At 42.4% G+C, this 576,716-nt stretch overlaps 3 protein-coding genes and 2 long non-coding RNA genes across 7 annotated transcripts; 3 read left to right on the forward strand and 2 right to left on the reverse strand.

Moving 5' to 3' along the window:
* Positions 1 to 18,225: 18,225 nt before the first annotated feature.
* Positions 18,226 to 352,056, forward strand: CRYBG1 (crystallin beta-gamma domain containing 1). Its single transcript, XM_075862225.1, has 22 exons — positions 18,226 to 18,847; positions 112,053 to 112,182; positions 232,455 to 234,187; positions 280,128 to 282,981; positions 288,109 to 288,156; positions 288,252 to 288,370; positions 289,615 to 289,765; positions 311,559 to 311,698; positions 317,190 to 317,316; positions 318,137 to 318,172; positions 318,961 to 319,115; positions 320,787 to 320,913; positions 321,122 to 321,267; positions 328,212 to 328,338; positions 329,079 to 329,108; positions 330,205 to 330,317; positions 332,796 to 332,925; positions 338,475 to 338,614; positions 342,964 to 343,087; positions 343,979 to 344,137; positions 348,008 to 348,170; positions 350,646 to 352,056. The coding sequence occupies exons 1-22, from the start codon at positions 18,552 to 18,554 to the stop codon at positions 350,732 to 350,734; spliced, it is 7,137 nt and encodes a 2,378-aa protein (XP_075718340.1). The 5' UTR covers positions 18,226 to 18,551; the 3' UTR covers positions 350,735 to 352,056.
* LOC142759725 (uncharacterized) lies at positions 159,740 to 221,649 on the reverse strand. Its single transcript, XR_012883185.1, has 3 exons — positions 220,957 to 221,649; positions 213,093 to 213,242; positions 159,740 to 160,339 (listed from the first exon to the last, which is right to left on the reverse strand). It is a non-coding gene; the product is annotated as an uncharacterized LOC142759725 (long non-coding RNA).
* Positions 352,057 to 376,544: 24,488 nt separating the features above from the next.
* On the reverse strand, positions 376,545 to 407,194 carry RTN4IP1 (reticulon 4 interacting protein 1). Of its 2 annotated transcripts, none has more exons than XM_075864212.1 (9): positions 406,829 to 407,194; positions 405,740 to 405,891; positions 404,070 to 404,138; positions 401,133 to 401,257; positions 400,747 to 400,795; positions 399,841 to 399,977; positions 382,433 to 382,616; positions 382,198 to 382,290; positions 376,545 to 376,679 (listed from the first exon to the last, which is right to left on the reverse strand). In XM_075864212.1, exons 1-9 carry the CDS (start codon positions 406,896 to 406,898, stop codon positions 376,560 to 376,562), a joined length of 999 nt encoding a protein of 332 aa, XP_075720327.1. In that variant the 5' UTR covers positions 406,899 to 407,194; the 3' UTR covers positions 376,545 to 376,559. The 2 variants fall into 2 exon arrangements, with proteins under 2 accessions (XP_075720327.1, XP_075720325.1); XM_075864210.1 differs by having other exon boundaries at positions 406,637 to 407,194.
* A 96-nt stretch (positions 407,195 to 407,290) lies between these two features.
* QRSL1 (glutaminyl-tRNA amidotransferase subunit QRSL1) lies at positions 407,291 to 474,395 on the forward strand. 2 transcript variants are annotated; one of them, XM_075862226.1, is made up of 11 exons: positions 407,291 to 407,381; positions 409,618 to 409,777; positions 413,422 to 413,520; positions 413,625 to 413,721; positions 430,769 to 430,945; positions 445,040 to 445,215; positions 445,293 to 445,405; positions 447,174 to 447,366; positions 458,995 to 459,112; positions 471,562 to 471,767; positions 474,162 to 474,395. In XM_075862226.1, exons 1-11 carry the CDS (start codon positions 407,358 to 407,360, stop codon positions 474,371 to 474,373), a joined length of 1,575 nt encoding a protein of 524 aa, XP_075718341.1. In that variant the 5' UTR covers positions 407,291 to 407,357; the 3' UTR covers positions 474,374 to 474,395. The 2 variants fall into 2 exon arrangements, with proteins under 2 accessions (XP_075718341.1, XP_075718342.1); XM_075862227.1 differs by lacking the exon at positions 409,618 to 409,777 and having other exon boundaries at positions 407,295 to 407,381.
* An 809-nt stretch (positions 474,396 to 475,204) lies between these two features.
* On the forward strand, positions 475,205 to 477,795 carry LOC142759727 (uncharacterized). Its single transcript, XR_012883186.1, has 3 exons — positions 475,205 to 476,512; positions 476,710 to 476,863; positions 476,979 to 477,795. It is a non-coding gene; the product is annotated as an uncharacterized LOC142759727 (long non-coding RNA).
* Positions 477,796 to 576,716: the final 98,921 nt, after the last annotated feature.

Genomic DNA, 576,716 nt, shown 5'->3' on the forward strand with positions numbered 1-576,716 from the left:
CATACTTTCGTCTTTCGCATGGCACAGTATGGCTTCATTAGTTGATCTCCCAAATCCACCCCTCCCATATGCTTGTTGTAGGCCTGTATGCATACAGGCTTTGAAACAGTGGTGCTTGTTCCACGCACTGAAACTGGGCTTGTGGTGTTGCCATGCATGGTGGAGAGCATGAGGACCTCTTTTTTGTCCCTGAATTTTACCAGGAGCACATTTTCATCATATCGTGCCCTGGTTTCGCCAACTGACAGTTTCTCAGCAAGAAAAGGCTTTGGGAGGTATTTTAGATTCCTGCGAGCAGTGCCACAGGCCATTGTTTTCCTTTCAACAAGGCACTTAAAAAGCGGAACGCTGGTATAGAAGTTGTCGAGGTATAGGTGGTACCCCTTCTCCATCAGAGGATGCAGCAGGTCCCACACTATTTTACCGTTTGTGCCAAGAACTGGGGGGCACTCTTGGGGACTAATCTGTTTGTCTTTCCCCTCGTACACACGAAAGGAGTGTGTGTATCCAGACTGGCTCTCGGACAGTTTATATATTTTTATGCCATATCTGGCTCTTTTGTTTGGCAAGTATTGTCGGAAATGAAGCCGTCCTTTGAAATGGACTAAAGATTCATCAATGGCTATGTTTTTTTCAGGAACATAAACTTCTGCAAAAACCAAATTAAAATATGTGATGATGGGCCTAATTTTGAACAGCCTATCAAAATTTGGATGATCCGGGGGGGGGGGGGGGGGCACTGCTCATTGTCAGCAAAGTGCAAAAACTTTAAAAGGGCCTCAAAACGTTTTCGCGGCATCACAGCACGGAATACAGGTGTATCATACAAAACATCTGTGGACCAATATGATTTGATGGTTGGCTTTTTTACAAGGCCCATGTGGAGCAAGAGCCCCCAGAAGGTTGCAATTTCATTTGCATTGGTTGGGTGCCAAGCTTGGGTTCTGGCATAATGGGATGTCGGATTTTTGCCTAAGAATTGTTGTGCATATAAATTTGTTTGCACAACCATTAGGTCAACTAAAGTATCCGAAAAAAAACATTTAAAAAAATCTATTTCCTGAAAGTCAGTTGGATTTATTTTTATGCCAGGGGCAGAGGTAAACGCAGGAATTTCAGGTGTGTAAGAGGTAGGCGGTAGCCATATGGGGTCACTGGTGCTGGGGTCACTTGTGCTGGGCTCATTCGGATCACTAGCCCTGCTTCGTTTCTGAGGGGGTTCCTCATCATCACTGGAGGAGGATAACACAAACTCAGATCCACCCTCACTGGCGCTTTCTGTATCTGTATCTGAACATAAAATGGCATATGCCTCCTCCACGCTAAATAGACGAGACATTATGGGTGTGTAATAACACTGCACTAACCCTGACGTGCAAAACTAAATTCCTGAACAGTATCGGCAAGGAAACTGTGACGTGCAAAAGTAGCACACAAAATGACTACTAAATTACTAAAACTTTTTTTGTATTTTTTTTTTTTATGAAGAACTAAAGGATAGGGCAGTAAAAAGGGCTGATGGGCACTAAAGGGGGCTAATATACTGATGGGCACTAAAGAAAAGTATTATATAGGTTTGATTGTTACTAGGGAGGACTGATGGGCACTATAATGAGCAGCAAAGGGTTCTGGTGGGCACCAAAGATTGCTGGTGGGCACTAAAGATGGCTGGTGGGCACTGGAGAGGGCTGCTGGGCCCTAATGGGCACTAAAGAATAATATTAGTTATATTCTGAGGGATGATGGGCACTATAAAGGGCAGATGGGAACTATAAAGGGCAGATGGGCACTATAAAGGGCAGATGAGCACTAAAAACGATGTTTTTTCACTGTTTTTCAACTGTATTTCTGTCACTCTCCGATCTCCTCACAGTTCTCACAGAAATGAGGAGATCAGAGACGCTGACAGGAGCTTTCTCCGGTTTCCTACGTCATAGATAGCTGTCATTGGTCAGTCTCTAAAGACTGACCAATCACAGCAATCGCCGACATCGGGGCATGCAGATCTGTCCCCAGCCCGGCAACAGAGGCGGTCAGCTATCACTGACAGCTGCCGCCATGTCGCTATCACTTTGTGATTTCACATAGTGACAGTTTGATCCTTCGACGTAATAGTACGGCGAAGGTACGCTGGCATATGCGGCCAGCGACGTACTATTACGGCGAAGGTACGCAAGGGGTTAAATGGGAATTGTGTCAATATTTGCTTGACTGATGTTCCGTAATGTTAATGTTATTAAGTATATATTCATGTTTTATTATCAGTGGTCTTTATTGTGATCCCATAATGTGAAGGGAGTGCCTCATGCCCACTTCAGTTATTTTCTTCAGGGTGCTATCCGGTTTTTTAACTGTTATCACCCTGACACATTTATTTCTATGGGGTCATGCACACTTCCGTTGTTTTGACCGTTCCGCTCATCCGTTCCATCAAAAGTAGTGCATGTCCTACTTTTGTCCGCCGTTCAGTGACCGTGGGGCCCATTGAAGTCTACAGGTCCGTCCAAAAAGCGGATGGCACACGGAAGGCATCCGTGTGTCATCCGTTTTTCACGGACCCATTGCTAAGCAATGGCAGGGCGTACCAAAGTTCCCTGCATTCAGCACACAAGATGGATTTTAACCCCTTCCCTCTTTGGCCACTTTTGACCTTCCTGACAGAGCCTCATTTTTCAAATCTGACATGTTTCACTTTATGTGGTAATAACTTCGGAATGCTTTAACCTATCCAAGCGATTCTGAGATTGTTTTCTGAGAAACGCAACTCAATATTTATTGCCCAGGTTCTGCAGTTTTAGGAAATATCCCACATGTGGCCCTAGTTTGCTACTGGACTGAAACACATACCTCAGAAGCAAAGGAGCACCTAGTGGATTTTGGGCCTCCTTTTTATTAGAATATATTTTAGGCACCATGTCGGGTTTGAAGAGGTCTTGCGGTGCCAAAACAGTGGAAAACCCCATTTGGGAAACTACATCCCTTAAGGAAAATATCTAGGGGTATAGCGAGCATTTTGACCCTACAGGTTTATTGCAGAAATTATTGGAAGTAGGCCGTGAAAATGGAAATCTACATTCTTTCAAAGAAAATGTAGGTTTAGCTATTTTTTTCTCATTTCCACAAGGACTAAAGGAGAAAAAGCACTGCAACATTTGTAAAACAATTTCTCCCGAGTAGAACAGATAACACACATGTGATCATAAACGGCTGTTTGGACACACGGCAGGACTTAGAAGGGAAAGAGCGCCATTTGACTTTTGGAGCTCAAGTTTAGCAGGAATGGTTTGCGGAGGCCATGTCGCATTTGCAAAGCCTCTGAGGGACCAAAACAGTGGAAACGCCCAAAAAGTGACTCCATTTAGGAAATGACACCCCTTGAGGAATTCATCTAGGGGCGTAGTGAGCATTTTGACCCCAGACAGGAGGCCATTGTTAGGTCTCATGTTGCCATAATAGCAGTCGGCAGTCGTGCGATTGCAGGGCACAGCTGCCGATCTGCTAACAACCACAAAGATGCAGCAATCGCATCCGATCGCTGCATCTAAGGGGTTAATGGCAGAGATCGGAGCTAGCTTCGCTTCCTGCCGTTTCAGGTGGATGTCAGTTGTAACATACAGCTGACATCCACCGCTGATGACACCGGCTCAGCTGCTGAGCCGGTGCCATCTTGCCGGCAGCTATGGAAGCCTTTCAGGCCTTGCCTCTGGGAGGGGGCTGAAAGTTTTCCATGCTAGGCACACGGGGAGGCCAGTATTAGGCCTCCGGTTGCCACTGCAGCCACCGACACCCCGGCGATTTCATTGCTGGGGTGTCGATGAGCTGCAAACACCTTAAATGAAGCGATCGCATTTGATGGCTGCATTTAAGGGGTTAATGGCGGGGATCTAAGCTAACTTCGGTCTCCACCATTACAGCAGGATGTCAGCTGTAAGATACGGTGTCATGCATTTGTCGTAAGTATACGACACTTTGCGGGCAGCACTGGCTTTCCATGACGTATACTTACGAAAAATGTCGGGAAGGGGTTAATGGACTGTTTAAAATGGAAGACAAATGGAAGCACAACATCCGTTTAAAACGGAACGGACGCGGAGTGACAACTGAAACCACACGGATGTCACAACGGACACACGGATCCGTTTTAAACGAACGTGAAAACAGTGAAGGACGTGTGCATGACAGTTGCTGTTTTCTCATTTGATGGAAAAGGAGCAACTGCTTCTCTGATGCTCCACACCTTTGCCCATATGGAGCACCTTTTTGTGACTGGATTGGCAGGAGAATTTACGACATGGCTCCCAAGAAAGGTGATAAAGCTGAGGCAAACTATAGCTAATTTCGTGGTCCTTAAAAATTTGGGGCCATGAGGCTTTACAGCAAGGTGCCACATTTATAAATGTCCTTGCCTCCTCAGCACACATTATTCACAGTGAATGGCTTTGATAATTTTAATCTAATAATATGGACCACTATCTTGTAATGAACTGCAATCAATCTAAAGTGTGTGAAACATCTCAACACTTGTTAAGCTGACCATAGATGTAATGATTATCGACAATTCAAATAATTTTATATTTGTTAATGATAATTATTTTATCTATGATGCTCAATAGATTGGGACATATGCAAATCTGCCCAATTGCCTTGAACACTAAGGCTGGATTCACACGAGCACATTACGTTCGTAATGGACGGAACGTATTTCGGCCGCAAGTCCCGGACTGAACACACGGCAGAGAGACGGGCTCCTAGCATCATAGTTATGTACGATGCTAGGAGTCCCTGCCTCTCCGTGGAAACACTGTCCCGTACTGAAAACATGATTACAGTACGGGACAGTTGTCCTGCAGCAAGGCAGGGACTCCTAGCATCGTACATAACTATTATGCTAGGAGCCCGGCTCCCTGCAGTGTGTTCGGTCCGGGATTAGCAGCCGAAATACGTTCCGTCCCTTACGGACGTAATGTGCTCGTGTGAATCCAGTCTAAGGGCTTATTCAGATGAGCGTTGTTAAAACACGTCCGAGTTCAGTCTGTTAAATACTGACTATTTTGCATCAGTTTGCAGTCGGTTTTTTTTTCTGCGATTTTCTTTAGTTTGTCCTTCTTTTCCATCCGAATGGCATCCCTTATTCACACCGAGAAAACAAAACTGAAGGATGTCGTCAATAGTTCCAACCCACTGAAAACGCCCCCAGGATGGTCACATGACTACAGAATTCTCTATTGCTTATGGCAAAGAGATCATTGTGAGATATTTCTTGTGTGTATTTTTGGCTTTTGACCATGTCTTACATTCAGGACCACACTGCTCTGGTTCTATTTCCTGGTTTCTCTTCTCATCTGTGATAAATAGTACGGATGGCATCCGTGTGGCGTCCGTTGTTTTATGCAGACTCATTGACTTCTATGGGCCATTCCTGTGTCAAAAACGGACAAAGAAAGATGTCTGAATTTACCCATTAATTATAATGAGTTAGTGTTCAGTCCGGGTGCTGTCTGTTCTACTCTTGGACAGTCCCTGGATGTGAAAATCGTTTGTCTGAATGAGCTCTTATTGTCGTGGGTTAGTGGTAATAGCTACAAATGTAGTGTTTACTATTATTCAAGACAAATATAAGTGGGGTAATGCAAATGCACAACATTTGCCTATATGTTCTTAACCCCTTCCCCCTGCTTGCATTCTGGGCCCTAATGACCAAGCCATTTTTTACGTTTTTCCATCGTCACATTCGAAGAGCTATAACTTTTTTATTTTTGCGTCGACATAGCTGTATAAGGTCTTGTTTTTTGCGGGACAAGTTGTACTTTTTAATAGCATCATTTTGGATGTACATATAATTTATTAATTAACTTTTATTAACTGTTTTTTTGGGGGGAGGATAGAAGAAAACCTGAAATTTCGCCACTTTTTTTGCGTCCTAAATCTACGTCGTTTACCGTGTAGTATAAATAACACAATAACTTTATTCAACGGGTTGTTACGATTGCAAAGATACCAAGATTTTGTATGTTTTAATACTAACACAGTAAAAACACTTTTTTTTCAAAATTATTTGTTTTTGTGTCTCCATATTTGAAGAGCCATAACTATTTTATTGTTCCGCCGATGCAGTTGTATGAGGACTTTTTTTTTGCGGGACAACTTGTAGTTTTTATTGGTACCATTTGAGAGTAGATGCGACTTTTTGATCACTTTTTATCACATTTTTGTTAAGTCAGGATTAACAGAAAACAGCAATTGGTTTTTATTTTATTTTTTACGTCGTTCACTGTGCGGGTTAAATAATGTAACAGCTTTATACTTGGGGTCGTTACGGACGTGGCGATACCAAATATGTGCAACGTTTTTGCTTTATTGTGGGTTTTTTTTAATAGTAAAGCATTTTGTAAGGGGAAAAAGTGGGTTTTTCCTTTTTATTTTTTTCACTTTTTTTTTAATTAACTTTATTCAACTTTTTTTTACTTTTTTACTAGTCCCACTAGGGGATTTTAATATGCGATCATCCGATCACTATTATAATACACTGCAATACTTTTGTATTGCAGTGTATTATTGCCTGTCCGTTTAAAGCGGACAGACATCTGCTAGGACATGCCTCTGGCATATCCTAGCAGGCATTCACTACAGTTAGACCAGGGGGCCTTTATTAGGCCTCCGGCAGCCATCGGAGACACAGACACTCGGCGATCTTATCGCCGGGTGTCAGTGGAATGAGAGGGAGCTCCCTCCCTCTCTCCAAAACCACTCAGATGCGGTGCACGCTATTGAGCACTGCATCTGAAGGGTTAAACAGGTGAGATCGATACTAATATCGATCTCACACGTTCGAGCAGAGATGACCCAGCCCTCAGCTACCTCTGGCAGCTGAGAGCAGGGAGATTTGACGGCTCCCTGCTCTGTTTACTTTATTCTGATGCAGCGCCGTGAGAAGGCTATTGCATCAGAATAAAGCCCACTAATGACTGCCGTGAAAAGGGCTTATCGGCGGTCATTAAGGGGTTAACATAAACATTAAGACTCATCATCACCCTCAGCATACCTCTCAACTTTGAAGTATGGCAAAGAGGGACAAACAATTTTTTTTACTTTTAAGCCACGCCTCCAACTCCGCCCAATCTCCACCCATACACACCTGGTTTAACCCACACAGTATCATGCTCTCATTGTTCCTCCCCACAGTATAATGCCCCCATAGAACTCCCACATAGTATAATGCCACTATAGCTGCCCCCACACAATATAATGCCCCCATACAGTATAATGCCTCCTCAGATGCACCAATACAGTATAAAGCAAACACAAATGCTCCCATACAGTATAATGCCACACAGATGCCCCCACACAGTATAATGGCCCATAGTGCCACAATGCCCCTGTAGATAGTGCCACAGTGCCCACTGTAGATAGTGCCTACATAGATGGTGCCAGTGCCTACATACAACCACAGTGCCCACATATTAAGTGCCAGTGCCTACATATAAAGTGCCAGTGTCCACATATAAAGTGCCAGTGCCCACATAGTGCCACAGTGCCCATGTAGATAGTGCCACAGTGCCCACATATTAAGTGCCAATGCACACATATAAAGTGCCAGTGCCCACATTGTGCCACAGTGCCCATGTAGATGGTGCCCATATGGTGCCACAGTGCCAGTGTAGATAGTGCCACACCTCCTTTGAAGATAGTGCCACCTTGCCTGTAGATAATGTTAACCTTCTCCTCCCTGCATATAGCTCCATTGGGATGGTGCCAGTACCCACCAGTGCCCACATATTAAGTGCCAGTGCCCACATATAAAGTGCCAGTGCCCACATACTGCAACAGTGCACATGTAGATGGTGCCCATATAGTGCCACAGTTCCCATGTAGATGGTGCCCACATAGTGACACAATGCCCACATATTAAGTGCCAATGCCCATATATAAAGTGCCAGTGCCCACATACTGCAACAGTGCACATGTAGATGGTGCCTATATAGTGCCACAGTGCCAATGTAGATAGTGCCACTCCCCCTTGAGGATAGCACCACCCTGCCTGTAGATAGCGCTAACACCCCTCCCTTGTAGGTAGCTCCATTGGGGCTCCCTCTAGGAGTGGAATCCCCAGCCAGAGTGTCGGCAACGCTCTGGCCAGGCATTCCGCTCCAGGGGTAGCCCCTAGTGACACTGTCCATATATGAACAGTGATGTTAGGGGCTTTAAGATGTTGGAATCCCCGACCAAAGTGCCGGGAATGCTGTGGTCGGGGACTCCACTCCTGGAGAAGCCACTAACGTCACTGTCCATGTCCATATGTGGACAGTGACATCAAGGGCTTTTCCAAGACAGGAATCAATGGCCAGAGAACTTGCGCTGCACTGGCCCGGGACTCCATAGTTGAATGCTGAAGGTTCGCATAAAAGCATAATAGCTGTTGGCTGGACAATTGTTAAATCTACAGCTATCAGCCCTGACAACATGCATAATTGACCCTGCTGAGCATTCATGTTATGCCTGTGCATGTAACAATCATATATGGATATTTATAACTGTGTCATACAGCAATATTTGGCGCTCAGACACAAGTGTGTCCAATTGACTGTAGACAGAAATTTAATGGAAATCCCCTCCATGGCACAATACATGCGAATGGAATTTTGAGCTTCCATATAATCTCTTCTTACATCTGTCATGATATCGAGCAATAGTGAACAATCTGGATTCGCCAATCCAAACAAATGACCGAAAGCTGTGCTGCATGTAAACTGAATAATAACTGGAAAGTGCAGAGTGATAAAACGTCACATTTTGTATACATAATCATTTTACATTTTAAAAATATACTAATATATACAAATGCAAGAAAACTTAAGTGAACCTTTTGGAATGATCTGAATTTCTGCAGTAATTAATAATAAAATGTGGTTTGATTGTTTTCTAAGTCACAATTCTAGATAAACATAATCTAACTAAACTTATAACACACACGCAGTTGTACTGCTCATGTCTTTTAATGAATACATTGAGTAAACAGCCACAGTGCAGGGATAAAAAGTAAGTTAACCTCTGTTAATGACTTCTTCAGGAACTAATTGGCAAAAGGTGCTTCAATTGTAATGATAGGGGTAGGGAAACGGACAAGTGAGCCCTAATCTACCCGCCACTCTGTCCCTGCCTACTTGCAACGACCCGCCCTAGGCGACGGGGTACAACTGGGCGGCGGTCCCTACGCTCAGTAAGTGCACGAGATAAACAGACAAGGGTACACAAAGCTAAGGGAAATGGGGCAGTTGCCCACGGCAACACCGTGAGCAACAAGAGAGGTGAACGAGCCGAGTCAAACCAGGAGTGTACAAGGTACCAAACGCAGAGCAGGAGAGTAGTCAGTAAGCCAGTAAGTCAGTATGGAGCAGGATCAAATAGTCAGAAGCTGTAGCTGGGTCAGGAAACCACACGAGAAGAATCACAAGCAAAGGAGGAACAGGAAAGGCAGGTATAAATAGACCGAGGGCGGGAGCTAGCTGAGTCTGGCCAGGCTGCGATAGGCTCTCCCACTCCTAAGCCTGCCAGCCTGAGTGGTGGAAGCTGGAGTCAGTCTCAGAGACATAGACTCAGGTGCCGACTGATTACCTATGCGCGTTAACCCCGAAGCTGTGCCTGGCAGATCCTTTACATCAATTAAGGAGATGAGGTTGGAAGTGTGGGTTTCACAGGTGCTTTGCCCATTAAATAAAGGTAGACAAAGCCTGGTTACTGAGAAATCTCTTCTCTAGAAAGATTGGTTAGTGTGAACTACGCCTCGAGGCAAACAACTTTCAGAAGACATCTGTGTCGTTGGCTTCGTGGACCCACTGAGCCGTACCGCCTTGGCGGTATGGCAGCTGGCCAACAGGGTGCAGGTAACAGTCTATAGTTCGTATAGGGTAACTGCGGCAGCTCGGACAGTAGCAAGGCAGGCTCGGCTGGGACTAGGCAGCAGGCAGACGTCAGGCGTGGTGTAGCAGGACAGGCGTGGTATGCAGCACAGCACGACTACAGCTCAGCACGGCACTTGACCAGGATAGCACGGGATACAGGATACAGGTACAGGAGATACTGGGAACTGGAAGACACTAGGAGACCATTTGTATAAACAAACTTTGTACGACAACAACTCAGGCATAAGAGGAAGGGGCTGGGCCCTTTTTATAGCCCAGGGTGCTTTGAGAGCAATCAGCTCAATCTCCCAACTGCGTGCGCTTTGGCTTCTTAAAGAGGCTCTGTCACCAGATTTTGCAACCCCTATCTGCTATTGCAGCAGATAGGCGCTGCAATGTAGATTACAGTAACGTTTTTATTTTTAAAAAAACGAGCATTTTTGGCCATGTTATGGCCATTTTTGTATTTATGCAAATGAGGCTTGCAAAAGTACAACTGGGCGTGTTGAAAAGTAAAAGTACAAGTGGGCGTGTATTATGTGCGTACATCGGGGCGTGTTTACTACTTTTACTAGCTGGGCGTTCTGATGAGAAGTATCATCCACTTCTCTTCAGAACGCCCAGCTTCTGGCAGTGCAGATCTGTGACGTCACTCACAGGTCCTGCATCGTGTCGGCCACATCGGCACCAGAGGCTACAGTTGATTCTGCAGCAGCATCAGCGTTTGCAGGTAAGTAGCTACATTGATTTACCTGCAAACGCCGATGCTGCTGCAGAATCATCTGTAGCCTCTGGTGCCGATGTGTTCTCGCTCGTCTGACAAGATGCAGGACCTGGGGAAGTGACGTCACAGCGTGATCTCTCGAGAACACGCTGTGTCTGCACTGCCAGAAGCTGGGCGTTCTGAAGAGAAGTGGATGATACTTCTCGTCAGAACGCACAGCTAGTAAAAGTAGTAAACACGCCCCGATGTACGCACACAATACACGCCCAGTTGGACTTTTACTTTTCAACACACCCAGTTGTACTTTTGCAAGCCTCATTTGCATAAATACAAAAATGGTCATAACTTGGCCAAAAATGCTTGTTTTTTAAAAATAAAAACGTTACTGTAATCTACATTGCAGCGCCTATCTGCTGCAATAGCAGATATGGGTTGCAAAATCTGGTGACAGAGCCTCTTTAAGTCTGGATTGAGCTCGCGAGCGCACCCTGGTGGTCACTGTGGAACAGGACGGCCGTATGTGCAGACATTTCTGGAGAGAAGTGCGTCGACTGGATGGAAGGAGTTCGTGGTCAGTGACAACGGACGTTACAACGTCAGATATTTTACAGAGACGCATGAAGCTGGAAAAGGCTACAAAAGTATTGTTAAAGACCTTGGTGCACAACAGGCAATCCTGAATGAGGTAAGGAAGAACCTAAAGGTAACAGCAAAAAAACTACTGAAGCCTCTACAAACTGCAAAGTCCTCTGTTCATGTGTCCACTATTAGAAAAACACTGAACAACAATGATATTCATGGAAAGATATCAGGACCGGCCTTAGGTTGGATTGCACTCTGTACGACAGGGGTCTCAAACACACGGCCCGTGGGCCGCATGCAGCCCCTGAGGCTGTCATCCGCAGCCCACGGTACACAGAGCTGCTAGTATAGGCTCTGCTCCGGGACTCTGTGGAATCTCCTGACATCGCTGTCCATATATGGACACGCAAAGTCTGGGGCTTCCCCAGAGCCGGGGTCCCGGGCTGAGCGATAGTATAGGTTCCGCTCGGGGACTCTGTGGAATCCCCTGACATTGCTGTCCACGTATGGACAACGATGTCTGGGGCTTTCCCAGAGCCAGCGTCCCGGGCAGAGCGCTAGTATAGGCTCTGCTCTAGGACTCTGGAATCCCCTGAAATCACTGTCCATATAAGGACAGTGATGTCTAGGGCTTCCCCAGATCTGGAGTCCCGGACAGAGTGCTAGTATAGATTCTGCTCCGGGACTCAACTGTCCGTGAATGAACAGCGATGTCAGGGGCTTCCCAGGAGCAGAGCACTAGTAGCGCTCTGACTGAGACTCTGGCTCTTTTGTTGCCCCTGACATCACTGTGTATATTTGGACAGTGATGTCAGGAACTGAGCTGGACTCCCAGGCAGAGCGCTAGTAGCTACCTGTGTCTCCGGTTTTGGGTTTGCCCTGACATCACTGTCCATATTTGGACAGTGATGTCAGGAGCACAGCTGGAGTCCCAGGAAGAGCGCTACTAGCCCTCTGCCTGGGACTGGAGCTCTGGGGTTGCCCATGACATCTCTGTCCATATTTGGACAGTGATGTCAGGAGCAGAGCTGGAATCTCAGGCAGAGTGCTAGAAGCGGCTCTGCTCCGGGACTCCAGCTCTGGGCAAGCCCCTGACACCACTGTCCATATATGGACACTGATGTCAGTGGCTTCCCCAGAGTTCCGGAGCAGAGCTTATTCTAGATCTCTGCTCTGGAACACCGGCTCTATGGTTGCTCCTGACATCACATTCCGGTCCAGGAGGATCCCCTGACATCACAGTGTATGGACAGTGACGTCAGGGGCTCCTCCAGCAGAGGAATCCCCGGCCAAAGCGTCGGCAACGCTGTAGCTGGGGATTCCACTCCTAGAGGGAGCCCCAATGGAGCTATCTACAAGGGGTGTGTGTGGCATTATCTATAGAGGGCACTGTGGCAGCATCTACAGAGGGCAATGTGGCAGCATCTACAGAGGGCACTGTGGCAGCATCTACAGAGGGCTCTATGGCAGTATCTACAGAGGGCACTGTGGAATTATCAACAGAGGGCACTGTGGAATTATCTGCAGAAGGTGCCACACACAGCCCCCTGTAGATAGCACCACACAGCCCTCCCCCTTGTATATAGTGCCACACAGCCCCCCTTGTATAATAGTGCCACACAGTCCCTCCTTGTATATAGTGCCACACAGCTCCTCCCTTTTATATAGTGCAGCAAAGCACCCTCGCTTGTATATAGTGTCACACAGCCCCCTGTATATACTGCTATATAGCCCCTCACTTGTATATAGTGCCACACAGCTTCCCCTCCCTTGTATATAGTGCCACACAGCTCCCTTCTCCAATTGTATAGTGCCACGCAGCTCCCTTCTCCAGTTGTATATAGTGCCACACAGCACCCACTCCTCTTGTATATAGTGCCTAACGTGGCCTGCAGCCTATAGTATTCAATTGTATCTGCGTACTGAGGACGCAGATACAATTGAATGTGGCTGTCGCTAGTATCACCCTCCTCCTGTTATGTGCCCAGTGGCGCGGGCCCCCTCGGGCTCCATAGCAGCCACTATGGCTGCTAAAGTGGGCGGGGGGACCTAAGAGGATGGGGTCCCTGGGCAATTGCCGTGTGTGTGTGTGTGTGTGTGTGTGTGTGTGTGCAGAGGACAGAGCAGAGGCAGAGCCCAGTGGCACCCCCTACATGCTGGGAGGGTGCAGCACCCTGTGCACTCGCACAAGTCGCATGCCCCTAAGGCCGGCCCTGAAAGGTACCACCAAGAAAGCCGCTGCTGTCAAATAAAAAACATAGTGGCCCATCTCAAGTGTGCCTGAGACCACCTGGATGTTCCACACTGCTTCTGGGAAAATGCTCTATGAAAAACTTTTTAGCACAAATGCACAACTCTATGTTTGGAGTAAAAACAACACTACACATCAACACCAAAACCTAATTTAAACTGTGAAGCATGGTGGAGAGCGCATCATGATATGGGGCTGCTTTGCTGCCTGGATGCCTTGCAATCATTGAGTGAACAATGAATTCAAAGGTGTGCCAAAAACATTTGACATAAGAATGTAAGGGCAGCAGTCCATGACCTCAAGCTCAAGAGATGTTGGGTGAAGGCAATGACCCAAAGCACATAAATAATTCAACTAAAGAACTGTTAAAAAAAGCACAATATGTGTATTGGAATTGCCAAGTCAGACTCCTGCCCTTTTTTTTTTTATGTTAAAGGGAACCTATCAGCAGTTTTGAGAACATACCTTTTTACTCGGTCCTGCAAGTTGCATGTTCAAGAAACAGACAATTGAGTCCCCTGGTTTGGTGGACGCAAGTGCCACTTTCTGTTCTGAGTGATGGCTCTAGCAGCCAATTAGGGGACTGGTAGAACCATCACTCAGAACAGAGGGGTGGGGCTTGTAGCGTGCAGTGCAGGAGCACTTGCATATTAAGTGGCAGTTGCGATCAGAGCGCCGGGGGAATTATGTTGCTATGTTTAAAAACTGCTGACAGGTTCCCTTTCACCCTATCGAGATTCTGTGGCAAGGATTCCAAGAAATATTGATTAACTGAAACACACTTGCAGGAAGGAATGCGATGAGGCATCCATAGCGGACTGTGTGGTAACCACAGCGCACACTTGCCACTGCAAGTAATGTCTTACATCCTATTGAAAACCCTGTTCAGTCACCTTTGGTTGTATTACCCTGGCTCCAGTTTGGTTCTTCTCATCCTTGTGGAATTCTGAAACACACCAGAAATAAATGTGCTGAAAGGACAGCTGTACTTTAGCGACAGGTTCCCACATAGAGCCACCCTTTTCGGGGCGATTACCCTATTCCTCAAGAAAAGTAGAACTAGTTTGAATGAAATGGTATATTTTTTTAAATTTAAAATTATTATTATGAATTTTAGCACTTTAGCGCTTTCCTGTAATAGTTACATCTTTTATCATCCTTTTAAAAGTGCAGGAGAATGTAAAATGCATTACATTGATCGCAAAGGCATAAAAGCACACCCTATCAGTGTGCAAAAGTTTTACCAAGTTCTGTTATGAAGGGTATGGGCCAGTGTCAACTTAATAGTATATGCCAACAAATTAAATGTGGAAATACTAAAAAAAAAAACACAAAATTATGAGTAGGCATAAGAATAAAAGTTGAGATCAGGCATACAGAACAAAGGCCTCGGGCCTTGTCTTAGCTCTTTGTAAAATTTGACCTTGACTGTACCAGCAAATGCAGAAATAATTGCATACAACCTGTCTAAGACATCTGTTTGTTCACAGCAAGCTGTACACTTGTCATAAACTATGTGCTAAATAAGCTTACAGGGACTTAAGTCCCGAATAGACATTTTAACTATTATTAAATGTATTTTAAAATTATTCCAATCACTTTCCCATCTGACCACTGCTGTAACAGTTGCAATTGCTTGGTTGTATAAGTACACTATTAAGGCTTCATTCAAATCTGCGTCGGGACTCCGTTTATGGGTTCCGTCTGAGCTTTCCGTCAGGAGAACCCATGAACGGAATCCAAACTGAAACAAACGGAAACCATAGGTTTCCATTTGCCTCACCATTGATTTCAATGGTGACGGATCCGGTGCAAATGGTTTCCATTTGTCACCGTTGTGCAAGGGTTCCGTCGTTTTGACAGAATTAATACAGTAGTCCATGGCGCTATTCATTCCGTCAAAACGATGGAATCCTTACACAACAGGGACAAATGGAAACCATTTGCACCTGATCTATCATCATTTAAATCAATTGTGATGCAAACGGAAACCTATGGTTTCCGTTTGTTTCAGTTTGGATTCCGTTCATGGGTTCCCCTGACAGAAAGCTCAGACGGAACCCATGAACGGAGTCCCGATGCAGATGTGAACGAAGCCTAAGACAGTTATTTTTGTATTATATGAATTATAATTTAGTATTAAACTAATACTAAACTAATAACGGGCATGGAGAATCTAAGTTATGAGGAAAGATTAAAATAATTAAACCTATTTAGCCTTGAAAAGAGACGACTAAGGAGGGACATTATTAACTTATATAAATATATGAATGGCACATACAAGAAATAAAGTGAAAACCTGCTCCATGTAAAACCCCCTCAAAAGACACGGGGGCACTCCCTCCGTCTGGGAAAAAAAAAGTTCAATCTCCAGAGGCGACAAGCCTTCTTTACTGTGAGAACTGTGAATCTATGGAATAGCCTACCGCAGGATCTGGTCACAGCAGGGACAGTAGATGGCTTAAAAAAAGGGTTAGATCATTTCCTAGAACGAAAAAATATCAGCTCCTATGTGTAGAAATTTGTTTCATCCCTCCCTTTTTTCCATCCCTTGGTTGAACTGGATGGACATGTGTCTTTTTTCAATCGTACTATGTAACTATATTATACTTTAAAAAGTTTACTGTAACTTTTCAATATAACAACTCTAGTAGCTTACTATTGTATGGAAATAAAATGGCTATCTGATGATAATATTCCAATACACTTCAATACAATTCTTAAACTTTTGCCTTAGCGACTAGGTAAAAGTGATACATCATAGGAAATGTTGTTCTATAGACCAGATTTACTGTTGAAACGTGTGTGAAAGATAAACAGAAACTAACTAGCAATAAGGGTATATGAATATAAATGGATATTTGGATTCTTTTTGGATTCATTTTGTGCAAAGGTAGCATTTTTGCTACGATGGGAAAAAATGACAAAATCTTTTTTCCAGTCTTGCAAAATATCTCTGAATAATCAAACTCCCCCTGCCTATGGAGGAAATGGCGGGTTGGTATGACCAGCCTATCAACTTGATGGTGCAGTTTTTTTAAACTGCACTCAGGCACCAGTAAGATTATAGTAACCATGTACTGTTTTTAGATCTTTCTGTATATTATCTTGTCCTCTGTGCTTTGAATGACCAATTACTGCTGCTCCTGAACTCATTCTTTGTATTTTTATGGCAATTTCGTACCTCGCTGCCCACTTTTAGGGCCCTTTACGGGTATTTTATACAGGACGATTATCGGCCAGACGAGCGTTCATGGAACCCTCTTTGCCGATAATTGCCCTGCGTAAAAAGGGGACGATCAGCAGATGAACGAGCAAAAGCTCGATCATCTGCTGGTCGTATCGTTTAAAAAAAAGTTAAATATTATCGTTGTTGGCAGCACATCTCCCTGTGTAAACAGGGAGACGCACTGCCGACATGATAATAACGTATGGGGATGAGTGATCGGAGTAACGACCGCTCGTCCCCATTCATAGCACTGTGTGACAAGGGCAAATGAGCGCTGATCAACAATGTCTCGTTGATTGGCGCTCACTGCACCGGCAGCTGTAAAAGGGCCTTTACACTGGCCAATTATTGCGCAAATGAGCGTTCACTCGTTCTCGATCATTGCCCTGTGTAAAGAGGGCAACGATCAGTCTCGTTCATTGGCTGATCATATCGTTTCTGCAACAGAAAATATTATCGTTGTCAGCAGCACATGTACCAGTGTAAACGGGGAGACGCGCTGCCGACATGATAATAACGTATGGGGATGAGTGATCGGAGTAACGACCGCTCGTCCCTATTCATAGCTCTGTGTGAAAAGGGCAAATAAGCGCCGATCAACGATGTCTCGTTGATTGGCGCTCGCTGCACCGGCCGCTTATCGGCCAGTGTAAAAGGGCATTTACACCGGCCAATTATTGGACAAATGAGTGTTCACTCATTCTCGACCATTGCCCTGTGTAAACAGGGCAACGATCAGTCTTGTTCATCTGCTGATCATATCATTTCTGCAGCAGAAAATATTAACGTTGTCAGCAGCACATCTACCATTGTAAACATGGAAATGTGCGGCCAACATGATGGAAATGGATGGGGACGAGCGATCATAGTAATGAGCTATCTCGTTGATCGGCGCTGGTTGTTACGACCAAAATTGCCCAATGTAGAACCCCCTTTTAATGGTACATAGCTCATTACATTGTTTCTAAGCTTTCTCTAAGATCCTAGCAACTGTATCAGCAGGACTAGGTCAAGACAGAATTACAGCCTCTGAATGTAAAGAATAATTGTCCCCATTGACTGACACTGTATTCAGAGAGCTTGAAATCTGCGAGGAGTTGACATAAAAGTATTTTACAAAGTTGCAGAAGTTTTCATAATAACTTATTTACATAAAAATCCCTTTAAAGTTGGAGCTTCACTGTTAAATAGACTGGCAAAATCCACAAATACATGTCTGACATTCCACCTGCATCCATGTCACATACACCGGGTGGTTGTCTAAACACAACAACATGATCTTCAAGTAATCACAACTCATTCCAAAATTCCTGCCGCCTGTCAATGACTATACAGGTCCAGCAGCAACGCTGGCCACTGGCTGCACAGTCACTCCTGTTATAGTACACCTCCTATTCCTTGGAGTGGCTGATGACTGGGTACAGAGCCTGGTAACCTGAGCCTGCAGGGAGACTCCACCTCTGTGTACAGCAGCTGATCAACACACATGCCCTGTGCCTGCCCCAGTATATAGAAACACAACACAGCAGAGCAAAGGAAAACCTGTCCGCAGCTCATCACCGCATTTAGATCCTGTCCTCCTCTGTTTCCATAGCACTGAACATATATAGACCCATTCTGGATTAGTACAACCTCTGGGCACTTGGAGACCATGTTCAAAATTGAGGTATTCCTACATCGTGGAAGTTATTTTTTACTGGCACCGGAATATGTCATACCTTTTTCTGGACTACATCTGTCTGTGAAATTACCGGCCTTATTATAATAATACGCTGCATATCCCTTAAGCAGGATTGTGAAGTTTTGGAACTTGTAAACTCATTGTTTTAAAGTGGCTGCCTAGATACTACTGGTGTAGTAGTCACAATGGAGAAGGAAAAGAAGAGCAGTAGCTTTCGGAGACTGGGGAAATTCTTCAAGAGCAAACCAGCAGACCCTGAGAAAGAAGGGGATGAGGTCAAGTCAAAGGAGGAACAGCTGGGGCTTGGAGATGAAGCGATTGTTAAGGACACATCTGCATCTGAGGAGCACACTTCACATGGGGAGGCATACATGGAGACAAAAAGAAAACCATTTGGTAGCTGGAGGCACAAAAAAAAGAGTCGTAATCCTCTGACTATATCCCCTCCTTCATCTCCTGGCCGCTCTGACACTAGTGACAGGTAAGTGCCAGGACTTAGGTGAAGTCATGTTCAGATCATGCTGGGCACCTGTAGTGGCAAGATAATAATATAATGGCTTATTCTAGTTTAGATTCAGGCAGCTAATGGTATATGGAGCGATTCTTAGTCGAAAGTAATGTGTGTAATACTCGGCGCATAAAAGTTTGATAAAAGTGTTGGCACACATGTGTAGAAAAATATATATACAAATACATCTTTACATATATCTATTATATTAATTTTAACAATAACCGGACAAGTTAAGTGAAATCGTCATTGTTACAATCCAATGCAATAGATTGCTACAATAGAATCATGTGTACACAGAAGGATTGAGTACAATATCTCTGAGTGCATATTAGTGACTGCTCCATATAAAAAGCATTGGACTATTGCTGGTGCACTTCAATGATTTTTGGTATTTTATAAATCATTTGCTGCTCATTGGTTAAGCAACAACAATTGTTGGCAAATCTCAGAGCTTTTTCTTCAATAAGCTGTGACTTTCATCATACAATGTACCGTCATATAATGACTAAATGATCCGTGCAGGTATTGTTCTATGATATATGCAAAAGATTGTCACAATATTATCTCAGTTTATGTTTTCCTATCCTTATCTGTTTTTTATGATTCTGCAGTTTACTTAGATTTGCTGGAGTCAAGATATATTGTGAGGACATGTGACATTTTCAGAAAACAAGTCATTCCCCTTGACACGATGCCACCTTTGTAGACATGGGTCTCATAGTTAAGACTGTTTGGTAAAGGCGGTGACTGCCAAAATGCAAACAGTGGCAGAATTTAGAAGAAAAGGCTGGTGAGGCAATGTGTGACCTGACAGTGGCCTGACAGCTTGAGATCGGTCGCAGTTAGCCAACAGGCTTCTATGTCCTCACTTTATTGTATCACAGCCTGCTGCTATTTTTTGGCATGCTAATACATTTAGGAAGAAGTGTTGCTTAGCTAACCTCTTTACTTGGTATGCCAATGAATGAGTTCATGTAAACAGAATACGCGCCATTCACAGCCACTTGTTTTGAATATAAATAACGTTTATACAATATAAACAATGGATGCGCTACAGGTAAATAAAGCAATCATAGAGTAACCTTTTTCCTTTATATTCAATTACAGGGTATGAGCAAAATAATTTACAGCTCAATTTGTTTTCTATTTTTAGTATGTGATTTTAAGATGAATATTTCCGATCGGTACGGGTTATTATAGGCAATGAATTTAGGAATGCATATGTCATAATAAAGCTTACGTCTTGGCTTCTCAGGTAAACAGGATTCTTACACCAATTCTCTATCCCCCTTCACATATCACACTGCCCTGTCACATGCAGTCCTGTATTCCACCAGATCCAAACATTCATCTCCTGCTACTGTGGGCATACCAAATGATCTGTTTGGCTACAGGATGTTCTACTATTATTACTATCTACTTCATACCACGTTACACAAGGGTAACAGATGAAGGCTAAAAACATACACATTATCAAACATCAGACCCAAGCAACTTCAAATCAGGGGCATACATACCATAGAGGCAGTCCGTGCGGTTGCTATGGGGACTTTGTAGAGAGGGGACCCATCCCTGGTTGTTCCCATCCCTAGTTGTTCCCATCCCCCTTGCTATTGGGTGGTGAGAACCTGAGTAGGACTCCCTTCTCCAGATAAACTGCATTGTTCACATTGTTAGGGGGTTAGGAATTGGCCCAAAGATCATAAAGAAGATATGAGAGGGAACCAAATGCTATGCACTTTTGTGTTAGGTAAGGGTATGTTCACACGGCGGGGGTCCGTAACGGCTGAAATTACGGGGATGTTTCAGCCTGAAAACATCCCCGTAATTTCAGCCGTACCGGCATGTGCAGGCGCTTGAACGCCGCGTCAATTACGGCCGTAATTAGCGCTGCTATTCATTTGAGTCAATGAATAGCGGCTCCAATTACGGCCAAAGAAGTGACAGGTCACTTCTTCTACGCGGGCGTCTATTTACGCGCCGTCATTTGACAGCGGCGCGTAAATATACGCCTCGTGTGAACAGACAAACGTCTGCCCATTGCTTTCAATGGGCAGATGTTTGTCAGCGCTATTGAGGCGCTATTTTCGGGCGTAATTCGGGGCAAAAACGCCCGATTTACGTCCGTAAATAGGCCGTGTGAACATACCCTAACAAAACCCAGGACTATAATAGGGAACCCAATTTGATTGTTGCCATGGAGCCCCCCTCTTTTCTATGTATACACCACTGAATGAAGGATAATAATTCAGCACTAATTCACTTTAATGCTATCATCAGGGAATTGTAAAGTAAGAGCCCTTTTACACCAGCCAATTATCGGGCAAACGAGCGTTCACAAAAAACGCTCATTCCTGATAATTACCTTGTGTAAACAGGGCAACAAAAAGCCGATAAACGAGTAAATGGTCGTTCATTGGCTGATTGTATAGTTTATGCAGCCTAAAATATTATCGTTGTCAGCAGCACATTTCCCTGTGTAACCAGGGAGACATGCTACCGACATGATAAAAATGTATGAGGAACAGCGATCGGAGTAACGACCGCTCGTCCCCATACATTACTGATAATAGCTCATTGTGAAAGGAGCAAACGAGCGCCGATAAACGAGCCATGATCGAGCCTATTACTCGTTGGGTCGTGTATTAGGACCCTTATTGTGTGCTAATAACAGACTGGACAATGCCTCACTGTAGTGACACGTCTGACCACTCTCAGAACCTCTACTGTATAAATAAGTTAGGCCCCATGCACACGAACGTGCTTTTGCGGACGCAATTCCCCCGAAAATCAATGAGAGAATTGCGGCCCCATTCATTCTTATGGGGCCATGCCCACGACCGTGGTTTTCATGGTCCGTGCATGGCCCCGGAGCCCGGACCGCAGAAAGAACGGGTAAGCCTTATTACGGCCGTGTTCTGTGGTCTGGGCTCATTGAAAATAATGGCCGCGGCCATGTGCACAGCCCGCGATTTGCGAGCGGCTCGGGGCTGACACTCCGTGGCCGGCCGACCCGAAAATCACGGCCAAGCACATGGCTACGGTCGTGTGCATGAGGCCTTAAAGATGTTTTTTGTTAATTGCGGCCATTGTAATGAAAAATTATAGGCCCCCTTTATATAAGACGACCGTCAGTTGTAAAGAAATCGTTCCCATCCTATAAAAAAAATCTGCTGTGTGTAATCATTAATTGTACATTTGTTTGTAATTACCATAATAAACTAATTGCAAGACAGATATACATAGAATCGTAACATGTAAACCCAGCCCTATAAAAGTTGCTTAATTTACGGTTATAATTTATGGCATTTATAGTACAAATAAAAAAACCTATTATATATATATATATATATATATAGATATATATATATATATATATGTATATATATATATATATATATATATATATATATATATATATTTCGGGACAACTTGGGGTAAGTTAGTTCACAGGATCGCCATCTCCAGGATAAGATGGTTAGCACAAAAGAATTTTCACTCCAACACAGAGGGTATGAAACTGGCCGCAACCAGCTGTATTCTCTTCAATACAGCAAGCAGCGTAGCGTCCATCGGGTTTACTCACCTCCTGACGCCCACAGTCATGGATCAGTGAGCGCTGGCTCGTATCTTCTTCCTAGGAGATGCCAGCGCTCACTTCAGCTCCGATCCGCTGTGTCCCGTATAGTGCTCGCGCACGCTCGTGCCCGGACTTAAAGGGCCAGCGCGCGCACATGTAAACAGTCATCATCATCATCAACTCACAAGATTTCCTGGACTATAAGAAGGGCCCTGCCCTTCTGATCCTTGCCTGAGCGTTGTTAGTGTATCCCAAGTCTGTCTTGCAAATGGTCCCTTAGTGTTTTCCCATTCCAGTTGTTACCCGTGCCCTGTTACCTGTTCCTGTATCCCGTGCTGTGTTCTTGTTCCTGAGCCTACTAGTGTTGGAGTCATGTCTACTGCACCTGCTGTTGTTTGCCACATCCTGTATCGTTTGCCACATCCTGTGTCGTTTGCCACGTCCTGTGTTATCTGCAACGTCCAGTGTGATTCACCACGTCTGGCACAACCTGCGGCACCTACTGTCACCCGCCACGTCTGTCGTAACCTGCTGCAACCACCTTCATTCGTGCCAGAGCTGCGGCCACTGTCTGGACTATCCAGGTACCCTAGTGCGGGACTTTGTATTACTGGGGTGCTCTGTGGTTTGGCCAGCTGCTTCACCTCTACAACGGTGCGGCCTAGTGGGTCCACATACCAACAGACCGTGACAAGCAGTTTTACAGAACAGTTCAAAATAAACCCTAGGCCGTCCAGCCTATAACTAAACATATAGCTGCCCTAGCTATCAAGGTAAAAGGCCTTCTGTCCAGAACCTCACAACAAACATATGTTCTTACCAATACCTCTGACTCCCACAGGCTGGCAATACCTGTCTTCCTCAGACTGGGAGCAATTGTGTGAATAGCTCACACCTTTCTTAAAGAGGCTCTGTCACCAGATTTTGCAACCCCTATCTGCTATTGCAGCAGATAGGCGCTGCAATGTAGATTACAGTAACGTTTTTATTTTTAAAAAGTTATGACCATTTTTGTATTTATGCAAATGAGGCTTGCAAAAGTCCAACTGGGCGTGTTTAAAGTAAAAGTCCAACTGGGCGTGTATTATGTGCGTACATCGGGGCGTTTTTACTTCTTTTACTAGCTGGGCGTTCTGACGAGAAGTATCATCCACTTCTCTTCAGAACGCCCAGCTTCTGGCAGTGCACAGACACAGCATGTTCTCGAGAGATCACGCTGTGTCGTCACTTCCTGCCCCAGGTCTCATTTGCATAAATACAAAAATGGTCATAACTTGGCCAAAAATGCTCGTTTTTTAAAAATAAAAACGTTACTGTAATCTACATTGCAGCGCCGATCTGCTGCAATAGCAGATAGGGGTTGCAAAATCAGGTGACAGAGCCTCTTTAACCGGTTAAGGACTAGGCTGTTTTACAGCTAAATGACTAGAGAAATGTCACAATTTTGCTATGCGCTTCTTTAGATGACTATAACTCTGCAGGTGAATAAAGTTCATCTTTGAATTTTACACTCTTTTTAAAGGACAGATAGTGCTTTGTTTTAGTGGCATTTGTCAGTATATATCATTTTTATTTTTTTCTCTAAAGTGGGCAAAATTGGAAAAAAATGCAAGAATTTAGCAATTGCGTCAGTTTATGCTAGCATTTTTCACATTTTTAGCAAGTCCAGTTTTCTTCTGAAAGTTTCTTGAATAAGATGGAACAAAATAAAATCAGCGCTTTTTTAGCAAATGCGTCAGTTTAGGCTAGTATTTTTCACACACGGTATAGACCACGGACAAAATTAATCTCCTTTCACATTCTTCCACTTCTCCCGTGCATGGGGATACCAAATATGTGTGCCTTATTCACTGTGCGGGCATGTGCCAGGGCTTGGCATAAAAGGAGGCTTTTTGGCCTTTTCGGTCCAGGAATTTAGAATTTGATTTTATAGCCGCATACTGTTTTCTGGGGGGCCTAATGCTGCTGAAACATTAGAAACACCCCATAAATGACTTCATTCACACAAGTAGACCCCACAAGGTTTCCTTCAAGGGGTTTATCATATTTTTAGCAAGTCCAGTTTTCGTCTGAAAGTTTCTTGAATAAGATGGAACAAAAAAAAATCAGCTATTTTTTAGCAAATGCGTCAGTTTAGGCTAGTATTTTTCACACACGGTATAGACCATGGCCAAAATTAATCTCCTTTCACATTCTTCCACTTCTCCCGTGCATGGGGATACCAAATATGTGTGCCTTATTCACTGTGCGGGCATGTGCCAGGGCTTGGCATAAAAGGAGGCTTTTTGGTCCAGGAATTCTGCATTTGATTTTATAGCAGCATACTGTTTTCTGGGGGGTGTAATGCTGCTGAAACATTAGAATCACCCCATAAATGACTTCATTCACACAAGTAGACCCCACAAGGTTTCCTTCAAGGGGTTTATCATATTTTTAGACAGTCCAGTTTTCTTCTGAAAGTTTCTTGAATAAGATGGAACAAAATAAAATTAGCTTTTTTTTTAACAAATGCGTCAGTTTATGCTAGCTTTTTCACACACAAAATGGACCACGGACAAAATTCATCGCATTTCACATTCTTCCACTTCTCCTGTGCATGGGGATACCAAATATGTGTGCTTTATTCACGGGCATGTGCCAGGGCTTGGCATAAAAGGAGGCTTTTTGGCCTTTTCGGTCCAGGAATTCTGCACTTGACTTTATAGCCGCATACTGTTTTCTGGGGGGCCTAATGCTGCTGAAAGATTAGAATCACCCCATAAATTACTTCATTCACGCAAGTAGACCCCACAAGGTTTTCTTCAAGGGGTTTATCATATTTTTAGACAGTCCAGTTTTCTTCTGAAAGTTTCTTGAATAAGATGGATCAAAATAAAATTAGCAATTTTTTAGCAAATGCGTCAGTTTATACCAGCATTTTTCACACACGGCATAGACCACGGCCAAAATTCATCTCCTTTCACATTCTTCCACTTCTCCCGTGCATGGGGATACCAAATATGTGTGCCTTATTTATCACATAGAGAAGTAGGAGGGCGGACGATAGAAGAAGCTTATTTCACAAATTGCTTTTTTTCAAAGCTGGTTTTACAAAACTCAACAGAGTTTCTATAACACTTCCAAAATATCTGCTCTTGAAGCAGAAATCCCAAAATATTCATCTAGGGGTATAATGGGAATACATTTTTTGGGGTTTTCTAAAATAAGAAATTGCAGGTTTATGCAAATAGAGCTCTCCAGCAGATGAACTTTAGAGAATATGCAAACATGACATCCACCCCCCACCCATTCCCTCCCTCACCCTTGGAGTAAAATCAGGGGAAAAATAAAAACGTAATGTAGGGCAAATATATTTTCAACGAATTAACTAAAATCTAATAATTCAGAACAGTGTGGTATTTTTTAAAACATGGCTCAATGCACAGGCCTGGTTGCGAGGGACATGAGGGACAGAAATATCGGGAATCTTTGCGGTGCCCGTCTTTTCTGCAGACGCGGCACTTTTTCTGGGGTTTGCTTCTGGTTGGTATTGGGGGAATCCGACTGATGAAGTGTCTTTCAGTCAGTCGCGTGACATCCTCAGACCGGGGGCATTCTCGGGTGTCCTGAACATCAAAAATGAGGCCTTCAATAAATTTTTCCTGGAAATCCAGGTATGTGTCTCTGCCTCTGTTTTTTTTGTAGAGCACAAATGAGTTCTGGATGGCCACCTGTAACAAATAAATGGCCACTTTTTTGTAGGTTTTAGTTTTGCGTTTTACTAAATAGGGCTGTAAAACCTGGTCGCTTAAATCCACCCCCCCATGTACTTGTTATATTCGGACACGCTCACTGGTTTGTGCTTGTCCGATGTTGCCCCTCTTTCCCTCACTGCCACTGTTCCTGCGGTATGAATCGTGCTTAGCACATACACATCTTTGCGATCCCTGAACTTGACCGCCAGCAATTCTTCAGATGCATAAGCACAGGAGTCCCCCTTTACCATGCGCTTCCCCACTAATTGCTGTGGAAAACCAATTCTGTTTTTGCGCATGGTGCCACATGCCCCAGTCCTTGCAGCATGCAAATGCCTAAACAGGGGCACACTCGAATAAAAATTATCACAGTACAGGTGGTACCCCTTGTGAAGCAGAGGCTGCATTATCTCCCACACGATCTTACTGCTGGTGGAAAGACCAGGGGGGCATCCAGGAACATTTATTGTGCGGTCCCGCCCTTCATAAATCCTGAAGGCGGTGGTATATCCTGACCCGCTTTCACACAATTTGTAGAGCTTAACGCCATATCTTGCCCTTTTGGAAGGTAGATATTTGCGAAAGCTAAGTCTGCCATGGAAGTTGAGGAGGGATTCGTCCACACATACATTCTGCTCAGGGGTGTAGAGTTGCAGAAATAAATTATTCAGGGAATTTATTAGCGGTCTTATTTTGAACAACCGATCCCGGTTTGCATCGGTACTTGGGGGGGCCTGTGCGTTGTCATTGAAGTGGAGGAACCTCATTATTGTCTCATAACGAGACCTGGGCATTACTGCAGAATATACTGGGGTGGGTTGGGCGGGTCTTGTTGACCAGTAAGACCTAATGGAGGGCTTTTTGACAATACCCATATTTAGGGTGAGCCCCAATTTTTTTTTAATTCCTGCAAATTGGTGGGCGTCCAATCTCTGGCATGGGTGGATGAAGGTTTCTGCCTTATATATTGAGTGGCATATAAATTTGTTTCATGGACAATCTGATTTAGGATGTCGTCCGTTATAAATAAATGGAAGTAATCCATTTGGACAAAATTTGTATTGTCCACGGTTATGCCAGGAGTGGCAGTAAATCCGTGAATTCTAGGCCCAAAAGATGGGGCAGGTGCCCATACAAGAGCCTGGACTGAAGGGACCAGGCTGTCCCGTGCTACAGCGCTACTTGGCCCTGCGCTTTCATGTTCTGCAGTTTCAACTGCATCAGGGACAACGTCCCCTGAAGATGAACCTGAAGTGACGCTGTCATCGTCACTACCTAAAACAGGTTCCATCTCGGACGCCATCTCTGATGCGGTCTCCGACTCAGACCACAGTATGGCGTATGCCTCCTCGGCGCTAAACAACTTCCTCGCCATAACGTAACTAACACTAACTAAACAAATTTTTTTTTTTTTTTATAAAACACACAAACTAACTGCTATATATAGCTACACTACCGCTAACAAAAAAATAAACCGCTATTGCTATATATATTATATATATGTGGATATATATATAATTATATACTCCCTACCTGCCTATTCTAATAGAATAAAAGATAGAAAGGTAGATATATAGAAAAAAAGATAGATGGATAGATAGATTGTATAGATAGATAGAAATCTATCTATACAGAGAATGTTTTATGAGTGTAACTGTATTTTTTTTCACTGTATTCTTCCGGCAGCAATTCTCCCGAGTCTCTTCTTCCCCTCAAACTGAAACAATGTTTGAGGAGAAGAAAAGAGGCAGGAGATTTACTGCCAGAAAAGTCAAAATAAAACAAATGTGGTCGCTGTGATAGGTTTTCACAGCGACCACATGTTCAGGGACCATCAGATTGGTCCCTGATACTCTGCCCAGTGCCCAGAGCTGTTGGTAACAGCGTGAGCACAGGGCTGTGTGCACGCGATCGCGTGCACACTGTTTTCTATGCAGAAATGCATGTGATCGCTGTGATTGGTTGTCACAGCGATCACATGTTCAGGGACCATCACATTGGTCCCTGATACTCTGCCCAGTGCCCAGAGCTGTTGGTAACAGCGTGGGCACAGGGCTGTGTGCACGCGATCGCGTGCACACTGTTTTCTATGCAGAAATGCATGTGATCGCTGTGATTGGTTGTCACAGCGATCACATGTTCAGGGGCCAAAAGATTGACCCCTGACATTCTGCCCAGTGCCCATGGCTGTTAGCAACAGCCAGGGAATAGAGCTGTGTGCACGCGATCGCGCGTGCACAATCTCTGAAGTGCCGCCGTAAATAGTCTATACGGCGGACTTCAGAGACCCTGACCGCTGGCCGTATAAATACGGCCAGCGGTCGGGAACCTGTTAAAGGACCCTTCTCAGCTGGCAGCTAATGAGACTCATAAGGCAGCCCAAACCATGGACTGTCCTGAAGACGGAGTGGAACTTTTACTATTCTCTTCCACTCCAGCAACCCAGACCTTTTAAATATATAATTCTGGGCCCAAATCTTTCCCCTATATATATGTATATTCTAAATATTTGGTTATTAACTTCTTCCAAATGGTCCTGCTTATTAGTTTTTCCTATGCTTGCTGTGCAAAGATGATGAATTGTAGCAGTATTAACTTCTGGTAAACTATGGTAGTAACAAACTGGCAAAGTACTAGTAGTGCACAGGTACATTTTCAATTTTAATCATAATCTGCAAAAGTCTATCGTCAATTTTCGATCAGCTGCTGTAAGAAAATCTTAAGACCAGTATCCATACTTCATTGCTGCTGTAAAGGATCTGCCAGGCACAACTTCTGTGTATACGCCCATAGGTAATCAGTCTGCACCTGAGTCTATGTCTCTGAGACTGACTCCATCTTCCACCACTCAGGATGGCAGGCTTAGGAGTGGGAGAGCCTATCGCAGCCTGGCCAGACGGAGCTAGCTCCCGCCCTCTGTCTATTTATACCTGCCTTTCCTGTTCCTCCTTTGCTTGTGATTCTTCTCGTGTGGTTTCCTGGCCCAGCTACAGCTTCTAACTATTTGATCCTGCTCCATACTGACCACTCTCCTGCTCTGCGTTTGGTACCTCGTTCCCTCCTGGTTAGACTCGGCTCGTTCACCGCTTTTGTTGCTCACGGTGTTGCCGTGGGCAACTGCCCCATTTCCCTTTGCTTTGTGTACCCTTGTCTGTTTGTCTCGTGCACTTACTGAGCGTAGGGACCGCCGCCCAGTTGTACCCCGTCGCCTAGGGCGGGTCGTTGCAAGTAGGCAGGGACAGAGTGGCGGGTAGATTAGGGCTCACTTGTCCGTTTCCCTACCCCCATCATTACATAATCACAAGCCCTATACCTAGTCTACCCTGGTCCCTGACACTACTATGGACCCCCTTGAGACCCTGGCCCAGCAAATGCAGGGTCTCTCCCTACAGGTCCAGGCCCTGGCTCAGAGCGTCAACCAGCCTGATGCTACCATGGTAGTGCCCCTCACCTCACCTCTTGAACCCCACCTCAAGTTGCCTGACCGGTTCTCAGGGGACCGGAGGACTTTTCTCTCCTTTCGGGAGAGTTGTAGGCTCTACTTTCGCTTAAAGCCTCATTCCTCAGGTTCTGAGAGCCAGCGGGTGGGTATAATTATGTCCCGGCTCCAGGAAGGGCCCCTAGAGTGGGCCTTCTCCTTGGCTCCTGACGCCCCTGAACTTTCCTCCGTTGATCGTTTCTTTTCTGCTCTCGGACTCATTTATGACGAGACTGACAGGACTGCCTTTGCCGAGAGTCAGCTGGTGACCTTACGTCAGGGTAAGAGACCTGTTGAGGAGTATTGTGCTGACTTTAGGAAGTGGTGCGTAGCTTCTCGGTGGAATGACCCTGCCTTAAGGTGCCAGTTTAGGTTGGGCCTGTCGAACGCCCTGAAAGACCTGCTAGTTAGCTATCCCTCTTCTGACTCCCTTGACCAGGTTATGGCTTTAGCGGTACGACTTGACCGACGTCTCAGTGAACGACAACTTGAACGTTTTTGTGTTTTCCCCTCTGACTCCCCCATGATGCCTCCCGAGGTCCCGTTGCTTCGCTCTTCCACGGAAGACTCGGAGGTACCTATGCAACTCGGGGCCTCCGTGTCCCCCCGACAACGTAGAGAGTTCCGCAGGAAGAATGGTCTCTGCTTCTATTGTGGGGATGACAAGCATCAAGTGAACACCTGTCCTAGGCGTAAGAATAAGCAGCCGGAAAACTTCCGCGCCTAAGTGATCATCGGGGAGGTCACTTGGGCGCACAGGTATTTCCCGTAAATATGAAACGTAATAAAATCTTGCTTCCCTTTCAGGTCTCTTTTGGTGGTAGGTCTGCTACCAGCAGTGCCTTCGTGGATTCAGGGTCTTCTGCTAATATCATGTCTGTGGAATTTGCTATGTCTCTAGCTATGCCTTTGATTGATTTGCTTAAACCTGTCCCTGTAGTGGGTATCGACTCCACTCCTCTTGCTAATGGTTATTTTACACAGCATACCCCTGTTTTTGAACTCCTTGTTGGCTCCATGCATTTGGAGCAGTGCTCTGTACTGTTGATGCAGGGATTATCGTCCGATTTGGTTTTAGGCCTTCCCTGGTTGCAGTTGCATAATCCCACGTTTAACTGGAATACTGGGGAGCTTACCAAATGGGGTAATGAATGCTTGACGTCATGTTTTTCTGTTAATTCTATTTCTCCCCCTGAGGAGGTGAACACGCTACCTGAGTTTGTTCAGGACTTCGCTGATGTTTTCTCTAAGGAGGCCTCCGAAGTGTTACCTCCTCATAGAGAATACGATTGCGCTATCGAATTGGTACCAGGAGCTAAGCTCCCTAAGGTTAGGATATTTAATCTTTCTTGTCCTGAATGTGAAGCCATGAGAGAGTATATCCAGGAATGCCTGGCCAAGGGTTACATTCGCCCCTCTACTTCTCCGGTAGGTGCTGGCTTCTTCTTCGTAGGGAAGAAGGATGGTGGTCTTAGGCCATGCATTGACTACCGTAACTTGAATAAGGTCACTGTAAGGAACCAGTATCCAGGAGATATATGGGAGAGATCCTCCAGCTCACCTGACACTTGGCATGTGTGTCGTAGACATCGCACGGAATCTCGTGTCGGCACACGATGAGTAAAGACAGGCAAAGGCAGGGGGTTGAATCCAGCGATGTAGAGGATAAAATGGAAGCTTATTCCAAGTTTACTAGGTATCAAGGTTTAAAAAGGTCCAATAAGATGGAATCCTGGTGTGCAGACAGGAGTGTTTATCGGTCCAGTCTTGGGGCCTACGCGTTTCAGACGTTGTGCACGTGTTAATCATGGCAGTATCCCCTTCCTTTGATTCCTGATCTCTTTAATCAGGTACAGGGGGCCCAATGGTTCTCTAAGTTTGATCTACGTGGGGCGTATAACCTTATCCGCATCAAAGAGGGGGATGAGTGGAAGACTGCGTTTAACACGCCCGAAGGTCATTTCGAATACCTCATCAAGCCCTTTGGGTTGTGTAATGCTCCTGCGGTCTTCCAGAATTTCATAAATGAGATTTTAAGAGATTACCTGGGGGTATTTCTTGTAGTGTACCTTGATGACATACTGGTGTTTTCCAAGGACTTGTCCTCCCACATTGAGCATGTCAGGAAGGTGCTCCAGGTCCTTCGGGAAAACAAATTGTTTGCGAAAACCGAAAAATGTGTGTTTGGGGTACAGGAGATACCATTTTTGGGTCAAATCCTCACTCCTCATGAATTCCGCATGTACCCCGCCAAGGTCCAGGCTGTGGCGGAATGGGTCCAACCTGCCTCCCTGAAGGCGTTACAGTGTTTCTTGGGGTTCGCTAATTATTACAGGAGATTTATTGCTAACTTCTCGGTCATTGCTAAGCCTCTCACGGACCTCACTCGCAAAGGTGCTGATCTCCTCCACTGGCCTCCTGAGGCTGTCCAGGCTTTTGAGGTCCTTAAGAAGGGCTTTATCTCGGCCCCGGTGCTGGTTCAGCCCAACCAAATGGAGCCATTTATCGTGGAAGTTGATGCATCCGAGGTGGGAGTGGGGGCTGTCTTGTCCCAGGGTACCAGGTCCCTCACCAATCTCCGTCCCTGTGCCTACTTCTCCAGGAAGTTTTCGCCCACTGAGAGTAACTATGATATTGGCAACCGCGAACTCTTAGCCATTAAATGGGCATTTGAAGAGTGGCGCCACTTCCTGGAGGGGGCTAGGCACCAGGTAACGGTCCTTACCGACCACAAGAATCTGGTTTTTCTAGAATCTGCCCGGAGGCTAAACCCGAGACAAGCTCGATGGGCTCTATTTTTTACCAGATTCAACTTTTTGGTTACCTATAGGGCCGGGTCTAAAAATATTAAGGCCGATGCTCTGTCGAGTAGCTTCATGGCCAGCCCTCCTTCGGAGGAAGATCCTGCTTGTATTTTGCCTCCTGGTATAATCATTTCTTCTATTGATTCTGATTTAGTCTCTGAAATTGCGGCCGATCAAGGTTCAGCTCCTGGGAACCTTCCTGAGGACAAGCTGTTTGTTCCCCTGCAATTCCGGCTAAGGGTACTTAGGGAGAATCATGACTCCGCACTATCTGGTCATCCAGGCGTCCTGGGTACCAAACACCTCATTGCCAGAAACTATTGGTGGCCTGGGTTGCCTAAAGACGTTAAGGCTTACGTCGCCGCTTGTGAGGTTTGTGCTAGGTCCAAGACTCCCAGGTCCCGACCAGCGGGCTTACTACGTTCTTTGCCCATTCCCTAGAGACCTTGGACCCATATCTCCATGGATTTTATCACCGATTTGCCTCCATCTCAAGGCAAGTCGGTGGTGTGGGTTGTAGTAGACCGCTTCAGTAAGATGTGCCACTTTGTGCCCCTCAAGAAACTACCCAATGCCAAGACGTTAGCTACCTTGTTTGTCAAACACATCCTGCGTCTCCATGGGGCCCCTGTCAATATTGTTTCGGACAGAGGGGTACAATTTGTTTCATTGTTTTGGAGAGCCTTTTGTAAAAAGTTGGAGATTGATCTGTCCTTCTCCTCTGCCTTCCATCCTGAAACTAATGGCCAAACGGAGAGGACTAATCAATCTCTAGAACAATATTTAAGGTGTTTTGTCTCTGACTGTCAATATGATTGGGTCTCATTCATTCCCCTCGCCGAATTTTCCCTTAATAACCGGGTCAGTAACTCATCAGGGGTCTCCCCCTTTTTCTGTAATTTTGGGTTTAATCCACGGTTCTCCTCCGTTTCACCTGGTAGTTCCAACAATCCCGAGGTAGAGGTTCATCGGGAACTGTGCACAGTCTGGGCCCAGGTTCAGAAGAACCTAGAGGCGTCCCAGAGCGTACAAAGAACTCAAGGCTGATAGAAGACGTTCTGCTAACCCCTTGTTTATGGTCGGGGATCTGGTGTGGTTATCGTCTAGGAACTTGCGCCTTAAGGTCCCGTCCAACAAGTTTGCTCCCCGGTTTATTGGGCCGTATAAAGTCATTGAAGTCCTCAATCCTGTCTCCTTCCGACTGGAGTTGCCCCCATCTTTTCGAATACACAACGTTTTTCATGCCTCCCTCCTTAAACGCTGCTCCCCGTCCTTGGCTCCCTCGAGGAAACCTCCTGTTCCCGTTCTCACCCCTGAGGGGGTGGAATTCGAGGTGGCCAAGATTGTGGACAGCAAGATGGTCCAAGGCTCCCTTCAGTACCTGGTCCATTGGAGAGGATACGGGCCTGAGGAGAGGACTTGGGTACCCGCCCGGGATGTTCACGCTGGGGTATTGGTCAGGAAGTTCCACCTTCGTTTCCCCAATAAACCAGGTCCACTTAGAAAGGGTCCGGTGGCCCCTCATAAAAGGGGGGGTACTGTAAAGGATCTGCCAGGCTCAACTTCTGTGTATACGCCCATAGGTAATCAGTCTGCACCTGAGTCTATGTCTCTGAGACTGACTCCATCTTCCACCACTCAGGATGGCAGGTGTGGGAGAGCCTATAGCAGCCTGGCCAGACGGAGCTAGCTCCCGCCCTCTGTCTATTTATACCTGCCTTTCCTGTTCCTCCTTTGCTTGTGATTCTTCTCGTGTGGTTTCCTGGCCCAGCTACAGCTTCTAACTATTTGATCCTGCTCCATACTGACCCTGGCTTACTGACTACTCTCCTGCTCTGCGTTTGGTACCTCGTTCCCTCCTGGTTAGACTCGGCTCGTTCACCACTCTTGTTGCTCACGGTGTTGCTGTAGGCAACTGCCCCATTTCCCTCTGCTTTGTGTACCCTTGTCTGTTTGTCTCGTGCACTTACTGAGCGTAGGGACCGCCGCCCAGTTGTACCTCGTCGCCTAGGGCGGGTCGTTGCAAGTAGGCAGGGACAGAGTGGCGGGTAGATTAGGGCTCACTTGTCCGTTTCCCTACCCCCATCATTACAGCTGCCTTCTCTAGAGCCAGTTGTCATTTGCATGCCTCCAAGATTCCCGACACTTATCACTTATTAGACACTACAGTAGCTGGCTATTGTGTATGGATCCTATTATGTTTCTGACGCTGGTAGTTTTATTAGGCTGGCGCTATAATGCAGGAACTTCTTCGGCAGAAACAACACCATGGTTAGAATTACATATACAATTGAATTAGGAAGGGGGGTTCCCAGTTCAACAGAAATCCTTCTTTGAGTTGTTCACGAGAATCTCAGTTAAAGGGGTATTCCCCACTTATAAAGTGAAGTAATGGCATATGACTAGGAGCTTGACAGTTTAGCACAATTCAGGGGATTCAGTTGCAACGTCAGGCCTAAACACCCATGCTGATACAAAGTATTGACTTACAGGTTAGTCAAGGGCATTGTTAGGGCATGGCTTACATCTGAAATGTGTCTGTCTCCGTCCATTTTGTTCTATTGCCTGATTTACACCTCATAACGGGAGTAGTTGCAGTTTATACATATTGCTGGTAATTCCATAACATGAGATTTAACATGTTTCAATGGTGGAGCTAAAGTTTAAATTGTTCATGTGCAGTACTAAGTCAACTAGTAAAGTGCAACCTCAATGTAACGGCGAAATACATTCTATGGGGGGCCCCTACATGTAGTAGTAATGGTGCGGAACATCACTGCTCCTCCGTTACCAGACCACAACAACCATATGTGGTTTTTCCCGCAATGGGCACTGCAACTTTAGGTAGAAACCCCAAAAAAAGACATTGTTTTGCAGCTTTTTTTGCACTGCAATAACTGTGCGGCTTTCTGCCACACCATTACCGTGTGAATTTTAGTGTGAATTTACTCTTAGGGTATGTTCACATGGCAACGCAAAAAAACGACTGAAATTACGGAGCTGTTTTCAGGAGAAAACAGCTCCTGAATATCAGACGTTTTACGCTGCGTCTTTTACGGACGTAATTGGAGCTGGTTTTCATTGGAGTCAATGAAAAACGGCTTCAATTACGTCCCAAGAAGTTTCCTGCACTTCTTTGACGCGGGCATATTTTTACGCGCCGTCTTTTGACAGCGACACGTAAAATGACAGCTCGTCTGCACACAACATCGTAAGACCCATTGCAAGCAATGGGCAGATGTTTGCCGACGTATTGGAGCCGTCTTTTCAGTCGTAATTCGAGGCGTAAAATGCCTCCATTACGTCTGAAAAGAGGTTGTGTGCACATACCCTTATTGTACAAGTATAGCTGTATAGGCAAAATAAGAATTATTACTTTGGCATTTGTCCTATTTGTTTCTAAGGTAACTGTAATAATTTTTATTGCTCTAAAGTAACTTGCACAGGATAAAAGAGGTTAGTGACAATAATTGACAGTTAGAAAGGTGCTGCAAGATTGAAAATAACATGCAATAAACTTTGTTGTACAACAAAAAAGCTACAAAGGCAAAATTCTTTACTTCTAAATGGGAAACTTGCTTTGTTTTTTAATGTGCAATCCTTCTAGATTGGTTGTTGTAAGATTGATATAGATTTAAAATATTGACATAAGCATAACTGGTAAGATCATGCGTAATGTCTGCCTTAGAAGCCAAAGAAAAATTGCTATCCAGTTAATGATGTAAAACTGTGTGTGGTTGGGGTGTTCTCATGTAGTTGAGATAGAAATAACAAAACATTTAGAGATATAGAGGAACTAAAAAGAAGGAGTGAGAGAAGAAATAAAAGAGGAAGGAAAGACGTAATGGTACTTTTACACTTTAACATTGGCAGCAATGCTAGAGTCCCAGGGCAGAGCATCAGGTGATGCTCTGCTCGGCAACTCCAGCGATAGGAAGCCCCTAAAGTCACTGACCAAATATGGACAGTGATGTCGGGAGCAGTGCTGGAGTCCCGAGCAAAGCGCTAGCTGATGCTCTGCTCGGAGACTTCAGCAATAGGCAATGTGACTGCCCCTTGCGGTCATGTGATTGATAACATGCCGACGCGAACAGCACAGGAAGAAAGCCCTCAGTCAAGTGGGGCCGTGTCGATGCGTCATCAATATTAGAAAGCTACAGGACTTCCGGTAACAATTCACAGGTTTTGAACTGCACGATTTAGCACAGAATTTTTAATTAAAGTATATTAGTAAGTGAATTCTTTTTACTTAAAAAATATTAATGCAATGCAATTTTTGGTCCCCGGATAACCCCTTTAAGTATTTTTCCAAAATGTATTCAGACCACAGACCAAACCCCTAAATTTATCAGACCCCAGACCAGACCCCTACATTTATTCAGACCTTAGACCAGACCCCTTAATAAATTCAGGCCCTAGACCACTGAATTTATTTGGACTCCAGACCAGACCCTTAAATTTATTCAGATGCCTAAATTTATTCAGACCCCAGACCAGACCCCTACATTTATTCAGACCACTTCATTAATTATATCCCAGAGCCCTAAATAAATTCAGACCAGACCTCTAAATTTACACCACAAACCGGCCCCTACATTCATTCAGACTCCAGGCTAGACCCCTACATTTATTTAAACCTTATACCAGACCCTTAAATAAGTTCAACCTCAGACCAGACCACTGAAGAAATTCAGACCACCAAACCCTGAATTTATTTGGACCCTAGACCAAATTGCTAAATTTATTTAGACCTAAGACCAGACCCTTAAATTTATTCAGATCCCAGAACAGACCACTACATTTATTCAGACTGCAGACCAAACCCCCACATTTATTGAAACCCCTTAATTAATCAGACCCCAGACCAGAACCCTGTATATACAGACCCTTTTCTATTTGGGGTCCGCTTCAGCTCCTGTTTGTGTCAGGACTCCCTGTGTGCGCACACATGAAGTGGCTAAAAAAAAGTACGGGTAGAATAATGAGGAGGGGGACTCACACAGTGAGGTTATGGAATTTCTCCAATTTGGCCCAAACTTGCTAAAACTTAACTGTCTTTCTTTGTCTGCCAGTCACCAAATGTTCCATGAAGTATTTGAATTGGATCGAGTTGGTCATTTCTGTAAGATTTATATAAAAATGTCATTGCATGATACACTTTTAGACATATGATGTCTTAAAAAAATGCCGCAACAGATCTTTATGATGTTTATGATCAGATCTGGATGAGATCTATGCCTGGCTTCACTCCAGTAAAAATCTCAAGGATCCTACTCACAAGATAAGTTACCTGAAGTGTTAAAAGTACAATGCTTGCATATTTAGGGAACTCATTTTGTGTTGGCACAAGTAAATGTTTGATTGTATCCTTTTTTTCTCCGTCTTTGTACATCAAAGACTTTCTATCCGATAATTGTTACAGTGTACAGTATATTCATATTTGAAATGTAGATCATATAGCTACTGTATGTTCCATGCTCTAAAGATAAACATAAGGATTAGACTAGTAAAATATATTAGGCTGAATCTTTTTTCCCCTCTCAGGCAGCCCTCTGCAAGGTATGAACACTGGTAGCTGATTATATTGAAATGTTCAGGATCTGCTGACACAAATGTAATATCTATGGTTAGCCTAACACTTTTAGGCTGGGTTCCGACGTGGCATAAATACTGCAGATTTTCCGCAACGTATTTCATTGCGGAAAATTCACAACATAATACAGTAGCAGCAATGTGGGTGGGATTTGAACAAATCTCATCCACACGCAACGTAAAAAACTCGCCGAAAAACCGTTCATAAATTGACGTGCGGTTTTTTAATCTGCAGCATGTCAATTTATGTTGCGGAATCGCTGCTTTTCTATTGCGGGGTTTCCCCATTGGCATTGGGTAAATACTACCTCCATCCAGTGATGTGTTTTTTTGTGATTTTGTTTAATCCCATGTGACCACTGCAGCCAATCACAGGCTGCAGCGGTCACATGGAATGAAACATCATCCCAGGAGGCCAGGCGCAGGACGTCAGAGGGATGCATCGCCATGGCTATGGGTAAGTATGACCCTTTTTGTTTTGTTTTTTACCTGTTATTTTCCGCAGTGGACATTCAGGCCAACAAACTGCACCATAATTTGGTGTGGTTTTTCGGCCGGAATTCCCTGCGGCATCCAGGGCGGATACGCTGTGTGCTTACACACAGCGTATCCGCCCTATGTGAACATACCCTTACTCTACACTAATTGTAAATATAATGTTGCGTATCTGGAGATAGTTTGATTTTTTTATGCAAACAACAAAAGTAAAGTTAGAATCATGTGTGAATGTTTAAACTAAACCACAATTTATAATCAGTACCAACTGGTTTAAAGGCTATATCTGTTTTTTTGTTTTTTAGAGTATTACTTTTTTGGACTATTTGCGATATTTTTGATGTGGTTTGTCATTTCTATTTAGAATGAGCTGTATTGTTACATTTGACCTGGTCTTGGTCTAGTAAAACTAAGCACTGACACAGCTCTTGCATCAAACACTGGGAGTAGTGCAGGTGGTTTTACCTGAAAATTGGTCAGACGGGTGCTTGACTCATGTTTATGTTGTTGCTCTTTTGACTTTAGTGGTACTTTAGTTAGCTCTATAAAGTTAATCATTAAGAAAATATATAAGCGAGAAAGAATACACGTCTACAACTATTCTGAGAATTCTTGAGAAATCATAGTTTGGGTTTACATGTTATAAATCTGTATATCCTCCATCAACATGTTGTAGAATTAGACAGCAGATGTGCTACTAGTGCTGGCAATACAGAATTGGTTGGATGTCCCGAAGATGTCTCACTGACATCCACAGTCTGAGACATCTTACTGAGTATGGCTGACATTGAGCTGCCACTAGCCATAGCTATTCTTAAGCTGGCCATACACCAGGGGCGTAACTAGGAAAGACTGGGCCCCATAGCAAACTTTTGACTGGGGCCCCCCCTCCCCTGGGTGTCACACAACCCCCCCCCCCTTGTAGATAGTGCCTTTTTTACAGCCCCCCATGTAGAGAACGCCATACAGCCCCCCTGTAGGTAACGCCATACAGCCCCCCTGTAGATAACGCCATACAGCCCCCCTGCAGAGAACGCCATACAGCCCCCCCTGTAGAGAACGCCATACAGCCCCCCCTGTAGAGAACGCCATACAGCCCCCCCTGTAGGGAACGCCATACAGCCCCCCCCTGTAGAGAACGCCATACAGCCCCCCCCTGTAGGGAACGCCATACAGCTCCCCCCCTGTAGGGACCGCCATACAGCCACCCCCCCCCTGTAGGGAACGCCATACAGCGTCCCCCCTCCCAAAAAAATGCGACCTACAGTGTGTCCTACAAAATACATGTATCCCCTCTCCACAGGATCTCCACAGGATAGGGGATACATGTGTGATCGCTGGCATTGATAGGGAGAACGGGGGACTGAAAGTCCCCTGAACTTCTCCATGACAAACCTCTGACTTCCGGCGTCTGCGCAGCTCAATAAAAATGAAAGGAGCGCTGGTCACGCATGCGCACAAGCACGACCGGCGCTCCATTCATTTCTACGGAGCTGCCGACACAGACCCCGGAAGTCCGAGGTTTGTGATGGAGAACTTCAGGGGACTCTCGGTCCCCCGTTCTCCCTATCAATGCCAGCGATCACACATGTATCCCCTGTCCTGTGGAGATCCTGTGAAGAGGGGATACATGTATTTTGCGCCTTCAGGACCAGACACCGTTTAGCCATTTTTAGCACGTGTTAGTTAAATGGCTATAACTTTTTTATTTGTTGGGCTAACGACGTGATTTTTGCGACGTTTTTTCCGTAGACAATGCCGGTTTCATTTTTTATCGTTTTTATACACACCTTTTTTGCTATTTTAGAATTTTTATTCATAAAGTTTGAAAATAATAGTAAAAAAATAAGCTTTTTTACATTTCAGCTATTTTTTTTTGGGTAATAACATAGTTTTACCCTAAAATAGACCTTTTATTTGTGATCGCCATTGTCTACCGTAAATTTTTATATATTACATGTCTATATTAGGGTAATTGGGTCAGCGCTAGCGTTACAACAATGATTGGCGGGGGGGAACTGTTTTTTTTTGGGGGGTGGGTATTTTATGTGTATTTATTATTTAAATTTTTTTGCACTTTATTATTTTTTTATTACTATGGTCTGTCCCTCAAAGGTCAAAGAAGACCTTTGGGGAACTTTATATATTTTTTTTCTTTCTTTTACACCATGTTTTTCCACTGTAACTGGGGCTGCACAGCAGCCCCAGTTACAGTGGAAATCAGCCCTCTCATAGTGACGATTGTCACTAACTGGGCTGTGCTGGGTCTAGTAAGACCCAGCAGCAGTCTGTCAGTAACGGCACCCGGCGATCATGTGACCAGTCACATGATCACCGGGAGGAATAGAGACAGCGCCGCTGCTGCTGTCTCTATTCCTGTACACAGCGCGCATTCAGCGCTGTGTACAAGTGATCAGAGAAGACAGAAGCAGTGAAAGCTGCTTCTATCCTATCCTCAGTGTCCCCGGCAGTCACTGACAGCCGGAGACCCGACATTCAGCTGCCCGATCGCGCGGGCAGCAAGTTAAAACCCGAGCCGTAGAAAGTCTATGGCTCGGGTTTTAAGGACCCTGACCGCTGGCCGTAAAAATACAGCCAGCGGTCGGGAACCAGTTAATGGCAGAGCGGGGAGATACCTCCCTGCTCTGCCGTAGTGTTCAGTGGCGTCCCGCTGTAGCAGCCATAGCCGCTGCTAGCGGAGCCTCCGGCCATGGTGGGGGCCCGTGCCGGCGGGCGACACGGGCCCCCTCATGCCGCGGGCCCCGTAGCAGCCGCTACTGCTGCTACGGCGGTAGTTATGCCACTGCCATACACATTAGATGTATGTCGGCCGACATTGTCGATTTCGGCATTTCCAGCTGACCATCTCATGTGCATGGTGCATCCCGACTCTCCCCCGACGGCAGATGTCGGGGGAGAGAGGGATTGAGCTCTTTAATTTTAACGTGCCCAATCCTTTTGTTCGTTAGTAGATAAGCTGCCGCCAGAGGAGTCTGGCAGTAACTTTCTCTGTAAGGGTATGTTCACACGATTACTAAAAAATGTTTGAAAAAACAGTTCCTGATTTTCAGACGTTTTTATTCAAAGTCGCGTTTTTCGCGCCGTTTTTTACGGACGTTTTTGGAGCTGTTTTTCTATGGTGTCAATGAAAAACGGCTAGAAAAAGTCTCAAGAAGTGACATGCACTTCTTTTTCGAGGCCGTTTTTTTACGTGGCTGTTCTTTAAAACCGCCGCGTAAAAAAACGGCCCACTGGAACAGAACGCTGTTTTTCCCATTGAAATCAATGGGCAGCTGTTTTTCGTCCGTTTACAGCTTGAAAAACGGCCGAAAATAAGCCCTGTGAACATACCCTTATTCAGGGGGGCACGACGGCAGAAGTCATCTCTGTCTAAGTGTCATACTGTCAAAGTGTCCTGGCAGTTATACATGGCAGTTATACAGGGTCAGTGACAGGTAAGCTGCATTACCAAACCAGACAAACTAGCCCACGCTCTCAAGATTAGATTTCTAACTATCTGTAAACAGACATGTTTGCCACCGCTCTCATCATTATAGCTGCTCTTGGTTTTCAATCCTATCGCCCATTTAATACTTGCTCAAAAACAGTCCACATCAGTCCTTCTCTCCTTGCCTCGCCCATGTACAGCTCCCATTCACTATTCACTTTCCTCAGTCAACTTAACCCATCTCATCCCACTGCCCAACATAAAAAACGCTCTCATAAATCACAGAACCATCTGCTGTCTCTCTCCATTCTCCTGCTGCTAGCTGCAGGGGACATATCTCCCAACCCTGGTCCTCCCTTTTCTTCTGCCAAGCTCAACCACTTACCTGCCACACATAGAAACCCTGCAAATCTTCTTACCATTCCTTGTATGTCTTCTCCTGTCTCTTTTAACTGTGCTCTCTGGAACTCTCGGTCCGTGTGCAACAAACTCACCTTTATTCATGACTTATTCCTTTCTAACTCTCTCAACCTTCTGGCTCTTACAGAAACATGGCTACACCTGTCTGACACTGCTTCCCCTGCTGCTCTATCTTATGGTGGTCTCCAGTTCTCTCATGCCCCCAGACCTGAGAACAGGCAGGGTGGAGGAGTAGGTATACTTCTTTCCCCACACTGCACTTTCCAGGTCATTCCCCCGGTCCCCTCACTCACATTTCCCTCTTTTGAAGTCCACACCCTCAGACTCTTTCACCCTTTTTCCCTCCAAGTGGCAGTTGTCTACCGCCCACCGGGCTCACCCCGCCAATTCCTGGATCATTTTGCTGCCTGGCTTCCACAATTTCTATCCTCTGAAACACCCACTCTCATCATGGGTGACTTCAACATCCCCATTGATAACCCAATCTCCTCATCTGCCTCCCAGTTTCTATCTTTAACCTCGTCCCTCGGTCTGTCACAACTTACTAACTCTCCTACACATGAAGACGGGCATTCACTTGACCTGGTCTTCTTCCGGCTCTGCTCAGTTTCTGACTTTATTAACTCTCCTCTCCCGCTTTCTGACCACAATCTTCTCTGCTTTACTATCAAATATTCTCTGCCTCCTCAGGTCATCCCTACGTATCAGACATACAGAAATCTACATGCCATTAACACTGTGAAACTCATTGACAGTCTACAGTCCTCATTGTCCCCTATCTCTTCCCTCTCCTGTCCCAATCTGGCTGCCAAACTTTATAATAACACTCTCAAAAATGCATTGGATGAAGCAGCCCCCACTACACTCCGAACCACCCGACAAAGACGATGACAACCCTGGCACACGCCTCAATCCCGCTTTCTTCAGCGGTGCTTGAGATGTGCCGAACGACTGTGGAGAAAATCGCATTTAAATGCAGATTTCCTCCATTACAAATTTATGCTCAAAACTTACAACTCGGCCCTTCACCGCGCCAAACAAGTCTACTTCACTTCTCTCATCTCCACACTATCTAATAATCCAAAACGCCTCTTTGATACTTTTCACTCCCTCCTTAGTCCTAAAGTTCAGACGCCAATCACAGATCTCAGTGCTGAAGACCTGGCCAATTATTTTAAAGTTAAAATTGACAACATCCGGCATGATATTATCTCCCAGTCCCCTAGTAACATCGATCCCCTTCCCCCCCGCACTCCCTCTTCTTCACTCTCAGCATTTCACCCAATAACTGAAGAAGAAGTCTCGAGGCTCCTCTCTTCTTCTCGTCCTACCTGCCCTAGTGATCCTGTCCCCTCACACCTCCTCCAGTCCCTCTCCCCAGCTGTCACTAGTCACCTGACTAAAATATTTAACCTCTCTCTTTCCTCTGGTATCTTTCCCTCCGCTTTTAAACATGCCATTATAAACCCATTATTGAAAAAACCAACTCTTGACCCATCCAGCGCTGCCAACTACCGACCAGTCTCTAATCTGCCCTTCATCTCCAAACTCCTGGAACGCTTGGTCTACTCTCGCCTTATCCGCTATCTCTCTGCTAACTCCATTCTTGACCTCTTACAATCTGGTTTCCGCACTCTACACTCCACAGAAACTGCCCTTACTAAAGTCTCAAATGATCTCTTGGCGGCTAAATCGGACGGTAAATCCTCTCTCCTGATTCTTTTGGATCTCTCTGCAGCCTTTGACACTGTAGACCACAAACTCCTACTTAACATGCTCCACTCTATTGGCCTCAAGGACGCGGCTCTCTCTTGGTTTTCCTCCTATCTCTCTGACCGCTCATTCAGTGTGTCATTTGCTGGTTCCACTTCTTCTCCTCTTCCCCTTGATATCGGGGTTCCTCAGGGATCAGTCCTAGGTCCGCTCCTCTTTTCTCTCTACACAGCTCCTATTGGACAAACCATCAGCAGACTTGGCTTCCAGTACCATCTCTACGCTGATGACACCCAATTATATACCTCTTCCCGTGACATCACCCCTGCTCTAATACAGAACACCAGTGATTGTCTGTCCGCTGTCTCTAACATCATGTCCTCTCTCTATCTGAAACTGAATCTTTCTAAAACTGAGCTCCTTGTGTTCCCACCATCTACTAACCTCCCTAAACCTGATGTCTCCATCTCTGTGTGTGGCACTATCATAACTCCTAAGCAGCACGCCCGCTGTCTCGGGGTTATTTTTGACTCAGATCTTTCCTTTACTCCTCACATTCAATCACTTTCACGCTCCTGTCACTTTCACCTCAAAAACATCTCCAGAATCCGCTCTTTTCTTACGGAGGAAACTGCCAAAACTCTCATTGTTGCTCTGATTCACTCTCGTCTTGACTACTGTAACTCATTACTAGTCGGTCTTCCCCTCACTAAACTCTCCCCTCTCCAATCTATCCTCAATGCAGCAGCCAGGCTCATCTTTATGACCAACCGCTACACCAACGCCTCTAATCTGTGCCAGTCACTGCACTGGTTGCCCATCCCCTTCCGAATAAAATTCAAACTTATTACTCTCACCCACAAAGCTCTCCACAGTGCTGCACCTCCTTACATCTCCTCCCTCATCTCTGTCTACCACCCTACTCGGGCTCTACGTTCTGCCAACGACCTTAGATTAAAATCCTCCATTATCCGAACCTCCCACTACCGTCTCCAGGATTTCTCTCGTGCTGCACCCGTCCTCTGGAATGTGCTATCCCAGACAATCAGATTAATTCCCAATATCCACAGTTTTAAACGTGCCCTGAAAACACATCTATTTAGACAGGCCTATAACATTCCCTAATCTGACTCCTTTCCATGGCCCTCCATTTAGATTAGTCATCAGAATAAGATTCCCTCACACTCCTTCTCTTCATGTCAGTCATACACGGAGACTGGCTGGTGACCGGCTCATGCAGCTTTATGTGTACCACCGCATGTGTATAAAAATGGCCGGACCATTGTACAGAACAAACACTATTACACTTTGTGTCTCCCTTATGTCCTCATAGATTGTAAGCTCTTGCGGGCAGGGTCCTTACTCCCCAGGTTTGAATTGTAAATGAACTTTGTCACTATGTAATGTCTGATATTGTTTGTTTCATGTTCCCTCTAAATTGTAAAGTGCTGCGTAATATGTTGGCGCTATATAAATAAAGATTATTATTATTATTATTATTAAACACATCCACACTAAACTGAGCTAAGCATGCATGTGTATAAGGGAGTCAGGAAGAATAGCTGTTGGCCGAACTTTCATTCGGCCGAGAGCTATCCAAAGTGTATGGCCAGCTTTAGCTATAAACTGTGTGCCCCTACTGCATTTTCCATATTAAATTTAACACTAAACCTAGAAATGAATGGTAAAAGTAAACAGGAGATAAACTTGCCCATACTGGCAGACTGCAGTATTTATGGTGATGAAACAAACAGTTTTGCAGAAATCCTGCAGAGAACACGAGGGTTTTGTGTCTGATCACTTCCATTTTCGACTGACATACTGTAAAAAGGAAGAGGGGGGAAATGTTTGATCTTTTGGGACACATAAGTAAATAAATAAATAAAGCTTTTATATATTTCTCATAGTTTAGGTTGCAGTGTGATACAGAGTGACTGGATATTATAGCCTATTAGATTGGCTATTATATTGGCTTTAAATCTTACAGACATGGCCAGTGTATGTATTGCATGGACAGCCATTCATCTGTGGGGGAATGTCTGTATGGCCACAGCTTCCCAGCTAATGGTCGTGTTGGCTTCTATTGCAAAAGTGGTTGACTTCATGGAAGTCCATTAGAGATGTTGTTTATTTAGTTGTGTATTCTCTATATGTTGTATTCCTTTAATAGAATATAATGATAATTTTCCATAGTCATCAAGTCTGGTCCAATCACCCAATTTATACTTCTTTGGAATTAGATGAGTCCTACTCTTTATTCCTCAAAAGCGGGAATTTGGCTTCAGAGCAATTTTTGAGTATTTAACCTATTCCATACTGCCTCAATTGAGAGGCTGTGGAGAGAAAAAGAAGGGGAATTATGTAAGACACATGCTGGCTATCTTGTCCCATAAAGGGTTCTCCTAAGTACTAAAGTGCTTATTCTACAACATAGGTTCTTTTTCACACAGGAGAACACTTAATGGATGAGATGTCCAGGCACTGTTTTTTACATGGCTACTCCATAATGTGTATTAACCCCTTAATGACCATGCCTGTTTGGGCCCTGTTGAACAACTAAATTTTTTAATTTTTTTCTTGTTTTTTCTGCGGGGGGTAATTGTATTTTTTTTTTATGCTAATGGCGGTCTGAATTAATATAGGGGGTCTAGGGTGTCTCAATTAATTTAGGGGTCTGGTCTGTAGTCTGAATTAATTTAGGGGTCTTATCTGGGGTCTAATTAATTTAGGGGTTTTGAATTAATTTAGAGGTTTAGTCTGAGGGAATTTATTTTGGGTTATGGTCTGGTGTAATGACGGGGGTAGGGAAACGGACAAGTGAGCCCTAATCTACCCGCCACTCTGTCCCTGCCTACTTGCAACGACCCGCCCTAGGCGACGGGGTACAACTGGGCGGCGGTCCCTACGCTCAGTAAGTGCACGAGACAAACAGACAAGGGAACACAAAGCAAAGGGAAAGGGGCAGTTGCCCACGGCAACACCGTGAGCAACAAGAGTGGTGAACGAGCCGAGTCAAACCAGGAGTGCACGAGGTACCAAACGCAGAGCAGGAGAGTAGTCAGAAAGCCAGGGTCAGTATGGAGCAGGATCAAATAGATAGAAGCTGTAGCTGGGCCAGGAAACCACACGAGAAGAATCACAAGCAAAGTAGGAACAGGAAAGGCAGGTATAAATAGACAGAGGGCGGGAGCTAGCTCCGTCTGGCCAGGCTGCGATAGGCTCTCCCACTCCTAAGCCTGCCATCCTGAGTGGTGGAAGATGGAGTCAGTCTCAGAGACATAGACTCAGGTGCAGACTGATTACCTATGGGAGTATCCACAGAAGTTGTGCCTGGCAGATCCTTTACATCTGGGGTCTAAATTTATTTAGTGGTCTGAATTAATCTAGGGGGCTGGTCTGGGGTTTAAATTAATTTAGGGAATCTGGTCTAGGGTCTCAATTTAATTTAAGGGTTTGGGGGTCTGAATTAATTTAGGGGTGGCACGAGGGCAGAAGTCATCCAGGTTTAAGTGTCATATTGTCAAAGTGTCCTGGCAGTTATACATAGCAGTTAGACAGAGTTAGAGACAAGCTAAAACACCAGTGATTGTCTGTCCGCTGTCTCTAACATCATGTCCTCTCTCTATCTGAAACTGAATCTTTCTAAAACTGAGCTCCTTGTACTTCCACCAACTACTAACCTAACTAAGGGCGGATTTACACGAGCGTGTGCGTTTTTGTGCACGCAAAAAATGCAGCGTTTTGCGTGCGCAAAAGGCACTTAACATCTCCGTGTGTCATCACATAGGATGTGCGGCTGCGTGATTTTCGCGCAACCGCCATCATTATGACACTCCGTTTGGATGTTTGTAAACAGAAAAGCACGTGGTGCTTTTCTGTTTCCAAACATACTTTTGACTGCTGTTGTGCGAATAACGCGCGTCCCATGGAAGTGCTTCCGAGTGGTGCGCGTGATTTTCACACACCCATTGAGTGTAATGGGTGCGTGATGCGCGAAAAACGCAGAAAAATAGGACCTGTCGTGAGTTTTACGCAGCGGACTCACGCTGCGCAAAAATCATGGACAGTCTGCACTGCCCCATAGACTTGCATAGGTCCGTGCGACTCGCGTGAAAAACACGCGGGTGGCACGGACGTATATCGCGTTCGTGTAAATCCGCCTTAAAGCTGATGTATCCATCTCAGTGTGTGGCACTACCATAACTCCCAGGCATCACGCCCGCTATCTTGGGGTTATTTTTTATTTAGATCTTACCTTTACTCCTCACATTCAATCACTTTCACGCTCCTGTCAATTCCCCCTTAAAAATATCTCCAGAATCCACCCTTTTCTTACTGTGGAAACATTCAAAACTCTTATTGTTGCTCTGATTCACTCTCGTCTTGACTACTGTAACTCATTACTAGTCGGTCTTCCACTCACTAAACTCTCCCCTCTCCAATCTATCCTCAATGCAGCAGCCAGGCTCATCTTTCTGACCAACCGCTACACCAACGCCTCTACCCTGTGCCAATCACTGCACTGGTTACCCACTCCATTTAGAATAAAATTTAAACTTATTTCTCTCACCCACAAAGCTCTCCACAGTGCTGCACCTTTTTACATCTCCTCACTCATCTCTGTCTAGGACCCTAGGTTCTGCCAACAATCTAAAACTACTCTTTTCCTTTGCCCCCCTTTTAGATTAGTCATGAGAACTTTTCCTTTGCCCCTTCATCCAGCAGTATCCCCCACACTCCCTGCACCCTAATACACTTCATGTATGTCATACACAGACACTGTCTGGTGACCGACTCATACAGCTTTATGTACACTACCCCATATGTATAAAAGATGGCTGGACCATTGTACTGAACAAGCACTTTTTTACGTTTTGTGTCTCCCTTATTTCCTCGTAGATTGTAAGCTCTTGCGAGCAGTGTCCTCACTCCTCTTGTTTGAATTGTTAATTTGTTTTGTCACTATGTCATGTCTGATATTGTCAAAGTAGATTTGAAAATATCCCATTTATCATTTATCATTTGTACCATTATTTGACATTAGTTCTTCCCAGTCTATAAATGGAATTCTCCAGTCAGCAGCAATAGAAGAATCAGAGGACAGGACTATGGAGTATTTCCTTTTAAATGAAAGGAACATCATGAGTTTGAAATAAGGAATACAGGAGCAGCACGAGAAGAAGTGATCACAATTTTTTTCCCATTGGACACTATTTTTCACCGGACGTCTTGGTGGTTACAGGTCGCCAGTGCACACTCCATAGGCTTGCAGACTACTACAATACGAAGTAATCAAGTTGAGTTGTGCCGACCTTTCTGCACAACCCTAGAGGGTGAATAAGACTCAATACCATTGACTCACCCATATCCAAAAATCCTATATAGCAGCTTCTGCATTACTTTGTTCATGCAATATTACCTTAGAGGAGCGCCTATTTATTTTTGTCTTTCCCTCTCCACATATCTTTTCCCAATCCCCGTTTTTTTCAAGGAAACTTATCTGAACAGTGACAGGTGAGGTTACAGGGCACTTGAAGTAGTGTTATTTTGTGGACACTATTTATGGCACTATTTTTGGGGCAATCTACAGGTGGGGCACTATTTTAGGGGATACAATTTGCAGCACTATTATTGGGGCACTACGTATGGCAATATTTTAGGGGGCTCTACATGTGACACTTTTATTTTTGGAGACACTATGGGAATACTATTTCAAAATGAACTGGTAGTATTGTTACAGCAGCAGCATGACACAATAGTTTCACATGATACAAATTATGTGTTTTATACAGCAGGGGTTATACCGGCTCCATAATGCATCTGTCTACTAAGCTTAGTTCTAGTACCATAAATATTAACTGTGCTTAGTTTTGCTACCGTATTTATTTAATGTGCTCAGTTCTGGTACTGTATCTGTGAACTAAGCTTAGTTCTGGTACTGTAATTGTGATCTGAGCTTGGTACTGATACAGAATTTACGAATTGTTCTTGGTTCTGGTTTCATATTTATGAACTGAGCTTACTACTGGTACTGTATTTATGAACAGAGCTTAGCTCTGATACTGTTTTTATTTATTGCTCTTGGCTGTGGTACTGTAATTATGAACTGAAAGTTTTTGTGGAAAAAAAAGTGATTATATATATTATTATGTATATGTAATGTATTATAGTGAGTTTGGGTAGATAGGTATGTTATTTATCTGCAGGTAATACATTGCAGAATTTATGCAGCATGTGATCAGGATTTTTATAACTCCTATACACTTGTATTAAACAGATTCCCACGTGAGAACATAATAGTTATATATATTTTTTTGTTTCTTTGCTGTCCGTGGATGTCCTTTACCCCACACCCACCCTGTGGTGCTGGCAGTGGCGCCATTTCAAGGTTCGCCTAAGGCAGCAGAAAAGCTAGGTGCAGTCCTGAGAAAGAAGAGTTAACTCCACACCCATCATGCATGCCGTTTGTGATGCTTAGTATACCCTAAGCATTTCCATTACAAAATCAACTGCTAGTGAACGTATTTTAATTTTTTTTTTATTTCTGTGCTAAAAATACAGATATATATAGTTCTTTTCCTTGCATAATTTGGAAGAAGTCTAGAGTGTGTAGCTTCACCAGATGTGAGTCCTTGTTATTATGTTAAATGAGTTTGAATTATTCAAGAGATATTACAATAGATTACTGCTATTTGTTACTACCCAGAATTCTTAGGTGCAGAGTGCAAGCCCTAGGCAGTGTGTTTTTGTGGTAAAGCTGGTTTTCGGACCTGTCTGATCCTTGTGAATATGCTGTATATATTCTTCTTGATTTCATTACTAGACTTGTATTTATGAATACATGATAAAGTTACTGATTAGAAAATCCCCACAAAATTATTTGAGATCTGTGTAATTTTGTCTGGACCACACACACACACACACACTGGCATACATACCTTACAGACATACATACCGCTGCGTTTTCACATAAGAAATAAATTCTTATTCATAACAAGGAGATTGGTGCGTAGTTTAAGTGGAACTCTGAATAGTATTTCCCTACTCTTTAAAGTGACAGATCCACTTTAAAGGGGGCCATAGACATTTGCTAATCAGTTGTAAATAGTTTTGTCTCATAAGATTACAAGTGTGCAATGGGCAATAAAGTCAAAGAAGTTTTATCTCATTATTATGTGTGGTCATATGAGTCTGTGCATGGGCATGACTAAAGCTGTTGTAGCCACAGCATCTGCTATGGGGCTCAGAGGCAGAGGGCCCACTCAGGTGTTCTTCCTTTGTGTAAGGTAAAAGACAGCAGTAATTTCTGTAGTCCAGCTCCACCATATGTGCAGAAGATCTCATATACGGCACTTCTATATCCTTTGGTTGCTGCTGAAGTTTTTATGCTGCTGTTTACATCACTACAGTTCAGTTTACTGTCAACAAGGTGAAGGGGCCCACTCCTGACATTGCTGAGGGGGCCTATGAATTCTTGGTGTGTGTTTAATTATTTTGTCATAGTCAACCTTTGCTTTCTGCTGCATTTATTATTACTCTGTAATAGTGGTTTGGTAGAATGTGCCAAACAGTACTTATTTTATATCAGCTAAATAAGAGTATTATGTCTTATATTATACGTCTTTCCACTTTGTTATACAAATTACATTTACAAATTGAGAATATTATTATATTTATAAGGTTTGCAGTCTTAAATGTGGGGGGGTACCAGGGCCGCACTGTCCATGACGGCGGCCGGCTGCCTCTCTGAGGGGGCGGCGGCGCCACTGAAACCAGCTGTCGCCACCCCCTCCTGCACTTTAGTTGTACCTGCGTCTTTCAACGACGCCTGCGGCTCGATTACTTCTTTGCGCCGCTTGCGTCATCCAACTCCAGCAGACCTGCACAGAAGAGAGCAATAAGAGAGGTCTGCAATGCCACCGGATGGTGCAGGAACGGGATTAAGGTGAGCATGTTAAAATTCCTAAAAAAAATGAGTGGCATTATCTACAGGGGCGGCTCTATCTACAGGGGTCGGCTCTATATACAGGGGTGGGCTATATGTGGAGCACTATAGGGGAGCTATATGTGAGGCACTATATACAGGGGTGGGCTATATCTACAGGGGAGCTATATACAGGGGTGGGCTATATTTACAGCGGGGCTATATATACAGGGGTGAGCTATATGTGGAGCACTATAGGGGAGCTATATGTGAGGCACTATATACAGGGGTGAGCTATATGTGGAGCACTATAGGGGAGCTATATGTGAGGCACTATATACAGGGGTGGGCTATATGTGGAACACTATTTAAAGGTTGTGTGAGTGTTGGGCGGCATCTACCTCTTGAGAGACACCGGCACTCCCTTCCGCTTTCTATGCTGGTTCCCGTAGGGTGCGTGCTCGCGTCCGGCCTTAAAGGTGCGCGCACATGTAAAAAATCACAAATTAGCCCATGATCACCCTGGACTATAAAAAGGTCTCTGCCCATTCACTCATTGCCTGAGCGTTGTTGTGTTTACCCATGTTAGTCTTAGCAAATGGTCCCTTAGTGTTATCCTGTTCCCGTGCCCTGCTACCTGTATCCTGTGCTGTATTTGTTCCTGTGCCTTATAGTGTTGTAGTCGTGTTGTGCCACCTGTCACGCCTGCTGTCCCACACCACATCTGGTGTCATCCGTCTTCAAGTTCATCTGTGCCTAGCCTCCGCTACAGTTTGGACTATCAAGGTACTCTTGTACTAGGACTGTTGTTTGGCTAGCTGCTACTCTGCTACGGGCGGTGCGGCCTAGTGGGCCCACATACACACAGATCGTGACAAGCACTATCTATAGGGGAGCTATATGTGAGCACTATCTACAGGGGTCGACTATATATTGGACACTATATACAAGGGATGAGCTATATTTGGTGCACTGTCTACAGGGGTGAGCTATATGTGGAGCACTATCTACAGGAGGAGCTATATGTGGGGCACTGTCTACAGGGGCTATATGTGGGGCACTATCTACAGGGGTGGGCTACATGTGGGGCACTATCTACAGGGGACTACATGTGGGGCACTATCTACAGGGGGCTATATGTGGGGCACTATTTTCAGAGGGGGCTATATGTGGGGCACTATATACAGGTGGGACTATATGTAGGGCACTATCTACAGGGGGGCTATATGTGGGCACTATCTACAGGGGGGCTATATGTGGGCACTATCTACAGGGGTGGCTATATGTGGGCCATTATCAACAGGGGGCTGTATGTGGGGCATTATTTACAGAGGCTCTATGTGGAGCACTATTTAAAGGGGGATCCACAGGTGGCACAGTGTGTGTGGGACACAGTGTGTGGCGGTATTATAATCAGGGACACAGTGTATTGTGCTATTATAATCAGGGTCAAAGTGTATTGTGCTATTATAATCAGGGACACAGTGTATTGTGCTATTATATTTTGGGGCGTAGTGTGTGGCACCATGAGAACTTTATCTTCATTTATAGGTGCAGAAATGTTTGAAAAGTGAGAAGCTGAAGACATCTGAGTGGCAAACTGCAGAAATGGGCTGTGGCCGGGAGAAGTCTTCATAAAGGTCTGAACCGGATGGAGAAAAAAAATAGAAAAATAACAACTAGAATCTGACGTCACCACGGAGTCACTCAATGTAAATGTTTATTCTGCCTCTAATCAGTACTGTAGTCACTGTATGATCTGCAGCGAGATGATGGGTGGTATGATTATTTTTTTGTGAAGCAGCATCTCCCAGCATATCCTTACCATTGTTCGGGCCATGCTGGGAGCTGTATACAATTTAGTGCAAACCTATACGGCAGGGGTTGCACTAAACAGATCTGTATTTGTGCTGGTTTTGTATTTATGTACTGAGCTTGGTTCTGGTGTTGTATATCTGTACTTAGCCTGGTTCTGGTACTGTGTATATAAATATATTGACTTGGTTCTTGTGTTGTATTTATTTATTCTTGTACTGAGCTTGGTTCTGGTATTGTATATATGTACTGAGTTTGGTTCTGGTACTGTGTATATAAATATATATATATAGGCTTATGGGCCCCGATGCAAAGGTTCTTCTTGGGTCCACCCAAACTTCTCATGGCCGACAATAAGTGAACCAACGATGCAGCACTAGCAGCCTGAGGCGTCACTAAGGTCTTAAAATGTCAGGGTAAATAGCCTTAATACATATACCCCCCCCAAAAAAAATGTGTGTGTGTGTATGTATATGTGCATATAGGAAACAGCATATCTATAGCACTATGACTCTATAGCTATGGATAGGATTACATACAGTGGCTCAGCAGACAGTATCACACATAATAGGATTAGATACAGTGGCTCAGCAGAAAGTATCACACATGATAGGATTAGATATAAGGCCCAGCAGACAGTATCCCACATGATAGGATTAGATGAAGTAGCTCAGCAGACAGCATCACACATGATAAGATTAGATACAGTGGCTCAGCAGACAGTATCACATATGATAGGCTTAGATATAGGGCGCAGCTCGCTGACATTGCAGCTCCAGCGCTGGACCCAGGAAAGGTAAGAATAAGATTTGTTTTCCTTTTTTATGTGTTACTAATTATTTTTGTGTGTTTGTGTTTTTTTACAAGTTTGGTTGTTGGACTACTTCGTATTCGAGGACTACTTCGATGACGGCGTTTTTTTTATTCTCAATAAAATGGATAACGAGGGTTGTGTGTGGGGATTTTTATTTCAATAAAATATTTTTCCTATATCATTGTATTTTTCTAAACTTTTTTACTACCGCCTTAGTAATGGCCGCTGCTGATTGACAGCTTCCATAACTAAGGCGAGGCTTAATGTTAGACATAGAGAGGCTAACAATAACTTCAATTATTACCCCGGTACCCACCGCCACCAGGGTGCTGGGAAGAGCCGGGTACGATCCAGTACACGACCATCTGTAGTGATGGTTGGGCACTGGTGCGGTTGGTATTATTAGGCTGGGAAAGCCCAAAAACTGTGGCCCTTCCCATCCTGGTAATGCTAGGCTGCTGCTGCTATGTGGTATCTGGCTGGTTATAAAAATGGGGGAACCCAACATCGTTCTTTCCAAATTACTTTTTTTATTTTTTTTAAATGACGTGATGTCGCCCCCCCCCCCCCCATTTTTCATACCCAGCCAGATACAACACAGCAGCAGGCTAGAATTACCAGGGTGGGAAGGGCCACTGTGTTGGCCTTTCCCAGCCTAGTAATACTAGCCTGTGGCCACCCCAGTACCCGACCATTGCTACAGATGGTCGGGTACTGGATCGTACCCGGCTCTTCCCGGCACCCCTGTTGGCGGTGGGTAAATGGGTAATAATGGGGGTTAGTGTTAGCCTCTGCACCGGCTAACACTAAGCCCCGCCTTAGTAATGGACGCTGTCAATCAGCCAGCAGCTATTAATAAAGCGGTAGTAAGAAAGTTTAAAAAAAATATAAAGATATAGAAAAAATATTTTATTGAAATAAAAAAAAAAACACACAACCCTCATTAAACATTTTATTGATAATAAAAAAACAGCCGTCATCTAAGTAGTCCTTGAATCTGACGTAGTCCAACGGCCGAACCTTTAAAAAAACACAAAATAAAAAACATTAGTAAGGGCCTGTTCACATCAGCGTTGCCCTTCCGCTGAGAGGTTCCGTTTGAGGTTTCTGTCAGGTAAACTGTAACCTCAGCTTCCGTTTCCCTCACCATGGATCTCCATGGTGACGGAAACGTTGCTAAAGGTTTCCGCTTGTCACCGTCATGACAGGGTTCCGTTGTTTTGACTGAATCAATAGCGCAGTCAAATGGTTGCGTGAACACAGACTAACGCATATGGTAGGCTTAGATACAGGGCCCAAGTGCATATGTGATACTGTTTGTTGGAGCCTGTATCTAAGCCTAAGGTAGGCTTAGATACAGGGTCCAGCAGACAGCAATCTTATACAGTATAAGATTACTGTCTGCTGGCGCTCTGTATCTAAGCCTAACACATGGTAGGCTTTAAAGGGGTTGTCCAGTCCCTACACATTGATGGCCTATCCTCAGGATAGGCCATCAATAGCTGATGGGTCGGGTCCGACTACCGGGACCCCCGCCAATCAGCTGTTTTGAAGGGGTTGAAACGCTCGTACAAGCGCTGCTTCCCCTTCAATTCCCTTACTTGCTCACACTGTGACGTGTCAGCGATTCAGTGTAAGAAAGTGACCGGAATGAAAAGGAAATAGTGCTCATACGAGCGCTGCACCCCCTTCAAAACAGCTGATTGGAGGGGGTCCCCGGAGTCGGACCCCGGCCCATCAGCTCCAGCGGTATTAAACTTACCCTCCTCTTCGGCCGCAGCGGAGGTTCTGACTCCATCCGGGGTCGGGATGTTGTGCGCAGCGCAAAGTGTTGTGACGTCAGGACTGCCGCTACGCTCCGGAAGGAGGAATGTAAGTACTGTCAGTTACTATCTTTTCATTGATGTGGTGGGGAGGCCATGGGCCCCCCCTGGCTTCGGGGCCTGGTCACAATTGTGACTGCTGCGACCCCTATAGTTACGCCACTGATATTGAGTTTGGTTCTGGTGCTATACACTACCGTTCAAAAGTTTAGGGTCACTTAGAAATTTCCTTATTTTTGAAAGAAAAGCAAAGTTTTTTTCAATGAAGATAACATTAAATTAATCAGTAATACACTCTATACATTATTAATGTGCTAAATGACTATTCTAGCTGCAAACGTCTGGTTTTTAATGCAATATCTACATAGGTGTATAGAGGCCCATTTCCAGCAACCATCACTCCAGTGTTCTAATGGTACATTGTGTTTGCTATCTGTGTTAGAAGGCTAATGGATGATTAGAAAACACTTGAAAACCCTTGTGCAATTATGTTAGCACCGCTGTAAACAGTTTTGCTGTTTAGAGGAGCTATAAAACTGACCTTCCTTTGAGCTAGTTGAGAATCTGGAGCATTACATTTGTGGGTTCGATTAAACTCTCAAAATGGCTGGAAAAAGAGAGCTTTCATGTGAAACTCGACAGTCTATTCTTGTTCTTAGAAATGAAGGCTATTCCATGCGAGAAATTGCAGAGGACAGCACACACAGGCTCTAACCAGAGTAGAAAGAGAAGTGGGAGGCCCCGCTGCACAACTGAGCAACAAGACAAGTACATTAGAGTCTCTAGTTTGAGAAATAGACGCCTCACAGGTCCTCAACTGGCAGCTTCATTAAATAGTACCCGCAAAACGCCAGTGTCAACGTCTACAGTGAAGAGGCGACTCCGGGATGCTGGCCTTCAGGGCAGAGTGGCAAAGAAAAAGCCATATCTGAGACTGGCTAATAAAAGGAAAAGATTATATGGGCAAAAGCACACAGACATTGGACAGAGGAAGATTGGAAAAAAGTGTTATGGACAGACGAATCGAAGTTTGAGGTGTTTGGATCACACAGAAGAACATTTGTGAGACGCAGAAGAACTGAAAAGATGCTGGAAGAGTGCCTGACGCCATCTGTCAAGCATGGTGGAGGTAATGTGATGGTCTGGGGTTGCTTTGGTGCTGGTAAAGTGGGAGATTTGTACAAGGTAAAAGGGATTTTGAATAAGGAAGGCTATCACTCCATTTTGCAATGCCATGCCATACCCTGTGGACAGCGCTTGATTGGAGCCAATTTCATCCTACAACAGGATAATGACCCAAAGCACACCTCCAAATTATGCAAGAACTATTTAGGGAAGAAGCAGGCAGCTGGTATTCTATCTGTAATGGAGTGGCCAGCGCAGTCACCAGATCTCAACTCCATAGAGCTGTTGTGGGAGCAGCTTGACCGTATGGTACGCAAGAAGTGCCCATCAAGCCAATCCAACTTGTGGCAGGGGCTTCTGGAAGCATTGGGTGAAATTTCTCCCGATTACCTCAGCAAATTAACAGCTAGAATGCCAAAGGTTTGCAATGCTGTAATTGCGGCAAATGGAGCATTCTTTGACGAAAGCAAAGTTTGAAGGAGAAAATTATTATTTCAAATAAAAATCATTATTTCTAACCTTGTCAATGTCTTGACTATATTTTCTAGTCATTTTGCAACTCATTTGATAAATATAAGTGTGAGTTTTCATGGAAAACACAAAATTGTCTGGGTGATCCCAATCTTTTGAACGGTAGTGTATATATATGTATGAGCTTGGTTCTGGTGCTGTATATATATTGAGCTTGGTTCTGGTGCTATATATATATGTATGAGCTTGGTTCTGGTGCTGTATATATATTGAGCTTGGTTCTGGTGCTGTATTTGTGTACTGAGCTTTGTTCTGGTGCTGTATTTATGTACTGAGCTTTGTTCTGGTGCTGTATATATGTACTGAGCTTGGTTCTGGTGCTGTATATATGTACTGAGCTTTATTCTGGTGCTGTATATATGTAAGTAGCTTTGTTCTGGTGTTGTATATAGAACTATATTGCTTGTAAAATGTACAAATGGTTTTATGCCTGAGTTGGACAAAAAAAAATGTGGAAAAAAAATTACACCTCATTGATTGGTAGAGGAAACAAACATGGTGAGGGGGAAGCAGATGGCGGGAAAGAGTTGGGGTGGACCAAACTGAATCTTTGTCCCTGGTGCTGGAGAACCTAGCTACGCCTCTGATATTACACAGTGCCCATTTAAGTCAATGAGTAACTATGCAACTCATGATCATGCCATTCATGATCCTCCAGATCCATTCTTTAAACTCCCTCTGACGTTCATATGCACTAAAATGTTGTCCACTTCAATTTAATAAGCCAATTGTATTTAGCAAACATTAGACAACCCTGTCTTTACAGATCAGCAAGGAAACCAGCCAGCAGTGTAAGTTGCCACTTGATCCTGAAGTTTGTCTTAATCTAATTACTTACAGCTCCATAAGTATTTATAAGACACAGGAACAGGTTAACTATTTAACTCAACAAATATTTAACTGTGAAAACATAAATCATTGTTGTTCCTCAGTAAAAGCTAGCCACGCCCTGCAATGTTACGATATATTATATCTATGGAAATTGCCATAATAATGTTTACTGGATTTAGAAAAGGCAATGACCCTTTTGAACACAGCCAGCCACAGTGTCGCAGTATATTCAGATTGTCAATACAGGAGTACAGAGGTTATATCTGCACTGAGCTTTAGGTCTGGCAAGGCTCCAAAAGAGACCTTTCCTACTGAGTATACTGCAGGTTTTTCTGAACTGATATATAATGTTAACCCCTTAAGGACATGGACTACTTGGCACGTTCAGGACGCAGCCCCATTTTTCAAATCCGACATCTGTCACTTTATGTGGTGATAACTCTGGAATGCTTATACCTATACAAGCGATTCTGAGATTGTTTTCTCGTGACAAATTATGCTTTAAGTTAGTGGTAAAATTTTGTCGATACATTCAGTATTTTATTGTGAAAAACACCAAAATTTGGCGAACATTTGCATTTTTCTAAATTTCAATGTATCTGTTTGTAAGACAAAAGTAATACAGCACAAAATAGTTGCTAATTAACATTTTGCATATGTCTACTTTAGATTGGCATGATTTTTTGAACCTCCTTTTATTTTTCTAGGACGTTACAAAGCTTAGAACTTTAGCAGAAATTTCTCACATTTTCCCAAAAATTTCAAAAGGCTATTTTTACAGGGATGAGTTCAGTTGTGAAGTGGTTTTAAGGCGCCCATACAATGCAAATACCCATAAATCACCCCATTTTAAAAACGGAACCCCTCAAAGTATTAAAAACAGCATTTGGGAAGTTTATTAACCCTTTAGGCGTTTCACAAGAATTACAGTAATGTAGGGATGAAATTTACAAATTTAATTTTTTTTGTAGAAATTCATTTTTAATCCTTTTCTTTCTGGAACACAGAAGGTTTTACCAGAGAAACTCAGCTCAATGTTTATTGCCCACATTCTGCAGTTTTTATAAATATCCCACATGTGGCCCTAGTTTGCTAATTCACTGAAACACAGATCTCCGAAGCAAAGGAGCACATAGAGGATTTTGGGGCCTTCTTTTTACTCTAATATATTTTAGGCACCACGTCCGGTTTGAAGAGTTCTTGTGATACCAAAACAGGGAAAACACCGCCAAAAAGTCACCATTTGGCAAACTATACCCCTCAAGGAATTTATCAAGGGGTATAGTGAACATTTTGACCCCACCGTTTTCTTGCTGAATTTAGTGGAATGAAGCCGTGAAAATGAAAACCTACATTTTTTCCAATAAAACGTAGACATTTTTAATTTTTACAAGGCATAAAGGAGAAAAAACTTCCCAACATTTGAAAAGCAATTTCTCCCAATTACGGCTATACCCCATATGTGGTGAAAACTGCTGTTTGAACACACGGCAGGGATTAGAAAGGAAGGAGCACCATTTGGCTTTTTGAGCTCAAGTTTTGCTGCAATGATTTTCGGGTGCCATGTCGCATTAGCAAAGCCCCTGAGGGACCAAATCAGTGGAAACGCCCAGAAAGTGACCCCCATTGGGAAAATACACCCTTCAAGAAATTTATTGAGGTGTATAGTGAGCATTTTGACCCCACAGGTTTTCTGCTGACTTTAGTGGAATTAGGCCAGGAAAATGAAAATCAAAATTTTTTCTAATAAAATGTCGAAATTTTCAATTTTTACAAGGCATAAAGGAGAAAAAGCACCCCAACATTTGTTCTTGATTACGGCAATACCCCATAAGTGGTCATAAACTGCTGTTTGGACACACGGCAGGGGTCAAAATGGAAGGATCACCATTTGGAGTTCAAATTCAGCTGGAATGGTTTTCGGGTGACATGTCACGTTTGCAAAGTGCCTGCGGGACCAAAATAGTAGGAAACCCCAAAAAGTGACCCATTTTGGGAAACTAAACCCCTTAAGGAATCTATCTAGGGGTATAGTAAGCATGTAGACCCCACTAGTCTTTTGCAGAATTTATTGGAATTAGGCCGTAAAAATTTATATCAAAATTTTTTCCACTAAAAAGTTGAATATTTTTATTTCCTCAGGTATAAAAGGAGAAAAAGCACCCCAACATTTGTAAAGAAATTTCTCCAGAGTACGGAAAAACCCCATATGTGGTCATAAACTGCTGTTTGGACAAACGGCAGAGCTCAGAAAGGCAGGAGCGCTATTTGGCATGCAGATTTTGCTGGATTGTTTTTTGGGCGCCATGTTGCATTTTCAAAACCCTAAGGTACCAGAGTACAGTGGAAGCCCCCAAGAAGTGACCCCATTTTGGAAACAACACCCCTCAAGGCATTTAACATTTGCTTGGACATATTACAGAGTTTAGAAGTGAAGAGTAACATGCGCATTTGAGGTCTATTTTGGTGATTTTCACAGCATTGGACCACAATTACAGGGCTCCGAGGTCAAATAGTAAAACAAACCCTCAAGTAGTGACCCCCATTTTGGAATCTACACCCTTTGAGGCATTTTAAGGGGTGTAGTGAGCATTTTGCCCCCACAGGTGTTCTGCTTTTAATAATTAATGCGTAGCGGATGGAGCAAAGTGAAAATTGCAATTTTCCGCCGATATGCAATTTTAGTGCACAATATGTTGTGCCCAGTATGTGCCACCGAAGACTAATACCTTGTAAACTGCTAAGCTGGTTCTCCCGGGTATGCCGAGGCCATATATGTGGACGTAAACTGCTGTTTGTGCACGCTGTAGGGTTCAGAAGAGAGGGAGCACCATTTGGATTTTGGAGCGCAGATTTTGCTTGGTAATAGTTCTGTTTGGGGTTTTGCTGGTATTTCAGTTTATAATGTGGGGGCATATGTAATCTGTGCGGGGTACATCAGGGTATATTTAATCTGTGCGGAGTACATCAGGGTATAATAAGGGGTATAATAATGTAGTAAATAAATAATGTTTCAGAGATATGTGGCCAGTTTCGCACTGATAAATGGTGCCCGATCTTATCCGCTTTTGGACACTGCACATTTTGTGTCGCCATATTCTGAAAGCCAGAACTTTTTTATTTTTCAGTCAAAATAGCTGTGTAAGGGCTTGTTTATTTCGGGACGGGTTGTAGTTTATATTGATACTATTTAGGGGTACATGGGACTTTATGTTTTGTGAGGGGTGGTGATAAAAAAAATAACGATTATGACATTGTTTTTTTATTGTTTTTTTTTGCGGTGATCACCGCGCGGGAAAAATAACATTACAGTTTTATAGATTGCGTCGTTACAGACACAGTGATACCAAATATGTGTACTTTTTTTTAACGTTTTCATTTTTTTTCTATAATAAAAGACTTATAGGAGAAAAGTCAGTGTTTGTTTTTATTAACTTGAAACTTTTGTTTTTACACTTATATTCAAATTTTTTAAACTTTTTTTTTGTCCCACTAGGAGACTTGAGGGCCTGCACCTCTGATCTTTACTCTAATGCATTGCACTACCCATGTAGTGCAATGCATTAGAGCTGTCAGTCATTCACTGACAGCAAGCCTATTAGGTCCCATCTGTGTGGCGGGGCCTAATAGGCTATTGTACGTGGCAGACCAGGATGCCATTATTAGGCCTCCAGTTGCCATAGCAAGGATCGGCATCATCACGATGACGTTGTGTCAATGCCGATCGCTACAAACCACTAAGATGCCGCGATCGCTTTTGATCGCGGCATATAAGTGGTTAATGGCAGGGATCGGTGCTAGCTCCATTCCCTGCCGTTACAGCACGGTGTCAGCTGTAACATAAGGCTGACATCAGCGGCTGATGTCGTAGGCTCAGCTTCTGAGCCTGCGCCATCTCGTTACTGCGGCCGGACGACTTTTAGGCCCCGCCTCTGGACGGGACCTAGCAGGCATCCATTCTAGGCAGCCCGGAGGCCATTGTTAGGCTTCCGGTCTGCCGGAGCAGTCATCGGAACCCTGCAATTTCATTTCAGAGTTCCGATCTGCTTGTAAATACCATAGATGCAGTGCTCGGTTTTGAGGGCTGCATCTAAGGGGTTAATCGGCCGGATCGGAGGCTAGCTCCGGTCCTGGCCTTGAAGCAGTGATAGCGTTAAGCTATCACTGCTTTAAAACTGTGTCTGCAGTCGTGTCTGCAGACACAGTTCCCTGTTAACGCGATGAAGTAATAGTACGTCAGTTCGCGTTAACAGTCCATCACCCGTGACGTAATAGTACGGCACAGGGCGTTAAGGGGTTAAAGAGTAAAGCAAGTAGAGGAAGTTGTTGGCATTGTAAGAAGGGCGCTATGGATGAAGGTGGTTGGCACTAGTACTGGCATGCTGGCAAGGTCGGCCTTAAGATGGCGCCCTGTGCAATATTTTCTTTCGGCGCCCCACCCCCATCATAAAAAAAATGTCCCATAAAAGTGTATAATGCCCCCACACAGTATAATGCCCTTTTTAGTGCCCCGACACAGTATATTGCCCCCACACAATATAGTGCCCCCATAGTTGCTCCATACAGTATAATGCCCCCATAGCTACCCCCACACAGTATAATACCCCCTTCATACCCACACACAGTATTATACCCCCTTTAGTGCCCCTCACACAGTATATTGGCCTCTTTAGTGCCCACCACACAGTATCATGCCGCTTTAATGCCCTCACACAGTATAATGCCATTTTTTTTGCCCTCCTCCACAGTATAATGTCCCCTTTAGTGCCCCCCACACAGTTTAATGTCCCCCAAGTGTCCACACAAAGTATAAATAATGCCTTGGAGGCCCGGGGAGCGAGCGGTGATTGGTTTTCACTCACCACTGGGTGCTCCTTCTCTGCACCGGCCCTGCACTGAGTCTGACATACATTGCATTGTAATGTCACGTGACACGTCACGTGTCAGTTTCAGAGCAGCGCCAGCACCAGAGCATACAAGAAGCGCTCATTGCCGGAAGGCAGCTGCAGAGTCAACAGGCCCAGGCGCCAGGGCTGGCTTTAGAGAAAGTGTGGCCCTGGGCAGAGTTAAAAGTGGGGCCCTATCTGAATAATGCAGTAAATTCAGAAGGAGGTGTGCAGAGAACTGCATCGCTGATTTCTAGCACGTCCAGGAGTGTTGCAAGCCCCAAAGCATATGTCCCTCCTCTCATAATAATGTCCCCTTTGTGCCCCCTGTCGATAGTGCCATTGCATTCCTTGTAGATAGCGCCACACACAGCTCTCTGTAGATAACGCCACACACACAGTCGCCTGTAGATAGCGACACACACACAGCCCCTGTAGATAGTGCCACACACTCAGCCCCTGTACATAGCACCACACACAAAGCCCGCTGTAGATAGTGCCACACACACAGCCCACTGTAGATAGCACCACACTTAGCCTCTTGTAGATAGTGCCACACACAGCCCACTGTAGATAACACCACACACACAGCCCCTGTCGATAGTGCTACACACAGCCCCCTGTAGATAGCACCACACACTCAGCCCCCCCCCACTTGTAGATAGTGCCACATAGCCCTTTCCCTGTATAGTGCCACACAGCCCCCTTTTGTAGAGAAGATAGTGCCACACAGCACCCCCTTGTAGATATTGCCACGCAGCGCCCCTTTTGTAGATAGTGCCACAAATCCACCTGTGTAGAAAATGCCACAAAGTGCCCCTAGTAAATAGTGCCACACAGATCTCCCCTGTATAGTGCCACACAGCCCCCCTTTGTTGATAGTGCCGCACAGCCCCCTTCTAGATGGGGCTGCGCTGGCTCCTCAGAAACGCAAGGGGAGGGGAGCCAGTGCAGTGCCCCCTACATCTTGCTGGAGTGATGAGCCCTGTGTGATTGCACAGGTTGCACACGCCAAAGGCCGGCCCTGGATGCTGGCATGATTATAAGGGCACCAACCATGGAAAGAATTATTACAGTGGTGCATTGACTGGCACTATTAAAAGAGCATACTCTAGGGGCTTTTTCTAGGGGCTTATTATTGTGGCTGAAACTATCACTGGGATTTTGGTTGGCACTATTATAATGGCACAGTGACTGACATTAATACAGGGCACTGTGTTTGGCATTAGTATACACATACATTGGCTGGCACTAATATAGGCTTCGTGGCCTGCATGATTACAGGCGCACTGTGGCTGGAACTATTATAGGAACACTGTGTGGCACATATAAATATTTCATACACGCTTTGACAGGTATTATTACATGGACACAGAGACTGGGCAATGTACTGTATGGAATTATATGTGATGTATCATAGTATTAGGAGGGCATTAGATGGTAGCAATATTCAGGCACTGTTTTACATTTGTAGCGCTCCAAGTCGCAAGTGATACTCAAAAGGAAGAAATGTAGTCAGCAGTGGCAGTCATAGGCAGTACCAAATCAGAATTGCAGTTAGGGAAAGGAGTTTTAAATAACAGACAATGCAGAATTAGATTTTGTGAGATAAGGCAAAGTGAAGGAGAGAATGAGAGCCCGGTCTGGGCAAAACGTTGGCAGGATCCAAAGGGCTAGAGGTCAGAGCTCAGAAATTAAAACATAAGGCTACATTTAAAAATGGCGGATTTGTTGTCGATTTTCTGTTTGAATACCGCACTGAAAATCCGTAACAAATAACAGTACAGCAGTTTTAAATACCTCATTCATATGTAGTGGGACAAAATCTGCACCTATTTTAGGTCTCGCTGCAGATTTTCTAAATTGCGCAGCGTGCCTATATTCCTGTGGATTTGCTGTGGATTTTTGCTGCAGATTTCATTCATTGCGAAGGGCAAAATCTAAGCTCAGGCTAAGAATTTGTTCACATAACTGTCTTTTTCCATTGGGTAGGGTTTTTAGTGTTTTTAATGGCAAGAATGGGGTCACATGCAAAACTATTCTTGCTTCCAAAAACACTGGAACCTTGTCAGAAGCCTGATGGACCCCAAATCAGTGGAAACTTTCAGGATTAGTTGAGCCCTGTGAAAAAATATATCCATTATATTAATCATGGGTCTGTTAAGAACAGAAGTTATAACAGTATTGTATGGAAAGAGTCAGCCACTGACCGAGCTGGCAGGGACAAGTGCCAGCTCGGGCAGTGGCTGGACCTACAGTATAGGACATTACAGGAGCACATCCAGTTAGGTTTCCCACAACAAGAGCCCAGTCATTTTATGATCATGTTCTTTCTTTCTGTACATAAGGACACATTGCTGTGAATGTAGCCATATTAATGGTGACGCCAGTGATTTTGTACCCTAGATGTCAATCGGGTAGTAGTGAGATATAATTATTTGCTAAATGCTTGGTGGCTAGTTCATTTGAAAGTATTATGACAAAGCTCAAATTTAATCTTGTATATGTATATCATCTACTCAAAATTCAGACGATTTAATACAGGCAACAGGATGTCAGAGAATTAAGAATAAGAAAGACTTTATTGATCCCAAAAGGGAAACTAATAATAGTCAGACAGTTTGCCACATCAACAATACAAATATAGTTCAGTTATACTAAAATGAATACCTAAAAACAAAAAAGACATCAACAATACATATATAGTTCAGTTATACTAAAATGAATACCTAAAAACACATCGATTAAGTAGTAACAGTAGTACATTAAAAAAAACAAAAAACTATTTAGGTCACCACTCTATTAAATAAGGATATAGCAGTAGGAAAAAATGACCTCATATACCTGACTTTTGTGCACTTCAATTGCAGATAGCGTTTACTAAATGAACTCCCTTGAGATTTAACATAGTTATATAGGGGATGTTGAGGGCAAGCAACAATCTTATAAAATTTCCGCAAAATCCTTTTTTCCACCACCACACTTACCGGCTCAAACGCACCTCCAATAATATTACTCGCCTTATTGACAATCTTGTTTAGTTTGTTAATGTCCATAACCCCTTGCATTACCATACCAACAAATCACAGAAAAAATATTGCACACCCTACCACAGAATTGTAAAACATCTGTAACATTTCTGAGAACACGTTAAAAGACCTTAGTTGGCATAAAAATATAACACGCAAAAATTAAACAAGAAGGCTCTTTGTGTATCTAAGAGCTAACCGTTTCATTAGAAAGGAGGAGATAAAGATGGATAAGCGAGAAGTAAATTATATGGAAAGTAAATGATACACTATACCTCACAATGCCTTGTCATATGATCTAATACATGAAGTCACAAGAACGATATTATTTCCCAATAGGTAACAGCCTGCAAGTATGTCCTCACAACAACTGGAAAGCTGTTCTGCATTTTTGGGATTTTATCAATTCATTTTATAATTAAATAGAACCTGTCACATTTTTATTTTCTTAGTCTAATCAATTACTTACAATGGCCTTATATTCTACTTTCTTTCTTTCTTTTTCTTTTTATATGCGCATTGCAAGACTGATTTTTTATTTTTTTTCAAAAGAAAAATTGTAATTCACAGCATTTTAAAATACATAATCTTAAATCGGTATTCCCATTTTAGACATTTATGACATATTCTTAGAATATCTCAAGATCAGTGGGTCCCCTAACCCCAATCCCGCCTGGTGAAATGGATGCTGACTGCCGCATCCAGGTGGAGACTCAGTGGCAAGGTGACCAGGATTATAGAAACAAACAAGCTCTCTGAACTACACTGTTTCCGTAACTCCCATAGAAGTGAAAGGGGGTTACGATAATAGTGTAGCACGGCGAGCTCAGCTGTTTTCGGAACCATGACCACCTCTGCACCGATTCTCAGCCTGGATGCAGTAGCCAGCAGCCATCTCACCAGGTGGAGATGGTGTCGGGAGACCCATGATCTCGAGCTGGGACATGCATCTATCAAACATTTATGGCGTATCCTGTGGATATGTCATACATGTCTGAGATGGGAATGTCCCTTCAAAATTAAGAATTTTTTTAACGAAGGGGTGGCATCCCATGCCACCTCACTAAAAATTCTCATAAGGCTTTAAAATGAAATTATCCACAACAATACCCTATTTACATATCTATGGAACCCCTTAAATAGTGTTTGTCATCAAAATGCTCAGTTTAATAGATATATTCTACATTATGTGAAGGATATATATTTTTTTAAAAATGTTTACAATTATATGAAAAGTGTATCACTTGAGCGTTGGTGACCCTCAAAAATGTATGTAATATCCTATGAATGTTATAAATTAACAGTGAGAAACCCCATTTACGGCTTTGTTCACATCTGTGTCAGGGCTCCGTTCCGACTGAGCTTTCCGTCGGAACGGAGCCCTGACTCACACAAACGGAAACCATAGGTTTCCGTTTCCATCACCATTGATTTCAATGGTGACAGATCCGGTGCCAATGGTTTCCGTTTGTCTCCGTTGTGCAAGGGTTCTGTCGTTTTGACGGAATGAATAGTGTAGTCGACTACGGTATTGATTTTTATGTTATACTAAAATTACTAACTGTAACAAAAAAAAATCATTGCCAATTGTTTTGTAAAGGCACTTACTTAAGAAGTCTGCAGCGCTATTCTTGCCAACAAAAATATTAGAACCCAGACGACCCCTATTATAGCCAATGGAGTGCATCAGGGTACGTCGATATCCATTTGATATGAAGAATAAGAATAATATTTATTGTCAAATATGAAAATCCAAGAAATCTGCAATTGAGATATTGAAAAGTGTATATAAATGGAAGCCGTGAGGCTAATGTGATCAGAGCATTATACAAACCAATTTTTTTTTTTACAAGATCTGAAAATTGGTATATGAAAACTTCAATCCCACCCTCACGCATGCCCGTTTGCGCGCACATCTCTGACGTCGCCGCTGCCCTATAATACTTCCGCCGCCACGGAACAGAAGACGAGGGGAAGAAGATCTACTCACATCCAGGCACGCGTGAGGGCGCGCGCATGTGTGGGGGCACACGCGCACGCTCTCTGCAGAATGACAAGACTGTGATCTCGTGAGAGGGATCACACAGCACAAGCATCTCTCACACTGTCCGTAGCTGATTGGACAGAGTCAGAGCGAAAAGTAACATGCCCCCATGCCATTTAGAAATAAAGAAACGCCCCATTGACAGTTCAGGGGGATATTTAAATATTGGGCGCCAAATATAACGGCATCGATATTTAAATAACGGAGCAGGATATAATTTTTTTTAAAGTGAGACAAGGTTTGTGCAGCCCTGCCTATTACATGGTGCAGTCCGCTGCACATGTATGGGCAGATGAAAGGTTCTCTTTAAGCTGCGCCTCTGGGATATGTCCCTCTGTGTAGCTCTTTTCATATCTTAATTATGAGCATAACTAGCCAACTAGTTGGGATGTACAGTATTATACTCTTTTCGTGCTGCCCACTTTCATAGATTCATGTGATTGACAGATGACATGAAGTGATGGTAGTATACAAATTAGATATATAAGCACTCAGGTTTGTGGTGAAATAACTTTAAATTTTTATTTTGCAATCCACTTATTATAAATGTTTTTAGCCTACATAGGCCTTCATCAGATAATTCTATATAAAACAGAACAGAAGAAAATATAAAAGTACAACAACATCCATAATGTCTATATATGAAAATACAAATGAGCGTAATAGTGTAGAAACTATATAGGCAAAATGAGGAAAGAGTAAACTGTGGTAAATGTCACCATGGTACGTTAGTAATTATCTTACTATATTCTAACGACATGTAGTATATGCCTAGTGCTTAAGTTATAATACAATTGTATTATACTGTCAATAATAACTGTGACATACCTCCTCACTATATCAAGAGTAATGGCAAAAGTAAATTCTCTCAAGTTACATAAAGTGAAAGTACATACTAATATACATGTCCTAGTCTCTATCTGAGACCCAAACAATTAAGACACTTAGTCACAGAGGATGTCCCATAATATATGCTGCAAAGAAAAAAAAGAAAAGGGAAAGAAATCTTACCCGATTGCTCAGGAACAAAGTATACAAAACAAGCATGTAAGACTGTATATCGCTCTCATACACAACATCCGTTGCTGTAGAAAATGGCATCAAGTCAAGGTGTTTGCAGCGTGTATTTAAGGATATTTCACCTCATGTGATCCATGACATTGCTGACACGCAGCGTCATGACGTGGACCCATCATGTGATCATCCAAAGCGAGGCATGGATAGATATATGGATAGATATATGAGACATCTGTGCACTCAGGCAAGGAGTGAAAGGACAGGGCTCTTTTTATAGTCCAGGATGATCTGGGAGTAATTAGTTAATTCTTTACATGTGCGCGCACTTGCCCTTTAAGGCCAGGAGTGAACACGCGCCCGCACCCTAGTATTCACTGCAGGGCAGGACGGCCGCACGTGCTGGTGTCTCTGGGGAGGGAGACGTTGGCAGGATGAGAGGAGTATGCGGTCCACGACCGCGGTCGTTACAGTACCCCCCCTCACGCCACCTCTTCTTGGGTCCAGAGCTAGAGAGGAATTTCTTAATGAGGGTAGGGGCATTAAGATTTTCTTCTGGCTCCCAGGACCTCTCCTCAGGGCCAAACCCTCTCCAATTCACTAAATCGAAAGCCCTTCCTTCTTCCCTCTTGCAGTCCAGGATCTCCTTTACTTCGAACAAATTGGAAGAACCGCTGCGAGCAACCGCAGGACTAGGAGTCTTACTATAGCGGTGCAACACCACAGCTTTCAGGAGGGACACATGAAAGGAGTTGGGGATTTTGAGGGTAGGAGGCAGCCGAAGCTTATAGGAGACAGGGTTAATCTGTTGTAGGATCTCAAAAGGACCCAGGAACCTGGGAGCAAATTTGTACGAAGGAACCCTCAGGCGAATATATTTCTTGAGGACAGACAGACTTTGGTACCAGGAAGAACCTGATATAGCTCTTTTCTTCTTGTATCCGCTTTTCGCTTCATGCGTTCGACTGCCATCAGAATAGATGACCGGGTCTGCTGCCAGATTTGTAGAAAGTCCCCAAATGCAGAGTCAGCTGCGGGTACCCGAGATGTAGCTGAAGCAGGAAGAGGAATTTGTGGATGTTGACCGTAGACAATGTAGAACGGTGTGGAAGTAGTGGATTCACTTGTGTGATTGTTATATGAGAACTCAGCCCATGGAAGAATCTGTACCCAGTCATCATGCTGCATGGAAATGAAGTGACGAAGATAATCCCCCATGATCTGGTTAATCCTCTCAATTTGACCATTGGACTGGGGGTGATAGTCTGAGGAAAAGTTCAATTTCACATCCAGGAGTTTACAGAGGGCTCTCCAGAATTTCGAGGTGAACTGATCATCAGACATGATATGAAGGGACAAGCCATGCAAGTGGAAGATGTGCTGAATGAAAAGATTTGCCAGTTGAAGAGCAGAAGGTAGGCCGGTCAGCGGGATAAAATGTGCCATCTTTGAGAACCGGTCCACCACCACCCAGACAGTATAGCATCCTGCTGAGGTTGGAAGGTCAGTGACAAATTCAATCGCAATGTGCTGCCAGGGGGCATTGGGTACAGGCAGAGGTTGGAGCAGACCAGTAGACTTGGAATGAGCAACCTTGTTAGAAGCACACACAGTGCAGGAAGTCCACAAGATCTTTGGGCAGCGTGAGCCACCAGAAATGACGAACTATCAGGTCTCGAGTCTTACAAATACCAGCGTGCCCAGCAAGTTTGGAGCGGTGTCCCCAGCAAAGAATTCTTCTCCTGTCTGCCAACCGAACAAAAGCCCTCCCCGGAAGGATGTCTCTAATTTGCAAAGGATTGGCAGTGACAATGCAGGACGGGTCTACGATACATTGAGGGGAAGTTATTAAATTGTGCGCGGGCGGGACACAGCAGAATGGAGCGGAAGTGAGCGCTGGCGTCTCCTGGGGAGATGATCACAGATCCATGGTGGCGGCCATCGGGGGGTGAGTAATGCGGAAGGTCCGCGGCCATGGACACTACACATGTTCTATATATTGGCATATGTAGGTGCCACATTAGAGTTCTTTGCGGTACCCCTCCATTGTACATAGTATTTGTCCCTGAATAGAAAATAATATTCTGTCGGAACCATCTCTAGTAGTTGTATAATAAAGTCCTGACTGTCTATGGAATATACACTCAAGTTATGTACCTGTTTGACAGGCATCTAATCATTTCTTTCTTTTTTTTTAATTTGTAAATTATTTTATTCAAAACAATGTGAAAGGTCCTGAATGACTAAGGCCCCAGCCTTGTCCGCTGATTTTATAGTTAGTGTCCCATCATTGGATAGATCATGAAGTGTTTTCATCTCATCTTTAGTCATGTTGGGGTTATAAAGAAATGAATCCTGCTTTTTAATGTTAGTGTATGTTTTTTAACAATTTCAACGCAGACTTCTACAATGTGGCCATTACTAAGTGGATAAAATCTGCTCTTCTTCCGAGACCCCAATCCCTGAGCTTAAGTTGTTTATGGTCTAATGAGTTTCTCTGTCTATTGCTAGGCTGCTTGGAAGAGTGGGCTTTGAGGCGTAGGGTTCTAAAGAATTTCTGTGGATCTCATTCTAGGTCAAACCAATCAACTTTGTTTCCCGGGCAGAAGGACAACCCTTTGTTTAAGTGTCACGCTGCGGGGTGTGGATGTCACGATGCGGGGTGTGGACCCACTGGGCCGTACCGCGTAGCGGGGATGGCAGCTGGCCAAACCGGAAGGTACACAGTTCAATGGTTCAGCGAGAGTACCTGAGGCAATCGTAGGCAGTGTCGAGGCGGACACGTCCAGAACCAGGCGGTGGGAAGTCGTTCGGTGAGGCTAGCAGGGTAGCGTAGACTGTAGCACAGCACGGCAGGTAGCACAGCACGGCAATAGCACTAGGTAGCACGGAAACAGGATACGGGATACGGAATACAGGAGCAAGGTACACTGGGAGGCTGGAAGACACTGGGAGACCATAAGCAAGACGAACAACGGGAAAACTAACAATGCTCTGGCAAAGGGCAAGAGGGCAGAGCGCTTTTTATAGCCCAGGGCATCCTGGGCCAGATTACAGTTTTTACAAAAACGCGCGCACTGGCCCTTTAAGGCCGTGTACGCGCGGGCGCGCGCACCCGCCGGAGACACTCGGAATCCGGAAGAGAGTGCCGGCGCCTGACTGGGGGACGATGCTGCAGGCAGGTAAGCTGTCCATGGCCACGGCCGTCGGGGTTAACGACCGATCGACGGGCCGTGGCCATAGACGTTACATTAAGACTGTACGTTCAATGTTAGATTGGGTATGTGAAGAGATATTTACCACTAATTTGTCTGTTACTTCTTGTAACGGGACAGGTACCTCCGCATTGGTGATTTCCCTTTCAAATTCATGAGTCCCCTTGCAATTTCTTTTGTGCTTGCGGTTCCCTCTTTGCCAGAGGCGTCAGTTCCTAAGTCTGGGTTGGTGATCTGTATCCCTAAAGAAGATTGCCTGTCTAATGAATCTGAATCTCCTGTAGTGGTGCCAGCTCTTCTCCTTGTTGGCCTTCGTTGTTTCCTGCTCGTGCTGTGGGGTTCTGTCTGTTGCCACTTGTCAACATTGCCACTCTGGTGGCCCTCCGAGTCTCGGTACCATTTTTGACTCTTGGTGGCTCCTATCTCCGTCTGATGTTTGTTTAGGTATCCCGTGGTTTTGTCTTTGAATTGATTTAATTCCTCACCCGTGAGAGTGGTCTGTGTTGTACTTCTATGGTCAGCAACCTTCTCTTTAACAGTCTACACCTCTTCCTGTAGAAAATGTATATTCAGGAGAATGAGGTCTAGGGTGTATTTATTGGAGATGTGCTCAAATCTTTTGCAAAAGGCTTGGTTGTCTGAGAGCAGTGATTTATATAGATGGTCCCTCAGTCCCCTAGGGATCCTTTGGTTGCGATGATAATCTGTTAGTGTATTCAAATGTAGTTCCAGGCAATAGACCTCTTGGATTCAGATTCCCAGTTTCTCTTCAGAATGTCAGATTATAGTTGACTCAAGAATGACGTATCACTAAATGTCCTGCTGATAATTCTTTGTGCATCTTCGTCAGCATATGCAAAAATCCTGGATGTATGAGTGTCTATCTTAGGTTTAAGTATTTGGTGCCTGTTCCTGGCGAAAAAATTTAGAGAGTAGAACAGCACTCCTCATAATGCTTATGAAACCTATTGTGGGCGCCAACCCGGGGGCAAGGTCCCAATCGGCCCCAAAATTACACAAGAAATAAAGAAGGTGGAGATAAATCACCAGTGGTTTATTCCAGTATGCAATGTTTTGGCTTGTGTAAGCCTTTATCAAGCATACAAAAAGCTGATACAAATACAAACTATATATAGCTTGTGAACATCATTAGCACTGTCATATACAATTGATGAATCTGAAGATAGGTGTCAAAAAGTTTTGGGCGGTGGCATTTGTGCACCAATCGAGATGTCTGTGGCAAAAAGCTATAGTGGTTGTCATGACCACAGTGTGTAAACAAAGGATACGTAGCAATATTGTGTAATGCCAACAATAATAATCAAAGGCAAATTTGTGACTCACTCATAAAATGTCTAGCTTCCTGTCTATTGCTGCTACTGTGAAAACATGAATGTCAATGTTTAGACATTGTAAGATGGTAATAGACATTAGATTTTCCGTCTAATAATTATTCGGCTAACAACCATCACCCACAACTCCTTTTTAGTGTTGGCTAAACCTTTATGTTAAGCTCTACTGACATCTGTGTCGGAGGCTCCTTTTGAAGCCTCCATCGCAGTTCCGTTGAAAAATACCAGAAGAAATAGCGCAGTATGGACACCCTTACGGAAACCCGCCGGAATTAAATTCAATGGTTCCCATCTGGCGCCGTTAGTGTCTGCGATGCAATGGGGGTAAGTATTAGCTTTTTTAATTAATTTTAAACAAAAGGGTTTTTCTTCTGATTTGTGATTTTTGTGGTGGAATTGCAGCTTTACCGCCTAAAAAATTGCAATATTTATTCGCTATTTGTGGCAGGTTTTACCTCCCATTGAATTCAATGGGGAAAATCCACAACACAAGTACAGCGATTCTGCAGAATAAAGCCTTATTCACACAAACGTGTTATACGTCCGTGATACGCGCGTGATTTTCACACGCGTCACACGGACCTATGTTAGTGAATGGGGTCGTTCAGACTGTCAGTGATTTTCACGCAGCGTATGTGCGCTGCGTGAAACTCACGACATGTCCTATACTTGCCCGTGTTTCGCGCAACACGCACCCATTGAAGTCAATGAGTGCGTGCAAATCATGCACGGCACACGGAAGCACTTCCGGGTGCCGCGCGTGATGCGCGCTACAGTAGTAAAATAAATTAATGAAAACATGTTTGTAAACATAAAACCAGAGTGTCATTATGATGCCGGCTGTGCAAAAATCACACAGCCACGCCCCATATGCTGATGCCACACGGACCTTTTGCGCGCGCAAAACGCAGCATTTTTTGTGTGCGCAAAACGGACATGTCCGTGTGAATAAGGCCAAAATTGATATGCTGTGGATTAAAAAAAACGCAGGTTAATTTATGAACGTTTCATGATATGTGGATGATATATATTGAAATCTCATTCACTTTGCTGCAACTGTCAGGGTATCTTCACACACAAACTCAAAAACTTCTGAAAATACGGCGCTGTTTTCAAGGGAAAACAGCTCTTGATTTTCAGACGTTTTTTGAGCAACTCGCATTTTTGGCGGCATTTTCGCATCGTTTTTTACAGCCGTTTTTCGAGCTGTTTTCAATAGGGACTATGAAAAAGGGCTCCAAAAACATCCCAAGAAGTGACCTGCACTTCTTTTTCGCAGCCGTTTTTTACGCGGCCGTTTTTCAAAACGGCCGCGTGAAAAAACGGCCCGTCGAAACAGAACAACGTTTTTCCCATTGCAATCAATGGGCAGATGTTTGGAGTCGTTCTGCTTCCGATTTTTCGGCCGTTTATGGCCCGAAAAACGGACGAAAATAGGCTGTGTGAACATACCCTAATACACCTTGGATTTTCTGCAATGAAATCCATTCTGGAAAATCCGTAGCTAATCTGCCAAGTGTGAACATACCCAGAATGCACCGTGGCAATCTGCATGTGAATGCATGCGTTTTTGTGCCACCGTTTTACCGCATGTATTTACATCTAATGTGCCGCGGTGCGCAATGATACAGCTCTCTGCTGCACCATTATCATCCGTGTAAGGCCTTGTTCACACTGAGTTTTTTGCAGGCAGAATTCTGCCTGTAAAAATCAGCTCCGTTTTTTTTCTGAAGTGGCGTTGCACCACAGGCGTTATTTGAGGCGTTTTGTGATGCGTTTTTTGCCGCGTTTTTTCCTCTGTCTTCAACAGGCAAAGGAAAAAACTGTGAGTGTTTTTTAACATAAGACGTGTTTTTTTCCATCTCCCATTGATTTCAATGGGGTTTTTGTGGCGGAAAACGCCTCAAGATAAGGCATGCCACTTCTTTTCCCGCAAGCGTTTTTTTCCGCTCGTGGCATAAAAACGCCACCACCTCCCATTGAAATCAATGGGAGGCAATTTCAGCCGTTTTTTGCCACGGTTTCCACAGCAAAAAATGTGTAAAAAAACTCTGTGTGAACAGGGCCCATGTACACTTTGCCAGGAGCTCTCAGCCAATCAGCATAGATGCTATTGAGAAAACCTATAAGTGAGTTGGTTAAAAAATAAATAAAATGAAAGGCTATGTACACCTTTGAATGGTGTTTTTTTTTTTTTTTTAAACATTAGGTGGATCCTGTGAGTCAGAGACACAGAGAACCCCCTCTCAGCCGAGCCATCAGTTCATCTGAACTGATGGAATCAGTTGAGAAAGAATGATAGAAGCTGTTTTGTAAAAAGTGAAAATATTTTTGAATAAATGTCAATTTCAAAAGTGCTCAAAATCACAAAACGCATTGATTTAACTAAAAAAACCACACAATTCAAAGCTGTACATAACCTTTAAGTATATAACCACGACACACAATGTTACTGTTGACAAAGTGATATACTTTCTGCCAGTAGATACCTTTTGCTAACTAGTTCATACAGATATGAAAACCCATATAAAATGTATAATATTTTGTCTTTTACCTCACTTGAAACTATTTATACTCATTTGTATACATACAATATCTCTTCTATACAGATTCAGCTAGCGATTGGGGCAAGCCCTTCTTCCTTACACACAAGCTTTCTGTTATGTATCCACCTGTGCCCAGGTGACACGTGCACCCGGCCAATAGGGTCCTGAGGTGGTTCACCAATCAGCGGTCCGGCAGGACGAAAGGCTTGTTCTGTAGAACAATTGGTAATCTCGAACCCTCTATTTGACTGTTATCCTGGTTCCTTAGTTAGCTGTTTGATATTGTACCCTGTAGTTTTGACTCGGCTTCCCTTGACTTCTCTTCCAGATAACCCTCCATTGCCAACTTATGTTTTACCTTGGACTACCTGACCATCGATTTGCCTGCCGTTTTGTGACTTAAGGCCCTTTTACACAGATCAATTATCTGGGCAAACGCTCGTTCATATAATACTCGTTGCTGATAATTGACCTGTGTAAACAGGGCAGCCCTCAGCAGATGACCGGGCAAATGCTCGATCATCTGCTGATCGTATAGTTTTAAAAATGAAAAATGTTATCGTTGTCGGTAGCACATCTCCCTGTATAAGCACGGAGACGTGCTGCCGACATGATAATAATGTCTACAAGCTCATCTGTGCTGAGCCTCCATTACTGTCTATTAAAGGTACTATTGTAATAGGACTGTTGTTTGGCCCGCTGCTACTCCGCTACGACGGTGAAGCTTAGTGGGTCCACATATCCACGGATTGTGACATAAAGTCTATACGTTTAGAAAGTATAGTTTGTAATTGGATTGAAAATTGGCTCAAGGACCGTATCCAGAGAGTTGGGGTCAATGATTCCAACTCTGAATGGTCACTGGTTATACAATGCATTCAGAAAGTTTTCAGACCCTTTAAATTTTTTTACATTTTGTTATGTTGAGGCCTTGTGCTAAAATAAAAAAACCTCACGTTTTTCCCTATCATTCTGCACTCAATACCCCATTAATGACAAAGTGAAAACAGAATGTTACTAATCTTTACTAACTTATTGAAAAGGAAAAACTGAAATATTGCATTGACATAAGTAGTTAGACCCTTTAGGCCTCATGCACACAACCATAAGGGTTTTTACTGTCCGTAAATATGGATCCTCAAATACGAATGGACAGGCGTAACCGTCTGCAATCGTTGAAGTGCCCATAGACCTCTATTTCTATGGCCCGTACACACATCCATTAATATACAAAAAGGTGTCCGTGGCCTAAAAAAATGAATGGGTCCGCAATTTATGTATCAGGTAATTACGGATGAAAACTATGGTTCTGCACATGGGGCCTAACTTAGTACTTAGTTGAAGCACCTTCGGCAGCGATAACAGCCTCCAGTCTTCTTGGGTATGATGCCACAAGGTTTGCACACCTGGATTTGGGGATTTTCAGCCATTCTTCTCTGCAGATCCTCTCAAGCTCTGTCAGGTTGGATAGGAACCGTCGGTGGATAACCATTTTCGATTGGGTTTAAGTCAGGGCTCTGGCTGGGCCACTGAAGGACATTCACATAGTTATCCCTGAGCCACTCCTGTATTGTCTTGGCTGTGTGCTTAGAGTCATTGTCTTGTTGGTAGGTGAACCTTCGGCCCAGTCTGAGGTCCAAAGCACTCTGCATCAGGTTTTCATTAAGAATATCTCTGTACTTTGCTCCATTCATGTTTCCCTCAACCCTGCCGCTAAAAAAAAACACCCCAATAGCATGATCCTGCCACCACCATGCTTCACTGTAGAAATGGTTTTGGGCAGGTGATGAGCAGTGCCTGGTTTCCTCCTGATATGATACTTAGAATTAAGGCCAAAAAGTTAAATCTTGCTTCTCACAGTCTGAGTCCATTATATGCATTTTTTGCAAACTTCAGGCAGGCTTTCAGGATGCCCTGGAGTTGTAGTTTACTGAGGAGAGGCTTCTTTCTGGCCACTCTGCCAAAAAAAAAAAAGATTGGTGGAGTGCTGCTGTGATGGTTGACCTTCTGGAGGTTTCTCCCATCTCCACACAGAATCTTTGGAGCTCAGCCAGAGTGACCATTGAGATCTTGATCACCTCTCTTACCATGGCCCTTCTCCCCTGATTACTTAGTTTGGTGGGGCAGCCAGCTCTAGGAAGAGTGCTGATTGTTCCAAACTTCTGCCATTTAAGAATTATGTGCTCTTGAGAACTTTTGTACGCTTCTCCAGATCTATGACTTAACACAATCTTGTCTCTGAGCTCTACAGGCAGTTCTTTGGCATGGCATGGTTTTTGCTCTGATATGCATTATCAGCTGCGAGACCTGAAATAGACAGGGGTGTGTCTTTTCAAATCATGTCCATTTAAATGAATTTACCCCAGGTGGACTCTAATCAAGGTGTAGAAACATTTCAAAGATTATCTAGAAAAAATGGAGGCCCCCAGAGCAAAATTTTAACTGTCATAGAAAAGGGTCTGAATATTTATGTTCATGCCGAATTTTAGTATTACATTTTTAATAGATTTACAAACATTTCTAAAATTCTGTTTTTACTTTGTCATTATGGGGTATTGAGTGCAGAATGATGGGAAAAAATGTAATTTTTTTATTTTAGCCCATGGCATCAACATAACAAAATGTAAAAGAGTGAAAGGGTCTGAAGACTTTCCGAATGCACTGTAAGTGGTGTACCCCAGGGTTCAGTGCCGGGACTGCTATTATTCAACTTATTTATTAATGATATAGAGGGTGGGATTAATAGCACTATTTCTATTTTTGCAGATGACTCGAAGCTATGTAATATAGTTCAGACTACGGAAGATGTTCATCAAGTACAAGCCGATTTGGACATACTGAGTGTTTGGGCATCCACTTGGCAAATTAGGTTTAATGTAGATAAATGTAAAGTTATGCACCTGGATACTTATAATCTGTATGCATCATATGTCCGAGGGGGAGTTAAACTGGGAGAGTCACTTGTTAAGAAGAATCTGCGTACTTGTAGATATTATACTAAATAACAGCATGCAATGTCAATCAGCTGCTCCTAAGTCCAACAGAATACAGTCATGTATTAATAGCGGCATGGACTCACAGGAAAGGGACATAATATTACCGCTTTACAAAGCATTAGTGCGGCCTCAGTTCTGGGCTCCAGTTCTTAGAAAGGATGCCCTGGAGTTGGAAAAAATACTAAGAAAAGCAACTAAACTAATAGGGGGCATAGAGAATCTAAGTTATGAGGAAAGATTAAAAGAATTAAACCTATTTAGCCTTGAAAAGAGACGACTAAGGGGGAACATGATTAAATTATATAAATATATGAATGGCCCATACAGAAAATATGGTAAAAACCTGTTCCATGTAAAATACCTTCAAAAGACAAAGGGGCACTCCCTCCGTCTGGAGAAAAAAAGGTTCAATCTCTAAAGTCTTCTTTACCATAAGAACTGTGAATGTGTTGAATAGCCTCCTGCAGGAGCTAGTGACAGCAGGAATAGTAGATGGCTTAAAAAAAGGCTTAGATCAATTTTTAGAACAAAAAAATATCAAAAAAATATCAGGGCCTATGTCAATGTATAGAATTCTTGTTTTCATGTTGATCTATTCGTTTTGCCACTTGGGATCTGGAGGGAATTCTTCATTTTTATTTAAGATTGGTTAATGCCTTATAGGTAATTTTTATATTTATTAAGTATTTTTTTGGTTTTTTTTAAACCTTCTTCTTGATCAATACGGGTAAAACAAAGTTCTATAATTTTTCCCATCCCTTCCCTTTCTCCTACCCCTTGGTCAAACCTGATGGACATATGTCTTTTTTCAACCCTACTAACTATGTAACTATCAATCACACTACCTGAACTACTGTTCAACCTACAGTGAGCTGCTTGACACATTTTAAACAATAGGGGAGTTACTTTTTTCACTTCACAGTACTCTTCTTATTGTTTTGCAAAAAAAACTAGAAAGAAAGGGTTATTGTGCTCTTCTTCTGCATGTGCGTTACAGTCTCATTGAAGTGAATGGGAGATTCAGACCACAGAATAAGAAATCCAAAGATCTCTGGCCTAAAGGCCTTATTGCACTGGCCGATTTTGGCCGCAACAGCTCGTTGATCGGCACTCATTTTCTCCTGTAACAAGGAGCTATGCATGGGGACGAGCGGTTGTTACTCCAATCGCTCACGTCCTTGTACGTTATTATCAGGTCGGCAGCGCGAGATGTGCTGCCGACAACAATAATATTTTACTTTTTTAGAACTATATGCTCAGCAGATGAACGACCGTTTGCTCGTTCATCTGCTGATCGCTGCCCTATTTACACAGGGCAATTATCGGCAACGAGCGTTCTTTGACAAAAATCTAGGAGCAGTACCATGGAGGTTTACACTCTCTATAGAGCCCTTTTGTTCAGAAAAGTGCTGGCAGTCCAGTACCACAGACTTCACCAATGTATTCTTCTCACGTGTATCTATGACATATCAGAAGATTTTCCCTTTACAGTAACCATAATTAATTGGTGAAATATATGAAACTTCTCAAATATTCCTTCTTCACAATACCTTTGTTTCATTGAAATACTTATGGTAATTTGCAATAGATGTAAAATTGTAAGGAGATCAAAGTTAGATTAATTTGTTCAACTACATCTACATAACTGTGGTGTGAATCAGATGACTTGTGGAGGCACTGACATTCAAAATTTGCTGATACCATTGGTATTGAGAACGAATGATTCAGCCGCAAGGTTCATCTGTAGGTTGAGGTTCAATATAACAAGTTAAGACATTAATTATGCAAAATATATACTTAGTCAGCACCTCCTAACAAAGTAAAATAAATGTGCAGGTGCAAATGTACTGTGACTGCAATGCATAAGCAAGCAAACACAAAGACACAGCAGGCGCCAACTTATTTATTAATGATATGGAGGATGGGATTAATAGCACTATTTCTATTTTTGCAGATGACACCAAGCTATGTAATATAGTTCAGTCTATGGAAGATGTTCGTAAATTGCAAAGTGATTTGGACACATGAGGTTTAATGTAGATAAATGTAAAGTCATGCATCTGGGTACCAACAATCTGCATGCATCATATGTAATCGGGGGAGCTACACTGGGGGAGTCACTTGTTGAGAAGGATCTGGGTGTACTTGTAGATCATAAACTAAATAACAGCATGCAATGTCAATCAGCTGCTTCAAAGGCCAGCAAGATATTGTCGTGTATTAAAAGAGGCATGGACTCACGGGACAGGGATGTACTATTACTACTTTACAAAGCATTATTGAGGCCTCATCTAGAATATGCAGTTCAGTTCTGGGCTCCAGTTCATAGAAAGGATACCCTGGAGTTGGAAAAAATACAAAGAAGAGCAACGAAGCTAATAAGGGGAATGGAGAATCTAAGTTATGAGGAAAGATTAAAAGAATTAAACCTTTTTAGCCTTGAAAAAAGACGATGAAGGGGGGGACATGATTAACTTATATAAATATATGAATGGCACATACAAAAAATATGGTGAAATCCTGTTCCATGTAAAACCCCCTCAAAAAACAAGGAGGTGCCCCCTCCGTCTGGAGAAAAAAAGGTTCAACCTGCAGAAGCGACAAGCCTTCTTTACTGTGAGAACGGTGAATCTATGGAACGGTCTACCACAGGAGCTGGTCACAGCAGGGACAGTAGATGGCTTTAAAAAAGGCTAAGATAATTTCCTAGAATTAAAAAATATCAGCTCCTATGTGTAGAAATTTTTCCCTACCCTTTTCCCATCCCTTGGTTGAACTTGATGGACATGTGTCTTTTTTCAACCGTACTATATGCAAACATGAAATATTGGAATTATTTTTATTGCATTACTGACATATTCACTATACTTTAAGGCTATGTTCACACAGGAGGGATGCGCTGCGTAAAAGTACACAGCGTATTTGCCCTGGGCATAGCAGGGAATTCAGGCCAAGAAAGCGCACCAAATTGTGATAAAGTTTTTCGTCCGGAACGTCCGCTGCGGAAAACTGTAGAGATTAAGCAAATGTAATTGACATGCTGCGGATTAATACAATTGACATGGTACGGATTAAGAAACACACTCATTATTTATGCAGCGTGTGGATAAGATTTCTTCTACTTTGCTACTACTGTATTATGCTGCAATCCTAAATCCGTTGCGGAAAATCCGCAGTATTTACGCTACATGTGAACTTACCCTAAATGTGAAGTCCTTTTACTCAAATAGTGTGAATCTACTCACGGTGACATTGATCAACTATGACATATGTGTCACTTCACTTTGCCAAGTCACTTCAAATCTCAAGGTGCAGTACAAAATAACTGATGGGTTCCAAGTAACTCTGGTTTATCCTGCACCTTAAAGTTGTTTGTTCTAGAAGGCTAGTATTGTGATGTGACATAACAACATCTGCATGGAGTTTGTATGTTCTCCCCATGTTCGCATGGGATTCCTCCAGGTACCCCGTTTTTTTCTGACATTTCAAAAACAACCTAGGTTAATTGGCTTCTTAAATCTGTGTCTGAGATAACAAAATGATATTGCCCCCATTGGTGACAGGGATTGATGTGAGTCATGACAATCTTTTTACAGAGGTGCAGAAAATGTTGGTACTATATAGGCAAAACAAGATAGTACTAATACCCATTCTAGGACAGGAATGCAAAACTGAATTTAATAACACATCCACTTTTCTTTGCACAAGATGCTATACATAAAAATTAGACTTCTTGTTTTCTCCTTTTTTTTCAGTATAGGGTGTATGACATTTATAGTGAAGTGGTTTAGCTTTGCTTTGGTCACTGTATACATGAACAAATTTGGGGTCTCATCATGTCCTCAATCTGAATACTTACTCTGTAGCAAAAAATGTGTAGTAACGGTCTTTGTCCCAGACATACTCAGAGGTAGAACCCTCTTTTTATTTACAGGACCCCTTTTCCTGCGACTTCAGATCAGGGATTGGTGCTTGTCTGGATAAATTGTTAGAAATCAAGGCAAAAGGACACTCATCAGCAAAAGTGGTTGCCGGTCACAAGTTGATAAAACAATAGTTGTCTGGCCTGATCATCAACAGCGGTGAAGGACAAGAAAAAATAGGGGAGACAAAATCGTGGTTAGATAAGTTGGGTCGGCAACAATCGGACACCATAATGCAAACTTGTAGACCCAACCAATACAGGTTACCAGGCAGAAGATCAGCAACAGTCAGACAAATACAGTACTAGAGTGCTTTACAAGAGATTGGTTCGGAACAATCCAGATCAGATGATACAGGTCAAACATCAGACAGGTGGTTCCTTGGAAATGGTTTTGAGGGCCCGCTTCCATCAATACAGAACATATACATATCCACTTTTAATTGCATAAAAAATGTTGTTGTAATCATTGCACACAATTGTAGAAATAATTTGTGAAATAACTAGTGAGAAATAAACCCTAGTCGCTGGACACTGTTGTATTAAGCGCGCCCATTATTGTGTCAAAAATGGGCCTACTAGAGGATCCTCTGGAACTTTGGTTGGCAACTCCAACCCTGGAGATAGGGATTTACCAGTATAGTTGGCACCACAAAGGTGTCAGAAGTGGATTTAAGTAAGCCTTGCACAATATTAATTTGAGTTTAGATGGAGTATTCACCTCCAGCATCCCAAGTGGCCCTCCGAGTGACTGTTCATAAAGCCCACAATAGTGGCGGCAGCTGAGCCTGTAGAATGGTGCAGGACCACTGACTGTAAGTTGCTTACAGTAACATACTGGTATAACTTTTATGCATGAAACACAGAGTTTTTTGTCTCTGTTTTTGATGCGGAAACCACGTCGCAAACCGCGCCACAAAACTTCCAAAATCCCCAGGGAGGTGGAGGCGGTTTTTTCACACGAGCGGAAAAAAGAAGCGTCATGCTCTTTCTTCAGGCGTTTCCATCTCTGACCTCCCATTGACATCAATGGGAGGCAGAAAATGCCGCTTTCGCTGCATTTTTTTACTTGCCTGTAAAATACGGAGCTATTTTCAAGGGCAAACAGCCTCTGATTTTCAGCCATTTTTTTAAGCATCAAGCGTTTTTTACGGCCGTTTTTGGAGCGGTTTTTCTATTGACCCAGTGAAAAACTATTCTAAAAATGGGTCAAGAAGTGACATGCACTTCTTTTTTACGGGGCATTTTTTTAAGCGTCAGTTTTACAGCTGCGTAAAAAAAAGCCCAATGGGAACGAAATGCAGTTTTTCTCATTGAAATCAATGAGCAGATGTTTGGAGGCGTTCAGCCTCTGTATTTTTAGCCATTTTTCGGGGTGATTACAGCCCGAAAAATGGCTGAAAATAAGCTGTGTGAACATAACCCTAAGACTCATTGAAAAGCTAAAAATACAACATAATTTTTCCTGATTTAACTGAGTAATATCACCTGTTTTGTCAAATTAATGCAGTTAACAAATTCCAAGTACATGTCAGAGCAGCCATTACATAAATATTCCCTTGATGTATTTTCGGCTTTGATTTTTATCATGTGCATCATCAGAACACTTCTGTATAATGATACATATTTTAGTCACCTTTACCTGATTAAATACATTTTTTATGGATTACTTCTAAATATGATCTACTGTAAATGCTGCAATTCTAAGTATAATGTAAGAGCAGTGAGACTATAGACCTCTCTGCCACAGGATGTTTTGATGGTTGATTCTTTGAACAAGTTTAGGAAGGGCCTTGATGCCCTTCTTGTAAAATATATAATATTACAGGTTATGAGTACTAGATTCTGCAGATCGGACGTTGATCCAGGGATTTATTCTGATTGCCATATTTGGAGTCAGTGAGGAATTTTTCCGCTAATGAGGCAATTGTCACCTGGTAATGAAGTGGAGAATATATTCATACACGCGGAGTCCAATTGGGCCTGTATGGCAGTGTATGGAATCTACATGGCTCCACACGAAACAGGCTCTGTGCCAGTGTGCATCAGCCTGAAAAAAAAGTTATATACCTATCTTCCCTGCGTGATTCAATCCCTGTTTTGGCAACAAAAACCATAGACAGCAAATGAGCCACATTGCGAACACTGGTGTATGACCACAGCCTAGGACCATGTTCACATGTGGCATATTTGTTCTGGATTTGTGGTGCAGATTCTGCAACAAAAGTCCAGTACAATGCGTTAGAACATACATCAGAAAAACATCTCTGCTTATTTATGAGCATGTTGCTCTATTGTAAGAGATTAAATCTTGGAAATTCACCATAAAATATGCATGTTAATACATATGGATATACTGTGGATTGTTTCAAGGTTTTGCTGTGTACAAAATCTGCAAATACCAGTAACATTACATGAATTTATATAAATATTTTAGCATTTATTTAATTCTATTACTTATATAGTGCCAACATTTTCCACAGCACTGTACAGAGGTTGTCCTTATTTACTGTCCCCATTGAGGCTCACAATCTAAATTCCCTATTTGTATATTTTTGGTGTGTAGGAGGAAACCGGAGTACCCGGTGGAAACCCACGCAAACAAGCGGAGAACAAACGCTGAAAAGTCTGCAATATATCCAAGAACATGCAGGGAAGTCTGGCTGAATATCGCACAAAATGGTGCTTTAATTTGGTGCGTTTATTTAGCCGGATTTTCCACTATGGGAAGAAGTCTGCCAGAAAAAATAAAGCCAATACTCACCTCCCTGGCCCACCAACCCCCCAATCATCTGTCATGTTCTTCCACTCCATCACCTCATCTAACCAGTCACTAGCCTCTTTGGGGATTTGAAGAATATGCACTTGACCGTCATGTATTTTTTTTAGCATAGCTGATCAAGAATTCAATCTCTACAGACCGTAATCTCTTTTTTACTTCAAAGACGACAGCCCACTTTTTTGTGTCCCCTGGCCATAATCTGGGTATATGCTTATTTTATTTACGTATTTACGTCATATGACAGATCTGGACGACTTCTTGCTTTCTTAAAATAATACTTCTGTCTTCCAAGACCAGCAGTTTGGCCAGTATCGGACATGGTCTGCTGCCCGGAGGTAACGGATATGTAGGTATCTGATTGTCTCTTTCTTTATGATTTAATCTGGGAAAAGATTCTGCACCAAATTTTTCCAGTAACTAGTCAATTATCATCTTTATGGTATCATCTCTTTCCGTTCCCTCCACGAAGCACAGTAAACTAATGTTGTAGTGTCACAATCTATTTTCTAAATCAGTAAATTTTTGTGACATTATTTTTTCCTTCGTTTTTATCATTCTCTGGTTTTTTTTTATACATTTTTGGGATTTTATCCTCAAGAGAGCTCAGCCGATTTTTCTGAATCTTTAATTCGATACTTAATTGTATTCATGTCCTGTCTGAATAATTCCATCTCGGTTTTGATGTCTGCTCAGATATTGCCTTAATTTTTTTAGTCTTGAGCATGTCTTTCAATGACGGGGCTGGTTGTAAGCGCTGGCTCTTATCTGAAGCCTCTTTATTAAGAATTTCTTCTTCGCTCCTATATGTATTGTCCATAATCCGGTCAGCTTGATCTGTCTCCGGGTCCTTTTTTTTCCCCTGGATCTTAATCCTCCAGATTCTGCTCTCTGCATTCAAGGTCCACTTTTGAGATTGGATTATTTAACTCCTTTTCAACTTCTTTCTTTTCTCCACATTTTTTTCTGACAGCAGCGACTTGTTCAGTTTTTTTGGGGGCCCTGTATTTGAGGAGAGAAGATAACTTTATATTTTATTCTCCTACGTCTTACTCGGCATAGGAGATTGTTGTAAACGACTTACATTTCTGTAGTTCCTGCTCAGTGTGGCTTTACGCTAAGGCTACATTCACACGACTTTAAAAACGACGGTGTGAATGTAACACGGCCGTTTTCAGAACAATGATGTTCTACAGGTGTATTCACATGGACGTTCTTTTAACGGCTCGTGAATATTGATCATGTCCTATTTTTTGTCGTTTTCATAGCCAGACGTCCCCATAGAAGTCAATGGATCCGATTTTAACAGGACTTTAAAAACGACCGTGTGAATGTAACACGGCCGTTTTTTGACCCCCTAGAGTGGTTGAAGTGGATACACAGATTTATGTTATAAACATCAAATAGACAATATACGATACCAGTTTACAGAACCTGCTGCTTTAATGTTTACATCAGCACAATGTAGGCCTCTGCCGTCAATGAATTACTCAATTTACTTCAGCTGGACCGCTTTACATGAGGCCACATTTCATGACACCTTCTCCTGCCTTTTTATTGACCTGCAGCCTGGGGTCAGCTCCCAGCCATTTGATGCGGCCGCTCTCTCACACACCAGCCAATTCTCCTCCAGTACTACTGGCCGCATTGGCGTCCTCCACAGCACGCCAGACAGAAGCCTCTACCCTTCTCACTATCTCCATGCCGCATGTCCCTGACGATATTGCCGTGTCCAGAAGAGCTCCCTCACCACTCACCAAGCCATAGGAAGAAGCACCACTTGCCGTCCACACCAGATCAGTCCCAGCTTTAGAACAAAGTCATTAGGCCACCAAAGTTTCACTCTGGGCTCCAACGAACGGCATTCCAACTTGTAGCGCTACCGGGGGGAGGATTTGAGGGGCGAGAGGACCAGCTCACGTGTGCGCCAATCACATTCTCTTGCTCTCTCCAGCATATAGAGTTCCTCTTTTTTTGTTTTTTGTGTTTTTTAAATTACCCAATAGAAAACATTTTTTTAAATAAAATGTTCAAAGAAGCAGTAAAAGAACATAAAAGGAATTCCAATAAAAAAAGGGCGGGTTGAAGATCAAACTGATTAGGTCCAAAGAGGATGAGCCCACAAACTACAGGCCCTCTGGGGTGAGGCCAACGTACCACATTCCTGGCAGGTGGGCCATCCCTTCCACAAAGAATCAAATCCTGCTAGAACTGTTTGCTTTAAAAACCCATTATCAGGACTAAACAATAGCAAAAATTGCATTGATGTACTCTATGATGCACCACTAACCCTAGAAAATGTTGCAATATTAAATGTAAGGCATAGAAAATGTAGGGCTAAAGATGCGCACATGTTAAACCTCCTGAGTACTATACACACAATAAATACACATTCATTTTATATGGCAACATTTGTGGTGTTTGCCAGTATTTATTTGTGGGGAAAAAAACAGTAATAGATCTTATATGATCATGACACCAAATCCGCTGAACTATGGCATAACTGCCTCCGATTCTCGCTCCATCTGCAGCTAAGCTGCACACCTATAGAGCCAGCTTCTCCCTTTTGTACCCAGCTGGCTTCCCATGAATCACTGCCTTCTAGCATATGTAGCATCGCAAACTCACCTTATAAACCAACCATTACATTATTACAACAAGACCAAATTATTTTCTAGGCATGGGAGGGTGAATGAAGCTGTGTTGCAGTTCCCTACACACCGGTTGGCCAGGTGTGTCGATGTGCAGGAAAAACACTGAAGGGGCCACTGCCTTAGCGCTGCAGTTTATTCAATCACAGGATCAGTGTGGGGTCCTGGGTATTAGACTGCGACCGATGAAAAAGTTATAGCATATCCTAGCCATATGCTATCTCTGACCCTGGCGGTGTCAGCCATGTGGCCAGTGGCCTATCATTCAACATACAACCACACTTGTGCCAGGGGAACATGAACCCTCTTATGGCTCCTCCCAAAGATTAACCCCACTTGTCACGCTTTACTTTTCAAATCTGACAGAGAATGTCATATTTACCTAAAAACTTTTGTGATAACTATAAGGCTGGGGCTACATAAAGACTTTAGCACGACGTTCCAGTTTTAACCACCAAGCTACAGCTGCAGTCCAGAGGAATACTTTAAGTTGCAACTTAGTGTATTCCTGTGGACTGCAGCTGTCACATGATACAAAAAGTCTCTGTGTAGCCCCAGCCTACTAGTAGAAATAGAAGTAAAAAAAGATCAGAAGGGTTTATCCATTATAAAAAAATAAAACTCATTTTTGTATATATCTTCTCTAGATATTTAAATGCAGGTTATTATGGTACTATTAAATACGTTTTATGTGGCTGTGAAGCATTATGAACTATGTAATGTATGCCATTTTACTATAACTATGTTATCTCTAAAAGTGACTGAAAAAATCGCTAAGTGATGTACCACAATTATATGTGACATCGGTGCTAACACTTAAGATGGCAATACACATTAGATGAATGTTGACCAAACCTGACGACCTCGGCGGGACCGCCCAACCATCTAATACTGTATGTATGGCAGTATCCTGACTCTCCTCCAGATGTTGGGAGAGAGAAGGATCAAACTTTTGGATTTTAACATGCCCGATCCTTTTGTATATAAGGAAATAAGCCGTGGTTTACTCCTTTCTCCCTATTCAAAACACATGCACACTTGGCCGAGCTGTGCATGCGTATGTATGGGGGAATCTGGGGAAGTAGCTCGCGTCCGAACGAGCGTTTGGCCGACAGCTATCTAAAGTTTATGGCCAGCCTTAGGCTGCACTACAATACAAGAAGTACTTTGCTCTGCCAGTTAAGTATAACCTCCTTCTATTCTTCCACCCTCTCTATCATGCCAAAACCTGCATTTGAATAATTGCCTTAACATATTGTTGTGCTGATTCATTTCTGTATAACAAAACCTGCCCGTCTGGTTTACCCTTGCACTTCAAGCAAAGCCATAAGGTGTTACAAAATGCCTCTACTTATTGAGCTTACTGTATTTCTATATCTTTAATAGGAGCGATCTGAGGTCAGAAAGTCATCCAGATATTACATGCAAACAGACTTATCATGTAAACAAGTATGTAGTGTACAATATTATAAAATTCTGAATTCCTTGGAACCTCAGTAGAAGTGTCATTGTCCTTGGTTATCAGCTTTTCAGGAGCCTCTTCAGGCCCATAATGTGGATATTCCATATCAATATGGCAAAGAAAAGCTGCACATTGAATTGTAAAGAGACTCTCCAAAATACCACCTTTTTTTTAAACTGTGTTTTCATTAAAGAGAACCTTTCACATCCCCATACATGTGCTGCTGAGTGCAGCATGTAATGGGGAGGGCTGCACAAACCCTGGGGCACTTTACATTTTTTTATACCTCCCTCCGTTATTTAGATATCGGTGCTGTTATACTTGGCGCCCGATATTTAAATAACCCCCTGAACAGTCAACGGGGCGTGTAATTGGCAAGGGGGTGTGTTACTATGGCTGTGACACTGTCCAATCAGATATGGACAGTGTTACAGCAAGAGCGAGGAGAGAGAGTGTGCGATTGCAGTCTTTTCACCCGAACTGGCAAGGGGGCGAGTCACTGCTATGGACAGTGTAAGAGCTGGGGAGCGCTTGCACTGTCCTTAGCATAGACACACCCCCTTGCCAGTTCGGCAGATGTCTAATCTTGAAAGCTGAAGAGTGAGAGCGAGAGCATGTGCGTGCGCGCGCACACTCTCTCTCCTTGCTCTTGCTGTAACACTGTCCATATTTGTTTGGACAGTGTCACCACCATAGTAACACGCCCCCTTGTCATAACACGCCCCATTGACAGTTCAGGTGGTTATTTAAATATCGAGCACCAAATATAACGGCACCGATATCTAAATAACGGAGGGAGATAAAAAAAAATGTAAAGTGCCCCAGGGTTTGTGCAGCCCTCCCCATTACATGCTGCACTCAGCTGCACATGTATGGGGAGGTGAAAGGTTCTCTTTAAGCGTTTTAGTTATACAGTATAGAGCAAATAATAATGTACAAAACTTGTCTTCAAATATACGGTACACACATTAGAAGAAAAAAGGGGAATCGATTGGTTACTCGATTCCATCATTGGTATTTCATAATTCACAGATTATACGCGAAAAGCTACTGCCAGCAAAACACTGAATCGGTTAGAGACATATCGGTTTGTCAAACGCAGTTACACTGGTATTCTAGAGTAATACCAAAGGTGAGGGGGAAAAACAGCAGGAAGAAAAATACAAGACAGGACAAGGATAATGAGAGGGAAGAATAATAGTAAAATTGTCTGCTAAGATTGACTTGGTTATTGTGCCAAAAGTTACAGAAAGAGGATTGCTATTGATACGTACCCATTAATATATCATTGTTGTGGCACATGCGCTCAATTTTTAATGTCCTTAACTCTGATCCGGCCATTTAACCCCTTAAATGCAGTGGATAATAAGTGGTTAGACAAGAGGGAGGATGCACCCTCTGTTACCCCATTGGCGCCTGCGTGACTGCAGAGTGCTGATGGGTTGCCATGGCAGCTCCAGCATATGCCATGTGTATGTGCCTATTAGGCCCAGCTGTATTAATGCTTACCAATCGTTAACGGCTATATTAATACAGTATATAGAGCTCTTTTAGACAGAATGCGAGGAGGAGATGTGGGATGTGGCAGGGGATGCCAGGAACACCAAACATGGAAGTTTGGGACCCGACTCCTGTGGAGAGTTGGGTTATTTGCTTAACGAAAGTATATTTATACTGAGGTATATTCACATTTGTTTTAAGTACATGTATGTAGCAAAATATTACTATCTTAAGGGGCTAATAATTTTTCTAATAATAAAGGTACCCTACATGCGATAATAGGTCCTCTTTAAGGTGTTAAGACACAGAAAGAGAGTTATTCAAGGACATATCCAACATAACATTGTGTAAACTCAAATAAAATCATATCTGGTTTCTGCACTCTACAGAAACTGTCCTTACTTAAAGGAGCACTCCACTTTATTTTTTTATTGCACCCTCCATTTGTACATTGGTGTTTCAGTGGGGGTTCTGTGTGCAGAAATACTTACCAATTCCCGCATATTGTAGTTTTTTGGGTCCAGCGCCGCTCACGTGATCTTCATTCTCACCTGGTCTGGAATAGCTGCTTTTCAGAAAACCGTAAGTAAGGCTCCCATTGCATTCCTAAGGAGCCTCTTTCTGGCTCCCATAGGTATGCATTGAGAGCCTGAGTTCCGGTTTATTCAAAAGCACAGTTACTCCAGACATGTCAGGGGGATGATCACGTGAGCGGCGCTGGACCCGAAAAATACAAGATGCGGGGATCGGTAAGTATAATTTGCGCAGAGCACCCCACTGAAAAACCAATGTACAAATGTAGGATGCAATAAAAAATTAAAGTGGAGTGCTTCTTTAAGTCTGAAATGATCTCCTGATGGCTAAATCTAATAGAAACTACCTTCTACTGATTCTTCTAGGCCACCAACTCATACAGAAAATGCTCAACTCTATTGGATACTGCTCTCTCCTGGTTTTCTTCCTATCTCTTTGACCGCTTGTTCAGTGTATTCGTTGGTTCTACGTCTTCTTCCCCTATTCCCCTTGCTGTTGGGATTTCTCAGGGAACAGTCCTAGGTCCTCTCCTGTTTTCTCTCTGCACAGCCCCTTTTGGGCAAACCATCAGCTTCCAGTACCATCTCTGCGTTGATGACACCCAATTATATACCTCTTACCTTGCTCTAATACAAAACCACCGGTGTTTGTGTGCAGATGTTTCTAACATCATTTCCTCTCTATCTAAGGGCCGGTTCACATCAGCGTTCGCTTTCCGTTCAGGGGTTCCGTCTGAGGTCTCCGTCGTGGAACGCCGCAACGGAAAGTCAAACGGAAACCACAGCTTCCGTTTGCATCACCATTGACCTCAATGGTGACGGAAACATTGCTAATGGTTTCCATTTGTCACTGTTCCGGCAGGTTTCCTTTTGTTTGACGGAATCAATAGCGCCTCCGACGGAACCCCTGAACGGAAAGCGAACGCTGATGTAAACAGGCCCTAAAACGGCATCCTTCTAAAACTGAGCTCCTCGTGTTTCCTCCATCTACTAACCTACCTAACCATCTCAGTGTATGCTACTACCATAACTTCTAGGCAGCATGCCCGGTGTCTTGGGGTTACATTTGACTCAGATTTTTCCTTTACTCCTCACATTCAAGCACTTACACGTTGCCGTCACCTTCTCCTCAAAAACATCTCCATAATCCAACCTTTTGTTTGTGTATGGGCTCAATAGAAAGTCTATGATCCCGTACTCCTTTACATCAGCTTTCCGGAAAAAGCAGAACAGAAACTTAGCGGCTGAGCGCTCACACAAGCACTTCTGCCGCTTTGTTTTAGCGATTGGCGGAGGTCTCAGTACTCGGACCCGCACCAACCAAAACTTATCACATGTTACTATGACATGTCAGAAGTTTATTGAACGTTTAGTTACCCTTTAAGTCATTATCCTTCATGAAATGTGCATATCAGTAGTAACTTACTGACACATGGCACTATTCAGTTAATAATGACAGGTTTTTACATAAAAATTCCTAAAGTTTATAGTCATACAATTTCGTAATTACACTTTAAGCTGAATTTTATCATCAATGGAAAAACCTCATCATTAGGTATGTACAAACAGCCGAAACCATTGTCTAGACATGTTTTATAAGAAATGTACGTGTCTTAGTGATTTTTGACTAAATGGATGGTTTGCATAAATTTGTTATCATGCCAATGTAAGTTGGAAAGTTTCAAAAAAATGTCCTGTTTGCTGGTCTGATTTTTTTCTTTTTATGCTTTTTAAATTGTATTTAGAGGTTTGTCAAAATTTTTACTAATAGTAAATCTAACATGTATTAGGCTCTGTTTACATCTGCATTGGAAGCTCCATCATAATTAAGGGGAAAAAATAGCACTGCATCCTTTGCTATTATTCCAGTCGAAATGACGGACAACATGAAGAAACCTGACATGACTCCATTATAAGTAGGGCGCCAGTGGTATTTGTCATACGACGCATGTGACACTGCTTCATGGTTTCCGCTAGAAACAGAAACCAGGATGCAGATGTGGACAGTCTATGTTAATGTCTATTACATTACCTCTTTACTTTGATGCCATGTCAAAATGTATCCCTATGAAATTGTATCACTGACTTTTGAAAAAAAAAAAAATTGTATGGCTAACTGACTGCTTCAAAAGGCCACAAACAATTAGTCCACCACAACATGCATCCAAAAAATATTCTAAACTTTATTTCATCCCACTCGGATAAAAGACATCATATAAAAGAGTTAGAATCATGCTACGATTAAGAGTGCAGTTGGCATTCCAAACACGTAAGCAATGATTGTAAATCTTCCATTGGATGATCACGCCTAGACTCATCCCAAGGGCAGCGGTCTGTACAGAAAAGAAAGTGCCTTATAGTAAATATCAAAATGAGCCCCATAACAGTGCTTGGTTTTGCCACCTAGGAGTGAAGGGAGTGCTGTCTGTTTTCCTCTCCCCACCTTTTATGTGACAGTTGGATCTATTCCCCAACCCCTTGTTTGATAACAATGCAGTTCCTCTGGAGAAGAGAGTTATGGACCGTTTCTCACCAACCAGTAGTAAAGGGTATGGAACTAAACAGACCCCATAGCAGATGCATGGTCTGCCTCTATGGTACATTATATGGATGAGTATTGGGACACCTACACATTACACCTACAGGAGCATTTATGACATCCTATTCTAAAGCCATAGGTATTAATAAGGAGTTGGTCCCCCTTTCTAGCTAAAACAGCTTCCACTCTTTTGGGATGACTTTCTACGAGATTTTGGAGTGTGTCTATGAGAATTTTTGCCCATTCATCCAGAACAGCATTTGTGAGGTCAGACAGGGTTGTTGCACTAGAGGGCCTGGCACACAATCTCTGCACTAGTTCATCCAAAAGGTGTTCGATGGGGTTGAGGTCAGAGCTCTGTTTGGGCCAGAAAGGTTCTTCCACACCAAACTCACCCAACCATGTCTTTATAGATGCTGATTTGTGCATTGGGGCACAGTTGTGCTGGAACAGAAAAGGATCTTCCCAAAACTGTTCCCTCAAAGTATGAAGCAGCAAACTTTCTTGTTATTCTGAAGCATTAAGATTTCCCTTCAATGGAACTAAAGGGCATAGGCCAACCACTGAAAAACAACCCCATAGCATTAGCTCTCCTCCACCAAACTTTACAGTTGGCACAATGCAGTTAGTCAGGTAGAATTCTCCTGGCATTTGCTAAACCTGGAATCATCCATCAGAATAACAGTTAGAGAAGCGTGACTTGTCACTCCACAGAACACGTTTCCACTGCTCCAGAGTCCAGTGGTGGCGTGCTTTACACCACTTAATCCGACACTTGGCATTGTGCTTTGTGATGTAAGTCTTGCATGCAGCTGCTAATTCATGAAAACCCATGCCATGAAGCTCCCGGCGCACAGTTTTTGTGCTTATGATAATGCCAGAGGAGGTTGGGAACTCTGTAGTTATTGAGTCAGGAGAGGTGACTTTTGTGCACTATGCACCTTAACACTCAGTGACTCTGCTCTGATAATTACCGTGGTCTGCCACTCCGTGGCTGAGTTGTTGTGGTTCCTAATCGCTTCCACTTTTCAATAATATCACTCACAGTTGATCGTGGAATATCTAGGAGGGAAGAAATTTTACAAACTGTCTTGTAATGGTGGCATCCTATTAGAGTACCACGCTCAAATTCAATGAGCCGTTTAGAACGACCCATTTTTTCACAAAGGTTTGTAAAGGCAGACGGCATGGCTAGGTGCTGGATTTTATACACCTGTGACCATAAGACTAAATTAAACACCTGAATTCAATGATTAAGGGGTGTGTACCAATACTTTTGTCCATATAGTGTATGTATTCCTTGACCAACGGGTTGTGATACGACAAAGTTGAGATGTAGTCCTAGATACAGGTACATTAGTTGTATTTTTTTATTTATTTTTTAACAATTTTTGCTATGCTTTCAGAAAACAGATAGGAAGTTTATATAGGGTAGATCTATACTTTACGTAGAAATGTTTTTGTCTTTAGTAAAAAAAAATAATTATAAAATGAGTAGGGAATTTGACAGGTCATATGAACTATTAAAAATTTGTAAAAACAGTAAAAAGAAAAAGCATACTCGTGTGTCACATAACCAATTGTGGATGAGTTCTAAGATAAAATGTAGACCAGTAGTTCACCCCTTTTAAGAAACTTGTCTGGTTGCATTTAGAATTGCCCATTGGCTGCAGGATATTACAGACCTTCACAGAATTCCAGGAAGTGAATTCTAAAGTTATCTAGTAGACATTTTTCCAATTCTACAAATAGTTGTTGGTAGCTGTGATGATTTCAACCAAGAAACAGAAAATGAGTTCAGTATGAAAATAATTCCTTTTTAACCCCTTCCCGACATTTGCCGTATGGCTACGCCATGGAAAGCCATGACTTCCCGCAAATTGCCGTATCCATATGCCAAATGTTTGGCACCGGCTCAGAAGCTGAGCCGGTGCCATCATCGCCGGATCTCAGCGGTATCTTACAGCTGACATCCGGCTGTAATGGCGGGAACCAAAATTAGCTTCGATCCCCGCCATTAACCCCTAAAGTGAAGCGCTCAAACGTGATCGCTGCACTTAAGGTGTTTGCAGCTCATCGGAACCCCAGCAATGAAATTGCCAGGATTCTGGTGGCTGCAATGGCAACCGGAGACCTAATACTAGCCTCCCGGTCTGCCTAGCACGGAAGCCGGTCAGGACCCGCCTGGGGCGGAGCCTGATCGGCTTCCGTAGCCGCCGGCAAGATGGCGCCGGCTCAGGAGCTGATCCGGCGTCATCAGCAGTGGAAGTCAGCTAGCAGACATCCACCTGTAATGGCAGGAACTGGAGCTAGCTTCGATCCCTGCCATTAACCCTTTCGATGCAGCAATCGAATGTGATCGCTGCATTTTAGCGGTTGCTAGCAGATCGCCAGCCCTGACAGGCAAGGACTGGCGACTGCTGCTATGGCAACAGGAGACACAATGGCCTCCTGCTCTGCCATTACGGAAGCCGATTAGGCCACGCCGGGAGGCGAAGGCTAATCGTCTTGCTGTCAGTAAATAACTGACAGATCTACGTAGGTAGTGCAATGTATTAGAAAAAAAAACATCAGACAGTTGGACCTTCAAGTCCCCTAGTGGGACTTGAAAAAAAGTGTAAAAAAAGTATAAAAAAAGTATAAAAAAAGTGTAAAAAAAAGTGAAAAAAATAAAAGTTTGAAAACATAATAAAAGTTTCAAGTAATAAAATAAAACACAATCGCCCTGTTCCCTTATCAAGTCCTTTATTATTGAAAAAAATAAATAAACCATATGTATTTTTGGTATCGCCGCGACCGTAATGACCTGAGGTATAAAAATATTATATTATTTATTGCACTGTAAAAAACTATACCAGAGTTTCTGTTTTTTGGTTACTTTGCCCTACAAATATTGAAATAAAAAGTGATCAAAAAGTCGCACGTATCCAAAAATGTTACCTATAAAAACTATAGCTCGCCTCGCAAAAAACAAGCCCTCATACAGCTCCGTCGACAAAAAAGTTAAAAAGTTATGGTTCTCACAACTTGGTGACAAAAAAAATACATTCTTTTTGCAAAAGTAATTTTATTGTGCAAAAAGTTGTAAAACATAAAAAAGTGCTATAAATTAGGTATCGCCGGAATCGTACTGACCAGCAGAATAAAGTTAACATGTAATTTACCTTAAAAAGCTGTGCCAGAATTGCGTTTTTTTTGGTTACCTGGCCTCCCAAAAAAATAGAATAAAAGGTGATCAAAAAGTAGCATGTACCCCAAAACGGTACCAATAATAACTACAGCTCATCCTGCAAAAAAAAACCCTCATACCACTACGTCTATGAAAAAATAAAATTAGTTAAGGCTCCAATAAGTCAGGAAATAAAAAATATGCAGTTGTGCAGCCCGAGGGGTAACATTTCTTCTGTTTCAAGAGGTGATTTATCAAGGCCCTAAAATTAGGGAACCAGGAAGGGGAGAGCCCAAACATATCTGTTGGAAGCGAGGGCGCCCGTATTATACCAGGAAAACACTTCCCAGAAAAATTCCCCAAACTGCAAAGGTGCGGAGTGTGGACCAAAAGGGGCATAAGAAAGGACGCCACATATCAGTGCGACACCGGCCTGTGCAGAAAGGATTGCTTCACAGCGTAACACACATCTATGGAGCATTTTATTGTTTTTTTTACCCCATTATTATACCACCTGACTATGCCCCTGATATACTCTGCCCAGCTTACATGTACCCCCACATTATAAACGGAAACACCAGCAATACTCAAACAAATCTACTACCAAGCAAAATCCGCTCTCCAAAATCCAAATGGCGCTCCGTCCGCTCTGCACCCTATAGCGTGCCCAAACAGCAGTTTCCTTCCACATATATGGCATCGCCATACCCGGGAGAACCCTTTTAACAATTTTTGGGGTGTGTGTCTCCAGTGGCATAAGCTGGGCACAACATATTTGCCACTGAAATGGCATATCTAGGGAAAAATATACATTTTTAATTTGCACCATCCGCAGCGCATTCATTTATGGAAAAGACCTGTGGGCTGAAAATGTTCACTACACCCCTTAATAAATGCCTTGAGGGGTGTAGTTTCCAAAATGGGGTCACTTCTCAGGGGTTTCTTTTTATTATTTCACATCTGGGCCTCTGCAATTGTGAACCAATACTTTGTAAATCGCCAAATTAGGCCTCAATTTTACATGTTACTCTTTCACTCCTGAGCCTGGTCGAATGTCCAGGCAAAAGATTAGGGTCACATGTAGGGTGTTTCTAAAACCGGGAAACACCGCATAATATTTAGAGAGCTTGTCTTGTTATGGTGGCACAAACTGGGCACCACATATTGGCATATCTATGGAAAAAATCCCATTTTTACTCTGCAACATGGAGTGCACACTAATTTCTACAAAACACCTGCAGGGTTAACATGCTCACTACACCCCCTAGGTGAGTGCATTGAGGGGTGTAGTTTCCAAAATGTGGTGACTTCTGGGTGGTTTCGACTTTTTTGGTCCCACAGGCACCCAGAAACCAATCCAGCAAAATCTGCACTCCAAATTGCGCTTCTTCCCTTCTGAGCCCTGCCGTGTGCCCAAACAGCCGTTTATGACCACATATGGGGTATTGCCGTACTCAGGATTAATAGCTTTACACATTTTGGGTTCTTTTTTTCCTTTATTTGTTGAGAAAATTTAAAATTTTGAGCTAAAGCTACGTCTTATTGAAGAAAAAGGATTGTTTTTATTTTCACTGCCCAATTCTAATAAATTCTATGAAACGCCTGTGGGGTCAAAATGCTTACTACACCCATAGATAAATGCCTCAAGGGGTGTAGATTCCTAAATTGAGTCACTTTTTGGGCGTTTTCATTGTTTTGTCCCCTCAAATTCGACATGGCTTCCGCAAACCATTCCTGCTAAATTTGAGCTCCAAAAGCCAAATAGCGCTCTTTCCCTTCTAAGCCCTGCCGCGTGTCAAAACAGCCGGTTATTACCTGTGGGGTATTGTTTTACTCGGGAGAAATTGCTTTACAAATTTGACGGTGCTTTTTCTCCTTCGGTCCTTGTGGAAATTAGAAAAAATTAGTTAAACCTACATTTTCTTTGAAAAAATGTAAATTTTTATTTTCAGGGCCTACTTCCAATAATTTCTGCAAAAATCCTGTGGGGTCAAAACGCTTACTATACAACTAGATAATTTCCTCAATGGGTGTAATTTCCAAAATAGGGTCACTTGTGGGGTGTTTCCACTGTTTTGTCCCCTCAGGGGCTTTGTAAATGTGACATGGCCTCCGCAAACCATTCCTGCTAAATGTGAACTCCAAAAGCCAAATGGCGCTCCATCCCTTCTAAGCCCCGCCGTGTGTCCAAACAGATATTTATGACCACATGTGGGTTATTGTTTTACTCGGGAGAAATAGCTTTAAAAATTTGATGGTGTTTTTTCTCCTTCAGTCCTTGTAGAAATTAGAAAAAATTAGCTAAACCTACGTTTTCTTTGAAAAAATTTAGATCATCATTTTCAAGGCCTACTTCCAATAATTTCTGCAATAAACCTGTGGGGTCAAAACGCCTAGATACTTTCCTCAATGGGTGTAGTTTCCAAAATTGAGTCACTTGTGGGGGGGTTTCCACTGTTTTGTCCCCTCAGGGGCTTTGTAAATGTGACATGGCCTCCGCAAACCATTCTTGCTGAATTTGAATTCCAAAAGCCAAATGCCGCTCCATCCCTTCCTTCCCAGTCGTTTATTACCACATGTGGGGTATTGTTTTACTCGGGATAAATTGCTCTACATATATTGCAGTGCTTTTTCTCCTTCGGTCCTTGTGGAAATTAGAAAAAATTAGTTAAACCTACATTTTCTTTGAAAAAATTTAGATATTAATTTTCACGGCCTACTTCCAATAATTTCTGTAAAACACCTGTGCGGTCAAAATGCTCACTACACCCCTAGATTATTTCCTTGAGGTGTGTAGTTTCTTAAATGAGGTCACTTTTAGGGGATTTCCACTGTTTTGGCACCGCAAGAGCCCTTCAAACCTGACATGGTGCCTAAAATATATTCTAATAAAAATAAGGCCTCAAAATCCACTAGGTGCTCCTTTGCTTCTGAGGCCAGTGCTTCAGTCCAGTAGCACACTAGGGCCACATGTGGGATATTTCTAAAAACTGCAGAACCTAAGCAATAAATATTGAGTTGCATTTTTCTGGTAAAACTTTCTGTGTTACAAAAAAACATTGCTTTAATTCCTGTGAAACGTCTAAAGGGTTAAGAAACTTTCTAAATGCTGTTTTCAATACTTTCAGGGGTGCAGTTTTTAAAATGGGGTGACTTATTGGGGGTTTCTAATATATAAGGCCCTCAAAGCCACTTCACAACTGAACTGGCCCCTGCAAAAATAGCCTTTTGAAATTTTCTTGAAAATGTGAGAAATTGCTGCTAAAGTTCTAAGCCTTGTAACGTCCTAGAAAAATAAAAGGATGTTCAAAAATGATGCCAATCTAAAGTAGACATATGGGGGATGTTAATTAGCAACAATTTTGTGTGGTATAAGTGCCTGTCTTACAAGCAGATACATTTAAATTGAGAAAAATCTGAATTTTTGAAATTTTTCGATAAAATTTGGTGTTTTTCACAATTAAATACTAAACATATCGAGCAAATTTTTCCAGTAACATAAAGTCCAATGTGTCACGAGAAAACAATCTCAGAATCGCTTGGATAGGTGAAAGCATTCCGACGTTATTACCACATAAAGTGAAACATGTCAGATTTGAAAAACGATGCTCTGTCAGGAAGGTAATAAGTAGCTAAAGAGGGAAGGGGTTAATAAATTAATTAATTAATTAATTAATTAAAGGCTAGAGACAGTGGTGCTGTTAGAAGGTTGTGTTTGATGTTTGCAAGTGATCTTTTTTTCTTTAGTGTGTTCCACATATCCTAACCTACATTACATGAACTTGAATCATAATATATATATACATGTGTGTATATATATATATATATATATATATATATATATATATATATATGTGTATGTATATATGTGTATATATATAAAAAGGCAGCACTGTTTAAGATGAATGTAGGGTGCTATATCCTTGTCCAGACTTGTGACCAATGTCCCAAAATTCGTAACTAACTCTTCCAAAATACAAGGTAGCACTCCAAATTTAGGCTCTTTGCTCAAAAGACGGGAGCTAGAGTGGATTTATAGGTTGAACACATTACGCCCCTATGCTTTGAACACCGTTTTAAATTGAGTGGTATAGGGTAGGAGATGACTCACCCACGGCCCTGTTTACCTTTTTCTACAGCAAGCTGAGATTGATTAGACAATATGTACATATGGAACGACAAATTCTTTTTTTCCGTCTAATGCAGACAAGATATGAAGACTCACCCAGTACGGATCCCCTCATCATTCATTCTCTATGCACATGCTTTGAAAACATATGTATTTATTAATTCTGTATCTATATATAATATTGATGTCTGTTCTTGAAGTGCATCTAAGTAGGATAATACTATGAGAATAAAACTATTATCTTTACCGAAAAATTTGTTCTGGTGTTGTATTTATGTACTAAGCTTTGTTCTGGTGCTGTATATATGTACTGAGCTTTGTTCTGGTGCTGTATATATGTACTGAGCTTGGTTCTGGAGCTGTATATATGTACTGAGCTTTGTTCTGGTGCTGTATTTATGTACTGAGCTTGGTTCTGGTGCTTTATTTATGTGCTGAAATTTGTTCTGGTGCTGTATATATGTACTGAGCTTGGTTCTGGTGCTTTATACATGTACGGAGCTTTGTTCTGGGGCTGCATATTTTTACTGAGCTTGGTTCTGGGGCTGTATATATTTACCTTATATTAAGGTAAAAGTAGATATTAAAACTACTTTTACCTTAAGAGAAGGTAAATATATATATATATACAGTAGAAACTAAACCCCAAGAAACATGAAGGAATCTCAGGTTTTTTCCAATTTACCCATTATATGGTACTTTAAATGGTGCCAATAAAAACTACAACTCCCGCAAAAAATAATCCTTCACACACCACTTCATTGACATAAAAAAAAAAAAGTAATGGCTCTAGAAAGGCGGCGAGTGAAAAATGAAAAATGGCTAGGACTTAAAGAGGCTCTGTCACCACATTATAAGTGCCCTATCTCCTACATAAGGAGATCGGCGCTGTAATGTAGGTGACAGTAATGCTTTTTATTTTAAAAAACAATCTTTTTTCACAAAGTTAGGAGCGATTTTGGTTTATGCTAATGAGCTTTCTTAATGCCCAAGTGGGCGTACTTTTACTTTCGACCAAGTGGGCGTTGTACAGAGGGGTGCATGACGCTGACCAATCGGCATCATGCACTCCTCTCCATTCATTTACACTGCACTAGCGATATAGTTATATCACTATGTGCAGCTACATACACAAGCCCTAACATTACTACAGTGTCCTGATAATGAATACACATGACCATCCAGCCTGGACGTCATGTGTACTCCGAATCCTGACACTTCTGACTCTTTTTTGTGAGATTCCGGCAAGTGAAACCAAATCTCGCGAGATTACGGAGCTAAACGAGATTTGGTTTCACTTGCCGGAATCTCACAAAAAAGAGTCAGAAGTGTCAGGATTCGGTATATACGGTATAGTGTCATCATAGTCCTGTCTTCAGAGTTGGGGGGGGGGGCAGACTTGAAAAACTGTGCGGGGCCCATGGTAACCTTAATCCACCCCTGATTATACCCCATCCTTCAAGCAGAAATAAAAGCTCTGGTGTACAGAAGAGACAAAATAGAAAAATAGTCAAATAAATCAGAATATACCCACTATGTTAATGGTTGGGGGGACTGGGAAAAAGAAGAAAATAATTATAAAGATGAAAGAAACAAGGACAAATGTTGGGAAAGAAAAATAAGGAAAACTGCAAGATATTGAAGGCTTTGAAGACTAACCTATGTATCTAGTTCAAGGGAATCACATTATTATCTAACGCTTCCTGTCTGTCATGTGATACCAAGGCCACTTTCAAACAGTACAGTATTCCATCCATATTCTTAAGCCAAAATCATGAGAGCTTAGAAAAAAAGTATAAATCTTTCCATTATATTCTGTCTGTGTTCAGGTTCCAGTTCTGGTTTTGGCTTAAAATATTGGATACAAAATACTTTTTTCACATGCGAGCAATGTACATTTTTTGTGTTTGGGTCCTGAAGGGGTTAAATATATAGAAGGCATGTACGCGACCATATCCGTTTTGCGGACTGCAAAACTTGGATCCGTGTGGCTTGCGTGTTCTGTTTGTTTTTTTGGCGGACACATAATCTAGAATGGGTTAGATGGACCGCAAACACGGACAAGAGTAGGACATGTTCTATCATTTTGTGGAACGGATCCGCAAAAAAACGCATCTGTACATGATCCATATAAATTAATGGTTCAGTATGCTATTCGCAAAAAAACAAACAGATAGGACAATGAAAAAAACAACGATCGTGATCATGAGCGCTAAGGCTCTAGTCACATCTGCGTCAGGGCTTTATGCAATTCTGCTCTGTCATAGGAGCAGAACAACAAAAACCGTCACAGCGTCTGTCATTTTGCCAGACAAAAACAACGGATTCTGCAACGAAGGCTCCTAACCGAGCCTCCGATGCAGATGTGAGCAGAGCCTTTTGTTTTCATCATCTGCCACCTGGTGGCTCAAACTAGTATAGTAGTAATTTTATATTTGCAATGATCGGCTTTACGGCTTAATTCTTTGCTCTACTGCATGGCTAGCGTACATCCACATCAATATGACTCCCCTTAACGACACTTCTTCTTCTGCATACGTTTAAAAACTGTTGGGGTAGGCGTAAATAATGTCTCACATACTTAAAAAATTTGGTGCATGCCATGTACAACACTTTTTTAGCACAATTTGTGACAGAATTCAGGCTCATTTTGCTTAGTAAATCTTCCCCAATGGTTATTTGGTGTCTGGTAGTACATTAGCTAGTGTGTGATGGAGACTTAGGTGGGATACCTGCCTTCTGGTAGGGTGGAGGTGAGGTAGTTTACCTTAGGTTGAGTAAGGAGGAGGTAAGTAGGTTACCCTAAGGGCTCATGCAGATGGCATATTACGGCTCTGTTTTAAATGCAGCCGTAATAGGGCTGCCATAGAGGTGCATGAGCCCTATACTGTACCTCCATGTGCCTCAGATTTCATTCAGAGGCATGCAAAGTTGTTGTTTTTTGTAGGATTCCGTGGAATGCTTCGTCCAAAGGAAAAACAAATCATGGCATGCTCTTAGCACTACTTCCATAAAAGTCCTAACTTTTACAATATAATATTATTTAACTCGCATTTTTTTCCAATTCCACCTAGAATTTTTTTTTTCAGTTTCGAATACATTATATGGTACTTTAAATAATGCCAATGAAAACTACAACTCCCCCTGCAAAAAAATAACCCTTCACACCTCTCAATTGAGGGAAAAAGAAAAAAAAATATGGCTTGTCGAAGGCGGGTAGTGAAAAACAAAAACACAAAAAATTGGCTTGGACTTCAAGGGGTTAAAGAGGCTCTGTCACCAGATTTTGCAACCCCTATCTGCTATTGCAGCAGATCGGCGCTGCAATGTAGATTACAGTAACGTTTTTATTTTTAAAAAACGAGCATTTTTGGCCAAGTTATGACCATTTTTGTAGTTATGCAAATGAGGCTTGCAAAAGTCCAAATGGGTGTGTTTAAAAGTAAAAGTCCAAGTGGGCGTGTATTATGTGCGTACATCGGGGCGTTTTTAATACTTTTACTAGCTGGGCGTTCTGAAGAGAAGTATCATCCACTTCTCTTCAGAACGCCCAGCTTCTGCCAGATCACGCTGTGACGTCACTCACAGGTCCTGCATCGTGTCAGACGAGCGAGGACACATCGGCACCAGAGGCTACAGATCATTCTGCAGCAGCATCGGCGTTAGCAGGTAAGTCGATGTAGCTACTTACCTGCAAACGCTGATGCTGCTGCAGAATCAACTGTAGCCTCTGGTGCCGATGTGTCCGACACGATGCAGGACCTGTGAGTAACGTCACAGATCTGCACTGCCAGAAGCTGGGCGTTCTGAAGAGAAGTGGATGATACTTCTCATCAGAACGCCCAGCTAGTAAAAGTATTAAAAACGCCCCGATGTACGCACATAATACACGCCCAGTTGGACTTTTACTTTTAAACACACCCACTTGGACTTTTGCAAGCCTCATTTGCATAACTACAAAAATGGTCATAACTTGGCCAAAAATGCTCGTTTTTTAAAAATAAAAACGTTACTGTAATCTACATTGCAGCGCCTATCTGCTGCAATAGCAGATAGGGGTTGCAAAATCTGGTGACAGAGCCTCTTTAAGGAAACAATTTAAAGATAAAAAAATAAACACAAACAAATAAAGAATATTCACCTCCTGGCGATTCATACATTTATTTTGTATCATACATTAACTAAATGAACTATTCACGTTGTAATGCGCTCATTCAATAATGTGTCCACATAATGCAGAATTGAAACTCCCAAAACCCACAAAAAAAAGTCCTTGTCCTCAGGTTTTGCATTCACAGACATATTTATCTATCTGCTCTTACATTCAAAAGGAATGTTTCATGTGTTTAAATTGAGTTTTATTAAATAGATTTAAGTCTGTAGAAGAGAAATAATTGGCGGAATTTATTCAACAATTTACAGGTAGAAACAGTGCAAAATGTGGCGCTTGTTTTCACTGCTCTCGCCACTTCAGACGGGAATAAGCCCAAGGCAATTACTACAAGTTACCCCAAAAATGCGCTTACATTATAGCACAAATCTGTGACTGCTGATAGCAGGCGTAGATTTACATTTCTGGTGCAATGACGGGCAAAATGCTCTAAATTTATTAGGAGTCGTGCGCCTATTAGAAATTTAGTGCATTGTACTTTAGCGCAATGGTAGTTTAAGTCTGGTGTATAGAAAACATATATTTTTGGATATTATTGCTATCTTGCCTTATCTAGGCCTCCAGCAATCCAATAGTACATTCCCCCTATAACTTACAGCCACCGCCCCCTTCCCATAATTGCCGGCCACAGTGCCCCCATTCACACTTTCATAACAACTGCATGAAATACACATCTTCACACTTATGGAGATGTGTATTGCAGTCTAATTACATGTGTATTCTGTTCTGTGCTAGCCTGGAAGTGACAGGCTGCCTCCTTTTGCTCTGAAATCTCCTCCGTCTCAGTACCTTGGTGGAAGAAGGAGCATGCTCAGTACACAACGTTGTATTATAGAATAGGGTCGGCTCCCAAGTCAGCTTCGGAAAACTGGAAGCTTCTGTTTGCTTTAGTGGCCAGTGTGAAAGATTTTTACTTATTTTTTTAATGCAAATAGTAACAAAACAAAGAAAAAGAAATAGCACCAAAAATTTAAAAAAGTGATTATAAAAACCTGATTTTAATAATATAACCAAAATATTTTTTGAACATGGGTTCTGTATGCCACATACATGCTAAGTGAGGTACAGTACACTTTACATGATATAGTGGCCTTTTTTCTGGGCAGTGATGACTATATCAGATGTTAGACACTGTGTACATATTTGGTATTGTTATACACTAGAGAATTAGAGGATCATTTTAATTGGTGAATTTCTTTGTTTACATTAACTACATTGAAATATGTAATGAAACAACCAGATTTTGAATTGCCAGCGTATTTTTTATGTTTTTTTTAAATGTTTTTTACTCACGTTTTGCTCGTGTAATTGATGCGTAGAAAACGGCCAGCACACAGATGTGCATCCATGTGCTGTCCATATATGGGCAGTGACGCCAAGGCCCTTCCTGAAACTGAATCCTCGGCCAGACCATTGCTGATGCTCTGGCCGGGCATTCCCATCCTGAAGAAGCCCCCGACATCACTATCGTACATGGACAGTGACGTCAGGGGCTCTTCCTGAAGCGGAATCCCCGGCCAGAGAGTTGCCGATGCTCTGGCCGGGCATTCCGCTCCTGGAGAAACCCCGGCATCCCTATCAATATATGGACAGTGCCATCAGGGGCTCCTACTGGAGCGGAATCCCCGGCCGATTCTCTGGCTGGAGATTCTGCTCCTAGAGTGAGCCCCAATGGAGCTATATACAGGGATGGGAGGTTAGCGCTATCTACGGGCAGGATGGAGCTATCTACAGAGGGGTTAGCTCTATCTACAGGCAGGGTGGCGCTCTTCAAGGGGGGTGTGGCACTATCTACATGGGCAATGTGGCACTATATGGGAACCATCTACATGGCCACTGTGGGTACTGGAACTTTATATGTGGGCACTGGCACTCAATATGTGGGCACTGTGGCACTATGTGGGCAATGTGGCACCATCTACATGGGCACTGTGGCATTATATGGGCACCATCTACATCGGCATTGTGGCACTATGTGAGCCCTGGCACTTTATATTTGGACACTGGCACTTTATATGTGGGTACTGTGGTGGTATATTTGGACACTGGCACCATCTTCTATGTGCGCACTATCTACAGTGGGCAATGTGGCACTATCCACAGGGGCATTGTGGCACTATGGGGCATTTTACTGTTTGGGGGCATATGTGTGGGCATTATACTGTATGGAGGCAGCTATGGGGGCATTATCCTGTAAGGAGCAGCTATGGGGGCATTATGCTGTATGGGGACAGCTGTGGGGCACTATACTGTATGGGGGCATCTGCGTGGGCACTATACTGTATGGGGCATCTGTGTGGGCATTATACTGTATGGAGGCAGCTATGGGGGCATTATACTGTTTGGAGCAGCTATCGGGGCATTATGCTATATGGGGACAGCTATGGGGCATTATACTGTATGGGGGCATCTGTGTTGGCTTTATACTGTATGGGTACATTTATAGGGGCATTATACTGTATGGGGGCATTATACTGCGCGGGGGCAGCTATTTGGCATTATACTGTGTGTGGGAAGCTATTTGGCATTATACTGTGTGTGTGGGGCCGCTATAGTGGCAATATACTGTGTGGGGGTTCTATGGGAGCATGATACTGTGTGGTCTGAACCGGGTGTGTATGGGCAGGAATTGTGCGGGTTAGAGGTGTGGCTTAAAATAAAAAAAATTACGCTACGCACACCGCATCGGTGGACACGTATAGTATGTATGCCGGGAGCTTTCCTTGCATACACACTAAACATACAACACAAAAAAGACGTGTACAGGGCCCAAATTGGTTTATAACCATTACCTTGGGACTTTCAGTAAACTGCTTTTATTTGCCCTGAATGACTTTTTTGCACAGATCATTAAAAATAACTTTGAAGTGGTGGTGTGTAAAAGTCATGGCCTGCTGGGTTTACATTAAGCATTCCTACCTTAAAGCCGGTTTCCATCAAATCATGTAAAATCTTTTGATTTTCAGTCTCAGGCTATGGAGACCTTTGTAGCCTTTTTTTTGGATCATTAAATGTATGTTTTAGGTGATTTCGAAAGTTTATTAATTGTTACTTTTATTTTAAAAAAAATCAATAGTTTTTCAAAAACAGCTTCCATGTATCCTTTATACATAGAAGCTGCATTGTTCGCTATTATCGGAATCCGTCAGTTCAGCTAAAACTTACTTAAAACTTACATAGACAGGATTAGTAAATCTCCCCCAAATGTATTTTAAAGATTATAGAATCATACAATTATATAGTGATCAAGTTTGACTTACTGTATATAAAACTGAGAACACCTCTAATTATGTTTTCTCTTTTATTTTGTGCCCTTTAGGCCTTATTCACACGGCCATGTTCTATCTGTGATATACGGCCATGTATCAGCCGTACATACCGGACTGAATAAAGTTCAGGGAGCCGGACTCCTAGCATCATAGATTTCTATGATTCTAGGAGTCACCGCCTTCCCGCGGGAATACTGTCCCATACTGTAACTATGTTTTCAGTATGGGACAGTAGTCCTGTGGGAAGGCAGTGACTCTCACGTCATCATGGATGACTAAGTTGCTAGGGGTCCGGCTCCCTGAACTGTGTTCTGTCCGGGAAATACGTCTGACATAAGGTCCGTAACTCAAGGACCGACACAGCCGTGTCAGGCAGGCCTTACAGAGATATTGGTATTTTAAGTTTACCAAGGGTCAAGTTACATTTTTATATTTCATTTATATGTTAGTCAGGAATATTTTCTCTCTGGACACTGAGCTTTCTCTACAGCAGCCTTCTTGTTGTTCTTGATTGCTATACGATGTTTGTTTCTATTATAGTTAAAGGGGTTGTCCACCTTCTAACAACTGATGACCTATCCACTGGATAGGTCATCAGTATGTCATCGGTGCGGGTCCGACACCCGGACCCCGCACCGATAAGCCGCTCTGGTGGCCTGCGGGCATCGGATGTTGTGGTGCATAATGCTATGTACGGAGCCCGGAAGCAGTTGGCTCCGTACATAGCATAGCGGCCGTGCTGCAGAACTGCAAGTCTGCTCCTATTCACTTTAATAGATGCAGAGCTGCAGTACTGCAGGTCGGCCGCTATTCCGTGGCCGGAGCCAACTGCTTCCGGCTTGCACGTCCGGTACGGAAGCCACCGGACCAGCTGATCTGTGAAGGGTCTGGGAGTCGAGCCCCCACAGATCATGTACTGATGACCTATCCGGTGGATAGGTCATAAGTTGTCAGAAGCTGGAAAACCTCTTTAATTGTACTTACACATAAAGATCACTAGGTGATGGTGTTGACTCAAACTTAGTTTTACGGAGAGAGGTTGTAAAAAGGTTCTGAACGAATAAGTAAATCAGTACCTTGAGGATTATTCAGAGCTGTTGGCATAATTGTCTCTTTTTTCCCCTTTTTGTAAAGGCTGGTCATGTGATTTTTAAGCATGTGACCCATCCCGTGCCTAGAATAGTATATCAAAACAGGAATATCTGACAGGAATGTCACTTTTGTTAGATGCATACATTGGGAATATTTCCTGACATAAAACTCCAATGGAAAGCTCTGATGTATGCCACTGTATAGACATATAGTGATATATATCGTCCGCAGGCTCACTTTATATTAAAAAAAAGTATACTGTGCTTTACCTATATCTCAAAAATATGTGCCAAAGGGGCAATCTTTACACAAAACATATCCCACAGACGCGATCTGAGACAAATTTCTTTTTTTTACATGTTCAACACACTTGTTTTGCATCCACGGCTCCCATATTCAGTATGATAGGAGCAATATAACAAGGTTCCCCTACTGCAGTTGTCTACAACCTGTGTCTCCTCAAGCTGTTGCAAAACTACAATGCTGAGCATGACCTGAGAGCCTCTGACTGCGAACCCATCCTGGAAGTTGTAGTCTTGAAAAAGCTGGAGAAATACAGGATGGTGACTACTGCTCTACTGAATATGGAAGCTTCGGAGGTGGGAATCCAGTGTTCAGATTCAACAGTATATCATACAGCACAAACTGTAAAATGTAAACTGAAGACAATGCTGCCTGATCTTGGAACAGGAGGTACACTTTAAATCCTGAATAAATAGCGATATGACAATCAAACTATTTCTCTTATAGATCCTTTGATGCTCCAGATGGTGATCAACAGTTGCAGTTACATTCAGGGATTATGATCTCTACCGAAGATTCTCAAATCCTCATCTCCAATCAGAGAGAAGAAGATAATACCAATTTACATGAGAATATGGTAAAGTGAAACTTAAAGCACATCTAAAGTTACAATTTATTGTATAGTTCGGTGGTTATTATGAGTCTCGTTCCCTGATTAGTCAGTGTATAAGTTACGTGTATTTATACATATATAAAAGTATATAGAATAGAAAGTCGCCGCGGCTTAGTGTTAAATTCTTGTATTCTCTAAAACGCGGCAGTGCTTTCGAGTAAAATATAGTATATTAGGATTGTGTCACTGAATCAAATTGCCCGGGTTAAGAACAGCATGATCCTGCTGACAGGTTCTTTTTAACCCTTAGGGGACCCTGGCAATTTTGAACTTGAAGAGGTTTTGTACTTAGTTTGGGTTTGATCAGACACTATACCCCCTTCGTGCATGCTCTGTGACTGGTGTTGCAACTCAGTTGCAGATAATTGTGTTTCTATAAGGAAGGAGTAATTATAAGACTTATCCTTTAAGCCCTTCCCACCGCAGCCACTTTTGGACCAAATGACAGGGCCCCATTTTTAAAATCTGACGTGTGACTTTATCTGGTAAAAACTTTGGAATGCTTTCCCCAACCCAAGCGATTCTGAGAATGTTTTCTCGTGAGACGTTGGATCTTATGTCAGAGGTAAAATTTGGTCGATACATTCAGTGTTTAATTGTGAAAAACACAAAAATTTGGTGAAAAATTGCAAAAATTTGCATTTTTATAAATTTAAATGAATCTGCTTGCAAGGCAGATAGTTATACCACACAAAATAGTTGCTATTTAACATTTCCCATAGGCCTGCTTTAGATTGGCATCGTGTTTTGAACATCCGTTTCATTTTCTAGAACGTTACAAGGCTTAGAACTTTAGCAGCAATTTCTCAAAGCAATTTCTTTAGCAGCAATTTTTTCAAAAGACTATTTTTTTTTTACTCAATAAATTTTTATTGAACATTTTTCCAACATACATAATAACAAACATTTTGCATTCCAGTATTAACAGTGAGAAATACCCGAAAAATCATACAGATATAATCCAACCGATGTCATACCATAAAAAAGAGATAATACAATAAACATGAAATTAAGACCAGCTCTCACATTCAATGTCCCAACCAATAACGGTGGCTCAGACTATAGGAGATACCCTCACGGTGCCTCTCTAATTAGCAAAGTTATAAATGCTACCCAGCCATGGACCCCAATCCCTCTCATACCTATGGATAGAATGCCCCCTATGTGCCATCATTTTCTCATGTGAGCATGTACTGATAATATGGGCAATGATTTCCGTTAATGGGGGAATTGTCTGACTCTACCAACATCGAGTTATTGCTAATTTGGTCGCAATAAATACATGTGCTGCTATTACCCTGTATTCCCCAGGAATGTCTTCAAGGTTTAGAAAGAGCAATGCTAACGAAGGTGTCGGTTCTACTGTAATTCCTGAAATATCCGACAGCAACATAAATGCAGCCTTCCATAAATTTTTAAGTGACGGACAGGCCCATAAAATGTGTAACAGCGTCCCTCTACCCCCACAATTTCTCCAACAATGATGAGAAGCAGTCCCACCATTTTTCAACAGCTTATTCAGCTGTATATGTGTTTATGTTTGTGGGGTGGGATATTTTTGGAGATTTAGGGTGTAATTTTACAATTAGGAGGGCTTTTAAATTATGTATAGGTGATAATGATGTTTCGATTTGCACCCAATGTTGGGAAGCATCTCCCTCCCACCAGTATTTCAATTGTGATACCTGAGTGGACAGATAGTAATGTTGAATATTAGGTAAACTTAATCCACCCTGTTTTTTCCCCTTATTCAATAAACGTGCCGATATGCGCGGTCTCCTTTTTTGCCATACATAAGAGCTTACCAACCTGTGCGCTTTATTGAAAAAGGACAAGGGCATTTTAATCGGCAATGTCCTAAACAGATATAATAACTTCGGAAGTACCAACATTTTAAAGGCCGCAATACGACCTATCCACGAGACTTCATGCATTTCCAATTGTTTCAAATCTAGTTCTATTTGCGCCAACATAGGGCCATAATTGGCCTGATATAACTGTGAGACTTTAGGAGTGATGTTTATTCCTAAGTATTTAATATGCGTTGGTTGCCAGTCTAACGGAAATTTCTCCCGCATATATCCCAGGTCTGACAGTGAGCAGTTCAGGGGTATAGCTTGTGATTTTCCCATATTGACTTTATAAAATGCTAGTTGACCGAAATCCTGAATAATCTCAAATGCAGTTGCTAACGACTTTTCCGGCTGTTCAAGGGTTAATATTATATCATCTGCATAGAGGGAGATGCAGTGAGATCTATCTCCTATTTTTATCCCATGTATGTCATGATGTTGTCTAATAGCCTGAGCCAATGGTTCTATGGACAGGACGAAAATCAAAGGCGATAATGGACAGCCTTGTCTAGTCCTGTTCGTTATCCCGAAGTCCTCGGAAAGCGCACCGTTAACAAACACTTTCGCCGATGGACTGGAGTATAAAGCTTGAATTGCAGATGTAATAGAGCCTTCAAAGCCCATTTCCTCTAAAACCGTGAACACAAATGACCATTTAACCCTATCGAAGGCTTTTTCGGCATCTAGAGTTACCATAACAGCATTAGTTCCTTTTCTGTTTACATAGTCCATAATATTGAGTACTCTCCTGGTGTTTTCCGGGGCCTGTCTACCTTTAACAAATCCAACTTGGTCTCTATTAACAAGTAGTGGTATCATCTCTGCCAAGCGATTTGCCAATACCTTAGCATAAATTTTTAAATCCGAGTTGAGGAGGGAGATGGGCCTAAAATTTTGTGGTGAGTCAGGCGGTTTCCCTGGTTTGGGTAGCGTCACTATCACTGCACTCAGCATTTCCTTTGGAAAAGAACCCTCCGAAATGGCATGTTTTAGGGTTTCAAATAAATGAGGAAGGAGAGACTTTTCAAAAGTTTTATAGTAGATACCAGATAAACCATCAGGTCCAGGAGCTTTATGTATCGGGAGGGAACGAATTATTTTGGATATTTCCCCCTCTGACAAAGGGAGGTTTAAATCTGCCAATTGTTGGGGCGATAAACGTGGAAGCTTTAGATCCTTTAAAAAATCTTTGACAGCCCGTTGAACCGGTTGTGTATTTGCCGTATGTGGTCGCAAATTATAGAGGGATTCATAGTATTCTTTGAATTTTTGTGCAATATCCCCAGGTGAGTATAATTTAGTGTTTCCTATAGGATCTTTAATGAATGGTATCTTACTTTTGATATCTCTGGCCTTTAATCTATGTGCCAAAAGCTTACTGGCTTTATTATCTTGAGAGTAGTATTGTGCTTTGACAGATTGCAGGTTTTTTTCATATTTGTACATCAGACAATCCTTCAATTTAATTCGAAGTTGTCGCAGTTTCTCAGTGTTGGCCAGGGAGGTGTCAGTTTTGTTCAGGGCTTCTACAGTACGTATTTGTGCTATTGTATCATCAAACTGATCCCTTTCCTTCTTTGCTCTATGCCCCCATTTTATAAAGAGGCCTCTCATGTAAGCCTTGTGGGCATTCCATAGCACAAATGGGTCTCGTACAGAATTTACATTTAATAGAAAATATTCCTCTAAGCCTTTGCTCAATTCCTCCCTATACTTAGGATGAGCCATCAGATATGCATTATTTCTCCACAAGAAATGTGCTGGTGAGTTATGGGCTTCATTTACACAAATAGTAATAGCAGCATGATCTGACCATTTAATCAGTTCAATAGAGGATTTTTCCACTTTCTGTAGTAACGAACGCCCTACCAGAAATAGGTCTATGCGAGAATAGGACCCATGTACCGGTGAAAAAAAGGAATAATCTCTTTCCGAATCATGTTGGATACGCCATATATCATACATATCCTCCCTAAGTAAGACAGGAGCTAGAGACTGGGAGTGGGTTCTATGTTCACTCGTGGTATCTAGTGAAGGGTCATGTATGGTATTGAAGTCCCCACAAACTACCAATTCCCCTCTCTTTACTTTGTTAATTTTACGAAATAGTTTATTAAGAAAACGGATTTGGTGTGCATTCGGGGCATAAGCAACCACTATAGTAAATACCACGTTGTTCAATTCTCCTATCTGGATGATATATCTCCCACCCGGATCTAGGAAAGACGCGATAGGGTTGAATGCGACTGTATTTCGTATTGCTAGAAGCACCCCTCTCTGTTTCTTGGTGTGATGAGAGAGAATAACCTTGGAGAATTGAGAATGTTTTACTCTATGTGCATCTTGTTCTAGTAGATGGGTCTCCTGTGCACATAATATGTCGCATTTCAAAGAGAGAGCTTCTCTCCACATATACACTCTTTTATGTGGACTATTTAAACCTTTTACATTTAGAGAAACAAACTTAATCATCGTAATATATTAGGATCTCAACATTGTCCCTTGAACATTGCATGTTGACTTGTATGGAAGGAGAATATAAAGCAATCTAGCCCTGCCGAGACTACTATTGTATACAACCATATGAGTGACCATATATCTGTTATGTTAACCTCACATTTCATCACTTTTCTATTCACGAGAAAACTTAAACATACAAACACACTTGGGTGTCTATTGACTTGTAAAAAAGAGTCGCACCAACCCCACAAACATAAACACATATACAGCTGAATAAGCTGTTGAAAAATGGTGGGACAAATTCTTAGGGCTCGAATCCCAGAGACATGCCAGAACTCCAAACGGCAACCATATTACTTTGTATTCTCGGCTCTTCAGCGGCATAGTCCCTTTCTTGGTGGCACCCTTTGCCACTCCTGCTCCAGGCGAGTGGGGTACCCCCCCCCCCCCCCCGTTCTTCTGTAATCTCAGGAACTGGAAGGTTTTTAGAATGTAGGAACTTTCTTCCTTCCCCTAATGCAGAAATAACTTGCAGTGTTCCATTATGACGAACCAAAATGTTTACAGGGAATCCCCATCTGTACGCGATGCTGTGCTCTCTCAAAATCGCAGTAATTGGGGATAGGTTTTTCCGCATCCGGAGTGTGGCTGGGGATAGATCCGCATAAAACTTAATATGTTGATATGGTGCCGGAATATCTCCCAGTGACCTAACCGCTGCCAATAATGCATCTTTGATGTGGTAATAATGGATCCTGATCAGTACATCTCGGGGTAAAGTGTCCGGAAGGTGTTTCGGACGTGGCACTCTATGTGCCCTATCTATTATAATATCTGTAACTGAACTCGACGGTAGAATAGCCATCATCAGTGCTTGCACATATTTAATAAGATCTGCAGACTGAATATCCTCTGTGATACCTCTGATCTTCACATTATTCCTTCTAGATCTGTCTTCAAGGTCTATGACCTTAGCTTGTAAATTTTCGATTTCTGCAGATAAGTCAGAATGTGACTCTACTAAATTATTGTGAGAGGTAGCGAACTCTCCCATTTTGTGCTCAATATGATGTATCCGCTGCCCCAGGCCTTGTAGTGTAGCTGTAATAGGAGCCAGCAAGGCAGTGAATTCGGTGTGTATGGAGGCACTAAACGCCGTCAACATCTCCTTTATCAGAGTGCCCGATGCCGGACCATCAGTAGTGGGTATGTCCCCGATTACCTTTATCATTGAAGACGACCCCCGGGATTGAGAGCCTCTCTCTCTTACCTTTGGTTCTCGTCGTGCCTGCCCCTGTATCTTAGGACGCCGCGCCTCCGGGCTTTGTGAAGGGGAAGATGGCGTCGACCGCATGGCGTCTTCATCGCCGACTTCCTCCAGGAAATCCGCTGCCAGAGGACTGTATCTGGACCCTGGAATTATCTTCTGCGCAACTCCCCGAGAGTCCGCTAAGGTGAGTGGCGATCCTTTGCCATTTTGGTGAGAAGCAGAGGAACGCGGCGAGGTTGTTTTTCCCGGGCTTAAAGTGGAAGGATAGGTAGTGAGGCCAGCAGCCCCATCCTCTCCCTCACGATCTGCCTTGTTGTTTAAGGCTTCTCTTGCCTCTCGTCATCATGAGTGCTATGTCTGCTCTTTAGATCTCCACGAGATTATTAGAAGAGCCTTGCGTTGTAATTAGCTTTATCTTTGCCGGAGCTCCGAAATCAAGCTGCCATCTCTCTCGGCTGCCTCAAAAGACTATTTTAACAGGGACCAGTTCAGTTCTGAAGTGGCTTTGAGGGGTCCATAGAATACAAACCCCCATAAATCACCCCATTTTAAAAACTGCACCCCTCAAAGTATTGAAAACATCATTTAGAAAGTTTCTTAACCTTTTAGGTGTTTCACAAGAATTAAGGCAAAGTAGAGGTGAAATTTACAAATTTCCTTTTTTTTTTTGCAGAAATTCGTTTTCAATCCATTTTATTTTAAGGTGTTACCAGAGAAATGCAACTCAATATTTATTGCCCAGATTCTGCAGTTTTTAGAAATATCCCACATGTGGCACTAATGCTGGGTTCACACGAGCATGTTACGTCCGTAATGGACGGAACGTATTTCGGCCGCAAGTCCCGGACCGAACACACTGCAGGGAGCCGGGCTCCTAGCATCATAGTTATGTACGATGCTAGGAGTCCCTGCCTCTCCGTGGAACTACTGTCCCGTACTGTAAACCTGATTACAGTACGGGACAGTTGTCCTGCAGCGAGGCAGGGACTCCTAGCATCGTACATAACTATGATGCTAGGAGCCCGGCTCCCTGCAGTGTGTATGGACGTAACATGCCCGTGTCAACGTAGCCTTACTGTACTGAAGAACAGGCCTCAGAAGCAAAGGAGCACCTAGTGGATTTTGGGGCCTTTTTTTATTAGATTATATTTTAGGCATCATGTTAGGTAGGAAGAAGTCTTGTGGTACCAAAATAAAGGAAACGCCCCAAAAGTGACCCCATTTTGGAAACTACACCCCTCAAGAAATTCATCTAGGTTTGTAGTGAGCATTTTAACCCCACAGGTGTTTCATAGATTGTTTTTAGATTTGGGCCGTGAAAATGAAAAAATTTATTTTTTTCCAAATAAAATAGAGGTTTTTTTTAATTTCCACAAGAACTAAAGGAAAAAAAGCACCCCAACATTTATAAGCAATATCCCATATGTGGTCATAAACGGCTGTGTGGACACATGGCAGACCTCAGAAGACCAGGAGCGCCATTTGGCTTTTGGAGCTCAAGTTTAGCGGGAATGGTTTGCGTCGGCCATGTAGCATTTGCACAGCCCCTGAGGGGACAAAACAGTGGAACCCCCCCCCACAAGTGACCCCATATGGGAAACTACACCCCTCATGGAAATGTTTTCGGGGTATAGTGAGTATTTTGACTACGCAGGTCTTTTGCAGAAATTATTGCAAATAGGCCGTGAAAATGAAAATGAAAATATAATTTTTTTCAATAAAATGTAGGTTTAACTATTTTTTTTTATTTCCACAAGAACTAAAGAAGACAAAAGCACCCCAACATTTGTAGAGCAGTTTCTCTCGAGTACAACAAAACCCCATATGTGGTCCTAAAGCTGTTTGGACACACGGCAGGGCTAAGAAAGGAAGGAGCGCAATTTGACTTTGGGAGCTCAAATTTAGCTGGAATAGTTTGCGGAGGCAAGCCACATTTGCAAAGCTTCTGAAGGGACAAAACAGTGGAAACTACCACAAGTGACCCCATTTGGGAAGCTACGCACCTCAATAAAATTATCTAGGGGTATAGTGAGCATTTTGGCCTCACAGATTTTTTGCATAAATTATTGGAAGTAGGTTGTGAAAATCAAAATCAAAATTTTTTTCAATAAAATGTAGGTTTAGCTAATTTTCACAAGAACGAAAGGAGAAAAACACCCCAACATTCGTAGAGCAGTTTCTCCCGAGTACAACAATACCCCATATCTGGTCATAAACGGCTGTTTGGACACGCGGCAGGGCTCAGAAGGGAAGGAGCGCCATTTGACATTTGGAGCTCAAATCTACCTGGAATAGTTTGCAGAGGCCATGTCGCATTTGCAAAGCCCATGAGGGGACAATACATTGGAAACAAAAAATTAAAATTTTCTAATAATTTGTTGCTTTAGGCCAAAATGTTTTAATTTTATTTAGAGGTAATAGGAGAAATATCACCCCACAATTTGTGACAACATTTCTCCCCAGTACAGCAATACCACATATGTGGTCATAAAACGCTATTTGAGTATATGGCAGGGCTTAGAAAATAAAGAGCACCATGCAACATTTGAGGCCTATTATGGTGGTATTTACTGCCCTGTGTCATGAAAACAGAGACTCTGGGGTGTCAAAATATTAGAAACCCCAGAAAAGTGACCCCATTTTGGAAACTAAACCCCTAAAAGAATTAATCTAGAGGTATAGTGAGAAATTTTAGATTGTAAAGTAACACCCTTCAAGGTATTCATCTAAGGCAGTGGTGGGGAACATTTTTTCTGCCAAGGGCAATTTGTATATTTATAACATCATTCGCGGGCCATACAAAATTATCAACTTAAAAATGAGCCTGCTATATTTGGTCAAAACATTTAATTAACTCACCCCTAATGTGATGGCTGGAACTACTTCTCTTTGGAGCGGCGTGTGATGTTAGCCGGTATTGATGATGTTGCTACTGCGTCGGTCAGTCTGGAGAGCAGTCGACTCTTTGGTAAGTTTTGAAAAGAAATGCTCGCAACAGTAAGGCTACATATATAAGAGCCTAAAGAATAAACTAGTCCAGAGCCATTTCAAAGTAGAACCTCTTGAGAAATGCTGGCTTAATAGGAAGCCTTTGGGGACATTCAGATGTGGCAGATGTATGTACATGGGAGAGACCCCAAAGTTATGAAATTCCAAGTGATACAGCAGATGGAACCAAATCCAAGAGGCGGAAACTGGGACAAATTACTACTATAAATAGAATGCTGTGACAGGATGCGATCAGTAGCCCCAGAAGACCTAAATGGAAATTTTAAGTATGCATGCTCTCTCTAGATAGGGATCTGGAATAAAATCAGAAATTAATAAAAATATTGTCAGGAGATATAGCTGATGACCACGAATGACCCCTTATAGCTAGATGTATATATATATATATATATATATATATATATATATATATATATATACCGTGTTCCAAATTACTATGCAAATGTTATTTTTCCGTGATTTTCCTAAATAGTCAATACAAATGACAGTCAGTATAATCTTCAAGCCACCAACCGTTGGAGTATAATGCAAATTTTATTGAACAAATCTCCTAATGATAACAGATTTTTTTTTAGAAGTAAAAAACTCAAAATGCACGGTTTCAAATTATTATGCACAACAGAGATCAAAACATTTTAAAGGTTGTAAAGAGAACTAAAATGGTAATTTGTTGAATGTCTATTCACAATCTCTGCACTTCGTTACTCTGTCTGTGGTAGTTACAGCAGAGGACGCGTAATCTCGTTGTAACCTGTCATTTACCACGTAATCTCGCGAGATTACACGTCCTCTGCTGTAACTACCACAGTCAGAGTAACGAAGTGCAGAGATTGTGAATAGACATCCCGTGGAATGTCTATTCACTGTCTAAACACTTCAGTATTGTTAATGTGTAAGTATAAGACAGCACATAAGGATCTAGCAGGATCCCTATGCGCTGACTAAATGAATGGAGAGGAATGCATGATGCTGATTGGTCAGCGTCATACACTTCCCTGTACAACGCCCACTTGGTCTAAAGTAAAAGTATGCCCACTTGGGCATTAAGCAACTCATTAGCATAAATCTAAAAACGCTAATAAAGTGGTAAAAATAGATCGTTTTTTTTTAAATAAAAAGCATTACTGTGACCTACATTATAGCGCCAATCTCCTTATGTAGGAGATAGGGCACTTATAATGTGGTGACAGAGCCTCTTTAACAAGGGATAAATGAACACGCTAGATACAATAATTAATGGGACTCAAATAAAAGGGGACAATCTTTGAGATAAGAAAAGTACTGTTACGATACTCAAGATAACTGTAATTTCGGCACACCATGAGTGTCAAAAGAATGAGCCAATAGGGGGCACACATAAAAAATCCCCATGACGACGATTGGAGACTCAGCCTATTGAAGGACAGTTAATCACGGAGAGAGGGGGATAACTCATACACACATCCCTGTTGATTGGCTATCCGATGGTCAAGCCCCCGGATGGGCAGGTTCTTGAGGCATACAAAACACGCAAGATCTTTGCGCCCGCTGCCACTGACAAACTAAAATTGTTGAACCGCAACTCTGCACGCCTCCCTGATGAGCCAAAATAGATTGGTGAATCGCGTAGGAGCAAGAGTCACAGTGTTAGGGAAACAATAGAAGAAGACGATACGGATAGGTTCCAGCGGTAATAGGATCGTTCTTTTCAGAACAGCTGCCCAGCAGTATTACCCAATACAGGGCTAGTTAAGTTTATTTATAGGGGATAAATATAGAACCACTGTGCGATCCTCACAAAATATACAGACCCTATAATCAGCAGAAAATCTAACAGAACCATATCCCATTGTCCATGTAAAAAAGATATTTATGTTGTATGCCAGTTTGTGAAACTCAAGTAAATGTGTGTTATTCCACATCTTATCAGCTCATTAAAGGCTAAGTTTTATAATTACTCCTTCCTTATAGAAACGCAATTTGAGAAAATGTAAGGAATAACGGGAACAAGCCCTGAATCTGGGAATTACACTAATTCAATTGCAGATAAGCCTCATTCACTTAAATGCGGCTAAGCTGCGATACCATACACATCCCAGGAGAATTGCGCTGTGTCTGATAAAAAGATTTGCATGTCTCGGCCCACTATCCCCCAATGGGGATTTGTTTCTTTGTTGTGTGGATATGTGATGTTAGTGATCATGTGAATACCTTCCGTTTCAAGAAGGCCTTGGTTTACACTTTAAAAAGGGGTAGAATGCTTGACCAGAACACATTTGCATCTTTTTGCACACCAGCACTTCTGCAAATAGCAGAAATTGATATTACTAGTTAGGACCTAAAGTGTATACCTATTATATCCCCTGAAGATTAGGGCTTGCTCTGTGTCGTGTGTTTCAACTCCGTTTCAGCTAAGCCTCGTTCACTTGGATGCGGCTAAGCTGCAATACCATACACCGCTTATGGACAAGAGTCTCGCGGAGTCTGATAAAATTCCAAAGAGGCGCCAACGCAAGATACAGCTTCTATGTATCCAGGATACATATAAGCTGTATCTTAAAAAGTTCTACTTTTTTTTTAATAAAAAACTATTTAAATAAAAAAGTGTTGAAAGGTTTACATAGCCTTTAAGAGCAGTGGTATCTTCTTTCTCATAACTGTGTGGGTCCCAGCAGCTGGACCCCTACCCGGCAACTTTAGAATAACAGGAATATGTGGATTAGTTGTGGGGTGAATCATAGGGCCGATACAGATTTTACATAAAACATTGTTTGACCCTAGCTCAGACTACTTTCATATACTTTCCCATCCCTGGTAATTAAGTTTGTTGTGTGAGAACTGTACACTTCTAATCAAGTAGAGGGTGTGACACAACTCATTAAAAACAGAATAGCAGAGCTACCAACACTGTTACTATGATTCATTTTGCAGCATGTTTTGGATAGAATCTCATGCTTTTTGTGGAATTTCTTAATATCTGCTGGGTGTTTCTAAACATCAACCCTGTTGTTCTGTTGATTCTGTTGGAGCACAGATTCTATTCTACTTATAGTCTGGGATGTCTTTCATGGTAGAATAATACCACTCAAAATTGTAAATGATACTTTGGGTATACTGTATATAGATAAATCTGCTTTCGGAAGACTACTTTGCCATCTAGATCTAGAAAGAAGGTAACTCACACAGGAAACATGTTTTCCGGCACCCAAAACTTTGTAGCTTTTACTAAAGTGATAACATTTTATATAATACAATCTTAAGAAAGTTGTGATGTGCGAAAGGGCTCCATCATTCATAGAGATCAGACTGCTGTGTCTATACCAAGAGGTTTTTTAATTGAAAATACTTTAATACAATCAAGCATCATACATACACTATACTGCAACACAGCACAAGCTATAAAGCCATATACAATAAATAATTCCATTCATTGTACATAGCATGACAGTATAATATAAAGCACAGGCCTCCCTACAATATACATAACACCACATGCTACACTAGCATTCTTACATACTAAAATGTAACAAGTCAAACAATATTGCATTACAGTCATGATGAAGTTAGGGAGTGGGAAGAAGGGTATAGGGAGGGGACCTCACAGGCCCGAAGCTTTATTGAGAGGCAGACACATAAATGGGAGAGAGGGAAGGAGATGGGAGTTAATCCTCTTATTTATCGACGTCCAGACTGTCCAAGATGGAATAGTTTCTAAGCAGGCTGTGAATCAGCCTGCAGCAGTCCAGGACATACATGCTCTTCCTTCATAAATAAGGTGATTCCTGGTTAGCCATAAAGCGTCCTTAAATCAGCTCATAAGGTCTCCTGGATTGCCTCAACAGTTTGGTCCCCAAAATATAGTCTGTAAAGTACTGCATGGTACGACAGGCTGTTTCTGGGTACAGAGTCTCTTAGTTCATGTTCTAGGGCATCAAACAGACTCTGTGCAAACGGTTGCTTCAAAAAGATGTGTAAAGTGGTTTCCTCCGTGAAACGGCACCTTGGGCAGTCCCAGACCTCCCTGAATTGTCCATGAGAATGTTCTAGGATATGTGTTAAAGGCTCGCTGTCACTGAAGGGCCATTAAAATAAAAAAGGTTAGCAAAGTTATGGTGAGGCGGGCTTAAAGGACCCAAACAGGGCCGGTCCTAGGGGTGTGCGACCTGTGCCATTGCACAGGGCGCATCACTCCAACAGGTGGAAGGGGGCTCTGCGCTGGCTCCCTTCCCCTGCTTGTTTCAGAAGCGCCACGCCACATCGACGCCACATCCAATATATCTATGTCCGTAGGACGCAGATACTATTGAACACTATAGCAGAGCAGGGAGGTATCTCCCTGCTCTGCTATCTACTAGCGCCACTGTAGCTCCCTGGAGGAGCGGAATCCCCATATGGCCGGGGATTCTGCTTCTGGACGGAGCTCTTGATGTCTCTGTCCATATATGGACAGTGACATCAGGGGCAACTCCTAAAGCGGAATCTGTTGCTGATGCTGTGACCGGGGATTCCACTCCAGGAGAAGCCCTTAGCGTCACTGTCCATAAACGGACAGAGAAGTCAGGGGCTTCTCCTGGAGTGGAATCCACGATGCTCTGACCATGCTGTCACCGTAAATTCCACTTCAGGAGAAGCCCCTGATGTCACTGTCCATAAATGGACAGAGACGTCAGGGGCTTCTCCTGGAGTGGAATCCCTCGGTCATAGCTGCTGTAGATTGCGCCACTGTAGCTCCCTGAAGGAGCGGAATCCCCCTGTGGCTGGGGATTCCACTCCTGGACGATGCGCTTGAAGTCCCTGTCCAAATATGGACAGTGACATCAGGGGCAACTCCTGAAGCGGAATCCCCATCCACAGCGTTGCTGACGCTGTGACCGGGTATTCCACTCCAGGAGAAGCCCCTGACGTCGGTCTGTGTGGCACTACCTACAAGGGGGCTGTGTGGCACTACCTACAAGGGGGCTGTGTGGCACTGCCTACAAGGGGGCTGTGTGGCACTACCTACAGGGGCTGTGTGGCACTACCTACAAGGGGGCTGTGTGGCACTACCTACAAGGGGGCTGTGTGGCACTATCTCCAGGTGGCTGTGTGGCGCTATCTACAGGGCGATCTGTAAGTGGCGGGCTGGTGGTCATTTTAGTGTGAGTGGCGGACTGATGGTCATTTAACTGTGAGTTGGGGGCTGATGGTTATTTTACTGTGAGTGGCGAGATGATGGTTATTTTACTGTGAGTGAGGAGCTGATGGTAATTTTACTGTGAGTGGGGGGCTGATGATCATTTTACTATGAGTGGGGGCTGATGGTCATTTTACTGTGAGTGGGAGGCTGATGGTCATTTTACTGTGAGTGGGGGGGCTGGTGGTCTTCAAGTGATTTCCACCTCTGACCTCTAATTGAAATTAATGGGAGGCACTCCTTTGCAGTGCTTTTTTGCATGCGTCTTTTGTATTTGCTTCAACGGCTTAAAAAAAAGTCAAATAACACTGTCAATTCAAAATTTTGAGGCAGATTTTTTCTGCCTCCAAAAAACGCTGTGTGAACATACCCTAAGAGTGTAGTGCTTGTTTTTAACCGGTCTCTGTCTTCCTCAACAATTTTTGGTAGGGGTGCCTTGAGGAAATGTTTTTTTACAGTGGTGCCTCGAGTCCGAAAAGGTTGGGAAACTCTGTACTAGCCTACATGATCACGCCGGCCTGCGTAAAGACCCCGTCGTGGAGCAGCTTAGTTCGTTGTGCAAACAGGGCCTAGGTGAGTAAAACATTTTTTGAGGGGTGCAATGTCTACAAGGGGAAGGTGGGGGGCTGTATGCCACTGATTACAAGGGGGAGGTGGGGGGCTGTATGGCACTGTCTACATGGGGGAGGTGGGGGCTGTATGGCACGATCTGCAAGGGGGAGGTGGGAGGATGTATGGCACTGTCTACAAGGCGGAGATGGGGGATTATGGCACTGTCTGCAGGGGAGAACTATCTACAAGGGGATGCTGTGTGTGGCAGCCAGGGGAGGGGGCATTATACTGTGTGGAGGCCACTTAGCGGACATTATACTGTGTAAGGGCACTAAATCGGGCAATATACTGTGTGGGCACAATTAGAGGACAAAATACTGTGTCCTTGAAGGGGTTATAATATATTATATTATTAAATATTATTATTACACTCTATGGGGGGCACTAAAGGGGCATTATACTGTGTGGGGGAACTATATAGGGCATTATACTATGGGGGCACTATACTTTTTTATGGGGAATTTTTTTTATGATGGGGTGGGGCGCCAAAAGATAATTTTGCACGGGGCGCCATCTATCCTAAGGCCGGCCCTGGACCCAAACACCCCCTATCTCAAGCAATCTGGCATACAAGTCCTTCTGAAAACTTGCTCTCTTCAACTTCCAGATACAACCTATTAAATACAGAGCCATTTATTCCAATTTACATATAGCTATTTCAGGCTTTCTTGTTACCCAACTTGGATTAGTGCTCCCCAAGCCCGACGTCCATAGAGCCATGATTTACATATATTGTACTTATAAGCTCAAAACTGCCATATGCAAGTTGGAATAAATGGATTTGTGCTTATTACGCTGTATCTGTACTATACAACAGCAGTTCTGGCTGTACAGCTGGCCACTATGGGCAAAAAGCAACAATTTGCATGTCCCTGCCCTCGCTCCAAGAATGAGAATTTGTTTCTTTGTTGTGTGGATATGACAGAAGTGAGCATGTGAATACTTCTATTTTTGCCTCCAGCATTGCATGTCTTCCCTAATTTTTGGTTATTATATGTCTATGTTTATGTGAACAGAATTATTATTTATACCCTTCGTATGTAGCTCATTTTTTAGTATTCGGATATGCATTCTACAGTCTGTTTTGCCCCAATCACATGTTGACATTTATATCTGGCATCTGAATATTAGTTAATATTACAGCATATGTCAAATTGAATTAGTAGTTAGAAATATCCTCCATGTTCTGTATTGTGAAAGTCATGACATAGTTGCTTTTAACAAGATCATTGTCTTGCACAACTTCCTATTGCAAATGTAATCGTGAAGAATTATGGTGTCACTAATGGGTGCAGCTCATCTTATTGACCATGTAAAACACTATTAATTATACTGCTGCTCCCTAATTTTCAATTATTATTCAACACTTCCTTAGCAAAGTATTATTGCAAATATACATTGGCAGGTATTTGACCTGGAACTTTTTTTTCACATACCGTTACTTTTTGTCACTAGAAAACAATAAATTATTTGGAGATTTGTAATAAATGTGATAAGGCTATGGTGCTCTGTTACTTGAATGCAGAGTACTGTTTCTTTTGTTACACAACCCCCCCCCCCCCACAGCCCCCCCCCACCAACACTCACCTGTAAAACATCTGCTGTATGTTACCACCACAAGGGCATCTACAGTTTAAAGAGGCTCTGTCACCAGATTATAAAATCCCTATTTCCTATTGAATGTAATCGGCGCTGCAATGTAGATAACAGCAAAGTTTTTTTTAAAACGATCATTTTTGCCCAAGTTATGAGCAATTTTATATTTATGCAAATTAGCTTTTCAATGGACAACTGGGCGTGTTTTCTCGTTTTACCAACTGGGCATGTATTGTGTTTTTACCAACTGGGCGTGTATTGTGTTTTTACCAACTGGGCGTTGTGAATAGAAGTGTATAATGCTGACAAATCAGCATCATACACTTCTCATCGTTCCCACCCAGCTTCTTTCACAGCAGACACAGAGTGACGTCACCCACAGGTCCTTCAACCTTGTCGTCGGACAAAGAAGATACATCGGCTCCAGGCATCCAAAAGGTTAATATGCTCGTCTCTAGGGAGTTTACTATGCTTACCTGCACACGGTGATGCTGCTGCAGATTCAACTGTACTCTGACGCCTGGAGCTGATGTGTCTTCTCTCTTCCGACGCCAAGGTAAAATGAAAAAACACGCCCAGTTGTCCATTGAAAAGCTCATTTGCATAAATATAAAATTGCTCATAACTTGGGCAAAAATGATCGTTTTTAAAAAAAAATAAACTTTGCTGTTATCTACATTGCAGCGCTGATCACATTCTATAGGAAATAGGGATTAGATAATCTGGTGACAGAGCCTCTTTAAGCAGCTATTGGCCTGAATAGGAGTCACACAATGATTAGCCTTCTAGTGGTAGAAACAGGTAGTCCTGATTTTTAAAATTGTGTTTGTGGAAGAACAGAATAACAGTTCTTTGTACTAAAAAAAACCATTATGGCCTTATCAAGTAAATTGTAATTGTACGTAGACTTTAAGAGAAGAACCATCATCTTATTTACATATTTTAACTTGTAGTCTAACTTAGAGCAAGGCTACGTGCCCACACGCAAGTCGTTGAAGTCCTGGAATTTTATCGGGATTCACGATTCACTGTTTATCCCTCAAGTGAAGTCCCATATACACTGACCTATTATCGTTATGAAATGCTGGTTTCCCAGTAATCATAACAACAAATTGCCACTGTGTATAAAGAAGATCAACATTAACCCCTTAAAGACAGTCTGATTTGAGCTTGTGGACACAGTCGATTTTTTTCAAATCGGACGTATTACTTTATGTGGGAATAACTTTGGAATGCTTTTATTTATGCAAGCGATTCTGAGATATTTTTTTCTCTTGACACATTGTACTTTATGCTAGTGGTAAAATTTGGTTGATACATTTAGTGCTTATTTGTAAAAAAAACACCAAAATTTTGAGAAAATGTGCAAAAATTTGCATTTGTCAAAATTTAAATGTATCTGCTTGTAAGACAGACAGTTATACCACACAAAATAGTTACGAATTAACATTTCCAATATGTCTACTTTATATTGGCATTGTTTTTTAGAAAGTCAATAAATTTTTCTAGGATATTACAAGGCTTAGAACTTTAACAGCTACTTCTTACATGTTAAAGAAAACTTCCAAATACTATTTATTTTTTTAGGAGCCAGTTCAGTTCTAGTGGCTTGGATGGCCCTATATATTAAAAATTCCCCATAAATCACCCCATTTTAAAACCTGCACCCCACAAAGTATTTAAAACAGTATTTAGAATGTTTCTTAACCCTTTTGGCAATTCACAGGAATTATAGCAAAGTGGAGGTAAAATGTATAAATTAAATTTTGAAATAAATTTTTAATCCATTTTTTTTCTGTAACACAAAAAGTTTTCCCAGAGAAATGCAACTCAGTATTTATTGCCCAGATTCTGCAGTTTTTAGAAGTATCGCACATGTGGCCTTAGTGTGCTAATGGACTGAAACACAGGCATCAGAAGCAAAGGAGCACCTGGTGGATTTTAGGGCCTTCTTTTTATTAGATTATATTTTAGGCACCATGACAGGTTTGAAGAGGTCTTGTACTGCCAAAACATAGGAACCACCCCCAAAAAGACACCATTTTGGAAACTACAGCCCCAAGGAATTCAAGTCGGGGTATAGTGAGAATTTTGACCCCATATTTTTTTGCTGAAATCATTGGAATTAGATTGTGAAAATGAAAATCTCTATTTTCTCTCATAAAATGAAGTTTTAGCACAAATATTTTTATAAGGAATAAAGGAGAAAATGCAAGCGAACGTTTGTATAGCAAATTTTCCTGAGTACGTTAATACCCCATAAACTGCTGTTTGGGCACACGGCATGGCTCAGAAGGGAAGGAGCGCCATTTGGCTGGTGGAGTTTAAATTTTGCTGGAATGGTTTTTGGGTGCCATGTCATATTTGCAAAGCCCCTTAGGGAACAAAAGTGACGCCACTTGGGAAGCTACACCCCTTAAGAAATTTATCTAGGGTATATTAAGCATTTAGACCCTACAGGTCTTTTGTAGAAATTATTGGAAATAGGCCATGAAAATTTATATCTTTCCACTAAAATGTTGAATTTTTTCCTTTTCTGTTTCAATATGTCTTTATTAAATTTTTTCCTTTTCACAAGGCATAAAGGAGAAAAAACACCACAACATTTGTAAAGCAATTTCTTCCGAGTACGGCAATACCCCATATGTGGTCATAAAATGCTGTTTGAACACACGGCAGGGCTCAGAAATGCAGGAGAACTATTTGGCATTCAATTTTGCTGGATTGGTTTACGGGCGCCAGGTCACATTTGGTACCAGAAACCCCCGAGAAGTGAACCCATTTTGGAAATCACACCTATTATTCTCAAAGCATTTATAATTTGCCTGAACATATGGCAGGACTCAGCAGTGAAAGAGCACCATGCGCATTTGAGGCCTATTTTAGTGATCACATTTGCACAGCTCTTAGGTAAAATGCTAAAACAAACCCACAAAAAATGACCCCCATTTTGGAAACTACACCCCTTAAGGCAATTTTTCATGGGTGTAATGAGCATTTTGACCCAACAGGTGTATTTTCATTAGAAATGAATGCACCACGGATGGTGCGAAGTAAAAATTGCAATTCTCCACTGATATGCCATGTTATCCCACTTTTGGAACACACTCTGCACATTTTGTGTCGCCATATTCTGCAATCCATAATTTATTAGGCGATGGAGCTGTGTTTGGGCTTATATTTTGCCGAACATTCTGTATTTTTGATTTGTACCATTTTGGGGTACATGCAGGGCCGGCTCCAGGTTTATGTGGGCCCTTGGGCGACACAGACTTAGTGAGCCCATTTACAGGGGGAACTCACAGCGATAGTAAAATGCCAAAAATCGTGACTTTGTGCCCCCATATAGACGTTAGGCCCTGTTTGTGCCCCCATATAGAAGTTAGGCCCCTAGTTTGTACCCCCATAAATTTAGTGCCCTCTGTAGATGCCACACAGCCCCCCCTCCCAGTTAGTGCCACACAGCCCCCTCCTCCCAGGTAGTACCACACAGCCCCTGATGTCACTGTCTATATATGGAAAGTGTTGTCAGGGGCAACCCCAGAGCCATATTACCGGGAAGAGAACTACCAGCACTCTACCTGGGAGTGGCGTAGTTAAGGCTCATGGGCCCTGGTACAAGAATTCAGCTTAGGCCGCCCTACCCCTCCCCAACACCACCAGACCCCTGCGCACGCCTATGCCCAGCTGCCTTGCTCGACAGACCACATGATTGCCTCCACAGTATAATGACCCCCCCATAGCTGCCCCCACACACAGTATAATGCCCCCCATAGCTGCCCCTCACACAGTATAATGCCCCCATAGCTGAGCACCACAGTATAATGCTCCCCATAGCTGACCCCACACAGTATAATGCCCCCATAGCTGCCCCCCACACAGTGTAATGCCCTCCATAGCTGACCACCACAGTATAATGCCCCCCATAGCTGCTCCCACAGTATAAATCCACCACACAGTATAATGCCCCCATAGCTGTCCCCACACAGTATAATGCCCCCATAGCTGCCCCACATACAGTATAATGCCCCCTCATAGCTGACTACCATAGTATAATGTTCCCCGTAGCTGTCCAACACAGTAGAATACCCTCCATAGCTGCCCCACAGTATAATGCTCCCATTACTGCCCCCCACAGTATAATTCCCCCATAGCTGCCACACACAGTATAATGCCCCCACATAGTAGAATGCCCCTATAGCTCAAAGTATAATGCCCCCCATAGCTGCCTCACACAGTATAATGCCCCCCATAGCTGCTTCATACAGTATAATGCCCCCATAGCTGCTTCATACAGTATAATGCCCCCATAGCTGCCCCATACAGCATAATGCCCCCATAGCTGCACCATACAGTATAATGCCCCCATACAATATAATGCCCCCCATAGCTGCACCATACAGTATAATGCCCCCCATAGCTGCCCCATACAGTATAATCACGCTGTAGGAAAAAAAGGAAACAAAGCACACATAGTGCATGAACCTGTAAAATGTAAGGAAAATTAAAAAACGGTGGTCAATTGTGCTGACCTGATGGTGTTATGCTAGGAGCATAACATCCAATGATGCGTGTCCAAGTCACACTTGGGTAAGACAGTTGCAGCCCAAATTCCAGTCCGAAGATTGCTAAAACTCCGCTGTGTGGATCCAGGAGATAAGAAGGTAAAAAATGGAATGTCCGAGGGCGCAGCCGTACTGAAAATTGCTTTTATTTTTGTACAGTAACAACAACAATGTGTTTCAAGGCTGTACCGGCCCCTTCGTCAGGTTAGGTACAAGTGATTAGTCTATTCCAGATGTCTGTGGTTATATAGCTGGTTTGGAGATCGGTAGTCGAGATGGCTACTGGGTTAGGTTATAGGTCAAAAGGTCACTCGTGTAAGCAAGTTGCGTAAATTAAGTCTAAAAAAAGTTATTCATTTTAAAAAACAAACCAGTTTTACAATAATATAAAAGACAATAAAAAAGGATAATAGGTTTAAAAATAAGCGTCTTATACATAATAGTAGAAAAGTGATTTAGAAACATGTAAAAATATACATTAATACATTTCAAGTGGAGTGTCTTTGAAATATATACTATTCATACTATTCCTAGCAAATAAATATATATTTCAAAGACACTCCACTTGAAATGTATTTATGTATATTTTTACATGTTTCTAAATCACTTTTCTACTATTATGTATAAGACGCTTATTTTTAAACCTATTATCATCCTTTTTTATGGTCTTTTATATTATTGTAAAACTGGTTTGTTTTTTAAAATGAATAACTTGCTTACACGAGTGACCTTTTGACCTATAACCTAGCCCGGTAGCCATCTCGACTACCGATCTCAAAACCAGCTATATAACCACAGACATCGGGAATAGACTTATCACTTGTACCTAACCTGACGAAGGGGCCGGTATGGCCTTGAAACACATTGTTGTTGTTACTGTACAAAAATAAAAGCAATTTTCAGTACGGCTGCGCCCTCGGACATTCCATTTTTTACCTTCTTATCTCCTGGATCCATACAGTATAATGGCCCCATAGCTACCCCATCCTCGATAATGCCCCCCATACAGTATAATGCACTCCATAGCTGCCCCATACAATATAATGCTCCCCATAGCTGCCCCATACAGTATAATGCCCCCCATAGCTGTCCCATACAGCCTTTTCCTCCTCTGCACTGTCCTGTGAGTGACTCGTCGCAGAGAGGCGCAATGTCGTCACTACATCGCACCTGCCTGTGCCGAGCTGCTCACGGCACAGTGAATGCTGAAGCGAGGCTTAGGGGCCCGGTCGCAGTTTCTAGCTACGCGAGGCTGGGACACAGCTGTGGTCCTGACATCACTGTCCATATATGGACAGCGATGTCAGGGGCTTTCCCAGAGACGGTGCCTCGGAGCAGAGTCGCTAGCGCTCTTCCTGGGACTCCTCTCCTTCCTACATCACTGTCCATATATGGACAGTGATACCTTAATGGCGGCAGCGTCAGCACCCAGCAGCCGAGTGGGCCCCTTTACTTACCCGGGCTTGGCGGGTGTGGACAAACAGAGGTACAGTATGGACCCATAGAAAATGTTTGCATGAGCCCTAAGGTATATGCTAAATACCTTGTTAGTTTTGGAAAAGTTTGAGTATTACGTTCAGTTTAGAAATTACTAACTTTTTTCTTGTGTGCCTCTTTATCATCTAACACAGTGTCAGCATTATTTCTTTTGAAAATTGTAAAAAAAAAAAAATGGAATCTTTATTTAACAGAAAAAAATTGTCAAAACAAGTAAAAACATGTACAATGGAATCAACTTCCATGTAAAATCACTGAGGAATGTGAGGTATTTATTGAAGGACAATGTCTACAAGTGGATTGCACTGCACCCGTTTAGTGCCTAAAAACAATTTAACAGCCAAGACTTGTAAGGAAATGTTCAGAGTAAATAAATATGGTATCTTCTTGCTCACTGTGGTTCTGTTTAACAAAATAAGGCTATGTTCACACGGGGTATTTTGCCGAGTTTTTTGACGCGGAAACCGCGTCGCAAAACTCGGCAGAAACGGCCCGAGAACGCCTCCCATTGATTTCAATGGGAGGCGTCGGCGTCTTTTTCCCGCAAGCAGTAAAACTGCCTCGCGGGAAAAAGAAGCGACATGCCCTATCTTCGGGCGCTTCCGCCTCGGACCTCCCATTGACTTCAATGGGAGGCAGGAGAAAGCGTATATCTCGCTGTTTTATGCCCGCGGCGCTCAATGGCCGCGGGCGAAAAACGGCGCGATAATTGCCGCGAAAATCGGCGTGCAGGGAGAGGAATATCTGCCTCAAAGTTCCAAACTGAATTTTGAGGCAGATATTCCTCCCCCAAAATACTCCGTGTGAACATAGCCTAATACAAAAAAAACTGATATTTTTATATTCTTTCTAGATATTGATATTATTGTATCAAATACAATACTGAATTTTATATTTACTATATTTCATTAATTATAAGGTTCAATCCAGAGTGCACCTAAAAAGAGGACTGCATATGTGTTTTATATATAGCACATGAGAATAATAAGCATTGAATCAATACTAAATGGAAAGCAAAACAAAAACATTGAAAGAAACATCCGGGTGCTGCTATATCGTTTAAATGGTTGAAATTAAATACTTAAAAGGGACTTTCCACTTTAAAGTCTAAGTTAATGTTCAAACAGGAATAAATACAGGAAATACATAAAGGGGAATTTAACAAGGTTTGACTAGGGAGTCGCTGGGGAGATTTTAGCAAATGACGGGAGTGGGTGGATGCGCCATGACAGTACCCCCCTACTTACTGTAACGTCTATGGCCACGGCCCGTCGATCGGTCGTTAACCCCGACGGCCGTGGCCATGGACAGCTTACCTGCCTGCAGCGTCGTCCCCCAGTCAGGCGCCGGCACTCTCTTCCGGATTCCGAGTGTCTCCGGCGGGTGCGCGCGCCCGCGCGTGCACGGCCTTAAAGGGCCAGTGCGCGCGTTTTTGAAAAAACTGTAATCTGGCCCAGGATGCCCTGGGCTATAAAAAGGGCTCTGCGCTCTTGCCCTTTGCCAGAGCGTTGTTCGTTTTCCCGTTGTTCGTCTTGCTTATGGTCTCCCAGTGTCTTCTAGCCTCCCAGTGTACCTTGCTCCTGTATTCTGTATCCCGTATCCTGTTTCCGTGCTACCTAGTGCTATTGCCGTGCTGTGCTACCTGCCGTGCTGTGCTACAGTCTACGCTACCCTGCTACGCCTCACCGAACGACTTCCCACCGCCTGGTTCTGGACGTGTCCGCCTCGCCACTGCCTACGATTGCCTCAGGTACTCTCGCTGAACCATTGAACTGTGTACCTTCCGGTTTGGCCAGCTGCCATCCCCGCTACGCGGTACGGCCCAGTGGGTCCACACCCCGCATCGTGACATCCACACCCCGCAGCGTGACAGTACGCTCTGGCCAGGGACCCCGCTGGCCAATTCAAGGGCTTGTCACCCTCCCAAGCCATGCAGGCGGATCTGCTGGATCTCCGAGCTAGGCAGGACCAGCTTCTCGTGGCCGTGGACTCTATGGCGCAGCAGCTAGGGACGCTAGTTGCCTCCATTCCTGCTTCTGTGCAAGTTCCTCAAGCCGACCCCCCTGTTGCTCCTCCTGGCAGTTCCTGTACGGACCCTCGGTTCTCGCTGCCATTGCCCTCTCGGTTCGATGGAGACGCCAGTGCTTGTCGGGGGTTCCTGAACCAATGCCACATTCATTTTACCCTGCACTCTCGGGCATTTCCGTCAGATGGAGCCAAGATCGCATTTATCATCTCCCTCCTGACCGGCAAGGCCCTGGCATGGGCTAACCCTATCTGGGAACGTCAGGGACCCGAGACCCGAGACTTCCAGGAGTTCGCACGAATTTTCGAACCGTTTTTGAGGAACCAGGACGAGTCTCATCAGCCGCCACCGCCATCTTCAACCTTCGCCAAGAGGACAACTCCATGGGCGAGTATACTATTCAGTTCCGGACTTTGGCAGGAGAGCTATCCTGGAACAATGAGGCATTTGTGGCATCCTATTGGCATGGTCTGTCGCCCGAGATCAAGGACGAACTGGCTGCTCGAGACCTGCCTCCCGCGTTGGACGACTTGATTCTGCTTACCACTCGGGTTGACATAAGGCTGAGGGAGAGATCCCATGAAGTTCGTCAGGAGCGCCGGCGTCCTAGACTGGCGCCCAACTTTCAGTAACCTCTCTTGCCTGCTTCTATCGCTTTGCCTGAGGTTCCGATGCAAGTTGACAGACTAAAATTATCGGTCCAGGAGAAACAGCGCAGGCGCACCTCTGGACTGTGCTTATATTGCGGCCTCGCTGGCCACGTCGTGCGTCTGTGTCCTCACAAGCCAAAAAACCCCAGCGCCTAGGCTTGGTTGGAGAGACAACCCTGGGCGTCAACACATTAAAGCAAGAACTCTCCTCCAAACTATTTATTCCTGTAACCATTATTGCTGGCGAGAGGTCTCATCAGGTCTCCGCATATCTGGACTCCGGCTCTGCAGCCAACTTCATATGCCAGGATCTTGTGGATCCCCTACAGTTGCCCACTATCCCGCTTGAAAGGCCGTTGATCGTTGCCTCGGTGGATGGACTGCCATTACCAGACCCAGTTGTGTCCATAACCAAGCCGTTGAAACTCCAAGTGGGAGCCCTTCATGCTGAGATCATCTCTCTGTTCGTCCTATCCAAGGCCGTCAACCCCGTGCTGTTGGGGTTGCCTTGGCTTCGTCTGCACGCCCCCGTCCTGGATTGGAACTCTGGAGAGGTTCTCCAGTGGGGCCCGAAGTGTCTTGACCGCTGTCTGAGTCACATCCAGTCGCCACAGCCCGCTCCTCTTCAGTCGTTGGCAGGTTTGCCCCTCTGTTTCTCTATGTTCGGCGATGTCTTCAATAAAAAGGAGGCCGAGACCTTGCCGCCACACCGGGCATATGACTGTCCAAATCGACCTGGTTCCGGAATCGTCTCCTCCTCGTGGTAGAGTGTATCCTCTCTCCTTGCCAGAGACCCAGTCCATGTCGGCTTACATCAAGGAGAACCTGGAGAGGGGTTTCATTCGTAAATCTTCATCCCCGGCCGGAGCAGGGGTCTTCTTTGTTAAAGAGAAAGATGGATCATTACGACCTTGTATCGACTACCGAGGCCTAAACCAGATCACGGTGAAGAACAGGTACCCTCTGCCTTTAATTTCGGAACTGTTTGATCGCATACGAGGGGCAAAATTTTTTTCTAAACTGGACCTGCGGGGGGCCTATAATCTGATCCGGATTCATCGAGGTGACGAGTGGAAGACTGCCTTTAATACTTGTGATGGGAATTACGAATACTTAGTCATGCCCTTCGGCCTGTGTAACGCTCCCGCAGTATTCCAAGAATTTGTCAATGACATTTTTCGTGATCTCCTGTATGTTTGTGTTGTGGTGTATCTCGATGACATTCTGATTTTTTCCCCAGACCCAGTAACTCATCGAAGTCATGTCCGCCAGGTGTTGCTCCGTCTAAGAGAGAATCGACTTTACGCCAAATTGGAGAAGTGTGTATTCGAGAAGAAGTCTCTATCCTTCCTGGGCTATATTATCTCAGATCAGGGTCTCAAGATGGATCCCCAGAAGGTAAAGGCCGTCCTGGAGTGGCCACGCCCCCAAGGCTTAAGGGCCATCCAACGCTTTCTAGGATTCGCCAACTTCTACCGACTCTTCATCCCCAACTTCTCATCTTTGACAGCACCTATCTCCACCCTCACTAAGAAAGGTATGAATGCCAAGTTGTGGACCCCGGAGGCTGAAGCCGCATTTGAATCCTTAAAGAAAGCCTTCACATCTGCCTCCATTCTGCACCATCCGGACATGTCCTTACAGTTTTCGTTAGAGGTGGACGCCTCCTCGGTGGGTGCTGGTGCACTGTTGTTCCAGAAAAGACCGAAAGGCAAGGCCGTGGTATGTGGTTACTATTCCAAGCTGTTTTCTCCCGCAGAGCGTAACTACTCGATTGGGGACCGGGAGTTACTGGCCATCAAACTGGCTCTGCAGGAGTGGAGACACCTACTGGAAGGCGCGGTTCACCCTATCCTGATCTTCACGGATCACAAGAATTTGACCTACATACAGACGGCCCAGCGGTTGAATCCTCGTCAAGCCAGGTGGTCGTTGTTCTTTGCTCGGTTCCGGTTCGAACTCCACTACCGTCCCGCCGACAAGAATGTGAGGGCCGATGCCTTGTCTAGATCTTTCGAAACCGAGGACGCCATGGAATCTCCACAGAATATCATTGACCCATCCTGTATCTTCTCTGTGAATCCCCTGCAAGTCAGAGACATTCCTCCGGGTAGGACTTTTGTGCGTCTGGCTGACCGAGGAAGAATTCTTCGCTGGGGTCACAACTCTAAGTTGGCAGGTCACGCGGGTGCTCGTAAGACCCAAGATTTAATCACCCGTCAGTTCTGGTGGCCCACGCTGCCCAAAGATGTCATGGACTTCGTCTCCTCGTGCACAGTCTGTGCAGCAAATAAAGTTGCTCACTCCAGACCTGCGGGCTTGCTCCAACCACTGCCTGTGCCCGTTGCCCCGTGGCAACATGTCGCTATGGACTTCGTCACGGATCTTCCTCCTTCTGCGAGTTGCAGTGTGATCTGGGTGGTGGTGGATCGATTTTCCAAGATGGCTCACTTCATCCCGTTGACCGCTCTGCCGTCTTCATACAGCACATCTTCCGTCTGCACGGATTGCCCCTGCATATTGTCTCGGACAGAGGTGTCCAGTTTACCTCGAAGTTTTGGAGAGCACTCTGCGGGCTCCTTGGTGTGAAATTGGACTTCTCTTCGGCCTATCATCCCCAGTCCAACGGGCAAGTCGAGAGCGTTAACCAGATTATGGAGAACTACCTACGTCACTTTGTGTCCAGGCGCCATGATGATTGGGTGCAGTTGCTCCCGTGGGCAGAGTTCTCCTATAACAACCACACCAGTGAGTCGACCACATCCAGTCCATTTTTCATCGTCTATGGCCAACATCCTCGTATACCTCTTCCTATTTCTACAATGTCCCAGGTGCCTGCAGCCGACTCCACCTTCAGGGACTTTCTACAGATATGGCAACAGACCCGATCTTCTATCCTCTTGGCGGTGGACCGCATGAAGAGAAAGGCAGACACAAGAAGACGGGCGCCTCCGCAGTTCCTTCCAGGGACTAAAGTCTGTCTGTCCTCTAGGAATATCCGGCTGAAGGTGCCGTCATGCAAATTTGTCCCGAGGTTCCTTGGTCCCTTTGAAGTCCTGCTACAAATTAACCCAGTATCCTACAAGCTGCGGCTCCCCCCCACTCTCAGGATTCCTAACTCCTTTCACGTCTCCCTGCTAAAACCGGTGGTCCTGAACCGCTATTCCAGGACTCCTAGTTCCACAGTGGTTCCTGCCGGCCCATCTGGGACTTTCGAGGTAAAGGAGATTCTGGCCACCAAGAAGGTGGGAGGAAGGACATTTTATTTGGTGGACTGGAGGGGGTTCGGCCCAGAAGAGAGGTCTTGGGAGCCAGAGGAGAACATCGATGCCCCTGTTCTTGTGAGGAAGTTTCTCTCTCGCTCTGGTCCCAAGAGGAGGGGACGTAAGAGGGGGGATACTGTAACGTCTATGGCCACGGCCCGTCGATCGGTCGTTAACCCCGACGGCCGTGGCCATGGACAGCTTACCTGCCTGCAGCGTCGTCCCCCAGTCAGGCGCCGGCACTCTCTTCCGGATTCCGAGTGTCTCCGGCGGGTGCGCGCGCCCGCGCGTGCACGGCCTTAAAGGGCCAGTGCGCGCGTTTTTGAAAAAACTGTAATCTGGCCCAGGATGCCCTGGGCTATAAAAAGGGCTCTGCCCTCTTGCCCTTTGCCAGAGCGTTGTTCGTTTTCCCGTTGTTCGTCTTGCTTATGGTCTCCCAGTGTCTTCCAGCCTCCCAGTGTACCTTGCTCCTGTATTCCGTATCCTGTTTCCATGCTACCTAGTGCTATTGCCGTGCTGTGCTACCTGCCGTGCTGTGCTACAGTCTACGCTACCCTGCTACGCCTCACCGAACGACTTCCCACCGCCTGGTTCTGGACGTGTCCGCCTCGCCACTGCCTACGATTGCCTCAGGTACTCTCGCTGAACCATTGAACTGTGTACCTTCCGGTTTGGCCAGCTGCCATCCCCGCTACGCGGTACGGCCCAGTTGGTCCACACCCCGCATCGTGACATCCACACCCCGCAGAGTGACACTTACACCCCCTCTTTTTAGGTTTGTAAGGAAATTGTTAATAGAATTTCTTGATGAGAGAAGAAATGTGAATGTTCTCCGGTTCCCACAACCTCTCCTCAGGACCAAAATTCTTCAAATTGTAAAGGAAGTTCATATTTTTAAAATCAAGAATTTTAAACAAGAAAAGAATTGGGAATCCGCAAATACTGAGGAAGACGAAGTTTGTAAGAAACTCTGTTGCAAGACAACATAGGAACCCAAAAATCGAACTTATAAACAGAGGGATTTGTTATTTTCTATGTCATTATCTACTGTATATTAAAAAAATAATCATAAAATGTTGCAGTTTTCACACTGGCCATTCAGCCTCATAATAGACTGACACTTCCTGTTCTGTAGAGATCACTTCTTAGCAGTCTTCTCATGATCAAAACAAGCAGGATTACAATGACAGGTAAGGCTTCGTTCACATCTGTGTTGGGGTCCCGTTCTGACGTTCCGTCAGAGATTTCCGTCAGAACGGGACTCTGAACAGACACAAACTTAAACGAACGTAAACCAGGGGTTTCCGTTTCCATCACCATTGATTTCAATGGTGACGGATCCAATGCCCATGGTTTCCGTTTGTGTCTGTTGTGCACCGGACCCGTCGTTTTTCCGGAAGCAATAGCGTAGTCGCAGTTTATCAAATAAAATTAAAAAAAGACCATAAAACTACTTACAAAATCACCCATATATACCCTACCCCAACCCTCCACATTGCAGGAATCTAACGGGGGAGGGGGGAGATATAAAAAAAAGTTATAATGACTTATATCAATTAAACGACACTTCTATTGAGGAAGGAAATCCAAAAAGGGTTTGCAACTAGCAAGAAAAAAAGAAAGTTTCCCACTCTAAGAATTTTTCCTAATATCTTGCACATATAGTTTTCCCATTCAACAACAGTAGAAACATGTTTAGACATCTAATATTTTGCTAGTAATTTACAAGCACAGTACAGTGCCTGTTGTACAGATGAGCATTCTCCATAAATATTTTAAGCGAAAAAATTAAATTGATATTATCGATTACAAGGTCCCAAAACCTGTAAAGCTTCGGGCATCGCCATAGCATATATATAAGATCCGCTCTATCACGCAGACACTTTGGAAATTTTTAAATTTGTTTTATACTTTATTTTTAATAATATTACACGAGTATAGTATGCACGATGACATACAAAGAGCGGAGTTTGTAAGCATGCAGGACTATGACTTCGTTTTGGGATTACTTGTAATGATTTCATCAAACAACAATCTGAAAATACAGTAGTAATAAGTACTTTATATATTTAAGATAGAGAATCATTACAATACTGGCATGTAATTAAGAAGTTCACAAGATTGTAGTTCACTATAGTTAATCTTTTGTACTAGTAATATCCCTTACTGCGGATCTAACCTGGCAGTAGCCCAAAAGTTCTCCTCTCGGTAAGTCTAATTCAGTTTGCAATTGAGTAAAGGTATTCCACCTTTAAAAAATAGGTCTGGTAGGCATTTAATACCATATCTCTTTCAACAAGATCCCACATCAGGGTCACCCATCGAAACAAGAAATCTATTACCCCAGAGGGGTGATATTGGCAGAGACATATCAATACCTAGCAACTTTTTTGTTTTGGACCACACTCGGGATAGAAGATCACACAGAGAAAAATTATTATTTGGGGGACCCTCAAGGTGACCTGTTTCCAGTAAATGAAAAATATTATTGAACTTCTTTTTTTTATGCCGTATCTGGAGCATAAATTCAAAACATGTATACTGTTTCCAAATGATTAAGTACTGCAATTGTGTAGCCACGAAATACAAACAAAAATTGGAAGATAAACTCCTTTCTCTAAATCTTGTGCCTGAAGAACTGACAGTTTAATCTGGGTCTTTTTACCATCCCTTATTAGCTTCCATATAATGGTGTCCATGGTGGTAAATATTTTAGCCCCTAGCCAAGTTGGTGAATTTTTTAGGACATATAAGGCCTTCGGTAAGAAAATCATTTTAACCCAATTAACTTTAGCCATAAAGGGCAGATTACGTTTTCGCCAATTTTTACATATTTTTTAGTTATGGCACTATATTTAATTTTACATAGTCTAGTAGATTATCCGAAATAGTGATCCCCAGATAGACAATCTTAGTCTGAAATGGAATAGAGGTCATAAAGAATAACCTCCTTTGCGGGAGGAGAGCAGAATTTGGCCAATAAATTGTTAGCCCGGAATATAAACCAAAATTGTTCAATTTCTCAATGATCATTCGGTGTCAGCTGAGGAATACCACAGTACAACAGTGAGCAGCTGGTGATTTAGCTGCCAGTTATCGGCGTTAGTTGCAATAGGAGAGGTCAATAGTCATCAGTCAGCGACTGATAATTAGAAGCGGATGATGAGCAGCGATCAGCGGCTGGTAAATAGAACACAGCGGCTGGCAGTGTGTGGAGAACAACTTGTCCATAAACTTATCGGAGCTCTGAGCGAGGCTGGGGCACCACGTGGTAAATGCTTCCGCTCACATGCTCCTCCTCCTCCTCCCTTCAAAAGTTGTCTTTTAATGGCCTGTTAGTGAAAAGCTGGGTCACTAGTGAGGCCAGTGGCGTAGCTAGGGAGTTGGCAGTCGGGGCATGTGCCTCGGGCGCAACTAGGAGGGAAGGAAGGGGGGCGCCAAAGCACCGCTGCTGCTGGGAGAAGGCAAAATATATTGCCTAGAGAAAAAGGATAATGAGGTTTCCCAGTCCCCGGTCAGAGGTCTAGCACGAACTCGGCTACACTATAGAATGGGTAGGAGGGTTTTTTTAACCCCACACATACCAATATCCTCCATCTGGGACAAACATCTATCCTCATGTATGAACACATTTTGAAGCATGCATTTTGAAAATTTAATTATTATCTGCATAAACTAGCATCAGTGCATAAATTGTTATATTCTCTAAGGGTATGTTCACACGGCCAAATTTCAGACGTAAACGAGGCGTATTATGCCTCGTTTTACGTCTGAAAATAGGGCTACAATGCGTCGGCAAACATCTGCCCATTCATTTGAATGGGTTTGCCGACGTACTATGCAGACGACCTGTTATTTACGCGTCGTCGTTTGACAGCTGACCCGTAAAAATACAGCCTCGTCAAAAGAAGTGCAGGACACTTCTTTGGACGTTTTTGGAGCTGTTTTCTCATAGACTCCAATGAAAACAGCTCCAAAAACGGACGTAAAAAACGCCGCGAAAACGGCGTGAAAACGCCGCGAAAAATCCGAGTTGGTAAAAAAAACGTCTGAAAAGCAGGGTCTGTTTTCCCTTGAAAACAGCTCTGGATTTTCAGACGTTTTTGTTGACTACGTGTGAACATACCCTAACTGTAAAGGATCTGCCAGGCACAGCTTCTGTGTCAACGCCCATAGGTAATCAGTCTGCACCTGCTTCTATGTCTGTGAGACTGACTCCATCTTTCACCACTCAGCATGGCAGGCTTAGGAGTGGGAGAGCCTATCACAGCCTGGCCAGACGGAGCTAGCTCCCGCCCTCTATTTATACCTGCCTTTCCTGTTCCTCTTTGCTTGTGATTCTTCTCGTTTGGTTTCCTGGCCCTGCTGCAGCTTCTGAACTATTTGACCCTGCTTCATATTGACCCTGGCTTACTTCACCACTCTTGTTGCTCACGGTGTTGCCGTGGGCAACTGCCCCATTTCCCTTAGCTTCTGTGTACCCTTGTCTGTTTGTCTGTCGTGCACTTACTGAGCGTAGGGACCGTCGCCCAGTTGTACCCCATCGCCTAGGGCGGGTCGTTGCAAGTAGGCAGGGACTGAGTGGTGGGTAGATTAGGGCTCACTTGTCTGTTTCCCTACCCCCATCATTACACTAACAGAGAATATCTTTTTATGTAAAATGTATTCAGTGTGTCCCTATTGCACACTTTTTATAAGATATAAGTAAATGTTATATTTTAACAAACTCTAGTCCTACTCCAGTGATTCTAAAATAAAGTTAATAAAAGTTAATCAATATATTGCAAAAATGGTGCAATTGAAAAATACAACTCGTCCTGCAAGCCTTTATACAGCTATGTCGACGGAATAAAAAAACGTTACGACTCTTAGAATGCAACAGTGAAAAACCAAAATATAATGGCTTGGTCATTAACGGGTTAAATAGTGAAACACTGGGTAAAAATTCCACTGAAAAACACTTGGGAATATTGGTGAATAGTCAATTTAACTTTAGCAACCAGTGCCAGGCTACTTCTGTATAGGAAAATAGGATCATGAGATGCATTGAAAGAGGCATAAATGCTTATGACAAAAATATAGTTATGCCTCTATTCAAATTACTAGTTAGTGCACACATGGACCATTGTGTACAATTTTAGTTACCCGAGTATAATAACATAGCTGAACTAATACCAAGCAAGGTTATCAAACTTGGGGGTTATTCAGTTTACAAGAAAGACGGTTTAGGGGCGATCTAAAACAATGTACAAATATATAAATGGGTAGTACAGAAATCTTTCCTCTACGTCAAAAATAAAGTTTCACCATCATCATGGACAGGGATTCTTTACTTTTTAGGAGCAGTGAGACTATGGAAGTCTTTGTCACAGGATGTGATGGTTGATTCATTGAACAAGTTCAAGAAGGGTCTGCATGCCCTTCTGGAAATATATATAATATTGCAGATTTTGGCTTTCTAGATTCTAGAGATGGGACATTGATCCAGGTATTTATTTGGAGTCAACAAGGAATTTGTACCCTTAATACGGGGCAATAGTCATTGCCTCATAAGAGTTTTTGCCTTCTAAATCAACACGGTAGGATTATAGGTTAGACTTGATAAACCTGTGCTTTTTTTCAACCTTATCGAATATGTAACTTTGTAACTATGTATGGTTAAATAACATGGGGCAGTGATTCTCAAACTTATTATTGAGGGAAACCCCTACTCCTATTCCCATCTCAAAAAATTTTGGTGTATGATTTGGTATAGGATTCTGTAATTCTAACTCAGTTCCACATTCTGGCTGAGATTTTTTGACTGCTTTGCCAAGCATCTATGTGTTAGGAAACATTTGTTCCTTTAAGATCGCCTTGACTACTGGTCTAGCTTCTGGGCGGTTCTGGTTTTACTTTGAGTCTATCTCTCTTCTCTGTCTTGCTCCCTATTAGAGGTAAGGATGGAGTATTTATACCTGGCTGCTCTATGGTTTTAGCCCCTTGTGTACAGATTAGGAATATCTGCTCCCGGCTAGTTTTGACCTCTGCTATACCTGATATGCACTTGCTTCCTGATTTGGATTTCCTGTTTACCCTCTGGCTGTCTGGTTATCCTGTTTGGGTTTGCCTGCATTTCACCTCTTATCAAACACTGAACTCTGCTAAAACAACTTGGGTTCTATGCAGCAAAAACCAACCTGCCTTGCGGTCGGCTCTGGCCAAAACAATAGAGTAGCCTTTGACTCTGTTGATCAGAGTTGTGATGGATTTGAGGTTGCGGATACATTTGCACGCTCACTCCCGGCAGTTTCCTGCAGCCTTTAGTGAATCGCTTGCATGGCAATTCCATAACATAATCACAAGCCAAAAATAAGTGGAGGGAGTCAGGTATAAATACTCCACCCTTACCTCTAACAGGGAGAATGACAGAAAAGAGAGATCGGCTCAAAGTAAAACCAGAACCGCCCAGAAGCTAGACCAGTAGTCAAGGCGATCTTAAAGGAACAGACGTTTACTAACAGCAGAAATCCGTTTTCCATCCCCACTGTAGAAGTGACAGGTATTGCTGCGCCTGTGTTCTGAAAGATCCCTGACCAGGTTCCAATGTATATGTGGATATAAGGGTAAGATACCTATATTGATTTCTACATAGCTCGTTCTTTGAACTGTGTATGGCTCAATGTAAGCGAACACTGTAAAAAAACATTACTACATTACACCATTACTACATTACTACATTACTTTCTCATACATATGTTGCAAAACATACAAATATAGGCTGCCTTCTGTATTTATTTGCATTTATACTTTTCTATGCAAGGCCTAAACTGCTTTAGTGAGGGCATTGTTTGCAATATTAAAATTATACCTAAAACATAGGTCACCCCACCACTAGTCTCTGGAAGTGCTGGAAATAATGTATGCTTTATCTAACATACAGCATAAAAATACATTATTGAAATTAAGCTTTCATATAGTACAGTATTTTTAAAATGTGTTAGACGGAAAGTTCCTAATATTACCATATGCACTAGAAAAACATATTTTGGATGGTGTAGTGTAAGGCTAAACTGTGAATCTCCTATGTCATGATAGTCCGTGCACTATATACAAGGTAATGGCAGTTTTGGGATTTCCTTTTGTCAGTCTAATATTAATAATAATCATTAATCATGGTTATTGTGCATAATGCCTCCATAAAGGGGTTGTCAATTTTCAAAAACCCATTTTCATATGCAATTACTCTGCTACCTGTATGCCACCACTCTGTCCCATGGGTATGCCATCACTGTCCCCTGGGTATGCCATCACTGTCCCCTGGGTAGGCCACCACACTACCCCTTGTATGCCCATTGTGCAAAAAATACAATGGGCTCTAGAAATCTCATGTTGGTCAGTTCTTTCCTTTTTCATGAAACATTAAAATACAAAATGTGAAAGCATTTGCAGAAAGTTAATATTCCCAGGGCAGGAGACGTGGACCCCTTCCACGTTTTGCTTCGTATTTTTTTTTGCTACCCCATATCTATTATGCTGACTCTATCCATACACTGACCTCCAGAGAGTGATAGACCCCCCCCCCCTCTCAATACCATTCTACTGGCACAATGTAACCTGCTGTACACACGTGGGAGAGTCCACTACTCAATACGCCTCCTCCTGTAGCGAAGGAGTAGTAGGGGAAGAGGACTATTCAGTAGTGGACTCTCCCAGTGTGGTTCAAGAGTGGGTTTCCTTGCTCCTCCTTCTTTATAAAGTGATGCTATCAATAAAGATTTTAGAATTTTCATGCTGATATTTCATAAGTTATACAATTAATGTGGAAATGTGAATGCAATCCAATTTTAATATTCCTTTTTTAACCCCTTAAGGACGTAGCCACTTTTGGACCAAATGACATAGCCTTATTCTTTAAATCCGACATGTGTCACTTTATGTAGTAATAACTCCGGAATGCTTTTACCTATCCAAGCGATTCTGAGATTGTTTTCTCGTCACATATTGTACTTTATGGTAGTGAAAAAATTTGGTCGATAAGTTCAATATTTTTTGTGAAAAACACCAAAATTGAGAAAATTAGCAAAATTAAGCATTTTTCTGAATTCAAATGTATCTGCTTGTAAGACAGATAGTTATACCACACAAAATAGTGACTAGTTAACATTTCCTATATGTCTACTTTATGTTTGCATCATTTTTTGAACTTCTTTTTAATTTTCTAGGACGTTACAAGGCTTATAACTTTAGCAGCAATTTCTCACATTTTCAAGAAAATTTCAAAAGCCTATTTTTTTAGGGAACAGTTCAGATCCGAAGTAGCTTTGAGTGCCTTATATATTAGGAACCCCAACAAATCACCCCATTTTAAAAACTGCACCCCTTAAAGTATTCAAAACAGCATTTAGAAAGTTTCTTAACCTTTTATGTGTTTCTCAGGAATTAAAGCAATGTGAACGGAAATTTGCACATTTCATTTTTTTTGCAGAAATTAAATTTTAATCCATTTTTCCTGTAATACTGAAGGTTTTTTACCAGAGAAACACAACTGAATATTTATTGCCTGAATTCTGAAGTTTTTAAAAATATCCCACATGTGGCCCTAGTGTGCTACGGGCCTGAAATACCGGCCTCAGAAGCAAAGGTGCACCTAGTGGATTTTTCGGCCTTTTTTCTTAAATTATATTTCAGGCACCATGTCAGGTTAGAAGAGGTCTTCTGGTGCAAAAACAAAGGAAACCCCTCAAAAGTGACTCCATTTGGGAAACTACACCCCTAGAGGAATTCATCTAGGGGTGTAGTGAGCATTTTGACCACACAGGTATTTCGTATATTTCATTAGAGTTGGGCAGTGAAAATGAAAAATTACATTATTTTCCAATAAGATGTAGCTTTACCTCAGAATTTTACATTTTTTCAACAAATAAATGAGGAAAAGCACCTCAACATTTGTAAAGCAACTTCTCCAGAGTACGGAAATACCCCATATGTGGTAATAAACCCAGTGGCGTAACTACCGCTATAGCAGCCATAGCGGCCCGCAGCATGAGGGGGCCCGTGCTACCCGCCGACACGGCCCCCCCCCCCCCATGGCCGGAGGCTGCGCTAGCAGCTGCTATGGCTGCTACAGCGCGACGCCACTGAAGGGGTTGTTCCTAAAAAAGACATGCATCCCCTATCCACAGGATGTGTGATCGCCGGGATGCCCAGCGATAAGGAGAACGGGGGACCGAAAGTCCCCCGAAGTTCTCCATGACAAACCTCGGATTTCCGGGGTCTATCTGCAGCTCCATAGAAATGACTTGTGCACCGGTCGCGCTTGTGTGACCAGCGCTCCTTTCATTTTTATTGAACTGCGCAGACGCCGGAAGTCCGAGGTTTGTCATGGAGAACTTCGGGGGACTTTCGGTCCCCCGTTCTCCTTATCGCTGCCAGCGATCACACATGTATCCCTTATCCTGTGGATAGGAGATACATCTCTTTTGTAGGACAAACTATAGGTCGTTTTTTTTTGGGGGGGGGGGCTATATGGCGTTATCTACGGGGGGTCTGTATGGCATTATCTACAGGGGGGGAGGTCTGTATGGCGTTATCTACAATTTGCTACAATTTGTATTGCTTACATTGTATATACAGTATGTCAAGTATGTGGTACTTGTGTTGGTGCATTACTGTGCCTTAAAGGCTGTTATATGCCGTTTCTCTCTTGTCCTGAAAGAAGGGTTGACCAATCCGGCCTATTGCACATATGCATATTGCCCTTATGTCTATTTATGGCCTGTATTTATGATATGCCTTTGACTGTGTTTTCCCACAGTAGGTGATATCATCTTGGGAAGTTATGTTGTGTTATGTGTAATGCACTGTAACGTTGTGACTATTATTGTAAGGGCAAATGATGGTCCGCTTGCTGCAGCCCAACTTGTTTGGTGCCAGGATGCACTCACAAGGACAAGCAAGCAGTAAGCTTGTTGCGGCCTAGTAGGCCTTACATTGCCGGACCAACCTCTGTATCAGTAAGGGAAGCCTGTGTCCCTGTCTGCAGCAAGCAAGCCAGCCAGCCATCATCAGCCTACATGAATCGCATACCTCACAACTTTCAAGTATCTCAAAGAAGCGTAGTGCGGCTCGGCAACGTTTTTTCCTTTTAAGCCACGCCTCTAATCTCGCCCAATCCCCGCCTATACACACCTAGTCCAGCCCACACAGTATCATGCTCTCATAGTGCCTCCCACACAGTATGTCAAATAGCTGCCCCCACACAGAATAATGCCCTCTAGCTGCCAACATGCAAGATAATGCCCTCATAGCTGCCACCATACAGTATAATGCCTCCATAGATGCACCCATACAGTAGAAAGCCAAACAGATGCCCCAATACAGTATAATGCCCTCACAAATGCTTCCATGCAGTATAATGCCCACACCGATGCCCCCATACAGCATAATGCGCCCATAGCTGCCCCATACATTATTAAGCCCCCATAGCTTCCCCCATACAGTATAATGCCCCACAGCTGCCACATACAGTAGAATGCCCCTATAGCTTTCCCCATAAAGTATAATACGTCATAGCTGCCTCCATACAGTATAATGCCCCCTTAGCTGCCCCATACAGCATAATGCCCCTATAGCTTCCACATACAGTATAATGCTCCCATACAGTATAATTCCCCCTTAGCTGCCACCATACAGTATAATGCCCCCTTAGCTGCCCCTAGTGCCAGTGCCCATGTAGATAGAGCCACAGTGCCCATGTAGATAGTGCCACACACAGTGCCAATTTAGATAGCGCCAAAGTGTTACCTGTCTATAGTGCACCTATATAGCGCCACATTGCCCATGTAGAGGAGCGGAATCCCCAGCCAGAGCATTGGCAATGCTCTAGCAGGGGATTCCCCTCCTGGAGGAGCCACTGGCGTCACTGTCCTGAGGACACACATGTTGTTGACATTGTGAAATACCACCAACCGCCTGGGACAGCAGGAGACCGACCGTAATCCGGAACTGTCCCGCTAAATCCGGGACGGTTGGGAAGTATGGAATCATGCTTAAGTATTGTGCCTCTCATATTAAGACAAATTTAAATTTGTTCTATTCCGGCTGTGGCTGGTTGTGCTGAGAAATGCTGAATAGTAAAATTTGAAATGGCAACTAATCTCCTGGTTCATACCATGTTGGCTGAAACAAACTTGCACAGTGGGCCGTAGAAAACCTAGGCCTAACTTACAAGCTGTAATACACGTCTGCCCAGTTTAAGTGTGTGGAGTGGACAGTTAAAGCCGTATTCCTGACTCCATTCTGAAGCAGCAGGCAATAAGGTGAGCTGTGGGAGAACAGCGGCTAGGTGAGTATTTCTTATTTTTAACCCCACCATTTGTTAAATCGACACTAACTTTTCAAACTTGTGAAAAATGGAGATGGGTACAGAACTCCTTTCGTTTCCTTTTGGAACCTTCTAGTGCACGCCAAACAAGGGGCATGATCCCAGCTTCCCCACAAACGTGTAGTTGAAAAAAGAAGGTAGGCAGAACTCAAGGAGTGAGGATAAATCACCAGTGGTTTATTCTAGTGTGCAACGTTTCGGCTTGTGTAAGCCTTTATTAAGAATTGCTGTATAAAAGACTTCTATAAAGAGCCTCTTGTGCAAAATATTTGTCTTAATCATGATATTATGGGTTACTGTTTAGATACATACATGTTTAAATGTAGCATATATGCTGATGACATGCTTTTATTTATCTCAACGCCACTCGTCCCCCTGCCAAATCTTATGGATACTCTTACACGTTTTGGATCGTTCTCACGTAAAAATCGACTGCTATGCACATTATTGATTTAATAAAACTCAATTTTGGTTTTCAATGGAAGCACTTTGGCATGACATACAACCTATATCTCAGTAATTACCCCAAAAAATTTGCATCCTTCAGAAAACTTCTTAAGGAATGGTCTAGATACCACATATCGTGGATGGGCAGACTCCTAGCGATTGGAATGACAATTTTGCCTAAACTAATGTGCTTTTTTAGAGCCCTTCCTGTAAAAATCCCTTTACAAGTTCTCTCTCATATACAACGACTATTGAATAAATTTATATGGGCGAACCGTGGTCCGAGAGTAGGTAAATCTACTTTACATCACTAGACCTCTAAAGGAGCACTTCGTTTTCCTGACCTAAAATTATACAACTATCTCAAATTGCTGCTTGGAACTGTAATCATTCTGTTGTTAAATGGGTTTTGTTTGAATCTCTTACTACATCCCCTTCTTCCCTTCGGACACTGATGTGGTCTCCTGAACTAAAATCTCATATACCTAGGGTTAATAATAAAGCTGTCAAACACTCTCTAACTCTCTGGCTCGCATGTCGAGAAAAGTTTAAACTCATTTCACACCCGTCCTCATTACAACCAATTTTACTTAATCCTGATTTTCCCCCCGGATTAAGTCTGGGGGATTTTCAATGGTGGACCACATCAAGACTCAATTTCAATTAGAACCGATAATACCTTCAGGCATCAATATATATATATATATATATATATATATATATATATATATATATATATATATATTTATATTGATGCCTGAAGGTATTATCAGACCTTAGTATACATAGTTATACTTAGTAGACATAGTATACATAATAGCTAACCCAAAATATGTCTCGAAACAAACAGACCGGTATAGTCCAAAAATGTGTATTTTATTCGTCCTTCCCACAATTACAAACAAATTTAAAACAGATTTAAAACCATAAGCTCTTATGAGACCATCAGTATCTCAGCAACTAGAATATATATCTTAATCCAGTATTACAATTTTAGTAACAGAGAAAACATGTCTACAACACAATATATTCCCCACAACCCCCAAATGACTACTGAGGAGATAACAAAATTGCATGTCCAAAACAATACTTAGTAACAGAAAAAAAAAGGGGGGGTGTTTTAATTACCTGTAGCTGGCATGATGGAAGATGGAAAACTCACAAGAGATACACCTCAACGCATGTTTCACACCCTTCGTCAGGAGTACAAGACCCTTCCTAAGTAATGTAAAGATGGTAGGCCTCTTCCCTTTGAGACCCTTCGACAGGAACTTCAAATCCCACTTAGGTAACATTTCCTTTACCTTTAAATATACTATTTCCTTTCCGGATCAAATTTCATACCGCAACACTGCACTCTAACATTTTTTGAAGTCACCTGTTGCGGCTCGCCCAAGGAAAAAGGGCTTATCTCAGCCATGTACTCACAATTTAGAAGCTCAACATACATAGGTTCTACATCATATATGCTGGCCTGGGAGAGAGAACTAGGTACGTTACCTGATACGACCTCATGGCAACAAATATTTGATAGATCAGCTACTGTTTCCTTATCGAACAACATTAAGGAAACTTCTTATAAAATATTAAAAAGATGGTATCTCACTCCTGACAAATTGGCCAAACTTTTCCCAGGAAGTCCTAATGCCAGCTTCAGAAATTGTGGAGAGAGAGGCACCATGGCCCACGTATGGCGGTTCTGCCCAGTGGCACAAGCTCAAAAAGAGTAGAATGCTTAATTAATTCGAAACTGCACTTGCAAATCCAATTTCTTCACAGCCTGTCAAACATGGGAGGGGAAGGGGAGCGTCTTCCGTCCCTCTGGTGAAGGACCTGTGGGAGAAAGTGATGTCACCGCATGATCTCGTGATTCTAGCCCGGATCACGCTGGGCTGTGAATCATGCTGGGCTGGAGTGAAGAGAAGTGTATGACGCTGATTGGTCAGAAAAAAAGAAAAAAACAAAACTTTGCATACTCACTTAAAACCATTCCCATGCCATCCTCTTGCAATGCAGGCCTGGTCTGTTGGGGCTGAACGGCACGACATGTGACATGGCAAGTCATTCTGCGCGGCCAATCAGCGCCTTTCAATGTTGCATCTTTGAAAGGCGCTGATTGGCAGGCTGCTTTGCCGTGTTATTCAACGGCGAAAGTGGTGCGATGACGACATTGCGCCGCTTAGGACATTGAAAGGCAGGGAGGTAATAGACTTCAGGTAATGCTCTCTGGAAAATAAATGTAAACTGCTCTTCTTCAAGAGGGAGGAAACACTGGGGAGCTTTACTAAGCAAAATGCGCCAAAACTCTATCACAAATTGCAATAAAAAAGTGGCATACACGGTGTCAAATTGATTCTGTTATATACACTTGTTGCACCTTCCTAGGGGCATGCTTAAAATGTGCCAGATTTATTAAACGAATGCGCCATTTTTTGGGACAAAATACAGGTGCAAAGTATGCCAACCAAAGGTTGGTGTAAAAAAGGAAAAAAGTCTAATGAGTCTAACCTGTTTGCCCAATTTAGCCTAAGGCATGCGCCATTGTGATAAATGTGGTGCACTTTTTGCCTGTCTGATCTACAAAGCCGAGTCACATTATTATGGCCACCCAGAGTAAGCGCAGTGTGTAGCACGGACAGCAGCTAGACGGGCTGGGAGTGACTCAATAAATTGTTGGTAGGTTGTCTCAGGTATCTGGAGCCATGCTGACTGCAGTGCATCCCACATTTGCTGGAGGGTGCGTGGGGGGGAATCCATAGAGTGAACAAGATGATCAAGGTGGACCCACAGATGCTCAATTGGGTCCAAGTCTGGTGAATTAGTGGGCCAGGGAAGTGCTTGGACGTCTTGGTCATGCTCTTCCAACCACTGTCTGACATTTCTATCCGTGTGACATGTCGCATTGTCTTGCTGGAAGATTCCATCTGCCCCCAGGGAAGAGAAACAGCATGTATGTGTTTACGTGATCTGCAACGATGGATTCATACACAAATCAGTTCAGAGTGCCTTCCACATGGATGAGTGGGCCCAGAGAATGCCATGAAAAAATTACCCAGACAATAACACTACCGCCCCCAGCTTGTGTTCTTCCAGCAATGGTTACTAGGTGTTTGTTCTCTGATGTTTCTCGCCTTAGGCTGGATTCACACGAGCACATTACGTCCGTAATGGACGGAACGTATTTCGGCCGGAAGACCCGGACCGAACACACTGCAGGGAGCCGGGCTCCGAGCATCATAGTTATGTACGATGCTAGTAGTCCCTGCCTCGCTGCCGGACAACTGTCCCGTACTGTAACTATAATGCTAGGAGCCCGGCTCCCTGCAGTGTGTTCGGTCCGGGTCTTCCGGCCGAAATACGTTCCGTCCATTACGGATGTAATGTGCTCGTGTAAATCCAGCCTAACACGCCAGCATCCATCCGTTCTATGAAGCAGAAAACTTGACTCATTGGAGTATGTAACCCTTTGCCAATCATCGGTGGTCCAAATCTGATATCGGCATGCAAATTAACCCCTTAATGACCAGCCTATTTTAGACGTTAATGACCAAGCCATTTTTTAAGTTTTTCCATCGTCGCATTCCAAGAGCTATAACCTTTTTATTTTTGCGTCGACATAGCTGTATAAGGTCTTGTTTTTTGCGGGACAAGTTGTATTTTTTAATAGCACCATTTTGGGGGACATATTATTTATTGATTAACTTTTATTAACTTTTATTTGGGGGGAAATAGAAAAAAACCTGAAATTTCGCCACTCTTTCGCGTCTTAAATCTACGCCGTTTACCGTGTGATATAAATAACACAATAACTTTATTCAGCGGGTTGTTACGATTGCAACGATACCAAATTTGTATAGTTTTTGTATGTTTTACTACTTTTACACAGTAAAAACGCATTTTTTTAAAAATTATTTGTTTTTGTGTCTTCATATTTGAAGAGCCGTAACGTTTTTATTTTTTCTCCGATGCGGTTGTATGAGGGCTTTTTTTTTGCGGGAAGACTTGTAGTTTTTATTGGTACCATTTTGGAGTAGATGCGACTTTTTGATCACTTTTTATCGCATTTTTTTAAAGTCAGTATTCACAGAAAACAGCAATTTTTCCATAGTTTTTTATTAATTTTTTTACGGCGTTCACCGTGCGGGTTAAATAATGTAATAGCTTTATAGTCTGGGTCGTTACGGACGCGGCGATACCAAATATGTGTAACTTTTTTACTTTATTTTGGTTTTTTAATAGTAAAGCATTTTGTAAGGGGAAAAGCTGGGTTTTTCATTTTTTTTCACATTTTTTTTTAAATTAACTTTATTAAACTTTTTTTTCACTTTTTTACTAGTCCCACTAGGGGACTATAATATGCGATTCTGCGATCGCATTTATAATACACTGCAATACTTTTGTATTGCAGTGTATTACTGCCTGTCCGTTTAACACGGACAGGCATCTGCTAGGTCATGCCTCCGGCATGATCTAGCAGGCATTCGCTCCAGGCAGACCTGGGGGCCTTTATTAGGCCCCCGGCTGCCATTGGAGACACAGACACTCGGCGATCGTATTGCCGGGTGTCGGTGGGAGAGAGAGGGAGCTCCCTCCCTCTCTCCAAAACCACTCAGATGCGGTGCACGCTATTGTGCACCGAATCTGAGGGGTTAAACGGGTGAGATCGATACTAATATCGATCTCACCCGGCAGAGCAGGGACGCTCCCAGCCCTCAGCTGCCTCTGGCAGCTGAGAGCAGGGAGATTTGACAGCTCCCTGCTCTGTTTACTTATTCCGATGCCGCGACGTAAAAAGTCTATGGCATCGGAATAAGGCCCGTTAGTGACCGATACACCTTTGTTAGCATAGGGGCAGTGACAATCCATTTGCTTCGGAGTCCCATACACAGTGGGTTTCGCTGAACTGTTGTTTAGACACACGTCTGGTAGCCCCCTGATTGATTTTCACAGTGAACTGCTCTACTGTAGCGTGTTGTTCGGCCTTTGTGCACCTTCATAGCCGACATTCACCTCTCACATCAATAGCACGTGGTGCTCCACAGTTTTCACATCGGTTATTCCCAATGGTATCATTTGTTCACTCACGATACACTTTCATTACAGCAGCACGCGAACAGTTCACAAACTGTTTGAGAAATACTGCCACCGTTGGCTCAAAAGCCAATAATCTTCCCTTTTTGCAACTCTAATAAATCGCCCCTTTTACCCATGGCAACAACGACTGAGATGTGTTCAGACAGCCTAACGCACACCTTATATACCCATCAAACCAGCCCATGACACATCACTTCCTTCATGGGCTACGCGCTGCCGACGTCAAATGTAGGAGGTGGTCATAATAATGTGACTTGACTGTAGTTTTATCATGTCTAAATTAGGACAGAATTAATACATCTGTCCCACTATTTGTAATGTGCCATTCATATGGGTACTTGGCAGGTTTTTTTTTAAATTAAATTAGTCCAATTTTTATTAACAAGAACAGTAGTACATTAACAGTCGTGCATCAACAGTCATGCATCATACCAGCATCATATACAGCATTTCCATTATAACATCAGACTGAGGTACTCGGCAGGTTAACGTCCTACTCCAAAATGAATCTTAGACATCCATCTATTACAACATTTTTGGAACTCATCAGCAAGGAGCAGGAAGCTGTATACAGTTAGTACTTAGTTGAATACGGAGTTTCTAGGCAAGATATGCTTGAAGGTTCCCATACATAATTCCTTTTGAAAAATATTCAAACAGTTTTCCTCCTCAGACTGAATGGCAATTCTGCTTCATTATGGAGATATAGCAGATTTGCCATTTACTATTATGGTAGAACTTGGTGACAATTCCTTTGTGAGCCATATTGGTTGTCACCCAACTTTCCTAGAAATAGATATAAGTAAGCTGTCTTTACATTTGTAGACAACTTGTTATATTTCTTAACTTAATTGTTTTCTTTTCTAGTCATACCCTTGAAATAATGTGTTTCATGTGCTACATATAGTTCACCATTTTCCCCTAAAATGTCACAGGCATCTTTTTGTCATAGCATGTAAGACAGGTAAATCTGGACATGTAGCTTTTATACTACTTTATACTCACACTAAAGCATCATTTGCTTTTTCTAAAAATGAAAAAAGTTATTGTTTCTGTGATGTTACCAGTGAAAGCTTTGGAAACAATGCTAAGATAGACATGTCATCTGTTGTATAATATTATCGGATTTACTAAGGTGTGTTAGCAATTTTTATTGTGCCCTTCTTTTATTACCCATGTTGAAGATAAAAAGAATTTAGCACTCAGAGATGTAACTTGTAGCTCCACGGCCCCAATGTAAAATCTGTAACAGGGCCCCCATCTACCATGTACCATTTAAAGATTTAAGGACGACAGCATGTAAAATTTCATCTTTTTATTGTGCCATCACATTGTACATTCAAAAAATGGCAATAATAGGGCTCAAAGAATCAGCCTCTCTAACACCTTGAGAAAGACTCATTCTTTGAACAAAAACATTGCCGTTTTGGTATATGCACAATGTAACAGTAAAAAGGAGAACTTTTACATGGAACCTGTGGTCCTTAAAGGGGTTGTCCAGTTTCCCTATTAGGGAGTTAATAGAGGGAGGCCCATGTTCATGCCGGAGTGGAGAGCGATTACAAAGAGTGTCTCTCGCTCTTGGGATCCTGTCTTGTCCTGCAGTACACGGTCAACCCAATGATTTGATTTTGACAATTGCATTCAACTACTTTGTATTGGTAGCTTTGTGCTGTTCCAGTCTTATTTTTTGAACATTTATAATAATGTGTTTTCTTATGTGGCAAAGGAGCCTTTGGGGCATCTTAGGCATCAGGACTCAGACTTAATTCAGCAACATTATTAGAGGACTTACATGCATGTGATAATGCCTAGAGTATTTTATTTCATGATATTATTTATGAGAAGCAGCAATTAAACTTCCGTTTGCGTTTAAAGTTTGTTAGCAGGTAGCTGCTTTTTTTTTTTTTTAGTTAAACAGTTAGTGTATAGGTGATTAAACATTGTTCTAATTTTTTTAATTTTTTCACGAGTCAGGAAATATTATAAATTAGATTCTAATTTATAATATTTCCCAGCGCTGGTCACTAGATGGAGCAATTCCCAAAATTGCAGCATTGCATGTGGTAAAGCAACCACATTGCTTTATGCTGCAAAATTTGAGAAAACTCACTCGCTCTAGTGAGCTCTCAGAATCCCCCCTCCTTTATCCTGGCTAGTGCCGGGAGAAACGAGGGGATTGAATGGTCAAACCTCCTACACGGTGTGTCGCCATTTTTTGAGCTAACACACAGTGTAGTAGGTTAACATACAGTAGTAAACACACAGTAAAACACGTACATACACAGACCTAACTTACCTGCTCCTGCCGCCGCCGCTCCCTCCGGTCCGTCCGCTCCAAGTGCAAGTCCGGAAGCCGCGACCGGAAGTACTAATCTTACTGTCCGGCCGCGACTTCCGGTCCACAAGAAAATGGCGCCGGACGTCGCACAGTTCTATTTGGACTGTGTGGGAGCGGCGCATACGCCGTTCCCACACAGACGGCGTACAGCATAGTGGATGGAACGGGCCCCGTTCGCATTCACTATGGGACTGTATGTGCCGTATTCCATGTCTGTATGTGTCATTAATCAACACATACAGAGATGGAAAAAAAAATGGCAGCCCCCATGGACAAGAAAAAGTTAAAAAAAAAAAAAAATGTAAAACACAAACACACAAATAAATAAAAAAATGTTTAATAAAACACTAAAAGCAAATTGGTCTAAAATTTTTTTTTCCCGTGACACTGTTCCTTTAAGAGGTCAGTTGAGCTTACTGAAGCCAAGAGTACAGTCTTCCAATGTAGATCATTACCAAAAATTCAAAAAAGTCTTGCACACAACAATATATCCAGTCAAAGCGACTTACCACCTCATTCACACTTTACAGGTAAAACAGCAATTCCAAAAATAGGAATTACAAACATACGTAAACATATTTGCAGATTCCAGGATTCTTTTCCACAAATCCTTTATGGGCCTATAACTTTTTGGATCAGGATTCCTAGATCAGTCCACAAACGGAGGACATAGTGCAGACTATTCCACAGTATGGCATCAAAAGGAAACTTAATTTCTATATACTCACAAGAGAGAACTTTAAAAATGTCCATATAATTTAAAATTAGGACATGTGGCACATTATGTGAAGCCTGACCCTGGGTTTCGCCTTTTCTTGGCTTCGTCCAAGGCCTGCTGCTGCTTTTGTCTCTAAAGTGTCATCGAAATGGTGAGTTACTCTGACTGGATAAATTGTTGCGTCAGGGGCTGTGCATTGTGTCCTGCAGAGGGAGTTGTGCAGTTAGCAAGATAACAGTTAAAACAAATTAAAGTGTATGCTATAAAAAAAATTATAGAACATTTTCATTTCTCTTCTCCAAAAGTACCTGTTTGGGTATGTGCACACACAAAATAAAAAAACGTCTCAAAATACGGAGCTGTTTTCATGAGAAAACAGCTCCTGATTTTCAGATGTTTTTTAATCATACTTGCGTTTTTCACGGCCGTTTTTGGAGCTGTTTTTCTATAGAGTCAATGAAAAACCGCTCCAGAAACGGCTCAAGGTGTGACATGCACTTCTTTTTCACGGACGTTTTTTTACACGACCGGTTTGAAAAACGGCAGCGTAAAAAAACGCCCCATCGGAACAGAACGAAATTTTTTCCCATTGAAATCAATGGACAGATGTTTGAGGCATTCTGCCTCCGATTTTTCAGCCGTTTTTCGGGATGTTTACGGCCCGAAAAACATCTGAAAAAACTCTGTGTGAACATACCCTTAATGTGACGTATGTATTTTTTAAGCAAAACTAAAGTCAAACAACCTGTTTGCGCAAATGGGCGTATATGTACATCCTGATTTCACTTCTATTACTATAACAATGCATGTATGTACATCCTGTGTTTGTATGAGCATACCACTTGTACCCATACAAGTAATAGATTAATTGGGCTTTCTAAAAATTGATGGCCTATTTTCAGATAATAGATTAATATGTAATCGTTGAGGTTTGACTTCTTGAGGTTCGCTGCTACCCATTCAATTTCTACTTGCTCACTGTGAATTGTCGACACACTTGTAGCGACGGTTCACAGTATTACAGCCTTCTCCCATTCAAGTGAATAGTAAAGGGCTGTAATACTGTGAACTGCTGCTACAAGGGTGTCAACGATTCACAGTGAGCGCTGCGGCCCATTCAAAACAGCTGTTTGGCGGGGGTGCCGGAATTCAGACCCCGATCTATCAAATAATAATGGCCTATCGTGAGAATAGCCCATCAATTTTTTGTGACTGGAAAACCCCTTTAAGTTTTGATTACATTTTTAACTTTGTCTTTAAGAGGAAGAGGTTAAAGCATATATCCATGTCTGAACACAATTTTAACCAACGTATTTTAGTCCAGAGCTGCATTCACAACTCTGCAGGACTCAGAGTAATCTTCTAGAATTTCCTGCTGGACTATACAGATCTTATTGTTGTGTCTTGCATACGGGAACTGTACTCTGTACCCCAGGCACTGTGCAAATTCAATAAAGGGTCTTACTAAATTATTAGAGCTCAGCTAAGCTGTCAAGTATCTATCTGGCAACATGGTTGTTAACTGTTTCCATTGACAATGCAGCCCTGGGCTATATTACAGGCTTACTCAGGATCAGTACATAATAAGTAATGCGATGTATTTAGAAAGTTACTCAACTTTTAATGTATATATATATATATATATATATATATATATATACACACTACCGTTCAAAAGTTTGGGGTCACCCAGACAATTTTGTGTTTTCCATGAAGACTCACACTTATATTTATCAAATGAGTTGCAAAATGACTAGAAAATATAGTCAAGACATTGACAAGGTTAGAAATAATGATTTTTATTTCAAATAATAATTTTCTCCTTCAAACTTTGCTTTCGTCAAAGAATGCTCCATTTGCAGCAATTACAGCATTGCAGACCTTTGGCATTCTAGATGTTAATTTGCTGAGGTAATCGGGAGAAATTTCACCCCATGCTTCCAGAAGCCCCTCCCACAAGTTGGATTGGCTTGATGGGCACTTCTTACGTACCATACGGTCAAGCTGCTCCCACAACAGCTCTATGGGGTTGAGATCTGGTGACTGCGCTGGCCACTCCATTACAGATAGAATACCAGCTGCCTGCTTCTTCCCTAAATAGTTCTTGCATAATTTGGAGGTGTGCTTTGGGTCATTGTCCTGTTGTAGGATGAAATTGGCTCCAATCAAGCGCTGTCCACAGGGTATGGCATGGCGTTGCAAAATGGAGTGATAGCCTTCCTTATTCAAAATCCCTTTTACCTTGTACAAATCTCCCACTTTACCAGCACCAAAGCAACCCCAGACCATCACATTACCTCCACCATGCTTGTCATATGGCGTCAGGCACTCTTCCAGCATCTTTTCAGTTGTTCTGCGTCTCACAAATGTTCTTCTGTGTGATCCAAACACCTCAAACTTCGATCCGTCTGTCCATAACACTTTTTTCCAATCTTCCTCTGTCCAATGTCTGTGTGCTTTTGCCCATATTAATCTTTTCCTTTTATTAGCCAGTCTCAGATATGGCTTTTTCTTTGCCACTCTGCCTGAAGGCCAGCATCCCGGAGTCGCCTCTTCACTGTAGACGTTGACACTGGCGTTTTGCGGGTACTATTTAATGAAGCTGCCAGTTGAGGACCTGTGAGGCGTCTATTTCTCAATCTAGAGACTCTAATGTACTTGTCTTGTTGCTCAGTTGTGCAGCGGGGCCACCCACTTCTCTTTCTACTCTGGTTAGAGCCTGTTTGTGCTGTCCTCTGAAGGGAGTAGTACACACCGTTGTAGGAAATCTTCAGTTTCTTGGCAATTTCTCGCATGGAATAGCCTTAATTTCTAAGAGCAAGAATAGACTGTCGAGTTTCACATGAAAGCTCTCTTTTGCTAGCCATTTTGAGAGTTTAATCGAACCCACAAATGTAATGCTCCAGATTCTCAACTAGCTCAAAGGAAGGTCAGTTTTATAGCTCCTCTAAACAGCAAAACTGTTTACAACGGTGCTAACATAATTGCACAAGGGTTTTCAAGTGTTTTCTAATCATCCATTAGCCTTCTAACACAGTTAGCAAACACAATGTACTATTAGAACACTGGAGTGATGGTTGCTGGAAATGGGTCTCTATACACCTATGTAGATATTGCATTAAAAACCAGATGTTTGCAGCTAGAATAGTCATTCAGCACATTAACAATGTATAGAGAGTATTTCTGATTAATTTAATGCTATCTTCACTTAAAAAAACGGTGCTTTTCTTGCAAAAATAAGGAAATTTCTAAGTGACCCTAAACTTTTGAACGGTAGTGTATATATATATATATATATATATATATATATATATACATACAGGGGCGTAGCTAGAGGCTCATGGGCCCCGATGCAAAAATTCTTACTGGGCCCCCCCCCCGCAAACTTCTCATGGCCGACGGTCCGCTTTCAGCTGGGTCTCCTAAGTGACCCAACAATGCAGCACTAGCAGCCGGGGGTGTCACTAAGGCTGGGTTCACACACACTATTTACGGACGTAATTGGGGCGTTTTAGCATTGAATTACGTCCGAAAATGCGGCTCAAAAGCGTCGGCAAACATCTGCCCATTCATTTGAATGGGTCTTACGATGTTCTGTGCCGACGGTCATTTTTTTTTACGCGTCGCTGTCAAAAGGCGGCGCGTAAAAAAGTGCCTGTCACTTCTTCAGACGTAAATGGAGCCGTTTTCCATGGACTCCATAGAAAACCAGCTTCAGTTACTTCCGCAATGGACGCAGCGAAAGACGCCTGAACATGCCATTACGGCTGAAATTACGGTGCTGTTTTCTCCTGAAAACAGCACCGTAATTTCAGCCGTAACAGACGCTGCCGTGTGAACATACCCTCAGGGCTTAAAATGTCCGGGAAATAGCCCCAATACATATGTGTCCGCCCAAAAAAAGTGTGTATGAGACAGCATAGCATATCTATAGAACTACGACCCTATAAACTATGGATAGGATTAGATACAGTGGCTGAGCAGACAGTATCACACATGATAGGATTAGATACAGTGGCTAAGAAGGCAGTATCACACATGATAGGATTAGATACACAGCTCAGCAGACAGTATCACACATGATAGGATTAGATACAGTGGCCCAGCAGACAGTATCACACATGATAGGATTAGATACAGTGGCTCAGCAGACAGTACCACACATGATAGGATTAGATACAGTGGCTCAGCAGACAGTACCACACATGATAGGATTAGATACAGTGGCTCAGCAGACAGTATCACACATGATAGGATTAGATACAGTGGCTCAGCAGACAGTACCACACATGATAGGATTAGATACAGTGGCTCAGCAGACAGTATCACACATGATAGGATTAGATACAGTGGCTCAGCAGACAGTATCACACATGATAGGATTAGATACAGTGGCTCAGCAGACAGTATCACACATGATAGGATTAGATACAGTGGCTCAGCAGACAGTACCACACATGATAGGATTAGATACAGTGGCTCAGCAGACAGTATCACACATGATCGGATTAGATATAGGGCCCAGCAGACAGTAACATACATGATTGGATTAGATACACAGCTCAGCAGACTGTATCACACATGATAGGATTAGATACAGGGCCCAGCTCGCTGACATTGCGTCTCCAGCGCTGGACCCAGGATAGGTAAGAATAATAATTTTGCTTCTTTATGTGTTACTGATTATTTTTGTGTTTGTGTTTTTTTTTACAGGTTCGGTTTTTGGACTTCGGATTCGAGGACTTCAATGACGGCTTTTTTTTTATTCTCAATAAAATGGTTAATGAGGGTTGTGTTTTTTTTATTTCAATAAAATATTTTTCTATGTGCTTGTATCTTTTTAAACTTTATTATCACCGCCTTAGTAATGGCCGCTGGCTGATTGACAACCTCCATTACTAAGGCGAGGCTTAATGTTAGCCGGTGCAGAGGCTACACTAACCCCCATTATTACCCCGGTACCCACCGCCACCAGGGGTACTGGGAAGAGCCGGGTACAAACCAGTACCCGACCATCTGTAGTGACGGCCAGGCACCGGGGTGGCCGCAGGCTGGTAGTATTAGGCTGGGGAAGTCCAAAAACAGTGGCCCTTCCCACCCTTGTAATGCTGCCTGCTGCTGCTGTGTTGTATCTGGCTGGTTATGAAAATTGGGGGGGACCCCACATCGTTCTTTCCAATTATTATTTTTTTTTAAATGACGTGGGGTCCCCCCCATTTTCATAACCAGCCAGATACAATAAAGCAGCAGCAGGCAGCATTACCAGGATGGGAAGGGCCACGGTTTTTGGCCTTTCCCCTCCTGATAATACCAGCCTGCGGCCACCCCAGTGGCCGACCATCACTACAGATGGTCAGGTACTGGATCGTACCCGGCTCTTCCCAGCACCCCTGGTGGCGGTGGGTACCGGGGTAATAAAGGGGGTTAGTGTTAGCCTCTGCATCCGCTAACACTAAGCCCCGCCTTAGCAATGGATGCTGTCAATCAGCCGGCGGCCATTACTAAGGCAGTAGTAATATAGTTTTAAAAAAAAACACAAAGACATAGAAAAAATATTTTATTGAAATAAAAAAAAAACCCACACAGCCCTCATTAACCATTTTATTAATAAAAAAAAAGCTGTCATCGAAGTAGTCCTGGAATCCGCCGTAGTCCAACGACCGAACCTGTAAGAAAACACACAAAAAATGATTAGTAACACACGTGTTAGGGTATGTGCACACACACTAATTACGTCCGTAATTGACGGACGTATTTCGGCCGCAAGTAGTGGACCAAACACAGTGCAGGGAGCCGGGCTCCTAGCATCATACTTATGTACGACGCTAGGAGTCCCTGCCTCGCTGCCGGACAACTGTCCCGTACTGAAAACATGATTACAGTATGGAACAGTTGTCCTGCAGCGAGCCAGGGACTCCTAGCATCGTACATAACTATGATGCTAGGAGCCCGGCTCCCTGCACTGTGTTCGGTCCGGTACTTGCGGCCAAAATACGTCCGTCAATTACGGATGTAATTAGTGTCTGTGCACATACCCTAAGGCTTAGATACAGGGCCCATGTGTGATACTGTCTGTGGGACCCTGTATCTAAGCCTACCACAAGGTAGGCTTAGATACAGGGTCCAGCAGACAGTAATCTTATACAGTATAAGATTACTGTGTGCTGGGGCCCTGTATCTAAACCTACAGTGTGGTAGGCTTAGATACAGGGCCCAGCAGACAGGATCACGCATGGGCCATGTATCTAAGCCTACCATGTGATTGGCTTAGATACAGGGCCCAGCAGACAGGATCACACAATCCGTGATCCTGTCTCATGGGCCCCCTAAGCCTGATACATCGTAGGCTTAGGGGTTGTGCAGTCCCTAAACATTGATGGCCTATCCACAGGATAGGCCATCAATAGCTGATGTGTCTCCCGGGACCCGCAAATCAGCTGTTTTGAAGGGGCCGCAGCACTCGTACGAGAGCTGCTCCCCTTCATTTCACTACTCGCCCACACTGTGAATCGCCGACACCGATTCACAGTGTGACCGGAATGAAGGGGAGCAGCTCTCGTACGAGTGCTGCGGCCCCTTCAAAACAGCTGATTGGCGGGTCCCGGGAGTCAGACCCCGCCAGTCAGGGCTAACCTTACCTTCCTCTTCGGCCGCGGCGGGAGTTCTGTCGTCAAGATGCTGTGCACGGCTGCATAGCGCTGTGACGTCATGCGCTGCGCACAGCGCCTGACATCAGGACCTCCGCTGCGATCCGGAACCAGGAAGGTAAGTAAAGTATGTTACTATAGTAACAGGGGCCCGCGGCCCGAGTTACTATAGTAACTTTTTATTGATGTGGTGCGGGGGGCCGTGGGCCCCTGGCTTCGGGGCCCGGTCGCAATTGCGACCGCTGCGACCCCTATAGCTACGCCAGTGCATACATACATACATACATACATACACACAGTCTTGGCCAAAATTTTTGATGCTTCTTCAGTTTTTATAGTGGCAAATTACATTAACTCTAGATTGTTATGAAGAGTGATCAGATGAATTGCAATTAATCGCTAAGTCATTCCTTGCCATGAAAATTAACTTAATCACAAAAACCACATTCCCACTGTATTTCAGCTCTGCCACAAAATGACCTGCTCACATAATTTCAGTGATCTTCTTGTTAGCTCAGGAGAAAGTGTAAAATGAGGACAAGGCAGATAATATCACTTAATATCACTTGATTAAATTATAACAGCAGACTGGTTGCTTCAAAAGGGGGATGGTGCTCGAAATCAATTTCTTCTTCTGTTAACCATGGTTACCTCCAAGCAAACATATGCAGTCATCATTGCTTTGCATCAAAAGGGCTTTACAGGCAAGGACATTGCAGCTTGTGAGATTGCCCCTAAATCAACCATTTATCAGATCATCAAGAACTTCAAGGAGAGAGGTTCAATTGTTGTGAAGAAGGCTTTAGGCCGCCAAAGAAAGTCCAGCAAGTGCCATGACCATCTCCTAAAGAGGATTCAGTTATGGATCGGTTCAACACTAGTGCAAAGCTTGCTCAAGAATGGCAGCAGGTAGGTGTTAGTGCATCTGCAAGCACAGTGGGGCAAAGGCTTTTGTAGGCTGGCCTGGTGTCAAGAAAGGCAGCAAACTAGCCACGTTTCACCAAGAAAAACATCAAGGACAAACTGACATTTTGCAGAAAGTACAGCGATAGGACTGCAGAAGACTGGGGAAAAGTTGTTTTTTCTGATGAAGCCCCCTTAAGACAGTTTGGAACATCTGAAAGAATGATTGCCTGGAGAAGAAAAGGTGAGCGCTACCATGAGTCCTGTGTCATGCCAACAGTAAAGTATCCTGAGACCATTCATGTGTGGGGCTGCTTTTTATCCAAGGGAATGGGCTCACTTACAATTTTGCCTAAGAACACTTCCATGAACAAACAATGGTATCTAAACATCCTCCAAGAGCAAGTTCTCCCAACGATCCAGAAGCAATTTGGTGATGAACAATGGTTTTACCAGAATGATGGAGCACCATGCCACAAGGCAAAAGTGATAACTAAGTAGCTCGGTGAACAAAGCATTAAAATTTTGGGTCCATGGCCAGGAAACTCCCCAGTTCTCAATCACGTTGAGAACCTGTGGTCATTCCTCAAAAAGCGAGTGGACAAACAAACACAGAAATTGTGATAAACTTCAAGCACTGATTAGGCAAGAATGGGTTTCCATCAGTCAGGATTTGGCCTAGACAAAGCCGGTCCGTAGGGCGAAACGCGCGTCGAGGCGTTTTCTTTTGCCAGTACCTGATGTTGCCGGTCCCACTCCCCACTATGTCTCAGGTTATGTGTTAACCTTCAATTTGTGTTTACCTATTTTTTCAGTTCATCTTTGTGGCTTTCTAGCCTGAATTTTTTGGTTCATTTATATCTGGAGTATGGTTTATCTATATCTGGATTCCAGTATATATCTTTTATGTCATTTATTATATCTAGTTAGCACTACCTTTCATCGTTATATATAGGCATTTTATCATTGTATCGCTCATTATATACATTTTTATCTTTGTGGGTGATCTGAGTGGTTCCTGGCCACTGACGGTCGGTTGTCTTTGTTAGCCATCCAGTCTGTTGATATCTGACTTTGCTGTTTTTTAATCTCCTCGTATGGTCCATCCTTTTACTCAGTATTACTTATTGTATATTGTATCTAATAAAGATTCTATTTTTGCATAAAATATATTTTTCTCATTATTCTCTTTTGGGTGCTATGTAAATTAGGGACCCCTTTTACGCCATTGGTTTGGTTAGAGGTTGTTTGTAGGTTGTTCAGGATTTGGCCCAGAGACTGATATCCAGCATGCCAGGGCGAATTGCAGAAGTTTTATAAAAGAAGGGTCAATATTTTAAATATTGAGTCTTTGCATAAACTTGATGTATTTGTCAATAAAAGTTTAAAAACTTACGAAATGCTTATCAATTGTACTTTAGTATACCATAGAAACATCTGACTCAGGCCTTATTCACACGAACGTGTTAAACGTCCGTGTGACGGCCGTTGAAACAATGGCCGTCACACGGACCTATATAATTCAATGTGGCCATTCACACGGCTGTTGTTTCATGTCCTATTTTTTCATGCTTCACACATCCCTCCATAGACTCTAGTCTATGGTGGTTGTGTGATATCGCATCCCGCAGCTAGATTCACACGGGCGTTGCGAGACTGTCATCAAGGTCAGATAGATGCGGGTCCCACCTCTGGGACCCGCACCTATGTCTAGAACCGGGCCCCCTGAACCCTGTTCTACTAGACTGTGTTGTGGCTGAAGTATGTGATTTCCGACCATGAATTACGAAATCCGCATAGCCCGCGGAGCTACGCGGTTTCCATAAGTCCCATAGAACTGAATGGTAGTTACAGAAACAGCGTAGCTCGCATGCTACGCTGCTTCCATAACTGCCATTCACTAATATGGTATTTACGGAAACTGCGTAGCTCAGCATGCTACGCTATTTCTGTAATCCATGGTCGGAAATCACACGCTTCAGCCACAACACAGAGAGGTAGAAAGGGGCTTAGAGGGCCCCGTTCTAGAGATATGTGCGGGTCCCAGAGGTGGGACCCGCATCTATCTGACCTTGATGACATACCCTGTGGATATGTCATAAATGTCTCTGATAGGAAAACCCCTTTAATTGTGAAAAAAATATTGGCAACAGTGATGGGGTCAAGGCACTTCGTAAAATACCAGAACCTATTTAATTTCTGACGACTTTGAGAGGTCCGGGAAAGGGACCCTCTCCGATCTTAATTAAATAACATTCCCATATAACTTTGTACCACGAGGTTAAGGGTGGTTTAGATAACAGTACCCTCTGCATGTAAGGTGATCACTGGCATGAGGCAATGCATAAAGTTACTTAATAACTGACACCAAAGTTTCACTTTTTCTGTTAATGAAGTGATGGATTTTTATATCTTAACAATGCACACAACCTAGTAATTAAGTTAGGCACATTCAGCATCTTCTGCCAAGTGACGATTCTGTACTTGTCTCAGAAGCTTTGTCAGGAAGTTTATGGGCACACCCACCTAGGAACACACCTAGTTAACCCTTGCCATTAACAAAAACAAAAGGTATACTATCATAGGCAACCTGAAAACTCGAAGCCAGCACTCAGCTGTGTCATCTGATCCATCTGCATGTTAAAGAAGGCTTTGTGTATCACAAAAGACAATTCATCTGTCAGCACTGATAAACAAGAAAGAAGACATTTTGCAGTTGGAATAAGTCCCAGAGAAGTCAAAGCGATTGTGTCTCATATACATGAATACTGGTGTGGGTGCTCTGCAGTGCACTTATTTGATGTCTACCCTATTCTAAAACCAAAGCCTGGACTGCTCAGTTTGCCATGGTAAGTAAAAAAAATCATATCATATTTTTATTTTTTTTAGTTCCTTTGTTTTATTGAAAAATATAAATATACTGTCAGAATTATAGGAAACCCTTGTGCTGTTTGAGCGCAGAAGATGTAGCTTGAGATCTTTTTGATGTACTGTATGCTGAAAACAGATACTTCTTTGTGCGCTGTGAAGCTTGTCTGACCAGTATGTGTTTGTTTTACCAGAGAGTGCTATTTAGGACAAAAATGTGAAATGTGCTCCCAAAGGAAACTTTTCCCACAACATTAAAATAACGCTGGCTGTTTTCAGGATCAGTGATGCCACTTGAAATTTACAATATGCAGTTAAAAAAATCTATAGCCTATATACATAAGTTATTACACCAACTACGTATTGCATCAAAGAATAATGATAAAGTAAATGTCTTCACCCAACAGACTATCATACTTTGCTTTACCGCTTATTTAATATACAATACACCACACATATACATACTGTGTTATTCATTTGGTAGTATTTTCTACTGAACTCAAAGAAACAATCCTATCAATCTTCTTACAATATATTGCATTGATTTCCTGTATATCAGAAGGATCCTCCATGATTTTTATCCTAATCCTGACCGCAATCAGTTTAGTTTCACAATACTGTATGGGAATACATACAGGAAGTGTAGAACGTCATGTTTTTATATCGGGCAGGACTTGGGTCATGATGGTGCAATATCAGGGTACAGTTCATAGTCTGTTTTTGGGCTACTATCAGAAAAACATGTAGAACTAATTGGGTCTACTGTATAACAATATATCTTGTTTATATTCTCAATCCAAATACAGTGAAACGTCTTAGAGACGACCACCCAAAATCACAGTGAGAAATGGTCGTTTAGACGGGTGGTTCTCTCAATGAAGGCAGCTAATATACATTGACTATAAGGCTAATTTAAAACCCACGCAGAAAAATCTGGTCTAGATAAAGGGTTAAAGGGTTGATCTTCTCAAAGAGCTGGTCTTTTGGAGGCGTTTCACTGAATATAACAACTTCAAACTTCTGTTGGTTGCCCTGGGAAACAGTTCCACTCTGCTGTCAGAAATATGATCTATTAGCTTAGTTCTCACTTCAACTTTCATTTTAACTGGCACAATGTACTGTTTTTTCTTTAATGTGGAATTTATGATTAAAAAAAGAAAACACTATAAAACTAAAACCAAAATTAAAACATAAAAGTCAAACAAAACAAATTAATGGGTTGATTTTACATGTGGAATGCTGTATATTGTTTAAAAGCGGAGTTAACCTTTAACTATTTCCTATTCATGTCTGGTTGTATTTTGAGCCTTGGTGCCTAGAGCAAAATGTTACCTTTTGGAATGCTGCTTTCTAAAGGGGATATATTTTTTTATTTATTACTTTTTTTTATTTCAGTCTACCGAACAAAAAATTTGCTATCATATAATGATTTATTTTTGTTCCTAAAGGAGCTTACATTCATATTTTGCAAGTCTCATAAAGGAAAAATGGGGCAAAAACATAAGAAATAAAATTGCTCTAGTTTTTTTTCCCGGTTTGCCCTGAGGCGGTTGGATCAACCAATAATACTTGCCCTAAAAAATTAAACTTCTTCTCCCATGCATTCTTTTGCCATTTCTACTGTATGTGTAAATTGTCTAACGAATGACTTCACTTTAGTGCTAAAAACAAGGACCCCATTTTAGTTTAGTCTTCTTCCCTTAGCTTTATATACACCATCTGCACATGGATGATAATCATCTAGGTACAGGAATATTATTATTATTTTTTTGCGAAGCTGCAAGAACATAAAAGGGCCAGGGTGGAACAGACAAAAATTGGTGGCTGTGGGTAATTATTGTATGCTTGGAATAAGGTACGTTCTGCGTTATATGATCGTATTAATAATATGTGTAGATTCCCCTTGCAAAATGCTTTTGTGTCAAGAAAATGTCACTACTATTTTTGTTAAAACTGTAGAAAGTCATTTAGACAGCCTTTTTCAAAGGCTGTGTTCCGAGGCAGATGACAATTATATTTGGGTTGTAGCCAAGCAACAGGCACTACAGTCTGCAGGTGACAGACCTGGGATGTCCTGTGTCATTCACTGGTCTGCAGAAGCACTGAAGGTACATTTGGATTATATACAAAAAACAGTTGTTCTAACTCCTGTTAAGATAACAAGGGTGGGATTTGGCTGATTCGGGGCAATTCTCCCGATCCGCTTGTTAAAATCACAACTGGATCGCAAAACTGGTTGCTGGCCAAATTCTGCTCCAGTGCCTTATATGTCTGTCAAATAGCAACAGCGGCATAGGACACCTCCAGCATGCTCCCCTGCTCCAAACTGTCCCTCTTCCCGCTTCCCCAGGTAAGCGACACAGAACGTACTCATGTAATCTGCTGAGGCAGGCTTTGTGCAGTGCCACTATACCATCTCTAACCTGTTGTTAAAAAATGAAATCCCACCCCTGGATAACAGTCAGTACTCAGCACTAGAGCAATAGAGATGAGTTATGATGGATAGATAGGTTTAAGGGAACCTATCTTCAGGCAGCATGTTACAGAGAAGGAGGAGCCAAACAACTTTTTTTTATTGTTCATTTGCTTTCTAAATGCAAAATGAAGCAACTTTCAAAATAATTTTGTTTAAAAATTACCTACGACGCTGCTGCTGTTTTTTTGTGTCACCCGTTTCCCAAGCTGGTTGTCTTGCTGTTACTGACATAGATCTGACCGCACACGGCTCCTAGCAGTGTTGGCTCTCTCTGCTCTGCTATTCCCTATCTTGGGCTTTATTCAGATGATCGTAAATCTCTATCGTGTGACGGATGTTTTTTTTAATGGCCGTCACACAGCTGAATGTATTTCAGTAGGGCTATTCACACGGCCGTTGTTTTAACGGTCCATGTGATGAAGGGCCCATGAAAAAATAGGACATGTCCAATTTTCGTCCATTTTCATGGATCCCTCAACAGACTCAAGTGTTTGAGGGATCCGTGAAAACGGGTCCCGCACGGGTACGACTTGGACGTTAAAAACAAACGTTTTCCACATCCGAGTTTAGACTCATTCATCTGAATATTAGTGTAAGAGAAAGCAGCAGACTGTGCTGGGGGCAGGGAGGAGAAATCACACACTCCTCAGTATTAGTGTCTGTCAGGACAAAGAATAAGAGATTCTTTATGGGCTGTAAAAGGAGAAAGTAGTACAGAAATAAAGATGTGAAGATACATGAGAGCAAGTGAAGACAGCAGCATCCTGGACACACAGAACTCACATCAAGCATGAATTACTGTAATAGACTTGAACACAGGAGAAAAATCTAAAACTAGGAGCAGGTTGCAAACTGAATATCATATGAATGAAGGAATGAAGATTGAAGCTTGAAACGTAGTGCAACTTTTTAAACTATAAATAACCACGACCATATACGATTTTTTTTTTCATGTCAAAGGTACCCATAGACTTTTAATGTCCAGTGGGCAGTTATACGATGTGAATAAAGAGATTACTGTTGATCATTGAGTAGGACTATAGAACAAACAAAAAAGCGACTAATAAGGGTTATGTACACCCATATCGATAAAGAATGTAAGAAAATAGTTTATCAGCATATAATACAGAGGACAGAATATATATATATATATATATATATATATATATACACATACACACACTACCGTTCAAAAGTTTAGGGTCACTTAGAAATTTCCTTATTTTTGAAAGAAAAGCTGTTTTTTTCAATGAAGATAACATTAAATTAATCAGAAATACACTCTATACATTGTTAATGTGCTAAATGACTATTCTAGCTGCAAACGTCTGTTTTTTAATGCAATATCTACATAGGTGTATAGAGGCCCATTTCCAGCAACCATCACTCCAGTGTTCTAATGGTACATTGTGTTTGCTAACTGTGTTAGAAGGCTAATGGATGATTAGAAAACACTTGAAAACCCTTGTGCAATTATGTTAGCACCGCTGTAAACAGTTTTGCTGTTTAGAGGAGCTATAAAACTGACCTTCCTTTGAGCTGGTTCAGAATCTGGAGCATTACATTTGTGGGTTCGATTAACCTCTCCAAATGGCTAGCAAAAGAGAGCTTTCATGTGAAACTCGACAGTCTATTCTTGTTCTTAGAAATGAAGGCTATTCCATGCGAGAAATTGACAAGAAACTGAAGATTTCCTACAACGGTGTGTACTACTCCCTTCAGAGGACAGCACAAACAGGCACTAACCAGAGTAGAAAGAGAAGTGGGAGGCCCGCTGCACAACTGAGCAACAAGACAAGTACATTAGAGTCTCTAGTTTGAGAAATAGACGCCTCACAGGTCCTCAACTGGCAGCTTCATTAAATAGTACCCGTAAAATGCCAGTGTCAACGTTTACAGTGAAGAGGCGACTCCGGGATGCTGGCCTTCAGGGCAGAGTGGCAAAGAAAAAGCCATATCTGAGACTGGCTAATAAAAGGAAAAGATTAATATGGGCAAAAGCACACAGACATTGGACAGCGGAAGATTGGAAAAAAGTGTTATGGACAGACGAATCGAAGTTTGAGGTGTTTGGACCACACAGAAGAACATTTGTGAGACGCAGAACAACTGAAAAGATGGTGGAAGAGTGCCTGACGCCATCTGTCAAGCATGGTGGAGGTAATGTGATGGTCTGGGGTTGCTTTGGTGCTGGTAAAGTGGGAGATTTGTACAAGGTAAAAGGGATTTTGAATTAGGAAGGCTATCACTCCATTTTGCAATGCCATGCCATACCCTGTGAACAGCGCTTGATTGGAGCCAATTTCATCCTACAACAGGACAATGACCCAAATCACATCTCCAAATTATGCAAGAACTATTTAGTGAAGAAGCAGGCTGCTGGTATTCTATCTGTAATGGAGTGGCCAGCGCAGTCACCAGATCTCAATCCCATAGAGCTGTTGTGGGAGCAGCTTGACCGTATGGTACACAAGAAGTGCCCATCAAGCCAATCCAACTTGTGGGAGGGGCTTCTGGAAGCATGGGGTGAAATTTCTCCCGATTACCTCAGCAAATTAACAGCTAGAATGCCAAAGGTATGCAATGCTGTAATTGCTGCAAATGGAGCATTCTTTGACAAAAGCAAAGTTTGAAGGAGAAAATTATTATTTCAAATAAAAATCATTATTTCTAACCTTGTCAATGTCTTGACTATATTTTCTAGTCATTTTGCAACTCATTTGATAAATATAAGTGTGAGGTTTTCATGGAAAACACCAAATTGTCTGGGTGACCCCAAACTTTTGAACGGTAGTGTGTGTATATATATATATATATATATATATATATATAGATAAGGTGGAAAAAAGCAGCACTTCAAAAAGGTACAGAGTAAATGGTGCTATGCGTACTTAACCATCATCCACATGGTCCTTTAGATACAGCAACAAAGAAAAGAAATGATCGCTTGAGAAAGGTCCTGCTGAGAGGCCTGAAACGTAGCAATCTTTTCATAGGTTAAATAAACCACATTCTTTTTTGCAACTAGTTCTGGAGTGCTTTTCTTTGTTGCTATATATATATACACACATATATATACACACATATATATACACACACGCACAAACCTATAGACAATACACTTTTAAAACACCACTAAAACAGGGAAGGTACAAACAAGGGTGTAACGTCCACAGCCGCGGACCGTCGTTCTTACCTGCCCCCCGACGGCCGTGGCCATGGACGAGTGAGTGCCGGGTGGCATCTCCCTCCTGAGAGACGACGGCACTCACTTCCGCATCGCTACACTGGTTCCCGTGGGGTGTTTGTGCGAGCGCTCGCATCCAGCGTTAAAGGGCCAGTGCACACACATGAATAAGATCTGTAATTAGCCCATGATAACCTTGGACTATAAAAAGGGCTCTGCCCTTTCACTCATTGCCTTCACGTCAGCCTCAACCATCCATCATCCTGACTTAACTCGACAGTTTTCGTTGGAGGTAGACGCCTCCTCTGTTGGTGCAGGTACACTTCTGTTCCAGAGAGGTTCCAAAGGGAAGGCAGTGGTATGTGGCTATTATTCTAGACTTTTTTCTCCTGTAGAGCGCAATTACTCTATTCGGCATCGGGAGTTACTGGCCATCAAATTGGCTCTGGAAAAGCGGAGACATCTACTAGAGGGCGCAGCTCACCCCATCTTGATATATACCGACCACAAGAACCTCACCTATCTCCAGTCGGCTGAACCCCCGTCAATCCAGGTGGTCGCTGTTCTTCACCCGGTTCCAATTTGTGCTCCACTACCGTCCCGCTGAAAAAAATGTGAGGGCCGATGCCCTGTCCAAGTAGTTTGAAACAGAAGACACTGTGGAGTCTCCGCAAAGTATTATTGACCCGTCCTATATTATTCCTGTTAATCCTCTGCAAGTTAGAGACATCCCTCCGGGGAGGACTTTTGTGCGGTTGGCAGATAGGAGGAGAATCTTTCGCTGGGGGCACTGCTCCAAACTGGCTGGGCACGGTGGTACTCGTAAAACCAGAGATCTGATTGCCCGTAATTTCAGATGGGCCCATGCTGCATAAAGATATTATGGACTTTGTCTCGTACTGCACTGTGTGTGCTTCCAACAAAGTTGCTCACTCCAAGCCTGCCGGTCTGCTCCAACTTATGCCTGTGCCCAATGCTCCCTGGCAGCATATAGCAATGGACTTTGTCACTGACTTTTCTTCCTCTGCAGGATGCAATACGGTCTGGGCGTTGGTGGATCGGTTCTCGAAGATGGCTCATTTTATCCCGCTGACCGGCCTACCTTCTGTTCCTCGGCTGGCAAATCTCTTCAACCAGCATATCTTCCATTTGCATTGTTTGGCTCTTTATATCGTGTCTGATCAGGGGGTTCAGTTCACCTCGAAATTCTGGAGAGCCCTCTGTAAACTCCTAGACATGAAGTTAGACTTTTCTTTAGCCTATCATCCCCAGTCTAATGGCCAAGTCGAGAGGATTAACCAAATCATGGAGAAATATCTTAGCCACTTCATCTCCAGGCAGCATGATGATTGGGTACAGCTTCCTCCATGGGCCGATTCTCGTACAACAACCACACAAGTGACTCCACCACCTCCACACCATTCTACATTGACTACGACCAACATCCATGAATCCCTCTTACTGTTCCAGCTACATCCCAGGTACCCGCAGCGGACTCTGCATTTAGAGACTTTCTACAGGTCTGGCAGTAAACCCGGTCCTCTATTCTGGAGGCAGTCGATCGCATTAAGCGAAAGGCGGATACTAGGAGAAGAGAGCCACCTCAGTATCTGCCGGGTTCCAAAGTCTGGCTGTCCTCTAGGAATATCCGTTTAAAGGTGCCTTCCTACAAGTTTGCTCCCAGGTTCCTCGGGCCCTTTAAGATACTACAACAAATAAACCCTGTCTCCTATAAGCTTCAGCTGTCTCCTACCCTCAGAATCCCCAACTCCTTTCATGTGTCCCTCCTGAAGCCTGTGATCCTGAACCGCTATAGTTAGACTCATGGTCCCGCAGTGGCTCCCAGCGGTTCATCTGACATGTTTGAGGTGAAGGAGATGCTGGACTGCAAGAGGGTAGGAGGAAAGACTTTTTTATTTGGTGGATTGGAGGGGGTTTGGTCCAGAGGAGAGGTCCTGGGAGCCAGAGGAGAACCTCAATGCTTCTATCTTCATCAAAAAGTTCCTCTCTTGCTCTGGCCCCAAGAAGTGGGGGGATACTGTAAAGTCCACAGCCACAGACCGTCGTTCTTACCTGCCCCCGACAGCCGCGGCCATGGACGAGTGAGTGCCGGGGGGCATCTCCCTCCTGAGAGACGCCGGCAATCACTTCCACATCGCTGCACTGGTTCCCGTAGGGTGTGCGTGCGCGCTCGCATCCGGCCTTAAAGGGCCAGTGCACACACGAGTAAGATCTGTAATTAGCCCATGATCACCCTGGACTATAAAAAGGGCTCTGCCCTTTCATTCATTGCCTGAGGGTTGTTGTGTTTACCCATGTTAGTCTTAGCAAATAGTGCCTTAGTGTTATCCTGTTCCCATTGTTCCCGTGCGCTGCTACATGTATCCCGTGCTATATCTGTTCCTGTGCCTTAACCTGTTGGAGTCGTGTTGTGCCACCGGTCACGCCTGCTGATATACACATCTGGTGTCTACAAATTAATCTATGCCGAGACTCCATTACTGCCTGGACTATTGAAGGTACTATTGTACTAGAACTGTTTGGCCAGCTGCTACTCCGCTACGGCGGTGCGGCCTAGTGGGTAAAAAATGTGTACAAAACACTCAAGTGAAAGATAACACTAAAGCAAAGGGGAAAATAGGACACCGCAAAGAAAGCCCGACGCATATCGCTGATCATAAAACCAGCTGCCTCATGGGTCATTGACTAGGACTGTCTGCTGGACCCCTAAGCCCAGAATGAGCAGAGATATAAATCAGTACAGTATATGACAAGTTACTGAATCTTTTCCCATAAAAATAAATGTCAATCTGCTCAGCAATTCCTAGTGTTTAACATGATGCCACCAAAAATGGTTGGTTTTAAGTATTCATTTAAAATAGATGTAAATTTTGTGACATATATTGTTGGACAAAGATGCCTTTTCAGCATTTTAAAGCAGTTGGTCCATCTAGTCTGGGCATTTACATATTACAAATAATTTATTCTCCAGATATATGATTGCATCTCATGTATACATCTTCAGGATAGGATCTATTTCAAAATAATAATGTAACCATATATCACATGCAACATAGTACGTCTCATCTCTTAAGTTTACATCTTACAGAAGGCCAACAAAATAAGATGAAAACAAAAAATCCTGTCGTTGATAGCCATATAGCCTCATGGAATCTTTTTGGGCATCTCTGTGATAGATTATGTAAGCCACGCTAAATGGAAAAAAAACAACAAATTAACTCATGTGGGACCCATGGTTCATATAGGCCAATTTGAAAAAAAAAAATCAAAATCAAAATGTATACTTGATAATTAAATGACAGGAGGTTGTTTTCTTTTTATATACACTTCAAGGTTAGCATATTTCTGCCTTACTTCCATCCATAAGCAAATGTCATGCATGAGAGATGTTCTGCTAGGCTGCAGAATGGGTAGTACATTCAAATTTGCTAACTAGCCAGTTGAAGATCAACAGCAGGAAATGTTCTATAGAGCAGCCATAGAATTCTACTGTACCTCCATGTGCCTCCTATTTTATATGGAGGCACACAGAGGGTTTTTTTTCTGACTGATTCCAGGAGAAGCCACACCAATAAAATTGGGCGTGCTCTATTGCATGCCATATTATGGAATAATGCCGCAAGGGGAAAATACAGTGCCTCATAAAGGCATTATACGGTGACACATGGAGTGCCCATGGGTCCATATATACAGACATGTAGTGACTTTATGCGCCACTGCACAGGGTCTATAGACACAGTTTTACCAGATGCACAAGATCTACAGGAGAATATGCCAAATCATGCAATTCACTGCACGGCAATAGTATAGTTATAAAGTCTTAGAATGAGTTCACACATCACAGTTTTGTTCGCCGCAGATTTTGCAGCCAATTCACAGCAGATTTACCGGAATTGTTTGTAAAATCCACACGCATTGTTCTGAAATGGTCACAGATTTTTAATGCGGAACCCGCAGCGAAAATGAGAATTTACCCTTATATTGTTCTGAAAAGCAGAGTAATGTCATGCAGAATATTCTTTACTTGTTTTCAAGGAGAGAATTATGACCTTACAAGGTGCACATACTATTTCTGCTCTGCCTGTATAATAATGTGAAGCTCTGCTTACTGAGTTGAGGAATTGGAGCTATCTGTAACGAATAGGCTAAATGCAATTATTGCTCTTGCTTCTGCTATTTTTACAATCCAGACAGTACAGTATGTCAGTTAGCATAAATAAAATGTTCGTTTTTTTTGTTAACACTACCATAGGTAATCAAAAAACAAACAAAACCCTAGCAATATAGATCTGCTATTGTTTGACATACAGATTAAAGAAACACTCCAGGCAAAACTGAAAATTCAGTTCAGCATTGAGTATTTAATTATACCTGGAGCGGTGTAACGAATGTACTATATATAAAACACGAAGATAAACATGAAGGATAGTAGCAGTGACAGGCACAACAGATCTGCAAACGCAGTAATATCTATGGTTTATCACCAATGCAAAACTGAATTTAAGGCACAAAAATCCCCAAAAGAATACAAATGATAAATATAAAAAATGGTAAAGAGGGATAGAAGCACTTACCGAAGAACCTTACTTCTTTAATAAAACATCCAGACTCCTGGACATGTGGCAGATGTGTGGTATGAATCCCGCAATAAAGTACAATACAATGCAAGTGAATGAAATTTTACAAAAACCCATCCACATGGTACAGAAAAAATGTTACATATTTGAGGGCATGTTTATTTTCAAATCTGTGAAACACAAACAGAATTTACTGTGGATTTTGGGGCAAGTTGTACCAAATTACAAAGTCAGCTCAGCTAAATCTATATAAGCTGTTTATGTATATACGCACGTGTTTTACCACAACTTTACGCAGTTTTAAGATATGGTTATTGACTGTATTGCACAATTTTTACAGGTGAAATATATGTTTTTTTACATATTTTTTTTACCAGCATTTCACGGTAAAAACCATGCAACTTTGCCCGGCGGCACACAGCCTTATGGGATGTGTGAAGAAAGAAACTTGTTATTTTTTACTGTTCTTTGGTATAGTGTTTGCCTCATATGTTGCCTAGAAATAGAAATTGAAGCTTTTGTTATTATTCTTAAATGAAAATAAAATGCAACATATCGGCAGATTTTTATTTTTTTTAAATTAACTGCCTGCCTCAAAGGGTAACAAGGAGAGAAAGAGAGCGTTTACTAAGCACCACCTTGGGGGAGCTACACACACAGAAGAGAGAGCAGATGCTGAACACCAGCTTGGGGGGGGGGGGGTTTTGCATGTGGGGCATGGTTTGCTGGTAGGCTTCCATCTCACGATGTTCAGCACCGCCAAGCACACAATGGCACTGGACACCGAGAGAGGGAAGCTTGCCAGCCAACCATGCCCCATATACCAGCTGTGGCACTGATGCCAAAGGTTGCCGACCACTGAAGTTTTGGATAGATGGAAGTATGACTGAAGAATTCGACTTAGGCCTCTTTCACATGGCTGTATTAAGGGTCACTATTTTGCTCCAGTATTTGCCAAAACTTAGAGTGGGTCCAAAACATGGAAGATGTACAGTACATATCTTTCCATTAAACTTTTTCTCTGTGCTTAGGATCCACTCCTGGTTTTGGCTTACAAATACTGAAGCAATATACTGCCATATGAAAGTGGCCTAAAAAAAAAAATCATAGTCTGTAATCATGGAGTCAAGTCTATACGAAACGTTGCTTCATTTTTTATTTTACATACATTGGAGCAAAAAATAATAAAAAAATTGGTGGAACTTCCCTTCAAGTTGGCCATAAACGCAACAATTCTCAATAATGATTTGAACGATGGATAACAATAATCATGTCCCTCCGATTGAGGGAAATCTGCCCCATTGGTTGGCACTAATCGTTCTTGCTTTCAAATTTTTCTTGTTTGTTAGTTGTAATTATAGCACTAACTTTACTATTGTCCGATAAAATGCATGTAAGCCAATGCAAATGCACAAAATTCCCCACAATAGGAAATATATTTTCACGTATGCTCCTTCACAACAAGCGTTCCAATTGAAAAAAAAATATGGAAAATCTTTACATAGATTGGCAGCTTTATGAATGCCTGGTGCAGGTAGGATCATACAGCACAATTTATTCCTTTTGAAGTTTATGCCTCATAATATAAACTGTTTGTGCCTTGAAGCAGGGGCGTAGCTAGGGGAGGGGCAGGCGGGGCATGTGCCCCGGGCGCATCTAGGTGGTAGGGAAGGTGGGGGCGCCACAGAGCAGCTGATCGCTGCTGTTAGGCGCCTTGTATGTCGGACACCTCCAGCAGTGATCAGCGTTAGAAAGAGCCAGTAGTTCATGCGGCGGCGTTCTGACTGAGGTCTGTGACGGCCTGGGAGTGAACCAGTCCAGTCACCGGACCTGTCACGTGACCTCACGTCAGTGACATGGGGTCAGAGGATTCAGGTCAGGTGACTGGCCTGATCCATTCCCGGGCTGTCACCGAATCTAGTCAGAAGGAACTCCACCGCTGACTGCGCCGCACCGGTGAGTCACCGGTGAGTCACATCGGGCAGACTGCAGAGTGGTAGCAGTAGGCTGCCGCTCACTGCTCTGTTTACCGTGTGGTGCTAAGTACAAGGGGGGAGTGCGGCGCTATTTACAAGAGTGGGGGAGTGTGGGGCTATTTACAAGGGGGAGTGTGGCGCTATTTATGAGGGTGTGGCGCTATTTACAAGGGGGGGGGGAGTGTGGCGCTATTTACAAGCCGGGCAGCGGGCTGTGTGTGGCACTATCTATAAAGGTGGGGGGAGTGTGCCGCTGTTTACAAGGGGGTGAGTGTGTCGCTATTTACAAGGGGGGAGTGTGTCGCTATTTATAAGGGGGGAGTGTAGCGCTATTTATAAGGGGGGAGTGTAGCGCTATTTACAAGGGGGGAGTGTAGCGCTATTTACAAGGGGGGAGTGTGTCGCTATTTATAAGGGGGGAGTGTAGCGCTATTTACAAGGGGGGCAGCGGGCTGTGTGTGGCACCTATCTACAAGGGGGAAGTGTGGCGCTATTTACAAGGGGGGGATGTGCCGCTATCTACAAGGGGGGCTGTGTGGCGCTGTTTACAAGAGGGGGCTGTGTGGCACTGTTTACAAGAGGGGGCTGTGTGGCACTATCTACAAGGGGGGCTGTGTGTGGCGCTATCTACAACAGGGAGATGTGTGTGGCGCTATCTACAAGAGAGGGTCTGTGTGTGGCACTGTCTACAAGAGGGGGGGGTGGCGCTATTTACAAGGGGGCTGTGTGGCGCTACCTTCAAGAGAGGGGCTGTGTGTGGCACTATCTACAAGAGAGGGGCTATATGTGGCGCTATTTACAAGGGGGGCTGTGTGTGGCGATATCTACAAGGGGGCGGTGTGTGGCGTTGTTTACAAGCGGGCGATGTGTGTGGCGCTATCTACAAGGGGGGCTGTGTGGCGCTATCTACAACAGGAGGCTGTGTGGTGTTAACTACAAGGGGGGGCTGTGTGTGGCGCTATCTACAGGTGGCTGTGTTGGGTTATATACAAGAGGGGGGCTGTGTGTGGCGCTATCTACAGGGGGATGTGTGTTTCACTATCTACAGGGGGCTGTGTGTGGCCTCTTTAATTTATTTTCTTTTAATTTATTTTTATGTTAAATCCCTTATATAACTATATCGCTTGTAAAATGTAGAAATGGTTTTATGCTTGGGTTACATAAAAAAAAAATTACACCTCGTTGATTGGTAGAGAAAGCATACATGGCGAGGGGGGAAGGAGATGTCGGGAAATAAGTTGGGGGGCGCCAATCTGAATCTTTACTTCGGGTGCAGGAGAACCTAGCTACGCCTCTGCCTTGAAATAAGCATATTATTTGTTTTGTAATTTATATGATTATCATGCTTTACATCTTCATTTATTAAGCATACAGACTGTCAATACGCTGTTTATATGTAGCAAATATTCTGGCTATAGCAATCCCATCTCTCTAGCGTTTAATGAATTCACGAAATAATCATTTAAAAGGCACACTGACTATATTTTTGTGTCCCATATAAAGATGTTACAAGGGTGCTTGCATGGATTACCTTGCTAAGTCAGAAAACTATTTTGTTCAACTGTTGTACTGATGCCAGACAATAGCAATAATTGTTGCATATACTGTATATTGCTAAAAAACCATACGTTTTCAAATAAGGAAGGCTGTTTTATTGGTCATTAATGCTACTGTAAAGTTAAACCTTCATGCACATGGCATACTGCACCTCTGTGTGCCTATGCAGAACACACAGACTTTTTTTCTCACTGATTCCGTGAGGAAAAAACTGTTGCATGACCCATCATGTCGTGTTACAGAGATTTTCTCCCCTTGAAGCAATATTTTAAGGGGTGAAAACAATGCCTCATGGAGACACCATAAGAACCAAACTATGTATATATCACACCAGTAGGGACTCCATGTGCCACCATACAGATTGGGTGCACACGGCACTGCTGCGTGCATGGACCATTATATGACTAACAAATGAGAATTTATATATTGACTTGGAAAGGAACAATATTAAAAATAATTAACCCCTTAAAGAGGATCTGTCACTAGTTTATTAATGCCCTATCTCCTAACTAATCTAATAGGCGCTATGATGCTGCTAACTACAGTGTAAATTGTGTTTCAAAACATTTATTATTTGCAAAGTTATGAGCATTTTTATAAATATTCTAATTTTGCTATACTTTCCAAATGGGAGGTCACGCTTTCCTTTCTCTCTGGCCGGTGTAATGTTTTCTGTATGACGCTGTCCAATCAGCCTAATACAGTTCTCCTCTTCCTGCCCAGTAACACAGCGTGATCATATATTATACAGCTTCCATTCCCGACTGTGTTTTCAACTGGTGATACCTCTGGTTGTTTCAATGACGATAGACGCACATGTTTTAAGTGATCCCCCTTCCCTGAAGCCTCAGTCTCTCACACTGTGTGAAGCAGCTTCATGCTGATAGGACAGCGTCAGATGCTGTGAGGTAGCTCCACCTCAGGAGAATCGCTGCTGTTGACACCCACTTGTCTAGAATAGCCTCATGAGAACCAAAATAATACCCACGGAGGGATTTAATTAATTAGTGATGGTACAATGTATAACATTCAAGTATTAGTGTAATGTATCCATATAGGTTAATAATACTAATGAAAAGCAATCCGTAGTAATGACCAAGTAAACCTTGGTGCGTTGATCAAATACGACTATAGGAACACTCGAGAGGAAGAAATGATCAACTTCAGCACAACAATGATTGGAATATAAAAATATAAACTTTATTACATTTAGACATAACAGAATAAAAAAAGATGAGTCACACAATGAAAAAGGCGTCAACCTATGCTAGACCGAAGTGGTGAATGAATATCGTAGGCATATATATATAAGAACATAGGGATGTAAACAAATACGTATCAGAAGTCTAAAAAATAGCAGCCAAGCAATCTGCAGAGTACATCAAAACAATTGTTAGAGGTGAAATGGTAATACTGAAATTACAATAATGAATGAAGGAAATATATAATGGTATACCAAATACACATAAAGGAGCTAGTAGTTGATGTGCTCAGAGGCTAATAGGTATTAAACTGCCAGTATGAAATAGCTGACACGCATGAGAAATAATCACCTACCCAAAGTCATGGTCACACACAGGGGGTGCCAGACGAAGGCATTTGCCGAAACGCGCGTCGGGTGTGGGCGTCCCTCCTTGACGCCTTTTTCATTGTGTGACTCATCTTTTTTTATTCTGTTATGTCTAAATGTAATAAAGTTTATATTTTTATATTCCAATCATTGTTGTGCTGAAGTTGATCATTTCTTCCTCTCTTGAGTGTTCCTATAGAATAGCCTCATTTAGATATTTAGAAAAAAGCTCATAACTTTTAAAATAAACTTTTTGGAACACAATTTTCATTAGCATAATCAGTGTGACAGCACCTATTATATTAGCTAGGAGATTGGGCATTACTAAACTAGTGACACATCCTCTTTAAGGACACAGCCAATTTTTTTCATTTTCGTTTTTTCCTTCCTGCCTTCCAAAAGCCATAACTTGTTTAAATATATCCGTATGAGGGCTTGTTCTTTGCAGGACAGGTTGTAGATTTTCATGGCACCATTTATTGTATCATAGAATTTACTAGGAGACAGGGAAAAATTTAATTTGTGGAGTGAAACGGACAAAAACAGCGATTACGGCAGTTTTTTGGGGATTTTGTTTTTACGGTGTCTATCAGGTGGTAAAAACGGCATGTTCACTCTATTCTAAGGCTTGATAAGATTATAGAGATACCAAACTTATATTTTTTTTTTATGTTTTACCACTTTTAGAAAAAAAACTATTTTGTGTCGCCCTATTTTGAGAGTCATAATGTTTTTATTTTTACACCGATTGAGCACTCTGTGGGCTTATTTTTTGCGGGGGGTATCTGTTTTTATTGGCACAATTTTAGGGTACATGTAGCTTTTTATTCCATTTTTGTGGGGAGCAAAGTTGAGCAAAAAACAGCAATTTGGGTGTTTTTTTGTTACGGCGTTCACCGAGTGGGTTAAACAACGTTATATTGTATTAGTTCGGACATTTACAGACGTGGTGAAACCACTTATGTAACTTTTCTTTTTTTTAACATTACTTTAGTGAAAAAATATCAGAAAAGGGGTGTTTTTTTTACTTTTAATATATATATTTTTTGGAACATTAAAAAAAACAAAACTGTTTTTCACCTTTTTTTTATTAGTCCCCCTAGTGGACTTGAACCAGGATAGCTTACATGATATACTGCAATACTAATGTATTGCAGTATATCGTGTTTCTAATAGTCTTCTATGAAGTCCTGCCTGAAACAGGGCTTCATAGGAGTACAAAGATGGCAGACGTGGGGCAGACCATGGCATTCGTTGGGCCGCCATGCCTACCATCGGCACCCCGCAAATGCATCGCGTAGTGGGGACGATGGCACATCAGAGGGTGCCGCCCCCCCGTATTCTAATGCTTTAAATGCTGCGGTCACGATTGACCGTGGCATCTAAGGGGTTAAACGGTGGAATTAAAGTGATATTTGATTCCGCCCATTGCCGTGAGGTGTCGGATGTATTACACAGCTGTCATCCGCTAAGTATGGAGAGATTTCTGTCTGTGAGCCCGCTCCATACTTCCCCTTAACAGCTGCCACGTACATGTACATGGTATGTCGCTAAGGGGTTAAAAAGGCTTTATCCATAAAAAAATTATTTCCATTGTTAAAAATATTATACATTTTTAGGTCCTTTCGCATCATGGAATATATCAGAATGCCATCTGAGATGTGAGAGAAGAAAGGAGCTATGTACTTTTATATATTTTCACTATATGGACAAAAGTATTGGGACACCTACACATTACACCTACAGGAGCTTTTACGACATCCCATTCTAAATCCATAGGCATTTATATGGAGTTTTTCTCCCCTAAAACCGCTTCCACTCTTCTGGGAAGGCTTGTACAAAATGTTGGAGCGCGTCTGTGGGAATATTTCCGTATTCATCCAGAAGAACATTTGTAAGGTCAGACACTAATCTCCATTCCAGTTCATCCCAAAGTTGTTCGATGGGGTTGAGGTCAAGGCTATGTGCGAGCCAGTCAAGTTCTTGCACATTAAATTAAACCAACCATGCCTTTATGGGCCTTGCTTAGTTCACAGGCCATTCCGTAAAAAAAACAAACCCTCAGCATTATCCGTCCTCCACCAAACATTGTAGTTGGCACAATGTAGTCAGAAAGGTAATGCTCTCCTGGTATTCGCCAAAACCAGACTCATTCACTAGACTGTCAGATAGAGAAGCGTGATTTGTCAGTCCACAGAACACATTTCCACTGCTCCAGAGTCACTTGGCATGGTGCTTGGTGATGTAAGGCTTGCATGCAGTAGCTAGCCCATGTAAACCCATGCCATGAAGCTCCCTGCGCACAGTTTTTGTGTTAATGCCAGAGGAGGTTTCGAACTCTGCAGTTATTGAGTCAGCAGAGGTTGGTGACTTTTAAGCATTCGGCGACCCTGGTCTGTAACTTTTCGTAGTCTGCCACTTCGTGGCTAAGATGCTGTGGTTCTTAAACGCTTCCACTTTGCAATAATACCACTTCACATTTGATCGTGGAATATATAAAAGAGGGAAGAAATGTTTAAGAACTTACTTGGGACTGAATCAAACACCTGAATTCAATGATTAAGTGGTGCGTCTTTTTTCCACATACTTTTTTCCATATAGTGCGTATATATCACAAAAAATGGCGACAGCACACTGCGAACTCTAATGGCACCTAAGCCACTATATATAAATAAATATGCATTACTGCTAAATCTACCTACAAATAGTGAGGTTCTTAGAGCACATTTTGATCAAATTGTGTGAGCCCACCTGTCACGACAAGGCAACTTCTATGTGGTGGGAATCTACGCTGGACATACACCCAGAACTGGGACTAAGCCTATATATTCTTTGGGATTGTAGGAACCAGCATTAAACTAATTAAAATCACCCATTGCAGAATGTAAGGAGTGCAAGATCAAAAAATGGAGGCAGTCACTAACCCCACATATATGGATCACATAAACCACATGAGTTTGAACAGCACATTCCAGCAAAATTAAACAAAACGTGTATAGAGGTGCAAGAACACCTGTGAGTGCAAATTTATACAGCACACAAGAAAATGGCGACCACACACAAACACAAATGTCACCTAAACCGCTAAATATAAATAAATCTGCATTACTGCTAAATCTACTTACAATAGGGAGGTTCTAATCAAATTCTGTAAGCCCACCTGCCATGACACGGCGACCTCTATGAGGTGGGAACCTACGCTGCACATACACCCAGAACTGGGACTAAGCCTGCAGTTAGGTCCAGAATTATTTGGACAGTGACACAAGTATTGGCATTTTAGCTGTTTACCAAAACATATTGAATATACAGTTATATAATCAATATGGGCTTAAAGTGCGGACTCCGCTTTAATTTGAGGGTATTCACATCCTGATTTGAAGAAGGGTTTAGGAATTACAGCTCTTTAATATATAGCTGCCTCTTTTTCAATGTACCAAATGTAATTGGACAATTATCTCAAAAGCTAGTTAATGGGCTGCATGGGCTATTCCCTCATTAATCCATAATCAATTAAGCAGGTGAAAGGTCTGGAGTTGATTCCAGGTGTGGCATTTGCATTTGGAAGCTGTTGCTGTGAATGGACAACATGAGGTCAAACTAGCTCTCAATGCAAGTGAAACAGACCATCGTTAGGCTGAAAAAAACCAAAGAAATCCATCAGAGAGATAGCACAAGTGTTAGGAATGGCCAAATCAACAGTTTGGTGCATTCTTGAGAAAAAAAAAGGGCGCACTGGTGATCTCGTTAACTCCAAAAGGCCTGAACGTCCATGGAAGACAACAGTGGTAGATGATCGCAGAATCCTTTCCACGGTGAAGAAAAAACCCTTCACAACATTTACCCAAGTGAAGATTACTCTCCTAGAAGTAGGTGTATCAGTGTCTAAATCTACCATAAAGAGAAGACTTCATGAGAGCAAATACAGAGGTTTCACCACAAGGTGCAAACCATTAATCAGCCTAAAAAATAAAGGCCAGATTAGACTTTTCCAAACAACATCTAAAGAAGCCAGCCCAGTTCTGGAAGAGCATTCTTTAGACAAATGAAACTAAGATCAACCTGTACCAGAATGAAGGGAGGAATAAGGTTTGGAGAAGGCTTGGAACGGCTCTGTAACGTCCATGGTCGCTGACCACGAACTCCTTCCATCCAGTCTACGCTCTTCTCTCCAGAGAGGTCTGCACATACGGCTGCCCTGTTCCACAGTGACCACCAGGGTGCGCTCGCGAGCTCAGTCCAGACTTAAGAAGCCAAAGCGCATGCAGGTGGGAGATTAAGCTGATTGCTCCCAGAGCACCCTGGGCTATAAGAAGGGCCCAGCCCGATCCTCCCATGCCTGAGCGTTGTTTGTCGTATCCTAGTAGTCTATGCAAATGGTCTCCTAGCGGTTTCCAGTGTTCCCCGTACCTGTATCCCGTGCCATCCTGGTCAAGTGCCGTGCTGTAGTCGTGCTGTGCTGTATTCCACGCCTGTCCTGCTACTCCACGCCTGACGTCTACCTTCTGCCTAGTCCCAGCCGAGCCTGTCTTGCTACTGTCCGAGCTGCCACAGGTACCCTATACGAACTATAGTCTGTGATCTGAGCCCTGTTGGCAGCTGCCATACCGTCAAGGGGGTACGGCCCAGTGGGTCCATGAACCCAACGTGACAGTACGCTCAGGCCATGGACCCCGCTGGTCGATCCAAGACCAAAACTACACCACAAGATATGCGGAAGGATATGCTAGACCTCCGGTCTCGACAGGACCAACTCCTCCAGACGTTGAACATTCTCGCACGTCGGCAGGAGGCACAAGCTGCCGTTCCTCCTACTACACCTCCTGGCAGCACTGATCCTCAAACTACACCTCCTGGCAGTGTTGATCCTCATTTTTCTTTGCCACTTCCTGACCGCTATGATGGAGACGCAGCTACCTGTCGTGGATTTTTTAACCAGTGCAAATCCACTTCATCCTGTATTCAACGGCATTTTCGTCTGATGGCGCAACGGTCGCTTTCATCATCTCTCTCCTCACTGGCAAGGTCCTTGCATGGGTGAACCCTATCTGGGAGAGACAAGGACCAGAGACCCGTGACTTCCAGGGGTTCCTCCGGACATTTCGCACAGTGTTTGAGCAGCCTGGACAAGTCTCCTCTGCAGCGGTTTCCTTGCAGGAGACATCTCCAAGGGCGAGTACGCCATCCACTTCCGCACCCTGGCGGGAGAACTGTTGTGGAACAATGAGGCCCTGGTGGCTACATTCTGGCATGGACTGTCTTCTAAAATGAAGGACGAACTTGCCACTCGAGATCTGCCGTCTACCCTGGATGACCTCATCCTTGTGGCTGCCCGGATTCATAGAAGGCTCAGAGAACGGCTCCAAGAGGCTCGTCGGGAGGGCTTCCTAGTCCGGTCCCTACCTTGCAGCAACCCCTGCTGCCCTCAGATGCCAATCCTCCTAAGGAGTCTGTGAGGATGGACCAACGTAAGCTATCTACCCAGGAGAGACAACGCAGACGCACCTTGGGACTGTGTCTATATTGCGGCCTCGGAGGACATCTTGTGCGTCTGTGTCCCCAAAAGCCCCAAAGCCTAGGGTTTCTAGGAGAGACAAACTTGGGCAAAGAGGTACTCCTGTCTAAATTGTCCATACCCGTGACCATAGTGTCCAGCGAGAGAACGCATCAAGTCTCTGCGTATCTGGACTCTGGATCCGATGCTAATTTCATTTGCAGAGACCTGGTGGACCATCAATTACCCCCTACCCCTCTTGAGAGACCGTTGATGGTTGCATCGGTAAATGGACTACATCTGCCAGACCCAGTTATAGATGTGACCAAAACGCTGAGGCTCCAAGTAGGGGCTCTCCACTTCGAGCTTCTATCGTTCTACACCGCGTTCCAAATTATTATGCACATTGGATTTAAGTGTCAAACATTTAATTATTCGTTTTTCAATTAAACTCATGGATGGTATTGTGTCTTAGGGCTCTTTGGATCATTGTAATCAATCTCAGACACCTGTGATAATTAGTTTGCCAGGTGTGCCCAATCAAAGGAAAACTACTTAAGAAGGACGTTCCACATTATTAAGCAGGCCACAGGTTTCAAGCAATATGGGAAAGAAAAAGGATCTCTCTGCTGCCGAAAAGCGTGAAAAAGTGCAATACCTTGGACAAGGTATGAAAACATTGGATATTTCAAGAAAACTTAAGCGTGATCATCGCATTGTGAAAAGATTTGTGGCTGATTCAGAGCACAGATGGGTTAGTTCAAATAAAGGCATAAAGAGGAAGGTTTCTGCCAGACAAATTAATAGGATTAGGAGAGCAGCTGCTAAAATGCCATTGCAAAGCAGCAAACAGGTAATTGAAGCCGCTGGTGCCTCTGGAGTCCCGTGAACCTCAATGTGTAGGATCCTCCAGAGGTTTGCAAGTATACATAAAGCTATTATTCGCCACCCCTAAACAATGCTCACAAGCAGAAACGGTTGCAATGGGCATGAAGACTAATTTTCAAACCGTGTTGTTTACTGAGGAGTGCCTTGCAACCCTGGATGGTCCAGATGGATGAAGTAGTGGATGGTTGGTGAATGGCCACCATGTCTCAACAAGGCTGCGAGGTGGCGGAGTCATGTTTTGGGCTGGAATCATGGGAAGAGAGCTGGTAGGCCCCTTTAGGGTCCCTGACGGTGTGAAAATGACCTCTGCAAAGTACGTAGAGTTTATGACTGACCACTTTCTTCCGTGGTACAAAAAGAAGAACCGTGCCTTCCGTAGCAAAATTATCTTCATGCATGACAATGCACCATCTCATGCTGCAAAGAATACCTCTGTGTCATTGGCTGCTATGGGCATAAAAGGAGAGAAACTCATGGTGTGGCCCCCATGTTCCCCTGACCTCAACCCTATAGAGAACCTTTGGAGCATCCTCAAGCAAAATATCTATGAGGGTGGGAGGCAGTTCACATCAAAACAGAAGCTCTGGGAGGTTATTCTGACATCCTGCAAAGATATTCAAGCAGAAACTGTCCAAATACTCACAAATTCAATGGATGCAAGAATTGTGAAGGTGATATCAAAGAGGGGTCCTATGTTAACATGTAACTTGGCCTGCTAAGTTTTTTTTGATTGAAAGAGCTTTTGATTTCTGTAAATATGACCTCCTGATGCTGCAAATTCAACAAATTACCATTTTAGTTCTCTTTACAACCTTTAAAATGTTTTGATCTCTGTTGTGCATAATAATGTGAAACAGTGCATTTTGAGTTTTTTACTTCTAAAAAAAAATCTGTTATCATTAGGAGATTTGTTCAATAAAATTTGCATTATACTCCAACGGTTGATGGCTTGAAGATTATACTGACTGTCATTTGCATCGACTATTTAGGAAAATCAGCGAAAAATAACATTTGCATAATAATTTGGAACGCGGTGTATGTCTTCTCCAAGGCCGTTAACCCCTTGCTGCTGGGTCTGCCTTGGCTCTGACTACATGCCCCAGTCCTGGACTGGAACTCTGGGGAGATTCTCCAGTGGGGCTCCGAGTGTCACGGACGTTCCCTGGTGCAGATTCGTTCGGCTCAGCCTCCTCTGCCTCGGTCATTGGCAGGATTGCCTGGTCATAATGCTGCATTTTCGGAAGTCTTCAGCAAAAGGGAGGCGGAGACACTGCCTCCTCACCGGGCGTATGACTGTCCTATCGAGCTGATTCCTGATGCATTCCTTCCCTGTGGTAGGGTATATCCTCTCTCCTTGCCAGAGACTCTGTCCACGTCCGCCTATGTTAAAGAGAACTTGGAGAGGGGCTTCATACGGAAGTCTTCCTCCCCGGCAGGAGCCGGGTTCTTTATCGTCAAGAAGAGGGATGGCTCCCTGCGTCCTTGTATTGACTACCGGGGTCTCAACCAGATCACGGTGAAAAATAAGTATCAGTTGCCACTGATCTCAGAACTGTTTGATCGTATACGTGGTGCCAAGATTTTTTCCAAACGAGACCTGCATGGGGCTTACAACCTCACCCGGATTCGCCGGGGTGACGAATGGAAGACTGCATTTAACACCCGTGATGGACACTATGAATATCTAGTAATGCTCCCGCGGTCTTCCAGGAGTTCGTTAATTACATTTTCCATGACCTCCTCTTTGTTTGTGTTGTGGTCTATCTTGATGTCATCTTGATTTTTTCTCCAGATCCTATGACGCATCAGAGACATGTCCGTCAAGTTTTGCTGCGGTTAAGAGAGAATCGTCTGTACGCCAAGTTGGAGAAGTGCGTGTTTGAAAAAGATGCTCTACCCTTCCTGGGCTACATCGTCTCAAATAGAGGTCTCGAGATGGATCCTGAAAAGCTAAAGTCTGTCCTGGAATGGCCACACCCTCAAGGCTTGAGGGCCATACGGCACTTTCTGGCAGCGAATGCTTAGCTACGGAAATACAATGCTAGTACATCATGTGTGAGCGCACTCTAAAATCAAGATAGGTTCCATAGATTTCCACTATAATTTATGTCCGTTTCTGGCGTAATTATAGTAAATTTGTCAGGCCGCGGAAAGGCCCGTCTCTATTACACTTTTCAGTAAATTTTGTGGCATTTGCGCCTTTTCTACACCACAAAACTGGTGTAAAACTATTGATATATTTCCCCTTTATTTTTTTTCTATAATTTCCCATAAAAAATACTTATCAGGTCTTGCCGCAATTATAATGACCCGTAGAATAAAAATAACTATTTATACCGCTTGGCACGTGACACCAAAAAACAAAGATAAAAAAATGTAGAGAATTTGCTGTTTTTTCCCATTCCCCCACCTAAAAAAAAGATAAAAATTTGTGAATAACTTATATGTACATCAAAACAGTACCAATAAAAACTTAAACTCATCCCACAAAAAGCAAGCCATATACGGCTACATAGACGGAAAGATAAAGAAAATTATCGCTTTATTCCATAAAACTTCTTTTATTGTGCAAAATTACTAAAACAGAAAAAAAATACATATTTGGTATTGTATTAACCTGTAAAAAAAAAAGATAACATGTTATTACCGCACAGTAGACATAGGAGAAAAAAGGCAAAAAACAATGGCAGAATTGTTGTTTTTTTTTTTTGTTTTTTTTTTGCATCACACTCAGAATTTTAATGTCGTTTTTGTCCCCGTTTATTTTTTTTTTTAGAAAAGAGATGCATCAGTCTTTTCTTTTTTACCATTCACCTTTCGATTCTTTTGGATCCACTTCTGGCTTTGGCTCAAATACAGATCCAAAAACTGCAAAACTGTGTGTGTGACCCTGGCCTTAAAAAAATAAATTAAATAAAAGCTGATCAATAAAATTATATGTACGTACTCCAAAATGAAGCCATTGAAAAACACAACTTGTCCCACAGAAAACAAACCGAGAGGGTAAAAAAAATAATTGATTTGATCATTAACGGCGGAGATCAGAGGTTTCTCTCATCTCCACCATTAGAGCAGGGCTGCGTATTACAGACGTTGCCCTGCTCCTGATCGTACGGGCACACTTGATGTGCCCATGCGATCACCATGACAAGTATGCTGTTCATAATGTGGCAAAGTCCTGATGCTCATGACGAGAATACATGTCATGTGTCGTTAACCAGTTAAAGAAGCACTCCAGCCATCACCAATAGATCTGTTGGTCACAGTTAGGCCCCATTCACATCGTGTTTGTGCTATCCGCTGGGTGTATACGGTTTTGAACACTAAAAAAGTATTGAAACGTACAGCTCCGCATATACCTAGACCAGCATTTCCCAACCTTTTCAGGCTCGAGGCACCCCAGGAAAAAAAAACAATTCTCAGAGCACCCCTACCAAAAATTGTTTACAAAACGACAAAAAATGGCTAAAAACAAGCACTACACTCTTAGGGTATGTTCACACAATGTTTTTTTGTAAGGCAGAAACTAAAAATCTGCCTCCAAATTCATTTAGGAATTCTGAGGCAGATTTTGAATTGACAGCGTTGTTTGACTTTTTTTTTTGCTGTGTTTTTTTGCCCACATTTTTTTTAAGCCGTTGAAGCGAATGCAAAAACCGCAGACAAAAAAAGCACCAAACAAGCGCCGCAGGTTTTTTCTGCCTCCTATTAATTTCAATGGGAGGTCAGAGGCGGAAACCACTCGAAGACCATCAGCCCCCCACTCGCAGTAATGACCATCAGCCCCCCACTCACAGTAAAATGACCATCAGCCCCCAACTCACAGTAAAATGAACATCAGCCTCCCACTCACAGTAAAATGACCATCAGCCGCCCACTCACAGTAATGACCATCAGCCCCCCACTCACAGTAATGACCATCAGCCCCCCACTCACAGTATAATGACCCCTCAGTAAAGAGACCATGAGCCCCCTCCAGTAAAGTGACCATCAGCCTCAGCCCCCCCCCAGTAAAGTCACCATCAGCCTCTGTCCCCCCCCCCCCCAGTAAAATGACCATCAGCCCCCTCCAGTAAAGCCACCATCAGCCTCAGAAACAACTACCAGCATGTCCAGGCTGTTATTATGGGATATCAGAGGACATTACAGGAGGAGGTATAAGAGAGGACTACAACTACCAGCATGCCCAGACTGTTATTATGGGATATCAGAGGACATTACAGAGAGGAGGTATTAGAGGAGAGAACTACAACTACCAGCATGTCCAGGCTGCTATTATGGGATATCAGAGGACATTACAGAGAGGAGGTATAAGAGAGGACTACAACTACCAGCATGTCCAGGACGTTATTATGGGATATCAGAGGACATTACAGAGAGGAGGTATAAGAGGAGAGGACTACAACTACCAGAATGTCCAGGCTGCTATTATGGGATATCAGAGGACATTACAGAGAGGAGGTATAAGAGGAGAGGACTATAACTACCAGCATGTCCAGGACGTTATTATGGGATATCAGAGGACATTACAGAGAGGAGGTATAAGAGGAGAGAACTACAACTACCAGCATGTCCATGACGTTATTATAGGATATCAGAGGACATTACAGAGAGGAGGTATAAGAGGAGAGGACTACAACTTCCGGCATTCCCCTGGCTCCATTTCTCACACAACTGCTAACAAAGTAAAAAAAAAAACACTTACCCTGCCCAGCGTTAACGGCTCCTCTCCCTCCGTCAGGCTTATAGTGGGAAGCGGTGGTCGGTACTCGTAACAGACGTCCGTGTGTCACGTCTGCTACAACGTCGGGGGCGGAGCTTGTAGCAAAAAAATATTTTTTTTTTTACATTTTTATTTTTGCAGTGGATGAGCGGAGTGCCGCGGCACCCCGGTTGGGAACCACTGACCTAGACCATAATGGGTCAAATGTAGACCAAAATAGAATCCGTTTGGTCTAGGTTTGTCATGGTTTACGTTGGCATACTGTTTTTTGAAAGTACTAAAAAGTGTAGTCTGCTACGCTATTCTGTACTTAAAAAAAATGTATACGTGACGTAACTTTTTTTTAGCATTGATCTCAATGGACGACGTATGCAAACGTAATGCTATACGTTTGTATCCGTTTACATACAGTAAATCTATCCATTTTTTTTATTTTATCAGTGTTCACTTTAAAAAAAAAATGGATACTTTTTTTAGGTAAAAAAACAGACAGAAACGTATACCGACATATGAGTATATGCTAAACGTACACGCTATAAAAAAACGTTTCTAGACGGTTTCAATGGTCCACATTTTTTTTAAAAAAAAGTATACGCTCGGCGGATAGCACAAACGCAATGTGAATGGGGCCTTACATGTTGATATACAATCCCTTGTTCCTGCCTCTATTGCTTACTTAGTGTTTTGATATGCATAAAACTGTGTGAATGAATGACAAGTTGCAGCATGACTCCCCACACAGGAAGGAATAATTATCTATGCCTAAATAATTTAATAGGCAAAATATAGCAAGGTATTTATGGTGACAACCCACAATACACAGAAACCTAAGCACAGAGCAGGGGGTCACCATGCAGCCAGGTGAGCTGCAGACTCCAGACATTGTTAATGCATAGTCTTGTAACAAAAATAATAATACAAAAAGGCAGCACTAATCAGGTACATGGGGAAGGGGTAGCAAATAATATGAAGAAAACAAATTCACTGGAGTGTTGCTTTAACTAAACAGGCCTAACCGTTAAGGGGGTTAAAGAGGCTCTGTCACCAGATTTTGCAACCCCTATCTGCTATTGCAGCAGATCGGCGCTGCAATGTAGATTACAGTAACGTTTTTATTTTTAAAAAACGAGCATTTTTGGCCAAGTTATGACCATTTTTGTATTTATGCAAATGAGGCTTGCAAAAGTCCAAGTGGGCGTGTTTAAAGTAAAAGTCCAACTGGGCGTGTATTATGTGCGTACATCGGGGCGTTTTTACTACTTTTATTAGCTGGGCGTTCTGACGAGAAGTATCATCCACTTCTCTTCAGAACGCCCAGCTTCTGGCAGTGCAGTGACATCACTCACTTCCTGCCCCAGGTCCTGCATCGTGTCGGACGAGCGAGGACACATCGGCACCAGATGCTACAGTTGATTCTGCAGCAGCATCGGCGTTTGCAGGTAAGTCGATGTAGCTACTTACCTGCAAACGCTGATGCTGCTGCAGAATCAACTGTAGCCTCTGGTGCCGACACGATGCAGGACCTGGGGCAGGAAGTGAGTGATGTCACTGCACTGCCAGAAGCTGGGCGTTCTGAAGAGAAGTGGATGATACTTCTCGTCAGAACGCCCAGCTAGTAAAAGTAGTAAAAACGCCCCGATGTACGCACATAATACACGCCCACTTGGACTTTTGCAAGCCTCATTTGCATAAATACAAATATGGTCATAACTTGGCCAAAAATGCTCGTTTTTTAAAAATAAAAACGTTACTGTAATCTACATTGCAGCGCCTATCTGCTGCAATAGCAGATAGGGGTTGCAAAATCTGGTGACAGAGCCTCTTTAAGGAATTTTTCCACCAAGTACCACAGGATAGGTGATAAATGTATAATCGCTGTGGGCTCCACACCTGAGACCCACATCAATGACTAGAACGGGGGGTCCCGAGTCTCCCTGTTCCTTCTCACCCGCTAAGATGTTTCTTTCATTCTCAGTTTGAATTGAGCGGCAGCTCACATGCTTGGCCATTGCTCTATTTAAATTCTGCTTTTCCATGGTCGTGTGTATAAGGAGAAACAGGGGATTCAGAACCAGAGTTGGGACCCCAAGCGATCATGCACCTTTTACATACCCGGTGAGAAAACTACTTTATGCTCTATGCACACAACCGTAGAATTCATCCATAATTACCGTCTGTAATTGACTCATTAATTTCTATTGCCCACGGACAGCTTCCCGTATATTTACGGGTAGGTGTCCCTGCCGTAGAAAGGCTCCGCAAAAGATAGGACATATCCTATTTTTTGTTTTTTACAGACCATGCTCCCATACTTTATGTGGGAGCACGGCCTGAAAATGCGGATGGTTATCTGCAGCCACCCGTAATCACGGACCGTGATTACGGGTACGGTCGTGTGCATGGGGCTTTAATGAAATATTCTTTCTAGGGCTTGTTGGTAAATTAAACAAGTTTTGGTCAGCAGCAGCAGCTAAATCAGTGCCTTGTTAGGCCTTAGGCTGGATTCACACGAGCATGTTCGGTCCGTAAAGGACGGAACGTATTTCGGCCGCAAGTCCCAGACCGAACACAATGCACGGAGCCTTGCTCCTAGCATCATAGTTATGTACGACGCTAGGAGTCCCTGCCTCGCTGCGGGACAACTGTCCCATACTGTAATCATGTTTTCCAGTACTGACATAAATCTTGATGGGAAAACCCATTTAAGAGAGTTAGGGCTATCACTAGGCCTCATGGTCTTGAATTCAGCTAACCTCTATACCCTTCCAGCATAGGGGCCCTGCCACAGATGTAACCTCTTTTGACATTACTGAATATCCATAGCAAATATGTGCCATGTTTTGTGACCTCTACCGGCTTAGCTTCTCCCTAAAACTGTCCATGCACACTGGATTAATGTTAGTGGATTCTGATGACAATCTGTATGGAGGCCACACGACAGGCCCTGATGGCAGATGTTGGGATAATCGATGATCAGGCATGTTTGATTTCAACATGCTCAATTCTTTGCTGTGCCGAGAGATAAGCCACTGGCAGTACTGTATAGCCGCGTCTTGTCTTCCTCTCCCCACCAGCCAAGTATGAATGTTTATGAGGAGGTTGGGAAAGTTCTTTGTGGGCACCTGAGCACTAGAACTAGGCGAATGAGTACTGAAACAAGTTGCTTAGTCTAATGAATCCCAGAGCTCCAGCATACATTTAAAGGCTATGTTAAACTTTGAAAGACAAGAACATTTTTTTTCATAAAAAGGTGTATCAGTGTGTTTTGTGTAACTTCGTAAATACTTTTTATTAAAAATTATTTTACATTTTTTAGATACAGCTGCTCTGTATTCTCTATACAGAGCAGCTGTATCTAGCGCTATTCATTGAATCCATCAGTGCCGTGGTACTGATGGGTTCAGTGAATTTTTTTTTGCCTTTCACAGGTGTACATAGCCTTTAATGGAGATATAAAGCTCATACAACTGAGCACAAAATGTGATTTATGTTTTCAATAAACCCTATGCAAAACTTGTATTTTGGCTGCATCCTGAAGTAAAATCTGACAATGAGACCCTTGGACCAGAAAAAAACTGCAAAATTGTTATGTTGTATGTTACATAGACTTACAGTAACTCATTTAGGCTATGTTCATATCTGCGTTCGGAGGCCCCATCGCAGATTCCATCACATATTACAGAAGAAATAGCGCAGCATGCAAGACTCTTTTTTTCCATCAATACGGCGAAACCCATTATAGTTCTTCGGGTACCGCTGATGTTCGTTGTGCAACGGATCTTTTACAGCTTGAATTCCGTTTTCCTGCTTCTATGGTGGAACAGAAAAATGGAATTCATAATGCAGATGTGAACTCAGCCTTAGGCCGGATTCACACAAGCGTGTGCGTTTTGCCCGCGTTGCAGTTGTGTGTGTCATAAGTGAATGGCGCGTGGCTGCGTGATTTTCACGTATATGCCAGCCTTATGACACGCGGTTTTGATGTTTATAAAAAGAAATGAAGGAAGTGCTTTTATTTTTTCCTTCATTTCTTTATCTACTGTTGCGCGACACACGGAAGTGCCTCCATGTGCTGCGCGTGATATTCACGCACCCATTGACTTCAATGGGTGCGTGATGCACGAAAAATGCCGAGGTATAGGACATCTCGTGAGTTTTACGCAGCGGACATACGCTGCGTGAAAACCACGGATTGTCTGAACGGCCCCATTGACTAACATAGGTCCGTGCGACACGCGTGATTATCACGCGCGTATCACAGACTTAAATAAATAAGGCCTTAGAGTAAGTTCACAGGTACCGGATTTGTTGCAGAAAATTTCCAAAGCAAATTCGGATGTAGCCACAGGGAAATCCACAGCGGCAAATCCATACCAAATCATGTGAATTTTGGTGCAGATATGCTTGCTTCAGTGGTCACGGTTCTACATGACACGTCATCGCTAGGGGCCATGATACAGAGACTGGCGGCAGACCAGCCTAGTGTTACCAGGGGAGCAGCAGAAGATTGAGAAGAGGAGTATAGTGTGTCTTTTTTTTTTTTATTTCAAACTGCAATTCTATTTTTTTGCGGATTTTGACTTCCATATTGAACTTCATAGGGCAAAATCTGCTATACATCCGCGCACAATCACATCAGAAATTGACGTGCTGCGGATTTAAAAATTCGGTTCACAGGTCAATTTCCATGTGGAAATTTTTGACAATGTGTGGACGAGATGTGTTGTAATTTCATCAATTTCACTAGTACTGTAATCCGCCGTGGATTTTCCACCTGCAAATCCGGACAGAAAATCCACAGCAATTCCATGACATCTGAACAAGCCCTTAATGTCCCCAGTCGTCTCCAAGGCTGTTTTATCCAAGTAAACGTCAAATAAGATTGTTTTTCATATCTTATTATAAGGGCACTTTGCTGCCACACTTTTTGGTGTACCCATTACATGCAAAGTTTGTCTTAATGTAAGAAGTTTTCATCCATCTAACTTTTTAAAATATGGGCCTAAAATCAACAAAACGACATGGAAAGCTGGTTTTGATATCCCCATGTTATATATTCACATATATATGAGGTCATAGGGACTACACTTGGCTCCGATATCATACATAACAAAGAAAGCAAATATTTTATTTGCTTGTAAGTTAGCAGACTCACCTGTTGATTGGCATTTTGCATTAAGTATAGACTTGTTGCCGTCGTCAAAATGTCACGTGTCAAATAGCATTCAGTTCTTTAGGATCACATGGTTCATGGTTCTAAGCACAGGAAACTAGGTTGTCTCAGAACAGTGTTGACATTACAGAGGCACACCTGTGTTGGAGAAGCTATCCGGTATATCTCCAGAGGGAGCGTTATTGAAGAATGGGGAGGAGGGCACCTCTGGAATGTGCCTGGGGCAGGTTAACTCCTCCCTTTCTTAATCCTCCACGCTAGACTCATTTTTCCATTAAGTCTTTGCCAATCATCCTCTTCTTATATACAAAAATGTTTATTGGCTGTTTTGCTCTAGAAATCAGGAACATATCCATGCATTATATCTTTGCATAGCACTAGACAAAGTGCTTTCATGTTTATGAGTCAGTCTGCTTTTACAGGATGTATTATTCCTGCTTAAGACAAAGTGACTCACGTGCCTATTTTTGGGGTATCTAGAAAACCAGATATAGGAGACCGTGGGTTATCATAAATATATGAAATAAGGCTCTACACACTGGCGTGTGCCAGTCCGTCAGGGTTTCCGGTATTTTTGACAGCAAGAATAGTGTGGTCTGCAGTGCTATTTTTGTGGCAAAAATCCAGATACCATGAGATAAATCTCATTATAGTCAAAGACGTCTGTCAGGATTTGTGAGTATTCATTCAAAAAGAGATACCAAAACGGAGACAGCTGTCATGACTGTTATAAATAAAAGCCAGAATGCTAGTGTAAACAGAGGCTTAATCTGGGCATACTTTACAAATATAGCTGCTCATTCGGCCAACAGTTATACCTCCCAGCTTCCCCATACTCCAGCACACTCAGCTTGGTCGAGCGTGAAAGTTTTCATAGGGAAAAGGTAGAAAGCCACAGCCATACATTTATGGCAGCGGCTTATCTACTAATGAGCAAAAGGATTGGGCATGTTAAAATTCCACATGCCCGACCCTTCTCTCCCACAACATCTGCCGTCAGAAGAGTGTCAGGACGCCGCCGTACACATTAAATAGTCAGCTGGCCACACCAAAAACTGTGAGTTCAGCCTACATATTTCTAATGTGTATGGCCGGCTTTGCTTTGATATTTTAGTATTAAAGTCACCCCCTTTTCACGTTTCCTTATTGTTTTATTTATTATTCTTATTTTAATCCTACCAACAGTACATATCTTCTTTACTTAAATAATTGTTTATGTCTAAAGATTATTTCATATGTTAGAGTATTTTTATTGCTAGTTCTTCCTATGGTTTTTTCATTGTGATTTAAAATGCTGACTCCGCATACTTGAGGCTGGGTTCACACGACCTATTTTCAGACGTAATGGAGGCGTTTTACGCCTCGAATTACGTCTGAAAACACGGCTCCAATACGTCGGCAAACATCTGCCCATTACTTTCAATGAGCTTTACGATGTACTGTGCCGACGAGCTGTCATTTTACGCGTCGCTGTCAAAAGACGGCACGTAAAATTACAGCCTCGTCAAAAGAAGTGCAGGACACTTCTTGGGACGTAATTGGAGCCGTTTTTCATTGACTATTGAAAACAGCTCCAAAAACGCCTCAAAAAAGTCTGAAAAGAAGCCTCAAAAGAAGCTCCAAATTTAGTTTTCAGCTTCAAAAACGCCTGAAAATCAGAGGCTGTTTTCTCTGAAATCAGCTTCGAATTTTCAGACGTAATTGCAGTAAGGGTATGTTCACACGAGATCATTACGTCCGTAACTGACAGACGTATTTCGGCCGCAAGTACCGGACCGAATACAGTGCAGGGAGCCGGGCTCCTAGCACCATACTTATGTACGACGCTAGGAGTCCCTGCCTCGCTGCTGGACAACTGTCTCGTACTGAAAACATGATTACAGGACGAAATGGAGGCGTTTTACGCCTCAAAAGACGGATCTAATATGTCGGCAAACATCTGCCCATTGCTTGCAATGGGTCTTACGATGTTCTGTGCAGACGAGCTATCATTTTACGCGTTGCTGTCAAAATACTGCGAGTAAAATGACGGCTCGTCAAAAGAAGTGCAGGACACTTCTTGGGACGTTTTTGGAGCCGTTTTCTCGTAGACTCTATTGAAAACAGCTCCAAAAACGGCCGTAAAAAATGCTGCGGAAACGCAGCGAAAAACGCGAGTTGCTCAAAAAACGTCTGAAAATCAGGAGCTGTTTTCCCTTGAAAACAGCTCCGTATTTTGTTAATCGTGTGAACATATTATTTTGCTCAGGACATCAGAACTAATGGAATAAACCTGAGGCTAGGTTCACACGCACTATTTACGGACGGAATTCGGGCATTTTAGCCTCGAATTACGTCCGAAAATACGGCTCCAAGGCGTCATTTGAATGGGCTTTACGATGTTCTGTGCCGACGGTCATTTTTTTTACGCGCCGCTGTCAAAAGACGGCGTGTAAAAAAAGACGCCGGCGTCAAAGAAGTGAATGTCGCTTCTGAAGACGTAAATGGAGCAGTTTTTCATTGGCACCATTGAAAAACAGCTCCAATTACGTCCGTAATTGCCGCCGCGAAAAACGCGAGTACGAGCAATTTCCGTCTAAAATTCAGGAACTGTTTTCGCCTGAAAATAGCTCCGTAATTTCAGCCGTATCGGACGCTGCCGTGTGAACATACCCTAAGGGCAATGCTCTGCAAGTAGCACACAGCCACATTAAATTCTCTGCTGTAAAACTGGCCACATTTATAGGCTATTTCTGCGTCTACCATTAGTATCATAGAAAGCCCAAGTAAATCTTGTTGTTCCATAGGACTTGTAAATAGAGTACTTACCTGTGGATCCTGTACGAATCCATCTCTACAAATAAATAGATGTGACACCATGTTCTGTATACATATTGGAAACCTACCTTTGAACTTATTTCACTTTGAACTTATCAGGTCAAATGTATTTTTACAGGGCTATATTAAAATCTGTATATAAATATAGTAATTCCTTTTATTCCATGGTCTGACAATCCTGCTAATCCAATCGAATATACCCAATACCTGACATTGACTCAGCAGGTCAATGGCGACTGGACACACAGGTGCTCGACTTGTTAGAAGACAGGACATGTTAGAAAATTGTATAACATATTTAAATTGTAATAACCTTTATTTACTGAAAAAGCAGTACCCCTTAATTCAATGTCATGTACATTTACGAGACAGCCGTCAATGGGTTGTATGGAGCGGGCTCACGGGCCAAGTATGTTCCATAGTGAGCAGATGTATGTCACAGTCGACACCTCACTGCAATGGGCTGAATCAAAGATCAATTTGATTCTGCCGATTTAACCCCTTAGATGCATCGGTCAATAGCGACTGCGGTATCTAAGCCGTTAGAAAGAGGTCTGCCATCTTTGTGCTCCTATTAAACCCAGCCAGAGGCAAGGCTGGATAGGATCAAAATCACAATATATATACTGCAATACATTAGTATTGCAGAATATAGTGTAAGCGATCCAACAAACGCTGATTCAAGTCCCCTAGGGGACTAAAAATACAGTTAAAGTTTTATTTAATGTGCAAAAAAAATACTTAGGGTATGTTCACACGCAAACTCAAAAACGTCTGAAAATACGTAGCTGTTTTCAAGGGAAAACCGCTCCTGATTTTCAGCCGTTTTTTGAGCAACTCGCGATTTTCGTGGCATTTTTCGCTGCGTTTTTAGAGACGTTTATGAAAAACGACTCCAAAAACGTCCCAAGAAATGACCTGCACTTCTTTTTCACGGCCGTTCTTCAAAACGGGCGCGTAAAAAAACGGCCCATCGAAACAGAACTCCGTCAATGGTCAGATGTTTGGAGGTGTTCTGCTTCCAATTTTTCGGCCGTTTATGGCCCAAAAAACGGCCGAGTGAACATACCCTAAAAGTAAAAAAAACAAACATTTTCCCATTTTTCCCCTAAAGTAATGTTAAAAAAAATTAACATAACTAGTATGGCTGCATCCGTAAAAGTCCAAACTATTATATACATTGTTGTTTAACCCATACGATGAACTCTGTAAAAAAAAAACAAAAAAAAAACAACACCTGAATTTGGTCACCCTAGTCCCCCCAAATAATGGAATAAAGTGATCAAAAAGTTGCATGTACCCCAAAATGGTACCAATAAAAACCACTGCTCTAGGGCTGGGCGATTAATCTAATTAATTTGCCTTGGAAGCTTCTGACAATTTTTTGTTTAGACAGAATCGGTTTAATAATGGCGCCATCGAGCCGGGCTACAAGACAAAGCTCCGGCCCGCCGCCCTTTTCCAAAGTTTACTTGTGAGTGGGGAGAGAGGAGACAGCGTACAGGAGGTAACAATGCTGTTTCCTCCCACCCCCGGTGGCTGCCCGACGTAATGCTCCACAGCACTGGCTCGGCATGTCAGTACTGCATTGATTAGTCTTCTATTGTCTGGCAGCCTATGAAGTCATAGCCTGCCAGCCGAGGGCATGGGGGGAATGTAAACTGAGATTGGTCGGCAGGGTTGGAGAGGGCAGGCTGGCTATTTGTATATAAGGGAATGGGAGGCAGGGCTAATTCTTTCAGCCTTTTATCAGGCTTTGGGTGGCTATATGAGTTGTTCTTACAACTAGGTTAGCTAAAATGGTGGCCTTTTTTAGCATTTGTTTGTGCACCAACACACACATAAATCACTACCCTTACTATATCCCTGTTGCACCTTACCACCTAAGTCTGTATTCACACGACAGGGTCCGAGTGTAGGCCGATAAAAACGGCCGTTTTGGTCCGTTTTTCTCGGTTGCTCTGCATCCGTTTTGCATCCATTCCGTTTCGGGCCGTGTTTCCGCTTCATGTCCCTGTCCATGTAAAGACAGTGAAGTCAGGAACTTCTCCTGGAGCGGAATCACCGGCCGTTGTGGATTAGGGGATTCAGGATTAGGGGACCGCTCCAGGAGTAGTCCCTGACGTCACTGTCCATATATGGACAGTGACGTCAGGGACTTCTCCTGGAGTGGAATTAGGATTCTGCTCCTGCAGGGAGCAAAGAAATCTCCTCCTCCTCACATGCACTTCGCACCTTGAGGAGGAGAAGAGAGCGAACTAGCGGCAGAATGCACGGCCGTCACTCGGATCACATCCAAGTGGCAGCCGTGCTTTACTCTGCCCCATAGACTTCTATAGGAGCCGTGCCTGAGAGAACGGCCCAAAATGGGGCATTTCCCATTTTTTCGGTCAATCGGTCGTGTGAATAGCCCCATTTGGGGTCTATTGTTCCAACTGCGGTAGTGTGACGGACATTTTTTGTGACGGCCGGGAATCCCTGTCGTGTGAATAGGGCCTAATACTTTGCTGTTCCTGCTACCAGCATACGTTAGCCTCAGGTTAGCTTAAAGCGGTTTTCCAGCTTCTGATAACTGATGACCTATTCACCGGATAGGTCATCAGTACATGATCTGTGGGGGCCCGACATCCGGGGCCCCGCACTGTTCAGCTGGTCCGATGCCTCCGTGCATCGGATGTCCATGCTGGAAACAGTTGGCTCCGACAACGGAATAGCGGCCAAGCTGCAGTACTGCAGCTCTGCTCCTATTCAAGTGAATGGGAGAAGACCTGCAGTTTGGCAGCATGGCCGCTATGCTATGTACGGAGCCAACTGCTTCCGGGCTCTGTACATAGAATTATGTGCCACAACATCCGGTACCCGGAGCGGCTTATCGGTGCGGGCTCTGGGTGTCGGACCCGGACCGATGACATACTGATGACCTATCCGGTGGATAGGTCATCAGTTTTTAGAAGGTGGACAACCCCTTTAAAGGCTATGTACACCTTTGAAAGGCATTTTTTTTTTTTAAGTATGAGGAGTGGCACTTTATAATAAGTTTTTATTAAAAACTTGTTTTACTTTTTGAGATACAGCTGCTCTGTATTCTCTATACAGAGCAGCTGTATAGTTAGCGAAGGTCTGAATCCATCAGTCCCACGGGTTCAGTGAAAGAAGGTCCTGCGTATCTCTGACACGCAGGATCCACCTCTATTCTATAACATCTAAGTTTATAATTTAGATGTAATAGATTACAGGTGGATCCTACATAGCAACCCGCTTTCACTAAACCCGTCAGCAACGCGGACCTGACGGGAACAGGATTTAGCGCTAGATACAGCTGCTCTGTATAGAGACTACAGAACAGCTGTATCTCATAAAGTAAAACAAATTTTTTAATAAAAACAAAAACAAATCACACTGACGAACCTTTTTATTTATAAAAATACCTTTCAAAGGTTTACATAGCCTTTAAATGGCAGTCTTCCTCTATATTTTTTTCATCCTTCACCTCCAGGTGCCTCTGCTGCTGTCTCATCTTCCCTATAGTCACCTCGCTGTCCCTGAAGTAGCTCACCCACCCTCCAGGAGCCTTTCCACCGACCATGTGCCTTGCAGCCATGGTAATGCCTCCCTACCTGCCAGACATCTTCCTGCCAGCATAGTGCCTTGAGGTCCCTGATGGCACATCTCCATGCCCCAGGTGCCTCACTGTACCAGACAGTGCCCCTATAGCCAACAGGATCTTCCCCACCCGCCATGCGACTCGCTGTCACTAGCAGCACCTCCCCACCACCAAGACTTGTGTCTTGCTTTTTGTTTTTCAGTTCATTTACCAAAAATAACAAAATCAAGATTCAAATCTAAAATTGGCCATAGGGTTGGAAAAAAAAAAAAATAAATCTAGATTTAATTTTTGGGCAAAATTGCCCAGCTCATACCGTTCAATTGACAAAAATATTAAAAAGTTATGACTGAAAAAGTGGCGACACAAAACATTTTATTTTTTTTACAAATAATTTTTTCTTTGTGGCAGTGATAAAACATAAAAAAATATATCGATTTGGTATCACCCTTATAGTATAAACTATAATAGAATTGCTGTTTTTTGCCCATTTTACCACACAAAGAATTTTTCTTTTCAGTTTCCCATTATATTATATGGTACATTAAATAGTGCCATGAAAAACAACAACTAGTCACACCAAAAACAAGCCCTCATACGGCTATGCCAACGGAGGAAAAAACGAAAATTGGCTGCGGAGGGAAAGGGTAAGGCTGGGTTCACACGACCACATTAACGTCCGTAATGGACGGACGTATTTCGGCCGGAAGTAACGGACCGAATACACTGCAGGGAGCCGGGCTCCTAGCATCATAGTTATGTACGATGCTAGGAGTCCCTGCCTCTCTGCAGGACAACTGTCCCGTACTGTAATCATGTTTTCAGTACGGGACAGTAGTTCCACGGAGAGGCAGGGAATCCTAGCATCGTACATAACTATGATGCTAGGAGCCCGGCTCCCTGCACTGTGTTCGGTCCGGGACTTCCGGCCGAAATACGTCCGTCCATTACGGACGTTAATGTGCTCGTGTGAACCCAGCCTTAAAGAGAACCTGTCACCTGCCCAAAAAAACTGCAGCTGACATTTCAGTTAGATTGCAGATACCTCAGATTCTGCCGCTTTTTCTTTTAGCTCCTACTTTGCTTTGAGATATTTGTGCCGTTCGTTTTGGTGCCCGATATGCAAAGGCCTTTGACTGTGAAGCGGGCGGGTAACACCTGTCACTCGATAAGGGGTAAAAGCCCACAAATACGCACTGCAGGTCAATTTACGTGCACAAAAAAATGCAGCGTGTACATGAGATTTCCTGAAATCTCATTTACTTTGCTGGTACTGTATTACGCTGCGGATTTGCTGCAATTAAAACGCATAGTGTGCATTGAGCTCAAAGGGTATGATAAAGTACTGACAGTATAGAAGCCAAGCATCTATCCTGCATTTATAAGGATTAACAGGCAGGTCACAATTTGGTTTTCAATAGATGGTTCTAGGAAGCTTTTCAAGAACATATTTTTTTTTAAATAACCAAAAGTGACATTAAAATGCACCAAAAGATGACCATTTTTTGGTACAAATTATTGGTGAACATGTATGCCAGCCATATGGTGTAAGAAAATGTTTCTTACTTACATGTAGTATTCTGTGGTGTAACCCAATTAACTCCATTTTCGTTGACACCATCGAGTGGTGAGGCACTGATTCCAAGTCCCAACTGCTTACTTTGCCCATAAACTACATTATTGAAGAATTCCTTTAACCCCTTCCTGATCAGCCTACGTAGATTAACAGGCTGCAGCGCTGGTCCTTGTGCCTGCAGCCCGTTAATCTACGTGTGCTCCTAACGGAGTGCACAGGCATTCCCCTATACCCGGGATCTCGCAGTACTGGCTGCTACTAGTAGCCTTAGTACTGAGGGAAGACATCAGGTGGGATCACAGCCGTGATCCCCGCCGATTAACCCCTTAAATGCGGCGGTCAATTTATTACCACCGCATTTAAGGAGTTAAAACAACATTGGCACCGAGCTACACGATTACGGGGTGGCAATTGTTGCTATGGCAACCGGAGGCCTAGCAAAGGCCTCCGGGTCTGCCACCTATGGAAGGCGATTAGAGGCAGGGCCTAATACGTTGCCTGTCAGTGTGAAACTGACAGGCATAATACCCTGCAATACAGAAGTATTGCAGGGTATTATAACAAAGATCCAACAGTTGGATGTTCAAGTCCTTAATTTTGGTGTGTTTTTTCTTCTTTATGCCTTATAAAAATTTATAATTTCTACGTTTTATTGAAAAAAATTTCGATTTTAATTTTTACGGTCTAATTCCACTAAGTTCAGCAAAAAACCTGTGTGGTCAAAATGCTCACTATACCCCTTGATAAATTCCTTGAGGGGTGTGGTTTGCCAAATGGTGACTTTTTGGGGGTGTTTCCACTGTTTTGGCCTCACAAGAACTTTTCAAACCTGACATGATGCCTAAAATGTATTTGAATAAAAAGGAGGCCCCAAAAATCCTCCAGGCGCTGCTTTGCTTCTGAGGCCTGTGCTTCAGCCCATTAGCATACTAGGGTCACGTATGGGATATTTCTAAACACTGCATAATCTGGGCAATAAATATTGAGTTGCGTTTCTCTGGTAAAATCTTCAGTGTTACAGAAAAAAAATGGATTTTCTAAAAATAAAAATATATAAAATTTCACCTCTACTTTGCTTTAATTCCTGTGAAACACCTAAAGGGTTAAGAAAGTTTCTAAATGCCGTTTTGAAAACTTTGAAGGGTGCAGTTTTTAAAATTAGGTGGCACTTAAAGCCACTTCAGAACTGAACTGGTCCACAAAAAAAATAGGTTTTGGAAATTTTCTTGAAAATGTGAGAAATTGCTTCAAAAGTTCTAATCCTTGTAATGTCCTGGAAAAATAAAAAGGATGTTCAAAAAATTAAGCCAACAAAGTAGACATATTGGAAATGTTAATTAGTAACTATTTTCTGTGGTATTACTATCTGTTTTACAAGCAGATACATTTAAAATGTAGAAAAACGCTAATTTCCGCTAACAAAGTACGGTATGTCACGAGAAAACAATCTCTGAATCGGATAGGTAAAAGCATTCCCAAGTTATTACCACATAAAAGGGACGCGTCAGATTTGAAAAAAATTGGCTGTGTCCACAAGGCGAAAACAGGCTGTGTCGTGAAAGGGTAAGGCTGGGTTCACACGACCACATTAACGTCCGTAATGGACGGACGTATTTCGGGCGGAAGTCCCGGACCGAACTCAGTGCAGGGAGCCGGGCTCCTAGCATCATAGTTATGTACGATGCTAGGAGTCCCTGCCTCTCCGTGGAACTACTGTCCTGTACTGAAAACATGATTACAGTACGGGACAGTTGTCCTGCAGAGAGGCAGGGACTCCTAGCATCGTACTCCCTGCACTGAGTTTGGTCCGGGACTTCCGGCCAAAATACGTCCGTCCATTACGGACGTTAATGTGGTCGTGTGAACCCAGCCTTAAAGAGGATCTGTCACTAGTTTAGTAATGCCCCATGTCCTAGCTAATCTAATAGGCGCTGTCACACTGATAATCCTAGTAAAAATTGTGTCCCAAAACGTTTATTATTTTAAAAGTTATGAGCTTTTTTTTCTAAATATGTAAATTAGGCTATTCTAGACAAGTGGGTGTCAACACCAGCGATTCTCCTGAGGTGGAGCTACACAGCCTCTGACGCTGTCCTATCAGCATGAAGCTGCTTCACACAGTGTGAGAGACTCAGGCTGGAAGGAAAGCAGATCACTTCAACAGCCATATCTCCGACTGTGGACCACCTAGAACAGTGGTGGCATATGAAAGATGAGATTCTAATCTTTCATATGATACCAGGATTGCAGTTCTAGCTGTGAAACAACCGGAGGTATCGCCAGTTGAATACACAGTTGGGAATGGAAGCTGTATAATATAAGATCACACTGTGTTACTGGCAGGGCCGCATCTACCATGAGGCGAGTTGAGCCTCTGGCTTCAGGCGGCACCCTGCAGTGTCTCAGTGGGGGCGGCATTACAGAGCCAATGGCTGAGGTTCCCTCCACTTAGCAGCTGCAGGATGTGCTGCCTCCTTAAAGGGAATGTGTCGCTAGAAACTTTTTTTTAATCTTTTTTAGTTAAACAATTATTATTTGAGTGATTACACATTTTTTCACAAGTCAGGAAATATTATAAATTAGATTCTAATTTATGACATTTCCATGTGCTGGGCACTAGAGGGAGCAGTTCCCAAAATTGCAGCATGGTCAATGTGGTAAAGCAATCTCATTGCTATATGCTGCAAATTTGGGGTAGACACACTCTAGCGTCCTCACACAATCCCCCCTCCCTTATTCTGACTAGTGCCAGGAGAAGGAGGGGTTTGAATCGTCAAACCTCCTACACTGTGTGCCGCCATTTTCTGAGCGACTGCACAGTGTAGGAGGATTAGATACAGTGCTCAGCAGACAGTATAACACAAACATAATACACATCACATACGCAAACATAACTTACCTGATCCTGCCACCGCTGCCGCTCCTATTGCTTGCGCCTTCGCTTCCTTGAACATATGGCCGGAAGTCGTCATCTTACTGTCCGGCCGCGGCTTCCGGTCCACATGAAAATGGCACCGGATTTCGCTCTGCAAACATGCTTCGTTTTGGTCTGTGTGAGAGCGGAAAATTTTATCTTTGTTTATAGGTGCGGAAATGTTTGAAAAGTGAAAAGCTGAAGAAATCTGAGCAGCAAACTGCAGAAATGGGTCATGGCCGGGAGAAGTCATCATAGAGGTCTGGACCGGATGGAGAAGATAAGAGAAAAAGAACGGCTAGAATCAGACGTTGTCACCTGTGAGTCACTCAATGTAAATGTTTATTCTTCCTCTAATCAGTACTGTAGTCACTGTTAAATCTGCAGCGAGATGATGGGTGGTATGATTTTTTTTTGGTGAAACCGCATGGATTAAACAGAATTTGCAAATTATCTCTGTACTTAGCTGTATTTATGCTGATATATATATATATATATATATATATATATATATATTGTTCTGGTGTGGTTTATATGTAATGAGCTTGGTTCTGGAGCTGTATATATGTAATGGATTTGGTTCTTGTGCTGTATATATGTACGGAGCTCGATTCTGGTGCTGTATATATGAGCTTTGTTCTAGTGATGTATATATGTACTGAGCTTGGTTCTAGTGCTGTATATATGTATTTTGCTTTGTTCTGGTGCTGTATATATATATGTATTGAGCCTGGTTCTGGTGTTGTATATATGTTCTCAGCTTGGTTCTTTAGCCGTATATGTCAGAGCTTGGTTCTGGAGCTGTAATTATATAGGAAATATTTATAATAACAAAATTGCAGGGCAGATGGAATTGTTTTCAATTTATTGTATATTTAATGGGAACCTGTCAGGTAGTTTTAACCCCTTGAACCACCACCATGCGGTAATACATGACCTGACAATATTTTCAAACATTCTCCTGTATATATTTTTTTCAGATGCAGCAAAATATATCAAATCAACTGATTAAAACGACGCATGCCATTTGCGAATTACTCTATAAAGGGTCATGGGGCGGTGCCGCAATCCTGACTCCAAATCTACCTTTCCATGCTTGGTTGACACCCCCCTGGCTGTTCTACATCACTACCAGTCTCCTCCAACTTTCCCGGATGCGCCATTACATAGGCACACACTGTGCAGCGAGGCTTTTTTTGCCCGACTTCATTGCTGCACCGCACAGTCAATGGCGCATCCGAATGAGTTTGAGGAGGATGCTAGTGATGTAAAACATTTTTTTTTTTGACGGCGTTCACCGTGCGGGTTAAATAATGATATATTGTAATAGTTCAGACTTTTACGGACGCGGCGATACCAATTATGTTTATTTATTTTTATTTTTTTACTATGCTCTAGGGGGAAAATGGGAAAAGTTATTTTTTTAAACTTTACATTTTTTATTTTACACAAAAACAAAACTTTAAGGGAATGTTCACACGAGGGCGTCCGTAACGGCTGAAATTACGGGGATGTTTCAGCCTGAAAACATCCCCGTAATTTCAGCCGTACCGGCATGTGCAGGCGCTTGAACGCCGCGTCCATTACGGACGTAATTAGCGCTGCTATTCATTGAAGTCAATGAATAACGGCTCCAATTACGGTCAAAGAAGTGACAGGTCACTTCTTTGACGCGGGCGTCTATTTACGCGCCGTCATTTGACAGCGGCGCGTAAATATACGCCTCGTGTGAACAGACAAACGTCTGCCCATTGCTTTCAATGGGCAGATGTTTGTCAGCGCTGTTGAGGCGCTATTTTCAGACGTAATTCGGGGCAAAAACGCCCGAATTACGTCCGTAAATAGGCCGTGTGAACATACCCTAACTCATTTTTACTTTTTTTTTATTAGTCCTCCTAGGGGACTTCAACCAGCGATCGTTAGATCGCTTGCACGATATACTGCAATACTAAGGTATTGCAGCATATCGTGATTCTGACAGGCAACTATTAAGTCCTGCTGGAGGCAGGGTTTAATATGTGCACAAAGATGGCGGACATGGGGGTCTTCACTAGGCTCCCAGGCAGCCATAGCATCCATCGCCCCCCCCCCCACGTGATTGCCTTCGCAAGGGGCGCGATGAGCTCTTAGAGGGGGTCGCCCGATTTAAATTTCGCGTCGCTATTGACCGCAGCATTTAACGAGTTAAACGAGTGGGATCGTGCACGAGCGAGATGCCGCTCGTTACCCTGAAGTGTCGGCTGTAACAAACAGCCGACACCCGCATTGTATGGAGTGGGTTCACTCCGTGAGCCCGTTCCATACTTCCCCTACCCGACTTTGGCGTATGGATAGGTCAATTGTCGGGAAGGGGTTAAAGGGGCTCTGTCACCAGATTATAAGTGCCCTATCTCCTACATAATCTGATTGGCGCTGTAATGTAGATAACAGTGGTTTTTATTTTGAAAAATGATTATTTTTGACCAAGTTATGAACAATTTTAGAGATTTATGCCAATTCGTTTCTTAATGCCCAACTTGGCGTGTTTTAACTTTTGACCAAGTGGGTGTTGTAAAGAGAAGTGTATGACACTGACCAATTCTCGTCATTCATATCCGTACAGTTCATCTGTACCCACAGCACAACGTGATCTCGCGAGATCACGTTGTGCTCTGTGAGTAAGTCCCACAGAAATGTTACCGAAGCGTCGGGAATCTGAATAGACATCGCATCCTGGCTGGAAGCGGTGTCTATTCACTCTCAAGACACTTCAGTAAAGATACTGTGGGAGGAAGTGACAGCACAGCAAGATCTTGCGAGATCACGCTGTGCAGTGAAACAAGCTGGGAATGAATGGAGAGAAGTGTAGGACACTGATTAGTCACTGATTGGTCAGCCTCATACACTCCTCTGTACAACACCCAGTTGGTAAAAAGTAAAAACACGCCCAGTTGTCTATTAAGAAACTAATTAGCATAAATCTAAAATTGCTCATAACTTGCCCAAAAATGATCGTTTTAAATAAAAAACCACTGTTATCTACATTACAGCGCCGATCACATTATGTAGGAGATAGAGCATTTATAATCTGGTGACAGATAACCCCTTAACGCACCAGGACGCACCGGTACGTCGTGCATTGAAGTGCTTTAAGGCACAGGGACGTACCAGTGCGTCCTGGCTAAAAACTGTCACCCTGTCAACGGACAAGGTGACAGAACTGTGCCGTCAACTGTTTCTGACAGTTGATCGGCACAGTAAGACGGCAGGGGACCATTCACAGCGGTCTCCTGCCGGCGATCGCTGTGATTGGTCAGTCAAAGCAGACTGACCAATCACAGCTCCATGACGTGATGTATGTGATGGCGCTGGCTCAGCTTGAGCCAGCGCTATCACCGCCGGTAATCAGCTGTCCGGCACCCGTCTGCGACGGCCAGGACCGTAGCTAGGCTCCGATCCGGCTGATTAACTCCTTCGATGCATCGATCAACACGATCGATGCATCGAAGTGTCTTTTAGCCTGTTTGTCACAGCAGACATCGTGCCCTAACGGCCAGGACCAGAGCTAGGCTCCGATCCGGCCGATTAACCCCTTAGAGGCAGCTATCGCTGCATCTAAGTGATTAGATAGCACCCTATGGTTGCTAATGACAACCATCGGCACCCGCGGGTGTTCCGATGGTTGCTATGGCAACCGTAGTCTAACAATCGCTTCCTAGTATGGAAGCCTATTAGGCACCGCCGGGAGGCGGAGCCTAATAGGCTTGCTGTCAGTGAATAGCTGACAGCTTTAATACACTGCACTATGTAGGTAGTGCAGTGTATTAGAATAGCGATCAGGGCTTCATGCCTTCAAGCTCCCTAGTGGGACACAAAAAAATGTTAAAACAAGTTAATAAAAATGTTGTAAGAAAGTTAAAAAAAAAAAAAAGTTTCATGAAAAAAATAAGTTTAAAAAAAAAAAACACGAACAGCCTTTTTTCCCTATAAGAAGACTTTTATTATAGAAAAAAGAAAAAAGCATAAAAAAAAGTACACGTGGTATCCCCGCGTCCGTAACGACCCAAACTATAAAAATATCACGCTATTTTACCCGTACGGTGAACACCGTAAAAAAATTAATAAAAAACTATTCCAGAATCGCTGTTTGTTAGTCACTACCCCTCGCAAAACAGAATAAAAAAAGGGATCTAAAAGTCGCATGTACCCCAAAATTATACCATTAAAAACTGCAGCCCGTCCTGCAAAAAACGAGCCCTCCCGCAGCTTTTTTTGACTGAAAAATAAAAAAGTTATGGCTCTCAGAATATGGTGACACAAAAAATAAATTGATTTAATCGTGTAGACGCTGCAAAGCATAAGATAAACTATATACATATGGTATCGCCGTAATCGTACCGACCCACAGAATAAAGTAAAATTGTCATTCATAGCGCATGGCGAACGCCGTAAAAAAAATAATTATAAAAAAAATCAGAATTGCAGGTTTTTGGTCACCTTGCTTGCCAAAAAAAAAATAAAATACAAAGTGATCAAAAAAAACAAAAAAAAACAAAAACGCATGTACCCCAAAAGGGTACTAATGAAATCTACAGATTGTCCCGCAACAAATAAGCCCTCACCCAGCTCCGGTGGAGAAAAAAATAAAGAAGTTCTGGCTCTCAGAATATGGAGATGCAAAATGTGCAGAGTGTTCCAAAAGCGGATAAGATCTGGCACCATTTATCAGTGCGACACCGGTCACATATCTGCGGATTATTATTTATTTACCCCATTTTTATCCTGTTAGTGACCGGCCCATCGTGTTTCTACGTCGGTCACTAACGGGCCTTATTCCGATGCCATAGACTTTTTACGTCGCGGCATCGGAATAAGTAAACAGAGCAGGGAGCTGTCAAATCTCCCTGCTCTCAGCTGCTAGAGGTAGCTGAGGGCTGGGAGCGTCCCTGCTCTGCCGTGTGAGATCGATATTAGTATCGATCTCACACGTTTAACCCCTCAGATGCGGTGCTCAATAGCGAGCACCGCATCTGAGTGGTTTTGGAGAGAGAGAGGGAGCTCCCTCTCTCTCCCACCGACACCCGGCAATACGATCGCCGAGTGTCTGTGTCTCCAATGGCAGCTGGGGGCCTAATAAAGGCCCCCAGGTCTGCCTGGAGTGAATGCCTGCTAGATCATGCCGCAGGCATGACCTAGCAGATGCCTGTTCGTGTTAAACGGACAGGCAGTAATACACTGCAATACAAAAGTATTGCAGTGTATTATAAATGCGATCGCAGAATCGCATATTATAGTCCCCTAGTGGGACTAGTAAAAAAGTGAAAAAAAAGTTTAATAAAGTTAATTTTAAAAAAAAATTGAAAAAAAAAGAAAAACCCAGCTTTTCCCCTTACAAAATGCTTTACTATTAAAAAAACTAAATAGTCGACCCCGACTATAAATCTATTACATTATTTAACCCGCACGGTGAACGCCGTAAAAAAATTAATAAAAAACTATGGAAAAATTGCTGTTCTGTGAATATGGACTTTAAAAAAATGTGATAAAACGTGATCAAAAAGTCGCATCTACTCCAAAATGGTACCAATAAAAACTACAAGTCGTCCCGCAAAAAAAAGCCCTCATTCAACCGCATCGGCGAAAAAATAAAAACGTTACGGCTCTTCAAATATGGAGACACAAAAACAAATAATTTTGAAAAAAAAGCATTTTTACTGTGTAAAAGTAGTAAAACATACAAAAACTACACAAATTTGGTATCGTTGCAATCGTAACAACCCACTGAATAAAGTTATTGTGTTATTTATACCACACGGTAAACGGCGTAGATTTAGGACGCAAAAAAAAGAGTGGCGAAATTTCAGATTTTTTTCTATTCCTCCCCCAAAAAAAAGTTAATGAAAGTTAATCAATAAATAATATGTACCTAAAAATGGTGCTATTAAAAAATACAACTTGTCCCGCAAAAAACAAGACCTTATACAGCTATGTCGACGCAAAAATAAAAAGGTTATAGCTCTTGGAATGCGACAATTGAAAAACGTAAAAAATAGCTTGGTCATTAAGGTCCAAAATAGGCTGGTCATTAAGGGGTATACCCTCTTATTATGCCCTGATGTTCTCTGCACAGATTACATACGCCCCCACATCATAAACTGAAATACCAGCAAAACCCCAAACAAAACTACCACTAAGCAAAATCTGCGCTCCAAAAGCCAAATGGCGCTCCCTCCCTTCTGAGCCCTGCAGCGTGCCCAACGGGCAGTTTACATCCACATATATGGCATCGCCATACCCCGGAGAACCCGCTTAACAGTTTGAGGTATTTGTCTTCAGTGGCATGAACTGGGCACAAAATATTGTGCACTAAAATGGCACATACCTGTGGAAATTTGCAATTTTCACCATCCACTGAGCATTCATTTATTATAGAAAAAAAAAAACGTGTGGTCAAAATGCTCACTACACCCGTTAATAAAATGCCTTCAGGGGTGCAGTTTCCAAAATGGGGGTCACTACTTGGGGGTTTGTTTTACTATTTGACCCCAGAGCCCTGCCATTGTGGGCTAATGCTGCGAAAATCATCAAAATAGGTCTCACATGCGCCTTTCACTCCTAAGCCCTGTCATATGTCCAGGCAAATGATAAATGCCTTGAGGGGTGTAGTTTACAAAATGGAGTCACTTCTCAGGTTCTCACTGTACTCTGGTACCTAAGGGAGCTCTGCAAAGGTGACATGGTGCCCGTACACCAGTCCAGCAAAATCTGTGCTCTAAAAGCCACATGGCACTCCTTCCATTTTGAGCTCTGCCATGTGCCCAAACAGCAGTTATGGGGCACACATGGGGTATTGCCGTACTCGGGAGAAATTGGTTAACAAATTATGTGTTGTTTTTTCTCCTATTAACCCTTGTGGGAAAAAAATTGGGTGCAAAACAACATATTTTTGGGGAAAACATATTTTTTTTTCTCATTTTCACTGCCTCATTCTAATACAATCTATGAAACACCTGTGGGATCAAAATGCTCAGTACACTCCTAGATGATCTGTACCTGCAAACGCCGATGCTGCTGCAGAATCAACTGTAGCCTCTGGTGCTGATGTGTCCTCGCTCGTCCGACACAATGCAGGACCTGTGAGTGACGTCACAGCGTGATCTCTTGAGAACACGGCTGTGTCTGCACTGCCAGAAGCTGGGCGTTCTGAAGAGAAGTGGATGATACTTCTCATCAGAGCGCCCAGCTAGTAAAAGTAGTAAACACGCCCCGATGTACGCACATAATACACGCCCAGTTGTACTTTTACTTTTCAACACGCCCAGTTGGACTTTTGCAAGCTTCATTTGCATAAATACAAAAATGGTCATAACTTGGCCAAAAATGCTCGTTTTTTTAAAAATAAAAACGTTACTGTAATCTACATTGCAGCGCCTATCTGCTGCAATAGCAGATAGGGGCTGCAAAATCTGGTGACAGAGCCTCTTTAACTAGTGACTATTTTGTGTGGTATTACTATCTGTTTTACAAGCAGATACATTACAATTTAGAAAAATGCAGATTTTTGCAAATTTTCTCTAAATTTTGGTGTTTTTGACAAATAAATATTGAATTTAACGACAAAAATTTTTCAGTATCATAAAGTCCAATGTGTCTCGAGAAAACAATCTCAGAATCGCTTGGATAGGTAAAAGCATTCCGGAGTTATTACCACATAAAGTGACACATGCCAGATTTGCAAAAATCGGCTTCGTCCTGAAGGCCAAAACAGGCTTAGACACTAAGGGGTTAAGTAACAATTATTATTTTTGTTTTTTTTAAATCTCAAAGGAAAAATGAGGAATGTTTTGGAAAACTAGTCTCGTGTGCCTACCTGTTATGTTAGAGCAGGGCACGCCCAAAACATCCTCCTTCAGTTTGGGAACCTGCACCCATAGTTGTGATTTAATAAGAGCCTGCGTCTTGTAGTCTCCTCTGCCTGCAGCGGTGTCCTCGTCATTATGGGTAGTTACTATACAGCGGTTCTGCGTCAGGTGTCCCTGGTAACCTGGAGAGACATGTTCGTGAGGTGTATGACCGGAGGTGTAGTATGGGAGGAGGCAGTACCATGTTCATAGACTACACCCTGCACGGAGCGGTCATACTGAATATCTTGTTATTACATAGCTGGTATATGTGCAGCCAGGTGGTCGGCTCCTCCCCAGCAGGAATCCAAACCACTGTGGTCAGGGTCTCCGCCCGCACTTTGGACCCTGCTCCCAGTTACCGCGCCGTCCAGCTCCACATGACTGAATAGTGACTACCTCAGGTAGTGCGTTTCTCTCTGGGCTCTTTTGTGAAACACGCTGTTGCTTTGTTGTGAGTATAGAAGAGCTATACAATGTGTACTTGACACTGGTTGTATAAACACACGTTCTGCTTATCTGGCAATGGCTGACAGGTGGTATTAAGCGAATCGTTGCTATCATTACCGTCTAATTTTCCCGCCTAAACTCTTGGGCCGCGCATCTGTAGAAGCCTCCCATCCAGGCAGACATTTAGTATACTACTTTGTTGCTTACATTTTGAAAAAAACAAACAAAACGGAATTGTTTGTGTTCTGCCTTTTTTTTATTTTTTATAACGTATAGTATTACGCGGCACATTCCAAATAATTTATGCTACAGATACTTATTTTCTCCACTAGGGGGAGATCTGTCATAAGTGATTGAGCAATAGCTGTACTGTATGTGCGAGTAGGGACAATACTCCGGAGCAGACTATGTGATCTTGGTAGCTGTCTGCAGTTGTTATTTTGGAGATCGTTTACAGGATCTGCTTACACTCCTCTAGCAAGATGATTCCGTTGTCTTGAAGGTATGTGACCTGTTTATTTTTTTTCCATCTTTATTACTACAATCATAGATCAAATCATATCCACAAGACTCCTGAATGATAGTTTCCCCACTTTTATAATATGACACTTATTGTATATGCCCTAGGAGCCTGACTACTGGGATCCCAATGATGAGGGTACCCAGTCCTTGTTTTTTCCTTCTTTTTTTTTTTCCCAGTGTGCTTATCGTCTGCAGTTTTATGTATTTCATTCCCTTCAATATACACCTAGAATTGTAGCCGTGTTAAAAATACTTTCCAATGAGGAAGATACGTTTTTATTTCAAAAGTTACATGCGTCATGTTCGGGAAGTATTTATGGTGTTTTGTTTTGCATGTTCTTCCAACCTTCTTCTTTTCTTTTTTTTTTTTTTTAATCTTTAACCCTTTAACGCCATTTTTCGTTTTTGTTTTTCACTCCCCCTGCCTTCCAAGAGCCATAACGGTTTACTTTTCCTTCAATAGAGCGGTGTGAGGGCTTATTTTTTGCGGCAGGATTTGTTGTTTCTATTGGCACCATTTCAAGTACCATATAATGTACGTGGGGTGCTTTTGGAGAAAAAAAAAATATCTAAATTCCTCCATTTTGTTTTTTGGGTTTCATTTTTACGGCTTTCACCGTGCGTTAAACTGACAACGTAAATTTATTCTGCGGCTTAATACGATTATGGTGATACCATATTTATATAGGTTTTTTCACATTTGACTACTTTTGCAAAGAAAAAACTATTTGTTAAAAAAAAAAATTTCCGTTTCCCCACATTCTGAGCTTTAATGCTTTTATTTTTCTGTCGATTTTGAGCGGAGTGAGGGCTTATTTTTGCGGGGCGAGCTTTAGTTGGTAGCACTGAAAAAAAATGTAATAAAAAGTGGTAAGGTGACCAAAAAACAACCTTTCTGGTATTTTAACATTTGTATTTTTTACGCCGTTCACTGTATTGTACCGTTAATTACTGGTACAATACACTGCAATACTAATGTATTCTATTGTCATTTATATAGGCTTCTTCTTAACAGGCCCGATCGCTGTTCCTGTCTGTTAGAGCAGCGTGTCAGCTGTAAAACACCGCTGTGGTGTATGGAGCGGGCTCTGCACGTGAGCCTGCGCCAAACATCACCCGCCATCCACACACACACTATGAAGTGTATTTTTTTTCATGGGTCGGGAAAGGGTTAAAGGGGTTTCCTCAGGAAGACAACCCCTTTTTTTTTTTAAAAAGTCGCTGCGCCTTATCGCCGAGGGCTTGGCTTCTCTAACCTCCTTGCGATCATCTGTTAATGCTGGGAGAAGCCACGTCCAGTGACACATTTTCCCTGCAGCGGACATGATATGTCTTCCCATATTTGAAGAGCCATAACTTCTTTCTTTTTCCGCCAATGTAGCTGTATGAAGGCTTTTCTTTTGCAGGATGACTTGTAGTATTAATTGGTATCATTATAGAGTACATGTGACTTTTTGATCACTTTTTATCAATTATTTTTTTTGTAAGGCAGGATTAACAGAAAACAACAATTCTAGCATTGTTTTTTATTTTATTTTTTTACGGCGTTTGCCGTTAATGTAATGGCTTTATAGTTGGGGACATTACGGACGCCGTGAATATGTGTAACTTTTTTTTTTCTCGGTTTTTCATAATCGAGCATTTTGTAAGGGGAAAAAGTGTTTTTTTTTTTTCTTTATTTGGGACTTTTTTGAAGTTTTTTTTTTTTTTTTTTTAGTCCCACTAGGGGACTTTACTGTGCGACTATTTGATTGCTTTTATAATACATTGCAATACTTCTGTGTTGCAGTGTTTTACTGCTGGTCAGTATAAAACTGACTCTGGCATGGCCTAGCAGGCATCCACTACAGGCAGACCTGGAGGCCTTTGTTAGGTCCCCGGCTGCCATAGAAGCAACCGGCACCCTGCGATCGCATTGTGGGGTGAGAGTGGGAACCGCCTCTCTCCAAAACCACATAGATGCGGCGCTCACTATTGGGCGTCGCATCTAAGGGGGTTAAATGGGCAGATTTAGATGAAAAGGTGTATGCATCAGAATAAAACCCGTTAGTGGCTGCCGTGAAAAGACGTATTGGCGGTCACTAATGGGTTAAGGACCTTTGACGGATATATCCATCACAGTGGAGTGCTGCCTAGTGCCCTGTGATGGATATATCCATCACTGGTCCCTCATGGGTACTGTCCTTTTTGCATAGTTGGCAGGGGGGGACTGAGAATAGTGGTGGCATGTTCCGGTTTCAACTGTTTTTGCGTCTTCAGTAACGCTGACCAAGAGTGGCTCAGTGCAGACAGACGCGATGCAGTGGCATCATACCCCCTATCAGTGCTGATCTACACACTGCACAGACCAGAGGAATCTCCTCCAGTGTTAGTTGAGTATTTATTTATTTGAATTTTTTACGCATTGTGGGGGCATTATATTGGATGTGGGGAATTTATGCTGTCTTTGTTCAGGCATTATACTGGCTGTAGGGGCATTGTATTGAATATGCGGCAGTTACGAGGGCATTATACTGTGTGGGGGCAGCTATGGGGGAATACTGTATGGTGGGGACTATAGGGGCATTCTACTGTGTGGGGCAGCTTTATGGGCATTATTCTGTGTCGGGGGCAGATATAAAGGCATTATAATATGCAGGGGCAGCTATAGGGGCATTATCCTGTGTGGGGGCATTATTCTGTGTGGAGAGGCACTATAGGGGCATTACACTGTGTGGGGAGACACTATACTGTGAATGGAAGTTACGTAAACTGTGTAGCTCGCTATGCTACGATGTTTCCGTAACACCCTTTCACTTCTATGCAAGTTTACAGAAACAGTAGCACAGCAAACTACGTTGTTTACGTAACCCTGACCCGCCGGATGCACCTCTGCAGTTGCAAACATGCGTTAGGGAAACCCACTGGGTTGGGGCCCACTTAGATGTTTTTTTTCACCCCCTGTGCTAAACCCCTAGCTACGCCTCTGGTACTGCCCAATGTAACTGCAAGATCGCAGTGAGAGCTCAACTGCCGGGTTCGGAGTGAACTCCAATCCCAGTGGTTTAACCCACGGCATCTAAAGTGTATGACAATGGGGTGGGGCTCCCCCTGTCAGCACATAGGTTAAAAGGGCAGTCGTGACTAAGGGGGGATTCACACGAGCGTGTATTCGGTCCGTGCGGGCCGCGTGGTTTTCACGCGGCACGCATGGACAATACAAGTCTATGGGGCAGTACAGACAGTCCGTGCTTTTTGCGCAGCGTTTGTCTGCTGCGCAAAAAGCGCGACAGGTTCAAAAACTCTGCGTATTTCGCGCATCACGCACCCATTGAAGTCAATGGGTGCGTGAAAATCACGCGCACCACACGGAAGCACTTCCGTGGGACGAGCGTGATTCGCGCAACAGCAGTGAAAAGGATGAATGAAAACCGAAAAGCACCACGTGCTTTTCTGTTTCCGAACATCCAAACGGAGTGTCTTTGCGATGAGCGAAGCGGGACAAGCGTACCGAACTTCACCGGGTTCGGCCAAACTCGTTTTGGCCGATCCCGGCAAAAAAATTATCGGTACGCGACGTCAGGAGATAGTCACTGTCCATGGTGCTGAAAGAGTTAAACTGTTTCAGCACCATGGACAGTGACTTGCGATCCCAAAATACATTAACCTGTAAAAAAACAACGAGGTTCTAACTTACCGATTACTCCTGTCTCCTTCCTGCAGTCCGACCTCCCGGGATGACACTTCAGTTCAAGTGACAGCTCCAGCCAATCACAGGCCAAGCACAGGCTGCAGCCAATCACAGGCTGCAGCGGTCACTTGGACTGCTGCGTCATCCAGGGAGGTGGGGCCCGATGTCAAGAGAGGCGCGTCACCAAGGACGCGTCACCAAGGACGCGTCACCAAGGCAACGGCCGGGAAGTTCTCGGTAAGTAGGAACTTTATCTTTTTTTTTTACAGGTTTTTCGCTGTTGTGTTCGGCATTCACTGTCGAGGGTGCTGAAAGATTTAGCTCTTTCAGCACCTTGGACAGTGACGGGCGTTGACAAGCCTCATCTCTATGATGCCGGCTGCGCGAAAATCACGCAGCCGCGCATCAGACACGCATGACACACGCAGCTGTCAAATGGTTTTTGCGCTCGCAAAACGCTGCGTTGTTTGCGCGCGCAAAAACGCAACGTTCGTGTGAATCTCCCCTAAGGGTATGTTCACACTGCCTATTTGAGCTGTTTTTTTGGGCCGTATATGCCCTAAAAACTACTAACCATACGTTGACTGAATGCCTCCAAACATCTGCCTATTGATTTCAATGGGAAAAATGACATTTTGTTCCAACAAGTCGTTTTTTTTGGAAAAAAAAGGCCCGTAAAAAGAAGTGCATGTCACTTCTTGAGCAGTTTTCGGAGCCATTTTTCATTGGGTCAATAGACAAAACGGCTCCAAAAACGGCTGATGCATAAAAAAAGTCTGAAAATCAGAGGCTGTTTTCCCTTGAAAACCGCTCCGTATTTTACAGCTGTTTTTTGTTAAGCGTGTGAACATACCCTAACAAAGGTATCTGCCTGTTTGGCACGAGCAGGCAATAATGCATTGTAAGGCAAAGTATACCAAAGCATTATACAAGTGATCAAAGGATCGCTGCATCAAGTCTCCTATGGGGACAAAAAAAGGGAAATTATGTTGCCTGCCTGCACTTTCCACAATTTTTATTTTTTTTATTTTTTTTAATATAGTAAATCATTTAAACCAAAAAATACATATTTGTTAGCACCGCAAATGTAACACAACAACAGAACAATGGCGGGTTTTCATATTTAATTTTTTTTTACCATTCCCAAAAAATACTTTTCTTTTTTTTTTTTGTCAAAATTAGACACTAAATTATATGTACCCCAGAATGGTATCAGGAAAAATTACAACTCGTCCTGGAAAAAAACATACCCTCATATGGCAACGTCGACCGAAAAATAAAAAAAGCTTTGGCTTTCGGTATACAGCGACACAAAAATTACTCTTTTTATAATTTTTTTATATAAAACGTTGTACAGAAATACTGAAACTTAAAAGAAAATACATATTTGCTTTTGTATACTCAACCAAAGAATAAAGGTAATATGTTATTTATTGCACCGTAAACGGTTTAAAGAAAATTAATAAAAGCTAATCCACAAATTACATGTACCCCAAGGTGCCAATGAAAAATACAACTCATCCCTCAAACACCCATCATACTGCTACGTCAGAGGAAAAATGAGTAGTTTTTCTTGGAACCGCTCACATTCTATAACGATCAGTACATCTTCAGTTTAATGCTGCTTCAACTACCGGGAAGATAAAGATTTACTGGAAATGTGATGATGTCTTTTTACCTTCACTAAAGAAACTTGTGATTCAAGCCAGATGGGATGACTCCTTTACATCTGAAAGTTCGCCTAGGTCATTCTCTGCTCGTGAACAGCAATGCCTAGAGCAGATCTGCTCTCTGAAATGTCATATTATGGCTTCGTGTGGGAGCAACATATTTTCTGCCTAGCACACAGAGCTGTATTACACTTATTACGACTGCCTGAAAGCGGTTGCCAAGATGTAATGTTGTTTTATACTTCTCTAAAATAGGTCTACACTAAAAGCGTACAAAACATCCTTGTTGTTTCTTAGCATTTGACAGTAATGTTTGCTACCATATGTAATGGATATGTGCAAAGATCCCCATGAGCATAGCTTTATTGCAGCCATATATTTATTTTTTCTCTTGAATGGGGCTGTTCTGCAAATGGACGTCATAGTGGAAGGTCCCACACTTGTCATCCGTCTATTAGCCAAGAGAGCGGCTTCTTTATAGGACTTCGTGCAACCATTTATTACAAGGTCACCCACTCACTTCATATCCCCTAATAGCTGGGGGTTACAGTAGACTCGGCTATCAGCTGATTTCTTGTAGGGTTACATTTAGAAATGGGGTTGTCCTGATGCCATAATCACTTTTAATGTGTTGTATGACTAGAATAACATATGGTATGGGGGTAAGCTATGAGCTATTATACTCAATCACTAACTGCAATATTGATGTTTACCATGACACCTTGAATGGGGCTGTTAAATGTCATGATCATTTTCCAAAAGATCAAACGACTATAATGTTAGACATATATTACAAAAATATATTTATCCTTTATACAATTCCAACAACTAAATCTTCACTTTGTGACATCTCCTCACCTTTATGTTCAATTGACTCTCCAGTGGATATGATTGTTCTCTTTACAACTTGCACCTGAAAACAATAATGCACATCATTTTCAGGTTGCTTGGAAAGTCTGTGTATAGTAGGTGAATCATTGAGGTTGCCTTCCTTTCTTCCGAGACTGCCTTTTCAAGTTCTGGATAGGATTAAAGGGATTGTATACTGTACAGATCTTTCTACAGTCTTCTATGACTATGTCCTCATTGTTCTTTGGGTAGTGGATGGATGCTGGAATTCAGGAGCTACAATGTTGTGGTGTGCAGGGTGAACTCGTTTTGAGGCGTATAATGGGGTTGTTCAGTTATCTCAAGTAACATGGCGACCAACAAATTGTTCATTAGATTTAACAAATGTCCCTGGATTTAACGTAGTCCATTATAAGAGGCTTAGTGTACTATAAATGTTAATGCATCCGCTGGAAAGCTTCCTGTTTATTTGCAGCTAATTTATTTCCCTTCTTATTATAATGTGTACAAGGTACAAACACATTCTAATGAGGCGTTACACTATGACTAAACCTGTATTGATGATGTTATTAGTTAACAATAAATATTTCTTTCAAACACTTACTTTTAACAACCAGTAATTTTGTTTCTTCACTTTATTATTATACCTCAAGACTTATTTAAAGCTTTTTCTCCTTTGTCATGCACTTAGGTGTAAAAGTTTGGTCTGTTTGTCTAGTTTGATGGGCGTGTTGGTTTTTACAGTGTGCGCAAATTTCTTCGAGCATCTAGATTGGTTTTATGCCACATGCCTGTGGGGTTTCTATGAGTTTCAGTGAATCAGACATAATATACTGTGGTAAAACTATAGGGGTGCAGAGGCTAGAGTTGCACCTGGGCCAATTTGTTTGAGGGGCCCAAAGACTCCTCTGCCATACCGAAGGATAGATATTCTATAAATGGCATATAACAAGTGGTGGGGGGATCCAATTTGAGATTTTGCATCAAGAACCTTTTATATCTAATTATATGCAAAGTAGATGTAGACCATGCAGTCACGTGTATCCATTATTTGTAGCTCACTATGAAACCTGAAAGTTTCAGTGGGGGTAAAGACAAACATTTTGTATCTGGATTGAATGACTTTCATTTTGGCAATGTGACGGAACTGTAAAGCCGGGTTAACACTTAGCGTAAACGCTGCAGAATATCTGCAGCATTTACAGTAGCGTCAAAGTGGATGAGATATAGAAAATCTCCTGCCCACGCTGCAGAAAAACAAGCAGAGTAGACGTTAATAAATTGACCTGCAGTGCGGAATTTTATTTTGCCGCATGTCCGTTTATGCTGCATTTTAGTTGGTTTTCACCAGAACCAAGCTCTGTACATAAATACAGCCCCAGAACCAAGCTCGGTCCATAAATACAGCCCCAGAACCAAGCTCGGTGTCATATATATACAGCCCCAGAACTAAGCTCGGTGTCATATATATACCCCCAGAACCAAGCTCGGTGTTATATATATATATATATATATATATATATATATATTACACACACACACACACACACACACACACACACACACACACACACACACACACACACACACACACACACACACACACACACACACACACACACACACACACACAGCCCCAGCACAAATACAGCTCTACCCCTGCTATATAAGTTTGTATGACCTAAAACTACAGCTCCCAGTATAGCCAGAACAATGGCTAGGATATGCTGGGAGTTGTTTCACAAAAAACGAACGATACATCCATCATCTCTCTGCAGATCATAGAGTGACTACAGTTCTGATCAGTCACAGGTAGTATAAACATTTACATTGAGTGACTCACAGGTGACTCCTCAGATTCTCTGTCGCTCTTTTTTTATCTTTTCTTCTCCAACCGGTCCAGACCTCTATGATGACTTCTCCCAGCCACAGACCATTTCTGCAGAGTTTGCCATCCGATGTCTTCGGCTCCTCACTTTACCAACATTTCCGCACCTATAAACGAAGATAAAATTCTCATGGTGCCACACGCTGTGCCCCTAAATATAATAGTATCACACACTGCTCCCCTGAATATAATAGTGCTACACACTAAATATAAGGGTATGTACACATGGCAGGATGCCTCCAAACATCTGCCCATTGGGTAAACGGCGTTCTGTTCCGACTGGACATTTTTCGCTGCGTTTTTTTACGTGTAAAAAAAACGGCCATGAAAAAGTAGTGCAGGACGTTTTTGGAGCCGTTTTCCATAGACTATTGAAAAAAGCTCCAAAAACGGCCGTGAAAATCGCGAGTGGCACAAAAAAAACGTCTGAAAATCAGGAGCTGTTTTCTCTTGAACGGCTCCTTATTTTGAGGCGTTTTTGACTCGGCGTGTGAACATACCCTTATAGCACCATACGCTGTCCCCATGAATTAAATTGTCAAACAATCACCACACAGTCACACTGCCCCTGTAGATGCGCCAATCACTGCCACCTGTAGATGCGCCAGTCACACTGCCCCCTTTAGATAGCGGCAGTCATACTGCCCCCTGTAACCGCAGTGTAACACTGCCACCGCAGAAGTATCAGTTTTGTAAAGAAAAAGTTATCAAGTAATTGGCCTGAGGAAGACGCTGGACTGGCGTTGAAACACGTAGCCACTCATGTTATGTTAATAAATTTTTTCTTTACAAACTACCTGCCTTGTTTACATGTTGGCAGCGCTACATTTAATCCCTATATTTGCATCACTTTTCATTCTGTTCAATGGGCATCTTATGGCTGCCTGTATCTATATAGGCCCTTATACATGGGCTGGTGAGAGGGCCTAAAAAAATGATGGTTTGTCAGCAGCTCATCTCCATGTGTTCACAGGTATTGTGCTGCTGACCAGATGTAAAGTATATGGGTACAAACGTTTTCTAGTAACGATCTTTCATCCCCATACTCCCAAACATTTCTCCATGTAAGTGGAGCAAACGTGTGCCGATCGAAATCTGCCCGTGTAAAACCAACCTAATGCCACTGTCTCACCCAGTCGCAATTTACCTGTCATGGGGATTTAAAAAAGTTCTACAAAGGCAAACATTTAGGGGGGAATTTATTATCTAGTTTGTCACTTTAGTGGCGTTAAAAATTCACGAATTTTGGGGTATGCTAGTTTTGCTAAAAAATGTGCAGCTTTCTTGACTTTTACATTGCGTCCGGTAATTTTAAAAAAAAGAGGCCGTGGTGTAGCAAAAGTAGGTTGGGCTAACTGGGGCCCAGCAAATTTACTATAATTTGCACCAGAGACTGGTGTTAAATTATGACTCAAATCTACGCCAGCTCATAGCTGTAGATTTGATTTTCTGGCGCAAGGATGGCCAGAGATGTGCTAAATTTATTAGTCCTTGAGATTGACTGGTCAGGTGTATGAGATGTCTTTAGTGTTTATGCAATCAGCGAGATTGTTTCAGACGTATGCAATAGATAAAAAAAAATATATATGTGTATGTATGTGTGTGTATGTATATATATATATATATATATATATATATATATATATATGTGTGTATTGAAAAGTGCAGTCAATTATTCTTTTCAATACAGTTGGGACTGCAGGATTCCGATGTATAATGGCCAAATGTATGTAAAATGATATCTTTTTGGCATATATTTGCCCATTGATGTCAAAAGGCACGTTGGCACATATGTTGGGACCTTTTTTTCCGGAGTGTATGCCGATAGTACAAGACAGGTGTTTTTGACTTATAGCAATTTCGCTTTACAAAATTATTTTCTTTGCATATAATATGTTTTGAAATCGTTAAATGCTGCAATACATCACACCCTATGATTACAAACAACTTGTGTTAGAAGGTTTAATTTGAATGATCGTAACACTTGTTTGTGGTGGTATTACGTTTTACAGGTTTGTATTTTATCTCCGATTCATACTATGAACAACAGATCTAATTTTGAGCACAAAATGACTCATCTCGGTGTTTCCCTATGTATACATGAAATGACCTTTATTTACTAGTAGTAGTATTCCATAAATGTAAAATAATAGTTTACATTTTGCTCATTATGATCGGATGTATTATAGAATTTAAAGTGTGTTTAAAAATTTATTGTATTTGATACTCCTTTTTATGCGATGCCATAAGCTACTGAACAAAGGCATAAAATACTCCTGTAATAAAGGTTAAATAAATAATGATAATGTATGAGAGGTATGTTGGAAGAAGGGATACACCCTCTCTGTAAATGGAAACTGTAGCAGTGTGTTTCCTATTTTTAACTACTTACATTTCCTTTTCTTTATTTCCTTTTAGTCTAGATCACCATCTGCAGAATTACCTAAGAAAGACAGCACAAAGAAACCTGTCTTGGGAAAGTTTGGGAATCTGTTTAACTCTACTAAAAAGAAACAGAGCAAAGGTGTCCCTGAGTCTCCCACCAGCCCAACTAATGAAAAAGCAGTGACTTCTAAGTCTTCAGAAAGGGAAAGAAAAAGAGCTCTGGTCTTAGTAGCCTCTAGCTCCAAAGTACAAAACCAGGCTCCTGGCACGTCAAGTGTTAAATGTGCATCAGATCAACATTCGCAGCCTGAATTAAAGGAGCCTACAACACCTGTAGCTCGATGTTTAAAAGTGACTTCTAATGGAAACAGTGATGGTGGACATACCAGTGAGAGTACAAGCTCATCAGTAAAAGGAGCTGTGGAATCAAGTGTGGTAGAAGAAGAAAGTCCTGTTTTTTCCCCTGATGCTTTTTCAGATATTAGTCAAAAGTCACCACTGAGCCCACCATCTCGGGTGGACAGACCAAGCACAGAGAAGATTGTATCGTCGCCTGGAAGGAGAAGTTTGACTGACGGAGAAGGAAAGTCCGGCGTGAGAAAGGTTTCGCAGGAAATTCACATTGTTAAAAATGGTTCTCCCAAAATATTGACAAAGAAAACTGCAAAATTCTCTAGCAGGGTAACCGATCCAAAAGTTAGGATATCTGAAAGATCTGTTCAGAAATTGGGAAGCACAGAAAAATTAAGTTTTACAAAAGTAACCTCGCCTGTTGCATTCGGCAGTGCTGCAAAAAGCCAAGTACCACTGGCAGCTGAATTGAACCTGTGCCCAGACGCAGCAGGTGGCAATAGCAGTTTAGGTAAACCAGTAGGTTCAGGTGATAGCTCACCTGCGCTTAGTCCTTCAGAAGGTGACTCTTTTACCGAACCTCTGGAAGATCAGTCAAAAGAGCTAAATTCTGAGAATGCAAAGGTTTTAGCATTTGACATCTACCTAAGTAAATCTGATTGGACAGATTCTCAGACATCCATAAAAGGCTGTAGCAACACTGACACAGTGGAGAAAAGTCCTAATATCAAAAAAATGAACAAAAAGAAAAGTTCACTAAAGTCTCCGAATAGTCTAGAGGAAAATAAAGCGGAGAACGCTGCGCTACAAGATAATGTGTTTGATGAGAGTAACTTTAAAGGAGTTAGGGAGTATTCAGATACTCCTGATGGGGATCTGAAACCTGTGTCACCTGAGTCTAACGGCCCTGCCTCAACCAACCAAGAATTAAAGGCGGGTGCTAATAGCAAACTGTCGCCCAAGGGTGAATCAGACAAAGATAAACAGCAACACCCAGCCTCCAGTACTATTAGGAAAAGAAAAACTTCTGCTCCCTCTTCTCCAACAGATCGCAAGGCACATGGTAGAAATCCTCAGTTTAGAAATCCGGCTACAGCAGCAGCCTCTGCTAGAGCGACTGAGTTTAACCAGCCTGTTCCTGTTTCCACAACAAAAGACGCCTACGTAGAAAAGGCTTCTGTTCCTGAATCCTTAGGTGGATGTGGTGGAGAGGACTCGTGTAATACTGCCGGGGAGGATAGCAGCACTACAGCTGTATGTGGTGTGGACAGGAGGACAAAGCAGGAGAGCAACCAGGGAGAACACAAATCGCAGTCTCCAGACAATACAAGCCATCCTTCTGATCCAAAGGCTTCAAAGCTTCACGTTTCTCTGAATGACGGCTCCAAGTCTACAGTAACATCAAAGCTCAATATGTAAGTACAAATGTTTTCTTCTTGCTTCTAGAAAATATTGACATTTGATTTTTAATATCTTTACATTTGAGTTTCATTTCACAAAACACAGTAATCTTGACAGTGTTTAAATGTAATAGTAAACTCCCAAGTTTTTACATGTCTAGTAAAATGTTCACACAATATCTAGTGCTCCGCATTCTATGTTCTGCATGATCGTGTGACGTTTTGTATTTTAAATCGTTCTCTACCAGATGTCTCTTGAAACATTTAACCAAGTACATTCATTCCAGACAGTTGGCACTAGGAAATTTTTTTTGAAGAGCTCAGATATTTTGTATATTCTCATAAAATACTTTTCCTCTTGCCTGGGTTTGCCTAAAAATACTTATGAAGCATTCTTTTAATTTTTTCCTTAGTTTCCATCATTCATAGGGAAAGCATGCAGCTAAACACTCCTTTTGACATTTTTAAAAATAGAAGTAACCATCTGGCCTAAATATAATAGCAACTGCAATGATATTTGCATTATTTTTTCCAATGCGTTTTTCCTCAAGAAGCAGTTAAAGGAAAAGCATGACCATTGAATTCTCTGTTAAAAACGTATTGTCAAAGTAGGGCCATGTTCACATGTTTGTCCTTATTTCCGTTATTTTTCTGCTTCGTCATAGGAACGGTAAAATAACGGAAGGGCTGGATCCGTCACATGAAGGACACCAACAGCACCCTGACAGAACCCATTGACTTTAATTGGTTCCGTCATGGTGTCCATCATTTTAACAGTCAAAATAGCATCTCCAGTGCAGATGTGAACTCCATTCAGCATTTTATAGTAAAGCATCGATTTTTGCTTGTCATGTTGAATTGGCTACAGCACATATATATAATATAAAATATATATATATATATATATATGCATGCGCAATGGAAATGTTTATATCTATTGACGCAATTCCACAATCTTACAATCTAAACAAAAGCAAACAGAATTTTTTTCTAACCTGTATGACTTCTTGGAAACTGAATTGCATTCTTTATCTGTAAATACTGTAAGATTGAAGCACAGACCACTCAGCATTATACAACTGTACACGAGGCAGTAATGTGTTATGCACGAGTGGCACTGAATAACAAAGATAAGCAGCCAGCTACTAAAGCGGTAATTCTCATCTGTGCAGAGATCCAGGGGTTCACCAAGCAAAAAATTATCATAATAACCTAGCTCAGCTCTTTACAGTCCAATATGAAATAACCTGTCATCAGAACTTGAATCTGCCGATATCAAGAAAGTCCCATGTATCTGCCAATTTTCTGTTTGATATTGTAAATCCACTGTGTCTGCCAAATGCTAATACGAGGTGATGTGATCAAAGATCGAGGACTGCAAATGTGGGTGGGTGAGAACTACTAGATAATAAGTGATGGAATGTAAATAATAGCTCCCATTTGTCAATGAATAGTTTACTCACACATGGGCAGATTGTCCTCTTAGTTGTCAGACATGATGTATTCTTTGTGTCTCAGTGACCCCTATGATAGGTTGGAGATCTTTCCATTACCAGACTTCCTCTGAGTAGTGGAGGTCTGATCTTTATATGAACAGTAGAGGAGAAAAAAACAACACAAAGCGCACATACTGCATCAAATGATATAGTAATAAAGCCACAGACAGGTGATCCGTTCTGCTGACCTGGTTGGTTGTGCTAGGAGAAAATCCGTTTATTTACCTCAAATTTCTGATCTTTATGAGGCCTAGGAAGGATTGATTTATTTTCTTTGTTCTATTTAGGTTAACTTTTATACAGTACCATTTTCGATGCAGGTTTTTTTTTACTTTAGCCAAAATCAGAAATTGACCCAAAAGACAGTGGTCAGAGTGAAATCTGCAAAATTTTAAGATTATTTTTTTTATATAGATAATGATATGGAAAATAATAAAATCACAAGAAATTGTTAGAAAACATATTTAACATAGAAACTTGATTTAAGCAATAGGTCATTTTCTGAATACTCATTCCCTTTAAGGCCTCCTTAACACACGCTTTTTTTTTTTTCTGGCAATTTAAACTGAAACAAAAAACGCCAGCGTTCTTAAAATGCAACATGGTTTTTATGGTGTTTTTTAGTGGGGGCAGAGAAAAGCATGTGCAAAATGACGCTAATCATTTTGTACGTGTTTTTTTTAAAGTTCTATTTAGAAGCCTATAGGAAAAACACCTGACAAAACACCATACCCACATGCTGCGTTTGGAGAAAAACACCACTGACCACAAATTTGTCTCAAAAATTGCGCAAACCAATTGTTGTATATAGTGCATTTTTATATTTTAGTATAGACTCCTACTTACCATCTTAACATCTGTCTGTACTAAAAAAACACATTAAAAACACCACCAAAATGTAGCAAAACACTGTGTGAATTCAGCTTAAGGCCCTGTTCACACAGAGTTTTTTGCATGCAGAAAATTCTGCCTCGAAATTCCGTTTGATCAGAGACGCAGATGCCCGAAGATAGGGCATGTCGCTTTTTTTTTCCGCAAGTGATTTTTCCGCTCGTGAGAAAAAAAACTCCTCCGTCTCCCATTGTAATCATTGGGAGGCATTTTTGGACATTTTTTTTGCGCGGTTTCTGTGTCAATAAAAGTGTAAAAAAAAACTGTGTGAACAGGGCCTAAAGGGATTGTCCGCTTTGGACCATCCTCGTTTAGTTCCCCTGACATTAAGGGCTCATGCACACTACCTTATTACGGCTCCATTTTATACAGAGCCGTAATAGGGCAGCTGTAGTTGTGCATGAGTCCTCTATTGTACCTCCGCATGCCTCCAATTTAATCTGAAGGGATACATAGTCTTTTTGTCGGGTTTTCGGAAGTGCCAGGGAAGTATATCTCCATACATATGACACCCAACAGAGCCTGTACGGCAGCACACGAAGGCTGTTTGGCTCCGTGCTAATGTTCCGGAACAGGGGACCCCCCCCCTGTGTTGACTTCCTGAAAATCTGCCAGACCTGCTTGTGGTCTGGAATGTAAAACTGAAATCACTTTCTAGTGTTGACCTTACAGCCACCAGATCCATCCGTATCAGCTTAACCCCTTAATGACCGGGCCATTTTGCACGTTAATGACCAAGGATTATTTTTTGTTTTTTCATGGTCGCATTCCAAGAGTCGTAACTTTTTTTTTTATTACGTCGACATAGCCGTATAAGGGCTTGTTTTTTGCGGGACGAGTTGTATTTTGTAATTGTACCATTTTTAGATGCTTACAATTTATTGATTAACTTTTATTAACTTTATTTTAGGAGAGAATTGAAAATTAGCAGCTATTCCAGCATTAATTTTCACGTTATAAATTTACGCCGTGTACTATGCAGCGTAAATAACATGTTAACTTTATTCTATGGGTCGGCACGATTATGGGGATACCAAATATGTAAAGGTTTTATATGTTTTTCTACGTTTGCACAATAAAAAGCCTTTTAGAAAAAAATTACTTGTGTTTGGATCGCCGCGTTCCAAGAGCCGTCATTTTTTTATTTTTCCGTCGATGTGGCCGTACGTGGGCTTGATTTTTGCGGGCCAAGGTGTAGTTTTCATTAGTACTATTTTGGGGTACATAGGACTTATAGATTAACTTTTATTTTATTTTTTATGGGGGGAATGGGAGAAAAGAGAATTTTGCCGTTGTTTTTTTTGGACGCCGTTCATCCGGCGGTTTAATTAATGTGTTCATTTTATTGGTCAAGTTGTTACGATCGCGGGGATACCATATATGTGTATGTGTGATTTGTTTTGACACTTTTACTGAATAAAACCACTTTTTGGGCAAAAAAAGTAGTTTTATTTGATTTTGACTGTAATTATTATTTTTTTTTTTTCAACAAGCTTTATTTAACTGATTGACTTTTTTTTTTTAAGTCCCACCAGGGGACTTCACTATGCGATGTGCCGATCGCATATATAATGCTTTGGTATACTTAGTATACCAAAGCATTATTGCCTGTCAGTGTAAAACTGACAGGCAATCTGTTAGGTCATGCCTCTGGCATCGCCTAACAGGCAGTTGCGGAAGACAGACCTGGGGGTCTTTGTTAGACCCCCGGCTGTCATGGAAACCCGACGGCGACCCGCGATTTGTTTGCGGGGGCGCCGATCGGGTGACAGAGGGAGCTCCCTCCCTCTGTCAAACACATTAGATGCCGCTGTCACTATTGACAGCGGCATTTAATGGGTTAAACTGCCGGAATCGGCGCGCGCTTCGATTCCGGCAGTTGCAGCAGGAGCCAGGCTGTGTATAACAGCCGTGCTCCTGCCGCTGATCGCGTGGGTACAGTCTCAGTACCCGCGCCATCACAAGACGGATATATCTGCCGTCCTGCGCGAACTAGCAGCTGCTGATGACGGATATATCCGTCCTTCGGCGTTAAGGAGTTAAAGAGGACCTATCAATAAGTTATACAAGTTTAACTGGTTTACTGACCTGAATAGCGCTGTCTACCTGATTCCAACGCTATTGTTTTTCTTTTTAGTTTTTTCAAAGACCTCTCCGTTCCAGAGATATGACCCACTGTTGTGTTGGCTCCCTCTATGATTTGCTGTAGTTAGCCAACAGTGAGTGAACTACCCTCAAGCTGCCTTGAGCTGATGGGTCATCATCAGAGGCAGGGAAGCCAGCTCCACCCCGTTGTCTAATTAGAATATAAGGAGCCAACACTACATTGGGCTATATATCTGGCATGGGGGGGGGTCCAGGGAAAAAAAGAAAATTGGTGATGGAATCTGAGCGACATCACTATTCAGGTCAGTTAATCAATTCAACTAATAAGACATAGTGACAGGTCCTCTAAGATAATTTTCTCAAAGTATTAGCCCAGTTATACTCTCCCACCAGAACAAACATCTGATGCGGAGAGATGCTCCTGCACGCTGGGTGGTACAGTTGCCATGTTAACTGTACGACGCTCGGACAGTATCGTGCACAAGTAATCATTATTGGACCCATGCATGATAATCTTCAGGCGTCATACTGTTGCCACGGCAACTATACCTCCCAACCTGCAGGAGTTTCTTTCTGCCCAATGTTCGTTCTGGCAGGAGAGTATACCTCAACTAAGACTTTACGGATTAGAGAACCTTTAAAGTTTTCTTTGCTTAACCCCTAAACTGTAAGTCAGTCGCCAAGCGGGAGTATGAAGCGGCCTCACGGATTGCGCATACCCCATACACAGCAGGTGTCTGCTGTATGTTACAGGAGACACTTCACTTCAACGGTCGGGTCAATAGCGACCGCAGCATCTGCGCTGAGACCTGAATCAGTCAGGTCAGCGGGACTGTTTCATTGACCGTCGATCATGCATGTCTCTGACACGCAGAATCCAGCTGCTATCGATCACACAAGTTCATAACTGTGATCGATAACAGGTGGATCCTGTGTGTCAGAGACCCGCTGTCAACGAAGGCATCAGTCCCGCTGACCTGACGGATTCAGGTTTCAGTGCAGGGTACAGATTATATGTATCCAGAATACATAGAAAATGTATCTGAAAGAGTAAAAATAATTTTTAATTAAAAAAAACTAAAGTTGCACAAAACACTCTCTCTAATACACTGTTTTAGTAAAGGCTTTAAATAGTGCTAATAAAAACTACAACTCTCCCCGCAACAAAAATAAACCCTCCCACATCTGTCGATTGAAGAATAAAAAAAAGTTTTGGCTCATGGAATGCTAGCAGTAAAAAACAGAAATGAAAAAACAAATTGCCAAGGCACCAAGGGGTTCTAAATGGTTGTGCCGAATTGGTCTGGCTACTCTAACCTCTGAACCTGTGTGCAACTATTTTTTGCAGGGGAAATGTAGAGTGATATGGCGCTCATTCAAAATACTAAACTTCTTTTAGGACATACTGAGGCTTTGATTTTAGAAATTGCAGCATGCTCTTGGTGTGGTGTTTTTGTGTTTACTTTCTGTTGAATTTACTGGAAAAATAAGTACATTTACAAACTCTTTTTACATATAATGCAATAATGAATTTTACATAGATGCAATAATGCACATAGGCCAAACTATGTGTAACTTGGGTGCATCCATATGGGGCGTTTTCACTGCATTTTTGTCACTGCTGTTAATTATTGTATTGGTCACGTGATCTTGCTGTAAAAGGCAAAGTCTAAAATCCCATTCACACACTGGTTTAGGCAAAGTCTAAAATCCCATTCACATATGTTTTTCGGGACGATTTTCCATGGAAACCGTTTTAAATAGTGTTACGTCGGATATTTGCCGACACAAGATGGCTCAGGAGTTGACTCCGCTCCATACACTGTGGCTGCCAGCTATTTTTAAATAGCTGACACCCACCTGCAATGGCCGGGATGGGCGATATCTCCAATCCCAGCCCTTTAATCCCTCAGATGCCGCGAACAATTGCGACCACGGCATATGAACGATGAGACAGGGTGGGTCTTCCCTGTGTTCCCCCGGCAACAAAATTGGGGGTGCCGAATGGTTGCCATAGCAGCTGGAGGACTATTGAAGGCCTCCAGGTCTGCCATCAGTGTTCTATTATTATTCTTGCCAGAGATAAAGTCAATACACTGCAATACATAAGTATTGCATGAGCGGTCTAATAATCGCATGGTAAAGTTCCCTAGGAGAACTGAAAAACAAGTAAAACATTTTTAATAAGGCTGAGTTTTTTGCAGGAGGAAAATTTGCCTCAAAAATCCATTTGGAATTTTGAGGCAGATTTTTCTCTGCCTGCACGCCGATTTTTGAAGCGTTTTTCGCCCGCAGGCTTTGAGCTTGCGTGCAAAAAACGCTGCAAAATACGCTTTCTCTGCCTCCCATTGATGTCAATGGGAGGTCAGAGGCGTAAACGCCTGAAGTTAGGGCATGTCCCTTCTTTTTCCCGTGAGCAGGTTTTTCCCTCTCGCGGGAAAAAAACTACTCTGCCTCCCATTGAAATCAATGGGAGGCATTTTTGGTCCGTTTTCCAATGCGGTTTCCGCATCAAAAAGTGTGAACTGGCCCTAACATTTCTAAAAATATACTGTGTAAAAGAATAAATAACTAAAAGTAAATAAAAACAGCCCTTCTAATTTCTAGCTTTGTAAGCAATAAGAAAAATATGCATAATTGGTGTGCTGCGTCTGTAGAATCTGAACTATAAAATTATCGTTCTTTAACCCGGAGGTTAAATGCCTTAGAGATGGCATTGTAATTTTGTCTCTCCTATCGACTGATAAATAAAGTTATGGCTCTTGGAATGCGTTGATTGAAAACCTAAAATGAAAAAACTCAAATTGGCTGTCTTGAAGGGGTAAACTGATACGTTATTGGAAGCCGCAAATCCATGGCCAAATTATGCAGCCTCACGTGACCTTCTCCCCATTTTAGCGAATGTAAAAAGGTGTTCCCAGGCAATTAATGAGTTAAGTCACGCTCTCTTTCGCCCCTGGTGGCCTCTGGGATATTATTTGCCTGGTTTCTAAGGAGAGGTTGGATGCTTTGAGAGGCGGTCTCTCAGCAGGAACTGTTGATGACTGGGAGGAGCCAGAGAGGACCAATAATTGGCTCCTTTCTCCCCTCAACATGCCGTGCGTGTGCCCTCATGACATGGAAGAGAAGCTGCACTTTGATGGATATGTGCAGACATTTTTCTATGTAATGACAATGCAAATAGGTCATAAGTTATTAAAATACATGATGAGGTGATCGTTACTTTTCAGAACATTTTACTCAATGGTGCACTCTTTAGGCAGATTATGAATATCTTCAAAGAAACTAGGTGTTGTCATATAACAAAGTTATGTAAATAAGAAATGACTGTATAAACATAAGGTTCTAGTACTAGGTTCCCTATAATTAGGGATTAATGAAGTGAAGTTCTGTAGAAGGAGCTGTATGACCTGTGCATGCATGTTGTCTACTAGTGTGAGCCAGTAATCTTAACCCCTTCAGGACTGAGCCTGTTTTGGCCTTCAGGACGAAACCGATTTTTCAAATCTGACGTGTCACTTTATGTGGTAATCACTCCAGAATGCTTTTACCTATCCAAGTGATTCTGAAATTGTTTTCTTGTGACATATTGTACTTTATGTTGGAAAAAATTTGGTCGCTAAATTCAATATTTATTTGTAAAAAACACCAAGCTTTAGAGAAAATTAGCATTTTTCTAAATTTAAATGTATCTACTTGTAAAACAGATAGTAATACCACACAAAATAGTTACTAGTTTACATTTCCCATATGTCTACTTTATGTTTGCATCGTTTTTTGAACGTCCCTTTATTTTTCTAGGACGTTACAAGCCTTAGAACTTTAGCAGCAATTTCTCATATTTTCAAGAAAATTTCAAAAGCCTATTTTTTCAGGGACCAGTTCAGTTCGGTGCAGTGTAGCGTCGCACGGCGGTTAACTGTCAAAGCACAGACGTAACTGCACGTCAAGGTGCGCGAACTTACTGCACACATCGACGTTCAGTTACATCAAGGTGCGGGAAGGGGTTAAAGCATTATTGCCATGTACACATCATGGCCTGTATTACAATACTATATCCAATGTAATGTAAAAAAAAACCTCAAGAAAAATACTTTGACGTAATAAAGTTACTGCTAAGCAAGTATAAATCAGACTAATTATTAATTACCTAAAAGGCAATCGTGAGGTATAAAATAAATAAGCGGCTTCTGACTGTGTATAGAGAACCTGGGCTATACTTTGATCTCTCTGAATGTATTAAGTCAATGTAGTCTTCTACATGGATGTGTGTGTAAACAATCACATTCCTAGCCTATAGCCCTATGCCTGAATTGAGTGCTTGGGAACTGAATTTTGATATACAGTTGATTGGAAACCGCACTGATTTAGAAATAAGACCGTTATTAATGCAAGTATGCTAGGTTTCTGGTATTTTTGCATTGAACAGTATGGCATTCGTACTATGCGTGAAGCCCCTATGTCCATTTTTTGGAGCAGAGCCTCCAAATTTACATTGATTTGAACCTGGCATTGTTAGGCAGAGTGCGCTGTATGCCACAACAGGTTTGCACCATAATGGTCAATGCGAAGTACGCTTCCGCAGAAATGTTAGTATATGTTTAGAACCACATTAAGGCCCTGTTCACACAGTTTTTTTACACTTCTTTTTTTTGCTGTCGAAACAGAGGCAAAAACTGCGGCAAAAAATGGCTGAAATTGCCTCCCATTGTTTTCAATGAGAGGTGGAGGCTTTTTTTCTGCGAGCAGAATTCCTGTGTGGGAATAAGAAGCGACATGCCCTATCTTGAGGCATTTTTTTCAAAGAAAATGTAGGTCTAGCTAATTTTTTCTCATTTCCACAAGGACTAAAGGAGAAAAAACACGACAATTTGTAAAGCAATTTCTCCCGTGTAAAACAAAACCCCACATGTGGTCATAAACTGCTGTTTGGACACACTGCAGGGCTTAGAAGGGAAAGAGCGCCGTTTGGCTTTTGGAGCTCAAATTTAGCAGGAATGGTTTGCGGAGGCCACGTCACATTTGCAAAGCCACAAAACAGTGAAAACGCTCAAAAAGTGAATCCATTAAGGAAACTACACCCCTTGAGGAATTCATCTAGTGGTGCAGTGAGCATTTTTACCCCACAGGTGTTTCATAGAAATTATTAGAATTGGGCAGTAAAAATAAAAACATTCCCTGTTTAATTTGCTCAACAAATAAAGGAAAAAAAGAACCCCCAACATTTGTAAAGCAAATTCTCCCGAGTACGGCAATACCCTGTATGTGGTCATAAACTGCTGTTTGGGCACACGGTAGGGCTCAGAAGGAAAGGAGCGCCATTTGACTTTTGGCGTGCAGATTTTGCTGGATTGGTTTCTGGTCGTTATGTCGCATTTGCAAAGCCACTGTGGGACCAAAACCGTGGAAACCTCCCAGAAGTGACTCCATTTTGGAAACGACACCTCTCAATGCATTCTCACCTAGTGGTGTAGTGAGCATGTTAAACCCGCAGGTGTTTTGTAAAAATTAGTGTCCACTCGTTGTTGCAGAGTGAAAATGGGATTTTTTTCCATAGATATGCCAGCAAGACAGCTCTCATTATTATGCTGTGTTTCCCGCTTTTAGAAACACCCTACATGTGGCACTAATCTTATGCCTGGATATTTGACAGGGCTCAGGAGTGAAAGAGTACGGTGTAAAATTGAGGCCTAATTTGGCCATTTATAAAGTTTTGGTTCACAATTGCAGAGGCTCTGATTTGAAATGATAAAAGAAACCCCCGAGAAGTGACCCCATCTTGGAAACGGCACCCCTCAAGGCATTTATTAAGGGACGTTGTGAGCATTTTCACCCCACAGGTCTTTTCCATAAATGATTGCGCTGCGGATGGTGCAAAGTAAAAATGTAAATTTTTTTCCCTAGATATGCCATTTCAGTGGCAAATATGTGGTGCCCAGCTTGTGCCACTAGAGACACACACACCAAAAATTGTTAAAAGGGGCATAGTCAGGTGGTATAATAATGGGGTAAATAAAAACAATAAAATCCATAGATATTTGTTACGCTGTGAAACAATCCTTTATGCACAGTCCAGTGTCGCACTGATAAATGGTGTCATTTCTTATCCCCCTTTTGGTTCACATTCTGCACCTTTGCAGTTTGGGGAATTTTGCTGGGAAGTGTTGTCCTGGTATAATACGGGCACCCTCGCTTCCAGCTAGGGATTCACGATGCATCGAATATTCGATACTGTGTTTCCCCAAACGGTTCGATACTGTTATTTCATGTATTTCGATACCTAGCTGTGCGGCCGCACAGCTCAATATAGTAACACATGAATGTATGAGAGCGGGGCTGCGGCTGTGTAATACAGCCACTGCCCCGCTCCTGAGTCCTGACAAGTGCGTGCCTTCAGGATGATGCGATGCGGCCAGCACTGCACTAATGAGCGGCGGCACGGAAGACAGAACATGGCGGGCACACTGCAAAACACCCCCATGTTCTGTCCTCCGTGCTTGCGCCGCCGCTCATTAGTGCAGCGCCGGCCGCATCACCTCATGCCTACCGCGCGCGCGCACTTATTGTCATGAGCGGGACAATGGCTGGATTACGCAACCGCAGCCCCGCTCTATAACGGCAGAGATCAAAGAAACCTCTTATTTCCGCCGCTATTCCCCTGAATACTGCGATCAAAGCTGACTGCAGCATTCAGGGGAAAATGAGATGGGGGGGGATGCCCCTTGGATCGCATCACAGGAATCCCTGTGACGCGATTGAGTGACATACAATTTATGGGCAGATAGCTCGGGGTCCATTGAAGGACCCCAGGACTGTCTTACCATATTTCCTGTTAGGGCATACTTATAGCTATATGCCAGTACATTAAAGTTTAAAAATAAAGTAAAAACATAAAGTAATATTAAATTAAAAAAAATACACATACACATTTTTTACAATAAACATTAAAATAAGTCTCCATACATAAAATATACACATATTCGGTATTGGCGCGGCCGTAATAACCTGCCCAACAATTATTTTTTTGCATAATTTATGATGAGTACGCTGTAAAAAAATAAAATAACTGCTTTCTTTCACTTATTGTGGGGCGCGAGGTGTGATGAATTAAACCTCCATGTGCCTCACATTAATAGTAATTAACCCCATCATGTACCTTACACATTAACCCATTATGACTGAGAAACTTGATGGGGTTAATTACTATTAGTGTGAGACACATTCAAAATTCATCATCACACCTTGCGCCTCACATCAGAAAACGGAAGAACTTTTTTTTTTTTTTAAATTACTGTTGGTAAAGTATCGTTTTGGTATCCAAATCGAAATACTACACGAAGTATCGGTATCGAAGTCCAAATTCTGGTATCGTAACATTCCTACTTCCAGCAGATATGTTTGGGCCCTACCCTTCCTGGTTCCCTAATTTTAGGGCCTTGATAAATCGCCTCTTGAAACGGAAGAAATGTTCCCCTCGGGCCTGCACAACTGCATGTTTTATTTCCTGACTTATTGAAGCCTTAATTCATTTTATTTTTTCATAGACGTAGTGGTATGACGGCTGTTTTTTTGGTGGGACAAGCTGTAGATTTTATTGGTATCATTTTGGGGTACATGCAACTTTTTGATAACTTTTTATCCTGTTTTTTGAGAGGCAAGGCGACCAAAAAAACTGCAATTCTGGCATTGTTTGTTTTTTTTCTTTTTTTCTTTTTTATATATAGCGTTCACCATGCGTTATAAATATATTGTTAACTTATTTCTGCGGGTTGGTAAGATTCCGGCGGTACCTAATTTATAGTACTAGTATTTGTAAAAATATTTTATTTTTTCTGTCGCCACGTTGGGAGAACTGTAACTTTTTACATTTTTCGTCTAAATCGCTGTATGAGGGCTTGTTTTTTGCGAGACAAGCTATAGTTTTTATAGGTACCATTTTTGGATACGTGTGACGTTTTAATCACTTTTTACTCCAATATTTGTTGGGCAAAGTGACCAAAAAACAGATTCTGGTATAGTTTTTAAGTTTTTGTTTTTTTACGCCGTTCACCGCATGGAATGAATAACATAATATTTTTATAGTTCAGGCCATTTCGGTCACATCGATACCAAATATGTGTGGTTTATTTTATTTTTTTCAATAATAAAGGACTTGATGAGGGAAAAGGGCGATTGTATCTTATTACTTGAAACTTTTATTATGTTTTAAAACTTTTCTTTTCACTTTTTTTTAAGTCCCACTAGGGGACTTGAAGGTCCAACTGTCTGATTTTTTTTTTTTTTTTTTAATTTGTTTTTTTCATATACATTGCACTACCTATGTAGTGCAATGTATTAGATCTGTCAGTCATTCACTGGGGCCTAATCGCCTTCCATAATGGCAGAGCAGGAGGTGTAATACACCGCTGACATCCGGCGATGATGGCACCGACTCCGCTTCTGAGCCGGTGCCATCCATTTGTCGTATGGATACGGCAAGACGCGAGAAACACTAGCTTTCCATGACGTATCCATACGACAAATGTCGGGAAGGGGTTAATGTTTATTGAAATGTTTTTTTATTTAACATTACTTTATTTTTATTTTTTTTACTTTAATGTACTGGCGTATATCTCTGTACTGATGGTACACAGGCAGTTGTTAGGACATACCCAAGTATACCCGAACAGGAAATATGGTCAGACAGCCCTCGGGTCCTTCAATGGACCCTGGGCAGTCTGTCTATGTATGGTATGTCCCTCGATCGCATCCCCCCTTCTCATTTTCCCCTTGAATGCAACGGTAAGCTTTGATCGCAGCAGTCAGAGTAACTTCTCATCTCTGACGCTATTCCCCTGATTTCCGCTGTTTGAGCGGGGCTGTGTAATACAGCCATTGCCCCGCTCCTGACAATAAGTGCACGCGTGGGATCAGCATCATTTTCTAGATTAGTTTAATTAATTCAGTGTTTTTAATTTTTACTATGAGCAGACAAATTTCTAAAAATTAAATCAAAACCACACTTTTTTGTAATATAAAAATAAATATATAATATATATATATATATATATATATATATATATATATATAGGCTCAAACAGAAAGTAGGAGCAGCACAGTGTGAATACCAAAATCGGCTGGTGCTAGCTTCAATAAAAGGAGGGACGCACTCCTCATGAATATACAAAAAATAGAGACCAGAAGCAGCACTCAAAATAGCAAAAAATGTGAATTTATTTACCCAACAAAGCAACATTTCACTTCCTCCATGGAAGCATGGAAGCTTGAAAATGCTTCCATGGAGGAAGTGAAACATTGCTTTGTTGGGTAAATAAATTCACATTTTTTGCTATTTTGAGTGCTGCTTCTGGTCTCTATTTTTTGTATATATATATATTATACTGTAGAGCTCTGTAACAATTAGTCCTCTTCTCTCTCTCACCCTGGATCGTTGTGAGGGGAGAGTGAAAAGGGCTATATACGCACGACCGTGAAATAAATGGCAGTCAACAATGAAATAACTGTCAATTTTTCATGGATTCAAATTTTGAGACACATTGATGCAAAACAGCCATTTCCTTGCAGTCTGACCGTTTCTAACCGGCATTTGCCAACCGTTTTTCATGGACGTTAAAAAAAAAAAAAAAAAAATATGGATGAACTCATTAGGGCTTTTTGTCCCAACCCCCTGAAAACACCACAGTGCCCATGTAGATATTGACGCAATGCCATTGTAGATAGTGCCCACATAGTGCCACAGTTCTCCCTGTAGATAATGCCCACTTAGTGCCACACACAGTGCCCATTTAGATAGCACCACAGTGTCCACTGTAGATGGTGCCAATATAATGCCATAGTACCCATGTAGATAGCACCACACCCCCTGTAGATGGCAACATCCCTCCTGTAATTAGCAATATCGCTGCTGCAGATAGCGCCACCCCACATTGCCTATTGCTTGAGTCCCGAGCAGAGCATCAGCTAGCTCTTTGCTCTGTACTCCCGCACTGCTCCCGACGTCAATATTTGGTCAAGTCAGGGGTTTCCTATCGCCGGAGTTCCCGAGCAGAGCATCAGTTGATGCTCTGCCTGGGGACTCCAGCACTTCTGCCCACGTCGCTGTCCATATATGGACAGTGACGTTGGCTGCAGTACTTACAGTACCTCCTCCTGACGTCACTGTCTGTCTGTGGTCAGTAACTTCAGGGGTCTCCTATCGCTGGAGTCCCCGGACAGAGCATCAGCTGCTGAATTACTCCCCTTTAAAAAGTGAGTGCACCTCCAAACCCTTTTATATTTCCCAAAAGAAAACAACCTGATGATTGCAATAGTCTTGACGTACTTTAGACATCTATGTCCAACTTCAGGTGGCTCTGTGACAAACGGGAATTATTTATAAAAAAAATAATGTATAGCATACATTTGTGCCTTAAACTCAACAGAGGTTTACATACAAAAACAATGTTAAAACAATAGATCAAAGTGTGCAAAGTTCAGTTATACCACGAACTTCAACATCCGCAAACCACTACTGTGCTACCAAAATCTAAATGTTTTTTTTTTTAGAGCGTGCTGCATACTATGTGTGAAAATACAACTTGTTAATTTATACACACAACCGCCTTTACTTGCATCAAACAGTAATTCTAAACAATAATTGCATGAAAATTCAACTTTATGGCCCCATTCACACAAACGTGCTTTTGCGGCCGCAATTCCCCTGAAAATCCACGGGAGAATTGCAGCCCCATTCATTTCTATGGGGCCATGCACACGACCGTAGTTTTTAAGGTCTGTGCATGGCCCGGGAGCGCGCACCGCAGAAAGGACGGACATGTCTTATTACGGCCGTCTTCTGCGGTCCGGACTCATTTAAAATAATGGCTGCGGCCATGTGCATTGCCCGCGATTTGCTTGCGGCTGTCACTCCGTGGCCAGCCGACCCGAAAATCACGGCCGTGCACATGGCTACGGTCGTGTGCATGAGGCCTATAACTAAAGTGCGTACTCTAGCAGACCGCTTATGCAAACAAAATGTGCTCTGCAATGAACTATTAGCGCCTGTTAACATCTACGTTGAAGGCTCTGTTAGGGGCCTCCTGCACAGATATGGCCCAAAATACTAGAAACGATAGCGCAGCATGCTATAAAACGTGCGATAAAACCACGTACACCATGACCGAAACCTAACAAAACCCATTAAAGTCCATGAGTTCTGTCAAGCACCAATGGTCATGCAACAGAACTGGATTCCTCTGGCTGAGCAGAACAACAGAAACACTGATGCAGGTGTAAACAGGCCCTTAGATGTAAGGAGTTCATGCATACCACATATGTCTAGGTTTACAGGTGCAATGTGTGTGTTTACAGGCATGCAACAAGGGAGAAAGGAAAAACCTGAACCGCACATCCACTTGTTATGTGTTCTATTGCGGCTAAGCAAAATGTAAAAATGTATGAACATGAGGTTCCTAGTAAACCTTTTGATAAAACTGTATTCACCCACTTGCCACTTCACGGACAACTCTTTTAGGGTTAGTCTCTACTCCTATCAAGTGCAGTATTGCATGGTAACCAGTTCTGCTGCAACACAGCCCTGCATAGGAAACATCCCAGGAGACCAACAGCAGCCATGCTGCCTGGCTAAGCCATCTTGACTTTGGGCCACGTCCCCACCACAGATACAACACCACAAAAAAAAATGAACATTTGCATGTGTTAAAGAAACGCCAAAACGTATTCACCAACCAATTTTAGCGTACAAATTAAATTGGGGATTATATAAGTATAGATTTTTCCATCCCCCTATACAAATTGTAGGGTATGTGCACACACACTAATTACGTCCGTAATTGACGGACGTATTTCGGCCGCAAGTACCGGACCGAACACAGTGCAGGGAGGCGGGCTCCTAGCATCCTACTTATGTACGATGCTAGGAGTCCCTGCCTCTCCGTGGAACTACTGTCCCGTACTGAAAACATGATTACAGTACGGGACAGTTGTCCTGCAGAGAGGCAGGGACTCCTAGCATCGTACATAACTATGATGCTAGGAGCCCGGCTCCCTGCACTGAGTTCGGTCCGGGACTTCCGGCCGAAATACGTTCCGTCCATTACGGACGTTAATGTGGTCGTGTGAACGCAGTCAAAGCATTTTTTTTTTTAGTTTTTAAAAGAAAAACGCAAATTGACCGAAACATGTGAACACGTATGAGATCTGTCCTTGGCTACTAAAGTGCCTGCTTGCCAGGAGATATGTACTTGGTAGGAAAAGAGTTAAAGGCTATAGACACCTTTGACATGGAAAAAATGAGTTGTACATATTGTAGTTACCTCGAGTTCAAAAAAATTTCAGTATGCACGGTTACATGACGACACTTCAAATGACATAAGTTAAAACAGGATATATTGTTTTCAGAATCTCTTGGTAGTTCAACTCCGGCCTCAGGCTAGATCCTACATCTATAGAGTAGTAGGTAGGATATTAAACAAACCGGTTTTCGCATTTTTCATGTAGGGTAGTGCCCTTTTTTAATCTTTGGGTGGAGTCATCTTGACAGTGAAAGATTTTGTTGTTTTTAAAAAAAAAAAAAACTTTTTCACTAGGCAAATTTTTTCACATTCGTTCATCTAGGTGGATGACAACCCTGGTTTTAAGGGGTTTACTTTTTAAGTCTGAGCAAATTGCAGATTGAAACATCTGGAATCTCTCCTAGATGTCCGCTCTTCTGGTAGCAGTCACTACTTCTCGTTGGGTAGGTGAAATCCAGGCCCTCTCCATTCGTGAACCCTATTTAAAAATGTTTCGAATATAGAATTGTATTCTTTTCTACCTAAAGTGGTATCAGATTTTCACATGTCCCATGAGATAACACTTCCTTCTTTCTGCCAAAGCCCAGCTAATAGAAAGGAGGAAGAATTTCCTTCTCTAGATGTGCGCAGAACTATTCTCCAGTATCTAGAAGTCGCACACGGCTTTGAGAAACATTTAAATCTTTTTGTTAAATTTTGGGGTCCAAATAAAGTTAAAAAGGCCTCAAAGAGCACAGTTGCCAATTGGATTAAAAAAAGCTATATATGAAACATATGGTATTCAGAAATTACCCCTCCAGTAAAAATCAAAGCCCAGTCTACTCGTGCGGTGTCCGTTTCCTGGGCAGAAAGAGCGGAATCCTCTCTCAGATCTGCAGGGCTACAACTTGGTCCTCTGTACATACGTTTACAAAGCATTACAGACTCCATTTACTGTCAGGCAGTGATGTTTTCTATGGAAGAAAAGTTCTTCACGCCATAGTCCCTCCCAAATAAAAATATGCTTATTTGATAAGTCTCCTGTGGTGCTGTCATGGAGGGTAAGTTGAGAAAATAGAATTAGACTTACCGATAATTCGTTTTCTATGAAACCCTCCATGACAGCACCCTTTTATTTACCTCCCTGTTTTTTATGGGTATCCTGTTTATTAATTTAATAGATATTTTTTTACTTTCCTAAATTGGTTATTTGAAATATACACTGGGGATTGGGAGGTGGGGGAACTATTTATCCTCTTGCTGTTTCCTGTCCCTATTAGAGGTGGAGCCCCAACCTCCTGTGGTGCTGTCATAGAGGGTTTCATAGAAACCGAATTACCAGTATTTCTAATTCTATTTTCTATCAAACTTTTGATATGTCAGAGACCTAGCAAAAGTTTGGTTCGGTGGAAGTCCGGGTGCTGAGACCCCCACCGTTGCTGAAACGAAGATACAGAAGCGCTCAGCTGAGCACCCTACACCTTCGGCTGTGATCGGCGCCCCCTGTCAGGCTTAAGACGGTTTACATAGACGTTCTATGAGAGCCTTCTTCAGCCTCACAAGCAGGACTGATCACAGCCGAAGGCGCAAAGTGCTCAGCTGAGCGCTTCTGCATCTTCGTTTCAGTAACGGTGGCGTCTCAGCACCCGGATCTCCACCGAACCAAACTTTTGATATGTGTCTGACATATCAAAAGTTTGAAAGTGTAGTTACTATTTAAAGAGGCTCTGTCACCAGATTTTGCAACCCCTATCTGCTATTGCAGCAGATAGGCACTGCAATGTAGATTACAGTAACTTTTTTATTTGTAAAAAACTAGCATTTTTGGCCAAGTTATGACCATTTTTGTATTTATGCACATGAGGCTTGCAAAAGTACAACTGGGCGTGTTTAAAAGTAAAAGTACAACTGGGCGTGTATTATGTGCGTACATCGGGGCGTTTTTACTACTTTTACTAGCTGGGCGTTCTGATGAGAAGTATCATCCACTTCTCTTCAGAACGCCCAGCTTCTGGCAGTGCAGACACAGCCGTGTTCTCGAGAGATCACGCTGTGACATCACTTCCCCAGGTCCTGCATCGTGTCAGACGAGCGAGGACACATCGGCACCAGAGGCTACAGTTGATTCTGCAGCAGCATCGACGTTTGCAGGTAAGTCGATGTAGCTACTTACCTGCAAACGCTGATGCTGCTGCAGAATCAACTGTAGCCTCTGGTGCCGATGTGGCCGACACGTTGCAGGACCTGGGGCAGGAAGTGAGTGACGTCACAGCGTGATCTCTCGAGAACACGCTGTGTCTGTGCACTGCCAGAAGCTGCGTGTTAACGAACAGAAGTGGATGATGCTGATTCGTCAGCATCATACACTCCCATTCCTAACGCCCAGCTAGTAAAAGAAGTAAAAACGCCCCGATGTACGCACATAATACACGCCCACTTGGACTTTTACTGTAAACACGCCCAGTTGTACTTTTGCAAGCCTCATTTGCATAAATACAAAAATGGTCATAACTTGGCCAAAAATGCTCGTTTTTAAAAAATAAAAACGTTACTGTGATCTACATTGCAGCGCCTATCTGCTGCAATAGCAGATAGGGGTTGCAAAATCTGGTGACAGAGCCTCTTTAACTACCTCTGTATCTCTGTTAAAAAGAGTGGTAAATATTGCTGAAATGTCTAAATTAAGTATTGCTATATCAATAATGGATTTAAGACTGCAAATCCAGACTGGCATGTAATATAGTTTTATTGCAACTGTCCTCTTTTTTTTTATACATGATTTCAGTATTGTTAGGTTTATTAAAGTGAAAATAATATAATCTTTTCCAAGACCTGCATAAATGTCCCAAATCTGAGCTCTTTACAGTGCGGTGGCAATTTCTGCAAGAGCTTATACACATAGATGTCTGTATTTTGTGTAGACGTAATATGCCTTCCATAAGGGTGAATACGCACTCTACTATACCTCCAATTTCCTACGGAGGACGTTTTTTTTTCATTTGGATTTGTTTCAATAGGTTCAATGCTTCTAAGGGAGTATATCTCCTTATACATGGAGTTTGATGGAGCCTCTATGGCAGGATACAGGCTGTATGGCTTAATACTGAAGAGCCATACAAACTCTGTGCGCTGCCCTACAGGCTCCGTACAAGTGTGCATGAGCCTGAAGTCAGAAAACAGAGCATGCAGGAAAGACACATGTTGATTGGCTTTTTGAAGTGCCAGGGCCTGTTTTTTTTTTAGGACAGCTATCAGTCACTTACCCTAATATTAATAATTCTCAAAATTATTATCTGTTCACATACCGCGATTTAATGGCATTCACGGTGTAGATTTTCGCTGCAGATTTTTTTGGGCCATTTCTGCAAAACTGAAAAATGCCACGTGTTACGCTACCTTTTCTATAATACGTAGATTGATTGACCAGTTTGCAAGTAATACAGTAACTGTACAGTATAATTGGCATGTAGTGGGTGCTGAGTGGAATAGTGAGTTGTTCCTTCTCCCTCATTCTTTAGCTTAATGCCAGTCAATATTAATTGACAAGAAGTTCTTGGTTTCAAAGATATTCTGTGGCACTTGGGCCTGTACAGATGCTGCAGAACCCGAATTTTCAATTAGGAAAGGGATGTATTGAGTCATCCACCTGAAACGCCCTTTAATTTTTACCTTCAGCAGCTGAGGGCAGAACCTCATAAGAATATGTTTACATGTTAGCCTGAACCAAAAGCCTATTGCAGGTCATCCACAATTATGATGACACAGTAGGCCCAGGGTTTGCTAACAATTGTCCTTTTTTCTAGGCTAGACAAAGTGTATACGGCCACAAGGGATTTGCACTACTCCTTCACGAGGAGTCTTTCAATAAATTGGTGGCAGATTGGCTAAGTCAATTTGGGCTCACCGGCAGTTCTAATATATGACTGAGCTCGGGCACGTCCTTGTTGCAGGGAAAGTTGTTTTTTTGTTGTTGTTTTTTTCCCTAATCATTGGGATCGGAAGTGCTCTCAAATAGTAAATCTCCCCAGGTGCCAAGAACTTGTGGTAAACCTTACCACCCAAACAATTACTTACCTCCTTACCTAACCAGCACATCGATTATGCAGTTGAGGTCAAAGAATTTTTACTTTATTAATCGTATCCTAAATCTCACCACTGTGAAGATTGTTCGATGTTTCGGACATTGGCTATTCATCAGGCTCATAGAGTTGCAGAAGGCCGACCAACACAGTGGTATTCTTTGGAAACTTCAGATTCCGGCCTAGCTGCTTTGTTCTGAAGCAGCTGTGAATGTTTGGCTGATCGAAGAATGCATAGTTATGGAATTGTTGGGCAGGATAGTTGCTAGCCAATAGTTATCTTATGTCTATGGCCACCTTTAAAGGGGTAGTCTCATGAGGACAACTCCTTTTTAAAATATAGCCAACTTTTCTCAACCCAAGCCATCCACTGTTATCGCCAGGGGAAGGCTTATATAGGCACACTTTTTCCCTACATCTTGGAATTAATTGACATCGGTGCTCTTCATGAGCAGCACTCTGTTCTCAAACAAAGGGAGGTCCCGAACGGGGAAATCGCCCTCCATGATGTCCATAGTCTCTAATAGATCATATGGATAGGGTTTGTCGTTCTCAAGAAAGTTATCAAAAATAGCACCTGCTCCATGTGTTCTGGGATGCACAGTTAAATTTGTATCGATTAACCCCCATTAAAAACATACATATCGGTTATGTGAAGTCTAGTCTCACATTCGCCTATGTACATCTTAGCTTGTTACCTAGGTAACTGTATACAATGGCTCCAATTGAATAGTCCAGCATATACATTGATTCCAGTGAGCCATTGTAATACATTTCTGTAGCTGGGGTCTCAAAATTAGCTCTTTGATAGTGAGTCTATCTACTGTACCATTTAGAAAGGGATTTGTTTGCATATTGTAACTTTACTCTGAGGACCTTCCCTCATTCGGGTAACTCAAAGAAACTAGACACCCGTGCCTGACAATGAAGGAGGGAGCGGAGCTGGTTCAATGGGGCTCCGAAGTCCTTATCCCTAGATGCACTTCAAGCCATACATACGCCCTTTATTCCATTTTTGGTACAAAAAAACTAATCTGTTTATATCAAGCCATATTTTGAATAGGACGGTATTTAAAGAGGCTCTGTCACCAGATTCTCAAATCCCTATCTCCTATTGCATGTGATCGGCGCTGCAATGTAGATAACAGTAAAGTTTTTTCTTTTTTAAAAACGTTAATTTTTGGCCAAGTTATGAGCTATTTTATTTATATATATATATATATATATATATATATATATATATATATATATATATATATATATATATATGCAAATGAGCTTTGAAATGGACAACTGGGCGGTTTTTTTTTCGTTATGTCCAACTGGGCGTGTATTGTGTTTTTAACTGGGCGTGTTTGTGTATGACACTGACCAATACGTGACCAGTGAGCATCATACACTCATCTCCATTCATTTACACAGCAGCACAGCGTTCTTACTAGAACGATGTGCAGCCAGATACACAAGTGTCCTGATAATGAATACACATGAAATCCAGCCTGGACGTCATGTGTACTCAGAATTCTGACACTTCTGACTCTTTTCTTTGAGATTGCAGCAAGCCACTCGTAATCTCGCGAGATTACGAGGTAAACGAGATTTCGTTTCTCTTGCTGGAAATCTCAGAGAAAAGAGTCAGAAGTGTCAGAATTCTGAGTACACATGACGTCCAGGCTGGATTTCATGTGTATTCATTATCCGGACACTTGTGTATGTGGCTGCACATCGTTCTAGTAAGAACGCTGTGCAGCTGTGTAAATGAATGGAGAGGAGAGTATGACGCTGACTGGTCACGGATTGGTCAGCGTCATACACATAAACACGCCCAGTTAAAAACACAATACACGCCCAGTTGGATATAACGAAAAAAAAAACGCCCAGTTGATCATTTCAAACCTCATTTGCATATATATTTATATATATATATATAAAATAGCTCATAACTTGGCCAAAAATGAACGTTTTAAAAACAAAACAAAACGTTACTGTTATCTACATTGCAGCGCCGATCACATGCAATAGGAGATAGGTTTTTGAGAATCTGGTGACAGAGCCTCCTTAATATCTCAACTATAAAGTATTAAATGCCCATTAATAAATATAGTTCCTCCATTAATGCTTGCATATTCTTCTGCATCATTCTTAGGGTATGTTCACACGGCGGGGGTCCGTAACGGCTGAAATTACGGGGATGTTTCAGCCTGAAAACATCCCCGTAATTTCAGCCGTACCGGCATGTGCAGGCGCTTGAACGCCGCGTCAATTACGGCCGTAGTTAGCGCTGCTATTCATTGGAGTCAATGAATAGCGGCTCCAATTACGGCCAAAGAAGTGACAGGTCACTTCTTCTACGCGGGCGTCTATTTACGCGCCGTCATTTGACAGCGGCGCGTAAATATACGCCTCGTGTGAACAGACAAACGTCTGCCCATTGCTTTCAATGGGCAGATGTTTGTCAGCGCTATTGAGGCGCTATTTTCGGGCGTAATTCGGGGCAAAAACGCCCGAATTACGTCCGTAAATAGGCCGTGTGAACATACCCTTACTATAGTCCAATGATACAACTGACAAAACCACTTCTTCACACATGCAGCTCACATCAAAGTTCACCCAAAAAGGGGTTTAATCTGAAAGAAGGAAACAAAATATATTGAAATCATTTAATCGCTTCGCAACATCTGTTGTGTATATATACCACTCCGCCGCCTAGGGGTTTGTGCGTCCCGCCACCTGTGATGTTGCAGGTACAGGATCTGAGCCCATGCCATCACTTGCGGGTGCCGGCTGTATTAAAAATCCTTACTGTTTAATCCTTTTTCGATGCTGTAGTCAATGCTGAGTGCAGCATCAAAGTGGCTAGACTCCATGCACACGACTGTGCCCGTAATCCCAGTTCATGATTACGGGTATGGCTGGCTGCGAACAGTCATCCGCATTTGCGGACCGTGCTCCCGTTCTAAAGTATGGGAGCACAGTCCGTAAAATAAAAAAAATAGGACATGTCCTATTTTTTTTACAGAAGGTTTCATATGGCCCGGACACCTTTTTGTAAATCTATAGGAAAGCCTGAATCGGCCATATAAATGAATGAGTCCGTAATTGCGGTGCATAATTACGGACGAAATCTATGGTCGTGTGCATGGGGCCTTAGACAGATGGAGGGTGTTCCCGCTGTCACCCTATCACCCCGTTTCAATGCGATTGCAGGGGTTGACTATGGGTTGCCATGCCAGCCGAGGGCCCAACAATGGCCCCAAGGCCTGACACCTTACTACACCTAATAGAGAGCCTGCAGCATAACGCTGACAGGCATAATATACTGCAATACAAAAGTTTTATATTATATTGTATTATATGGTTGAACAACGATTCGCCCAGTCTAGTCTAAAAAAATTTAAATAAAAGGTTTACAAATATTGAAAAAAATAAAGGCAAAGAACCCTCTCTTGTAGGAGAGAAAAAAAACATAATTGATATTACCGTTTTCGTAACAACGCAAACGATAAAATTCTCATTTTATTCAACCTGCAATGCTAGTATTGCTGTTTTTTGTTCAATTCGCATCTCAAAAAATGCAAGAGCGATCATTTTAACCCCAAAATGGTACCAATAAAAACTTCAACTCGTCCAGCAAAAAACAAGCCCTCACACAACTCTGACTCAAAAAAATAAAAAAAGTTGTCTTTCAGAATATGGCGACACGAACATAGTGTTTTCATTGTCCAAACGTAGTAAATACTTTAAAAATATATATGAATTTTAGTATCCACCTAATAGTACTGATCTGCAAAATAAAGTTAACATGTCATATAGGGATGCACGATGCATCGAAACTTAGATACTGTTTCGATACTGTGCATCCCCAAACGGTTCGATACCGTTTCATGTATTTCGATACTGAGCTGTGCGGCCACACAGCTCAGTATTGTAACACACATGAATGTATGAGAACGGGGCTGCAGCTGTGTGATAGTCATTGCCGCGCTCCTGAGTCCTGATAAGTGCGCGGGGTCAGGATGATGCGATGCGGCCGGCGCTGCACTAATGACCCGCAGGACTGCAAACAGAACATGGCGGGCGCACTACAAAACACCCCCATGTTCTGTCCACAGTGCCTGAACCGCCGCTCATTAGTGCAGCGCCGGCCGCATCTCCTCATGCTGACCGTGCACGCACTTCTTGTCAGGAGCGGGGCAATGGTTGTATTACACAGCCCCGCTGGCGGAGATCAGAGAAACCTCTCATCTCCGCCGTTATTCCCGTGAATACTGCGATCATAGCGGACTGCAGCATTCAGGGGAAAATGAGAAGGGGGTGATGCCCCTGGATCACGTCACAGGGAATTCCTGTGACGCGATCGAGGGCCATACCATATATGAGCAGACAGCCCAGGGTCTATTGACGGACCCCAGGGCTGTATGACCATATTTCCTGTTAGGGCATACTGAGGTATGTCCTAACAACTGCCTGTGTACTATCAGTACACAGGCTAATGTACTGGCATATATCTGATATATGCCAGTATATTAAAGTTTAAAAATAAAGTAAAAACATAAAGTAATGTTAAATTTAAAAAAATACACATACACATTTTTTTAAATAAACATTAAAATAAGTCTCAATACATAAAATATACACATTCGGTGTTGGCGTGGCCTTAATAACCTGTACAACTATTTTCTTGCATCATTTATGATGTGTACGCTGTAAAAAAAATAATGAAATAAAAACTGCTTTCACTTATTGTGGGGCACGAGGTGTGATGCATTTAACCTCCATGTGCCTCACATTAATAGTAATTAACCCCATCATGTACCTTACACATTAACCCATTTATGACCTGAGAAACATGATGGGGTTAATTACTATTAATGTGAGGCACATGGAGGTTAAATTCATCACACCTCGCGCCTCACATCAGAAAAAGGAAGAACTTTTTTTTTTTTATTAATTACTGTTGGCAAAGTATCATTTTGGTATCGAAATCTCAATACTACACACAGTATCGGTATCGAAGTCCAAATTCTGGTATTGTGACTTCCTTAGTGTCATATATACTACAAAGTAGACGCTGTAGAAACCCAAAAAGAAATGTCAGAATTGCTATTTTTTTATATTATAACATTACCACGTCATAAAGGCCAAAACCGTCTGCGGTTTTGTAGGTAGTGCCACACAGCCCCCCCTTGTTGGTAGTGCCACACAGCCCCCCTTGTAGATAGTGCCACACAGCCCCCTTTTTACATAGCACCCCCCACCTTTCTGTAGATAGCGCCACTATAGGGGACCGTTCCAGGAGAAGTCCCTGACTTCAACGTCCATATATGGAGAGTGAAGTCAGGGACTTCTGGAGCGGAATCCCCGGCCACAGCTGCGGCAATGCTGTGTCCGGGGATTAGGGATTACTCTCCTACAGGGAGCAAAAAAATACCCTCCTGCTCAACCTCATATGCACTTTGCACTGTAAGGAGGGGAAGACCGAACGAGCGGCAGAAAGCTCGGCCGTCACTCGGATCACATACGAGTGACAGGCGTGCTTTAGACTTCTATGGGTGCCGTGCAGCCGAGAGAGCGGCAGAAAATAGGGAATGCTCTATTTTTTTTGACGGCCCGGTTTACTGGGCCATCAAAAGATTGGCTGTGTGAATAGCCCCATTTGGGGGTCTATTGTTCCTACTGCGGCTGTGTGACGGCCGTTCAAAAAAGGGCCGTCACACGACTGGGAATCCATGTCGTGTGAATAGGGCCTTAGGGGTGGGATGAAGACCTATATGAAGCATTCCATCCTGAAAACAGTCATGTCAAGTGATCAAGTTTTATTACTATACTTTTAGTGGGACGCACTTTGAACTTTACAGACATGTATATCTGTATGATATCTGCATATCTTGTATACTTTGCCCTGTGGTATAAAGTGAAGTTCCTCCTTTGACTAACATCGACGATATAGTCAGCACGTAGAAATTCTAACACTATTGCAATATATGTAATAATATATTCATTACCTTTTGGTGTTCACTTATTTTAGCCACTTTGCAACCAGCCTATTTTAGGTCCTAATGACCAAGCTATTTTTTTCATTTTTGTAGTTTCATTCAAAAAGCTATAACTTTTTTATTTTTCATCGGCATAGCTGTATGAAGAGGTTAGTTGTACTTTTTAATGGCACCATTTTACATATAATTTTTTGATTTACGTTTTATTAACTTTTTTTGAGGGGGGGGGATAGAAAAAAACCCTGAAATTCCGCCATTGTTCTATGCATTTTAAATTCACGCCGTTCACTGTGCGGTGTGAATGACACGTTACCTTTATTCTATGGGTCGGTACGATTGAGACGATACCACGTATGTAGAGGTTTTTTGTGTTTTTTACTACTTTTGCACAATAAAAACTCTTTTGAACTAAAATTATTTGTTTTTGCATAATCGCTATCCAGGAGCCGTAATTTTTTTTATTTTTCCGTCAATCTTTTTTTTTTTTTTAATCAGTTCAATTTTATTCAACAAAACTCCACATTATTACAGGTCATTGTACGTTTTCATATAGTGTACAAGCAATTTTCAACAGACCCAATTCTTTGCATTTAACCAAACATTCCCTTCCCCCCAACTCCCCCCTGTATCCCCCCCAGCCGATCTACTCAGTACCACTTTTCCAATCCTCTCCCCTCAGTGGCCCTATACCTGCACTTGTTGCCTTAGTGTCATTAGCTCCACAGAAGCATACCCAGATTGATCAATCCACCTAGCCCATTGTTTGTCGAACTTGACCCTGGACCCCCTCTTGGAGTATATCCTATACTCCATCAGAACCTGTGAGTTAAGTGCCCCTATGATTTCTTGTTTTGATGGTGGCTCCGCATCCAGCCAGTGCTTTGCAATTCCTTCCGAACTTGATACAGTATTTTAGCAATTGCCAACCCTAACATCCTATCTCCCCCCAAATCTCCAACATACCCTAGCAGCATTACTACAGGATCCCATGGGATCTGTACCTCAAACACTCTCCCCACTAGTTCCAATATTTCCGTCCACAGACTCCCCAGCCTCCCGCATGTCCAGAACATATGAAGGATGTCTGCTTTTTCTTCCGGGCACCTAGGGCATTTGGCATCCGCTCTTAATCCCATTTGTTTCAGCACCCACGGGGTCCTGTACACCCTATGTATCAGAAACAACTGCGATCTTCGTTGTGCTACATTAATGGACAAAGTGCATGTTGCTGCCAATACCGCCTCCCAGTGGTCTGTTGTAATAGGACCCACATCCCTCTCCCATATTGCTTTCACTGGTGCCATAGGATCTCCCAGATGTTCCATCAACAACCTGCGATAAACCAATGAGATTAATCCTTTTGATGTTACTGCCTTTGCAATATGCTCCAACACCCCCGCGGCATGCATTGTCAGGTCCACACTTACCGCTTGTGCCTGCACAGCGTGCCGAATCTGCAGGTACTGATAGAACATGCGGGAGTCCAGTTGAAACTCCTCCCTCACTTGCTGAAAAGATTTGAGTATGTCTCCCTCGTACAACTGACTCAACCGTATTATGCCTTGCTGCTCCCACCCCTGCATCCCTTCCAATTTACCCAATTCCCCCAAATAAGCATTTCTCCAGAGCGGTGTATATTTAGTGCACTCCCCTATCCCCAGCAATTGCTTGCACTGCCACCACACCTTATGTATGAGAAGCAGAGTGGGTCTGGTACTCGCCATCTGTTTATATCTGTGCGCTTCCAGTCCTGCCAACGGGTTCTCCCCCCCCCCCAGATATGATAGGATGCGCGCACTGGATCCCCATGTCTCTTCCTGCTCCCACCCCCAGAAATGCTGACATTGGGCAGCTAAATAATACACCCAAGCATTGGGAACAGCCAGGCCCCCCTCCTCCTTTGGCAGCTGTAATTTCTCCAGTTTAATCCTAGGTACCCCCTTCTTCCATACTAGATCCCTAAAAAGGTTATGCAATCTCCTGAACCAATATTTGGGGATCCATACCGGTGAGTTATGTAGGACATACAACACCTGGGGCATAAGGATCATTTTAATCAAATTTGTCCTACCCAGAGCCGATAGGGGCAACTTATTCCACGCCTCTACTTTGGCTTTTATCGTTGTTAACAGTGGCATTACATTAAGGGACATATAATCCTGTACTTTCGCCGTCACCCTCACCCCCAAATACTTAAACTCCTTAACCACAGGTACCTCCACCTCCTCTTCCCCATTCTGGATATCCCCCGGGTCCATGAGCATTAGGGCCGATTTTGACCAATTAATGAGTAGTCCTGAATATTTCCCAAACCGCTTAATTAGGGCCATCACTAACGGTAATGTGCGTTCGGTATCCGCCATTAATAGCAGCATATCATCTGCGTATAATGCAATTCTTTCCTCCACCCCCCCATATCTCAACCCCTGAATATGTTCATGTTGTCTCACTGCACACGCCAAGGGTTCCACCGCCAACGCAAACAACAATGGGGACAATGGACATCCCTGACGCGTTCCCCGCTCCAGCGCAAACCTATCCGATAACACCCCATTCACCCTTATCTTTGCTGTCGGGGCTACATACAACAATTTTACCCATTTTATATAATTAGGGCCAAATCCCATTTTTTCCAGAACTGACCACAAATAATTCCACTCCACACAATCGAATGCTTTAGCCGCATCTAAGGACATTATGGCTCTCCCCCCACGATTATCCGGCATAACTTGTAGATTCAAGAACAGCCGTCTCAGATTCACCGCCGTCGATTTGGATGGCATAAAACCGGCCTGATCTCCGTGTACCACCCCAGCTACTACTTTAGCTAGTCGAAGCGCCAATACTTTCGCCATGATTTTAATATCCGCCGTCAGCAGTGAAACTGGTCTATAAGAGCCCGGGAGCTGAGGATCCTTCCCCTCTTTAGGCAGAACTACTATAGTCGCTTCATACATTGTTTCTGGAAGCCGCCCCCTATTGAAGCTATCTAAAAGAGTGGCCAGTAACTGCGGCGCAAGCTCCTCCCCATATTCCTTAAAAACTTCCACCGGAAGACCATCCGGCCCCGGCGCCTTTTCACTGGCTAGTATCCCTATAGCCGCCTGTAGTTCCTCCAGAGATATTGGCTCCTCCAATGTCCCTCTCTCCCCCCCCCCCCCCAACCTAGGAAATTCTATCTCCCCTATATACTCTTCCAGCTGCTGAGGCGTGTGCTCTGCCCTAGAGGCATACAAATCCGAGTAGAACTGCTGAAACACTTTCAAAATCTGTCCTGTATCAGTCTCCAACTTCCCCCCCTCCCCTTTAATGGTGTGTATGTAATTATTCTCCCTCTGAGCCTGCGCCATCCTTGCCAGTAACCGTCCAGTGGTTTCCCCCTCCTCATAATATTGGCGTTTTAAAAACATCCTTTTGTTATCTGCCCTCTCCAACTGATGTTGCTTTAACAACCGCTGCGCCTCCACCCAATGCTTCAATGTGTCTGTTGTGTTATCTATTATATGCAGCCTTTCTGTCTCCGCTACCCTTTCCAACAGTGCTTCTCCTAATTGTCTAGACCGTGTTTTTACTGCTGAAATGTGCTGGATGAACACCCCTCTCAGCCACGCCTTCATCGCGTCCCACAGTATCTCTTGCGGTACCGTTCCTGAGTTGAACTGAAAGTACTCCTTTACGAGGTCTAAAATTTGTTTATTGTCTATCAGCTTTAGCCAAAAGGCATTAAGTTTCCAACACCCTTGCCCCCGCCCTGTCCTCCCCTCCGTCTCTACCTTCATTAACAAAGGAGAATGGTCCGATAACGCTCTTTGCAAGTATTCTATCTGAGCTACAAATGGTACCGCTGCCGGTGAGCACAAGATTAAGTCTATCCTGGATAAAGACTGATATGTGGAAGACGCACAAGAATACTGAAAGCTATTTGGATGTTTATCCCTCCATATGTCCCGCCAACCCATTTCAGCAACCAGATGGCCAAAAGCTGTTACACCTCCCCCTGTCATGCCGAATTTATCCATATTGGTATTCAATACTGCGTTAAAATCCCCCATCACTAGTAACGGCACCTCCGGGTACCTAGCCAGTTCCTCCACCACTTTCTTGATACATCCACTAGAAAACGGAGGGGGGACATACAACACCACCAACACACAATTCCAATGATACATTGTACAGTGTACCCCCACATACCGCCCCTCCCCATCCTGGAAGGAGTCGTGACATACAAATGGCACTGCCCTATGTATGAGAAGACTCACCCCCCTTGAATATGTAGTATGGTAAGAATGAAAACTATGGCCTACCCAGGCCCTATGCAGCATGGAAACTGAATCCCTAGTCATATGTGTCTCCTGTAGTCCTATCACCCTCGACTCCTGTTTCCTAATAAAATCAAATACCGCCTGTCGTTTTCTGGCTTCCCGCAGGCCCCGTACATTCCAGGACAAACAATTAAGTGATCCCATCATCCCTCAACATATCACAACACCTCCTATCCTGTTCTCTTAATTTTACATATCCGACCGGCTGGGTCGTCTTTCCCTCCCTCCCCTCCCCCCCCTGCAACCTCCCCCGTAAACCTACCCCTTTCCAAGGGTTGGGGCAACAGAACGTATCTGCCATTACCCATAACAAACATCGGCAGGTCAACTCCGCCCACCATACATTCAACAATACCATAACTCGTTATGTGCTTTTCCCGCTTAACTGACCATCCCTCCCGCTGCCATTTTCTTGCAAATAAACTACCATCCCTTCAGCATATCAATACCCCTCAATGTCCATAAACACATTCCTCCTCTTCCGGTCTTCCGCGGTCCCCGCAACCATGCCCTCCAACTCCAAGTCCAATCAAATGCCAAATCTTGCAATTTTTCCTACGACACCTGGTTCAGTCCCGCATCCCCAGCCTCCTTTTGTCAGCCGGTCTATTCCGGATCAACGCCGTCCCTCTGCCGGTCTCAGCTGACTTTCATGGCTATCCAACCATCTAACCGCTTCTCTCGGTGTCTCAAAAAAAGAAGTTGTTCCCAGCGCCACCACTCTCAAACGGGCAGGATACATCATCGAATATTGCACTTGTAATGCCCTTAGTCGTCTTTTTATATCCATAAACTGTGATCTTTTTCGTTGTACTTCCAAAGAGAAGTCCGGGAAGAAGGACACTTTCACCCCATTAAAGGAGATGTCTTGACGTTCTCTAGCTTTCCTCAGGATCTTGTCTCTATCTTTATAATGTAAAATCTTTATCAGCACCGGTCTCGGCGGCCTTCCCGGAGGGCCAGGTCTGGTCGGCACCCTGTGCGCTCTCTCCACCGCAAATAAAGGGGTCAATTCCTCTCTACCAAATGTGTCTATCAGCCACTTTTCAAAGAAGTCATCCGGATTCGTTCCCTCCACTCTTTCCGGAACCCCCACAAGGCCCACGTTATTTCGTCTCAGCCGATTTTCCATATCGTCTGTCTTAGCCATCAATGTCGCCACTGCCTGCGAATGTGCCTGTACATCCTGCTTTATGTGAGGAATCGCATCCTCCATGTCTGAGACTCTCCCTTCCACGGCAGTGGTGCGTTCCGCAACTTTCTGCAGATCATTCCTGAGCAGCAAAATGTCCTCCTTCAATCCACCCATCTGGCTTGCTAAGGTATTAAGGACCATGGAATTTTGCTTCACCGCTGCCAAAATGTCCTTTAGGGAGGGTTCCTCCTTCCTTACTCCACTTTTCCCTCCAGCACCTGGCTGATCCTGCATGGCGCCACTCATCTCCTCCTCCTCCTCCTCCTCCTCCTCACTTCTCATGTCCCCCGCCAAAGGAGAATACCTGGATCCATATGATGAGCTTCCAGCTGCCTGATCTCCAGCCGACTTTCGCTGCTGTGCAGCCGCCCCCCCCCTGCTCTCGGCGTGCGGCGAACCTCTCCAGCTTCTCCACAACTTCCTGCCGGAGGCCTCTATTGCGGCCTTCCTTCTCCTCGGCGCCATCTTGAGCGCGGGACCCGGGACTCGCTGGCGGCGACTTCTGCTTCTTAGAGCGCGTCATTATGGCCGGGTATTCGTGCTCCTCCACCTCCAGATTCTGGTAAGACCCTGGGGAAGCTATTTTCCCCGAATTTTACGGGATATATGGACCTTAAAGGATGATTACAGCAGGAGCTCCGGTCACACACGTCCTCTCACATTCACCTCTAGGCCACGCCCCATTTTTCCGTCAATCTAGTGTTATGAGGGCTTGTTTTTTTTGCGGGATGAGACACCGTTTTTATTTGTACTGTTTTGGGGTACGTGGGACTTATTGATTAACTTTTATTATGACTTTTTTGGGGGGCAATGGAAAAAAATAGCAATTTCGCCGTTTTTTGCATATGCTTTTTTACAGCACTTACTTTGCCGTTTAAGTTACTTATTAACTTTATTTGGGTCGTTATGGTCACGGCTATACCATATAAGTGTACTTTTTTATTTTTTTACACTTTTACTAAATCCACTTTTTCTGGAAAAAAATGTTTTTTGTTTTTTTACTGTAATCTTTTAATCATTTTATTTGACATTTATAAAAAAAAATATTTTATATTTTTTTAGTCCCACTTGGGGACTTCACCGTGCTATCTTTTAATCGCTGCTATAATGCTTTGGTATACTTCGTATACCAAAGCATTATTGCCTGTCGGTGTAAAACTCCCTCCCTCTGTAGATTATTTAAATGCTGCGATTGCTATGGACTGTGGCATTTAACAGGTTAAACGGCCACGATTGAAGTAAACTTTGATCGCTAACGTTGGAGCAGGAGCCCGGCTGCAATCAGACAGCCGAGCCCCGGCTCCAGCCTGTATGGGACACCCGTGCAGGACTTAGACTGGGCCGCCGTGAAAAGGCGATGGCCTAGCCTAAGGCCCCTTAGTGACCCCCAATACGCCTTTTCACGGTGGTCACTAAGGGGTTAAGCCAATGTGTTTCTGTTCAATGTATTTCTGTTCAATGTATAAAAATGTCCTATTGCTACATGAAAACCACCAACATGCAGCTGTTAGTAGGGCTGGGCGATTATGACCTAAATCAAAATCGCAATTCAAAATGTAACCTTGATTACAATTTAATGAACAATTATTTAGCCCACACCCTTTTTGCATACCACACGCCCTATTTGCGTGCTACGCCATCAAATTTATATTTGTCCCCTGAGCCTGCTGTATACTAATCTATATATTATACCCCCTGACCCTGCACATTCAGTATATTTCCCCCTTAGTGCTCCCAACACAGTATAATGCCCCTATAACTGCCCTTCACACCGTATAATGCCCCCTATAGCTTCCCTACACATCGTATAATGCCCCCTATAGCTGCCTTCTACACAGCCCCAATAGTTCCTAATAAAATACATACTCCCCTTACCTCGTTAGAACTACGAGAGGAGAACCCTCCGCTCCTCCGGTCTGTGTGGCTTGGCTCAGACAGACGCGATGAGATCACTGCCTCTCACCTGTCTGCGCCGAACCGTGAGTGTCCGGCTAAACATAGCGAATGGTAGATAAGAGACCTTACGGCTCCCTACTCTACCATTAGATTCAACTGTATTTGCATCCTCCGCATTTCGTTTGCCATGACAATGATCGGCACCCCACAAACGCACCCTTCTTCCCAACTGCTAAGATGCTGCCACATCTAAGTAGTTATGAGTCTGAGTTATTTCTGATCCCAGCGGTTTCATAGAGCCGATACCCGCTGAGTATGGAACGGGGTCATCCCTTTAGCTCGCTCCATACTTCTCCTTCCCAGCTATGATGTAACTCTACATCAAATGTCGGGAAGGGGTTAATGCACTGTAGGTATGAATGACTCATGGGCGTTTTGATGGTAGCAACACATGTGGTGGCCGCCAGGCTGCTGTTGACCTGCAAAAACCAATTGCATGGTTAACATACAATGCATGAGTAGGTCAGGTTCACCAGAGCAAGAGCTACATAGCGGCTCTCCTTTCTGGCTCATTGAGGGGGATCCCAGCTAGATCTGCTTTTACATAGGGCGTATGGACAAAGGTTGTCCTATCTTAACAAGTATCTTCCATATATTTCCAAAGAGGGCATTTGGATTCACGAGAGGGTCCTACTACTATGCACAGTTGAGAGCTGCTAGCTATAAAGAGTTGCTTTGGAGGTGGACTTAGCACAATGTATTAACATTTATTGAATGGGTACTGTGTAATAAAACATTGATACTGCAGGGGAAATGGCAGTAGCTTACCTCAGGAGTAACAGCTGATCAGAGGTTCCCAGCAGCGAAACCTGTTGTAAGCAGCTTACCATTTCGAAAGCTGCCAATTTGAAATGGGTTGTCCAGACTACCCCTTTAACAAGGTATCGGTTAAAGGTGGTATATCAATCAGTATTGCAGAATAGTGTTTATTTTGCAATACTGACTGAACACTGTTAAGCTTTCCCGATTGCCATGGTGCCAGGTACTGCGCACTTACGCCTTGACGCCCTTAAAGGGAACCGGTCACCAGCATTTCACCTATTGAACTTTACTTCTCTCTCACTGGCCACTGCTATCAAAAGTTCATTGCCCTTATCCCCTCTCCTAAACTCCTCCTCAAACTGTAAATAACGGTCTGCAAATGTTTCACGCCTTTCATCGTTCTAATAGGGGGTCTGGTTGTATGCACACACCAGAAGAGGACATCAATACACAAGCGTGGGATTTTGTGTGCTGGGGGAAGGCGAGGGGCGGTCAATCAAAAGTAAGGAGGCGGAGTAAACCCGGAAAGACTTGAGGAATGAAAATATGACTCTTTTCAAACAAAGATTTGACTCTCTTTTATGCTCATTAGCATATGGTGTGGGAACACTAAAAAACTGAAGACTAAAGCTACAGAGCCGACCTAAGAAGACAATTATAGGTTATATAGAAATGATTTTTCACCCACTACCACCAGGTTGTGCTGGTTTAATAGGTGAAATGCTGGTGACCGGTTATCTTTAAGCTATTTAACCGACTGCAGTCCTCTGGAGTAGAGGGGCTTCTATACTACTTTTATTTTATTTTTTCAGTGCTGTACTTTGTCTATTTGGATTTTATTCTTAGAGTATGTTCCAAATTTTGTTTTATACAAAAAGTTCTTTACAAAAATTGAACAAAAAAAAAAGATTTTAATAAATCCCTGTTTTTGGCTGGCATACTAGACTTTTTAATCTAAATAGTTTTTCAATAACATAAAAAAAAAAAAAGGAAATATACAAAAGGTGTAAGCTCTAAGCAAGCACATTAAAAGAAAGTTTTTTTGGCTCAGCAGGCTTTTCTGAAACCTGCAGAAAATATATATAATTTTCACCTCATTCCTCCATGGTCCTGTAACAACTCGGTACCAGGTAGATCTCAATACAATCGAAGTTCCAACAGTAGATCTCCATCTTGCTTCCCCTGCCTTTTAGCTTATAATTAGAATACAAAAAATGTCAAATGTTAATTTTTCTATACTGCAAACAGTAAAACCAAACTCCGAAAGCACCCTGCAAGCGTTTTTTATGCAGGCTATTTGGTGTGGGAAGCAGCCTCCCTTTGCCTTTGGGAAATGAAAAAAAGATTGCAGGACCAGTCGAAGTGTCCGTGATCTTGCGGGATATTTTGCAAAGGTGGGCACTTTCCTGGGTATTTCCCTAGGAGATTTTATGGCTAGTCCATTCTTCGCATTGAACCAATAACCTCAAACTAGCCGCGAAGCAGCACACCAAGCCACTTTAGGTTCTCAAACAGCTTTATTGGCCCCTTTTAGTACTGGACAAAATTTGTCCTTGAAGACCAGATTAATATTTCTTTTCAACTTTGCATTCCGGCACTCAGAATTTTTAAGTTTTTGTTCGACTAAGCTGTATGAGGTTCAGCATTGATTGTGTCATTATAATAAATAAATAATCCCAGGTAAAAAACAAATATACAAAAACCCACTTTTTCCCCTTTATAAAATGGTTTATTCTGAAAAAAAAAAAGTACAAAAATTACATATATTTTGTATCCCCGCATCTGTAACTACACCACCTAATAAAGCTTTTACAATATTTAACCCGCACGGTGTACGCCATAAAAAAATTTAATAAATAAACAATGCAAGAATTGATGTTTTCTGTTCATCCCTTCTTAAAAAAATTTGATTGAAGGTGATCAAAAAGTTGCATGTACTCCAAAATGGAACCAATAAGTACTGCAAGTCGTCCCGCAAAAAAAAGCCCTAGTACTGTCGAATCGGCAGAAAAATAAAGTTATGGCTCCTAAAATATGGCGACACAAAAACTATTTTGAAGAAAAGTGTTTTTTTTACTGTGTCAAAGTAGTAAAACATAAGAAAACGATATAAATTTGGTATCTCTGCAATGATAATGACCCGCTGAATAAAGTTGTGTTATTTATACCACACGGTAAACAGTGTAAATTTACGACGCAAAAAAGTGTGGCGAAATTTCAGTTGTTTTTTTTTCTATTTCCCCCCCCCCAGAATAGTTTTTAAAAGTTGATCAATAAATTATATGTACCCCAAAATGGTGCTATTAAAAAAACACAACTTGTCCCGCAAAAAACAAGACCTTATACTGCTATGTTGATGCAAAAAAACAAAAAACACAAAAAGAAAAATATAGCTCTTTGTGTGCAACGATGGAAAAACTAAAAAAAATAGCTTAGTTATTGAGTTCTAAAATAGACAGGTCAAGAATGGTGGTTGTCTCCCCAGCAAACACATAAATGAAGAAAACATTACAGTAATTATTTTACATGGTTACATTTGCTAACTATGTTGGCAACTAATAACTAAATCTGTGGTGTGATGTACTCTTTCATGGGCATTACTGGTAAATGTAAAGAGAGCCGAAAATTAGGCCCCATACATGTTTTGGCTTGGCAAGTGTCTTAACCTCGTACTGTGGCGCGGAGTATGATTTAAGGGCTGACTAATCAACTGAATATCAACTTTTATGTTTAAGCAAATCAATTATTTAAAGTACAGACACCATTAGTATGAGCAGTAGTAACTTGACCTGAAAAGAAATAACGCCAAGACAATGTATGGTGGTGTGCACAGATTGTGCACTCAGGATTGCAAGCATTTACTCATTATAGAAAGAATACAGCCAGTATTTGACTGGAGAACCTCTTTGTATGACAGGATATTATATATATGCTGCAATGCATAAGCCGAGCCATGCAGATTCAGTGGGGCAGCTTTGGGCGTTACCATATTTGGTTGTCATTTTATAACTTCAGCAATATCACAAGGGTTTATTGGTTCTAAAGGAGAATTTCCATCCCATGTAGACATTTAACATATCTAATTTGCATTATCCATCAACTATGTAAACATGTATCCAGTCTAGCAATCTTCTAGTGTATATATTTTCAATGTGACAACACTTATAAGTGCCACAACATTAAATATGTACATATTGTGCATTTTTGAAGGTTTTTTTTCATTAACCGAATTGCTCTTTAATTAATTTCTAATGTAAAAACATTTATGACCACATGTGGGGTATTGCCATACTCTGGAGAAATTGCTTTACAAATGTTTTGTGGCTTTTTCTCCTTTTATCCCTTGTGATACTGAAAATGTCAACATTTATGTGGAAAAAATGTTGATATTCATTTTCACGGCCTAATTTCACTAAATTCTGCAAAAAAACCTGTGGGGGCAAAACGCTCACTACACCCCTCTATAAATTCCTTGAGGGCTGTAGTTTCCAAAATGGGGTCACTTTTGAAAGGTATCTACTGTTTTGGTCCCTCCAGGGCGTTGCAAACACAAAATGGCACCGAAAGCCATTCCAGCAAAATCTGCGCTCCAAAATCCAAATGCCACTCCTTCCATTCTGAGCCCTGCAGTGGGTCCAAACAGCAGTGTATAACCACATATGGGTTATTGCCGTAATAGGGAGAAATTACTTTACAAATGTAGGGGTGCTTTTTGTAGTTTTCTTTTTTATTATTCCTTGTAGAAATTTAACATTTCTATGTTTTTTCAGAAAAAAAGTAGATTTACATTTTCACAGACTAATTCCAATAAATTTAGCAAAAAACCTGTGGGGTAAAAATGCTAACTATAGCCCTATATAATTTCCTTTGGGGTTAAGATTCTAAAATAGGGTCACTTTTGGGGGGGTTTCTACTGTTTTGGCACTAGAAGACCTCTTCAAACCTGACATGGTGCCTAAAATATATTCTAAAAAAAAAGGAGGCCCCAAAAATCCTTTTTGTTTCTGAGGTCTGTGTTTCAGTCCATTAGCGCACTAGGGCCACATGTGGGATGTTTCTAAAAACTGCAGAATCTGGGCAATAAATATTGAGTTGCATTTCTTTGGTAAAACCTTCTGTTACAGAAATTTTTTTCTTACAAATACATTTATGCAAGAAAAATTTAATTTGTCAATTTCACATTTACATTGCTTTAATTCCTTGAAGTCCCTAAAAGGTTAAGAAACTTTCTGAATGCTGTTTTGAATACTTTAAGGGGTGCAGTTTTTAAAATGGGGTAATTTTGGTGTTTTTCACAAATATTGAATATAGCGACGATCTGTTTTCACTGAAAGTACAATAAGTCACCAGAAAACAATCTCAGAATCGCTTAGATGGGTAAAAGCATTCCCACGTTATTACCACATAAAGTGACACGTCCGATTTGAAAACAGTAGTCTGTGTCCACAAGGCCAAAACAGGCTGTGTCTGGAAGGGGTTAAGAACATGCCATTTATAAACCTAAGCCACTTTGTAATTCACTTCAATAAAAAATGTTGTGCCATTGCTGAGCTTTCAACTCCCACGTCTCCACACCTGTCAATCAAAAGTTTGCCCTGCTGCCAATGTCCCTAACATGATCGAGACTGCGCATTTCATTCCTTCTTCTCACTTTCCATTGCTCGGTGCATGCTCAGACAGCAGTTTTACTCTCACTCCCTAAGAGGCGCTCTTTCATCTTACTGAGCATGCTCGGACACGTCCGTAGACTTCTATGAACTTCATTGACGTCAATGGAGCCCATAGAATGAAATACGCAGCCGAGCATGCGAAGTAACCGTTTCAGGACCGCAGCGAGTGATGACTGCACTGTGCTTGTGAATTGTGGTAGTGGGATCACATCAGGGTATACGCACAGCCCGCCCCTACCTTCAATACCGGTATTGGGAAGTAAAGGAAACCCGTGGGGATACTGAAGGTGCACAAAAGTAAGGATTTTTACAAAAATGTGCACCAACGTTTGGTAAATGTGATCCCAGCGCTAACCTAAGGATTTATGGTAATGGGAAAATGAATTTTAAAAAAAGGAACTACAATATTTGTGTAGAGCTTTGTATAGACCGTAAGCCCAAACGCGTACCTGGATGTGGGTCCCCCGATAGTGTAGTCAGAACTTTTCGGAGGCGGTAGAGCAGAGTAGCACAGCGTAGCGGGAACAGATTTCAGTGAGTTCACACTTTGCAGATTTGATGCGGATCTCACCCTTTTGTATTGCGAAGGGTAAAATCTGTATTAACAATCCACCGACAAATCTTCAACATTTGAACTCCGCCTAAGGATTCCCCCGTTCTTCGCTCTTCACCCCCACTAGGAGGTGTGGATTTTGCCATTAGGATTTCCAGGTTGCAGTCCTCAGGCTAGTCCCCAAAAGACAGTCAGGCTGCAGATGACAGGTGTGAATTGTTTTATGGTCAAACAGATTTGGGTTGGTAACAGGTGGGCAACGTCAGGTCCAGTAGGCAAGTTCGGTGTCAAGCCAGAGGTCAGCACACGAATATGTGAGATCAAGCGGAGTCTAGACAAAAGCCAGGACAAACACAGGGAACAACAAAATTGCCAAGAAACTCACCACCAGGGCTTATAACCAAGCATTGCCACACTGGAGCGGTTCCTCTGTCCTTATCATAGGTAGCATGGCTAAGATTGCCAGTTGTACAATTGCAGTTAGATCGGTAGGGCAGGGTTCCCGTTGAAGTAAGTTCCCTCCCAGCCAGGGTTTTCTCAGAAAGTGGAAGCAAAATAAATTTTTCTTGGAACATTTGATTGGAGCAAGAGAGTAAAAAGGGGGGGGGGGAGCAGGGGTATGATGGTGGTTTAAGTATTTTTTTTATTTCTTATAGTTAAAGAGGCTCTGTCACCAGATTATCAAATCCCTATCTCCTATTGCATGTGATCGGCGCTGCAATGTAGAGAACAGTAACGTTAACGTTAAAGTTATGAGCAATTTTATATTTATGCAAATGAGCCTTTCTAATGGACAACTGGGCGTGCATTGTGTTTTTAGCAACTGGGCATGCATTGTGTTTTTAGCAACTGGGCGTGTTTACTTCTTTCATGCTGGGCTGGAACAATGAGAAGTGTAGGACACTGATTGGTCAGCCTCATACACTCCTCTGTACAACACCCAGTTGGTAAAAAGTAAAAACACGGCCAGGTGTCTATTGAGAAACCCATTAGCATAAATCCAAACTAGCTCATAACTTGCTACAAAATAAAAACCACTGCTGTTATCTACATTATAGCGCCAATCAGATTATGTAGGAGATAGGGCACTTATAATCTGGTGACAGTGCCTCTTTAAGTGTACTCATTAAAAATTACCAGATTGGTGGCTTCTTAACATAGGCGCTGACTTAGAAAAAGGGTTAATGCCACGGGCCCAGACCACTCTGTCAGGGTTTTTGGACATTTTGCACCTCTGGTTGGCAGGACAATTTTCACACTTTTGACATGTACAAATAAAACCTTAATTACAAGATGAAAAATAATACTTTACCCCCATTCCTACAGTGGTAGATAAAAGTAGATGCATAGAACCAAATCAAACAAATGAGTCAAAAATATTAGACTTGGTCATTTTATTTATTGAGGAAAATTATCCAATATCCCATATCTGTGAGTGTCAAAAGTATGTGAACTTTTCTTTCAGTATGTGGCTCGTGCAGGAATAACTGCATCTAAACGTTTCCGTTAATTGTCTATTAGTCCTGCACATCGGCTTGGACGTATTTTAGACCATTCCTCCATACAAAACAGCTTCAACTCTACAGAAGAAATGCCTCCCGATCTGACCCCCTTAGACTTTTTATCTTTGGGGTCATCTGAAGGCAATTGTCTATGCTGTGAAGATACGAGATGTGCAGCAACTGAAACTACGGATACTGGAAGCCTGTGCTAGCATTTCTTCTGCTGTGTTGCTATCAGTGTGTGAAGAGTGGGAGAAGAGGGTTGCATTGACAATCCAACACAATGGGCAGCGCTTTGCACACATTTTATAAGTGGTCAGAAACTTGTAAATAACTCATGAAAGAATAAAGTAACGTTAAAACCAAGCACACCATTGTTTTTCTTGTGAAATTGTCGATAAGTTTGATGTGTCACATGACCCTCTTCCCATTGAAAAAACTAAAGTTGGATACAAAATGGCCGACTTCAAAATGGCCACCATGGTCAACACCCAGCTTGAAAAGTTTCCCCCCTCCCATATACTAATGTGCCACAAACAGGAAGTTAATATCACCAACCATTCCCATTTTATTTAGGTGTATCCATATAAATGGCCCACCCTGTAGATTTAGAATGTTTCCTTGAAAAACCCCAACTCAGAAAAAAAATAAGTTTTTACTTACCCAGAACTCTCTGCTTCTTCCTCCAGTCCGGCCTCCTGGGATAACGTTTCATCCCATGTGACCGCTGCGACCAATCACAGGCTGCAGCGGTCACATGGACTGCCGCGTCATCCAGGGAGGTCGGACTGGATGTCAAAAGAGGGACGCGTCACCAAGACCATGGCCGGGGTACGTATGAACTTATTTTTCTTTCTATCGCTTCGTTCCGCTGCGGATGCTCTTCCAGAAAGGGCTGCCCCTTCACCCTATCCAGCACTGAACGCCAGCCTCTTCTCTCTATCCAGCACTAATAGAGAGAAGAGGCTGCCGATCAGTGCTGGATAGAGAGAAGGGGTTGCCGATTAGTGCAGTGCAATATCTCTCTCCGTGTACTTCTGCCCGCCCGGCCGTTGCTAGGCAATGGCTCCGTCACACACGGACAGCACACTGATGCCTTCCGCGTGCCTTCAGTTTTTTTGACGGACCCATTGACTTGTATGGGCCCCACGGTCACGGAATCTCTGACCAAAGTAGGACATGCTCTACTTTTGTTGGAACGGAACAACGGGACCGTAAAAAAAACTGAAGTGTGCATGGCCCCATTGAAATGAATGGGTCAGGGTGCTAGCTGTCAAAAGAACGGCTAGCACCCTGAAGGAAAAAACGGAAGTGGGCATGAGGCCTTATGCAAACAATATGTATTCTGCAAAAAACTGTAAGATGTAAGTAGTTCATGCATACCACACGTCTATATTCACAGGTCCGTGTGATAAAAAAAAATTTTTAAACTACAAGTAGGCACCAATCAATTTTGCTTGCACATTAAATTGGGGAATATAATTTTCTATTCCCTTATACAAACTAAGGCTGTGTTGACACATCACAGTAAAATTTTTGGCACGATTAAAATCACAAATCTCTAAACCTATTCTTTGTGTTAACTAATGCTGCTTTTTTGAGTGGAAAATTTATTTTCTGACTAATACATTTCTGATGGATGTTAGAGATTTCCATCAGAGCTTCCATTTTTAGTGATCATGTTTATCAATATGACTGTAGTAGGTTACGGTTATCGCTAGAGAAACAGCCAGCGGATTTTATGCTTAAGATCGGGTACGAATGAAATGGAGAGTGTAAAATGTATAAGCTTTATTGATCAATACAGAAGGACAAGCCCTCAGTGTATATTCCTTGCTAACCTCTTTAATGTTCAGGCAAAATTCAGCAGATTTTAGTACACACGGGTTTAACAGCTATATTTTTTTTTAAGCTACACCGACAAATGGGGCTTTGAACACTGAGAACCAGTGAACCAGATCATACTATATTTTTACTATGTGAGGAGGGGATAAGAGTGGTTGTCTCATGAAGGCCACTTCTGTCCATATGCCCTCAGAGCGGCTTCTGCTCTAGTGGACTCAAGCCGTCCATGTACTACATGGATGGCCATTCATCTTAATGTCTTGCCAGACGATGCTTCTCCCAGCAAAAACATCTGTTTGCTGGGGTTTGTTGGGAGCTGAACCTTCGGAGATCAGCTGAACACCCTAGCTGCCACCTGAAAAGGGTTGTTTCTGATGAGCCAACCCTTTTTATTGTCTTAAACATAAAGCATTATTAATAATGTACAGTACACTTGTAGTTTAACTAAAATGCTATGTCTTTTTGCTATATTCTATATTTTATCTTTTACAGTAGAAAACCAGTGAATGATTACAGCATGCATTTACACCAATTGAGTTAAATTTGTTTAGATCTATGCAGAAGTCTGACAGCATTTGTCACTTACTGCCACATTTCAGGGCACACGCTACATGATGGTCGTTTTATTCTGAAATTCATTTCACTGTGATGCTTGGAACAACCTTAAATTTTCTACATTTTTCGTTACCTGAATAATTGTTCTTGCAGCACCCTTTTCTCTCGTCCCACACCTTGCATGTCCGGTTTTTCAGGGAACCAAATGCTATGCGTGACACACACTAGGTATGTCTTTTTTCTTTATTTTTTTATTTTATCTCTAGCCACAGTGCTTTGCCCGGTTTATTCAAGGATCACATTATCAACCTAAAAGGTCAAGCTGATTTTTTTTTTTTTCCCCCAAAAAAAACAAGTTGTATATATTTATTTAAAAAAAAAATTTAAATTAAACTCATTGCTATTTTTAAAAATGTCATTGACCTAAATTAAAGGGGTATTCCCAGAATCGACAATTATCACTGGGACCCCCACCGATCACAAGAACAGGGGTTTCCTCGTGCATTGAGGAGGACTTTAAATGGAGCAGCAGTCGAGCCGATTTATTCAATATCTATAGGAATGATAGAAACCACCAAATACAGTGCTTGGATGTTTCGGTCAGTCCCATGGACATTGAGTGGATCTGCAGGCGCATGCTTGACTGCTGCTCCATTCAGGCTTGTGATCCCCTTTCTCGCAATTGGTGGTGGTCCCAGTGGTGGTGTTCCCAGTAATCAGACCATTATCACCTTTCCTCGATAGGTAATAATCGGTTTTCAGTGGAAAAGAAGTCCTGTCACAACGCTGTCATTCTGTATGGAATGCTGAACTGCAGGTTTCAGACTGTCTTTGTATAAACAACCTAAATGCATCGATTCTGTGAATTCACTGAATAAACACTAAATAATGATTTTCACATTTGCTCCCACAGAAACTTTTATTATGTTTATTTAAAGTCGATCCTATGTGAGCTCTTCCCAGTTGTGCAAGATTTTACTCTTGCTAGCTTTTAGGCTCCATTTTTTCACATTAATCATGTTCACGGCTGTGATTTTCGGGTCGGGCGGCCGTGGATTGTCACCCGCGAGCTGCCCACAAATCGGCCATTATTTGCTATTAGCCTGGACTGCAGAACACGGCCGTAATAAGACTTGCCCGTTCTTTCTGCGCTCCGGGCTCCTGGGCCATTCACGGACCGTGGAAACCTTGGTCGTGTGCATGGGCCCATAGGAATGAATGGGGCCGCGATTCTCCCGTGGATTTTCGGGGGGAATTGCGGCCGCAAAAGCACGTTCGTGTGCATGGGGCCTAAGAGTTTAGCTGGGAATTCAGAATCCGGTTTTAATATGGAATATGTGTTCTACATTGTGGGAGGTAAATTTGTTTCTATTGTTATGGTTTTATGATTTTCCATGTGCAAATATGCTAGTGTCTCAATCTAATTTGTTGCTCTTTTTGCCAGCTTTTATTTGAGTTATAACAACTTCCAAAACTAATTTTGGAATATTTTAAATACAACTGATGCCTCTAGATTGATGTATCCTTATTTGGTGTTTTTGAGCTCTTGTGACTGGTAATATAATTCTTTATTTTAATTTTTTTAATTTTGCAGCAATGTTCTTTTTATTGTCTATTTAATAGACAGAACTACTTTGGTGTTACACGTTTTGAAGTAAATGGTATATGTGTGATGGATTTGTTAAAAAAAAAAAAAAAAAAGGCTGCTTTCAGTTTCGAAAATATGCATTAATGCAGTTTTGTTCTTATTTTTAGCCCGCCAAAACCGAAGAATGTGGAACTGCCTATTAAGTCCAAGGTTGTTGATCATGTAGATGAAGGTACCATTGAAGACTTCGTTCCAAAAGGAAACATTGCAAGCAAAGTTTCTTTATTTGAGAGTAAAAGGACCAGCCACAAGCAAATAGATTTTTATGCAACAAAGAACATTTCCCAGCAAAAAAAATATGTTGAAATAGCCAAACTAAATTTTGGGAAACCGGCAAAGGGGGCTGTGTCAAAAGAAAATAGCTCATCGGCTAAACAAGCCAGCAATTCTAGTTCTACTTTTGTAAAAAAAGAAAATGGTCATTGTGAAATAAAGGCAGAGAAAAAGAAAGCCGAAAGTGGTTATAAGGTGGGTTATAACCCAAGTGTAGGCACTGTTGTGACTCCAAGCCAGATGCAGATGGAAGACAACAGAAATGGGTTTGAATTAGCTGCATCAGATAGGCTTTCAAGAGAAACTATTTTGCCTTTAGAGAAGAATGACAAACACAAGAAGCCTCCTACTGAGCAAACCAGTAGCGCTGATGCTTTAAGTGAGGGTATTAGCTCACAAACCAATAGTCTACAGCTTGATGGAAATACCAAGGATACTTTGTCACTGTCATCTGAGAATACTTCTTATTTAGTTGAGGATAAAGCTAATTTTGAAGGTGGTGCGGTTTCACGAGTTGACCCTCTAGATATGGGTAATAAACCGAACTCTATTAAAGAACCATCCGTTGTTGTTTCAACAGAAAATTCCAATGATGGTCTAACTAAAGAGTCTAAAACATTACATTCAGATGATGTAGATTCATCTCTGCCATCAATCGTATCATTAAAAACAGATAATTTGCCGTTAAATGGCAGTAAAGCAATAACTGAACTCGAAAGAGAAGTTCAAACGCTGTTTTCTGAGAGAAAAGACGCAGACAAGTCACCTGAAGTCACACAGGACACAGAGAACATTCAGCCCAAAGACATTTTAAATGGTGATACCAAAGAAGATGTTCAAAAGAATAATACAGATTCAGAAAGAAGCTATGAGAGAGACAGCGATTTATTAAGCAATGAAATCACAAATGGTACCGATCAACAATTAACAGAAACAAAGGTGCCGTCCAAAGGGGAAGAAGTTGAGGAAAAACCTTCATTACATGGAAATTCAGATGTATTAAGTTCTCTCACTCACCATGAAGAGGAAAGTCTGCCAACTGCTGAGTCATTGGCTTTAGAGGCAGTTATTCTTGCAGGACAGGAACAACCGATCTCTGATCAGCAAAATCATCTTCTACAAAGCCCTACAAGAGATTCAATTGAAACCAATGTTGGAGCAGAAAGTGAGGATAGTCTACACCAGTCCTCCGCAAGCTCCAAGCTCGAAACGGGTGAGTGCTCGATTTCCAATAATTTCTCACCACAGAACAATGCGCAAGCAAAAGACGAAGGTGAGCCGAACGTTTTGTGTGATGAGATTATTTCACCAAACACCGAAATCTTCCCAGACACCAGAAATGACAGTGTGTCGTTGCCTCCAGTAAAGGATGGATCTGTATACGAAACGAATGAACAACCGGGTGATTTCCAAAGCACACAAAATCATTCTGAGACAGAAAATGTCTTCGTTTTACAAAATGTGGTTGTGGCTGTAGAAGAATCTGAAGAACATGTGGACACCGAAGTTCAGCAGGTCAATGTGTTAAAAGAGGATGATATAAAAAATACAGACCTTTTTACTGAAGTAAATAACAAGGACACTACTAATGGGAATTTGAACAATTCTGACATTCCGGAGCCGAGTGTACCTCAGAATGGATGCCTTTTCGACTCTCGTGCCATTACCTATATCAATGAAAGCCTACAACATCTAATGAGTCAAGAAGAGCATTTCACAAATATGCAAGGGAGCCCTGAAATCAGTTTTAATGACTCTGTGGCAAGTGGGGAATTTATTTTAGATTCATCTTCAGATATGGAAAAATTTGCTGAAACCATCAGAAAACTAGAAAGCCCAATTACATTGCCTCAGAAGAGAAAAAAGCCCAGAGCTCCTAAATCACCAGGTCCATATTGTGGTTTGCCCCCTATCCATGAGGATTACTTGGAAAAGATATTGGATAACGATGCATTCTCCTTTGGCTTAGGAAAGAAAGATAGACCAAAGGACCTTGCTCCAATGGCATTGTTTAAGATGCAAAGCAAAGAAACTGCAGAGAAATTAAAGCCAAAACGGGCATCTGCTGAACAAAGCATGCTTTTGAAATCTCTGAGATCAAAAAGAGAACCACTTTTGATACCACAGGAAACATGTGACAAGGAAAATGCAGATGTGACTGATTTAGCTGTGAAGAGATCTCGCATAGAATCCATTTATTCAGGCTTCAAGTCACCATTTGCAGCAAGATCTGAAGAGAATGTGTTCTCCCCTTCTGTCACAACAGTCAGCACTATAACTACCTCTTTTGACACACCCCGGAAGGAGTTCACACCCTCAGGCAAAAGCTGTGATCTTAAAACTACAGACTCTGTGAAGACAGCTCATACATTGGGTAAAGAAGGCAAAGGTGCTCTCACACAGCCGTCTTTAGAATTCTTTCACAGTGACTCTGCAAAGCAGTCCATATCCATACCTGTGCACAGCATGGACAGCCACCAGGAAGGCAGTAACCATGCAAACGGTAACTTGTCAGTAACACTGCCTGATTCTAATGGCCACCTAGATGTAAATCATTCCACACCTGAAGGAAACAGGACTGTGCCCCTTTTTGACAGCATTTCAGAATTTGACAAAACTACCAAAGACTCCTCGGAGATATTTTATTTTAAGGGCCAAGAAGAGCAAAACATACCACATAGCTCAGAGGTGAGTGCCGTTTGTTTCTTGCACTTCTGTAGTTACTACCATGTTCATTCTATATGGCTCGTGTGTCCTCTGTACCTTAGTTTAAATTATGCATAATGAGTATTAGATACAGTGTCTATTAGCTAAACAGTGAAATAAAATAAAGACAGATGGGCATGGCCAGCCTCTGGTCACATTCGTCACACTTGCATCTCAGGGGCACTTGTGACCAACAGAAATCTTATTGATTGCTGACTGCATAATGGTCTTGTTTAAACACTGTATTGTGATATTTACTGTGTACTGGTTGGGCAGTGTGTAGTAATATGTTTTGCAGTGTATGGTGGTAGTGGCTGCACTGTATAGCATTGTTTAGACAATTGATGGACCGGTGTCTTTTCAACCTATGTATAAAAGTATTATTTGGCCAACGTATGGCACTGTATGGTAATTAAAATAAGGCATTGTTTAGTTGTTTGTACACTGTATGACTAGACACCATTAAGAGAAGGGGGGTGCCAAGTAAAATTACTGTAGAGGGCAACATCTAAAGGAAGGCCAACCCTGCAGACAGACCACTTGGGGTCCCAGAACAATAGCCACAACAGTGGTACCTGGGTGTTGTTTTTTTTTTTAAAGAAACAGCATTTTTACTATATGACCTACTTCTTAGTTGTAACATTTGTTTGTATATGTTGTACAGATGTGTCCATCTTTAACATTTCTTAAATTGCATTAAATTCTACAATTAGTGGTGATACTAATTTAATACAATCTCGCGCCATCCAGTAAAAAAAAAAGTAGACGTTAAACCGATATGTCTTTTTAACATGGGAGTCTATGGGCGACGCATAGCGTCCGTCTGAGATATGCGTTTTTTTACATGTTAGTTCAGCATCTCAAGCCACATATCTCGGGATATCTTGGGTTTAGTCTATGCTCACACATGCGTTCTGTTTTACATTGTTCTGCTCCATCATAGGAGCTGAACAAAAAGGAAAAAATGGAAGCACCGGATCCATCGCATGATGTAAACATTAGGCACCTGATGGAACCCATTGACTTTAATAGGTTCCGTCGGGTTTCTGTCGTTTTTCTGGACAAAATAGTACTGCATGATGAGCTATTTTGTCTAGCCAAAATGATGGAATCGTGGCCTTCTTGTATCTTCCTTGGCTTAGTAACTTTTTTGTTTTTGCAAACCCAATGGCCCCCATTTTTTTTAAAGCAATTTTCTCCACTTTAGTGTCAGTTGCAAATTTAGGAGCACGGCTGTTTGCAACTTTTTTCATTTATACACCACATCTGAGACTTTTTTTTTTTTTTTTTAAAAAACATGGTTTAGCATAAGGGGCGTGGTCAACATTTGCAGAAATCTACGGAAGCTCGGATCTGTCATAAATTTTACTTTTAGGCGAATGAACAGCACAAGATGCAACTAATTTATTAGGATGCATGAAACAGCTTATTAATTATTCATAGATAAAATAGAAAAAACTTAGGCAAACTGCACAGACAACTTCTAGAAATATCACATGGGCTACTCTTTACAAGTGAACAGTGCCAAGTCTAACTCCTAATAGTTGACACGCCAGTTTTTTTTATTGCAGTTCATTAACTTCTTCCTTGTTACCTAGGGAACAGCTCTTTGTCCTTTTACTTGACTCGCAGAGAGCGCAATGCATTATAAACATGGTGCCCTTTTGAGAATAATCATTGCAGAATATTTGTATTGCTAAGAAGTTTTATAACCTTCTGCATTCTATTTAAAAACAAGTAAAATGTTTAGTGTTATTTCCAGCATTGCATATAACAAATGGGGATCAAAGAAGATTCTGTAATGGCAAGCGATATTCATTGTTCTGTGGAATTAAAGTGGGGGGGTATTCCCATTTTAAAGGCTATGTATACCCTTTGACGTCATTTTAAAAAATAAATAAATTGTGCATCGTTGTGTTTGGTGCAACTGCCTAAAAATATTTAATTAAAAATTATTTTTACTTTTTGAGATACAGATGCTGTGTATCCTGTATCTTGCACTGAATCCTGTATCCGTCATGTCCGCGGCACTGACAGGTTCTGTGTCGGCGGGTCCTGCGTGTCTGTCACAAAGGATCCACCTGTAATCTATCACATCTAAGTTCATAACTTAGATGTGATAGTTTACAGGTGGATGCTGCGTGTCAGGACCTACTGACACTGAACCCGTCATTCCTGTGGACCTGACAGATTCAGGTCTTGGCAAACTATACAGCTGCTCTGTATACAGGATACAAAACAGCTGTATCTCAAAAAGTAAAAAGTATTTAGGAAGTTGCACCAATCACACTGATGCACGATTTTATAAAAAAAACAAACCAGACCTCGCATAGGTGTACATAGCCTTGATATGCCATAAATGTTTGATACGTTTTGGTCCCACCTCTTGGGACCCGCACCTCTCTGGAGAACGGCGGTGCCCGGTCTAGTGAGGTGGTCACTGTTTCCAGGTGGAGATTGAGTGTAGAGGTGGCTTCACATTGGCTCTCTCCCTTCACTTCTATGGGGGTTACAGAAAAAGCGGAGTATGCATTTAAGCAAGAAAAACAAATTGTAATATGTCACTAACAGGGCTGCTCATTGAATCAAGCAGTGACTTGAGAAAAGAAAGGAATTTGTAGAAAGGTGGCATCAGGTGAAATCTCCACCCACACACAGCTCCCCTTTAACTGGAAGGGCTAAACCATTTGTAGTTCACAATTTTTTAAATAAAAGTTTAGGCTATTTTACGTTTGTGTGTATATATATATCCTGAACTTTTTCATTTAATAGATATGTAGAAGCGGTTACATCTAGCCTCTCCATACCAAAACTACTGTTGACAGGAAGTTAAGAACTTTTGCATATTTTAAAATATGACTCAGATTATTTCATCCCTTAAAGGTCCCAAAGGTTTAGGGCAAGTTTTAACTAACATATATATTTTTTTTTTTACCTTACAAAGCACCTGTCATTCTTCTTTAGATATTGTTAAATATGAAGACATTTATGTTTGAACTTGTAGAGAATGTAGGCATCTTAACATGCATGTGGGAAATATCCTAAAGCTACTTTTCTGAACCCACTGAATACAGTTTTCTTTCTTAAACACAGTTTGACCTGCTTGAATATTTATATATTAACATATTCTCCTGACCTTTCCATATTTAATTAATAGTAATTAACATATAATAAGATAAATTCCGTTCATGCTTTAATTAAACAATATCACAGTGATTTTTAAATGAGAACCATTGATGTTGTTCTCAGTAGTCCATTAGGCTATATCATCATGAAACTCTACTTCCCCAATAAAAAAACAAAAAACACACAATCTTTTTGGATTTGACGGCATATGAGAGAACATGTCGTACAGCTATGTATTTGAAAAGGAAACGCTAGAAAACCAGAGAGAGTTATTGCCTAATGCACATGACCGTGTGTGTCGGTCGAATCCCGTTAGTTATCTGCGGGAAGATAGGACATAGCCTATCTTTCAACGGAACAAAGTTTGGTCTGTTTTCAGACCCGATTTACCCGCTAAAGTGAATCGGTCGTGTGCAACTGCCATTAAATAGAGACTCAGAAGTTTCCATGAACTTCAAAACTAGCATTGTAAGGTTCCAGTCTACCAGCCAAATTGTATTCCCTTCTTAGCATAGAATGCTACATAACATAAATACAAACACGCTGCAGTTACTTTTCAGTTCAGTGCATCCATCAGTCAGGTTTTATACACATTTCTATGAAATGGTCTATACATCTTCATATTCACTATATAGACAAAAGTATTGGGACACACCTCTTAATCATCGAATTCAGAGATCTCATTCAGTCCCATTGCCACAGGTATAAAATTTATAAAATCCAGCACCTAGCCATGCAGTCTGCCTTTAAAACATTTGTGAAGGAATGGGTCGTTCTAAAGCGTTCACTGAATTCCAGCGTGGTGCTATAATAAGATGCCACCATTGCAACAAGTCAGTTTGTGGAATTTCCTCCCTTCCAGATATTCCACGATCAACTGTGGAGCACTTCGTGGCTAAGTTGCTGTGGCTTCGAAGTGACAGGCCATGTAGAGTTACAGAGTGGAGTCGCTGAGTGCTGAGCCGCATAATGCATAAAAGTCACCAACACTTAATAATAACTGTAGACTTCCAAACTACTTCTGGCATTAACATCTGCACAAAAGCTGTGTGCCGGGGAGCATCATCGCTTTGGTTCCATAGCCGAGCAGCTGCATGCAAGCCTTAGAGCACCGAGCACAATGCCAAGTGTCGAATGGAGTGGTGTAAAGTACGCCGCCACTGGACTCTGGAGCAGTGGAAATGTATTCTATGGAGTGACGAGTCGCCCTATCTGACAGTCTGATGGACCAGTCTGGCTTTGGGAAATGCCAGAAGAACGTCACCTGCCTGACTGCATTTTACCAACTGTAAAGTCTGGTGGAGCAGGGATAATGTTATGGGGTTGTTTTTCAGGGGTTGGCCCAGGGCCCTTAGTTCCAGTGAAGGGAAATCTTAATGCTTCAGCATACCAAGTCATTTTGGACAATCGTATTCTAACAACTTTGTAGGAACGGTTTGGGGAAGGCCCATTTTTGTTTCCGCATGACTATGCCCCAGTGAAAGAGCCATAAAAAGATGGTTGGATTAGTTTGGTGTGGAAGAACTTGACTGGCTGTGCAGAGCCCTGACCACAACCCTATCCAACGCCTTTGGGATGAACTAGAATGGAGGTTGTGAGCCAGGTCAGCTCGTCCAACATCCATGTTGGATCTCTCATCAGCTCTTCTGGATCAATGGGCAAAAATTCCCACAGACACTCCCTAAAATCATGTAGACAGCCTTCCCAGAAGAGTGGAAGCTGATTTACCTGCAAAGGGGGCACCAACTGTATATTCATGAATATGGATTTAGAATGGGATGTAATAAAATCTCTTGTAGGTGTAATGTGTAGGTGTCAATACTTTTGTCTGTATGGTGTATGATTATCAGCCTACAAGAACAATGACACCTGCAGGCTAGGAGGTGTAACAGCAGTCCATGAAACGTATTTACATGCTGTAAACAATGAAATGGAAATAGAAAAGATCTATTTAAAAATATGTTTTTGTCTTATTCATTTTAGGCACTTTCCTTAAAAGGTTCAGAGAAAATAAACCCTAGACCAGGAAAGGTAATGTGAATACTTTTGTATGCTATCTACACAAGTCATTGCTGCTTGTATAAACGACTGCACAGTTGATTATTTTTATGCTTAACATTTTGCAGGTGGTAATTCTTACTGAAGCTGAATATGGCAGTGCTGTGTTTGAAATCTTTTCTGATGTAATGGATTGTACTTCTTGGGAGCTTTCACCTACTATTTTCATTAAAACCATAAGGGGATGGTAAGAAATTATCCTTTCATTAGGATTACTCTTTTAGTCCATGTTAATCTTTGTATTTTGAATACAAAACATGTCTAGAAACATGACACTATGTACCTTTATAGCCTGTGTGTCTCGGCCTTTTCACGGAAATAATAGCGTAGTCGACTATCCTATTGTTTCCGTCAAAAAAACAGAAACTTTACGCAACGGAAGCATTACCATTGGAATGAATGGTAACGCAAACAGAATCTATGCTTTCAGTTTGGCTTTCCGCTCATCGCTTCCTACGACAGAAAGGTCAAACGGAACCGATGAACGGAAGCCCGACGCTGATGTGAAACCAGCCTTATTACTATTCAATGAGGATGCAGACTAGAGTTGTAAACCATGTACCTTCCTGAAAAACATGGTATGAAATCTTGCTCAGAACTATGCAGTAATGAGGTTTATACCAAACATGCTAAAACAGTGCAGGACATTTGCCTAAAGGCCCATTTACACAGACTAATCAGGCAAACGAGTGTACATTGGCCTGTGTAAACATGTCAGCGATCAGTCGACAAACAAGCAGATGCTAATTCGCCGGCTGATTGCACCTTTTATGCAGCCTATAAAATAATCCTTGTAGGCAGCACATCTCCCCGTGTTAACATGGGATGTGCTGCCGACTATATGCATACTTTTTGGCGACCGAACTATCATATTAACGATCTTTTGTCGTCACACAGTTTGCATCAGCTCATTCAAAAGGGCCTTTAAACAAGCGCCAATCGACTTGTTATATCGGTGATCGTTATGTGCAAAAATCTGGTGTTAACCAGCCTTTAAGCTTATGTAATTTATACAGGATCTGATCAAGTTAGAATAGTTACTTTGTGAATACTAGACCAGATAAGAAACTGAACTGTTGCCCAATATAAAAAACGTGGTACTAAAAGTTTGAGGAAAATTTAATAACGTGCAGGTTTTGGTTTTCATTAAGAAAAAAAACAACTTTTAAAATCATAACTGTTTGTGACTATGTTCAGGAGCTGGGTGACAACTGTATGCAAAAGGGTTAAGTTCGCGGCCTTCTTGCACACCATTGCCTTTCAGCAATCTTATGATGACAATGAGGTATTTTGTGTAGACCGCTCTCCTATTTTATTAAACTATGCTCATATGTTACTTTTGGCTAATATAATATTGTACATTTATGTAACCAGAATGAGTTCTCATTCATTATATTAACCAGTCTGTTTCCCATTATTGTTTCTTTTTAGCTGGATACTTTATGAACTGCCTGCTTTTGAGGGACGAACCATAGCTCTGGAGGAAGGTGACATAGAAGTCACTAACCCATGGGGAGATGAATCACAGGATGAAAATTCTCGATCACCAGTGACAATTGGCTCTTTAAGACATGTGGTAAAGGTAAAAATTTTGAACTTGGCAACTATTTAAAGGGGTATTCTCAGAATCAACAATTATCAGGTATCCACAGGATAGGTGATAATTGGCTGATCGCTGGGACCCTCTCCAATCATGAGAACGGGGCCCCATACCTCCTGTTCCTCCTAACTGCTCGACCACAGTGAAGAGCACATAGAATGGCGCGTCGGTCGAGCATGCACACTGCCACACCATTCAAAGTCTATGGGAATGATGGGAACAGCAGTGTACAGCGCTCGCTGTTTCTGTCCGTCCCATAGACATTTAATGGAGCGGCGTGCGCATTCTCGACTGCTGCTCCATTCAAGCTCCTACTCACTGCGTTAGTGCAGTGAGGGGGACTCCCAGCGACAAGACAATTATCACCTATACTGTTTTTTGGTACAACGCCTTTAAAGAGGCTCTGTCACCAGATTCTCAAATCCCTATCTCCTATTGCATGTGATCGGCGCTGCTATGTAGATAACGGTAACGTTTTTTTTGTTTTTTTTTTTAAAACGTTCATTTTTGGCCAAGTTATGAGCTATTTTTTATATAGATAGATAGATATATGCAAATGAGCTTTGAAATGGACAACTGGGCGGTTTTTTTTCGTTCTGTCCAACCAGGCGTGTATTGTGTTTTTAACTGGGCGTGTTTACGTGTATGACGCTGACCAGTCAGCATCATACACTCCTCTACATTCATTTACACAGCAGCGATGTGCAGCCAGATACACAAGTGTCCTGATAATGAATACACATGAAATCCAGCCTGGACGTCATGTGTATTCAGAATCCTGACACTTCTTACTCTTTTCTGTGAGATTTCCAGCAAGTGAAACGAAATCTCGCGAGATTACGGAAGTAAACCAGATTTCGTTTCCCTTGCTGGAAATCTCACAGAAAAGAGTCAGAAGTGTCAGGATTCTGAATACACATGACGTCCAGGCTGGATGATCATGTGTATTCATTATCAGGACACTTGATTACCGTTAATCTCTGTTTATGTGGCTGCACATCGCTGCTGTGTAAATGAATGGAGAGGAGAGTATGACGCTCACTGGTCACTGATTGGTCAGTGAACACGTAAACACGGCCAGTTAACCCCTTCCCGACATGCGCCGTACATGTACGGCGCTGTCGGGAGGTGCTTCCCGCAAAGCGCCGTACATGTACAGCGCAGTGATGGTGCGGGCTCAGGAGCAGAGCCGGCACCATCACCGCGGGGTGACAGCTGTATTATACAGCTGGCACCCTCCTGTAACTGCCAGGACCGGAGCTACTCTCCGATCCGGCAGATTAACCCCTCAGATGCTGCGCTCAATAGAGCGCAGCATCTGATAGGTTTTCACCCGATCGGCAACCCAGTGATGCAATCGCTGGGTTGCTGTGGCAATCGGACGCCAGAAAATGGCGTCCGAGTCTGCCTTGTACGGGAGCCGATGAGGACCCGCCTTCGGCGAGTCCTCATAGGCTTGCTGTCAGTGAATAACTGACAGCGCTAATACACTGCACTACGTATGTAGTGCAGTGTATTAGAGTAGCGATCGGGGCATCAGGCCCTCATGTCCCCTAGTGGGACAAGTCAGAAAAGTAAAAAAAAGTTAATAAAAATGTGGTAAAACAATAAAAACACACACACATTTCAAATAAAAATAAAGCTAAACTGACTTTTTTCCCATAGTACCGTATATATCGGCGTACAAGACGACTTTTTACACCCTTAAAAAAATTTCAAAAGTGTGGGGTCGTCTTATATGCCGGATATTGTCTACATTAGGGATGCACATTGCAGCCGCACAGCTCAGTATAATACACATGAATGTATGGGAGCGCGGCTGCGGCTGTGTAATTCAGCCACAGCCCCGCTCCTGAGTCATAAGTTCGCGGGGTCAGGATGATGCAATGCCGCCAGCGCTGCACTAATGAGCGGCGGCACTGGAGACAGAACATGGCGGGCGCGCTACAAAACACCCCCATGTTCTGTATTCAGTGCCTGAACTGCCGCTCATTAGTGTAGCGCCGGCCGCATCACCTCATGCTGACCGCGCACTTCCTGTCAGGAGCGGGGCAATGGCTGTATTACACAGCCGCAGCCCCGCTCTATAACGGCGGAGATCAGAGAAACCGCTCATCTCCGCCGTTCTTCCCCCTGAATGCTGCGATCACAGCTGACTGCAGCATTCAGGGGAAAGTGAGAAGGGGGGATGCCCCTGGATCGCGTCACAGGGAATTCCTGTGACGCGACCGAGGGCCATACCATATATGGGCAGACAGCCCAGGGTCTATTGACGGACCCCAGGGCTGTCTTACCATATTTCATGTTGTTAGGACATACCCAAGTATGTCCTAACAACTGCCTGTGTATTATCCGTCCACAGGTTAATGTACTGGCACATATCTGATATATGTCAGTACATTAAAGTTTAAAAATAAAGTAAAAACAAAGTATTGTTAAATTGTAAAAAAAAATACACCTTCACCTTTTTTACAATAAACATTAAAATAAGTCTCAATACATAAAATACACACATTCAATAATGGCGCGGACAACAATGTTTTTGCATCATTTATGATGTGTACGCTGTAAAAAGGGCCCGCCCTTTCCTCTCATTCCCTGCCTCTCAGATCTCGCGCGATGAAGCAGCCTATCTGCGCATGCGCGAGTTCAAAGAGACAGAGTCCTGGGTCCTGCCGCCGATGGCCATAGTGAAGCGCTCCTGCACGAAATGGTGAGTATATCTTAAATTCTATATTTTAAGGGTAAAAGTTGGGGGTCGTCTTATACGCCCAGTCGTCTTATACGCCGACATATACGGTAAGTCTTTTATTATGGGAAAAACCGTAAAAATAAAAAAAACTATACATAATTGGTATCGCCGCGTCCGTAACGACCCAAACTACAAAACTATTATGTAATTTATCCCGCACGGTGAACGCCGTAAAAAAAAAAACATGAAAAACAACGCCAGAATCTTTGTTTTTAGGTCACATCTCCTTCCAAAAAATGCTAGAAATAGTGATCAAAAAGTCACATTTACTCCAAAATAGTACTAATAAAAACGACAATCCGTCCCGCAAAAAATAATCCCTGACACCGCTTTGTGCACGCAAAAATAATAACGTTATGTGTCTTAGAATATGGCGAGACAGAAAACAAATGATTTTATAAAAAAAGTGATTTTGTTGTTCAAAAGCCGCAATACATAAAAAAAACTATATAAATTTGGTATCGCCGTAATCGTATCGACCCGCAGAATAAAGCTAACATGTAATTTAGGGCGCACGGTGGATGCCGATAAAAAAAACAATAAACTATTCCAGAATTGCTTGTTTTTGGTAATTTCCTTTACCAAAAAATGAAATAAAAAGTGATCAAAAAGTCGTATGTGTACTAAAATGATACCAATAAATTCTACAGCCCGTCTCGCAAAAAACAAGCCCGCACACCGCTCAATCAACTGAAAAATAAAAAAGTTATGCCACTAGTAATGCGGTGATGAAAAAACATCTCAATGCGCAGGCCGGATGGGAACATTCCTTCAGTTTCAGGGCCCTAGTATTGAGGAACTAGGAAAGGGAAGGGACATAGCACATCCGCTGGAAGCGAGGGCGCCCGTATTATACCAGCGCAAAACTTTCCCAGCAATATTTCCCAAACTACGAAGGAGAAAAAGTCCCCAAAAGGTGCAGAGCGTTACAAAAGGGGGATAAGAAAGAAAACCGTTTATCTGTGTGACACCGGCCTGTGCATAACGGATTGCTTCACATCGTAACACACATCTATGGATAATTGTATTATTTACCCCATTATTATACCCTCTTATTATGCCCTGATGGACTCCGCACAGATTACATATGCCACCACATTATAAACTGAATACCAGCAAAACTCAAACAAAACTACCAAGCAAAATCCATGCTCAAAATGGCGGTCTATTCCTTCTTAGCCCTACAGCGTGCCCAAACAGCAATTTATGGCCACAAGTAAGGCATTACCATACCCGGGAGAACCCGCTTAACAATTTATGGGGTAACATTCTCCAGGGGCACAACATCTTGTGTGGTGAATGGGCAGATCAGTGGAAAAATTGCAATTTTCACTTTGCACCATCCACTGCGTATTCATTTCTGAAAAACACCTGTGGAGTCTAAATTCTCACTACACCCCTTGATAAATGCCTTTAGGGGTGTAGTTTCTAAAACGGGGTCACTTTTGTTTGGTACATCAGGGGTTTTGCAAATGCAACACGCTGTCCGCAAACCATTCCAGCAAAATCTACGCTCCAAAAGATAAATACCGCTCCTTTTCTTCTGAATGCTCCCATATATGTAAACAGCTGATTATAACCACATATGGGGTGTTACCGTACTCGGGAGAAATTACTTTACAAATGTTGGGGTGCTTTTTCTTCTCTATTCCTTGTAAAAATGAAAAATGTTGATCTAAAACTACATCTTGTTGGAAAAAAAAATTATTTTTCATTTTCATGGCTTAATTCTAAATAATTCAGCAAAAAACCTTTGGGATCAAAATTTTCACTATACCCCTAGATGATTCCTCAGGGGTGCAGTTTCCCAAATGGAGTCAATTTTGGGGTGTTTCCACTGTACTAGTACTACAGGGGCTCAGCAAATGTAACATGGCGCCCAGACACTATCCAAAATCCAAATGGTGCTAGTTCCATTCTGAGCCCTACCGTGTGTCCAAACAGCCGTTTATGACCACATGTGGGGTATTGTTTTACTCGGGAGAAGTTGCTTTACTAATTTTATGGTGCTTTTTCTCCTTCAGTCCTTGTGGAAATTAAAAAAAAAACCTAAACCTACATTTTATTTCAAAAAATGTAGATTTTCATTTTTACGGCCTACTTCCAATAAGTTCTCTAAAACACTTGTGGGGTCAAACTGCTCACTGTACGCCTAGATAATTTCCTCATGGGGTGTAGTTTCCAAAATGGGGTCACTTGTTGGGGGTTTCCACTGTTTTGTCCCATAGGGGGCTTTGTAAATGTGACATGGCCTCCGCAAACCATTCCTGCTAAATTTGAGTTCCAAAAGCCAAATGGCGCTTTTTCCCTTCTCAGCCTCGCCGTGTCTCCAAACAGCCGTTTATTACTACATGTGGGGTATTGTTTTACTCGGGAGAAATTTCTTTACAAATTTTATGGTGCTTTTTCTCCTTTAGTCCTTGTGGAAATGAAAAAAAATTAGCTAAACCTACATTTTATTTGAAAAAATGTAGATTTTCATTTTCACAGCCTACTTCCAAAAATTTCTGCAAAAAACCTGTGGGGTCAAAATGCTCACTATACCCCTAGATAATTTCCTCAAGGGGTATAGTTTCCAAAATGGGGTCACTTGTTGGGGGTTTCCACTGTTTTGTCACCTCAGGGGCTTTGCAAATGTGACATGGCCTCCGCAAACCATTCCTGCTAAATTTGAGCTCCAAGAGCCAAATGGCGCTCTTTCCATTCTAAGCCCTGCCGTGTGTCCAAACAACCATTTATTATGACATGTGGGGTATTGATTTACTCGGGAGAAATTGCTCTACAAATGTTGTGGTGCTTTTTCTACTTTAGTTCTTTTGGAAATGAAAAAAAATTTGCTAAACCTACATTTTATTTGAAAAAATTTAGATTTTCATTTTCATGGCCTAGTTCCAAACATTTTTGCAAAAAAACTGGCCGGTCAAAATGCTTGCTACACCCCTAGATAAATTCCTCGAGGGGTGTAGTTTCCCAAATGGGGTCACTTTTGGGGGGTTTCCACTGTTTTAGTTCCACAAGACCTGTTCAAAGCTGACATGGTGCCTAAAATATATTCTAATAAAAAGGAGACCCAAAATCCACTAGGTGCTCCTTTGCTTCTGAGGCCGGTGCTTCAGTCCATTATCACACTAGAGCCACATGTGGGATATTTCCTAAAACTGCAGAACCTGGGCAATAAATATTGAGTTGCATTTCTTGGGTAAAACATTCTGTGGTACAACAAAAAATGGATTAAAAATGAATTTCTGGAAAAAAATAATGAACTTTGTAAATTTCACCTCTACTTTGCCTTAATTCCTGCGCAATGTCTAAAGGATGAAGAAACTTTCTAAATGCTGTTTTGAATACTTTGAGGGGTGCATTTTTTAAAATGGGGTGACTTATTGGGGGTTTCTAATATCTAAGGACCTCAAACCCACTTCACAACTGAACTGGCCCCTGTAAAAATAGCATTTTGAAATTTTCTTGAAAATGTGAGAAATTGCTGCTAAAGTTCTAAGCCTTATAACGTCCTAGAAAAATAAAATGATGTTCAAAAAACGATGCCAATCTAAAGTAGACATATGGGGGATGTTAATTAGCAACATTTTTGTGTGGTATAACTGCCTGTCTTACAAGCAGATACATTTAAATTGAGAAAAATGCAAATTTTTGCAATTTTTCGCTAAATTTTGGTGTTTTTCACCATTAAATACTGAATGTATCGGGCAAATTTTGCCAGTAACATAAAGTCCAATGTGTCACGAGAAAACAGTCTCAGAATCATTTGGATAGGTAAAAGCATTCCGGAGTTATTACCATATAAAGTGAAACATGTCAGATTTGAAAAATGAGGCTCTGTCAGGAAGGTCAAAAGCGGCCAAAGAGGGAAGGGGTTAAAAACACAATACACGCCCAGTTGGACATAACGAAAAAAAAACGCCCAGTTGTCCATTTCAAAGCTCATTTGCATATATATATATATAAAATAGCTCATAACTTGGCCAAAAATTAACGTTTTAAAAAAACAAAACAACGTTACTGTTATCTACATTGCAGCGCCGATCACATGCAATAGGAGATAGGGATTTGAGAATCTGGTGACAGAGCCTATTTAACTGTATGTTCATATCAGGGACAGGTTTCCATGGATAAGATTTCAACAACTGTTCCATGTGTGGACTTTCCGTAAGAAAAATAAAACGGGAGCTTTACCTAATTTTATGTCCTCCTTTTTATATGATGTGTCTATTTGTGTGTGTTTAAGCACTTTTAACCCCTATGAGACGCAGCCAATTTTCGGATTTTAATTTTTAGTTTTTCCTCCCCACCTTCCAAAAACCATAACTTTCTTTTATTTTTCCATTAACATAGCCGTATGAGGGCTCGTTTTTTGCGGCACAAGTTTTTTTTCATTCCATTATTTAATGTGCCTTATAATGTACTTGGAAACTGAAAAAAATATATTTTCTGAGGTGAAATGGACAAAAAAACAGCGATTTCACCTTTTTTTGGGCTTCGTATTTATGATGCACGTTGTGCGGTAAAAACGACACGTTAACTACGGGTTGATACAAGTACAGAGATGCCAAATTTATATAGTTTTATTTATGTTTTACCACTTTTATAATGGAAAAACTATTTGTTTAAAAAAACATTGTTTTGCGTCGTCATATACTGAGAGCCATAACTTTATTTGGCGGTGTGCTTGCTTATTTTTTGCAGGGCGAGCTGTAGTTTTTAATTGTACCAATTTGGGTAAATGCGACTCTTTGATCACTTTTTATTCCCCTTCTTTTTGGGAGCTAAGGTGATCAAAAAACAGCAATTTGGGCGTTATTAATTATTTTGTTTTTTGACGTTCACCTAGCAGGTTAAATAACGTTATATTGTAGTAGTTCAGACTTCTACAGACGCGACGATACCAGTCATGTTAATTTTTATATTTTTTAACATTACTTTAAAGGGGTTGTCCACGCACGGACAAATGGTGGGGGTCCGACACCAGGACACTGCACCGATCAGCTGCTCTGGCTGCCTCTGAGCACCGGATGTACATGCCGGAAGCAGATGGCTCCGGTCACGGAATAGCGGCCGAGCTGCAGTACTGCAGCTCTGCTCCTATGCAAGTGAATAGAAGCAGAGTTGCTGTTCTGCAGCACAGCCGCTATGCAGTAGCTGGAGCCATCTGCTTTCAGCTCCGAATAACGCATACCATGCGTAACATCCGACTCCCGAAGGCAGCCTGAGCAGCTGATTGGTACGGGGTCTGGGTGTCGGACCCCCACCGATCATATACTGACTACCTATGCTGTTGATAGGTCATCAGTTGTCAGTGTGTGGACAACCCTTTTTAGGTTTATTTTTATTTTTTTGTACATTAAAAAAACTTTTATTTAACTGTATTTTACTTGTACTATATACTGCAATACTAATGCATTGCAGTATATTGTGATTTTCAGTCTCCTCTGGAATACAAAGATGGCAGACCCATTAGGCCCCCAGGCTGCCAAAACAACCATCGGCACACCGCGGCACCGCTCCCGATGGGAAGTCGGAAGGGGCTACCTACCTTATTTTAATGGCTTCGATGCTGTGGTAACTATTGACCGCGGCATCTAAGTGGTTAAATGGGTGGAATCGAAGTGATCTTCGATTCTGTTCGTTTCAGTGCGGTGTCGGCTGTAACATAGTCGATACCTGCTCAGTATGGAGCACGCTCCAGTCTTCTTCTAGGCAGCTGCACGTACAGTTACGTGACTAGTGTTGCACGATGCATCGAAATATTGATACTATTTAGATGCCGTGCACCCTCAAACGGTTCAATAATGTTCATGTATTTCTATACTAAGCTGTGCGGCCGCACAGCTTAGTATTGTAACACATGAATTTAGTCAGAGCGGGGCTGCTGATGTGTAATACAGCCATTGCCCCACGCCTGACAAGTGTGCGCGCGGTCAGCATGACGTGATGTGGCCGGCGATGCACTAATGAGCGCTGGCACTGCAGACACAACATGGCGGGCGCACTGCAAAATACCCCCATGTTCTGTCCTCCATGCCTGAACCGCCGCTCATTACTGCAGCGCCGGCCGCATCACCTTCAGTGTCAGCGCATCACATCATGCTGACCGCGCACACACCTGTTGTCAAGAGCAAGGCAGTGGCTGTACTATACAGCCACAGCCTCGCGCTAACTACAGAGCTACGGAGATCAGGGAAACATCTGATCTTCGTCGCTATTCCCTTGAATGCCGCGATCAAAGCTTACCGTAGCATTCAAGGGGACAATTAGAAGTGACACGATCTAGGGACATACATATATGGGCAGACAGCCCAGGGTCCATTGAAGGACACCAGGGCTGTCCGACCATATTTCCTGTTTTTAGGGCATACTTGGGTATGCCCTAACAACTGCCTGTGTACTATCAGTACACAGGCTAATGTACTCTAATATAGATATATGCCATATATATTTATATTTAGTACATTAACCCCATCCCGCTTTGGCCACTTTTGACCTTCCTGGCAGTGCGTCATTTTTCAAATCTGACATGTTTCACTTTATGTGGTAATAACTTCAGAATGCTTTCACCTATCCAAGTGATTCTGAGATTTTCTCGTGACACATTGGACTTTATGTTACTGGCAAAATTTGCTAGATACATTCAGTATTTAATTGTGAAAAACACAAAAATTTTGTGAAAAATTGCAAAAATTAGCATTTTTCTCAATTTAAATGTATCTGCTTGTAAGACAGGCAGTTATACCATACAAAATCGTTGCTAATTAACATCCCCATATTTCTACTTTAGATTGGCATTGTTTTTTTGAATATCATTTTATTCTCCAGGACGTTACAAGGCTTAGAACTTTAGCAGCAATTTCTCACATTTTCAAGAAAATTTCAAAAGGCTATTTTTACAGGGGCCAGTTCAGTTGTGAAGTGGCTTTGAGGGCTTTATATATTAGAAACCCTGAATAAGTCACCCCATTTTAAAAACTTCACCCATCAAAGCATTCAAAACAGCATTTAGAAAGTTTCTTAACCCTTTAAATGTTTCACAGGAATTAAAGCAAAGTAGAGGTCAAATGTTCAACTTTTTTTTCTTTTATTTTTTTCAGAAGTAAATTTTTAATCCTTTTTTTTTTTTTTTTTTGTAACACAGAAGGTTTTACCAGAGAAATGTAACTCAATATTTATTGCCCAGAGTCTGCAGTTTTTAGAAATATCCCACATGTGGCCCTAGTAGCACAATGGACTGAAGCATTGGCCTCATAAGCAAAGAAGTACCTAGTGGATCTTGGGGCCTCCTTTTTATTAGAAAATATTTTAGGCACCATGTCAGGTTTGAAGGGGTCTTGCGGTGCCAAAACTGTGGAAATCCCCCAAAAGTGACCCCATTTGGGAAACTGGACCCATCAAGGAAATTATCTAGGGGTATAGTGAGTATTTGACCCCACAGGTTTATTTAAGAAATGATTGGAAGTAGGCTGTGAAAATTTATATCTACATTCTTTCAAAGAAAATGTAGGTTTAGCGAATTTTTTCTGATTTCCACAAGAACTAAAAAGAGAAAAGCACCACCACATTTGTAAATCAATTTCTCCGGATTAAAACAACACCCCACATGTAGTCTTAAATGTCTGTTTGGACACATGGCAGGGCTTACAAGGGAAAGAGCGCCATTTGGCTTTTGGAGCTCAAATTTAGCAGGAATGGTTTGCGGAGGCCATGTCACATTTGCAAAGCCCATGAAGGGACAAAACAGTGGAAACCACCCACAAGTGAACCCGTTTTGGAAACTACACCCCTTGAGGAATTCATCTACGGGTGCAGTGAGCATTTTGACTCCACAGGGGGTTTATAGATTTTATTAGAATTAGGCAGTGAAAATAAAAAAAAAACTTGTTCTTCAATAAAACGTAGCTTTAGCTCAAAATTTTAAATTTTTCTCAATAAATACAAGAAAAAAAGAACCACAACGTTTGTAAAGCAATTTCTCCCGAGTACGGCAATACCCGATATGTGGTCATAAACTGGGCACACAGTAGGGCTCCAAAGGGAAGGAGTGCCATTTGGCTTTTGGAGCACAGATTTTGCTGGATTGGTTTCTGGTTGCTATGTCGCATTTGCAAAGCCCCTGTGGGACTAAAACAGTGGAAACCCCCCACAAGTGACCCTATTTTGAAAACTACACCCCTCAAGGTATTCACCTAAGGGTTGTAGCGAGCGTTTTAACCCCGCAGGTGTTTTGCAGAAATTAGTGAGCAATATAGATTTGCCAACATATGGTGCCCAGCTTGTGCCACCATAACAAGACAGCTCTCTAATTAAGATGCTGTGTTTCCCGGTTTTAGAAACACCCTACATGTGGCCCTAATCTTTTGACTGGACTATCGACTGGGCTCAGGAGTGAGAGTACCATGCGAAATTGAGGCCCAATTTGGCAACTTACACAGTATTGGTTCACAATTGCAGTCTCTGATGTGAAATAATAAAAGAAACCGCTGAGAAGTGACCCCATTTTGGAAACTACACCCCTCAATGCATTTTATTAAGGGGTGTAGTGAGCATTTTCACCCCACAGGTCTTTTTCATAAATGATTGTGCTGCGGATGGTACAAAGTAAAAATAAAATTTTTTCCCTAGATGTGACGTTTCAGTGGGAAATATGTTGTGTCCAGCTTATGCCACTGGGGAGACACACACCCCAAAAATAGTTAAAAGGGTTCTCCTGGGTATGGCGATGCCTTATATGTGGAAGTAAACTGCTGTTTGCGCACGCTGTAGGGCTCAGAAGGGAAGGACCGCCATTTGGCTTTTGGAGCGTGGATTTTGCTTGGTAGTAGTTTTGTTTGGAGTTTTACTGGTATTTCAGTTTATAATGTGGGGGTACACGTAAGCTGGGCAGAGTACATCAGGGGCATAGTCAGGTGGTATAATAATGGGGTAAAAAAACAATAAAACAATCCATAGATGTGTGTTGCGCTGTGAAGCAATTCTTTCTACACAGGCCGGTGTCGCACTGATAAATGGTGCCCTTACATATCTCCCATTTGGTCCACACTCCGCACCTTTGCAGTTTGAAGAATTTTTTTCTGGGAAGTGTTGTCCTGGTATTATACGGGCGTCCCCGCTTCCAGCAGATATGTTTGAGTCCTCCCCTTTCTGGTTCCCTAATTTTAGGGCCTTGATAAATCGCCACTTGAAACAGAAGAAATACTTCCCCCTAGGGCCGGCACAACTGCATATTTTTCTTTCCTGACTTATTGGAGCCTTGACTAATTTTATTTTTTCATAGACGTAGTGGTATGAGGGCTGTTTTTTTGCGGGACGAGCTGTAGTTATTATTGGTACCATTTTGGGGTACATGCTACTTTTTGATCACTTGTTATCCTTTTTTTTTTTTTTTGGGAGGCAAGGAATTAAAAAAACAGCAATTCTGCCATAGTTTTTTTTTCCATACAGCGTTCACCACGCGTCCTAAATTACATGTTCACTTTATTTTGCGAGTCAGTACGATTCCGGCGATACCTAATTTATAGAACTTTTTTTATGTTTTACAACGTTTTGCACAATAAAATTACTTTTGTTGTAAGAGCTAGAACTGTTTAATTTTTTTGTCGACGGAGCTGTATGAGGGCTTGTTTTTTGCGAGACGAGCTATAGTTTTTATAGGTACCATTTTTTGATGCATTCGACTTTTCATCACTTTTTATTTCAATTTTTGGAAGACAAAGTGACCATAAAAAAAGCAATTCTGGCATTATTTTTTAGGTTGTCTTTTACGGCGTTCACTGCGACAAATAACATAATATTTTTTATAGTTCAGGTCGTTACGGACGCAGCGATACCAAATATGTATGGTTTATTTAAAAAAAAAATTCAATAATAATTATTACTTGATGGGGCGTGGCCTAGAGGCGAATGGAGGAAGTCGCATAGTTGCTGAGCTCCGGGATAAGAAAGCCTAAAACGGCTCAAATAAACCGATTTTTGACGAAGGTCAAGTGAAGAAACTGTGCTGCAAGAATAGCCCGGTAGAAATCATCCGACCCGGTTGGCAGTGGAGGAGCGTGTGATAACACCGGAGGAGAAAGGACCTTGATGGTGACAAGCACGGTGGAGACGAGGGATATCCGGCAGACTTCAGTACCATCGGCGGTGAGGAGGAAACTGGAAAAAAGACGTGGCATAAAGACGAAACAAAGGGCTGAGGAAACTGAGATCTCGTACCGGAGGCAAAGGAGACGGGGTGAATCAAACAGGGGGAAAATACCCTCTGACGCCGCCCTTCTTCCTCGGTCGGCCATTTTCTGAACGGCGCCATTAGGCTGTACACGTGGCGAAAGTGAAGAAAACAGAAGTGCAGCTTAGCACATAACACAGAGTTAAAGGAGAAACTACGGCAGTAAAAGGTTGGAACACACACAGCCACAGGCAGTGGTGATTTTCGGGAGGACTGTGACAGCCAAATCTAACTTGGAACACGTCTGGAAGCTGCCGTTTGGGAAGGCCTGATCTGAGTGAGTACGCAGTGCTAACGTGGAGGATAAAGGGTTTAGCCCATTAAGGATTGAAGGTGGAGATAAAGAGGGAGTGTAATTTTATTTCTGCAGTGGAGATACCGCTACATACCTTGGGGGTAGCTGGAGACCATATTACAGTCCTGGGAATAGAAGTGCATCTGCATAAAGGGAAAAGTGCAATACTTGTGGCAAATCCACCACAATTGTGTATGGACAAACTGTTTGTCTTGTCAATATACCAGTATACTATACAAGATATTCAGCTGTATATAACCCATCTAATCCTCTGAGAGGCAATGGGAGGCACATCCAAAAAGAACACCAAAGCCAAACCTGCTAAACTTACTGAATTTTTTAACCCATCATCTTCACAACAAATGGGTGCGCACAAACGTATACCTTGTACCCCTTCTTCGCCTGCTCCGTCATCCAGAGCGGAATCGGTTGATAATGACACACAAGATGAGATGGAATCTCAGCCAGTCTCAGAACCCACAATTAAAAGGTTGTTGGATTCCTTGAGAGAATCAATCCAAACAGATATAAGACAAGTTATTGGAGATTTGAGAAAAGATATTCAAACTATAGCCTCCAGAACAGATCACATGGAACATAAGATGGAGGAGGTTGTTAAATCCCACAATATGCTCATTGATGCTAATTCAAGTTTGGAGGAAGAGGTGATGAGACTTTCCAGTAAAGTTTTAGATCTAGAAGATAGATCTCGCAGAAATAATGTCCGCATCAGGGGCATACCGGAAGCGGTCACTCCAGACCTTTTGAACCAGTTCCTTACTGACATGATGGCCAGTGTCCTACCGCAAAAAAACACCCAAGAGCTTCTAATTGACAGAATCCACCGTATTCCTAAACCCAAACATATTGCTGCACATCTTTCTCGTGATACGATAGCACGTATTCATTTCTTCCATGTGAAAGATGAATTTTTAAGAGGTTTAAAGATTTCCCCTGAGCTTCCAGAAAGGTTTAAAGATATTGTTCTTTACCCGGATCTTTCTGCAGCAACCATGCTACGACGCAAGGAATTTGCTTCCTCGACAAAAATCTTAAGAGATAACGCGATTCTTTACAAATGGGGCTTTCCAGTGAAGATTATTATTTCGAACAAAGGAAAACAACACATCTGCTTCACTCCGACAGCAGTGAAAGAGCTTCTTAATTCTTGGAATTTGCTCCCGTCGCAAGATCAGAGTCCCGCTCGTCCTCCTAACATCAGACCGGAAAATGTCGCCCCGTTATGGTCCGAGAGTAGTAGGAGATCCAGTCGTCGGCTGCCCGTATAATGATATTTGCAGCAGAAACAAATCTTTCTCGTCAAGGCTTTTGTGACGAATCCGGGACGTTCTCCATTCCTTCTTCTGTTTTTAAGTAACTTTTACTTTACAGGAAAGCTGAACTTGAGTCCCTGTGACCCTTTCCCTGAAAGAGGGAATGTCCTATTGGGTAATCTCGAAGTATTACCTATGGTTTTTGTTAATATGTTTTTTGTTTTGCCTTTGGTTTTGTGCTGTATCATATCTTACGACGATCCACATTACTCATGATGGGTCTGAAGTTGGTCTCGATTAACGCTCATGGTCTGAATTCTCCCTTCAGAAGGTCCATGGTGTGGAAAGAAGCCTTACAGTCATCTTGTGACATCTTATGTATACAGGAATCACATTTACGCACAAAAGATTGTAAACTATTTAAACATAAAAAATTTCCTCATTTGTATTATGCGTCTAATGAGGTAAAGAAAGCAGGGGTGATTATTGCTGTAAAAGACACCATAGCATTTAAATTTCTTCAATCTTATTCAGATCCGCAGGGCAGATTTATAATTTTAGTGTGTGAAATAGACAATCTGGTGTACACCTTAATCTCAGTGTACACCCCTAATGTCAGACAACTAGCGTTTCTTAAAAAAGTGTTTTCAAAAGCCAAAGAATACCAAAAAGGGGGGTTAATAATATGTGGAGACTTCAATGCAGTGGTAAATAAAGATATGGACCGTTCTGACGGGGGTAATAGATTGACTCAGGAGCTAAATGCATTGATAGGGGAAGAAGATCTTCATGACGTTTGGCGGTACCAACATGCGGCAGAAAGAGATTATACTTTTTATTCTTCACCGCACAAAGTATACTCAAGGATTGATTTATTTTTGGTGGATAGGCAAGTTCTTATGAACTCGCGCTCTTCTAGTATTGGTGTAATTACCTGGTCAGACCATGCTCCGATTGAGCTCATAATTTCAGACCATTATACTGCAACTCCTAGATCTCCTTGGCGTTTAAATACATTCCTATTAAATTCTCCAACACTCATGACATCGGTGGGACATGCTTTGGAGGAATTCTTTGACATTAATGCTCCATCTGCATCATCCCCTGAACTCCTATGGTGCACACACAAAGCTTTCGTAAGGGGGTTATTCCTTCAGGCCGCAGCTAGAGCTAAAAAAGAAAGAACTAAAGAGTTTGATATGCTTATAGGTAATATAAAATCCTTGGAAGCCCAAATGAAAATGATACCTTCAGAAGTAATAAGAGAAAAGCTGAGATCTTTTCGAGAAAAACTACGAGTACATCACTTGTTTATGTATGAAAAAACACTAAAAAAATTAAAATGGAACTTTTATGTTCAAGGAGATAGACAGAGTAAAATTCTGGCTAGGAGAGTGAAACAACATATAGCAAAAACAAAAATTACATGGATAAAAAAAACAGATGGGACAAGAGTGTATGACCCTCAAGATATCTCAGAGACATTTGCAGAATATTATAGTTCCCTGTATAATCTTAAAGAGGATACACAAATAACGGCAGTGTCTAGAGAACAGGTTGATTCCTTTTTAGAAAAGGTGAAATTACCTAAACTGTCTGAAGAACAGCTCAAGAAATTAAATGCGCAGATATCTGTAGATGAAATAAGGGTATTACTACTTAAATCGAAACACAATAAGTCTCCCGGGCCTGATGGCCTACCAAATGAATATTACAGATCATTTGCAGAAATTCTGTTACCCCACTTGAAGGACATGTTTGAAGGATTTGCAGCCAACCCTAATCCCCCTCCAGAGATGTTAAAGGCCATTATTGTCACTCTGCCCAAACCTGGGAAAACTCCAGATTCTCCAGCTAACTTTCGGCCAATTTCGCTTTTAAATTGCGACATAAAACTATATGCTAAACTATTAGCGAACAGGCTAAATGATTGCTTGCCCTCTTTGATCGCGTGGGACCAAGTAGGGTTCGTAAAAGGGCGTCAAGCCAATGACGGAACTCGTAGAATCCTAAATTTAATACAAATAGCTGGCGAGTCAAGAAATGCGTCTCTGTTTATTTCCCTAGATGCCGAAAAGGCATTCGATCGAGTAAATTGGCAATACTTGGAAGGAACGCTAGACACATTTGGGTTTAATTCCTTTATTAAAAAGGCCATTCTTTCTTTATACTCCACTCCATCAGCCAAGGTCCTGTCTTCTGGTTTGTTATCCAGAGATATATCAATTACTAATGGGACTAGACAGGGGTGTCCTTTATCCCCTTTAATCTTTACTTTATGTATGGAACCCTTTGCGGAAATGATCCGTAGTTCCAATAACATCTCGGGTATTAAGATAGGTACGAGAGAGCATAAAATAGGGTTATATGCAGATGATGTTATATTAACATGTACCTCTCCTCTTGAGTCTTTGTCGGAATTAATGGTCATTATTTCAGCATACTCAAAAGTATCCTATTACAAATTGAATATCTCTAAATCCAAAATGTTAGATATCAATGTGGATCCTATACTTAAAAATTCCTTATCAAAGTTTCAAATGAGTTGGGCTACATCAGGGCTTCCGTACCTAGGAATAAAGCTATTCTCCTCAATTTCTCAAATATTAAATAACAACTATGTGGATCTCATTGAGGAGTTAAAGTCAGAATGCACAAGGTTGAACACCTTCCAGCTGTCATGGATCGCCAGAATTAACCTTGTTAAAATGTTGTTACTTCCCAAGTATTTATATTTCTGTAGAACTATTCCTTTGTTGATACCTGGGCCAATTACTTCACAAATTCAGAATTTATTTCTTAAATTTATCTGGAATGGTAAAAGAGCAAGAGTAGCTAAAAAATTACTATTTCGTAAAGTCAAAGCGGGAGGATTGGGGGTACCAGATGTGGTGGCTTATAATATAGCCGCACTTATGGACCAAACGCGTATGTTATGGAAGAATCCAGCCACTAATTTATGGGCTCAGCTGGAAGGAGATATGTTATCGCAAACATCCTTAAAAAGTTTAATGGCGGCAATATATATAGGGGCTAAGATGCCAAGGGTGACATTACAAACGACTTTAGATTCTTTGAAAGTATGGAAATCATACATATGCAAAAACAATTGGATACATTTAAGTCTTGAACATCTACCGCTTCACATAGTGCAGGTTTATGCCCCTCATTTGTCTCTGCTCCCATGGATAAAGGCGGGGATAGTGAGTATTTCTGATTTTTATGAAGGAGAAAGTATGAGATCATTTGAGAACTTAACATTCAGGTTTGATATTCCCAGCAAGTTATTTTATCAATATCTTCAAATCAGACACTTACTACAATCTATAGAGTTACCAACTCGGCCAGACCATCTGTCAGCATTCCATAAGTATTTTTATCAGTGGCAAGGATATGATAAGGGATTATCCTGTAGCTATAATCTTCTTCTAAATAATACGGTTATAAGTAAATCATCAAACGAGTTGAGATGGGAGAGTGAGTTGGGAGAGGAGTTTTCTGGGGAAGAATGGGCAAAGGCGTCAGGGTGGATTCTACGTCATTCTAGATGTATTAATCATGTGGAACTCTCACGGAAAATCCACCTCAGATGGTATATGACACCAGCAAGATGTGCTCATTTAATGATTGGTTCAACTAATAAATGTTGGAGAGGGTGTGGATTGATAGGATCGACCATTCACATGTGGTGGTATTGCCCGAGGATTAGGGGTTTGTGGAAAGAGGTGTATAAATTGATGAAAGAGATTACTGGGAGAGTTATTCCTTTTAAACCAGAATTGGCAGTTCTGGATATTGGGCTGGGTGATATCCCACATGAAGACCGAGTAGTGACACATCACATATTCATAGCCACTAGGATAACCATTGCTAAATCCTGGAAGGCGAATATATCGCCATCAATAACAGAAGTAATCAGTAGAATAAATAATACCTGCCATTATGAATCGATTTTATTGCATACCCCTGCCAGTCATGAAAAATGCTTGAAAAATTGGGAGATATGGAAAGACTCGAGATACTATACATAATGGTATAAAGATTGACATGTATGTAACTGAAAATATGATACTGCACTATGTGTTTGTTTTTGTTTGTTTATTTTTGCTTATTTTTACTATTATAAGTTGGTGCTAACGGACTGATTCAACCTGGCATATATTCAATGTATTGAAGCACTATTGTTGTTGGCCCGTGTCTTGGGCACATTTTGATGTTTTCTTGTTTAAAAAAGAAGTAAAATTTCAATAAAAACTATTGATTTAAAAAAATAATTATTACTTGATAAGAGAAAAAGGGCAATCGTGTTTTATGTTATTACTTGAAACTTTTATTTTTACAACTTTTATTTTTATTTTTTTTACACTTTTTTTCTTTAGTCCCACTAGGGGACTTGAAGGTCCAACTGTTTGATGTTCTAATACATTGCACTACCTATGTAGTGCAATGTATTAGAACTGTCCGTTATTCACTGACAGCAAGCCGATCAGGCTCTGGTCGGGGCCTAATTGGCTTCGGTAATGGCAGACAGGAGGCCATTGTTAGGCCTCTTGTTGCCATAGTAGCAGTTGGTAGCATTGCCATCGCATTGCAGGCTACCGATTTGCTACAAGCCACTTTGATGCAGCGATCGCATTGGATCGCTGCATCGAAGGAGTTAATGGCAGTAATCGGAGCTAGCCTGACGATACATCGGGGTATCCGCTGTAACATACAGCGGACACCCACTGCTGACGCCGGCTAAGCTTCTGAGCCGAAAGCTGAGCCGGCGACATCGTGCCGATGGTACCGGAAGCCTTTTAGGCCTCGCCGACGAGCGGGGCATAGGAGGCTTCCATTGCTGGTAGACCGGGAGGTAAGTATTAGGCTTCCGATCGCTTTTGCAGCCACCGGGAACCCAGCGATCACGTTGCTGGGGTGCCGGTGGCTAAAAACTCCTCACATGCTGTGATCTCTATTGAACGCAGCATCTGAGGGGTTAATCGGCCGGATCGGATGCTAGCTCCGGTCCTAGCCGATACCTCAGGGTGCCAGCTGTAACATACAGCTGTCACCCGGCGGTGATGGTGCGGGCTCAGGAGCTATTACCGCGACGTAATGGTACTGTGCTTTGCGGGAAGCCCTGCCCGACAGCGCCGTAATATTCGGCAGATGTCGGGAATGGGTTAAAGTTTAAAAATACACACATTTTTTGCAATAAATATTAAAATAAAAGTTTCAATACATAAAACATACACACATTCGGTATAGTCACAACCGCAATAATCTGCACAACAAATTTATAGCGTCATTTATCATGTGTACTCTGTAAAAAAACAAAAAAAACAACAAAAAAAAAACTGCTTTCTTTCACATATTAATGTGAGGCACGAGGTGTGATGCATTTTGAACCTCCATGTGCCCCACATTAATAGTAATTAACCCCATCATGTACTTCACACATTAACCCAATGTTGTCAATTATGACTGAGAAACATGATGGGGTTAATCACTATTAATGTGAGGCACATGGAGGTTCATCACACCACGTTCCTCACATACGAAAATGAGAACTCTTCTTTTTTTTTTTTTTTTTTTTTTTTTTTATTATTGTTGGCAAAATATCGTTTTGGTATCGAGAATCGCAATACTACACGAAGTATCGGTATCGAAGTCCAAATTCTAGTATTGTGCCAACCCTATACGTGACATGTTGTCAAGGGGTTAATGGCTGTGCACTCCTATATGGCTAATTATAGCTTCTCAGAATCATATTTGAAAAAAACGCTTCTTAAAGAGGTTTTCCAGTTTCAGCAAATTTAACGTTATTTTCTGGATGATAAAAGTTTTATACAATTTTCTAATATACTTTCTATATTAATTCCTCACGGTTTTCAAGATATTGTCTTGTGGTTCGTAAGTGAGAACATTCATTGTTTACTTCCAGTGGATAAAATTCTGTCCATGGTCATGTGATGGACACACAGGTGCACAGCTTGCTACCGTTACAGAATGTCTATCAGGTGTACGGCTAGATAGAAGACACAGCTCTGTGTGTCCGTCACATGACCACCGATGGTAAGGAGCTCTGTAATACAGCTGTATCACAGAGCTTTTATCCGGAAACCACTCAGTGTGGTCACCGGTCATGTGATTGCTGTGACAGCCTGTCACATCAATCACGAAAAAGTTTGTCGGTACCAAAGTCACCATGTAGCCCCTTCGGGGTGACTTCACATCTGGTGGATTCGCTGCAGATTTTACCTGTGGATTTCTGCATGTAAAGTCTGCAGTGGATTACAGTACAAGGCAAGTGGATGAGATTTTACAAATCTCATCCACATGCTGCAGACATTTTACAATGCAGATTTTCAAATCTTTGATATGACATTAAATGAATACCTTGGGGGGGGGGGCTGCTTTCCAAAAAATAATAATTTCTAGGGTATTAAAGGAATTTTCCAGTCTCAAAGTGTATGACCTATCCTCAGGATAGGCCATCAATATCTGATTGGTCAGTGTCCGAATCCCGGCACCGCCGCCGATCAGCTGTTTTTGAAGGGGCCGCAGCGCTCATATGACTGTTGCTTCCCCTTCATTCCTTTCACTGCTCGTACTTTTGAATCGCCGATTCTCCTATTGAAGTAAAGTGTTTTTTTCCGCAAAATCTAAAAAAAGATATCAATTATCACCATAACTGTAACGGCTCGCAAAATAAAGTAAACCTGTCCTCTATACCGCACTGTAAACATCACAAGGTCGAAACCCAGAAAACTCATCCCACAAAAAACAAGCCCTTATATCGTTGCCAGGAAAATTAAAATGTCACGGCTCTCGTTATGCAGTAATGAAAAAACTAGAACAATCGCTGTGTCCCAAGGCCCAAATTGGCCATGTCCTTAAGGGGTTAAAAGATTTAGATAGACCGTAAGATCCACTGCAAGATCCTGATGTATGTGCACATCTTAAGAGAGAAACTGCTGTAGTTTCATTCTTTGCGTCCCTACTTTGTAATATCTTTTCAGAAAATAGGAATGAATGTTTACACCGCACCCATACAGAATGAATAAACGGTAAAATATGCAGGTTTGTGGTTAAACAGGATACATATCCGATATTAACTGAATGTATGACTCATTACTACAGAGGGAACTATTCTGTATGTATTAGGAAGGCATGTACAAGGAATGTAATCATCTGTTTTGTAATAACTTGTAAAACATTGGATTGGTTTTTCTTTTTAGGATTATCGTGTTTGCCAAATCGATCTGTTCACGGATCCAGATGGTCTTGGGGTTATGTCTTCATATTATGATGACACAGAAGAGGTGCAGGTGTATGGAAGACTGCAGAGAACTTGTTCCGTTAAAGTGCATTGTGGAGTGTAAGGAATTAAGTTTCAATAACCTAGCAAACATTTCAATGTCAGTCAGCAGCAGGGAGAAATCTGGCAGAGAAACGGGTTCCTCATCTCCTCTGTCCCTTCATATTTTGACAATTGTGTTAAACGAAGTTGGGCCTAAGGCTGGGTTCACACGTCGCAGTCAAAATGTCTTTTTTTTTTTTTTGTCACAATGCCGGCAAAGCCGCACTACTTTGCCGTGATTTTTGCGAAGTCGCAGCAAAATAGTGCGGTTTTGCTGCGAATCATGGCAAAAAACGCACTTTGAATGAAAGGCGTGAACCCAGCCTAAAGAGCTTGTATAAGATTAGGAAAAAGAGTCTGTTTTTTTTTTCTAGAAACACCACTGTATCAATAGGCTGTGTCTAGTATTGCAGCTCAGTCCCATTCTTTCTTCAACCCTTTCATGAGCACGGGTCATTGATGCCCCTGTGTCAAGGTTAAATTTTAAATTTCTGATATGCACTTCTTTAAACGATAATATCTTTGCATCTGCTTTGAATATCACAACTATTTTTACTTTGTTTTTTTTTTTTTACAAATATGAGGCTTTAATTTCATAGATTAGTTTAATTCCGTGTTTTACATTTTTATTATGAGCAGACAAATCACAAAAAATGTGAAAAAAACCCAACTTTTTTTGTATTTTTTTTATATATATTTATCTATATAATATGTATATAGATATACACTGTTGCAGCTCTGTAACAATTAGTCTTCTCTCTGTCAGCCTGGATCGCTGTGAGGAGAGAGTGAAGAGGGCTATAAGGCTATATTTACACGACGTGACATAAACAGTAGTTAACAACACTCTCCGTTTTTCATGGCTTCAAAATTTTAGCCCATTTCCTGGCCGTCTGACTGCTTTTTAACCGCCATTTGCTATCCGTTTTCCATGGCCGTTAAAAAAATGAAAAAAATAATGGGTGAATTTGATTTGTTTGGTGTTTTGAGGTCGCTGGGACAAAAAACCCTTAGTGCCCCTGTAGTGCCACAGTGCCCTCATGGTGCCCCAGTTCTTACTGTAGTTAGTGCCGACATAGTGCCACACACGTTGCCCATGTAGATCGTGCCACACTGTCCATGTAGGTAGCGCCACCCACCGGTAGATAGCACCACCTTAGCTCCCTCTAGGAGCGGAATCCCTGGTCAGAGCGCTCTGGCCGGGGATTCCGCTCCTGGAGGGAAACCCTTACATAACTGTCCATATGTGGACAGAGACGTCAGGGGCTCCCTCTAGGAGCGGAATCCCTGGCCAGAGCGCTCTGACCGGGGATTCCGCTCCTAGAGGGAGCCCCTGACGTCTCTGTCCACATATGGACAGTTATGTAAGGGTTTCCCTCTAGGAGCGGAATCCCCGGCCAGAGCGCTCTGACCGGGGATTCCGCTCCTAGAGGGAGCTAAGGTGGTGCTATCTGCAGGGGGGTGACGCTATCTACATGGGGATGGTGCTATCTACAGAGGGGATGGAGACACGTCAGGGGCTCCCTCTAGGGCGCTCTGGCCGGGGATTCTGCTTCTAGAGGGAGCTTATGTGGCACTATCTACAGAAGGGTTGTGTGTGCAGCTATCTACTGGGGGGGGGGGGGTGTTCCAGGGCTCTCAAAGCCCGGCAGACATCATGAGAGTGCAGTACTGCTTAGAAGGAAAGCAGTGCTGCACTCATTAACCTCGTTCCAGGCTGCCAACGTTTATATATGTGACAACTGCACTGGGCGTCGGCAGTTGGAAAGTATATAGCCGTATGGCAGTCGTGAAGAGGTTGATAGTCTCCGATACAGCCTCATATTTCTCCATTTCTGCCTCCCAGTAAAAAACAAAGTAGTCTCCGTCCCCCTTAAACCTGTTCTTCATATGCTCTAAACATAAAAAGGTCTTTCCAAGAATTTCCATTGATGGTCTAGCCATAGGATAAGCCATGAATGTGTGATTAGGAGCATACACTGTTATTATTTAATGGGTAATGGTGGTTTTACATAGGCAGATTTTTGCCCTGTAAACTAGCGCTGGTCGATGATACAGCATGTCGATCAGCACTCGTTTACTCTATTTAAACGAAGCAAAAAAAATAAAAACTCCCAAAGAAGTTAGAGGGAGTTATGGAAACAGCGTAGCTCGCTGTGCTATGCTTTTGCCGTAACTTTTATTCACTTCTGTTGTAGTTCCTGATACTGAAAACTGCGCTAGGCTGTTTACGGAAAACCCAGCCACCACGTAGGATTGGGGTCAGGTGACCACATTCTAGAGAGAGTTGCAAGTCCCAGAGGTGGGACCTGCATCTAACGAACATTTATGGCATATCATGTGCATATGCCATAAATGTCTGCGTTAAGAATACCCATTTTAAGTGTGCAGTAAGCTCCCATTCTCCCTCTAGTGGTGGCTGCAGGCGGCCAGCATGTTCTCTTTTAAGTCTATATCTCTGCAGGTGATTTGGAGCTATATATCAGAAAAGAGCTCTTTTCAATAAAGATATAATGAGAAATGAACCTTTTACCTAATTAGAAAAAAAAAGTGCTGTTCAAGAGGATGTTCACTGTAAGGGCTCATGTACACGATCCTATTACGGCTCTGTACATCTGAGTTGTTACGGAGCTGTAATACGGCGTACATAGAAGTCTGTGGGGACTTACTGTACCTCCATACTGTAAGTTTTTGTTGAATTACATATGAGTATGACAGAAACTAAACCGTGTGATGTTCCATTCATTGCAGTATTTCGGAGGTATTCTGCCCTAGAAGTAAGACATGAGGCCTTACTTCCCCATCAGCTGAGAAATTAGCTATTGACTTGAGTCCGGGCCATCAAACCCGCAAACACACAAAGTCTCATGTAAATACACTCTTTGGGCTTCCTTGCTTAGCTCAATTTGCCAGTTAAAACAGGTGTATAGCAGACCCTGTATTTATCTGCAACTATCCAACAGGTGCTCTTCTGTACAGATAGCGATCTCAAATTGCATATATCCTGGAACAATTAAGTATTATTGTAGATGAAAACCATGATCTAACACTCCTTTTTAGCAAATACCAGGGGCAATTTGAGTTGTAGCCTTATGCATTACTTCTGTTTGTTTTTGTCTTTTTACATTTATCTGACATTCGCAGAGGTGTTGTTAGAATCCCAGTACTCTGGGGCAGAAAGCCAGGAGGCCATCAAAGCAAACTTTTTTTATTTTATACCACACACCTCCTTGGCTACACTGCAAATAATTTAGCCAACCCCAAATTCACATATGTTTTTTGGGTGCTGTTCACATCATGTTTGTGAAGTATGTTCTGCGCATGCGTGCGTGCCATATTATTATTATTTTTTTATTTTTTTTTAAACATGCGAGCCATTATATGGTTTACATCACAAGCACCAGTTAAATGTATACACCTTCTGCTTTTTCATCGATTATTTCATATTAGTCTATGGGTAACAGATGCCTGTGACGGATGTCTAACAGTGGCATTCGTCACCCATAGGCTGTTAAGGCATCCCTTTAACGGATAAGTCATGAAAAGATCATGAGTGTTCATTACATATTCCGTTAAGGTCTATGGGTGATCAATGTCCTTGTTAGGCATCTGTCACAGCCCATGTTTAACATACACATTGGGAGCTTTTCCCAGCATATATACGCTAAATGTAGGGTAAAAAAAATTTAGGTGTCTTGGCTAATATGTATTATATGAATTATATATGTCTACATCAAATAAGACCGCAGTAGAAGTAATCTCTATAGAAGTTATTTTGATGTCAAAACATTACTCCATATGTGGGAAATAATTCTCCATAGACAGAATTAAAATTAGGCACAAAACTTTGAACTAAAAAATAAAATGGTGTTTAAAAAGGATCTCTCACTAGGTTATATAAGTTGGCCTGGTTACCTGACCAGAATAGCGCTGTCTCCCTAATTCCAGCGTTGTTTTTCATTTTGGATTCCGCCCCCCCCCCCCGTTCCAGAGATATGGTACACTGTTGTATTGGCTCCCTCTATGCTAATTTGCTGTAGTTAGCTAACAGGGCGTGAACTACCCTCAAGCTGCCTTGCGCTGATTGGTCAGCATTAGAGGCAGGGAAGCTAGCTCCACCCTGTGCTAACTACAATAAATTGGCATATTGGGAGCTAACACAACAGTGGGCCATATCTCTGGAACGGAAGGGTCCAGGAGAAAAATAAGTAGAGCTGGTTAACTGACCTGAATAGCCAGGTCTCCCTGATTCCAGCTCTGTTTTTCTATGACCTAGTGACAGGTCCCCTTTTAAAAGTGGACACTCACTTCAAACTTGTGTTGCAAGCATAGGTTAACCAGAAGTACTAGCTACAATTTGTTATAGCTAAAAAAAATAATATATATATATGTAGGAGACTTTTACTTTGTGAACAATTACAGGAACGTTGCTTAGTGAGATTTTGAACCTGAACTACAGCGTTTTTTAATGTGTGAAATGTGTTTGCTTGCACAATCACATGCACAGATCAGTGTATGGTACTCCACATGACTTTGAAGTGTGTGTGTGTGTGTGTGTGTGTGTGTGTGTGTACATGTTTTCATATGTAACTACTTATTATAATGTGTTTTATTGTGTGTTTGGATGTCCGCACACCTACTGGTTCTTCCTTGCCAAGTAAATTCAGAAAATAACAGCTCTGCAATAATGTAGATGTAGTTTGCAGATGTTCATGGCAAACTACAGTGTGCAGTCCCAATGTTATGTATGGAAATCTAGCATACTGATAGTTATGTCTACTGTATGCACAAATCTGTTCTAATCCTTATTAATTAGAGAAAAGGATATGTAGCTCCGGAAAGAAATATAGCTTATACATAATACGGTCTACAGAAATATGCTCTAGTGTAACTAAACTTTCAACAAACTTCTGTCATGTCATAGTGACATGTCAGATGTTTTGATCGGTGGGGGCCAAGCACTGAGACCCCCACCAATCACTAGAACGAAGCGGCAGAAGCGCTCAGGTCAGCAATGAGCTGCTTAGTTTCTGATAGTCTTTTCTCGGAAAGCCGATGTAACAGTGTACGCACTCAATGGAAAGTCTATGGGCCCGTACACTGCTACATCGGCTTTCCAAAAAAGCCGATCAGAAACTAAGCGGCTCAGCGCTGACCTGAGCGCTTCTGCCGCTTCGTTTTAGCGATCGGTGGGGGTCTCAGTGCTCGGACCCCCACCGGCCAAAACTTATGACATGTCAGAAGTTTGATGAAGGTTTAGTTACACTTTAAGGAATGAGAGCAATCACATTTCCTGATATAGGAAATATTAGCAGTGTGAATGTTCTGATAATAACAGGAAGGAATCCCACTTCTACTATTGTTGGACAGGGTTTGGCTATCTGTAGGTGTAACCTTGATTTATAGGTGTCCTTGCCTCCCTCTGTTGCACACTTGCTCGTGTCTCATTGAAAAATATTTGCCTATTAATTTTATTAATCGAAAATGTTTTTTGTTTTTTTTTCCCCAGGTGGCTTATATATGAGGAATCTGGGTTCCAGGGAGTGCCATTCATCATGGAGCCAGGAGAATACCCCGATCTTTCGTTTTTAAATATTCAGGAAGCATACATTGGATCAATGAGACCTTTGAAAATGGTGAGTTTGTTGGACACAGCATAGCATTACTATCGCTGAAGTGATTTTTCTTATTTTGTATAATAACGGAGTAGGCTAGTACTTTATATAGTGAGAATAAAATTCTATACTATCCGAGAAATATCTTGCATTTAAAAGTTGTATCGGAATTCTCAATATTCTGGCCTGATTTCTCTTGCCTCACACTTTGTGAGTCTTCTATGTATGTTCACAAAAAATGTTCTGTACATATAAAGTTTTACAGATTTGTGTTGATTTTTATTGGTCAGTGCTCACTACTTTTAAAGGGCCAACCGCAGTAGTCCACTTTTCTGGATTTCCTTGCTGCTCTCATCCACTGCTATTAGCAAGAAGCTACATTTCGGCAGCCATACTGACCTGCCTCTTCCTGTGCAGTGATTAGTAGAGATGAAGGTCTTGCAGTAGAAGCCACATCTTCGATATTGCTTCTGAGCATATAAAAGTATCTACATACACCGTAGAGACGTAGCACTTTTTCCCACTAAATAAGTGGAACTAGGACACTAAATAAGTGGAAAATATTCAAACGTGGCAGTTGTGTTTCAAGTGATGGCTGCAGGATTTGGAATGATAATAAAGTAAACCACCACCTTGGAGCCAGTTGATATATACTAAAAAAATATATAATAAATAAATATATATATATATATATATACATATACACACACACTACATACAGATATGGATTCCCTGATAAAATGCTGCTTTTGAAAACGTTCCGTAACCATGTGAACTCTCCAATAATAACACGTAAGTTCAGTTTCCATTGTGTTGACGTACGTCTTCATTCTCTTTACAGGGAAGCCGCAAGGTTGAAATCCCCTATGAACCCAAGGTAAGAGTAACACAAAAGATATATATATATATATATATATATATATATATATATATATATATAATCTAGGTACGGATGTAGCCATCTTTATTTTGACTCTGATAACTTGCTGCAGTGCAACATAACTCAACAAAAGCCATTGAAAAGTCATTGAAAAAAGTCAAGATAAAGGATCTTGCCACTGTGTAATTAATGCCTTAAAAGTCAAGATAAGGATGGCTACATCTGTACTTGTACATTACTTGATGCAGTAATTTGGTACCAAGTGCAGATCCATGAAGAAGTAATGACTGCTCCTTGTAATGAAATAACTACGCAATATGAATTACAAACCATGAACATGTACGGTGATGTTTCAATTAAACCTAAACTTTCAACAAACTTCTAACATGTCATAGTGACATGTCAGAAGTGTTGATCGGTGGGGGTCCAAGCACAGAGACCCCACCGATTGCTAAAACGATGCGGCAGAAGCGCTTGACTCAGCCGCCAGCTCTCTTCGGCAAGCCGATGTAGCAGTGTACGGGCCCATAGACTTTCTATTGAGTCCGTACACCGCTACATCGGCTTTCCGAGTAAAGCCGATCAGAAACCAAGCAGTTCAGTGCTCGTCCGAGCGCTTCTGCTGCTTCGTTCTAGCGATCGGTGGGGGTCTCAGTGCTCAAAACCCCACCAATCAAAACATATGACATGTCACTTAGACATGTCAGAAGTTTGTTGAAAGTTTAGTTACCCTTTAACCTTACTTACTTAGAGCACTGTGAACCCTTGTGTATGTCTATTTACAGATCATTATTTTCGAGAAGCCCATGTTTGAAGGCAGGCAGGTGGAGCTGGACAAGGAAATGTTTACACTTAAAAATCTAGAAATGCCAGAAGGAACTGGAGAGGCGCAAGAACTTGCTTTTAACGCTGTTGGTTCAATAAGAGTTCTCAGTGGGTTGTGAGTATTGTTGTACTTTATGGATGTAATATGGTTTGTGTGTTTAACTTGTCTTGAATGTTTCCCAGTTATAGCGCCCTATAAATTCTACAGTATTAGATATACACTTATTTTATGTAAATACAGGTATAATAATAGTATTAGGCCTCATGCACACGTCGGTATTCTGGTCAGTATTTTGCTTCAGTATTTGGAAGCCAAAGCCAGGAGTGGGTCCAAAATACGGAAGAAGTGCAAATCTTTCCATTATCGGTTTTCTCTGTTTATGTTCCACTACTGCTTTTGACTTCCAAATACTGAAGCAAAATACTGGCCAGAATTCTGACGTGTGCAAGAGGCCATTACCAACAAACAAATTTATTAAAGAGGCTCTGTCACCACATTATAAATGCCCTATCTTGTACATAATGTGATCGGCGCTGTAATGTAGATCATTTTTGACGGAGTTATGACCTATTTTAGCTTTATGCTAATGACTTTCTTAATGGACAACTGAGCGTGTTTTAAACCTGCAGAGGAAGAAAACTTGGTGGAGAAATGTGCTTGAGGTTGTTGGGGTTGAGTGTGTGTGTTTTGTTTTTTTGTTTTTTCTATTTCTTGTTAACCGCAGTAACAATTTCAGTAGACTGTCCCTATATTTAACATTATAGATTGCGGCTACTTTTCTGATCACTTAGATGGTGTTTTGGTTGTATATTTGGTTATACCCTGATTAGTGTGGACATATTATTACATTCAATATCTCTCCAATTTGAATGTGTATCTTTTGACATGTCTATTCACATTTGTATATTTATATCTTGTCAACCGCTAAACCTTCTTTTATGGTTTTTAGGATATTTTTTTATTGCTTTCATTCAAGGATTTTTTGACATCTTATGTTATTTAATGGTTCTAATAAATATTAAATTCTCCTTTCATGTTATGGCCACAGGTCACATTTGATCCCCATATGGCATTTCTTCATAGTTTTTACACTTTCTTGTGTCATTAAGATTGGACAGAGTGGAAATGTCCTTATTGTCAAACATATGGTGTCGCCTTTATGGTGCAACTAAGGGCGTGTTCACATCACCGTTCATTTCCGTTCCGGGGTTCCGTCGGGTGAACCCCGCAACGGAAAGTGAAACGGACAGCACCGCTTCCGTTGCAGTCACCGTTGATCTCAATGGTGACGGAAACATCGCTAATGCTTTCCGTTCGTCACCATTCCGGCTGGTTTCCAGTTTTCCGACGGAATCTATAGCGGAGTCGACTACGCTATTGATTCCGTCGGAAAACCGTAAACCAGCCGGAATGGTGACGAACGGAAAGCATTAGCGATGTTTCCGTCACCATTGAGATCAACTGTGACTGAAACGGAGGCTGTGCTGTCCGTTTCCCTTTCCGTTGTGGGGTTCACCCGACGGAACCCCGGAACGGAAATGAACGGTGATGTGAACAGGCCCTAAGAGAAGAGGCCCAAAGTGAAAGGGTGAGAAACAGCAGCTCGTCCCAACTAAAGTAACAAGATCTTCATGAATGCTTGGTTCTGGCAGGATAGGTTTTTAACAGCATATTTTGCCATTGAACCATTAGTAGAAAAATAGCATAGGTAACCTACCCTACCAAAAAAATACCATTGATAAGTAAATATGGTAAGATTTTTTTGTATGATTTTATATTTTGTAGGTGGGTTGGCTATGAGAAACCTGGATATGAAGGTCACCAATATTTGTTTGAAGAAGGTGATTACGAGGAATGGAGTCATTGGGGTGGTTACAATGGACTGTTGCAATCTTTACGACCCATTCTATCTGTAAGTGTTTTTTTTTTACCATAATAACATTTAATAATTCTAGACATATGTATAGTTACCTATACAATTAGAAGTGCAAGAGACTGAAGAAAACGCTTTATTTATGTATTACCTATCCTATTACTATATGGTACAGCATATGTATCTTGCTAGGTTGTTTTTTAACATAAATGCTTACATGTTTAGCCTATATGTTAATTCTTCACAGGACTTTTCCACACCACATTTGGTAATGTATAGTGAAAAGGACTTTGACGAAAAGGCATCAAATATCAATGTTTTGGGTATTATATCAAACATGGAAGAGACCGGTTTTGGAGTGAAGATACAATCTATTAATGTATTAAGTGGAGCGTAAGTTTCCCTTTGTAATATTTATGTTTGTATGTATTTCTACTGTTTTTGTTAACTATTTTTTTTATTTCACAATTTGCTTGCAATTTAATATGTTTGAACCAAAGTATCTGTGTAAAGAATGTACAGGGTAGATGCAATATCGGCCTGTCGCAGATCTGTACCAAAATACCGGAAAAAATAGCACAGTTAGTCAAAAAGTGACACTATTGGTGGCGAAAGGAGTTATTAAAAATAGTAGTGCAGAGATTACAAATATTCAGTCACTATTCTCTAAATCCAATTTATTTATCTTCGGTCTCACCCAGTGTAATGTATTTAAAGGCTATGTATACCTTTTGAAATTGTGTTGATTTAAAAAAAATATATATATATTAAAATATATGTGTGTAACTTTCTAAATACTTTTTATAAAAATATTTTATTGTTTTTGAAATACAGGTGCACATTTGTATCCTGTATACAGAGCAGCTGTATCTTGCGCTGAGACCTGAATCCTTCAGGTCAGCGGGACTGACCGGTTCAGTGACAGCGGGTCCTGCGTGTCTGACACGCAGGTTCCACCTGTTATCGGTCACATCGAAGGGCCTGTTCACATCAGCGTTGCTTTCCTTTGAGGGGCTCCGTTGGAGCTTTCTGTCGGGGGAACCTTCGCTTCTGTTTGCATCACCATTTATCTCAATGGTGACGAAAACTATGCTAATGGTTTCTGTTTGTCACTGTTGTGAGAGGGCACAGTAACAATGCAGGGGACTAATCACAGCGGTCCCCTTTCAGCAATCGCTGTGATTGGTCCGTCACAGCAGACTGACCAAATAACCGCTTCGTGACGTTAAAAACTTGGCCGTAACAACTGTTACAGCGTCTGACTTCCTCATTGTGACAGTGAATGTGAGGAGATCGGACGTGTAATAGTGTGCCCAGCATAAAATTCATAATCCTTTAACCCTTTCCTAGGGAGAGGGAGTGATAGAGAAATTTTATGGATATCATACAGGTTTAGATTATTCGGGATTAATTCTATAGGTGCATAGCGATTGTTGGCTAGCCACAGTTGAGGACGTTTTATAGAAAGAAAGAAAAAAAAAAAAAAAATATATATATATATATATATACACACCATTTTTATACAAAGTATATACGTCAAATATTAATACATTTGTCGTTCTACAGTAAGGGTGTCATAGGTATAGCGTCATAGTAATTCGTTTGTTAGGGACGTTACATCGTTGTCAGAAAAAAATACAAAAAAGTTATAGTACATTACACTTTGCTGTAACAGTTTTATAGTTTTAAAGTGTTTTTATTATATATATCTATAGGTGTATATGTGCGTGTATATATAGATAGATATGTATAACAGCTGAAGAGGCGTACAAAATGCTTTTCTTTGATACTAAATCAGCTAGTGATGGATCAGAGTTTGTTATTTCCTCATCTTTCAGTGATGATGAGGAAATTCTTTAGAATCCTGAAGTGGGCTGCCATCAAGCCCAAACTGATAATCGAAAAACATTTCTGGCTTCTCCCGTTAACTATACCCCCCAAGTTCCAGAATTCAACACTACTTCAGGGGTTCACATTGACACAACAGAGCTTGATGATTTAAGTTAACAATTTTTTTTAAATTTTTTTTTGTTAATTTAGTTGTTACGAAAACAAACTTCTATGCGGAGCAATTTATTGCAGCTAATCTGCAGTCATTTTATGCCAAGCCAAACTTGGCATCCTGTTAATGCAGCGGAAATGCTTAAATTCTGGGGGTTGCTGTTAAACACGGATATAACAAAAAAAAACAAAAAACAACACATTGAGATCATGTTGGTGTAACAGATGTGTTGCAACATACACCCATGTACCGCAGTGCAATGTTCAGGGGACGGTTTGACGCAATTATAACATTTTTGCACTATAACAATAACCTGCAGTGCCCACACCTATATGACCCCAACTCCGACCGCCTTTATAAAATCCGGCCTATGATCGCACATTTTACCCAAAAATGTAGTTCCTTATACACCCCTGTAAAAGAGAGGGCAATTGACGAATCCCTTGTTCATTTTAAGGGCCAACTCAAAATGTTAGGCGAGTCTGAGACTGGCTACACATATACAGGATTTATGAGGGCAAAGACTCAGAGATTGAGCCCCCACACTGCCCTCCTGTCCTAGGTCCAAGTGGTAAAATTGTCTGGGATCTCTTGCACTCCCTGCAAGATCAAGGCTACCACTTGTACTTAGACAAGTTTTACACTAATATTCCACTTTTTAAATGTTTGACCATAAAACAGACACTGTTTATATATTCTGCAGGTGACCGGTTGTTTTGCCGGGCAGGGACCTGTTATGTTGTGCCGACGTCACTTGGCACATTTAGGGATTGCTGGTGCTAAAGAGATGTACAACCAGTCCCTTTAAAAAAAAAAAAAAGAAGAGATTCTAAATATATTGACCTGAACCTGTGAACACGCTTGAGTTCCAAGACGGTTGTATGGATTTTTCCTCCATTTTTCAGATATATTGCCTTTTACTACAGGACAACTTTTCCTCACTCTTTAAATTACTCTACAGGGCTAAGTTTGATGGTCAACCGCTTTGTTGGCATGATATGGTCATATACAGTATCTTCAGGCAAAAATTCACTTTTAGGGACATGCCTTTTTTACCAGTAAAAATTGGCGCGCCTCTATTCTTCCCCCAGAAATGCAGCATATTTCTAAACATAGTAGAGGAATAATTTGTAACTACATTTTTACATGCCATTTAAATATGATGTACTAGAATGGCAGATTTAAGGGAAAAATATTTTTTTTTACACCCGACCTCTTATTTTCCGCTATAAAAACTTTGCTAGATGAATAGTTTAGGGGTGTAGTTTTTCAAATGGAGTAACTTCTGGTTATATTGTATAGTTTTGAGCCCCTTTGTGTGGCTAGGCAGCAGACTATGGCCAAAGTAGTGGTACTACTGAACACAGGAGAAATGATGTAATAAATATTGGGGTGCATTCCTTCAGTATCATGAATTTTCCATGCAAAAAATGCTCTTAAAATGACACATTTGTGAAAAAAAAACTTATATTAAAACCAGTTTTGCTTAATTTGCTTAATTTATGGGACAAAATGTGCACTACACCCCCTCGATGAATACCTTTAGGAGGTTTTATTTAGAAAATTGGGTCAATTCTGGGGGTATTGCATAGTTCTGCCAGCTAAAATCTTCTGAAGGTGTGGATTAGGGCCTATAATTTAGCTGGTGTCCTAAAAGCCGCAGGGTGCTGCTTTCCTTTTGGGGTCCACCATTTGATATAGCTGCAAATTGGGCTATTTTGAAACATAGTAGGCACAGCATAATCAATGTAGGGGTGCAATTATTGAGTCTAATGTACTTTGTAGGAAATGTGTGTCCTATAAATGACAAATTTGTGACCGAAAATGAGATTTCAATTTTTTACATCGGCTTTGCATCAATTCCCACAAAAAACTGGGCTCGAAAAACTCACTAGATAAATAAATTAGGGCGTGTGGTTTCCAAAATGGAGTCACTTTTGAGGGCTTCCACTGTACTGGTACCTCAGGGGCTCTGCAAATGCGACATGGCGCTAAAAAAACATTCCAGCAAAATCTGTGCTCCAAATGCGCTCCTTCCCCTCTGAGCCATGATGTGTGTCCAAACAGCAGTTTATTACCACATATGGGGTATTTCCGTAATCAGGAGACAATGCTTTATAAATGTTGGGGTGCTTATTCTCCTTTTATTCCTAAAAAAAAGAATAGAAAAATAAATTGTTTTTTTCAGAAACAAAGTAGATTTTCATTTATATGGCCTTATTTTAATACATTCAGCAGAAAAACTGTGGGGTCAAAATGCACACTATACCCCTCGACAAAATTCCTTTAGGGGTGTAGTTTCCCAAATGGGGTCACTTTTGGGGGGTTTCCACTGTTTTGGTACAACTAAACCTCTTCAAACCTGATATGGTGCCTAAAATATATTCTAATAAAAAGGAGGTCCCAAAATCCACTAGGTGCTCCGTTGCTTCTGAGGCAGGTGCTTCAGTCCATTACCACACTAGAGCCACATGTGGGATATTTCTAAACTGCAGAATATGGGCAATAAATATGGAGTTGCTTTTCTCCTGTAAAACCTTCTGTGTTAAAACAACAAATGGATTTCAAATAAATTTTTAGGGTTAAGAAACTTTCTAAATGCTGTTTTGAATACTTTGAGGGGTGCAGTTTTTAAAATGGGGTGGTTTATAGGGGGCTCTAATATATAAGGCCCTCAAAGCCACTTAAGAATTAAACTGGTATCTACAAAAACAGGTTTTGGAAATAGTCTTGAAAATGTGAGTAATTGCTGCTAAAGTTATAAACCTTGTAATGTCCTAGAAACATAAAATGACTTAAAAAAAAAAAAAGAATGCCAACATAAAGTATAAATATAGTAAATGTTAAGTTATTACTATCTGTCTTACAAGCAGATACATTTAAATTTAGAAAAATGTTGGTGTTTTTCACAAATACTGAATGTATCGGCCAAATTTTACCACAAACATAAAGTACAATGTGTCATGAGAAGACGGTCTCAGAATCGCTTGGCTGGGTAAAAGCATTCCAAAGTTATTACCACATAAAGTAACACATTTCAGATTTTCAAAAAATTGGCTGTGTCCACGGCCAAAACAGGCGGTGTCCTTTAAGAGGCTCTGTCACCAGATTTTGCAACCCCTATCTGCTATTGCAGCAGATAGGCGCTGCAATGTAGATTACAGTAACGTTTTTATTTTTAAAAAACGAGCATTTTTGGCCAAGTTATGACCATTTTTGTAGTTATGCAAATGAGGCTTGCAAAAGTCCAACTGGGCGTGTTTAAAAGTAAAAGTCCAAGTGGGCGTGTATTATGTGCGTACATCGGGGTGTTTTTAATACTTTTACTAGCTGGGCGTTCTGATGAGAAGTATCATCCACTTCTCTTCAGAACGCCCAGCTTCTGGCAGTGCAGACACAGTGTGTTCTCGAGAGATCACGCTGTGACGTCACTCACAGGTCCTGCATCGTGTCAGACGAGCGAGGACACCGGCACCAGAGGCTACAGATGATTCTGCAGCAGCATCAGCGTTTGCAGGTAAGTCGATGTAGCTACTTACCTGCAAACGCTGATGCTGCTGCAGAATCAACTGTAGCCTCTGGTGCCGATGTGGCCGACACGATGCAGGACCTGTGAGTGACGACACAGCGTGATCTCTCTAGAACACGGCTGTGTCTGCACTGCCAGAAGCTGAGCGTTCTGAAGAGAAGTGGATGATACTTCTCATCAGAGCGCCCAGCTAGTAAAAGTATTAAAAACGCCCCGATGTACGCACATAATACACGCCCACTTGGACTTTTACTTTTAAACACACCCACTTGGACTTTTGCAAGCCTCATTTGCATAACTACAAAAATGGTCATAACTTGGCCAAAAATGCTCGTTTTTTAAAAATAAAAACGTTACTGTAATCTACATTGCAGCGCCGATCTGCTGCAATAGCAGATAGGGGTTGCAAAATCTGGTGACAGAGCCTCTTTAAGAGGTTAAATATGTTGTTTTTTAAAAAAAAAAAATAAATACCTGTTTAACTTGCCCATTACAGATCTGGATTCTCAAGGCACTCCTGGCGTTAAGTTTGTTTTACCATGCTCAAACACGACTCATCCACTACCATCTAAACTTGTGTTATTAAATCAACACGTGCCAGAAGTTTATAACGTGTATCTGCTGAGAACCGCAATAAAGTATACAACACCAGCCAAACGTATTATTACAAATGTAAATAGTTGTGACATGCTTACACTAGTTAAACAAAAGTTTGACTTTTTATATGTAACATTTTTAATGTCTACAAGGATTAAATTTGGGCAAGCATTTCCTCAGAAATTATCATGCTAGCCAGCATGTGGGGTTTCTGCATGAAAATATTTAATAACCACTAATTCAGTGTTGGAAACTTACTAAAAAGTTATTTGAACATCACAACAGCAGCAATAAATAATTGTCAAGACGCTATACCATGAATTTGAATGTTAATGTTTTTTTCTTCCTTGTTTTTAATGCATGTAGACATAATCAGATTTGAAGTGTTGGTTTTTCAAAGACTAAACTTGATACAGATTGTATGGCGACACCCATTCGATAGCGGTCAGCTAAACATTCATTCAAGCGACAGCTATTTCTTTTGAATCCACGAGAAGCATGCACACTTGGGTCAGCCAATCCCCTGCAATATAAGGGCCTCAGCAGGGTGCCGCTTGTATTGCTGTATTTATGGCACATGGTTGTCTACATGAAGCCTGATACAATGTACTCAACTTTCACCTGGGACAAGGAGTCAAGTGACATGGCTAAGTGCCCACTTTCCATGCAGGGTTGCCGCTTATCTGCATGTTATTGCATTGAGAAAGCAATGTGCTCAACACTTAAGGGTCTTTTACACCGGCCGACAATAGGCCGGTGCAGCGAGCGCCGATCAATAAGATATCGTTGATCGCCGCTCGTCTGCTCCTGTCACACAGAGCTATGGATGGGGACGAGCGGTCGTTACTCCGATCGCTCGTCCCCTTCCATTATCATGGCGTCTGCCGACAACTATATTCTTTTTGTTTTTTAAAACGATGCGACCAGCAGATGATCGAGCGTTTGCTCGTTGGTCTGCTGATGGTTCCTCTGTTTACACAGGGCAATCATCAGCCCTGTGATAATCGCCCAGTGTAAAAGGACCGTCACTGAAGACTTTGGTTAACACAGGTGTAATCTGACACAGGGAAGGATTATTTACCTCACATATTTATGAATAGTATCTGCAAGTAAAAAGTACATGTCTTATAGGATTTGGCCATCTGTAGTAAAAAAAATGTGTTTGCTGTAGAGTGATATCAAGCTATGTCATTGTTGTCTCTCACATAGGTGGGTGGCTTATGAGTGCCCTGACTTTACCGGGGAGCAGTACATATTGGAGAAAGGAATGTACTCTAGTTTTAGTGACTGGGGAGCCAAAAACTACAAGATTTCCTCTTTGCAGCCAATACTTATGGTAAGTTCATTGCTTTAAATATACTACACCAAATCTACATTCGAATACCCAATTTGTAGAAACATTTGGTATACTACTCTTCTAGACATATTATTTGTATGTTTTAAGTGGTGACATATTCGCATCTTTTATATAATGGTTTTTATTTGAAAAGATTGGTGTTTGCGAAATCTTCCTTCAGGGTGAGTTTCACACTAGTATAGATCGAACAGTAAATCCTGTGCTGCCACGACATCTGCAGCTCTGAACAGTTTTCATGTCCCTTCCCTTATATGGCACTCAGCCCAGGCTGGGTTAGGAGAAGTTTGCATTTGGCACCTTGCTAAAAAAGAGACTATTAAAATGTATTTAGGAATAATTAAAAAATAGATTAGCATATATAATTGTTTTTAATTTAGAAGGTAGGACAAATATATTGCTTAATGTTTTTACTTGCCTTCCTTTTACACAGAGAAACTTTCTAAAATTGCTGGGGTTGTTTGTTTTACTTTTTGTGCAATACATAATGCGGAATATTTAGTAATACTGTAGTAACCCAAAGCGATGCGCTAGTATGTAACCTTAGTGTAGCATGCAGTATATTCATGTCAGAAGAAGTGGTAAAAGGCTTGATTATATATGTACTTCAGCTTGCATAACATTTTCTTCCAGTAGACCTGCACTAAGGAGGACATGCAGCTTAAAATGACAGTTACATAATTGTTCCACTTAAAATGATATTTTTTCTTCATTTCAAATAGGAAGCCCTTGAAAGTCCAGGAAATTTTAGGGTATGTATTTTTTTTGTTAAACTTAAAGGGGTTTTCCAACATTTAGCATTTTTCACCTATCCACCGGATAGGTTAAAAATGCTAGATTGGTTGGGGTCTAACTGCTGGGACCCCATTGATGTCCAGAATGAGGGATCCGTTCTCCCTCCAGCCGCAAGACGGCCACTAGGAGGAGTTTGAATGGAGCGGCACCACGTATGCTGGGCCTCCCCACTTCATTCAAAGTCTATGTGGCTGATGGAAACAACCAAATGTGAAGCTGTGTGAAAGATACTGAAGAATATTGAAATAAAATAATCTTAATGCAGGGCTGTACTAATCTCTGAAGCTGGTAGTTAATGTGCCTAGAAATTTGTAACTGGTGCCTAAAGTTTTGGGTTGTTTTCTATTGATGTCTTTTAATGAGACTGTCACCATCGAAAAACCCTCTAAACTACAGTAATCAGTAAATAGCTTAAAAGACGCCGATTCTGAATCTTTATCTTTCTACTCACTTCCATTTCTCTGCTGTAAGCCCGCATGCTGAAGACGAGTCCTAGTTGTCCTCTCCATTATGGCGCCAAGCTTAGTAGTCCTCTTTTTACATGAGCATGCAGCGCACGACCTGTTTGCAGGATTACGGGGGAACGCCACTGAGTAGACCGTTACAGATTCCGAGTCAGTTTCTTGTCAACTATATACAGATTACTGACGATTAGGGGGATTTTCTGAGGTGACCGAGTCCCTTTTTAAAGCTCTTTTTGCCTGGCAACTAGAAAACCGGCTACTTGAAACATCTGAATCGCTGCTAAAGTCTACAGTATTTTGAAGACTGTGATTTGGAAACCATTTCTTGATAAGTGTCTTGCTGCATCGCCTCTGACACCGCGCTTATGTACACTGGTGGTCTGTGTAAATGATGGGAATATTTTTCCCATTAATACAAATCATGCATATTGGTTTCTTTAGCTTGCTAAAAGGTCAATGCAAGGGTGAGATCCCATGCCTGTATATAGAGAGATTATATGCCAGTTAGTAGTTTCTCTTGCCCATGTTTTCTATTGTGCAGTCAGTTAAACATTTTTTCTTTTCAAATATTTCTTTCTCTCGCGTTAAGGTTGAGCTGTTTTCAGAGCCGAATTTCAAAGGTCAAAACCAATTATTAGAGGCGGATTCAAGTAGCATTGAGGAGTCCTTTAAAATAATGTCATGCAAGGTTACTTCTGGCAGGTAAGTTCAGGACGTGATTTTATTTTTTTAAGTTGCTCATATTTTCTCATCTCTGAGTAAACCATTGCTTTAGGAACATAAAGTTTGACGGAAGTGCAACCATAATGATTTATTAAAGTTTTCTTCTTACTTGCCATCACATAGTATTCAATTCAACTCGGGAAAGTAAATTTATGAAACTAAAAATATTGGTATCCCCTATATTATTTAGTAACTTTCTAAATTGCCTTGTGTGCGGTCACTATAGATAAAAACAACCTTTCCAAAAATAGTGTCCCGATTCTTTGTTTGTATTTTGCATTGCGTAAGGCTGTTCACCTCTGTATTGTGGCTACAGTTTATAACAGAAGCCACAGCGCTGTGACGGATCTGTCGATTGACTTATAACGGGGTCTTTCATGTTCCAACTAGGAGTCCGTCCATATAATTATTATTGTCATCTGGTAGCTCTTGGCACCTCCTTTTTTCTTTTCTTTTTTTTATATATATCTTTTTATTTTGCCAAAAAAAAAAACATGACCTTCAAATGAAAATAATTCTACTTTATAGTTAGATAAGGAAAAAAACACCTAGTAAACGCTTAACTTTAATTTTTTTTAGAAATTATTTGTTTTTGTCGCCATGTTTTAAGAGCCATAACTTTTTTTTTAATTTTTTTTTCTGCTGACATAACCCTGCTATTTTTCTGCTGACATATTTTTTGCGGACGACTTGTAGTTTTTATTGGTACCATTTTGGAGTACATACAACTTTTTGATCGCTTTTATCAACTTTTTTTGAAGGCAGTATTAACAGAAAACAGCAATTCTGGCATTTTTTGTTTGTTAAATTTTTTCCCAGGGTTCACCGTGCTGGTTACATAATGTAATAGTTTTATAGTTGGTTGTTACAGATGCAGTGATGCCAAATATGTGAAACTTTTTTTTTAAACTTTTTTTTTTTATTTTATAATTCTGTATTGTAGTGTATTATTGCCTGACCGGCATCTGTTAAGCCATGCCTCTGGCGTGGCCTAGCAGGCATTCACTAAAGGCAGACCTGGGGGCCTTTGTTAGGCCCCTGGCTGCCATAGAAACCATTCACTAAAGGCAGAGCCGGGGGCCTTTGTTAGGCCCCTGGGTGCCATAAAAGCCATCGCCACACTCGCATCGCGGGTGAGAGGGGGAGCCCCCACCCTCTAAAACTACTTAGATGCAGCGCTCGCTATTGACCGCCGCATCTGAGGGGTAAATGGGCGGGAAAGATGCTGATTTCGACCCCGCCCACTAGAGCAGGTCTGCTCCAAGCCCTCGGCTACCGGAGGCAGCTGAGAGCAGGGATCTTAAACTCCTCCCAGCGGTGCTGCTTTATTCTGATGCAGAAGCCGTAAAAACGCTACTGCATAAGAATAAAACCTTTTAGTGACCACCGTAAAAACATCTATGGGCGGTCGCTAACCGGTTAATGAGTGAGCCTGAAATCTTCACTTTATCCCATAAGTTAACCATTATTTTAACTAGGGGGGAAATCGTAAACTTGTTCTCCCTTAATTGTCCCAACTCTAAGACTTCATAGCATCTCAAAAAAGAGCGATCAGTGTTCTTCCTTATGTACTCTAGAAAGTCTGACTGTTTCCTTCTAACTAAATGTTGTAACTCTCCTGCCCAAAAGTATAGCCTCAGATCAGGTACCCACAGTCCTTCATCCTTCTCCTCCTTTGTAGGATGATCCAGCCGAATCCTAGCTTTCCTTCCTTTCTATATCAAACCCCTTAACAAACTTTCCAATATTTTGAATATATTTCTGCCCCAACCATATTGGGGTGTTATTCAGGTAATCCTGTATCTGTGGTAGAACTATCATTTTTCCCAGGCCGATCCTATCTGCTATAGACAATGGGAGTTTTAACCAAATTTTGATCTTTGTTTTGATCTTTTTAACAACTGGGGAAATATTCAGTTCTATATATCTACATATATGATTTACCATATTGATCCCCAGGTACTTAAGACTCCTCCTTACCCAAGATCTTGACTCTCATATGAACAATATGTGAAGTCCAGAGGCAGCAAAATAGTCTTACTCCAGTTGATTTTTAATCCAGACCATTGTCAATATTCCTTCACTCTTCCAATCATCTTGTCCAGAGATTCATTTGTATTAGCCAGATACAGCAAGATGTCCTATGCAGAAAGTAATATGATGTTTTATCTCCTGCTAAACCCAAATTCACAATTATCCCGATCTTGATTTGTTAACTGCTAAAGGCTCCATAAAAAATGCTAAGATGAGGTGGGAGTAGAACTCTGTAAGGGTGTCCTCTCTAAGGGGGAAGAACTCTGATTAATCCCCATTAACCAAAACTCTTGCACTGGGATTTTTATACAGGATCTTCTCTTTTTCCAGTCTGAAGTGTTTTACCATGTGGCAAACTGTTCATCTATTAATTAAACTGGCATTTCTGTCTTGATTTTGATTGAGAATGTTTTCTCGTTCCAGATGGGCTGCATATGACCAGGCTGATTTCTCAGGGAGTCTGTGGGTATTAGAAGAAGGAAGCTTCCCTAATTTATGTGCTATGGGATGTCCATATGACGCAGTTATTAGATCTGTGAAGACTATAAAATATGTAAGTACTTTATCTGAATAAAGCAGTCTGGGCTGTGTTACGAAGGCAATGTTCAGAGGTTTAACCTTAAAGGACGAGTGTCACGAAAAAAAATTTTTTTATATCAATTTGCATTTAGGCGGGATTCACACGACAGGGTTTCCCGGCCGGGTGCCGGCCGTTCATAAATCGGCCGGCACCCGGCTGCATTAGGAATAATAGACCCCTAATGGGGCTATTCACACGACCGATTTTTTGACGGCCGGGAAAACCGGCCGTCAAAAAATAGGACATGCTCTATTTTCGGCCGGGTGCCCGGCTCCCATAGAAGTCTATGGGGCCGGGTAATACCCGGCCATCACCGGAATATGTCCCGAGTGATGGCCGGGTCTACCGTCGCTCGCGCACTCTCCTCCTCCTCACAGTGCAGAGTGCATGTGAGGAGGAGGAGGAGGGTCTTTTATTGCTCGCTGTAGGAGTCGGAATCACCAATCCCCGGCCGGGGATTGGGGATTCCGCTACAGGAGAAGTGCGTGACTACACTGTCCAGATATGGACACAGCGAAGTCACTCACTTCTGCAGCGGAATCCCCGACTCTATGGCCGGGGATGCCGCTACAGGAGAAGTGCGTGACTACACTGTCCATATATGGACACAGCGAAGTCACGCACTTCTGCAGCGGAATCCCCGACTCTATGGCCGGGGATGCCGCTACAGGAGAAGTGAGTGACTACACTGTCCATATATGGACACAGCAAAGTCACGTACTTCTGCAGCGGAATCCCCGACTCTATGGCCGGGGATTCCGCTACAGGAGAAGTGAGTGACTACACTGTCCATATATGGACACAGCGAAGTCACGCACTTCTGCAGCGGAATCCCCGACTCTATGGCCGGGGATGCCGCTACAGGAGAAGTGCATGACTACACTGTCCATATATGGACACAGCAAAGTCACGTACTTCTGCAGCGGAATCCCCGACTCTATGGCCGGGGATTCCGCTACAGGAAAAGTGAGTGACTACACTGTCCATATATGGACACAGCAAAGTCACGTACTTCTGCAGCGGAATCCCCGACTCTATGGCCGGGGATGCCGCTACAGGAGAAGTGAGTGACTACACTGTCCATATATGGACACAGCGAAGTCACGCACTTCTGCAGCGGAATCCCCGACTCTATGGCCGGGGATGCCGCTACAGGAGAAGTGCATGACTACACTGTCCATATATGGACACAGCAAAGTCACGCACTTCTGCAGCGGAATCCCCGACTCTATGGCCGGGGATGCCGCTACAGGAGAAGTGCATGACTACACTGTCCATATATGGACACAGCAAAGTCACGTACTTCTGCAGCGGAATCCCCGACTCTATGGCCGGGGATTCCGCTACAGGAGAAGTGAGTGACTACACTGTCCATATATGGACACAGCGAAGTCACGCACTTCTGCAGCGGAATCCCCGACTCTATGGCCGGGGATGCCGCTACAGGAGAAGTGAGTGACTACACTGTCCATATATGGACACAGCGAAGTCACGCACTTCTGCAGCGGAATCCCCGACTCTATGGCCGGGGATGCCGCTACAGGAGAAGTGCATGACTACACTGTCCATATATGGACACAGCAAAGTCACGTACTTCTGCAGCAGAATCCCCGACTCTATGGCCGGGGATTCCGCTACAGGAGAAGTGAGTGACTACACTGTCCATATATGGACACAGCGAAGTCACGCACTTCTGCAGCGGAATCCCCGACTCTATGGCCGGGGATGCCGCTACAGGAGAAGTGAGTGACTACACTGTCCATATATGGACACAGCGAAGTCACGCACTTCTGCAGCGGAATCCCCGACTCTATGGCCGGGGATGCCGCTACAGGAGAAGTGCATGACTACACTGTCCATATATGGACACAGCAAAGTCACGTACTTCTGCAGCAGAATCCCCGACTCTATGGCCGGGGATTCCGCTACAGGAGAAGTGAGTGACTACACTGTCCATATATGGACACAGTGATGTCACTCACTTCTGAAGCGGAATTCCCGACCTGTTGCAGGGAATTCCTCTTCAGGAGAAGTCAGTGACTACACTGGCCATATATGGACATTGAAGTCAGTGACTTCTCCTGGAAGGGGGGGGGGGATGGGTGCAACCTACAGGGGGCTGTGTGGGATCACCTACAGGGGACTTGGTGGCATCACCTACAGGGGGCTGGGTGGCGTCACCTACAGGGGGCAGGATGGAATGAACTACAGGGGGCAGGGTGGGTGGCATCACCTACAGGGGGCTGGTGGGTGGCATCACCTACAGGGGGCTGGTGGGTGGCATCACCTACAGGGGGCTGGTGGGTGGCATCACCTACAGGGGGCAGGGTGGCATTACCTACAGGGAGCTGGGTGGCATTACCTACAGGGGACAGGGTGGTATTCCTACAGGGGGCTGGGTGGCATCGCCTACAGGGGGCAGGGTGGCATCACCAACAGGGGGCTGGGTGGCATCACCTACAGGGGGCTGGGTGGCATCACCTACAGGGGGCTGGGTGGCATCACCTACAGGGGGCTGGGTGGCATTACCTACAGGGGGCAGGGTGGCATCACCAACAGGGGGCTGGGTGGCATTACCTACCAGGGGGGCTGTGGCATTATCTACAAAGGGCTGTGTGTGGCAACAAATTTAAATGAAATTCATCCGATTTTAAAACGGACAGGGAAAAAAACGGATGCAAATCGGGTCCAAATCGGCCGGTAAAAACGGCAACTCGGCCCGGAACGGAATCGGAACGGATGCAAATCGGATGCAAACCGGCCGGGAAAATCGGCCAAAAACGGCCGATTTTCCCGGCCGACACTCGGACCCTGTCGTGTGAATGAGGCCTAAGTGTTTTATTATAAAATCTTTTATTTATGTGTGTGTTTGTGTTTTTACTTTTTTCTTTTTTCTAACTTTTACTTCACTATGGGGGCTGCAATTTTGTTTTTCATCTCTGTATGTGTCGATTAACGACACATACAGAGATGGAATACGGCAGCTACAGTGCATAGGAGTCAATGAACGGGAGCCGTTCCATTGACTTTGCTCTATGGCTCTGTAGTGCGCAGACACAGGTCAGAGTCACACAGCAGAGCAGCTGTTTGCAGGGAGAGAGCAGGCGCCATCTTGAAGACCAGCTGCACTGCAGGTAAGGTCTGTGTCTCTGCATGTCCCACTCTCTATCTCACAGACCCCCGCTCCCGTGATCCCCGACGGCCCCCCCCCCCCCTTGTATGAAGGACACATGATGAAACTGTACTGGGAAAGCCCTGAACGGTAAATCTCTCTAGTTGTGCTGAGACTGTTTGGGGATGTGACTAATGAACCTCTCAGTCTCAGCACAATTAGAGAGATTTATCGTTCAGGGGTCTGGGAAAGCTGGGTGACCACCATTACCCCTCCTACTGGAGTGTGAGATTCATTAGTCACATCCCCAAACACACTCCAGTAGGAGTAATGGTGGTCACCCAGCCTTCCCAGACCCCTGAACGATAAATCTCTCTAGTTGTGCTGAGACTGAGAGGTTCATTAGTCACATTCACAAACAGTCTCCGCACAACTAGAGAGCTTTACTGTTCAGGGGTCTTGGAAAGCTGGGTGACCACCATTACCCCTCCCACTGGAGTGTGAGAGGTTCATTAGTCACATCCCTAAACACTCCAGTAGGAGGGGTAATGGTGGTCACCCAGCTTTCCCAGATGCAGATATAACCAGTAAAGGGCTGGATGGACGGGCTGAGGGTGCACAGGGTTTTTGGTGACCACCTCTGTCATGTGATCGGACCTAGGTTACCGGTTCATCAGACTGGGTTCATGTGACTATAAATCTGTCCATAACAAGAGACCGTGCACTCAGGACAAGCCCTGCCCTCATGCCGTAGTTGTGTAGTTCTGTCTGCAGTGATGGCGGTGGGTGGCTCTGACACCCGCCTCCCCCGTCGGGTCATCTCAGGACAGAAGGGGTGTCCGGATTGGAGACACAGCGCCGCACCTGTCCTCAGGTTGTGTCAGGTATTGCAGTTCACCTCCATTGAAGTGAATAGGACAGAGCTGTAATACCACACACGACCTGAGGACAGGTTCGGCGCCATGTTTTCCTGGACGACCCCTTTAAGACTTTTCCTGTGTGTGTGTGTGTGTGTGTGTGGCAGAGGGGAGTGTGCACTGGCGCCGCTGATACTTCATAGCCGCTTTTCAGCTGTTTTGAAGAATCCGCGGCGAGCACCCCACACACACACACACACACACACACACACACACACACACGCACAAATCACCCAAACACGCAAAATCAAGTGTAATCAAGCGTTTTTTATGTGTTTTTTTTTTGCACGTAAAATGTGCAAAAAAAAACATGTCAAATACACGGCGTGTGAACCGGTCAACTGAAAAGTCATTCACTTCACTTTCATCATTCTAAGGCTGGGTTCACAAGACCTATTTTCAGGCGTAAACTAGGCGTTTTACGCCTGAAAAGACGGCTCCAATACGTCGGCAAACATCTGCCCATTCATTTGAATGGGTTTGCCGACGTACTGTGCCGACGACCTGTAATTTTACGCGTCGCTGTCAAAAGAGGGCGCGTAAAATAACAGCCTCATAATTTGAGCCGTTTTTCATTGAATTCAATGAAGAACAGCTCCAAATTAAGGCCGTCAATGACGCCGCGCAAAACGCGAGTACGAGCAATTACGTCTGAAATGACAGAGCTGTTTTCTCCTGAAAACAGCTCCGTCATTTCAGACGTAAATGCAGTTAGCGTGTGCACATACCCTAAGGTTATGTTCACACACAATGTTTTCAGCTGAAAAATCGGAAGCAGAACGCCTACAAGCATCTGCCCATTGGTTTCAATGGGAAATACAGCGTTTTGTTCCGACAGGGCGTTTTTTACGTGGTAGTTTTCCAAAAACGGCACGTAAAAAGACGCCCGACCAAAATGAAGTGCACATCACTTCTTGGGACGTTTTTGGAGCCGTTTTTCATTGACTTTATAGAAAAAACAGCTCCAAAAATGGCCGTTAAACGCGAGTTTGATTAAAAAATGGCTGAAAATCAGGAGCTGGTTTCCCTTTGTTTAGTAAGCGTGTGAACATACACTTAGCCTTTTGGTGTGTCCTATAACTTCTTCCAGCTGCAGAATCACACCCAATATGGCTGCCGGACACTGCTTAGCAATTTGAAGACACCTTTACCTGGCTTGTGAGAGGGGGGGGGGGTGAGGTTCCCTCCCACATTTACAGCAGCTGTGAGTCAGGTTGCTTTGCCTTATTCACCTTGCTGTAATTCTGGGAAGTCCTCCCCCTGGTGGCCAACATTGGAAAACATGTCAAATTATTATTTCATTTTTAATACTTTCCACCATACGGAAAAAAAAAAAAAATACAGCAAAAAACGTAAAAAATATAATAGAAATAAGTAACGACACTTAAAAAAAAAAAAGGTTTAATTTGCGACACATTCCCTTTAAGATTTCCTTGCTGTGTTTGTAAGAATTATTTACTGATGGCTATTTGAACTTTACTATTTTCTTATAGGAGTTTTCAGACCCCAGTCTAGTACTTTACGGAAAAGACCACTACAAAGGAAGAAGAGTGAAACTTCGCAAGGAGACAACGGATTTGCAGGCAATGGGCTACTCTCCAGATTTACAGTCTCTGGAGGTTCTAGGTGGCATGTAAGTAACGTCGCTTTCCGTCTCTGTTATTGGTCACCTTTCTCTGAGCCAATAATATCCAACCTTTTCACTATGAGGGAGTCCCTGGCAATTTCATGCTGCAGGGAATCCCTATCAACAGAAATGCTAAAAGGTGTAAACCACAAAAAATGCTAACACAGTGTGTCACTACATGGCTATGTTATCTTTAAAAAATTAAAAAAAATCTCCAAACAGCAGATACACCATATGGACAGAAGTATTGGGACACACCTTTTAATCATTAATTTCAGGTGTTTTATTCAATCCCACTGCCACAGGTGTATAAAATCCAGCACCTAGCCATGCAGTCTGCCTTTGCAAACATTACTAAAAGAATGGGTCGTTCTAAAGAGCTTATTAAATTGGAGCATGGTACTGTAATAGGATGCCACCCTTGCAACAAGTCAGTTTGTGAAATTTCTTTCCTCTGACATATTCCATGATCAACTGTGAGTGATATTATTGCAAAGTGGAAGCATTTAGGAACCACAGCAACTGAGCCACAAAGTGTCAGACCACGTAAAGTTACAGAGGGGGGTCGCCGAGTGCTGAGGCGCATAGTGCATAAAAGTCACCAACACTCTGACTCAAAACCTCCTCTGGCATTAACATCCGCGCAAACACTGTGCGCCGGGAAGTTCGTGGCATGGGTTTCAATGGCTGAGCAGCTGCATGCAAGCTTTACATTACCAACCGCAATGCCCAGCGCCAGATGGAATGGTGTACAGCACACTGCCACTGAACACCTAAAGTAGTGGAAATGTTTTGTGGAGTGACTAATCACGCTTCTCTATCTGGCACTCTGATGGACAAGTCTGGGTTTGGCGAATGCCAGGAGTACGTTACCCGCCTGACTGCAATGTGTCAACTATTAAGTTTGGTGGAGGAGGGATAATGACGTGGGGGTTGCCTGCCAGGCCTTCTCGTCCGACATCATTGTCTGATCTCACAAGTGCTTCTCTGGATCAACGGGCAAAAATGTCCACATACATACTCCAAAATCTTGTAGGAAGCCTTCCGAGAAGCTGCAAAGGGGGGGAGGGCGCAACTCCATATTAATGCCTATGGATTTAGAATGGGATGCCAGAAAAAGCTACTGCAGGTGTCCCAATACTCCATATAGTGTAGCAAGGCCATGAAATAGGTGAATAACAGGACAATACAAGGGGCAGATGACCGGTCCATACATACATACAAATATTACACATGATTACAATAAGGGTATGTGCATACGCAGTGTTTTCAGGCGTATTTCAGGGTGTTTACCCTCGAAAAACGTAAGCTAAACGCCTACAAACGTCTGCCAATTGAAATTAATTGGAAAAACAGCATTTAGTTCATATGGGGCGTCTTTTTACGCCTCTGTTTTAAAAAACGGAGCGTAAAAAGACGCTCCGTAAAAATAAGTAGCATGTTACTTCTTGAGGCGTTTTTTTTTAGCTGATTTTCCATTGAACACTATTAAAAACGCCTCAAAAGAAGCTCCAAATTAAAAGAAGCTTCATTTTCAGTTTCAAAAACGCCTGCAAATCAGAGGTTGTTTTCTCTGAAGACAGCTCTGTATTTTCAGACGTTTTTTGTTAAGCGTGTGAACATACCCTTACTTTTAGGCTGTGTTCACACGGAGTTTGCAGGAGGAAAATTCTGCCTCAAAATTCCGTTTGGGATTTTGAGGCAGATTTTGTCCTTCCTGCACGTCGTTTGCCACGTTTTTTGCTCGCGCCCATTGAGTGCTACGGGCAAAAAAACTCAGCGAAATACACTTTCTCTGCCTCCCATTGATGTCAATGGGAGGTCAGAGGCGTAAATGCGCGAAGATAGGGCATGTCCCTTCTTCCGCGAAGCGGTTTTACCGCTCGCGGGAGAAAACCGCCTCCCATTGAAATCAATGGGAGGCATTTTCGGCCGGTTTTTGACGAGTTTTGCGGAGCGGTTTCCGCGCCAAAAAGTTTGTCAAAATACTCTGTGTGAACAGGGCCTTAGTGCATGGACTCTGAATACGTTGCCTTCAGGAATTATCACACACCCACATTCTCCCTCACTCACTTAGGGTCCCCACAATCATGCATAAGCTATGCATGATGCTGGGTGAGCAAAAGAGTGAGAGAGCATGGTGAGGGTTGTTCTAATGTATGTGGTATTTTTTGGTTTTTTTTTGTGTGCTTTTGTGAGCAATTCAGATTTCAGAGGGTGCACATAAAAACTAACACATATTTTTTTTTTTATACATACCGTATTTTTCAGACTATAAGACGCACTTTTTAACAAGAATAAATCTTGCTAAAAAGTTCCTACGCCCCTTTGCCAGACCTTCCTTAACCCCTTCCCGACCCATGACTTGCTGGCACGTCATGGATCGGAGGGGGGGTGATGTTAGGAGCAGGCTCGCACGCTGAGCCTTCTCGATACACTGCAGGTTTCAGCTGTGTTTTACAGCTGACACACTGCTCTAACGGGCAGAAAGGCCGATCTCGCTGTTCCTGGCCATGGTTTTCCCATGAGGGAAATTTATGACATATCCACAGGATATGTAAAATATCAGATAGATTTGGGTCCCATCTCTGGGACCAGCACCTATCTCTAGAACGGGGCCCCCTAAACCCCGTTCTGGAATTTTGTGCTAACGCTGCCTAACGGCAACTTCCTGATTACATGATCGGGAGTTATGAAATCTGCGTAACTTGCTGAGCAACGCTGTTTCCGTAACTCCCATAGAACTGAATAGTAGTTACGGAAACAGCATAGCTAGCATGCTACGCTGCTTCCGTAGCTGCCATTCACTACTTTGGGAGTTACGGAAACCGCGTCGCTCAGCGAGTAACGCTGTTTCCGTAACTCCTGACCATGAAGTCAGGAAGTGGCCGGGAGGCAGCGTGAGCACAAAAAGCTAGAACTAGGTTTAGGGGCCCCGTTCTAGATAGGTACAGGTCCCAGAGGTGGGACCCACATCGATCTAACATTTAGGACATATCCTGTGGATATGCCCTAAATGTCCCTCATAGAAATACCCATTTAAATACCACCCCAGGTCTGCCTCTGTTAAGCCATGCCTCCGACAGGGCTTAGCAGAAGCCTGTAAAAATGACAATGTACTGCAATACTTTCGTATTGCAGTATATTGTACCAGTGATCGAACGATCGCTGGTTCAAGTCTCCTAGCGGAACTAATAAAATGGTATAAAAAAAAAAAATTTGATGCATTTTTCAAAAAATATTAAAAGTTCAAAAAAAACAAAAACGTTTCTATTTTTTTTCCCCCCCAAGCACAATGTTAAAAAATAAATAAAATAAAAATGGTAATGCTGGCTCCGTAAAAGTCAGAACTATTACAATATACCATTATTTAACTCACACGGTGAACGGCGTAATAAAAAAAAGTAAAACACCAGCATCATTGTTTTTTGGTCACCTTAGCGCTAAAAAAATAAATAAAAAGTGATCAAAAAATTGTATGTACTAAAAACTACAGCTTGTTCCTCAAAAAAAGCCCTCACACCGCTTAATGTGGTGAAACAAAACAAATAATTTTGTTTTACAAATAGTTATTTTTTTGTAAAAGTAGTAAAATATGAAATTTTTTCCCCATTTTTTGTTGTCTAAAACCTGGGTGCGTCTTATAGTCTGAAAAATGTGGTATTTTAATTGGTATTCGCTACAATCAAAATACATCCTGGATTTAAATATGTCAGAAGCAGAAGATGGATTTTGTTTTTAGCTGCAGAAGGTTCCACATGGGATTAGTATGGGCTGAACTGCAAAGCTTCTATCTTTACCTGGAAAGGCACAGAACACAAATGCAGCGTGTCTGTGACATCATGTTACATCAGGATAACCTGAGTTAGGGCCAGTTCACACTGAGTTTTTTGACGCGGACACCGCGGCGGAAAACGCGCCAAGAAATAGCCAAAAGTGCCTCCCATTGATTTCAATGGGAGGTGTTTTTTTCCCGTGAGCGTAAAAACCATCCCGCGGGAAAAAGAAGCGACATGCCCTATCTTCGGGCGTTTACGTCTCTGACCTCCCATTGACCTCAATGGGAGGCAGAGAAAGCGTATTTCGCTGGGTTTTTTGCCCACGGCGCTCAATGGCCGCAGGCGAAAATGCGGCACATGGCGTGCAGGCAGATCAAAATCTGCCTCCAAATTCCATACGGACTTTTGAGGCAGAATTTTCTGCCTGCTAAAAACTTTGTGTGAACATAGCCTTATGTTAGCAGTGGATAAAAATGAGTCAAGTACTGCTGTAAATATGGAAACAATGTTTTACTAATATTTTTTGATTCATGGTAAATATGTACATAATCTAAATGGATCTAATCCTGCTTTCAGATGGGTTTTTTATGAATATGAAAATTACAGAGGTAGACAATTACTAATCACACCAAGCAAGATTGCACAGTGGCCCCAATTCAGTGGATGGAATAAAATTGGATCTATGCATCCACTTCGACAGGTATTCTTACACCATTTCCTAATACTTTAATTGATCGCAATATTTTTCTGCTGATGTTGGACAATGTCCGTTATTACCACATCCTCACAAATGTATCATACCTGCTACACTCCAAAAGAAAAAAAGAGGCTGGCGTAAATATCCATTCTACAATTAATTAATTTATGTCAAAGCAACGCTACAGTCAAAAAACGAAAATGTTGCCATCATATGGTGTTTTATAGTTCTTCCTTACTTTTAGAGTGTGAAGTCTTCGTGCTTTCTGTGATTTACTGTTACTACATATTTTCTACAAGTGGCTGCTATCTGCATGACCCAAACAGGCCAGTAATGTTATCTGCATGTTAATGAGCTCTCCTTACATAGATATTAGTGGGCGGGTGCCACACAACTAAGCTCCTCCCAGACTGGGAAAATTAAACTGCCTGAATGACAGAAATATTAGGGATTTATACATTTTAGGATTATCCAAGTGTTATTATTGTAAAATCATATGATGATGCTTACTGAGTATATTTCCTATACTGGCTCAGTACAGCACTGCTCTATTGTTATGACCTGCTCAGACGTCAGCTGCCTCCTAGTAGGGGACACCACGGGATCACTGTAATGGCACCATTCAGGTACAGTCAATTAAACTTTGGGAATTGTTGAGATCCATGGAGCGGATATCAAGCTGAATTTTTAGTTTGACTGAAGTGACCCTTTTAAGTTTCATGTGTTACATAGAGGCGTTTACTTTTGCCATTTTTACTTTTGAATAAAAACCTCAGGCTAGTTACTGGGGCATTCAATGGTGTCTCTCAATGTACAATATGACACAGCTACTTAGATAACCTCAATATTTGAGCTTTTATACAGTAAAGAGAACTTAATTTTATTTATTTTTAGAAACGACTGTTCTTTAAGCTTCGAAATAAGGCCAATGGAATGCTCATGTCAACCAATGGAAGCCTGGATGATATCAAACTTTTGAGGATACAAGTTATGGAAGACACTGGAGCTGAAGATCAGATTTGGGTCTATCACAAGGGAGTCTTTAGATGTCGTGTAAGGTTTTGTTTTTTGCATTTTTTTTCCCTCTTTATTTTTATAATTTTTATAAGTGGTCAGATGCCTTTCATATAGACCGTGCTGAGAAAAGGTATTTGCCTTTCACCTGATTTCCTCTATTTTTGCTAATTTGTCACATTTAAATGTTTCAGATATTCAAACTAATATTAAAATAAGATAAAAACCTTACAAGTAACACAAAATGCAGCTTTTCAATGATCATTCCATTTATTGAACAGAAAGATTTATTCAAAACCTATATCACACATGTGAAAAAGTAATAGCCCCCGAAATCTATTAATAGGTTGTGCCACCCTAGGGGGTAGCAACCACGACCGACCTTCGGTTGGATGGCGCCCTGTGCAGGATTCTCTATTGCTGCCTTCCACAAACCAAAAATTAACCCCATATATAGACACGCACATACTGGAACATAAATACTGTGCATACATAGAGAGACATATTTAGACAAACAGGCAAATATGTATATATACACACACACACACAATCTGGAATATATATATATATATATATATATATATATATATATATACACACACACACATACATAAAGGTAAATATATAGACATACATACACATGCTGTATAGACACACACACACACACACACACACACACACACACACACACACACATATATAAATACACTTACCGGAACATATACAAATATATAAAAGGCACATATATAGAAAGACACATTCACATACATACTCATATATACACAGTGCAGATAATGTAGTCGATGTTACCTTCAGTCCTGTGTAATACCACAGATGGCACAGTGATAATATCTACTACATTATCTATAATCAGAGAGTTATCTGCAGTCCTATGAAACACCACAGATCACACCGTAATAACATCTACAACATTATCTGTAATAAGAGTTATCTGCAGTCCTATGTAACAACACAGATATAGCACTCTGACTATACCCACACATATTTAAACACACACAGAGGCATACATATGAACACTAACACATACTGTAACATATACATACACTTACCATCTCTCCATGCTGACAGGATCACAGGGTTCTTGAAGGACGGGCTGTGGGCGGAGCTTCCTCTTCTGCTCTTTCTTCGGCTCTTGTTTCCAACGTGTGTGTAAGGAGGAGCAGAGGACAGAGCAAAGGCAGAGCCCAGTGGCGATCCCCACATGCTGGGAGGGTGCAGCGCCCTGTGCCCGAAGGCCGGCCCTGGTAGCAACTACAATCAAATGTTTGTGATAACTTGTGATGGGTCTTTTACTTCGCTGTGGAGGAATTTTGGCCCAATCTTCTTTGCAGAATTTGTTTAATTTGGCTACATTGGAGGGTTTTTGAGCATGAACTGCTGTTTAATCCCATTAATATACTGTGGCAAGACCTTAAAGTCAGAAGTTACTAGACCACTCCAAAACCTTAATTTGTTTCTTTTGAGCCATTCAGAGGTGGACTTGCTTGTGTTTTTTGGATCATTGTTCTGCTGCATAACCCAACGGCGCTTAAGCTTACGCCAGATCAAATGAGACCCGTGTCTTCCAAAAAAAAATCAACTTTGACTCATCAGTCCACGGATTATTATCCCAAAAGTTTGGGGGGCCATCTAGATGTGTTTTTGGCAAATGCAAGAAGAACCCTTTGTGTTTTTTGGTCAGCAGTGGTTTGCGTCTCGCAACTCTCCCATGGATGCCATGTTTGCCCAGTGTCTTTCTTGTTGTGGTATCGTGCAGATTGACCTTTAACTGAGGCCTGTAGTTCTTTTAGATGTTCGTTTTTTTGTTTTTTTTTTGTGACCACCTGGAAGAGTCATCGATGCTCTTCGTAAAGTTTTGGCAGGCAGGCCATTCCTGGAAGGGTTCACCACTGTTCCAAGTTTTCTCTATTTGTGGATAATGGCTCTCACCATGGTTAGCTGGAGTGCCGGAGTCTTAGCAATGGCTTTGTAACCCTTTCCAAACTGGTAGATTTCGATGACTTTGTTTCGCATCTCTATTTGAATCTCTTTAGAACATGGCATCATGTTCTGATTGTGGAGACCTTCTAACCTGCTTCACGTTGCGAGACAGTTTCTATTTAAGTGATGTTTAGATACAAGATGTCTGGCAGTAATCATGCCTGGGTGTGGCTAGTGAAATTTAACCCAATTCTTGGTTATCTGGTTGATTTAGTAGCTAAGGGAGTAATTACGTTTTTTTTTACGTAGGGCTGAATAGCATTTTTCGTTGTATAAATGAAATCCTCATTTAAAAACCGCATTGGGTTATCTTTGTCTAATATTAAAAGTAGTTTGATGATCCAAAATATTAACGTGTGAGAAATATGCAAAAATAGAAGAAATTGGGGAGAGTGCACATATTTGCTTTTTCTTTAGCGTCTCATAGGCGTGCATAGTGAAAGGGACTTCCAGTCCACATAGCAGATGATGTAGAAATCGGGCAGTCACAGTGCGGTCACGTGACAGAATGGCGACCAGTATGGGAAAAGATAGGCAACAAAGCGCCCGGTAAGAGGATTATCTGCCCTACCAGTTTACTTTCCAAATGGGGGCCAAGATAAAAAAATGTTTGTAGTGCTGCTTTGAAATTTTTATGCACAAATTGTTGACTCCATTATCCCCATTTGCTGTGTGAGGCCCCATGCACACGACCGTAGATTTTGTCTGTCATTTCAGACTGTAATTACGGACCTATTCTTGTCTCTGTCCGTGCCGTAGAAAGGCTCCGCAAAAGATAGGACGTAAAATATGACCATACTTTATATGGGAGCACGGGCTGCAAATGTGGGTGACTGTCAGGGGCCGGTCATGCCCGTAATTACGGTCATGTGCATGGAGCCTTACAGTAACCCTTTAACGACCAATGATGTAACTACGTCTCGGCCAGAGGTGCAGAAGTGTATTACAGATGATACCTCGCACTAACAGCCTGGATCGGAGATAACTCCCAATCCCAGTCGTTTAGGCACTTACATAATAATGGTTATTCGCAACCGCGGCAACTAAGCCATTAAAAAAAGGGGTAGGAGGGCCGCTATATGGTACATTAACTGGTGCCATTAAAACTACAGCTTGCCCTAAAAAAACAAGCCTGTATACCGCTCCATCAGCGGAAAATAATAAAATAAAGTTATGCCATCCCTGAACACTTTTTTTTTTTCTTTAAGCAAATTGATTTTATTTTGTCATAGTAGTAAAATATTTACTCCTGTGGATATGCCATAAATGTCTGATAGATGGAGGTCCCACCCCTATATCGAGAACAGGGGTCATTGTATCCAATATTTATCACCCTCTGATCACCCCAGCTCAGTGAAGTTAACCTTTTAATTACACGTATACAGATACACATCAGTGTTCAACTAGCAGCTGTTACCATTATCAACTGTTATTGCAGTATTGAATATTTTATCAAGTTAGCTGCACAGGATAACTATGTATTTTGGGTTGTGCGAACTCTTAAAAGAAGTAATATAGTCTTGCATAAATAAAAATAATGGTATTTTAAAATGCTAAGCAACTTTTCAATTTCTCATTGTTTATATCTCTTGCTGTCACTATATGTAATTGTTCATTGTTTACATTTGGTGGCTTAAAAACCTCTTCTAATCATGACCTGCTCACACAGCTGCTAGGGTTGTTACATTGTATCACAGCTCTGAGCTTGAAGTGCAGGATAGGATAGAATAGAGATTTGACAAAACTTTAGTACTTCGTAGCAACTGTATGAGCAGGACACAGCCAAAGATGGGTTTTCAACCTCTGAATGTAAGCAATGAACATTTCCATTTACTGACTATAAGCAGAGATATACGTCCTCTGACCAAAAGTGAGTTTGGCTGATAACACATTTCTTTTAACCCACAGATTGCTGAAGACTGTAGCCTTGATAGTGCTGGGACAGTTATTACTACTGGTAGCAAGCTTGGCCTTAGCCTTGAACAGACTGGAACAAGCATGCTATGGAATGTCAGCCCAGATGGCAGGATCTATTGTCGCTCCAAGCCCAACTTTGTTTTGGACATAAAGGGTAAGCTTGATTGGTTGGGGAATGTTGTGTCGTAAGGCCCTTTTAGACGGGAGAATTATCGGGCAAACTAGCGTACACCGTACACTCGTTCCCGATCATTGTCCTGTGCAAACAGGGTATCAGTCAGCCGATGAACCAGCAAATGCTCATTGGCTGATTTTATCGTTTATGCAGCCGAAAATATTATCATTGTTTGCAGTGAGATGTGCTACAGACATGATAGAAATTTATCGGAAAGAGCAGTCATAGTAACGAGCACTCGTCCCCATACATAGCTCCTTGTGAAAGGAGGAAACTAGCGCCAATCAACGAGCTGTCTCTTTGATCGGCGCTTGTTGATATGGCCCACGTTGGGCTGTGTAAGACCTTATATGCAGAGCCTCCTAAGCAGCCGCTTTTGCATGTCTGTGGGAGATAATTTCCAAACTGTAAGGCCCCATGCACACGAACGTGCTTTTTCGGCCGCAATTCCTCCGAAAATCCACGGGAGAATTGCGGCCCCATTCATTCCTATGGGGCCATGCACACGACCGTGGTTTTCACCGGGCTCATTGAAAATAATGGCGGCGGCCATGTGCACGACCCGCAATTTGCGGGCAGCTCGCGGCTGTCACTTTGTGGCCGACCGACCCGGAAATCACGGCCGTGCACATGGCTACGGTCGTGTGCATGAGGCCTATGTATTTGAAAGTTTAAATATCTATTGGAAATTTTTTACACAAATCTGGTGATGACCTATATGTAATATGGAGAATGTTTTTGAAAACATGAAATATACTATTCTGGAAATATGTTGTTCATGAGACTAAAGGTCCTATTACAAGGACCGATATGGACGTGAATGCGTAAGCTGATCAATGAGACCGCTCGTTGATCGCCGCTCGTTTATCGGATGATTGTTGCCCTGTTTACAGAGGAAAATGATCAGGAACGAGAATTCATATGAACACTTGTTTACCCGATCATTGGCCTGTGTAATAGGGCCTTTAGGCTACATTTAGATGGCACATTTAGTGTGAGGACTTGGGTTGGAGCTGGTCAATAAAAAGCAGTGGAACGTTTCCCAAAAAACCCCTCCCCTGCTTTATTCTGATGGGATTCAGACTGTTCCTGGCACAAAATATACTGAGCTGACAATACATTGTGGAATGTCACCTCAACATTTATGGCTAGTGAGACATTTCCCTGTTTTTACATTAATGGAGCTGGGGGACTTTATTATAGTTATTTTTAATTGCTATCTCAATATTGTGGATTTGGTGGGTTGGAGAGCAGGAGCTGTATAGATGTAATATGCATGTATTGGTATGAATGATAGGTCTATTTTACACAGTAGTCTGTGTATCTGTTGCTGAATTCACGATTGGTGCTATGACAACTTGTCCCCCAAATATCTAGAGAATAAAATTAAAGTGCAGGAACAAAATTCGCTGTTTGTGCTCAAAATTCATACTAGTTCCTTACCATTGTTGTGCTTTTATGCAGTTTTGTACTACAGACAAAACATCCAATTATATTCTAGTGGTGCATTATTATTTGTTTGTTTACATACTGTAGCTTCTGGCCTAAATGTAACAGATTGGAGACTATAAGGCCTCATGCACACGAACGTAAAAATGCCCGTAATCACGGGCCGTAATTACGGGACCATAGACTTCTATTGGCCACGGGTACCTCCCTGTATGCTTACGGGAAGGTGCCCGGGCCGTTAAAAAATATAGACCATATCCTATTTTAGGCCGTAATTACGGCACGGGCAGGCCCATAGAAGTCTATGGGGCTCCCATAATTAAGGGTGACGACGTGTGTGCACCCGTAATTACGGGAGCATTGCTAGGCGACGTCAGGGGATAGTCACTGTCCAGGGTGCTGAAAGAGTTAAACGATCGGCAGTAACTCTTTCAGCACCCTGGACAGTGGCTACCGATCACAATATAGATCAACCTGTAAAAAAAAGACGTTCATACTTACCCAGAACTCCCTGCTTCTTCCTCCAGTCCGGCCTCCTGGGATGACGTTTCAGCCCATGTGACCACTACAGCCAATCATAGGCTGCAGCGGTCACATGGACTGCCGCATCATCCAGGGAGGTCGGGCTGGATGTCGAAAGAGGGATGCGTCACCAAGATAACGGCCGGGTAAGTATGAATTTCTTTTACTTTTACTGCGGAAAGGGCTGTCCCTTCTCTCTATCCTGCACTGATAGAGAGAAGGGCTGCCGATTAGTGCAGTGCAATTTTGCAGCGAAAACGTGCCCGTAAATAGTGGTGCAATACGGGTCGAATACGTGTGACCAAGGACCCGTATTTACGTAAGGAAAAAACTACGTTCGTGTGCATGAGGCCGAAGCTCCCAAGCTTCCTGCATGTGCACCAATAACACCATGGATGTCACAGCATTATTAAAAAATTTTATAGACCATTTTCTTTTGAATGTGGCATCAAAGTCTAATATTTACATGTTTTATCCTTGCAGGGGGAAGCCAATATGATCAGCAACATGTTGTCCTGAATCCTGTCACAGAGGACAAGCTTAGCCAGTTTTGGGAAATATGTGTGCTATAACCAGGCACCACCACAGACTAAAGACCGGTATATCACGGCACTCAATGCATTTTGGTGCTATGCACTCTGCACTGTTATTGAGCCCCTTATCCTGCATAACATAATCCATAAAATGAGGTTTTCTATACAACTAAGGATATGTGGGTGTCGCCTGGTTTTAAAGTGGAAAATACATTCAGGATGTTTTCTGATCTACTGGATTTGATGTTTAAAACTTGAAGCTTGTGCAATGAACAGATAATTTTCATGTGAGCCAATTATTGGGGTCAACATGTGGAATCAAACCTACAGAGGACTATTAATATTTGTGGTGACCGTATACCACAACCGATAATTCAACATGGAAATTTTATGATCTCCCAAGTATCTGCACTGTTTATTGGTAGACACTAAATTGAAAGTGACAGTATTTGCAGACTCGAATGTCGAGGGTGTTCTCTAAACCTAAGAGTATTCGCCAGCCCTGCAGATTGTATCATTCAGGACACAACAATTGATCAGATGCTTTCTTCCCATATGCATCGACCACTACTCGGCTTGGCTTTTTTCTTTCTATACATCTATTATGTGTGTTCTTATATGGAATCTTTTATTTTGAATGCATTATACTTTGGATTCTGCGTTATTCTGTCATTTAGAGCATCTTGTCGAAGATCTATTAGAATCCATATAGAATGTACCTGTAACTGCTCTTCTTATTAGATGAGTTTAGCAGTATGTCTTTATAGTAATAGAGTGAAAAGCTTGCTGTTTATGGATATCAACAATCCAGATTTCTGTAAAATTGCTTTTTTAATAGTTTTCGTTTTCAGTTGACTTTTTACAAGATGAATATGTTGCTTTGAAACATGGTACCCGACGAACAGATCTATTGTTGTAAATGACAGTCTATCCTGATATACACACATTATAGGCGCACTTTCCATTGTTATATGAGGTTTTTCCTCGCAGCATAAAAGTAAGTTGGTACCTCACCAGCTCATGTGATTAAGTGATTGTATTTTATGCCAGCACTGATCATTTCTCTACCGACACTAACATGAACTTGGCACCTTAGGGAGACATAAAGATATTTACACTGGAATTGTAAAGCCTTATTTTAGAATATTTAAGTAAATCTAACCAATTCTATTGAAGCCGCATGTGCCTTTATCAATTTTACATTGTATGTACCAAAATGTGTATTAATAGGAAAGAATGGAAGTGGTCCCAAGTAGCTCTTAATCTATTGTTTCTGTATGTTTTCTAACGTTTGGTGGATTTTTTTTATTTCTATATATGCAACATTTTTGGAAAATAAATAATATAAACATAATTTTAAAGTCTTATTGTATTATTTCATAAGATAAAAAATAGTATACACCAGTCTGTGTTTGTAAAACCTATTAAATATCTAGTTTAATTACGTACCATATTTACAGAAACATTTTTTTTACTGCAGCTGCTATAGTTGAATCCAACAAAGGTTGAAAGGCAAATATCTATGATTTTTGTGAGCTACTAGGGGATTTTTGTTATGCTTTGTGTGTGTTTATAGTCTAGAGAAGTTTAGCTTGTTTGGTACGGAGATATATTGCATTAGAGCAGGTGTCTAAAACTCGGCCGGGTAAGTGGGCCACATATAGAAAAAATGGGAAGTTCACAGGCTGCATTACTTTCAAATTTGATACAATACAAAATTATTGTTAATCAATTAGTTATTTGAACTACTATAACACTATATTACTATAATAATAATACTACATTACTATAATAATACCGCTAGGTTTAAAATTTGAGAGAATTCTCCACGTGCTTCTTTCAATAATCCAGTTTGTGTCGCTAAATGCATTCTGGCGGCTCAGTTGGCAGCGTTTGGCAGACACACATGTCCAGATTGGGCAGCCCCTTTTTAGATAGTGCCAGAGGACTCTGTGGCACTATCTACACAGAGTCCTCTGTCGATGGTGCCGCAGAGTCCTCTGTCGATGGTGCCGCAGAGTCCTCTGTCGATGGTGCCGCAGAGTCCTCTGTCGATGGTGCCGCAGAGTCCTCTGTCGATGGTGCCGCAGAGTCCTCTGTCGATGGTGCCGCAGAGTCCTCTGTCGATGGTGCCGCAGACACCCCAAGTAGATAGCTCCATTGGGGCTCCCTCTGGGAGTGAAATCCCCAGCCAGCGCTTTACCGATGCTTTGGCTGGTGATTCCTCTGCTATTAGAGCCCCTGACGTAAATGTCCAAACAGTGACGTCAGGGGATCCTCCTGGACCAAAATGTTATATCGGGGGCAACCCCAGAGCCGGTGTCCCAGAGCAGAGCACTAGTATAGGCTCTGCGCCGGAACTCTGGGGAAGCCTCTGACATCAGTGTCAATATATGGTCAGTGATGTCAGGGGCTTTCCCAGAGCTGGGGTCCCGGAGCAGAGCCACTTCTAGCACTCTGCCTGGGATTCCAGCTCTGCTCCTGACATCACTGTCCATATATGGACATGGATGTCAGGGGCAACCCCAGAGCTGGAGTCCCGGGCAGAGCGCTAGTGGCCTCTTCCTGGGACTCCAGCTGTGCTCTTGACATCACTGGGACTCCTGCTCTCGAGAAACCCCTGACATCACTGTCCATATATGGAAAGAGATGTCTGAGTCTTCCCCAGAGTCCCGGAGCAGAGCCTATACTAGCGCTCTGCCCGGGACTCCGCTCTGGGGAAGACCCTGAAAAAACTGTCCATATATGTTCCCCGATGCCCAGACAACTCGGATGGAGGATCGTGGGCTTGTCACAGAGTCGGTGGGCGTGTTTTCTGCAAGCAATCATAGGCACTCCGGTCATCTGCCAACTAAGACATCAGTCCAGGTAGTCTGCAGTGCTATAGCAGAGCCTGCAGTACAGTTTGAGGTCTTAAAATAGTAGGATGGTTCTAGATGGGTCAGATTAAGCAGGAACTCGGAGATGCACCTGCGCCTAGGCAGCCATCCCGATAATGTCTTCTCTGTTCGTAGTAATTTACTCCGCCTTTTCTTCCCTAACCAGACCGCCATGCAGGCTTCTTCCAGCCACAATTAATCTCTGCAGACTACAGCAACTGAAATATTGGTGACCTAGAGTACACGAAAAATAAAAGTGACACACGTAGTGACTCCAAAATAATAGTCCGACAGATTGCACCCCCTGAAAATAATGGTAGCAGATAGTGACCCAAAAATAATAGTGCCACACAAATAGTGCCTCACATTGTGCCTAAATAGAAGTGGTGCTTTACATGGTAATAGTGCCCTTTTGTGTAGTAGTTTCCTCTGTAGCCCTCGCATGGTAGTAATAATGCCCGCCTTTGTGCACCACTTATCCACTTTTGTACCCCCCACACAGTAATAGTCTCCTGCAAAATAATAAAACAAACCCCTATTAAAACCTGTTCTCTACTTCCGGAGGCGGAGCATCCTGAGTGGCCACATCTTACCTCGGCACCGTGCAGGGAATCCAGCGGTCATCACTGCCATCGGAAGCTCGCTGTCGTCCTTGTGGTGGGCGCACAGGACACCCTCCCCTGCACCATCGGAACCGCTCATTTGCTCCGGGAGTCGTCAGTGTCTCCATTGAGGCACGCCGCCCTAGCGATCGTCGGCCATCTTGGGGCCTACTGCTCTGCCACTGGTGGGGTCGGCCGGGTAGTAGCGCCGGAGCTGATGCCTTCCATCTTCTCAGGGAAGGTCTCGGCGCCCCTATACTGCCTCCCAGGGACGTTTCCTTGCCAGTGAGAACCGCTGGCGTCGCACACCTGTCCATCACTGAGGAGTCGTCGGCCATCTTGGGGCCTGCCATCCTGCCTCATCCGGAGTAGGCTGGTCACTGCTGCTGGCCTTGAGGCTGCTGGAGAGTCCCCACTGCATCTGGGATCCCCAGTCGCCTCACGGAGGGGGACTGTGAGGCGGACATCATCCCCACTCACGGGACGCTGGAGAGAGCTGAAACACCTTTGCCTGGCTCTCTGAGGGGGAAGAACTGAGCGCCCTGGCTCCTTCCTCATCATCAGGAAGTTGGTGGCCAATTTGAGCGCTGTTCGTCTTCATCTTTCAAAGTAAAGCAACCGGACCGGAGATATTGCCTGGTACTGAGTGAGTACAGTGTCTCCCCTTTCAAGGACTGAGTATAATCTTCTGCTAAGTACAGGGACCACATAGAGACCTGTTACGTGTACATTTTGAACTCTGCTTGCTTCAACCCTGGGCTGCACGCTTGAAATCTGGCATATATGTCATCTGGATAACTACATTGCCTGTTGTACTTGCCTGACTGCTCATACTTCACTATCATCTGGCTTCAGTAATAGCTGAATGCTTGTGACGTTGCTGCCATCTAGTGGTCATTCTAGTCTTATTTGTTGCACCATCTTTTCTACAAATTGCAAATTCTGATAAAATGCTGATGCCGTAACCCTGAAATGCAGGAGAGGACCCGTCTGACCTAATCGAGCCCTTCCATCTCTCTCCCTGTCTTGATAATGGACAAATTTCTTCATAGACACACTCCGCCTCCGTGTCTTACTAGGCAATCTCAAGGGACCAACCCTAAAACAGAAGCAATGACAAAGGGAAAAGCCGGTAAAGACAAACGGGCCTAGACCTCCTCAGACTCCGTCTGCATCACTGTCTTGTCCTCATTCACTGTAACTTCTCCAAATTGGAGACATCACTCTACCAAACCTATCTCCGGTTGACAGGCCTATGTCCTCTCCGCTTATGGGCCATCATCATGCCACTGCAGTGGCAGAAGAGGTGTCTCGCTTAATTATACCTTTATTTGACAAGAGACTGGATCTGATCCAGACCTGGAAAACCGTGTGCTGGCATGCGAAACTACAGTGTCTGATCTGGAGAACTCGGTGGCTCAACACCAAAATGCAGAAATCATTCTGAGAGATAAGCTGGAAAACCGGGACAGGCGGAACAATCTGCGCTTTGTAGGAATTCTTGAAAGCGTTGTGGGCGATGATCTCATGCAGCTTCTCACAGCAGACCTCCCATCCGCCCTCCAACTGGATCTTACACCGGACCCATTCAGCATTGAGTGCGCTCACAGAATTGGCCCCCCACGCGGAGAGAGAGTATACCTCGCCCAGTTATAGTGAAATATCTTAACTGGGCAATCAAGGAACGTGTCTTAAGGGCTTATAGACAGGCCAGGAACTTGCAGGTCGGGATCTAAACTCCTTGTTTTCCAGGACTTCTCCTCAGCAGTCTCCTTGAAACTTAACTCAGGTTTTTTCCTACCCCATTCTTCCCTGGACACGTGTTATCCTCCGTCGCTACATCGTGGGATCTACTGCTTGCTGGGACAGTGGACCCGGATTTTGTAACTCTTCGCACTTCTACTCTAAGATCGGCCGTACTGGGATAGGATGAGTACCCCTTTTAGCACTATAGACACACCTGTCGTCACGCCTTCCACACTATGAATGGTCAGCTGGAACGTTGCCAGCCTAAATACTGTGGTCAAGCGTAAAAAGGTCGTAACTCACTTAAAGCGACTGAGACCCCATGTCATTTTCTTACAGGAGACACACTGGCGCGAGGACGATGGGGGTTCACTGAAGGCCCCATGGTTGGGTGACGGTTACACGGCCTCCTACACTTCTAAATCTAGGGGGGTGGCAACTCATAAATCTCTGGGCCTGACTGTTCACGATACATGTTGTAGTCGGCACACCTTGCTTGTGTTTCAAAAATTATATTTATTGGATTCTCAGGATGGATGCCAGAGGCTACATGTGCGACGTCGACGTTTCGGTCGTTAGACCTTCATCGGGCACTGAGCCGTACTGGGGACTGGATCGATGCGAATCTATAATGCGTTGTAGCGCTGCTATGAATAGTATTTGGCGGCTTACCGCTCTTCATGGGCGCCAAATACTATTCATAGCAGCGCTACTACAGAGACAAACACACACTCTGATCTTGGGAGGCGACTTTAATCTCACCTTGAACTCAGACATCGACCGGTCCAAACCAACCACACAGGACCGTGCGGGGGCCTCGGTACTCCTTACACTCATGGAACACCTTGTGTGATCCCTGAGTGTACGATGAACGCCGCAAAAAAATAAACTAAAAATTAATGTCAGAATTGCTTGTTTTTGGTCACCCGGCTTGCAAAAAAATGTAATAAAAAGTGATCAAAAAAAATCGCATGTACCCCAAAATGGTACCAATGAAAAGTACAGATTGTCCCGCAACAAATAAGCCCTCACGCAGCTCCGGTGATGAAAAAATAAAGACGTTCTGGCTCCCAGGAATATGGCGATGCAAAATGTGCAGTGTTTTCTAAAAGCGGGTAACATCCGACACCATTTATCAGTGCGACACCGGCCCCATATCTATGAATTATTATTTATTTACAGCATTATTATACCCTCTTATTATGCCCTGATGTTCTCCGCACAGATTACACATGCCCCCACATTATAAACTGAAATATCAGCGAAACCCAAAACAGAAAAACTACCAAGCAAAATCTGCGCTCCAAAAGCAAAATGGCGTCCCTCCCTTCTGAGCCCTGCAGCGTGCCCAAACAGCAGTTTGTGCCCACATATATGGCATCGCCATACCCGGGAGAACCCGCTTAACGCTTTATGAGGTATTTGTCTTCAGTGGCACAAACTGGGCACGACATATTATGCACTAAAATGGCATATCAGTGGAAAATTGCAATATTCACACCACCCACTGTGCATTAACCCCTTTGAGCACTATGACTTAATAGCACATCATGGTGCGGGGGTGATGTATGGAGCGGGCTCCATACGCTGCGGGTGTCAGCTGTGTATTACAGCTGACACCCGGGACTAACTGACAGGAACAGCGATCGCGCTGTTACCGGAGTCTGTAAAAATAACAATATACTGCAATACATTAGTATTGCCGTATATTGTACCCGCGGATACAATGATCGCTGGTACAAGTCCCCTAAGGGGACTAATAAAATGTGTAGAAGAATTAAAGTTATTAGTAGTGAGAGAGAAAAAAGTTTAAAGTTAAAAAAAAAAAACCTTTTCCCATTTTTTTTCAAAAGTAATGTAAAAAAATAAACAGAATTGATAGCTACGTCCGTAAAAGGCCGAACTATTACAATATACCATTATTTAACTCTCACGTGAACACCGTAAAAAACGTAAATAATTTTAACCACCAAAATCGCTGTAAAAACGAAAACCCCAAAAAATTGAATCAGATTTTTTTCCTATATTCCTATATTTTCCTATTTTTTTTCAGTTCCCCAGTACTTTTTATGGCACTTTAAATGGTGTCAATAGAAACTACAATTCCTCCCGCAAGAAATAAGCTCGCACATCACTCTACTGACGGAAAAATAAAACAGTTATGGCTCTTGGAAGGCGGGGAGTGAAAAACGAAAATAAGAAAGCAAAAAATGGATCAGTCCTGAAAGGGTTAATTCATTTCTAATGAAAAAAATGTTTGACCACATGTGGGGTATTTCCGTACTCGGGAGAAATAGCTTTACAAAAATTGGTTGTTTATTTCTCCTTTATCCCTTGTGAAAATGAGAAAATTCAACATTTTAGTGGAAAAAAATAGTGATATTCATTTTCTCCGCCTAATTCTAATAAATTCTGTAAAAGACCCGTGGAGTCTAAATGCTCACTATATCCCTAGAAAAATTCCTTGAGGGGTGTTTCCAAAATGGGCTAACTTGGGGGGCTTCCACTGTTTTGGTCCCTCCAGGGCGTTGCAAACGCGGCATGGCACCGAAAAACAATCCATCAAAATCCGTGCTCCAAAATCCAAATGGCGCTACTTCCCTTCTGAGCTCTGCCATGGGTCCAATCAGCAGTTTATTACCACATATGGGGTATTTCCATAATCAGGAGAAAATGCTTTACAAATGTTGTGGTTCTTTTTTCCTTTATTCCTTGTAAAAATTTAAAATTTCCATGCTTTTTCAGAAAAAAAGTTGATTTTCATCTTCACTGCCTAATTCCACTAAATTCTGCAAAAAACCTGTGTGGTCAAAATGCTAACTATACCCCTAGATAAATTCCTTGAGAGGTGTAGTTTCCAAAATGGGGTCACTTTTGGGGGGTTTCCCCTGCTTTGGTCTCTCCAGGGCGTTGCAAACGCGACATGGCACCGAAAACCAATCCAGCAAAATCCGTGCTCCAAAATCCAAATGGCGCTCCTTCCCTTCTGAGCCTTGCTGTGGGTCCAATCAACAGTTTATTACCACATATGGGACATTGTGGGAATCAGGAGACATTGGTTTACAAATGTTGGGGTGATTTTCTTCATTATTCCTTGTAAATATTACAAATTTCTATGTTTTTTCAGAAAAAAAGTAGATTTTCATTTTTACAGACTAATTCCAATATATTTAGCGAAAAACCTGTGTGGTCAAAATGCTAACTATACCCCTAGATAAATTCCTTGATAGGTGTAGTTTCCAAAATGGGGTCACTTTTGGAGGGTTTCCCCTGTTTTGGTCCCTCCAGGGTTTTGCAAATGCGACATGGAACCGAAAACCAATCCAGCAAAATCCGTGCTCCAAAATTCAAATGGCGCTCCTTCCCTTCTGAGCCTTGCTGTGGGCCCAATCAGCAGTTTATTACCACATATGGGATATTGCCGTAATCGGGAGACATTGCTTTACATATGTTGGGGTGCATTTTCTTTATTATTTCTTGTAAATATTAAAAATGTCTTTTTTCAGTAAAAAGTCGATTTTCATTTTTACAGACATTCTGATAAATTTAGCGAAAAACCTGTACGGTCAAAATGCTAACTATACCCCTAGATAAATTCCTTGAGGGGTGTAGCTTCCAAAATGGGGTAACTTTTGGGGTGTTTCCACTGTTTTGGCACCACAAGACCTCTTCAAACCTGACAAGGTGCCTAAAATATATTCTAAAAAAAAGGAGGCCCAAAATCCACTAGGTGCTTCTTTGCTTCTGAGGCCGGTGCTTCAGTCCATTATCACACTAGGGCCACATGTGGGATATTTCTAAAAACTGCAGAATCTGGGCAATAAATATTGAGTTGCATTTCTCTGGTAAAACCTTCTGTGTTACAAAAAAAAATGTATTAGAAATGAATTTCGACAAAAAAAATAAAATTTGTAAATTTCACCTCTACTTTGCTTTAATTCCTGTGAAACGCCTAAAGGTTTAAAACACTTTGTGAATGCTGATTTGAATACCTTGAGGGGTGCAGTTTTCAAAATGGGGTGACTTCTGGGGATTTTCTAATATATAAGGCCCTCAAAGCCACCTCAGAACTCAGTCCCTGAAAAAATAGCCTTTTGAAATTTTCTTTAAAATATGAGAAATTGCTGCTAAAGTTCTAAGCCTTGTAACGTCCTAGAAAAATAAAAGGACGTTCAAAAAACGATGCAAACATAAAGTAGACATATGGGAAATGTTAACTAGTAACTATTTTGTGTGGTATTACTATCTGTTTTACAAGCAGATACGTTTAAATTTAGAAAAATGCTAATTTTTGCACATTTTTTCTAAATTGTGGTGTTTTTCAGAAATAAATACCAAAATTATCGACAAAATTTTTTCACTAACAAAGTACAATATGTCACGAGAAAACAATCTCAGAATCGCTTGGATAGGTAAAAGCATTCCAACGTTATTACCACATAAAGTAACACATGTCAGATTTGAAAAAATTGGCTGGGTCCTGAAGGGGTTAATGGTTTATTTAGTGTGTTACATGTCCTATGAATATTGACACTTTTTCCCTTTGTCTTTGGGGTAAAATCTCTAATTCTGTCCGTGTTCCAATTAGGACCCTTTGAAGTATTTTATACGAATTGAAGATTATATTCTATGCAACATAATATTAGTGTTCAGAGATGCTATTGCCATGGGACATGTTGTTGAATTGTTGAATTTTTGTTCACTTGTCTGTAATGTTTGGAAAATTAAAAAAAAACAAAAAACCTGTTCCCACCACAAGCAGAGCGGCTCAGACCTCTTCCAGCCTGTGCTGTCAGTGGCCCCGGTGAAAGCGGTGTGTTGCAGTGACTTCATTGCGCCCCCGGTTTCAAGTCACTGACAATCTTTGCGCCTGGTAGGCTACAGCCCTAAAGCAGCATGTGGTCTAAGAGAGAATGGAGAGGCAGGGTGTAACCGTCGCCGCTGCTGCGGGATCTACCTTTGCACTATGGTTAATGTGGCCCTGCATTGGCCCTTAGAAACATACGGCAATGTTACAGTATACCTACTAGCTAAACATGGGTTAAATATAGCCTACATCATATAACTTTATTCAATTACAATGATCACGTTGCCCAAAAAGAGTTGATAATTGGTTAACGTGAAAAGTACTTCCCCCAGTTCCTTTTATTTTCCAGTTTTGTAATCTGCTGCTATGAGAACTGCACTTTTTGTATTTTCAATGTGTAAACATTAAATTAGATAGAAGGTGGCCTTGTCTATTTCTACTGTGAAGAGCCGTTCACTTTGGTTTGTGTTATTGGTAATATCTGTAAACATGTGATCGGTATTAGGGTACAGGTACATACCATTTCTCCTGCAGGAAAAGCTTCTGTTCATAAAAAAGCGATCCATCATAGAAAGGGGTGCTACTAGCCATTTTATTCCCTAGGGTGAAGAGTGAAATAGCATCCCAACCCTCACCAAATGTGGGCACGAAAGCATTCTGCTCCCATGCAGTTAGACAAAACTCTTAAAACTTACCACATGGATAGTACACGCCTGGTCATAGATCACTTCTGCCAGGCAAACTTCTTCCTCTCTTACTGATCTCTGCACATGAAAAGGGAGTTACACTATATGACCACACTATGTTGATACTTGACCATCACACCTAAATAAGCTTCCAAAACTAGGGGTGCTCATATGGAGTTGGACCCTTTTTGCAGCTTTTTTTTTTCCCAAGTCTTCTTTTATTTTAAGACAAATTTCAAATACAAAAAAAAAACAACCGTACATATCGCATATACCCTGTATACAACAATGAATATTAGCAACATGATCCGAAACCGACAACCTACATTCATTGTGCTTATTTCTATGTACTAGTACCATAGAAACAAATGGCCCATATATAATAGTTCCACTTTATTACCACGACCTTACTGAGTACATATACTCTATAACCCCTATAAAAACCGAGTATATCACTAGATAGTTTTAACTCAGCACAAAAAAATATGAACCAACAATGTACAACTGCGCTTAGTTTCTTCACAAAACATCATAGCAGTTATGACTAACATTATAACCCCATCCCAAAGATTAAAAAAAATAAAAAATCAATAATTTAAATAATAAAATAATAATATCTTCAAACAACTTTCTCCTCCCCATCCTCTACATCACCTCCAATGCTTCCCTTTCCAGTGCCTCAAACCGACACTGAATCCAAGGGGCCCAACCTGAGAAGAAAAAAAAAAGAGATCTTCCTCTTTCTAAAATCATTATTTTCCAACATTATAATTCTATTGGTGTATTTAACCCATTTATCTACCGATGGAGGGCTTTTACTCTAACAATTCAATAAAATACACTTCCTATCATAATAAAGTAATTTTACCACTGCCATGGTTCGTCCCACAGACCCCTCTTCCACCTCCAGAGCTCCCAATAAACAAATCCAAGGGTCTATATATATTCTTACTTGAAAAATCCCAAATATATTATTACAGATATGTTCTGGGAAGACATTTATTTTTGGGCACATTTATAGTAAATGCAGGTTATCAGCTTCTAGACTATGACATTTAGGGCACCTGGCTTCCTGATGCCTATAGAATTTGGCTATCTTGGCCAGGGAGAAATGTAGATTGTGAACAATAAAAAATTGTGATATCCTATGGGCCGGGCTGGTTGACACTTTTTTGAGACCCCTTAATACCAGAGGCCATTCTCTACCATCCCTAGTACCTAGAATATCTTCCCAGTACTTCCTGGATTCCTTACCAACCTCTGCCTCATATAGGATTTATATAATTTAGATGACAGCCCCTTATTAGAAAGTGAATTCATCATTAATTTAACCAATTCTGGAACCTCCACAATCCTCATTGCTCCATGATCTTCTGACATAAAGGCTTGATACAGCTGCCTGAAATAGAACCAACCTCCTTTGCAGCTTTAACATCCTCCTGTCTTCTGTGAAGGCTTTCCACAAGATTATGTAGTGTAGTGTGTCTGTGTAGGGGCAGACAGAGACCGCTGAGGGCCTGTGTGCAAGAACAGTAATTGTTAGCCATAAAATAAATGTTAAGATATTTAAATGCAATCTAAAATCGACAGAAGAAGGCTGCTCTAAAGTGACACTGCCCCCCCCCCCTTACCTACTGGGCCACTGTGCAACTGCACAGGTTGCACCAATGGTACATCCGTCCCTTTTGTGAGAATTTGTGCCAATTCAGCCAAAAGAGTATTTGTGAGGTAAGGCACTGAAGAGGTCTGTTCGTAATTGGTATTCCAATTACTTCCAAAGGTGTTCAATGGGGTTGAGGTTGGGGCTCTGTGCAGGCCATTCGAGTCCCTTCATACCAAACTCTTTAAACCCTGTCTTTATTGACCTCGTTTTGTGCACAGAGGCAGTCATGCTGGAACAGAAAGAGCCCTCCCCAAACTGTTACCACAAAGTTGGAATGCAATTGTCTAAAATGTCTGCTGTAGCATTAACATTCACCTTTACTAGAAATAAGAAGCCTCGCCCAAACCCTAAAAAAACTTCCCCAGATCATTATCTTTCCTCTAGCAAATCTTACAGTGGGCACTGTGCATTCCGGTATGTAGCATTCCACTGGGAACCACCAAACCCAGATTCGTCCATCAGACTGCCAGATAATGAGCAACGATTCATTACTCCAGAGAACACGTTTCCAAAGCTCCAGTATCCAGTGAGGACGTGCTTTACACCACTCCAGCAGATGCTTGGCATTGTGCATGGTAATCTTAGGCTTGTGTACAGCTGCTCGGCCATGGTAACCCATTTCATGAAGTTCCTGAAACACAGTTCTTGCTGATGTCACTTCCAGAGTCACTTTGAAACTGAGAAACGCATCAGAGGAAAGACTATCTTAATGTGCCACGCTTTCAGCACTTGCTGATCTATTGTTATTCGTAGACGCTTCCACTTCAAATTAACAGCATTTACAGTTGACCGGGGCAGATCTTGCAGATAAAAAAATATCATGAACTGACTTGTGGCAAAGAGGGCATCCTATGAGTGCAATATTTAAAGTCACAGAGCTCTTCAGTACGGCCCATGCTACTACTAATGTTTGACTATGGAGATTGCGTGACTGTTTGCAATCGGCGTGGCTGAAACACCTGAACTCAATAATTAGGAGAGGCTTCCACATAATTTTGGCTACATAGTGTTCTTTGAAGTTCCTGATGGGTCTCTCACGTTAGACCACTTATACGGGGGGGGCGTATTTTACTCAGTATTTTTTTCTAAAAACTAGAAAAAGGAGGTACAAATATTTTCATAATTTTTTTTCTTTGTTTAGCTTTCAATCCTGGTATGGGCTTATAAATACTGATGCAAAATACTGACCTAAAAATGCCCGTTTGAAAGTGGCCAAACTTCCTGTGAGTTCCATTTAATCTTCTCAGTATTCTAAACAAGCCCAACGTGCGTGTCAATGCAAGAAACCATAAATACCAATGAACATGATAATATATAATACATACCTCCCAACCTTCCCGCTGTCCTAGGCGGCCGGTGGTATTTCCCGTACTCCCGGTGTCAACTGTATCTTCTTCCTCAGGACGCAGATGCAGTTGAATCCAATGCTTAAGCAGCCAGCTCCCTGCTTCAGCATTAGTACAGAGGACTCTCCGGGCACAGCGCTACTTAAAGCACAGAGCCAGGGAAAGCCCTTGACGTCACTGTCCATATATAGACAGTGATGTAAGTGGCTCCTTCATAGCGGAATCCCCTGCCAGAGCATTGCCGACGCTCTGGCCGGTAATTTTGCTCCAAGAGGGAATCCCTGACTATATATGGACAGTGACATTAGTAGCTCCTCCTGTAGCGGAATCCCCGGGCAGAGCGTTGCTGATACTATGGCTGGGGATTCCACTCCTAGAGGGAGTCCTAATGACTACAGGGGGAGTATCACTATCTACACAGGGTGTGGTACTATCTACATCGGCACTGTGGCACTATGTGGGCACTGGCACTAGGGGCAGCTAAAAGGGCATTATACTGTATGGGGACAGCAATCGGGCATTCTACTGTATGGGGGCTGCTAAGGGGCATTATACTGTATGGTGGCAGCTAGGGGGGCATTATAATGTATGGGGACATTATACTGTATGGGGGGAAGCTACAGGTGCATTATACTGTATGTGGCAGCTGTGAGGGCATTATAGTGTATGGTGGCAGCTAAGGGGGCATTATAGTGTATGGGGGAATCTATAGGGGCATTATACTGTATAGGGGCAGTTATGGGGGTATTATACTGTATGGAGCACCTGTGTGGGCAATATACTGTATGGGAGCATCTTTGAGCATTATACTGCATGGGGCATTATACTGTATGGGGCAGCTATGGGGCATTACACTGTATGGGTCCAGCTATGGGGGGCATTATGCTGTATGGGGCAGCTATGGGGCATTATACTGTATGGGGGCATCTGTGTGGGCATTATACTGTATGGTGGCAGGTATGAGGGCATTATACTGTGTGGGGGCAATTATTTTGCATTATACTGTGTGGGAGGCACTATGGGAGCATGATACTGCGTGGGCTTAAGCAGGTGTACATGGGTGGGGATTGGGCAGGATTAGAGGCGTGGCTTATAAGGGAAAAAATGTGCCCCTCTTTGCAGTAATGACACCAATGAGAAAGGAAGTAACTGCTACTGGGCATTAAGACTCCTCTTTTTACAGAAGTCAATGAAGTGTATGCAGGGGCTTGCACAGACAGCTGAGGACCCCTGTGCAAGAACAGTATTTGGGCCCCTTGCTCTCCAATATCTCATCATAAATCATCCTCTTGTCATCATGTCTCTCTAACAATTCATCAGTAATTGTTAATATAATTCATTAGCAGGGATTTACATGTGATCTCTAATACACAGAATAAGGCTGTTTTAGGTTGATAGTGGGCCCCCTTAACTACGGGGTCCCTGTGCAGCTGCACAGGTTGCACCAATGGTACATCCACCCCTGAGTGTACAGCTTTAGTGGAGTTTAGTGCATAAGCAGAGGGTTAAGTTTAAACTCTTGAATTCCGATGCAAAATCATTTATAGGGCCCACAACTATCAGTTACCTTTTTATATTACCCGTCTCTCCTTTTAGGCCCTCTCAGGCTCCAGAGCCTGAGTGCACCCACAGCAGAACAGATGCTGGCCAAATTGGTAGTCATTTTTCACTAATCTTCCGATTGCAACTTACGTCTGTCTATTCAGTCTATATTTTTTATCATTGATTAAAACTGATCATTCATACATAAAAATCATTGTCAAATGGAAATGTCTGTTGTCAAATTATTCCTATAAAAGGTACATTGTGGGAATGTTCAATAGCATTTGATAATGACGGTAAGCAAATGATAATTGTAATGTTTTAAATGTTCATCTTTGGGCTGTGCATGTCAGGGATCATTTGTCAGTGGTTTTCATTTCTGCTCATATTTAAAGAGGCTCTGTCACCAGATTTTGCAACCCCTATCTGCTATTGCAGCAGATAGGCGCTGCAATGTAGATTACAGTAACGTTTTTATTTTAAAAAAACGAGCATTTTTGGCCAAGTTATGACCATTTTTGTAGTTATGCAAATGAGGCTTGCAAAAGTCCAAGTGGGTGTGTTTAAAAGTAAAAGTCCAAGTGGGTGTGTATTATGTGCGTACATCGGGGCGTTTTTAATACTTTCACTAGCTGGGCGCTCTGATGAGAAGTAACATCCTCTTCTCTTCAGAACGCCCAGCTTGTGACAGTGCAGATCTGTGACGTCACTCACAGGTCCTGCATCGTGACGGCCACATCGGCACCAGAGGCTACAGTTGATTCTGCAGCAGCAACAGCGTTTGCAGGTAAGTCGATCTTACCTGCAAACGCTGATGCTGCTGCAGAATCAACTGTAGCCTCTGCTGCCGATGTGGCCGTCACGATGCAGGACCTGTGAGTGACGTCACAGATCTGCACTGTCAGAAGCTGGGCGTTCTGAAGAGAAGAGGATGTTACTTCTCTTCACAGCGCCCAGCTAGTAAAAGTATTAAAAACGCCCCGATGTACGCACATAATACACGCCCACTTGGACTTTTACTTTTAAACACACCCACTTGGACTTTTGCAAGCCTCATTTGCATAATTACAAAAATGGTCATAACTTGGCCAAAAATGCTCGTTTTTTAAAAATAAAAACGTTACTGTAATCTACATTGCAGCGCCTATCTGCTGCAATAGCAGATAGGGGTTGCAAAATCTGGTGACAGAGCCTCTTTAATATTATGCATTGGTTATTAAGGTAACACTGCCATCTTGTGTCCCAGCGTGGCAAGCGAACTGGAAGGCATATGTTCCAATTTATTAACAATTACTAGATCTTTTCATTTGGAGATTCACATTTTAGCTAAACAAATTGTGAAAAAATATTCTACAGGATTAGAAAAACAGGGCTGCTTTATAGTATGGAATATATCATGGCAGTGGCGTAACTACCACGGTAGCAGCCGTAGCGGCTGCTACGGAGCCCGCGGCTTAAGGGGGCCCGTGCCACCAGCCGACACGCTCCCTCCCATATGCTCGGTGGCGATGCCAGCAGCCGTTGTGGCTGCTACAGCAGTAGCGCCGCTACTATGGGGCCCACGCTGCCGACCCTCCAACAAGTATGGGCCGGGCGACACAGGCCCTCTCATGCCTGTAGGTGTCGCTAGCAGCGGAGGGAGCCCCGGTGCTAGCGACAGCCAAATACATGTTCCGTGCCCGACCATTCAGCGCCTTACAATGACGCTGATTGGCTAGCGGCGCGATGACGTCATCGTGCCACTTCCATGCTTGAAAGGCGCTAATTGACGGGGAAAGTCATTCTGCCCCGCCAATCACCGTCATTGGACGACACTCGTTCAGCTTCTGCAGACTCACTCAGAAGAGAGCAGATCTGCATCGCCAGCGAACAGGAACGGATTCATGTGATTATGTAAAGTTTTTTGTTTTTTTTTCCTCATAAAACGGTTAATGGCATTATCTATAGTGGGGGCTCTATCTACAGGGGGTCATCTATATTTGGGCAACTATATATAGGGGGTCTATATGTGGGGATGTGGGGCACTAGCTACAGGGGTGGTCTGTATGTGGGGCACAATCTACAGGGGGGTCTATATGTGGGCCACTATCTACAGGGGGGTCTATATGTGGGGCACTATCTACAGGGTGGTCTACTTTAGGACCACCCACTGTAAAGAGACGATCATCTAGTCCTATTCTGCTGATTGTGTCCCCCACAGCAGCCCTAATGCCCTTATCCCAACATTAACCACCTCTGGTCCTGGTGACATCATGAGGGCCTATTTGGTTCAGGTCCCAATCACATGATCTTTATGACAACCAATCAAAGTGTTCACAGGAATAATTTGTTGTTTCATACTCGTTGAGTTTGCGCTGGAGTAAAATGCTCCTGTCTGAAAGGGAAAGCTACGCAAACTATGAGCTGGCATAGACCTCCACTATAATATACCCCAGCATCTGTGGGGTATATTAAATATAGTGAGTATGATGGCTGCGATGACCACACCCCCTTATGCTAAGCCTCATCCACTTTTTTAAATTATTGCGCAAATATGGCATGCTCCTTAATTTGTGACTATATAAACCAGAATACTGGCTTACAGCCTACAGTTAATCCCCTTCTAAAGTGTTTGAGGGGTTTGTAGGGGTTCGAGAAAGTGAAGAAAAAAATGGGAGACCATGGCGCTCCTCAGAGGCAATGTCGTTTTAAGTACATTTAGTACCTTTAGGAAATTAGTCTTGTACCAAAAGACTCCGCAACAAACCTATTCTCTGGTAGTGGGCACACCACCAGAAGAACCAGCAATCCTGCATCTATATGGTAGCGGTGTATGCCGGCAGCCTCCTACTGCGACCCCTGGAAGGATAAATCCTTGTCATGGGGAGGAGATTGAAAGCAAGGGGAAACAGGGAAAAAGTTCATGCAGTCTCTTGGTAATGGGGCCAGGCTAATAAGTACAATTGCAATATGTATAAAAAAATGTATTTCTTTATTCGTGCAGACTCCGCGTTTCGGGACCGAACCGGTCCCTTCGTCAGGTATAATGTTTACACATGGAAGGTGCGCCATTTTATCTTATAAAAAAAAAAACAGCAAACCCCGGCAGAAACTGTTACATTTCTTTCGAAAAACATACAGAATGGGAGGAGAGAACAGAAGGAGGGCGCATTACGAGCAAGCACAAATAAACATTTCATTCATAAGTTTTTCGTTGGTATGATAATAGTTGTCTTTCACATTTTTTGTTTACTAAAGGTATCTAGTTTTGTTCTGTCCTCGCACAAGGACAGGTCAAGGTCCTAATATCAGTTTGTGTAGTCTCCTCATTGTTCTCAAAGGGTATATATCGCTGTACTGCATCTGCTTGAGTCGATGTAACTAGTGGGTTCCCCTTTTCTATGCAAATTATGTCTCACGTTTTCTCTTTTGGGGTCCTTGATGATTATTTAATTATTGGCTATGTTGGGTTATTCTGCTGGGCCTCTTGTATTTGTTGTTGTGGTGGTGGCGGCGTATTTAGAGCTATGCTTACTGTTTAGGAATATTCTCCCTGCTGGACGTTTCCAACTGTCTTTTCTATGTTGTGACTGCCTGTGTGACCCACGGTATTGTTATTGGGTTTGTGTATTCTCTTTTTTTTTGTAGGGTTTCCTTGTTTTATCATAGTTATCTGGGTTCTGTCTAGATTGAGCCAAGTAATTTATTTTATTTACATACTTATACCTAGCATATTTGTGTTTTATTTTTTTTCCTCAATGGTTTCCCTCTCTATTTTGAGTAATCTGTTGGTGGTTGTTCTGTTGAGAGAGTGAAAGTCTATGTGTGTTCTAATATTGTGAGGGTGGCAGTGAGGACCGGGATTAGTGTGGCACTGAGTGAATTGCAATTAGTGGTGATCCGCTCTATCGTGCCTTTGGAGCATGTATGTATTCCAGTCCTCTGTGAAAACACACACCAAAAAAAAAAGGCCTTTCAAAAGTTTACATAGCCTTTAAGAGTGACATCCCCTACAAGCAAGGGGAAACGGGAAAAATGTTCATGCAGTCTCTTGGTAACGGCGCCAGGCGAGCAAGTACAATTGCAATATGTATAAAAAAAAAATGTTTTGTTTTTTTTTTTATTCGTGCAGACTACGCGTTTCAGTACCGAACCGGTGCCTTCGTCAGGTCCGGTATAATGTTTGCACATGGAAGGTGCGCCATTTTATATCCTAAAAAAACCAGTTACATTTCTTTCGAAAACATACAGGAGAGGAGAGAACAGAAGGAGGGAGATTGTTCTGACATTACAGACAAGCACAAATAAACATTTCATCCATAAGTTTTTTGTTAGTATGATTAAGAATAATAGTTTTTTTAATAAATTCTTTTATTTTCCATTTTCCAGTAAACTAGACACGATAGTGCAAACGTCAGCAGCACAAACATCGGCTCGCAGGCCAGTGTAATGACACATTAAGTGCAAAAATAAGTAAAAAAAAATAACACATCTGACACAATAATGGAAACGGACACCCTATGCACCCTGAACTTGAAGCCATGCACAAAGATCCGTGGGTAGACAAATCAGAGAGCGAGCGTAAAATACAAAAGAAGATAAGACAGAAAGGGAGGGGAGAAACCACACAATGCCCCCTACGCCTCAGGAATATATTCATGAAGCCATAATATTCCTGAACTCGACAGAAGATTGGAATCTGACCCAATGATACCAAGTTTTGAGAAATTTAGCATGGGTCCCTCTCATGGATGCCGTGAGATCCTCCATCCTCATAATCTCCTGGATCTTACTGAACCACATACCAATTGACGGGGGGCAAGTTTGTCTCCACAGCACTGAGATACACGCTCTAGCTGCATGGTGAACAGAGTGACGGTACATAGATAATGGCGCCTCGCACAGATGGAGCAGGAAGAAGGATGGTGTACGCGGAAGGTGGAAATCTGTGAATTTGGAGGAGATACGCCACACCCCTGACCAAAAATCTGTCAGCCACGGGCAGTCCCAGAAAATATGCAAGAATAATAGTTGCCTTTAACATTTTTTGTTTAATAATAGGTATTGTGCAATAGAAATTGTCAAGCATTATCTATATCGCTATATAACAGGAATCGGTTATTTCCTCTAGTTTTCTTGCTTAAAATAGAGAGAATCCAGAATAAATGATTCTCTGAGATCTGTTTCGTAGGGACTAAGTCTGTAAAGATCAAATTGTTTGGTCCAGTGATTACGAACGACATTGTTAAAAGGAATTAACTTATATCCCTATTTCTAGTTGTAAAAATATGGTCACAATATTACTTTTAATATAGTATATAAGAACAAGTCTTGTGATTAATTCGTATCTAGGGTTTTGATAAAATGTAAAAAATATTAGGAAAGAACGGATTCCTGTTGTATAGCGATAAAGATAATGCTTGACTATTTCTATTGCACGATACCTTTATTAAACAAAAAATTTGAAAGACCACTAATTATTGTTAATCATACTAACGAAAAATTTATGAATGAAATGTTCATTTGTGCTTGTGCGTAATGTCAGATCAAGCCCCCCCCCCCCCTCCTTCTGTTCTCTCATTCCCTTCTGTATGTTTTTCGAAAGAAATGTAACTATTTCTGCCGGGCTTTTCCATTTATACCTGACCTGACAAAGGGACCGGTTCGGTCCTGAAACGTGTAGTTTGCACGAATAAAGTAAGATAAATTTTTTATACGTATTGGAATTGTACTTTCTAGCCTGATGCCGTTACCAAGAGACTGCATCAACTTTTTCCCCGTTTCCCCTCGCTTCTAGGTGAAAACATATTTTTTTTCTTAAGTCAGCTGTATCTAGCGCTAAATCCCTTTCCCGATGGGTTCAGTGAAAGCGAGTCCTGCATGTCTCCGATAACACAGGATCCACCTTATGCATCACATCTAAGTTCATAACTTAGATGTGACAGATTACAGGTAAATTCACACAGGACCCGCTGACCTAAACCCATTAGGTCTGCGGGATTGATGGATTCAGGTCTTAGCGAATGATGCAGCTGCCTTGTATACAGAATACAGAGCAGCTGTAGCTCAAAAAGTTAAAATAATTTTTAATAAACTATAAGGGCTTATTTAGACGAACGTGTAATACGCCCGTGCAACGCGTGTGATTTTCACGGACCTATGTTAGTCTATGGGGCCGTGCAGACTGTCAATGATTTTCATGCAGCGTGTGTCCATTGAAGTCAATGGGTGCGTGAAAATCACACGCAGCACACGGAAGCAACAGCAGTAAAACTATGAATGAAAACCGAAAAGCACCACGTGCTTTTCTGTTTACAGTGTCATAATGATGGCGGCTGTGCGAAAATCACGCAACCACGCATCATATGGTGATGACACACGGAACTGTTAAGTACCTTTTGCAAAAAACTGCGATTTTTGCATGCGCAAAACGCACACGCTCGTGTGAATCCAGCCTTAAGGCCTGATTTACACGAGCGTGTGCGTTTTGCGCACGCAAAAAACGCGCCGTTTGGCGTGCGCAAAAGGCACTTGTCATCAGTGTATGATGCGCGGCTGCGTGATTTTCGCGCAGCCGCCATCATTATGACACTCCGTTTGGATGTTTGTAAACAGAAAAGCACGTGGTGCTTTTCTGTATACATTGAGTTTGACAGCTGTTGTGCGAATCACGCTCATCCCACGGAAGTGCTTCCGTGCGGTATGCGTGGTTTTCACGCACCCATTGACTTCAATGGGTGTGTGATGCACAAAGATAGGACATGTCATGAGTTTTACGCAATGCACTCACGCTGTGAAAAGTACGCGCGTATATTACGCTCGTGTAAATTATGCCTAAGTTGCACCAATCACACTAAATGAGAGGCTTTTTTTTTTTTAAATAAAAAGGTCAAAGGTGTACATAGCCTTTACCAAAGAAGACTCTTCACAAGATTTTTAGAGTGTGTCTTGGAATTTGTGCCCATTCAGACAAAAGAGCATTTGTAAGGTCAGGCACATGTTGGACGAGGAGGTCCATCTCACAATTCGCATTCAAATTCATCCCAAAGGTGCTCGATTTAGGTTGAGGTCAGAGCTCTGTGCAGGCGACTCAAATTCATCCACCCCAAACTCGCCAAACCATGTCTTGGTGGACCTCTCTTTGTGCCCAGGGGCTTAGTCATGCTGGAACAGAAGAGGGCTTTCCCCCAAACTGTTGCAACAAAGTTTTAAGATTACAGTTGTCTAAAGTGTCTTTGTATTTTGTACCCTTCACTAGAAATAAGGGGCTTAGCCCAAACCTTAAAAAACAGCCTTAAATCATGATTACTCCTTCACCAAATATTACTGTAGGCGCTTTGCATTATGGCAAGTAGCATTCTCCTGGCATCTGCCAACCCCAGATTCAAACATCAGACTGCCAGATAGTGAAATGTAATTCATCACCCCACCGAACACTTTTCCACTGCTCCAGATTCCAGCTGAAGCTTGTGTTTGCTAACCTTAGGCTTGTGTTCAGAAACGAAGCCTTTTTCATGAAGCTCCCAACGTGCAGTTCTTGTGCTGATGTCACTTCCAGGGGCAGTTTTGACCTCTGTAATGAGGAGCGCAGCAACGGTGCATTGAGCTCAGGGGTGTGGATGGAGCACTAGGTGAGGCGACAAAACTTCTGCTAGCGCCTGACAATTATCTGACATTTACCCTCTAAACTCACCATTAGGCCGGATTCACACGAGCATGTGCGTTTTGCGCGCGCAAAAGGTACATAACAGCTCCGTGTGTCAGCAGCATATGATGCGTGGCTGCGTGATTTTCACGCAGCCACTATCATTATGACACGCTGTATGTATGTTTGTAAACAGAAAAGCAGGTGGTGCTTTTCTGTTTTCATTCATAGTTTTTACTGCTGTTGCGCGAATCACGCGTGGCACACGGAAGTGTGTCCGTGTGCTGCGTGTGATTTTCACACACCCATTGACTTCAATGGGTGCGTGATGCGCGAAAAACACACAAATATAGGAGATGTCGTGTGTTTTACGCAGCAGACACGCTGCATGAAAATCACGGACTGTCTGAACGGCCCCATTGACTAACATAGGTCCGTGCGAGGCGCGTGAAAATCACGCGCGTTGCACGGACGTATATCACGTTTGTCTGAGTAAGCCCTTACTGACGGTTGAAGTAAAAAAAATATTCTTTAGACCCAGCGGCACCTGAAAATTGTTCCTTTTGCCCCATGACACTAGCAATGACAAAAAGCAAGGCTGTTATAGGGGCAAGAAAATAAAACGCCCAATATGGCGCAGTCATGAGAACTCCTGTCCGCTCTGCACACACCATGGAACAGCAGTGTGATATAGTGGCTAAACTTAGCTGGGGAGAGTCTTCCAGTCACAAGATCTAATGGACATATGGCAGCAGCAAGAGGTACAGTACCCCTGAGACGAGAGAAAGACACAGCAGAGTCCACACTGACAGATATTGAGAGTGCCATTGGCCAAAGCAATAATCCTGTTGAGAAAAGCCAGGGAACTGATGAACTTGGCTATTGATGGCCATAAAATATCCCTTTTTCCAAAATAAATCTACAGAGATGTAGAAGAGGAGAGTGTAATTTACTGATCTTGAACGGCGACTCTGAACTCTGCAGGTGATATATTCCATGATACAGGGGTGTAACTAGGAAAGACTGGGCCCCATAGCAAACTCTTGACCGGGGCCCCCCCAGATGCCACAAGCAGCCCCCCTTATAAATAGTGCCCCCTGTAGAATGTGCCATACAGCTCCCCTGTAGACAGTGCTATATAGTCCCACCTATAGACAGTGTCACACCCCATTTGTAGATAGCACCCCCACCTCCCCCTTGTAGATAGTGCCATAAAGCTCCCACTGTATATAGTGCCACACAGCCCCCCTCCCTTGTATATAGTGCCACACCACCCCCCCCCCCCCTTAGTAGAAAGTGCAGCACAGCACAGCGCCCCCCCCCCCCCCCTAGTAGAAAGTGCCACACACAGACCCCTGTAGATTGCGCCACACTCAGCCCCCTGTAGATAGAGCTACAGCACTTCCCCTTGTGTATAGTGCCACACAGCTCCCCCTTGTGTATAGTGCTATACAGCTCCCCCTTGTGTATAGTGCCATACAGTTCCCCCTTGTGTATAGTGCCACAAGGCAATGGCACATCCGAGAAAGATGTATCAGCCAGGGAGATGTCACTCAAATATGGAAAGGTGGGTTTGGAGGCAGGACTACGTGGCTCTTCAGGATAGCGGCACCACCCCATGACCCTCTAATGAGTAATTAGCATATAGTGTGCGTCGTTTTAAAAGTGGATTTTAAGAATTTTGCTGCATCTGAAAAAACATACAAGGGAATGTTTGGAAATATTGTCAGGTCATGTATTACCGCATGGTGGCGGTTCAAGGGGTTAAAACTACCTGACAGATTCCCATTAAATATACATTGAATTGAGAACAATTCCATCTGCCCTGCAATTTTATTAGAAATATATCCTATATAACTACAGATCCAGAATCAAGCTCCGACATATATACAGCAACACAACCAAGCTCAGTACATAAATACAGCACCACAACCAAGATCAGTACATAAATACAGCACTAGACCCAAGCCCATACATATACAACATCAGAACCAACCTCAGTACATAAATACAGCACTACAACCAAGCTCAGTACATATATACAGCACTAGAACAAAAAACTCATTACATATATACACAGCACCAAAACCAATCTCATACATATATACAACACCAGAACAAACACAGCTCAATTTAGCCGTATAGGTTTGTACGGCGTAAAACTACAGCTCCCAGCATGGCCCGAACAGTGGTAAGGATATGCTGCAGATCATACAGTGACTACAGTACTGATTAGAGGCAGAATAAACATTTACATTAAGTGACTCACCGGTGACGTCTCATATTCTAGTTCTTTTCTTCTCCCTCCGGTCCAGACATATATGACGGATTCCTACCGGCCATGACCCAATTCTGCAGTTTTCCGCTCAGATGTCTTCAGCTTCTTACTTTTAAAACATTTCTGCACCTATAAACAAAGTTAAAATTCTCAACACCTCTTGCACCTGTAACTATAATAGCGCCATACATTGTGTCCCTGATTATAATAGTACCATACACTGACACACACACACACACACCATGCCCCCTGTCGATAGTGCCCCCATAGCCACTATGCTGCCCTACATATAGCTTCCCCTATAGGTAGTGCTCCACGTATAGCCCACCTCTGTAGACAATGCCCTACATATAGCCACCCTGTTGCTAGTGCCCCACAGGTAACCCACCCCTGTATATAGTGTCCCACATATAGCCCACCCCTATAGAAAGTGCCCTACAAAATAGCTCCCCTATAGATAGTGCTCTACATATAGCCCACCCCTGTATAGTGTCTCACATATAGCGCCCCCTGTATATAGTGCCCCACATATGGTCTTCACCTACTTATAAGACTCACATTGGAAAGCATTTTAAATGCATTTCCAAAACTAAACACTTTAGAAATTAGAAGAGTACATCACTGCTCCCCTGCTAAAATGGAAAACGACGCAAAGAAACTTTTAGGAAAATAGAAGTACAAAAATATATTTTTATTTTTTAGGATCAACAACTTGAATGACAGTTTTTCCTCGAGCATGTCCTGCTTCTAACTTCTGGAAGGCTTTGCGGACGTCAGAAAATTGTAATACATCTTCAATTACAGGACGTATCTAAGGATAAAGAATAAAGAAAAATGCCTACTGATTTACATAAAATTATAAATGATAAAAGTCGCCAAATAAACACCAACATGTAACTATATGCAGTCCAAATTCTATAAAAAGTATTAGGCCTTGGTAAAAAAGAAAAAAAAGGTTTTATATTAGGAGCACAAATTAGAAGCACCATAAACTCAGCTGCACAGAATCATATACAGCACATAAATAAGGTACTGGCTGGTCACTGTAAATTTCAACAAAATTTAGGACAGGCAGGGGATAGAGGTTAGGGCCTGTTCACATCAGCGTTGGCTTTCCATTTCGGGGTTCCGTCGGAGGTTTCTGTCGGGTGAACCCCGCAATGGAAAGTGAAACTGAAACCACAGCTTCCATTTCAGTCACCATTGATATCAATAGTGACGGAAACATTGCTAATGGTTTCCGTTAGTAACCATTCCTGCAGGTTTCCGTTTTTCCGACTGAATCAATAGCGCTGTCGACTCCGCTATTGATTCCGTCGTTAAAACGGAAACCTACCGGAATGGTGATGAACTGAAGCAATGTTTCCGTCACCATTGAGATCAATGGTGACTGAAACGGAAGCTGTGGTTTCAGTTTGACTTTCCATTGCGGTGTTCACCCGACGGACACCTCAGACGGAATGGAAAGCCAACGCTGATGTGAACAGGCCCTTATATATACACATACATACATAGTTCAGAATCACAATATAATGCAACTGCCAGCCAGTTCTGCCAAATATGGACGATGGGTGGGATTTGTAATTCTTTTGTTCTCCTAGTCGTAGAAGTTTTAGGCAGTACAGACATCCCCTAACCAAATCACTTCAATTATCTTTGCAATATTTTAATTAAAGGATATGTACACTTTTGTAACCATATTTTGTTTCTGTCCGCTGTCTCTAACATCATGTCCTCTCTCTATCTGAAACGGAACCTTTCTAAAACGGAGCTCCTTGTGTTCCCGCCATCTACTAACCTACCTAAAGTCTCCATCTCAGTGTGTGGCACTACCATAACTCCCAGGCAGCACGCCCGCTGTCTTGGGGTAATTTATGACCCAGATCTTTCCTTTACTCCTGACATTCAATCACTTTCACGCTCCTGTCACTTTCACCTCAAAAACAACTCCAGAATCCACCCTTTTCTTACTCTGGAAACAGCCAAACCTCTCATTGTCGCTCTGATTCACTCTCGTCTTGACCACTGTAACTCATTACTGATCGGTCTTCCCCTCACTAAACTCTCCCCTCTCCAATCTATCCTTAATGCAGCAGCCAGGCTCATCTTTCAGACCAATCGCTACACCAACGCATCTACCCTGTGCCAGTCACTGCACTGGTTGCCCATTCCATTTAGAATAAAATGTAAACTTATTGCTCGCACCCACAAAGCTCTCCACAGTGCTGCACCTTTTTACATCTCCTCACTCATCTCTGTCTATCACCCTACTCGCGCTCTACGTTCTGCCTACGACCTCAGATTAACATCCGCCATAAACCAAACCTCCCACTCCCGTCTCCAAGATTTTTCTCATGCTGCACCAGTGCTCTGGAATGCGCTACCCCAGACTAATTCCCAACATCCAGTTTTAAACATGCCTTGAAAACACATCTTTTTATACAGACCTGTAACATTCCTTAATCTGACTCCTTTCCTTTACCCCCCTTCTAATACATTAGTCACCAGAACTTGACCTCTTCATTCAGCAGTATCCCCCACTCCCTACACCCTAATGCACTTCATATCGGTCATACATAGACACTGGCTGGTGACCGACACATGCAGCTTTATGTGTACTACCCCATATGTATAAAAGATGGCTGGACCATTGTACTTAAAGAGGCTCTGTCACCAGATTATAAGTGCACTATCTCCTACATAATGTGATTGGCGCTGTAATGTAGATAACCGGGGTTTTTAGTTTGAAAATGATCATTTTTTAGCAAGTTATGAGCAATTTTTGATTTATGCTAATTCGTTTCTTAATGACCAATTGGGCGTGTTTTTACTTTTTACCAACTGGGCGTTGTACAGAGGAGTGTATGACGCTGACCAATCAGCATCATACACTTCTCATTGTTCCAGCAAATTGTTACAGCGTGATTGTGCAGTGAAAGAAGCTGGGCTGGAACAATGAGAAGTGCAGGACACTGATTGGTCACTGATTGGTCAGCATCATACAATTCTCTGTACAACGCCCAGTTGGTAAAAAGTAAAAACACGCCCAGTTGTCTATTAAGAAACTAATTAGCATAAATCTAAAATTGTTCATAACTTGCTCAAAAATTATCGTTTTTCAAAATAAAAACCAATGCTGTTATCTACGTTACAGCACTGATCAGATTATGTAGGAGACAGGGCACTTATAATCTGGTGAGCACTTTTAACATTTTGTGTCTCCCTTATTTCCTCATAGATTGTAAACTCTTACGAGCAGGGTCCTCACTCCTCTTGTTTGAATTGTAAATTACTTTTGTCACTATGTAATGTCTGATATCTTGTACATGTTCCCCCTGAATTGTAAAGTGCTGCGGAATATGTTGGCGCTATATAAATAAAGATTATTATTATTTTTATAATGTATAGGAGATATATACACTAAACGGTAGAATATTTTTATTTAATATTCTTCAGATGCATAGAAGCAGTAATAACAGTTGCAAAAGTGCACATAGCCTTTAGTGAAGGAAAATACGTGGGCATTCAAGAGCAAGGGAACATTCAGACATGGCGTATTTGCTGCGGAATTCCACTGCAGATAGGCCGCAATGGAAATCCGAAGCAGACATTTTTTTCCTTTGGTTTCTATAGCTTTTTAGTTAAGTTAGTGCAGACGTTGTGGAAAACAACTGTGCGGAAAATAGCTTACGGTGTGGAATTTACATTCTGAGCCATGCACAGTCTGTTGCGGAGAAACAGCGGATTTTCACAGTGGATTTCAGCTTTGCAATGCAAAAATTTAAATCTACAGCAAGTCTGCTGAAAAATCTGCCACGTCTTGACGAACCCTTAAATATGCCGATTTTGCTGCAGATTCATTGCGTATGTGCCGCAAACTTGCAGAAAAATAGTCAGTGGAAAATTTCCGCTATGTCTGAATGTGCCCCAATTATTCTAGGCACTTATGGCTAAATATGGCTGTGTCCTGGTAAATCTATTGGAATAAAATGATATTTGTTCATCCTAATTACCAGAGAATCTATATAGTTAATAAGGAAACAAATGCTTTGTTTTTCACCATAAAACAGATGTAAGTATGTTTGATTGAGATCACTTCATCTCTTGTATTGTTCAAGTAATTCTGCTATATTCAGTGATAAAAACACTGAGACATGAATACCAAAGTGATGATCCCCTCCATCTAGCATGGTGTTATTTGCATTGATCGGATACATTGTCTATCTAATCCTGGAACGGCTGACCATACAGTAGGGCAACATATCACTGAGCCACTGCTAAAATCAACTGAGTCAGCTAAAAGTCCTTCCTGTATTAAGGCAGCAAAGGCGGGGAAGGCTTGGTGCAGGATGAATACACAATGATCAGGGGAGATTATGTGAATAATAAAATCACAGCCTATTTACAGCAGAACATCAGACTCCCAGCACAAGGCACTTTTGTTGTATTCTGGGAAGAGGGATTAAAACGTAGGTCTACAGAGAGCAGGGATTAGAGAAATATACATCTGTTTATGCAAAAATACCACAGATGATACAGAGTTTACTTTCCACATGCTTGTCACTTTCTCTTGTCCCCGAAAACATAAATAGATTCTGCATCGACAATCATACATCCATTTGGGAAATGATTCATTAGCCTCGACAAGAATAATATTTCAATCGTACGCAGGCAAATGATTAAACTGAATTAAATTTACATTGAACGATATTGCTCAAGAAGTCGTCATTTCTGTAACATGCTAAATATATATTAAAAACAAAACAAAAAACAGACACTGGGCAAAACCGATATCTGGTGTGAATGACTGGGGGATTCTCTTATTGTTGCTCTTTGAATCTCTATGTCATGCTACGCCCTCTTGGGGGCTTGCACCAGCAATAACAAAATAATACCAGTTTTGCCCAGAGAGTTTATTTAACCCTTTAGGCCTCATGCACATGACCGTAACCATGTGCACTGCCGTGATTTTCAGGTCGGCCAGCAGCGGACTGTCAGCACATGCACATGGCCGCGGCCATTATTTTCAATGAGCCCGGACCCCAGAACACGGCCCTAATAAGACATGTCCGTTCTTTCTGCGGTGCGGGCTCCCGGGCCATAAAAACTACGGTCGTGTGCATGGCCCCATAGAAATGAATGGGGCCGCAATTCTCCCATGGATTTTCGGAAGAATTGCGGCCGCAAAACCACGTTCGTGTGCATGAGGCCTTAGAGCAATCTAACGTTTATGTTGCAGGCGCTATGTAGTTAGATCTAAGCACTGTACGTATAGCCATGACTGCAAAATCCGCTGTGGTTGTCAGCTGTCTATTACAGCCAGCAACAGCCGGGATCAGAGCCAACTCCAATCCCAGCTGATTAACGCCTCGCGTGCTGCGGCCAGTAGACTGCGACTTATAAGTAGTTAGAAGAACCTGTCACCCCATCGGCAGCCAGGGGCTTAAAAAAAAGTCTCCCAGGTTTGCGATATGTGTATGCCTTTAAGGCCGGATTCACATGAGCGTGTGTGTTTTGCAAAAGGCACTTAACAGCTCCATGTGTCATCCCCGTATGATGCGTGGCTGCGAGAGTTTCGCGCAGCCGCCATCATTATGACACAGTTTGGATGTTTGTAAACAGAAAAGCACGTGGTGCTTTTCTGTTTACATTCATTCTTTTACTGCTGTTGCGCGAATCACGCTCGTCCCACGGAAGTGCTTCCGTGTGGTGCGTGTGATTTTCACGCACCCATTGACTTCAATGGGCGCGTGATGCGCGAAATACGCACAAAGAACGGACATGTCGTGAGTTTTACGCAGCGGACTCACTCTGTGCAAAAATCACGGACTGTCTGCACTGCCCCATAGACTAATATAGGTCCGTGCGACACGCATGAAAAACATAAGTAGTGCAGTGTATTATGTAAGCGATCGCTTGCCCAAGTCCCCTAGAGGGACTAAAAAAAAAAATCTTTAAAAAAAGTTCTTAAATAAAATCCAAAAGAAAGACCCTTTTTATTATGGAAAAAGTATTAAAAAAAAAAAAAAAAAAAAAGTACACATAATTGGTATTGCTGCAACTTTAACGACCTGTACTATAAAACAAATGCGTTAATTTATGCAATAAACCCCTCCAAAAAAAAGGTGGAATACTGTTTTTTTGATCATAAAAGTTCCTCAAGTTCTATGTACCCAAAACGGTCACACGGAGCTATGGATAGGGACGAGGGGTCGTTACTCCGATCAATATGCATAATTGTCTATGACCTAGTAAGTAAATTCTGACACCATTTTATAGAGTAGGTGTACACAATGGAAATAGCACTCCTTTACCGAACTGCCACATACCTTGCCAGCATCAACAAGCTCTCCTATTTCATCTAGAAATGGACCACTGGGAGCAAAGAATCCCCATCGGTAGTGGATTCCTTTGCAGTAGTGCTAAAAAAAGAAAATGGTAGTATGACTTACTGCAGCTTGGGCATAGTAGTAGAATCTCGCTATGTGCATATAACGGACACCGTTGAAAATATTTATCGTTAGACTTCCCAAGTGAACACTGACCAGAAATAGGAAATATTACCTTCATTACTTTTGACACGAGAGTAACACCTGTACGCATCATACCATCCGCTATCCCCAGCCGATCATTGTTATACAGAAAAGGAGTGACCAGCGTTACAAATGTGGCTCCAGACCATGGCTTTAGATACTGAAGAGCTAATTCCTCACTCGTTCCTCCAACGTTATCAAGAATGGCATCAAATCTGGAAATAAAATTAGAAAACACTACTTTAAAAAAAATAAAAATATATATACCCAAAGACACGCAAAACATTAAATCAAGAAAATGGAAATTGGTCAACTTTGTTCTTCCCGCCTAGGAAGGTCCATAATATATCGATCTCATGATGGAACAGCAGGATTTCAGGACCTTTAAGTAAATACTAATGTTGTAGACACAAGTTTACAATTCTTTATTATAATATTCCAAAATAACATTCGAAACTTAAAATAAAACTAACTATCAATAGACTACAATGGGACAAGACATAACTGCAAACAAAATTCTACCATGGCTGGAAGCGATTGGCCAAGGTCTCATGAGAAGTTGTTACAACAGTCAAAACATTGCCCTGCATTCAAAACAATGAGCCTTTAACAATCACAGAAAATTTCTGCGAAGTGTGTACGAGCATTTATGTTCACCCATGGCAGCTGAAGGTTTTAAAAGCTGAAAATAAACTGCAGATTTTTGGATGTTACAGCTAAATTACTGATGTCCCACTAAGATGACGGCTGACAGAATGATCGTTTGTTGTCTAAATTTCTCAACTGCGAATATCGCTGTAAGCAATAATAAAAAAAAAAAATCATAATACCCAAACTTTGGAAATCTAAGAAAAGATGGTGATGTTATCCACTCATCTAAGGGTTTATTCACATCACTTTGCCTTCCATTTGGTCTTTCCGTTCATCTATTCAGTCAGATGAACAGATAAACAGAAAGGCAAACGGAACGTATAGTTTCTGTTTGCAGTACCATTTATTTCAATGGTATTTTTTTTTCCTCAGTTAGATTCAGTTTGCGTCCAGTCTTTTCTTTTTTAATGGAAACAATAGCGCAGCACACTACGATATTGTTTCTGTAAAAAAATTGTTTCTGTTCTTCCGATCCTCTGACAGAACAGATGAACGGAAAGACCAAACGAAAGGCAGACGTGATGTGAACAGGCCCTAATTGTAACGGCTTAGTTCAAATTATGCAAATTTAAAGAAACATACCACAGCATCAGCATGAGAGCCGAAACTGCTTTGCAATCACTCACACATACAGTAAAATAATGCTTTACTAAAACATTTCCGTCAGAATAGAGCCCTGACTAACCCAAACGGAAACCGTAGGTGACGGATCCGATGCCAATGGTTTCCGTTTGTCTCAAGGGTTCTGTCGTTTTGATGGAATCAATACTGTACTTGACTACGCTTTTCATTCCGTCAAAAGGACGGAACCCTTGCACAACTGAGACAAACGGAAACCATTGGCGCCGGATCAGTCACCATCTAAATCAATGGGGATGGAAACGGAAACCTATGGTTTCCGTTTGGGTCAGTCAGGGTTCTATTCTGACGGAAACCTCAGACGGAACATCAGAATAGAGCACGAACGAAGCCTTACCCATTGTATTAAGTGAACTTTTGTCCTCTGTAAAGAATAGTTACGGTTTATTAAACTGGAAAATAATATACTTTTATGGAATATGGTTTTATTTTCATCTACATTATATGACATGAGACATGGCTGCTATTTATGCAAAGGTTTAAACACAAAGTAAAAGGGTCACATTTATCAAAATGGTCTGCCAGCAAACACTGTTCTTGTTGCCCATAACAACCAATTACAGGACAACTTTCAGTTTTCCAGAGCAGTTTAAGAAATAAAAGCGGAGTTCTGATAGGCTGCTATGAACAAAGCAGCAAGTCTTACAGATAGTTTTGATGAGGCTCATAGGCCGTAACTGGGATCTATTGTACCGTTATGGGGGATTGCAGTGAGATCGCACAAATACAGCAAAAGGCGTTTTCTGGTTATATATAAATAAAGCTTAATCTCTGAATATGAAACTTTCTAACTATCAATCTAATATACTTGGGGGGGGGGGGGGAATTTATTACGACTGGCGTTTCATACACCAGTCTTGATAGAATGAAAAGTTGGAGTAAACTCTGACACATTTATTAATTGTGTCGCCACTACCGCGGCCATGCGCTATATATTCCCCCAATATCGGCAATAAAGTAAACCAACATATTCACCTCAGCTCCTTTTCTCCCCTCTGGCTCCCTCATCACTCTAGCGCCGCTCGTACAAGGTCCTGACGCCGAGCAGCGTCAGCACCTTCTATGGAACGCAGCACTTTAAGTGCTGCGTCGCATAAAACATCCTGATGCCTTCTGTGTCATTGTGTAGTATAAGCAGCGCTGGAATGATGAGTGATGAGGGAGCCGGAGAGGAGAAGAAAAGCGTTGAGGCGAGTATCATTTTTTTTAATGTTAATTCAAATTATAATTTTTTTTAACGGTCATGGGCGGGGGTTAGTCTGATCGGGAGGGGCAAGATATGAGGCCCAGCGCGGGCATCTACTTCGACATGCCCCATAGAGTGAAATCTACACCAGCTAGAAGCTTGCGTAGATTTCGCCTATAACTTACGCCAGTTTTCTGGCGTAAATTATAATAACTTTGTAGGCCATAGTGACCACTCCCCATTTCTGGAGGCCACACCTCCTTTCCACAAAAGAGGGGAGGGTGGCACAAAAAGGTTGATTAATTACCCCCTAGTGTTTTAAATCCTCACCATTTTCAAGAACTCTGCTTGCAGTAGTAGATATTCCCAAACGCAGACATTCATGGCATATCACTTATAAAATATGTCCTGATCATGTTAAACTGAACAAATCTGCACAATCCTCTACACAGGAAAGCATACATATGGTATCGTGAGGCAGTGAAGTCAGCCTATATGCCCACAGTAAGGAGAACAGGCTTAACTGGGGGTAAATTAGTATGTTATTAATGAAATCTTGCAGGAAAGATAGCAAGTTCTGAGACATTGCCTCTTCAAGACTGTCCACTCAAATTATCGTGAGGTTAGGACCGCCATCACGGCAGTACAGCTGGTACTGCAGTCAGGGGCCCGGCGAGAATGATCAAAAATAGGCGCCCTCGCTTCTCAGCAACTTTACACATTTCATTGAGGGCCCCAGCGTTAGTCACTTGGAGAAAGGAACGGACCCTGCAATGTAATAGGGCCTGTTCCTTACTCTGAAGTAACGCTGGGGCTCTGAGAGGACTTACAGAAGGGGAAGATGCAGCATGTAGAAACTCTGTGTGGAGAGATCCCGCCCACCAGCCAGCTCCTTCCCTACACCGCCAACTAGACCTGCGGGTTGGCGAGTGTCCACTCTCTCCATCCTGCTTTACATTCCTCCTGACGCCACTTGATTATATATAACTTGATTATAAAAAGTATGTTAAAAATGTTGCCGTAGAGGTTTTTTGCCGCGATTTTTGTAATCGCGGCAAAAATGGCACGTGTGATTTGTGCCGCGATTACGAAAATTGCATTAAAAAAAGGGTACAAAACATGGTAAAACAGTGCTGTTAGGCTATAGTCAAAGTGCTGTAAAATCAAGTTTTTGTTGCCATTTTGCAAAAATGTTTTGATTTGACCGCACTGTGTAAATAGATTAAGGCTTTATTCAGATGCCCGTGCTCGGTCCGTTTTATAAAGACCGTGTATCGGCCATATTTCCCGGACCGACCACAGTTCAGGGAGCCGGGCTCCTAGCAACATAGTAATCTATGACGCCAGGTGTACCGGTCTCTCCGCGGGAAACCGGGTCCATACTGTAATCATGTTTTCAGAACGGGACCAGGGACAGTATTCCCGCCGAGAGAGAGGGACTCCTAGCGTCATAGATAACTATGACGCTAGGAGCCCAGCTCCCTTAATTGTGGTAGTTCCGGGAAATACTGCCGACATACGGTCCATATAAAACGGACCGAACATGGACGTTTCAACAAGGCCCCTTCAGAAGTGGCGGATTTGTCTCCTATTTCTTTTGCGGATTGCGCACTGAAAATTCACTACAAATGTTCACGAACGTGTGCGAAATGGCCGTTTTTCACTGCCAATTTGCAACCGTGTGGGATCAGTTCTCACGAATCCCTCATAGACTTGAGTCTATTGAGGGATCTGTAAAAACGGACATAAATGGGACATGTACTATTTTTTCACGGCCCTTTACACAGTCCGTTAAAACAACGACTGTGTAAATAGCCTCATAGAAATACATGCAACCATGTGACGGCCGTTAGAACAATGGCCATCATACTGACATTTAACACGCTCGTCTGAATTAGCCCTAACTCATTTTCAAAACCCCATGCACATGCAGCAGAAAATAATCTGCATGGAATTTAGGACGTGCTGCTGATTATTAAATCAGCAACATGCCTATTATGTTGCAGAATTGGAACGTATTTTACCCTTTAGAGTATGTTCACACAGCAAACAAAAAACGGCCGTAAAATACGGAGCTTTTCAAGGGAAAACAGCCTCTAGTTTTCAGCCGTTTTTTATGCATCAAGCGTTTTTTGATGCGTTCTTTACAGCCGTTTTTGAAGCTGTTTTTCTATTGAGACAATGAAAAACAGCTCCAAAAACAGTTCAAGACGGGACATGCACTTTTTTATGGGATGTTTTTTTACGCGTCGTTTTTGCAAACAGCCGCGTTAAAAAATGCCCTGTGGGAACGAAACAACGTTTTTCCCATTGAAATAAATTGGCAGGTTTGGAGGCGTTCAGCCTCCGTATTTTTAGCCATTTTTCGGGGCGTTTACGGCTGAAAATAGGCCGTGTGAACATACCCTTACAATGCAAAGGGTTAATTTGCTGCAAATCCCTAGCAAAATCTGTAAGGCTACACGCACACGTTGAGGAATTTGGTGTAGAAAATCTGCATCAAAACCCCAGGTAAAGCTGCAGATAAATTCCGCACCTAAGGACTTGTCCACACAGAACGGAATTGCTGCAGAAAATTTGTGCAGCAATACCGTTGAAAGTAGCAGACGTTCCGCTGCAGAAAAAAAAAAAAAACACACCATTTCCTGCATTATATATATTTTTTTAATTCTTTTATTTTCAGTTTTTCAATACACAAAAAACAATGGTGCAGACATATACAGCACAAACATCGGCCCACAGGCCAGCATATTGAGTGTACCAGAAATTCAAAGAACACACAGAATAGTAACATACAGTCAGAATTAATATTGACAGAGAATCTCTGATATGCACCCTGAACCTGCAGCCATGCATAATAACCCGTAAGAGAACAGGAAGTAGCTGAGGAGAAAAAGGAAAAGAGGGGACAGAGAGAAAAAAAGGAAAGGAGAGAGAACTGACCTGACGTACTGGGACTAGGGGTTATTCTCAAGAGGCCATGATGGTCCTGTACACCGCAGAGGATTGAAACCGAATCCAAACAAGCCATGTTTTAAGAAATTTGGCGTGGGATCCTCTCATTGATGCCGTGAGGTCCCCCATTCTCAATCTCCTAGATTTTGCTAAACCACAAGCATACCGATGGAAGGCAAGTTTGTCTCCACAGCGCAGGGACGCACGCTCTAGCTGCATTCACCCTGTGGCAAACCACTGAGCGTCGATACGTGGATAATGGCACGTCACACAGATGGAGCAGGAAGAAACCCGGAGATCTCGGAAGGAGGAAATCCGTGAACTTCGAGGAAATGCGCCACACCTCAGACCAAAAATCAGTCAAGAGTGGGCACTCGCAAAAAATATGCAGAATTGTACCAACATGGTCACCACATCTCCAACACAACTGCGAGACCGCCGGTATCATTACATGCAATCTGGAAGGCACTCTATACCATCTCGACAGAACCTTAAACCCCACCTCCTGAAATCTGCTAGCCATAGAGGATATATGCGTCATAGTGAAAAATCTGTCCTTATGCTCCGTAGTGAACGTTAAACCAAAGTCCCTCTCCCAACTTAGCAAGTAGGCCGGAGTGGACAAATCGGATGGGGAGATCAGGAGCGCATAAAGTCTGGACAACGAGTGACGCACCATGCCCATTCCCGTGCAAAGGAGTTAGAACAGGGAACTCTCTCGTGAGTATGCCGATGAGTTAGTTAAGGACGCGAGAAAGTGTCTCAACTGGGTGACCTGCCACTTAGTGAAGGAGACCGGCTCAGTCAAAGACTCCAATTGTACGCTAGACATCCACGTCTCATTCTGCAGAAAGTGTGTGGCTCTTCCCTTACCTGCCTTCAACCAGAGCTGAAAGGGGCCTCCTTCCCACCCCGGTGGGAAAGCAGGATTGCCCAAGATGGGAAACAAGGGATATGGGGATGGAGAAATCTCTTTCCGAGGAAAGAGCCATGACGCAACCGCCAGGGTGGGCCCGATAGTCGGGTGCATCCGCGCCGACAGGGGGACGTGACTGCCCAACCAGGGTAAGGCCTGCAAGGAAACCTCAGGAAAGGCCTGCTCATGGACACCCACTCTTTAATCTCCGCATGCCTAAGCCAGTCCAAAATTCGTGTCAAGTGAGAGGCCTGATGGTAGGAAACAAAGTCCAGGAGACCAACACCACCCTCACACTCAATACGCGTGGGTTTCCACAGCCATATGAACTTGTGGAGTAGAGACAGCAGAGCTTGAAAGAATGGGCGTGGGATGTGTACCGGCAGCACCTGAAAAAGGTACAAGATCCGTGGCAAAATATTCATTTTAAATATTGCACACCTGCCAACCAGGTAAAGGTGCCCTTTGTCCAAGAATCCAAGTCGCTCTTTACGCGTTGAAGTAGCGAAGGGAAGTTCACCGCATAAAGGCGAGACAGATCACTGGGAAGCCGGACCCCCAAATATTTAAGCGAATCCCTAACCCATTTAAAAGGAAAAGGACTCCGACATATCATCCACCAGGGTCTGTGGCAACGAGATATTCAGAGCCTCTGACATCTGGTAGTTGATATTAAAATTGGACAATTTAGAGTATCTATCCAGCTCCACCATCAGGTTAGGCAAGGAGATCCTGGGAGCCGTGAGAAAGAAGAGCAGGTCATCCGCATAAGCAGCGACCTTGTGGGACCTACCTCCCAAGGCCACACCCGCTATATCCAGATTGGAGCGAATATGGCACAAAAAAGGCTCCAAACATAAAATGAAAATTAACGGGGACAAGGGACAACCCTGCCTCGTACCATTGGAGATAGCGAGTGCGGAGGAGAAAAATATCTGTTGACCTTAACCTGACCCGATGGGGAGGAGTATAGACCTGAAATCCAATGCAACATATGTGCGCCCAATCCCACATACCACAAAGTGGCCAGCATAAAATCCCAATTGACTGTCAAAGGTCTTCTCCGCATCCGTTGGCAGAAAGCAAGTAGGAAGGGCCAAAACAGCCGCTTGATATATTAGGTTAATTGCCCGAGTTGTATTATCTCGTGCCTCCCTGAGGGGCAAGAAACCCACCTGGTCGTTATGTATCACGGGTTGCAGTAGTGGGGACAGTCTATGGGCCAGAATCTTAGCAAAGAGTTTCAGATCCACATTTAACAGCGAAATAGGGCGATAATTTTGGCACAAGGATGGATCTTTCCCCTCTTTGGGTATCACCGTGATGTGGGCCCTCAACGTGTCTCGGGGAAGGGTACCCCCCTCTGTGAGTGAATTGAAGGCGTGTAGGAAATGGGGCGAGAGAAGATCTGAGCAGACCTTATAGTAATGCAAAGGCAGGCCATCTGGGCCCGGTGACTTCCCCGTGGGCGAGTCCTTCAGTGCCCAAGACAACTCCTCCAGAGAAAGAGGAGCCTCCAGGGCAGCAATAGCCTCCGGAGGAATACAATCTTCTCCAAGTGGCTACCGCCATCCAGAGAAGAAGGTGCCTGAGGGAGATTATACAGAGAGTCGTAATAGGCATGGAAGGCCTCCGAGATGTCTTGTGGGAGCTGCAGGTGCCTATTGTGTGAGCTTTGAACATGGGGGACATAAGTGCGAGAGCGTGTTTTCCTAAGTACCCGCGCCAAGGTCCTACCCGGTTTGTTACTAAATTCATAAAAATGCCGCCGGCACTTGACTAAGGAGGCCCTAGCCTTGGAAAGACAGAGCGAACGGATCTGCAATCTCAACTGCTCCAGCTCTGCCACCTCAACCTGATCCTGTGATACCTTATGGGACTGTTCCAAACGGTGTATACGGGACAATAAGTCCAGGAGGTGTGCCATCTGCTCCTTCTTTAGTTTGGAACCAATACGAATAAAGGAACCGCGCACCACACATTTATGTGCCTCCCAAATGCAAAAAGGGTCAACCCCCGGCAAAGCATTCATGGTAAAATACTCCACTAATTCCCTACGAATGTCTGATACCACCGTCGTGTCCTGCAGGAGCGACTCATTCAAGCGCCACTGCCAGGAGCGAGGACAGACCGTGGGGCGAGTGAGGGTAAGAGTAATAAGAGCGTGATCTGAAGGTGTAATGTCATCGATGGAGGCAGAAGTGAGGCTGGGAAGGTGAGAATGGCTTAGAAAAAGTAGTCTATTCGGGAATATGTGTTGTGAGGAGCCGAAAAGAATGTGTAGTCTTCGAGGGATGGAGGAGCCGCCACGTATCAACCAGCTGATGCTCATGCAACAGCCGACGGATACGACGGTGAGCTGGCCTAGATAAAGAGGAATGACCTCGCGAGGAGTCCAATACAGACTCTAAAGTGGCGTTCAAATCCCCCCCCCCCCCCAATATTAGAGTGCCTTCCAGAAAGCCATCCAAATCCGCCAGAACCCTCTCCAGGAAGGCGACTTGACCAGTGTTCGGGAGATAGTAGGATGCCAGTGTGTACAGAGTGTTCTCCAACTTACCCTTTACGAAGAGGTACCGTCCCGCCCCATCTGTGCGCTTCTCCACATGTTCCCAATGGAGAGATCGTGAAATCAGGATGGAGACCCCCTTGGTCTTGGAGTCAGGGGACACACTATGATACCCCTCTGTATAACGGGAGTCTGTGAGTTTCGGTATGCAGTCAGCCCGAAAGGGAGTCTCTTGTAGAAATGCCACATGCGCTTTCTTCTTCCAGAGAAGACGGAGAATGGAGGACCTATTTTCCTGGGATATTCAAACCCTGTGCATTTAGGGAGACAATGGTTATGTCAGTCATGATAAGATATGAAAGAGAGGACAGAGACCGAGCAGGGAAGAAAGAAAGAAAAAGAGAAACCCCTACACAGGGACAGAAGTACCGGAGCTGTGGAAGAACACAGTCCCTCTAAAAGCGGAGTACAAGAAAGACCTATTTCCACTAGAGCACAATATGTTTTATCAATATTTGCAGATCCGTCATGCCTTACAGGCACAGGCGCATGTGGTGGAACTGACGGTCTGTGCTCTTGGGGTCCTGGAGTATGTGGGAAGGGCTGACACGACCAAAGGCCTGATCTCAATGGCGTACAGGAGCTTACTGTCCAAACACCTGGGAAACCCAATGGTGCTGGTAAAAGCGAAATGGGAACAGGATGTTGGTCCATTGACTGAGGAGGAGTGGGAGGAGATATTAGCGTCCACATGTCACTTATCGCTCAGTCTGGCGCAGAGGAGATCACAACTCTTCCTGATACATAGAGTGTACCGCACCCCGTGGGTATTAAAACAGATGGGTATTAGAGCGGATGCTAAATGTCCTAGGTGCACGGAAGAGAAGGCGGACATACTGCATATGTTCTGGTCATGTGAGGCTCTGAGGACCCTATGGGGGGAAATATTGGATCTGATAAAGCAGGTGTATGGTCAGGAATTGGTGGCAGACCCTAAAGTTATGTTGTTGGGAGCGGTGGGAGAATTGGAGAGTGACAGAATGGCAAGCCTGGCAATTGCCAAGATATTATATCAAACAAGGAAATGCATTGCTAAACACTGGCTGGATGCGGAGCCACCAGGGATGAGGGAAATTGTAGGAATGTTGAACTATAATATCCTGATGGAGCATAAGATATTTTCTAAAAGGGGTACGGAAAAAAAAATTGAGAAACAATGGAGCAGATGGTTGGCCTGTCCCGAGGTGCTGTCACCTGAACTAAGCAGAATAAGGGCGAGAGTCGTCTGAGGAACTGGAGGTGATAGAGTCTGGAGCAAAAAGGGGTGGTGGGGAAATTGGATAAGAGAAATGTGCTCTGATCAGGAATGGTACTAGAAACAAAGGGCGGAGATATAGTGGGGGGCCGTGCGGGGAGGGGGGGGAAGTTGGGGATTTCCTGATATGTTGTCACTATTGTATACGATGTTGGAAAATTGAAATGTGAATGTGACTGTGTTATTTCATTTCTGTGTTCGTATCAATAAAATTGGTTTGATTAAAAAAAAAAAGCGGAGTACAAAACCCCTAAACAACTCAATGTGGGCTATATTGTCCTCAGATGGAGAAATACCCTCCGACCACGACACAGCAACACAGAACCCTAATGGGGAGTGAAGAAAGGCAGCGATGCGACAAAAGAATCTTCAAAGAAATACAGCAATAAACCAGAAATTACAAAATCAAGTTCAGCGAAACCCCGGACCCACCTGGTAACCTATCGCAGAAACCTACCCACCCCCGCTAGACTAAACAAATGATTGAACATCCCCCACTAAAGGGCCCCCCCAGACCCACATCCTGCATAAATGTCCCCTACAAAAACACCATCAGCGCTGTCTTCTGCGTCTCTTGAAAGGCCCTGCAAAAAAAGTGCAATTAACGTCCAATCAAATCCGGTGCCCCTATGAGAGGCACAAGAAAACACAGGAAGGAAGTAGAAGATCAGTCCCTGTGTGGGGATCGCCGCCCTGAGGGCCGAGGTTCTGTCAGTCAAACTCCTGAGCGAGGCGGGATAGGATGAACAAAATCAGGATATGGTCCTCCTCTAATAAAGAACGGTGCCAGGGGTTCAGTCCACTCCGGTAACCGCACCGGTGAGATCTCCAAAAACCGAAAGGCCTCCTCTAGGTCATCCGGAGACCGGACCGCAAACGAGTGCCCCTATCTGCGAATGATTATGTGGAAGGGGTGGACCCATCTGTAAGTGGCTCCCGCCGCCTTAGTCACCTCCAGCAATGGGCGGACAATCCTGCGAATAGAGGATTGTTAGTCTGGAGACATCTGGCAAGACTGTAATCTCGGAACCATTGAAAGGAACGACCCCTTTCTCCCAGGCTCTCCGGGAAATTTCCTCTTTTTGTTTGTAGAAATGAACTCTACATATAACGTCCCGCGGACGATTACCATCTCTAACCCGGGGGCCCGCCAGCCTGTGCACCCTATCCATCTCAATGGCCAAGTCACGTGGTCGGTCCAGTAGCTTGTTAAAGATATGCGTCACTGCATCGTAGAGACCATCCAGGGTTACAGATTCTGGTATGCCTCTCAGCTTCAGGTTGTTACGTCTCCCCCTGTTTTCAACATCATCCAAATGAAAAGAAAAGTCCCGTAGTTGCGAGGCTTGAGTGGCTAAGGACTGTGAAAGGACCGAGATGTCCAAGGAGGATATGGAGTTCTGGCGCTCCAGTGTCTCCGCCCTCGCGGCCAGGGCACGCACCTCCTGCGAAACAGCACCAATGGCCTGGTCCTGCTTTTCCTCTAACCGGGAGAGGCATAGATCCAGATCCGATTTGGTGGGCAACACCCTCACCATTTCCCAGAGTTCCGCCAAGGTTCGTTCCACGGAAAGCGGGGGACCCTGAGAAGGGCCTGATTGATGTTCCCCTGATCCCGCTGACGGGACGAGTGACCCCCTTAGAATAGCAGGTGTCCCCTGACTTATCAACCAGTCCTGTGGGGACGACGACTGCCGCTGAACGGGAGGAAAAGATGGCGCCGAGACCGCCCTGCCTGGCGGGGCCATGAGCTCCACACCCTGCCTGGGTACTGACAGGGGCTGCATGGGGAGGAAAGTCCTCTACCAGAGCCGGAGGAGCCGACCCTGGGGAGTCTGCAGCACACTGACCTCTCTCTGACGTTGCGATGTCAGCTCCAGGATCCCACGAACAGCTGCCGGTCTGTGCCTGACCAGAGGAAGAGGGAGGCGGCGGAGTCTGGGTGCGGCCTGCAGGAGGAGTGTAGTAGCACCGCGGCAAGGTTCAGTCCAGCGTGGATCGAAGGTACCTGCCGATGGACGAGGTGCCAGAAGTGACCGGGAGGTTCCTGCGGCTTCTCCCCTTCGTCATCGTCAGTCGAGGGCCGGTAAGTAAGCCCTTTCGTGCGATTTTCTTATCGATGGGTCCAGAGCTCCAGCGATACTCGTCCTCACACCGCCATGCCTAAGCCACACCCCCCTATTTCCTGCATTTTTTACCGCAGAAAATGGTGCAGATTTTGCTGCGTTTTTCACAATGTTGGGGGATGGTAACATCTCCTTTGAAAAACCCAGCAACTCAGTCCACTTTCCGCAGCAGAAATTGACATGCTGAGGTCTGAAAAATACGCACCACAGGTAAATTTCTCGTCAGAATTTTTCCGCAGCGTGTGGATGAGATTTGTTACATCACACCCACTTTGCTGCTACTGTATTCTGCTACGTATTTTCCGTCCGCAATTCCAGACGGAAAAAACGCAGCACTTCCGCAACGTATGGACAAGCCCTAATAGTGCATTCTTAGGTGTAGGTTTTATGCTGCAGATTTGTTCTTTTTGATTTTTTTTAAACTGGTCAGATACAATTTGCAAGCGGAAACGCAAAATAAATTGACATGCTGCAGATTTTAAAGTACGCACCGCAGGTCAATTTATATGCAGAAAAAAATCTGCGACGTGTAGATGATTTCTTTAGCTCTCATTTACTCTGCTGGTACTGCATTACACTGCGGATCTGCCGCATGAAAATACATGCGGAAAATCTGCACGTAATATGCATCGTGTGCATTTGGCCTAACAGAGGTTTTTTTAAACACATCCTAAGGCCCCGTTCACACGAGTTGGAATTGATATGGATTTCAAAGACAATCTGCATCCCATGCATATGAGATTTCCGCAACCCGGTTCACATGCTACGAAAAATTTTCCACGTGTATATTTGTCTGCACCATGAAAAGAAATACACCACAGCAATAAGAAGCATGCTACTTATTTTGCACAGAAAAGCCGAGGATAACAACTTTGAATGACAATGGGACTAATTCTCGTGCGGATCTGCTACACGCTTGTGGCACATCTGCGGCAGAAATCCAAGTGTAATCCTCAGATTTTTGTTGCGTAAAAACACATTGGTCTTTAATGGCAACGTAAGAAAGTTAGTGCTCCTTATATCCTCCCAAGTGCTTCCCCTCTCTTAACGCCCCCTTCACATCATATTATTGCCCTACATTTATTGTAGAGAAAATCTCCGAACATACACTATAAACAACGTAAACAAAAATTCATAGGGTCCATTAAGTCCTTTTAGCCTCCGTTGGGCAGGTAGACGTCGGTTTACCTTATTTTTGAAGGATGAAATAGCGTAATAGACTTTGCTATTCCATCCTGAAGAGATTCCACACAAAAGAACGTATACCGTTCCTGACATTACTATATGGACAGTGACGTCAGGAGCTCCCCAATGCTGGAGTCCCCAGACAGAGCATCACAAGTGCTCTACTCGTGGACTTTGTCCCTGGGAAAGCTCTTGACATCACTGTCCATATATGTAAAGTGATGTCAGGGGATTCTCCAAGGCCGGAATCTCTGGCCAGAGCATTGCCGACTCTCTGGCCGTGGACTCCAGCTAGTTAAAGCTCTGCCCGGGGACTCCAGCCCTGGGAAAGCTCCGGACAACACTGTCCATTTATGGACAGTGACTTCAGGATTTTCCACAGGGCCACTCCCCTGGCGACGTATCCCACTGTATGCCATACAGTGGGATACGTTTTGGCTAAATAGAACAAAATCCAAGAGCATTAACCGGTCACTGCCTGCTCCATGGTTTCAATCACTGTAATTGACATCAGCACCAAAATCAGTTAATGCGTATAATGTACAAACATGAGCGCCACACTTTCCATTGCCCACCCCCGGTAACGGAGAGGGGCGCCAGACATCTTGGCTGTATGGGGCCCAGAAATTCCTCATGGCTGCCCTGCGTGAGGTTAAAGGATTCCCTTATCCCAGTCACCCCTGCTTTACAAGAGTTCTTGTCAGAAGACATTAAATGCAGGATTAGAAAAACATAGTTGCGTTCTACGAAAAACAGTGCCACCTCTGTCCACATGTTGTTTGTGGCATTGCAGCTCAGCAACATTCACTTTAATGGAACTGACTTGTAATACCAGACACAACCCCTGGTCAACTGTCATGGTGTTTTCGGAAGAAAGCAGTCATGTTTTTCTAATACTGTACAACACTTTTAAAAGGCAGCTTCAGACAGGAAGAGCCCATGGAACATTTGAATGAAACTGTCCATGTGGAACGATTGACAGCTGTGACAGTGAGGTGTTTAAGGTGCATAGATTGAATGAAATTCTAGAGTTTAAATTCAATGCAGAGTCTATAATAGGTGTAAAAGTATTCCTAGGAGTATTTTACATACAAGCAGGCAGCCCCCAACATCCAAGGTGCAGCAGCGTCACCTTTGTAGGTCTCCCCTGCTAAGCTGCCAGAAAAGGTAGTCAAGGAGAACTTACTGAGGGTGGTGAACGAAACAGGATCCTGATGGCCGAGCATAATCCTCAAACCTATTCCCAAATAAAGTCACTGTGAAGGAATCTCCTGAGGGGTGTGCCAGATACAGGCGTCAGCTCTTGCTTAAAGGGAATGTGTTGCCAGAAAAACATGTTTTTTTTTAAAAAATTAAACATTTAGTGTGTGGGTGATTAAACATTGTTCAAATTTTTATTTTTTTTTGCACGAGTCCAGGAAATATTATAAATTATTTCTAATTTATAATACTACCCATTTTTGGTCACTAGATGGAGCTGTTCCCAAAATTGCAGCATTGCAACATTGGGTTAAAAGCCCTCGCTCTAGTGAGCTCTCAGCATCCCCCCCTCCTTTATCCTGGCTAGTGCCGGGATAAACGAGGGGTTTGAACGATGTAACCTCCTACACTGTGTGTCGCCATTTTTTGAGCTAACCCACAGTGTAGTAGGTTTACATACAGTAGTAAACACACACAAACACGAACATACATTGAAATCTCTTACCTGCTCCTGCCGCCGCGGCGGCTCCCTCCGGCCCGTCCGCTCCGTTTGCTGCCGCTGGTGCAAGTGCACAAATCCGGAAGCCGCGACCGGAAGTAGTAATATTACTGTCCGGCCGGGACTTCCGGTCCACAGGAAAATGGCGCCGGACGGCGCCAATTTCGAATAGGACTGTGTGGGAGCGGCGCATGCGCAGTTCCCACACAGACGCCGTACACTGCAGTCAATGGGACGGGAGCCGTTCGCAGTCCCTATGGGACTGTGGCTGCCGTATTCCATGTCTGTATGTGTCGTTAATCGACACACACAGAAATGGAACAAAAAATGGCAGCCCCCATAGGGAAGAAAAAGTGTAAAAATAAGAAAAAGTAAAACACAAACACACAAATGAATATAAACGTTTTTAATAAAGCACTAACATCTTTAACATATAAAAAAATAATTTGTGATGACACTGTTCCTTTAATGTGCTTGCTGTAAGCAGTATGCAAGTGGTGACACTGCCCCTTTAATTAGTGATGTTGCTTTCATTAGTGCTGTGCCTTTTTGTATGTTTTCCTCTGGGGAGGTGTGTTCCCTATGTACCGGTCCGGTGTTCCGCTTACTGTCGGTCTGCTTCTTCACCTTAAATCCTACAGCAGCAGATCGCATACAGCTGGCGTGAAACTTGCTTGTGGGCTGGAGAAATTCAGTTGGAGACTGCGATTGCCATTTGGCCAAGTGAGTAAGGCTGGAAGTGGCGGTGCCAGTCAGGCTGAACTAAGAGAGAGATGCTGTATATAAGATTACCTATGGACTGTGAGAATAAAGGATTTCCTTGTTTGAAGACCGCTGTACCGTCCCATCTCATTGAGTGAAGATAAAGTGGCCCTTAGAGAGAAGTGCTGCGGACTAAACATTGAGGCAGGAGGTGGTTACACTGAAGATCTGAATAACAATGCACGAGGAAGACCGTCAAAAAGATTTTGTATGAGTCTTGTTCACACATCAAGGAAAAAAGCTGTTTTCTAGAGGTCTTGACATTTACTGTACACCTGTGCTGGTTGGGTCTTATTCAAAAGGAATGGTAAATCGGTCTTGGCTATACTGTATTATGACTGTACTATTTTGAGGGCTGTATGCCGGCAGTGCAGATACACACACTGATGTCCAGGCCAATTACCTTTAGAGAAAGGAATCGCAGAAGTGAGGACAAATGTGTCAGGGGTGCCCAAGGTATTGAAGGACATAGCTCCCGTCCCTGGAGAGGCTGTGGGTAGTGGTTGGCTACAGCGGTGAGCCATGGAGGCGCCTGTGGAAAACCAGTCACCGGAACAACAGCTAAATCCTATGACAGTTGGTCTTGGGCCTCTTTCACAGGAGCGCATTTGTAGACATCCGTATGATGGGTCCCGAATACAATCAAATTAGATTTTGCATTAGTATGTCATCAGTAATCCTTAGTGTTGAATCAGTATTACAGATCCATAGTTTATATGATGGGCTGTCATATAGGAAGATAATTAATTTACATAAGATAGCCCCTTTGAAAAATGGATGCAATACGGATGCAATATGGAGTACATAAGGACATAATATAGATGAATCTGTATTTTCAGCACTATCCAAAGATGAAAGTAGTGCATGCTGCGTTTTTAAAATACGTGTGTATTTTAGGAGGCCCATGTGAATGGCCTCATTGACTACCATTAGAGTCGTATTACAGACAGAAAAAAAAACGGATAGAATACCAATGTAAAAAACGCTCATCTGAAGGCGGCCTAAGGTGGGACTCCCATGGGGTCGACATACTCAATCTCAGCGCTAGACCCAGTTCGGAAGTTAACAGTGCTTGTGTGCAAAGTCTTCAGAAAGAAGAGCTTACATTTCTATGCCTAACAAGTACTGGTCTATGTGAATCTAAGAAGTCCAACCATGAGAAAAAAAAATGCTCTACAGTTGCCTCTGGAATGGAAGCAAACCAGTCTACAGTCTTCTGACAGGCCAGGAGGTGTGTTGAGGGGAATTTGTTATCCTTGCAAATGTCCCGCTCTCTGCTCATATTACCTTTCCACAGTCTGTTAAGGAACTGTATATAACATACCAACATTTACAATACATTAATTTGAAATAAACAAAGTTTTGTGCATTAGATATGGTGGAGATAAGAAGTAACCTGCATAAAGTGCTAAATATCCAAGAAACAAAAAAAATATATATATAAAAATAGAACACAAGTTGAGACATTTTAGCGATTAGATGAAGTATAAACTTACGGGTCCTTTGTCTTTAACTGGTCCTGCAAACTTGCTACAGTATAGTCAATTATGTCATCAGCTCCAAGATCTTTCATCACGGTAAAGGCGTTTCCAGAACAAACAGCGGTTACATGAGCACCCCATGATTTCAATAACTAAAAAAATAAATAAAAGGTTTCACAGGTTAATATTAACATGGAAAGGATACATTTTTTTAAACATTGGACACACTACCTAACTGGTGGTCATTGTTCCCTCTGGGGCAGGAGAGAAAGTGCCAGTGGCATGTATTAATAGGCGCATCAAGCACTGCAAATAAAAGTGGGCTGAATCATATGGAGATATGAAAGCGTCTCCATATGCCACGGCAGACAATTTAGGCAGCAAGCTTAGAATATTCAGCCCAGTGGTTAGCAAACTGCATGTCCAAAATTGTTTTCATTAAGTCTGAGGTATTGAATAATTATAACGGGAAACTAACTTTAATGATAGCAATGATGAGCACTATGAGACCTTCCAAATGTGACTTGGTCCCTTTTGAGTTAAGAATGTATCATATCACTTCAGAATAGTTCTTAAGGCTTATTCACACTAATGGGATAATCAGCCATCACACGGCTGCATTAAAATCAATGCACTATGGGGCTTTTGACACTCCGCTTTTCTTAACAGACCGTATGAATGACCCGTGAAATAATAGAAAATTTTTCTATTTTTGCCTGTTTTCACGGATCCTGACCCTAGTCTATGAGGAATCCGTGAACTCGGGTCCCGCACAGGTGCATATTGGCACTGAAAAACGGCTGATTTTACACTTTTTCATGTGAATAAGCCATCAGAATACACATCACATTAACATCACATGCATATGAAAAATCCTATATAATGTATATAAAAGTAAAAGCATCGCCAGGACACAAGTACCTGAATGGCTGCTGTGCCAACTCCCCCCGATGACCCAATAATTAATACCCTGAAAAATAAAGAAGAAGAAGTGGTTACTCATATCCTCCACTATGCGGAAAAATAATACGAACTCTCAACCCAGCCATGCACAAACCGGTCATCAAACCTTTGTTTCCAGCAACAACATTACGTACAGTAAGTTATCTGAGAAGGTCATCAAGTATCCCATAAATAGAAAGATATATTGTAACCATGTGAACGATTTCATAATACGTGGTCATACAATGATGATTCATAACCAATGCCTTATATGAAAGCATCAAATACAGAATTATAAAATAAACGATTTGTAAAAAAAAGATTGACATCTGATTGTCTTTTAGGAAACCGTGAGTGACACTTACCGTTTCCCTGGACACTTTTCCTTACTCAAACCACAGCTGTTAACAAGGGCTGTCCATGCGGTAAGTGCAACATAGGGCAAAGACGCAGCTTCTGCATGACTAAGTGACTTTGGTTTCAAGGATACCTAAAATTAAATCACCACAAATTTACAAAGCACACATGTATCTTGTTGGGAAGCCATCAATGACTGTGTACACCTTCGTAACCAATGCCATTAAAATTAAAAAAATAAATAAGCAACTTTGCCTATAGATCCTATACAGACCTCTTTGTCGACATGGTATCAGACTATAAACAAACTATGTAGTCTGATGCTGCAGTCAAACCTCCTTCCATTGTCCCATACATGTCATAGGTTAGTAAGCTGCAGGGGACAGATGGATGGCAATATAACAGCAGGATCAGACTACACAGGGTTTATTTGTAGTCTGTTGGAAAAAAAACATAGGTTTCAATAGGAACTGTATATACAAAACAATAATACGTACGCAGATTATTTGCAAAGTAATTTAAAGAGGCTCTGTCACCAGATTTTGCAACCCCTATTTCCTATTACATGTGATCGGCGCTGCAATGTAGATTACAGTAACGTTTTTCTTTTTCAAAAACGAGCATTTTTGGCCAAGTTATGAGCATTTTTATATTTATGCAAATGAGGCTTGCAAAAGTACAACTGGGCGTGTATTGTGTTCGTTACATCTGGGTGTGTTTACTTGTTTTACTAGCTGGGCGTTGTGAATAGAAGTGTATGATGCTGACGAATCAGCATCATCCACTTCTCTTCGTTACCACCCAGTTTCTGGCAGTGCACAGACACACAGCGTGTCCTCGCGAGATCACGCTGTGACGTCACTCACTTCCTCCCACAGGAACTTCATCCCGTCGGACGAGCGAGGACACGCTGTGTGTCTGTGAACTGCCAGAAGCTGGGTGGTAACGAAGAGAAGTGGATGATGCTGATTCGTCAGCATCATACACTTCTATTCACAACACCCAGCTAGTAAAACAAGTAAACACACCCAGATGTAACTAACACAATACACGCCCAGTTGGAAAGAAGATTAAAAACGCCCAGTTGTCCATAAGAAAGGCTCATTTGCATAAATATAAAAATGGTCATAACTTGGCCAAAAATGCTCGTTTTTGAAAAATAAAGTTTTACCGTTATCTACATTGCAGCGCCGATCACATGCAATAGGAGATAGGGGTTTGAAAATCTGGTGACCGAGCCTCTTTAATGGTTTATTTTAGATACATTGGAGCAAAAATATGCAGTCACAAGCTTGGAACTTTCTATTAATGTCTCAATGCATCAGGTTTCATATGTGAAGCTTCTATTTGAAAAGAACAGGTATCTACTTTCATACAAGGGCGTTCCCATGTGATGTAAGAATGCCACATGGGCTCCAATATCTAAACTTATGTTCTTGGAAAAATAAGTTTGGCTTTATGTACAGTCTACTGGCTTAGAGAACTTAAGTTTTATAAGAAAATGGAACATCAGACAGAACTTACATAATACTCCATCTTATACATAATAAATTGAATCCAGCATTAACAGGACATGACGGTTGCCATATTATCAGACATTTATTTAACATCTATTTAACTGGTTGCCGACACAGGACGAGTATGCTCGTCCTGAGCAGCGAGCACTTCGCGCATTAGGACGAGCATACTCGTCCTGTGTGACAGCAGTCTCTGCCGTCTCTGTGTGTGCGATCGAAAGCGGGGCAACGGCTGTAATACACAGCCACGCTCTGACAGCGGAGAGGAGAGAAACATCTTCTCTCCGCTGTTAACCCTTTGAACGCCGCGATGACAGCTGATCGCGGCGTTCAAGGAGAGGGGACTGCACATTGATCGCGTCACAGAAAATAACTGTGACGCGATCAAAGCCAACAACTCATATGGCCAGACAGCCCAGGGTCCAGTGAAGGCCCCCAGGGCTGTCTGAACATATTTCCTGTTGTTAGGGCATACTGAGGTCTGCCCTAACAACTGCCTGTGTACAATCAGTGCACAGGCTAATGTACTGGCATATAGATCTATGCCAGTACATTACAGTTACAAAATCAAAATGATAAATCCCTTTATGGGATTAAAAAAAAAAGTTAAATGAATGTAAAAAAAAATTAATGGTAAATAAATAAATAAAAAGTAAATAAAATACACAGAAACACACATTTTTTATAATAAATAAACGTTTTAAAATATAAGTCCCAAAACATGAAATAATATAGACATATTTGGTATCGCCACGACCGTAACAACCTGTACAACAAATGTATAACATTATTTATGATGATCGGTGTATGGTGTAAAAAAAAAAAATTAAAACTGCTGCACAACTGCTTTTTTTCTGCATTTTAATCTAATTAAAAATTTATAGAAATTAAACGATAATGTATTTGTACCAAAAAATGGTACGTACATAAAGTACAACTCGTCCCGCAAAAAACAAAGTCTCATACAACTACGTCATACAAAAAATAAAAGCGTTATGAGCGTCGGGATGCAAAGAGGGAAATTTTAAAAAAAAAAGCTCTGTCCTCAAGGCTAAAATTGGCAGTGTCCTTAAGGGGTTAACAGTCATAGAAAAGTATTTACAACTTTCTCGAGCCCGGAAGAAAGCCCAAAATAAAATAGGAGTACAAAATATGCTGCTTTGCTTTTCAACTGATTGTATTTGCTCAGTCGTCTAGTGTCAGATTATTGAATTGAAGAAATTTCACTTTATTCTATTAGATGTTTGTGCCTTTTTCAAAGATTTGTTATCAGTCATTCTGCGGTTGGTTCCATCCAGCGGCAGCACATGCACTGCTAAGGCATTGACCCATAGAAGAAATGAATGAGGATCTACCAAATTCCCCCAAAATATGTAGGTAGATGTAATGTGTAAGAATGAAGTAAGATAAAGCTTTGTATATCTTTACCTCATTAGCACTCGCAACAACAAACTCTGCAAAGCTACCTTGTTTCCATGGAGGCACCGCTGCCCACACCTGAAAATAAAGCCAGCAAAGTATCATTACCACCAGCGTGTCAGGATTAGAACGTAAATGTATTTATCATCATTGTTCTATTGATCATCATTGTTCTATTGATCATCATTGTTCTATTGATCATCATTGTTCTATTGATCATCATTGTTCTATTGACCATCATTGTTCTATTGACCATCATTGTTCTATTGACCATCATTGTTCTTTGGATACATTGAACTGGAAGGGTCTTGATCATTCAGTTATCACAAGCACTTCCAGTACTTTAATACCCAAATGCACCTAAATGCCTTAAAGGGCTCGTCCATCATTCTAAACATATGAAGTTCTTACCAAACAGTTACTGTGCTTATTAAAGATTGTATTGTATTGTATTGTTGACTAATAACTTATTCTTACCTTTTTGTACATTTTATTGCGGTTTTTCACGCTCCGTTTATTTTCATTGTTCTTGCGGGCTATGGAGGGCTTATTGCTACAGGAAGTGTCTGCCTCCCAGCCTGCCGCACTCCATTCTCCCCTCTAACTTCATAAGCTTTTCCTTCTACAATGATGTCAGCACCTCCACCACAGCGTCATCAAGGCCTCCCACCGTTTCTACTATACACTGGTCCTGGACATCCAGGAAACCTGCGCATTTGCATATATAAGGGAAAAAGGGGAGCCACCAAAAAGCCATGCCATGGATGTGCTGATCACATGGCATGTCCCCTGACCCCTCAGCTATTCATTTGAATAACATAAAAAGGGGCTCTTCTATACTGCAGTCCACATGGTTTATGTTTCCTACACCTTTGATTCTGATTTTTTTTTATATTGCATGTAAAAATAAAAACATTTTTGTAATTGTTTTTCTTAAAAATTTGGCACCATTTTTATTCTGCAGTTTGCATGTATTCCCTGTAAATTCTTCTTCTGCATGTCATGTAAAGTTATCAGTGACATTTCCGTACACGCATAGTCACCTTCCACCAAGAGAAGTATCAGGTGTGTGACACAAGTATCTATTACGCAATGGCAACTGTGCAGAAAGCCAACGTTATAAATCATGGAGGATGGCAATAAATGCATAAGACTAAGACACGTAGCACTAGGATAGCGAAAGGCTAAGTTAAATACAAACCACATAAATAAAAAGGTGTACTGAACATCCTATATAGTACGTATATGTGCACCTAATTTTATGTTCAAAAGCATATGGAATAAAAAACTAAAGTAAAGCTTTGTGTCTCAATGGTGACAGACTACAAACAAACTGTGTGTGTAGTCTGATCCCTCTGTCCTCTACTTCTTGCTATCCCACCGAATGTATGTTAGGGAAACTTGGGGGACAAAGACAGGAATATGATTCCAGGATCTGACTACACAGGCTTTGTTTGTAGTCTGTAACCATAGAGACACATAGGTCTACATAAGAGCAGTAGACTCACGATAGGAGATTTTGAAACAGGACTATTGTATATGTTCAATTGATCTTAACTCCTAAAATGTCAACAATGGGACAAGGGATTAATATATCTATAGTATTCTGCAAACAGCATCACATACTATAGTAAAATCTAAACCTGTGAAAACATTTTACTTTTCTTCCATATTCTTACCTGATCTCCAGGTTTAAAGTACTTTACATTAAGTCCACATTCCATTACAGTTCCTGAAACATCTCTGCCCAAAATTAAAGGAAATTCACTTCCAGACATCTTTACATGCAAAGGATCACGACTCATATTCAGACTATTTGCTCCATAACCATCTAGAAGAAAACGGATATAAGGAGTTAGGTGGCAGTTACAAATTTCTACTTGATCCCTGGAATTTTCTTAGCAGTTTTCTAAAAATAAAATAGTTCCGATCGGAGCAAAAATAATATTTACATATACAGTAAAATTCAATGAATACTGCAATAATATGAACATACAAGTGCTGGATTATCAAATATTCGGAACGATCAGGCCATCAGACAAGTACAGTATATGACATTTTCGCAATATGGGTTCAGCACATCCCAGAATACAGCCCCAAATAAAATATAATAGGATCACTTGATTTTTTATTTTATTTTTTTTATCAGAAAAGTCTCCTAATCTTGCTCTGCTCAAATTTCATTATTTTATAAAATGACAGATTATTTTGAGGTCCCATACTGGTAACCGATCACCAAGGGCACATGCACTGGGATGTTTTCCTGGTTCTCGTGGCACCAACGATCACATCATTAAATGTCATCTGCGTCTTTCCCCTCCACCAGTGCCCCAGGTATCTTCATAATCTACCAACACCCCTGCTGAAAGTGCCAGACTATCAGATGCTGGATTAAAGGAATTTAACATATAAGGAATAAAAACAAACATTTTGATTGTGACCATGGCCAAATCCTTCAGTCTATGGCCGCATTTATCTCCACTTGGTAGTGTATACATAAATACGAACGGTGCGAACGCATGGCATGGACATTTCTCTGTAGTATTACGAGTCAGCACATTATTACGGCCACTTACTTCGCATGTTCACATCGATAGGATTTACACTTGCAGCATGGACTTTAATGATCACTTCATTTGGATAATGGATGATGGGAATCAGCACATTCTGATTGAGGCGCAGAACATCATTGCCCCCATATTTGTCAATGACCCAAGCTGGCATAACCGTACTCCGCCTACATGAAGAATGGATGCCCCTGTCCTTACCAGCAACTGCTAATTGTCTACACAAATGTAAGAAGGATTTCCTGCACAGGATATTCATCCTTCCCAGCATAGGAGTGCTCCTCAGAGGTGAAACATATAATACATATAACTAACACAGCGGCATTGTCACGTTCTCAGCCTACAACTCCACAAGTCTGCGCTTCATGTCATTGACCCAGGAGTAAGGAATAACAGTGAGGCCTCCCAAGGAGTCAATGCCGAACTATCAAACAATGAACCGGCACAGAGCGCAGATATTACTCTGCCACCAGCGTGCCGGCCTCGTACACTTCTGCTTTATTTCTACTCAGTTCTTCACACGTTCAGGTCTTGTCTCCTCTGTGTCCTCTATGCACTTCCGCGTTCCTAGCCTCGCTCCTGCTTAGTCCAATAATAACATTGAATACTAGACGATCAGCCAATGGAAACTCTCTATTTTCTTGTCACTTATTTGCCAACCAACACATGTCAGCTTCCTGTAGTATCACGGTTCTGTGTCTGTTTAGTGTGTGTCAGTGATTATAAAGGCATGCTCGGCGCCAGTTTACGGGAGGTAAGTTTAAAGCAACGAGCGGTTGTAGAATTAAAGTGTAGTTGTGTGTTATACATAGCTGAATGTATAACACACAACACAAAAAGTGGATGTGAGAAATGAAGTTGCCATTACTTGAACCTCTTAGCACAGTACAGCAATGCACAAATTCACACAAGTACCAGAATAATACTACAATACAATGGGCGAATAGCATTTCCACACCACTCCAAAATAATGCTGCCATGTATTACTGCCATAACAGTGCCAAAGAATGCCCAAAGCCTACCAACAGCAATAATCTGGTCATACAGTAAACCAATGATAATATAATAGATCACAATATACCATATGTACACAAATACTACCACTATGTACACGCCGTCTACACACAGTGGTGCACGTTTAGCAATGTAACTAGTTTAACGGAATAATTACATTGAAAAGCTTTATGTTCATGATGAACGTCATTTTTATCAATCGCCTTGAGTCTTTTTCCGTCCGGAGAGAAGCGTGGCTTTTACGTTGTGCTGCGTGTGACTGATTTACTAAAGTTTTCCACCACTTTTTTTCCTTGCAGAAATGTGTCAGTGACGTACAATTTGAGGTTGTTCAGTCGCTATCCCTTGATTGGCTACTCCATAATTTCATACTATCTCACTGCTTGACAATACTCCAGCGTTAGTACTTGTATTAAGTCCGGATAGAATTCATGTCTCATGTTTACTGACATATGTTTCAATTCTCGATTATCCTGTTTATTCTGTTACTTTTATTTCTATTAGTCCTTTTAATAAGTACATTGTAAAGTAACATAATGCTTAGGCTCTGTTGACATCTGCATTGAAGGCTCCATTGGGAGCCTCTGTCGCAGTTCCGATGAAAAATGGGGGGGGGGAAGAAATAGCGTAGCATGCTGCATTATTTCTTAGGGTATGTGCACACGACAACGCCAAATACGTCTGAAATTACGGAGCTGTTTTCGGGAGAAAACAGCTCCAGAATTTCAGACGTTTTTACAAGTGCACGCGTTTTTTGCGGCGTCTTTTACGGACGTAATTGGAGCTGGTTTTCATTGGAGTCAATGAAAAACGGCTCTAATGACGTCCCAAGAAGTGTCCTGCACTTCTTTTGACGAGCCGTCATTTTACGCGCAGTATTTTGACAGCGACGCGTAAAATGACAGCTCGTCTGCACAGAACATCGTAAGACCCATTGCAGGCAATGGGCAGATGTTTGCTGACGTATTGGAGCCGTCTTTTCAGGCGTAATTCGAGGCGTAAAACGCCTCCATTACTTCTGAAAAGAGGTCGTGTGCACATACCCTTACAGTAAATCGATGGAAACCCGACAGAATCCATGAAAATCATTGGGTTCCACTGTGCGTTTTAAAGGGTTACTAAAATGTAAAAAAAACTTTAGACATGTACTAGTGACATGTCAGAAGTTTTGATCAGTGGGGGTGGAAGCACTGAGACCCCCACTGATAAAACGGCAGAAGCGCTCAGGGGAGCGATGTGCCGCTTAGTTTCTCATTAGCTTACCTTGAAAAGCCGAGCGAGCGGTGTACGGACTCAATAGAAAGTCTATGGGTCAGTACACCGCTCACTTGGTTTCCTGAATAAAGCCGATCAGAAACGAAGCGGCACGGTGAGGTCAGGGGATTTCCCAAGACAGGACTTCCCGGCCAGAGCACATTTGCAATGCTCTGGCCAGGGACTTCGTAGTTGAAAGCCCCTGACCTCACTGTCAATTTATGGACAGTGACAGCTTCCCCGGGCTAAAGTAGCACTGTGCCCATGGAGTTCTGGCGACATCCCACTATATGCCTATCGTCAGAGGTATACATGGGGAATCCACCAGACGATATCTCTTACGGAAGTAAAAAACAAAACGTGATGTGAACAGACCTTAAGCAAGAATGTTTCCAATTACTTACCACAAGCAAACATCTGGACATTGCTGAGGTGTTGAAACATGAATGATATTATGTTTATTATGAAACTTAAAGTATATTTAAAGTGTCCCCCATTTCCTGCCCGAATTTCGTGGGCTAGGAGAGACACTTCCTGGCGGTACAGTTGCCATGGCAACCGTACGATGCCCGAAGAGTATCGTGCTTGGGTCCAATTCGAATTAATAGGAACTGTGCCGCCTAGGGTGCAGGAGCGTCTCTCAGTTTGGGCGGGAGAGTACAACTTTTAAAGCTTTATTTTAAACTGATTAATCTGTATTGTTTTTATCTTCTTTTACTCAGGCAGCTGCTGCCTTTAGACTTGGACAAATGACCCCTACAGAGTTATGCCAGAAGTGTTTATCTATCATTAAGGAAACATCATTTCTCAATGCCTACGTAACTGTAACTGAAGAGGTTGCCCTTAAACAGGCGGCAGAAGCCGACAAGCGCTTTAAACAAGGTAGGGTTTAAGAACAAGAAGAGATCTGTTTGCTTTATTTACTGTTAGTAATGGCAGAATGTAACGAAAATAAGATATAGAAACCATTATGCAAACTACTTATGTATTTTCCTTTATAATATTGGAAAAAAGCAATGTAGATTTAAAGAGGCTCTGTCACCAGATTATAAATTCCCTATATTGTACATGATGTGATCGGCGCTGTAATGTAGATTATAGCAGTGTTTTTTATTTAGAAAAACGATCATTTTTGACGGAGTTATGACCTATATTAGCTTTATGCTAATGAGTTTCTCAATGGACAACTGGGCGTGTTTTTTACTTTTTGACCAAGTGGGCGTTGTACAGAGAGTGTATGACGCTGACCAATCAGTGACCAATCAGCGTCATACACTTCTCTCCATTCATTTACACAGCACTAGCAATATAGCTATATCGCTATGTGCTGCCACATAAACACACCTTAACATTACTGCAGTGTCATGACAATGAATATACATTACCTCCAGCCAGGACGTGACGTGTATTCAGAATCCTGACACTTCTCTGTGAGACTATAGCACAGCACAGCGAGATCTCGCTGTAAATGACAGTTTACAGCGTAATCTCGCGAGACTACGCCTGCTATGCTGTAATTCACAGGGAAGTGCAGAGAAGTGTCAGGATTCTGAATACACGTCACGTCCTGGCTGGAGGTAATGTATATTCATTGTCATGACACTGCAGTAATGTTAAGGTGTGTTTATGTGGCAGCACATAGCGATATAGCTATATTGCTAGTGCTGTGTAAATGAATGGAGAGAAGTGTATGACGCTGATTGGTCACTGATTGGTCAGCGTCATACACTCCTCTGTACAACGCCCACTTGGCCATATAGTAAAACACGCCCAGTTGTCCATTGAGAAACTCATTAGCATAAAGCTAATATAGGTCATAACTCATTCAAAAATGATAGTTTTTCTAAATAAAAACACTGCTATAATCTACATTACAGCGCTGATCACATCATTTACAATATAGGCCACTTATAATGTGGTGACAGAGCCTCTTTAAAAACATAGAAGATTGACGGCAGAAAAAGACCACATGGTCAAGGTATATAAAAGGGGGAGTGTTGGCAAATTACTGCAAACACAAAAACTCACAGATGCAGCACTAGCGTTGGGTTGGTCAACTCCAAAATTTAACAGCCTGTTCCTGTTATTCCTGTTTGGGGATCCGGATGTTGGGTAGGCTGTGAATCTTGCCAATACACCCGTCAAAATGCTCCGCTAGGTGTGAAGAGGAGGAGGCAATGTAATATGAGGCTAAATGTGGCTTGTACCGGGCAGGGTAGCGGTGGATTGTGCGCCCTGATATGGAGCTCCCTAGAGACATATCCACTCTGGTCTAGGCTCAGACCACGCCCCCTTATTTTAAAGATTTTCCACCGTTTTAGTAGCCTATTTTCGTACCTTATTTTATCAATGTCTTCTTGTAGGTGAGGTCTACAGAACTGAACACAGTGTTCCAAATGTGGTGTCACTAGAGCTATAAACAGTGGGATCACACTGTTACTCATTTTTAAGCTTACAGAGATAAGTACCCCTAAATTCTTCTCTACCGAAGTCCTGGCTGACACAGAACTGCTAGTACAATATTTGAAAATGCAAAAATTCCAGAAATATTTCTAAGGCCGGATTCACACGAGCATGTGCGTTTTGCGCACGCAAAATGCACTTAACAGCTCCGTGTGTCGTCATCACCATATGATGCACGGCTGCGTGATTTTCGCGCAGCCGCCATCATTATGACACTCTGTATGTTTACATTCATAGTTTGACTGCTGTTGAGCGAATTACGCACGTCCCACGGAGGTGCCTCCGTGTGGCATGCGTGATTTTCACGCACCCATTGACTTCAATGGGTGCGTGATGCACGAAAAACGCAGAAACAGAGGACCTGTCGTGAGTTTTACGTAGCGGACTCACGCTGCGCAAAAATCACTGACAAGTCTGCACTGCCCCATAGACTAGCATAGGTCCGTGCGATGCGCTTGAAAAGCACGCGCGTTGCACGGACGTATATCACGTTCATCTGAATAAGCCCTAAATCTTTATTTAAAAAGTGTACCTAGCCCCTTAATGGGATTCTATGAATTTATTTCAGTGAGCAATGCAAAATACAATGGGTGAAACCACGCACGCTTTGTAACTGGCCGGAGCATGTATAGACAGAGTCTCCATTCCACCATTCTTTATATAAGATTTACCGCTCAGACAGCCAAACCTTCACAAACTAGTCCTATGTTCAGGACATACTACTCCCCTTCACACCATGAGGGAAAGCAAAAAGCAGCATTGGGTGTTTTTTTTAGATGGAGGTCAGCTGGGCCCGGTCGTTCCACCGTTAACGGTATAATCTCGTTACGGATTCTGGTAACAGGACTATAGCATTTGGAATAGAGCTGACATAGAATAACACTGTACCAACTGCGCAAACTCAATAGAGTTTAATAATGCTCACAAAATTCAAAGTACCCGGCATTTCAATTAAATTCTCACATCAAACTATACGGCCTATGCTTGAGGGGCAAGGGTTTCAGGGCTCTGTGTGAGACAAGTATTCTATATAATAACCTTTTCCCAACATTTGATGTACAGTTAAGTCATAGGTGGGAAGGAAATGTATGGAGCTCCATACTTGGCGGGTGTCAGCTGCATGTTACAGCTGATATGTCACTGCATAAACTGGCATAAGAAATAACGCAGAACCCGGATATTTAACCACTTGATGTTGCGGTCAATAGTGACTGTGGCATTTATGAGGTTTGAGGTGGGTGGCCCCCTTCGTTAGCCTATTGGTCCTCCACAAAACGATCGCTGGGTGCCAATGGTTGTTGTGGCAGCCTGGGGGCCTACTGGAGACCCCCAGATCTGTCATTGTTGTGCCCCTATTAAGTATAATAGGAGCTGGTAAAAAAAACAATATACAGCAATACATACTTAAAGAGGCTCTGTCACCACATAAGTGCTCTAGCTCTTACATAATGAGATTGGCGCTGTAATGTAGGTAACAGCAGTATTATTTATTTAGAAAAGCAATCTATTTTCGCCAAGTTATGAGCGATTTTAGCTTTACAGCACAGCAAGCGTAATCTCGCGAGATCACGCTGTAAATGACAGTTTACAGTGAGATTACGCTTGCTGTGCTGTAAATCCCACACAAACGTTACCGAAGTGTCTGGATTGTGAATAGACACCCCGTCCTGGCTGGAGGCGATGTCTATTCACTGTCAAGACACTACAGTAACGTTAATGTGTGAGTAAGTGACAGCACATAGTGAACAACGCAGGATCACTATGTGCTGAATACATGAATGGAGAGAAGTGTATGATGCTGACTGGTCACTGATTGGTCAGCGTCATACACTTCTCTCCACAACGCCCACTTGGTCAAAAGTAAAAACACGCCCAGTTGGGCATTATGAAAGTCATTAGCATAAAGCTAAAATCGCTCATAACTTGGTGAAAATAAGTCAAAATCTGCCTCAAAATTCCAGATGGAAAAAAGCTGTGTGAACAGGGCCTAACGGTTCCATGTACTTTCTGCTTTTCTTTGAATACTCTCAATTGTATATTTAATTATTTACTTTAAATTGCAGGTAAGCCCCTTGGGGTTTTAGATGGCATTCCTATTGCAATTAAAGATAACTTTAGCACCAAAAATATAGAGACGACATGTGCATCAAAAATGCTAAAAGGTAAATATTTTTTTTTATTTGTTAACTATAAATGTAGAAAGGTTAATCTCACCAACTAGATATCTGTATAAATGTACACCATTTTGTTATTTTTTTTTCCTCAGGTTACATTCCTCCCTATAATGCTACAGTCGTCCAGAGACTTCTTGATCACGGAGCAGTGCTTATGGGAAAAACTAATCTGGATGAATTTGCTATGGGGTAAGTAATGTGCTAATAACAGTAATGTGTGCATTCTTTGATAAAATGTTACGTGGCTTATAACTTTTAGGCTAGACATTAGCAACCATTTTTATTATTATTGCCCCAGAATGAAGTCACTTTGTAAATAGCTTTTATGGAGACACATAGGTCTGCATAGGAGCTGTATGAAAAAAAAAAACAACAATATTTTTAATCAAGACTATTTTTGTTGCTTAAATTTAAAAATGTTTTTAACCCCTTAAAAATCAGGCCAATTTGAGTTTTTTAATTTTCGTTTTTTCCTCCTAGCCTTCCAAAAACCATAATATTTTTATTTCTTCGTCAACATAGTCGTATGAGGGCTTGTTTTTTGCGGGACAAGTTGTAGTTTTTCATGACACCATTTATTGTTCTTTATAATGTACTGGGAAGCTGAAAAATATTATTTGTGGGGTAAAATGGGCAAAAAACAACAATTATGCCATTTCTTGGGGGATTTTGTTTTTATTGCGACCATCAGGCAGTAAAAACGACACATTCACCTTATTCTTCAGGTTGATACAATTATGGGGATACCAAATTGATATGTTTTAGTTTTATGTTTTACTACTTTTAGGAAAATAATTTTTTCCCATAAATTTAGAGCTTTTGTAAGGGCTTAAAGAGGCTCTGTCACCACATTATAAGTGCCCTATCTTCTACATAAGGAGATGGGCACTATAATGTAGGTGACAGCAGTACTTTTTATTTAAAAAAGCGATCTATTTTTACCACTTTATTAGCGATTTTAGATTTAGTCTAATGAGTTGCTTAATGCCCAAGTGGGCGTAATTTTACTTTAGACCACAGGGCAGTGTATGACGCTGACCAATCGGCATCATGCACTCCTCTCCATTCATTTACTCAGCGCATAGGGATCCTGCTAGATCCTTATGTGCTGTCTTATACTAACACATTAACAATGCTGAAGTGTTTAGACAGTGAATAGACATTCCACGGGATGTCTATTCACAATCTCTTCACTTCGTTACTGTTTCTATGGAGTTGCAGCAGAGGAAGTGTGATCTCATTGTAACCTGTCATTTACAGCGAGATCACGCTTCCTCTGCTGTAACTACCACAGACAGAGCAACGAAGTGCAGAGATTGTGAATAGACATCCCTGAGCATAAAAGTGGTACTGCTTAAGCCAGGGGTCTCAAACTCGGCAGGGTAAGTGGGCCGCATATAGAAAAAATGGGAAGTTGACGGGCCGCATTACTTTCAAATTTGATACAATACAAATTTATTGTTAATAAATTACTTATTTGAACTACTATAACACTATATTAGTATAATAATAATAATACTACATTACTATAAAATGCGGATGCTGCCGCAGAGCCCCCTGCGGATGCTGCCGCAGAGCCCCCTGCGGATGCGGCCACAGTGATGTCAGGGGCTTGCCCAGAGCTGGAGTCCCAGAGCAGAGCCGCTTTTAGCACTCTGCCTGGGATTCCAGCTCTTCTCCTGACATCACTGTCCATATATGGACAGAGGAGATGTCAGGGGCAACCCCAGAGCTGGAGTCCCGAGCAGAGCGCTAGTAGGCTCTTTCTGGGACTCCAGCTGTGGTCCTGACATCACTGGGACTCCTGCTCTGGGGAAGCCCCTGACATCATTGTTGATGTATGGACAGTGATGTCAGGGTATTCCACAGAGTCCCGGAGCAGAGCCTATACTAGCGCTCTACCTGGGACTCCGCTCTGGGGAAGACCCTGCACACTGTCCATATATGGACAGCGATGTCAGGGATTTCCACAGAGTCCCGGAGCAGAGCCTGTACTAGAGCTCTGCACTGGACTCCGGCTCTGGGGAAGCCCCAGACATCGCGTGTCCAAACATGCTCCGATCTGGGGAAGACCCTGACACACTGTCCATATATGGACAGCGATGTCAGGGATTTCCACAGAGTCCTGGAGCAGAGCCTGTACTAGTGCTCTGCCTGGGACTCCGCTCTGGGGAAGACCCTGACACACTGTCCATATATGGACAGCGATGTCACGGAATTCCACAGAGTCCCGGAGCAGAGCCTGTACTAGCGCTCTGCTCGGGACTCCGCTCTGGGGAAGACCCTGAAACACTGTCCATATATGGACAGCGATGTCAGGGAATTCCACAGAGTCCCGGAGCAGAGCCGATACTAGCGCTCTTCTCGGGACTCCGCTCTGGGGAAGACCCTGACACACTGTCCATATATGGACAGCGATGTCAGTGAATTCCACAGAGTCCTGGAGCAGAGCCTGTACTAGCGCTCTGCCCGGGACTCCGCTCCGGGGAAGACCCTGACACACTGTCCATATATGGACAGCGATGTCAGGGAATTCCACAGAGTCCTGGAGCAGAGCCTGTACTAGCGCTCTGCTCGGGACTCCGGCTCTGGGGAAGCCCCAGACATCTCTGTTCATATGTGGACAGCGATGTCAGGGAATTCCAAAGTCTCGGAGCAGAGCCGATCCTAGCGGCTCTGTGTCCTGCGGGCCGCAGATGACAGCCCCAGGGGCCGCATGCGGGCCGCGTGCTTGAGACCCCTGGCTTAAGCCATGGGATCTTATCAGTTGTCCCAGACCAAAGGTGTAGCTTGGTAGGATGACGAGACGAGGTGGTGGCGTGCAAGTGGGAGACCCTAAATGCTCAATTGGTGTGGTTTGAGGAGATTCAGAAGGGGGCCAAGTCTGTGATGCTAAATTGAGGGAATTTTTAACAGGAGGGAGTGGTTGCCTGTGTTGAAGGCAGAAAACAGGCCTAGCAGGAGGAGCGCAGTGTAATGTCTTGAGGCTTTGGCAGTAAAAGATCATTAGTGACTTTGGTTAGGGGCATTTTAGTGGAGTGGTTGGGTCGGAAGCCAGTTTGTAGATGGTCAGTACGAGAATTGAATGAGAAGTTGGAGGACAGTTCAAGGTAGACATGTTGTTCAAGGACTTTTGAAGTAAATCGGAGTAGTAAGATTGTGCAATAGTTGGACAAAGTGGACGGGTCAAGGGATAGCTCCGTAAGGATGAGTGGGATGGTTGCATATTTAACCCTTTCAGGACGCAGCCATTTTTTGTATTTTCGTTTTTATTTTTTCCTCCCTACCTTCCAAAAGTCATAACTTTTTAATTTTTCTGTCGATATCACCATATGAGGACTTGTTTTTTGCAAGTTGTAGTTGTAGACAAGTTGTATTTTTTCAAGGCACCATTTATTGTACCATATAATGTATTGGGAAACTGGGAAAATAATCCTTGTGCGGTGGAATAGGAAAAAAACAGCGATTCCTCAATATTTTGAGGGGTTTCATTTTTACGGCTTTCACCATACGTTAAAAATGGCATGTTAACTTTATTTTAACAGTAAATACAATTATGGCGATACCAAATTTATATAGTGTTTTTTATGTTTTACTACTTACAAGTAGGAAACTAATTGTTAAAAATAAAATTTGTGCTTTGTCGCCACATTCTGAAAGACATAACTTTTTTATTTTTCTGTTGATTGAGCGGTATGGGCTTATTTTTTGCGTGGTGAGCTGCGGACATAGTGTACTTCAAAAGAAAGGAGGGTAGAGGTGGAGTTGGGTTAAAGAAGCAGTTCTCCGATAAGAGAATTCTGACTCCTACACCATGTTTGTTGCCAGGGTGGGGAGTTTGAGTAAATGGAAGGCCGTCATAAGAGATAGTTGCAGGGAAGGCTGTATCAGAGAGTGTCAGCCATGTTTCAGTTTGACTCAGGAAGGGAAGGTTATGATAAATAAGTCATGGATGTATGAAAGTTTGTTGCAGACAGAACGTGCATATCTGTGGATATCCCATAAATGTCTAAGTTTGCAAAACCCCTTTAATTAAGATGTAGCATTCTTTCAGTCCAAATGTACAGTTCTATTATCAAAATTTATTAAGCATACATTTGATAAATGGCTTCAGGAAGATACCTTGGGCACGGCTTTAACATATAGACCAAACCTCCTCTGGTGGTGCTTAAAGGGAACCTGTCACCAGCATTTCACCTATAAAACCAGCAATACCAGGTGGTAGTGGGTGAAAAATCATTTCTATATAACCTATCATTTACTTCTTAGTCAGCTCTGTAGCTTTAGTATTCAGTTTTTTTGTGTTCCCACACCGTATGCTAATGAGCAGAAAAGAGTCAGATCTTAGTTTGAAAAGAATCATATCTTCATTCCTCAAGTCTTTCCGAGTTTACCCCGCCTCCTTACTTTTGATTGACAGCTCCTCACCTTCCCCAGCACACAAAATACTGCGCTAGTACATTGATGCCCTCTTCTGGTGTCTGCGTACAAAGGGACACCGGATTATTACCATAAAAGGCGCAAAATGTTCGCAGACCGTTATTTACAGTTGGAGGAGGAGTTTAGTAGAGGGGATAAAAGCAATGAACTTTTGATAGCAGTGGCCAGTGGAGGATATGTGAAGTTCAATAGGTGAATTGCTGGTGACAGGTTCCCTTTAAGGCCTTATTCAGACGAATGTAGAATACGTCCGTGTGACAGCCGTTAAAACAACGGCCGTCACACGGACTCATGTATTTCAATGGGGTCACCACACGGACCCATGTATTTCAATGGGGCCTTTCACACGGCCGTTGTTTCAACGGACCGTGTGAAGGGTCCGTTGTTTCAACAGACCGTGTGAAGGGTCCATGGAAAACTAGAACATGTCCTATTTTCCTCCATTTTCCCAGATCCCTCCATAGACTCATCTATGGGGATCTGTGAAAACGGAACCTGCACGGGGGCAACGCAGACATGAAAAACGGCTGTTTTTCACGTCCGAGTTTCTCCACGTTCATCTGAATAAGCCCTAAGACTGCAATACCAGACAGTCGCTATCACAAGGGTAAAGCACGCATCAATACTAACAGAAAACAAAAGGCACAAGTAACTGACCAGTGGATGAGCGGAACGGAATACTGAATGTATTAGAAGATGGAGACAATGTATAAATGGAGTGAATGGTAGATGAATAGCATGCAAGCAGTTAACAGATGAAAAGACAGTGGACAAGAATTAACAGGACTCACTGACCCTATCTGAATACTATCCCACAGCAGGGCAAGACAGCAATTTGGCAGCAGACCAAAGTACAGGAAAGGCAAACAAACCAGTGGAACTACTGATCCCAGGATACACAGAAAACCACTATACCAAAACTAGACAACCTCAGAGGAGTAACAAGTGCCACAGTACAAACAAACACATAGACAAGAACAAAGTCACCAACTAGAATCTGGAAAGAGTTTAGCACAGTTAGGCCCCATGCACACGATTCCCGTAATCACAGCCCACGATTGCGGGCACGACCGGCCGCATTTTCGGGCCGTGCTCCCATACAAAGTATAGGGGCATGGCCCGAAAAATAGGACCTGCTCCATAATACCCGGCACGGTTCTACGGCACGGACACCCATCCGTAGCGCTACGGAAAGGTATCCGCAACCAATTGAACCAAATGGGTCCGTAAAACCACGGACCGTGGTACAGCCTGCGGTTTTACAGTTGTGTGCATGGGGCCTTAAATAGTATTAGAAATATATAGAGGAAGAATTAACTTATAAATTATAACTTTTAATTTTTCCCATATAAAATGGAATAACAATGTCAGTGTGTATAATTGTATTGCATATACAGCCTAAGTGTTCAGCTTGATGAGTATTAGATAGACGTTCCTAGAACATATACAGCAAGGTTGCTCAGGATCGTAGGAGTATACAATGGTATTCTGCCTATCCCTATAGCTAAATCTCAACCCTCCCTGTTGACAACGATATCGGGCACTCGTTCTAAAAAGGACGACCCCGTTGTCTCTGGAACCTATCCCTATAATTAATTCCGTGATTCTTGCTAGAGCTCCTACTCCTACACGTTTCACCAGAATTACTGGCTCGTCAGGGAGAATGTGAGCCTCACGGCTTGACAGATAGTGTGGCAATTGCAGTGGGCACTTAGACGCACGCTCTTTTGTATATGTGTTGGCTCCGCCTCTTCCGGGGGCTCGATCATCAGACATCCAATAGGAAAGGGGTGCTACTGCGTCATCACACTCCCATCTATATCGCCTCCTAGATGGGCTGGATTAATGGTAACATATAGGGGATTAGTTCAGCCATACCCCTAAGTGGCTACTTTGCTTTCCTAAATCATAGTTGCATTAGCACATTAATTAGTCTTATATGATATGTTAGATAATATTTTGTGTAGTGCCTAAGAATTCGTTAGATGGCACAATAAGTAAATTGTAAGCAATTTTGACGGTCATACATACACTGAGCTTGATGCCCAGTTCAGACCATACAGGTATTGGGGCGTTATTCTGATGTGGAGAGCCGCTGGATTCATAGAATGAGGTCAGTGACCCCAGAAGGCCTGAATGAAAATCTCAATAATGCATGTTTTCTCTAATATCTGTGACAAATTCAGTGCCTAAAGACACATAATGACAACAAAGAGCTATTAGATACTTCTAAGAGTAAATAAGGATGTAGGGATTAAATAAAAGGTGTCAGTATAAACAGAATACATGAGACACTAAACTGTAACATCTAAATCAGTGGTCCCTACATCAAAATTAATCTTTAGGCACTGAATTTGTCACAGATATTAGAGAAAACATGCATTATTGAGATTTTCATTCAGGCCTTCTGGGGTCACTGATCTCATTCTATGAATCCAGCGGCTCTCCACATCAGAATAACGCCCCAATATCTGTATGGTCTGAACTGGGCATCAAGCTCAGTGTATATATGACCGTGAAAATTGCTTAGAATCTACTTATTGTGCCATCTAACGAATTCTTAGGCACTACACTAAATATTATCTAACATATCATATAAGACTAATGTGCTAATGCAACTATGATTTAGGAAAGCAAAGTAGCCACTTAGAGGTATGGCTGAACTAATCCCCTATATGTTACCATTAATCCAGCCCATCTAGGAGGCGATATCGATGGGAGTGTGATGACGCAGTAGCACCCCTTTCCTATTGGATGTCCGATGATCGAGCCCCCGGAAGAGGCGGAGCCAACACATATACAAAAGAGCGTGCGTCTAAGTGCCCGCTGCCATTGCCACACTATCTGTCAAGCTGTAAGGCTCACATTCTCCCTGATGAGCCAGTAATTCTGATGAAACGTGTAGGAGTAGGAGCTCTAGCAAGAATCACAGAATTAATTATAGGGATAGGTTCCAGAGACAACGGGGTCGTTCTTTTTAGAACGAGTGCCCGATATCGTTGTCAACAGTGAGGGTTGAGATTTAGCTATAGGGATAGGCAGAATACCATAGTATACTCCTACGATCCTGAGCAACCTTGCTGTATATGTTCTAGGAACGTCTATCTAAGGGTATGTGCACACACACTAATTACGTCCGTAATTGACGGACGTATTTCGGCCGCAAGTCCCGGACCGAACACAGTGCAGGGAGCCGGGCTCCTAGCATCATACTTATGTACGATGCTAGGAGTCCCTGCCTCTCCGTGGAACTACTGTCCCGTACTGAAAACATGATTACAGTACGGGACAGTTGTCCTGCAGCGAGGCAGGGACTCCTAGCATCGTACATAAGTATGATGCTAGGAGCCCGGCTCCCTGCACTGTGTTCGGTCCGGTACTTGCGGCCGAAATACGTCCGTCAAATACGGACGTAATTAGTGTGTGTGCACATACCCTAAGGGTATGCAAAGCAGAAAATTACCACAGCACTGGACCACAAGTGGGTGCACGCCTCAATAGGACCGGATCCGCGGTCCCCAATATCAGATAGACAAAATAGACGAGGAGACAGCACTTCCAACATATGTCAGCTTATTAATCACCCGTGCGACGTTTCTTGAGAAAGGTCCTGCTGGACTGAAACGTCGCACGGGTGATTAAAAAGCTGACATATGTTGGAAGTGCTGTCTCCTCGTCTATTTTGTCTATCTAAGGGTATGTGCACACGTGAACAGTCTTTTACGTCTGAAAAGACAGACTGTTTTCAGGAGAAAACAGCTGCGTCGTTTCAGACGTAAAAGCTCCTCCTCGCATTATGCGAGGCGTCTGTGACGCTCGTAAATCTTGAGCTGTTCTTCATTGACTTCAATGAAGAACGGCTCAAATTACGTTGCAAAGAAGTGCCCTGCACTTCTTTGCCGAGGCAGTCAATTTACGCGTCACCGTTTGACAGCTGTCAAACAACGACGCGTAAATTACAGGTCGTCTGCACAGTACGTCGGCAAACCCATTCAAATGAATGTGCAGACATTTGCCGACGTATTGTAGTCATATTTTCAGGCGTAAATCGAGGCATTATACGCCTCGTTTACGCCTGAAAATAGGTCGTGTGAACCCAGCCTTATACTCATCAAGCTGAACACTTAGGCTGTATATGCAATACCATTATACACACTGACATTGTTATTCCATTTTATATGGGAAAAATTTAGTTATATTTTATAAGTTAATCCTTCCTTTATATATTTGTTTTAAGTCGGGAGGTATAACGGGAACCAGCCCGTTGATCTATTACTGGGAATAAACACTTAAAGAGGCTCTGTCACCAGATTATAAATGCTCTATCTCCTACATAATCTTATTGGCGCTGTAATGTAGATAAGAGCAGTGGTTTTTATTTTGAAAAACAATCATTTTTGAGCAAGTTATGAGCTAGTTTAGATCTGTGCTAATGAGTTTCTCAATGGACAACTGGGCGTCTTTTTACTTTTTACCAACTGGGTGTTGTACAAAGGAGTGTATGAGGCTGACCAATCAGTGACTACTCAGTGTCCTACACTTCTCATTGTTCCAGCCCAGCATGATCCACAGCCCAGTGTGATTGTGCAGTGAAAGAAGTAAACATGCCCAGTTGCTAAAAACACAATACACGCCCAGTTGGAAATAAGAGAAAACATGCCCAGTTGGCCATTAGAAAGGCTCATTTGCTTAAATATAAAATTGCTCATAACTTGGCCAAAAATGATCGTTTTAAAAAAAATAAAATAAAGTTTACTGTTATCTACATTGCAGCGCCGATCTCATGCAATAGGAGATAGGGATTTGATAATCTGGTGACAGAGCCTCTTTAAATAGTATAACCAGCACCAGAGTAATCCAGGCCTGAAGCTGAACGATGGCCAAATCCAGACTCAGACCAAAGGCATTGCCTAGCAACGCCCATACACAGAGATAACAGAAATCATTGATTAGCAGTTGTCCTGCTGCTAATCGTAACAAAACCTGATTGTTCACACACCTTATTATAGTCCCAGTCAATTAGCAGCTCCTCAGTGGCACTGATGTAGATCAGCTCTTCCCTTGCTTTAAATACTTTACTAAAAGTGAATTTGCAAGTTGCTTAAAAACACAAAATACATTCAGTTTAAAAAAAATTGCTTCCAAAGGTGTACATATGTTCATAAGTGTGCCCTCTACTTACCTGGGGCAGATAGTTAGGTGTCATGACATTGGTAGCACAGTGATTTAAGTTTTTTTGTTTTATTTCTTCCCCTAATGAAGCATTTGATAAGGAAACATATATTTTTTTTTACACTTTATTAAACTTTTATTATTATTTCCACTAGGGGACTTGAATATGCGATTGTTTGATCGATACATAATACACTGTACTACTTATGTAGTGAAGTGTATTATGCATATCAGTATTATATTGACAGGCAGCCAGTTCGGCTCCGACTCCTTTATTTGGCCCCCAGCTGCCATGACAACCCATCGGCATCAGCTAGCTCCAAACCTGGTCGGTACATTGTGTGTGGAAGCTACCACTCGTGAGCACCTTTCATGTTTGGCACAGGGTAGAAAGGGGTTAATTCTACAGAAAACAGACATTTTAGACAATTGTGGCTAGGGTTTAGTGGCATGCACAGAGCCCTGAACTTAACTCCACTGAATACCTGAATTAGAACAACAATCTCACACCAGACCTTTGCGCCCAACATCAGTGCTTGACATCAGAAATGCTCTTTTGGATGAATGGACAGAAATTCCTACAGACACACGCCAAAATCTTGTGGAAAGTCTTCCCAGAAAAATTGAAGCTGTTATAGACTCTGAAGGGGGCTGATCTCTATATTAACGCCCATGATTTTGGAATAGTATGTCCAATAAGTTCATGTAGGTGTGTGATGGTACGATGTCCACTTAATTTTAGCCATATAGTGTATCTGTTTGCATATAGTTAAACTCTAAGGCTATGTTTACACGTAGCATATTTGCTGCAGATTTTCCGTCCGAATTTGCGAATCTGCAGTGTATTACAGTAGAAGCAAACTGGATGAGATTTAAAGGGGTTGTCCGGGCACCGGGCGGTTTTTCATATTGATGACTTGTCCACAGGATAGGTCTTTAGTATATGATCGGTGGGGGTCCGACACCCGGACCACGCAACGAGCAGCTGTTCCAGCTGCACCAGAGTTATGCAGTGGCCATGGTCGGAAGCAGATGGCTCAGTACACTGTATAGTGGCCGTGCTGCAGTACTGCTCCTATTAGCTTGAATAGGCGCAGAGCTACAGCACGACCGCTATACTGAGACCAGAGCCATCTGCTTCCTGGCACGGACAATCCGGTGCCCGGAGGCAGCTGGAACAGCTGATCGGTGTGGGGTCTGGGTGTCAGACCCCCACTGATCATGTACTGATGACCTATCCTGTATGAAAAGTTGCCCCATGCTCGGACAACCCTTTTAACGAATCTCATTGGCATGCTGCGGGAAATTGCTTTGCAGTTGATGAACTGCAGTGCAGATGTTTTTTAGTCCACAGCATCTCAATTTATGCTGTGGAATGAAAGGTATTTTTTGTGCTGTGGAATAGCTGCATTTCCAGAGAAAATATTACATCTAGAACAAACATCCACATTTTACAACTTTTACCAAGCTGGTTTGTGTTGATTGACTCTTAGAATGATGTTCTGTCCCATATGACCGCAGCAGCTAATCACCGGTTGCAGCATCACATTGGACGATGTGATATCCCAGGAGGTGGCTCAACACAGATTAGCCTGAATTCCCTGAAGATTCTGGGTCGGATTTGCTGCAGAGTTTTCTGCAGAAAATCTGCCATGTGAAAATACCTTAATCCATGGATTATAAATAGTTATTAACTTTGAAACAAATTTTGCATAAATCAATAGTATAAGGGAATATAACAAATTTTGTAATATGCCTTATTCAAGAAAATGCCCCTTTCTCCACTTCAGCCCCCACTCCCTCCAAACTGTTCACTCACGAAATTGACTGAAAAACACAGACTATCAACTCACCGTAGCTTATAGAAGTCTATGGAAAGGGGGAGCAGGAGCAGAATGAGAGAGAGACAGACGGAGAGAGACACACAGATTCTGCTGTTGCAGCTTTTAATAAGTGTTATATCTAACCCCAGTGCTGGATTCACAGCTACACTGATCATCACTGTTGTAGGATGTCCTCCATGTTGCTGCTGATGATATGTGTGTACTACAAAGAGATAGAAGTGCAAAATGTTGTCTTCTCCTGTGTGCTGTGTATAAGAGACATGATAGCAGTTACGCTCCACCCACTTGCTAAGGGAAAACTGGGAATTTGAGAGAGAGAGCCTGCAGAGGTGAAAACTGCTTAAAAAAAAAAAATGCAGTATACAAGTCATATAACGGCTAGCAATAGTGTTATTCCTCATATACACACATAACAGCTCATTCTGAAATGTCACCTGAAAGGTTAGGTACGCTTTAAACGCAAGGCTGCATATTTAATGCACTACTATAATTAGACAGGATAAGTTTCCTATCTCTTTTTTTCCTATCTCTTTCTTTGCGTTGCTTTGTTAGCACAATATGGTTGTATTTTGTTAGTTTAAGCAGTCGTTTACTTTGCTATAATTAACATGAAGTGTAATTGAAAAGCATGTTGACGGTAATAGTTTTCATGCACCTGCATTCTGGTGTGGATAAAAAGAGGCAGCTGCTATGTAAGCTCATGAATGGATAATAATTGACTTAAGTACACTGTGACCACAGCCTATGTTCATTGCTCGGAGAAACAAGGAGATTTGATACTTGCCATTAAAATAAGAATGGTAATAAGAACTCTAGAACAGCAAACTGAACTGACTTATCTTGTTCCATGTGAAAGCAGACTTGTCAATACTTTATAAGAAATACTCTCTGTGCTGGGAAAGGTAACACATACTACGTCTATGGTTTACACAAGGTTTCAGGTCTGGTTATAAGAGCTCTCCTCTGCCAAAACATGATGTTAAGGCCGGATTCACACGAGCGTGTGCGTTTTGCGCGCGCAAAAAATGCAGCGTTTTGCGTGCGCAAAAGTTGCCTAAGAGCTGTTTGTGTCAGCAGCATATGATGCGTGGCTGCGTGATTTTCACGCAGCCGCCATCATTATGACACTCTATTTTTATGTTTGTAAACAGAAAAGTACGTGGTGCTTTTCTGTTTTCATTCATAGTTTTGACTACTGTAGCGCGCATCACACGCGGCACACGGAAGTGCGTCCGTGTGCCTTGCGCAGTTTTCACGCACCCATTGACTTCAATGGGTTCGTGATGCGCTAAAAACGGGCAAATACAGGACATGTCGTGAGTTTTACGCAGCGGACATACGCTGCGTGAAAATCACTGACAGTCTGAACGGCCCCATTGACTAACATAGGTCCGTGCGACGCACGTTGCACGGACGTATTATATGTTCGTCTGAATAAGCCCTTACAATGATATGAATCAGTGGCATGCAATTTTCATTCATTTCTCTTGTGGCTAGTTACAATAAGCTTTGTTTCATATTAATTTTATTAACATATATTTTATTTAACTGTTTCATAGTTATTTCTCAATGTTTATACAGCACTTACATGGTTTGCATCGTGATCTATGTTGATTGTCATCCCCGAAATCACTATAACAGATTAGCCGTGACTAGTTTTTGACTAGTTATTGTGAAGCCAGTGTTTCCAAGCAGGTTTGTGCGACTTACTATTTGTTCTCCACAGTTAGTTTACTGTCATTAACCGTGTCCAGTGGTGGTTTATACATTATCTCCGAACATGTTATATATTTTGGAAAAGGAAAAAAAATATGGCTGTCATCACCAAATTCACCAATGTGTGGTTTCCTTTCAAATAAAATTTATGCATTTAAATTAATTTTGTAAATGCATAGCAAGAATATTTTCCATAATTCTAGTAATGTATTGTTAAAATATCAAGTACAAGTTCCTTTAGCTTGGCACTCTGTGGTCTGGGAATCCCACTTGCTCAGCTTGTGCCCATATTAGTTCCCAACTCATGAGATCGGCAGTGAAGATCACCCCCATTTCTGCTTTCTACAGCTTGTTTTATTGCGAAGAAGAAAGCGGCCACAGATTTACTAATACTTCATTGATAAATTTGTCTAAAATGTTTTGCGGCAAAAAGAAGGCGCAAATTAGACCAGCATTTTGTCGCAGCACAAATAGTAAATCTGCCCCATTGTCTGGTACCTTAGTAATTTTAGTCATGTATGAATTAAAAATATTTATCTGCTCTTAGAAAATGAAGCATCTAGTACCCTCTGCAGTGTTCCTTTTGTCCCTCCTGGATGAACCCCATTTCTCCACCTCATCATTGTGAGTGGCTAATATATAAATACACATAATTTGTGTACAATTATTCAGTGTATTCATATGTAAAATGTTTCCCTTAAGCAGGCGTCTTTTTCCTTTGGGCCGCTTATAGGCACAGGCTGTGCGTATAGGTAAATCCGCCCCTGAATAGAGCCTTAACCTGTGCAGAAAAAAAAGAGAAATTCCCGACACAAACACACTAGAAGGGGACAAGGAACCCCAGAAATCTGACCCCAGAAGGCTGTTCTCTATAAATACATGAAAAAGGCTCTGTGTCAGGTAGATGCAGGGTGATCCCCCTTCCCTCACTCTCAGTGATGGTATTCAACATTGGTAAGATTTTTAGATAGTGGGGGATCAAGTTCTACAAGCATTTTCATATACAAAGTGCCTTGCCAAAGTATTTACCCCGTTAGTTTTTCTGTTTTTGTTGCTTTACGACATTGAATTAAAATGGATCTTTAGGGAGAATGTACGATTTGATTTACACAACATGCTTACCTCTAAGTCTTTTAAGGTATGTGTCTTCCTTATGCCCATTCTTCCAGGCAAAACTGTGCCAACTCCTTTAAGTTAGGTGGGTTGTGCTGGTGTACACCAGTCTTTAAAGAGTCTCTGTCACCACATTATAAGTGCCCTATCTCCTATATAAGGAGATGGGCGCTATAATGTAGGTGACAGCAGTGCTTTTTATTTAATAAAACAATCTGTTTTCACCACTTTATTAGCAATTTTAGATTTATGCTAATGAGTTGCTTAATGCCCAAGTGGGCGTGTTTTTACTTTAGACCAAGTGGGCGATGTACAAAGGAGTGTATGACGCTGACCAATCAGCGTCATGCACTCCTCTCCATTCATTTACTCAGCGCATAGGGATCCTGCTAGATCCTTATGTGCTGTCTTATACTAACACATTAACGATACTGAAGTGTTTAGACAGTGAATAGACATTCCACGGGATGTCTATTCACAATATGTGCACTTCGTTAATCTGTCTGTGATAGTTACAGCAGAGGAAGCGTAATCTCGCGAGATTACGCAGTAAATGACAGGTTACAACGAGATTACGCCTCCTCTGCTGTAACTACCATAGAAACAGTAACGAAGTGCAGAGATTGTGAATAGACATCACGTGGAATGTCTATTCACTGTCTAAACACTTCAATATCGTTAATGTGTTAGTATAAGACAGCACATAAGGATCTAGCAGGATCCCTATGCGCTGTCTAAATGAATGGAGAGGAGTGCATGACGCTGATTGGTCAGCGTCATACACTCCTCTGTACAACGCCCACTTGGTCTAAAGTAAAAACACGCCCACTTGGACATTAAGCAACTCATTAGCATAAATCTAAAATCGCTAATAAAGTGTTGAAAATAGATTGTTTTATTAAATAAAAAGCACTGCTGTCACCTAAATTATAGCGCCATATCCTTATGTAGGAGATAGGGCACTTATGATGTGGTGACAGAGCCTCTTTAAATCATGTCACAAATTCTAAATTGGATTGAGGTATGGCCTTTCACTAGGCCATTCCATTTCAGTACATATATACATCCCCAGAACAAAGCTCAGTACCTAAATACAACACCAGAACCAAGGTCAGTACATATATACAGGACCAGAACAAAGCTATATATGTACTGAGCTTTATTCTGGTGCTGGATATATGTACTGAACTCTGTTCTGGTGCTGTATATATGTACGAGCTTGGTTCTGATGCTGTATTTATGTACTGAGCTTTGTTCTGGTGTTGTATATATGTATTGAGCTTAGTTCTGGTGCTGTATTGATATGCTGTGCTTGGTTCTGGAGTTGTATATATGTACTGAGCATAGTTCTGGTGCTGTATTTATATGCTGAGCTTGGTTCTGGTGCTGTACATATGTACTGAGCTTGGTACTGGAGTTGTATATATGTACGGAGCTTCTCTTTGGTGCTTTATATATATACTGAGCTTTGTTCTGGTGATGTATTTATGTATCGAGCTTGGTTCTGATGTTGTATATATGTACTGAGGTTGGTTCTGATATTGTCTGTGTATATATATACTGAGCTTGGTTCTGAGGTTGTATATATGTATGAGCTTGGTTCTAGTGCTGTATATATACTGAGCTTGGTTCTCGTGCTGTATATATGTACTGAGCTTGGTTCTGATGTTGTATACATGTACTGAGCTTGGCTCTTATGTTGTATATATGCACTGAGCTTGGTTCTGGTGTTTTATATATGTATTGAGCTTTGTTCTGGTGTTGCATATATGTACTGAGCTTTGTTATGGTGGTGTATATATGTACTGAGCTTGGTTCTGGTGCTGTATTTATATGCGGAGCTTGGTTCTGGATTTGTATATTCGGAGCCCCACCGAACAAAATCTCCAAGCCCAGCTTAATGCGGCAAATAAAAAAGATGTTTTCATTTCAACTGTGAAGAGAAGACTTATATCTGCAGGTTTGACAGGTCGAATATCAGTAAGAAAGCTACTGCTAAGATTGCAAAATAAAACAAAAAGACTTGCCTGGGCCAAGCAGCAGCTCCAGTGGACTACTTAAGAGTGGAAGAAGGTCTAATGGACTGATGAATCAAAATTTGACATCTTTGGTTCATCACTCAGGGTTTTTGTACGTCATCGTGTACGTGAAAGGATGCTTCCTCAGTATGTGACACCAATTGTCAAACATGGAGGAGGAAGTGTGATGGTCTGGGGCTCTATTGCTGGATCCAGGCAGCCTTGGGGTCCTTCAATGGACCCTGGGCTGTCTGGCCATATATGGTATGTCCCTCATGATTCCTGTGATGCGATCCAAGGGGCATCCCCCCTTCTCATTTTCCCCTGAATGCTGCAGTCAGCTTTGATCGCAGCATTCAGGGGAATAGCTGCGGAGATGAGAGGTTTCTTTGACCTCCGCCGTTACAGCGGGACTGCGGCTGTGTAATACAGCCATTGCCCCACTTCTGACAACAAGTGCCCGCGTGGTCAGCGTGAGGTGATGCAGCGAGTGCTGCACTGATGAGCGGCTGTTTAGGCACGGAAGACAGAACATGGGGATGTTTTGTAGTGCGCCCGCCATGGTCGCATCACATCATGCTGAACGCGCACACACATGTCAGGACTCAGGAGCGGGGCAATGGCTGTATTACATAGTCGCAGCCCCACTCTCATACATTCATGTGTTACTATACTTAGCTGTGCGGCCGCACCTCTTAGTATCGAAATACATGACATAACAATATCGAAGTTTCGATGCATCGTGCATGCCTAGTATGTGTGCGTATGTATATATGTGTGTATGTAGGTCTCTATCCTATTCTAGTGTATTGTGTTGATTTAGCATTTGTTTAAACAAATTTAGCTTCTAATATCCTTGCTACAACTGGAGTTCTGTTTGTCGATACTGTGGATATCGAAATCTCAAAGTTACATTTGTTTTGTTTCCCATAGGTCTGGCAGCACTGATAGCATATTTGGACCAGTAAAAAATCCATGGAGCTTTTCGAAGCAATACAGGGAGAAGAGAATAGACTGTTGTCCCGATGGCAATGAAAATTCTGATTGGGTAATAAGTGGAGGAAGTTCAGGAGGCAGTGCTGCTTCTGTGTCAGCTGGAACATGCTACGTGTGAGTGACTGAACATAATAAAAAGCTTTTCCTTGTTCACAGTTCCATCCTTTCTTTATCAATAAATCTATTTAGGTTTGAATTTAACCCCTTCCCTCTTTAGCCACTTTTGACCTTCCTGACCGAGCCTCATTTTTCAAATCTGACATGTTTCACTTTATGTGGTAATAACTCCGGAATGCTTTCACCTATCCAAGCGATTCTGAGATTGTTTTCTCGTGACACATTGGACTTTAAGTTACTGGCAAAATTTGCTCGATATGTTCAGTATTTAATTGTGAAAAACACCAAAATTTAGCGAAAAATTGCAGAAATTAGCATTTTTCTCAATTTAAATGTATCTGCTTGTAATACAGGCAGTTATACCACACAAAATTGTTGCTAATTAACATCCCCCATATGTCTACTTTAGATTGGTATCGTTTTTTGAACATCCTTTTATTTTTCTATGACCTCACAAGGCTTAGAACTTTAGCAGCAATTTCTCACATTTTCAAGAAAATGTCAAAAGGCCATTTTTACAGGGGCCAGTTCAGTTGTGAAGTGGCTTTGAGGGCCTTATATATTAGAAACCCCCAAAAAGTCACCACATTTTAAAAACTTCACCCCTCAAAGTATTCAAAACAGCATTTAGAAAATGTCTTAACCCTTTACACATTTCACAGGAATTAAAGCAAAGTAGAGGTGAAATTTACAAATTTCATATTTTTTTGCAGAAATAAATTTTTAATACAATTTTTTTTATAACACAGAAGGTTTTACCAGAGAAATGCAACTCAATATTTGTTGCCCAGTTTCTGCAGTTTTAGGAAATATCCCACATGTGGCCGAAGCGTGCTACTGGACTGAAGCACCGGCCTCAGAAGCAAAGGAACACCGGGGTTGATTTTGGGGCCTTATTTTTGTTAGAATAAATTTTAAGCACCATGTCAGGTTTGAAGGGCTCTTGCGGTGCCAAAACAGTCAAAATCCACCAAAAGTGACCCCATCTGGGAAACTACACACCTCAAGGAAATTATCTAGGGGTACAGTGAGCATTTTGACCGCATAGGTTTTTTACAGAAATTATTGTAAGTAGACCATGAAAATTAAAATCAACATTTTTTCAAAGAAAATGTAGGTTTAGCGATTTTTTTTTCTCATTTCCACAAGGACTAAAGGAGAAAAAGCACCGTAAAATTTGTAAAGCAATTTCTCCCGAGTAAAACAATACCCCACATGTGGTAATAAACGGTTGTTTGGAGACACGGCGTGGCTGAGAAGGGAAAGAGCGCTATTTGGCTTTTGGAGCTCAAGTTTAGCAGGAATGGTTAGCGGAGGCCATGTCACATTTACAAAGCCCCTGAGGGGACAAAACAGTGGAAACCCCCCACAAGTGACCCCATTTTGGAAACTACACCCATTGAGGAAATTATCTAGGGGTATAGTGAGCGTTTTGACCTAACAGGTTTTTTGCATAAATTATTGGAAGTAGGCCCTGAAAATGACAATCTAAATTTTTTCAAAGAAAATGTAGGTTTAGCTAATTTTTTCTCATTTCCACAAGGACTGAAGGAGAAAAAGCACCGCAAAATTTGTAAAGCAATTTCTCCCGAGTAAAACAATACCCCACATGTGGCAATAACCGGCTGTTTGAACACACGGCAGGGCTTAGAAGGGATGGAGTGCCATTTGGCTTTTGGAGATCATATTTAGCAGGAATGGTTTGCGGAGGCCATGTCACATTTACGAAGTCCCTGAGGAGACAAAACAGTGGAAACCCCCCACAAGAGACCCCATTTTGGAGACTACACCCATTGAGGAAATTATCTAGGGGTATAGTGAGCGATTTGACACCACAGTTTTTTTGCAGAAATTATTGGAAGTAGGCCCTGAAAATCTACATTTTTTCAAAGAAAATGTAGGTTTAGCTTATTTTTTCTCATTTCCACAAGGACTGAAGGAGAAAAAGCACCACAAAATTTGTAAAGCAATTTCTCAATGCCCCACATGTGGTAATAAACGGCTGTTTGAAGACACGGCATGGCTTAGAAGGGAAAGAGCGCTATTTGGCTTTTGGAGATCACATTAAGCAGGAATGGTTTGCGGAGGCCATGTCACATTTGCAAAGCCCCTGAGGGGAAAAAAACAATGAAAACGCCCAAAAAGTGACTCCATTTAGGAGACTACACCTCTTGAGGAATTCATCTAGGGGTGTAGTGAGCGTTTTGACCCCACAGATGTTTCATAGAATTTATTAGAATTGGGCAGTGAAAATAAAAACAATCCTTTTTCTTCAATAAGACGTAGCTTTAGCTCAAATTTTTTCATTTTCGCAACAAATAAAGGAAAAAAAAGAACCCAACATTTGTAAAGCAATTTCTCCCGAGTACGGCAATACCCCATATGTGGTCATAAACTGCTGGTTGGGCACACGGCAAGGCTCAGAAGGGAAGGACCGCCATTTGGAGTGCAGATGTTGCTGGATTGGTTTCTGGGCGCCTGTGGGCCCAAAACAGTGGAAACCCCCCAGAAGTGACCCCATTTTGGAAACTACACTCCTCAATGCATTTACCTAGGGGTGTAGTAAGCATTTTAACCCTGCAGGTGATTGGCAGAAATTGGTGTGCACTCGATGTTGCAGAGTGAAAATGGGATTTTTTTCCGTAGATATGCTAATATGTGGTGCCCAGCTTGTGCCACCATAACAAGACAGCTCTCTAATTATTATGCTGGGTTTCCTGGTTTTAGAAACACCCTACATGTGGCCCTAATCTCTTGCCTGGACAGTCGACCAGGCTCAGGAGTGAAAGCGTACCATGTCAAATTGAGGCCTAATTTGGCGATTTACAAAGTATTGGTTCACAACTGCAGAGGCTCTGATGTGAAATAATAAAAATAAACCCCTGAGAAGTGACCCCATTTGGAAACTGCACCCCTCAAGGCATTTATTAAGGGGTGTAGTGAGCATTTTCACCCCACAGGTCTTTTCCATTAATGAATGCGCTGTGGATGGTGCAAATTCAAAATTTATATTTTTCCCTAGATATGCCATTCAGTGGCAAATATGTCGTGCCCAGCTTATGCCACTGGAGACACACACCCCAAAAATTGCTAAAAGGGTTCTCCCGGGTATGACGGTGCCATATATGTGGAAGGAAACTGCTGTTTGGGGACGCTGTAGGGTTCAGATGGGAGGAAATGCCATTTGGCTTTTGGAGCGTGGATTTTGCTTGGTAGTAGTTTTGTTTGGAGTCTTACTGGTGTTTCCGTTTATAATGTAGGGCATATGTAAGCCGGGCGGAGTATATAAGGGGCATAGTCAGGTGGTATAATAATGGGGTAAAAAAAAACAATAAAATGATCCATAGATGTGTGTTACGCTGTGACACAATCCTTTCTGCACAGGCCGGTGTCGCACTGATATATGGCGTCCTTTCTTATCCCCCTTTTGGTGCACATTCCGCGCCTTTGCAGTTTGGGGAATTTTGCTGGGAAAGTGTTCCTGGTATAATATGGGCACCGTCGCTTCCAGCGGATATGTTTGGGCCCTCCCTTTCCTGGTTCCCTAATTTTAGGTCCTTGATAAATCGCCTCTTCAAACAGAAGAAATGTTCCCCTCGGGCACAACTGCATATTTTTTTATTTCCTGAGTTATTGGAGCCATAACTAATTTTATTTTTCATAGACGTAGTGGTATGAGGGCTGGTTTGTTGCGGGACGAGCTGTAGTTATTATTGGTACCATTTTTGGGTACATGCAACTTTTTGATCACCTTTTATCCTATTTTTTGGGATGCCAGGTAAACAAAAAAACGCAATTCTGGCACAGCTTTTTTCGTTTTTTTTTTATACAGCGTTCACCATGCGTTATAAATTACATGTTCACGTTATTCTGCGGGTCAGTACGATTCCGGCGATACCTACTTTATAGCACTTTTTTATGTTTTACAACTTTTTGCACAATAAAGTAACTTTTGTAAAAAGAATGTATTTTTTCTGTCGCCAAGTTGTGAGAACCATAACTTTTTAATTTTTTTGTCGACGGAGGTGTATGAGGGCTTGTTTTTTGCGGGACGAGCTATAGTTTTTATAGGTATCATTTTTGGATACGTGCGACTTTTTGATCACTTTTTATTCTAACATTTGTAGGGCAAAGTGACCAAAAAACAGAAACTCTGGTAACGTTTTTTACGTTTTTTTTTTACGCTGTTCACAGCGTGCAATAAATAATATAATATTTTGATACCTCCGGTCGTTACGGTCGTGGCGATACCAAATACATATGGTTTATTATTATTTTTCAATAATAAAGGACTTGATAAGTGTAAAAGGGGGATTGTGTTTTATTTCATTGCTTGAAACTTTTATTGTTTTCAAACTTTTATTTTTTGCACTTTTTTTTACACTTTTTTATACTTTTTTTTACACTTTTTTATACTTTTTTTTACACTTTTTCTCAAGTCCTACTAGGGGACTTGAAGGTCCAACGGTCAGATTTTTTTTTTTCTAATACATTGCACTACCTATGTAGTGCAATGTATTAGATCTGTCAGTCATTCACTGACAGCAAGCCGATTAGGCTTCGCCTCCCGGCGGGGCCTAAATCGGCTTCCGTAATGGCAGAGCAGGAGACCATTGTGTCTCCTGTTGCCATAACAGCAGTCGCCAGTCCTGATTGCCTGTCAGGGCTGGCGATCTGCTAGTAACCGCTACGATGCAGCAATCGCTTTCGATTGCTGCATCGAAGGGGTTAATGGCAGGGATCGGAGCTAGCTCCGGTTCCTGCCGTTACAGGTTGATGTCAGCTGTACAGTACAGCTGACTTCCACCGCTGATGACGCCGGATCAGCTCCTGACCCGGCGCCATCTTGCCGGCAGCTACGGAAGCCGATCAGGCTCCGCCGCCGGTCGGATCTTGACCGGCTTCGGTGCTAGGCAGACCGGGAGGCCAGTATTAGGCCTCCGATTGCCATTGCAGCCACCGGAACCCCGGCAATTTCATTACTGGGGTTCCGATGAGCTGCAAACACCTTAAGTGCAGCGATCGCGTTTGAGCGCTGCACTTAAGGAGTTAATGGCGGGGATCGAAGCTAATTTCGGTCCCCGCCGTTACAGCCGGATGTCAGCTGTAAGATACAGCTGAGATCCAGTGATGATGGCACCGGCTCAGCTTCTGAGCCGGTCCCAAACATTTGGCGTACATGTACGGCAAGATGCGTGAAGTCAATGCTTTCCATGACGTACATGTACGGCAAGTGTTGGGAAGGGGTTAAAAAATAAAAGTTTTGTTGTAATCTGAACCCTCAAGTGTAGCTAAACATTTGACAAACTTCTGACATGTCATAGTGACATGTCAGAAGTTTGGATTGGAGGGGGTCCAAGCACCGAGACCCCCACCAATCACTAGAACGAAGCAGCTGAAGCGCTTGTATAAGCGCTCAGCTGCTTCGTGTCTATTCAGCTTTTTCCGGAAAGCCGATGTATCGGAGTATGGGCTCATAGACTTTATATTGAGTCCGTACACAATACATTTATTTCCGGAAACAGCCGAACAGACACGAAGCGGCTGAGCGCTCACACGAGCGCTTCAGCTGCTTCGTTCTAGAGATTGCTGGGGGTCTCGGTGCTCGGACCCCACCAATCCAAACTTCTGACATGTCACTGTGACATGTCAGAAGTTTGTCAAACGTTTAGCTACACTTTAAGTCTTTTGTGCAGGAGCATGTTTTTTTCAGTGGAGGGGTTATTATATAAAAGATATCTCTGTGCTTTCTTAACTTCACATTTGCAATCCATTAAAATTCCTTTAATCCAGCATTATTCGGACCAGATAGGCGCTAGATTATCAAACATTGTAGGTTATGGGATAGTCATAGAGAAGTACCTTCTAAAATACAGTCTAAGGCCTCATGCACACGACCGTATTTTTTCCCACCCGTAAATACTGGCGTAAATACGGGTCCGGTGTCACACGTATTCGACCCATTTTGCACCAGTATTTACGGGCCCGTGCCTGTAAATACGGGCCCGGTGTCACCCGTATTCCACCCGTATTTACGGGCACGTTTTTGGCTGCAAAATTACACTGCAGTAATCGGCAACCCCTTCTCTCTATCAGTGCAGGATAGAGAGAAGGGACAGCCCTTTCTGTAATAAAAGTTAAAGAAATTCATACTTACCCGGCCGTTGTCTTGGTGACGCGTCCCTCTCTTCACATCCAGCCCGACATCCCTGGATGACGCGGCAGTCCATGTGACCGCTGCAGCCTGTGATTGGCCTGTGATTGGCTGCAGCGGTCACATGGGCTGAAACGTCATCCAGGGAAGTCGGGCCGGATGTCGAGAGGGACGCGTCACCAAGGCAACGGCTGGGAGACCGGACTGGAGGAAGCAGGATGTTCTCGGTAAGTATGAACGTCTTTTTTTTTTTACAGGTTGCTCTATATTCTGATCGGAATTCACTGTCCAGCGTGCTGAAAGAGTTACTGCCGATCAGTTAACTCTTTCAGCACTCTGGACAGTGACTATTTACCGACGTCGCCTAGCAACGCTCCCGTAATGACGGGTGCACACACGTAGTCACCCGCTATTACGGGAGCCCCATAGACTTCTATGGGCTGTCCGTGCCGTTATTACGGCCTAAAATAGGACATGTTCTATCTTTTTCAACGGCACGGGCACCTTCCCGTAAGAAAACGGGAAGGTACCCGTGGCCAATAGAAGTCTATGAGCCCGTTATTACGGGTCGTAATTACGACCCGTAATAACGGGTGTTTTTACGGTCGTGTGCATGAGGCCTAATAAAATGTTAATTGAAAACCTGCTACTACAATTTTGTTTTTTGATCAGAGAAAGTTCTTATTGATTCTCTCTTGACTATTGATTCTGCTTCTGGTCCTGTAAAACTCCCTAATGTATTGCAGTTCTGTGCTGGAAACATGCCAGGTTATCAGACTTTTTGGATTATCGAATGACAAGTTTGACTGTACTGGCATATTAGTATATCTATCATAGATTAGTGGAAAAATTGTACATATGTGTCCATGAACACAACCATCGGAACTAGCAGCATTCAAAGAAATGGAAAACGATCACAATAGAAAATGGTTTATATCACACAGATTTACTCGTTTTGTGTCCTTTCACAAATGGCTTTACTTTCTTTCTGTGGTAAAAGGAATGTTGTATTTTTCCTGAACTATCCACATGTCCCATTACTTGTGTTTTTGTGTATGCCACTGTCTGTCAGAGTAGATGGCAAGCCTTGTGAGCTAATTCCGTCACAACTCCTAATGATTTGAGGGGATTCAAATATCTATTAGCATGTTTGTTCTGTACATAGAACTAGTTTTGCATTAAAGTCTGCACATGTAAATATAATATAAAAGAAAAGACATGTGAAGCTAAGTTGCCATTGTTTTTTATTTTTTGCATTTGCAGAAAGTATTTGCGCAAATTACTTTTACTACATAATTACTTTTTACTACTTAGTTTGTTAAATATACAAAGTGGTAACAATATCTAATAACCATAAAAATTATTTCTCCCATATTTTTACCATATGATACTGTTGCCATAGATTTTGAGGTGCATCAGCAGGTTGGTGTTTTTGAGACTCTTCAGGCTTGTCTTGCTGTTTTTGGACACAAGACCTCTTTAACCACTTGCGGACCGGCCAATGACCCTAGACTTTCTGCCTTCCTGACCACTGAATACAAGGGCTGTGAATACAGTTCTGGAAGAGGCAATACACATTGCAGATCCATTCCCGGCACCCAGGTGATCGAGGGGGCTGGGTAGCTGCAGGAGCTGTTGGATTTAGCAGATCAGCTCTCAGTGCATGCCAGGAGGCTATATTTCTCCTTGTAACTGAGGTTGATATAGGTCAGCTCCAGTTACAGGGAAAATGAGTAATAAAAAAAAGTAATGTTAAAATGTGCCCCAAAGGTTTCTTATGATCTTATGGAAAAAAAAAGTAGAGTGCCACTTCTAGCCCAAACCACAGCTGCACCATGCCCCCGACGACCGCAAACTATACACCCCCTATATAGAAATGACCGAAATGGAAAGGGGGACATAATTGAAACATTTATTTATTTATCTTGGTTGCATTCTTTGCGCTATTAAAAAAACAAAAACAAATAAAACAACTTTTTTTGGTTAACTTTTTTACACTTTTCACCTGATAACACTTTTTTTTTTGTGTGTGTTATGTATCATGGGAAAAAGACGTAATAGTTATTTTAATGACTGAACAAGAAAATACGTTATAGCTTTCAAACCTGCGTGTACTATAAAGAGAAATTTTCGTGTATACCACAATACAGACATACATCTAAATGTGTATGGCCACTGTATGTCAACCGAAACCACCGATTTCTGCGGCACCGGCCAACCATCTAATGTCTATGGAGTTGTCTCGACTCTCCCCAGACGGCAGATGTCGAGGCAAGAGAAGGATTGGCCAGTTGGATTCGAACATGCCCTATTCTTCTGTTTGCAAAGAGATGAGCCGCATCCAACTGCCCTATCCTTCTGTTTGCAAAGAGATGAGCCGCTGCTAGAAGTGTCTGGCAGCGGTTTTACTCCTCCCTATTGAGAATAGATGCACTCTCGACCGAGCGTGCATGTGTTTTTGGGGGGGGGGGGGATCGGGAGGAATAGCTGTCAGCCGAACGACTGCTATCTGAAATGTATCGCTAGCTTTAATCATTCAGCACCCTGGGTGAACCTAACACCCCCTCCCCCTTCTTGCTTTTTTGTTTTAAATGTTGATAGGGAGAAAGAGAAATTTCTTTCTCGCACAAATTACTCTTCTAATTGGTTATCACTGCTCAGTTTTGATTCCAGAATTTGATGCGGTCCGTTGCCAGAAACCAGTGTAAGGCTTAGATTAGAATTAGAGAAAAAGCTTTTACTATATAATGACCAACCTATTACGTAGTGTTGTATCGATTAACATTAGTGGAGTTCAGAACTTATTTTCTATTGCTTATATAGCGCCAATGTATTCCAAAGCACTGTACAGAGATTGCCATCACTCGCATCATTCCCTGTCTCCAATGGGGCTAACAATCAAATTGAGCACCAACACACGCTAAGGCAAATAAACCTACTAGTATGCTTTTTGAGTAAGAGAGGAAACCCATAGAAACACAGGGAGAACATACAAAACTCCATGCAGACGTTAGATTTGAACCCAGTACAGCAGTCCTGCCCGAATAAGCACACATTGACCAGCTAGTTGGTGTCCTGGTCACCCTAAGATCTATTGCTTCAATTTTGCAGGGCAGCAGCAGTAGCCAATTAGATATTAGAAAATGTTTAATATTTTATTATTTTGTGTAACCAGTATTGAATAATTGTTATAACAATTCCTACCCAAATGTGTATTGTTAGAGGTAATTTGTAATTTATTTGTGATTGTTGTTAAAAATTACCAATATAGTCTCTGCACTTCTCTTTTGCCCGTCTAACCACCTGTCCCCTCAATCCCATTCCTTCACATCTTGTCAATGCTGTCACCAGCTGTTATTCCCTGCTTGACTAAGATATTCTCTCTCTGTCTCTCTCTCTCTCCTTCACAAGTGAGACTTTTTGATGTAAAACCAATAAAAAAAAGCTTAATTACCATCGGCCGTAGTCGTAGCGACTCAATCCTTTATAGATGTATGTTGCAGCTACCAAGAGGAAGTATGGAGCAGGCGCACGGAGTGAGCCTGCTCCATACTCAGCCGGTGTCAGCTGTATGATACAGCCAACACCTAAACCGCAATGGCCAGGATCTAAAATAACTCAAATCCCGGAGGTTTAACCATATAGATGCAATCAATAGCAACTGAGGCATCTTAGACATTAGAAAGGGGCAGCCCCCTCCTTCAGCCCATCACCCCCCCCATGGCGTGATCACGGTATCCGCCATCTTTCATAGATATTGCAGTGGATTGTAGTATTGTGTATTGTAGCAGTGATCAAACGATCAGTATTTAAGTGCCCTATTGGAAAAAAACTGTAAAACACCGTTGAGTATTACAAATTTTAATTATCGACAAAAATATATTAAAAGTTTAAAGAAAACTTTAGATCTTTTTCCCCTAAAGTACTGTAAAAAATAAAAAAAGGAAACCGAATTGGTATTGCTGTATCCATTAAAGTCCAAACTATCAAAATATCATGTTATTTTACCAGCCGGATGGAAGTCGTAGAAAAAAATATATCACAATACAAGAATTGCTGTTTTTTTTGTCTCTCACTTCCCTAAAAAAATTGAATACAAAATGATCAAAAAGTTGTATGTACCAACAAAAACTGCAGCTCACACCGATTTATAGACAGAAAACTAAAAAAGTTTTGGGAATATGGTGACAGAATTTTTTTTTAACCATTTGTTTTCTTTGTAAAAGTAGTACATCATAAAAAACTATATAAATTTGACCCACAGAATACAGTTAACATGTCATTTTTACCGCATGGTGAGCGCCGTAAGAACTAACCCAAAAAAACAAAAGAGGAATTGCAGTTTTCTTTTTTCAATTTTACCCCTCAAAGATTCTATTTTAGTTTAGAAGGCGGGAGGAAAAAACAAACTTGAGAAAATGCTAATTAGCCTGCAAGGCCAAGGGGATAAAGGAGACTATCCTATCCTGGTTCTATCTCTCTGAACGCTCTTTCAGTGTGTCCTTTGCTGGCTCTACTTCCACTCCACTCTCTCTTTGTCGGGGTTCCCCAAGGTTCAGTGTATTCCGTGTCCTGTTTTCTCTCTAAACAATTCCAGTTGGGCAGACGGTCAGCAGGTTTGGTTTTCAGTATCATCTTTATGCTGAAGACATTCAACTATGTACATCCTCCCAGGACATTTCTCCTGCTCTCCTAAGGAACACTAGTTAGTGTCTGTCATCTGTCTCTATATCTCAAACTTAAAGCACTCCATTTATTTATTTTTTATTGCACCCTCCATTTGTACATTGGTGTTTCAGTGGGGTGCTATGTGCAGAAATACTTACCGATCCCCACATCTTGTCGTTTTTGGGTCCAGCGTGGCTCACGTGATCTTCCCTCTGACTTGTCTTGAATCGCTGCTTTTCAGAAAACCGGAAGTCAGGCTCTCAATGCATTCCTATGGAGCCTCGTTCCGATTCCCCTAGGAGTGCATTGAGAGCCTGAGTTCCGGTTTACTCAAAATCACAGTGAATCCATACAGTTCAGAAGGAAGATCACGTGAGCCACGCTAGACCCAAAAACGACAAGATGCGGGGATCGGTAAGTATTTCTGCACATAGCAACCCCACTGAAACACCAATGTAAAAATGGAGGGGAAAATAAAAAAAGTGGAGTTCTTCTTTAATCTTTCTAAAACTGAACTCCTTTGTTTCCTCCATCATATTCTTCACATAAAATCTGATGTCTCCATCTCTACCTATAACCCCACCATCCTCCTTAAACATTAGGCCCGATCTATTGAAGTTATACTTGACTCTGACCTGTCCTTTCTTCCCCACTTTTAACCCTTTGTCAAATCCTGTTGCCTTTAGCTAAAAAATTAACTTTCGTATACGTCCCTACCTTATCACTGACACTGTTAAAATGCTAATCCAGGACCTAATAATTTCTCGTCTAGACTACTGTAACTCGCTACTAATTGACATGCCAGGGTGATCTCTCTGTATAGCAGTTAAACTAATTCCTCTGCTCTCTATCGCTCATTACACTGGTTACCTGTTTCTTGCACAGTTAAATTCAAAACTCTCATCCGAGTGTATATGGCTTAACACAATTCTGCACCATCATACATCTCTGCTCCCATCTTTGTTTATAGTTCACTGAAGTAACAATAAAGTAAAAAATACCTTTTAATTAGTAACTAGTTAAAAACAGGGGTAACACACCACTGTGACATAAGCCCCACCGTGATTGTTAAAAAACGTATTAAACAAAAAACACTGAGTCATTGTGATACATCTAACTCGGTGTTTATAACAATATTATGTCTGGAAACAGCATATATCCAGGGCACATCAGTAGTACAATCCCAAAATAAAGCACAGGCGTCCGAATAGATCGGGTCTCCTAGTGCTGGGTGTAACACGATATGACTATCCCCAATGCAAACATTCCATAAACAGAACAACGACCCTACGCGTTTCAGGTACTCATCCTCAGGGGTCCGTATAATGGTAAACTCTGGCCTTCACACCAGCGATAGAATCCTTTAACAGCAGATATTCTGCTGTGCGTCACGGCAAAGATGCACGTATTGATGTCAACGGCATACTTCATTGCAGGCGCTACGTTACTATAAACGCTAAACTCCACCCCTCGTATTCTAGCGGCAAACATGAACTGACCAATCCCCACACCCTCACGATTAGTGACACCTGCCCATGTGACCCCCCGCCGTCAGCTGACAACCAGGGGTCATCATCGGCCGCATCAAGCCGCACGCGCAGGCGCAGTAGAAGTCAGGGACAAATTCGCCCAGACTGCCAAAATAGGAGAAGGTAAGCGCTACACGATAATGGATTGTAAGTAAATCTCGCGGGACAGTTAAACACCGCAAGTAGGCTACCTCACAAAGCAACTAAAAATGTAATTAATCACATGTAGGGTGGAAGGAAATACGATCCCTCATGACATGGGGGACCGAGAGACGATCGCCGTTAAAAAACGGCAGACCAATAGGGCCATCTCAAACCTACATGTGTTGGGCAAAAATGAACTCACCCACCCCCTGGGCAACCCAAGGGAGATAGGTCGTCCATACGGAGTGTTAAATAAAACATGTATAATTAGTCTGCTCATTTAAACCAGGGGGTGGGTGAGTTCATTTTTGAGTTCATTTTTGCCCAACACATGTAGGTTTGAGATGGCCCTATTGGTCTGCCGTTTTTTAACGGCGATCGTCTCTCGGTCCCCCATGTCATGAGGGATCGTATTTCCTTCCACCCTACATGTGATTAATTACATTTTTAGTTGCTTTGTGAGGTAGCCTACTTGCGGTGTTTAACTGTCCCGCGAGATTTACTTACAATCCATTATCGTGTAGCGCTTACCTTCTCCTATTTTGGCAGTCTGGGCGAATTTGTCCCTGACTTCTACTGCGCCTGCGCGTGCGGCTTGATGCGGCCGATGATGACCCCTGGTTGTCAGCTGACGGCGGGGGGTCACATGGGCAGGTGTCACTAATCGTGAGGGTGTGGGGATTGGTCAGTTCATGTTTGCCGCTAGAATACGAGGGGTGGAGTTTAGCGTTTATAGTAACGTAGCGCCTGCAATGAAGTATGCCGTTGACATCAATACGTGCATCTTTGCCGTGACGCACAGCAGAATATCTGCTGTTAAAGGATTCTATCGCTGGTGTGAAGGCCAGAGTTTACCATTATACGGACCCCTGAGGATGAGTACCTGAAACGCGTAGGGTCGTTGTTCTGTTTATGGAATGTTTGCATTGGGGATAGTCATATCGTGTTACACCCAGCACTAGGAGACCCGATCTATTCGGACGCCTGTGCTTTATTTTGGGATTGTACTACTGATGTGCCCTGGATATATGCTGTTTCCAGACATAATATTGTTATAAACACCGAGTTAGATGTATCACAATGACTCAGTGTTTTTTGTTTAATACGTTTTTTAACAATCACGGTGGGGCTTATGTCACAGTGGTGTGTTACCCCTGTTTTTAACTAGTTACTAATTAAAAGGTATTTTTTACTTTATTGTTACTTCAGTGAACTATATAATTTACTCATATTGTGGGAGCACAATTAGATTTCTATCAAACTAGACAGTGAAATTCCATCTTTGTTTAACAACCCACTCGTGCTCTTCTCTCAGTTCATGCGGCTTCATGCAAATTATTATGTATATTATGGACAAAATTAGCACCTTGTACCTATTTTGTAGCTTCCTCCCATTCGATTTAATTTCCCTCCTTTTTTTTTTTTTGCTTCATTGTCTTTTCATTTTGTTTTATTTTATTTTGTTACTACCCCAACTGTAAAGTTCTGCAGAATATGTTTGTGCTATATAAAAATTATATGGTATTTGATAACATTAACAAATGTAATACATTTTAATAAAGAGCATGACCACTAAAAATCTTGATTATTAAACAGGGCCCTGGGATCTGATACAGGAGGATCAACCCGGAACCCAGCATCTCACTGTGGCATAGTGGGCTTGAAACCAACCTATGGGCTTGTGTCTCGCCATGGACTAATCCCGTTGGTAAACTCCATGGATGTACCTGGAATTTTAGCAAGATGTGTCGATGATGCAGCAACTGTTCTAGGTAATATACAAACATATTTGTCTTACAACTTTACAAATTACTTTTTACTTCTGATCAACAAACATCTTTGTTTTTAGGTGTACTTGCTGGCCATGATCCACAAGACTCAACAACAATCCAAGATTACTTCCAGCCGTTCACTCTTCCAGATGCAATAGATATGACTAAGCTCTGCATAGGAATTCCAAAGGTAATACCCAATTTCTTAATGCCAAATTAGTTTTTGGCCTTAAAATACCAGAAGTGTAGCTGACTATCCAGATAGTTGGGTTTTATATTGTATTTTAGAGTTGCCCATAAAATGAAAGTCATTGATTCTAGTCTTTGCGATAGCTTAGCTATTCCTCAGCCATATTAGAATACTAAACATCTGCCCTGTATATACCTAAAATAGACCTGAGTGGGTTAACAGAGTTTACCTGTGCTATTAACACTTACCATAAGCTGTAAAATACATCACCTAATTGTATTCCTATGCATAGGACAATTTTGCTCCAGATTAGAAGACTTGCTCTCTCCATTCTTACCCTGCTGTAGGTCTGTATATGCCTGGTGTACTAATTCAAGTAGGCATAACATGCACAGATGCCCAATAATGGGAGTAACAAACGCAGTTTGACAGGTGGAGGGGAAATAAGATGGTACATGGAATTGTAAATATATATTTGTATACAGCCTGTCACTGAGTGACCATTTCTGTATAGCCTTCAAAATGGCTGACTGTAGTAGAATTTCTTGTCCAACCTTAAAATAAGGATAGCTTAGTAGCACAAACTATAGATCTAATAAGTAAAATTCAGTTTAGACTAAGGGTCCGTGCACAAAGCTGTATTACTGATTTGTGTCGTACAAATCTGTAATATGGCGCCCATTGTCTGCTATGTGCTCATACTGTTTCCCTTGTAGGGACTCTGTGCTGCCTTACAGGGTCCGTGCATGTGGCAATGCAATGTGCATGAATCCTAAGAAACAGAATATTTAAAGCGTACCTAACTTTTCAGGTGAATTTTCAGAATAAGCTGTCATATGTGTGTACATAACAAATAACACTATTTCTGGCAATTATATAACTAGTATTCTGTATTTTTTTTTTAGCAGTTTCCCTCTGCAGGCTCTATCTTTAAATCTCAGTTGTCTCAGAGCTAGTGGGCAGAGCTTAACGACTATTATGTCTTCTATAAACTGCACACATAGAGAGCAATCCTGCTGTCCTATCTCTATCTATCACATATATATAAATGCAGCAGCAACATGGAGGACATTATACAGCAGTGTAGCTGAAAATCTTTCACTGGGCTGAGATAAAACAGGGGGCTGCAGTATATCTGTGTGTATCTTTTTTACTCTGCTCCTCTCCGTAGACTTGTATGGGTAGCATATCTGTGTCTCCTCTCTCTGCTCCCTCCTCCTGCTATCCCCTCCCCTCTCCATAGACTTGTATGGGCAGCATTTCTGCGTCTCCTCTCTATGCTAGCTCACTCCTGCTCCCCCTCCCCTCTCCATAGACTTTTATTGGCAGGCTGTGGAGAGGCACACCCCCACTTCCTGTAGTCCAGTTCCTCTGCTATGTAGCTAGGGATGGATTTTGCTTCACAATGGGGTTAGACAGCAAATTACAGGAAGGGAGACACCTAGTGGCAGTAGGTTAACACAGAATTTGGATGGAGAAAACAGCTGCATTTTAACAATAAGTAAATTACAAAGTTGATCTATATCAGGTATACTATTAGATTAGCTAAAATTGTTTGAAAAGTTAGTTATCCATTGAAGAACACATGTAAGTATCATTATGTGGGCGGAGATTCAGTACAGAAAGATAAGCCTGATTAGTTATTTTCCTTTTCATATTAGCCCAATTTTTTTTCTATTTTGGTTCAATGAATGTTTATTGTTTTGTAACTTGGACTCTTTCGTGGACTAAATTTAGCAATTTTTATCTTTTTATTTGTTTCATAAAGGAATACCATGCACCCGGATTATCTTCTGAAATACTCCCTCTCTGGTCAAAAGCTGCAGATTTGTTGGAGAATGCTGGAGCCAAGGTGGTTGAGGTTTCAATGCCTCACACATGCTACTCTATTGTTTGTTACCATGTCCTATGCACAGCTGAAGTAGCTTCAAATATGGCTCGATTTGATGGACTGGAATATGGTAAGGAGTTCATCTAACATTCATGGTATAATAATGTTTAATAGGCTTCTGACATTGTTATGTACAGTACTGTGCAAACGTTTTAGGCAGTTGTAGAAAAATGCTGCAAAGTAAGAATGCTTTCAAAAATAGAAGTGTTAATAGTTTTTTTTATCAATTAACAAAATGCAAACTGAATGAACAGCAGAGAGATCTAAATCAAATCAATATTTGGTGTGACCACCCTTTGTCTTCAAAACCGCATTCATTCTTCTAGGTTGTTCCAAACATCTTCAATAACTAACCATAGATCTTCTGTGGCTGTAGGCTTCCTCAAATCATTCTGTCTCTTCGTGTAATCCCAGACGGACTCAATGATTTTGAGATCAGGGCTCTGTGGGGGATATCATCACTTCCAGGGCTCCTTGTTCTTCTTTACGCTGAAGACTGTTCTTAATGATATTATCTGTACGTTTGGGGTCATCGTCCTGCTGCAGAAGAAATTTGGAGCCAATAAGATCAGATGCCTCCCTGATGATATTGCATGATTAATAAATATCTGCCTGTATTTCTCAGCATTGAAGACACCATTAATCCTGACCAAATCCCCAACTCCATTTGCTGAAATGCAGCCCTAAACTTGCAAGGAACTTATTGTACCACTCTCCAGCTCGTCAGCGAACAAACTGCCTTCTGTTACAGCCAAATATTTTAAAGTTTTGACTCATCAGTCCAGAGCACCTGCTGTCATTTTTATGCACCACAGTTCCTATGTTTTTATGCATAGTTGAGTCGCTTGGCCTTGTTTCCACATCGAATGTATGGCTTTTTGGCTGCAATTCTTCCATAAAGACCACTTGTGGCCTGACTTCTCCGAACAGTAGATGGGTGTACCTGGATCCCACTGGTTTCTACCAGTTTTAAACTGAGGGCACTGCTGGACATCTTGCGATTTCGAAGAGAAGTAAGCATGATGTGTCTTTTATCTACTGCACTGTTTCCTTGAACTGACCACTGTGTCTACAGTCCTCAACGTTGCCAGTTGATTTGTGCTTCTTCAAAAGAGCTTGAACAGCACATATTAAAAACCCAGTCTGCTTTGAAGTCTTTGTTTGTGAGAGACCTTGTTGATGCAGTATAACTACCTTGTGTCTTGTTGCTGTGTTCAGTCCACACCATGGCAGGTGGATCTGAGTCATGAAACTGTCTTCCACAAGCTCACCTTTTGTGGCAGAGTTTGGCTGTTCCTCACCCAGTTTTAAGCCTCCTACACAGCTGTTTATGTTTCAGTTAATGATTGTGTGTCACGATCTAGGGGTATGAGGACCCACTAGCAGACACTACAGTTTGGAGGGGCCGGATGCGCTGACGTCTCCGGGGAAGGAGACGTCGGCCACAGGAGGGAGGTCTGCGGTCGTGGCCGTCATCAGGTAAGGGGAGGCTGCGGTCTGCGACCGCGGGCATTACACTGTGTTTTAACCTACATATGAAAATGATGATCATTATCACCTGTTTGGTATAATTGGTTAATCGAACATGACTATAATCCTACAAAATCCATGGCTGCAAGTGCACCTAGAAGAATTTATACTGTTTTGAAGGCAAAGGGTGGTGACACCAAATATTGATTTGATTTAGATTTCACTTCTGCTCGTTCACTTTGTATTTTGTTATTTGATGAAATCAGTCTATTATCACTTCTTTTTTTTTAACGCATTCTTACTTTGCCGCTTTTTTCCACAACTGCCTAAAACTTTTGCACAGTACTGTGTGGGTGTATATACATTTTGTGTGAATACACATTTTGTTATGTTGAGGCCTTTTGCGAAAATAAAAAAAATTATGTTTTTTCCTCATCGTTCGGCATTAAAGAGGCTCTGTCACCACATTATAAGTGCCCTATCTCCTACATAAGGAGATGGGCGCTATAATGTGGGTGACAGTAATGCTTTTTATTTTAAAAAAACAATCTATTTTTACCACTTTATTAGCGTTTTTAAATTTATGCTAATGAGTTTCTTAATACCCAAGTGGGCGTATTTTTACTTTAGACCAAGTGGGCGTTGTACAGGGGAGTGTATGACGCTGACCAATCAGCGTCATTCACTACTCTCCATTCATATACTAACACATTAACAATACTGAAGTGTTTAGACAGTGAATAGACATTCCACGGGATGTCTATTCACAATCTCTGCACTTCGTTACTGTCTCTATGGTAGTTACAGCAGAGGAAGCGTGATCTCGTTGTAACCTGTCATTTAACGCGTAATCTCGCGAGATTAGGCGTCCTCTGCTGTAACTACCACAGACAGAGTAACGAAGTGCAGGGATTGTGAATAGACATCCCGTGGAATGTCTATTCACTGTCTAAACACTTCAGTATTGTTAATGTGTTAGTATAAGACAGCACATAAGGATCTAACAGGATCCCTATGCGCTGAGTAATTAAATGGAGAGGAGTGAATGACGCTGATTGGTCAGCGTCATACACTCCCCTGTACAACGCCCACTTGGTCTAAAGTAAAAATATGCCTACTTGGGCATTAAGCAACTCATTAGCATAAATCTAAAAAACGCTAATAAAGTGGTAAAAATAGATTGTTTTTTTAAATAAAAAGCATTACTGTCACCTACATTATAGCGCCTATCTCCTTATGTAGGACATAGGGCACTTATAATGTGGTGACAGAGCCTCTTTAAATACTGACAAAGTGAAAACAGAGTTGTAGATTTTTTTGCAAATTTATTAAAAATGAAAAACTCATTCTGCATGGACATAAGTATTTCTAGCCTTTGCTATGACTTGAAATTTAGCTCTCGGGGCCTCCCATTTCTCTAGATCATTCGTTAAAATGTTTCTACACCTTGATTGGAGTCCACCTGTGGTACATTTATTTGATTGGAATTGATTTGGATAGACACACCCCATGTGTAATGGTGGGGGGGGTAGGGAAACGGACAAGTGAGCCCTAATCTACCCGCCACTCTGTCCCTGCCTACTTGCAACGACCCGCCTTAGGCGACGGGGTACAACTGGGCGGCGGTCCCTGCGCTCAGTAAGTGCATGACAAACACGACAAACAAACAAGGGAATACAAGCAAGGGAAATGGGCAGTTGCTCGCGGAAACACCGTGAGCAACAGAGTAGTGAACGAGCCGAGTCAAGCCAGGAGAGTGCGAGGTACAAAGCGAAAAGCAGAAGAGTAGTCGGTAAGCCGGGGTCTGTATGGAGCAGGATCAAAAAGTAGCAGGAGCTGTAGCTGGGCCAGGAAACCTCAAGGAAAGAATTCACAAGCACAGATGGACAGGAAGAGCAGGCTTAAATAGACCGAGGGCGGGAGCTAGCTGAGTCTGGCCAGGTTGCGATAGGCTCTCCCACTCCTAAGCCTGCCAGCCTGAGTGGAGGAAGCTGGTGTCTGTCTCAGGGATGTACACTCAGGTGTTGACTGATTAATTCTGGGAATTAACCCCGAAGCAGTGCCTGGCAGATCCTTTACAGTACCCCCCCTTTTATGAGGGGCCACCGGACCCTTTCTAAGTGGACCTGGCTTACTGGGGAAACGCAGGTGGAACCTCCTGACCAATACCCCAGCGTGAACATCCCGGGCGGGTACCCAAGTCCTCTCCTCGGGCCCGTATCCTCTCCAATGGACCAGGTACTGGAGGGAGCCTTGGACCATCTTGCTGTCCACGATCCTGGCCACCTCAAATTCCACCCCCTCAGGGGTGAGGACGGGAACAGGAGGTTTCCTCGAGGGGGCCAAGGACGGGGAGCAGCGTTTCAGGAGGGAGGCATGAAACACGTTGTGTATACGAAAAGACGGGGGTAACTCCAGCCGGAAAGAGACAGGACTGAGGACCTCAATGACCTTATACGGCCCAATAAACCGGGGAGCAAACTTTTTGGACGGAACCTTGAGACGCAAGTTCCTGGATGACAACCACACCAGATCCCCGACCACAAACAGGGGGTTAGCAGAACGTCTTCTATCGGCCTGAGCCTTCTGTATGCTCTGGGACGCCTCTAGGTTCTTCTGAACCTGGGCCCAGACTGTGCACAGATCCCGATGAACGACCTCCACCTCGGGATTGTTGGAACAACCAGGTGAAACGGAGGAGAACCGTGGATTAAACCCAAAATTACAGAAAAAGGGAGAGACCCCTGACGAGTTACTGACCCGGTTATTAAGGGAAAATTCGGCGAGGGGAATGAAAGAAACCCAATCAAATTGACAGTCAGAGACAAAACATCTTAAGTATTGTTCTAGAGACTGATTAGTCCTCTCCGTTTGGCCATTGGTTTCAGGATGGAAAGCAGAGGAGAAGGACAGATCAATCCCCAACTTATTACAGAAGGCTCTCCAAAACAATGAAACAAATTGTACCCCCCTGTCAGAAACAATATTGACGGGGACCCCATGGAGACGCAGGATGTGTTTGATAAACAAGGTAGCCAACGTCTTGGCGTTGGGTAGTTTCTTGAGGGGCACAAAGTGGCACATTTTACTGAAGCGGTCTACCACCACCCACACCACCGACTTGCCTTGGGATGGAGGCAAATCGGTGATAAAATCCATGGAGATATGTGTCCAAGGTCTCTGGGGAATGGGCAACGAACGCAGTAAGCCCGCTGGTCGGGACCTGGGAGTCTTGGACCTGGCACAAACCTCACAGGCGGCGACGTAGGCCTTAACGTCTTTAGGCAAACCAGGCCACCAATAATTTCTGGTAATGAGGTGTTTGGTACCCAGGATGCCTGGATGGCCAGATAGTGCGGAGTCGTGATTTTCCCTAAGTACCCTTAGCCGGAATTGCAGGGGAACAAACAGCTTGTTCTCAGGAAGGTTCCCAGGAGCTGAACCTTGATCAGCAGCAATTTCAGAGACTAAATCGGACTCGATAGAGGAAATGACTATACCTGGAGGCAAAATACAAACAGGATCTTCCTCCGAAGGAGGGCTGGCCATGAAGCTACGCGACAGTGCATCCGCCTTAATATTTTTAGACCCGGCCCTATAGGTAACCAAAAAATTGAATCTGGTAAAAAACAACGCCCATCGAGCTTGTCTCGGGTTTAGCCTCCGGGCAGATTCTAGGAAAACCAGATTCTGTGGTCGGTAAGGACCGTTACCTGGTGCCTAGCCCCCTCCAGGAAGTGGCGCCACTCTTCAAATGCCCATTTAATGGCTAAAAGTTCGCGGTTGCCAATATCATAGTTACACTCCGTGGGCGAAAACTTCCTAGAAAAGTAAGCACAGGGGCGGAGATGGGTGAGGGAGCTGGTACCCTGGGACAAGACGGCCCCCACTCCCACCTCGGACGCGTCAACCTCCACAATAAATGGCTCCCTTTGGTTGGGCTGAACCAGCACGGGGGCCGAGATAAAGCACTTCTTGAGGGTCTCAAAAGCCTGGACGGCCTCAGGGGGCCAATGGAGGACATCAGCACCCTTGCGAGTGAGGTCCGTAAGAGGCTTAGCGACGACCGAGAAGTTAGCAATAAATCTCCTGTAATAGTTAGCGAACCCCAAAAAACACTGTAGCGCTTTCAGGGAGGCAGGTTGGACCCATTCAGCCACAGCCTGAACCTTGGCAGGGTCCATGCGGAATTCATGAGGAGTGAGGATTTGACCTAAAAATGGTATCTCCTGTACCCCAAATACACATTTTTCGATTTTGGCAAACAGTTTGTTTTCTCGAAGGACCTGGAGCACTTTCCTGACATGCTCTATGTGGGAGGACCAGTCCCTGGAAAACACCAATATGTCATCAAGGTACACTACAAGAAATATCCCCAGGTAATTTCTCAAAATCTCATTTATGAAGTTCTGGAAGACCGCAGGGGCATTGCACAACCCAAAGGGCATGACGAGGTATTCGAAATGGCCTTCGGGCGTGTTAAACGCAGTCTTCCACTCATCCCCCTCTTTGATGCGAATAAGGTTATACGCCCCCCGTAGATCCAATTTAGAGAACCATTGGGCCCCCTGAACCTGATTAAAGAGATCAGGAATCAAAGGAAGGGGATACTGGTTCCTTACCGTGACCTTATTCAGGCCACGGTAGTCAATGCATGGCCTAAGACCCCCATCCTTCTTCCCTACGAAGAAGAAGCCAGCACCTACCGGAGAAGAAGAGGGACGAATGTAACCCTTGGCCAGGGATTCCTGGATATACTCCCTCATGGCTTCACGTTCGGGACAAGAAAGGTTAAATATCCTACCCTTAGGAAGCTTAGCTCCTGGTACCAATTCGATAGCGCAATCGTATTCTCTATGAGGCGGTAATACTTCGGAGGCCTCTTTAGAGAAAACATCAGCGAAGTCCTGAACAAACTCGGGTAGCGTATTCACCTCCTTAGGGGGAGAAATAGAATTAACAGAAAAACATGACGTACAACATTCATTACCCCATTTGGTTAGCTCCCCAGTATTCCAGTCAAACGTAGGATTATGCAACTGCAACCAGGGAAGACCTAGAACCAAATCGTACGATAATCCCTGCATCAATAGTACAGAGCATTGCTCCAAATGCATGGAGCCAACAAGGAGTTCAAAAACAGGGGTATGCTGTGTAAAATAACCATTAGCAAGAGGAGTGGAGTCGATACCCACTACCGGAACAGGTTTAGGCAAATCAATCAGAGGCATAGCGAGAGACATAGCAAATTCCACAGACATGATATTAGTAGAGGACCCTGAATCCACGAAGGCACTGCCGGTAGCAGACCTACCACCAAAAGAGACCTGAAAGGGAAGCAATATCTTAGTACGTTTCATATTTACGGGAAATACCTGTGCGCCCAAGTGACCTCCCCGATGATCACTTAGACGCGGGAGCTCTCTGACAGCATTCTTACGCTTGGGACAGTTGTTTACTTGATGCTTGACATCCCCACAGTAGAAGCAGAGACCATTCTTCCTGCGGAATTCTCTACGTTGTTGAGGGGACACGGAGGCCCCGAGTTGCATAGGTATTTCTGAGTCTTTAGGGGAGAAACGAAGCAACGGGACTTCGGGAGGCATCATGGGGGAGTCGGAGGAAAAAACACATAAACGTTCACGTTGTCGTTCCCTGAGACGTCGGTCAAGTCGTACCACTAAAGCCATAACCTGGTCTAAGGAGTCAGAAGAGGGATAACTAACTAGCAGGTCTTTCAGGGCATTCGACAGACCCAACCTAAACTGGCACCTTAAGGCAGGGTCATTCCACCGAGAAGCTACGCACCACTTCCTAAAGTCAGAGCAATACTCCTCAACAGGTCTCTTACCCTGACGTAAGGTCACCAGCTGACTCTCGGCAAAGGCAGTTCTGTCAGTCTCGTCATAAATAAGTCCGAGGGCAGAAAAGAAACAATCAACGGAGGAAAGTTCAGGGGCGCCAGGAGCCAAGGAGAAGGCCCACTCTTGGGGCCCTTCCTGGAGCCGGGACATAATTATACCCACCCGCTGGCTCTCAGAACCTGAGGAGTGAGGCTTTAAGCGAAAGTAAAGCCTACAACTCTCCCGAAAAGGAGAGAAAAGCCCTCCGGTCACCTGAGAACCGGTCGGGCAACTTGAGGTGGGGTTCAAGGGGTGCGGTGAGGGGAACTACCAAGGTAGCATCAGGCTGGTTGACCCTCTGAGCCAGGGCCTGGACCTGTAGGGAGAGACCCTGCATTTGCTGAGCCAGGGTTTCACGGGGTTCCATAATGGTGTCAGGGACCAGGGTAGACTAGGTATAGGGCTTGTGAATTTGTAATGGTGGGGGGGGTAGGGAAACGGACAAGTGAGCCCTAATCTACCCGCCACTCTGTCCCTGCCTACTTGCAACGACCCGCCTTAGGCGACGGGGTACAACTGGGCGGCGGTCCCTGCGCTCAGTAAGTGCATGACAAACACGACAAACAAACAAGGGAATACAAGCAAGGGAAATGGGCAGTTGCTCGCGGAAACACCGTGAGCAACAGAGTAGTGAACGAGCCGAGTCAAGCCAGGAGAGTGCGAGGTACAAAGCGAAAAGCAGAAGAGTAGTCGGTAAGCCGGGGTCTGTATGGAGCAGGATCAAAAAGTAGCAGGAGCTGTAGCTGGGCCAGGAAACCTCAAGGAAAGAATTCACAAGCACAGATGGACAGGAAGAGCAGGCTTAAATAGACCGAGGGCGGGAGCTAGCTGAGTCTGGCCAGGTTGCGATAGGCTCTCCCACTCCTAAGCCTGCCAGCCTGAGTGGAGGAAGCTGGTGTCTGTCTCAGGGATGTACACTCAGGTGTTGACTGATTAATTCTGGGAATTAACCCCGAAGCAGTGCCTGGCAGATCCTTTACACCATGTCTATATAAGGTATCACAGCAGACCATGCATATCAGAGCAAAAACCGAGCTGTGAGGAGGAAAGAACTGCATGTAGAGCTCAGAGACTGGATTGTATGGCGGCCCAGATCTGGAGAAGGGTACAAAAACAATTCTGCTGCACTGAAAGTTCCCAAGATTATAGTGGCCTCCCTAACTCCTAAATGGAAGACGTTTGGAACAACCGGTACTCTTCCCAGAGCTGGCCACCCCACCAAACTAAGTAATCTGCGGAGAAGGGCCTTGGTAAGAGGTTAATTAAGAACCCTATGGTCACTTTGGCTGAGCTCCAAAGATCCTGTGTGCAGATGGGAAAAATTTCCAGAAGGTCAACCATCACTGCAGCACTCCACCAATCTGGGCTTCATGGCAGAATGGCCAGAAGGCAGCCTCTCCTCAGTAAAAGACACTTGGAAGACCATCTGGAGTTCCCAGAATATAACTAAAGGACTCTCAGACTGTGAGAAACAAGATTCTGTGGTCTGATGAAACCAAGATTGAACATTTTGGCCTCAATTCTAAGCATCCTGTCTGGAGGAAACCAGCTACTGCTCATCACCTGCCCAATGCCATCCCTACGGTGAAGCATAGTGCTGTGGGGGTGTTTTTTTTTAGCACCTGGGACAGGGAGACTGGCTGAGTGGGAGACTGCCTTTAACACCCCCGAAGGGCACTTTGAGTACCTGTGATGCCCTTTGGTCTATGTAATGCGCCAGCTGTGTTCCAGACTTTCGTAAATTATACTTTAAGAGACTATCTGGGGCTCTTCTTGGTGGTACACTTAGATGACATTTTGGTGTTTTCCAAAGACTGGGACTCGCACATCAAACATGTCAGGACTGTCCTCTACATTCTCAGGGAGAATAAATTGTTCGCTAAATTTGAAAAATGTAGTTTTGGTACTCGAGATGCCTTTCTTGGGACACATCCTTACCCCCGAGGATTTCCGCATGGATCCTGCCAAGGTCCAGGCGGTATCTGACTGGGTTAAGCCTGCTTCCCTGAAAGCCCTCTAAAGGTTTTTAGGGTTCGCAAATTATTACAGACGTTTTATTCAAAAATGTTCTGTAATCGCCAAACCCCTTACCGACCTCACCCGTAAAGGTGCGGATACCCTCCACTTGGCTCTGGAGGCTGTCCGAGCCTTCGAGCTCTTTAAGGGGTGCTTTTCCTCCACCCCGGTACTAATCCAACTGGATCAAACTCAACCCTTTATTGTGGGGGTGGATGCTTTCGAGGTGGGTGTGGGAGCAGTATTGTCTCAGGGTCCTACTTCTCACACTCACCTCCAACCCTTTGCCTTCTTTTCCCGTAAGTTCTCTCCCTCTGAGCAAAATTACGATGTGGGTAATCGGGAACTGCTGGCCATCAAATGGGCTTTGGAGGAATGGCGCCATTTTCTCGAAGGGGCAAGGCATCGGGTCACGGTGCTCACTGACCATAAAAATTTGGTCTTTCTAGAATCAGCCAAGAGACTCAACCCTAGAGAGGCTAGATGGGCTCTATTTTTTACTAGGTTCAATTTTGTTGTTACCTACAGGCCTGGTTCAAAGAATATTAAAGCGGATGCTCTGTGCCACCCCTCCGCCCGAGACCGAACCCGAAGGAGTATTTCTTCCTGGTGCAGTAGTGGCAACCATAGACTCTGACCTGACCACAGAGATCACGGCCAGCCAGGACTCTGCCCCTGAAGCCCTTCCAGAGGGCAAATTGTTTGTACCCCTACCCTTCCGGCTGAGGCTCCTCCCAGGAGTGTCATGATTCAGTCCTGTCAGGTCACCCAGGCATCTCTGGTACCAGGGACCTTGTCATCCGTAGTTTCTGGTGGCCAGGGCTGCTACTGGATGTCCGAGCCTACATGGTCTCATGTGAGAACTGCGCCCAGTTTTAAAACTCCCACATCCCGACCTGCAGGCTTGCTGTGTCCTTTACCGGTGCCCCAAGGACCCTGGACCCATCTAGCCATGGATTTTATCACCGATCTCCCTTCGTCCCAGGGCATGTCGGTGATCTGGGTAGTGGTAGACCGGTTTAGTAAAATGGCCCACTTCATTCCCCTGAAGAAATTGCCCAATGCTAAAGAGCTAGTTAACCTCTTTATTAAACATATTTTACGTTTGCACGGGGTACCTGTTAACATCGTCTCTGACAGGGTTGTCCAATTTGTGTAGTTGTTTTGGAGGGCGTTCTGCAAGTAGTTAGGACTAGACTTGTCCTTTTCATCGGCTTTCCATCTAGAAACTAATGGCCAGTCTGAGAGGACCAATCAGTGTCTGGAACAGTATCTCAGATGTTTTGTCGCTGACACTCAGGATAAATGGTTCAGGTTTTTGGCGCTTGCGGAATTTGCCCTCAATAATCACATAAGCACATCGTCAGGAGTTTCTCCATTCTTTGCTAATTATGGTTTTAATCCCCGGTTTTCTTCATTTTCCCTATGTGTATCAGATAACCCTGAAGTGGAGCTTCTTACTGGGAATTTGAAGGTCATCTGGGACCAAGTCCAGAGTAATCTCAGGGCAACACAGGACCACCGGCGGCTTCAAGCCAATAAAAGGCGTTTGGCTAATCCTGATCTCTTGGTGGGAGATCGGGTTTGGTTATCTTCCAAGAATCTCCGCCTGAGTGTACCCTCCAGAATTTTTGCCCCCAGGTACATCAGTCCTTATGAAGTCATGGAGAGGATCAACCCGGTCTCCTTTCGCTTAATATTGCCCCCTCCTTCCACATCCACGATGTGTTTCATTCCTCCCTTCTGAAAAGATTTGTTCCCCCCCATCCTTCCCATAGGGAAACCCCCCATCCCAGTATTGACACCCGAGGGACAGGAGTTCGAGGTGGCCAGGTTGCTGGACAGTAGAAAGGTTCAGGGGTCTATCCAGTACCTGGTCCATTGGAAAGGATATGGTCCAAAGGAGAGGACTTGGATCCCAGTCCAAGATATCCACGCTCGGACCCTTATAAAAAACTTTCATAAAAAGTTTCCGAATAAACGTGTTCGGGGTTGAGGGTCCAGTGGCCCCTCGTAAAAGGGGGGGTACTGTCACGTACTCTCTGCCTGTTATTTCGTACTGTCTCTGTCTTATCTGTTTGTCAGTTTCACTTGTACCAGTATAGGGAACGCCGCCCAGTTGTGCGCCGTCGTGTAGGTCGAGTCGTACAAGTAGGTAGGGACAGAGATTTGGGAAGAACAGGGACCTCACTGTTTACTGTGTATTTGTTCATGACCACAAGCTTCCAAGTTGTTATTTCAGGTTTATCGGCCAAGTGATTTTTATTTTAAGTTTATAATGGCTGACATATTTATTTTCTGCTTTACAGGGCACCGAGCTGATGTCAAAGACTCAACAGAAGCAATGTACTCTGCAACAAGAAGGGAAGGATTTAATGATGTTGTAAGGGGAAGAATATTATCTGGAAACTTCTTCCTTCTAAAACAGTAAGTCATTGGTTTTTTTTTCATGTAATTTTGACAGTGTTATCCTACTTAATAGTGGTTTTGTTGTGCAAGTAACCAGCTAAACATTGCTAAATCAGTCTTCATATATGAAATCGATGTTGAGGCTGTTACTTTATGTTGTACTTGATTATGTTCATTTTTATATATGCTCATTTTATGATTTTATAAATCTATATTATAATCTGTCCAAGTGTTAGGAACATTATAGTTTAACCTCTTGACTCACCAGGACGTCCCGGTGCGGGGAGGGGCGAAGTGAGCCTGCTCCATATCCCGCGGGTGTCAGCTGTGTATTACAGCTGACACCTTGCACTAACGACCAGGAACAGCGATTGCTCTGTTCCTGGCCGTTTAACCACTTGCCGCGGTCAGGAGAACAACTTAACAGAAGCCTGTAAAAAAGACAATGCACTGCAATACATTAGTATTGCAGTGTGTTGAATCAGCGATCGCTGTACAAATCCCCCTAAGGGGACTAAAGAAAAATGTAAAATATGATTACATTTTTCAGTAGTTTAATTAAAATTAAAAGTTAAAAAAAAAAAAAATACTTCCCATTTTTTTTCCCCTTAACCCCTTCAGGACTGAGCCTGTTTTGGCCTTGTGGACGCAGCCGATTTTTTTTTTACCGTTTGACGTGTCACTTTATGTGGTAATAACTTAGGAATGCTTTTACCTATGCAAGCGATTCTGAGATTGTTTTCTCGTGACATATTGTACTTTGTTAGTGGAAAAATTTGATCAATAAATTCAGCATTTGTTTGTGGAAAAACACCAAACTTTAGAGAACATTTGCAAAAATTTGCATTTTTCAACATTTTTATGTATCTGCTTGTAAAACAGATAGCAATACCACACCAAATATAGTTACTAATCAACATTTCCCTTTATGTTGGCATCATTTTTTGAACATCCTTTTTTTTCTAGGACGTTACAGTGCTTAGAACTTTATCAGCAATTTCTCACAATTTCAAGGAAATTTCCAAAACCTATTTTTATAGGTACCAGTTTAGTTCTGAAGTGGCTTTGAGGGCCTTCTATATTAGAAACCCCCATTAGTCACCCAATTTTAAAAATTGCACCCCTCAAATTTTCAAAGCAGCATTTAGAAATTTTCTTAACCCTTTAGGTGTTTTACAGGAATTAAAGAAGTACAGTAAAAAATAGTGTAATACCGTGTTAGCCAGAAACTTTTGTGTCAAAAAAGACAAAAGTATAGTAGGTATTTATTGGCTGGAGGAATTAAAGCAAGGTAGAGGGGAAATTTACAATCTTTTTTTTGTCAGAAAATCCATTTTAATCCTTTTTTTTGTGTAACACAAAAGGTTTTACCAGAGAAACGCAACTCAATATTTATTGCCTAGATACTGCCGATTTTAGAAATATCCCACATGTGGCCCTAGTGTGCGAATGGACTGAAACACAGGCCTCAGAAGCAAAGGAGTACCTAGAGGATTTTGGGGCCTCCTTTTTATTAGACTATATTTTAGGCACCATGTCAGGTTTGAAGAGGTCTTGTTGGGCCAAAACCGTGTAAACACCCCCAAAAATACACCATTTCGCAAACTACATCCATCAAGGAATTTATCGAGGGGTATAGTGAGCATTTTAACCCCACAGGTTCTTTGCTGAATTTAGTGGAATTAGTCCGTAAAAATGAAAATCTAAATTTTTTCCAATAAGACGTAGAAATTATCAATTTTTGCAAGGAATGAAGAAGAAAAAGCACCCCAAGATTTGTAAAGCAATTTCTCCTGATTAGGGCAATACCCCATAAGTGGTAATAAACAGCTGTTTGGACACACGGCAGGATTCAGAAGTGAAGGAGTGCTATTTGGCTTTTGGAGCTCAAGTTTGCTGGATTGGTTCTCGGGTGTCAAGTCGCATTTGCAAAGCCCCTGAGGGACCAAAACAGTGGAAGCCCCCCAAACGTGACTACATTTGGGAAACTACAGCCCTAAAAAGAATTTATCCAGGGGTATAGTGAGCATTTTGATCCCATAGGTTTTTTGCTGAATTTAGTGTAATTAGGCCGTGAAAACTTCTATTGTTTTTTATTCTTTGTTTCTTTTATGGCGTTCACCGTGCATTATAAATGACATATTTATTGTGTGGGTCAATGCGATTACGGTGATATCATATGTATATAGTTTTTTTATGTTTTACGGTGTTTGCACGATAAAATCACGAAACCTAGAAGGAGGACAAAGATAAACCCCCACTTCCTCAAAATATAATCACAGTGATGATCAGAAGTAAGCAAGGAGGAAAGGCACATATAGGCCCGATATGTGGTCATTAGTAATGACTCATCATTGATGATAATAATAACAACCTAAAAGGAGTCCATATACCACTAGTTACAATAAAACGTATACATTTTATTGTGTACAAATACATAAAAGCTATTACATAAAAAGTCTGAAATGATAATATGCATGTAATACATGTATGGCAAGAAACGAGGATATGGATGTATAAATACAAAATGTATATAACAGCTTTACTTGAATTACTCATAGGGGAGTCATTTATGTGATAGCCCAGGTAAAGCATATGTTTGGTAGCACAAGTCAGGCCATCACCCACCAAACACAAGGTATGGTAGGTGAAGTAGCTGGACAATGCCAGTCACATAAACACAGAGATACAAAATACAACATATCCTGAATACCAAATAACAGTCTTACCCATGGCACAGTGTCCGGCTGTCACGCGTCACACCCCAACGCACGTTTCGGCGGAAGCCTTCGTCTTCACACACTGTGGTCGCTATCATCTCTGTAACTTTTTTATGTAATAGCTTTTATGTATTTGTACACAATAAAATGTATATGTTTTATAATAACTAGTGGTATATTGACTCCTTTTTAGGTTATTACGATAAAATCACGGTTTAAAAAAAATTATTTTGTTTTTGTGTTGCCATATTCTAAAAGCCATAACTTTTTTTTTTTCCATCAAGAAAGTTGTGTGGTGGCTTGTTTTTTGCGGAACAAACTGTAGTTTTTATTCGTACCATTTGTGGGTACAATCAACCTTTTGATCCCTATTTATTCAATTTTTTGGGAGCTGAAGTGACTAAAAATAGCGATTCTGGTATCGTTTCTTTATTAGTTTTTTTTTATGGCGGTCACTGTGCGGGATAAATTGCATTATATTTTTATAGTTCAGGCCGTTATGGACACGGCGATACCAATTATGCATAGTTTATTTATTTTTTCTAATAATAAAGGACTTTATAAGGGAAAAAGGGCAATTTTTTTTTTTTTTTTTTCGTTTAAATTTATTTATTTATTTTTTACATTTTGTTTTATTTTTTAATTTAACTTTTTTACTTTTGTACAATATGTTTGTAACTTTTTTTACTCCTTTTTTTATTTTAGTGGGACTTGAAGATCGAATTGTTGGATCGTTGTTATAATAGCCTGCAATACTTATATATTGCCGGGTATTATACCTGTCAGTTTCACATGGACAGGGGGCATATTAGGTCCTGCCTTCCGTAGATGGCAAAACAGAGGCCTTTGTTAGGCTTCGGGTTGCCATAGCAACAGTCGCATAGCGGAGTGACGATGTTGTTATAACAACTTAAATGCGGCGGTCGCTATTGACCGCCGTGTTTAAGGGGTTAATTGGCCGGGATCACCGTCTGTGATCCGACATGATGTTTTCGCATCCCTTACTGGGAGATGCCGGTCTGCGGTGAATGCCTGTGTGCTCTGTTAGGAGCACATGTAGACTAACGGGCTGCAGGCACAACGACAAGTTCTGCAGCCCGTTAATCTACATGGTTTGGTCGGGAAGGGATTGAAGAAATGTTTAAATAAAATAACCGTTAACATAAGTGGTATCGCGACGTCCGCAAAAGCCCAGACTATTACAACATGATGTTATTTAACATCTTCAGTGAACACCATAAAAAATAAATGTAAAATGCCCAAATTGCTGTTTTTTATTTTACCTTTGCTCCCCAAAAAAATTGAATAAAAAGTGATCAAAAAGTCGCATGCACCAAAATGGTACCAAAAATACATCTTGCCCTGCAAAAAATAAGCCCTCACTCTGCTCAATTGACAGAAAATAAAAAAGTTATGGCTCTCAGAATGAGGTGACACCATTTTTTTTTAAGTAAATACTTTATTTATAAAATTGGTAAAACATAAAAAAAATCTAAATTTGGTATCGCCGTAATCGTATCAACCCATAGAATAAATGAACATGTCGTTTTAACCGGACAATGAATGCCGTAAAAACGAAACCCCCAAAAAATTACGCAATTGCTGTTTTTTGCCCATTCCACCTCACAAATAATTTTTTTTTCCCGTTTCCCAGTACATTATATGGTACATTAAATTGTGCTATAAAAAACTACAACTTGTCCCACAAAAAAAACAAGCCCTCATACGGCTTTTGGACAGTCATGACTTTTGGACAGCAGGGAGGAAAAAACGAAAACGAAAACGAAAAAATTAAACTTGGCCGTGTCATTCAGGGTTTAAACTGTTCTTATTGCTACAGTCAGGCATAAAACAACATTATTCACGTGTAAGCTCAAACATACTTCTTACAAAGAGAAGAGAGAAAATTAACATGCCATTAACATCAACAGTGGCCTTGAAATAGTGTCCGCATCTACAGTGGTTACACTTTCTAATATCTGTCATGTTGAAGAAGACCTACCAGAAGAAAATACAAAAGCCCTTTAGTGTACATAAACCTTATACTGCCAAGGACATACGTAATACGTCATGACTTTAAACACTTGCCGCGGCTAGAATAAACTTAGATCTTGGTATCATATTAACCCTTTAATGACAGTCATGGTGTTTTTACGTCGGCCGCTCAGGGTAGTTCTCCTGAAGCGCAACCTTTTGATGTCAGCACTTTAGAAGATTTTTTTCCAGAATCAGGAATTCTGAAGCGGGCTTCAGGGCAACGATCGAAGACCACTAGCAGTGGTCTCCGGTCATGTTTAATCCCTCAGATGCAGCGGTCAATAGCGACCGCCGCATCTCAGTGGTTTTAGAGGGAGGGGGCTCCCTCCTTCTAACCCCATCGGCACCCCACAATGCAATTGCAGGGTGCTGTTGGTTTTTATGGCAGCCGGGTGCCTAACAAAGGTCCCCAGGTCTGCCTTTAGTGAATGCCTGTTAGATCATGCCAGAGGCATGGGTTGACAGATTCCTGTCAGGTTTACACTGACCGGCAATAATACACAAAAAGTCGCATGTGCACCAAAATGGTATCAATAAAAACTACAAGTTGTCCTGCAAAAAAAAAAGCCGTCCTACAGCTATGTCAGCAGAAAAATAAAAAAGTTAGGTCGCCTAAAATATGGCAACACAAAAACAAATCATTTTGAAAAAAGTGTTTTTACTGTGTAAAAGTAGTAAAACATAAAAAAAACTAGATAAATTTGGCACGCCGCCATCACAACGATCTGCTGAATAAAGGTTTTATGTTATTTATACCACACTGTAAATGCCGTAACGGCGAAATTTCAGGGGTTTTCTATTACCCCATCAAAAAAGTTAATGAAAGTTAATCAATAAAATATATGTACAATACAACTTGTCCCGCAAAAAAAAAACTCCTTATACAGCTATGTAGATGAAGAAATACAAAAGCTATAGGTCTTTGAATTCGACGATTAAAATACTTAAAAAATTGCTTTGTCATTAAGGTTTAAAATACCTTCGGTATTAAGGGGTTAAAGCCCAAAATCTTATCTTTCACATCGTACCAGGCTGAAAGCTCTAGGTGCGATATTCGGGTTGCACACGTGTTTGAATTTGGGGAGCAGGATGAAAAGTTTTACTTCCTGGTTTTGTGTCTATTCAAGGGCAGGAAGAAGCTGTAAGTGACCGCAGCAAAGAACAGAGCCGGTTACTGTCATCTCTCCCGCTATACAGCTTTCCGGTGCCCCCAGATGGTCATACAAGAACTTTACCTCATGATATCAGCCCCTCTTATGTGCTCCCTGATTCACATTTAGGGTGGTCTTGTCTTTTGTTTACACCACAGGGGTGAGAAGACCAGCAATTTCACATCTAATCACCTCATAGGCTCCAACATATTATTTGTTGACTCGGATGTTTACTGGAATTTGGATGGCAGAGATTTTTAGTTTAATCAGTTCTGGTGATTTATATAAAGATATGTACATGTAGACATAGGCATAAGTGGCATTTATGAACTTTGCTTTTTAGGAGGTGTTGTGCATCTAAGTCTCTGTTTGGGTCAGACTTTAGCCACAAATATAACATTTAATGCATTTTTTACACAACAATTCGCTTTGATTCAAAATTACATGAAGGTGCCCATGAGTGTAAAGTGCTGGGTGGCATTTTTACAATGTGCCAGGTATGTACTTTTTATAAAATATACGGATATGGGGGTATAATATGATTTTACAATTCAGGTTATATTTGTTTTCGTCAAAAGTGGGAAAATTCTTGCGGCAGCTAAAGGGCGATATATGAAAACCGTGAAAGGGACATATGATTGTCTTATGTGAATGGGGGTTACGGAAATGGCGCAGTAATCGAGCTACACGGTTATCGAAACGTCAAAATTACAGAAACAGCCAAGGTCGCTTGGCCATGCTGTTTTCGTAACTCCCATTCACTTCTGAAGTGAATGGGAGTTACGGAAACGGTGTATCTCGGATGTTTCAGGTATCCCCACCGCCTCTCCACTGAGTCTCCGCCTGGATGCAGCGGCAAGCTGCGACTTACCAAACAAGATTGGGAGACCCACATCCGCTAGATAGGTGTGGGTACCATAGCTGGAACCTGCATCTATTCGACCTTTATGTGGATATCCCATAAATATCGAAGATGGTAAAACCCCTTTAATATTGAAAGTTATGTGTGTACATGTTGGGAAATTGATGATTTTAGTCCACACAAGGAATCCAGAGAGGCAAAAGTTAAGAGAAAAAAGACTACCGATTCAACGGTGGAGCTGTCCAGCAGCACCAGTTAGTTTAGTGATAAGAACTGCAGCCTGGGACGCCACAGTTTCCGCTGTCAAATCCTGCCAGGGTGCCAGGGAAGTGCATGCCGCTACAACTGTGTTTGCGGTTGAATGGACAGTTACTTACATTAATCTCACAACTGTTTTTCAATTAGCTACGTATTCTTAAAGGGAATGTGTCGCAAATGTAATATTTTTTTTTTAAGTTACTTATTTTTATTATATTTTTCCTTTTTTTAATGTCTTTTTTTTTTTTTTTCTTCCAAGGGTGGGAAATATTAAAAATTAAATAATCATTTGACATGTTTCCCTATGTTGGCCACCAGAGGGAGCACTGTCCATAATTGCAGCAAGGTCAATTGGTCAAAGCAACCTAACTCACGGTTGCTGTAAATGTGGGAGGGACACTCTTACTACTAGTGACCACACTCGCCAGCTGCAAGCCTGGAAGTGGTGTCTTCAAATTGTCTACCACTGTGCAGTGCCATTTTATGAGTGGCTGTACAATGGTGGAACATGCTGATCACAGCAGCAGCTACAGAACACAACAAAAGGCTGATAACGATGAAAGTCAAGAGGGGGACCATGTGGTGAATGACGTTTCAGTTGACAGGTAGCAGAGTTACTTGATGGGGAATTAGTCCTGTCGTGTAACTACTTTGTTAATGGAAAAATCATCCGCCAGAGGGAAAAATGGTTCCCCATGGAGAAGTCTAATTACTAGGTGACGCTTTCATTGTACATGGCAGTGAAAAATAATTCCCCATTATGTAACTTTGCTACCTGCAACGGAAAAATCATCCACCAGAGGGAAAAATGGTTCCCTTTGGCAGAGTACCACAAAGAAACTCCTGGGAATTAGACGTGACGAGGAAACATTTTTCCTCTGTCGGATGACTTTGCAGTTGACAGGTAGCAAAGTTACTTGATGAGGAATATTTTTTTTCCTGGAGGCAGACCCCACATTTTCAATAATTTTATTGATTTTAATAAAAATAAATAAAATGACGTGGGGTCCCCTCTATTTTTCATAACCAGACAGATACAATAAAGCAGCCACAGCCTAGCATTACCAGGGTGGGAAGGGCCACGTTTTTATACCAGCCTTATACCAGCCTACGGCCACCCCAGTGCCCGACTATCCCCTTCAGATAGTCGGTTACTGGATTGTACCCGGCTATTCCCGATACCCCTAGTGGCGGTGGGTATTGGGGTAATAATAGGGGGTTAGTACTAGGCCTTTTACTGGCTAACACGAAGCCCCACCTTAGTAATGAACATCTTCAAACAGACAACTGCTATTACTAATGTGCTAAAAAAGTATTAAAAAACACACAGACCACTGTAACACTGAACCGCCGCTATGAGCGTGTCGGCGGTTCACAGTACTAGCAGGCTGAAATGAAGGGGAAGCAGCGCTCGTAGAAGCACAGCAGCCCCTTAAAGGGGTTGTCCAAGATTAGAAAACAAGGCTGCTTTATTTAAAAAACTGCCACATCTGTCCATGGGTTGTGTCTGGTATTGCAGCTCAGCTTTATTTAAGTGAATGTGGATCAGCTGCAATGCCACACACAACCTGTGTACAGGTGTGGCACTGTTTTTAAATAAAGCAGGCATGTTTTTCTAATCTTAGACAATCCCTTTAAAAACAGCTGGTCAGTGTTGGTGGAAGCAATTCAAATGAATTTCTGGCCGGTCCTACATTCACAGCAGGTAGTAGAGCCCGGTAATTCATTTGAATTGACGACGGGCCCTGCAATAAATACAGGTGCTGCCGCTCTTCAACAAAATGGTGCCTGTTTTCCCTCTTGAAGCGAGGGTCGGTGTGAACTGCGCATGCCACCGAGCATGCACAGTTCAGTTAGAACAGTTTAGGAGTTAGGGTTGGCCCCCGTACCTAGTCTCCTATGCCCTTGTTGTGCCGTATAGCATCTATGTATGTGTCGTGCAGAGACACATACACAGATCCTATAAAGATGGCTGCCCTCACAAAAGTAAAAACACATAAATAAAGTTATATTACGAAACATTAAAATAATTTTAATAAATAGGCCCATAACTAAATAAGTAATAAAACACATCAAATAAATAAAAAAAATTGTGACACCTTTCCTTAAAAGGGTTTTTCCCATCAGGGACGTTTATGATATTAAACCCCTTTAAGGCTGTAGGCAACAAGTCTGCAATATTTTTTCAGATCAAATCATGAAAATGTGATTTGCACACTAAATTGTTTCAATCATCACTTACAGTTCAGACACAAGCCTCTTTTGTACACAAGTCCTTGCAATAGTATCTGCTCCTCTTGTCTTTCTCTAAGGATGTACAGATGTAGCAAAGTTGGCTGATAACTTGCTGGAGCGTGATATCACACAAAAAAAACATTGAATGCCATTGAAATATTCAAGTTAAAATTTCTTGCCACTGTGTATTTAACGTATTAAGAGTCAAGATAAAGATGGCTACATCCGTACAGCTGAGGCTTAGTTTACATATCCGTTAGGGCTCTATTCTCACGTTCCATCGGAGGTTTCCGTTAGAATAGAGCCCTGACTGAATAGAGCTCTGACTTTCCATCACCATTGATTTCAATGGTGACGGATTCGGTGCCAATGGTTTCCGTTTGTCTCAGTTGTGCAAGGGTTCCGTCGTAGTCGACTACGCTATTGATTCAGTCAAAACGACGGAACCCTTGCACAACTGAGACAAACGGAAACCATTGATGATGTCAGGGCTCTATTCAGTCAGGGCTCTATTCTAACAGAATCTCAGACGGAACGTCAGAATAAAGCCCTAACTGATATGTGAACGAAGCCTTAGATTTTTCTTCCAGGAAAAAAACTGCATTAACCAGGGTAATAGGTAATTAGCAGATTTCTGCTCTGTTGGGAACAATAGATCATGAATATTGTCTAAATTATTGAGTTATCCTGGTTTCAGAATATGCCCTTAATTTGGTATCCGATTGTACAAAAATTACAATGTTAATGACTGATATACGTATGGTCAAAAATATCCTGGCATAAAACAAACTCTAAAATGTACATGTGGTTGCTGAAATATATGTAACATTTATTTTTGCATAAATCAGTAGTGCATGTAAATATAAAAGTTTGTAATCTATTTTATTAGGGGAAAGTGAAAACTCACCACCAAAAAAATCCATCTAGAACAGGGGTCTCAAACACGCGGCCTGTGACCACAGATGAGACTGTCATCTGTGGCCTGCAGGGCACTGAAGCTCCCTTGGGGGAGGAGAGAGCAGACCGTAGGAGGAGCGTGCTGGCGCTCCTTCATGACGTCATGAAAGAGCACAGTCCATTTCCCGCGATGCTAGATTGTTGGTGGTAGGTAAGCAATGGCCACACAGCCCCCTGTAGATAGTGCAACGTGCCTCTGTAGATAGAGCCCCACACACCCCACCCTGTTGACAGCCCTGCACCCCCCTCACTGTAGTTAGCTCCATTGGGACTCCCTCTAGGAGTGGAATCCCCAGCTAGAGCGTTTCCGACACTTGGGCCAGGGATTCCTCTGCTGGAGGAGCTCCTGATGTCACTGTCCATATATGGACAGTGACTTCAGCTCCTCCAGCAGAGGAATCCCCGGCCACAGCGTCTGCAACGTGCCGGCTGGGGATTCCACTCCTATATGGAGCCCCAATGAAGCTATTTATAGGGGGGGTGGCACTATCTACAATGGGGTGTGTGTGGCACTATCTACAATGGGGGATGTGTGGCGCTATCTACAATGAGGGGTGTGTGGCATTATCTATAGAGGTCACTGTGGCATTATCTACGGAGGGCACTGTGGTAATATCTACAGAGGGCACTGTGACAATATCTAAAAAGGAGCTGCCCAATCTTGACATTCTTGAGTCTGCCAAACGCTGCCAACTAAGCAGCCAGACTGCAGTTAGTGACACATTAAACTGGAAAACTGGATTGTTAAAATAAGCACGTGGAGTAAACTCGCAAATTTCCGGTAAGTTTAGACTTAGCGGTATTATTATAGTAATGTAGTATTATTATAGTAATGTAGTATTATTATAGTCGTTCAAATAACTAATTCGTTAACGATAATTTTGTATAGTATCAAATTTTAAAGTAATGCGGCACGTCAACTTTGAGACGCCTGATCTAGATTGAAACTAGATTAATACTAGACAGGGAGGAGGATAAAGCTACAGCAGTGAGACTGTAAACTGTGAGAGCACTGGAGGGAGAACATATTATGCTGCCCCATCCTGTCTATGATATTTCCTGAGAGGGGGGATGGTGAGCAGTAGGGGTGGGTATCTGACTAGTTTGAAGAAACCGCACAGCTCTGACAGCCTGCCAAGAAGAGCATGCCCACTTGACAGAGTTAGGCTAGGGCTCCACGACGACCCAAGGTTGCAAACGTCCTTGTAAAATTTGCAATGAAACCTGACAGGGTTCCCAAAGGAAACGTTGATGTTGCCTACAAATCACAAGATATTAGTCCAAATAGTGGGTCACTCAATGTTGGTGTGGAGCCCTATACCTTATAGAGAGAGCCCTATAGAGAAAAAAATGAACATTTAAAAAAAACAAACAGCAAAAAGAAGAAAAAAAGACCCATGCTATGCAAGTTACAGAACCTTTCTGGCTGCAATAAATAGCTACAGCTGCCCAAAGAAGGATTGCGGTTTTGTAACGAAAAGTAAGCTCTAATTTTCTCCTAACAACCACTTCAATGCATTGTTCATATGCCAGCTAGTTTTATGTTGTAAAAAAAATGTTTCTACAAATGTGATTTTGGCTCAATGCTCGTTTTACAAATTACAAAAATCCTACTGGCAGGGCTACTGCCACTGCCCTAGGCGCTGTATACTAATATACTTTGTATAATAAATTACCTTAAAAAATGTATATGAAATATTACATGGTGACATGGTCTTGATACAAAACTAGAGGGAAAAAAAACAAGAAAGAACATTTGCAAGAAAAACATAGCACTCCTGGAGCTTAAAAAATATATAAAATCCAAATTGTATTAGCACTTTATGTACTTTAAATAACCATATTGTGCTAGGTATATTGGGTATGTCCTAGGACCCCCTAAAAGGAAAACTCCAGGAAAAAGTCATACACTCTTATGTTATGTACAGGGCATGAAGGGGCGGTGCATGACTTCTATCTCTGGTGTTCTTTGAATCTCCTTGTCATGTTCCGCCTCCTCAGACCCTGCGCTAGGCACAACACAACATAGATGTATCAATTTTATTTTTTTTATCTAAAAAAAAAAAGGGAGGATACATTTCTCTGCAGCCTTCAAAATTGTGTAGCCCATGGCACTTCTACCATCTGTACAGTTTCACTTGTAAGTAAGCAACATGTTGATAGGTTCCTTTTTTTAATTGAATATGCTTTTTTTATATTTATTTTGCACATAATATCTGTACTAATTTCCTTCTGTTTTTGTTTCAGGAACTATGAAAAGTATTTTCTGAAGGCTCAGAAAGTGCGACGTTTGATAGCGGATGACTTTGTGAAGGTATTCAAATCTGGAGTAGATGTGTTACTTACTCCAACCACACTAGGAGATGCAGCTTCTTACTCCGAGTTCATCCAAGAGGATAACAGAACTCGCAGTGCTCAGGAGGATGTGTTTACACAGTGTGCCAACATGGCTGGTAAGCATTATTTAACAACTGTCTTAAATACCATAGACGTGGTAAAATGAAATCACGTCTGAATAATATCCCTCGCTATGTGCAGCCACATAAACACACTATAACGTTACTCAAGTGTCCTGACAGTGAATATACATTACCTCCAGCCAGGACGCAATGTCTATTCAGAATCCTAACACTTCTGTAGCGTCTGTGTGAGATTTACAGCAAGGCAAGCGTAATCTTGTTTTAAAAGACAGGTTACATCGTAATCTCGTGAGATTACGCTTGCCTTGCTGTAAATCTCACAGAAACGCTACAGAAGTGTCAGGATTCTGAATAGACATCACGTCCTGGCTGGAGGTAATGTATATTCACTGTCAGGACACTTGAGTAACGTTATAGTGTGTTTATGTGGCTGCACATAGTGATTTAATAAGAACGCTATCAGCTGCGTAAATGAATGGGGAGAAGTGTATGATGCTGATTGGTCACTGATTGGTCAGCGTCATACACTTCTCTCCACAACGCCCACTTGGTCAAAAAGTAAAACACGCCCAGTTGTCCATTAAGAAACTCATTAGCATAAAGATAATATAGGTCATAACTGCGTCAAAAATCATAATTTTTCTAAATAAAAAACACTGCTGTAATCTACATTACAGCGCCGATCACATTATGTACAAGATAGGCCACTTATAATGTGGTGACAGAGCCTCTTTAAGCATAAAGCACTGGAAGCTGTCTATTAATGTAACACATACTATTAACCCTTTTCCCACCCTGTGGCGTAGATTTTTTCTGTCACATGTGGGAAGCCGTTAATGAGAATTGCCATATTTTCACGGCATGGTGATGGTGTGGGCTCAGGAACTGACACCCTGTTGCAACGGCTAGCTCCAATCCCGATATTTAACTTCTTAGTGATCATGGCCAATATCGACCGCGGCATCAAAGTGGTTGACAAAGTACCCTATCGGCTCCGCGTGACGCAATGATTTCCTGGTCTGCCATGCATGGAAGCCTATTAGGCCCTAAAAAAAAATATTATTATTATTATTATCTCAGACAATGGCAACACAAAAACATGTTTTGGTTTTTTTCAAACTGTTTTTATTGTGTAAAAGTAGTAAAACACTAAATTTAGTATCACCATAACCGTACTAATCCACAGAATAAAGTTTGCATGTCATTTATAAATTCTACAGCGCTGGCGGCCGTTCTGGATATGGGAGCCGTGGAGACTAGCAGGACGCTCTCTCTCCTACTGCAGAGTTCTACTGGGAGCCGCCGTCAACACGGACTATACACAGTCCGTGCTGTAGTTAGAAGAATCGCTAATACAAGCTATTTAGAAAAACTATTATTGTGCCCACTTCACTATAATAATTTTTCTATATAATGTCAGTGAAGGTACACTTTAGGCTAAAACGACATATTGGAAAACGTAATTTTTAATTTTCACAGCCCAATCCTAATAAGTTCTTTAAAACATCTGTGGGGTCTAACTGCTCATTACACCCCTACTTGAATTTCTTGCGTGGTGTACTTTCTTAAACGGGGTCTCTGGTAGCTGGTAGCAGGGAGATCTAACGGCTCCCTGCTCTGTTTATTTTTTCTGATGCAGCGCCGTGAAAAGGCGTATGCATCAGAATAAAGCCCATTAGTGGCCGCCGTGAAAAGGCGTATTGGCGGTCACTAACGTGTTAACTAATTTGTGTGCAATTACTATCTATCTTACGAGCAGAGCGATTACAATTTCAGTGTTTTTTCTTCTTTGTATAAATAGCAAATATATCTACCACAATTTAACATCAAAATAAAGTACAATGTGTCACAAAAAAACTCAGAATCACTCGAAAAAGTATAGTTATTTTCACATAAAATGATACATGACAGATTAGAATAATGGGGCTGCATCCTGAGGTCCAAAATAGACGTTGCTAAAAGGTTACATTTACAGTCTCGTTGTTCTTTGTTTAATAAAGTGAGGTTAAATGGGTTGTCCAGGGTGAAGAGAACGATTTCTTTCTTCTTTTTTCCCAGGAATTGCACCATTAGTGTTTGTGGCTCTGTCTGGTATTACACCTCTGCTCTATTTGCTTAAATTGGGTGGGGCTGCAATACGAGACACTGCCCATGGATTTACGGAAAAAGAAAGCAGATCCTATTTTCTAATCCTGACAACACAAGTAGTCTAGGGCTGCACGGTGACTTTTTGTAGCACGACATTCACATTTTAACAGTCCAGCAACAGCTGCAGTCTACAAGAGTGAATAGAGATGAATGCATCATTCTAGACTGCAGCTGTAGTTTAATGGTTACAATTTCGAAGTTGAGCTACAAAAAGTCACCGTGTAGCCCCAGTCTAACACCTAGTTGAAACAGTAATGTTTTGTTTTTTTCTCTCTCAAGGTGTTCCTGCTATAACCGTTCCTGCAGGACTCTCTAGTCGAGGACTGCCACTTGGCCTCCAGTTCATTGGACAATCTTTTAGTGAGCACCAGCTCCTCAGTGTTGCTAAATGGTTTGAAAAGCAAACGGACTTCTGCCCCTTGGTGTTTAATAAAAATCACGAGTATCGACACATAGTTAAAAGACAAAATAAATCATCTTCTTCGTTGTAGTCAATAAAAAATACTAGGTTAAGACTGTGTGGCACTAAATAGGTTTATTACTGCTATATGATATTTTGACCTAAAAATACTACATAGTTTATTACCTGCAAAATGTACTATGATGCCAGGAGGGAAATTGTGGGCAGCATTGTCGTGTTTAATTAAATATATACATTACCATTTCATATTGGGGAAAGGTCCTGCAATTTTCCCTTGACCGTCCAGGAGCCACCTTCATATTCAGCAGGTCCGCAGCTTCATTATACAGAAAGCACAGAACTTGTTGGAGGATTGCCACTTTTAAGAGATTCCATTCCATGATGTATACAAATACCAACTATACCAAATAAGAAGCAGCACAATTTATGCTTGTGTATAAAGGGAGGCCAAAAATCAAGGTAATAGTTACCAGTTCACTATTGTAAAGAAAAATAACATTTTGTTTCATGGGACAGAATTGGGAGATAGCACTGTCATCTACTCCACCTGCAGCTTGGCAGCCATGGTACTGTATGGGAAATGGAAAGAACCTTTGGCTGTAAGAATGAGAGAAATATTAGGTTGATGAGTTTTTTCAGATGTTACAGCAGGTGTATGTTGTGATTAATGTCAATGATTTGGTACACGTCTTTGACAATACTGTAGAAAGCAAACATGGAATTCATTGTAACAGGTCACTGCTATGAAGAGCTTATGGCATATTGCATAAATTGTGCCAGTGGCTTGCTTTAAAATACCATATTAATACTATACGTATACCAAGCCTTAGGAAACTTTTTGAATGTTATTTTTTTTATTAAATCAATATTTTTTTGTGATTTTAAGCACTTTTTGAATTGACGCTTGTTAAAAATGTTTTTACTTTTTACCCTACAGTTTCTTTGTATCCTGTGTAATGTACATAGAGGCTGTATCATTCTCTCTGTTTAGCTTTTATTCAGGCGAACGTGTGTCAAAACAGCAGATTTGCACCCGTGCAGGACCCGTTTTCACGGATCCTTCATGGACTTGAGTCTATTGAGGGTCTGTGAAGACGGACAAAAATAGGACATCCTATTTTTTTTAACGGGCCGTTCACATGGTCCGTTAAAACAACGGCCGTGTGAATAGCCCCATAGAGATACATGCAGCCGTGTGACAGTCGTTAAAAAAAATGGCCGTCGCACGGACGATTTTAACATTTGTCTGAATAAGCCCTAAGGCTGTGTTAGCACATAGTGGGTTTTAACATGTTTTTCCATCGCAGTTTTATACCTTGGAAAACGCAAATGTAATTACATTAATTAGTTTGAACGTTGCGTTTATACATTGTGCGGTTTTATAAAAGCACCGCATGTTCTTTCCGACACGCTTATTACACCGTCTATTTTTGGTGGTGAAAACCGCATTGGAAACCACATTGTATTTAAATGTGTGGGTTTTTTTTTACTATTTTTTGTTTTTACAATTCCGCTATAAAATGCAATTAACAAAAAAACAGAACCACAACTAAGTCCAGTAATAAAAACTGCAGTGAAACTGCAGCTATTCTTTAACAAACGCATGTGGTTTTACAATGCGTTACACTATGCGTTTTTAGGCCTCATTTACACGAGCGTAATATACGCGCGTGCTTTTCACGCGTGTTGTACGCACCTATATTACTCTATGGGGCAGTGCAGACGATGCGTGAATTTTGCGCTGCGCGAGTGCGTGGCGTAAAACTCACGACATGTTCTATAATCGTGCGTTTTTCGCGCATCACGCACCCATTGAAGTCAATGGGTGCGTGAAAACCACGCATGACACACGGACGCTCCTACGTTGCATGCGCGAAAATCACGCATCACTTGTTATGTCCATGAAAAAGAGTCTATAAAGCTGGCCAAAGCAAACAAAAACCTGGAAGTACTTGCGTTTTTGACTGCGAGTGGGCAAGGCTATTGACTGGAAACAGAAGTTAGCTTCCACTGTCATCTGCTGCCATGCCGCGTGGGATGGACGTGGAGCGCCTCATCGCCCTGGTCCAGGGCTAAAATGCAATTTGGGATACTCGCGCGGAGGCGTACCACGACCGCACGGTCAAGGAGGACGCCTGGGAGGAGGTCGCGAGGGAGCTTTTTGGCCAGGAGTGGGAGAGTGGCCGAACCCGGGACCGCAGTCGGTTGGGTGAGTACCATGCTTTTTCTGTCAATGCAATGTCATCCCTATTGAAGAACTGGGGCCCTGTATGTGTCTGCATTTGCCCGATGACCTTTTGTGGAGCAGGCGCATCACCGTGTACCACGTAATTGGCAGTGCAGGGCCCCTCATTTAAGTGAGAGGGCATAGTTCTTATGGCGTGATATATTTTTTTACTCCAACAGTCCAAGACATCAAAACACGGTGGCGGAGCTGCCGTGACCAATTCCGCCGTGAAATGGGTGAAAAGGGACGCAGCGGAGATGGCGGATCTCGTAAGCGCCATTATATGTACACGAAACAGCTGATGTTCCTGAAGGACATAATGGAGATGCGCATGTAAGAGATTCTGCTTTTGCATGTGTCTAATGTGTGTTCGCCCATGTCCTGTTTGCCATCGTATTGTTGTGGGCATTGTTCTATATTCTGTTCTAACGTAATTTTCTCATTATAGAACCACCGACAATTTGGAGGATACGACAGAGGAGACGGACTTTGGAGAGTCTCTGCCGGAACCTCCTGCTGCCCCTGTCCTGCCCCCTAGCCCCGAGCCGACACCCCTGGACCCGCCCCTGGCCAGTCTGCACGGGCCGTCGCCTCTCCGGCTGAGGAGCGCCCCGTGCGTGCCCGCACTCGCCGGCCCCGTGCTCAACAGACCTCTGCAGCTGGGCAAGTCGATGCCCGGGTCCTGGAATATCTGAGGCGAGCCGCAGATGAGGAAGGGAACGATGCCTTTGGGCGCAGCATCGTTCCCCTACTCCGGCTGGTCCCCATGGACCGTATGGGCCGTCTGCAAGCGTCGATCGTAACGTTGATCGACTCCTCCAGACCGCCCCACAATCCCAACCAGTGCTTCACGGCCATTGAGCAGTGGCGCAGTTCAGCCATGCCGGCCACCACGCCCCAGATGCCGGGCCCATTCTATCCAGCACCCCAGATGCCACGTCCGCATCCCTATATGCGCCCTATGGCTCCCCACTTCCCTGCCCCAACATACCACGGGCAACATCAGCACCACTATGCTGGCGAGGAACAACCTCCACAGCTCCAGGTCCAGCATAGTGGTGCTGAAATGCCGGCGTATTCGTCCCCGGGCCACCAGTACCAACACCTTTGAGTGTGTTGGAGGACTTATATTTTGACGCCATAGTTGTTTTGGCTGCAGGGATGGAAACTCGCCGTCTTCTGTCTTTTTGATGTATATTATACACCATGTTGGTGTTTTTTTGGTTATGCAAAATGTTTGTGTCTTTGCAAAACACACTATTAAAAGAATGGATGTTGATTGGTTAGATTTCGTGTTGTTTTTCATTGATACCCCTCAACACAATGTTTGTGCCACATTTCCTTTGGCTATACCCTCTCACACTTCAGGCCTTTGGGCCCAATGCATACACACGTGATATGAGGTTTTAGTTAATCTCTCGGGGTTTGACATGGTTTGCAAGAGGTGCGAACGTTTAGGTGCTGTCATGGGCCCCGAAGCAAACTAAGTACTAAAAATAGAAAAAACCCAGGCCACATGTGACGTGTGTAGTGAAGCCGCCAAACAACCGAGAACCCGTCAAAGGTCATCACGCACCCACGGTGCGGCTCCTGATCGACACTCAAAATATGCCGCCGAAGTATCCCTCACGCGAAGGCCGGATGAGGGAGATCGGCCGAGAGGAATAACCGGGACAGTGTGGCTGCTGCCTGCATGTGTAAGGATAAATTCTGCATCAAAGGTAGCATCATTAATGCGGCAGAAGTTATGCAGCCCGACACACAATTCTATAACACGTGTCACATTCTGCATGGACAATTGCATTGTCGTCAGAAATACACGCCACCTGTTCGACATAATGCCAAAGGCACATTCCACACATCGACGAGCTCGGCAGAGGCGGAGATTAAGGTGCTAAACCTGCTTCTCCTAGCAAGCAGGGGTTGGGTCAGCTGGCCTATTTGGAGGCTGGCTTGCCATGAATCCCCTCTGCGTTTTTGACGTGCGTGGCAAACTTTTGTCCCTGAGGTCCCCGTCTCCTAATTGTTCTTCCCATTTTGTAAAAAATTGTTCCGGCGGAGTAACAATCAAGCTATCCCTAATTTTGCAGTAGATATGTGATACAGACAGCATTCCAGTATGTTGAAGAATTGCTTTATCCATTTCGTTTGCGATCACCTCTCGACCCACCTCCCTTAGCGCATTCCCAAAGAAATACTGGAACTGAGCATATTGGATACTTTGGAAAGGTCTCAACCCAAATTTGTCTATCAATTCTTGACCCGTAAGCCATCTCGGATCCGTGTCATGGAGTAGATGTTCCACCCTAAGAATGCCCCTCGCCCTCCATTCTGCAAAAAGACTATTATGTCTTCCTTGAGCGAATTCCGGATGATTCCATAAAACATAACTCCGTCTCATCGCCCTCCAAGTCATGAAAGTATCTCTACAGATCACCGATTGCTTTATGTACCCAGGCATGGCTGATAGGGACGAGTGTAGGAGCGTGCAGATGTCCCATGGGGCACAAAAATGTGATTCAAGCGCGTGATCTGAATGATAACTAGTAGACGCCACCCAGTCTATGACATGTCTTGCTAAACAGGCCAAATTGTACCCTCGTATATTAGGTAAGTTAATACCACCCCTCTCCTTAGTGGCCATGAGCTTGTCTATGCGGATTCGAGGCCTCCTCCCTTTCCATAAGAAGTGACCAAAAGCCAACTGTAGTCTTGAGACATCTGTATGCTTTAAAAGAAGTGGCAGGGTTTGTAAAGGGTGCAATAGCTTCGAGAAGCTCATCATCTTAAGAAGGTGATTTCTACCCAATAGAGAGATTGGTAAACCATGCCACCTTTTCAAGTCATGTAAGATCTTCGTAAATAAGGGGAGATAGTTCAAGCGATAAAGGGAGTCGGCTGTGCGCCCAATATGTATACCCAGGTATTTGATGGATCGTTTGGCCACTGGAATATTGTGCAACTGAGTTGGTGACCCCCCCCCCCTCCCGTGGGTCTGTGGTGCCCAGAAACAGAGCCTCACATTTTAACACATTCAGTTTGAATCCCGAAAAAACGCCAAAATCCGATATGACATCCAGTACTTTAGGCAGCTCTGTATCCGGGTGAGCCATAAATAAGAGGATATCATCCACAAAAAGAGCCAGCCTCAGAGTTGCCCCCCCCCCCCCCCCGATCGAAATACCCTGAAAGGTCCGGTCTATATCCAGGGACCGGGCCAAGGGCTCTAAAGGTAGATCAAATAGTAAAGGGGACAATGGACATCCCTGTCTCGTCCCCTTTAGCAAAGGAAAGGACGGTGAGATAAATCCAGGCGTATGTACACTAGCTTTAGGTTGTGTGTAAAGAACTCTCAGAAATCGTCTAAAAGCCCCCTGAAAACCCATGGCATCCAGCACCTGACCCAACCACCCCCATCTCAAATTGTCAAATGCTTTTTCTGCATCTAGGGTGATCAGGGCAGGCGGTTCTCCCCCTCGGCCATCTCCAACCTTATCCATTGCCAATAGAACTCTTCGGATGTTTGTCATGGCTGAACGGCCCTTTACGAAACCCACCTGCGATGGGCCTATCAGTGAGGGCAATATCAAAGCCAAACGGTTGGCCATGAACTTAGCCAATATCTTGAGGTCCTGATGGATCAGCGAAATCGGCCGATAAGAGGAGGGACAATCAAGATCTCGACCCTCTTTAAGTATTAGCTTGATGTAGGCTAAATTAGTTTGGAAAGCCCGATCCTGTCCTGACAATACGTTGTTAAACAGGCTAGTCAAGATGGGCGCCACTTGCGTCGCCAGAACCTTATAAAATTTACCTGGGTATCCATCAGGCCCAGGAGACTTGCCCGAGGGCAAGGCCATAATTACACTCCGCACCTCCTCCGCGGTTATCGGTGCGTTGACCGCGTGTAATTGTTCCTCAGAGATTTGATGTAAAGAGAGGTTTTGCAAAAAGGTCTCGCCCTCCGGCAGTTCCCCCGGGTCGTCCCGGTACAGCGAAGCATAGTAATTCCCCAGTAATATGTTAATGGACTTTGGGTCTTCTGTAACATTGCCTCCCGGGGATCTCAGGCGTTGGATACAGTGGAAAGGTCTCTATCCCCTAGCCAGGTTTGCTAACAATTTCCCAGGTTTATCTCCAAAACGTCTATAAATTACTTCCTGCTGGGTCCTAATAAAATCCTCCCGACGCTCAGCCCATATATCAAAGTCTCCCCTGGCTGATATCCATAAGGTTTTAGAGAGTGGGGTTTGCTTTACTAAAAAATTGGTATATGCCCGTCGCAACGCTGCACTTGTCTTCTCGTATTGTTTACAAACATGCGCTATAATGCGTCCCCTCAAAACTGCTTTTGCCGTGTTCCAAAATAGCTGAGGATCGGATACATGCTGCTCATTCGTAGCCCCATATTCAAGCCACCAACCTCTCAGAAGCGCCAGAAAACTTTCATCCTTGGCCAAAAAGGATGGAAAGCGCCACAGATAAGCGTCTCCCTTAGGATGAGTATCAAGCAGGTCTATTAAGACAGGTGCGTGATCTGAAATAACTAAGTCTGTAATTGAGAACTCTTTGACCTTGGGAATTAATGCACGACTAAGTAATACATAGTCAATACGCGACCAAGAAGAGTGGGGGTGAGAAAAATGAGTATACTCCCGGTCACCAGGATGAACATGTCTCCAACCATCAATCAAAGATGCAACCGACAAAAGACCCGCCAAATAAGAGCCCGCGACAGGGGTCGTCAGATCTGTAGCTAGTCTGGATCTATCTTCCTGCTGCGATACTCCCCCATTGAAGTCCCCTCCCACCACTATTTCCGGAGATGAATCAAGGAGTAAGGTGGCACGGAACTTATCATAAAAGGGTTTCTGTGAGCTATTCGGAACATACACATTATATAACCTCATCGTACCCTGAGGACTGTGGAGTTGGAGGTGTATCATCCTGCCCTCGTCATCTGTAACTACATCAGTGATCATATGAGGAAATGCCCTACGAATCAGTACCAAAACCCCTGCTTTCCGCTCCACTGCAGGGGACCCATACACCTCCCCAACCCATAATTTGAGCATACGCGGGAAATCTTCTTTAAGGAGATGGGTCTCCTGCAGTAGGGCGACATATACCTGAAGTCTTTTAAAATGGCGCAAGACCATCATACGTTTGGCTGGGGACCTAAGCCCTTTAACATTCCAAGTTACGATTTTCATGTCACAGGTGTACTATAAATATGAGCAACTAGATAGGTCATTATTACGCGGGCGCCAATCCCTATTGAGGGGCCAAGATGGTGACAGCTAAAAGATATCTCCCGAGTGAGTAACTGCAGTCTAAAAGTGCAACAGTAGATTCCAATGCAGTAAAAGGCACATTAAACAAAGTGCAACAGTGCATAGGAACAAGTAACAAGTATATCCAACAATATATGTCTTATTCTGGTACTTAACGTTACACATCTACTCCCCTCCCTGTTGTACAGTTAAGAACAAGGGGAAACAACCTCAGAAGATAAACCCCAAGACATGACTTTTTGGGAGACCAGACTCATACCCTTCCCTCCCGCAGCAGTGTAACCCATATTGACAATTAGCTAGGTATACTCAAGTAAGTCCCAATGTTGCGACACGAAACCATCTCGCTCAGGTACAGTCCTCAGTCTGGCAGTCGCGATCCACTTTGACGTCCTCGGTGTGTAGTGCGCTGTGACTTTGGACTACATTGGGACCCCTTTGCTTCAGTCAAAGAAGGAGAGCTTCGCGTCGACTGGGCCGACAAGGGTGGCCTGCGTCTAGGTGAGGAGATGGATGTCCCCGCATCTGAGATCACCGATGTAGTAGGTGAAGATTCAGAAGCTAGGAATCGGTCCGCTGCCGCCGGATCTCTGAACGTCTGGAAAGTTCCATCTGGCTGTTTAATGCGAAGAATAGCAGGATACAGGAGTTGAAATCAAATGTTCTTCCGAAACAGCAAGGAACACGTGGCACTGAAAGCTCGTCGTTGTCTTGTCACATCTGCTGAATAATCTCCGAAGAGGAGTATACGTGCACCTTGAAAGGTAAGTGGTTCCTTTCGGGTACGGTAAGCATGAAGGATGTCTTCTTTATCCACAAAATCCAAATATTGCATTATGACTTGTCAGGGCCGCTCAGTATTGCCAGCATTATGGTCAGAGGCAGGCGGTTTGGGTGGGGGTGGGGGTGGGGGTGGCCCACCCTGTGAGCTCGTTCCACCTGTCTGAGCCCTGATAAGCCCAGGGCCTGTGGTAAATCACACTCACACAGCTTTCTAAGAGCCTTAACTGGTATGGACTCCGGCAAACCGACCAGTCTAAAGTTGTTCCGGCGGGACCGATTTTCAAGGTCTTCAATGCGGTCGTAAAGCTGTTTAACGGTCTGATGCAGATCACTTGTCTGGGACACCACCACAATCAACTCGTCCTCAGCATTAGAAATCCTCTGTTCAGCTTCGTTTATGCGGCCCTCATGCTGGGTAATGCTCTCTTGTAAGCGGTTTAAGGTGGATTGCACCGTCGATACCAGAGTGCTGGACAAATCCAGAGCTATAAGGTCGACCACTGCTTTAGCCAATAATTTGTAATCCAAAGTTTCTTGCAAGGTAGGAAGTTGCGTGGGAGGAGGCTGAGTCGGCAAGTCAGCGCTGTCCCGTCTCTCCTCTAACGGCGCCTTCTGGGGCGGCTGTTCCTCTATAGCTTCGTCCCCCATGTCTTCCAAATCCGGTTTTCTGCTGCTCCTCAGCAAGTAATGCTAGATATAGGTAACGACAGTCGTTTAGATGTTAGGTCTTCTCCACCCCAGTGTATCTTGAGGAGAGATTTGTAAGAGCAGACAGCTTTGTTAGGTCTGGAGGATCGGGAGCGATGTTACACGCGTCTTCACATACCAGCGCCGGAACCGGAAGTCGTCGTGAGTTTTACGCAACGGACTCACGCTGTGTAAAAATCACGCAACTGTCTGCACGGCCCCATAGACTAATATAGGTCCGTGCAACGCGCGTATATCCCGTTCATCTGAATAAGCCCTTCCCGTATCTAGGATCCACATTACAAAAGAAATCTATAAATGTATGTTCCCACGGCTTATTTTCAGCTGTATTTTGGAGAGTAAACGCTCGTATTACGCTCCAAAATACACTTGAAATACGCCTGCAAACAGATCTCAATGGGAAATACACTATGTTGTTCATATGAGGTTTAATTTTACGCTGCTGAATTAAAAAAGCGCCTCGTAAAAATGCACCTCGTAAAAAGTGACATGTCACTTCTTGAGGCATTTTTAGAGCTGATTTTCTTAAAAAAAAAAAAAAACGTTTTGAAAATCAGCTCCGAAAACTAAATCAGAGGCTGTTTACTTTTGAAATCGGCCTTGTATTTTTCAATGCTTGTGAACATACCTTAAAGGGAATGTGTTGCCAGCAAAACATGTTTTGTTTTTTTTAGTTAAACAATTAGTGTGTAGGTGATTAAACATTGTTCTAATTTTTTTTATTTTTTTCACGAGTCAGGAAATATTATAAATTGGATTCAATTTATAATATTTCCCAGCACTGGTCACTAGATGGAGCAATTCCCAAAATTGCAGCATTGCATGTGGTAAAGCAACCACATTGCTTTATGCTGCAAAATTGGGAAAAAATCCCTCGCTCTAGTGAGCTCTCAGAATCCCCCCCTCCTTTATCCTGGCTAGTGCCGGGAGAAACGAGGGGTTTGAACGGTCTAACCTCCTACACTGTGTGTCGCCATTTTTTGAGCTAACACACAGTGTAGAAGGTTTACATACACTAGTAAAACACACTGAAACACGAACATACATAGAAATCACTTACCTGCTCCAGTCGCCGCCGCTCCCTCCTGTCCGTCCGCTCCGTCTGCTGCCGCTGCTCCATGTGCACAAGTCCAGAAGCCGCGACCGGAAGTAGTAATCTTACTGCCCAGCCGCAACTTCCGGTCCACAGGAAAATGGCGCCGGACGGCGCGCATTTCAAATCGGACTGTGTGGGAGCGGCGCATGCGCCGTTCCCACACACACGGCGTACACCATAGTGGAATGAACGGGCCCCGTTCGCAGTCCCTATGGGACTGGAGCTGCTGTATTCCATGTCTGCATGTGTCGTTAATCGACACATACAGAAATGGAAAAAAAATGGCAGCCCCCATAGGGAAGAAAAAGTGTAAAAATAGAAAAAAGAAACACACAAATAAATATAAACGTTTTTAATAAAACCCTAACATAAAACTGATATAAAAAAAATAAATTTGGTGACACTGTTCCTTTAAGTGGTCAAAAACAGCACTCTGCGAATGTGGTCTAAATCCTACTAGCTCTTGTGGATTCAACACATTTTAACCCCTTAATGACCAGCCTATCAGAGGCTGTTTACTTTTGAAATCGGCCTCGTATTTTTCAATACTTGTGAACATACCTTAAGTGATCAAAAACAGCAGTCTGCGAATGTGGTCTAAATCCTACTAGCTCTTGTGGATTCAACACATTTTAATACTGGGTCTGTTTTTAACAAATAATTGTGTCCAGGAAAAAAAAATCCACTTCCCAATCTGTTAACTACTGATATCAGAATAAAGCTCCTTTTAGACTAGTCCAAACAAATATGTCATAATAGAGCCTTAAACTGGAGACGTAATGTCCTACTGCCACATAGAGTTGTGATTGGTCTATTGGTTTTTTAAATACCTTTGCATGTGACAGTAACATGCTATGATTAAGAATACACTTGATTGAAACACGTAAGCGTCAGAGACTTTGTCTTCACTTAACATGCTTTCAAAGTTTGCCTAAATAAAGCAACTCCTTCAGAATAATTAAAGGGAAGGTGTCATGAAATATTTTTTTTTTTTATCATATTGCTTTTAATATGATATTAACATAAATTTTATTTATTTGTGTTCTCGTTCTACTTTTTACTTTTTTTCTTACTTTTACTTCTCTATGGGGGCTGCCATTTTTTTTCCCATCTCTGTATGTGTCGATTAACGACACATACAGAGATGGAATACGGCACATACAACCCCATAGAGAATGCGAACGGTAGCCGTTCCATTCTCTGAATCGTACGGCGTCTGTGTGGGAACGGCGCATGCGCCGCTCCCACACAGACCAAAACGAAGCTTGTTCGCAGAGCGAAATCCAACGCCATTTTCATGTGGACCGGAAGCCGCTGCCGGACAGTAAGATGATGAATTCCGGCCATATGTTCAAGGAAACGAAGGCACAAGGAATAGGAGCGGCGGCGGCAGGAGAAGGTCATTTATGTTCGTGTATGTGATGTGTGTATTATGTTCGTGTAAGTTCGTGTTATACTGTCACCTGAGCACTGTATCTAATCCTCCTACACTGTGCAGTCGCTCAGAAAATGGCGGCACGCAGTGTAGGAGGTTTGAAGTTTCAAACCGCTCCTTCTCCTGGCACTAGCCAGAATAAGGGAGGGGGGATTGTGTGAGGACACTAGAGCGAGTGTGTCTACCCCAAATTTGCAGCATAAAGCAATGAGGTCGCTTTACCACATTGACCATGCTGCAATTTTGGGAACTGCTCCCTCTAGTGCTCAGCACATGGAAATGTTATAAATAAGAATCTAATTTATAATATTTCCTGAATTGAAAAAATTAAAACAACGTGTAATCACTTAAATAATAATTGTTTAACTTAAAAAATAAAAATTAATTAATAAGAATTAGGCTAGGGGTTCATGGCAACTTGTAAAATCGCAATATCACGCTACTACATCACATTGCGACCCACACTGCGACAAGACAGTTGGCAGAAACCCAAACCTGATGGATTTCTGCGTGACCACATTCACTATGATTAGGTGCGACTGGCAGCGTGACATTTGCAATCTTAATGTCACACGACCACAAGTCACCTTGTAGCCCTAGCCTTACCTAAAGAGAATATCTCTTGTGTTTACTTTTAATTTCAATAATTAGATGGTTGTATGCAGAAAATAAATGTTTTTTGGAGGGAGGGAGGGGCGGCCATATTACAGCGGGGAGTGTGTGCTTTATGGCAGCTGAAATGAATGGAAGCTAGTTGACAGAGAAATGTCATAGATTATTACAGTATCCAGGAATTTATTGAATAGAGCCCACTTCCAGGGAGTGACAGAGAAGGTGCATACAGAGCCGTGTGTGTGTGTGTGTGTGTGTGTGTGTGTGTGTGTGTGTGCGTGTGTGTGTGTGTGTGTGTGTGTGTGTGTGTGTGTGTGTGTGTGTGTATATAGTGTTAAGGCCCTTTTAGATTGGCTAATTATCAGGCAAATCGTATTTACTGTGATTTGTTGGGGTTTTGCAGTTGGCTTGGGAACTTTGGCAAATCATGGTGAAAACGCATGCAGTTTTTAGGTGTGGTCTTTGGCAGTGCGCCAAATGCGGCGCTGTGTGAATACACCATTTAGTAACTGTCACATAATCCCAGTTCACCTGAATTCATTCACATTAGGGTTACTAATGTTAGGTACATGGGGTTACTTATGATTATTAACCCCATGTGCCTTACATTAATAGTAAGTCGATGTGATTATATTATCCATCCCTTATGAATCTTAATTTATAAAAACTTCTTTGTGCTAGATCCACTCCTGGCTTTGGATCAGAGAACTTGCAGTGGCATTTATTCAAAAAAGGGTAGATCCACAGCGGGTTGTTTTTTTTGCCATTTTTTCCTGTATTTTTTTTAAAGACTGTGGCCAGAAGTTTAAAGTCCAACTGGTAAATACAAAATGCATCAAGGGTGTTTCCCATAGGCTTCTCTATAGAAATAACGCATGGAAAAAAAGTATATAAAAAGTCACCCAAAAACACATGAACTTACTAGTGCTTTTTACAAGCCAAACAAAAAAATGCCCCAAAAAAGTATGTGTAAATTAGACCTTCGTATACTAATACTTTATAGCACCAATAATAAGAGCATCACATCAGTTTAATAACCGTAATCTAGCAGCATAACATGTTGTAGTACCCGTAAAATAGCTGCACAATATTGCTATTCAGTGATTGCAGCTATTTCAGTGGGAGGACAGACCCTAAAGTTAAAAATAATCAATATTTTATTTTTAGGTTATATCGGTAAGCCCTAAGCTGATGACTGAGAAAGTGGATTGAGAAGTAGCACCAAGGCTCAGAAAAAGTTAGCAGCAGAGCATCAGAGTAGCAAAGCGCTGTCCGAAGGAGCATCAGGGTAGCAGAGTGCTGTTAAAGAAAGCAGCAGAGCATCAGAATAGTAGAGTACTGTCAGAAGGAGCAACAGAGTATCAGAGTGCTGTCAGAGGAAGCAGCAGAGCCGCTTAGTCAATATGCTGAAAGCTTAGCAGCAGCCATACCATGCTGGGTTGCCCCATTGTGCTGGTCTGTAGGACGCCAACTTGTACTCAGCCAACCCAGTTGCAGCTGGGCTTTAGTTACAATATTACCAAGTTCTACTAAGCCAGACTGTGGACCAGGAGGACCAGGAGTCCTATATCAATTACTGTCCTAGGCAAGACAGCCACCTAAACCTATTCCACCCTTTTATACAAGAAAGTGTAATAAGCCATGGCTAGCACATTAAAGAAAAGTAGCCTTCGAAATCGTATTGTTTCACTCTTATGAATATGGCCCACCCAAAGTTTGTGTTTTATATGCAATGAAACAGTTTCCCTTGTAAAAAGCAGTAATATAAAACAACATTCAGAAACAAAACACAAAAGTTTTGAACAGAATTATCCACAAAATTTTGAGATACGGGCAAAAAAATAGCTTCATTGACCGCATCATATGAAGCATCTACAAAATTGCTTATTAGATCATTATCCCAGCAGAAAATATTGACCAAATCGTCTCTAAGGGTTGTTTGGATTTTAGGAAGACACAAGAAACCATTTTTTTTTTTCTGTAAATTTTTAATTTTGGGTGAAGGCACAAAGACACGGGGAGGAAGACCTGGGTGAACAATTAGGCAAAGGATGGAAAGAAATGACAAACCAGGTAAGAAAACAATAAGTACAAACATCAACAATCAACATCTCTGCTAACCTGGCTGATCATTAAACTCTTGAGGACCCAGCATGTTTTGGCCTTGTGGCACAGCCGATTTTTTCAAATCTGACATGTTACTTTATGTGGTAATAACATTGGAATGCTTTTACCTATCCAAGCGATTCTGAGATTGTTTTCTCGTGACATGTTGTACTTTATGTTTGTGAAAAAATTTGGTCGATAAATTTGGTATTTATTTCTGAAAACCACCAAAATTTTGAGAAAATTTGCATAAATTAGCATTTTTCTAAATTTAAACGTATCTGCTTGTAAAACAGATAGTAGTACCACACAAAATAGTTACTAATTAACATTTCCCATATGTCTACTTTATGTTTGCATCGTTTTTTGAACATACTTTTTATTTTTCTAGGACGTTACAAGGCTTAGAACTTTAGCTGCAATATCTCCTATTTTAAAGAAAATTTCAAAAGGCCATTTTTTTCAGTGACCAGTTCAGATCTGAAGTGGCTTTGAGGGCCTTATTTATTAGAAAATCCCCATTAATCACCCCATTTTGAAAACTGCACCCATCAAGGTATTCGAATCAGCATTCACAAAGTGTTTTAACCCTTTAGGCGTTTCACAGGAATTAAAGCAAAGTAGAGGTAAAATATACAAATTTTATTTTTTTTGCCGAAATTAATTTCGAATACATTTTTTTTTTTGGAACGCAGAACGATTTTACCAGAGGAATGCAACTCGATATTTTATTGCGCAGATTCTGCAGTTTTTAGAAATATCCCACATGTGGTCCTAGTGCGCTAATGGACTGAAACATTGGCCTCAGAAGAAAAGAAGCACCTAGTGGATTTTGGGCCTTTTTTTTTATAGAATATATTTTCGGCACCTTGTCAGGTTTGAAGAGGTCTTGTGGTGCCAAAACAGTGGAAACACTCCAAAAGTTACCCCATTTTGGAAACCACCTCTCAAGGAATTTATCTAATGGTATAGTTAGCTCTTTAACCACACAGGTTTTTCGCTAAATATATTGTAATTAGATAAAAACAAGGGGACATATATACAAAAACACCAAAAAAGGCCATACTTACAAACGGACACAGCCAGGTCAGAAACGCTGATGGAGAGTGAGCAGGTGCTTTAAATAATAATAGCCACTCCCACTAGTCTTGAGGGGAGTGGTGTGTGGTTCATGGGATGTGTAGTAAAGAATAATAAATTAATAGTGTATGTGCAAGTGTAATAATATAAGTGAAATATAGGGGGCAGTAATGAGTAAAGTGCCTCAATAAAAATAAATGAATAATGGGGTGCAAGTGTGTGAAACATGGAGGGATAGTGTGTAAGTCATGAGGCGCAACGTGTATAGCCAGGTAGAAGCCTATTTGTGACGCCTTGATAATTCATAGAGCGGGCTACCCTGCTTGCTAAGCCAAACAACAACACACCATGCTCTCCCAGCATCAAAGACCCGGCTGTGTCCAAAAGAAGCAAATATAAGTAATAATGAAAAATACCTGTGGTATTAGTGATCATTTTGGCCAAAAGGACGCAAGCTCGCAAACCACGACATGTATCCCCAGACTTGCGAGTCCCTAACTCCCTAACTGGAACGAAAAGCTCCTGATGCACAGACAAAACAGATAAAAACAAGGGGACATATATACAAAAACACAGAAAAAGGCCATACAAATGGACACTTGCAGCCATATATTGTAATTAGTCTGTAAAAATTAAAATCTTCTTTTCTGAAAAAACATAGAAATTTTTAATATTTACAAGGAATAACGAAGAAAATGCACCCCAACATTTGTAAAGCAATGTCTCCCGATTACGGCAATACCCCACATGTGGTAATAAACTGCTGATTGGACCCACAGCAGGGCTCAGAAGGGAAGGAGCGCCATTTGGATTTTGGAGCACAGATTTTGCTGGAATGGTTTTCGGTGCCATGTCACGTTTCCAACGTACTGGAGGGACCAAAACAGTGGAAACACCCCAAAAGTGACCCCATTTTGGAAACTACACGTCTCAAGGAATTTATCTAGGTGTTTAGTTAGCATTTTGACTACACAGGTTTTTTGCAGAATTTAGTGAAATTAGGCCGCGAAAATGAATATCACAATTTTTTCCACTAAAATGTTGAATTTTCCCATTTTCACAAGGGATAAAGGAGAAAAAAAAATAATAAATTTTTGTAAAGCAATTTTTACAGAGTACAGAAATGCCCCACTTGTGGTCATACAGTTTTTTTCATTAGAAATGAATTAACCCTTTCAGGACTGATCCATTTTTTGCTTTCTTATTTCCGTTTTTCACTCTCCTCCTTCGAAGAGCCATAACTTTTTTCTTTTTCCGTCAGTAGAGTGTTGTGAGGGCTTATTTCTTGCGGGAGGAGTTATAGTTTCTATTGGCACCATTTAAAGTACCATAAAATGTACTGGGAAACTGAAAAAACGTTATTTGCGGGCTGAAATTGTAAAAATTCTGATTCCATTTTTTGGGGGTTTCGTTTTCACAGCTTTCTCCGTGCGGTAAAAATGAAAACATTACTTTATTCTGTGGCTCAATACAATTACGGTGATACCAAATTGATATAGTTTTTTTTATATTATACTACTTTTACAAAGAAAAATCTAATTGTTAAAATAAAAATTGTTCTGTTTCACCACACTCTGAGAACCGTAACTTTTTTATTTTTTGCTTGATTGAGCGGTGGGAAGTCTTATTATTTGCGGGACGAGCTGTAGTTTTCATTGGTACCTTTTTTTGGCACATAAAAAGTGTTAAAAAAGTTGTATTACATTTTTTTTTGAGAGTTAAGGTGACAAAAAAACCAGCGGTTTTGGCGGTTTAAATTATTTTCATTTTTTAGGGTGTTCACCGTGCGAGTTAAAAAATGGTATATTCAAATAGATGTTAATTTTTTTTACATTACTTTAGAAGAAAAATGGGAAAAGTTTTTTTTTTAACTCTACTAAAAACTTAAATTATTCTACACATTTTATTAGTCCCCTTAGGGGACTCGAACCAGCGATCATTGTATCGCTGGTACAATATACTGCAATACTAATGTATTGCAGTATATTGTTATTTTTACAGGCTTCTGTAACAGCACGATCGCTGTTCCTGTCCGTTAGTCCCGGGTGTCAGCTTTAATACACAGCTGACACCCGCAGCGTATGGAGCGAGCTCAGCACGTGAGCCCGCTCCATACATCAACCCCCGTACCATGACGTGCAATTAAGTCATAGTGCGCAAAGGGGTTAATGCACAGCGGATGGTTCAAAGTCAATACTGCAATTTTCCACTGATATGCCATTTTAGTGCATAATGTGTTGTGCCCAGTTTGTGCCACCGAAGACAAATACCTCATAAAACGTTAAGCGGGTTCTCCCGGGTATCGCAATGCCATATATGTGGGCGCAAACTGCTGTTTGGGTACGCTGCAGGGGTCAGAAAAGAGAGGGAGCGCCATTTTGCTTTTAGAGCGTAGATTTTGCTTTGTAGTAGTTCTGTTTGGGGTTTTACTGGTGTTTCAGTTTATAATGTGGGGGCATATGTAATCTGTGCGGAGAACATCAGGGCATAATAAGAGGGTATAATAATGCGGTAAATAATAATTCATAGATATGTGGCCGGTGTTGCACTGATAAATAGCGCCCAATCTTATGCGCTTTTTGAACACTCTGCACATTTTGCATCGCCATGTTCTGAGAGACAGAACTTCTTTATTTTTTCTCCACCGGAGCAGTGTGAGGGCTTATTTGTTGCGGGAAAAGCTGTAGTTTTCATTGGTACCATTTTGGGGTATATGCAATTTTTTTTATCACTTTTTATTCCATTTTTTTGCAAGCCGTGTGACCAAAAACAAGCAATTCTGACAATATTTTTTCGTTTATTTTTTTGCGGCGTTCACCGTGCGCTATAAATGACAATTTGACTTTATTCTGCGGGTCGGTACGATTACGACGATACCATATGAATATAGTTTCTACGTGTTTTGCAGCGTTTGCGGAACAAAATCACTTTTTTATAAAATAATTTATTTTCTGTGTCACCATATTCTGAGAGCCATAACTTTTTTATTTTTTAGTCAAAAAAGCTGTGTTAGGGCTTGTTTTTTGCAGGACGGGTTGTAGTTTTTATCGGTACTATTTTCGGGTACATGCGACTTTTTGATCACTTTTTATGCTCTATTTTGGGAGGGGTGGTGACCAAAAAATAGCGATTCTGGTGCTGTTTTTTATTGATTTCTTTTTTTGGGGTGTTCATCGTGCAGGAAAAATAACATTATAGTTTTATAGTTGAGGTCGTTACGAGCGCGGTGATGCCAGATATGTGTACTTTTTTTTAATGTGTTCATTTTTTTTCTATAATGAAAGTCTTATAGGAAAAAAATACATTTTTTTTTTTTATAACTTAACTTTTATTTTTACACTTTTTTAAAAACATTTTTATTACCTTTTTTTTACTTTTTTTTACTTGTCCCACTAGGGGACATTTACACTTGCAGCTTTGATCGCTGCTAGAGTACATTACACTACCTATGTAGTGTAATGTATTCTAACTGTCATTGTGACGTGACAGTCACACTGACAGAAAGCCTAGAAGGAACGGCCGGAGGCTGCTCCTCCTAAGCTTCCGTACATGGCAACCCGGAGGCCATTGTTTGTTCTTCGATTACCATGACAAGCATCGGCAGCCACCACAATCTCTTCGTGGGGGCTGCCGATGTGCTTCAAACCCCTTAAATGCGGCGATCGCAATCGGTCGCCGCATTTATGGGGTTAATTGCCAAAGTCAGCGACGATGGTCTGCTGACCGGCAAGACTGGAGTGTCAGCTGTCGGGGACAGCTGACCTCCCGGTTCCCGGACACTGTGCGCCGGGAACCGCTCCGCAACTGTACGTCCTGGTGCGGGAAGCAAACCCTCTCCAGGACGTACAGTTGCGGCGCAGCGCGGGAAGAGGTTAAAGAGGCTCTGTCACAGTTGCATATTAAAAAACGAATTAGCATAAATCTAAAATTGCTCATAACTTGCTCAAAAATTATCATTTTTCAAAATAAAAACCACTGTTGTTATCTACATTACAGCGCCGATCAGATTATGTAGGAGATAGGCCACTTATAATGTGGTGACAGAGACTTTTTAACCCCTTCCCCCTGCTTGCATTCTGATAGGCTCGATCCTACGGCGGAATGGGGATGGGCAGGGGGGGAGGATTTTTATGATAAACTGGCTGTGTGTTTGGGTCAAACGAAAAGTTTTTATGAGCATATGTCGCAAATTACAATTGTTTTAAAGAAATCTATTAAAAGCTATATTTTATATACACATACTCCGGATCTATCCCTCTTTTTTGCTATAATATTACGGAGAACGTATTCAATATTATTACTGTCATTGTGGTAGACGACACATAACACCATGAATATATTTCAAGCAATATGGGAAAGAAAAAGGACCTCTCTGCTGCCGAAAGGTATGAAAACATTGGATATTTCAAGAAAACGTAGGCGTGATCATCGTACTGTGAAAAGATTTGTGGCTGATACAGAGCACAGACGGGTTCGTTCAGATAAAGGCATAATGAGGAAGGTTTCTGCCAGACAAATTAATAGGATTAGGAGAGCAGCTGCTAAAATACCATTGCAAAGCAGCAAACAGGTATTTGAAGCCGCTGGTGCCTCTGGAGTCCCGCGAACCTCAACGTTTAGGATCCTCCAGAGGTTTGCAAGTGTGCATAAAGCTATTATTCGGCCACCCCTAAACAATACAAGCAGAAACGGTTGCAATAGGCTCAGAAATACATGAAGACTAATTTTCAAACCGTGTTTCTTCCGTGGTACAAAAAGAGGAACCGTGCCTTCCGTAGCAAAATTATCTTCATGCATGACAATGCACCATCTCATGCTGCAAAGAATACCTTTGTGTCATTGGCTGCTATGTGCATTAAAGGAGAGAAACTCATGGTGTGGCCCCCATGTTCCCCTGACCTCAGTCCTATTGAGAACCTTTGGAGCATCCTCAAGCAAAATATCTATGAGGGTGGGAGGCAGTTCACATCAAAACAGAAGCTCTGGGAGGCTATTCTGACATCCTGCAAAGATATTCAAGCAGGAACTGTCTAAATACTCACAAATTCAATGGATGCAAGAATTGTGAAGGTGATATCAAAGAAGGGGTCCTATGTTAACATGTAACTTGGCCTGTTAAGTTTTTTTTTTATTGAAAGAGCTTTTGATTTCTGTAAATATGACCACCTGATGCTGGAAATTCAACAAATTCACATTTTAGTTCTGTTTGCAACCTTTAAAATGTTTTGATCTCTGTTGTGCATAATAATTTGAAACAGTGCATTTTGAGTTTTTTACTTCTCAAAAAAAATCTGTTATCATTAGGAGATTTGTTCAATAAAATTTGCATTATATTCCAACGGTTGATGGCTTGAAGATTATACTGACTGTCATTTGCATCGACTATTTAGGAAAATCAGCGAAAAAAAACATTTGCATAATAATTTGGGACGCGGTGTATAAATGTCATGCTAATATTCATCTAGGGGTATAGTGAGTATTTTTAATAGGTGGAAAGAAATAAAAAATATTTTTTTTCCAGAAAATACAGCATTGCTGCATTTTTACAGTGAAACATTATCCAATAAGCAACCCTCCCTTTTGGTTCTCCCTACAAAAACAGTGTGAAAGTAAATGAGTTAATAATGTGGGTAATACCACGGTCTTTGCCTTCATAAATTCTAAAGGCAGATGTGTAGCCTGTACCGCTCTCACAGAGTTTGTAGATTTTAACCCCATATATTGCTCTCTTTAAGGGGTGTACTGGCGGAATGAGAGCCTGCCTTTGTAACTCATCAACGATTCATCCACCGCTGGGTTTTTTCCGGGGTTGTACATCGGCATAAATGACTCCTCCAAAATTTTAACAGGGGCCTTATTTTATACAGGCGGTCACGGTCTGGATCACTATGGGCGGGGGGGGGGGGGGCCTGGTGATTGTTGTTAAAATGAAGGAAGCGCATTAGCACTTCATATCTGCTTCTGGTCATAATGGCTGGAAAAACAGGTGTGGCATGTGTAGGGTTTGTTGCCCAATATGACGGGATTAAGGGCTTTTTCACTAGCCCCATGTTGAGGGTGAGCCCCAAAAATGTTTTAAGTTCGCCAGTATTTGTGGGGTGCCACTGCTTTGCATAGGAGGACGTTGGCTTTTCAGCAAAGAATTGGCGAGCATACAGTTTGGTTTGGTTAACAACCAGCTCCAATAGGTTCATCTGTAATGATGATTGTTGTTAAAATGAAGGAAGCGCATTAGCACTTCATATCTGCTTCTGGTCATAACGGCTGGAAAAACAGGTGTGGCATGTGTAGGGCTTGTTGCCCAATATGACCGGATTAAGGGCTTTTTCACTAGCCCCATGTTGAGGGTGAGCCCCAAAAATGTTTTAAGTTCACCAGTATTTGTGGGGTGCCACTGCTTTGCATAGGAGGACGTTGGCTTTTCAGCAAAGAATTGGCGAGCATACAGATTGGTTTGGTTAACAACCAGCTCCAATAGTTCATCTGTAATGAATATTTAAAAAAAATCGAGGGCTGTAAAATTTTCCACATTAATATTTATCCCTGGTGTGGCAATAAATTCTGGGATATTAGGGGAAAATTACTTTGTGGGTTCCCACTCAATATATTCTGGGGGAATAGAGTGGGCCGTGTTTTGTGGTACTTCTGCGACATGCCCTGTGCTTGTGGACTCTGCAGCGACACTTGAATTGCAGAAAGCGTATCACTGTCGTCGCTATCACTGGTAGACAACATTTCTACCTCGGACACGTTTTCTGTATCGCTTTCATCAGAGTCAGAAATTAACATGGCGTATGCCTCTTCCACCATGAACCTTCTATGCGCCATTGTAATTACAAACACATACAACAAAGACTGTAACCAGACGCACACGCAGACAAATTATATTATCTTTTCTTTACTAGTTTTTTATACAGACAAAAATACACGGACGTAACAAAAGCACGCTTCAAAAAAAACTGATGTCGAACAAACACGTAGACTATAAAACTTTTTTTTTTTTTACATATATTTTTTTAACTTTTTTTTTATTTTTTCACAAAAAAAATTTGTATTTTTTTGGTGCAAAAAAAAAAAAAGTTTTATAGTCTACGTGTTTGTTCGACATCAGTTTTTTGTGAAGCGTGCTTTTGTTACGTCCGTGTATTTTTGTCTGTGAAAAAAACTAGTAAAGAAGAGATAATATAATTTGTCTGCGTGTGCGTCTGGTTACAGTCTTTGTTGTATGTGTTTGTAATTACAATTTACACACAGATGTTACACACGTACGCTACACAAAAACCCTAGGCTAACCCTAGACTAACTCTAGAATAGAACCTAGAATAACCCTAGACTAATCCTAAGGGCACGTTCACACGTGGCAGAATTGCTGTGGAATTCCGCTGCGGACAGTCCGCAGTGGAATTCTCCAGCGGCCGTTTTTTACATTTGTTTCCATACATCTTTAGAAAAGTTTGTGCAGACGTTGCGGAAAACTCCGCTGCGGACGATAGTCTGCGGTGCAGAATTTTCTGTCCGCAGCATGCACTGTTGCGGAGAAGAAGCGGAATTTCATTGCGTATTTCAGCCTTTGCAATGCAAAAACTGAAATATGTGGCAAGTCCGCTGTGTTTTCTGCAACGTCTAAATTACCTGTCAAATATGCAAATGTTGGTGCAGATTCGTCGCGTAATTGCACCAACATTTGCAGCGGAAAAACTGTGTGAACGTGCCCTAAGGATAACCCTAGCCTAGGTATACAATTGATGTTTATATAACGTTTATATATTCGATTTTTTGTAATTTAGTGTCACAGTAAAATTCTTTCTTTGTCTCTTCTCATACAAAGTAACAAGTGTGAGGAGAGACAGGTAGGAGAAACACTGTTTTTCATTTTGTGATCACTGTGAATGGTTCTCACAGTGATCACTTCAACGGAGACAACTGTTATTGGTCTCTGATCATCACTCTGAAGCCAAGGCTGTTGCTAACAGCCTTGGCTTCAGAAGCAGATTACCCGATGACCGGGAAAACCGCTCCGATGTTGCCCGCTCCCTCCCAAAACACACAGATGTGGCGCTTGCTATTGAGCGCCGCATCTGGGGTGTTAAAACTGATCGGAGACCACTGCTAGTGGTCTCCGATCGTTGCCCTGAAGCCCGAGGCTGTTACCAGCAGCCCGGACTTCAGGAGATCCCCGCGAAAACCGCTCCGATGCGGTCCCCTCCCTCCCAAAACACTCAGATGCGGCACTTGCTATTGGGTGCCGCATCTGAGGGGTTAAATTACGATCGGAGACCACTACTGTCAGGGATCATTACCATGTATATTGTTTGAAAAATATTATCCTCACACATATGTATATACATTTCAGTTATTTGTGTAATATACTGATATATAATAAGTTCTTTGTTAATGTCGGTCACACCTATGGAAGACACCGCCCCCTGGAATGCAAGAAGAGTGAGTCTGAGAACTTGCAGCTGAGAAGCCGGTGGGGGCTTGGGCACTCCCACATCCCTAGGGAGGAGGCATGTGTCTTTTCCTGTGTTTCTTTATTCTGAATAAAGTCAGTTCGCTTCCTGCTGGACTGAGGGAAAGATGTCTACCAACATTTGTCTGTGGGGTGTACTTCTTTCCAGGCATGCCTTCAGCTTTCAATTTACAGAGGTGGTTATTCGGTGTGAAATAACAGGGGAAAGGAAGATACCATGAAATACGGACCTGACACTACTAGTGGTCTCCGATCGTTACCCTAAAGCCCGAGGCTGTTGCTAACAGCCCGGTCTTCAGGAGATCCCCGCGAAAACCGCTCCGATGCAGCCCCCTCCCTCCCAAACCACTCAGATGCGGCACCTGCTATTGAGTGCCGCATCTGAGGGGTTAAATACGATCGGAGACCTCTGCTAGTGGTCTCCGATCGTTGCCCTGAAGCCCGAGGCTGTTACCAGCAGCCCGGTCTTCAGCAGCACGCCGCACGATGCGGGGAAAGTTCTTCTGAAGTGCCGACGTGAAAATCCGACACTTCAGAAGAACTACCCTGAACGACCGATGTGAAAACACTATACACCGGTCGTTAAGGGGTTAAGCAAGTAAGAGAACATAGAATTATTGCAGGATCATGTCTTGGTTTTCGGTTGTTTTAAATTATTTATTAATGATAAGGTGGTACTGTTCAATATATTTAACATTAAACAATGATATTGGTTTGTTTTCTTAACCATAGGTTAACTGTGCAGCATTCGGCACAAGCTAATTGTAGAAGATTCTCCTGGAGCTCAAAACTAGGGAGTTCCTTATGAATTGGCTTGTTTAGCTCATTTGGCTGGAACTGAAACCATAGAAGACCCCGTCGTTACCTTAGAGATGTCTAATTTTGACAAGAAGCTGGAAAGCACAGAACCTGTGCTGTTCGTTCTTTCCATCAGGTTTAAAGGGAACCTGTCACCAGCATTTCACCTATTAAACCATCAATACCTGGTGGTAGTGGGTGAAAAATCATTTCTATATAACCTATAATTGTCTTCTTCGTCGGCTCTGTAGCTTTAGTATTCATTTTTTAGTGTTCCTGCACCATATGCTAATGAGCAGAAAAGCGTCATATCTTCATTCCTTAAGTCTTTCTGAGGTAACCCCTCCTCCTTTTGATTGACAGCTCCTCGCCTTTCCCCAGCACACAAAATCCCACGCTTGTACACTGTTCTGGTGTGTGCGTACAACGGGACACCGGATTATTACGATAAAAGGCGCAAAATGTTTGCAGACTGTTATTTACAGTCAGAGGAGGAGTTTAGGAGAGGGGATAACTGTAATGAACTTTTGATAGCAGTGGCCAGCGAGGGATAAGTAACAGTCAATAGGTGAAATGCTGGTGACAGGTTCCCTTTAAGCATCGACCAATTATGGAGTAGTTGCTAAGAAAATTTATTATAAGGGCAGAAAGTGAAGGTGGACTAGAGCGGTTAAGGAGCTGACTGGCTGAAGCTACTAAAATTATCTTGCCGACCTGGGAAGAAGAAGAGGACGACAGAGCGGTGGTTCAGTCAATGGAGGCAGAGGAAGTGTGCAAGAAGAAAGAGGAACCACGTCAACTGAAGAGGTGGAGGTGTCTGAGGAAGCAAAGGAAGGCTAGAAGAGCTTATTTTCCACCTGCTCGAATCAAGAGGAGGCGGAGTGTGGCTCAGTGACGTTGGAGGAAGATCGGAGCGTCCCAACGTCAGAGACCGGTGGCCTCCTCTGACAGATCATTTAGCGGAGATATCCACTGGCAGCAGGGAGAAGATGCTGATGAGGAGATCAGACATGTCGCAGGCAATTCAATGCGGGAAAAGGTTTGGGCACCACAAATGACAACAGGAGACAAGAATAGAGAAATCGGCAGTCAAGCAGCAGAGCGGTGTTTGAGGTCAACAGCGTAGGAATGTCAGACCCTAGATGTCAGGAGGGAGAGATAAGAAACACTTGATGTGACTGATGTGAACTCTTCTGTTTATCAATAGCTAGTAAAATGTATGGCTGCTGCCTTTGCTAGAGCTTCTGCTGGGGACAGCTTGGGTAAAGGTGCAGTTAATATAGAAGAGCCAGGCAGTTCAAATATTAACTTAAAGGAACAGTGTCATCACAATTTTTTTTTTCATATGTTAAAGATGTTAGTTCTTTATTAAAAACGTTTATATTTATTTGTGTGTTTGTGTTTTACTTTTTCTTATTTTTACACTTTTTCTTCCCTATGGGGGCTGCCATTTTTTGTTCCATTTCTGTATGTGTCGATTAACGACACATACAGACATGGAATACGGCAGCCACAGTCCCATAGGGACTGCGAACGGCTCCCGTCCCATCCACTTCTGTGTACGCCGTCTGTGTGGGAACTGCGCATGCGCCGCTCCCACACAGTCCAATTTGAAATTGGCGCCGTCCGGCGCCATTTTCCTGTGGACCGGAAGTCGCGGCCGGACAGTAAGATTACTACTTCCGGTCGCGGCTTCCGGACTTGTGCACTTGGACCAGCGGCAGCAGACGGAGCGGACGGGCCGGAGGGAGCCGCGGCGGCAGGAGCAGGTAAAAGATTTCAATGTATGTTCGTGTTTGTTTACGTTTACTACTGTATGTAAACCTACTACACTGTGTGTTAGCTCAAAAAATGGCGACACACAGTGTAGGAGGATAGACCGTTCAAACCCCTCGTTTATCCCGGCACTAGCCAGGATAAAGGAGGGGGGGATGCTGAGAGCTCACTAGAGCGAGGGCTTTTTACCCAATTTTGCAATGCTGCAATTTTGGGAATAGCTCAATCTAGTGACCAGCAATGGGAAATATTATAAATTAGAATCTAATTTATAATATTTCCTGACTCGTGAAAAAAATAAAAAAAATTTGAACAATGTTTAATCACCTACACACTAAATGTTTAATTAAAAAAAAAACAACATGTTTTTCTGGCAACACATTCCCTTTAAAGAAAGGTACTAGGGTTTCAGAATCTTGTGCTAACAAAACGGTTGCTTGTGACATTTCCCCTTTGGGACTTCACTTAAGTAATAGTGTAAAAGAAAGAATATGGCATAATGAATTTGCTGAGGTTTTGTCGTTATTGCCTTACTAAATAAACGTTTAAGGCCCCATGCACACGAACGTAAAAACGCCCGTAATTACGGGCCGTAGACTTCTATGAGCCACGGGTACCTTCCCGTTTGCTTACGGAAAGGTACATGAGCAGTTGAAAAACATGGAACATGTCCTATTTTAGGCCGTAATAACGGCACGGGCAGGCCCATAGAAGTCTATGGGGCTCCCGTAATTTACGGGTGGCTACGTGTGTGCACCCGTAATTATGGGAAAGTTGCTAGGCGACGTCAGGGGATAGTCACTGTCCAGGGTGCTGAAAGAGTTAACTGATCAGCAGTAACTCTTTCAGCACCCGGGACAGTGACTACCGCTGGAGTTAATAGTATTAAAAGTTAACTTACCCAGAACTCCCTGCTTCTTCCTCCAGTCCTGCCTCCCGGGATGACGTTTCATCCCATGTGACTGCTGCAGCCAATCACAGGCTGCAGCGATCACATGGACTGCCGTGTCATCCAGGGAGGTCGGACTGGATGTCAAAAGAGGGACGTTTCACCAAGACAACGCCCGGGGTACGTATGAATTTCTTTTACATTCAATCGCTGCGGAAACTCTGCCCGAAAGGGCTGCCCCTTCTCTCTATCTAGCACTGCTAGAGAGAAGGGGCTGTCGATTAGTGCAGAGAAAACTGGTCCATAAATACAGGTGGAATACTGGTGACAACTTACCCGTATTTATGCCAGTATTTACTGGAGGAAAAAAATAAGTTTGTGTGCATGGGGCTTAAAGAATGAAAAAAAATCTCATTATAAAGAGTATGAGGGTATGTTCACACGCAGTGACCAAAAACCGCTCCTGATTTTCAGACGTTTTTGTAGCAACTCACGTTTTTCACAGCGTATTTTACGGCTGTTATTGGAGCTGTTTTTCAATGGAGTTAATCAAAAACTGCTCCAAAAACATCCCAAGAAGTGACACGCCCAGATGTTACAAACACAATACATGCCCAGTTGGAAATAAGAGAAAACACGCCCAGTTGTCCATTAGAAAGGCTCATTTGCATTTATATAAAATTGCTCATAACTTGGCCAAAAATGATCATTTAAAAAAAACAACAAACGTTACTGTTATCTACATTGCAGCGCCGATCACATGCAATAGGAGATAGGGATTTGATAATCTTGTGACAGAGCCTCTTTAAAGTTATCCACATGGATATATTTAAGTCCAGAACAAAATGTATTTCTCTATTATAGTTATCAAAAACAGTGATAGATTTGCGATGTTTACATTTAATCTGAAACCTTTCTCAACGCTGAGGATCTGCACTGGATTCAGACTCCAAGGTGGGGGGGGGGGGTGGTCATATATAAAACTTGTAGGGGAATGCCATATGCATAAAATTAAATGCTGACCAAGGAAACTGTAGTTTGGAAAAACTTCTAACATGTCATACCAAAGAAAACCGCCGAGCAAAGTCGTTCACAAGCGATCAAAGGGGCACAGCGCTTAGCCTTTCAGAGTGTCACGAAGCGGGTTAGTGGACCCATTAGGCCTTACCGCCATAGCGGGGAGGCAGCTGGCCAAACAACAGGACACCCCAGAAATACAATGTTCCGCACAAGAGTACCTGTATAGTCCAGACGGTGGCCGCAGCTCTTGCACAGATGGAGATGGTTGCAGCAGATAGCGCCAAACGTGGCGGATGACACAGGAGGAGCCGCAAGTTGCGCCAGACGTGGCGGATTCCTCCGGATGTGGCAGATGACACATGACGTGGCGGATTCCTCCGGACGTGGCAGATGACACGGGACGTGGCGGATTCCTCAGGACATGGCAGAAGACACCAGACATGGCGGATTCCTCCGGATGTGGCAGATGACACAGGACGTGGCGGATTCCTCTGGACATGGCAGATGACAGAGGACGTAGCAGATTCCTCCGGACGTGGCATATGACACAGGACGTGGCACGACTTGATACTAAGGCACAGCACGGGAAACAGGAACGGGGAGCAAGGCACGGGTAACAACAGGAACGGGAAACACTAAGAGACCATTTGCAAGACAGACTGGGAAAACTAACAACGCTCAGGCAAGGATTAGAAGGCCAGGGGCCTTCTTATAGACCAGGAAATCGTGGTAGTTGATGATGATGACTTCCTCCTATTTGTGCGTGCTGGCCCTTTAAGGCCGGGCACGAGCGTGCGCACGCACCCTACGGGACACAGCCGAACGGAGCGGAAGTGAGCGCTGGCGTCTCCTAGGAAGGAGATGGGGACCAGCGCTCACAGATCCATGGCTGCAGGCGTCGGGAGGTGAGTAAACACGACTGCCCACGGCCATGGACGCTACACAGAGATTTGTTTTAGAGATTGGTGGGAGTTTCAGGACCTGGACCCCCACCGATCAAAACATTTGACAGGTTACACTTTTAAACCCTGTTCCCAAAGTTACATAAGTATTAGATTTTCAGCCTGTGGATGTTGCAATTTAATGACAGAAAAGTTTTCATCTTTCAATTGGTACTGCATATTAGTGATTGTTACCAGCACTCCCACCAATGTTACAGGAGAAGATAGCCATTAGGTTTAATTGCATGGAGTATAAGGTTGTAACTACATTTATGTTGTTTTTACTGTATGGCAGAAGCGTAGCTAGGTTCTCCAGCACCCGGGGCAAAGATTCAGTTTGGCACCCCCCCCCCCCAACCTCTTTCCCGACATCTCCTTCCCCCTTGCCGTGTTTGTTTTCTCTACCAATCGACGTGTCATTTCTTTTTATGTAACGTGAGCATAAAATTATTTGTACATTTCACAAGCAATATGGTTCTATACACAACACCAGAACCAAGCTCATTACATATATACAGCCCCAGAACCAAGCTCAGTACATATATACAACACCAGCACAAATATAGCTCAATTTAGTGCAACCCCTGCCGTATAGGTTTGTACGGCGTAAACCTACAGCTCCCAGCATAGCCCGAACAATGGTAAGGATATGCTGGTAGATGCCGTTTAACAAAAAATAAATCCTATCATAATCATACCACCCATCATCTCGCTGCAGATCATACAGTGACTACAGTGCTGATTAGAGGCAGAATAAACATTTACATTAAGTGACTCACCAGTGACGTCTCAGATTCTAGTTCTTTTTCTCCATTTGGTCCAGACCTCTATGACGACTTCTCCCGGTCCATTTCTGCAGTTTGCCGCTCATATGTCTTCAGCTTCTCACTTTTCCAACATTTCTGCACCTATAAATAAAGATAAAGTTCTCATTATACCACACACTACACCCCTAAATATAATAGCGCCACACACTGCACCTCTAATTATAATAGCACCATACACTGTCACACACACACACACACACACACAACACACTGTGCCCCCTGTAAATAGTGCCTGCAATAGAGCCCCTGTAGATAGTGCCCCCATATAGACCACCCCTGTATATAGTGTCCCACAAATAACTCCCCCTATAGTGCTCTACAGATAGCCCACCCCTGTATATAGCCCCCTGTAGCTATAGCCCACCCCTGTATGTAGAGCTCTACAGATAGCCCAACCATGTATGTAGCCCCCCTGTAGATATAGCCCACCCCTGTATATAGTGCTCCACATATAGTCCACCCCTGTATATAGTGTTTCACAGATAGCCCACCCCTGTATATAGCCCCCCCTTGTACATATAGTCCACCCCTGTATATAGTGCTCCACTAGATAGTCCACCCCTGTATATAGTACTCCACAGATAGCCCACCCCTGTATATACTATATACAAGGGTGGGCTATCTGTGGAGCACTATATACAGGGGTGGACCATATGTACAAGGGGGCTATATATAGGGGTGGGCTTTCTGTGGAGCACTATAGGGGGAGCTATTTGTGGGATACTATATACAGGGGTGGGCTATATCTACAGGGGGACTATATACAGGGGTGGGCTATATCTACAGGAGGACTATATCTACAGGGGGACTATATCTACAGGGGTGGGCTATCTACAGGGCGACCGTATCTACAGGGGGACCATATCTACAGGGCTGGGCTATATCTACAGGGCTGGGCTATATCTACAGGGCTGGGCTATATCTACAGGGCTGGGCTATACACAGGGCTGGGCTATATCTACAGGGGTGGGCTATATACAGGGGGGCTATATCTACAGAGGGGGGCTATATACAGGGGTGGGCTAAACACAGGGGGGCTATATCTACAGGGGTGGTTTATACACAGGGGGGCTATATCTACAGAGGGGGGCTATATACAGGGGTGGGCTATATCTACAGGGGTGGGCTATATACAGGGGGAATATATCTACAGGGGGCTATATCTACAGGGCTGGGCTATATACAGGGCGACTAGCTCTACAGGGGGGCTATATACTGGGGTGGGCTATCTATGGCGAACCATATACAGGGGTGGGCTATATCTACAGGGGGCTATATACTATATAGCCCACCCCTGTATATGGTGCTCTATAGACAGCCCACTCCAGTATATAGCCCCCCTTTAGATATAGTCCCCCTGTAGATATAGTCCCCCTGTAGATATAGTCCCCCTGTATATAGCCCAGCAGATATAGTCACCCTGTATATAGCCCAGCCCTGTAGATATAGTCCCCCTGTATATAGCCCAGCCCTGTAGATATAGTCCCCCTGTAGATAGCCCCCCTGTAGATATAGTACCCCTGTATATAGCCCAGCCCTGTAGATATAGTCCCCCTGTAGATAGACACCCCCCGTAGATAAAGTCCCCCGTGTAGACAAAGTCCCCCCGCCCCGCAGATACAGCCACACTTCTATTGCAATTTAAAAAAAATAATAATAATTTCAAACTCACCTTACTCCCGCTCCCACGCCGTCCGGCAGCCATGGAGACCTGCTCTTTTCTGCGCAGGTCTCCAGGGGGTTGAACGCAGCGCAGATGCCCCGCTTGCCCCCCCCCCCTAGCTACGCCCCTGCTGTATGGTGTCGGAAACATAAGGGGGAGGAAGCAGGGACGGCCACAGGCTTATGTGGGCCCTTGAGCGACAGAGTTTCAGTGGGCCCTTTTTGAGGTGTGTAACACGCATGTAAATACTGCATGTATTGTCGATATTACTGAAGATTTCACCTGGTTTCTGTGTGGAAAAATATTCAGCAGCATATGGATGAGATTTCTTAAATCTCATCCACTCGCCTGCAACAGTCTTAGGCCTCATGCACACGACCGTAGCCGTGTGCACGGCCGTGATTTTCAGGTCGGCCGGCTGCGGACTGTCAGCCGCAGGCCGCCCGCAAATCGCGGGACATGCACATGGCCGCCGCCATTGTTTTCAATGAGCCCAGACCGTGCAAAGACCGCAAAAACTCAGGTCGTGTGCATGGCCCCATAGAAAAGAATGGGGCTGCAATTCTCCCGTGGATTTTCGGGGGAATTGCGGCCGCAAAAACACGTTCGTGTGCATGGGGCCTTAAGCTGCGGATTGTCTGCCTGAAATTTTCGCTCAGTAAATAAATACATTACCAGAACCAAGCTCATATTATAAAAGCAGCACCAGAACCAAGCTCAGTAAATATATACTACACGAGGACCAAGCTCAGTACAAAAATGCAGCACCAAAACGAAGCTCAGTACATCTATACAGCACCAGAGCAAATCTCACATTAGAAATACAGCACCAGAACAAAGCACAGTACTTATATGTAATACCAGCACAAATACAGCTCCATACACAGATAATTAGCAAATTCAGTTTAACCCCTGCTACATAAGTTTGTACGGCGTTAAACTACAGCACAAGTATGGCCTGAACAATGGTAAGGATATGCTGGGAGTTGCTGTTTCAGAAAAAAGAATATCACCCATCATCTCGCTGCAGATCATACAGTGAATGCAGTACTCATCAGTCATAGGGAGAATAAACATTTGCATTTAGTAGCTCACAGATGACATCTCAGATTCTAGTCGTTCTTTTTCTCTTTTCTTCTCCATCCGCTTCAGACCTCCATGACGACTTCCCCCGGCCATTACCCATTTCTGCAGAGTTTGCCAATTAGATGTCTTTGGCTCCTCACTTTTCCAACATTTCCGCACCTATAAACTAAGATAAAATTCTCATGGTGCCACACACTATGCTACTAAATATAATAGTACCATACGCTGTGCCCCTGTTTATGATAGTACCATAGACTGCGCCATAGAATATAAAAGTACCATACACTGTGCCTCTGAATACAATTTTGTCAAACAATGTAAAGCACCATACACTCAGTGCCATCTGTAGATAGTGACACTCAATGCCCTCTGTAGATTGTGCCCTCATAGCAACTCCTGTAGATAGTGCCCCCTGTCGATAGTGCCCCTCATAGAACCCCCTGTAGATAGTACCCCTCATAAAACCCCCTGCATATAGTACCACTCATAAAGCCCCCTGTATATAGTGCCCTCAAAAGCCCTCCGTAGTTAGCACCACTCACACAGAAAATAAAAAAAGTTACTTAGTTACTCACCTGTCCCCATTGACACGCCGTTCTCTAGCAATGCAGACCTGGTCTCTTCTGACCAGGCTGCTTCAGCAGAACGACGCAGAAGCAGCAATGACGTCATGCCGATTGCCTTACTGATAGTTCCCATGCTTTGCCAGTGCTAGACTACTCCGTTGTATCCGTGTCCTATGTACATGGATACAATCGAGTGCAGGAGACCCGGCTGTAATTTTAACAACCGGTTCGTGAGGACCGGCCAGATCCAACCACATATTGGGTTCCCCCAGGCACAGTGGTCCCTGGCACTTGCCCAGGTTTGCCGGGTGCCAATGCCGGCCCTGGGAGAAAGGCTCCAGATAGGCATTGCAACTAATCAGATTCTAGCTTTAATCTATACAACATAGTTTTGAAAATATATGAAGTGTTTTGATTGGTTAGCATGGAGCTGTCAGCTTTTCTTAGAACCGTTTTAATACATGAGGTCCAATATCTCAATCTTTTACAGGCAGTGATGTCATTGTGCAACCAGGTCTGTTTCATTTTTAAGTACTGAAATTTTTGCAACACAGTAAAATCCCTGGTATCCATGTCATTTATTTACGCATGACCTCTATTACTTTAGTTTATCTCATTTTATCTGCATAGTAGCTGCAGGAGTACAGTAAATAGTGTGTTTTACCCCCTGCTGAGAATTCCATCAGATAAGCAGATGATTGATATATTTATTTGCCAGGTTACTTATTTGCTATGCTTTCAAATGCTGGAATAATTTTTGTTTGTTTTTTATTTGTATGTATTGGTATATCTGAGTATGCTCTACAGAGTTGTAAAAAAAATGGGTACAGTACAAGCGGTACTGCCCTCAGAAGACCGGCTAAATACTGGGCCTGCTGTATCCCATGCCACTATAAAATTCAATTATAAAATTCTTACTGAATTTGAATATAAAATTATTTTGGAATTTGAAAAATGAATGAAAAGGTGGCCATTCATGTGTGTGGTGCTTTAAATTTTTCATACCTTCCATAGGTTGGGAATAGAGAGCTGCAGACATGCAGGCCGAACTCTTCATTCATTCTCCACCTGGATGTAGCTGGCTGTGTCCTCACCAGGCAGATCGGGGGACATAGTGTAGCACCCCAGGACCGAGCTCAGCACCAACACACAGCAGATTTAAAATGTAGTTCGTGACGCCAACCCTTGCGGGTAATGTGCGCTGTGCTGGAGAGGATGGTAATTGTAGTATCTGGCCTCTTTAGTGTCAACATTGTAGCCGGTTGATAAATGTAACACGACCTTTCCCCCCCCACCACTCCTCCTGGGCTGGTACAGTGAAAGGGGGGCTGCACTATTGTGGATGATGGTGCTAGCTGTTTCCCTGGGACACACCCTGTGTAGTGTATCTCTGGCTGGTGGAGGTTGGGGTGCCCTTGATGTAGCGTGCAGATGAATCAGAGACAACAGTTCTTTGTGCAAATAACTGACGGTTTACTTGTAACTTGCAGATAACGATAAACAGTCCTTGCACAATAATGGAGGTAGTAGTAGTTAATCAGTACTTAGGTAGACAAGCAGGTGCTAGGTCTTTAAAGTAGGATTCCAATCTTTCTTCCTTTCAGCAATACCTTCTGGCTTGATATCTATTTAATTTCTATAGATCCACTATATAATCTAGCTTCTAAATCTTTGCTAATAGTGGCAATAGCAGGTAAGCTACTTCATTCTGATGCTGGGGAGGACGTGTCCAGGTGTTTCCCAACAAAGCCTCTCAGGCCCACAAATACCTCTCCTTCAGAGATGACTGTATCTTTAGACACAGCAAGAAGATGGGTGTGATCCAGCGCAAAAGAAGAATCGTTCCAGGTATATTAAAATGGAAGCTTGTTCCGATTTTATTGAAAAATGCAAGTAAAAAAAGACCGGGAGAGCTTGCTCCTACGGAAGAAAGGTGGATATATGGAGAGAAGATAGGTGTGTGAAGCCTACGCGTTTCTGACGATCTCCTCGTCCTTAATCATGGCTGAGAATGAATGGTCTGATAGTTGGGGTTAGGGCTTATATCCGGTTTAATACAGGTGTAATAGATTGCGGTTCAGGAAAATTGAGATGGAACGCAGACATGTGACTAGTTCTACATCGGCTCGTATCATCTGTCAAGCTCTGGACACGTAAAAACCACAGCGTGGAAACCCGCGATGTGCCTACGGTAAGTTAAGGACGAGGAGATCGTCAGAAACGCGTAGGCTTCACACACCTATCTTCTCTCCATATATCCACCTTTCTTCCGTAGGAGCAAGCTCTCCCGGTCTTTTTTTACTTGCATTTTTCAATAAAATCGGAAAAAGCTTCCATTTTAATATACCTGGAACGATTCTTCTTTTGCGCTGGATCACACCCATCTTCTTGCTGTGTCTCTACTAACGTGTGCCGACACGAGGATCCTGGCGCAGCAGGCATTGGACATTTTTTGCCTTAAGGTGAGCTGGAGGTTCCCTCCTACATTCTGTATCTTTAGACAGCAAGGTTTCTTAGATGCTGCTACAAAGCTGGCTTTCAGGCATGCTTCTAGTAATACTCCTTCCTTCCTCTCAGGCATCGGTGGCTGAATGTAGGCCCAGCCAGTTACACTGGGGCCTAAATCACTGCTGGAGGTAGCGTCTGATGCGTACCACATCCAGACTAAGACTCAGCTCTACGGACTCTAAACCAGGCTGAACCCACCTTCCAGCAACATCCATGTCGATGCGCCATCCAGAGCTGGGACCCGCATCTCTCAGAAGTTTATGGTATATCTTTCTTTACTGTAGGAGCAGACTATGGCACTCACTGCCACAAGAGGGGCCTGGATTCCCTTCTTGAAAGATATAATATTACAAGTTAAAGCTACTAGATGTCTGGAGATTTTTTCAGATTATTATAGTTCAAATCAAATTATTTGAGATGAGCGAATCTCCCGAATTCTGTTTCAGGTCCGAATCAGGCGTCCGTTTCTAAATGGTTCGAATAAATTTGACGCAAATCGCAAGTGCCACGATTGCCCTGAAAACTAGTGTCTTATACTTTGATGTCTTCTAGGACTGTATACAACCCCTATCAAGATCTTTAACGCCAAGCTAGCATTAGTAATGTCAAAGGGACAGCAACATGTATGGGTAAATGAATGGTAACTGGTGGTAACAAACAGCCTGTTTAAAAACTCACTGCACTATGTGGTATTCTTTAATGCTTTTTAAAATACAAAGCAGTTTATAAATTATGCCTCTTTGGGTATGGCTGTAGGTAGGCGATATAAGATCTTAAGAATAGACAAATATTCCCAGGATAGCGAATCAAAGGCTTTCTGAAGGTCAAGGCTTAATAACATACTTTGACGTCCAGAAGTACCATCCCATCCCGAGCGGACTGCTGAGATAATATCTACAGCCCGTCTCGTCTGATCCTCCGCCTGGCGAAAGGGGATAAAACCCGCTTAATCCTTGTGAATATAGGAGGGAAGGAAGGAATTCAATCTGACCACCAAAATTTTAGTCATAATCTTAAAATCCACATTAAGAAGGGATATTGGACGATAATTGGCCTGATCTGTATGATCCTTATGAGGTTTGGGAATAAGATGTATGTAAGCCAAATTTGAAAAAGGAGGCAAACTATTGCATTAAACAGTTCTACCATATGTGGGGCCAGGATCTCCCTAAATTGTTTTTAGTAGCCTGAAGAAAACCCATCCGGTCCAAGGGCCTTGTGGGCCTTCAGATTTTTAACAACATCCAGCACTTCATCCAAACTAAATTCAGCATCCAACACCTCTCTAGCCCCTTGAGAACGTTTAGTAGGGATAGCGGTTTCAAGAAGGGCTTCAGCTTTATTAATATCAAACCGAGATGGTGCCGAGTACAATGTTGTATAAAAATCATAAAAGGCTTTCAAAACCTTAGTGGGATTCTGTGAGAGAGTCCCATCTGCCAAGCGTAATTTCGGCGGTGTTGAAGCGGCAAATCTAGGCGTGAGGCGCCTTTAAAGTAAAGTCCCCGCTTTGTCCCCCTGTGAAAAAAACTTGTGTTGTGACCATCGAAGACTTTTTTCCGCCCAACTTGTCAGACACAAATTCAGTTCAGTTCGAGCTTCCGCAAGTTGAACTTTTATAGCGGCCGATGGATCTGTTTTAAATAGGCTAGAAAAGGCCGCAAACTTTCTTTCCTTTGATGCTAACTCTTTAGAACGTTTCTTATTTTGCGAGGCTATCTGAATGATCTTTCCCCTAATCACGGCCTTATGAGCCGCCCAATTGGATATCACCGAAGTGTCCTGCGTCTTATTAAGTAAGAAAAAGGTGTTCAATTCCTGTTGTATTTCTTTGACTATCTCCTGATCCGACAATAACGACTCATTCAATCTCCAAGATGAGAGGCCTCCCACAAAAATCAGACAAACTAACCACGATCGGATCATGATCAGACCAGGGGGTAGCCAAAATTGTAGCATCAGTGACTTTAGGGAGCAAACTAGTAGAAAGCAGAACATGATCAATGCACGTGTGGATATTATGAGCTGAGGAGAAAAAGGTATAATCCTTTGCTGTGGGATTGCGCCAAACATCTATAACATCAGCGGAGTGAAAGAAGCACGCTACCTGTAGGCTAGTTGACGTAGGAGGAATGTATCGCACCTGGGATGCATGGGATTTATCCATGGATGCGTCCAAAGCAATGTTAAAATCCCCCCCATACTTATCGGGCCCTCTATCGATGATTGGAGCTTACGCCACATTCGGTGGAAGAACGCCGGTTGTTTGGAATGAGGGGCGTAATAGGTAATAAAAGTTATCGGAGAGTCATGTAACATACCTGTGACCAAGATGTACCTGCCATCTAGATCAGAGATCGTCTTATGAGGAGTGAACGGAACAGACAGAGCCATCCATATGCCCACCCCCCTGTGCTTAGTAGAGGCACTAGCCAAAAAATTTTGTGAGTAATGTCTATGAAAGTAAGATGGAGCGGAGGAGGTAGAGAAATGCGTTTCCTGTAAAAAAAAAAAGTATATCAACGTGAGTAGATTTATAATACAGAAAGGCTTTTCGACGTTTGATCAGAGAATTAAGGCCCTGCACATTGTGAGTAAGTATACTGTAAGCTTTAGTTGACGCTGTGGTAGCCATCATAGAGCAGGAGATAGAACATGCGCTTATTAAGAGCAGTCCATAGAGACGAAGGACAAGAATAGGGAAAAAGGGGAGGGAAAGGGAGTAGAAAACAAAACAAAAACAACAGACACAAAAAACAAGTAAGAAAGTAAAATAGGAGGGAACCTCCAGCTCACCTTGAGGCAGAAGAATTGCAGATGCCTGATGCGCACGGATCCTCGTGTCGGCACACGCTGATGAAATTGTAACGAAAGAAAGAAGTTGAGATCCAGCGCACGAATGTGTTAAAATGGAATCCAGTTCCGATTTTATTGAAAGAACAGCATAAAACAGGGAGTCTTATTCCCCAGTGGGTAAGGTGGATGTAGATAGAAGAAAAAATGAATGAAAGCGTAGCCTACGCGTTTCAGACGATAGCCTCGTCCTTAGTCATGGCTGAGGGTCTGCAGAACAGGACGTAGTATCCGCCTTTTTTGTATGGTTTGTGGGGCCAAATCTGCAAATATCTGGATCGTGGTGTTACAAATGGTGATCACCGGAAGTTTCCGAGCTCTTTCCATCACTTTCTCCTTAACAGAATAATAGTGGAGTTTCACTATAATATCTCTAGGAAGTCCATCCCGCCTCATGACCGTCAGTGCTCTGTGGGCTCGATCAATTTCCATATGAGATTCCGAAATATCTGGTATCAAAGTAGTAAGTAGCATACGAACCACCGTTGGCACATCCGTATGAGATTCCGGGACCCCTCTGGTGCTGAAGTTGTAGCGTCGAGACCTATTCTCCAGGTCCTCGATTCTAGTATTTGCCATATCCAATTGACCCTGCAGATCCTCCAGAAATATAGTATTCTGGTTAACCCTTGTCGTTGTGGAGAGCAATTTGGTTTCTATGGCCTGCATATAAGCACCCACTTTGTGAAGATCATGGTGAACTGCAGCAATTTTAGAGCTGATCTCTCCCATCTGAGCTTGCATGGCTCTAGAGATGCAGGAGAAAATGGCTTCCTCTGACAGGACAGAAGTAATGGCCGCCGGCGGGAGAGGATATTGTACCACATGAGAGGGAGAGGATTGTTGTGCGCCCAGGTCCGGATCCGGGCCCTCTGCCATCAAACCGTCCGGTGCCGGCGATGAAGACCCGCTCCGTTGCTCCCTAAGGAGTACAGGACAGTCCTGCGAAAGCGCAGATGTGCCAGGCTGTGTCTGTGTCTTCTGCTGCAGACCCAGCTCCGCCATATTTGGCGCCACCATTAACATGTCTGCCACCGACCGCTGTGCCTGGGTTTGCTTACCCCGTCTGCCGCTCCCCCTGGCCATAGGTGAGTGTCCGGGCATCCGAGCTACTGCTCTTGTCGTTTGCGGGGTCCAATGCCTGCTGTTAGCTATATATATGCTGGGTTTCCTTCACGAGGTGCGGAGCCTGGCTAGAAGACGTCCGCCATGGTCAGCTGTACGCATGCGCCCTCCAGAAGCCTTTTCTAACAAAGAAAAACATCCAAGCTTTTGTTTTGCATAGACCTACATCAATTCTGCCAAAAGCATGTAGGGAAAACGTGTCATGGTCTGACCAAGGTTGAACTTTTTGGCCATAATTCCAAAAGGTGTTTGGCGCAAAGCCAACACTGCACATCACCAATAGAACACCATACCGACAGTGAAGCATGGTTGAGGCAGTATTATTCGTTGTGGCTGTTTTTCTGAAGCTCGAATTGGGGCTTTAGGCAAGGTGGAGGGAATTATGAACAGTTCCGAATATCAGTCAATATTGGCACAAAACCTGCAGGCCTCTGCTAAAAAGCTGAAGATGAATTTCACCTTTCAGCACGACCACGACCTAAAGTATACCTCCAAATCAACAAAAGAATGGCTCCACCAGTAGAAGATCAAAGTTTTGGAATGGCCCAGCCAGAGCCCAGACCTGAATCCCATTGAAAATATGTGGGGTGACCTGAAGGGGGCTGTACACAGGAGATGCTCTCGCACTCTGACAGATTTGGAGTGCTTCTGCAAGGAAGAGTGGGCAACAATTGCCAAGTCACGATGTGCCATGCTGATAGACTTCTACCTAAAAAGCCTGAATGCTGTCATAAAGTCAAAGGGTAATTCAACAAAGTATTAGTTTAAGGGTGTGCAGATTTATGCAACCACATTATTTTTGTTCTTTATTTTGTGTGTGTGTGTGTGTATACATATGAACGTATTTGTAATACCATGGCCACTCCTATTTGCTACAAAAAAAAAATTTCATTTTTGAGCTACAAAGATATTTATTGAATGTATAACAAGAAAATACAATTAAATTAAGAATTACACAAGCAGGAGGAAAAATAATAAGAACATTTTAAAGTATTAGAAGCAGCAACAAATTAAATTACAAAAAACATTGAAGTATAAATCGCTATCTCTGTGTGAGATAAAAAGGATGGTAAAGAAAGTGCCTAGGGCAAGGCGTCAGGTACAGACGTACTGCCGGCGAAAGTGTTCCAAAGATATGGTTCTGTATTATTTTCATTCCTGCTACAGGTTCTGAATTAATCCCTGAAAATGGGTCGGTTACCACCCTCAATAAATGTAACAGATATAGTATTAATTCCAAAACAAGGAAAAGACCCCTTAGAGATAGGGTCATATAAACCCTTTTCTCTATTAAGGGGAACTTGTCACCAGCATTTCACCAATTAAACATTACTTATCCCTCACTGGCCGCTGCTATAAAAGTTCATTGCCATTATCCCCTCTCCTAACTCCTCCGTATTATCGTATTAATCCGGTGTCCCTTTTATCGTATTAATCCGGTGTCCCTTTTTGCGCACACCCGAGAAGAGGACATCAATGCACAAGCTCGGGATTGTGTTTGCTGGGGGAAGGTGAGGAATCAAAAGTAAGGAGGCGGGGTAAACTCGGAAAGACTTGAGGAATGAAGATTTGACTCTTTTCAAACAAAGATTTGACTCTTTTCAAACGAAGATATGACTCTTTTATGCTCATTAGCATACGGTGTGGGAACACTAAAAAACTGAATACTAAAGCTACAGAGCCGACTAAGAAGACAATTATAGGTTATATAGAAATGATTTTTCACCTACTACCACCAGGTATTGCTGGTTTAATAGGTGAAATGCTGGTGACAGGTTCCCTTTAAACTTTGCTATCAAAGTACTGGCAAAAATGATGTCAGAGAGTTTGTCAAATATCATCTCAGAGATGGTGGGGCCAGACAAAGCTGGCTTTATGCCGAGTAGATCTACCGGGCGTACTATCCGGAGATTGTTTCAGAACCTCCAAGTAGTAAAGGGAAATAAGATGGATAGGTTGCTGATAACACTAGATGCATCTTGTGCATTTGATTGTGTAGAGTGGGATTACCTGCATGCAACCTTAAAGGGAATGCGTCGCTAGAAATTTTTAATTTTTGTTTCAGTTAAACAGTTAGTATTTAAGTGATTAAACATTGTTTTAATTTTTTTAATTTTTTCACAAGTCAGGAAATATTATAAATTAGATTCTAATTTATGACATTTCCATGTGCTGGTCACTAGAGGGAGCAATTCCCAAAATTGCAGCATTGCAATGTGGTAAAGCAACCTCATTGCTTTATGCTGAAAATTTGGTGTAGACACACACGCTCTAGTGAGCCCACACAATCCCCCCTCCCTTATCCTGGCTAGTGCCAGGAGAAGGAGGTGGTTGAATCTTCTAATCCTCCTACACTGTGCATTCGCTCAGAAAATGGGGGAACACAGTGTAGGAGGATTAGATACAGTGGTAATCAGACAGTAGAACACGAACATTATACACACATCACATACACAAACATAACTTACCTGCTCCTGCCGCCGCTGCTGCCTCCGATCCTACTCCTCGCGTCTTCGCTGCCTGGAACATATGTCCGGAAGCCTCGACCGGAAGTAGTCATCTTACTGTCCTTCCGCGGCTTCCGGTCCACATGAAAATGGCGCCGGATGTCGCTCTGCCGAAGACCTTCCTTTTGGACTGTGTGGGAGCGGCGCATGCGCCATTCCCACACAGACGGCGTACACTATAGTGAATGGAACGGCTCCCGTTCGCATTCTCTATGGGGAGGTATGTGCCGTATTCCATCTCTGTATGTGTCGTTAATCGACACATACAGAGATGAAAAAAAAATGGCAGCCCCCATAGTGAAGTAAAAGTAAGAAAAAATAAAAAAGTAAAACACAAAAACACAAATAAATAAAATGTATTTTAATAAGATACTAAAAGCAAATTTATATAAAAAAAATTTTTTGCGACACCTTCTCTTGAAAAGGATTTGGTTTTGGCGAGAAATGTAGAAACTTGATCTCAGTCCGGTATGATTTCCCAAGGGCCAGGGTAATAGTTAATGGGGAGAAATACCAAAATTTGGCACTTAGGAGAGGAACTAGGCAGGGTTGTCCCCTGTCTTCCCTCCTATTTGCTTTGGCAATGGAGCCATTGGCAGTAGCAGTAAGGAATGATCTTGGGATTTGAAGTATTCAGAAAAATTTAATATGCGGATGATATTCTCCTATTATTGGAAGATACCCAGAGGTCGCTTGGAAGAGCTATGAATATTATAGCTGAATTCTCTGGATATTCAGGAATACAAATTAATAACTGGAAATCCGCTATCTTACATCTGGATAATCAAAGAGTCTTGGACCCCCCTTGTACCAGAGCTTTAGATATCTTGGTGTTGAGATTACAAAAGATTCACAGGACTATGTAGCATTGAATGTAATCCCACTTTTAGGGAAATTTAGTTCTAAAAGTAAGGTGTGGTCAAAGATTCAGATTTCGATAACCGGGAGAACTGCTCTTATAAAATCCATAGTACAGCCACAATTAATTCATGTACTCTCGAATAGTACAATATGGATTGGAAAAATAATATTTTGAATCTACATACCAAGATTTCCTTTGGGCGGGGAAAACCCACATAGTAGAACCGGAGTTTTTGAAAATGGATTGGCTATACCAGATACTAGGGCCATTTTTTTGGCAGCCCAAATTCTTTGGATACAGTGATGGGACCTAGAGATTAATAATAATAATGCTAATAATAATAATAATATAGATGATAAGATAATTATAGCACATTTGAAATGGGATAGGGCTCATGGAATCCTTGGAAGGGGGGAGCTAAAAAAAAACATTTCCCCCAGACAGGCTTTTTGTTATGTGAAGTATGGGGATAACTCAACAGGTATTTGTATATTAGTAACCTGAATATTTATACTTCATTGACACAGCTTAAGTGGCTGATAGAGGTGAAGCAGTCGGTGGGCCTGGATTTTTGGTTTTGTAAGGGGGTAACAAGATTAATACAGATACTTGACAATAAAAGAATTATACCCTTTCAAGCGTTAGCTAGTGAATATCAGCTTGAAGAAGGACATTTGATGTATTACTATCAATTAGTATCTGGGCTGAGAAAAGAGGGGTTAAGTAAGGAGGTGAGATTTCATGACTTAGCTTTGTTTTTTTGGCATTAGATACCTAATATTTGTTAACAAGGGGTTGACAAATGTCTATAAGCATATTAGATCTTACTCCCAGGAAAATAATATGGGTAAAACTATGTTAAAATGGGAGGTTGATGTGGGTCCCATCTCAGAAGAGGGTTGGGATAGGACACTCGCAAATATCTGAGGTGTCTATGTCTGCGTCCCAAAGGATTTCACAATTTTATATTGTTTATAGGGCCAGCTACACCCCTAGTAAATTAAAAGCAGTGGGCTTTAGTGAGTCTAATACTTGTTGAAGATGTGAGAGGAATAGGGGAAACCTGATCCACGTGCTTTGGGAATGCTCCAATTTAGAAGCTTTTTGGGCCCAGGTACTTGGCAGAATAAAACCGATCTCCCAGGTGGATATGAGGCCTGATCCGAGGGTTTGTGTACTGGGAAGTGAAATAGAACAGAGATTAGATAAACAGGTTGTGCTGGCTATTGTAAGAAGTTTATATTTGTCTAGAAAGCAGCTGGAAGAAGAAAAAACCTCCAAGTATAGAGACTTAGGTAAAAGCAGTTAAAGAGACTCTGTCACCACATTATAAGTGCCCTATGCCCTATATAAGGAGATCGGCGCTGTAATGTAGGTGACAGTAATGCTTTTTATTTAGAAAAACTATCTATTTTAAACCACTTTATGAGCGATTTTTAGCTTTATGCTAATGAGTTTCTTAATGCCCAAGTGAGCGTGTTTTACTTTAGACCAAGTGGGCGTTGTACAGAGGAGTGTATGACGCTGACCAATCAGCGTCATGCACTTCTCTCCATTCATTTATACTGCACTAACGATATAGTTATATCGCTATGTGCAGCTACATACACAAACACTAACATTACTGTAGTGTCCTGATAATGAATATACATCACTAACAGCCAGGACGTGATGTTTATTCAGAATCCTGACACTTCTGAATCTTTTCAGTGAGATTCCAGCAAGACAAGCGTAATCTCGTTTGAAATGACAGGTTACATCGTAATCTCACGAGATTACGCTTGCCTTGCTGGAATCTCACAGAAAAGATTCAGAAGTGTCAGGATTCTGAATAAACATCACATCCAGGCTGGTAGTGATGTATATTCATTATCAGGACACTACAGTAATGTTAGTGTTTGTGTATGTAGCTGCACATAACGAAAAAACTATATCGCTAGTGCAGTGTAAATGAATGAAGAGAAGTGCATGACGCTGATTGGTCAGCGTCATACACTCCTCTGTGCAACGCCCACTTGGTCTAATGCAAAAACATGCGCACTTGGGCATTAAGAAACTCATTAGGATAAAGCTAAAAATCGCTCATAAAGTAGTTTAAAATAGATCGTTTTTGTAAATTAAAAGCATTACTGTCACCTACATTACAGCGCCGATCTCCTTATATAGGAGATAGGGCACTTATAATGTGGTGACAGGGCCTCTTTAAGACAATTATTCTCCATGAAAAAGCAGCTTGTTGCATGGTTTCCCTAAGATTAAAATGGGAAAAGCAATGGCGGAAGTGGGACACTTTATATGATTAAGTCAAGTGTCCATACATCAAGTATGAGATTCTTTTGTGTTGTTTTTTTTTTTTGCTTTACCGAGAAGGGAAGGCTGGTAGGCTGGTGTAGGTTAGGGCTATTATTCTACAGTGGGAGCCATGGTTGGGCGTGGGCCAGAAAGAAATGGAGAGGGGGGGGGGGACACAGGTGATGTGTTGTTGGGTAACGGATCTCGATTTAATTAAGGTGCAGGTAATAATGAAAAATTAGTCGAATAGATTATCAAGGAAATAGGTTTATTTATTTTGCTAAAAAGCTGTATATTGTGAGAAGCCCAGGGTTTTGGGGGCCTAGGGCCAATTCTTTGGCTCTCACCTAGGGCTTGGATGTGTAATTTAAAGAGGGAATGGAGTTTTGATAACTGTTGAATTTAAGAATTGTTTCTTTTTGTTTTTTTCTAAAGAAAAAAAAAATAATTGAAAAGAGGGGAGGAAGGGAAAAGGAAAAGAAAAAGAAAGAAGGGTAAAGAAAAAAAAAAAAGTTGTTTATTACAGAACTTCAAATTGTTAGAAAATGGGTCTCTAGTACTCCTCCAGATGTAGATTTGTGTATCCATGATGTGAAAACAGTAATAAGATATGAGTAGTTAAACAACAGCAGTAACTCTGTTACTGAATTAGTGATAAAACATTTTTGGGGTAAATGGAATTGAAGTAATGTGTTTTTTTTTGGCTATTGTCAAATCTTAGTCCATACCGGACTTGGGGGGAGGGGGTGGAAAGAGAGAATGGTTTAAAGAAACTTTTCTTTTTAAATATGTATGTTGTATTTTTTTTTTTATTGTGTATTTTTTTAATGCATTGAAAGGGAATTTTTTTTTTTTACAAAAAAACATTGAAGGAACCCCCGCCCCTCCCCCGTAAAAAAAAAGTGGAGAAAGGGAAGTAGTGATATATGGAATAATACAGTAAGTGAACCAAGATACATAGGGATACTACAATAATAGCCATAGTGTTTTTTTGGGCTTTTTCAGTTAACAATCAGCAATAAAATGTTCCATGACATACCAGTCCAGTGGGACCAGACCAGTGGCCACTAATACAGTGCTCACGGAGACCCAGCAAAGGTGAAATCTCGAAGAGGTGAAGCTATCGGTCAAGATGTCAGAGCTGTGGCTGTCTGTGTAATTGTTACTCGAAAAGTCTACTAACTTTGAAAAGCGGGGTATAATGAGAAGCCCCATGTGTATCGAATCTGGGCCCTGTGTAGAGCCAGGGTGATGGGTCTCATGTCTCTCCTGTGAGCTAGTATGGAGAAGATGAGGTCGGTATAAAGATGCACTGAACTAAGCACCCCTTGGAGGGTTGCGTAGAGCAGCTTCTGGATAATGAGGTTTTAGGACCATATCTCGTGTGGTATCAGGGTTCTGTGCATTTGTAAGGGCACAATGGATCCTGTCCATGCAGAGCAGGGTAAGGCCAGCCTGCTGCAGCAAAGCTGAGAGCAGATTTCCTGCCATTGCAGAGAAGGGCTAGGATTCAAATGTTCGCCCTCCTCAACAGGTTCTCAAGATCTTAACACTTTAGTTCCAGGGCTTCCAGATTCGTATCATGAAAGTCCAGGTCTCTGTAGTCTGCATCCAGGGCCTCCACATCAGCCACTCTCTGGCCCAGTTCTTGGATCTGCCCGGTACCTTGTGGAAAAGCTGTTTTATGTTGCGAAACAGCATAGGGTGGATCAAGTTGTCAGATGCAGGGTAGCCAGGCCCAGAGGGCGTCATACATCATATTAGAAGTAAAATATGGACATAATCTGTGAAGGAGGTTGAATTGACTGCCTGTTGACAGACCATTTGGATCTGGTTATGATGAGGAGTCATGCTTGTCAGCCTGGAGCAGTGTTTGTATTTAGCACGACTGAAAACTTCCTAGAACGCAGTGAAGAATACTTAGGATGTAATATTTGATGTGATATTCTTTTACTGATTCCACAGGAAATACATTGAAACAGTCTCATTTTTATCAGAAGAGACTGTTGTAGGACTGTTGTATTATGCATGGTTAACTTAGGAATCTAGTTACAGGAATATATATCCTGGTAGAGATGTACATCTTCTCAGGCCGTCTTATGTTTTATACCGTCCCCTTAGTGCTGTCTGCACATACATAATACATGTTCTTAATACTGAATAAAAACATGCACCACAGGCCAGTTTGCCAATATCACAGTGCTGTCATGCTTAACATGTAAAGCAATATCTGGTGTATTAGTGGAACACAATTATTTAAGTAACAGGCTTGGTTGATTTATTAATATATTATATTTACTTATATGTATGATAACACATTAAACTAATGGAACATTCATATACTTGGTCTATAAATAATATTCATACTGTAAGGAAAACGCCTGTTCCCTTAAGATCACCATGACTACTGTTATAGCTTCTGGGCGGTTCTGTTTTACTTTGAGCCTATCTCTTTTCTCTGCCTTTCTGCCACTTAGGTGTGGGTTTGTATTTATATCTGGCTTCCTCCATCTGGTCTTTGCTTGTGATTTTCCTAGTCTTCTGGTGTTCTGATCAAGCTCTGACACTCCCTGTATTTCTGACTTTTGGGCTTCTTGGAAACTGACCTCGGCTTGTCTCTCGTTAACCCCTTGTTTACCGATTTTGATTATCTGCTCCCAGCTGGTTTTGACCTCTGCTGTACCTGATTTCTCCTTGCACTGTTTTGGACTTTATGTTTACCCTATGGCTGGCTGGTTCTTGTTCAGTTTTGCCTGCATTGCACCTCTTATCCAACACTGAACTCTGCAAAGATAACCTGCAGCAAAGACTATCCCAACTTGCGGTCGGCTCTGGCAAAAACCTTTGAGTAGCCGTAGACTCTGTCGATCAGAGTTGTGACGGATTTGAGGTTGCAGTTTTATTTGCATGCTCTCTCCCGGCAGTCTCCAGCAGCCTTTGGAGAATCGCTCAACTTGCGATTCCATAACATAATCACAAGCCTATTTATATTATTCTTTCACTATGGAACCTATGCAAGCCCTGGTGGATCAGATGCAGAATCTGACTCAGCTGATACAAGGTCTGGCCATGAGGGTCCAACGGCATGAAACTACGCAGGCCCAAGGAGTCATTCCAGTCACCACTCCGGTGGAACCTAAGGTGAACGTACCTGATCGTGTCTCTGGTGATCGGAAGTCGTTTATTAATTTTCGGGAGAGCTGTAAATTAAATTTTCGACTAAGACCTATCTCCTCTGGTACTGAGCAACAGCGAGTGGGTATCGTCATTTCACTTTTACAGGGTGATCCTCAAACCTGGGCCTTTTCATTGGTACCTGTTGCCCCTGAACTTTTTTCTGTGGAGACTTTCTTTGCAGCCATAGGTTTAATTTATGGAGAACCAGATATCACTGCAGTGACTGAGACCAATCTGCTATCTCCCCAGCAAGGACTGCATCCTGTCGAAGAATATTGTTCAGAATTTAGAAGATGGTCTATTTCATCACAACGGAATGATGCTGCACTCCGATGCCAATTCTGGCGAGGCCTTTCTGAGACTTTGAAAGATCTCCTTATAAATTACCCTCCGCCCTTGACTCTAAAGGATACCATGACCCTTGTTGTGCGTTTGGACCGACGACTACGTATGCGCAGAAATGAAAGATCAATGATGATTGCTCCAGCTTCCCTGCGCTGAGAACCCTTCATCTAATGCACAAGAGCCCATTCAGTTGGGCTCCACTTTGTCTTCTCAGGAACGGAGACTTTTTCGAAAACACAAGGACTGTGTTTCTATCCCAGGCGATAGATTGCTTGACATTGAGGGGCACTGTTCAAGTCGTCCAGGATTTTATTACTAATGCACACACGCCACACAGTGTCTCTCTTCTCATGCCACTTAGCCTCATACCGGCTTTTGTTAGAAGGAAACGTTGTCCGTTATCATCCCCCTGGTCTAAGCTTGTGTCTTTGGGTGTAGCCCCTCACCTCAGAGATGTCACGCAAGCACCTTCTCTGAACTCGCTGCTGTCATTTGCTGGAGAGCATGGCACATCCTTTTTACATGTCATATCTTTTAAAAATATGTGTCAAAAATTCATTGAAATTAGCCCGACTCACATGAGAGAAGCCAGTTGGTTGGAATCCCAACTGGTATCGCCGCAGCTTCCCAAGGGATTAATCTCTAAAATATACCGACAATTCAACACGGGACGGCCTGATAAAACACATCTTCATTTCCTCTTGGGAGAAAGAAATTCATACCCAATTTATGCCAATAGAGATTACTAGAATGCTCGCCAGCTCTCACGGCTTTTCTAGGTGCATTAAGATACAGGAGAATTCCTTCAAAACGCTAACAAGGTGGTATGAAAACTCTGTAACAGCTCAGGGTCATGGGCTACAACCAGGATGATAAATGTTGGAGGTATTCAAAGGACACAGGAACGATGTCACATATTTGGTACAACTGTGAAAAAATTAAACCATTTTGGCATAATATACAATCCCACATTAATAAGATATGCTCCACATCCTTCTCTTTATCTCAGGAACTTATCTTATTGTGGTTACCCACCTCCCAGTTTTCTCCCTCCAAAAATAATCTACCCACCATTTTGCTCACAGCAGCGAAACTGCTAATACCTGGGAAGCCACATAATATTTTTGCATGTTTGGCAAACTTGGTTTGATTTTTATACCTCCCAGTACTCACTGAGGTCGCCGATCGCTGATAATGATACTGGCAATCTTCCCGCCTCCGACTAGATTTGTTCTTTCTTCTGTGGATCTCTACCCATCAGCAGCATCACACATCTCTCATCCTACAGGCACAAGACACCGAAGCAACATTCTCCCAATAAACCTGGCTTGCCCGACTACAGAAGGATTATATCCTCTTCCATACGTCTCTGCGCCACTCCACCCCTCTTCTTAGGTAAAGAGCTAGAACGTTTTGAGGGTCATTTAGGGTCACACTCCGATATTATTTGATTATTGTCGCTCGTTATTGCACTATATTAGCTGCTATACATATCTGATAGAACATGTACTATTTGCTGACGTTCTGACTGTTATTACTTATGTCTTTGCCTGCGCGCCAGTTTTTTGTTATATCAATGTTTCTATAGCTAGACGTAATAAAAACAGATTTGAGAAAAAAAAACAACAATATCCTCTTCCACTCATCCCGGACCTGTTTAATCAGATCTCAGAAGCCAAGTGGTTCTCTAAACTAGATTTACAAGGGGCCTACAATTTGGTTCGTATCCGCAAAAGAGTTGAGTGGAAAACAGCATTTAGTACTCCAGATGGTCATTATGGGTATTTCGTCATGCCTTTTGGTATAAGTAATGCTCTAGCGTTTTTTTTAAAAACCTGGTTAATGACCTTTTCCGAAATTTTATTGGACGTTTTGTGGTGGTGTGTCTGGACGATATTCTTATGTTTTCTTCCGATTGGTTCTCTCATGTTCAACATTTAAGGTTCGTCCTTCAAGTACTGAGGGAAAATTGTCTTTACAGGAAATTTGAAAAATGTATTTTCGGAGTTCAGGAAGTTAACTTCTCGGGATATGTACTGTCTTCTCATGATTTTCGTATGGACTCCACTAAGGTTTAGGCAATTCTTTATGGGGTTCAACCCACTTGACTAAAAGCTCTGCAGAGGTTCTTGGGTTTTGCTAATTATTATCAAAAATGTATTCATAATTTTTCCTCCATTGCCAAACCTTTGACAGATCTTACAAAAGTGGTTTCTGCTCTTGTAAATTGGAAGCCTAGTGCGGTCTCCGCCTTTGAAACCTTAAAACAGTGTTTTATGGAAGTGCCTGTACATGTTCAACCTGACCTTTCTAGTCCCTTTATTGTTGAGGTTGATGCCTCAGAAATAGATGTGGGGGCTGTGTTGTCTCAAGGGTCTTCCGTTTTAACTTATTTGCGTCCCTGTGCTTTTTTTCCTTGCAAATTTTCTTCTACTGAAAAAAATTATGATATAGGTAATCGTGAGCTTTGTGAGTTTTTCTGTAATTATGTTTTTCATCCTCGTTTTGGTTCATTTTCCACCTCCTCTAGTGATAACCCTGAGGTAGAAGTTGAATGAAATAAACTGTGCACGATGGGGGGCGTGGCCTGGCTGTTGAGGGAGATGGACGTTTGAACAGAGAGCTCCTGCACCCTAACGGCAAACAACGATAATAAGATCTCTCAAACACTTATAAAGACTCTCACAGTGGATCCTCTTACTCCTAAGATGCCAAGGAAGAAGAAATCGGCGGCAAGACCGGCTAAACTGACGGACTTTTACCCCCGCCGGTCGTCCGGGGAGAAGGACGGAGAAGATGCGGACTCATCGACATCTGAGGCACCGCTAGAATACATTCAAAATCGGAAACAGAAAACCCCCATACGTACCAGACACAGCTCGGAACCGTCTGGGAGTCCGGGGATGAGATTTCTGGCTGGGAGCCCTAGACGCCAGGAGGCGGAGGTACACAGGATCACCAGAACAAGAAGACCGCAAGGCCTCACTCCACGAGGTGCTGTCGGATCGGCGCCATCTTCTCCCCTGAGTAATAGCTCAGAGCGTCTTCACCAGCAACAACACAGAGCGGACGATCGCTTAGAGGAGGTAAGAAATCTTCCAACTACCACTAACAAATCTCTGACAGAGACACCTGATTTTTTGGGACACTTACCTGCATCCACAGACCCAGTAACAGTAGATATGATGAGAAACATGTTGCAGGCGTTACATCAGTCTCTACACACTAGCCTGGCAGGCCTTATTCACCCACTATCTACTTCCATGCAAGAAGTGGAACAGCGAGTCCTGCACTTAGAAAACAAGATGGGAGAAGTTACCTCCTCTCATAATGAAGTCGTAGATGCTCACTATGGCTTGGCAGAAGAAGTTACTCAAATTAAAGCCAAAATGGCTGATTTGGAGGACAGGTCGAGACGTAATAACGTCAAATTCAGGGGGATCCCAGAAGACATATTACCTCAAGACCTCAATAAATTTGCGCAACACTTTATCAAAAGCATGGTCCCGGAATGCTCACAGAGTGACCTGATCATAGATCGTATACACCGTATACCTAAACCGAAACATCTTGATGCAGATATTCCTAGAGATGTACTAGCGCGCATACACTTCTTCCATATCAAGGAAAAATTGATGGAAGCGACCAGAAAGAAAGAAGGGAGATCACCACAATTCCAAAAGATTTCTGTATTTGCTGACCTCTCAGCAGCGACACTACAACTGCGCAGACAACTGACCCCAATCACGACTGCACTCCGAGAACACCAAATCCTATACAGATGGGGATTTCCTGTTAAGTTGCTGATCAAACGCCAGAATGTCCTACATGTTATCAACAATCTGGAGGAAGGTGAAGAGACTCTACACCGTTGGAATATCATGATTAAACATCCAACTAATCCAAAGAGTAAGCCTCCACAACACCTTATGGAAGAATGGAAGAAGGTAGCCAGGCATAGATCCACACACCACTGACAGACATAAGATTCCAGAATGGAGGTGACCAGAATTTGCGGGTGCTCAAGGCATTCATCTTGATTTGACCTTAGGCTGACTTTTCCCCCCCACGTCTGTTTGTTATACAGAATTTGTTGTTCTACAGTTTTTTGCTTTGCAGAACTAATTCATAAATACAGAATCCGACATGATCCTCTCTCGAGAAGTATACGGCTCTTACCTCTTAGCAGACCAGAACACACCAACATCACCTGGAGTTCATCCCTATTGAATGAACATGTAATGTATATATTTACTACTTGTATTCCCATAGTTGAATGTGAGAATTTTGGGTTCCATCTGTTCAGATACTGCGCAGTAGGAGAAGTAATATCAACGGCTAGCACATTTATTGATTTAAACCATGACTATTAAGTTTGCATCCCTAAATGTCAAGGGCCTTAACACTCCACAGAAACGGAGTTTTATGTGGGCAGAGGCTAAAACACTAGCATGCGATATTTTTTGTGCGCAGGAGACTCACGTCCTATCTAAAGATGCTCATCGTATCAAATGCCATAATTTCCCACATATATATCAATCTCACTATAAGAACAAATCCCGGGGAGTTATGTTGGCCATCAGGAACACAGTAGCATTTCAACAGATAAAGGTACACATAGATCCCAATGGTCGATTTATCTTGTTAGTGTGCTTAATTAATAATGTTAAATACACTTTAGTAGCACTGTATGCACCTAATACACGTCAAATACATTTTCTACATAAAATATTCAGGTTTATAGAGAAATTTAAAGAAGGTAAAGTGTTATTGTGCGGAGATTTCAACATGGTAATGAACACGGCCTTAGATTCCACATCTGGTAATAGAATAGATCAAACATCACTGAGGAAACTGATATGGAACAAAGAATTATATGATAGTTGGAGAATACAACATGGTTCAGAGAAGGATTTCTCCTTTTTTTCTAATCCACACAATTGTTACTCCAGAATCGACATGTTCCTCATAGATAAGGAACTATTACTCCTTATGGACAAAGCTACCATAGAAACTATCAAATGGTCTGATCACGCAGCTATAACGCTTTCCTTAAAAGAATATCATAATTCCAATCCCGCATTTATGTGGAGATGTAGTCCATTCTTGTTATCCCACTCTAGATTTCAACGGGATATAATCAGAGATCTGGGGGAATATTTTGAGATGAATGATACAGGTGGAATCCATATCAACTCACTCTGGAATGCACATAAGGCATTCATAAGGGGATCACTAATACGGATGGGACATATAGCTAAGAAAGTACGTCTGAGCAACATTACAAAGCTAACGGAACAAATCCACGAACTAGAAACACTAAATAAATCAGCTCCTTCCCCTATACATGCCACCAATTTAAATACTTTGCGCCAGGAGCTCAGATTGACCATGATCTCTGAATATGAAAAAAATTTACGCAAAACTAAAACGAGATATTACTCTCAAAACAACAAAGCGGGCAAATTACTAGCAGCACGTCTAAAACACCACCATCAAAAATCTAGAATACCATATCTCATAGACTCAAATACGCAGGCTCAAATTACACATCCAGTAGATATTGCTAATAAATTTAAAGATTTTTATGAAGCATTATACAACATCAACAGAGATCCCTTCACATCACAACCAAGGGAAAACGACATCAGAAATTTTTTAAAGGACATCCCCTTACCAAAATTATCACCGAGTCAACTAAATAGTTTAAATGCTCCAATCACAGAAACGGAAATATCTGCCATTCTTAGATCCTTACCACCAGATAAGGCACCAGGTCGCGACGGTTTAACTAACGCTTATTACAAAACATTTCATAAAATTCTTGCCCCATACCTAAGCAGATTTTTCCAAGCAGCTCAATCCTCAGGATCCTTTCCTAAGGAAAATCAAGAGGCACTCATAATTACGCTGCCCAAAAGTGGAAAAACGAACGATCAACCAAAAAATTTTAGGCCCATATCATTACTGAATATTGACCTGAAAATATATGCCAAATTAATAGCGAATCGTTTGGCTCCCATTTTACCACACCTCGTAACAGACGATCAGACGGGCTTCATAAAAGGTCGACAAGGCTCGGACAACACAAGAAGGGTGACAGGCCTACTACACCACATTGAAAGTAAACACATCCCGGCAGTATTATTAGCGTTAGATGCAGAAAAGGCATTTGACCGAGTCTCCTGGAAATACGCCTTTTCTACATTGGAACACATGGGCTTCTCAGGGAGTATACTGTCGGCCATCCAAGCTTTATATTCGGAACCATCTGCTAAGGTCTACACAAATGGAGTATTCTCAGGTGGATTCGATATCTCGAATGGCACCAGACAGGGATGTCCATTATCACCCCTCATATTCGTGCTGTCCATAGAACCACTAGCACAACTACTCAGAACACATAAAGACGTAAAGGGTATCCAAGTAGGGACGAAAACCCACACAGTGTCCTTATATGCAGACGATATAATTTTATCCCTGTCTGAGCCGGAGACATCTCTAGAAGCTGCAATGGATTGTATAAAGCAATTTGGACAGATATCTCTTTATAAATTGAATGCACAAAAGTCGCAGAGTCTCCCCCTAAATCTTAATACCTCGACCCTACACTTTCTTCAATCCAAATATCCATTTCAATGGAACGCAATGGAAATCACATATCTAGGCCTCACATTGACAGCCACACACAAAAAGTTATTTGGAGTAAATTACTTACCACTGATACAGATGTTTCAGGAAGAATTAGATAGAATGATGAAAGTAGAGGTATCTTGGCTGGGCAGAATTGCCGCTTTTAAAATGCTTCTCCTACCAAAATTATTATATTTATTTCGAACTCTTCCCATACATGTTCCTGTTTCTTATTTCTCTCGCATCCAACGTATCATGATGGACTTCATTTGGGACAAAAAGAAACCACGGGTAGCTTCCCACATTCTTACCAAAGACAAAGGAGTAGGGGGTCTGGGAGTTCCCAACATATTTGGATATTATGTCGCGACAGTAGCGGCCCAAGCAAGGGCGTGGTGGAAGGAAGATAGCCCGAAACATTGGGTAGACTTGGAGGCATCCTATTTAAGGTCAGGTAGCTTAAAATCGCTTCTCTTCCTCACACTATGTGACATACCACTACCGACTGGAATTTCCCCCCTCACCAAGACTACTCTGACATGCTGGACATTTTTACACACCCACGCAACACAGAGACTACCTATATCTAGGTCGTATCTGCAATTAGAGTTCTTAGAACTCTCTATACCACATATGACGCTCCAGGGATGGATAGAAAAGGGTCTGACCTCCTGTGAACAATTGTTCCAAAATAACCAAATGATAAGCTTCGAACACTTACGGTCTGCGAACGATATTCCTCAGAGAGAACTATTTACATACCTTAGGGTTAAACATTTTATACATAGCCACGCAAACCTTGTTTACCAAGGTAACCTCATAGCCTTGAATGGTTTTAATAACGGGAAGAAGGGGTTGAAATATCTATATAACTCCATCTCATTCCACTCAGAGTTCCAAAGAAATGGTCCAATTGTAAGATGGGAACTAGACCTGGGAAGATCGTTTGCAGACCATCACTGGATATTAGCCTTTAGGTGGATACATACTTCACTAAAATGTGTATCCCATGTAGAAGCAGCAATTAAGACATATATGCGATGGTATTATACACCAGATCGCTTACACGCCATGTTTTCAAATGTATCCTCTCTATGTTGGCGGAATTGTGGGAGGGAAGGTTCGCTCATACATGTATTATGGGAGTGTACGAATATTAGGAATTATTGGACAGAGGTGATTAACTTACTGTCTGTTATATTTTCTATGGAAGTTGCACCAAACCCACATCTTATCTTACTTTTCTTGGAATTAGATACGATCCCTGTTGAACATAGGAGGTTGTTCTGTAAAATTTTAGTTATGGCAAAATTAGTCATAACACGGTATTGGAAACAAGTAGGAATTCCCCCAATTACTGAACTAGTCATAGCTATAAACACATCATATAAATATGAAAAGGCGATAGCATATGGCAACTTTACAATCTCATCCTTTGAGAAACATTGGATAGCGTGGACAAACTCTCATTTTTGTTCCAAACAGTAGAAGAAGAATAACCCAGACAGGATGAGAATTGAAAATTAGATTGGATTATTATTATCCCCCCCCCTGAAATAAAGATATACACAGAAATAGAGCATGTATTTGTGATATCGGTTCTGTTGGCAGATAATGTTATGCGTTGTTTATTTGTTATTTATGTTTGTGTCATCTCGCATTTGCTAACAACACCAACATTGATGTACCTGAGGAGTATGTTTGTACTTTGATTAAAGACAACACGTCATGATAATTGATGTTTTATAAGTGCATATCATATACCAATGTTATGAGATGATACAATGTTTGAAGTCAAGTCATTTGTTTTGTATTCATCTGAAAACTTTAATAAAAACTATTGAAGAGAAATAAACTGTGCACAGTTTGGGCTCAGGTTCATTTGAACCTGAAGAAACTCCCAAGTTATTCGTAATAAAAATTAAAACAAAAAATGTACGGCGGGTCCTGTGTTTAGTGTGGATAAAATATCTGTGACTGATAGTCCCTTCTCGTAAGTTTGCCCCTAGATTTATTGGTCTATATGAAATTGTTGAAATTATTAACCCTGTGTCTTTTTGTCTGGCTCTTCCTCTGTCTTTTAGAATTCATCATGTTTCATAAATTACACCTAATCCCCCAGTTCAGGTAGAAGGAGATATGGAGTTTGAGGTTCAGAGTATTGTAGATTCTAGAAGGGTTAGTGGTACTCTACAGTACTTGGGGCACTGGAAGGGGTATGGGCCAGAAGAACGAACATTGATTTCTGCTAATTCAGTACATGCTAGTCGTTTAGATAAAAATTTTCATTCAAAGTTTCCTTTGAAACCTAGGCTGAGGTTTAAGGGCCCCGTGGGCCCTCGTAGAGAGGGAGGTACTTTTAGAAAAATCCTGTATCCCTTAAGATCTCCATGACTACTGTTCTAGCTTCTGGGCGGTTCTGTTTTACTTTGAGTCTATCTCTTTTCTCTGTCTTTCTGCCAATTGGGTGTGGGGTTGTATTTATATCTGCTTCCTCCACCTGGTTTTTGCTTGTGATTTTCCTAGACTTCTGGTGTGCTAAGAAAAACCTGGGTTTTATTCAGCAAAGAACATCCCACCTTGCGATCAGCTCTGGCGAAAACCTTAGAGTAGCCTTAGTCTCTGTCGGTGAGAGTTGTGACGGACTTGAGGTTGCGGTTTTATTTGCACGCTCTCTCCCGGCAGTCTCCAGCAGCCTTTGGGAAATCACTCAATTTGCGATTTCATAACACATATATGGCAGCATGGGCTCCGGTGCTGTCCACAAGAGGTAGCCTCCACTATATTAGACTTTCCATTTCTGCAAAATGTCATCAAAAATACAGACTTTTAGCTCATAGTTACTTTTTATTTTAATTGGTGCTGGGTAACACTGTAGTTGCTGACTAGATAATCAAATATAAGTCTGCCTCTCTCTCTCTCTCTCTCTCTCTCTCTATATATATATATATATATATATATATATATATATATATATATATATAGCAATAGAAAGCAGCAGCACTCACTAGAAACAAATGTGTAGGTGCCAAGCAAGTCGTCCAGATCCAAGGACAAGGCAGTATATAAAAATAGAAATCTTGCAGCACTCCAAAAGTGTGAAAAATAAGTGGTTTATTCAGCCAACAAACAGCGACGTTTCTGTCCTACAATAGGACCTTTATCAAGCATGGTGACATACTGAGTGATAACGGTTTATAAAGAGCAAAAGAGCATTTACATAATTCATCTCATTAAAATACAAATAAAGTGCAAAGTGACAGAATTACAAAGCATTGTGTATATGAATGGTATCAAGTACAATCAAGATATTGATACATAAAGTGCACGTGCAGATACATTTAAAATAAACAACACTATCGCATAATAAACATGCAATAATACATGATTACAACATAATCAAATATACAACAGTTGTGTCAGAACTAGTCACATTAGTTCCCCTCACCAATCAGAGCTTCAGGACCTTCATCATCCAAATTGCGTACAGGCTATGTGTATAACAGCACTCAGTACACAAAGCATGGTATTGTAAGATATGTGGGTGTGTGTGTATATAAGTTGCCGACATCCGGTTAGAAGTTTTTCCGTCGCTATGCAACAGGATGCTTCAGGAGCGCAGTGATGACAACGTATTCACCGCCCCGAGCACCTCCCTCGCAAAGCGTTCACCGTTGTCAAGCAACCACCAATCACAAAGCACTGTGTGATTAAAAAGGTACATGTTGTAACGTAGTTACCGCTGGTATCGTATATAGTCCCAATCAGGTAAAAGATCAAAACTTGATCTAAAAATAGGCTCGCGGAGATAGTCAGTGTTATTATAGCAATGTTTATAATGATTCATATATGTTGGCGGATACAGAGCACCCAAAGGTCCACACGCGGGTATACTAGATCCCTGTCCACACTTCCAAGGGTCAAGAGGGACCTAGTCCCCAGGAACTCTAGGATCCAACCAAACACAATGTAATGTATATGGGGAATCCAAACAGATCACAAACGTGTAACGGACCTATATTCGTCGATGCAATACCAAATCCGCAAAAGCGATATCAAAAAAATATATATGCCTGGGTGTTTAACCCCATCTTATCTACTGACTATCACCATACGAGACAAGAAATAAGCAATGTATATTGAGAATTATCTTTATTATGTATGCTGGGACTAGATCTAACACCAGCAATCAATTTTTGCAAATACAGCTGGATCAATGATGATGTGAGAATGGTCCCGAAGTTTCGTTGGAATCTAGAATAATACAAAATAAATATGTTAATAACAAGGGAAAATTACTGATAAAGCGTAATATAATAAAATCATGTCACCAAAAAAGATGACCAATGGGGATCATATACGGGAGTACATGGAGGAGAGGGGGAGACAAGACGTTACACAGTAATCCTATCCACATTAAATTCTACATTGAGTCCGTTAGGTCTCAATGTTTTCAATAAGAATATCCATTTCAGTTCCCTCTTATGTAAAGCCATATGTCTATCACCACCATTATATAGTGGTGGAATATGGTCAAGGATCATGAATTTTAGATCTCTCTCAGTATGTCCTTTCTCAGCAAAATGTTTTGCAACAGGTAAATCTAGTTTTTTCTTCCTAATTGAAAATCTGTGATTATTAAGGCGAGTTTTAAACGTGCAGGTAGTTTCCCCCACGTATATTAATTGACAAGGGCACCATAACGCATAGACAACGCAATCAGAATCACAGGTAAATGTGTGTCTGATATTATAGTTTCTCCCAGTTTGAGGGTGTATAAAAACTTTACCTCTGCACATATATGTACAATTTACACAATGATAACAAGGAAAATTGCCCAATTTCAGTGGTTGTAATAAAGGCTGTGAAGCATTTTTACATTCTTTGACTTTTGTTTTAACCAGTCTATCTCTAAAGTTTTGTGTACGTCTATATGACATCAATGGTCCATTGTTTAGTTCCTCGATGTGTTCATAACTATCTTTCAAAATAGGCCAGTGTTTGTTCATTATCCTAGAGATGTCCCCACTTAATTCATTATATGTGGAGATAAAAGGGATTCTTTTGGGTCTATGTTGTTTAGAGGTTTCGAATAGTTTCTCTCTCGGTATATCACAAATTTTATCTCTATGTCTTGAAATTAATGATCTAGGATATCCTCTCTCCAAAAAATTGGAGGTCATGATATCCAAAGATCTAGATAGATCATCATGATCAGCTGTGATCCTCTTTACCCTGATCATCTGGCTGTAAGGTAATGATTTGATCATATTTTTAGGGTGACAACTTTCATATCTCAAGAGTGTATTACGATCAGTGTCCTTCACGTGCAATTTAGTTTTCAGAGTGTTATCGATGGCCATCACTGTAACATCCAAGAATTGAATGGATTCTGAGGAATATACCATAGTGAATTGAATATCAGTATCTAAAGAATTGAGAAATTGATGAAACTCTTTTAATGAGGTTTCTGTATCAGTCCAGATGAGGAAGATGTCATCTATGACTTTAATATGCATATGGAGAAATTACATACTACCCTGGGTAAAGTGAGAACCGAGATTGAAGAAACAAAAAAGAGGAAATGGCACCGCGATCAATCAGATTACCAAATGGGTCGCGTGTATACTTGGGATAACACCCTTGATTATACAAATGTATCATCTAGACGAGATAAACAACCAAGAGTTCAAGTGTTCAACAGGGACACACGCACACAGGGTCCAGTCCGGAAAAACGCACAACGAAGTGAACAGGAAGATTTTTTAGAGTTGAATATACTGGACACTACAAAAGGATAATCACCAGACGAGCAGGACGCAGGAGAAATAGAGGGAGGAAGAACCCGCCTCCAGAAACAAGCACAATACAGAGGACAAAGACCACCGAACAACAGCAACAGGAAAATACTATCCAAACAGTGGTAAATATCTCTACTCATAATTTGTCTGATATACAATTACAGACCCTGTCAAAAGGTCTTTCGTTTTGCCCCAATCAACATACTGATTGGTTCCAATTGGAGTTAGATCTGTATAAGTTTATTAGAGCTATCAAATTGAAAGTCTGGTTTAATATACAATCTAGTGAAGTGGTGGAGCATGACACTCCTCCTAAATTATCTCTAGGGAAAGTAGGACTTTATAATAAAAGTTCGTTCCAACCCCCGATTATGTCCCATGCTATTGAGACATTTAGAGAATTGGTTCAAAAAGACCTAAATACATTAAAAACGCAGACGAATAATGAATTTTTTAAACATCCTAACATGACCTCTTCTGAGATCATAGCTCTTGAAGAACTTATCCATAACCACGATCTCACGATCAAACCCGCTGATAAAGGGGGTGCGATCGTGGTTATGGAAACAATTATGTACATTAATGAATGCAATAGACAGTTACTTGATACTAGCACCTATAGGTTGTTAAAGGGAGATCCTAGATATGACATTGAAAAGAAAATTGGATTATTAATCACTCATGCAGTGGAAGAGGGTACTATAGATCAACATTTAAAAAAATTCTTAATAATAGAACATCCAACTACCCCCTGTTTATATTTGTTACCCAAGATACATAAATATCTGTCAAATCCACCTGGCCGTCCCATAGTGTCTGGCAGAGGGTCATCGAATAATATCTCTATTTTCGTTGATAAAGTTCTGAGAGATTTTGCGATCAGTGCTAAATCGTATGTAAGAGACACCTCAAATTTTTTTTGCAAAAACTGAGGATGATTACCTTACCGGTAGGTTCACTATTGGTTTCTTTCGATGTCACATCACTGTACACTTCAATTAATCATAGTAAAGGGCTAGACGCTGTGAGACGCAAGTTATCTGGCTCTGACTATGATGCCACATCTTGTGAGTTTATCATGGCACTCGTTGAGCTAATTTTGACATCCAACTATTTTTTGTTTAATGACAAATATTACATTCAACTCAAAGGAACAGCCATGGGGTCCAACATGGCTCCGACCTATGCCAACATTTTTATGGACATGATGGAGGAGATTTCTATCTATGTGTCCCACCACTTCCAATGGGTCTTGAGGTGGTGGCGATACATAGATGACATCTTCCTCATCTGGACTGATACAGAAACCTCATTAAAAGAGTTTCATCAATTTCTCAATTCTTTAGATACTGATATTCAATTCACTATGGTATATTCCTCAGAATCCATTCAATTCTTGGATGTTACAGTGATGGCCATCGATAACACTCTGAAAACTAAATTGCACGTGAAGGACACTGATCGTAATACACTCTTGAGATATGAAAGTTGTCACCTTAAAAATATGATCAAATCATTACCTTACAGCCAGATGATCAGGGTAAAGAGGATCACAGATGATCATGATGATCTATCTAGATCTTTGGATATCATGACCTCCAATTTTTTGGAGAGAGGATATCCTAGATCATTAATTTCAAAACATAGAGATAAAATTTGTGATATACCGAGAGAGAAACTATTTGAAACCTCTAAACAACATAGACCCAAAAGAATCCCTTTTATCTCCACATATAATGAATTAAGTGGGGACATCTCTAGGATAATGAACAAACACTGGCCTATTTTGAAAGATAGTTATGAACACATCGAGGAACTAAACAATGGACCATTGATGTCATATAGACGTACACAAAACTTTAGAGATAGACTGGTTAAAACAAAAGTCAAAGAATGTAAAAATGCTTCACAGCCTTTATTACAACCACTGAAATTGGGCAATTTTCCTTGTTATCATTGTGTAAATTGTACATATATGTGCAGAGGTAAGGTTTTTATACACCCTCAAACTGGGAGAAACTATAATATCAGACACACATTTACCTGTGATTCTGATTGGGTTGTCTATGCGTTATGGTGCCCTTGTCAATTAATATACGTGGGGGAAACTACCTGCACGTTTAAAACTCGCCTTAATAATCACAGATTTTCAATTAGGAAGAAAAAAATAGATTTACCTGTTGCAAAACATTTTGCTGAGAAAGGACATACTGAGAGAGATCTAAAATTCATGATCCTTGACCATATTCCACCACTATATATTGGTGGTGATAGACATATGGCTTTACATAAGAGGGAACTGAAATGGATATTCTTATTGAATACATTGAGACCTAACGGACTCAATGTAGAATTTAATGTGGATAGGATTACTGTGTAACGTCTTGTCTCCCCCTCTCCTCCATGTACTCCCGTATATGATCCCCATTGGTCATCTTTTTTGGTGACATGATTTTATTATATTACGCTTTATCAGTAATTTTCCCTTGTTATTAACATATTTATTTTGTATTATTCTAGATTCCAACGGAACTTCGGGACCATTCTCTCATCATCATCATTGATCCAGCTGTATTTGCAAAAATTGATTGCTGGTGTTAGATCTAGTTCCAGCATACATAATAAAGATAATTCTCAATATACATTGCTTATTTCTTGTCTCGTATGGTGATAGTCAGTAGATAAGATGGGGTTAAACACCCAGGCATACATATTTTTTTGATATCGCTTTTGCGGATTTGGTATTGCATCGACGAATATAGGTCCGTTACACGTTTGTGATCTGTTTGGATTCCCCATATACATTACATTGTGTTTGTTTGGATCCTAGAGTTCCTGGGGACTAGGTCCCTCTTGACCACGGAAGTGTGGACAGAGATCTAGTATACACGCGTGTGGACCTTTGGGTGCTCTGTATCCGCCAACATATATGAATCGTTATATACATTACTATAATAACACTGACTATCTCCACGAGCCTATTTTTAGATCAAGTTTTGATCTTTTACCTGATTGGGACTATATACGATACCAGCGGTAACTACATTACAACATGTACCTTTTTAATCACACAGTGCTTTGTGATTGGTGGTTGCTTGACAACGGTGAACGCTTTGCGAGGGAGGTGCTCGGGGCGGTGAATACGTTGTCATCACTGCGCTCCTGAAGCATCCTGTTGCATAGCAACGGAAAAACTTCCGGTCTTCTAACCGGATGTCGGCAACTTATATACACACACACCCACATATCTTACAATACCATGCTTTGTGTACTGAGTGCTGTTATACACATAGCCTGTACGCAATTTGGATGATGAAGGTCCTGAAGCTCTGATTGGTGAGGGGAACTAATGTGACTAGTTCTGACACAACTGTTGTATATTTGATTATGTTGTAATCATGTATTATTGCATGTTTATTATGTGATAGTGTTGTTTATTTTAAATGTATCTGCACGTGCACTTTATGTATCAATATCTTGATTGTACTTGATACCATTCATATACACAATGCTTTGTAATTCTGTCACTTTGCACTTTATTTGTATTTTAATGAGATGAATTATGTAAACGCTCTTTTGCTCTTTATAAACCGTTATCACTCAGTATGTCACCATGCTTGATAAAGGTCCTATTGTAGGACAGAAACGTCGCTGTTTGTTGGCTGAATAAACCACTTATTTTTCACACTTTTGGAGTGCTGCAAGATTTCTATTTTTATATACTGCCTTGTCCTTGGATCTGGACGACTTGCTTGGCACCTACACATTTGTTTCTAGTGAGTGCTGCTGCTTTCTATTGCTATATATATATATATATGTATATATATATATATATATATATATATATATATATATATATATAGAGAGAGAGAGAGAGAGACTTATATTTGATTATCTAGTCAGCAACTACAGTGTTACCCAGCACCAATTAAAAAGTAACTATGAGCTAAAAGTCTGTATTTTTGGTGACATTTTGCAGAAATGGAAAGTCTAATATAGTGGAGGCTACCTCTTGTGGACAGCACCGGAGCCCATGCTGCCATATATGTGTTATGAAATCGCAAATTGAGTGATTTCCCAAAGGCTGCTGGAGACTGCCGGGAGAGAGCGTGCAAATAAAACCGCAACCTCAAGTCCGTCACAACTCTCACCGACAGAGACTAAGGCTACTCTAAGGTTTTCGCCAGAGCTAATCGCAAGGTGGGATGTTCTTTGCTGAATAAAACCCAGGTTTTTCTTAGCACACCAGAAGTCTAGGAAAATCAAAAGGAAAAACCAGATGGAGGAAGCAGATATAAATACAACCCCACACCCAATTGGCAGAAAGACAGAGAAAAGAGATAGACTCAAATTAAAACAGAACCGCCCAGAAGCTAGAACAGTAGTCATGGAGATCTTAAGGGATACAGGATTTTTCTAAAAGTACCTCCCTTTCTACGAGGGCCCACGGGGCCCTTAAACCTCAGCCTAGGTTTCAAAGGAAACTTTGAATGAAAATTTTTATTTAAACGACTAGCATGTACTGAATTAGCAGAAATCAAAGTTCGTTCTTCTGGCCCATACCCCTTCCAGTGCCCCAAGTACTGTACATATATATATGTATATATATATGGTAGGTAGCACTGAATGTACCTGTATCCGTGAGTTGATTGTTGTTCGAGAGAACTGTAAGCGCTTGACCCAATTCCATCTGCCCTGCAATTTTGTTATTATAAATATATCCTATACCATTACAATTCCAGAACCAAGCTCATACATATAGTGGAGGAAATAAGTATTTGATCCCTTGCTGATTTTGTAAGTTTGCCCACTGTCCAAGTCATGAACAGTCTAGAATTTTTAGGCTAGGTTAATTTTACCAGTGAGAGATAGATTATATATTAAAAAAAAAAGAAAATCACATTGTCAAAATTATATATATTTATTTGCATTGTGCACAGAGAAATAAGTATTTGATCCCCTACCAACCATTAAGAGTTCAGCCTCCTCCAGACCAGTTACACGCTCCAAATCAACTTGGTACCTGCATTAAAGACAGCTCTCTTAAATGGTCACCTGTATAAAAGACTCCTGTCCACAGACTCAATTAATCAGTCTGACTCTAACCTCTACAACAGTGGCAAGACCAAAGAGCTTTCTAAGGATGTCAGGGACAAGATCATAGACCTGCACAAGGCTGGAATGGGCTACAAAACCATAAGTAAGACGCTGGGTGAGAAGGAGACAACTGTTGGTGCAATAGTAAGAAAATGTAAGACATACAAAATGACTGTCAATCGACATCGATCTGGGGCTCCATGCAAAATCTCACCTCGTGGGGTATCCTTGATCCTGAGGAAGGTGAGAGCTCAGCTGAAAACTACACGGAGGGAACTTGTTAATGATCTCAAGGCAGCTGGGACCACAGTCACCAAGAAAACCATTGGTAACACATTACGCCGTAATGGATTAAAATCATGCAGTGCCCGCAAGGTCTCCCTGCTCAAGAAGGCACATGTACAGGCCCGTCTGAAGTTTGCAAATGAACATCTGGATGATTCTGAGAGTGATTGGGAGAAGGTGCTGTGGTCAGATGAGACTAAAATTGAGCTCTTTGGCATTAACTCAACTCGCCATGTTTGGAGGAAGAAAAATGCTGCCTATGACCCAAAGAACACCATCCCCACTGTCAAGCATGGAGGTGGAAACATTATGTTTTGGGAGTGTTTCTCTGCTAAGGGCACAGGACTACTTCACCGCATCAATGGGAGAATGGATGGAGCCATGTACCGTCAAATCCTGAGTGACAACCTCCTTCCCTCCACCAGGACATTAAAAAGGGCTCGTGGCTGGGTCTTCCAGCACGACAATTACCCGAAACATACAGCCAAGGCAACAAAGGAGTGGCTCAAAAAGAAGCACATTAAGGTCATGGAGTTGCCTAGCCAGTCTCCAGACCTTAATCCCATCGAAAATTTATGGAGGGAGCTGAAGATCCGAGTTGCCAAGCGACATCCTCGAAATCTTAATGATTTACAGATGATCTGCAAAGAGGAGTGGGCCAAAATTCCATCTAACATGTGTGCAAACCTCATCATCAACTACTAAAAATGTCTGACTGCTGTGCGTGCCAACAAGGGTTTTGCCACCAAGTATTAAGTCTTGTTTGCCAAAGGGATCAAATACTTATTTCTCTGTGCACAATGCAAATAAATATATATAATTTTGACAATGTGATTTATTTTTTATTTTTTTATATAATCTATCTCTCACTGGTAAAATTAACCTAGCCTAAAAATTCTAGACTGTTCATGACTTTGACAGTGGGCAAACTTACAAAATCAGCAAGGGATCAAATACTTATTTCCTCCACTGTATATACAGTACCAATACCCAGCTCAATACATATATAGAGCACCAGAACAAAGCTCAATACATAAATACAGCATCAGAACCAAGCCCTGTACATAAATAGAGCACCAGAACCAAGATCAGTATATATATATACAGCACCAGAACAAAGTTCAGTACACATGTAAAGGATCTGCCAGACACAGCTTCTGTGTCGACGCCCGTGGTTAATCAGTCCGCATCTGCTCTTAGGTCTGATAGAGTGACTCGATCTGCTACCACTCAGGCTGGTAGGCTGAGAAGTGGGAGAACCTATCACAGCCTGGCCAGACGAAGCTAGCTCCCGCCCTCGGTCTATTTATACCTTCATTTCCTGCTCTACCTTTGCCTGTGATTCTGTCTTGTTTCCTGCTCGTACTATTGACCTCTGCTTCAAATTGACCCTGGCATTACTGACTACGCTCCTGCTCTGCGTTTGATACCTCGTACACTCCTGGTTTGACTCGGATCGTTGACTACTCTTGTTGCTCACAGTGTTGCCGTGGGCAACTGCCTGCCCCATTTCCCTTAGCTTCTGTGTACCCTTGTCTGTTTGTCTGTCATGCACTTATTGAGCATAGGGACTGTCGCCCAGTTGTACGCCGTTGCCTAGGACGGGCCGTGCAAGTAGGCAGGGACTGAGTGGCGGGTAGATTAGGGCTCACCTGTCTGTCTCCCCACCCCGACATTACAACATATATACAGCACCAGAACGAAGATCAATACATAAATACAGAACCAGAACTAAGCCCAATACATAAATACAGTACTAAAACCAAGCTCAGTACTTAGATATACAGCTCCAGAACCAAGCTCAATACATAAATACAGCAACAAATCAAAGCTCAGTACATATATACAGTACCATTACCAAGCTCATTTCATATATACAGAACATAACCAAGCTCAGTACATAAATACAGCACCAGAACCAAACTCAATAGCCAAATACAGTACCAGAACAAAGCTCAGTACATATATACAGCCCCAGAACCAAGCTCAGTACATATATACAACACCAGAACCAAGCTCAGTACATATATACAACACTAGAACTAAGCTCAGTACATATACCAATCCTTTTCAATGAATTAGAATATCATGAAAAAGTTAATTTATTTCAGTAATTCAAATAAAAAAGTGAAACTCATATATTATATAATTGTACTTATTAAGTGATTGTAGTAGTGTTCACTTAGCTGATTGCCCTGCTGGGCTAAATAATATACAATAGTGGCAGGACGTTACCCTTAAAGGGAATGTGTTGCCAGAAAAACATGTTTTTTTTTTAAAAATTAAACATTTAGTGTGTGGGTGATTAAACATTGTTCAAATTTTTTTTATTTTTTTGCACGAGTCCATGTAATATTATAAATTATTTCTAATTTATAATACTACCCATTTTTGGTCACTAGATGGAGCTGTTCCCAAAATTGAAGCATTGCAACATTGGGTTAAAAGCCCTCGCTCTAGTGAGCTCTCAGCATCCCCCCCTCCTTTATCCTGGCTAGTGCCGGGATAAACGAGGGGTTTGAACGATGTAACCTCCTACACTGTGTGTCGCCATTTTTTGAGCTAACCCACAGTGTAGTAGGTTTACATACAGTAGTAAACACACACAAACACGAACATACATTGAAATCTCTTACCTGCTCCTGCCGCCGCGGTTCCCTCCGGCCCGTCCGCTCCGTTTGCTGCCGCTGGTGCAAGTGCACAAATCCGGAAGCCGCGACCGGAAGTAGTAATATTACTGTCCGGCCGCGACTTCCGGTCCACAGGAAAATGGCGCCGGACGGCGCCAATTTCGAATAGGACTGTGTGGGAGCGACGCATGCGCAGTTCCCACACAGACGCCGTACACTGCAGTCAATGGGACGGGAGCCGTTCGCAGTCCCTATGGGACTGTGGCTGCCGTATTCCATGTCTGTATGTGTCGTTAATCGACACACACAGAAATGGAACAAAAAATGGCAGCCCCCATAGGGAAGAAAAAGTGTAAAAATAAGAAAAAGTAAAACACAAACACACAAATGAATATAAACGTTTTTAATAAAGCACTAACATCTTTAACATATAAAAAAATAATTTGTGATGACACTGTTCCTTTAATCTAAAAAGTAACCTTTATTGGATTTGTTTAAAAAGATACAAAAATAAAAATAAAAAAATTAAACACCCTGACCAGAGTTAGAATCTCAGGACTGTATCCACTAGTGTCACTTTCTGTTTGTGTTTGTACTAGGGACCGACTAACATCTATACAATTCCCACACTAGCCTGGACCATGATCACAAGTCCTCTTGTTTGTGTGGGAGTTGTAGTTCTTTCCTCTGTATTTGTTGGAGGCTGCTGGTTTGCTCTGACAAGAGCGGCCTCCAGACTCACAGAACTTCTATACTATTCTTGTAGATAGTCCCTATATTCATTTCACTGCTCCAACATTTTTCACCAGCCTCTTTTACTGGTCTTCAGGGAGCAAACTGGCAGCATAACAGGACAGTTTTGATAATGGCAATGGCAACCAGAATACAGGATTGCTGCTGCTATATACTCATAGCCACACCCCCCTCCCTGTTCACACCCCCCCTGTATCTAATCAAGAGCAAGGCAGGCGCGGCTAGGGAGCTTAGCGCCGCCTATTCTCTGATGTAAGAGGGGTGGGAGCTGGGCGTGGAGGATAGAGTAACCATGGGGACCAAACAGCGCATCCCCAAAGCTCAGTAAACAAAAAGGAGCTGTCAGATCTCCTGATCAGGAAACATTGCAGCAGAGTGCATTGTAGAGAAATCTCACAAACCATTTATCCAGTGACCGCATAAACGGACGCTGCATCATATAGATAGCAATAAACCAGTCTACTAAAACTCACAGATTATCGGGATTTATTAGATGGATATATGTGACACCCTGTGATACTTCACTTGTGTGGGTGACACTATCAGGTAACATAGAATGCCGGTCTGTGGATCAACACCAAATAGAGTGGCTGCATTATGCTAATGATCAGGGGCGGATTACAATGAGGGCAATATGGGCAAGTGCCCGGGGCCCGAGGCTGGAAGGGGGCCCAGTTCGCCCCGGTTCTCCCTTACCGGCTGTTAAAATTACAGCCGGTTCAGCGAACCGGAGTGATTCGGGACCGCTCACCCAACCAGTGGCGTAGCTATACACTACACTACACTAAGCACTACACAATAAAAAAGTTACTATAGTAACGGGAGCCGCGGCCCGTTACTATAGTAACTACAGTACTTACCTTCCTGTTTCCGGTGCGCAGCGCATGACGTCACCACCATGCTGAGTCAGGACATCCGCCGCGGCTGAAGAGCAGGGTAAGTTTGATACCTTTTCTGCTTGAAGCTGATGGCTTGGGATCCGACTCCCAGGACCCCCGCCAATCACCTATTTTGAAGTGGAAGCAGCTCTTGTACGAGTGCTACGGCCCCTTCAAAACAGGTCATTGGGGCGTCCCGGGAGACAGACCCCAAGCCATCAGCTATTGATGGCCTATCCTGAGGATAGGCCATCAATGTTTAGGGACTAGACAATCCCTTTAAGCCTACGATGTTGCAGGCTTAGAGGGCCCATGAGACAGGATCACAGATTGTGTGATGCTGTCTGCTGGGCCCTGTATCTAAGCCAATCACATGGTAGGCTTAGATACAAGGCCCATGTGTGATCCTGTCTGCTGGGCCCTGTATCTAAGCATCTTACATAAGCACATGGTAGGCTTAGATACATGGCCCATGTGTGATCCTGTCTGATGGGCCCTGTATCTAAGCCTACCACACGTGTTACTAATTGTTTTTGTTGTGTTTGTGTTTTTTTACAGGTTCGGTCGTTGGACTACGTCGGATTCCAGGACTACTTCGATGACAGCGTTTTTATTATCAATAAAATGGTTAATGAGGGTTGTCTGGGTGTTTTTTATTTCAATAAAATATTTTTTCTATGTCTTTGTTTGTTTTTTAAACTTTATTACTACCGCCTTAGTAATAGCCGCCGGCTGATTGACAGCGTCCATTACTAAGGCGAGGCTTAGTGTTAGCCGGTACAGAGGTTAACACTAAACCCCATTATTACCCCGTTACCCACCGCCACCAGGGGTGTCGGGAAAAGCCGGGTATGATCCAGTACCTGACCATCTGTAGTGATGGTCGGGCAATGGGGCGGCCGCAAGCTGGTATTATCTGAGTTCTTTCGATTTTTGCAAATCAGATCATAACTACAATCCAACCCGTTAATTTCATACTATCTCCCATCCAAAGCTGTAAATTTCCTAAACAACAAATCCACATCACAGAAGGGTACAAGGTTATTTTACAACGTACTGACAAATACTAACAACCTACGTTCTGTTTGTATTTTACTTGTATTTCAGTTTATAATGTGGTGGCATAAGTAATCTGTGCGGAGAACATCAGGGCATAATAAGAGGGGATAATAATGGGGTAAATAATAAAACTATCAATAGATGTGTGGTACGCAGTGAAGAAATCCATTAAAGGGAATGTGTTGCCAGCAAAACATGATTTTTTTTTTTTTAGTTAAACAATTAGTGTATAGGTGATTAAACATTGTTCTAATTTTTTTTTTTTTTCACGAGTCAGGAAATATTATAAATTGGATTCAATTGGATTCTAATTTATAATATTTCCCAGCACTGGTCACTAGATGGAGCCATTCCCAAAATTGCAGCATTGCATGTGGTAAAGCAACCACATTGCTTTATGCTGCAAAATTGGGTAAAAAGCCCTCGCTCTAGTGAGCTCTCAGCATCCCCCCCTCCTTTATCCTGGCTAGTGCCGGGAGAAACGAGTGGTTTGAACGGTCTAACCTCCTACACTGTGTGTCGCCATTTTTTGAGCTAACACACAGTGTAGAAGGTTTACATACAGTAGTAAACACACACTGAACACAAACATACATAGAAATCCCTTACCTGCTCCAGTCGCCGCCGCTCCCTCCGGTCCATCCGCTCCGTCTGCTGCCGCTGCTCCATGTGCACAAGTCCGGAAGCCGCGACCGGAAGTAGTAATCTTACTGTCCGGCCGCGACTTCCGGTCCACAGGAAAATGGCGCCGGATGGCGCGCATTTCAAATTGAACTGTGTGGGAGCGGCGCATGCGCCGTTCCCACACAGCGGCGTACAATGTTAGTGGATGGAACGGGCCCCGTTCGCAGTCCCTATGGGACTGGAGCTGCAGTATTCCATGTCTGTATGTGTCGTTAATCGACACATACAGAAATGGAAAAAAAAATGGCAGCCCCCATAGGGAAGAAAAAGTGTAAAAATAAGAAAAAGTAACACACAAACACACAAATTAATCCAAACGTTTTTAATAAAGCACTAACATCTTTAACATATTAAAAAATTTTATGTGGTAACACTGTTCCTTTAAGCACAGGTCAGTGTCACACTGATAAAAGGTATAGTTTCTTATCCCCCATTTGTAATACTCTGCACCTTTTGGGGACTTTTCCTCCATTTTTTTTTATAAATTTTTGTGTGTGTGTGTGTGTACATTTTTTTTCTTTTACTTAATATGACCTCCAAGAGATCATAAAATGCCTTCACACTTTATATTGACCTTTTGACTTTTTAGTTTTCCACTACAAGGGTGCAGTCACATGTGGCGTACTTGCTTTGTATTTCCGCAGGAAAATATTTTTCCCATAGGCATACTTTTTCATTTTCCACAGCGTATTTTTATGCAAGGCAAATACGTTACGTGTGAGTGCACCCTACCTGGGAAATCAATAGAAACCCTAGTTACAGGGGAAACAGCCCCCTGAGCTGATCTGCCTGGTTAAATAGAGGCAGCGGCATTGCTGCTTTATCTATTCACTATTCACAGCGCAGTAATAACTGTTTCTGTCTTCTCACCCGCTCCCCAGCTGTTGATTGCAGGAACAAGGGCTTTAGACCTGCGCTGTACATCTACAACGGTTTAAAGCCCAGGACCACGAGCGAAAGTTTTTGGTCGCGTGGTCCTTAACAGGTTAAAAATTGGTTTCACTGTTACAAATCTATTGCGAGCCAACCGCTTTGTGATAATGGTCGTGACAAAAAGATAAACATGAAGCATACTATGTAAATGAGCTTTTTTTATCATTAATGTTTTTTATATCATTCATACTACATATCTAATTTCCAGAACAAACTGGTAGATTAAAGGAAGGGGAAATATCGTCAGATGTCAATGGATAAAATAGTTCAGAGTATAGTTATTAAATTTGGAAACTTAGCATTACATTTTCTGTGTACTATAACGCCAGGGGAATTTTTTTTTTACTAGATAGGCTAGTGGTATTGATGAGTGAAACTATTATGCAGAGACATGTCTCAACAAGAAGCAATCTTTCTGATTTTGAGATATTGACATTTTTTTTGTATCCATTCCCATTTTAATATCCTTGTCACAAATTGTTATTTTGTCTTTATTGTGTCATTTTTCCTATTGGCAGTTCCTGCTGTGATTTATGTCCCATAGTTACATAAATAATTGTGTATTAAACTATTTTGTGCTTTAAAGGGGTTGTCCAGGCATCAGTATATGATCAGTGGGGGTCCGTCACCCAGACTCAGTACCAATCAGCTGTTCTGGCTGCCTACTGGCAACAGAAGTTATGCAGTGGTTGGTGTTGGAAGCAGACGGCTCCCTACACTGTATAGCGGCCATGCTGCAGTACTTCATCTCTGTTCCTATTCACTTGAAAAGGAGCAGAGCTGCAGTGTTGGAGCATGGCCTGTGCCTTGTATTTTCTACCAGTATAGCAAATCTGCCATTCTGGAATCTGGGCTGAGGACTGAGGTATAAAGGCAGTGACAGCTGCATATACAGTGTTCAATACAGTATAAACTGACTGCTGCTGTGTTTCTTGCAGAGGAAGACTAAGGCTGGGTTCACACTACCTATTTTCAGACATAAACGAGGCGTATTATGCCTCGTTTTACGTCTGAAAATAGGGCTACAATACGTCGGCAAACATCTACCCATTCATTTGAATGGGTTTGCCGACGTACTGTGCAGACAACCTGTCATTTACGCGTCGTCGTTTGACAGCTGTCAAACGACGACGCGTAAAAATACAGCCTCGTCAAAAGAAGTGCAGGACACTTCTTTCAGACGTAATTTGAGCCGTTCTTCATTGAACTCAATGAAGCACAGCTCTAAATTTACGGCTGTCAGAGAAGCCTCGCAAAATGCGAGGAGGAGCATTTACGTCTGAAACGACGCAGCTGTTTTCTCCTGAAAACAGTCTGTCTTTTCAGACGTAAAAGCCTGCTACCGTGTGCACATACCCTTAGAGTGCTGCACGTGTAGTGAGGGGAGGTAGGGCCACTCTGGTTATTATGTGGACACTCTGGGACAATCTATTTTTAATAGGGTGCAGTTATAAGGTTGCTCGGTTTGTTAATGAGGTTACTCTGACTAGGGTACTCCGGCTGTTTTGATTCACTCTGCTTTTATGGGAAACATACGACTCCTCTCAGTGTTGCTATCCTGCATTATCTAGGCCTCTAGCAGTATAATAGTGCTGTCATCTGTCACTAAACCCCACCCTCTAATGATAATGAGATAACTCTGCGGACAATGTCCCAGTCTACACAGCAAAACTGACAAGTGAGCTGCAGAAATCAGGAAATGTCAGCCTGTGTGCTCCAGTAAATATCACATACCAAGACAAAGATCTAAAGCAGGGGCTATCACCACAAGCACAGGTGATCTATAGGAGAGGTAGAAGTGTTGGAGACAGGGTCACAAATAGTCATTTCACGAACCCACAAAATGAAGGATGCTGGCTAGATAGAAAAATAGATGGCTGTTTTAGGGGTGGCCTTTGAAGTTGAACAAGTGGAAAAATACGTTGTGGGGGCTTACACGGGATTGAGCTATAGAATCAGAGACTTCATGAATTGCAGCTCAAAAAACCTAGTTTAGAAAATAACTTGCCCATGCCCCATGGATTATATAGGTAAAACCACACAGGAATGGAGACGTAGGATTTTGGAACATATGGGTGATGTAGAACATAATAGAGACACGCCTGTAGCGAGGCATGTACATCAATTTCATAATGGAGATCCAAAATGCCTAAAATTTACAGCCATTAAACTAATACACTCTACCTTGAGAGGGGGGACATAGATCGGGAAATCCTGCAGAAAGAATTACTCTGGATATTTAAATTGGACTCCAGTGTGCCTAGGGGCCTAAATGAACACCTAAACTTCACCTGTTTCATTTAATTGAGATGTAGCTAGAAGAGATTTTCTCTTTTTATATCCTCAGGATGTTTTTCTCTTATTTGGGGATTTAGATAAAGTATTCACACTGAGCGAGGAAAAACGTATAATAGTCTATATTCTATAACTATTTAACGGTCTTCTATGAACATCAGATGACACTTAAATTTTGTATGCCTTCAGTTTCCCCTTAGAATTGAGGAAGTGTGACTACAGGGCCGCTATTGGGCCATTACGTACCCTGGCCTATCTGCGAGAAAATATCCATTTAATCTGTGTTAAAACATTACACTTTGCTCATTTTAAACTAGGATGAGCTAAGAATTGCTTTTAAGTGAATTAAAAATGTAAGCACTTAATCAAACCTCCTGTCATAGTACACCGCTCACTGTGATGTATGGCTCTTGATTCCTGCAGAGAGCTCTAACTTACCCGTCTGCATATCAAGTCCCGTTTCTTTGAGGTTTCGCATGCTTGCCTCGTTCGTTCACGGGACCTTTCGGAGTCTCTACTGAGACTCACATTGGCTTCACGTCACAGGAGGATAGTATACTGGGCATTACATGGCCCTGACGTGTTCGTAACCAACCAGCAGTCCGCCCACTTTACACAGCCCTGAACATCATGGGAGGTATGTTTTGGGGGAAATAATGCAAATCGGCTTAAAAAGACGGTAGAAATACATGCCTACTGATGACGTCAGATGCTGTTACGAGCGCTGAGGGCGGAACATCTGCTGCTAACTCTGCACCACTCTGCCATGGATCACTTTTGCCACTGCAAGCATATGTAATCTGGGAGCCACAACCAGCATACCCCTTTGACTGCAAAAAAGAATCTTTTATTGGCCTAATCTCCCCTGATGATTCCAAGCCTAGAAGAAACGCGTTGGAAGAATCTTTTGAATGAAGCGTGATAACAGGAGTTCCCTGAACGAACCTACTATAAAAAGAGCGACCCACAACGGAATGGGTAGGGGGTTATACAAATAACCCCAGATAGTATCAGCTCTTAAATGTTCTTTACACATGTAATATGGGAATCCTGAATTGGAAATATGAAGTATAATCCACACTCCATTAGTATCTTTAATATATGTGGCAACAACAACAAACTGTTTTATATTGTGAGGATGGTTTAAGAAGAGGTTAAATGTTTGTTATTGCAGAGGATGCAGAAACGCTATTTTTACTCAAGCGCCTGAGAAAGGGGGAGGAACCCCAAAACATTGCAGCGGGCATAATCAAATGCCGACTGATCCTCCATGTGGGTCTCTGCAGAAGTCTCTCAGATTCTAATCCGGATTAAGTGATGTTTTACCGGCTCGTCCGAAACAAAGGACTTCAGCAAATGGGGTGATAACTTTTTACACTTTCACACTATTGCCATAGTGTTTTGTATATCACAATATTTATACATAGATTATATTTTTTCGACTTTATAAGTTGTCTCATTTATATATGTGCCTTAAATTCTATACCTTGACTATTTGAGATTATGAAAAGCGTCTCATTGGCATGCTGCACCCCTACGCTAAATAAGGTCTATCAACTACTTCTTCTTGCAGTTCTAGACAAACCCATGCATTTGGTCACATGGCCTAGTCATCTGAAGAGAGAACCCATCTTTTGTCTCAAGGTCTATGTCTCTATTGTGGACAAAGAGTTCATCTTCATGTCAACTGTCAGATTCGTCCTTCAAAGCCGGAAAACTCCAGATGAGAGTGGGGAGATTACTGCCTTTTCCCAAGGATAAATTCACATTCAATTTCCTTGAATAATCCTTTCCCAAAGTCATCAGATTCCTGTTCTGTCCCTTCAAAAAACCCTACATCTCACGTTTGTCATTGGATCACTCATACCCCAGGGTCCAGAACTTCTTAGTCTACCCTGGCTCAGACAGCACTCTTCAATTATTGATTGGTCCTCTAGTCAAATGGGGGGCTACCTGCTTTCAGTACTGTTTCCAGAGTCTAATTCATACCGCATTCCTGACACACCACCTTCTCTGTGGTCTGGAATTATGCCTCAGTAATAGGCCTTTGCAGATGCTTTTACGAAACAGAAACCAGATATTCTTCAAGAGCATTGCTTTTACAATTGCACCATACCTTTTTCTCTGGCCACAAACCTGCCAGAGGTTGGGTTTACCTGCTATCTCTACCTGATACTGAGGTGATGCCAGCATACGTTCAAGAGACTTCACAATTTAGTTGTTTTTTTGTTGTTGTTGTTAAGAAGGAAGGCTCTCCAAGACTCTGCATTGACTACTGTGTGTTGAATAAGATCATGGTAAAGAACAGACATCCGCTTCTGTTGATCTCCAAGCTCTTTGATCATATTAAGGTGGCCAGTTACTTTTCTAAACTGGATTTTCGAAGAACCTATAATTTTTTTTAGATCAGATACCTTGTTATTAACATTTGGTAAACTTAAAAACAATGCAAATCAACAGTAAAACACAGCAGAATCCCCCTATTCCCCCTTTTCTTTAACCAAATACTGCAGGGTTCTTTGCGGTACAGCTTTAAGTCATACAATCAGCATTACATGGCATATATTATATTATATGGTATTTACAAATTACACTATAGAATATTAAAGTTACACAGATTTCACAGCTACAATACAAGACACATAAGTATTTATAAATACACAATTCACATTGCCCTTTTACAAATATAGTATTTCAGTCTCCAAAGTTATTCATACCATAAATCTATGTACAGTAAATAATTATTAGCAAGCCCCTAAAGAGAATGTAATGCGCAAAATGCGGTCACATATGAGGTACAGTAGTTTCTAGTTGCAGTATACTGTTAACCTTATTAACATATACTCTAGGAGACAGAGGTACACCAGATAACCAGTGATGCGCCAACAATATCCTGGCTAAGTATAATAGCCATCCAATCTCTTCCTTTCCGTGTTCATTTATTGTTATTTCCTCAGTGTATCCTAGGACACATACCAATCTCTAGGGATGGAATTTTTTATATTATAGGCACAGTAGATTTGGAGATGGGGCAGCTGCAAAACATATGAAGGGTATCTGCTGTATCCATTGCACACCTGGGACACTTGGAAGCCCCCTACTGCCAATCTTAAATAACAAAGTGTTTTATACACACTACATATGAGATATAATTAAGAGAGTCACCAGGCTACAATCAGGGAGAATTGCAGAACAGTCTCTAGAATACTAACCCATTGGTCTTTTGCAATTGGTCTTATATCCCTTTGCCATTTGATCAGTGCATTCAAGAAAGGTTTGTAAGAAACATTTATGAACATACAAAATGACCTCAAATGTGGATATCTGCATATCAATCCCTTCATCCTCTTAGATTTGTAGTTTTTCCCTCTACTTTGAGTGTTATAGGCGGTAACTAAAGTTTGGTAAATATTAGTAATTCCAGTGGCCTGCCAGGGTTCAAAATCTGTCAAGGAATGAATTCCCTCCATTGTTCTTTATATATTCAATGAATTCATTGAAGCGTGCCTCTCCACCCTCCTACACGATTAGTATGTCATCTATAAATCGTCAGTAGACAGAAAAGCATTATCTGCATTATAAATATAATTTTTTTTTCAAAAGCTGCCAGGAACAGGATATTGAAAGTCGGGCCAATGGAATCCCCATTGCTGTCTCCAACAGCTGAAAAAACTGTACTATTGTGGGCCAAACATGAAAGCATTGTGAGTCAAAACTAAGGCCTTATTCACACGAACGTGTTATACGTCCGTGCTACGTACGGACCTATGCTACGCTCCTGTGATGTTAATGAATGGGGCCGTTCAGACTGTCAGTGAATTTCACACAGCGTATGTGCGCTGCGTGAAACTCGTGACATGTCCTATTTTTTCCCGTGTTTTGCTCTGCACGCACTCATTGAAGTCAATGGGTGCGTGCAAATCGCGCTCGGCACACGGAAGCACTTCCGGGTGCCGCGCGTGATTCGCGCAACAGTAGTAAAAATAATGAATGAAAACAGAAAAGCACAATGTTTGTAAATATAAAACCAGAGTGTCATCATGATGCCGGCTGCGTGAAAATCACGCAGCCGCACACCATATGCTGATGACACACGGACCTTTTGTACGCGCAAAACGCAGCATTTTTTGCACGCACAAAATGGACACTTCCGTGTGAATAAGGCCTAAATGTAAGGATTTTTGTCTGTACGGTCCAGGAGGTCTCTAATTTCCTGTACACCATCCTCCTGAAGTATCCTGGTGTACAGACTTTCTACATCAATGGTGGTCAGCCTGTACCCTGAAGAACACTGAACGGAGTGCAGTGATATCAATAAGTCATTCATATCAATTAAGCAAGGGCTCAGTCACTGAATTGGTCGCGAAGACAATGTGATGACACGGGGGTTCAGATTGGGACTAATGAACCTCTGGGCGGAAGTACCAATATACAGTTTTTCCAATTTAATTCTAGGCTGTTTCTTCTGTCCTGCTAGATCTCTAAAGAGTGCATTTATATGGTAGAATTTATTTAGAGGAAGCCAAATTGGTGAATTATGCAATATACATAGAAGTTGGGACATTAACACCATTTTAATCTAATTAGTTTTACCCACCACTGATAGCATCAATTTGCACCATGTTATCATTTTATAATTTCAAGGTAAGCAGCAAGGGTTGCAAATTAAGGGTCTTATGGTCTAAGATCGTTGAGATCCTAATACTCCGGTATTTGAATTTGGATATACACTGAATGTTTTTACAATTTATGGTTTGGGCATCAGGTATGGGGTTAACAGGCAACAGGACTGATTTCTGCCAATTTGTCGAAAAGAGACATGGTTACCTCCAATGACTGTCCTGTATCTCCCAGAAACAATAACAAGTCATTAACCACTTCCCGCTTTTGACCTTCCTGACAGAGCCTCATTTTTCAAATCTGACATGTTTCACTTTATGTGGTAATAACTTCGGAATGCTTTTACCTTTTCAAGCAATTCTGAGATTGTTTTCTCGTGACACATTGGACTTTATGTTAATGGAGAAATGTGCTCGATACATTCAGTGTTTATTTGTAAAAAACACTAAAATTTAGAGAAAAATTGCAAACATTTGCATTTTTCTAAATTTAAATGTATCTGCTTGTAAGACAGGCAGTTATACCACACAATTTTTTTTTTACAAACGAAACCAGGTACGTTTTTCCTGGAACGAAACACAGTTTTTCCCATTGAAAACAATGGACAGATGTTTGGAGGCGTTCAGCCTCCATATTTTTAGACGTTTTTCAGGGCGTTTATGGCCCGAAAAACGACTGAAAATAAGCTGTATGTACGTACCCTAATTGTGAAAAAAACCTAAATGTAGTGAAAAATTGCAAACATTTGCATTTTTCTAAATTTACATATATCTGCTTGTAAGATAGTTATACCACACAAAATTGTTGCTAATTAACATCCCCCATATGTCTACTTTAGATTGGCATCATTTTTTGAACATTCTTTTATTTTTTTAGGACGTTACAAGGCTTAGAATTTTAGCAGCAATTTCTCAGATTTTCAAGAAAATTTCAAAAAGCGATTTTTACATGAGCCAGTTCAGATGTGAAGTGGCTTTGAGGGCCTTATATATATATTAGAAACCCCCAATAAGTCAGCCCATTTTAAAAACGTCACCCCTCAAAGTATTCAAAACAGCATTTAGAACGTTTTTTAACCATTTCGATGTTTCACAGGAATTAAAGCAAAGTAGAGGTGAAATTTACAAACTTTATTTTTTTTGCAGAAATTAAATTTTAAGCCATTTTTTAGTAACACAGAAGGTTTTACCAGAGAACACAACTCAATATTTATTGCCCAGATTCTGCAGTTTTTAGAAATATCCCACATATGGCCCTAGTGTGCTTTTGGACAGAAACACAGGCCTCAGAAGAAAAGGAGCACCTAGCGGATTTTGGTCAGTGAAAATAAAGAAAATCCTTTTTCTTCAATAAGACGTAGCTTTAGCTCAAAATGTTTCATTTTCTCAACAAATAAAGGAAAAAAAGAACCCCAACATTGTAAAGCAACTTCTCTAGAGTATGGCAGTACCCCAATTGTGGTCATAAACAGCTGTTTGTACACCCGGCACGGCTCAGAAGGGAAGGAGCGCCATTTAGCTTTTGGAGTGCAGATTTTGCTGGATTGGTGTCTGGGCGCTATGTCACATTTGCAAAGCCCCTGTGGGACCAAAACAGTGGAAGCCCCCCAGAAGTGACCCTATTTTGGAAACTACACCCCTCAAGGTATTCAGCTAGGGGTGTAGTGAGCATGTTAACCCCGCAGGTGTTTTTCAGAAATTAGATTTTTTTCAATATTCAATATGTGGTGCCCACTTTGTGCCACTATAATAAGACAGCTCTCTAATTATTATGCTGTGTTTCCCGGGTTTAGAAAAACCCTACATGTTGCCCCAATCTTTTGCCTCGGCATTCGACCAGGCTCAGGAGTGAAAGAGTACCATGCGAAATTGAGGCCTAATTTGGCGACTTATAAAGTATTGGTTCACAATTGCAGGGCTCAGATGTGAAATAATAAAAGAAACCCCTGAGAAGTGTCCCCATTTTGGAAATTACACCCCTCAAGTCATTTATTAAGGGGAGTAATGAGCATTTTCACCCTACAGTTCTTTTCCATAAATTATTGCGCTGTGGATGGTGCAAAGTAAAAATTAAAAATTTTCCCTAGATATGCCATTTCAGTGGCAAATATGCCATGCCCATCTTGTGCCACTGGAGACACACACCCCAAAACTTGGTAAAAGGGTTTTCCTGGGTATGACGATGCCATATATGTGGAAGTAAACAGCTGTTTCGGCACGCTGTAGGGTTTAGAAGGGAGGGAGCGCCTTTTGGCTTTTGGAGCGTGGAATTTGCTTGGTAGTAGTTTTGTCTGGAGTTTTACTGGTGTTTTAGTTTATAATGTGAGGGTACATGTAAGCTGGGCAGAGTACATCAGGGGCATAGTCAGGTGGTATAATAATGGGGTAAAAAAACAATAAAATAATCCATAGATGTGTGTTACGCTGTGAAGCAATCCTTTCTGCACAGGCCAGTGTCGCACTGATAAATAGTGTGCTTTCCTATCCTGTTTTGGTACACACTCCGCACATTTGCAGTTTGGGGAATTTTGCTGGGAAAGTGTTATCCTGCGTATTTTTCTTTCCTGACATATTGGAGCCTTAACTAATTTATTTTTTCATAGACGTAGTGGTATGAGGGCTGTTTTTTGTGGGACGAGCTGTAGTTATTATTGGTACCATTTTGGGATACATGCGACTTTTTGATTACTTTTTATCCTATTTTTTGGGATGCAATGTGACCAAAAAACAGCAATTCTGGCATCGTATTTTAGTTTTTTTTTACACAGTGTTCACCACGCATCATAAATTACATGTTAACTCTATTCTGCGGGCCAGTACAATTCCGGCGATACCTAATTTATAGCACTTTTTTATGTTTTACATCTTTTTGCACAATAAAATTACTTTTGTAAAAAGAATGTCTTTTTTCTGTCGCCATCTTCTGAGAACCATAACTTTTTAATTTTTTCATCGACGGAGCTGTATCAGGGCTGGTTTTTTTGCGGGACAAGCTGTAGTTAGTATTGGTACCATTTTTTAATACATGTGACTTTTTGATCACTTTTTATTTCAATTTTTGTAGGGCAAAGTGACCAAAAAAAAGAATTTCTGGCATCGTTTTTTACGTTTTTTTTTTACGCCTTTGAACGCATGGAATAAATAACATAATATTTTTATAGTTCAGGTCATTACGGACAGGGCGATACCAAATATGTATGGTTTATTTATTTTTTTCAATAACAAAGGACTTGATAAGGGAAAAATGGCAATTGTGTTTATTTTATTACTTGAAACTTTTATTTTACTTTTAACAACTTTTATCTCCACTAGGGGACTTGAAGGTCCAACTGTCAGATTATTTTTCTAATACATTGCACTCCCTGTGTAGTGCAATGTATTAGATCTGTCAGTCATTCACTGACAGCAAGTATATTAGGCTTCGCCTCTGGGCGGGGCCTAATCGGCTTCCATAATGGCAAAGCAGGAGGCCATTGTTAGGCCTCCTGTTGCCATAGCAGCAGTCGGCAGTCCTGCGATTGCAGGGCAGAGCTGCCGTTCTGCTGCCAACCACTATGATGCTAGCTCTGGTTACTGCCGTTTACAGGTGGACGTCAGCTGTAACATACAGCTGACATCCACCGCTGATGACGCTGGCTCAGCTCCTGAGCCGGCGCCATCTTGCCGGCGGCTACGGAAGCCCCCGGTAGGGGCCTGAAAGTCTTCTGTACTAAGCATACCGGGAGGCCAGTGTTAGGCCTCCGGTTGCCTTTGTAGCCAACGGAATCCCGGCAATTTCATGGCTCGGGTGCCGATGAGGTGCAAACACCTTAAATGCAGAGATCTCTTTTGACCGCTGCATTCAAGGGGTTAATAGCGTAGATTGGAGCAAACTTCGGTCCTCGCCATTACCCCCAGGGTGTCAGCTATAACATACAGCCGATAGTTGGGGATGGTGGCACCGACTCAGCTTCTATGCCAGTGTCCAGCATTTGTCGTATGGATACGGCAAAATGCAGGAAGCACTAGCTTTCCATGACATATCCATACGACAAATGTCAGGAAGGGGTTAAAGTATAATGCTATTTTCTCAATTTTAACGCCATATTGGAGAACATATAATTTGATTTAAATCAAGGAAGGAGATGAGTGGAAAACTGCCTTCAACACTCAAGATAGGCACTATGAATATTTAGTAATGCCCTTTGGTCTCTGCAATGCTCCTGCGGTGTTTCAACAGTTTGTCAATTAATTAATCCAGGGTGTTTTATATAAATACTTATTGGTCTACCTTGACAATATTCTCATGTACTGCAAGGATTTGGAGACTCATCAGTTGCATGTCTGAACAGTCATACAATGGTTTTGAGTAAATTCGACTTATGCCAAATAAAAAGTGTGTCTTCCTCGTGTACATAATTTCCAAGAGAGGACTGATGCATGGATCCTGAAAAAGTCTCTGCTGTCCTGAAGTGGCCTCAGAGAGTAGGTCGCAAAGATTCCTCAGATTAGCCAATTATTATGGACAATTTATCAAACATTTCTCCCAATTGGTGTCTCCTCCTACTGCCCTAACTCTGACAGAAAATAATTCTTGAGATTGGCCAAATTCTGCAGTTCAAGCATTCAGCCATCTTAAATCCTGATACTCTTTAACCACATTTTTTTTTTCGTCATCCTGACCCAAAAACCATTTAGTCTAGAGGTTGATGCCTTCTAGATAGTGGTAGGAGCGGCTCTCTCTCAGCATTGTGGAAGGACTAAGTGTAACCTGTGCTTTTTTTTTCTCTAAGAGATTTTCTCCTGTTCTGAAAAATTATGCTATCGATGATCGTGCATTACAGGCAGAGAAATTTGCCCTGGGTAGTGGCAACATCTCTATAGGGTGCTTTAATTTCACCATCTTTCCTAACCACAAGAACTTTGTATACAGTACCTCCAGTCGGCTATAGACTTAATCCACATCAGGCTCGTTATGCACTCTACTTTTCATGATTTGACTTCCTTATTATTTAACGTCTGGCTGAAAAGAACTTCAGTGCCCTCTCCATATACATTGATTGTTCCGACTCGCTTCCCGAAAATCCGGCACGTGTTATTAAACTCCATTGCCACTGTCAAAGTTTCAACAGAAAATCCTCTAAAAAGATGGTCCTTTGTGAATTCTGCTTCACACTATAGAGTGTTTTCTTGGGCCTATTCTTCAATTGTCTATGGTCATCCTGAAAACAAGAACACCATTAAACTCCTTTCCCGCCACTATTGGTGCCCAGAATGGAGACGAGATGTCAAAGATACTGACAGTTTGTGACACACAGGGGCACAAGTTGCGGGGACACACTCTCTGTGCAATGTACGGGTGTTCTGTACACTGCACCGAGAGAGAGAGAGAGAGAGAGAGGGGGTAGGCCATGTACAGACCTTACTGCTGCTGCAATGTATTATTTTTTTTAATATCAATTCATTGAAAAGCCCTCCTATTTATCGTAAATAAGAGGGCTGAATAAAGAGATCCAGGAGAAATCCTTAAAGTGTAAATGTGCTTTATAAATAAGCATGTAGCTGGCAAGTTGATAATATCCCCTTCCAGTTCTTATCAGTCTTAGGCTGTCACGTATGGCATTTTTAAGGTGTTCCTACAGCTAACATTAAACAAAATTGTGATAACTGAAGGAAGAAGTTTATATTTAGGAAACTTGTTGCTCACTTTCTTCCTCATGATGCAACCACCCAACCACAACTTCAACTGAACTGCGACAAAGTATCAGTTTAACTTGCCAAGTTTACAAGAACAGAGTCCTTATTATATGAAACAAAGAAATCACCTATGTCTTCACTTTCCTTATTTATTTATGTAAGAGGTTTGAGTGCTTTAAAAAATATCTAGAAAAAGGCTGTACAGAGAGAAAGCATGACATTGTTCAACTCCTTATTTCAAATACAAACAAGGTATTTTGATTATAAATACAAGGATTAAGAGTGGCCTTCAAAAACTGGGAGATGTTTCATAAGAGCTGCAATTTTTATAGATGAATTTAGAAGCATCTTGACAGTTTAAGGTTCATATAATGTAGTAGAAACTTACCTTAAGAAATCAGGACAGGTCTATATATGCTATGGTCAATAGGTTATATAGCTCTATTGATTTTATATAGAGGAGAATAAAGCTCCACCATTGGAGAACCTGTTATGCTAGGTATACTGCAAGGTCAAGCCAATGACCCACTATGTCACTATTCGATTTGATTTAAAAGTAAACCAAGGGGTGCAGTCTAAGGGATTTTTCGATTTTCACCTTAAAATGCCCCTCATGGTGGCATGGACTTTGCACAGGGAATCCTCAGGTCACGGGATCAGAGTAGTCTCCAAAAGCAACTGCTGATGACTTACAGATGGTAAGCATGGTACCAGAATCAATAAATAGAAGCAAGGTCATACAAGTCCGATGTCAGGACAGGTAGAGTTCATGAAACATAATAAGACAGATGCTGGGCAAGCAGCAATGTAAGTAAGCAGAATGGGGGGAATTTATTAGGATAAGCGTTTCAAACGGCAGTCTTAATAAGAAACAAACAGGAGTTCAATGCAACAATTTTACATACCTCTCAACTTTCAAGTATCGCAAAGAGGGACAACTGATGCGGCACGTAGTGCGGCACAGCAATTTTTTTCCATTTAAACCACAACTCTAACCCCGCCCATACACACCCCATTCAGCCCACACAGTATTATTCTCCCATAGTGCCTCCCCACAGCATAATGACCCCATAGAACCCCATACAGTATAATGCCAAATAGCTTCTCACACACAGTATAATGCTCCCATAGATGCACCCATACTGTATAATGCGCAGACAGATGCCCCCATACAGTATAATACCCACACAAATTCCCCCATACAGCATAATGCCCCATAACTGCCCTATACAGCATAATGCCCCCCATAGCTACCCCCATACAGTATAATGCCAACACAAATGCCCCCATATGGTATATTGCCCACACAGATTCCCCATACAGTATAATGCACCCATAGCTGCCCCACTACAGTATAATGCCAACACAGATACCCCCATACAGTATAATACCCATACAGATGCCCCATATAGTATAATGCACCATAGCAGCCCCATATAGCGTAACGACCTTATAGCTGCCCCATACCGTATAATGCCCCTATAGCTGCTCCCATACAGTATAATGCCCCATACAGTATAATGTCTTCTTAGCTGCCACCATGCAGTATAATGTTTCCTTAGCTGCCACCACACAGTATAATGCCCCCATAGCTATCCCCATACAGTATAATGCCCCATCGCTGCCCCAATTCTGTATAATGCTTCCTTAGCTGCCCCCACACAGTATAATGCCCCCTTAGCTGCCCCAAGTGTCATTGCCCACGTACATAGTGCAACAGTGTCTCCTGTAGATAGTGCCCATATATTGCTACAGTGTCCGTGTAGATAATGCCACAACCCCTTTGAAGATAGTGCTACCTCCCTGTATATAGCACCGTTGGGGCGCCCTCTAGGAGTGGAAGCCCTATCCAGAGCGTCAGCCATACTGTGGCCGGGGATTCCACTACAGGAGGAGCCCCTGACGTCACTGTCCATATATGGACAGGGATGTCAGGGGTTCCCTTTAGCAGTGAAATCACCAGCCAGAGCGTCGGCCACGCTATGGCCGGAAATTCCTCTCCAGGAGGAGCCCCTAAAGTTACTGTCCATATAGGAGCGAAATCCACGGCCATAGCATCAACAACACTCTGACATATATGGACAGTGACGTCAAGGGTTTTCCCAAGACAGGAGTCCCGGCCAGAGAGCTTGCATTGCTCTGGCTGGGGATTCCATAGTTGAAAGCCCGACAACACTGTCCATATATGGGCAGTGACGTCAAGGGCTTCCCCCGGGCTTAGCACTTAAAGTAGCGCTGTGCCCGGAGAATCTTTGACGAGTGAAGGAGCTTCCTCTGCTCCTCAACTCTGTACTAATTCTGAAGCAGGGAGCTGATGGTTCCTGGCTTGAGCCTTTGATTCAACTGCATCTGCATCCTGAGGACGCAGATACAATTGACACTGGGACATACCACTGGCCGCCCGGGACCGCAGAACATCGCCTGGAATCAGGAATTGTCCCGCTGAATGGGTGGGAGGTATGTATTTATTAGAAAGGTGCGCGCCTCTTAACAAATTTGATGCATTTTTGTGCTCCACAGAATATAATCTTTAGTTGACATAGATTTCTGATATCATTTACACCAGTTTCTTGCGTAACTTATAGCAAATGTGTTTTGGGTCAATAAGTGGCCCCACCCCCTTCCACTTGAAAGTCAACATTTTTGATACATACCATTTTTTGGGTCAATTACAAAGAAGAACTGTCAGCACTAATTGGACAGTGTCAAAATGTAAAGGACACGCTTAATTGAAAATGGGAATGGTAACGTCTAGTTGTCAATTTATTTATACATTTCCAGTAGGGAATCCCAAGGAATGGCACAACCAGAGTCGAGCTGGAGTACCTTGGGCCCACAAGAGGAACTATTTCTTTGGGCCTACCCTTCATCTGTATAGAAATAATGGGATCACTCTTAATTGTGTAGTAAACTCGTGTAGTAAAACAAAGACCAATATTAGCACCATGTATGACCAAATAGTGGTAGATACCATTTCTTCGCAGGCACTCTGCAGAACATATACCGTATTTTTCGGACTATAAGACGCACCTGACTATAAGACGCACCCAGGTTTTAGACAACAGAAAATAGGGAAAAAAATAATTTTACAAAGAAAAAACTATTGGTTAAAAAAAATAATTTCTTCAGTTTCACCACATTCTGAATGCCATAAATTATATTTTTCCATTATTTGAGCAGTGTGAGGGCTTTTTGAGGGACGAGCTGTAGTTTTTTTTAGCACCATTTTTTGGTACATACAATGTTTTTTATCACTTTTTATTTCATTCTTTTTAGCGCTATGGTGACCAAAAGACAATGATTCTAGGGTTTTAAATTATTTTTTTTACACTGTTCACTGTGTGAGTCAAATAATGCTATATTGTAATAGTTTCTGACTTTTACGGATGCAGCGGTTCCCTTTTTTTAAATTATTTTTTTCATTTTACATTGTGCTTGGGGAAAAATGGGAAATGTTGTTTTTTTAACTTTTAATTTTTTTTACACACCTTAATTTTTTTTTTTACACATCTCATTAGTTCCCCTAGGGGACTTGAACCAGCGATCATTAGATCGCTGGTACAATACACTGCAATACATGGATGAGTTACGGAAACAGCGTAACTTGCTGAGCTATGCTATTTCTGTAACTCCCATAGTAGTGAAAGGCAGTTACAGAAGCAGCATACGCTGTTTCCGTAACTACTATTCAGTTCTATGGAAGTTACAGAAACTGCGTAGCTCAGCGAGTTTCGCTGTTTCCATAACTCGACCATGTAAGCAGGAAGTGGCCGGAAGACAGCGGAGCCGGGTAAGATAGAACGGGGCTTAGGAGGCCCCGTTCTAGAAATAGATGCGGGTCCCAGAGCCAGGGTCCCCTGACTGCCAACTATAAGACCCAGGGACTTTTTAGCAAGATTTATTCTTGCTAAAAACTGTGTCTTATAGTCCAAAAAATACGGTAAGTGATTACAGCGTAGTGAAATCCAGAGATTCACCGTTGATGTCGTCTCAGATTGGAGTCGTTCACTTTCCCTTTTCTTCTTCATCCGGTCCAAAACACTATGACGACTTCTTTCAGCCACGAATCGCCTCTGCAGAATTTGCAACACAAATTTCTTTGACTCCTAGCTTTTCCAGCACCCTCCCCACCTATTCCCCACTATCTACAAAAACTCACCATCCATAGTGCCCAAGACCGAAATAATACTAACTCTTGGTACCCCACACAGTAATAGTGACCCCCTTTAGGTCTCACACAGTACACCGCGTTCCAAATTATTATGCACATTGGATTTAAGTGTCATAAACATTTAAATATTAGTTTTTCAATTAAACTCATGGATGGTATTGTGTCTTAGGGCTCTTTGGATAATTGTAATCAATCTCAGACACCTGTGATAATTAGTTTTCCAGGTGTGCCCAATCAAAGGAAAACTACTTAAGAAGGACGTTCCACATTATTAAGCAGGCCACAGGTTTCAAGCAATATGGGAAAGAAAAAGGATCTCTCTGCTGCCGAAAAGCATGAAATAGTGCAATACCTTGGACAAGGTATGAAAACATTGGATATTTCAAGAAAACTTAAGCGTGATCATCGTACTGTGAAAAGATTTGTGGCTGATTCAGAGCACAGACGGATTAGTTCAGATAAAGGCATAATGAGGAAGGTTTCTGCCAGACAAATTAATAGGATTAGGAGAGCAGCTGCTAAAATGCCATTGCAAAGCAGCAAACAGGTATTTGAAGCCGCTGGTGCCTCTGGAGTCCCGCGAACCTCAAGGTGTAGGATCCTCCAGAGGTTTACAAGTGTGCATAAAGCTATTATTCAGCCACCCCTAAACAATGCTCACAAGCAGAAACTGTTGCAGTGGGCTCAGAAATACATGAAGACTCATTTTCAAACCGTGTTGTTTACTGATGAGTGCCGTGCAACCCTGGGTGGTCCAGATGGATGGAGTAGTGGATGGTTGGTGAATGGCCACCATGTCCCAACAAGGCTGCGACGTCAGCAAGGAGGTGGCGGAGTCATGTTTTGGGCTGGAATCATGGGGAGAGAGCTGGTAGGCCCCTTTAGGGTCCCTGACGGTGTGAAAATGACCTCTGCAAAGTACGTAGAGTTTATGACTGACCACTTTCTTCCATGGTACAAAAAGAAGAACCGTGCCTTCCGTAGCAAAATTATCTTCATGCATGACAATGCACCATCTCATGCTGCAAAGAATACCTCTGTGTCATTGGCTGCTATGGGCATAAAAGGAGAGAAACTCATGGTGTGGCCCCCATGTTCCCCTGACCTCAACCCTATTGAGAACCTTTGGAGCATCCTCAAGTAAAATATCTATGAGGATGGGAGGCAGTTCACATCAAAACAGAAGCTCTGGGAGGTTATTCTGACATCCTGCAAAGATATTCAAGCAGAAACTGTCCAAATACTCACAAATTCAATGGATGCAAGAATTGTGAAGGTGATATCAAAGAGGGGTCCTATGTTAACATGTAACTTGGCCTGCTAAGTTTTTTTTTATTGAAAGAGCTTTTGATTTCTGTAAATATGACCTCCTGATGCTGCAAATTCAACAAATTACCATTTTAGTTCTCTTTACAACATTTAAAATGTTTTGATCTCTGTTGTGCATAATAATTTGAAACAGTGGATTTTGAGTTTTTTACTTCTAAAAAAAATCTGTTATCATTAGGAGAATTGTTCAATAAAATTTGCATTATACTCCAACTGTTGATGGTTTGAAGATTATACTGACTGTCATTTGCATTGACTATTTAGGAAAATCATCGAAAAATAAAATTTGCATAATAATTTGGAACACGGTGTAATAATACCTTTCGGACAGTAATAGTGCCTCCTTTAGGCCCCAAACAGCAATAGTGCCCTCCCTACACAGGAATGCTTCCCTAGTATTTAGGTCCTCTTTGTGCCCCGCTATAGAAGTTACATAGGTCCTACATTGTGTCCCTATATAGTAGGTAGGTCCCCCCTTTGTGCTCCCATATAATTGTTAGGACCCCTTTGTGTCCCCATGTTAGTTAGGTCCCCTTTGGTGCCCCTATATAGTGGTTGGGTCCCCTTTGTGCCCCCATATAGTAGTTAGATCCCCTTTGTGCTCTGATATAGTAGTTAGGTCACCTTTTGTGTCCCCATATAGTAGTTAGGATTCCTTTGTGTCCCCATATAGTAGTTAGGTCCCCTTTGTGCTCCTATATAGTAGTTAGATCTCTTTTGTGTCCCATAAAGTAGTTAGGACGACTTTGTGCCCCCATATAGTAATTAGGCCTTCTTTGTGTCCCCATATAGCAGTTAGGACCCCTTTGTGCCCCTATATAGTAGTTAAGTCCTTCTTTGTGTTTCTATATAGTAGTTGAGTCCCCTTTGAGCCCCTATATCGTTTTTATCCCCCCTTTGTGCCACCATATAGTAGTTAGATCCGTTTGATGCCCCCCATATAGTAGTTAGGACCCCTGTGTGCCCCTATATAGTGGCTAGGTCCCCTTTGTGCCCCTATATAGTAGTTAAGTCCTCCTTTGTATCTCTATATAGTAGTTAAATCCACTTTGAGCCTCTATATAGTTGTTAGGCCCCATTTGTGCCACCATATAGTAGTTAGATCCCTTTGGTGCCCCCATATAGTAGTTATGCCCCTCTTGTGATCCTATATAGTTAGGCCCCCCCTTGTACCCATATATGGGAGTTAAGCCCCCTTTGTGCCCTCCATATATTAGGTTTTCCTCCATGTGCCCTCCATATAGTAATTTGCCCCCTTGTGCCCTCCATATAGTAGTTAGGACTCCTTAGTTCCCCTATATAGTCTTTAGGTCCTATTTGTGCACCATATATTAGTTAGGATGCTTTATTTAGCCTCTATATAGTAGTTAGGCCCCATTTGTGTCCCCATATAGTAGTTGGGTCCCCTTTGTGCCCCTATATAGTAGTTAGGTCCCCTTTGTGTGCCGATAGAGTAGTTAGGACCTCTTTGTGCCTCTATATAGTAGTTAGGTCCCACTTTGTGCCCCCCATATAGTAGTTATGGCCCCTTGGTGCCCCTATATTGTAGCTAGGTCCCCTTTGTGCCCCATATAGTAATTAGGTCCCCTGTGTATCCCCATATAGTAGTTAGGACCTCTTTATGCCCCTATATAGTAGTTTGGTCCCACTTTGTGCCCCCATATAGTAATTAGGTGTGTGCCTCTATACTGTGGTTAGGTCCCTATATAGTAGCTGTCTTCCTTTGTGTCCCTATATTGTAGTTAGGTCCCCTTTGAGCCCCTATGTAGTAGTTATGCCCCCTTGTGCCCATATATAGTAGTTAGGCCCCCTTGTGCTCTCCACATAGTAAATAGGCCCCCATTGTGCCCTCCATTAAGTAGTTAGCCCCCCTTTGTGCCCCCCATATATTAGTTAGGCCCATTTGTGCCCTCCATATAGTAAATAGGACCCTTGTGCCCTCCATATAGTAGTTAGGACCCCTTTGTGCCCCCATATATTAGCTAGTCCCCCTTTTGCCCTGCATATAGTAGTAGGTCCCCTTTGTGCCCCCATATAGTAGTTAGGCTCCCTTGTGCCCTCCATAAAGTAGTTAGGCCCCCTTGCGCCCTCCATATTTTAGCTAGGTCCTCTTTGCGCCAATGAAAAAAACAAACTTACCACGATGAGCGAATAGGTCCTCTGTCTGCTTTCTTGGCACGGCACAGTGACGTTGTTGCGTCACCGGCGCTAGAACGCCGGCGTCCACCTGACCTCTAGTAGGCCACAGGCCAAAAACAACCTGTGACATACAAGATTAAGTGGTGAGGCAGGGAGCCAATGACCCGAGAGGAATACAGCTCGGCAACTGGGCCCACCGAAGGATCCTCCGGTGGGCCAGACCGACGCTGGGCACAACACACAGTTCTAAAAAAAGATGCTCCAGAATTGTTATTTTATAGGGAATGCAAGTATTTACTAAAACAGGCATATCAAGGGAGCTGACAGTTCCTCTTTAAGCTGTGATACTATTTGAGACTGGCAAGATATGAGAGGATGTAATGCTACACTTTCTATAAACACTTTATTGATAAAGGTGAGGTACAAAATGTTTATGGTATGATATCTTACCCCTGCTAGATTTTTGCTTAGTTAATCTAGAGGACTTTTTTAAGTGCTTCTGGGGCTGTGGGCCAGAGGGCACTGTCCTAAATATCTGATGGGACAGTCCAAAAAATATGCCTCTATGCTTTCCTTTATTCAGGACCTCAGATCAACTTTCGACAGTTCGCTGATGCTGCTCTACTAAATAAGACTATCCTGGATGTTCCCAAGCCCACCCACAAACTGTCTGATTTCTGTCATGTTTTTGTCAGCCACGATTTGGACCTGAAAGGAACCAACGATTAACTTTCACCTTGTTAAGCTTAGACTAATAATAAAAATGGCTAATGAAGTTTAGCTGCTCTTTTTAAAGAAAATTAGTTTTTTGTTTTTAAGAAAATGAGATTTCCCAGAATATATTGAGACAATATTGTCAAAAAATGCACTGTGGGATGGCAGGAATAAATCAACCACCAGTCATTTGTTCTTGAGTTGCTTCTGTGCCCTGTGACTTTTCAACAGTGGTTAAATCTTTTCCGCTTTCCTTTTTCTATGGGAAGGTGGATCTCTGTAGTGCCCTTTTCCCTTAATCTTCTACCTTTGTGTCTCCTCTCAACCTTTTCTTCCTTTCTTATTTTCCCATCTCTCTACTTTTCTTTATGCCTCTTTGCTTGACTCTTTTTCCCTTGTCTTTTTTTGTTGATACACAATACCTCTTGTTTTTGATTATTTTTATACAGATGTATCACTATCAACATCTGTTTTGGTTTTTCTAGCTCTATTGGTGTCGTTTGCCAAATGAATGGCTTCAGAACTGGATGTTCCAACATTGCTTTTATCAATGTTATGATGTGACACACTGATCTTTATCTCTCATTTGCAATGGTGTTTCTTAGTTTTTTAAGTAAACAAGAAAAGAGAATGCCTGTGCAGTGTATACAGCTGTGCCTGCTACTGACATCTGGCTCTCCTTGACAACCAGTCTAAAATAATTGACGGAGGAAGCGAGTTTTGTAATAACTTTTGAGATAAAACTATCTAATCATACTTAATATAAGCATCTGTCCAGACATTAAGAAAAAAAGGCTTTGGTGGAGAACCTCTATATTCATTTTTTTCAAAATACTAAAACATTAATTTACAAGTTTAAATGATAAAAAAAAACAACACCAATTTTCAATGTTGGTAAACCGCCCATAATCTCCCTATACGAATACGTGTCATTTTTAGTCAATTATATTTTTTTCTCCTCTTGATTTTCTTTGTTTCCACATAAGGAAGTTCTCTACTTCTCCTTTCACTCTCTCAATAGTGCTTCTGATTAATGATTTATAATTTATTCCAAACATATGAGGTATTGGGCATATGTTGTTATTATTGGGACCACAAATACACAAGTAGTATTAATTGTGCAGATATTTCTATGGAAGTACAGATTTGGGCAAATAAATAGAATTTTTGAATAACGTGATATCAGTTCCTTCCGCCAGTGTAACCCAAAGTTTCACATTGTGGTTACATATAATAAGAACTATTGGGACTCCCCAACTTTTTTAGCATACAACTGTTCATTTTGAGAAAGAAGATGTTGAAAGAGAAAACGTAGCTGAAAATGTAAAGAGAGCAAGGTGCAGAGGGAGATCAGCCCTGTTTTAAAGAGGCTCTGTCACCAGATTATAAGTGCCCTATCTCCTACATAATCTGATTGGCGCTGTAATGTAGATAACAGCAGTGGTTTTTATTTTGAAAACCTATCATTTTTGAGCAAGTTATGAGCTAGTTTAGATTTATGCTAATGAGTTTCTCAATGGACAACAGGGCGTGTTTTTACTTTTTACCAACTGGGTGTTGTACAGAGGAGTGTATGAGCATGACCAATCAGTGACCAATCAGCATCATACACTTCTCATTGTTCCAGCCCAGCTTCTTTCACTGCACAATCACACTGTCCTGTGGATCATGCTGGGCTGGAACAACGAGAAGTGTAGGACACTGATTAGTCACTGATTGGTCAGCGTCATACACTCCTCTGTACAACACCCAGTTGGTAAAAAGTAAAAACACGCCCTGTTGTCCATTGAGAAACTCATTAGCATAAATCTAAACTAGCTCATAACTTGCTCAAAAATGATCGTTTTTCAAAATGAAAACCACTGCTGTTATCTACATTACAGCGCCAATCAGATTATGTAGGATATAGAGCATTTATAATCTGGTGACAGAGCCTCTTTAAGTTACCCCCTATTTGAATGAGTGGTGAGAAGCCCTGCAAGGATCCCCTGTATACAAAGAAACGTTAGCAAACAAGGGTGTAGGGAATCAATCCACAGATCATGAAAAGGAGATGGGCAAAGAAGCATGAAGTCATCCTGTCTTAGGTGGTTAAATGTGTGGTTATGTTAGCCAGCACCAGAAGGGTGGCCCCAATTCCTCTAGGTATGCCCCTGCTACAAATGAAGAATGTTTACATACAGAATGCTAGGATGTCAATATACAGAAGGTTGGGAGCCTTGGATAAGAAATCATGAGTGACTATCAGTTGAAAGTTTAACAACAAAATATTTCTATAGAAAGTCTTAAACATATTTGTGTCACTTACCATATCATTTGTCTAATATATTGATATAAGTATGCAAGGTCACTAGTTTTTTTAGGTATTCCAAAACTGTTAACATATCAAAACAATTAAGGTAGCAGTCTAAATATGTTTGGGCCATTACTTGGTAACAGTGAATGCCCACAGGTGACAACGTGAGATATCCATGCTCTTGTGAAGATCTAGTGATGTCAAACAAGCAAAGGTGTTCCAAGCCAACAGAGACTAGAGGCTTGGAACCAATGAAACTTTATGCTTGCAGTAACAATGATGTACTGCAAACTGTAAAAATTGCTTGACAAGTCCCCATATAGGTATTTCAAAATAAGTAAAGTCTTTTACATAACAGCCCTCAGGATGCGACCGCATACCCCCCTGCACCAGCGTAGAAATAGCTCTAGCAGTCTGGATAGGATTTAGCCTCAGCATTGATTCCCACCCTTCATAACCTACTTGTGTCTTATTTATTCTTCCAGGGCCTGGCTTATATCATCCCTCTTCTGAGTGCATATGGTTAAACTCCAACATATCCATTGGGTTCTGCCTCAGTGGATGGCTATGTGCTCTCCAGTACACCACTACCTCACTGGACACTGTCTAGCATCCTGCTGAGATGCTCTTGTTACTGGATGTCAGTGCATATGGGATATGTGCAGCCCATAAACTAAAAATGGCTGTTCCTATTATAGCTGTTTCTCACCACTTCCAATTCCTGTTGCCAGGGAGGGTTAATACAAGTACATTTAAAAAAGATCTGTCATTAAAATATGTTACCCAAATTAGGATTATTATAATGACAGGTCTGATGAGCTATTATACCAAGTGGCACAGAAAAATATTGTGTCATTTAGACACTAGCTCGGAAGAAACATTAAAGTAGGCTCACAATAGTCTGATTCTATGGAAAACCAAGTTGCAGTACCGCATGTTTAACATCAAAGTTGCAACACCCTAAACACAATCCTGAAAGTATGGACAGACCTCTATAAGACCCTTACATTATTGTTGTTCATCAATATTATGTTGCCACTCAATTCCACTATAATGAGGGACCCTTATGGCACGATTGTTTGGGAAACAATATTATATATCCATTATATGGGAATATTGAGTGGGACCTCTATTATGTGGGCACTGTATTGCACTATTATTTAGACTGCATGATAGAATGATGAGTACAATATGGAATTATTATAAAGCCAATATATGGCACTATTTATCACTGTATGACGCTATTATGTTGTGCTATATGACACTAAACCTATGCCTCTCTATAGTGTTGGTAATGTATATCACTTTTTGAAAAGCATTTATAGCAATAATATGTTGCCACTGATGATGCTATTATGTAGCCCATATAGAAATAAGCACGCTGAAACTTTGTCTCTCTTGTTTTCTTTATCAAAAGATTAATACAATTTCAAATGAATACAAGCAACTTTAGATATCGCCCATAGTGTCAGAGTCCATAAGATATCCATATAAATTCTTTCTTATTGCTTGTATTCATTTGAAGTCATATTAATCTTTTGATAAAGAAACTAAAAATTTTTGCAAAGAGAAACAAAGTTTCAACGTGCTAATTCCTATATGAGTTATATTGCCATTGCGAGACATTGGCGGTGTCTCACCTAGCATGCTTTAACCCTAGTGTCTATTATCCTTTAATGGGTCAGATCATTTACGGCTATTATCAGTGGCGGATTAAGTAGACCATGGGCCCTGGGCTGTTACCCAAACTTGGGCCCCCCTTCCTCACCGTAACTATTTTTAACACTACCTTTTTGGGCAAGCATTAACAGTGTTACGATTCCCCTTGTCACAGCGCGGTGTCCCTACATACTGACAGGATCACACTGTGCAGGGACACAACCTTCTGACAAGGGGAATTGTCTATCAGTCCTGGACCGCAGAAAGACTTTTTGTGAAATACAAGGATTTCCTATAATAAACATGTCAGGAGAGGTGACAGATTCTCTATAAATCTAGTGACTCACAGGTGACGACGTCTCAGATTCTAGTAGTTTTTTTCCTCTTTTCTTCTCCATCCGGTCCAGCGCTCATGACGACTTCTCCCGGCCATGACTCATTTCTGCAGAATTTGCCACTTAGACGTCTCCTCACTTTTCCAACATTTCCACACCTATAAACGAAAATAAAGTTATCATGGTGCCACATAGTGTACCCCTAAATATAATAGCACCAAACACTGCGCGCCTGAATATAATACCACACACTGTAAAACACCATACACACAGCCCCCTGTACATAGTGCCACACACAGCCCCTGTAGATATTACACACCCCCATAGATATCGCCATACACAGCCCCCTCTATATATCACACATCCCCCTCGTAGAGAGCGTTACACACAGCCCCCTATAGATAGTGCCATACAGCCCCCCTGTAGAGAGCGCCACACAGCCCTCCCCCTCTTGTAAATAGCACCAAAAAGCCCCCCCTATAAAGAGCGCCACACACATACCACGGTGGATAGCACTACACAGCCCCCCCTTGCCTCACAGCGCTCCCCCTTGTATATAGTGCCTCACAGCGCTCCCCCTTGTATATAGTGCCTCACAGCGCTCCCCCTTGTATATAGTGCCTCACAGCGCTCCCCCTTGTATATAGTGCCTCACAGCGCTCCCCCTTGTATATAGTGCCTCACAGCGCTCCCCCTTGTATATAGTGCCTCACAGCGCTCCCCCTTGTATATAGTGTCACACAGCGCTCCCCCTTGTATATAGTGCCACACAGAGCTCCCCCTTGTATATAGTGCCACACAGCGCTCCCCCTTGTATATAGTGCCACAAGGTTATGTACACATTTAAAAACTTTATATTATAATTATATATATATATATATATATATAGTATGTCTGTGTATCAGTGTGATTGATTGATTTTATTAAAAAATATTTTTACTTTTTGAGATACGGCTGCTTTGTATCCTGTATCCGTCAGGTCAGCAGGACTGACAGGATCAGTGACACGCAGGATCCACCTCAAATCTATCACATCTAAGATTATAATTTAGCGCAGGGCCCGTTTCACTGATCCCGTCAGTCCTGCTGACCTGACGGATACAGGATACAAAGCAGCTGTATCTCAAAAAGTGAAAATATTTTTTAATAAAACGTAATTACAAAGTTGCACCAAACACACATTTTTATTAAAAAAAAATAAAACCGACGTTATTTTTGCGACGTTTTTTCCGTAGACAATGCAGGTTTCGTTTTTTATCGTTTTTATGCACACATTTTTTGCCATTTTAGAATTTTTATTCATAAAGTTTGAAAATAATAGTAAAAAAAGAAGCTTTTTTACGTTTCAGCTATTTTTTTTTGGTAATAACATTGTTTTACCCTAAAATAGACCTTTTATCTGTGATCGTCATTGTCTACCGTAAATTTTAATATATTACATGTCTATATTAGGGTAATTGGGTCAGCGCTAGCGTTACAACAATGATTGGCGGGGGGGGGGGACGTTTTTTTTGGGGTGGGTATTTTATGTGTATTTATTATTATTTTTTTTTTTTGCACTTTACTATTTTTTATTACTATGTTCTGATCCTCAAAGGTCAAAAAAGACCTTTGGGGAACCTTATATCTACTTTCTCTTTGTTTTACACCATGTTTTTCCACTGTAACTGGAGCTGCACAGCAGCCCCAGTTACAGGGGAAATCAGCCCTCTCACAGTGACGATTGTCACTAATAGGGCTGTGCTGGGTCTAGTAAGACCCAGCAACAGTCTGCCACTAACGGCACCCGGCGATCATGTGACCTGTCACATGATCACCGGGAGGAATAGAGACAGCGCCGCTGCTGCTGTCTCTATTCCTGTACACAGCGTTCATTGAACGCTGTGTAAGAAGACATCGGAGAAGACAGAAGCAGCGAAAGCTGCTTCTGTCTTCTCCTCAGGGTCCCCGGCAGTCACTGACAGCCGGAGACCCGACATTCAGCTGCCCGATCGCGCGGGCAGCAAGTTAAAACCCGAGCCGTAGAAAGTCTATGGCTCGGGTTTTAAGCACCCGTCCCTGACCGCTGGCCGTAAAAATACAGCCAGCGGTCGGGAACCAGTTGGGCAGGAGGATAATCCTGTACTAACCTCAGCGCCGGTGACCGCCCGCCGGCTCTTCTCTTGCTGCTTTGGAGTAACAGAACAGCCGTCCGTCGCTGTTCTGTTACTCAATGGCGGCGGCCCGCACTGTCAGGGAGGCGTGTCCTACCCCTGGATCCCGGCGAATTCCCTGCTCCTCCCCATCTTCGGCCGTTAGCAGCGCTAGCGCGCTGAATAGATTTACGAGATAATGTGTGTTTCGGGCTGCCATGGGCCCCCTGGAAGCCTCGGGCCCCGGGCGGCCGCCCGAAACGCCCATATGATAATCCGCCACTGGCTATTATTGATGCTATTGTGTGGTCATCATATGGTACTATTATTTTACTACCTCATGACTATGTTAAACCAGCACTTTATGTAATTATAATTCAGCAGCAGAATACTTCTTTCTTTATCCCATGTGGCAGAAGTATGATGCACTTGTAGATCTGTTTCAGCAGATGAGAGACCTCACACAGTATATAAAACTGTCACGAGGCCCGTGTGGTGTGAATCCACTTTGTCACTAAGAGATATGAAGTAGGGCTAAACCGTGGAGCGGAGTCTAAGGAGACCCCTGGTTTTCACTCTTTAACCCCATACAGGTATCTGGACTTCTCTGCAGGGAAACCCAAGGTTGCTACCCCCTTAGTGATGGCCAACCTAAACAGGTATAGTACAAAAGGCTAAGAGTGGCAGCCATTACTAAAACTATAGAATTAGTTAATGCAAATATATTTGTAATTATAGCAATTAATGTAGCAATAAAATTTAGAAAGTGAGGTAAGATAAAAAATGAGAAGTATTAGTTATATCCCATGCACAGATACTGAGGGATGTGAGAAATGTGGAAAAACTTTTACAATCTCCCTTTTGCAATAATGTCATAATACAATGTTTCAACAATTTAATCTTTAGAAATAATTAATCTGAAGTAAATATTCAAACCGTTTCCCATACTCCATTTGTACTCTTTGACTTCATATGATATAGTAGGTAACATAAGAAAAAAAAATGTTTACATCTATTTAAATAATCTGTTATTTGTAATAAGAATACAAATATAATTCCATGTGGAATTACCTTTTACACACCTCATTATGTACATAACTATAATTGTTACATGCAGGGGCGGATTAAGGGTACCATGGGCCCCCGGGAAGTCCACAAAGTGTGCCCCCCCCAACTCTGAAGACACTGTACAGTATATTTGCAGATTTCTGTTTAGGTATCCACCGATCTGGCACAGTTTTCAATT

Source organism: Rhinoderma darwinii, chromosome 4, assembly GCF_050947455.1.
Source record: "Rhinoderma darwinii isolate aRhiDar2 chromosome 4, aRhiDar2.hap1, whole genome shotgun sequence".
Classification (NCBI taxonomy): domain Eukaryota; kingdom Metazoa; phylum Chordata; class Amphibia; order Anura; family Rhinodermatidae; genus Rhinoderma; species Rhinoderma darwinii.

Excerpts from the sequence above, each read along its gene's own strand:
- QRSL1 (XM_075862226.1), top strand. The coding sequence starts at position 407,358 with ATGCTCGGCGCCAGTTTACGGGAG. Across the intron at positions 445,216-445,292 it reads TGATGCAGCAACTGTTCTAG|GTGTACTTGCTGGCCATGAT; the intron begins GTAATATACAAA and ends CTTTGTTTTTAG. Across the intron at positions 471,768-474,161 it reads ACAGTGTGCCAACATGGCTG|GTGTTCCTGCTATAACCGTT; the intron begins GTAAGCATTATT and ends TTCTCTCTCAAG.
- RTN4IP1 (XM_075864210.1), bottom strand. The coding sequence starts at position 406,898 with ATGCTGGGAAGGATGAATATCCTGTGCAGGAAATCCTTCTTACATTTG. Across the intron at positions 404,139-405,739 it reads ACTTTAAACCTGGAGATCAG|GTGTGGGCAGCGGTGCCTCC; the intron begins GTAAGAATATGG and ends CTTTATTTTCAG. Across the intron at positions 399,978-400,746 it reads TTGGCACAGCAGCCATTCAG|TTATTGAAATCATGGGGTGC; the intron begins GTACTTGTGTCC and ends TTATTTTTTTAG.
- CRYBG1 (XM_075862225.1), top strand. The coding sequence starts at position 18,552 with ATGGAGAAGGAAAAGAAGAGCAGTAGCTTTCGGAGACTGGGGAAATTC. Across the intron at positions 329,109-330,204 it reads AAAGTCCAGGAAATTTTAGG|GTTGAGCTGTTTTCAGAGCC; the intron begins GTATGTATTTTT and ends TCTCGCGTTAAG. Across the intron at positions 330,318-332,795 it reads TGCAAGGTTACTTCTGGCAG|ATGGGCTGCATATGACCAGG; the intron begins GTAAGTTCAGGA and ends TTCTCGTTCCAG.